The 539,724-nt window shown below is 31.8% G+C and overlaps 52 protein-coding genes, 2 long non-coding RNA genes, 4 other non-coding genes and 4 pseudogenes across 87 annotated transcripts; 30 read left to right on the forward strand and 32 right to left on the reverse strand.

Moving 5' to 3' along the window:
• Positions 1-2,711: 2,711 nt before the first annotated feature.
• Positions 2,712-9,949, forward strand: LOC114174902 (uncharacterized). Its single transcript, XM_028059636.2, has 17 exons — positions 2,712-3,143; positions 3,639-3,736; positions 4,275-4,394; positions 4,843-4,932; positions 5,026-5,141; positions 5,437-5,536; positions 5,766-5,837; positions 5,926-5,973; positions 6,058-6,135; positions 6,213-6,332; positions 6,489-6,594; positions 7,566-7,729; positions 7,966-8,100; positions 8,576-8,706; positions 9,175-9,237; positions 9,322-9,400; positions 9,502-9,949. Exons 1-17 carry the CDS (start codon positions 2,843-2,845, stop codon positions 9,562-9,564), a joined length of 1,884 nt encoding a protein of 627 aa, XP_027915437.2. The 5' UTR covers positions 2,712-2,842; the 3' UTR covers positions 9,565-9,949.
• Positions 9,950-11,106: 1,157 nt separating this feature from the next.
• On the reverse strand, positions 11,107-13,544 carry LOC114176847 (Pseudouridine synthase family protein). Its single transcript, XM_028062027.2, has 6 exons — positions 13,365-13,544; positions 13,165-13,267; positions 12,371-12,510; positions 11,922-12,284; positions 11,732-11,794; positions 11,107-11,625 (listed from the first exon to the last, which is right to left on the reverse strand). The coding sequence occupies exons 1-6, from the start codon at positions 13,422-13,424 to the stop codon at positions 11,386-11,388; spliced, it is 969 nt and encodes a 322-aa protein (XP_027917828.2). The 5' UTR covers positions 13,425-13,544; the 3' UTR covers positions 11,107-11,385.
• Positions 13,545-19,076: 5,532 nt separating this feature from the next.
• LOC114178435 (protein FAR1-RELATED SEQUENCE 4-like) lies at positions 19,077-24,132 on the forward strand. 3 transcript variants are annotated; one of them, XM_028064338.2, is made up of 5 exons: positions 19,077-19,255; positions 19,560-19,633; positions 19,764-20,116; positions 20,378-22,290; positions 23,586-24,132. In XM_028064338.2, exons 3-4 carry the CDS (start codon positions 19,767-19,769, stop codon positions 22,269-22,271), a joined length of 2,244 nt encoding a protein of 747 aa, XP_027920139.2. In that variant the 5' UTR covers positions 19,077-19,255; positions 19,560-19,633; positions 19,764-19,766; the 3' UTR covers positions 22,272-22,290; positions 23,586-24,132. The 3 variants fall into 3 exon arrangements, with proteins under 3 accessions (XP_027920139.2, XP_027920138.2, XP_027920140.2); XM_028064337.2 differs by lacking the exon at positions 19,560-19,633; XM_028064339.2 differs by lacking the exons at positions 19,077-19,255; positions 19,560-19,633 and having other exon boundaries at positions 19,775-19,934; positions 20,071-20,116.
• A 2,653-nt stretch (positions 24,133-26,785) lies between these two features.
• On the reverse strand, positions 26,786-28,766 carry LOC146888026 (uncharacterized). The gene is made up of 2 exons (XR_014993699.1): positions 27,813-28,766; positions 26,786-27,637 (listed from the first exon to the last, which is right to left on the reverse strand). It is a non-coding gene; the product is annotated as an uncharacterized LOC146888026 (long non-coding RNA).
• A 1,107-nt stretch (positions 28,767-29,873) lies between these two features.
• On the forward strand, positions 29,874-31,562 carry LOC114176635 (uncharacterized). Its single transcript, XM_028061742.2, has 2 exons — positions 29,874-30,959; positions 31,233-31,562. The coding sequence occupies exons 1-2, from the start codon at positions 29,978-29,980 to the stop codon at positions 31,364-31,366; spliced, it is 1,116 nt and encodes a 371-aa protein (XP_027917543.2). The 5' UTR covers positions 29,874-29,977; the 3' UTR covers positions 31,367-31,562.
• Positions 31,563-39,166: 7,604 nt separating this feature from the next.
• On the forward strand, positions 39,167-43,331 carry LOC114177828 (CBL-interacting serine/threonine-protein kinase 1-like). Its single transcript, XM_028063397.2, has 11 exons — positions 39,167-39,680; positions 39,807-39,869; positions 41,353-41,424; positions 41,546-41,653; positions 41,744-41,824; positions 41,913-42,092; positions 42,180-42,485; positions 42,581-42,697; positions 42,796-42,858; positions 42,942-43,016; positions 43,098-43,331. The coding sequence occupies exons 1-11, from the start codon at positions 39,531-39,533 to the stop codon at positions 43,149-43,151; spliced, it is 1,269 nt and encodes a 422-aa protein (XP_027919198.2). The 5' UTR covers positions 39,167-39,530; the 3' UTR covers positions 43,152-43,331.
• A 2,753-nt stretch (positions 43,332-46,084) lies between these two features.
• Positions 46,085-49,348, reverse strand: CRSH (Ca2+-activated RelA/spot-like protein). Of its 2 annotated transcripts, none has more exons than XM_028063396.2 (4): positions 48,929-49,348; positions 47,154-48,086; positions 46,698-46,982; positions 46,085-46,477 (listed from the first exon to the last, which is right to left on the reverse strand). In XM_028063396.2, exons 1-4 carry the CDS (start codon positions 49,304-49,306, stop codon positions 46,343-46,345), a joined length of 1,731 nt encoding a protein of 576 aa, XP_027919197.1. In that variant the 5' UTR covers positions 49,307-49,348; the 3' UTR covers positions 46,085-46,342. The 2 variants fall into 2 exon arrangements, with proteins under 2 accessions (XP_027919197.1, XP_085526952.1); XM_085670826.1 differs by lacking the exon at positions 48,929-49,348 and adding an exon at positions 48,223-48,274.
• A 510-nt stretch (positions 49,349-49,858) lies between these two features.
• Positions 49,859-52,414, forward strand: LOC114177505 (pentatricopeptide repeat-containing protein At5g66520 pseudogene; annotated as a pseudogene).
• Positions 52,217-52,412, forward strand: LOC114180025 (U2 spliceosomal RNA). The gene has a single exon (XR_003603602.2). It is a non-coding gene; the product is annotated as a U2 spliceosomal RNA (small nuclear RNA).
• A 174-nt stretch (positions 52,415-52,588) lies between the features above and the next one.
• LOC114177182 (pyruvate dehydrogenase (acetyl-transferring) kinase, mitochondrial-like) lies at positions 52,589-55,047 on the reverse strand. The gene is made up of 6 exons (XM_028062439.2): positions 54,598-55,047; positions 54,153-54,393; positions 53,842-54,022; positions 53,548-53,695; positions 53,225-53,444; positions 52,589-52,821 (listed from the first exon to the last, which is right to left on the reverse strand). Exons 1-6 carry the CDS (start codon positions 54,847-54,849, stop codon positions 52,763-52,765), a joined length of 1,101 nt encoding a protein of 366 aa, XP_027918240.1. The 5' UTR covers positions 54,850-55,047; the 3' UTR covers positions 52,589-52,762.
• A 2,626-nt stretch (positions 55,048-57,673) lies between these two features.
• NPSN13 (Putative plant snare 13) lies at positions 57,674-62,391 on the forward strand. Its single transcript, XM_028065758.2, has 10 exons — positions 57,674-58,053; positions 58,786-58,878; positions 59,302-59,395; positions 59,694-59,731; positions 59,994-60,091; positions 61,074-61,153; positions 61,223-61,279; positions 61,370-61,462; positions 61,553-61,627; positions 61,858-62,391. Exons 1-10 carry the CDS (start codon positions 57,977-57,979, stop codon positions 61,960-61,962), a joined length of 810 nt encoding a protein of 269 aa, XP_027921559.1. The 5' UTR covers positions 57,674-57,976; the 3' UTR covers positions 61,963-62,391.
• Positions 62,392-62,923: 532 nt separating this feature from the next.
• On the reverse strand, positions 62,924-67,770 carry LOC114179950 (putative sugar phosphate/phosphate translocator At1g48230). The gene is made up of 9 exons (XM_028066467.2): positions 67,356-67,770; positions 67,138-67,245; positions 66,624-66,655; positions 66,487-66,537; positions 65,624-65,685; positions 65,282-65,543; positions 63,714-63,979; positions 63,547-63,641; positions 62,924-63,364 (listed from the first exon to the last, which is right to left on the reverse strand). The coding sequence occupies exons 1-9, from the start codon at positions 67,437-67,439 to the stop codon at positions 63,188-63,190; spliced, it is 1,137 nt and encodes a 378-aa protein (XP_027922268.1). The 5' UTR covers positions 67,440-67,770; the 3' UTR covers positions 62,924-63,187.
• An 11,597-nt stretch (positions 67,771-79,367) lies between these two features.
• Positions 79,368-83,893, forward strand: LOC114178498 (putative receptor-like protein kinase At5g18500). Its single transcript, XM_028064435.2, has 8 exons — positions 79,368-79,940; positions 80,533-81,199; positions 81,350-81,454; positions 81,813-81,935; positions 82,034-82,204; positions 82,561-82,690; positions 82,974-83,186; positions 83,334-83,893. Exons 2-8 carry the CDS (start codon positions 80,553-80,555, stop codon positions 83,457-83,459), a joined length of 1,515 nt encoding a protein of 504 aa, XP_027920236.1. The 5' UTR covers positions 79,368-79,940; positions 80,533-80,552; the 3' UTR covers positions 83,460-83,893.
• A 1,844-nt stretch (positions 83,894-85,737) lies between these two features.
• LOC114177128 (DUF538 family protein (Protein of unknown function, DUF538)) lies at positions 85,738-86,688 on the reverse strand. Of its 2 annotated transcripts, XM_085670827.1 has the most exons (2): positions 86,429-86,688; positions 85,738-86,343 (listed from the first exon to the last, which is right to left on the reverse strand). In XM_085670827.1, the coding sequence occupies exons 1-2, from the start codon at positions 86,507-86,509 to the stop codon at positions 85,894-85,896; spliced, it is 531 nt and encodes a 176-aa protein (XP_085526953.1). In that variant the 5' UTR covers positions 86,510-86,688; the 3' UTR covers positions 85,738-85,893. The 2 variants fall into 2 exon arrangements, with proteins under 2 accessions (XP_085526953.1, XP_027918181.1); XM_028062380.2 differs by lacking the exon at positions 86,429-86,688 and having other exon boundaries at positions 85,738-86,422.
• Positions 86,689-87,675: 987 nt separating this feature from the next.
• LOC114178150 (pto-interacting protein 1) lies at positions 87,676-92,158 on the reverse strand. Of its 2 annotated transcripts, none has more exons than XM_028063886.2 (8): positions 91,911-92,158; positions 90,493-90,585; positions 89,841-90,088; positions 89,590-89,716; positions 88,975-89,248; positions 88,564-88,696; positions 88,379-88,465; positions 87,676-88,160 (listed from the first exon to the last, which is right to left on the reverse strand). In XM_028063886.2, the coding sequence occupies exons 2-8, from the start codon at positions 90,572-90,574 to the stop codon at positions 88,029-88,031; spliced, it is 1,083 nt and encodes a 360-aa protein (XP_027919687.1). In that variant the 5' UTR covers positions 90,575-90,585; positions 91,911-92,158; the 3' UTR covers positions 87,676-88,028. The 2 variants fall into 2 exon arrangements, with proteins under 2 accessions (XP_027919687.1, XP_027919688.1); XM_028063887.2 differs by having other exon boundaries at positions 90,493-90,580; positions 91,911-92,090.
• An 8,842-nt stretch (positions 92,159-101,000) lies between these two features.
• LOC114178138 (squamosa promoter-binding-like protein 1) lies at positions 101,001-107,290 on the forward strand. 2 transcript variants are annotated; one of them, XM_028063869.2, is made up of 11 exons: positions 101,001-101,260; positions 101,364-102,022; positions 102,257-102,441; positions 103,305-103,957; positions 104,220-104,294; positions 104,385-104,492; positions 104,570-104,687; positions 104,789-104,930; positions 105,415-105,550; positions 105,984-106,619; positions 106,696-107,290. In XM_028063869.2, the coding sequence occupies exons 2-11, from the start codon at positions 101,412-101,414 to the stop codon at positions 107,149-107,151; spliced, it is 3,120 nt and encodes a 1,039-aa protein (XP_027919670.2). In that variant the 5' UTR covers positions 101,001-101,260; positions 101,364-101,411; the 3' UTR covers positions 107,152-107,290. The 2 variants fall into 2 exon arrangements, with proteins under 2 accessions (XP_027919670.2, XP_027919669.2); XM_028063868.2 differs by having other exon boundaries at positions 101,085-101,276.
• Positions 107,291-111,027: 3,737 nt separating this feature from the next.
• PPR2 (Tetratricopeptide repeat (TPR)-like superfamily protein) lies at positions 111,028-114,677 on the forward strand. 3 transcript variants are annotated; one of them, XR_014994010.1, is made up of 4 exons: positions 111,028-111,435; positions 112,235-113,484; positions 114,028-114,099; positions 114,253-114,677. XR_014994010.1 is itself a non-coding variant. In XM_028064621.2 (2 exons), the coding sequence occupies exons 1-2, from the start codon at positions 111,097-111,099 to the stop codon at positions 113,375-113,377; spliced, it is 1,482 nt and encodes a 493-aa protein (XP_027920422.1). In that variant the 5' UTR covers positions 111,028-111,096; the 3' UTR covers positions 113,378-113,693. The 3 variants fall into 3 exon arrangements, 1 of the variants encoding a protein (XP_027920422.1); XR_003603343.2 differs by lacking the exon at positions 114,028-114,099; XM_028064621.2 differs by lacking the exons at positions 114,028-114,099; positions 114,253-114,677 and having other exon boundaries at positions 112,235-113,693.
• Positions 114,678-119,057: 4,380 nt separating this feature from the next.
• Positions 119,058-128,220, forward strand: LOC114178233 (pleiotropic drug resistance protein 3-like). Of its 2 annotated transcripts, none has more exons than XM_028064029.2 (24): positions 119,058-119,519; positions 119,908-120,031; positions 120,168-120,253; positions 120,399-120,483; positions 121,661-121,820; positions 121,908-121,984; positions 122,085-122,138; positions 122,248-122,338; positions 122,445-122,746; positions 122,829-123,110; positions 123,214-123,527; positions 123,685-123,845; positions 123,924-124,027; positions 124,273-124,423; positions 124,522-124,659; positions 124,778-124,851; positions 124,941-125,273; positions 125,370-125,660; positions 126,001-126,084; positions 126,182-126,315; positions 126,557-126,784; positions 126,908-127,079; positions 127,311-127,565; positions 127,904-128,220. In XM_028064029.2, the coding sequence occupies exons 1-24, from the start codon at positions 119,131-119,133 to the stop codon at positions 128,168-128,170; spliced, it is 4,356 nt and encodes a 1,451-aa protein (XP_027919830.1). In that variant the 5' UTR covers positions 119,058-119,130; the 3' UTR covers positions 128,171-128,220. The 2 variants fall into 2 exon arrangements, with proteins under 2 accessions (XP_027919830.1, XP_027919831.1); XM_028064030.2 differs by lacking the exon at positions 119,058-119,519 and adding an exon at positions 119,572-119,707.
• LOC114180037 (U2 spliceosomal RNA) lies at positions 120,973-121,168 on the reverse strand. The gene has a single exon (XR_003603613.2). It is a non-coding gene; the product is annotated as a U2 spliceosomal RNA (small nuclear RNA).
• LOC146888027 (uncharacterized) lies at positions 126,488-129,296 on the reverse strand. The gene is made up of 2 exons (XR_014993830.1): positions 129,118-129,296; positions 126,488-126,763 (listed from the first exon to the last, which is right to left on the reverse strand). It is a non-coding gene; the product is annotated as an uncharacterized LOC146888027 (long non-coding RNA).
• LOC114180019 (U2 spliceosomal RNA) lies at positions 128,374-128,531 on the reverse strand (annotated as a pseudogene).
• On the reverse strand, positions 129,107-129,302 carry LOC114180049 (U2 spliceosomal RNA). Its single transcript, XR_003603624.2, has one exon. It is a non-coding gene; the product is annotated as a U2 spliceosomal RNA (small nuclear RNA).
• A 1,053-nt stretch (positions 129,303-130,355) lies between these two features.
• Positions 130,356-139,675, reverse strand: LOC114176971 (pleiotropic drug resistance protein 3-like). Its single transcript, XM_028062173.2, has 24 exons — positions 138,982-139,675; positions 138,516-138,639; positions 138,284-138,369; positions 137,862-137,946; positions 137,430-137,589; positions 137,254-137,330; positions 137,124-137,177; positions 136,925-137,015; positions 136,359-136,660; positions 135,920-136,201; positions 135,516-135,829; positions 135,263-135,423; positions 135,079-135,182; positions 134,806-134,959; positions 134,581-134,715; positions 134,406-134,479; positions 133,986-134,318; positions 133,600-133,890; positions 133,244-133,327; positions 132,916-133,049; positions 132,560-132,787; positions 131,868-132,039; positions 131,522-131,776; positions 130,356-131,078 (listed from the first exon to the last, which is right to left on the reverse strand). The coding sequence occupies exons 1-24, from the start codon at positions 139,335-139,337 to the stop codon at positions 130,812-130,814; spliced, it is 4,323 nt and encodes a 1,440-aa protein (XP_027917974.1). The 5' UTR covers positions 139,338-139,675; the 3' UTR covers positions 130,356-130,811.
• A 6,804-nt stretch (positions 139,676-146,479) lies between these two features.
• Positions 146,480-148,306, forward strand: LOC114174938 (glycine cleavage system H protein 2, mitochondrial-like). The gene is made up of 3 exons (XM_028059670.2): positions 146,480-146,782; positions 147,563-147,822; positions 148,013-148,306. Exons 1-3 carry the CDS (start codon positions 146,704-146,706, stop codon positions 148,136-148,138), a joined length of 465 nt encoding a protein of 154 aa, XP_027915471.1. The 5' UTR covers positions 146,480-146,703; the 3' UTR covers positions 148,139-148,306.
• Positions 148,307-150,162: 1,856 nt separating this feature from the next.
• LOC114176042 (S-adenosylmethionine synthase-like) lies at positions 150,163-152,247 on the reverse strand. Its single transcript, XM_028060946.2, has 2 exons — positions 152,118-152,247; positions 150,163-151,595 (listed from the first exon to the last, which is right to left on the reverse strand). The coding sequence occupies exon 2, from the start codon at positions 151,577-151,579 to the stop codon at positions 150,401-150,403; it is 1,179 nt and encodes a 392-aa protein (XP_027916747.1). The 5' UTR covers positions 151,580-151,595; positions 152,118-152,247; the 3' UTR covers positions 150,163-150,400.
• Positions 152,248-159,009: 6,762 nt separating this feature from the next.
• On the reverse strand, positions 159,010-161,121 carry LOC114175732 (S-adenosylmethionine synthase-like). Its single transcript, XM_028060519.2, has 2 exons — positions 160,995-161,121; positions 159,010-160,389 (listed from the first exon to the last, which is right to left on the reverse strand). The coding sequence occupies exon 2, from the start codon at positions 160,371-160,373 to the stop codon at positions 159,195-159,197; it is 1,179 nt and encodes a 392-aa protein (XP_027916320.1). The 5' UTR covers positions 160,374-160,389; positions 160,995-161,121; the 3' UTR covers positions 159,010-159,194.
• Positions 161,122-169,829: 8,708 nt separating this feature from the next.
• On the reverse strand, positions 169,830-171,949 carry LOC114177421 (S-adenosylmethionine synthase). Its single transcript, XM_028062753.2, has 2 exons — positions 171,812-171,949; positions 169,830-171,283 (listed from the first exon to the last, which is right to left on the reverse strand). Exon 2 carries the CDS (start codon positions 171,265-171,267, stop codon positions 170,089-170,091), a length of 1,179 nt encoding a protein of 392 aa, XP_027918554.2. The 5' UTR covers positions 171,268-171,283; positions 171,812-171,949; the 3' UTR covers positions 169,830-170,088.
• A 4,660-nt stretch (positions 171,950-176,609) lies between these two features.
• On the reverse strand, positions 176,610-178,761 carry LOC114177422 (TRAF-like family protein). Of its 2 annotated transcripts, XM_028062754.2 has the most exons (6): positions 178,635-178,761; positions 178,308-178,437; positions 178,064-178,233; positions 177,542-177,833; positions 177,006-177,172; positions 176,610-176,829 (listed from the first exon to the last, which is right to left on the reverse strand). In XM_028062754.2, exons 1-6 carry the CDS (start codon positions 178,648-178,650, stop codon positions 176,672-176,674), a joined length of 933 nt encoding a protein of 310 aa, XP_027918555.1. In that variant the 5' UTR covers positions 178,651-178,761; the 3' UTR covers positions 176,610-176,671. The 2 variants fall into 2 exon arrangements, with proteins under 2 accessions (XP_027918555.1, XP_085527114.1); XM_085670988.1 differs by lacking the exon at positions 178,635-178,761 and having other exon boundaries at positions 178,308-178,620.
• A 5,968-nt stretch (positions 178,762-184,729) lies between these two features.
• On the forward strand, positions 184,730-191,623 carry LOC114179669 (calmodulin-binding transcription activator 1-like). Of its 3 annotated transcripts, XM_028066081.2 has the most exons (11): positions 184,730-184,947; positions 185,480-185,599; positions 186,083-186,198; positions 186,620-186,708; positions 187,296-187,341; positions 187,873-188,259; positions 188,569-188,958; positions 189,068-189,756; positions 190,123-190,693; positions 190,952-191,236; positions 191,387-191,623. In XM_028066081.2, exons 1-11 carry the CDS (start codon positions 184,908-184,910, stop codon positions 191,423-191,425), a joined length of 2,772 nt encoding a protein of 923 aa, XP_027921882.2. In that variant the 5' UTR covers positions 184,730-184,907; the 3' UTR covers positions 191,426-191,623. The 3 variants fall into 3 exon arrangements, with proteins under 3 accessions (XP_027921882.2, XP_027921884.2, XP_027921883.2); XM_028066083.2 differs by lacking the exon at positions 187,873-188,259 and having other exon boundaries at positions 184,731-184,947; XM_028066082.2 differs by lacking the exons at positions 184,730-184,947; positions 185,480-185,599 and having other exon boundaries at positions 186,117-186,221.
• Positions 191,624-192,075: 452 nt separating this feature from the next.
• Positions 192,076-204,475, reverse strand: POK1 (phragmoplast orienting kinesin 1). Of its 4 annotated transcripts, none has more exons than XM_028065650.2 (34): positions 203,879-204,429; positions 203,650-203,805; positions 202,890-202,973; positions 202,669-202,788; positions 202,470-202,583; positions 202,273-202,365; positions 202,008-202,168; positions 201,848-201,922; positions 201,637-201,724; positions 201,465-201,523; positions 201,296-201,359; positions 201,080-201,145; positions 200,823-200,981; positions 200,599-200,703; positions 200,191-200,426; positions 200,035-200,104; positions 199,878-199,931; positions 199,736-199,794; positions 199,254-199,305; positions 199,099-199,155; positions 196,928-198,668; positions 196,731-196,804; positions 195,299-196,600; positions 195,106-195,213; positions 194,747-194,907; positions 194,450-194,534; positions 194,277-194,351; positions 193,849-194,115; positions 193,399-193,497; positions 193,237-193,311; positions 193,102-193,160; positions 192,815-192,926; positions 192,631-192,741; positions 192,076-192,547 (listed from the first exon to the last, which is right to left on the reverse strand). In XM_028065650.2, exons 1-34 carry the CDS (start codon positions 204,266-204,268, stop codon positions 192,413-192,415), a joined length of 6,666 nt encoding a protein of 2,221 aa, XP_027921451.2. In that variant the 5' UTR covers positions 204,269-204,429; the 3' UTR covers positions 192,076-192,412. The 4 variants fall into 4 exon arrangements, 3 of the variants coding, with proteins under 3 accessions (XP_027921451.2, XP_027921452.2, XP_085527595.1); XM_028065651.2 differs by having other exon boundaries at positions 199,887-199,931; positions 203,879-204,428; XM_085671469.1 differs by lacking the exons at positions 202,273-202,365; positions 202,470-202,583; positions 202,669-202,788; ... (1 more) ...; positions 203,650-203,805; positions 203,879-204,429 and having other exon boundaries at positions 201,848-201,918; positions 202,008-202,027.
• A 3,152-nt stretch (positions 204,476-207,627) lies between these two features.
• On the reverse strand, positions 207,628-209,128 carry LOC114176970 (wall-associated receptor kinase carboxy-terminal protein). Its single transcript, XM_028062172.2, has 2 exons — positions 208,263-209,128; positions 207,628-208,101 (listed from the first exon to the last, which is right to left on the reverse strand). Exons 1-2 carry the CDS (start codon positions 209,023-209,025, stop codon positions 207,989-207,991), a joined length of 876 nt encoding a protein of 291 aa, XP_027917973.1. The 5' UTR covers positions 209,026-209,128; the 3' UTR covers positions 207,628-207,988.
• Positions 209,129-209,548: 420 nt separating this feature from the next.
• TRNAA-UGC (transfer RNA alanine (anticodon UGC)) lies at positions 209,549-209,621 on the forward strand. The gene has a single exon. It is a non-coding gene; the product is annotated as a tRNA-Ala (tRNA).
• An 84-nt stretch (positions 209,622-209,705) lies between these two features.
• LOC114178022 (ARM repeat superfamily protein) lies at positions 209,706-218,723 on the forward strand. 2 transcript variants are annotated; one of them, XM_085671467.1, is made up of 21 exons: positions 209,718-209,960; positions 210,045-210,220; positions 210,352-210,519; positions 211,076-211,186; positions 211,267-211,344; positions 211,994-212,190; positions 212,274-212,334; positions 212,614-212,688; positions 212,814-212,891; positions 213,015-213,077; positions 213,151-213,234; positions 213,311-213,486; positions 214,019-214,058; positions 214,147-214,290; positions 214,431-214,550; positions 214,628-214,855; positions 215,328-215,504; positions 216,144-216,825; positions 217,229-217,446; positions 217,781-217,916; positions 218,235-218,723. In XM_085671467.1, exons 1-21 carry the CDS (start codon positions 209,816-209,818, stop codon positions 218,390-218,392), a joined length of 3,315 nt encoding a protein of 1,104 aa, XP_085527593.1. In that variant the 5' UTR covers positions 209,718-209,815; the 3' UTR covers positions 218,393-218,723. The 2 variants fall into 2 exon arrangements, 1 of the variants encoding a protein (XP_085527593.1); XR_014993955.1 differs by lacking the exon at positions 217,229-217,446 and having other exon boundaries at positions 209,706-209,960.
• An 11,604-nt stretch (positions 218,724-230,327) lies between these two features.
• On the forward strand, positions 230,328-235,947 carry LOC114177593 (YTH domain-containing protein ECT4). 4 transcript variants are annotated; one of them, XR_014993566.1, is made up of 9 exons: positions 230,328-230,601; positions 231,605-231,668; positions 231,818-231,962; positions 232,048-232,121; positions 232,195-232,668; positions 233,381-233,926; positions 234,051-234,263; positions 234,596-235,267; positions 235,794-235,947. XR_014993566.1 is itself a non-coding variant. In XM_028063000.2 (8 exons), the coding sequence occupies exons 2-8, from the start codon at positions 231,621-231,623 to the stop codon at positions 235,193-235,195; spliced, it is 2,100 nt and encodes a 699-aa protein (XP_027918801.1). In that variant the 5' UTR covers positions 230,328-230,601; positions 231,605-231,620; the 3' UTR covers positions 235,196-235,643. The 4 variants fall into 4 exon arrangements, 2 of the variants coding, with proteins under 2 accessions (XP_027918801.1, XP_027918802.1); XR_003603154.2 differs by lacking the exon at positions 235,794-235,947 and adding an exon at positions 235,385-235,643; XM_028063000.2 differs by lacking the exon at positions 235,794-235,947 and having other exon boundaries at positions 234,596-235,643.
• On the forward strand, positions 235,138-255,213 carry DRM3 (S-adenosyl-L-methionine-dependent methyltransferases superfamily protein). Of its 4 annotated transcripts, XM_028062999.2 has the most exons (12): positions 237,356-237,591; positions 237,674-237,749; positions 238,686-238,798; positions 239,810-239,909; positions 240,039-240,085; positions 241,466-241,570; positions 243,108-243,206; positions 244,586-244,685; positions 248,780-248,883; positions 252,485-252,584; positions 252,841-252,920; positions 253,743-255,213. In XM_028062999.2, exons 3-12 carry the CDS (start codon positions 238,691-238,693, stop codon positions 255,075-255,077), a joined length of 2,178 nt encoding a protein of 725 aa, XP_027918800.1. In that variant the 5' UTR covers positions 237,356-237,591; positions 237,674-237,749; positions 238,686-238,690; the 3' UTR covers positions 255,078-255,213. The 4 variants fall into 4 exon arrangements, with proteins under 4 accessions (XP_085526963.1, XP_085526962.1, XP_027918798.1 ...); XM_085670837.1 differs by lacking the exons at positions 237,356-237,591; positions 237,674-237,749 and adding an exon at positions 235,138-235,267; XM_028062997.2 differs by lacking the exon at positions 237,674-237,749 and having other exon boundaries at positions 237,348-237,591.
• Positions 249,784-252,516, forward strand: LOC146888028 (uncharacterized; annotated as a pseudogene).
• Positions 255,214-262,734: 7,521 nt separating the features above from the next.
• Positions 262,735-332,335, forward strand: LOC114177377 (calcium-dependent lipid-binding family protein). The gene is made up of 63 exons (XM_028062696.2): positions 262,735-262,966; positions 263,293-263,374; positions 264,207-264,310; positions 264,570-264,665; positions 265,025-265,072; positions 271,382-271,432; positions 272,157-272,260; positions 272,410-272,527; positions 273,804-273,905; positions 274,047-274,247; positions 275,074-275,231; positions 278,018-278,176; positions 278,909-279,001; positions 279,166-279,496; positions 279,735-279,848; positions 280,369-280,464; positions 284,426-284,493; positions 289,791-289,911; positions 290,011-290,232; positions 290,318-290,545; positions 290,647-290,756; positions 293,385-293,481; positions 294,488-294,586; positions 294,690-294,830; positions 295,098-295,166; positions 299,306-299,779; positions 299,878-300,195; positions 300,400-300,531; positions 301,695-301,808; positions 303,075-303,259; positions 304,098-304,206; positions 304,281-304,424; positions 306,063-306,338; positions 306,457-307,122; positions 307,413-307,619; positions 310,259-310,362; positions 310,846-311,141; positions 311,279-311,354; positions 312,199-312,897; positions 313,008-313,326; positions 313,885-314,043; positions 314,161-314,324; positions 314,464-314,644; positions 314,718-314,987; positions 315,088-315,294; positions 315,754-315,808; positions 316,007-316,137; positions 316,276-316,776; positions 316,876-317,679; positions 317,776-317,852; positions 321,548-322,001; positions 322,107-322,193; positions 324,411-324,566; positions 324,655-324,839; positions 325,114-325,635; positions 325,865-326,042; positions 326,149-326,294; positions 326,374-326,500; positions 329,450-329,671; positions 329,782-330,138; positions 330,894-331,052; positions 331,139-331,426; positions 331,638-332,335. Exons 1-63 carry the CDS (start codon positions 262,952-262,954, stop codon positions 331,749-331,751), a joined length of 12,690 nt encoding a protein of 4,229 aa, XP_027918497.2. The 5' UTR covers positions 262,735-262,951; the 3' UTR covers positions 331,752-332,335.
• Positions 332,336-337,538: 5,203 nt separating this feature from the next.
• Positions 337,539-340,220, forward strand: LOC114174943 (craniofacial development-like protein). Of its 3 annotated transcripts, XR_014993581.1 has the most exons (6): positions 337,539-337,713; positions 338,239-338,319; positions 338,449-338,573; positions 338,682-338,867; positions 339,443-340,101; positions 340,192-340,220. XR_014993581.1 is itself a non-coding variant. In XM_028059676.2 (5 exons), exons 1-5 carry the CDS (start codon positions 337,701-337,703, stop codon positions 339,815-339,817), a joined length of 780 nt encoding a protein of 259 aa, XP_027915477.1. In that variant the 5' UTR covers positions 337,539-337,700; the 3' UTR covers positions 339,818-340,220. The 3 variants fall into 3 exon arrangements, 2 of the variants coding, with proteins under 2 accessions (XP_027915477.1, XP_027915478.1); XM_028059676.2 differs by having other exon boundaries at positions 339,443-340,220; XM_028059677.2 differs by having other exon boundaries at positions 337,548-337,713; positions 338,239-338,336; positions 339,443-340,220.
• A 1,062-nt stretch (positions 340,221-341,282) lies between these two features.
• Positions 341,283-344,136, reverse strand: FLBR (leghemoglobin reductase). The gene is given in 2 exon segments (NM_001376045.1): positions 341,283-342,823; positions 343,781-344,136. Coding segments are annotated over 2 exon segments (1,503 nt in total). The 5' UTR covers positions 344,033-344,136; the 3' UTR covers positions 341,283-341,572.
• Positions 344,137-346,063: 1,927 nt separating this feature from the next.
• On the reverse strand, positions 346,064-348,509 carry LOC114179833 (putative protein phosphatase 2C 13). Its single transcript, XM_028066302.2, has 2 exons — positions 348,174-348,509; positions 346,064-347,429 (listed from the first exon to the last, which is right to left on the reverse strand). Exons 1-2 carry the CDS (start codon positions 348,333-348,335, stop codon positions 346,431-346,433), a joined length of 1,161 nt encoding a protein of 386 aa, XP_027922103.1. The 5' UTR covers positions 348,336-348,509; the 3' UTR covers positions 346,064-346,430.
• Positions 348,510-350,557: 2,048 nt separating this feature from the next.
• On the reverse strand, positions 350,558-357,745 carry LOC114179832 (Galactosyltransferase family protein). Its single transcript, XM_028066301.2, has 8 exons — positions 357,583-357,745; positions 355,600-356,411; positions 354,953-355,185; positions 354,592-354,870; positions 353,847-353,975; positions 351,867-352,043; positions 351,665-351,772; positions 350,558-350,959 (listed from the first exon to the last, which is right to left on the reverse strand). The coding sequence occupies exons 2-8, from the start codon at positions 356,375-356,377 to the stop codon at positions 350,753-350,755; spliced, it is 1,911 nt and encodes a 636-aa protein (XP_027922102.1). The 5' UTR covers positions 356,378-356,411; positions 357,583-357,745; the 3' UTR covers positions 350,558-350,752.
• A 2,109-nt stretch (positions 357,746-359,854) lies between these two features.
• Positions 359,855-363,201, forward strand: LOC114175341 (small ribosomal subunit protein bS1c). Its single transcript, XM_028060119.2, has 7 exons — positions 359,855-360,174; positions 360,276-360,551; positions 360,649-360,729; positions 361,266-361,547; positions 361,615-361,725; positions 362,519-362,605; positions 362,944-363,201. The coding sequence occupies exons 1-7, from the start codon at positions 359,875-359,877 to the stop codon at positions 363,046-363,048; spliced, it is 1,242 nt and encodes a 413-aa protein (XP_027915920.1). The 5' UTR covers positions 359,855-359,874; the 3' UTR covers positions 363,049-363,201.
• A 763-nt stretch (positions 363,202-363,964) lies between these two features.
• On the reverse strand, positions 363,965-381,840 carry LOC114177946 (E3 ubiquitin-protein ligase UPL6-like). Of its 3 annotated transcripts, none has more exons than XM_028063560.2 (26): positions 381,296-381,840; positions 377,873-377,970; positions 377,589-377,716; positions 377,185-377,296; positions 376,169-376,349; positions 375,192-375,377; positions 374,762-374,944; positions 373,891-373,957; positions 373,547-373,662; positions 373,177-373,460; positions 372,730-372,826; positions 371,589-371,732; positions 370,895-370,978; positions 370,727-370,813; positions 370,432-370,572; positions 370,186-370,311; positions 369,853-369,951; positions 369,591-369,658; positions 368,680-368,746; positions 367,947-368,117; positions 367,753-367,842; positions 365,737-365,817; positions 365,334-365,407; positions 365,180-365,251; positions 364,980-365,060; positions 363,965-364,347 (listed from the first exon to the last, which is right to left on the reverse strand). In XM_028063560.2, exons 1-26 carry the CDS (start codon positions 381,452-381,454, stop codon positions 364,281-364,283), a joined length of 3,063 nt encoding a protein of 1,020 aa, XP_027919361.2. In that variant the 5' UTR covers positions 381,455-381,840; the 3' UTR covers positions 363,965-364,280. The 3 variants fall into 3 exon arrangements, with proteins under 3 accessions (XP_027919361.2, XP_027919360.2, XP_027919362.2); XM_028063559.2 differs by having other exon boundaries at positions 364,980-365,069; positions 381,296-381,838; XM_028063561.2 differs by lacking the exon at positions 367,753-367,842 and having other exon boundaries at positions 364,980-365,069.
• A 22,762-nt stretch (positions 381,841-404,602) lies between these two features.
• On the forward strand, positions 404,603-406,277 carry LOC114176276 (MYB-like transcription factor EOBI). The gene is made up of 3 exons (XM_028061258.2): positions 404,603-404,950; positions 405,132-405,261; positions 405,349-406,277. Exons 1-3 carry the CDS (start codon positions 404,800-404,802, stop codon positions 406,010-406,012), a joined length of 945 nt encoding a protein of 314 aa, XP_027917059.1. The 5' UTR covers positions 404,603-404,799; the 3' UTR covers positions 406,013-406,277.
• A 9,624-nt stretch (positions 406,278-415,901) lies between these two features.
• A/N-INVC (Plant neutral invertase family protein) lies at positions 415,902-421,083 on the forward strand. Its single transcript, XM_028059766.2, has 6 exons — positions 415,902-416,984; positions 417,650-417,815; positions 418,014-418,225; positions 418,878-419,371; positions 419,642-419,690; positions 420,414-421,083. The coding sequence occupies exons 1-6, from the start codon at positions 416,193-416,195 to the stop codon at positions 420,738-420,740; spliced, it is 2,040 nt and encodes a 679-aa protein (XP_027915567.1). The 5' UTR covers positions 415,902-416,192; the 3' UTR covers positions 420,741-421,083.
• A 187-nt stretch (positions 421,084-421,270) lies between these two features.
• Positions 421,271-424,214, reverse strand: GA2OX4 (gibberellin 2-oxidase 4). The gene is made up of 3 exons (XM_028059768.2): positions 423,646-424,214; positions 422,182-422,536; positions 421,271-421,742 (listed from the first exon to the last, which is right to left on the reverse strand). The coding sequence occupies exons 1-3, from the start codon at positions 424,011-424,013 to the stop codon at positions 421,494-421,496; spliced, it is 972 nt and encodes a 323-aa protein (XP_027915569.1). The 5' UTR covers positions 424,014-424,214; the 3' UTR covers positions 421,271-421,493.
• Positions 424,215-437,774: 13,560 nt separating this feature from the next.
• LOC114176144 (transcription initiation factor TFIID subunit 9-like) lies at positions 437,775-440,401 on the reverse strand. Its single transcript, XM_028061082.2, has 2 exons — positions 439,994-440,401; positions 437,775-438,230 (listed from the first exon to the last, which is right to left on the reverse strand). Exons 1-2 carry the CDS (start codon positions 440,255-440,257, stop codon positions 437,961-437,963), a joined length of 534 nt encoding a protein of 177 aa, XP_027916883.1. The 5' UTR covers positions 440,258-440,401; the 3' UTR covers positions 437,775-437,960.
• Positions 440,402-442,554: 2,153 nt separating this feature from the next.
• Positions 442,555-446,857, forward strand: SFR2 (Glycosyl hydrolase superfamily protein). Its single transcript, XM_028065669.2, has 10 exons — positions 442,555-442,915; positions 443,346-443,658; positions 443,876-444,014; positions 444,191-444,357; positions 444,782-445,003; positions 445,325-445,493; positions 445,570-445,803; positions 445,898-446,047; positions 446,133-446,262; positions 446,443-446,857. The coding sequence occupies exons 1-10, from the start codon at positions 442,744-442,746 to the stop codon at positions 446,631-446,633; spliced, it is 1,887 nt and encodes a 628-aa protein (XP_027921470.1). The 5' UTR covers positions 442,555-442,743; the 3' UTR covers positions 446,634-446,857.
• An 895-nt stretch (positions 446,858-447,752) lies between these two features.
• SCPL33 (serine carboxypeptidase-like 33) lies at positions 447,753-450,387 on the forward strand. Its single transcript, XM_028062101.2, has 10 exons — positions 447,753-448,044; positions 448,133-448,240; positions 448,319-448,411; positions 448,496-448,588; positions 448,681-448,769; positions 448,897-449,178; positions 449,258-449,415; positions 449,506-449,601; positions 449,901-450,006; positions 450,094-450,387. The coding sequence occupies exons 1-10, from the start codon at positions 447,759-447,761 to the stop codon at positions 450,238-450,240; spliced, it is 1,458 nt and encodes a 485-aa protein (XP_027917902.2). The 5' UTR covers positions 447,753-447,758; the 3' UTR covers positions 450,241-450,387.
• Positions 450,388-451,195: 808 nt separating this feature from the next.
• LOC114179538 (plant/protein (Protein of unknown function, DUF538)) lies at positions 451,196-452,154 on the reverse strand. The gene has a single exon (XM_028065909.2). The coding sequence runs from the start codon at positions 451,795-451,797 to the stop codon at positions 451,357-451,359; it is 441 nt and encodes a 146-aa protein (XP_027921710.1). The 5' UTR covers positions 451,798-452,154; the 3' UTR covers positions 451,196-451,356.
• A 2,092-nt stretch (positions 452,155-454,246) lies between these two features.
• Positions 454,247-460,289, reverse strand: RWA2 (O-acetyltransferase family protein). Of its 3 annotated transcripts, none has more exons than XR_003603432.2 (16): positions 459,910-460,289; positions 459,584-459,675; positions 458,973-459,113; positions 458,801-458,857; positions 458,641-458,713; positions 457,947-458,105; positions 457,540-457,689; positions 457,193-457,448; positions 456,989-457,110; positions 456,725-456,811; positions 456,548-456,636; positions 456,387-456,449; positions 456,157-456,213; positions 455,409-455,500; positions 455,180-455,338; positions 454,247-454,634 (listed from the first exon to the last, which is right to left on the reverse strand). XR_003603432.2 is itself a non-coding variant. In XM_028065343.2 (16 exons), exons 1-16 carry the CDS (start codon positions 459,940-459,942, stop codon positions 454,629-454,631), a joined length of 1,641 nt encoding a protein of 546 aa, XP_027921144.2. In that variant the 5' UTR covers positions 459,943-460,285; the 3' UTR covers positions 454,247-454,628. The 3 variants fall into 3 exon arrangements, 2 of the variants coding, with proteins under 2 accessions (XP_027921144.2, XP_085527731.1); XM_028065343.2 differs by having other exon boundaries at positions 455,409-455,505; positions 459,910-460,285; XM_085671605.1 differs by lacking the exon at positions 454,247-454,634 and having other exon boundaries at positions 454,660-455,338; positions 455,409-455,505; positions 459,910-460,287.
• Positions 460,290-462,277: 1,988 nt separating this feature from the next.
• On the reverse strand, positions 462,278-464,346 carry LOC114179013 (uncharacterized). The gene is made up of 2 exons (XM_028065194.2): positions 463,766-464,346; positions 462,278-462,837 (listed from the first exon to the last, which is right to left on the reverse strand). Exons 1-2 carry the CDS (start codon positions 464,117-464,119, stop codon positions 462,601-462,603), a joined length of 591 nt encoding a protein of 196 aa, XP_027920995.2. The 5' UTR covers positions 464,120-464,346; the 3' UTR covers positions 462,278-462,600.
• Positions 464,347-470,868: 6,522 nt separating this feature from the next.
• On the forward strand, positions 470,869-471,630 carry LOC114178732 (cell wall / vacuolar inhibitor of fructosidase 1 pseudogene; annotated as a pseudogene).
• Positions 471,631-472,098: 468 nt separating this feature from the next.
• LOC114178733 (cell wall / vacuolar inhibitor of fructosidase 1-like) lies at positions 472,099-473,327 on the forward strand. The gene has a single exon (XM_028064792.2). The coding sequence runs from the start codon at positions 472,500-472,502 to the stop codon at positions 473,031-473,033; it is 534 nt and encodes a 177-aa protein (XP_027920593.1). The 5' UTR covers positions 472,099-472,499; the 3' UTR covers positions 473,034-473,327.
• Positions 473,328-473,608: 281 nt separating this feature from the next.
• On the reverse strand, positions 473,609-475,633 carry LOC114177359 (peroxidase superfamily protein). Its single transcript, XM_028062669.2, has 4 exons — positions 474,859-475,633; positions 474,581-474,772; positions 474,267-474,432; positions 473,609-474,163 (listed from the first exon to the last, which is right to left on the reverse strand). Exons 1-4 carry the CDS (start codon positions 475,090-475,092, stop codon positions 473,778-473,780), a joined length of 978 nt encoding a protein of 325 aa, XP_027918470.2. The 5' UTR covers positions 475,093-475,633; the 3' UTR covers positions 473,609-473,777.
• Positions 475,634-476,433: 800 nt separating this feature from the next.
• LOC114177362 (cell wall / vacuolar inhibitor of fructosidase 1-like) lies at positions 476,434-477,327 on the forward strand. The gene has a single exon (XM_028062672.2). It carries the CDS (start codon positions 476,518-476,520, stop codon positions 477,058-477,060), a length of 543 nt encoding a protein of 180 aa, XP_027918473.1. The 5' UTR covers positions 476,434-476,517; the 3' UTR covers positions 477,061-477,327.
• A 2,058-nt stretch (positions 477,328-479,385) lies between these two features.
• LOC114177361 (cell wall / vacuolar inhibitor of fructosidase 1-like) lies at positions 479,386-480,628 on the forward strand. Its single transcript, XM_028062671.2, has one exon. The coding sequence runs from the start codon at positions 479,913-479,915 to the stop codon at positions 480,471-480,473; it is 561 nt and encodes a 186-aa protein (XP_027918472.1). The 5' UTR covers positions 479,386-479,912; the 3' UTR covers positions 480,474-480,628.
• Positions 480,629-482,083: 1,455 nt separating this feature from the next.
• On the reverse strand, positions 482,084-483,970 carry LOC114177360 (uncharacterized). The gene is made up of 4 exons (XM_028062670.2): positions 483,694-483,970; positions 482,872-483,507; positions 482,560-482,704; positions 482,084-482,436 (listed from the first exon to the last, which is right to left on the reverse strand). The coding sequence occupies exons 2-4, from the start codon at positions 483,395-483,397 to the stop codon at positions 482,391-482,393; spliced, it is 717 nt and encodes a 238-aa protein (XP_027918471.2). The 5' UTR covers positions 483,398-483,507; positions 483,694-483,970; the 3' UTR covers positions 482,084-482,390.
• Positions 483,971-489,558: 5,588 nt separating this feature from the next.
• GALK (Mevalonate/galactokinase family protein) lies at positions 489,559-494,742 on the reverse strand. The gene is made up of 13 exons (XM_028062426.2): positions 494,431-494,742; positions 494,090-494,268; positions 493,915-493,961; positions 493,413-493,507; positions 493,158-493,240; positions 492,456-492,524; positions 491,745-491,930; positions 491,136-491,270; positions 490,829-490,963; positions 490,548-490,618; positions 490,266-490,343; positions 489,975-490,116; positions 489,559-489,879 (listed from the first exon to the last, which is right to left on the reverse strand). Exons 1-13 carry the CDS (start codon positions 494,591-494,593, stop codon positions 489,769-489,771), a joined length of 1,494 nt encoding a protein of 497 aa, XP_027918227.2. The 5' UTR covers positions 494,594-494,742; the 3' UTR covers positions 489,559-489,768.
• A 2,204-nt stretch (positions 494,743-496,946) lies between these two features.
• Positions 496,947-500,502, reverse strand: QQT2 (P-loop containing nucleoside triphosphate hydrolases superfamily protein). The gene is made up of 6 exons (XM_028062427.2): positions 500,300-500,502; positions 499,889-500,018; positions 499,555-499,781; positions 498,893-499,183; positions 497,582-497,787; positions 496,947-497,478 (listed from the first exon to the last, which is right to left on the reverse strand). The coding sequence occupies exons 1-6, from the start codon at positions 500,369-500,371 to the stop codon at positions 497,193-497,195; spliced, it is 1,212 nt and encodes a 403-aa protein (XP_027918228.1). The 5' UTR covers positions 500,372-500,502; the 3' UTR covers positions 496,947-497,192.
• A 5,478-nt stretch (positions 500,503-505,980) lies between these two features.
• On the forward strand, positions 505,981-516,696 carry FCA (flowering time control protein FCA). 2 transcript variants are annotated; one of them, XM_028066163.2, is made up of 20 exons: positions 505,981-506,494; positions 507,313-507,383; positions 507,498-507,576; positions 509,627-509,709; positions 509,804-509,855; positions 510,357-510,424; positions 510,619-510,685; positions 510,960-511,039; positions 511,118-511,182; positions 511,775-511,831; positions 511,935-512,100; positions 514,286-514,363; positions 514,456-514,665; positions 514,789-514,995; positions 515,303-515,506; positions 515,586-515,783; positions 515,858-515,896; positions 516,018-516,083; positions 516,170-516,215; positions 516,398-516,696. In XM_028066163.2, the coding sequence occupies exons 1-20, from the start codon at positions 506,263-506,265 to the stop codon at positions 516,403-516,405; spliced, it is 2,076 nt and encodes a 691-aa protein (XP_027921964.1). In that variant the 5' UTR covers positions 505,981-506,262; the 3' UTR covers positions 516,406-516,696. The 2 variants fall into 2 exon arrangements, with proteins under 2 accessions (XP_027921964.1, XP_027921963.1); XM_028066162.2 differs by having other exon boundaries at positions 514,456-514,995.
• Positions 516,697-522,131: 5,435 nt separating this feature from the next.
• Positions 522,132-524,272, reverse strand: LOC114175446 (uncharacterized). The gene is made up of 3 exons (XM_028060205.2): positions 523,639-524,272; positions 523,076-523,219; positions 522,132-522,868 (listed from the first exon to the last, which is right to left on the reverse strand). The coding sequence occupies exons 1-3, from the start codon at positions 524,190-524,192 to the stop codon at positions 522,355-522,357; spliced, it is 1,212 nt and encodes a 403-aa protein (XP_027916006.1). The 5' UTR covers positions 524,193-524,272; the 3' UTR covers positions 522,132-522,354.
• Positions 524,273-539,724: the final 15,452 nt, after the last annotated feature.

Consider the following 539,724-nt stretch of genomic DNA (forward strand, 5'->3'; position numbering starts at 1 on the left):
ATCATATATAAAACTAATTTAGAATTTATATTAATAATTATAAAAAAATATTCTATGCCAAAAGAGCCGTGTGTATGCACGAATTACATTCGACAATATATTCATTTATATTATGCGTTTATAACTCATGTATGTAAATCTTATGTGATATGTAGGTGTATTTTATTATCCGTGCATACTCTAATTTTTTTTAATGAATTTATGTGATACGGTATATTGCATTTGATTTCCATGTACATGTTACTATTATTTAAAATACTTTAAATTTAATTTCATTTTTTTCTTTGCTTTCATTTGGCCAATTCTTCTTTAATATTTCATTGACAAATTTTAACCTAAACTTCATATTATATTTACTATTATTTATCATATTTTTAAGTATATATAATTATAATATTTGATATAATCAAATAAATAAATTATTAATTTAAATATAATAATAATTGTATTATTTTTTATTACAAATTAAAAAAGAAAGAGGATTTTGTGGGAAAATAAATTGACATAAAATGGTAAAAAAAATTTATCATTTTCAGTTTGTTTTTAATTTAAAAGAAAATTAATTAGCACCAAATTTTATCCATTAATGAATTTATTTACGTTATAATAATCTAGATGGAGAATTAAAGAGAAGATTCTCTACTTTTTTTTTATCTACTATATTTTGTTTAATTTAACTTAACTATGTTATTTTATATAAATGTTTGGTTTTTATTGATTATGTAATAAACTATAATTTTTTAATTATTATTATTATTAAATAAATTCACTATAACAACTTTTTCTTTTAAAAAATAAAAACTAAATAGTTAGATGATACCTAGAAATTCACTTATTTTTTATATGAAATTTATAGTATATTTGAATTAGTATTTTCTACCTGGTGATATGTTAATTAATTATATTTTTTTTACAAATTTTATTATTATTTAAATTAATATTAACATTAGTTATATTATTATTATTATTGATATTATTATTATTAGTAATAATATTAGTATTATTATTATTATTATTAGTAGTATTATTATTATTAGTATTGATATCGATGATAATAATAATAATATTATTATTATTATTATTAACCATTGTTGTATCACAAATCTATGAACAAATGAACAAGACTGATAGGAGAAACTAAGACATTTTATTTAATTTAATATTTAACTAAAATGTTTAATAAGAAATTTTAATCATATATCTACATATCACCAATAAATTATTATATCAATCTTATAATTTAGTACAAATAAATTCATACTTAAATGTTATTTTTTTTTTAAATTTTAGCATTTATCATTTAAAAAATGGGGATATTCTTGATTCATCATATGTCAATATCTTTTAATAGTTTTGTCTGACTGTCTGTCTATTTATCTTATATCAATATGCATATGTTTCTATATATAGATTTGAACATCAATCTCAAGTTTTTATTTTGTACGAGATCATTCATATTGTACGATGTGCCTACCATCTACTTTTATTTTATTTTGTACCAACATTTTACTTTTATTTTGTACGAGATCATGTGTCAATTACTTGCATATTTTATTTTCTCTACATAACCATATTGTTATTTGTATTAACATTAGCATACGGTAATAATATTAGTCAAAATTATGATCAGTAGTAATATTATTATTATTATTATTATTAGCATTTACATTATTATTATTATTAATTATAATAATAATCAGTTCATATACCATAAATTGACAAACAACACGACAAAAGACAACTTAAAATATTTCATTTAACATAATATTTAATTTTAATGTCTAATTTGAATTTTTAATCATATATATATATATATATATATATATTACTAATTACTTATTATGTCAATTTTATAATTTAACTCAAATAAATTCATATATCGAAGTGTTATTTTTTAATTTTAATATTTGTTATGTAAAAAAAATCTTTAATTTCTTGTGTCATTATCTTTATATATATATATATATATATATATATATATATATATATATATATATATATATATATTTTGTTTATATTTGCATGTACTTTTATTTACAAAATTTAACATTAATTCATGTTGTTTTCATTTTGTAGAAGATCATTCATATCTCAGAATATGTCTATACTTTATTTTTATTTTGTACATACATTTTACTTTTATTTTTTACATTTTATACATACATTTCACTTTTATTTTTATGAGATCATATTTCAATAATTTATATATTTTCTAGATAATCATATTATTATTTGAAATAATATTAGCATTACTAATTTTAGTATTAATAGTAAGATTGATATGTGTGTTTAATTATTATCTACGACAACTTTATGTAATTAAAACTATTTTTAATTATTTACTTATGTCATATCAAAGCATAATCAATTACACAACATAATAAATTGAAAACTTATTAGTATTACACAGATTAAAAATGTCATATAAATTAATTAGATTATGGTCAAAAAATATTATTATTATAAGCAAATATAACCACGTACTTTTGATTACATAATGATAATAAATCAATTATCTTTACTGATTAATACACGTTAAACTAACAAATGTAACCGAAGGCATAAGACTAGTTCCTATAATAAATAATAAAATTTAACAAAATGGTAAGTAAAGAAAAAAGAACTTTTTCTCTATATAACAACATAACACATCCCCATAAATTCCAAATAAAAAATTAACACCTCAAAAGTATAAGAAAAAGATTCTATGATCAGTTTTCGCTTACTCTATTGTTGCAAGAAGCTCTATCCACAACTCTTTCTTCACTCTTCACTGCCAGTGTTTCCCACCAACCATATTCTTTTTTCCTCTCTCTTCCCTCACTTCAACCACCGCAAATTAATGTACGCCACGGAACTTTTGGGCGTCTTCGCCGTCCACGGCAGCGATGCTTCGCCGGCAGTGGCGTCCACCAGCCTCACCAACAACAACAATTGCTTCAAGATTGCAGCCTTTACCAGACCCACTCCCCATAACGGCGTGAATTTGAAATCAGAAAAGGCTTTGAAGCCTTTTCGCTGCAGCGCCGACTCAAACTCTGACTTCTTCTCTGTGACGTCGTCGAACAAGTCCGACGTGGACTACCTTGGGCAGAGTACCAAAGGTGATTTGAATGTCAAGTCGGAGCATCTTGAGGCTTTTGGTAATGCTTGAAACTTTTCCAAAATTCTGCCTTTCAGTCTTTACATGCAAATATTCCGCTTTTGTGTTGCTTGTTTTGGATGCAGTTTGTTATTTCTTGCACAATTACAAGATTAAGTGTTGTTTCTGAACGTGAAGTTTTCTTTATATCAAGAATGGACGACATTGGATTATACAGTTATTTCTTAATGGTCTGAACAACACCTTAGACCGATTTCATTCACTTCGAGTACATATCGAGTTCATATAGTTTTCGTTACTACTAAAGTTACTGAAGTTAATTTGTTACAATTTCTTATGGGCTTCTTTAACTCATACTAAGTTAATTTTAAATGTATAATTTCTTATAGAACGGGATGTATTTTCCTGATTTATTTTACTCCTAGAAGTGTTTAATGAATAAGTTTTCTATCTTTACTCTTATTTAAATGTATAACTGAATGTGGTTTTTTGTAAACGTGCTAAACAAGACAAATGTTGGTCTTCTTGCTTGTAGGATTTGATGGTCATGCTGCTTTAGAAGGTCCAATTGAGGAAGTGGCCAGATCAGAAGCAAGACAAGCAGGGGATTTGCTAAAAGATTTGGGCATTCCGGTGCAGTTGGCTCACTACTTTTTCTTGCTTTGCTTGTTTTTGTTTTTTCAATTTTCAGTCTACTTTCCTGCGTCCTATGCAATTTCTTGATGAATGAATTATGAATATATCTGTGGGTATCCGTATCCTACCGCGTCTGTTGTGTGCATACTTGTATCATTATCAAATTCTCTTCCCAACATAGGCATGGATGGATAATGAACATTACATATGCTACAAATTGTGTTTTTTGTGAGCTGTATGCTTAATATTCACACGTCTTATCCTCTTTTTAATTTTTGCATTGTCTATTCAAACATCATGAACTGACTAGTTTCACAAATTGCATTGACCTCTCGTATTTTAGATCATTATTACACTACTACCTATTACTTCCTCCATCACTTGATATTTTTTTCATCTAATTATTGTTTTTGACTGGCACTCTTATTTCGCCTTTTTTCTGTTTTTGCTTTCTCACTCTTTTCATGCCTGGATTTGACTGAGAAGTGGATTCATGTTCTGTAAGAAAATATCATTTGTTTGTGTTCATGTGTAGAGCCCTTCTTCATCCAGAAATTCGCCTCGTGGAATATTCTGCAGCCGTACATTGAATCTGAGGTCCATCAGTGCCATTGGATATGACATGGACTATACCTTGATTCATTATAACGTGATGGTACACTTCTGTTCCATGTACCATGTAGTCTGTATGAAATTTTACAATCCTAATAACTAAATATGCAGATATAACTTTGTTCAATTTTTGACTGTGTTGTATTGTATGTCAGATTTGTAAACACAATTTCTGTAGTAAATTAGTAATTTTAGCATAAGGCAATAATACTGACGCTGACTGAATCATCAAATGAGTCAATACTACTCAATACTATTTTATAGTACTAATTCATTCTATTAGTTCTTATGTTTATCACATTGGTAAATAAAAAGTACTTTCCTCCTTCACTGCTTGATGGTTTTATTCTTGTTTGTTAAAAACATTGGCATGGTGTTTCAAAATCATAGAAGTACAAATCAGTTGATGTACTGTGTGGTGTTTCCTGGAACTGTAGGTTTGTTTCTGTTCAGTTAATGGACTTTTCTGATATTGACGTATTCTCTTACAGGCTTGGGAAGGCAGGGCTTATGACTACTGTATGGAAAACCTTAGGAACATGGGTTTCCCTGTTGATGGACTTGCCTTTGATCCTGACCTGGTATGTTCTCTCTGGCAAGCTAAAGGCATTTGGCTATCCATATTCTCTCCTTTTTGTTTAACTGATCTTTGCATTCTGTTATAAATTGTTCAGGTAATTAGAGGCCTTGTCATAGACAAAGAGAAAGGAAATTTGGTTAAAGCTGATCGATTTGGTTACATAAAAAGAGCCATGCATGGCACCAAAATGTTATCTACTCGAGCTGTGAGGTAAGTGTCATCAGACCTTGCATTTTTATTCCTGATAATGGAAATGTCAAAACATACACCATTTAGGATGACAGAAATCCCTCTTCTAAAAATACCGACTTGATCATTTTGGGTTGCACATGAATCTTCATCAACTATTCATTGGTTGGTTGTGTTACTGCACAGCCTTCAAATTGATATATGTTATTTATAAATTATTAACTCTCATGCATACATGTTCACACACATTAATAGCTTAGTAGATGTCATTTATCAAAAACTGGAGAGTGCTACTAAACTTTATATGCAATGGAAGTGAGATGTATGGAAGAGAACTGGTGGACCTGCGAAAGGAGAATCGATGGGAGTTTCTCAATACACTGTTTTCTGTGTCTGAAGCTGTGGCCTACATGCAGGTATGTTGCTATTGCTGGAGAAAACCTCAAAACTTTCGGTAGTGGAAATATATTCTGATATAATGTTATCTCTTAAAGTTTAACAATGTTAGCTCTCTTTTGAAATTTAAATGTACGGTAGATCCTGTAAGCTGTGTTACCCTCTCTAATTTTTTATAATAATATGACTTATTTAATGTATAATAATGGTTTTGATGAGGCTTTATTAATGATGTACTATTACTTTCAGATGGTTGACAGATTGGATGATGGGACTATACCAGCAGATCTTGGCCCTCTCGATTATAAAGGACTATATAAGGTAATATGGGTGGGGCAAAGGTTTTGAAACCTTAAATAACATATTTGATTATTTGAGTTCTTTTCTTTACCATTGCCACAACTTTCAGGCTGTTGGAAAAGCTCTTTTCTGGGCACATGTAGAAGGTCGCCTTAAGGTAAACACAGTCAAGCTGGTATTGGCCACTGTGAAGTTATAGTGATGTGCTTCATTCACAACAAATGACATGAAATTTATGCAGAGCGAGATCATGTCTAAGCCTGAACTTTTTGTGGAACCTGATCCAGAATTACCTTTGGCGCTTCTGGATCAGAAGGAGGTATTACTTGTAATGTGTTATATTTTGCATGATATATGTTGCCCTTCTACTCCTTACCAGTTGTCTACTTGAAACAGGCTGGTAAAAAACTTCTGCTGATTACCAACTCAGATTATCATTACACTGACAAAATGATGCGGCATTCTTTTAATAGATTCCTTCCTAATGATATGAGTTGGCGAGATCTATTTGACATTGTAAGTTCGTGTACATTATTTCTTATTTTATTCTTGAAGAAATTTACAAAAGTTCTTGACATTGGAGGAATGAAATACTCTATCTCCCCATCATTATTTTGCCCTAAACTTATGAAATAAATTTGCATAAATGGGTATGGTTTTGTTCATGGATAGGTAATTGTCTCTGCAAGAAAACCAGAGTTCTTCCAAACATCACACCCCATGTATGAAGTCGTCACAGATGAGGGTCTTATGCGTCCATGCTTCAAGGCTCAAACTGGTAATTAGTAGTTTGAGATTCTTATTTTCCAATCAAGAGAATGCGGTCATCCTAAATATTTTAGTTATAGGTTAATATATAAATGAAGAATGTCGTTTGGAATACTGTTCCCAAATTTATTGAACTAAAATGACAACAGAAAAAGGACCACTGGGTTTCAAAATGAGAAATATGTTATTTTGAATACACTTTAGACTTCCAAAAATGGAATGTGAGTAATTCAAATTTATTGGACTAAAAGGACAATACTGTTCCCGGATTTATTGACCTAAACAGACAATAAGGTTTCAAAATGAGAAATACATTATTTTACAGTACATTTTGAGATTTCCAAAATTGGAATGCGTGTAATACAAATTGAGACCAGTGCACTTTTTTATTCCTTTACCAAAACCAAAAGGGTTATATATTTTTATTTCGGCATTACTTTCTCTACGAATAAATCTGTTACTGATATAGGTTTTTGGATCTGTTGCCATAAAAGTGCATAAGGGTTTCAAAATGAGAAATACATTATTTTGAAGTACAATTTTGAACTTCGAAAATGGAATGCAACTGCTCCTTATTCGTTTAACAAAACCAAAAAAGGTTAGGTAATTGGAGGCATTCCTTTCTCGAATATATCTGTTACTGTTGACTTTTGGGTTTGCTGCTACCTCCTTTACAGAAATGGGAATGGGGAATAAGTCGTAGATTGTAGACAATACAAAGAAAAAAAAACATACATTTTTATGATGCATTAATATTTATCGACCATTTAGTTCTAGAAATTTATTAGATTGTATCAAATCTTATTATTTGTCATGATAATTTATTAACTGAAATGCAAAATTGCTGCCATTTTTTTCCAAAATTTAATTTAATACTCTATTCATCCGATCATCATGTTATTTTTCACTGAGGATAATTGAGCTGCTCATTTTACTACTGATGATCATGCTACTCCATCTACCATCTACCATCTTCTGCAGGTGGTTTGTATTCAGGGGGAAGTGCACAAATGGTTGAAAATTCTCTAGGTATTCATGGAGATGAGATATTGTATGTTGGCGACCATATTTACACTGATGTCAGTCAATCCAAAGTCCATTTGCGATGGCGGACAGCATTGATTTGTCGAGAACTGGAAGAAGAGGTTAGTATGACCAGCTTATGTTTGAAAATTTTCTGACTAGAAAACTCTAGAATTTCCTTTTTTTCTTCACGAAATAAGCAAATAGTATGATTGCTTGTTAACTCCAAGCTAAAATGTATTTAATGACCTTCAGTAATATATTGTATTGAACTGTATGTGCTTATAGGGCAAATATGATGCTATGACTAGATCGAACTAAGAAATATAATTGTGCTTTGCAAATGTTGAAACTGCAGTACAATGCCTTGATTGGTAGCCGGAGTTATAGAGAATCACTGGTGGAGCTTATAAATCAAAAGGAGGTAGTAGGGGATCTCTTTAACCAACTTCGGCTGGCTCTGCAGAGGCGAAGCAAAGACCGTCCTGCTCAGGTAAGTTTTGATCATATAATCCTATTATTTATTTCATTTTCTATGCCTTGGTTTCAGTAATGGAAATACCTTTTACCATTGTTGGCGATCTGAGAAACATTAAGGCACTTAGGAATTTTGTTTTGCATTCATGTGAGAATACATAATACCCACCCCTGTGGTCAATCTTTAGCTGCTATTAGTTTGTTGCCTATATAGTCTTATTCTAAAGATAATCATTCACAGCTGTTCTCACATATCTCAGTTATTAATGCTAGATGTTTTGTTATAAACTTTGACATTATTAGCCTAGTTAGTAACCTTCCTTTCATATATTGAAACCTTTTAATGCTTCAACTGTGATTCTTGTGCCTAAAAAACGCAGAAAACTGAGCATACCTTTTTATTATAATTTTTTAGTTACCCATATAAGGCTATATATACTGTTGGCCTATTGCTTCAGTACTGATTGTAATATTTTCCATGTTCTTAAAAGACCCTAGCAGCAACTAACATGAATGATGAAGACCTCACTGATAGCATGCAAAAGCTACTTATTGTTATGCAAAGACTGGATAAGAAAATTGCTCCAATGCTGGAGGCTGACGGGGAGCTCTTCAATTCAAGGTAAACTTAGAGGATAGAACTTTTTATTCAGACAGTCTCTAATTGTAATCGACCTGTACTTGATTTATTTACTGATTCCTCATGGTTAAATATGTAAAGCCACTTTTTAATAACTGATTTGCCATGAAAGGGAATTACTATTAACTGGTAATTGACTTGGCAAGTTGTCCCTGGTTAAAATAGCCCCATTACATTATTAGGATAGCAAACCTTCAACCCCCCTTCCCCTCTGGTTACTTCTCTTTCTGTGGCATCCACAGTGATCATGAACATAACAAGGCAAACTAATCACCATATGAAACTAAATACCAAACAAACTACAAGCCATATCAGTATACTGGTTTTTGACCTTTTTAAAAGTTGGAAGGAAGTTGGGATATCTTGTTTTTCTCCTTTGCTATTTGTGTTAGGGAGAGAGTATCTTTACCATATGCATTGCTATTAACTTGGTGTATATATCTGCATTAGGTGGGGTTTTCTATCTCGTGCTGGACTGTGGGATAAAAGCCACTTGATGAGACAAATTGAGAAGTATGTGCTTACTTTATTATGCTCCGGATCTCTATTTCATCTTATTTCTCTTTTGATGTTGAACTTTTTAAGTTATTATCACAGATATGCCGACATTTATACATCTAGGGTGTCAAACTTTTTGGATTATACGCCCTTCATGTATTTCCGCTCTCAGGAACAGGTATTCTGATAACTGTTTTTTCATCATTTATTGCCATACATAACGTTATTGGATTCTTTGGACATTAAACTGACCTAGGTATTTTTCTTTGTGTTCCACAGAACCTTGCGCATGACTCGTACACATACTATTGTTCACAACTTAATAATGAGCATTCTGCCTAGGGTATAATGGAGGAAAGCGAAGAATAATTAGAGGGAATAAGAATCTGCTGTTGACACCATGAGCAGATGTTCATTGTGATAGTATTTGATGCTGCGATGATGATGATACCATGTATTATTTAAACTGGTATCAAGTTCATGAAGGACAATGGTAGCATTTTTGCCTCAGACAAGTAGTGTTAGTTGGCCACTGGTTATAGGACAACAGTGTCCCAACCAAAAAATGCTAGGATTCTGTTTCCAGCTGGCTTGTTTTGCTATTCTGACATGTTGTACAATCCATTGGTCTTGTATCATTAATGTGAATGGACTTTAGTTGTACAATCCATTGGTCTTGTGCAATCCATAACTTGATAGTTATGAATAAAATGTAAGTAATTACTTATTCGAGTTATTCAGATATAGGTAGGTATATTTTTAACTATATCGAATGCAGTTGGGTATAGTCACGGTTGCCAAACTCTTGGTGAACTCGTAAACTTATGAGAGTCTGCAAGTTTGGTCACAGTTCACAAGTTGACTTGTTTGTAAACATTTTATGATAAACCAAAAAGCAGAGATAAAATGTTTAAGATGTTGGGTGATACTATGGAATTTGTTAAAGAGGAGAACGTGGTACAAGGGGTTACTGAAAATGTTGCAAATTTCTAGTCAACTGGAAAATTATTAATACAAAAATTGTCCATTGATTTGATCTTTGAAGGTTTTGAGAAGTGTTTGAAGGTCAACTACTTACTATCAAGAAGGAAAGAAAGGACCACCTAAAGTTATGGTAGAGCAATGCTAATTAATATGTTGAAGAAGTTTACCAAAAGAAGATATTTGATAAGGTTTGGTGTAACTAGATTTGTCATGATTTATTTGTCTCTGACATTTCTTCATACTTGAAAGCATCATTGATGAACTTGTTTTGTATTAAAGAGTATAAAATAAGCAACTTTGAAACTTGAAGAGAGGAGAAAAGTTAAGAATGTTATATTAGTTGAGCTTGGAAGAATGTAATTACTCGTCTCAAAGTTGTTGCCCTTCTCATGGTGGTCTTTGACTACTGGTTTAGATATATAGCAGGCAATGAGTTTAGAAAAAGGTAAGATTTCTAAACCTTCTCTCTATTAAAATTTAGTTATTTATTTTGTGTAATTATTTCAAACATAACATAACATCATTGATATTTTCATAGTTTTGAACCTACTTGCACTGTGATGATCTAGAAATGTTGACACTGGACCAAGTTCAAGTGTTCAAGTGATCTAGTTTTAGATGCATTTGATCTTTGATAATATAATTCTTATGCCAATGTTGATAATGCCCACGTATTATTTGAGGAAGACGATAATAACATCATTAGATCGTCAACACCATTAAATTTATTCTAATAAGATGCAATTTTTTAAACTAATTTATTTTGAAATTAAAGTAGAAAAAAAAAACTAAATTCTAAAAGCAGATTGCGATTTAAAAAATAAAATAAAATAAACTTACAACAGAAAATTACAAAAAAAAAAAGATTTAATAATAACAGAAATAAAAAATGAGCCGTGGTAGCAATGCCAAGAGATCAAATTGATATATGATTTTCGGAAGTTATCTTCTTTATTTGTGTACTATATGTAGTAATGGACTAATAATTTAATCTGTAACTCTAAAATATATGTAGTGAACACCAGTGGCAGCACTGAACTACATATTTGAATTAAACAAATACAGTACTTCAATCAAATGACATCTTCTAAAAATCACAAAAATCTGCATGTAGAGAAAACTCTGTCCTAAGGTCACTATTACCCCAAAAAAACCTTATACTGTTTGTTTTGATGCCTATTACAGAAATAATGGAAGTTTGCATTTCCTTATGGTATGATGCTTGCCAAAACTGTTTGCAGGACACCCTGGTGGAAGCAATAGATGACTTTCCTTATATTTGATAGAAACAAGAGAAAGACCATGAGGAGGGACAGACAATGAGTATTTTGCAAGCTCTTTGCGATCTCGACTTGCCAGAATATGAGCAACAATGTCAGGAGGGATAGCTTCCCTACCAATTTGAAGCAACAAAGCCACCTGGAAAAAACAAACACAAATATTCATTGCAAAAGTGGAACAACTACTATGTAATTTTGAAATTGGTGACTACTCTTTTAGATTAATTAGGAACAAAGCTATTTACCATGTTTCGGACTTGTCTATACAAGAAACCTGTGCCTTCAACTTCAAGTTGCAAAAGAGCTCCCTAATCAAGGATATTGAAGTAATCAGTCTTTTCAAGCATTAAAGTCTTCACAGAAAATAAAGAAAGAAAAAGGTACAAAGAGGGTAATACACTGTAAAATTCTTAAATGGTAGAACTAGTAACGTACCATTTCTTTCAAATCAAATCGGAATATTTGCTTCACCGGATCCGGCACCCCATCATTGTGGGATGAATTGGCAAAGGCCGAGAAATCATGCTTCCCAACAAAATATTTTGCAGCTTCTTTCATTACAGCGTTATTGAGTTTATACACACTATGGTAAGCAAAATGCCGCTGAAATGGATCCATGACGCTATCATTGTATATCTTGTAATGGTAAATCTTACTTTTGGCAGAAAATCGAGCATGGAATTCAGCTGATGCCGGGCTGATCTCTCTAACTCGGATATCAGAAGGAAGAAGGCCATTCAAAGCTGCATGAATGTCTTCCAAATTGTTATAGTTAAAAGGTGTAAAGAAATGAGCAACCTGCAGTAGAAAGTTCCTCCAAGCCATAAATTTACAATGTGGGTTACTTGATAGTTGAAGCCACATAAAAGAAACAAAAACCAGACCTGACCCCAGGCATGGACTCCTGCATCAGTCCTGCTAGCACCAACCAAACTGAGATCCTTCCTTTGAAGCTTTGTTGCTTGAGTTAAAGCTTTCTCCAGAGTGCATTGTACAGTAGGGGGAGACTGTTGATATTGCCAACCTGAAATAATCATCATTCAAGGGTTAAAGGAAAGAACTCAATTGCTAAACTATGTTTTTACTTATTAATACTGGAAAAGTGCACCTTTTTGGATGACCTTAAGGAAAAAAAAGGAATTGTTATCCTCTGGAAGTTCAAGAAACCCCTCATTTTAGTCCTTAAAATGGTAAATATCTGTCACTTTCATCCTCTACTCGGCCAAGCATCATTAACTATAGTATTTATTTTTGGGTGCAAAATTACATTGGAAAATTAAGATGCTTACCCCTTAAGTGCATTGTATATATGGAATTTATAAATTTCTGACCTCGTGATTATTTATAATCGCAGTAACAGGAATAATGAGATTACCCTAAAATGACAAATGCAATGCTTAAAATTCTTCAAAGCTGCTGAAAATTGAATATATGCAAAGATGCAAACATCTTGATAAACAAAGCAGTTTCATTGACACTGGTTTGTACAAAACAATAGAATGAGAATACACAATAAATAAAGCACTCAAAGCATGGAATCCAGACACAAAAATAAGTGCCAAGTGAATCAGCAAGACCCAGATAAAGATAAGGACCCAAGAGAACATGTTTGAGAAAGTTAAAGGCTTTACAGATGAAATGGAATGGGCAGAGTGCGAAAATGAAAATAGAGGGAAACCTGCGTATCGTGTTCCTTCGTAAGCCAAAACCAAGCGCCACTTATACCCATCTTCAATGGGCTTCACCCCATGCTCCACTTCCACAGAAGCAGTGGAATTTATCTAAAATCCACGAAAAGAACAAAAAAACATAATGTTATGATGACACGAAAGGGAAGAAGATGTGGAAAGGAAAGAGGATAAGAGAAGATAGTGTTACCAAAGGGAAGGAAGTTGGAGATGAAGATGGAGCAACCAGTGCTCCTACTGCATAACTCATCTTACAAATTCAACACCCTTTTCTTCTTTATCCGTTTTACTTTTGTGAATACCAAATTTTAAAACAATCAATGTCTTTGAATTTTTTACGAACATACACCCAATCTGTTCAACTTTTAACTCGCAAATAAACAAGTTGAACCATTTTCGCTTAGGGTTTAACTTAACTAACTGTTATAAAAATAAGGTTTTAATTACTTGGTAACCAATTTAAAAAAGAAAAAAATCGATTGCATCCAACTTCTGAAAAATATCTTCGATTAGTTTGTTTTTCAGAAAAAATTATTAACAGCATGTCACGCATGCGATTTTTTTAATTATTTTTAATTTTTTAATATGCGTTAGATTTTTCGTATGACACGTAATATTGTTAATGTTATTATCAATTGTGACTGTATTAATTTTAATTTAGTCCTTATATTTTTTTTATTCAATTTAGTCTATTTGATTTAATTTTATCTTAATATTTCTTAATAATCAAAATATTTTTGTGATCCATTTTGTATAAAATTAAATAATTAAGTATAAATATTTTTGACAAAATTAAGTACTGATATTTATATTATTTCTCTCAAATTTCAAACCAAATTTATTATTTGTATAAATATTATATTAATATTTTTTCATTAAAAACAACTTTTTAACATATTACTTTATTAATTATTTTTTATTAATACTCATGCTTTGTTAATTATTACTTTTTTTTAAATAGAACAATATTGTATCTCATAAATTTTAAACCAAAATTTTTATTTGTATAAATGTTCTAATAATATTTTTTTTATTACAAGTTACTTAATAAAATGACTTTTACCACTAAATTTTAATATAAATATAAATATTTACTTTTTGTAAAAATATTTATACTTAATTAGTTTTAAACTTTTAAAAAATTAATTTTAATTATTAAAAAAATGGGTCAAAATTGAATTAGTGACACATAATTAAGGACTAGATTGAATCATTGAGAGATATATGGAGACTAAATTGAAATAAAGACAATGCATTTGATAGTGACACTGACACGTGACATTGCATTGCATGTGACACTGACAATGTCACATGTCACACTATGGACTTGACACGTGACATTTTTTTTGCAAAAAAAAAATAAAAATAAAACACAAACTAACACATGACATGTCAGTAACGGCATTAGTCATTTTTGTCTGAAAGGAACCTAATTAAAGCATTTTTTCAAGTGTTGAGATGTAATTAACACTTTTTTTCAAGTATAAGGGTATTTATTAATTTTTTGGAAAAATACCGGCCGGTGTAATCCAATAGTAATTAAAGAAATCAAAAGATTTTTTTTATTGAATTATAAAATAAAAAATGTTTCTTTGTGATTTTAATGCATTATTGTATAATTTTTTTATTTTTTAAATTTCTTAATTAGGTTAACAAAACCTAAATAACCAATATTGCAAGATTGTTATTCATCGATAATTTCTAGTAGGTAATTGCACAACATGAAAAATGGTGAGTTAAATTAATAAACTTAATCAAATGTATTTTATTTATTGGCCAATATCAACATAAGCGAACTCTATCTAATAATAGGTTAAACTAAAAAAAAAAAGTAAAATCGCACAATTATACCATACATTAGTCAAATTAAGTTTGTCTATTTTGACTAATTATTGGCAAATATGTTTTATAGTGGGTTTAGAAGAGGTAATTTAAAAGATTGATTCAATTATTTGGTAAACTTATTTTTTTTAAAACAAAAATTAATTGTTTCAATGAAGAATTTAAATAATTGAAATTTATAATTTAATAAAAAATATTTGAAATAATAAAAATAATATATTTTTAATAAAAGAAGAATAAAGTTGAAATTCTATAACTAGTACTATCTTATTAGGTGTCATTTAGATCATGGTTCATGAATCGATATGACTCAATAAGCTCCAAATTTATTGTTTAAATCGGTTTGACCTTCAGTCGAGTCTACTCATTTTGACTTTCAGTAGAGCCAACTTAGATCGATTTACAATCAAACCGACTCAATTTTACCTAATCTACTTGACATTCAAACTGGTATGACTTTACTAAACATTTGGCCCGATCCAGCTCAACTAAACCTTTGGCTTGCCTCAACCTTCAGGCTGAATCAATTCATCTCGATCTTTGACTCAAGTCGACTCAATTCATTCATTCGTTTAGGCCGACTCGGCTTTAACTTCGGGCTAACTCAACTTGATCATTTAGCCTAACCGAGTTGTCTCTATCTTTGGTCCGGCAATCTTATCTCAATCTTAGGCTCAAGTTGTCTCGACTCAACCTTAGCCCAAGGTCGACTCAAATCAATGTGTGTTTGGACCAACTCAACTCAACCTTTAGTCCTTGTTGGCCTAATCCAACCTTCCCGTTCATACCGACTCTACTAAAAGTCGACCTTCTGCTTAATTGACTTAGCTTGACCTTCGTTCGGAGTTACTCGACTTTATCTTCGATTGCACCGACTATGAATGACCTTCTAACTGAGCTGATTTGATTCACTTAAATCCCTTTTGTCATAAGTCGACTCAACTTAACCTTTGACCTGATTTAACTTATTTTGATTTTTCAGCTTAACGGACTTCACTCAACCTTCAAACTAAACTATCTTAACTAGAACTATACTTCATTAAAGATACTAACTAATTTAATTTTAAAACAATAATATATATATATATATATATAATTATATATATAATTAAACTTGTGGATCATATGCTATAATTGTATAGATACCATGTTTTTAACACCCTGAAGTTATTTGTTAGCAAGATTCACAATAAATATGTTATTCTTTTTAGGAGAATGCTAACCGGTTAAAGAATAATTAATATGCATTGGTTCCATCATTCTTATATTCAAAACCAAAACGTTAATAATTAACTCCATTAATTAAAATAATATAAATGCATATAATAAATTATAAAAACAAAAATATTATTTTTGAACTTTCTAAACAATAAAAATAAGTATTTTAGAAATTCAATTAAATGTAAAATTTATACTTTAATTTTTTTTAAAACATTTTAGATGTTTACTTACCACTATTAATTTAAATTTATTTGTGTTTAATTATATTTTAATTTTTAACATTAAAATATAGTTATTTTATTATTTTATTATTTTTTAATTTTTATCAGTTATCATTAAATAAAATATTAACACAACTAAATAATACTTATAAATATTTTTGTCATTTAAATAAAATAAAACTATAAGTAATTAAAATGATTCGTTTTGGGATAAAAATAAAAGAAAAAAGAAAGTAATAAGTGTGCACTAACCATGCCGAGAAAGAATTTGCAAACCTCTCGATACTGAAAGTTAATCTTCAAACTTATGGGTAATGACAGATCAAAGAATGATTAATGCATTCAATATATTCTCTCAATACTAAAAACTGGATCAAGCATAGCTGGGCTTTAACCAGAATCCTAGTAAAGCCTTCACCCGATATTATCTTTTGTAGTTTTTGGTAATTTAGTATTTATATTTTTTTTATTGTCTATCATTTTTATCTTTTTAAAATATATTATTTACATTTTTTTTCATCTAAATTTTATATTTTTAAATACTTTAAACAACAATTTTTTATTATTCTTCAATTTTGTTATTTTTGGAATCTAATATTTACATATTTTTATATTGTCAAATCAATATTTTATTTAAAATTAAATTCCATTTTTTAATTTTGATTAACTCGGTATATTATTTAAAATAATTATATATAATAATTTGTATTAAAAAAATATAAATAACATAGATAAATTTGTATCATAAAAATAATTAAGATATTATTATTTAATTTTATAAAATAAAATATTTATATTAAATTTAATTATAGTTGTATAATTTTTAAAATTATACAGGTTACATGGGTAGAAATAATTAAAAATATATAGATAATTTAAATATATTTTGATCATAAAACAAATTAAAAAATTAATATTTATAAAATATAATATTTATATTGAATTTAAATATACTTAAAATTTAAAATTAATTCATTAAATATATTACAATTTTTAAAATCCGTGCGTTTGATGGATAAAAATACTAGTTATCACTATAAATACGAGTAGGTTGACCAAAAGGTAACCCACAACCGAGAAGACAAAAAGTAACGTGTATTTAGAAAAACTCCAGACGTTACCAGATATTAATCATATTATTAATACATACAGAGTTTTGAATTAATACATTATTGATGTCAGAATTTTTATTTTTCTAAAATAAGAAACGCTTAATGAGATCTTTTATTTTTTTTTCCTTCTCTTGCAATTGATTGAAACACAATTGTAGTAAAAAAGACATTTTTAATAAATAAATGTTCTTTCATAAACTGAACAATAAATTTTTTAATTTTAAACTTAAGAAAAGGGGAAATTTAAAAAAGTAGATAAAATATTAGAAGTGTGGTTGGGAGCGTGTGAAGCCTCTGAATGAAACAGTGTGCTTTGGTAAATCTAAAAGAAGAGTTAGAACAATATTTGATAAAAATAAGAATTGAAATTATGATATGCGAAATACGACGAAAACACAATTATTATTCTTTAAATTGTTAACTTAATTGACTAAATATTCTTCTCGTAAAATAAAATTAGTAAAATACAAGTATTCAGAACTTGTAATATAACTTAAATTTATATAAAGTATTTTTATAACTTTTTAATTTCAATCGATAGAAATAAGACATATTTTTCCAAATACGTAATTAAAATGATAAAATATTGTTTATGAAGAAACAAGTTGTTTGATACAAAATAATTTATGGATAATCTTCTATGGATTTAGAAAAATATATTCTAGTTCGCATTTATTCATAAATTGAACCTTTCTTTTTGTTTTTGTTATGTGTTTTTGATGAATGAATCACCAACTAACTTCATTGACACTAATCCAACAAGGAGGAATAAAACATGGGAGTTTTCTTGTTACATGTACGAGATTAACTAGGGATAAATATGTTTTTTCTTTCTCAAGTTTCAGTGAATTTTGAAATTAATTTTCTTTTAAAATTTTATACCAAATTAGTCTTTCATTTTCAGAAATACGTGAATATAATTTTTCTTACCAAAATTTGTTAAGTTTATTTGATATTTTAAACGCATTTTATGATAATATTTTAGTTAACATTGAAAAAAAAATGTGTCAAATGGTGTAAATAATTCAAATACTATCATGGAATGCGCTTGAAACGTCAAATAAACTTAACAAAATTTGGTTACAAATACTAAATTCACGAATTTTTAAAGATAAAAGATTAAATTAATAAAATATTTTGAAAAAAGGCTAATTTCAAATTTCACTTAAATGAAAAAAAACATATTTAACGTTTATAATTATAATAAAAGTAAGTATATAGGTACAAAATCTAAAATGAATTACAATTTCGACATTTTGTCTTCTAAACTATATCAACTTTTATGGGAGAAATCCATTTGAAATAATTCTGATTTTTTTTTCAGTTTATGATTATTTTAAAAGTAGCGTCGTAAGAAGTGATTGTTTTAGAGAAGAGAACTATAAGAAACATAATTAATTTAATATAAAATAAAGTGTGAAAAAGGAACATGTGTTTGCATAAAAGGGAAAAAAGATTTGTTAGGGTAGAATGGTTGTAATAAAAAGAAGTAGAGTGGTGTTTTGTGGAAATCAAATCAGGAAGGTGAAAGTGAAGTGACATTGTCAATACGTCGTCGTAGAGTGAGGCCTAGACAATTTGGGGGTAAACACAAAAGAACAGACCTTTCTCTCTCCGATTGCTTCCCTCTCATCATCTCTGCAAACACCAATACCAACAATTGCACCCTCCATTCTGCATTTTAGGTTCTTGTTCTCTTCTTTTTCTTCTTCTTCTCCGTTAGGGTTTTCTTCCTTTCTTTCTTTTTCCATTTCAATTACATCCTTTCCACCACCCTTCTGCTTTCTTGATATCAAAATCATATTTTAGTTCACTGTTTTTTCTGTTTTCTACCAATAAACTTTGCTCTCTCTTTTTCTCTAAATCATTGGTTTTTCATTTGGGAAGTTCCTGTTATTTGTGTTATAGAGATTGGATTTTTATCTACACTTTCTATGGTCGATTGTGTTGTGCTTGTTTAATGTGTGTTTCGCTTCTGATATTTGATAGCAAACGTGACTTTGGATTCTGGGCAGTGAAATTTACTTGTTGGGCCCTTGCAGTAAGGAGTTCAGAACGCTAATGCAAGGACCTCTTTCACTGTTTATTATCATCTACCCAGATATTTTGACTTTTGAGTTATGAGTTATGACATTGACACTTGCATTTTGTCACTTGTATAATAATAAAAATTATATGTTTGCTACTTGGCAGGCCATGGCTACGAGGAAAGTTATTGCTATATGTCAATCAGGAGGTGAGTTTGTGACAGATAAGGATGGATTATTGTCATACAGTGGAGGGGATGCGTATGCAATAGACATTGATCAACAGACAAATTTAAGTGATTTTAAGTCAGAGATAGCAGAAATGTTCAACTGCAATGTAAGTACGATGATTATCAAGTACTTCCTTCCTGGCAACAAAAAAACACTTATTACAGTGTCTAAAGACAAGGATTTGCAACGCATGGTCAGTTTCCTTGGGGATGTTAACACGGTTGATGTGTTTGTTATGTCAGAGGAAGGAGCTGCTCGAAATAACAATTCCAACATGCCTGGTAGTAGGTAGTTTTTCACAAGTTCTGTTTGTTTATCACTCATTCTTACGTAGACTTTCCCTCATACTGATAGACATTTATTATTTATATAGTTTGATTAGACATTTATCATTTATATAGTTTGATTTGGCCCATAAATGTAGAAATTAGGATGTTGAAAAATAGTGGATGCTGTGGCTGCGACCAGATAAGGTGGCCATAGGATATGTTTGGATCATATGCATTCACTTGTGCACTTGAAAATCTTTTAGAACACTTGTTTTTTCAGGTCAAGCAGGACAACTGTGTCGGAAGCCGTTGTTCCTGTCGTTGCTCCTATTGATGCCATTGTTGATGCTGTCCAATGCATTGATCAAGTAGAGGTTGATGTAGCTAATGATGTCTCTGCACGTTCTATTTGTTCTGGGGGTAATGATGACAGTCATCGTAAAGCTGCACAGCAGTGGGAAAATACCATCACTGGTGTGGGCCAAAGGTTCAATAGTTTTAGTGAATTTCGTGAAGCATTGCATAAATACTCTATTGCTCATGGGTTTGCTTACAAATATAAGAAAAATGATAGTCATCGTGTCACCGTCAAATGCAAATGTCAAGGTTGTCCTTGGAGAATATACGCATCTAGGTTGTCTACCACACAGTTGATTTGCATTAAGAAAATGCATTACAATCATACTTGTGAAGGATCTGCCGTTAAAGCTGGGTATCGAGCAACAAGGGGTTGGGTGGGAAGTATCATAAAAGAGAAATTGAAAGATTCACCTAATTACAAGCCAAAGGATATTGCTGATGACATAAAGCGGGAGTATGGGATTCAGTTAAATTATTCTCAAGCGTGGCGCGCAAAAGAAATTGCTAGAGAGCAGCTTCAAGGCTCCTATAAAGAGGCTTATACACAGTTGCCATTTTTCTGTGAGAAGATAAAAGAGACCAATCCAGGGAGTTTTGCAACATTCACAACTAAAGAGGACTCAAGTTTCCATCGTCTCTTTGTGGCATTTCATGCCTCAGTATCTGGTTTTCAGTTAGGTTGTCGCCCTCTCATTTTCCTTGACAGAACTCCTTTAAACTCAAAGTACCAAGGGGAATTATTAGCTGCAACTGCTGTGGATGGAAATGATGGCATTTTTCCTGTAGCTTTTGCAGTTGTAGACACCGAGACTGAAGACAATTGGTGCTGGTTTCTGCAGGAACTGAAATTAGCGATATCAACATCCGAGCAGATCACATTTGTTGCAGATTTTCAAAATGGCCTAAAAAGTTCATTGTCTAATATATTTGAAAAATGCTACCATAGCTATTGTTTACGTCACCTTGCTGAGAAATTGAACAAGGACTTGAAGGGACAATTTTCTCATGAGGCCAGACGGTTTATGATTAATGATTTTTATGCTGCTGCTTATGCCCCCAAATTGGATACTTTTGAACGTAGTATTGAGAACATTAAAGGTATTTCTCCGGAGGCCTATGATTGGGTGATCCAAAGTGAGCCAGACCACTGGGCAAATGCATTCTTTAATGGAGCAAGGTATAATCTCCTTTCATCAAATTTTGGACAGCAGTTCTACAGTTGGGTGTCAGAGGCACATGAGTTGCCAATTACTCAAATGATTGATGCATTACGAGGTAAGATGATGGAAACAATTTATGCACGACGCATAGAATCTAATCAATGGATTACAAAGTTGACACCATCCAAGGAGGAATTGCTACAAAAGGAAACATTAGTTGCTCGTTCACTTCAAGTATTGTTCTCTGAAGGTAGTACATTTGAGGTCCGTGGAGAATCTGTTGATATTGTTGATATTGATAATTGGGATTGCAGCTGCAAGGGGTGGCAACTTACTGGTGTACCATGCTGTCATGCCATTGCTGTCTTTGAATGTGTCGGTAGGAGTCCATATGATTATTGTTCAAGATACTTCACAGTTGAGAATTATCAATTAACGTATGCAGAATCTATTCACCCTGTGCCAAATGTTGACAGACCACCTGTCCAGGGTGAATCCGCTGCTTTAGTTATGGTAACCCCTCCACCAACTAAGCGCCCTCCAGGTCGGCCAAAAATAAAGCAAGTTGACTCGATAGACATAATTAAACGTCAGCTTCAGTGTAGTAAATGCAAGGGACTTGGCCACAATAGGAAGACGTGCAAAGTTTCATAGTATCACAATTCACAACATAGTAAGCAACACTCTGTCTCTCTTTGTGCAACCACTTGGGTGTCTGTGTACAACGTATGACTTCTATGTATGTATTTTTGTTACCAAGCTAGATTTTTACATAAAGTTATTGGATTGAATTGATGGGAGGTTTTTGACCTTTCTAACTTGTTATAACCTGTTGGGTTTGGACTTCTTTTAGCACAAGTCCACTTCCACACACTTTCCAAAACACCCAGACACTTCCAACTCAACATTTATGGGGAGGAAATAATTTCTCTTTCCCTAGAATACTTGTCAGTGCTGAAAAACTCAAATACCAACATGATGATTCATATATAGGACAATTCTATGAGTTTTGTTGGTATTTACTTGTATGTTTTGTTTATTGTTAATTCTTTGTTTGTAGTTTTGATAATTTTTTCGGAATTTCTATATCATATCAGCATAGTTAAATGACCGTTTTGGCGGTTCTACAGTGCTGTTGCATTGTGGAATTCCTAGACTCCGTGACAGCAACTCTGTCCACTGTTGTGGGCGCAATGGGTGTCATGGTCGGAGCATACTCCTGCATCCTCATGTTATCTCCAGCAAGACTCTGGCCAATCGAACTTTTGCCTTAATATTATGCAAATTTTAATACATTTTTTTATTTGTACTAACTTAATTTTTTTACATGTATAATTGATATATCACTTTTCAACAGCCACATAAGTTCTGCATGTTGCTGACGCTATCAGCCATACGATATTGAGTATTATAGGATTTCCAGTATTTTCCGTGATACGCGATTGATATCATATTATATAAGAAGACTACATAAATAATTCAATATAGTAGTTATCCCGATATCACGTATCTTGCTATGGCGTGTTTGGGACCGTCACTAAATGCCTATATTTGGTATTTAAAACATGGTTTAGAATTCATTCAAAAAATATTTTAGTTTCAGTTCAGAAATCTTTGATTCAACCTTAAATTTTCATTTATTTTTTTTACCACATTTGAAAATCGTGTGTTTTAGCGAAATGTTCGTTTATTTTGATGCTTCACTAATTATTCTAACTAGCCAATTGTTGTTGAATTTATAACTTTTTCACATGTTCCTGATCAGGGATAGAGTATCTGTCGGGATGACTTTATGATAGCCTTTATACCTGAACAGTTAGAGGCCTTATTCTTTAGTAATGTCATACATGCATTCTAATCTTTACACAATAGCATTTCTTATGTATATGCTTAATGCTGCTTATTTGTTATTATATGATTATTTTTACCAGTAACTGATACAAGAAGTCTGAAACACTTGTGTCACAGGGAATCTTTAATCATATTGGATATCTGGGAGCTATTTCCAACAACAATAGAAATTGAGATAGTAAGATACATTGTAGTGGCTGCATGGGATTTGGTTCGAATCTCCTAAATTCCTTTGCTGAGTATATAGAGATTGTCAATTTGTCATATTAGTCAGTTTTTGTATTATTTTCTTTTCTCCTGTCAATGTTGTCTTCGAGGGAACAAATTAGTTGGTCCTGAGAAGTAAATATAATTTTGTATACTATTTAGATAGAACAGAAACCAAGAGTTCCAGAGTAGGATTTGTTTCCTTGTTATACTATTTTCTGTTTATTTAGTGGAATCTAGTTCTGGGCTGAAGGTATGCACTTAGAAGTGAACCTTGGCTTGTGGTTTTCTCATAGAGCCATCTTCATGACGGGTAGAAGACATGTACTTGTAGAGATATATGTTGCATACAATACAAGTCTGCAAGAGTGCTCATATGAAGTGTCTTTTGCAGGCCTTACTGAATGCCAAATTTATAATCACAGTAGCTCTTGCTATATGGTTGCTGTTTCTTTAAGATTTTGCATTAATTATAAGCCTGATGATTATCCTTCAAACTTATTATCGATTAGCTGGTAAGAGTGAGTACTGCTTTGAATTCAGGAGCACTGCAGTGAATTTTAATTTAAAGTTTGGTAGGTTTTGGTTGAGGTATGTCAATCAATCAAAATTAAACCACACTACATTAAGGAAGCATAACCTCAAACTCAGTCAATTGAATTTATAATTTTAGTCAAGTTGAAAACATTCTAACTAAGTCAAATTATTAATGTCTTTATCAAAAGCATCATGTTATTTTAACATTCAAAAAAAAATTTACATCTGCTTCACATTTATTATTTTACCTTTTAATCTATCATTTTTTTGTAAATACAAAAATTCATTTTTTTTAACAATTTTATCCTAAAACTATAGTATCAAAAATCATTTTTCTTATTAAAACTAAATTCATGAATATATATATATATATATATATATATATATATATATATATATATATATTAATCTTAATTTTCATAACTTTTTTTTTACATAATTTTTTCTACTATCTTCGAAATAACCAAATAACTTTTAGGTTTCAAATTTGATTGTTTTTTTTTTCTTTAATTCTTTTTACACAAAAAAGAATTGTTGACTCTCAATTTCAAAGTGTATAAATCCTTTATTTATTAAGTAATATTAAAAAAATGTATCTTCTTTATTTTTATTAATTCATAATTTTTATTTCATTTAAAGACTTTTGTGTCGTTAAAATAATATTCATTTTCTCTTAATGATTTGACTAATTTGATATATGAAAGTTTTTCTCATATTTCTAATACATTTTCCATGATACTCTTAACTATATATTTTTCATCCATACTTTTAATTATACATTTTTTTGTTTGTCTGTGTAATTTCATTTAATGCTATATTAAATCATTTATATTTGATCAATTTTACTTCCTTACAATATTTTTATTTGTTATTTAGTTATAATCTAAAATATTGTTTGGATGACTTTTTATATACTTTTTTTGTTACTTTCTAAGTTATTTTCATGAAGTCATGGATCTTGTTTATTACCGTCTAACATAAATTAAAATTTAAAAAATAAAAGATTTGTGTAAATTAAAATTATTATTAGTTTAATTTTTTTGTTTACAATTTCATTCAAGTAAGATATTATAATATTTATTAGTGTATTGTGTCAACTACTCAATTTCATTCAAGCTAATAAAACTTGATTCCAAAATAATTCAAAAGGAGTGTGATAAATAAAAAAGGATAAAAATAAAAGTTTCTTAAAAAAATTAAAAATAATTTAAAAATGTTAATTAAATATTTTAATTTAAAACAAATTAGAAAATGATTTTTTCTTAAATACGATGACAAAAAAAAAAAGAAGGAAAACATAACTTTCATTTTTTACAGTGTTTTTAGGCCCAATCTATTTTTATTTATATTCACCCTACTATTTTATTTGGACCTGACCAGGTGAATGTTGGGGGTTTCTTTCTGCAACTCCAAAGAGTTTTACTGCACCTCCAAAAGAATTTAAATTTTCTATAATACCCCTCTGAACCCTTTAACTATTAAACGGTAAAAGTTAAAAAAAGATTATCTCTGCCTTTGCTGTGAAATCACGAGTTTTTTCATATTTTAAAACCCGGTAAAATCCTTAACCGGCTTTCGAAATCTGGTAAAATCTTTAACCGGCTTTCGAAACCCGGTGAATAGTGTCAAACGGATTTTAAATTGTGAACCGACATTTGAAGTATGGTTAAATGATTTAACGAAATTCGAAATCTGTTTTCTTTATATACCAGCATTCGAAGCCTGGTTATGAAATTGTCTATCGGCATTCGAAGTCCGGTTAAGCTTTTAACGAAATTCTAAATCAGTTTTTTTTTAAAGCGGCATTTGTAGTAGAGTTGGTGATTTTAATTTTCTTATTTTTTTTATTTGATTTGTTTATAAGATTTAACTTCAATTATTTTATAATTTATGTATTAATTATTTAGGTTTAGATTATTTATATTTTATATAAGTACATTAAATAAAATTTTATTAATTTAATTTTTGTAGTTATTTTTATCGGCAATGGAAGTCCGGTTTAGTAAACTATTTTTTTATTTAAAGTTTATATTTATATACTAACATTTGAAAATAATTAAATAAAATTAATCTAGATATTATAAAGGCAAATACCTAAAAAATTAAATTAATAAAATTTTATTTAATGTACTTATATCAAATATAAATAATCTAAAATTAAATAATTAATACATAAATTATAAAACAATTGAAATTAAATCTTATAAACAAATCAAATAAAACAATAACTAAATTAAAATCACCAACTATACTACGAATATCGGTTTAAAAAAAAAAAAACTGATTTAGAATTTCGTTACCGGCCGGTATACAAATAAAACGGATATTGAATTCCGTTAAATCACTTAACCGGACTTCAAATGCTGGTTAACAATTTCAAATACGTTTGACACTATTCACCGGATTTCGAAAGCCGGTTTAGGATTTTATCGGATTTCGAAAGTCGGTTAAGGATTTTACCACAGAGGCAAAGAGAATCTTTTTTAACTTTTATCGCTTAATAGTCAAAGAGTTCAGAGGGGTATTATAGAAAATTTAAATTCTTTTGGATGTGCAGTAGAACTCTTTGGAAGTGTAGGGAGAAACTCTGTGAATGTTTTTACTCTCATTTCCATATATCTTTACACGATTTTCTATTGGGTTTATAATCCAATTTCTCTTTATACTCATACACCCTCTTCTTTTCACAGCACCCTCAAAATTCTCTCCACTTACACTCTTACACGTGGATATCATTGATTTGCAACAAATGTCTATTTTATAATTAGCAATTAGAGCACACAGGAACGATTATTTGGGGGAATTCATGTTTTTATCATCTCCATTCAATCACCAATAGATCAATGGTTGTTCCACGCGAGCTCACACATCACACACCAATATACACATAACAGAAAAGGGAGGGAATAGGGACGTTTGAATAGCCTCCTCTGCTTTTTTTCATTTTATTTGTTCCTTCGCTAAATCACGTTTGGTTCATCACCTTCACACTTCATCACCTCTTTCCCCGGAGCTGAAAAATCTCTCACACGCCCGTCTTCTTCTTCATCTCCATAGCAACCACACACATTACCAACACAGTTTCTCATTCACCACAGCGTAAAAAAAAAAGAGGAGAGAGAGAACGCGCATCAGAAACATAACAAAGAAGTTTTCAACAAAGCAAATTACATAACGAAGAAGAAACACTGAATTGAAGAAGAACGAGTGAGAAGATTTTTGCAGAGGAAATTAAGTTCTGGAAATTGAAGGAGTTAGAACCCGAAGATGACGCTACAACGAAGGTTCTTATTCATATTACCTTATTTCTGAGTTTAAGTCATTGCCGATTGATGAAATTTCATTTGTTGCACTATTGCATCTTCACTACACCTCTGATGCACACTGTTGCTACGTGTTATTTCTACTATCCTCACGATTTTCACCTATTCATATTCGCAAAATTCATCCAGAAATCAGTACAGAACGAATAATAGAATAAGAACAATAGAAGAAGATGAGAAACAAACATAAAAGAATCACACAGGAAATACAGAGGCCGAATTCAATCCATTCAGGACCGGGTGAAGTTATTATCCCCTGTTTTTAAGACTTCATTACCTAAACAGAATAAAGAGGGTTTCACGGTGAGAGAAATGGCAAATTGTGTGCGCGAGCAGAGCTGGTAGCAACAGCAGTGGAGAAATCATCGCAGCAGCATTGGTAATCGGCAGTAGGCGATGTAGCGGAGGTGAGAACGAAATGATGCTAGAGCTCGAGGTGAGGAAGGAGAAATCGACGCCGGAGAAGACTTAGTGAGGATCGGCAGTAGCGATGGCGCGTCACCTGCGGCGGCCTTTTACTGGCGAAGGTTCGAGAGTGGCGCTTGCACTAGCGAAAGCAATGGTAGCACGCCTGGGTTTAATAGGCACTGTGACGCCTCCCGTGGCAGCGTAGCTTGGGCTACTCTTTGCTCTCCTTGGCGAATCACGCATTTAACTCAAAATCTGGCGAATAGAAGAGAGGAAGAGGGAGTCGCGCAATGAGCAGAAGAACATAATCGCCGGCAGCATCGAGTCTCCTTGAATCTCGATGGGGCTCTGGTAGGGGGTGAATATGCGATTATGAATAAGGCAATGGAGCTAAGGTTAGGGCTTCTGTGATCTGAAGAAGAGAGGCGCGCGAAGAAAGAAACGAATGCCGGAGGCGATGCCGGCGGCGAGTCCAATTGGCCATGGCTGACGGTGGTTTGGGTGTGCTAGGGCCTGGTTTACAGGGATGAAGATGCTGATATGAAGCTTCTGTGAATTTATTTTTGGGTTCTTAGATAAAAATGTTTTAAAAATAAAAATAAAACTAAATAAAACAACAATAAGTAAAAAATATAAAGTAAATAATAATAAAATGATAAAATAAAACCCTAGCAGAAAAAAAAATTGGGTATGGGCTTGGCTCATTCTAATATTCTTTCTATACCTCCAGTTTCATGTGTTACACCCGTTCATTAGTTCAAGACTTTTGCTGTATGTACCCCTATATTTCACTATACATACTCCTCCTAAACGTTTTTCTCATTTGGGCTCTTGTTTTATACTTACAATAGTTTTATTGTCATTTCACATTTTCAGATATAAATCAATATAAATTTTTTACATAATTATATTAAAAATTATTAATTATCATTTTAGTTAGGTTTTAGACTAAATTTTAACAGTTTTTTTTTCATTAATTAACAATTATTTTTTTCTTCTTTTTTGTATTTATTTCACTTTACTCTTAATAAATATTGTATTATATATATTAGAAGATGTGTATAGACACGTCTGTATTTACATAGGTAATAATGACGGAAAAATAATTCTCTCCATTAGTATGATGATCAGTATTTTATTTCAAAATAAATAAAGAAACTCGTCCCCACTCCTGAACTATCCTTATCTCAGATTAATCCTCACTAGCCAAGTGCAAGAAAAGCCACATGAAACTTCCATTTGTTCATCACTTTACAATTCACAATATTGTAAATAAATTATTGAAACAAAACTATTTTATATAATGTGCATATAATTATTTTACCTTTTGAAGGGTACATTTAATTACTCTTCAAACATGCAATAATTATTTTGCCATATATCCAATACTGTAGAAAGAAGTTGAAGATTCATTCTATAATTCTTTTCAAGTTTTCAAGATGATAGCCAAAATGCAGTCAGAGACTCTTCCCAAACAATTCACATTTTTTATATTAATTTTCTACGAAGAAACAAAAGGTGTATTAATCAAACAAAGTCTAAACAAAAAATAGATAAAGCGGTGGTGACGTTTCATAGAAAATTTTGTTTAATGGGAGAAGAAAGAAAGTAAATAAAAGACAGATGAGGCCTTTCTACATTCCCATCAAATGGAATTGGGGTTCTTTGGCGGTGTGAGAATACAAGAAGCAACCAGAAAAATTATAACCCCTTCCAATCTACCATGCTTTCACATTCACTGACACGTGCCATCTCCATAAACTATACCTTAAGAAACAAATGATGTTATGGCATGCAGTTTCAGACATTATTTCTTCCTCTAACTGACACGTTTAATTTTGACATGTTTGTAAAGAAGCCACGTTGCATGCATCACACCCTCCATGTTCATCATTTCAGTCCACTCCCTTATATAAACCTCCCAATCCCCAACCACTCTTCACCATAACTTCTGTTTCATTCGTTCTGGAATCTCACAAACTTCTTTGTTTATTTCTTCTCAAACTTATATACATTAACCTTTCTCATACCATCATGGCTTCCAGGGTGGTTTTTGTTTTGGTGATGGCGGTGGTGTTGCTTGCCATGAACTGTAACTGCACCAGTGTTGGCCACATGCCATCAACCAAAGAGGAAGGTCGTGATTTTGAGGAGGCTAAAGCCAAGACCTCACAAACAGCCAACAAGGCCATGGACACTGGTAAAGAGGGGAAAGAAGCTGCAGAGTCATGGACAGAATGGGCTAAAGAGAAACTCACTGAGGGATTTGGCTTCAAATATGATCAAGAGCCCAAAGAATCCACCACGAAGAAAGTCTCTGACTATGCTACCGACACTGCACAGAAATCAAAGGAATATGCTGGTGACACTGCACAGAAATCAAAGGACTGTGCTGGTGATGCTGCTCAGAAATCTAAGGATTATGCTTGTGATACTGCTCAGAAGACCAAGGACTATGTTGTTGATGCTGCTCAGAAGACCAAGGATTCTGCCACTGATGCTGCACAGAAGACTAAAGATTATGCTGCTGAAAAAACCAAGGAATATGCCAGTGACGCTGGCGATGCTGCTAAGAGAACAAAAGATTATGCTGCTGAAAAAACCAAGGAATATGCCAGTGACGCTGGCGATGCTGCAAAGAAAACCAAAGATTATGGTGCTCAAAAGGCCAGTGATGGAGCACAGAAGACCAAGGAGTATGCCAGTGATGCTGCCAAGAAGACCAAGGACTATATCAGTGGTACTGCTCAAAATGCAGGGCAGAATATCAAAGATTATGCAAGTGATGCTGCTCACAAGAGCAGAGAAGCTTCTGATTATGCCAGTGACACGGCTCAGAAGACCAAAGACCAAGTTATTAATGATGCTGCTCAGAGAAGCAAAAAGGCATCTGAATATGCCAGTGATGCGGCTCAGAGAACCAAAGACTATTCCAGTGACACGGCTCAGAAGACCAATGAATACGCCAGTGATGCTGCTCAGAGAACCAAAGAGAAACTCCAAGACTTTGCTTCTGGTTGGTACACTAACTTCAAAAACATTTCTGCTCTGCAACCAGTATACCGCATATAAAAAACCATTTTCACACGCACAATCAAAAGCCTGATTTCCTCTTTTCTTTGTTTTTTAAACAAGTTAATAGTTTTTAGGATGAATGTTGTGTTTTATTTGTTTCACATAGTAGAACATTTGCAGCATGTTATTGACTCAAACATATGCAATTTTAAGCATCATTAAGAGCAGACTTATGGCAAAGCTGGTTTAATTTGTTGTTGTTGGTGATGAACAGAGGCTGGTCATTACAGTGCTGAGAAGGCCAGAGAAATGAAGGATGCAGCAGCACAGAAGGCTAGTGACATAGCAAAAGCTGCCAAGAAAAAATCAGAAGAAGTGAAAGAGAATATAAGGGATGCTGAGCTTTGAAATGGCTTCATGGCCTTAAACTGTTAATTATGCCACAAAAGTTGTTGTTGAATTCTGCAGAAATAATGTGTTGTGTTTGTAAATGTGGGAGTGTGTCTTTATGTAGTGCACGTCAGGTCAAGGATGGAATACTTTGTACTAAATATCTAATATTTTCTTCTAAGTTTTTTGTTCAAATAATAGTTGATTTTCTTCAGTGGTTTTGATTAATTTTGATTCGATACTTATTGAATTGTTGAAGGGAGATGAAATCAATAACAACTTGCTATCTTTTACTATCTTTAATTTATAAGGGCAAAGAAATAAGATTATCATTTTTAGAGAAAAAAATAGTATTCATGATTTCGATTTAAGTTTTATTCAGTGTTCACTGAATTGAGATAAAGTTAATACTTTGCTAAATTTCATTTTATAAGTGAAATACGGGTTATGAAAAAGAAAAATAGAATAAACAGATCAGAGAAGTTACCAAGGTACATACTCTTCTTAATGTAAAAGATGGTCTTTTTGGAGTAAAAGATATTCAAAATAATGGACGAATTTAAAAAAAAAATAAAAAAGAAAACAAGTAAAAAGTATAGGAAACGCTTAATTTAGCCCAATTTGGTGGAAGAGGATACATAACAAAAACTTGGTGTGTATTAGACTTCTAATGAAAACATGTATTTTTTAAATAAAAAAACACAATACATGATATTTTTAGAGAGAAAAGTAGAGAAAAAGGAATTAAAATAGAAAAAACTAAGTTGAAAAGAGCAGAAAGAGGAGAGGCTTACTCCGTGGGCTAATTGGGTTATGGGCTACAATCATGAATCTGTCGGGCGAATTGACTTTCTCTTCCTATAATTTCTTACTGCAATCTCACGATAAGTTTTTAAAATGATATTTTAACTTGTGGTAGAGGATATATAACAAAAACTTTGGTTTGTATTAGACTTCTAATGAAACATGTCTTTTTCTTTTTTACATCCTTACCTAGGACTATCTAAAATTTTTAAAATATGATTTTCTAACAAATGTTAGAGAATATAATTTTTAAAACAAATTTACTATTTTTAGAATAATTCTCTTGAAATATATATAATACTTTTTGTGAAATGTTTTTTTTAAAATACATAAAATCTATTATAGAACAAGTTTTTCTTCTTCTTTTTATTTAGTACTTACTGAGTTAAGATAAAATTAGTAATAATCTGTTATATTTCATATTAGTTGGTCCAGTATTGACCTTTCATATTGATCGCATTAGGAAGAAAATTTGTGATATTTATTAAATACAAACAAGAAGTAATTAGATGTTTATTAATATTAAAACAAATATTATGTGATATTACTATTTATATTTAATTAATTTTAAAAAATATTTTGCTTTTTTTTTATATAAATGTGAAATTATTAGTAATTTTTTCAAGATTAATTACATAATAATATTAATGTTAACTTTCACAAACATTAATAGTCAGTTTAATTAGTTGAGTTTAGCCAAAATTAATAAAATTAAAGTATCTGTATTGATCAGTTATCTTAACTATTATGGAACTGTAATTTTTTTTTTGTTATATTAGAAAAGAAAATATCAATACTTGTTATATAAATGTACAAAATTTTATTATACTAAAAATGAAATATATTAATACTTATTATATAGAATCATAATTTTTATATTATATTAAAAATGAGATATAGTAATATTTGTCGTGCTAAGTAGATTATTTATCTTTTAATTTATTTTACTTTTTTATTATTACAATGACAAAAATGAGATATGGAAAGAGAATAAATAGATAGAGAAGTTACCATGTTTTACTCATCTTCTTCATGTATGAAATGGTCTTTGAAATAAAAGACACTTACCCACTTTTTTTGAAGACATTCACCCACTCCTATTCCAGAAACAACATTTCCGAAGGCTTTGATGGGGTGAAGGAAGAAAATTGAGAGGGTGTTGGAAGAAACAGCCTAGTTGAGGCTGATTGCATGGGCTAATTGGGTTATGGGCTACAATCATGAATTTGTCGGCCTTTTAAATCTGAGAACTTCAACTCCAATGCTTATAAATAGATATATATTTTCTCATTTTTCTTTTAATGGGAAATAATACCGACCTTAATTTTGTTTTTTTCTTCCAATAAAAAAAATTATTCAAATCATTGATGACCTAGCTCTATAATATCTTTCCTTAATAAATTTTTTAGTGGTATCATCAGATCACACTTTCAACAATACGTGTTGATTTAAATTGGCAAATTTGTAAACCAAAAGAAATTCCTATTTTTATATCAACATGCAAAATATAAAAATTGCTCATAATGAGAAAATTAAAAATAAATATTAAACACATATCAATAATTAAATAGGGTAAAATACTAAAACTTTTTTCATATATCAAAAGTCTATGAGGGTTGGTCACTTAATAATCTTATTCCAATCAATCGTTAAAAATTTGCTGAGATATGACAAATAAAGTATTACGTGTAACTACACGATCATTCAATTTAACGATGACGTGGATCACTATTATTCTTTTAGGAGTTTGTTTGATTAATTAAAATGTAGATATGATTTGAAAATATTATTTGTTTTAGGTAAGAAGTGACAAGAGTAAAGAAACATAAAAGGTTGTTATGTTGTAAAGTGGAGAAGAATATTTTTTGTTTAGTGTGCCAAAATTATTGTTTTGTGAACACGTTGTCATGCCTTCCTCGTTTTAATTGAGATTTTGAAAGTACCCTTGTTGTAAAAAAATAACATAACCACCGACTTTTAGAATTTCTTATACTTTCTTCGCATGTGGTCAAAGACAGAGATTGCAGAAAAGATTATGAAACCAATTCACCATTTTTGTTTAGTGTATCTTCTTTGTTCTTGTTCATACCATAAATAGTCATTTTTCTAATTCAGATATCATCAACTTTTAAAGTTGTTTTAAAAGTCCTTGCAATCTTTATTAAGATTTATTATAAAATTTGTAATATAACACATCTATTGTCCTTGCGAGAGTTATTTATGTTTCTATGAGACTTACTAAAAAACAAAAATAATTTTTTCATAATTAGTCATTACACCTTTGTGGTGAAAGTTATAGCTTATAAACCATAAGAATCAAAATTTGTGTAATGGAGTTAAATTTTCGAAAAGTCATGGTAGAAGGTTAATAATCAATTTACTGTTGAAAATTTCACCTTGATTCAAACTAAAATGCAAAAGAAAAACAAGAGATATAAGCTTAAGAAAAATATGTTTGTTAATGTTTCACGAATGATCTTGAAATTATGACTCGTTTAATTATTATTTTTTTTTAAATTATCACCAATTTGAAATTACTTTAAATGATAATACGAAGATAACAAGAGAACATTGGAAACATAAAATGTTAAGAGTTTATTACAAATAATATGTTATAACCAACAAATCTATAAAATGTTGACAAGTAAGTAATTACATAAATCACATAACTCATAATCTAAAACTTTTTAAAAAGATTAACAAATCAATTCTAAGTAAAAATTATGAATGATATATGAACAATTGTGATTAAAATTCGCTAAAAAAGTTATTAATTTTGTATGTTTGTATGTTCAATAATCAAAATTTGTTAACGTGTGGTTCAACTTTTAGAAAAAAAAAAGTTATAAGTTATCATCTCAAAACAAACTTTGTATGATTAAACATGCAAACAATCTAAAAATATTAAAAATTAATATGAAATACAAAAATTTGGTTTTGGATTTTATGAAAATTAAGTTGATTAAAAATTAATAAGGTACTAAATAAATATCAAAATAAGAAAACTAAATGAATATTTGACTCACTTTTTGGTAGCAAATTTTTTTGTAAACCAACTTAATTCATCATGAGTGGTTGGATTGGTGGATTAACTAATTTAAGGATGTTTTATTTTTCAAATTTATTTATATATTTATTACAATACAAAATTACATTAACTTACAGGATAGAATTCATTGTGATATTTTTTTTTTCAAACTCAAACAAGTAAATAATAAATTATATATATATATATATATATATATATATATATATATATATATATATATATATATATCCAAGTTTTAATGTCACTAATTCACAATAAGCCAAAAAAACGATGAAGATAAAATAATTAACATTAAAACAATGTAATTCTATAAAAAAAAGTCAAGAATTTATAGCAACAAAAAGAATAAAATTAAACATAAAAAAGTAACTGAATTTGAAAAAATATATATCAACATAAAAAAAGTTGTTGAAAATATTTACTTAATATATTTTTGTTTAAATTAACTTTCAGAAAAATTTTAAATTTTAAAAAATGTTTTACATAATGATAGAGGTATATTTGTTTATTTATTATTTAAATTTAAAAAATTAAGATTGAAACATTCTAAATACTTAATACTATGATATATTTTAATTTTTTAATTATATTAAATAAATTAGTAAAATAAAAGAAAAGAAATAAAAGATATTTTCTTACGTTAAAAAAGCGAATTTTGTTTTATGTGGAGTAGCGGAGAAAAGAGTTAAAATAAATAACTTGTGTAAAAATTATTTTATAATAGTCGAAAAATGTAACTTTAATAGACTTTTTAAACATAAATTTATTTATTATTGTAAAAATTATATTTCAAAGTAGTATTTTAAAATTAGACATAAACAGATAAGGTTTTTCCCTTTTTTTTTTCTTTCTATATTCTGACGGAGATTTTTTTTTTTGTCGGTGTTCCACTTAAATAATGCCTCCATTCTTATTTCTTCTTTAAAGTACACAACAAAAATAAAATAAAGTATTTTTTTATCATATTCATTTTATTCATGCTTCTTTCTACTCTGTTATAAAAAGATTTTATATATATATATATATATATATATATATATATATATATATATATATATATATATATATATATATATATATATATATATATAAGTGATCGTTTTTACAATCAAACAAATCTTATATCTTCCTTTTACTTTAATATATAAGTTATTCTTAGTCTCTTAATCTCCTCATTAACAGTTACAATCATTAAATGATATTTTTATATAAGAAAATAAAATAATAATTCAACAAACAATTGAAGGGTACATTTAAAATATGATTGGTATGTTTTGAATAGGTGGATCCCACTCCTCAACAAAGTAAAACCTAGTACATCTTGTAAAGACATATATGACCCATTTAGGTTCCTGCAATATAAACACGTGCATAAATGCTTATCCGAATTGGTTGGCCACAAAACTATAATATATAATAATTAATAAACATAATGTTAAAGGATGTACTTTTTTTTTCAATAATAAAGAAATAAATCGCATGAAAAATGTTAACCACCAGATAGCACTTTTATAAATAAATTTTACATTAATTATCTGGTCACAATAATATACTGTTTTTCAAGGTTAACTCCGTTATCATAAGTAATCATAATGGTACAATGAAAAAAAAAAAATTCTTGATGTAGAATATATATTTCAAAGTTGAGAAGAAAAAAAAAAGCGATAATTATTTTCAATTTTATAAGGTAATAAATTTATATTTTTACTCTATATTTTATTGAGTATATAAAAAAAATTTGAAGTCAACAACACAGAAAGGTCTAGTTTTTAGTAAAATTAATTTTGGTCAAAATAATTTTTATTGTCATTTTAATTTTTAAGCTTTGTTTTTTTGTCTGCATGCCATTGTATGTTATCGCGCACATGCATGATTAGATGATGAAAAATAATCACTTTTAATATAAATTCGTAAGCATTAGATTTTTTTTGGATTGACTTTTTGATAATAACTTAAAGAGTAGGTTTTTTGGATTGACTTTTTATAATAACTTAAAGAGTCTCTTGTAATTATTATCATTTATTCAAAAATAATTTTTCTTGAAGAGTATTGTTTTATTTAGTAAGTAAACTAAAACTCAAGTTATTGAGTTTGATTGATTTAAATAATCAGAATTAGTGGATTAAACTCTAGTTTAATTTTGTAAAAATAGTTTGAGTTGGCGTTAGATATAGTTAGAGATCATTCGGACTTTCATTTGATGTTAAAATGCTCTAACTTAGAATTTGGTGAAATATATGTAAATGTTAGAAATTTAAAAACCAAGCTACATATATGTCTTTGTTTTAATAAATTTGAGAATTAAAATTGTATATTAATTAGATGAAGTTTGATATAATTAGGATTGATTATCGAGATATTAAGAAAAATCTCACTTTGTTTTTCTTTTATTTTTTATATATACATGTGTTATCAATATAAATATTTAATAAGTCTAATCCGATAGAATACTAATAGTTTATCTGATGAGGGACTTAGTTCTTAGTTCTTTTGATATCTCAGTTGCATTAAACTTGTACATAATTTACTCTCAAATAAAACTTTGATTATTGGACAAAAATTCATATAACCTATCTATATGTTTTTTTTTCTATAATTGTAATTTATAAATTCATATAAACAGAATATAATGATAATAATTCATGACTCTAAAGGTTAATATTAAATTTTTTTATATAAACTCTTTTTAATATTTTATCGAACAAATCTCTCTCAATTTTCAAGTAAATAAATAAATATTTTTGAATATTGAAAGTGTTATTACTTTTATTTGAAACATTGTTTTAGTACGGTGCAATTTGGTTCTATGTCCACCAGATAAACTGTAACTAGTTTAGTATAAATATCGTAATCATAGGTTTTTATTTTAATACCTTTATCTTCCCTTTGTTACGGTCATTACAAAAAATATAAAAATATTTTAAGAGATAGTAATGTATGATTATTTTTTTTTATGATATCTCTTATAATAAAGCAATATTAAAAGGTATGTAATTATACAATAAATCTAAACCGATCATAATATCATAATTCAAGTACTTTCGTTTAGAAAACAATTATATTAAGACAATAACTAATAAAATCAACAAAAATAATAAAACAAATAAAAGAATTGTACTACAAGATAAAATTTCCAGGGAAACAATTAAATTAAGATAATAATTAAAAAATCATATTATATAAGTCTCCACATTTATATATTTACTAAGTAGAATATATATTTATATTTATCCGAATGAACACAAAATATTTTTTGATTATGATCCAATTGATGATTTTTTTCTATCTGAAAATTAATTTACACCGACCTAGAATAAGAAAGGACAAGAAGAAAGAGCCAGAATGGAAAATTAAAAATTTCGTATGAGAATTATGTTGAAATTTAAAATTATAGACTTAAACAGAAGTATTGGCTGTTAAAGCTAACACATTCATTCACAATGATTTGAGAGTGACTAGACAACCTAACAACATAGTAAATTTACAACAAACCAAACCTAACCAAATTTTTGTTCATTAAAAGAATGCGTGGAGGATCACAATTGCAAGAAACGTGGGACAGACGAAAAAGTTACAAAATCATACAATTACCAGTTCTGCATATTTTACGTGTAGGGCATCACTTGCTTTTTCTTTGTTTTTTTTACTAACTATAACGAAACCAACACTCAAAGGACTTCAAAAGTTAAAAAAGACAAATAATTAACATCCTCTTGAATTACCATAAGAAAAACGTTTCCATCAGTAATTATGGAAAAATATATAAAAGTTAGAAAAAAAATCATTGATAGTAAAAATTTGCACAAATATATATTTTAGTCTATTTCTGACCAATAACGTAGTCCATCTTTTTTGGAAAAAAATAAAAAAACTGATGTAGGTTGAAGATGAAATATTATAAATTATTGAATATTAAATTAGTCTTCAAAATATATATAAATTAGTGGCAAGGCAACTCTGTCTTAATAAGCAATGCGTAGGAGAGTGAAACGTGAGTGTGATGCTAAAGCATAATCAATTTTTTGACAACTTGTTTGGCTATTAATTATCGCATTTGAAATCTTCTCTGCGGTCTTTCCCTGTTCCGGAAATCGCATAAAATCATCCTTAATTGTTTCGTCCACTTCTTCATTAGTTACTCACGAAACTAAAGAAGGCGACAAAATCGGCACTTGCCTCTCCAGAAAGCAAAAAGATTGGTTGCTTCGATCCAATTTCTTTGTTTTGGACTGTTTTTGATGCGAAGAAAGAGAATTTAGAGCAGTTTGTGAAAAAAGGAGTTTAGACATTAGGCAAAAGCAAGAAGAAGCGAAGAAGAAGGAGAAAAGAATGCGACTCGGGAAATACGAGTTGGGTAGGACCCTGGGTGAAGGCAATTTTGGCAAAGTCAAGTTTGCTAAGAACACTGATTCTGGTCAACCTTTTGCTGTTAAGATCATCGAGAAGAACAACATCATCGACCTAAACATAACCAATCAGGTTTCTTTACTTCTCTTCCATGAAAAAGGATAAAACTTTCTTTCTTCTTTCTTCTTCTCCCAACTTCATTCAAATGCACTCTTTATGATCATAGAAGAATGAGTCTCTCTCTGGTTCAAATTGCAGATAAAGAGGGAAATAGCCGCCTTAAAGCTCCTCAGACATCCCAACGTTGTTAGATTATACGAGGTACTTCCATGAATTATATATATTTTTGAATTCCGAATCCCAATTTCTTGCATTCACTAATCTTATGCAAATTCCAATTCGCACCTGAATGCACAAGAATAAACTAAACTATTAGTGTTGAATTAGCTGAATTTTTTATGGACTGAATCTTCTGAGGAATAAATTATGTATTATATAAATCCCTTTATAAAATTGTTGTAGTTTTTAAAAATAATTAAAGAGAATTAACGAAGACGAATATAGAGAAAAAAGGATAAGATGTTAATTTCGTTTAGTCAGTCATTACTGTTGATCTCACATGCACATCGAAATCCGGATCTGACAGGTAACCTAAGTCTGGCATGTTCGTTACGCCGAACATGTCAAATATCAGTGGCTTTGGATCTGACATAAATTCCAACGAAAACTTAACAATATATTTAGTGTGTTTTCGCAGGATGAACAATGAACATTTGAACTTAAGCAGAATTTTGTTCTTTCACGGTAACCTTTCAATACCTATATAAAAGCTACATTAATCTAGAATTACAACTGCATAACAGTGTTATTAGATTATAAATGTAGAAAACGTAGAATTCTAGCTTGTGAATTAGGTCTATTGATGTGACATCTCAGTATAATACTTTTCGACGAAAAAACAAAAACTATTATAACAACAGCACATGCTTTTGTTTGGATGAAGAATCAATCATGATCGTGGTTTCTCTTAAATTTTAAAAAAATTAATTTAAAAAAACTAAAAAATGTTATAATTAAATAAACTTCTTAGAGTAAGTTTTTTACAATAGTTTTTTACTCTAGTATCATACTGTGTATGTATATATATTTAATGTGTATATTCTGATATCACATACATTAGTTGAAGGGCATGGACGGCGGTGACAAATACTTTTAGTTCATTTTATCGTAATCGTTCACGCCACATTTGACAGAGAAAATTATTAGATTATGTATGATAACTATTGATGTGATTAATATTGATATAATAAATAATCAAATATTATTAATTTATTTAAAATTTATTATTTTATGTGTATTTTTGAGTGGATTGGACTTCCTAAGCACAGTATTCAATGAAGGTGGTGACGAATGATTAACATGTGGCACAGATACTTATTTGGATTCCACTCCAAAGTCCATTGCATCCCAATTGTGAAAATGTCCACAATTAAGAAAAAAGTGGCATGAGAACATGATTAAAAAACATCACGACCACATTTTATTCAAATCCGATGGTCCCTCCATATGTGTATAAATTGTAATGTACGAACACTATTGGCATGGCACTCAGTTGACCAAGATTTTGTTCTCTATGTTAATAAAAAATGTCAAGGGTTGGACCCTTGGCACATTAAAGTAATCTATTGTTTATGTATTCGGTAGAGTAATCTTCACTCTGCAACTTACAAATTGTAACATGCATTTCTGTCATTGATGCTTCTAATTATGATTGGTAATAATTATAATTATTATAATCACGCAGGTCTTGGCTAGCAAAACAAAAATTTATATGGTACTTGAGTATGTGAATGGAGGAGAGTTATTTGGCATAATTGTAAGACCAAGTCACTTTTCATTGATTTTGTTAGTCACAGTTAAAATTTTATACTGGTGTGAAAATGCTTCACCATATCTGATCTGTGACCAATGGCATTTGATGAATTCTGTATTCACAGGCATCCAAAGGTAAACGTTCAGAAAGTGAATGTAGAAAGCTGTTCCAACAGTTGATTGATGGAGTGAGCTACTGTCACACTAGAGGTGTCTTCCACAGGGATCTCAAGGTTCTTTTTCTCCCTTTGCAAGAACAAATTGCACTACATAATTATCTTTGGTCTTGTATTTTTCACACAAGTTCTGTTATGTCCTTGCAGCTTGAGAATGTACTGGTGGATAACAAAGGAAACTTGAAAATAACTGATTTTGGTCTCAGTGCTTTACCCCAGCATCTTAGGGTAAGATTTTATTATGCTTTCAATTTCAACCATTTTGGGTAAAGCATACAGTTTTGTGTTATTGGCTTAACCATGTGAAAATTTTCAGGGAGATGGATTGCTGCATACAACTTGTGGAAGTCCTAATTATGTTGCTCCTGAGGTTCTTGCTAATAAGGGCTATGATGGTGCAACATCGGATACATGGTCATGTGGTGTTCTATTATATGTAATCCTAACCGGGTGTTTACCTTTTGATGACAGAAATATGGTAGTTCTATATCAGAAGGTATATTCATATGTTGTTACCATGTTCTTTCACATGATTAGTATATCATGAATTCACATTTTCTCTTTTTTCTGTGAGGGGTAATAGATTTTCAAAGGAGATTTTCGGATACCAAAAGGGCTATCACCAGGTGCACAAGACTTGATAAAGAAGATCCTTGATCCCAACCCTGAAAAACGGATAACAATGGCTGGGATCAAAGAAGATCCCTGGTTTAAGAAGGGTTATGTTCCGGCAAATGCTGAAGATGAGGATGTATATGTTGACAATGAAGCATTTTCCATGCATGAAGCAGAACAGAAGAATTCAGGATCATCACCAAACCTTATCAATGCATTTCAGTTGATAGGGATGTCTTCATGCCTAGACCTCTCTGGCTTCTTTGAGAAAGAGGTGAGCATGAAATTCAGGATCACCAACCAACCCTTATCAGTGCATTTCAATTTCTACTTATACAAATTTTGTGCACAATGTGGTTTGAGTAACAGGATGTTTCTGAGAGAAAGATAAGGTTTACATCAAATCTTTCGGTTAAAGATCTGATTGAGAGGATTGAGGACACTGTGACAGATATGGAATTTATAGTCCAGAGGAAAAATGGCAAAGTATGTTTTTTAAGGCTGTTTTTATTTCTGACATACTTGCATATAAACTGAATGTTTGTTTGCCTAAAAGAAACATTGACAACAATTTAATGTTTCAGTTGAAAGTGATTTGGGAGAACAAGGTGCACAGAACTAGTGGGTGCCTTTCAGTGGCAGTAGAGGTAATTCATGTCTAGAATGAGATAATCTTTACATATAGTTTGTTAATGCTAAGAAAAAAGTAACTTGATTTCAAATGTAACAGGTTTTTGAAGTAAGCTCATCACTGAACGTGGTAGAATTAAGAAAATCTTGTGGTGATGCTTCTGTATATAAACAGGTATTTTGTTCATACTCTTTTTCTCTGTTCATCTGCTGAAATCAGAGGCTGATGTATATATTTCTTCTTCATGTGTCACAGTTATGCAGTAAATTATTGAATGATTTGAGTGTTCCCCCAAGCGAGCGCTTGTGAACTCAGCAGCCATGTAGATGCCACGGATAATGCATTATTGTAATTATTAAGAGCAAGAAAAATGCAGAAATGTTAGATAGGGATGGCTGCACTTTTGAGTTGAGCAATTCATCAAACAGATGAAGTGGGAAAGATCTACAAACTTGATTATTCTCTTTTACAATGTTGATTTGTTCTTCATATAGTTTATTTTAATAATTTTTAAAGTTATTATCAATAATGAAAATAAAAATAAGTTCAAATTAAACACAATAGAATTAAATATATCTAAACTAAAAAATATTTCTGATTTGTATAATTATTGAAAAGATTAACTAATATTTTTTTTTTTTGGAAAGTTATTATGTTAGATAAAATTTTACTTCAAAATTTTTTCTATTTGCTTGTCTTGTGCTTAAGACCTCGAGAGATCTCTATCGTGATATTTTTTAAAAGTTTAATTAGTTGGATGAAATTCCCTTTCGTTTAGATATGCCGTTAATAATTTTATTCTGAAAATGACTTAATTGAGACATCTTGTCAAAATTTAGGACTCAATTGACACATTTTTAAAAATAAATATCAAACTGATATTTTTAAATGAAAATAAATACCATCTAACTAATTAAACTTTTTTTAAAATAGAACTCTATATTATAATTGTTTTAGAAAGAACTAATAAACATCTTCAAATCATAGAATTTTCACCTTTTTCGAAATATTTAAGTTCAAAACAAAATAGTTTTATGTTAACTTCATTTCACTTTTTTCTCCCATAATTTCATATATAACATTATTATTATTATTATTATTATTATTATTAAACAATATAATTTAAATTATATCGAAACAACATTGAATACAACTAATATCAATAAAGTATATATTAAACAAACAAACAAAATATATATATACTTTTAAAACTTTTAACTAAAAATTTCAGTATAATTAATAAATAAAAAAATTTAATTTCAGAAAACCCTAAATAAACATGTATTGCAACAATAATTTACGGTAACAATAATTTAATTTCATTATAATCATAATAATAATAATAATAATAATAATAATAATAATAATAACTTATAATAACAAAAATAATGAAAACAGTCAATATAAAAATTAGATATTAGAAATAAAAAATTGAATGTTAATGAGTAGAAAAAAAATTAATTTCTTAAAAATATAACATAATAAAACCTATAGTACAATTAACTGTTTTCTTAGAATCAAATATATTAAAAAATCAACATAATTAATTTTCTTAAAGTAAAGTAAAAAAAAGAAAAATACTATTAAGAAAACAACGTTTACCAATTTCTTTCATAACGGTACATCAAAATTCTGATAGTTTTAACTTAGTGGAAACGCATCCACATTTTTCATCACTCTATCTTTTTTTTAACAAGTTAAAATATAATATTTGTATTAATTTTAATTATATATTTCTTAAGTAAAAGTATGTATTTATTACTAATATTTATTTTTTATAATTTTAATATAAGCTAGAGAGGTCAATATATATATTTTTATAATATAATATTGTTTTTAACTCCTTGACAAAGACTTGACCAAATTTGAAAATAGCATTCGACAAGTCTAATTTCACATGACTTAAAAGAACTGAGATGTTGCTTTCTGCACCCCCGAAATAACAGGAAAACATTCACCCCACAACCTGTTGTATTTTATATATATATCCCAAAAGTCTCTTTTCAAAAAACATTTCATAAAGGGATATTTGGAAAAACTTATTTTAGAAGACATCATACGCATACAAGAAAGTTTATTCTAGAAATCTCATCTTGAAAAAATTATTCGAAAATCTATTTTAGACATTTTGAAAATTCTGTTTCAAAAAAATTATTTAAAAATTCCTGTTCCGAAAATCTTGTTTTAAAAATTCTGAAAAATTAAAAAATATATAATCCGAAAGTCATTTTCACAAAAAATAAAATAGTCATTTCAAGAATTAAGAATTTAATGGGTTGACAACAAAATGATAGGAGTGCAAAAGGTAAAAGCCCGAAAAACTATTGATGAAAAGTTTGAAGTAGATGGGCTAAACAATTAATTAATCCAAATTTCTACGTTATTTTTATTCAAATATTTCATATGCCTTTTAAGATGATATATGCACGTCTTTTGGGAATTTGGGTTGCTGAATTTTTATGTACTGTTCCTAGAATATGGACTCGTCTTTTGGTTTTCTTAAACTTCTTAAAATTCTAATAAGTAGTGAGAAGTAAATTATAATTAAAAATAAATGTTAGTAAGGATTTATTTCTAAAAGGAGTCTTAATGAGCATTTCATATTGTTGACCTATAAGCTTAATATAAATGTTTTGTATAATGAAAAAAAAAGAGCCAAATGTATAAGATCCAAATTTGGTTCTAATCTGTAATTAATTACTCACTTTCTCATATTTCTTAATTCCAAAATCAATTTCCATCCCCTTTATTTTCTCTTCACATCTTGTTTATTACATGAAAAATATTAGACATACTAAACACTTCCCACCGTCCCATGTTTTACATTTTTTTTTGCGTTTTTTTGTGTTGTATTCACTACGTTTTAGTTTCTTTTTTTATTCCATTATTAAATTATTACTAAGAATCAAATAAGAAAATGATACATATCATGTGAGAGAACCTCATTATACATAATTATAGATAAAATAAATAAATAGTTTATAACTTTAAAATTATTAATATTTTGACGTTATTGATTATCCTATAAACACAAAGGACTAAGTAACTTTGCTGTCTTTTTTTCCCTTCTCCTTTTCCTTTCTTATCTGCTTAGTCTTGTGCGTTTTCGGACATTTCTTCACTTCTCAGAATAATATGAAATGGAGCCTTAACTATAAGGAATGATATCCCCACAATACATGTTGACGAACTTACCTCGTCAAAATATCAAGAACAGTAAAACATGTTTAGAACCATTTGAATAGTTACCCAACAGTTCATCAATCCTCATTATAGGGTCATATAGTTGTTATCTGTTTGATATTAAGTTGGATTTTAGATTCTCCTATATTCTCATAGAGAAATTTAATCACTGGAATTTCACTATGCCACTAATTGTAATTAGTTTACATGAAAAGTACATTACTTACAGAGGCTGATGGTTAATGATCATATCACAAGTGGAGCAAATTGTGTTTTTGTTGGGTCATTCGTTCCAGATAGATGATGCAGCAGCAGCACTAGCTCGCAAGCCTGTTGCCAAACTCTTTATTATAAACCTGAATTAAACCACTCTCATCTGACACACGAAGCTTCTCATCCAATATTTTCTTGTATTGATCATCTCGGGCTTCTAGATTACGCACCAACTCAACCTACAACAGATTTACCACAGATCAGAACAGATTAACCAGCCTCATATCATAAAAATGACACCAATCGATAATTTAGTCCAAATCACAGTTAGTTTGGACTTATCCAATTTTTCTGACTTAACCATGAAGATGTAGTGAAAGAAGAATTCTGAAAGCCACGAACACACACTTAGCAAAGAACAAATCAAATTTTATTGTTTGTTACAGGATATCAAATCACCTGTTCTTGGAACATATGGAATTCGTCACAGCTGAGGGAGCCATCACTGTTTGAGTCAAGGAGCTGCATCATTTCTCGGGCATCTTCTCCTGGAGCCCCAAGCTCTTCCATCACTTCTGTGAGCTCCTCAATGCTAATTTTACCATCTCCATTCTTGTCAAGAAGGCGAAAAACTCTATCCCTCTGATCAGTCTCAGTCCCTTTATGATTTGTACCTGGAAAATCTTTAAGGCGCAGAGCAGCCAATTCAGCCGCAGCCAGCATGATGGTCTTCAGACGCTTCGCCTGAGCATCAACAACTAAAACATAAATGCCGATTTCTTTCATGCGATCTCCCAAGAAGATAAAAGAATAAAAAAAAGTTCAATGTCTCTATGTGTATGTTTTTTAGATATGTATAGAATTCATTGCTTCTGTTTTTAGATATTTTTCATTTCTGTGAAAGAAGACACTAACCTCCTCAGGATCGGTAAGGCCAGCCTTATATAACGAATGGGCTGCTGTTCCACCAACTGCTAACCTGTCCATTTCAGTTGTTCTTATCTGTATTTCCATCAACGGTCTGATCTTACCATTTTCACTCACATCAACTGCCATATGCAAACTTTTGTAACCATTTGCTTTTGGCCTGGCAATATAGTCCTTTGTCCGATAAGGAATTTCCTTCCACATAGATTGGATTATCTGGTGAGACCTATAGCATGCTCTCTCTCCAGCTTCTGACGCATTCTCTCCACCCTTAGGATTCAATATCACTCGCATCCCAAGCACATCATTCACATCTTCTGGCTTCCTACCATCCTTCAACAGCTTCTTCATGGTGCTGTAACGACTCTTATATCGACCTTTTACCGATATACCATCCACAAGTTCTGAGAGTAAGGGATCAGCCTTCAGAGTCTGGAGAAGTTCCTCCTTGTAGATGTCAATAAGAGATACACCCCCAGTCTCATGACTTCGCAACCACGCATCCAAATAAAGATATGAATAAGGAAACAAGTACTGAAACGAGAGATCTTCCAATTCCAGTGACAAGTAGGTAGTTCCCACTGCATGAGCAAGAGGGGCATGTAACTTCATAACCTGCAAAGAAATTATCTGCTGCTGATATCTGGGCAGATAATCAAGGTGTCTCATCGTGTCAAGCTTCAAAGCCAGGTCCAGGATCAAAGCCCTGATGTCATAGTAAGTGAGGCAGAACTTTCTCAATGCAGCAGCATTGTCATCATCCACAACATCTATTCTGGATGGAATATTGTTCACACGCAAACTCTCGTGAAGCAAATGAGCAGTGGCCAAACCAATCTGATTCCGGATTTCGTGTAAGCTCAAGTGGCCTGCTTCCAACACCTCTCTCAATATCCCGGCTGAGATAACTTCAGCATCCATCTGCATTCACATTCACTATAAACAAACGATAAACAGTAACGAAAATAATAATAGTAAGAATAATAATATGTCCCATACAAGACAATAAACAAAGGAAGGACGACATTATAAGAACAACTCGATTGTAATTGCTTACGTTGGTTCTTAAAATTAAGCAACTGGAGAATACCATTTAAACCGATGAATTCCTATACAGTTCATAAAAAACTTGTTTATATAAACAATTACAAACAAGGTCGCTTAAGCATTAAAAAAATAAACACTCAAGTTGAACTCTGTAAAAGTTAGTGAATATTCTTAAACTTCATATAAAAAGAAGGGGCATACTAAAAGAGAATTACAAGTCCACAGATAAAGTTCTTGATCAGAGATGCTCTGAATTAGAGAAATACTAATATGATTTAAAATCTATTAAATTAAATCAACCCTGTGTTATAAATCAGAATGCAGAACTTGAAATGCATTTCCATTCTTACTCCCACTCAAACATTCTTAATATCCTTTTTTTTTCTTTTATTTAGAAATATATTTCACGCACTATCCTATAACTAGCAAAAAAATTTCAAACTATTTTCATTTATCTTCATATGCACACGTGATCCATTAATTAAGGTACCCTCTTTTCATCTAAGCTGAATTTCAGTATTCTATTTTAGAAGAAAATGTCAACAGCCATATATTAAATATATATATAACATGTCAAAACATTTACTTATTAAGATCTTAATCATATAAAAAACAAGCATCTACTGTGTAAGCTAAAATACCATAGATAGTACTATTAAGAACGAAAGTAGAAAAAATACAAAAGAAGTGGTGAGTAAGTAGGAGTGTTAACTAACTTGGAGATCGGCGAGGAGCATGGCGACTGACAGGGCCTTGGAGAGAGGGGAGCGACCGTCGGGAGAGAGAGGAGAAGCTTGGAGGATTGGGATGGAGAGTTTGAGGCACTTGAACAGAAGACGAGATGAGCTCGTCGACAACACGTTCATTCTTTCTGTCAACTCGTTGAACACTCCCACCAACTCCATCACCATCTTCCCTCCCTCCGAAACCTCCACCGCGCACGCCGTCGGACCACACCACCGCCCCCCGCCGCCGCTCACTGTCCGGCGCCGGAGCACCTCGGAGAGTAAGTGAGCGGGTGGAAGGGAAACGGTGCGTTTGGAAAGGGCGTGGCGAATGGGGTAATGGAGAGCCACCCACTGTAACGACTCCATTCAATTCACCTTTCTCTCTCTTCTCCCCCACGATGACCACGACAACAACAATATTTGTGGTTGGATCGTTACCCTTCATTCAAATTAATATTTTTTTTAAAATAATAATTGAGAAATATACCTTTTTAAACTACAATTTTATCACGTTAAATGAATCATCTTTACCTTACGAATATTATAATAAAACAATTTTAATATCATCATGAATATTTTCTTGTATACTATTAAAAGTAAACATTTAGTTAAACAAAACAACAATATGAAAAACAAAAAATGTGTGCATGAGATGGCACTTGAAAAATTAACTTTTAGTTTTATTTTAGTCATAAGTGAAGTGGCTTCACTGAAATGGATAACATAAGTTTGCGGGGGAAATAGTAACTTTTGGGGCTAAGCAATTTAAAATTTTCACATATGATCAGTCTCTTCTTTTATAAATAAAACTTACATTTCTTATATTTTTAATGAAACCACACTCACTTTCTTATTTTATCTATGAACATATTATTAAAATTTAATGAATATAAAACTTTTTAAATAAAACAAGGAGTATCATTTAACACAACAAAAGAGGACGTGCAATTTTTCTATTTATATTTTTATATAAAAAAAATGAAAAAGAAGAGATAAGGTGTGTGCAGTGTTGTGAGCTGAAATGAGTAGTTGTTTGGTTGCTCCGCCATGGCCATGTTCAAGCATGGCGGAAGCGAAGCAGCACCATTCTCTCCTCCTCCGTCTGGGACTCTCTGCCGACAACCACGCGGTGTCTGGCATCTTCACCTTCTGCTCCCTCTCCAAGCACGGCAACCTCAACTACGCCCTCAAACTCTTCACCACCCTTCCCAACCCCGACACCTTCCTCTACAACACTCTCTTCAAAGCCTTCTCCATTTCCCACACCCCTTCCCTCTCCCTCCTCTTCTACTCCCACATGCTACAACGTTCCATCGCACCCAACTCTTTCACCTTCCCCTCTCTCATAAGGACCTGCAAACTCCAACAAGAAGTTAAGCAGCTCCATGCACACGTTCTTAAATTCGGGTTTGGAGCAGATACCTTCGCTCTTAACAACTTGATCCACGTGTATTTCGCTTTCGGGTCCTTGGATGATGCCAGGAGGGTGTTTTACACCATGCCTCATCCAAATGTCGTGTCTTGGACGAGCCTTGTTTCTGGGTACTCTCAGTGGGGACTCGTGGACGAGGCTTTTCGTGTTTTTGAACTCATGCCTTCCAAGAATGGGGTTTCTTGGAACGCCATGATTGCGTGTTTTGTCAAGAGCAACCGGTTTCGTGAGGCGTTTGATTTGTTTCGGAGGATGAGGGTGGAGGAGGTGGAGGTGGATAGGTTTGTGGCTGCTACTATGCTCTCTGCGTGCACGGGGGTGGGGGCATTAGAGCAAGGGAAATGGATACACGGATGTGTTGAGAGGAATGGGATTGTGTTGGATTCAAAGCTTGGCACAACCATTGTTGACATGTATTGCAAGTGTGGTTGTTTGGACACGGCGTTTCGGGTGTTTTGTGGGTTGGAAGTGAAAGGAGTTTCTTCGTGGAATTGCATGATTGGGGGGTTTGCAATGCATGGCAGAGGAGAGGATGCAATTAGGCTTTTCAGGGAGATGGAGGAAGAAGGAATGGTTGTGCCTGATGACATCACTTTTGTGAATGTTCTTACTGCTTGTGCTCATTCGGGTTTGGTTGAGGAAGGGTTTTATTACTTTCGTTACATGGTTGATGTTCATGGCATTGAACCCACCAAGGAGCATTACGGTTGCATGGTTGATTTGCTTGCTAGAGCTGGAAGGTTAGAGGAAGCAAAAAAGGTGATAGACGATATGCCTATGAGTCCTGATGCTGCTGTGTTGGGTGCACTTCTTGGAGCATGCAGAATTCATGGGAATTTGGAGTTGGGGGAGGAGGTAGGAAAAAAACTGATTGAACTAGATCCTGGAAATAGTGGGCGATATGTGATACTAGGTAATATCTATGCTAGTTGTGGAAAATGGGAAGAAGTTGCTGGTGTGAGGAAATTGATGAATGAGAGGGGAGTGAAGAAGGAACCGGGATTTTCCATGATAGAAATGGAGGGAGTGGTGAATGAATTTGTTGCAGGGGGAAGAGATCATCCTCTGGCTCAGGTTTTATATGCTAAGGTTTATGAGATGTTGGAAGCAATCAGGGTGTTTGGTTATGTTCCTGACACAGATGGTGTGTTGCATGATCTTGTTGAGGAGGAAAGGGAGAATCCTCTGTTGTACCACAGTGAAAAACTTGCAATTGCTTATGGTTTGTTGAAGAGTAAACGAGGGGAGACCCTACGTGTCACCAAGAATCTGAGGGTTTGTAAAGATTGTCATCAAGCAAGTAAACTGATCTCGAAGGTTTATGATTGTGATATAATAATAAGGGATAGAAATCGTTTCCACCATTTTAGTAATGGAGAGTGTTCATGTAAAGACTATTGGTAACTACAACTATGATCAGTTACCAAATTTTGTTCTTTTTTTCTTAAAATGGATATATAAATCCTGCACATTTCATTTGAATCCGAAAGCAAGCAGTACGTTTAACGTGTATCTCTGCATCTAATCATATCAGTAGCAAAAAGTTACCTTGGTTGGTGCTTGTATCCTCAAATTTTAACTATATTGAGGCCTAAATGTGGATAAAGAGTGCTCCCAGGGAGTAATCTCACCATTAAAAATTAACGCTATTTAAATTTTAACTTATCATCATCAGCCAGTAGATACTTTGGAAGGTTGAAGAGGAGAATACATACAAGGAACAAAGGTAGCTGGTGCATAGTATTGAACTGTTGAACTGCAGTAATAAGTCCCACATTGGTCAGATGAGACAAGAGTCCCTCTGAAGGTAATTATAAAAAGAACTTTTCTTCTCTTGAATACTCATACCTTTCTCGGCCTTTTGGCTAAGATCAAGTGTAGTATCTGTTCTTATCAGTTTAATATCTGATATGTGGGCCAATGGTCCACACGATATTAAATTAATTTTTTGAAGGGGAGATCTCACTACAGTGGCTTGCTACTGGGGATCTCGAGTGTCGCTCAAGTCTTGCACTATAGCTTGAGCCTTGCACACCCTACAATATAGTATTAAAGTTTATTTTTATTCCTTATTAGTGTTGCTATCTTGTACACTATTGCATAGTCCTGACACTCCAAAAACTATATTTAAGTATTTGTATAATTTAGGAATTAACTTTTCTAACTCTGTTATTAGTATGATGTAACTAATCTGTGGAAAGGAGTTTTGTAAAGACTTAATAAGAGAATCATTATAATTATTGATAAATATTTTCTACAAGCTACAGAGTATTGATGATATTTATAAGACTTCCAAATTGTTAGAACTAAATCAATGTTAAAAGTGGTTCTCATTGTCAGTGTTACATAGCTTTGGTATTTATTTCATGCTAAGTATTCACTTTTTAATTTCAGGGCAAAGGTTCTTGAGAGTCTCCCAAACGACACAAATGGAGATATGCGTCTGTTCCTGCAAAGAAGAACAAATCTATGAATGGATCAAATCTTCAGAATTCTTTGAATATAAAAATCATTAATCAATATAAAGATATCAGCTAAGTGCAGGTGTAAGTATAACATTTCAAAAGGAATTCTAGATTTCTTGTAATATTTTCTTTAATATAATTATGTCCATCACTAAATTGAAGTATTGTCCACATTCTATATTTTGAAGATATTGAACACGTCCTCTTATGAATAATTTTCATGGAGTATTTGGTACATGTCACAGGAGATATAACCTAAGTGGTAGCTGTAACCGTTCATATGCCAAGGAAAGAAGAAACATAAAGTGATGATGCTTTAGCAAAGTAGAATGTTGGAAAGTAGAAAAAAGTCAGAATGAAAAACCTAATGAGTAATAGTTCACTTACCATATCCTTCCATAGATATTACTTGAAGATCACCACCAAAATACCTAGCATACAAACGACAAATGGGAAGTCCATAACCATTTCCCGCCATTGTTACATTACCAGCTATTCCAAGATCAGAAGGATCAGGTTCATTCGATGAATTTCTGGCTGTACTGTAGTGATACGAAAAAATCTTTGAAAGACCACTTCTTGCAATTCCACCTCCCTCATCAGAGACCTAACATGTCATTTGTTAAACACAAAAAGAGCTTGATTATAGCAGGTAAAAAGCCCCCAATACAATAAATAAAAGCATGTTCATGATGGAAACCTAAACCTACCTTTATGGTAACATCCTCTATTCCATCAGCTATTATTATTCTAATTGGAGGAGCAACTTTGTCAGAATCCATAAAACGCTCTTGCACAGCACGCAGTGAGTTCTTAACCAACTCAAATACCATAAGGTGCAAGTGAGCTGAAACATACCTATAGCAAAAACACAGAATTCTAGATAAAAAAAAAAAAGAACATAACAGACCATTCCAAGCACTATGCATATAAGAGGGTTTGATGAAGAATGAATAGAAGACAAATGATGAATTCACAGAAAAAAAAAAAGGACTGATACTAACGGAAAAGTAAATTCAGGATCCCCATAAATGTTAACATCTGGGGCACTGCCATATTCGCGATAACACATGGAACGAGCATCTTCACTTGCATTCCTAGCCACAACCATAGGACACAGTTTTGTGTGTATGTAACCAACACAATTTTGAGGAGGGTTGGGGTTGTGCAACTCAACATGCTGCCCTGAATCCATCAAATGAAAAATATGTGTAATATCTCAGAATTTGAAAACCAGCTATGAAGATTTAAGTACACAAATTGTGTAGCAGATACATTGATTAGTCTCATTAGAAAGTGTGTTGTTGGAACTAACCGATGAGCATTCTGATTCCTATTCTTGACATGTAGAAGCGATCAAGAAACTCATCAATCTCATTAGGATCCTCATAAACAGTCTTCAATTGCTGAACACCTAAGGCCATTGTAGGAACCACATTGTTGTGTCTCACCTTCACAGCCTTAATCATTTCAGTGAATTCTTTCTCATCATCCATATCCTTGATCTCAGGGAAAGATCTAAGGTCTCGGAAAGAATCCAAGTACCAATCTCTAACCTAAAAACATGAACCAGTAGCAGCACAAAGTTCAATATTCAATAATCCATCTGCAGAACCAGAAATTACTTCTAGAAAAACCATAAACTTGCCAGAAAGTGCACAATGGAAACCCATAAAGGCTTCAAAACATCTTCAACCTTCACATGATTAAATGTAAATTGGTTTTATCGGATTCAAGAAAAGGGAGGTAAAAGGTAGAACCTTCAAAACAGGAACTGTCTGAGACAAGCCATGAGGGAGATCGTGAAGCTCGATGACTCTCCATGCAATCCTAATGGGAAGCTCTTTGTGAAGGAACTGAGCAGAGATGAGCAAACTCTTTGGGGTGGGGTTGGAACCAAACTCCATCATGTACCTCAGACTCACCCCTGTCTGCTTCAAAGCACCCAATTTCTTCACCTCCTTCATCAAACTTTTGCACCATGGCAACGTTTGCTTAGCCTTAACCGACATGTCTTGTTCCTGGACCCGACGACAACATGTACCAAACGAAACCGAGAGCTAGGAACTGACATAGATGAAACCAATAACAGAAACGAGAGTGGAGAGAGAAGTTGAAAAGTGAAAGGACAAAAGGTGTCTGAAAAAAACAAGGGGTGAATGATCCATTGATGTCAAAGGTTTCAGTTTTTGTGTGGCGTTTTGCCGCAGTTTTCTCTCCTTTGTAGATTACAGAATATTCAGAGGCTCTGCTGTTGGCACGTGGCTCTCTCTCTCTCCCTCACACATGTTTGTCTCTTGTTCACTTAACCACAATTACATACAACAAATTATTATATAATCTAACATTATTATGTTTCTTCATCTAATGTCTCGTTATTTCTCAAAGTAAATTTCACTACTCCGGTTCTCTGCAACCTTCTTGTAACTTGAATTTATTTTCCGCTAATACATGGCATGTTATGTCTCAGAGAATTTAGAAGAAGATAAGTATTATATATAAAATATATTAGTGTAAACAACAATAATAATAATAATAAAGTGTGCCTTTTACATTAATCAAAAGAATGTACCATAATAACCTTTGTTTTTCCTTGCAGTCTTAGTAGCATCTAAATATGAAATTAAAAAACTGAATATTACCTAATGACTTTTGCCTCTATCATGGAGCTATTCCATCTTTCACTTTTTTTTGAATATTCATTTACCAAAGCACATGGGAAAGAACATGACAAAACATTGTTCAATTTTTGTGTATAAATAAGAAAATAAACTAAGTCTATAAAAATATGATAATTAGCTTCTAAAATTCAAAGTGGGTCTTAACATTAGTATCAATAGGATGTTTCATTTTTTTTTTAAGAAAACAAATGTATTTTTATTAAAATGAACTTAACTAACATTTAAAATTTTAACTACATTCAAACTTAACAAATGTATGTCCATGGTTGACCTCAAAATTATATAACTAACATTTAAAATTTTATAAACTTGTGTTGACTTTTGTTTCACACTAATAAATAGTTTTCTAGTGATTAAAATTAATTCCAAACACCATTTAATTCATTTTTGTTGAGAATTCAAATGTAACTTTAACTCCCATATTGAGTAAAAATGAAAAAGTTAAACATCATATAAGGATCAAGGTAAATTCATTATCTTAAGGTTTCGAGTTGAGAGTAATATCAATCTTTATGCATAGATTAGACTTATGTTCATTATTGTTAATATAGTCTATTACATTATGTATAAGTTTATGTAAAACATGATACATTACATTGGTCATATTATAACAAGATTTAATTTTGCTGATATGTCTTGATAAATCAATCATTTTGATATTATATATATATATATATATATATATATATATATATATATATATATATATATATATATATATATATATATAAAATATATTCGCTGATTAAGAAAAGACTATTCCAAATCTGCAAGTTTTATTGTTAACATCTTACTTCCTTAATTTTAGTAGTATTTCATGTGAAACTTAAATTCAAATTTTCTAATCTTTAAAATGCTTAGTATTAAATATATATCATTTGAATATAGATTTATTTTTATACTAAAAAGTTACTATCCTCAAAGGGTAATTTTTGACATACGTGTATACATCCATAATGGACTTTTTAACACGACACTATATACTTTATAAAAACTGATATGACAGAAATTAAGATTAGTTAATAATGACACTAAAGATTGTTGTCGTATTTAAAGATGATGAGTTTAGTAATAATTTATGAAATTGTTTGCGGCCCGTTTGAATTTAGATTCAACTCATTCACAAAGTTGCACGTTGAAAGGTAACATAATAAATAACAGAATCAATTTCATTCACAATTTCATTAGTTAGTCCTAAATATTTCATAAATTTAATTCTATAATTATTTTTTCATGGTGTGATTCTTATTTTAATTTTTTTAATTTAAAAACAAAAAAATTATTAAAAGAATAGAATAATTTTCTAATAAAAATTCAATTTAAAAAATACTCAAATAATTTATATAGTAATTAAATCTCAAGTCATACAATTAAATAAAAATAAAAAACTACACTACTCCTAAAAGGGAGACGAAAAAAATGTAAATTTTTTGTTTATAAAATACAATAAGCTGAAATCCAAAAGTATACATATATAGTAGTAGTTGTTTGAAAAAATAGATAGAGAGAGTAGATAGATGAATGATGATGATAATGTTTGAAATTAGAGTTAAAAGTGAAGTGAAAGGTGAGGCAAAGTGGTTGATGGGAATATGTGAGAGGAGAAGACAAATATGTGAGAGGAGACCCACAAACAGCACATCACACTTCATAACAAAACAACCACTATCCCTACCTTACACTATGCACAATTATTTTTAATGAAATTGATTAAACTTATTATTAAAAATTGATTATCCTAAAAATTTCATTTAAACACATTAATCATAAATAGATTCATCTAAATAAGATAAAGTAAGAGATGCGTCATAAATGACAAATTATTTTGTCATCTTATTAAAATTATCTCATTTTGACTAAGACGCTGTTTTTGGTATAAGACTTAATTTTATTTAAAAGAAAAAAAGAAAATAAACAAATGACGACAAAACTCTCCCTCGTTGTGCCAAGCTGTCATCCATTCTATTTTTAGTTTTATAGTTTATAATTTCTTTATTTTCATCGCTAAAGAAAAAAGAATTCGATGAAAAACAGAGTGGATTAATATAACCTTGAATAACTAATTAATAAATTAAAAAATAAAAATAAAAATGATATAAAAGAATAAAATATTTTCTGACAACGGTTCCTTTCCTAATTCCATCGTTTGTTCCATCTCATTGTACAGCACACACAGGTCGAAGTTCCTCGTTGTGTTGTGGTGTGTTCTGTTTCGTGTGTTGTTCTGCCTCTGCTCTCTCTTTCGCTTTCTCTCCCACTCTCTGTTCCTTCAGTTTTCAGTTTCACCCAATCCAAACCTTCCACATTCTTCTTCTGCATTCTTCCTTCCTTTCTTGACAATTATTATGCATCGCCGTCCTAATCGTCTTCTCTCACCAACCGACTAGGGTTTGTCTTCCACGTTAGGTTTTTCGTTTTCTTGCCGGGATTCTGGGGGCAGACTTAATCTCCGGCAGCTATGGCCTCCAATTTGCAGATGAGTCCTGAGGTCGAGCAGATCCACGGTGAAATTCGCGACAACTTTCGTGCCCTCGCGTATGCCCTCTCTTAATTCTCTCTTCTTATCATTATGTGTATCACTCTACTACTCCTTCAGATTAAGAAATTAATTTCATTGATGATAATCTTGGTGGTAGTGGTAGATGTTGTGATTTGCGATTTTATGATTGTTGACATTGGGGGATTGGTTGATTACCCTCTGAAATGTGATTTTCTGTGATTTCAGACTTGGGGTTATTTGGCCTCTGGGTTGGGTAGTGTTGTAGCTTTTCTGTTCAGGTGATTCGTTTGTATTATTTATGCAGACGAGAAGAGTTTTCATCTGGACTTTAACGGGTAGTGAGACTCTAGGGTGGAGTTGCTTGTTTTTGTTTACCACTACACATGTTTTCGTCTTCGGTCACTGATTTATTTTTCATCTCTTGAACCTCTTAATATTACTGTCTTGGATGACTTAGATTTCCCTCTCCCATTCAAATGGTGGGTTGAACCAGTTGTTGGTAGTGACGTTATCGTTCCTATGTTTCTCTTTATACAAGTGATTTGTGGCTTGGTTGTACTTTTCTTTTGCTTTAGTCTCGAGATAATGTATCCTTAGTTGGTGTTACGATCATAGTTGTTTTTAACGAAAGAACCAGGGATTAATGACTTTTGTGAATAGGTCCCATTGTTTAAGCAGTTGGGTTGGGGATGTGCTATAATGTGGATGATCTGTAATTTCTTGCTTAGTTTATTTATTTGTTGACATGCTTCACCTTTTACATCCAGAAATGGCTTCCAGAAGTTGGATAAGATTAAAGATGCCAATAGACAAACTAATCAGCTTGAAGAACTCACGGACAAGATGAGGGACTCCAAAAGGTTAGTAGTTATGTATTTTATATTTTTAATCCTGTCATCACTCACTGTAAAGTGTATCTCTCTAAATAAGATAATAAAACTTTGAATGGGAGGCAAATGCACTCTGTCCAAAATATCTCCTTTTCTTCTCTCCACAGGTTAGCATGGTGGAAAATTTGCTTGTTATTGTTAAATGTAATAGCAAAAGCTCTGTAATGGAATTTACACCTTATACCAATTTCCCAGGATTGGGTGATGCTAACATGGAAAACAAACCTATTCTATATCGAATATTTTAGGGAAAAGAAATGGGTAGTAATTTTGTTGTTTATCAGGCTGTCGATGTGCTTTCCAGACTTCTTATTTGTTAGGTAGACTAAAGTTGCCCTTTTTCAATGTCCCATTTCTGAAAGAAGTGAAATTCCCTGTGATTAATGGTTTCAGGTTGATAAAGGAGTTTGATCGTAAAATTAAAGATGAAGAGGGGAGAAATCCCCCAGAAGTGAATAAGCAACTGAATGATGAAAAGCAATCAATGGTCAGTACCCAGAACACTTATTTTCAATTTTTCCTTTGCTCATGTTGAAAATACTGTATCTAATTCTTCAAAGTTTGAATTGATCTTCCGGCTTATTCTGTTTTTGACGTGTAACAACTTTATTAGTATTTTTCAAGTAATGGCAATTACTTTGAGTATTGTCAAGACACTTAAAGTGATTCCCAGACGATCAGAAAATAGCTTGTGTCTGAGGATTGTGCACAGTTGTTTCACATTCCCTGTGCATTTAAACAAACAGCCAAGTCTTTGTGTTTGCTAATGTACATTCTTCTTGCAGATCAAAGAGCTAAACTCATATGTGGCATTGCGAAAAACGTAAGTTTGTCTTTATTCTTCCATTTCTTTCTTTAACATATCAAATTGATTTTCTTCAAAGTTATGGAGCAAATCAAGTTGTGAAGACCAGTTTTCTTGATGGGCGTATTCAATATTCTGAATCACGAATTCATGATAAATGTTGCTGCAAAGATTAGCAGAACCAATAAAGCAAAATTCAGTTTCCCTTTTTGTTGACTCTACTGCTAAATAAGGTTTTGGAGCTTTGAAAGGAGGATTTACGCTATCACTTCATAAACAGGTACATGAACACCATTGGAAATAAAAAACTTGAACTTTTTGACAATGGAGCTGGAGCAAGTGAACCTACAGCTGATGAAAACGTTCGACTGGCATCAGGTAAGATGTTTGATGGAATTAGTAACTGGTTCAATGAGGTGTTGTCAGAACTTTACCATATTAATGAAATTGATTTCAGAGTATATTTGTGCTTCTATTGTAATAAGTTTCCATATAGAATTTGTGCATTGTGTGATTACTAATTTTTGCAAAGGCATACTTCAGGCTTTTATCTTTGTTGGTGTGTCCTTCTTGGGGTTGGGTGTGCATTTGGGTAAACAGCTTATCATGTAGTAAAATGACCAATTAAGAGTTTTTTGAATAAGTACCTAAGATTAATGTACTTTTGTTTGAGTTGTTTCTACAATTGAAGAGCAATTAGCTGTAAGCTGTTTTCATAAGCTATTTTGGAGAGCTTGTTAAATAGCTGCGGGCTGTGACACAATTCACAGGTGGTGAGAGCAGCAGCCTTGTGGGGGTACATGAACCAAAAAGGAGGTTGTGGCTTAGGGTGTATGGGTAGGTTAAGTTTCTAATGTTTTGTTTGGATCGGGTTGTATGACCCAACCCTTTTTTAAAAAAAAAATAGAAATATAATTAAAACTGAGAATAGAAACCAGAAGAGAAAAAAGAACTAGGGATTGCATGCCTCAGGTTCGGTCGGGTTGTGCTGACCTTAGGCTTCTTTGTGAAGATGTGTGCAGTTTGGGATTGCAATTTCTGCCATGGCTATTCCGATCCACCATTCTGTGACACCCAATATGACATAGTGCTGCCATGCAAACTCCGATTGTCTCTTCCATGTTCTGTCGATCAATTTTCCATAGCATGACTGCCTTTTTTCATTAACACTGTCAGCTGTTCTGTGTGTTCTCTTAAGTCTCAACGCCTACACATTCACTTATGTCATAAGACAACTTGTCCACAAGCCTTCCAAACACACCCATTGCATGCTTATTATATTTTTGTGTAGCAAATATTAAAGTAACTGGTAAATGTCCTAATTATCTTTAGCAATAATGCCTTTTTGCTTCTATCATAGAAATGTCAAATCAAGAGCTAATCAATGCTGGGACAAAGACAATGGATGAAACTGACCAGGCTATTGAGAGATCTAAGCAGGTGAGTCACTTCATAGTTACACCTCCATTGCTGCTGCTGGACCTTTTTCTTACTTATTTCAAAATGTAGGTTGTACATCAAACAATTGAAGTTGGCACCCAAACTGCTGCTACCTTGAAAGGCCAAGTAAGTCTGATTTGCATTGAGTATCCTAATATGAAGGAAAAAGTGAGAGATAACAATTTGACCTTTATTTCTGTTTATTAATTTTTGCAGACTGAACAAATGGGCCGTATTGTTAATGAACTTGATTCAATTCAGTTCTCAATTAAGAAGGCCTCCCAACTTGTTAAGGAGATTGGTAGACAGGTTGGTATCAATTGATTGCTTCCATGCACTATTTATTTACCTTTCTTCAAGACTGTGTCCATTGAACTAAGTTGTGTTTCCCTATTTCAGGTAGCTACAGACAAGTGCATCATGCTTTTTCTGTTTCTCATCGTCTGTGGTGTTATTGCCATTATTGTCGTGAAGGTATCATTTTCATGTCATCCATTACTTTAATGAATTTCTACTGGATATTTTTTTCCTCTCGAATTATGCTACAGTTTTTAAAGAACTAATGATGATCCGCACTACTGATTGCCAAAGAAATGCTTATGGTCAATGTGTCATCTACAGATTTTTCCGCTGTGCACTAATAAATGTTTCATATTTATGCAATACCTACTCTATCTTTCTGTTTTAACTGTTATCTTGTGTAGATTGTGAATCCCCACAACAAAGATATTAGGGATATCCCGGGATTGGCACCTCCAGTTCCCACAAGGAGGCTTTTGTATGCAAGGACAACAGATCATTTCGATTAATTCTTATATTTGAACAAGAGTGAACTGCGTCCTACTCCTACCAACTTGATTCTTGTTCTCATTGCTGCGGCGGAAGTTAGAGGATTGTTGTCTGGAGGCATTATTTTGGTCTCTTCAATTAATTAAATATTGTACACTTGCATACCCTTGTTTGTGATTTTATGTAAATCACACGAGAGCCTTCTGCTTTTCTTTCGAGTGCCATGTTTCGTTATTGTAACATTCCAAAAGTGTAGGACCAGAGAAAGTAATGCTGTTAAATTCGTTCTGTATATGTCTAATTCAAAGTGAGATTTGTCCCCGCCCCCTCTCCTATTTCTCTTTAATGTACACACACTTTCCGAACTCAGATGGATTGCTTTTGTAAATTACGTTCAGGGTTGAGCTTGCAGTTGTTCATATAAAGTTTCTTTGGCCTTCAAGCCTTAATATTTGTTTAATTTAACTTATTTTTGAAAAAAATAGTTACTTGTCAGTTTATCGAAAGTCTTATAAAAGATCTTTTAGTTTTCTTCTATATTAACAGTTACTTAACCTGCCTTTTTGAATGAGAAAGAACGTGCTCTGTTCTCTAAATTCCAATAATGTTCTGAGTGTTCATCCGTTAGTTTTTATGTTAGGACTCATCCTTAACTGTAGAAGACGCAACCCAAATCAGAATGTATTAACAGATTTCTGACTTACAACTAATTTTTCTCCAACACTAGCTTGCATCGCCTTGTCTAGAAATTTAGAAAGTTATTTTGTTTGTTACACTGCAATGAGGTGGAATAAATAATGGAGATACACGAAGAAGCAAGTCTGCCCTGATATGTAAGTTTCAAGTAAAAGACCAGTATATCTTATTCTGATGATCTCTATCCCTAAAATCAATTGGTGATTCACTTTTAAGAATATATACACACACACACACACTTTTGCAACACAATGATTATTATACAAATAGATACTTAGAGAGACCTTTTCAAGGAAAACCAACCTTTATTCAAAATTTTGTGCCCCAAATGGTGGTAATAAATTTAGACTGATATAGGAATTAAGAGGAGACTGGGTCCCCCACTCTGGTCTTATACCCCAGATCAACACATGACAAAGAACAAGCGAGAACGATTCCATTATAAAGCATACTATTTGAGAAAGAATAAAGAGTGGTATTTTTTACCAACTTCCACTTGTTCTTTCTCCAAAAGGGGAAAAATATATGATGAATATTGTAATGGGGTTTTCATTTTCCTGTGGCATGGTTGGCTAGCTGCATGCGTCCAATATGAGACACCCTTGATGACGAAATTAGCGGTGCTTCTTCATCAAAGTTCATATCAGAAAGAGAACCATTTCCTCCATTGTTACCAACATTATCTGCCACATATAAATCAGATGACCTCTTCTCGAATTTCCAGTCCTGTATGTCGATGGAATTTGATCAGGCAAGATGAATAAACTAGAAATTAAAATGACCATGCTAAAATATGCGATAAAAATTTCCTGATCTTTGTCAGTTACTTCATTCTTAACTCATATTAACATGCATAACAAGTTTACATAGACTCAAACACAAATTCTGAAGTTATGCCAAGAAGATACCTTTGTCATTCGATCTGGAATAATTTCAGCAGGTGATTGAGAGGCTCTGACATCCCTAACCTTGATGTAATTGTACATCACAACTCCACATAGTGCTGCAGGTAAAATATGAAAGGATGAGGAGGGAGGGAGATTAAAAAGAATTGATCTTTTCAACCAAAACTTACCAATAGCATAGCCAATTATGTTCAGCCATGTTATTGCTGACTCTGGAAATATAACGGTAGAAAGGGCTATCAATATCCAGTCTTTAAGCACTCCAGCAACCCGTATGGTTACGGCACCAGTTCTACCGATTACTAAGAAAATGGAAAAATTCAAGGCTAAAGCACACAGAGCATTGGAAAAGAATATCCAAAAGTTGAACTGAATCTGCGAAACTTCCATCACGGGCTTTTCCAGCAGGTACCAAGGCACAAAGAGAAACACAAAACTGCATTCAACAAAGTACAAATCAATGAGCAGATAACATATGGTAAGCTGGTTTTGAACAAATGCAAGCATTGATGCTACCGATAACAGCGTATAAACTACCTAATAACAGAAGCAATAAAATTGATATGACAAAAATCATATACTTATAAGAAACTAAAAGTACAAGAATGACTTCTGCATACATTGTTTCAAGGATACTTTCTACATATCTGTATTTGATATTTGATCGATAATCATCTATGTATGGATGTAGGATGATAATAATTTATAATTTTTTATTTTATCAATATTTAAGTAAGAAAGACGATTTTAATTTGCACATGCAGAGTTGCAGTTATATATTTATTATATTTTAAGGTTTTTTATAATATGAATATATCATGTACAAGTTATTTTTAAAATAAGAGTCTCCCCCTATTTGATACTGTGCATCATACATTTAATCACGTATTAGCACATAATTATCTGCCAAATCAAATCCATTGAGGGTAGTATATCATCTTTGAAGCTTGGACATGCCTCTTAAATAACATGTTCCTATGTGTGACATGTACCTAACACCGACACGCTTATGTCACGTATTGGTGAAGTGTTCAATCTAAAAAATTTCTATTGTTTTGACATAATTTTAACACAACTCTAACACAATTTTAATAAAAATAAATACAATGATTTTCTAAAAACTCAAATTTATTGTATAAGTTTCTATTATAATTACAGAAATAAGAAACAAATCTTATATGATCACAAATACATGAACTATATATGTAGTATTGAGAATTTTATATTTAACCTCCTATCATATCTTCATAAAATGTGAAATTTTTTAATATGTTCTCTTTATATGAATCTCGACTAAAGTGTCTTTTTCAATTATAATGATCAAGAAGGAGATGCAATGTCTTTAATGAATTATATCCTCTGTTCACACTTTGAATGTTAGATAAATGGATTAAATCAATTTTTGTGTAGGTGACAATATGATTCAACTATTATATTTGGCTAACAATATTTATAGATGATTTTGAATATATAAATCTTGATTGTCAATTTAAATAATTCATAATGATTTAATATATAGATCTATGTTCTGGTGTCCTGCATTTTGGGAGTTACACGTGTCAAAGTGTTTGTGCCTGTGTCATGTTAAGTGTCCGTGTCAGTACCTACATAGACCATAACTGATGGGAACATGCTTTGTATGGCTAGTAGGAACAGAGAAATTTGTACAGGTGGGTTAATATGACCTCTGCATAGACTCAATTAACTTATTTATATATAGAGAAAACCACAAATATACCTGCATGGAGCTATGTAATATAAGCTTGTAATAGGATTTAAACTCAAGCCCTTTTTCTGTAAAAGGACTTGTGTTAAGACGAGTCTTAAAGCTTCAGCAAAAATGCCCGTGACCTGGTAAACTGTACCAACTACATTAAAATGAATTTCTCCGTAGGAGGAAATGACAACTCCAACACTGACCAGCAACATGTTGAAGAACACATCGCATCTTGCTTTGTCAGTGCCACAAATAACAGCCACCAGGAATGTTGCCACGGGCACTGAAAAATCATGTTTTAGAATCAACAAAATAATCATTCAGAGGGGTAAGCAAAGCATGTGATGTCTGTTAAAAACGTACTTAGAGCCTTCAGCATCTGGATGAATGCCACAGAAATATGCAAATAAGCTGTGTTACCAAACCTGTAAAGACATAATAAATTCTTCATAAAAACATGACTGTTTTTTCACAAGTACTGATATTGCACAAGGTGTGAGCATGCGATTAGAGAAACACAAAACATCCACCAAAGTAGTACAAGTGAGCTATCATAATTTTCTTACAAACATCATAGCTTGAACGGATTAATTAAAATGATAGAAAATTAACAAATTACAAATGTGTGAGTGTTCTGATCCCAAAATTAACCTTGTTTTAACTTCTAAACAATGTGGAACTATTAGATATACTAGCACCGTGGTGACACAAAAAGTAAAATACAAGTTTGAGGCAAGTATAATACAATGACTTAAGGCCACACAACCTATTCCACAATGACCTATCATTGAATAGAGAATCATGGTCATTCCAAACACTGAATGATACACTTTTCTCTTTATTATGCCACCAGATTCTTTCAAAAAGGGCTTTCAATAGAGAACATATAACTTCATGCCTATAGTACCATCTTAATAGTTTTAGTCGATTCGCCATCTCCATTCTACTGCAGGCTAATGTCCGAATATCCTTAAACGGGTTTGTTTACATTAGAAAAAAGTTTTGAAAACAAGATCCTGCTGAGAAACTGGTTAAGTCCCAGGTCTAGATAATTCAGAAGAGTGGTGCAGAAAAGAAGGGTAAAAAGTAGGCCAAAATCAGTCAAAGCTAATTAGCAAGTAAACAAGATTTTTCACAGATGTGAAGGATACTCCCATTATCAAATCTGAGGGTAAGTTTGATCCCAACTCAGAGCAACTTCAGTTTGCCCGTGTTGAACTGCTTACCAAAGACTTGAAGCAAAGAAGGCACTTATCGGTATCACGCAAGTTGCATATCTGCGATGCAATAAAGAAAGTGCTTAAGAAAGAAGTTGACAAAGGAAAAGAAGTTCAAAAAGCCTTCAAATCAAAGACACACTTACATTTCAAATGTCATTTTCACAGGAGATACAACCTGCAATCACAGAAAAGGAAAATAACTTAAAATAATCAAATAACCAGGCAAAGAAAGTGATCCAAACAAGGGTAATGAAAAGAAGGCACTAAAAAGTTCAGGTAAGAGGAAGAGTTGTGCAAAGGGCACAAAGTAGGACATCTTAATGAAAATGAAACACTAACATCAACACTTACAAACACGTATGCATATAAAAAGGTTTTTAGAAATCACATCATTGAGTTGAGATTCACCCAAAAAAGAAAACTATAGTTAACAGAACATGACAGCGGTGCCCCTAGATGCGATAAAGATCAAAGCCTATACACTCGAATAAAGAACACAGTAACATCCACCGTACAAACTTAGCACACAATTCCACTTTTTGGTCAAAACAAAGCCAACGCTGAATACTAAAGGCAAACAAAATTGACAATAAACCAGCAAAAGGAGCGCATTCTCAAAGAACAACACAACACCAAAACAGAAGCGCCATAACATACCTTAAAGACCCGGACAAGAAAAAATGCCACTGCCCCAGAAAAGCCCATGTGAATCATGGTGAGTGTTATAGGAAGCGGAAAGTTAAAGTACTTTGGAGACAGAACCCACTGCAAAAATTATTAGAAAGAAAAAACATGATACTACATTGGAGATGCTTCAACTAAAAGTAAAAACTAGTTTAAGGTTGCTATGCATATATACATTCGTATTAATATACCTTGTTGTACAAAATGACTCCAGAAGAAAGCAAAATGTAGACAAACAAGTAGAAATAAGTGAAGAAAAGCGTTTTGTTAATCATTTTGGTCGCAAAGAACGAAGAAGCTCCTGAAGCAGAAAAGGCTCAGTTACACGAGAATCCAAAACTGGGATGAGGTGAACGCGGTTGCTCAAGACCCATCTCCTAAAATGGAGCAAAGTTCGTATCTTTGGAGTTGCAGCATCGATTCAAACGCTGGAACACGAAGAAGAGAGAAAAGGGCACGTGCAGAAAAGCCAAGAAGCTAAGCGTTTGTGGCGATCTATGGCGCGAAGCAATGAAGAGAAGATCCAGGTTCTCGCGAGTGGGGTTCAAACGAAGCAGAGAGCGCGTGAAGAGGAGAAGAAGCGTGTGAGAGTATATGTGTGTGTGTGAAATGGGTGACTCTGCAGAGGATGAGTAACGGACCTGCAACATTGGTACTACACAGTACCTTCTGTCTCTTACTTTTCAAACTTTTTTATATCTAAAAATATATATATATATATATATATATATATATATATATATATATAATATTCCTCTAAATTATTTTTTAGTTTCAGAATAATTTTATTTATACGGAATTTAAACAATAACACCTCTTGAACTTACATAGAAACTTTTATCAATTAAAAAAAAAGTTTAAGCATGTGTGGTTTGTTTCTAAGGAGTTTGACTTGTGTAAGCTATGATATAATTTACAAGTCTTTACAAAATAACCTAATGCATGTTGGAATGCAATGCATATTTAAATTTTTTTTTAAAATGATCTTTTTAAAAATTTATCTAAACTTATCCTTCGTATATTTCCACTCATTGAATATTGTAGCAATGTGAATAGTTTTATGTTTGTAATTAAATTGAGATAAAATTTCACTTTGTATGATCTTAATTTTTAAAAATTTTGTGCGATTTTGGAGTGGTATAATTATTGTGCTTACGTTACGGATACATTGTGCATTTATGATGTTGTGTCGGTGGTGATACTGCGATAGAGATATTGGGATAGAGGGAGCATATGAAATAAAAAAAAAACTAGAATTTAAAATCAACAATTTCCTTAATCTAATATTTTAAAATTGGAATACAAAATTTACTAAATAATATCACTCGTGATTTTTAAATTTGCTTAATTTGAAGCAAAAATTATAGTTGAATTAGATAGATGTTTTGAAATATTATATCCACGCATTCACCAAGGCAAACTAGATTATTTTTCTTTATTTAAATCATTTGAAAGTTATAACTAGTAAATTAGTTGTCAAGGGTTGATATGTGCATAACATGTATATATTCAATTGAGTTAAGTATGTTTTATTTTGATTTAAAATTGAAATTCGTCTTGTATGAAATTTTAATAAATTTTGATTTTTAAATTTTAAAAATAAATGAATATAGTCATCTTCATTTAATTTAGTGAACTATTTTTTAGGTGTTTAATGCATTTCGTAATAGATATTGAATAAAAAATATATCAAACCGTGTAAATAATTTTAATACTAACATATAATGCGTTTAATACGTCAATAAAGATTAACGTAATTTGATTAATAAGACTATATTCATTCATTTTTTAAATTTAAGGACAAAAATATATCGAAGTTTGAAACAGAGATAAAGATGAATTCCAATATTAGATCAAAGTTTAGGAAATGAAAACATACTTAATCATATTGAATTGAATTAGTACTTTATCACTTCGATACCTGGCATTTGAAAATTAATATGAAGATTAATATATGATTAATGAGCTCAATTAACTTTTAAAAAATTTCTGAGATATTGGGTATTAAAGTTTGATCCAGCCCATTTTTTATGGACCGATGAAACTTTTGTAAGATATTTTTTCGTGCACTCCCAGTATTACTAACTGCATCCTCATCGTCTCTGTAATCCACCACAGAGGAATGAGAGAGACATCGTTTCGGAAAAAAAGATCATCCTCAAAGCTTATTCTAGAAATTTTGAAGAACTCATTCCAGAAAATATTATATATGTATCAGAAAACTGATTCTGAAAATTTTATTATGAAAAATTGTTTGAAAAGGTATTTCACGTGTTCGAAAAAGTTTGTTCTATAAATTTTATTCTGAAAATTCTATTTAAGAAATATTATTTTGTAAACTCTGTTCCAACTATTCTGTTTTGGAAATCATGCTCTAAAAGAAGTTTTGTAAAGTTTGTTCTGGAAGATTTTGAGAATAGGTTCCAAAAACAACGTTTACAAAAGATAAAAGATAAAATGGTCGTTTTAAAAATTTGGGATGTGCATTTAGAAATTACGGGCCGCCAGTAGAGAAAACTCTTTTTATTAAATGCAAACAATAGATTGTGATGATATATGGTTGGGTGACCGAAAATTTGGCCAACTTTATTTTTCTTATTTCAAAGCCAAACTGATGCAAAAAAACAACTAACCTAGTTTGAAGACAATCTGGCATGTCTAGGATACCTAAAATTTTTATAATTAATATATCAGAATTTGTTTATTATTCCCACAGTTAGGTTTTATTTTTTATTTTTTAATACTACATATGAGAGTAAGCATTTATTTTATTTCCTGAAAGAGTTGACACCATCACTTTGGTCTTAAACTTTGATCCTTCAATCATTGAAGAAGTGACATCAAAATCATTGTCTTATGCAAATCACAGGTTGATGTGTTAAATTGATGACATCTCTTATCTTCCAGGAACAACTCAATTAATATTTCCAAATAACACATTGGATTAATATTATATTCTTCTCATCAACCAATTAAACCAACCTTAATTTTTTAAAACACTAAATTGAAGTCACTCCAATTTTTCATTATATCAGTACCATTTATTTTTCCAGAAAAAACAAGTGGTCATCTCATACAATACATATATATTTTTTATAGTTTTGATAAGAGATGGTGGTCCGTTCCAATATCGAGTGAAACAAAATATTCAAGAAAGTTTATTAGAATAGGTTTTAATCTGACTTTGATCCTATGTTAGAAATTGGCTTTGAGCCTAACTCAATCCTATAAAATCAGCTTGTAAGGTAAAATTTACACTTCACTTATATATTGTGAATTGGTCTTATCTCCGATCGATACGAGACTTCCAACAAATATCGATTAAAAGGTAGACTTTAACCTAATTTAATCATATTCGGATAAAATTTGTATTTATTTATATATTATAAATTTATCAACGTGGATTTTCGGCGGTTTCAACACAGGAATTAGTAATATTACTAAATTTCCAAGACAGCTCCGATCAGAAAATGGGGAATTTTAGGTAGGAGGTGATTGTGTCACTATCATGATTGATGAGAAGCACTTTGTATCCTTTGCAGAAGACATTTATTAAGAAAAGAAAGAGACATAAAATATGGAAAAATGTTGGATTTATGCATAATTAATAATTATGATTACAAAATGGATGGATGAATGGAAGTAAGGTGACAGAAGCAGCTAAGCTAACTATATTATATAATAAGTAAAAGATAATATAAGATGAAGAAGGGACAAAGGAGTTTCAACTACTGAGACGACACAGCAGCACCAAACCAGAATGCAGAATGTTGTCTCAATTTTTGATATCCCAACAGCCTCAACTTCCACCCTAATGCTTCACATGATTTTTCTGAAAAATTCACGAGTTCCTCACCGAGGAATCATTTGCAAGAATCCCATGATGCCGACTTTTTTATTTATGTCAAATCTTCTTCATATCAATTCATATATGCAAAAACATTGTTTCGTCTCACCTTCATCCCTCCTTTCATATTTCATCACTTTTCAATTCATTTTCATATGTACTCTCAACGTCATTTGCTATTAAGTCTCTGTATATATTTCAGATATTGTTCTGACTTTATATTTGAAGTATTTTATGTGTGGAAAATAATTTTCATCCTTTATTGTTTGACGTGGTGGATCATTGATTAATGTATTATTATTATTTTTTTAAAAGAAATTAATGATTCATATTAAATCACGTTAGAAAATAAATAATAAAAATAAAAAAATAGAAGTTATAATATTATTTTTTTATATTTTAAAGTACAATTGTTATGATTTTTGTCATTTAAATATGTTTTGGAGGTCAAATAATAATCTATATTTAGAGTGATTTTGATCTCAACTTTACATCATGTAAAATTATTAGTAGCACCAAAGTAAATTTTTAAACTAAATAAAAATAACATCAAACAAAATGCTAATTTTTTTTTTAAATAAACTCACCTACCATTTTAGTCTATTTTAGCACTCATCGTTGAAACTCTTTTTTTGTTGTTTAAACTGGAAAGAAAAAAGTAAAATTTATTGAACTATAAAGATATCAAACAATTAAAGTAGAGAGCATGTAATCAAGTGATTGTTGTTTAATGTTGTTTTAAAATTTGGGTGACAAGGTATAATCCATATTTTAAAAAGCATGTGTTGTTTTTGTTAGGAGGGGTTTGATTAATGAAATGTCTATAACAAGGTGTAGTCGTCTAGTGTGGGATATTTCCCATTTTTGGTTTATTTATTTATTTATTTATTTTTTTGTTAAGCATGTGTAGTGTTGGTTTTGGAACTTTCTTAACTACATGTGTATAACAAGCACAATGACATTAGGGTTTAGGGTCCCAATTTTATGCAATTAAATTTTAGGACATGAGGACCCTCCGGAGGGTCAAGAAGACAAGGTAAGAATATAGCTTTAAAGGTGAGTTTCTTTATTGACCAAAAAGGGTTATTTCTCTTTTCTTTTCTTTTTCTTTGTCCTTGAGTGAAAAAATAAAAAATAAAAATGTGAAGTGAATGAATTGAAATTCGCACACATTTCACGTTATTTATTTACGTGTGTCTGTGTGTGTGGAGGGCAGTAGAAGTACAAATTTGAGTTATTCTTAATGTATCGAAGGTGTGTTCTGACAAAATCTAAGAACACAGGAAGCAAATGATGTCTGAAAGATTGAGTGTGAAAAATGAAATTTAGTGGGCAATGTCGGTTGCATTTGTTTACGTTATCTGCTATGCTGCCACTGTTGTCTCTTTGCTTGGTTTACCCAAAATGTAATTCAGACATAGAAAAGGAAGAAAAAGTTCATTTTTATATTTCTTATTCAGAATATCTTCTAAAGCTTTTTTTTTAACCTTTTTCAAAGTCATTAAAATGTGTAAGATTGAATTTAGTGTATTTAATATGGCATTCACAATCCATGTTTATATTATATTAGTTGTAATTGTATTTTAGTGGTAAAAGTTAATCAGTGGGGGCTTAGATCATAATATATATGTCCAATTTTGGGGAATTGATTAAATGTCAATAATGTGTTAGGATGAAAAAATTATTAGAGATCATTTGTTTTTATATAGATACTTTAAAATGTGTTTATGAAAAAAAAATGCAGTTTGGATGAGAAATTTTTAACAAATTAAAATTTTGAAAATTTATTAAAGTAGATTGATCGTTAGAAATTATAGAATTTCAAAGTTTATTTAAAAAAATAAAAATTTGTTTTTTCTTTAATATTTTATCATTCGTATTTATGTTGGCCTAAATTTTTTTTATTCATTGTAGTCAATTTTTTTATTAAAATTATATTTTTTGTATATACAGAAATTAATTTTCAATCAATGTTACCCATACTAATCATTACCAAAAGTCCGTTAGAGTCGTAAAAAAAATAACCTTAACAAATATTACTCAACAAAAACTCGTGTTAATATTAATTGGGAAAACCTTATCAGAATTTAGAAAAAAAAAATTCAAAAAAACTCTGAATGATAATTTGATTATTTACTATCAAAATATTTTTTTTTCATCTAAACAAGAAATTAAAATTTAATAAATCCATCCTAATTTTTAATAATAAAAATCCATCCTAAATCTATCTAAACTTCTGAATCAAAAATAATTTTCATAACCGGTTAGAAAACACCAAAACTTATAAAAAATATTTTAGGATTTCATTGAAAAGTAAATTACTTTTTTTTAGATAATTAAAAAAATATTATATCAAACAAAATAAACATATAGTTGAATGCACCCAGATGGATAATTTTTATTTATAAACTAAATATGTCAAGTGATACAGTAAATATGATCTGCATTTGTTTTTGTTTTGACAAAGATTCTTCACATCGATCAGGTTTAGGTATGAGTATGAGTATGTGTAATATTCAATTTTCTTTAATTGGATATGAAAATAGAGATAAATATATTGGGATGAATATGGTCTGCATTTGTTTTTGTTTTGACCAAGATTCTTCTTATTGATCAGGTTTATGTGTGAATATGAGTATGTGTAATATATTGGGATATACAAATGAATCCATATTAATGAATATGGTCTGCATTTGTTTTTGTTTTGACAAAGATTCTTCACATCAATCAAGTTTAGGTATGAGTATGAGTATGTGTAATATTTAATTTTTTTAATTGGATATGAAAATAGAGATAAATATATACATATCCACTTCATCCCACAATCTTATACCCATCCCAATGTCCATCTTTATCACTTTATCACATCCCGTTTAAATTACTGAAAAAAAAAAATACTCACAATTTATTAAATAACCCAATATACAAACACTTTTTATTACTCTCTTTTGATTGTTTTACTTATATAACAAGAGTTGTTATTTCTCTTATCACAATCTTGATTGCATATTTTATTCGATTATGTTCAAATAGTATTATTAGTAGTGAATTCAATAGTTTTAGATTTCACATTTGATTAGTTTTACTCTTCTCTAATATTTTTTTCATTTTTTTTTTCACATAAAAATGTTTGACTATTAATTTCAAGTGTTCAATCACATTATTAGATAATATAAAAAAATTATCTTTTTATATTTATTTAATTATTAATTTTTGTTTTTTTTAATAACTTTTATCGTTAAAATAATTTTTATTATATTTCAATAGTTCAATTAATTTAATATCTAAACAATTTTTTTTAGATCTCTAAGTTACTCTCTGCATTATTATACATCTAATTATACATTTTTTTCTTTATGTTATTTCCTTCAATGATATATCAAATCGTTTACAGCATTTTATATTTTTACTTCTTTTTAACATTTTCATTTGTTATTTGCTTTTATTGTGTGAAATATTATTTTTATGATTTTCAAACAATTTTATTTATTTCTAACTCATTCTCGATTGTCTAAAGATGCTTTTTTTATTATGTGAATTAATGTTTTTATGATTTTTTATATAATTTTATTTATTAGTGCAATCTTATAATCGTAATTGTATAAATATGTTTCATTTACCATAATATAATAAGTTAATGTCATTGTTATTAATCTTGTTTATGATACTTTCATATAGATTGGGATTCAAAAGATAAAAGATCTCTGTCTAATTTTGAATGATTAGTTTAATATTTTCTTTTTTTGCGATTTGGTTTACGTGATGTTAACATTTATTATTGTGTTAAAAAGAGATATCTAGACAAAGGCAGTCTAAGAAACATTTGAAATATTTAAAATCTTGATTTTTTATTTTTTAATTAAATGATAAATTTTATTAATTTTGTTTCATCAACGCTTGCAAAATTAATAAATCTTTTGGTTATTATGAAATTTTATGTATGTGTAATCATGTAATATTAAATATTTTATATAATTCTTTCACCTTGATCCAATTGTTATCTATAACTTTAATTAGATATATGTAGTGTTGTAAGTTCTTTCTAAATATTAATATGTGACATCGAAGAAAAGAAAATAAATTATTTTGATATTATTTGATAATAGTATATTTTTTTATTTTTTTATGAAAGTTAATTAATTGATACCGAAACACTAAAAAAATAGATACATACATGAGTACAAATATATCTACTGGTATGATGAAAATGGAATATGACAAAAATTTTATACCTCTTACATAAAAAAAAGGATATGAATAAATATTTACCATCATCCCATTCTCATCCCTCTCTTAAAAATAACTATTTTTCTAAATTTGAGAAAACAATTGAAATTCATGTGAAATCCTCATGAAACCAATAGTTGGCATAGGTAAAACTAATCATATAATGAAATAAAAATAATTAAAATCAACATGTGCTTATTTGAAAACAAAAAGTATTTACATTTTTTCAATAATTAAATAAAGATCAATTTTTTTTTTCTGTAAAAACTTGTTGGAACCTATATATCAAGCTAAGTTCAATTAGTTTGAAGAAATTGATTAGAAAAAAAATGTCCATTTTTTTAGTTATAGAAAAAAAAGAAAAAAAATTACATACTCTAGTTAAATAAAATAAAATCATTGTAATACATAAAAACTCCCCCTAAACATATAATGCAAATACATAGGCTGAATTAAATCTTGGTATGAACTTAAAAGAACAATTTGACAGTATCAATAAATACCAGATTTATTAAGTGCCTTTTCTGATTAAAGAAATTGTGGGATATAAGAAAAAGTGATGAAAGAAAATGGTGAGCACGTACATATTCACTATATCACATAATTTTCTATAGTTTAGGGTTTGCAAAATAATGTTATGTGCTGCCAATGATTTCATTTTGTGTTTTATAATAATCGCAATGATCCAAAACCTAAGTACACCCTGTCAACAATATTGCGTGCATCCAAGTAACACACAACATAACAATTAATTAAACAATGTTGCATCACTATATATTACCTAAAAAAATTACAATTTATCTTTATAAAATCGATTCAGTAAAATAAAATTTCTCTTATATCTAGTCAATTAAGATATTTTTAATCCTTCTTTTATCACTTTTGAAATGTATTAAAGAAAAATCTTGCATTATATAAAGATGTTTCACTAAAGAAAGCTCAAAATCTAAATGTTTCTCATACCAATAAATTAATAAACAGAAAAATGCATCTTTTGCTTTCTAACCTTTTCTAACAAAGGAAAAGAAACCTAATCCTTCTTCTTTTGTATCGTTTGTTCAGAATGTGTAGCACAAGATTCTCTCTTTTTTTTTTTTTTTTATTAAACAGAACATTATCTGTATAAGGAAAAATATCATAGGAAGAAGCAAAAAATATTCTTGCACTAACGTAGAAACATTTTTAACCCTTTCTTAATCATGCTGGAACACTTCTTAGTTAAGCTTACTCTGCAATGAACCATTCTTAAGCATGTCAATAATAGCTTTATTAAATTAAAATAAAGTTATGCTTTAGCATGGTATATGTATATTTATCACCTTTGTTTCTGCTAATTTTTTCTTTTGACTGGGCCCATTTAAATTCAATAAAGAAGCACCATATGATTAACCAAGTATATAAATCAAACTTAAAACAAAATTATGGAGAAAAAAAAAAAAACACAATAATTAATCAGTGTTCAAAAGAGGCATTGACTGCAAGATCTGTTCAAGAAAGAAAACATAAATAATTGTGCTTCTCTTGCTAAACAACAATGTCAAAAGCACAGTGATCGTCTTTTTAGATGAACAATTTTTTTTAATTGAAATTGGTAATTTAATTCGTTCATACCACATATAAAGTAGAATATATATGATTCACAATGTAAAAAATAAATAAAGAAATTATGAATCGCATGCATGCAAACTAAATCACATATTATATTAAGTGGTTGAGTGAAAGGAGTCTTATTAATATTTTACATCTTCTTAAACGTGATATTTATTATTAGAATATGATTCACAGTGTAAAAAATAAATAAAGAAGGAAAATAAAAGTATAAACACTTATGAATCGCATGGATATTATATCAGGTAGTTGAGTGAAAGGAGCATTATTAATATTTTTCATCTTCTTAAACGTGATATTGAATCACGTAATTCTTATAAGTAAATAATAATAAACAAAATTTTATTGGAAAATTCTTTTATTATAAATCCGAGACGTTATTTGTTTCCCTACTAAGTTGTTTAATTGACTAACTAAATTTTATTCTTTACAAGTTTTATTTGTTATTTTTATTTGAATATCAAATTTTAACGTATTATTATCATTGGAGATGTTTTAATTTTTGAATATGTTTAATTTTTATAAATCTTACAATTTGAATCAACTTTCAAATTTCTGTATGATAACAATATGTTTTGATTTTAACATTGTGTTACTACAATTCTTTCTTCAAAAGACTTGTTTCTTTCAAATTTATTTGAATTCAATATAATGAAATATTTAATAGTTTATTTAAATGACTTCACTTGTACTTTTTTTAAAATTTTTAAATATTTGCATAACACACCACAATTATAACTTACTATTTATCACCCTACACGTAGGGCATGATAACAAGTGATTCCTTTTTCCTTTCTTTTTTTAGCTTAATAACAAGTCATTCTCTGCAAACAGAATGATAACTTTATAATCACTAACACTAATCCAAAAGAATTACATTTAACTGAAATGTGAAGCAATGCAGCTCTGATGAGAATATGAAAGAAAAATTGATCTAGCTGTGTCACACACACTGCTTCAAAACCAGAATAATTTACCCAAAAGAAATATGATGCATGCATGGGACCACAAAACCAAATCACTGAAACTTCCCTATGTGTATGAATTATGGAATGTATGTAATGAGCTTAAGCCTTCCAAACCAATCATTGCTCCATACAGTAGGGAATGTATAGCCCTAATAAGTTAAATTTGTCATATATTTCTCATCACATTACAACATTTTTTGTCTTCTACACCATCTCTTTCACATCAAACTCTACAACACCCTTATCCCTAATTAGGTATTAAGTTGTAGTACTTCCTTCATCAAACAGTTCCTCTCTTCTGAGATGATTATATCAGATTGGTACAATCTGTATTATGTGTTGTAACATCACACTGATTAATTCAAAAAATATACATATATATTGCTGAATACACCCTGTTAAGTTCCTAGAAGAAAGATGTGCTGTTACTTCAATATATAAAAGTTTAAAAACCTCTATAGAAGAATGGTGTGACTTAAGAATCATTATACACAGAAAAGTAAACATGCATAATATCAACATGTTTTGAAAAACTGAAGTAATAAACTATTACCTTATAAGAATTCACATGACAGCACTTTGAACTTTCATAAACCCATTTGTGTGTATAGTTTCTCATACTAAGTCAAACCAATTATGCTACATATGTGTTTGAATTTAGTATAATGAAATGCAGAGAGTATGAGTAAATAGTTTGAAAAAACCAGACTCTTGAAAAGGTTTAGAGTATACAACTTTATCTTTCCATTTTTTTGTTCTTTCTTGCCCTGATGTTTGGAAGAAGAGAAGGGTAGAATATGGAAACTAGAATTGAGTGGGATGTGGTTGAAGATGAGAAGACAGTGCCAAAGTTTTAATGTGCATATGGTAAGAAGAAAAGATTACATTTACACCCTCCCCAAATAGGGTGCATAGGAAAAGGACCTTAAGAATAGGGTATAGGGGTATTATAGGTATCAGAAAAAGTGGTATGGTGTCCAGTCTGTTTCCTTGACTATCCAGCCTACTGAATGAGATAACAAAGTCTCATTAAATATAGAGATTCAAATGAAATTTAGTAATTTACGCAATTCAAGGAAATGGGAATTTGCAAAAACAAATGACTTTAGGCTTATTCGGTCTGTTTTTTTGACCTTTTCAACTTTTTGATTTTTATTTTCTTACAACTATGCAGTATTCAAGACCACACTGATTTCCAGTGTAATGTAAAACTAGTAGCAGTGATATTTAAAATTGAAGTTTGACTTATAACATGAAAGAAGAAAAGAAGAAGAAGAAGAAGAAACAGATATCAGAAAAGCCATAAATTTATGAATTTTTACATCATGGTTAATGGTAAGTTTTACAATGACCATGTTACTATAGTGTTTCTAAAAAAAAGGGTATTTTATTTCACCCTACTGTTTGTTTTTCGCTTTCCACACTTGTGTATTTAATGTGAAATAGTACCATTGAAGCATCTGTTTATCTGTCACCGTCTGAAGAAACCTTAGGAATAATAAAAACAATAAAAAAAAGGGAGTGGAAATAGAAATTAGAAAGGGAAAGGTATACGCAGAGAGGGAATGTGAGAGAGAGAGGATGTGGGGGAGGGAAGAAATTTGAAGAAACAGCAAAGAAAGTTTCCAATTTGATGCTTATTTTTTACCATATGGCAATGTGAGTCCATGTCACTTGCCTATCACCTACCACTGATAATTCCATGCCTTGTTATTAACCCAACCACACCATTTCCTTCTTCCCACCAATTCATGTGCCTCTTGTGTTCTTCAATTCCCTCCGCAACTGCACAACACAGAAGGGTCGGTGCCTTGTCTTTACCTTCTCCTTTCTGTTTGTGTGAGGAGGGGGGAATGCTGCTGCTCTGACAAGCTCCATTTTTGGGATTGGAAACACAGACCCATTGCCACAGTTGAGGAATCCCACAAACCAAAATCATATTTTTCACAATGGGGTTTGACTGGGCATGTGCCACCGTGTTCACATCCAAGAGCAGATTTTGACTGCATAAGAGATCTAGTGTTTAAGTGGATTCGGGGTCAGAAAAAGAGGCTCCAGAAAAATCTCTGAAGGATTTTTGTTGTGAACACTGTCTTCTCTTTAAATCTCTGCCGAGTTGCCCGAAGGTAACAACAAAGGGATGTTCTCAAATGGGTTGTTTCTGTGGTCATTGCTATTTTGCTGGGTTCGATAATTTGAAGTTTTGTTGTTGGCCTCATTTTTCATGTGTATAAATTGAACGAGGCTTTGGTCTTTCTTTCTAATTTGGTTATCAAGTTCTGCTTTAAACCGATTTTATAAACTTGAGATTTGTAATGTCCAAAAGACTTTGAGTCAACTTGTTGCAGATTTCTTTCAGAGCTATGGTTGATCCTCGATTTGGTTTTCTGGGATATGAAAGCTGAGTTTGTCGTGTACAATTTAGTTTTCTTTCCATTTGCACTTTTATTGGGGAACTGAGTTTCTTTCAACAAAAGAATACCCTTTTCTATTTATTTTTACTCATGGAAGAATATCAAAAAATTTAGTTTCCTTCTGGAATTTGGTATGACTGGATTTGAGATTCTCTTTCTCAAAATAGTTGTATGTATGGTGCGAGGAATCCAACGCAAGAATTTGGTGTTGGCCCAGTAATTTGGCAATAATGTGCTTTATTTTGCAACATGATTTGCTGTGTACATTGAAGTGATTTCTTATACATAACATTGACTTCTGCAGATACATATTGGCAGCTACGAATGGCATCTGATCTAAGTTCGGGGCTGTCCAAGGAAACGTCTGTATTTGGGTTGAAAGCATGGGAACTAATGGGGATACTGGTTGGGTTGTTCATTATAATCATTCTTGTGGTGGTATCAATATGTCTTACTTCACGAAAGAAATCCAGAAGAGTCAATGGCATGCTTCCCCTTAGCCACATGCTATCTGTTTCAGATGAAATCAAGGAAATTAGAGTTGATCAAGTTTCATCCAATAATCATCCTCAGAATGGAGCTTTTATGAGTCTGTATGACAGGTTTAGTGACAGGGACTCTGAAAAGGTTTTGATCCAACCAAAGAATGGGGAAAATAGCAGTCAATCGGGCTCATTTGTTCATCTTAAGAAAGATGATGGTGGCTCTCAATCAGGTGAAGAAAGTGGTGCCAAATCTGTTTCTACCTACAGGTCTTCTTCACATCCTATAACTGCACCGTCTCCCTTGTCCGGTCTACCTGAATTTTCTCACCTTGGATGGGGCCACTGGTTCACATTAAGGGACCTAGAACTTGCAACAAACAGGTTTTCCAAAGACAATGTTATTGGTGAAGGTGGATATGGTGTTGTTTATCAAGGCCAGTTAATCAATGGGAGCCCTGTGGCTGTTAAGAAGCTACTCAATAATCTGTAAGTTTTGACATTAAATTGTTTAAGTAGGTCACAGCTGTTGCATTTAATTTCAGCTTCAATCTAGTAGTTTTTGATCTCTTGTTTTAATTTTTATTAGCATGTCTTCTTCGGGTTAGTTTATCTAATACTGTTGGTGCCATCATGCAGAGGACAAGCTGAAAAGGAATTTAGAGTGGAAGTGGAGGCTATTGGCCATGTGCGACACAAGAATTTGGTTAGACTTTTGGGGTATTGCATTGAAGGGACTCACAGGTAGTATATTGTTTTGTCATTTTATTTCTGTTATATATTCAGATGCCACTTGTGTTTTATTCTATTTATTTTTGGAATCGGCGAAGATGAATTGTCATTTGTCAGCAATTGTGCATGCATGTGTGTTTAACTGTTTGTGTCTGCTGTGATAATTGATTGGTCATTTGATTGAAACTGTTTACACAACAATTTTTGCAGTATCTTGTAAATCAATTAACTGCTACAAATGATGTTGAGGATTTTTGTAACATAATTTATTAGTAAACAGTGCCCATTGTTTTATTTGATAGTTTCATTGTTGGGTACTGTTTGTATGATTTGGATTATTGACCCCTAGTGAATTCTCTGTTTATTTCAGGTTGTTGGTTTATGAGTATGTTAACAATGGTAATTTAGAGCAATGGCTTCATGGAGCCATGAGGCAGTATGGTTTTCTTACTTGGGATGCTCGGATTAAAATTCTTCTTGGAACTGCTAAAGCGTATGCATGTTTAGCACTGTCTTAATTTTCCCCCATTTTTTTATTTCCTTCTTAGGTTTTGGTGAGTATCCTTTTGTTGATTTATGATTCTATTGCAGGTTATCTTACTTGCACGAGGCAATTGAGCCAAAAGTTGTACATCGAGATATTAAATCAAGCAATATTCTAATTGATGATGATTTCAATGCTAAAATATCTGACTTTGGGCTGGCAAAGTTACTTGGTGCTGGAAAAAGTCATATCACAACTCGAGTAATGGGTACTTTTGGGTAAGTTCTCTTCTAATGCCAAAATATTAGGAAATTCTTTACGATTCAGAAACACTTTTTCTTGGTATTTTTCATTCTACAAGCCACTGACTATTGCTCTTTTAACCTTTTTTTTAGTGTATTTTATAGTGCAAAGTAACCAATTGTACAGTTAACCTCTTTGGTTAAATTTTCTCAGCAATTTAACCATGAATATCAGTGAGCACCAGATTAAATGGATATCAAGCATTACATTTTTACCTTGATATTTATGAAAAGATTGCAATGTTCTATAAAAGTGACCCCGAATTAGCTTTTTTTACTTTTAGTTGGCTTACTGCATTCTTCTTTTTCATGCTTCAATTGCATTTTTTCAGATATGTGGCTCCAGAATATGCCAATTCTGGCTTACTAAATGAGAAGAGTGATGTTTATAGTTTTGGAGTGTTGCTCCTCGAAGCGATCACCGGAAGGGACCCAGTGGATTATAGCCGACCGGCAGCTGAGGTGTGTCACTGTAACCTGTAAAGAATTTAAGAAATCAAGACACTAATGTGCATGTGTTTATGTATTCTTATTAGTGGATTGTCTAATTGTTAAGAGTTTAAGAACCTTTTTTGACCGGTACATATCTTTGCTTAAATTTAAATTTAAAGTATGAAGAAGGATGTACATTAGAAATTTTCATGGAGTAGTTGGTAACTTCATTTTTGACATAACACTGCCTTATCATACTAAGGACTTATCAAACATCTCAACAGTGTTTCTGATCTTTGGATGGTTATTGTAGGTAAATTTGGTTGACTGGCTCAAGATGATGGTTGGAAATAGGCGTGCAGAAGAGGTGGTAGACCCTAACATTGAGACCAGGCCTTCAACAAGTGCCCTTAAACGTGCCCTTTTGACTGCTCTGAGATGTGTTGATCCAGATTCTGAGAAAAGACCAAGGATGAGTCAGGTTGTCCGCATGCTTGAATCAGAGGAGTATCCCATACCCCGAGAGGTTTGATATCAGATCACAAGAACTTTTGCATCACAGTTGTTTTTTTCTTTTACAAGAACATTTCATCCTGTGTCTTTGCAACATCATTAAACTCTTTCTGTTAAGTAAACATGGTATGTTTCTCTGATCAAGTGGGTGACATTTCAGGATCGAAGACGCCGGAAGAGTCAACCGGAGAATATGGAGGTAGAGACTCAGAAGGAGATTTCTGACACAGAGAAGAGTGACACTCCAGATTCAAAGTCCAATGGCAGAAGGAACCAAAAGAAGTAGAGTCATGAATTTTATAAGCTAAGGTGCCTATTGCATTATAAGGTACAGTGTTGAAGGGCAATTTTTTGCATTCTTTTGAGCTTCCGAGTTTGGATAAGTGCCATGTTTGACACCAGAAAAATGGAAAAGGAATGAGTTACTTTGGAATGGTTTTTATACCTATTGTTGTTATTATAGCATAGATGTAGAAGTTAGAATGTAGATTATTGTGTATTAATATGAGATTAAAAAGATCCCTTATACATTACACTAGTGTGTACAGCTCATTGCTATTCATACATTTCCCTTTGTCTTTTTATTTGTTTCACCACTCATTAGGATCATAAGGAATTCATGTTTCCTTGTGTAGAAGATTATCAGAAAATTTTACCAAAGCGTGAAAGACAAAAGATGTGGTTATTGTCTATAATTACAGTGAGGAAGTTTCTTCATTACTATGGTACCATGGTTATGGTAGCCTCTCTCCATTAATTGTTGTGCAATCCGATGAACTAGAATAATGTTTATTTTTCATTTTATGAATCAATACTATGAAACAAGTCTACTGAAATTACCGTTTAGATGTATTATTAACAAATTCAATGAATCAGGTTTGAAGGTTATAATGTCTCTATTAGTTAAGCTAACTAAGAGTATTAACGCATCATATTTAAAGATTATAAATTTATAATTAATTTTTATTTGTTAACAAAGTGTAATTAATTCAATTAATTCAATTGTGGACAAAGACAAATATTATTCTCTCCTAACCTTGTTCTGGTTGCTTCTTTTTTTTTTTCGCATGCTGTTGGTTGGAGTTTTGTTTTCAAAGAACAAATCCTTGCCAAGAAGAGTATTGCTAAAATTAAACCTAATGGAATTTTACGCATTATATGTTGATAGATAAAGTAAAACTTATTAAAATTAATAATGAATCTTTTCTTTTGAAGCAACTATGACACTTACACCTTCAGAACATGATATGATGTTCGAGTACTCTAACCCAAACCATTTCACAAAAAGTTTAAAAGCATGGGTGAATAAGGAAAAATTGTTTTATTATCAAATTTCAATATCAAATTTGTAATTTAAACCACACAGTTTTTTGGGTAACTAGTCAGCTATTATTGTGGTTGATTAAGAACATACTTATAGAAATTATACTTGAAGAAATAAATGTGATAAAACACATTTATAAGACACTATAAGAAATCTAAGAATCTTCTTTTAATCTTTAAATGAATCATTAATCAACCTAAAACACAGTCTTTTCATTCATAGACAGCAATCAAGTTACAAAATAAAACACATCATATTCGATTTCAAAAACTTTTAAAATATTATATTTATGAATCTTCTCCACTTGTTGAATTTGTTCATTTCTTTTCAATATGGAAATTTACATTCACATATACTCTAACCATCTATCAAGTGATTCTTTCACCCAAATTGTACACTTGAATTTAAAATTTATCCAAATAGTTAATATGTCAAATATTTACACAGGTAACGTATTTTTTGTTCATATCAGAATTTCCTTTTCGGAAATTTGTTATAGTTTACAGTTTTTTTTTTTTAAATCTCTTTCTCTTTTTTTAAATGAATAAAAAATTAAAAATTCAATTCAGAATTAGATTATCAGATCATCTAATTCTGACTTGTTTTTCAATCAGGTTCTTCATATCATAGTTTAAAAGATTCTCCCAAACTCAAATTCTGACCCAAAAAAATATATATACTATCTGTGTAAATATTTATTGCAGTATGCTATCTAGATGACTTTTGGGTAAAAAAATCAATTTATGTTTATATAGCTAGAATGTACATTATAAACAAGTTAGAATTTGATAATGGTGATATTTTCTTTTAGAGGCCAGCTGAATGCCCACTACAAACATCATACCTAGCCAAAATGACATTCATTCACACAAATTGAAATGCAAATTTTGATTTACACAAACACCTAATCTTGGAAAGGTATGAGTCATTAAGAAGATTGTTTTCCATTCCTGTACATTTGAAGACGTAGCAGATACATACCTTGTCATTCATGGAAAATAATCTTCTTTCAAACACCATCTTAGACTCCACTACTATGTATGTCAGCCATAAAAGGCCCTACAACAACTCACTCAAGTGTCTCCATATTCTGCATTCAACACTGCTATTTAGTAACTTGATGTTCATTTTGTAACTAAACCAGTTCATGCAATTGCATGCCCCATGAAACTAAACCAGTTTATGCACAGTAAAAGCAGATAGCATCTATAGCAGAAGTATGAGTATAAAGATCATCTAATAACAAACGAACAAAAGTATAATTAATGATTTTTATGATAATTATCTTTATATTGATAGCAACAAATAGAAATTAAACTAGTAAAATTTCCTTGAATACTGTCGTGGCTCATTATTTATTAAGATCTCACTCAGAAACTTGTAACATGTATCATAATCACTCTTCAATCACCTTATTCTGCAACAGAAGGTGTTTTTCCTTTTCCTCTGGGGTCATGAATGCGATGATGGGGAAGGACTTTCCTATTCCCACAGGGGTCTTAAAGAGTATCTTCTTCGCCTTAGGATCTTCAATGCACATCTCAGATATTGGCACCCATAGCAGCATCTGTTTGCTCTTAATGCCTGTCATTTTCTTCATCCTAAACTTCTCCACATAGCCAGTGACCTCTACTGCATAACTCACCCTGGTGTTGGTTCCCTCAAAAAAATGCTCATAAGGGGCTTTTTGCTTCATCCACACGAACCCAGTTTCTCTAACTCTGCCACACTCCACCAAATCCTGCAAGGGAAGAACACCCTTTGGAAAACCCAACTCTTCTAAGAGCTCTATGGAGTGGCGATAACACTCTTCAGAACCATACACTATCTCTGCCCCTTCACGCTCCTTCACCACACCAGCCATCTCAGCAATCAATTACAAGTCTTCAAGCTAAAACAATGGAATGGTAATTGATGAAGCCACAACTTACCCTTATATAATAACAAGTGATGCAGAAAGTTGGCCTCTTTTGAATGCAGTGGTTTACCCGTTTGCTTCTACCATTCTTCATTTGGTGGCCTTTTGTTGTTTACCTACATTAGCTTGGTTAGATTAGGGTTCAATTATAACTAATGCTGAATTGTGATAACCATTTATTTCATGATAACCTTCTGCAGACATAAAAAAAGGATCAAACTTTAAGTGTTGGTGTGAAACTAATGAAATAAGTAGTTGGATTTTGTTAGAGATAGGTGAAACTATGAATCAGTTTTCATGCCTGAGTTGTGGTGGTGGGGTTAGGTATGGACTTTTTCAGTGTGAACAAAGTTAGAGTCTTGTAAGATGCATTTTCAAGAATAAAATGTCGAGTCTGACAGCAATGCAGGTAACCTGTTTTTCAACTAGGAGCATACGTTTCATTGTCAGAGTTTCAGTTTCAATAACTGAACAGAACATGGATACATGATTATTATATTGTAGCTTGTTCAATTGAAACATAGGAGATTTAATAGATAAAAATGTCACAAGACATTCACGTTTTTTCTATTTATTATTTTTTACATTCCTAATTTCTTTTCGATAAGACTCACAAGTTTTATCATTTTTTTTTAATCCAAGTGGGTTCGATTTTAGTTTAAAGAAAGACAGACGTTTACTCTAAAAGAAGATAAACTTAGTTCAAACATTAACCAAATGTTTTCAATGATGCAATTATAGAGGTAATCCAAAAGATTGATTCCTTAATTAGACCCCCTGTAAGAAAAGGGTTCAAGAAATTTGAACATCCATTCTTTCCATATTAATTTAAAATTAAGTAAAACTGAATGTCTTAATCTTTTATAATTTTCTTATTTCATAGTTAAGATAATTATGCCTAAAAATCATAAATAATGTTAGATGGAATGAAGGAATGGGAACCATTTGATAAAAACTTAGTTTTACTGAATTAAAGAAAAGAGCTACTTTGAGTTATAAAAAAGAAATTCATAACTTTTTTTGTTCTACGGTTTGTTTTTAACATTAAGTACACAAATAATTTAAATTTGAGAATGTTTTTGCTCAATGGTATAAATGAAACCTTAAAACAAAAACAATGAATACTATTGGTAGGAAGGAAGGTGATCTAACAGTAAATCTCCGGCATATTAAATTGCATTGATGCTGTCAAACACCTTATTTAATATAAAACTTAATGACATCGAAAAAGAAAAAATAAAGATGCTTCTAGATTCACCATGAGTTAAGAAGAAAATCAAATTAAAAAATTGTAATTCAACGAGACATCATGTTTTGTCCATGAAAAGTAAGATATATTCACTTTTACATGGCTTGTAGAAAAGGAAACCCGAACAACAAACAAAAATAAAAAAGCCATAAACTTAACTATCTATGATAGGATCTTGCCACCTACATCACTATTTATATAGCATCGTTCAGTTGAGCCACAAATATAATAACACAAGTTGTACACTTTAATACTGTATGCCTTAAAACCAGTAATCACTGACACCTATCACAAGGACAACTTGTCAACGCAATCTGCAATCTGCAATCTGCAATCTGAAAGAAGGAATGAATGATTCTGGAATTTACATGTTTGGTGATCCCTTTGCGTGAGTAGAACGAGTATTCAGTAATGGCTGCAAAGCTTTCACTATAATGCTCATGTTTGGCCGAAACTCAGCTTCATACTGTACACACAGTGCAGCAACAGCAGCCATCTTTTGCAAAATATCAAAGCAACATCTTTAGATGAAATGAAAAACCATTCACATATTTCTATATGGACAAAAAGTTCAGAGTGGCATGTATTTCTTTCAAGCTTGTTGAGAATAGAATAAAAGATTTGCAGCAAAAATGTGCAAAAGAAAGTGTTTTGGAATATATCAGTGTTTAACTAGAAGACAGTATTCCTTTTCGGAGAATATAATGTAATTACCTTTGCAACTGACTTGGAAGGGTACTCTCCCTTCAGTCTAACATCAACACACTGCTTCACCTTATCTTCACTGAGCTTTGGTGTTGCCTGATAAAACACAACGAACAAGAATCAGAAATGTGCAAAATCCAAATTAGAAATTGGAAGAAAACACTACAGTAACATTAACAGAACACAAAAGTTACCCAGGTGACAAGGCTTTGCTGTCCTCGGGGCAGTGTATGATCAACTGGTTTACGCCCGGTTAAGAGTTCCAGCAGTATAACTCCAAAGCTATAAACATCACTTTTTGAAGTGAGTTGTCCCGTCATTGCATATCTGCCATAAGAACAAGCCCAATAAGTTCTAAAAACCCACAATTTTTAAAAGGTAAAGAGAGACACCATAAGCCAGATTATAATTAACTGTAAAGTGGGTTGAAGTTCATTACATCACTGTCCACAGATCAGTTTTAAGTTTTCTCAATTATGATTTTCATGTTTTTTCCAATCTACTTTTCCATCTTCTGACTAAAGCAGAAGCTATTTTATTCAACATTATGTGAAGAAGAAAGCATGCACTCAAACAAGTAGATTAGGCTCCCAGGAATGACTTACTCCGGAGCATGATAACCAAAAGTCCCAAGAACACGGGTAGAATGAAGACGTGCTGCTGCATCAGGGGCTTGATTTGACAAATCAAAATCAGCAATCTTTGCAACATCATCGTCAAAAAGAAGTATGTTACTAGACTTGATGTAACGATGGATGATGTGGATCTCTGCCTTTTCATGAAGATATTCAAGTCCCCTGGCTGCTCCAACAGCAATTTTAACTCTCTGAGCCCATGAGAGCACTTCACCAGGTTGTGAACCCTTGACACCTTTTCGTCCTATACACACCAGTTATCATTGATTGTTAACAAAAATGAAGACACAAATAGTGGGGGGAGGGGATATAAAGCAGCTTCAATGTCAAAGGCAAAAAAAAAAAGAACTTGAATAGCTTTTCATGCTGTTTCATCCAATCAGTAAAAGTTCCAAGACTAGTGAGTAAACATGAGGATAAATTACATTGCCATTAAGTTTCACTCAAAAGGATGGCATTGTTTTCAAAATTACAGTTCCTAAGCAAGATAGAAGTCTTTATAAATAGTAAAAGTTTGAAACTTTTAGTATATCTGTATAACATGCAGAAAAAATAAGGGATAATACAGTAAAAGTTATGGCTTACCATGTAGAATATCATGAAGGGATCCCTTAGGAGCATACTCATAGGAAAGGGCACGGAAAGGACCATCAACGCAATAGTTAACAAGCTCAACAACATTTTCATGCTTTAGCCTTGATACGATGGAGACCTACACAATTTTGGAGCCAAAAATACTGAATAAAACGTAGTTGCTGATATGTAGAATGTGATGCAATGATGTCTTACAAACTGATTTTATCATTGGAAATTTTGTGACTACAATTGATCCAAACCTGAGAAAGAAATTCTTGCTCTGGCTGATTACTGGAATCTAGCTTTTTGACTACCACTGCACGCCCAGTTTTCAATGTAGCTTGATATACTTTCCCATATGCACCCTCACCAATGAAAGATTTTGAGCCAAAATTATCTGTTAAAGACTTCAATTCGTCTACTGTAATGGAAGGGACAGCAATAGGTTGAAAATTTATTGGCCGAGGAGGAGGAACTGCATTATGTCTGCCATGATAACTGGCGTTCCCTGCATTGTACTAACAGAATTAAAGCCAAAAAAAAGTGGTACTAAAATAAAAGCAGGTTTGTTAAAGTGCAAACAGAAGTACAAATATAGCATTAATACAATCACTTAAACTACACTGAATAGAAGATAAATGTAAAGTTAGGACAAGCTACTTTTGGAATATCCAAATTTAGAAGGTGTAACTTGGGAATGGCACAAAAATAAATATAACACTTGAAATGTCAATGAGAAGCAAGTTCAAACTGCTCTTGTATGAAAGTTTGAACAGACAGTATACTCAAAGCATGAACCCTTGCATTTCAAATCATGGCAACGAATCGATGACTTGTATGAAATTCAATGAGACATAGAATTGTAAACAGAAATTTTAAAGAAGGAAAAAAAAACTGGAAATAGCGTATTACCAGTAGGAGTGTTTTGCATGAAAGGTCCTCTGTCAGCAATTGCAACACTATCATCTCCCGTGCAGAAGCCAAAGCAACCCATGATCCTCTATTCTGGAGGAAAGTTTCAAATGGAACACTTAAGTTACTGCAAGAAGTATCAATAAGACTACGCACATATTATCAATACCAACTCCCCCCTAAGGATAAACAACAATAGACGTAAACAAATGAAAAGAACCACCTACGCAAATGTAGTTAGGTAGTTCAAGGTGCTAGAGTACATGATGTCTTAAGTTAAACTTTTTTTTGTCAAATATCATTTCCCTTTTGGACAGAAACTTAATGACATTCATTGTTCTAACTAGGAACACGGACATAAAGTGCGCCATTAAAATACTTCAGACAAAACAAGGAAATAGAATTTAGACATGAACCAATAAGCCATTTGAAAGTAAATCTGTAAGAACATGATAAAATAAAATTAAATAGAAGAAAAATACTCAGTCTCTTCCAAAACCACAAAGGGGATGACAAGAAAACTTGCCCCTCTCAACTTTAAAAGGTTATTTCTTTTCACATTGACATTTAAAAGATGCACACCATAAAGGAAACACGTTCCTGTTTAATCTGTTGATGCATGACAGAACAACAAATTACATGTAATTAGTCAAAGTGCAAACAGGAGTACCGACAAACAAATCAAAAGTCCGAAAAACTCACTAGCCATCCCCACCCACAAATCAAAACCAACCGCACATTATATCATTCCCGATAAATAAATGTGGTGAAAACAAATTTCAATTTCACAAAACGGAAAGAAGGAAGAAGAAAACATTTCACCAAAAGTTACTGTTACAGTTGCATCCTATTACCCTCGAACTTGCGGAAGCAAAAATTATAAAATTTCTTATTTCTACTGTTTATATTTATATCTCTATACTACCATCACATTACCTGTAAGTGTAAACCCCAAAAAGATAACTGGCCAGACAGAAAAACAAACATGCAGAACTACCTTAAACGTGTTCCCCCACCCCCCAAAAAAGCAATTAAGAAAAATAATAATACTACCAACAACAACAACCACAACAACTACTTTAAAGAAAATTAACCCCACAAAGCGATAACCATGCGAAAAATCAAACCGATTAAAGAGAATTCTGGGTTTAATACACATGCAGTCACCTCCTTCTTACAGAGGGACTCTGCCATCTCATCGTTCAAGAAGAGACAGAGTTGAACCCCAGAAAAAAAATAAGAATTAAAAAAGAAAACTTCCCAGTATCGATGTTCGTGCATGAACATGATAAGAAAAGGGTAACCGGCAAAACGTGTAGAAAAAAAAAAGAAGAAGAAGAAAGAAACAGTGCATGAAGTAGTCAAAGAGAAGGAAAACCCAGAAACAGGAATCGGCGCCATGAAAGAGAAGAATCCACCTTTCGGAATCCAAAGCGAAGACGGTGTGTGTGGTTGCAGCGTTTGTAGTGTTTGGAGCGGAAAATGGATGAAGAAGAAGAAGAGGTTTGAAGGGAACGCAGAAGAAAAAGAAATGTTCTGTTTGTGCGTAGAAGCGCAACCTTGACTTCACCGAGAGACGTCTTATGAACATCACCAAACGTTATTTATTTACATTTATTGTTACTACTGCAGCGTTTGCCAAGTCAACACTCAAAATCCCATTTCCAAAACCGCGGATACTTACCTTTATTTTTATGCCCACTTTTCCATTCTTTTCCTTACTCTCGATCTCCGTTAAAATTAGTCAAGTCAATAAAATAAAGGACGTTTGTTTATGTTTGTTTCATTAAATAATTACTGATTGTGTTTTTTTTTATGGTAAGTGTTCCAGATATTCATAAACAGTAAAGAATCATCATAAAAATAATTAAAACTATAAACTATTTGAATATCCTTTCATATAGAATAAATTACTTAAAAATAAATTACGTACTGGAACTACTTTTTTTTTTCTTTTGAAAACTAACTTTATGCTGTGTCTAGTTCTAATACACAAGTTCTGATCAAAACAAAATTTAAAACGTACAATACTTCAAAAATAATTGTTAAGAGATAAAATTTCATTTAAAAAATATAAAAATAAAATACATTTTTTTTTATTTCTTCGCACTGCCAAAAATAAAAATAAACTTTACGTTTTTTTCAATTGAAAAAAAAAAAGTTGTTGGCATTTAGACTCTTTCATAGCCCTTCAGAAATCAGCACACCGTACCGAAGAAAGCAAAGCTTTTATGATTCTGCCACGTGGCGTACATGCAGAACCTGCTACTGTTACTGAGTACAGGAAAGCATGCAGTGAATCTGCCACAGTTATTTTAATAATATAATCATAAAAATTTAAGTAAAACGATTATAAATCAGCGTAATAAATTAAAAAAATAATAAAATTATTGTAATATCTAGATTTAAATGTTTGTTAAATTTGGATGAAGTTGATGATTATTCCAAAAGCAGTTAAGGTTTGTAATGGTTTACAGCAAAAATGGATAAAAAAAGGTGGCAGCATCATGAGAAGTTTTCGAAACCTTGGCTGGAATTGCACTTGCGATGTTGGATTTGGCTGGCTTCTAAATTTATGTCGTTGGCATCTTATTTTAAGATTCCTTCTACTTTTTCTCATTCTCAATTCTTCCAAAATTAATATTAAGCTTATTAATTACAACATTTGCACACATCACTTTTTATAAAGTAAAAGGTCAATTTCAAACTCAGAACAATGGCAGCAGTGTCGTTTTGAATTGGTCGTTTTTGAAATCGTTTCTTCTGGGAAAGTTCCCATTCACCCTTTCACAAAATATTCATCTCTGATGGCTTTTAATTATCAAACTATTCACTCAAATCAGAAATCATTTCATTAAAAATTTGTAAAAAAGTCAAATTGAAAGGGAATATCTTTGATACCAGTCAATTTTTAAGAGATTAATCTCATCTTCTACGGAAGTACTCTTTATTATTAATGGAAAAAGAATATTATAAATGGTAACTAATTTCTCGGTCTATATTGTTGAGAATAGTTCAAATGTAAAGCAAAGTCTCATATTAAATAGAATAACAAAGTTAAACATTGTATAAGAATAAATACTCATAACATCATTGTCTTAAAGTTTTTGTATAAAACTGGTGTCAAATATCTTATATGTGTAAAATTAATGTCATATATATAGAACCAGAATCTCTCAATAACTATAACTCATATATGAAAAATATATAACCAACACCCATAACATCATTGCCTTAAAGTTTTTGTATAAAACTGATGGTGTCAAATATTTTATATGTGTAAGACTAATGTCATATAACTTATATGGAACTACAATCTCTCAGTGACTATAAACCATGTATGAAAAGAAAAAAAAAAAAAAAATATATATATATATATATATATATATATATATATATATAACCCAATAGTCTCTAACTAATTATATATTGTATTTTCCTTTTGATTGGAGAAGACCAAAGTCCAACAATAAATAGATGCATAAAATAGTAATTATAAATTTATTACAAATAAATATACAATTGGAGTTGGAAAATTTTCATATACAATTGGAAAGGCTTATTGGGTGATTTTATTTCCATTGTTCTTTTTATTTATTTTTTACTTTGTTTTATATATTATTCATACTATTTAGAAAAAAACCAATAACCTTACTGTACATATCAGTTTATTATGTGATCCCAACAGAGAAAATCTATATTATTAGTGTATAAACTATTATATTATATATATATATATAGAGAGAGAGAGAGAGATTGAGTATGTTTAAAACATTAATCTCAAAAGAAAAAAGAAAATGGGGATGAAGATAGAAAAAATGGGTCCAAAAAGAATTTTATGATGCACTTGTACCATGTCTTTTAAGATTTTGAAGTTAGGAGGGGTCTTAGAGGCCGAGGTTCAGAGAAATTGGGCCTTCACACGTCTAAGAAACAAGTGAATAATATGTTTTTCTTAGCAGTTTCTTAGTGCATTTTTATAAATTTATTTTGTATATTCATAAAATTCTCCTGCATCCTCGTACAAAAAAAAAATCGTTTTTTCTTTTCCAATTTTGTAATCTAAAAATAATTTGACTTTGTGCAATTAGAAAATTATTTCTTATTTAAGAATTACACAATTTACAAGATTTTTTTTTCTTAAAAATGAGATTGCATGATTTGGAAGTCAAAAATACTTTCAAAAGTTGAACATAAGTTATTTTTTACTTCTGAATTACTCGGTACCAAAGATATTTCTTTTATTAAGAGTATTTAATTTTACATTCCAAGTCAAAGATTATCTTTAGACCGTCTAACTTGGAAGTTAAAAAGTAACTTTCAAAAGTTAAAAAGGGTCAATAGAAAAATAGTTTCCAAATTATACGATTCGAAGTCAGATTTTCGGATTATACAATTCAAAAATTATTTTAATTTTTGATAGTAAAATTTAAAATAATTTTTAAATTGCATAATTTAAAAGTCTTTTTTATTTTCGAAAATAAATTTCAGATTATATAATCTGAAAAGAATAAAAAAAAATCATATAAGATGGAGCGAAAAATTTAAGGAAGTTATGTATGGATTTTATTTGTTTAAATATAAAAATATAGAAGTTATGTTTCCACTCTTCATATTCTTCAAAATTCATGTTTGATTTGTTGGCAAAGTCAGTTTTGGAGGTTGAGATTGAAAGAGAAACAATTTTGAGGTACGTTGTAAGATTTTTAGAAATGGTAGTGGAGCAATCATGCAAAGGATAGGGTTTCATTGTTATTACTTTATACAATTCCAAAAGAAGAACAAGAAAAGAACAAATTAAAAAAAGGGTTTAGGGTGATTGGCCAAAAGGAATATATTATCTGTCCATGCATGAACCATTGTTTTTTAGATTTACCTTTTTTTTTTTTTTTCTCTTGTACATATGCAAATTGAAATGGAACATGTACTCATTCTCATGCCACCAAATACCCAATCAATATGGAAAATTATGCTAAATTTTTATCTTGGTTTTAGAGATTTTAAAAAATATTCTTAACATTTTTTTTAAAATGTTGAAAAAAATATCTCTTTAGATATATTGATAACGTGTATTTTAAATATCTTCAAGAAAACAAAATTACTATGTTGACTCTTTAGAGTTTCTCTAAATATTGTGTAATTTGTATAAGTTTTAAAAAGTAATCTAAAGAGTGAAAATTTTAGTTACTATATGTTTCCTACATAAAAATGTATTTTTTTTATGTTATATATTTTTTATTTTAATTTCAAATACATGAGAAAAAGGGAAAAAAAAAAGAAGCATCTAAAGTGTCATCACATGAATCCTCTGAACGATATTAAAAAAGAAAAAATTTGAAATTATTTTGAGTAATTTTATTTTCTTTACATTTAAAATATAAACTTGAAGTTGAAAGGTTAACTAAACAAAGTTAATAAAAATCTTTTTGCCTCCCTCTACCATCTTCTCTTGTACCATCTAAATATGGAAAATTTCAAAACTCTCATTCACTTTTTTTTTCTTCTAATTTTCTTTCCCTATTTCTTATTAACCTAATAAAGAAGAATAGGAAGTGTAGGACAAATCTTAGGTCCACATCGGAAAAAGCCAATATCCTCCACACCAAGCACATGAGTTGCAACTCAAATGGCATCAGGGACCACATTATAGTACAACCAATTTATAAATTTAATTGTACTTTTCATATCTCAAAAATATTATGATTGTTTTTTTCTTTTTTATATTTTAATAAAATGAATTAAATCCTTCAAGTATTATAATTTCATCATTTTTTTTATTTTTTAATATTTTATTAAATTTTTAATAAATTTGTTATCATCGTAAATGATAACAATGTGATAGATACTTCTTTATGCACATATACTCATGTTCGTCTATTATGTTTTTTCGTTCCTTAAATAATTTACCATTAACATAAGTATCAGAGTTGTTAACATGGTTTGAAATTGCGAGCTAATCCGGCTCACCACAAGTTCAGGTTGAGTTAGGTTTAAATTTTTTTACAAATTTTAATATGGGTTGAAATTTTACAAATTTTTAGCCAATACATAAATAATTTGTATTTTTTTATTTTGATTTGTATTTGGATTGTATTAAAGTTTATTTAGATTTTAATTAGAATTATAATTTAGTTTTGACTGAAACAAATAAAAAAATTGTATTTTTTTTAATTAAGTGAACCCGTGAGCCAATCCGTTTAACCCACCAACTCGTGGTGGGTCGGGCCATGTTCAATTTTTGTTGGCTCGTTAAAAAAATTGAGCCAAGTTGAATTGGCTCACTAAATTATCAATTTGTGATGGGTTGAGTCGGGTCAAACCAAATTATCCGTTTTGACAGCTCTATAAGTATGAATGTTAAACAATACATAAATTATTAGATTATTAAGGCACTTTATAATGTAGTTATTTGCAAAATAAAACAATTTGCTTAATAAAATTTAGTATTGAAATATGTGGCATGAAATGGCATATGTAAAATGTTTTTTTTCTAAAAAAAGAAAATTACAAAAGAGACATTAATGAAAAGTATTTTAAGTAGTAATATGTAAACTAGTTGTGGAGTCTATAAAATTAAATTGAACCTTTTCACTTAATAATCTTATAATTCTAGTAAATTTTTGGCATTGTTTATATTATAAGACCCACAAAATTAAGATAGATAAATTATCTATTGTAGACGTTTTAAAGTTTCATCATCTAATAACATGTTAATAAAATCTATTAAATATTTATTAAAAACTACCAGGAAAATTAAAATTAAAAAGTACAATATTTATTGACCTGATTTATGTAAATAAAACTCGAACAATAAAAAAAAAAAAAGTTAAACCTGATTTATTTGCAATCCTGCCCAACCTACTTTGTTTTGTATGCTGTTTTAGACAATCCGGTTTGCAAATTGCAATGCAACACTTATGGACTTCGGTAATAGATGTTAAAGGTTAAAGTTTATTAGAAATGTTGGTTATTTTATTGAATTCAAATAGAGTGAAAAAGAAATAAAGAAAAATGAAGAAAATATGTAGAGCTTATTTTCTGTATTCATTTAGGCTTATTTATACGTTGAGGTAATAAATCTAGAATAATAGGTTAATTATTGTTTGATGGGTAGAGATGAGAATAGGACGGTAATGAATTTTGTTATTTTATATTTATTCTCGAAATAAAACAAAATGTACATCTATCTTCATTCAGATTTTTATATAAAAAAATATAATAAATAAAAATATTGAAAAATATATATAAATAATAAAATGTAAGGTATAAAAATCTATTTTATTTATAAAATTAGTAATATATTATTTGAATATAAACGTATAAAAAAATGTTTGATCAAGGTTGTTGTAAATATTTGGTTATGTGCTCATGCTCACTCAAAAAAAAAAAGTTTTGATTTTATTGTTTTCACTAATACATGCATATTCAATGCATATAGTCGTTGTCTGGTCTAACACTTTATGATATGGTTATTCACCATTATTATCGAGATACTGGATAATAATTATATTCTCCTAATTTTATAGAAGGAGCTCGAATAGGAAAGTACCAGCAACTTAATCATTTTTTCACACTTTTACTTACATTCTTTCTAAATTTTTAGTTTAAGCATCTGAAAGTCTTTTGTATGTGTTTTATCAAACCTAGAATCCAAACTCGATAAAAACTGTTGTGAAAAGAGATAAAATACCTTAAAAATATGGTAATTTAGATTATGACAGACTGAAAACATAAATAAATATTAGAACGGATACGAGAATTGAGAATATATATATATATATATATATATATATATATATATATATATATATAAAGCTAAAATAGATGTTTGATTAAATTATAAGAACTCAGGAAGTAACTAAATGTTATTGATGTTTTTAAAGTTATAAATAATTGTAATTTATAATTAAATTAGTCTATTAACATTTTCGTTTATATTAATTTTAAATTAAAGATTATTGTTAATTCAGTTTATTGATCAATTTTATAAATATTATTAACGGATACATTTTAAAATATCATATATCCTGCTACACTTTATATATATATATATATATATATATATATATATATATATATATATATATATATATATATATATATATATTGGTTAGTACAAAATTATTGTAAGAACATAAAAGATGGTCTAAGAATGATGATAATTTTTAAAAGATGACAATGGATACAGGGAAAAAAAAATTTGTACTAATTTTAAATTCTCTTGTAATTTGTAATATTGTTTTCGGAAAACTTCAAATGTGGAAGATGATACATGTTATATGTTTTAGTGTTAAATTTTGGGTTGTTAAAATTAAAATATGAATGTAATATTTTTATCATTTTATTTCTAATCGAGAGCAATTGACTCATAAACATGGTCTATTATTGTTGTTATAAAATATAAATTTAAGTAATTTATGGGTAATATATCATAAACATAATTGACAAAAAAAAAAAATCATAGAGTTTACTTTTAATTTATAACTGCAATATATGTGTTATTGTTCAATTAAAAGAACATCGAGACTTATGAAGCTACAATATTTATTATTATTATTGCTTTATTTTGTTTTTCTAAAGTTTCCTATTTATAGTTGGCTATTTCTCTTCGCATTGCAATTAATTAGGCTTTCCAGAGTGATTTTCGTTTATTAATTAATTTATTTCAAATGCACAATTTTTTTTATAATAATATGTAGAATAATTTTGGATCCCTATAATAGTTATTGAGATTGTCATCTAAGTTAATAGAAAAGATATCTCAAGTTATACCATCAATTTAAAAAGTAAAATATTTTTTAATAATTAAATTTTGATAATTTCTGATAATATAAAATATCATATTTTAAATAATTTTTTATTTTTTTTATTCTAAAACCATTTAAAAGATAATGTCTCAAAAGTATTTATTTATTTTTTTATTTTATCCTTCCTACGTAAACAAAGATTTGATCGAAATGCATATAATTGATGTACACAAAACGTAGTGGCTTACAATTAAAGGGAAAAAACGAAGACCATCTTCTACTACCTTTTTTTTTTAGTAGTCAATTATCATTAATTTTTTGAGGAAAAAAACTATTTCAAATCAAATGTAATGATAGTGACAAATTTAGAAGGACAGATTCACCTTGTCTTTGTCTCTCCATACATATCTAATATCTATGCATGATTATCATAAATTTGGTTCAATATATTTCTTTTTTTATGTATTTATAATATAATTAAAATGAAAATATTTATAACAAGTTTTTTTTAATGAATATTCATAAAAAAATTAATCAAACAGAGTTTGTTAAATTATATCATGCCAACGTTATAACTTATTACATTACATGAGCTAAAATAAAGCAAATAACTAACAAGTTATTAACAAATTAAAGATTTTAGATTTAAATATGTTTTTCATACTTAAATTTAGATCATGAAAAATGCAATTCAATATCTCTATGTCTCAAATTTTAATATATTTTAATTCTTAAATTTTAAAAATAAATAAATTTAATTTTTATTATTTATTTTTATTAAATTTTTTATATGTTTTAGGATAGTGTTTAAGTTGTATCTTCGTTTAATATAATTCAACGGAAATGTCAATATAAAATACTATTTGACATGTCATATCAAACAGATTAACATCATTAAATTAAAAAATATATATTTATTTATTAAACTTGAAAATTAAAATATATCAAAGTCGAGAAAAAAAATTTAACTTTTGAAAGAAAATCACTCTTTATACGATTTGCATAAGTACAAAATACATGCCCAATTGGGCATTAAGTGGAAGAAATAATTTATGATGAACTTTACAAATATTATTGAACTAATGGGAGTGCAACATATTCTAGAAATGTTTTAATTTTGTCCGAAAGAATATGAATATTTTCATTTAATTATAAACTATACAATAAATTTATTCACTCTAATAATAAATACTTAAAAATAATACGTTTTTAAAATTAATTGACTATATTAGTTGAATAATTAAAGACTTAATAATACGGCATAAACTATGTATGATTATATTAGTTGAATAACTACAATTGATTTTGAATTTTGAGACTTGAAATTTGAATATTTAAATAAAAAGGACTTCATAAAAAATAATCAGTCTATATTTAAAAAAAATATGATTTAATATAATTGCAGTCTTTTATTTTTCTTTTGTCTATATTTTGGTTTCTTAATTTATTTAAAATAAAGATATTTGGTATATTACTTTAGAAAATCCATAACTTTGGAGTTAAAATATACAAAAATTAAACTAAAAAAGCAACATATATTATTTTTAAAACAGAAAGCAAAGCATGGAAATTGTATTTAAGTTAAAATAATTATCAGTAAAGTAGACGACAGTAGAAAACAAAAAAGCTATTGTGTGTGATGACAGTTAGCAGTTTTTTCGAAACTGGTGGTCCGTGATCATTTATTTAGTTTTAGTAATTTAACAATCTTTTTCGATTTTCAACGATACAGATAACGTAGTAAATTGTGTTTGAGACAATGGAGATTCCTTTAGTTGAACCGAACAACGAGGCATGATGACAATGTGGTCACACTCACTCAATATAAGAACTCACACATTCATCGTCACTCTTCAGTCTTATGTAGTCAGCACAGAAAAAAAGCACGTTTTGATGTCACATAATCTGTTCCTAATTTCTCTCTTGTCTTTTTTAAGGCCGCCACTCCCACCCCCTCTTCCATTCTCTCCTCACTTCCTAAAAAAACACACAATTCTTCTTCTTGATCTTCTTCCCACCATGTAAATTCTCAAGCTTGTGAGAAAATGCTCCTGCAAGTTTCAATCTTTCTCTTCTGGGGTGCCAAAGTTTTGTGTTTAACTGTTGGTTGATGTGTTTTTTCAGGTGGGTATGTAAATTGGACGTTGTTGCAACACGTTAGATTTTTCATTCATGGAGGCTGAGTTTGGGGGTAAGAATCAGTACTTGTATGGACCTGTGGTGTCAGGAATGAAGAAAGCTGTTGGGAATGGTAAGAGGAGTTTGGAATGGGATTTGAATGATTGGAAATGGGATGGTGATCTTTTCACCGCTCAGCCACTCAATCCAGTGCCATCAGACTGTAGGAGTCGCCAGTTTTTCCCACCACATCCTGAAATTCCTGCGAAAAAGACCAATCTTGCAAACGATTTGTCTTCTTCTGTAATCAACCCAGGTGAGGGAAAGAAGGAATTGGAGAAAAGGAGGAGGAGTGTTATAGGGGAAGGTGAAGGGGAGGGGCTGAATGATGAGGGTGGTTCTCTTAGTTTGAACCTTGGGGGTCACGGTTACCCTTTCATGGTGGAAGAAGAGGAAAAAAGTGGAAAGAAGACAAAGGTAATTGGAACTACTATTGCTCCTGCTACCACCTCTAACCGTCCCGTTTGTCAGGTGCAAGATTGTACGGCTGATCTTGGTAATGCCAAGGATTACCACCGCCGGCACAAGGTTTGTGATGTTCATTCTAAGGCCACTGTGGCACTGGTGGGAAATGTTATGCAACGTTTCTGTCAACAGTGTAGCAGGTCAGTTAGGTTGCTTGCAATCAGATATTTTTCTGGTGTTTAAACAATTCATATTTGTGCTGTGATCATCAAATTAATAATTTGTGAGCCTACAAAAAGGGGAAGATTCTCTATTTCTTGTCGTTTAAATCCTAAGTGAAAGTTGTTAAAAAAAACTTCTGTTTTAGAATAAACAAGAATTTCCCAACCTTTGTACTCAAGTTAGATGTAATGTAACTCGTAAATTTGTGGCAGGTTTCATGTCCTTCCAGAGTTTGATGAAGGTAAGAGAAGTTGTCGTAGGCGTCTGGCAGGCCATAACAGGAGGAGGAGGAAAACTCATCCTGATGTTACTGTTGTTAATGAAGGATCTCCTAACGATGGAAGTGGCAGTAGCTATCTGTTGATGAGTCTGTTACGGATACTGACCAATTTGCATAGTGAGTATCCGTGACAATAGAACTTTATCTGTGTGGCATTCTTTACAATTTATTTATTTTGTTGTTACAATATGAAACTGTAATGATGATAAATGTGAGCTACTTGTTGGTGCTGTTTGAAAATCTTTTAGTGGTAAAATCTTATAAAGGTAGGCCTCATCAGTATTGATGCTAATTTAGAGAATTTGAACTTATGGATTTCAGATGAGTGGCTTTATTGCACAGTCTGGTTTTTCAATTGATTTTCTTGTATTGTTATGGTCATTATGGGAAACTATGTCAAAGGTGCAGTTGTATTTAATGTTTTTTTTTTTCGTAATAGCTTGATGACATGAGTAGTCTATTTTTCTCCTAAGCTAAGTTTCCTCTGAAAGTTCAATTTTCAACTCCAGTTAAAAACCAGAACCTAGGTGGTTAGCTTTAACAGCATTGATTGACCTTTCTGCTCTACTCTAGACTCTCGTCTACCTAAATAGGAGTAGAGGGTTTGCACAGGGAGTTATGCACTTGACCTTTGACATCTTGTGAGGAATCATACCAGATTGAAATTGATTCTCCAAATCAGGATTGGCCCAAAGTATTTGATAAAATTTTATGATAGTGATTAACTTGTATCATCATATGCTCTTTTTGTTACATGTGCCTTCTGATAACTTTTTGGCACATTCCTGTAGAAAAGCTAGAAAGCCTGAAGGTTTTGTCTGCTGGATCATTACTTGAAAGAGAAAACAGTTACTTATGACTTGAGCTAATAACTATAGTGTTGTCTCCATTGTTGTAATCCTTTTGCATTTCACCTTCATCCTGGATGTCATCATTGGAACACTTAATTGACTCTAGATTGTGCCTTCTATAAATTGCAGCAAATGGCTCAGATCATACAAGGAACCAGGATATACTCTCTCATCTTCTGAGGAACTTGGCAAGTCTGGCTGCTCCAAATAATGGTAGAACTTTAGCCTCCTTATTGGAGAACTCTAAAGGTTTATTAAATGCTGGAACACCTGGAGGTGCTCATGATGAACTCAACCTTAATTCAAACACTCCTGAAGCTTCCAGACCATCTGGTTCTTCCATTAAGATTGATAATGGCTTCATCAGTCAGGACCCTCCAATATCTATGGCACAGTGTGAAACAAGGCCTACTAATGGTGGGACACAAAAATGTATACCTTCAGGTGATGGTGGAGTAGAAAATTTGAGACCACCTTCAGGAGCACCATTCTCAAGTATAAGTCAATCCAGGGGAAGTCTTCCATGCCAATTAACTTCTACTGAGACTACAGTTAGAAGGAACAACTTAAATAACGTTGACCTGAATAATGTATACAGTGATATGCAGAATACTGATGAGAATCATAAGAAGCCTTATCCTCATGTGGCATCAGAGATGGGATTTAGTGATCTTCCCTCATGGCTGCAATGTGCTTCTCTCAAATCAAGTCCTCCACAGACTAGCAGAAACTCAGATTCAACCTCTAACCAGTCACCATCTAGTTCCAGTGGAGAAGCTCAGGTATATTCTTGGTCTAATTTAAATTCATTTCCTTATTTCTGAATAATTTAGTGATTCTGCTCTTTACCTTTGTATCAAAATATTTACGGTTGTTTAAAAGATTTTTTATATATCTTTACTGATAAAAATACTACTTTGCCAGGACCATTATTTGAGGTCTGTTTCTCCGGTTCATCTGACTTTTTATTAGTATGTAGGTCTGTTTTTGATTTCCATTTCAGAAGACTTATTTATTGAAATGTTGTTTGTTTACTGTTTACAGAGTCGCACAGATGGAATTGTTTTTAAACTCTTTGGAAAGGATCCAAGTGATTTTCCCCTTCTTCTCCGATCACAGGTACTTTCTTGTGACATGAAATTGCTGCAGACAATTTACAGCAATGTTTCTTTTTTCTGTGCTTGATTTACATTCTCTTTTGTGTTTTAGATTCTTGAGTGGTTATCCCACAGTCCCACAGAGATAGAGAGCTATATAAGGCCAGGTTGTATCATATTAACGATGTATCTTCGTCTTGAAAAATCTGCATGGGAGGAGGTATTATTTAATATAATGAATAGATTTGAAAAGGGTAAAATAATGTAAATGTGTTTATAACTATTTTGATATTGCAGTTCTACTGTAATCTAGGATCCAGCTTGAGAAAGCTTGTTGGCTCATCAAATCATACATTTTGGAGAACAGGGTGGGTGTTTGCAAGGGTGCAGCACTCTGTGGCTTTTCTGTATAACGGTTTGTTCTCCCTTTTACTGTGTTGTGTGAGCATTCCTCTCATGCGATTGCAGTTTTTTAGTGTCCTGAAGAACTTATGTGGTTCATTATCTCTCCTGCAGGTCAGGTAGTCTTAGATGTGCCCTTGTGTCTCAAAAGTTCACATCATTGTACGATTTCATGCATTAAACCACTTGCTGTTCCTGCAAGTGCTAGGGCTCACTTTATTGTGAAAGGTTGCAACCTTTCCCAGTCTAGTACAAGGTAAATCCCTTTACATCTATTCAAAATTCTTGACTTATAAAGGTTCTAGCAAGAGGATAGTGTTTCTGCACTGGAAGATGCTTATGTTGAACTACACAGTACTTAATTTTGTTCTATGCATATCATGCTGCAGGATGGATGTACAATATCATAAGAAGGGATGAGAAAAAGGAAAAAACCATAATGTATTTTTGTTTCCCAGGAATTTAGCACCTTTGAATATTTATTGGGCGGAATTTTGAAAGAAAAGGTTGTTTCAGATTCTAATTACTGTCAGTAGTACTGGTCCAGCCACTGACATAATTTTATACAGGAATCATATAGATTTTTATTTTGAGGGGAGGGGGTGGACAATTTTACCTTAGTTCAAGGGTATAAATTGGATTTTGTTCTGTGTAGGATTTTGGATATAGGGAAGATCCTAGTTTTAAATTTTGTTTGTTGGGATTAGCCCAGATGTTGATCTGTTGCTAATGATTTCTAGGTTGCTCTGTGCACTTGAAGGGAAGTATCTGGCAAATGCTAGTTGTCACGATTTGAATGGTGGAGCTGATGAATCCATTCAGCATCTCAACTTCTCTTGTCATATACCAAATGTAACTGGGAGGGGTTTTATTGAGGTGCTATCACTTTATCACACTCCAAAATTTTTCTATGGGGTTTTCTTTTTCAAAAAAAGTGGAATATGCCTTAGTTTCATTTTGAAAGCTTTAGAATGTATCCTGTAAACTTACTGAAACTAACAGAAACATACAAAGGTCTGGCGCATACTTCAGAGATGTCATTTGTGTCATGAATAACTCCTTCATTAATGGTTCAATATAGCTGTTGTTAAATGTCTGCCATTTGATTCTTATAATAGCTCTTGGAAACTTGGTAGCTGTCGGTTAACCTTAGTCCATATAGTGTATAGGCTTTCTTATAAACTCTTTAAAACAATCTTTTATGAATAAGGTTGTGAATTCCACATTGATTATAAGACCAAATTATAATATATAGTTAAATCTATATTTCTAGTTTCTGAAAATACAATTTGATGATAAATGCTGTCAGGTGGAAGATCATGGACTTAGCAGCTGTTCCTTTCCATTTATAGTTGCAGAGAAGGAAGTCTGTTCAGAGATCTGCAAGCTGGAGAATCTGATTGAGGCTGCTGAAACCACTAAGGATTTCCAGATCAAAAACCAACAAATGGAAGAAAAGACTCAAGCTCTTCATTTCTTGCAAGAAATGGGTTGGCTTCTTCATAGAAGTGGTGTGAAAGTTAGGCTAGGTCCCATGGTTCCAAGCCATGATCTCTTCCAATTTAATAGGTTCTCGTGGCTTGTTGACTTCTCTATGGACCATGGTTGGTGTGCTGTGATGAAAAAACTATTGGATATTATATTTGAAGGGAGTGTTGATGCAGGAGAACAGGCCTCCATTGAGCTTGCATTGTTAGACATGAATCTTTTACACAAAGCTGTGAAGAGAAACAATAGACCTATGGTAGAACTACTATTAAGATTCGTGCCAGTTAAAACGTCAGATGGTGGTGACAGTGAAGTGAAGCAAGTTGAAAAGGCCTCTGACAGATTCTTATTTAGACCTGATACTGTTGGGCCAGCTGGATTGACTCCTCTTCATGTTGCAGCAAGTATGAGTGGCTCAGAGAACGTGTTGGATGCATTAACTGATGATCCAGGAATGGTAATTCCTATGTTGTCTCTCTTCTGTAACTTTATTTTTTTCTCATGGTTTTCAACCTTATGTCTGTTGTGTTCAGGTAGGAATTGAAGTATGGAAAAGTGGCCGAGATAGTGCAGGTTTGAGCCCCAATGATTATGCATGCCTTAGGGGCAATTACTCTTATGTTCAACTTGTCCAGAGAAAGACCAACAAGAGAGGTGAAAGACTACATGTGGTTGATATCCCTAGCACTGTTGCAGAAAGTGGTAACAGAAAGCAGAAGCAATCAGATGGATATAGAACAGGTAAAGTTTGTAGTTTACAGACAGAGAAGATTGAAACCACAGAAATGAGAAGTGAATGCAGGGTATGCCAGCAGAAGGTGGTTTATGGTGGCATAAGAAGTGGTGTGGTTTATAGGCCAGTGTTGGTCTCCATGGTGGCCATAGCAGCTGTGTGTGTCTGTGTGGCTTTGCTCTTCAAAAGCTCACCTAGAGTTTACTATGTGTTTCAGCCTTTCAATTGGGAATCATTGGAGTATGGAACAATATAATGCTGTATATCAGGTGTTTTTCTGCTGTAGTTGCACCTCTTTTTAGTTTAGATGTGAAAGTCTTAGATTTTTAGTATATAGAGTATAGACATATTATATTATTATTATACATCAATAGTAATAATTGCTGTGATCAATATATACATATATATATATATATATATATATATATATATATATATATATATATATATATATATATATATATATATATATATATATATATATATATAAAGGTTGAAGCTTCACATGTTCTGAACAGAATCTTGATCATGCAACCTGTTAAATATGTGGTCAACACTATGTTACCGGTGTGTGGAAGTGGAAGGAAAGGGATAAACACACAGACAAACAAACAAACACGTAGGTGGCAATAACTTAACATTGTGTTTGGATGAAACATTTCAACAATTCTAAGAAATTGAAATACATTACATTTGAAATTCTTGCAATTGAATTGCCTTCGTTTTCTAAATAGTTTGTTTGGATAAAGTAATTGAAATACCTTATATTTCAATCTTTTGTTTGGATAAAATAATTGAATTTCTCTTATGAGATAAAATTTCATTTTAATAATATTTATTTAATATATAATTTTTAAAATTAAATTTAACAAATATAATTGTAATTTTAAAATCTTTAAATTCGACCAAATTTCGATTGAGCTGACTTGACTAAATTCAGTCAAATTTTGGTTGATGTAAACTCAGTCCAATTTGACCAAATTTAGGTCGGAGCCAACTCAATCACATTCTGCCAAATTTCGACCAATGTAGACTAGACCAAATTTTTCCAAATTTTGGTTGAGGTCAACTCAGCCAAATTTGGATGAATTTCAAAATTTAGACGGCCTGGTCCATCCAGATTGTCGGGATCGTCTGGTTCATCAGGCCCCCAACCCATTTGGGTTATCGGGCTTACCCGACCTGTCTTGGTTGTCGGGCCCGTCCAACCTATTTGGATTGTCGGGCCTGCCTGACTCGTTTTGGTAGTTGGGCCTGTCCGGCCCATCTGTGTCGCGGGGCCTGCTCAGTCAGTCTGGATCATCTGATTGGTCGGGCTCGTAGGGATCATCGTACCGGCCTGGCTTGTCTAGTTCATCTAGGTCATCTAGGTCCAATTGACACTTCTAATATTGAATAATAAAAAATTTCACAAATTGTGGAATTTTAATTTCTTTCCTTTTTGAGTGAATTTCAAATTCTACTATTTTAATGATTTGAAATATATTCTTAAAATTTCTCAATTTCAATTCCCTTTTAATTTCCTCATCTAAACAAGTCATTTTACTCCAAAAAAGATTCAAATTCTTCAAATAAATAAATTATTCTATTCATCCAAACACACCATAATTTTATTTTATAAATAGTCAAACATACTTATATGAACGTACTTAAACAAACAAACTAAGGGATGATCATAGAATAACAATGTCTGAATCTTGATAAATCTATCAGGTGTACATGAACATACTTAATATTTATTTTATATAACTTAAATCTATATTTACCTATATTTCTTTTTCCTCTTAATTTACAAAATTATTATCTCAATTTCATATGATTTTTATTTTATATGCTCAGAAAAAAATGGTGAAAATAACTAGTTTTTTCTATTTTCTGTATAGTTTTTTTTTCTCTGTTAATTTTGAACTGATACTTTGCTGGTTGTTGACTTTTTTATTTTGAGTCAACTCCTTTGAGAAGTTCACTTTTATACGAATCTATGAAATCATGAAACAATTTGAAAATAGAGTAACAATTTATAAAAAAGGAATTTTTTTTTAAAGAAAGTACAAAACCAAGACATTAAAACAAAAGTAAATCTAGCCATAAATTTCACTAAACAGAATTGATCATTTTTCTTCTTTCTACTTTTCGTTCAATTGAATTTTACCTCTTTTTTATTTCCAAGTTCCAACCACCCAAATAAAATGTCGTAATTTGTTGAGGAAGAAAAAAGTAAAGGAATGAAAGGAAAAAACTAGCTAGTGATGGTATCTTAATGTTATTTTTTAAAAGTTATATATATATATATATATATATATATATATATATATGCAAAAAGTATAAAAAAAAGTGTAAAATGACTTAAATATTTAAGAAAAATACTAATTATGACATATTTTTTTATTAGTTAAAATTTATTAAAAATTAAAAGAATTTTTGAGTATCATACCATATCTTATGATCTTATAAGACCATTTCACTTTGTTTTCTTATAAATAAAGTAGAATACTAGTATTTGTTTTGTATTCTTAAAGGAAAAAAGGATGAAAATGAAAAATGGTAAATTTACAATATATTTTTATGGAATGTTCGGTATGGTAGTGTACAATGAGATAAAAAATAGACAAAAAGAAAAAAATTAAAAATATTTTTCTTAATTTATGTACCATTAATATCATTATAAAAGATAAAAGAAAGAAAAAATAATATAAAAATTAAGGTTTAATTAATCGTAAGGTACCCAGTTTGGTACTAGTGTGTCAAATTGGTACCCGCTTTTAAAAAAGTGTCAATTGCATTCCAACTTTTGAAAATTGTTTCAATTAGGTCCCTTTCGGACAGAGTTGACTAACACCATTAGTCAACGTGCCACGTGTCAATCTGTGGTTTTTTTGATTTTTTTTTTAAATTTTTAATTTTTTTAAATTTTTTTTAAAAAATGCCACGTGTCAAGTCCCTGTGTGTGACACGTGGCATTGTCAGTGCCACGTGGCATTGTAATGTCACGTGTCAGTGTCACTATTAGATGTCATTGTGTTGATTTCGATTTAGTCCCCACATATGTCTTTTTGTTTCAATTTAGTACCTAAGTATGTGTATCTGATTCAATTTTGTCCCAATTTTTTTTTAATAATTAAAATATTTTTGTAATCCATTTTTTATAAGATTAAAAATAATTAAGTATAAATATTTTTACAAAATTAAGTACTAATATTTATAATGTTTCTCTCAATCTCAGACCAAATTTATTATTTGTATGAATGTTATGCTATTTTTTTTTTATTAAAAATGACTTAATAAAATGACTTTTACCACTAAATTTTAATATAAATATCAAATACTTAATTTTTTTAAAACTTTTATACTCAATTACTTTTAATTTTATTAAAAAATATTTTAATTATTAAAAATTATTAGGTCAAAATTGAATCAATACACATAAGTAGGTACTAAATTGAAACGAAAAAACATAAATGAGGACTAAATCGAAATCATCACAATGGCATCTGATAGTGACACTGACACGTGACATTACAATGCCACGTGTCATGCCACGTGTCACACACAGGGACTTTACACGTGGCATTTTTAATTTTTTTTTTAAAAATTTAAAAATTAAAAAAATAAATAATTTTTTTAAAAAAAAAATTAAAAAAACCACAGATTGACAACGTTGACTAACGGCGTTAGTCAACTCTGTCTGAAAGTACCTAATTGAAGCAATTTTTAAAAGTTGGGATGCAATTGATACTTTTTTAAAAACGGGTATCAATTTGACACATTAGTACCAAACTGGATACCTTACGATTAATTAAACCAAAAATTAATGTCAGCTAAGAAAAATACAAACTAAAGTTTAATCAGATATTCTCTGATTCAACTTTTACTATTTTAATTGTTTTCCGAATTTTACCATATATTTTTTCTACTTATTATTACTTTCTAATTTTATTTTCCGTCAAATTTCTGCCAAAAATGCCTGTCTTGAAAAAAAGAAGTTAAAAACAGATAAATAAATATAATAAATTAAGGCTTTTACATATTTAATACATTTAAAAATGTGTTATATATAGTAATAATTGAATGATAAATAGATGAAAGTTTTATTAAAATTCAAAAATCTCTTATATCTTCTAATGGGCAAGAAGTAAAAAATGTTGCATTGGATTGATTTAAGGGATGTGAGTCTTCCACACTCGCTTCTTGTTCTTCTGCTATGGCTTCTCTTTCTCTCTCCTTTTCTTCTTCCATTGTTCCCTCTTCAATTCCCCACCACAAATCCACCAAAATTCACACTCAAGACTCCACTTTTAGGGTTACCTGCTTCGCCATTTCCTCTCCCCCTTCCAAACCCGTTGTCAAAAAGCGACACTGGAAAAAAGGGGAGTTTCCTGGTACTTCCGAAACATCGTTAGACGATAGTACGAGGAGGAGCCCCATCAAGAACATCAAGAAGAAGTTGGAGAAAAAGAACAGTGCGAAGGCATGGGTCAACACTGTCACCGAAGCCTTATCTGAACAAATCGACAAGAAGCAGTGGCTTCAAGCCCTTCAGGTTTTCACAATCAAATTCAACACTTTTACATGTGTATAAGAGGAATTTCAGTTTTTTTTTTTTTTGTTTTTTTGTAGACTACTTATTTATTTAGTTGCGTCAAATTTAATGTGATTGGAGAACAAATAATACCTGCACTGCACTGTTTTTGTACTCCTTAAATCACAAACTGACGTTTGATAATCTCGTTGACTTTTATATAATGGTTAAAGGTTAAAATATAGTATTGTCTTCCATATAAACCTTTTGTTCTAGTTCAGTTCCTTCTTTAAGGTTTTAAAAGATTTGCTTTGAGCTCTTAGAGTGTACTTGATCTAATAATAGAATGAAACATTTTTAAGTTAGGGAACCTAGAATCAAGAACCAAGAACCAAGAACCCAAAAGTGGAAGGTCCTTTTTAGAGCAATTTTTTCCTTGACACTTCTAAGAGAGAAAAAAAAAAAAAAAAAGAGAAGAAAAGTTAAACTAGTTTTTCCTTTAGTTAAAATTAGCTTATTCATAACTTGAATATTAGATTTTGGAGGAACTAACAAATAACTTTTACAAATTAATTTATGCATATACTAATTTTAATTCACATAGAAAGTAATTTCATTTTTTATTCTTATTTTTGTTTCTTAAAAGTGTTTGTGGATTTTTTTTTTTTTTTTTTATCAAAACAGGACTCTAAAACTATATTTTAGCATATAATAATTACCTTAAAAATCATACTAAGAAAATCTGATTGATTGATAGCCTAAGAACTTTTAGTGCATGTATCTGATGAACAATGTGTAAGAATTTTACTTAAATGTACAGGTATTTGATATGCTTAGGGAACAAACTTTCTACAAACCTAAAGAAGGGGCGTATATGAAACTCATTGTGCTGCTTGGAAAATCTGGTCAACCCCACCGTGCCCACCAACTTTTCACCACAATGATTGAAGAAGGTTTAGAACCTACTCCTTATCTGTACACAGCATTGCTTGCTGCGTATTGCAGGAGCAACCTCATTGATGAAGCTTTTTCGGTTCTTAATGAGATGAAGAGGCTTCCTCTTTGCCAGCCTGATGTTTTCACTTACAGTACCTTGATCAAAGTTTGTGTTGATGCTTTCAAATTTGATTTGGTTGAATTATTGTATGAAGAAATGGCTGAAAGGGCCATCACACCAAACACAGTGACACAGAACATCGTTTTGGGTGGTTATGGTAAGGCGGGGAAGTTTGATCAAATGGAAAAAGTGCTTTCCAGCATGCTGGAGAGCATTACCTGCAAGCCTGATGTTTGGACAATGAACACCATCATCAGTGTCTTTGGTAACATGGGTCAGATTGATATGATGGAGAAATGGTATGAAAAATTCCGTAATTTTGGGATAGAACCTGAAACGCGCACTTTTAACATTTTGATTGGTGCCTATGGGAAGAAAAAAATGTATGACAAAATGTCATCTGTCATGGAGTACATGCGCAAGTTGCAATTTCCATGGACAACCTCGACTTATAACAATGTGATTGAGGCATTTGCCGATGCTGGTGATGTGAGGCACATGGAGTGTACATTTGATCAAATGCGTGCTGAGGGTATGAAAGCAGATACCAAAACTTTCTGTTGCCTTATCAATGGTTATGCAAATGCAGGTTACTTTCATAAAGTAATTAGCAGTGTTCAATTGGCTGGAAAATTTGAGATACCTGAAAATATTGCCTTTTATAACGCAGTCTTATCTGCATGTGCAAAGGCAGATGATTTGATGGAAATGGAAAGAGTTTTTAAGCGTATGAAAGATAACCAATGTCAACCGGACGAAACAACATACATGATCATGATTGAAGCATATAGAAAAGACGGTATGAATGACAAAATATACTATTTGGAGCAGGAAAAGCAGACAATGATAACTGACAATAAAATAGTGAGCCATTATGAGGATGGGATCTTTAGTTCAGACAGCTAATGCATCTGTATTCCATACTTATTTTATGGGAGCAGCTGCTTATTTTTGTTTTGAAATGGAAGAAGAGACCAGTTGCTGATTTACGCAATCAAGCTTCAGATGTCATGGTGAATTATAGAACTTCTTCCTAACCTCTGTTTGCTTGTTGTAAAGTTAAATTTGAGCTTTAACATCCATTTTATTTTCAGAAGAAAAAAAAAAAAACTTCAACGTCTGTGTCTTTTTGGTGTACAGGGTTAGTGGATTGATGGTAGAGTTATTAGTTTTTTTGTCAAATTGAGCTTATTTTATATTCAAGTGCTGCCTTTTTTGTTCATGCTGCAAGAGTTTCAAAATATACATGGGTCCCTGCTTTTGTAAATTATAATACTTCTAGATTGCAATATTATAACCTGAGAGCAAAACTTATATCAGTTCCATGGATCTGTCTAAAATTGTATGTGCATTCAGTTCTAGGCTAGGGTGTTCTTTGAATTTTGAAGGCCATGTGGAAACAGTGGATTTTCATCTTCAGACTGAACCAAATGGAGTTAATATTATTTGAACGACAGCTGGTGTGTTGAATATTATCTAAACTTGATCAAAGTGAAATGTACTTTTACTTGTGGTTGTGGCAGCAAAAGAAAATATGTTTATCTCTTAACTGGCAGGCCATGTGGAAACAGTGGATTTTCATCTTCAGACTGAACCAAATGGAGTTAATATTATCTGAACGACAGCTGGTGTGTTGAATATTATCTAAACTTGATCAAAGTGAAATGTACTTTTACTTGTGGTTGTGGCAGCAAAAGAAAATTTGTTTATCTCTTAACTGGCAACTGATATTATTTTCACTGGTTTCTAAATATCAATTCCTTAATGGGGTCTGATTACAGGTTTCTTTTATTGGTAAATACTTGTGTCACAACCCATAAATGAAGTAAATCGGGGGTTGTCATGATGGGGATCAAGCAGTAAGCATCGGGCATCGGGCCGAAAGAAAGGATTGTCCAAGAAGCAGCCACAAAGTCCAAAGAGTGGATTTTTTACAAAAGAAAAGGGAAAAAATGAGCTGGCAGAAAAATTAATTATAGAGAGAGAATAGAATCCTTTTATTAAGGAGTACAAGAGTATGGGGAAGAGGGAGCATGATTGACTTATTATGGTTGGATCCAGTAGTTGTTACACTACTCTGTAAGGAGCTATTGCTCTGGGGTATTAGAAGGAAGTATAATTTTTAGTGCATGTTCTTTTTTTGTTGATTTCAGGGATAAATAATACTATTCACGTATCTATTCTACTTTTACTTAGTTCTTTTCTATCTTTATTTTATTTGATTGTGGCGGTCTGCATCAGTGGACAAGTCCCCAACTCAAAAAACGAAACGTTTGATCGACCCAAGAATGATGTCAAGCATTTATCCTATGGGGACTTGTTAGAACAAAGACAAAAAGGTTTGTGTTTTAAGTGTGGCGGTGTGTACAATCCACAACATATTTGCCTTGACAAACACTTAAATATTATGTTAACAAATGAGTTGGACGACAGTGAGTCCACAACATATTTGTCTTGACAAACACTTAAATATTATGTTAACAAATGAGTTGGACGACAGTGAGGATGACTCGGAGTTGTAGAAGGGCAAAGATGTTGCCGAAGACGCGTACAATGGTGAATGCAGTACCCTCAGTTTGCAATGCCTCTCGCAGCGGTAGGTGGAACAACCACAAACCATGAAACTCGAGGGAAGGATTCACGGGCTTCGAGTTTGTGTTTTGGCGGATAATGACGCAACACAGAACTTTTATCTTAAGAAAATTAGTGGAGTCAGTGAGGTGGAAGAAGGAGTCCATGCCTAGCATGCGCATTTGATGGGTGACGACCATCGTACTGACACAAGCGACATATGTCATAATCTCACGATGGAGTTGGGTAGGTTGCAGTGTGTCTTGGATGCTTTTTTATTTGATCTACAAGACATTGATATGGTGTTGGGGATTGCGTGGTTGACTTCTCTAGGAGAAATGGTGGTGGATTGGAAGCTACAAACCATGAAAATAAATGTTCAAGGTACTACGGTACTTCTACGCGGAATGGGAGAACATTGGACCTCTCAAACAACACTAAATGGCTTGGTTGGTAACAATTAAGGGCAGGTTGATGGGCTTATGATGCGCCTTGATATTTGTTGCCCAGAGGAAGAAGAAGGTCGATTAAGCCATCTTAATGATCAATACCGAGAAAAACTCGATGCCATCTTGGGTATATTTGTGCAAGTGTACCAAGAGAAAAAAGGGCTTCCACCCATACGCGCCAAGTCGCATTGTATAAACTTGTTTCAAGGTTAGGGTCCAGTGAATGTTTGTCATTATCATTATGCACACTACCAGAAGGATGAGATAGAAAGGCAGGTCAAGGATTTATTGGATAATGGAGTTATAAAGCATAGCAATAGTGCTTTTTCTAGCCCGATCATTCTTGTTCACAAGAAGGATCAATCTTGGCGCATGTGTGTTGATTATAGGGCACTGAATAAAGCAACTATACTTGATAAATTTCCAATTCCAATGATAGAAGAATTATTTGATGAGCTCCATGGGGCCAAATTTTTTACGAAATTAGACTTGAAATTGGGTACCATCAAGTGCGGATGTGAGAAGAGGATATCCACAAGACCGCTTTTTGGACCCATGAAGGACATTATGAGTATCTTGTAATACCTTTTGGCTTAATGAATGCCCCATCAACATTTCAGACTTTGATGAATGAGGTGTTCTGGGGAAAGCTTAGATGATATGTGTTGGTATTTTTTGACGATATTTTAGTCTATAGTCCAAACTGAATTGATCACTTGAAACACTTACAAGAGGTGTTGTTTGTGTTGGAGCAACATACGTTTTTTTGCAAATCAGAAAAAATGTTGGTTTGCTCAAAGGTGTGTGGAATACCTTGGCCATATTGTCTTTGGAGAAGGGGTGGTAGTCGATCCAGCAAAGGTGCAAGGAGTTGTTGATTGGTCGGTTCCTAAAAGTGTTAAAGGAGTTAGGGGGTTCCTTGGGTTGACCGGATATTATAGGAAATTTATTCAAGATTGTGGGAAGGTGGCGAAACCTTTAGCAGACCTTACCAAAAAGGATGTTTTTAAGTGGATTGCGGAGGCCCAAATAACTTTTGAAGAACTCAAGAGGAAGGTAACCTCAGCTCTGTTATTGGCCTTGCCTAACTTTACAAAAGAATTTGTGGTGGAGTGTGATGCATCGGGGTTGGGGATCGAAGCCATACTCATGCAAAATAAACTCCCGATAGCTTTTTTCAGCAAGGCTTTGGGAACAAGAAATCAGAGCAAATAAGCTTATAAGAAAGAGTTGATGGCAATTTCTTTGGCTATAAATCATTGGCGTCCTTACTTGTTGGGCAAAAAATTTTTGGTGACTATAAATCACAAGAGTTTAAAACAATTATTGCAGCAAAAGGTCATCACAAGGAGTCAACAAAATTGGATGGCTAAATTGTTAGGATACAACTTCAACATTGTTTATAAACTGGGAAGTGAAAACAAAAGGGCTGATACTTTATCTCGGAAGATAGATGAGGGAGAATTGCAAGTGTTAGCACATTTTCCAATGTGGTTGGATAGCCATACTGTCCTTTCGGAAGTCCATAATGATATTAAGTTTAAGGAAGTTATTGACAAGATCAATAGGGGGGGAGAAAAGGAGACTGCGGGATTTGAGTATAGATAAGGGGCTCTTTTCTACAAGGGCAGATTGGTGCTTTCAGAAAATTCTGCTTGGATTCCAAAGTTGTTGGAAGAATACCATTCAACCCCTCAAGGCAGACATTCGAGGTATTATAGAACATACCAAAGGATGGCAGCTAATTTGTACTGGAGAGGCATGAAAAGAAAAGTTCAAGAGTATGTGTGCTCTTGTGATACGTGCCAGAGGCAGAAGTATCTTGCGACGTCCTCGGGAGGGCTCTTGCAGCCACTACCCATTCCGGAGCGAGTATGGGATGATATTTCGATGGATTTCATCACGGGGCTGCCAAAATTTAAAAGGTATGAAGCTATATTTTTTCATAGTGGACAAACTTTCTATATGCTCATTTGATTCCATTAAAACACCCTTATACTGCAAAAAGGGTGAACAAGTAAAACAGTGGCTGACACAGTGAGCTGCAAAACCAATTGAAGAAGCCACTTGGGAACATGTCGTGGTCATACGTAGCCAATTTCATCATTTGAATCTTGAGGATAAGATTACTATTAATGGAGGGGCAATGATGGGGATCAAGCAGTAAGCATTAGGCCGGAAGAAAGGATTGTCCAAGAAGCAGCCACAAAGTGCAACGAGAGGATTGTTTACAAAAGAAAAGGGAAAAAATGAGCTGGCAAATAATGTAATGATGTTTTCACTCAAATTGTAGATCTAGAGAATGTGTTTTAATGTGTTCATAAGTTCAACTTTTCTGTTGTTTTGACACTAAATAATGTAATTATGTTTTCACTAAAATTGTAGAGCTGGAGAACGTCTTTTAAGGTGTTCACAGGTTATTACTGTGTCAAGAATTCTGTCCTCTAAAGTCCATTACAGTCAGGAATGACAAAAAGAAAATCTATATAGGCTTTTACTTTCTACACCCCCACAATTGTTTTGCACCCCTTCAAACCTTCAAAATGACCATTTTACCTTCTAGAAAAGTGAGAAAAGTGCTTTCTTGCTCCCGTTTAACCTCCATATGACAGCCTCGTGACCAAGATCAACCACATAATATTAATAATAACGAAGACTGGAGTAAGTCCTTGTTGCTGCGTAAATAACACTCGTACTTCTTTCCGAAGCATTTTTTATTTTTTTTTAAATTGAGATGGGATGCTCTTGCTGTAGTAAAAAAGGCCAGGTTCTGAAAAAAAAAAAACAAAAAAAAAAACAGTAATTATGTTGAATTACATCCAAAATCATATTTTGTAATAATACTTTTACATTTGTTTTATATTTTCTGCCAATACCTTAAACCCACTCTAACATTAATTTTCTTTTGGCTTGTAAGAAAACTTGTGCTGGTTCATCACAACACCAAATAAAAAACTTGTTCACTATAATTGTTTGCTTAAGGAATGTGTTTCCTAGGTCAATGACTTATCACCATGAGTCATGAGGTCAATGACTTACATAACATTTATGTATTCATTCTGGAACCAAGGCTATAGACGCCACTATATAATATAAATATTCCTTCTAGGGCTACCCTAACAGGACACTGAAATTTTATTATTAAACATCATCATGATATTCCAAAAAGTGACCCTATTCACATTGGAAGAAGAATGGAACAGAACAATGCCAGAATTCAGCATGCAGATCTTTTAGGCCGGAAGCTTGTTGTTTCACAAAAAGGAAATGGTAAACGAATGAGTCATGCCACTCTGATATATCCTTGCGTGTTAGACCTTTCTGTTTCCTAGTAAAATATTTTCAATCATTTCTGGGCATGGACTTTGGTGATTAATTAATGTATCTGTGAAAGTTCAGTTACACTGATAATATATAAAAAAAAGATGGATTTTTGTGTCTGTAATTTTCATTTGATACCAGCTTGTTCAATCGTCATTCACAGAACAAGACAATACATGACATAATGCATTACATCAGAAACTGCCACTGTCAAAAGCTTATCAAAGCAGCAGAGAGGTTTCTATATAATGTTGAGAAGAGAAAAATATGGTTTTCACCTGTTTCTGAGGTTTAATCCTCTTACTGTTGTTCCTTGAGATGGCACAACTAGTAGGTGCAGATGAGATAGAGTCTCTAAGAATTGAGTTGGGTGAGATAGGAAGGAGCATAAGGTCCTCATTTAGAAGCCATGCCTCTAGTTTTCAGAGTATTTCAAGCATAAACCCTGTTGAACAAGATGATAATGAGGAGACAGAAGTGTTACAATGGGCTGAACTTCAGAGGTTACCAACCTGTGAGAGAATTACTTCAGCTTTGTTTGATGTTTATGATGGCATGGAAACAGATGAGAAAAGTAAAGGGAAGCAGGTTGTTGATGTCACCAAGCTTGGAGCTCAAGAACGCCACATGTTCATAGAAAAGCTTATTAAGCACATTGAAAATGATAATCTTCTACTGCTGCAGAAACTCAGGAAAAGAATTGACAAGTAACAACAACTTCTCCTAGATTCCCTCTCTTTCCCTTTCGGGATATGGCGTGTTATTTTGAACTGTTTCACTTTTTTAATCATTTTACTGGTCAACTAAATTTTTATTTATCATTGTGTCTAATGGAGAAATCTATAATAGAAAACTAGCTGGTGCAAAAGAAAAAGACAAGAAGGTTAATATAGCGGTATTTTTTTATCCTTTGTCATTTATATAGCAGAATATTGCTTAGTGTGGAAATTTCATGTGTAATGAGGTTAATTATATCTTAAATATATGGGTGAGTTATGTTCACTAAATTTCAAAATTCTAAACACCCAATTAAAATCGTGATCTAGCAAGTAAGTAAATGGAAGGATGGTTAATAAATTTTATTTTACTGTGTAGAGTTGGTATTAAGTTGCCCACAGTGGAAGTGAAGTATCACAATCTGTGTGTAGAAGCTGAATGTAGGATAGTTAAGGGCAAACCCATACCTACGCTGTGGAATACCCTGAAAGAGTTTATCCTTGTAAGTATTCTTATATGAATTTTGCAAGTAACTTCTCTAAAAACATTAATATTTTAATACACACAGTTCTTTTATTTTTGCTCACTACCTAAGAGACTTTCTCCCTCCTCTTGTTTCCCTCTTTTTTTCTCTCAAGGACACCACTAAATTGTCAGTTCTGAATTCTCAAGATTTGAAGAAAAGCATCATCAAAAGTGCCAGTGGCATTATTAAGCCGAGAAGGTAATTTGCAAAAGTTTTACAATGTTATTACAAGATGATTATTTATTTATTCATTGGATTTGATATTAGTATATTCAGTATGGTGTAAAAACATCTGAGTAAAATTTTCATCTACAATGATTTGTTATATTATTTTCTATTGCAGGATGACCTTATTACTTGGTCCACCAGCAAGTGGTAAAACAACCTTATTGTTGGCATTGGCAGGAAAATTAAGTCATTCTCTTAAGGTTCTGACTTTTCCTAGTAAATTTAAACAAAACTTACTTATGTTGGCTAACACCTTTCAAATAATTTAAATCCTTACAATTTCATGCAACATTTTCACTTAATAGAAAGACCATCAAAATTAAAAATGCACAAGACTAATATTTACAATCAATTTATCATAGGCCAAAACAAAATATAATTTAAATTCCCATAAATAATTGCATTAAAAACAAAAACATTATAACTACATTGTAGGGTGTGCCAGGCTCAAGGAGTAGTGAAAGGATCCCCAGTAGCAAGCCACTGTAGTGATTATAATGATTCTTTTATTAAGTCTTTACAAAACTCCTTTCCACAGATTAGTTACATCACACTAATAACAGAGTTAGTAAAGTAACTTCCTAAATTATACAAATACTTAAATATAGTTTTTGGAGTGTCAGGACTATGCAATAGTGTACAAGATAGCAACACTAATAAGGAATAAAAATAAACTTTAATATTATATTGTAGGGTGTGCAAGGCTCAAGCTATAGTGCAAGACTTGAGCGACACTCGAGATCCCCAGTAGCAAGCCACTGTAGTGAGATCTCCCCTTCAAAAAATTAATTTAATATCGTGTGGACCATTGGCCCACATATCAGATATTAAACTGATAAGAACAGATACTACACTTGATCTTAGCCAAAAGGCCGAGAAAGGTATGAGTTTTACATAGTAAGCATGCCTATTTTATAATAAAAGCCCCAGTGATTGTTATCTCTCTTCAGCGATATGGGACTTGCCAATGGTCACTCAAATGACCTTGTCCTGTGAGAACACCCAAATTTGAAGTTTGTTTCTGAATAACACTGCTGACTTTGAAAATGGGAAACAAAGAACAACTGAGGGATTGAAAGTGCACATTATTTCTCCAAGGGATCAGAGAAACAACAATTTCACTCTTCCGGACACCAATAAAATCTTCCAATTCTTTTGTAATGAAAACATGGACACACTCCTGAATCCAAATTTTTCTCTTTATTGTTTTGGACTACTGTCCTTTTTTGTTCATACCCTATGAGCTAAAGATGAAGCCATCCCATCAAGCATTCATGCATTAAGACAGAATGAACTCAATATCTGTATTTAGTTTATTTGAAAAATGATTCGAATTAAAAAATAAGTCTTCTCCATAATTGTTGTGGTGCACCATAGGTTCAAGGGGACATTTCTTACAATGGACACATACTAGAAGAATTCATCCCTCAGAAATCATCAGCATATGTAAGCCAATATGATTTGCATATTCCAGAGATGACTGTGAGGGAAACAGTTGATTTCTCAGCACGTTGCCAAGGTGTAGGAAGCCGAGCAGGTAGGTATACTTAAAAGTTACAAAAATAAATAAATTTCGTAAATTGATGTTAGATATGAGTGATGGCTTTTGTTCCATGTATGAAAGAACTCCTGATGGAAGTCAGTAGAAGGGAGAAAGAGGCAGGAATAGTTCCTGATCCTGATTTAGATGCATATATGAAGGTACTGTTCAGCCCATTTCAATATAGTCATTGAAAAGTCTTCATGCTAATTTGTTCAAGTGTTGATTACTATTACCTCAATAGCACTGTTTCTGGTACAGGCAACATCAATTAACGGACTGAAGAGTAGCCTTCAGACAGATTATATTTTAAAGGTAGTCTATTCATTTTCTCCACGAAGCAAGAGTCTAACTGGTTTGTCTATCATTATCTCTACCAAATACTGTTCATTTATTTTTTATTGACTATTACTATCACATGCAGATACTTGGTCTTGATATATGTGCTGATACATTAGTAGGAGATCCAATAAGAAGAGGTATATCTGGTGGTGAAAAGAAAAGGTTAACTACAGGTATTTTTAGTACACTGCATAATAGCAGCTTATCAAATTTATAGAATTTTAGAGCATTAGTTGATATATGAGGTGACTGTGGTCCTGATTCTGGAATATTATACAGGAGAGATGATTGTTGGACCAACAAAAGCACTATTTATGGATGAAATATCCAATGGTTTGGACAGTTCCACTACTTTCCAGATTATCTCTTGTATTCAGCATCTAGTGCATATCACAGATGCCACTGCATTAATTTCACTCCTTCAACCAGCACCAGAGACCTTTGATCTCTTTGACGATGTTATCTTAATGGCAGAAGGAAAAATTGTGTACCATGGTCCACGAGATTGCATACTTGAGTTCTTTGAGGACTGTGGCTTTAAATGTCCACAGAGAAAAGGCACTGCTGACTTTCTTCAGGAAGTATGTTCAGCCTAACTGAATACCTCCTTTTCTAACATGATAGTTTTAGAATTTGATTATGTGATATACTTGTAAAATTCAGGTTATCTCAAATAAAGATCAAGCACAGTATTGGAGTAGCACAGAAAAACCTTACAGTTATGTTTCAATTGACCAGTTCATTAAGAAATTTAAGGATAGCCCTTTAGGTAAAAAGTTGGAGGAGGAGCTCCTGAAGCCGTTTGATAAGTCTCAGAGCCACAACAATGCCCTTGTATCTAAAAAGTACTCATTATCAAAATGGGAATTATTTAAGGCTTGCATAATGAGGGAAATTCTTCTAATGAAAAGAAACTCTTTTGTCTATGTATTCAAGTCAACACAGGTACTCTATAAGTTTTTCTTTTCACTTTCGTGCCTTCCTATTGGGATAACTATACCCAACTTTCTCAAGTTCATGAGCATTGTTGCATTCTTTATCCATGCAGCTTGTCATCGTTGCATTTGTAGCAATGACTGTTTTCATTCGAACACGAATGGCTGTTGATGTGGTCCATGGGAATTATTTCATGGGTTCGTTGTTTTATTCACTCGTCATTCTTCTGGTTGATGGATTTCCAGAACTATCTATGACTGTATCAAGACTTGCAGTTATTTACAAGCAAAAAGAGTTGTACTTTTTCCCTGCATGGGCTTATACAATACCATCTGCTGTTTTAAAGATTCCACTTTCATTGTTGGAATCTTTTATTTGGACATCCCTTTCTTACTATGTCATTGGTTACAGCCCCGAGATTGGAAGGTTAGTCCTTGATGGAATTTATATGATCTAGTAGAAAGTACTACATTTGAAGATGCCTTTGTCTCAAGAATTTAACACAACATGATTTGTTTTAACAATGATGCTATAGGCTTCTTGGAGAATCTATATCTGTGTTGACTTTAACTTTTTTCTTCAGATTCTTTCGCCAGTTCCTTCTCTTGTTTGTCATACACATGACATCGGTATCCATGTTTCGATTTATTGCCTCAATTTTTCAAACTGTGGTTGCTTCTGTGACAGCTGGTACTGTGGCCATAGTATTTGTTTTACTATTTGGTGGCTTCATCATTCCAAAGCGTAAGAATCCAGAACTGGTTTACTTTTTTAACACGCAATTTTGTTCAGAAAATAAATTTAGTTGCTTTTCCATTGTAGCATATATGCCATCCTGGTTGCGATGGGGATTTTGGGTTTCTCCTGTGTCGTATGGAGAGATAGGCTTAACTGTGAATGAATTTCTTGCTCCTAGGTGGGAAAAGGTAATCGTGTATAACTCCTTTTGTGCTTCATTCAAAGAACTCTTTTTTTTTTCATTGATGGGATGGATTAGCCAGTTAACTTCATTTGGTCATAAGAATTCAAAAGGCTCAAATTAATACACTTTTACTTCTGCTTTCGTGAAAGTTTGTCATTTAGCTGAGAGTATTCAATTATGTGAAGGCTTGCTTGGTGCAATTATTGAATTCTTCTTCTAATCATTTTGGTTCCTTTGATCTATTTGAAGTTGTCAGCAAACAGCACAATGGGTCAGCAAGTACTTGATAACCGGGGGCTAAACTTTGATGGTTACTTTTATTGGATATCAATTGCTGCCTTAATTGGATTCACAGTGCTGTTCAATGTAGGTTTTACCTTGATGCTGACTTTCTTGAATGGTAAGTTCACTTTGCATTGTTTACTTGGACATGTTATGTGGTGAATAATAATGCCCTTAGACTTTTATTGTAACCTTCACTTTGGCATGCTCCATTAGCTCCTGCGAGATCTCGAACACTTGTATCTTCTGAGAAGCATCCAGAGTTACAGAAACAGCAAGAAAACAACAGTAGCATTGGTGCAGACAAGAAACCTGTTACTTCTCTGATTGAAAATACTGTAGAAACCAGAAAACGTGAGCACCTGTCTTGTTCATGTGCCCCCCCTTACTATTTTGTTTCAGCTAAACATAAAACATACCAGTGAAACTTTATATGGTGATTTTCATTCCTTCTTTCTCTACTTTTCTTCAGGAGGATTGGTTCTACCTTTCCAGCCACTGGCAGTTGCATTTCATGATGTCCAATACTATGTTGATACCCCTTTGGTAACTTAAATGAATTAAATTATTGGTAGTTCTTGAGCATGAAGTTACATGCATGGACTTAGTTGGAAATCATATCATATTGAATGCAGGAAATGAGAAATAGAGGTTTTACTGAGAGAAGGCTTCAGCTCCTTTCTGACATCACAGGTTCATTTAGACCTGGCATACTAACAGCGCTTATGGGAGTGAGTGGAGCAGGGAAAACAACTTTAATGGATGTCCTGTGTGGAAGAAAGACTGGTGGTATTATAGAAGGAGAGATTAGAATTGGTGGCTACCCTAAGGTTCAGGAAACATTTGCCAGAGTATCAGGTTACTGTGAACAAAATGACATACATTCTCCAAACATCACAGTTGAGGAATCTGTGATGTTTTCTGCTTGGCTACGGCTTCCTTCTGAGATTGATGCCAAAACTAAAGCTGTATGGCTCTCCTCTCAGTGTGTAGCATTGTTGTTTTCAAATTTTGAGCCTGGTCAGTGGGAATCATGTTTTTTTATGGTTCTTTCTGTTTTTCAGGAATTTGTGAATGAAGTGATTCATACTATTGAGCTGGATGGGGTCAAAGATTCTTTAGTAGGCATGCCAAATATTAGTGGTTTATCCACTGAACAAAGAAAAAGGCTGACTATAGCCATTGAGCTTGTTGCTAATCCTTCAATTATATTTATGGATGAACCAACTACAGGTCTAGATGCAAGGGCAGCTGCAGTTGTAATGAGAGCAGTGAAGAATGTAGTTGGAACAGGAAGAACTGTTGCATGCACAATTCACCAGCCAAGTATTGATATATTTGAGGCATTTGATGAGGTAACCTCAATCACTTAACATAGATTTTGGATTTACAATGAACCAAGGTGTTATGACAGACCCTTTGAGCCTGTTTATCCAATTGCTCTTGCTCCTAAAGAGGTTAAATAATAAGCACTTTTCCAGGACAGTGTTTTAAAGTTGCAAAATCAAGCTTTTGTGCAGCATTTAGAAGGACCCTTGATACTTATTCATATTATCTTCATCATAGTTAGATATAAAGATTCTAATACTAATTAACTCAGCAAATGTCTGATGCTTATCTTACATTACAGTTCAATCCCTTTAAGGACATTGCACAATTAAACTAATTAAAGTTCTTTTCACGTAATCCTTTAAGGTTATTCTCATGAAAGCTGGAGGACGTTTAATCTATGCTGGTCCACTCGGGAAGCATTCGAGTAGAGTCATTGAATACTTTGAGGTCAGTTTCTTATATCATACCCAACTTCGTTTCTTTTTCATCACCAATGTTTGATTGCAAAATCTTGGTTTGCATTCTTGCATCTTTTGTTATAAAGAGAATCCCGGGAGTGCAAAAGATTAAAGACAACTACAACCCATCAACATGGATGCTAGAGGTTACTTCAAGATCAGCAGAATCTGAACTCGGAGTAGATTTTGCCCAGATTTATAGGGAATCAACCTTATATGAGTAAGACATCGCAGAACTTTATTTATGTGTCACTGCTTGAAAGAAGTATTTGTTTACAGTTTATAGCATAAACCTAGCTAGTACTATATACTAATTTTCTCCAGTTTTTGGTCCGATATAACATTTCTATTATCCCAATCTCAAAGCAAATCTTTTTTAAAGTGGTCATAAAGCAAGCAAAATAGTATTTACAATTCATATGCATGTGATCTTTACATGATATTTATTCAACTGAGTGCAGACAGAACAAAGAGTTGGTTCAGCAATTGAGTACACCACCACCAGACTCTAGAGATTTGTATTTTCCATCTCATTTTCCACAAAAGGGTTGGGAACAGTTCAAAGCATGTTTGTGGAAACAACATTTGTCCTACTGGAGAAGCCCATCATACAACTTGACTCGCATCACTTTTGTGACTGCTTTATCTCTTCTGTTTGGAATACTGTTCTGGAAGAAAGGAAAGAAAATGTTAGTGGTCAAAATTTTATTCTACACTGAAAATGGAATATTTCAAATGCATTTTCCTAATGTATTTAAATAAGCTGCGTTTTAGAAAGGACTGAATAATTTTCCTTTTTGTTTATTTCACAGAAATAGCCAACAAGATGTGTTCAATATATTTGGTGCAATGTACTCTGCTATACTCTTCTTTGGAATAAATAACTGCTCATCAGTTTTGCCATATGTGGCCACAGAGCGCACTGTTCTGTACCGTGAAAAATTTGCTGGAATGTACTCTCCCTGGGCCTATTCTTTTGCACAGGTGTAGTTCTATTCAGAATGTGAATTCACCACTCATTTTCAAATGTTTTCATTCTTTAAGAAAACAAAGAAACCATTTCATTCTTCCAACCTACTACTAGTAACTCTTACTAATATCATACTTTATCCACAATTGGAGCACATCAAAATATTGCTTCAATTTACTCAATGTTTTATGTTTTCATGACTCTCCCAATAACTTCAGGGTAACTTGAATTCATTTCTCTTGCAGGTCCTAATTGAGATTCCCTATATAGTCATTCAAGTTGTTCTATATGTGATAATCACATATCCTATGTTGGGCTATGATTGGTCTGCTTATAAAGTATTTTGGTCACTCTACAGTATGTTCTGCAATTTGTTATACTTCAATTATCTAGGGATGCTCCTTGTTTCATTGACACCAAATGTTCAATTGGCTTCTATTGTGGCTTCATCTTCCTACACTATGGTCAATTTATTTTGTGGATACTTTGTACCACGACCTGTAAGTTTCATATAATGTTATTTTTGCTCAACATGGCATAAATTGTGGTGTAGATAGAGTTAATTTAACTTTTTATCAAATATTCCAAGTTCCAAATTTCTTAGTATGGAGAAGAAAATAGGAGCAGTTGGATTGATTTTAGGATAATAAGGGCTTACCTAAGCTAAAGTATCATAAGATCTATACTACTTTGATTGTTTACCTTTATCTGCCATCATAATATCATTGAATGAGCAGTCTCATTTCTTAACATAATATGATAATAATATCTTGATAGTTTATCTATCTTTTTCATACTGGTTGAAATGTATACTAAAGGACAGTGTTCTTTAATACAGCAAATTCCCAAGTGGTGGATCTGGATGTATTATTTGTGCCCTATGTCATGGGCATTGAATGGGATGCTTACTTCACAATATGGAGATGCAGACAAAGAAATATCAGCCTTTGAAGAAAAGAAAACAATTGTCCAATTTTTGGAAGATTATTATGGGTTTCACCATGATTTTCTTAGTGTAACTGGTGTGGTTCTAATTGTCTTCCCTATTTCAATTGCCATTCTATTTGCATACTGTATTGGAAAACTCAATTTCCAAAAGAGGTAAAATGTAATTCCCACTATGATTTCATGAATAAGAAAATATTACAAAATTAAGCAGATGTCTTCAAATTAGAAATTAGAAAGACAGTAAAAAATCAACTATGACAATCCTAGAATTTGCTATTAAAATTAAAAGCATATTAGAAAATTGAACCACATTAAAAATATAAATACTTTAATCTAAAACTCTAAATATCAAACTATATTAGAGGGTGTGCCAGGCTCATGCAGTAGTGCAAAGCATGAGCGACACTTGAGAACACAGTAGCAAGCCACTATAGTGGCAACTCCCCTTCAAAACATTAATTTAATATCGTGTGGACCAAACTACACTTGATCTTAGCCAAAAGGCCTGAGAAAGGTATGAAATTTCATTATAACTTGTGCTTGTCTTATAATAACAGTCCCAGCAATGGTTATCTATATTCAGTGATGTGGGACTTCTAATTACTCAGAAGTTTGAATAAAAGAAAACCATGCCCAACTTTTGGAAGATTATTATGGGTTTCATCATGATTTTCTTAGTGTAATTGGTGTGGTTCTAATTTCCTATTTCAATTGTCATTTTATTTGCTTACTGTATTGGAAAACTCAATTTCTAGAAGAGATAAATTGAAGTGCCAATTCTGACATCAAGAATAGTAATCACCCCTAAAATTACAATGTTATGCAAATATCTTAATAGAAAGACACTACAAAATCTACTTTACATGAGGACTAGATTCATCAACTAACTAGTTAATTAACTATTAAAAAATAAATAATGCTGTACTTATCTACATGTAGATATCTTAATATTGGTAAGAAAACAAACAACCACAGCAGCAGAATGAAACAATAATAAACAAAATATTTAAAATAGACTGCTAAAGTACATTAGAGAATGTTAATTAAACGACCTAAAAATACTATAACTAAGATCAAAATATTAAACTATATTAGAGGATGTACCAGGCTCATGTAGTAGTGCAAAACATGAGCGATACTTGAGAACCCCAGTAGCAAGCTACTGTAGTGGGAACTCCCCTTAAAAAAATTAATTTAATATCGTGTGGACCATTGGCCCACATATCAGATATTAAACTGATAAGAACAGATACTACACTTGATCTTAGCCAAAAGGCCGAGAAAGGTATGAGTGTTAAAGGCAACTTATGCTTAATTTATAACAACAGCCCCAGTGATGGTTATCTATCTTCAGCGATGTGGAACTTAGTTATATTTACTCAAGATCCATGACCATCCATGGGAACCTAAGTTTGAAGTTTGTTTGAATATAACACTGTATATATAACATTTTAATTCAGCACAATTCTACAGAACCATTTTCTTCTTTGTTCTCCTACAATTCTGTCAATTTTTCAAGAATATCCGAAATGCTATTTTTTCAAGAATCTCTGAAATTTCTTTAATTGGTACTCAATTTTGTATATTCCTGTGATAGCTTAAGAGGGATGATATAAGAAAAAACTAAATTTACCTCGTTACTTTGTTATAATAATCATTCACTATTGCAATCTTCATCTTTCCATAGCAAGCATAATATTATAAATGATTAGTTCAAAATCATTTGTGCTTGTGATGACATGCAGGTAGAGATGAGACAAACTTATTTTAGTGCGCACTAATAGTTTCTATCTAATACGAACAAAACAGTTAAAAGGATTTAGTCATATTATTTAATTATAGTAATTTTATTTAAAAATAAGTATTTTTAAAATTATTTTTCATTGAAACTTGACATAAAAAAAATAAAGGAGAGCTATTGAAATAAAATCTTGTTTAATAAATGAATTTTTAAATATAGTTTCATTAAATAAAGTTAAATTTATTTATAATTGACACGCACTAAAAGACGTAACTTTTTAATATTCAAGAGAGGAGGAAGCATTATGGTTTCTCTTTTCACGTTGGTAGTTTTTCACTCTTAGTGGTTTTTAAGTTTTTTATTTCTGCTGAATCTTTATAAAAGAATATTTCCTCTCTCACCTTATTATTTCAATCCATATAAAATTATATTTTTTTATATAAGTTCCTCTTATATTAAAAGATTTTCATTTTAATCTCTATTATTAAAAAAACCAGTTTGTTACCTAATTTTTTCTAGTCAGGTCATTACTCCATCTTGATTTGGCATCCATAACTAAAGTGAAAACAAAACTTAACAGGGATATAAACAATAATAAAAGTTAAAGGGAAGTAAATCGAAATAAATATATATAGATTTTATAGATACAGAGAGTTTTCTAAGTCCTCAATTTTCTACTAATTAAAAAGTGTTATTTTAACTTGTACAACTTGAATATTATTTATTACTACATAACTAGCTTTTCTTGAAAAAATATGCCCCATAAACCCATACCACTTTCACTTGTTGTCATATGTGTTTGTAAGCCCCTGGTAGAAAGGTTCAATATAGAACTTCTTTTCACCATTCTTCGTTTTCCAACACTTTCTGCAGGGATCTACATAACCAACATTAAACTATAAAACAAATTTGAACATTACATGGTACATATGAGAATATATTGCTGTAGACATCTCGCTAATCTATGTAACCACATGTTTCTATATTTCTATACATGAAAATTGAAGTCACCACACTGCAGAAGAACCAAATATGTGTCTGTGTCTGTGTTTCTGTCTTATCTCTTTTGGTAATTCATTTTCTTTATGAAATAGGCAAACAGAGAAGCATAAACAATTGGGTAAGCAATGAGCACCACAGCCACAATGCTTAATCTGTCATGCCGGAAACCATAGTAATCTCTTAAAAAGGAACCAACTGGTTGGCGCTTCCCAAAGACGGTTACCTCCTGCTCCAAATCTCCATATTGTGAAGTTAGGAGACCATTCAAGGACCAAGCAGTAGGACAAATCCAGTAGCACCAAACCCACCATTTAGGAATTTTCTGCATATTATGAAACATGGTTAATATCTAAGGCTTCAAAGCATCTTGTATTGTACTTATTGGCATGGATTATGGACATTCAGCTCCCCCAGTCAAGTGCATGTATTAAGTTACTGATATAATTCAAAGATGCAGCTGTGATTCTGTTGCGCAGAATGCTCTAAAGAAATATTCAACAAATGATTATTATCTGTGAAAGTTGTATGGTTATAGGCAGTGAGTGTGATCCTTCAACAATGGAATGAATTACATTTTGGAAAAGGATAAAATTCACCTTTAAAAGTAAGCATTTTGGGTTGGATTGGATTACTCAGAAACTGTGGATCCAAATTCCCTCAAAATTATTTTGGATGCAAGTATAATTAAGGTACAAATTCAAGCCCTTATAATGCCATAAATGTTAAATTATCATAAAGAAGATTTGGTAGATACAGAAGACTTACCGGTCCTGGCATGAGGTATCCAGAAAAGAGATTGAATATGGTGTAGATTGCAGTTGACAATACAGAAGCTATGTCGAGATTGGAGCTCATCGACATTACCATCATTCCAAGATATACAAAGTACAAAAATGTACAGAATGTGGTATAGAAGTACCAAAATACTTTCTGAACTGACCAATGGAAACCTATCATTGGATATGTGATAGCCACATATAAAATTGATTGCACTAAGATATATGGTATTTCAATAGCCACCTACAATAAGAAAAGAATATTACTGAGTTGATAACATCCATTTTTCCTACCAAATAAGTACAACTTGAATTTGTTTGATACAACTACAAACCTGTGCAAATGAATAAGCAGTGGAAGAATACATGCCAGCAAATTTTTCTCGGTACAAGACAGCACGCTCAGTAGCCACATATGGCAGAATTGTTGAGCAGTAATTTATACCCAAAAATATTACAGCAATATACATGGATCCAAGTACGTTGAACAAATCCTGCTGATTGTTTCTTTAACAAAAGAAGTATATGTCAGAACATTCATCTGTACAATTTCAAGTTTAGCACTACACTAGAACCATGCAAACAGGAAGTTTTCCACATCATAAAATTCACAGTTTAAGAATGTCTTCTGTTGATTGCGCCTAATATGACTTGACGCAAACATATATATTGTTTTATGCTTTTATAAAAGACATGCTATTCATGAAACTTGGTTGAGTAATTCACTTGTTTTTCTCTGTAGTTATCACAATGAAGATGCTGAAATTATTAGTTTATGGATGTCGACTTTTCTCTGTTGACAAATAACTTATCAAAAGTAGAAGAACCTCAGATATTTTAATTTAGTCATCTCCTTTCAACTTTAGTCCATATGTTGGAAAAATGAAGTGTAAGGATAACATGTTGTGTCTTCACTATCTGGAGTTTGAGGTTGTGGAGATTCCTTTAACATACATATTTCTTTTTGCAGATAAAACAAATGAGTTTATTTTCAGGACAAATTAGAAGTATATGAAAACAAACTTACATTTCATTCCCTTTCTGCCAAAATACTGCTCCAAATATTATTGCACAAACAATCATGAATATGAAACGTGTTAAGTTGTACTCAGGACTTCTCCAATAGGATAAGTGTTGCTTCCATAGGCATGCCATGAACTGTCCCAAGCTATTTTGTGGGAAACGAGTTGAGAAGTGTAAGTCTCTTGAACCGGGTGCTGGTTCACTTAACACTCTCACCACTTCAAGGGTATCCCTAGAAACAGAAACAGTAATTCGAAATTTGGGATAAGTGATTTTGAAATTTATGATCATTACCATTACGACTGAAAACAAAAGCTTAAAAAAATTTGTAAAATGAATAAAAGCCAATTGGATGCTCACTGGTAAAGGTGTGACTCCTTATATATTTGAGCAAAATCTATTTTAAGGTCTGCTTCTACAGATGCAGAGGTAGCTTCCAACATCCAGGTTGCAGGATTATAATTGTCCATGATCTTTGGCACCCCAGGTATATTCTGATGGACAGAGAAATTACTTAGCTACAAATTTTAACAGTTTAGATGAAGGAGAGGCAAAGGTACACACTCCCCAAATGGGCAATTTTAATTTAGTCACTTAACATATTTGAGACCATTGCAAGAAAATAAGATGATAATTGATCCAACCAGAATCTAAAATGCTATCTACTTTGCTGTTGGTTTGAGCATACCTGAAAATATTCAATCAGTCTACTTGAATGATGGCCTAGCATTCCACTATAAATAATCTGTCCTCCAGATTTCATTAGAATCAACTGCATGAAAAATTAACTCATTTTTAGTCCCTGGCCTGTATATTATCCTTGTCAAATATGACAGAGAAGGTAATATCATCCATTTTATTTCTAGATTTGCAAAGAAGGGGAAATCAAATTTTGTTTCATGCCACGTACTTCCATTTCTAGAAGCAAGAAATCAAGATATTTACTAAATCACCGAGAGAGATGAATACACTGATTTATTTGTATGTTTTACACTACATCAAATACACCATCTTGCTTTGACAACAGAATGCACTTTGGACTACCTCATCAAAAGTCTCAAATATGTCGATGCTTGGTTGGTGTATAGTGCAAACGGTGGTTCTGCCGGTTGCGACAACATTCTTCACTGCACGCATAACAACTGCAGCTGCTCGAGCATCCAAACCAGATGTAGGTTCATCCATAAATATTATTGATGGATTGGAAACAAGCTCCACTGCAATGGTTAGTCTTTTGCGTTGCTCGGTAGATAAGCCACTTTGGCCAGGTACGCCAACTAAGCAATCTTTTACATTGTCAAGTTCAATTGTTTCAAGGACTTCTTCAACAAATTTCTGTTCAGTTGATATACATAGAATTTATAAAGTTATAAAGTGCATCTGTTATTTAGGAAAAAAAAGCCATGGTGCAAGTGATAAGGACACCATACCCCTTTTGTGGCTGAATCAATTTCTGGTGGCAACCGCAACCAAGCTGAGTATTTGACAGATTCTTCAATGGTTATATATGGAGAATGTATGTCATTCTGCTCACAGTAGCCTGAAACTCTTTCAAATGTCTTTTGCACTTTAGGGTATCCTGCAATTCTTATTTCTCCTTCAATGGTGCCTCCAGTTTTTCTTCCGGAAAGAACATCCATCAGAGTTGTCTTCCCTGCTCCACTGACCCCCATCAGTGCAGTGAGAACTCCTGGCCTAAAAGCTCCAGTGATATCACGGAGCAATTGTAGCCTTTTCTCTTCGGAACCATGTTTTTTCATCTCCTGCTCAGAATGACAAAGTTAAAATCTCAATTGACAACATAGTCAACAGCATGAAATCCTGGGAAACAAGATAAGTATGCTTATTACCGGAGGAATATCAACAAAATACTGAACATCCTTAAATGATATTGCTAATGGCTCAAAGGGAAGGACCATTTTCCCTGCATGAACAAACATTTAAAAGAAACCAAAATTCCTTATTATTTTTTCTTGAAAGAAAGAACACTTGTTTGAGATAATTTATCATGGAAGCTTTATTCACCTGTGCTTTGATTTCCCCTTGGTGTGCGGCTAATATCAACAGTAACTGACTTCAGTTCCACACCATCGCTTTTTTCTTGTTCCTTTTGTTGAGAGAGCTTATTTTTTGAGACTAAAGCTCGAGACATCTTAGGCTCTGAATACATTTCCCATGAAGTCAATGGATTGAACAAAAAACAAGTAACTGTTTTATTCTTTTCCTTGTATTAACAAAGATAAGACTTACGTTTTATATATGTTAATGCCAAGACGAATCCAAAATCAAACAGTATGGTTAAACCAAGTAGGGCTCCAACTGATATCCAATAGAAATTGCTGTCAAAGTCTAAACCGTGACTTCTAAGAACCTCCTTCCCTACAGTGATATTTCCCTCTTGGATCTGCAAATAAAAAGGAAAGCAATTTATACATACATACGCACATGTATATATATATATATATATATATATATACTGTGAGACCTATCATGAAGCTGAATAATAACTATCTTAGAAGATACCTTTTGCCAGCGAGGAGCGTTAAATTCATTTAGTGTTATTCCAATTTCCCCATATGACATTGGAGAAAGCCAAAATCCCCACCTCAACCACCGTGGAAGTGATGCTGCAGTGAATAAACTCTATGAGAAATGAGAAACTTTCAAATTAATACAACTCACAGATGGAGACTATAAAATTGCTTACACCGAGGAAGAATAAAGCCTCCAAACAAAAACATGAGTACTAGGACCAAGGAACCAATAGTTGTAGCTGCAACATCAGTTTTGAAAACTGAAGCAAGGCAACGACACATGGAGGTGGATGACATATGCAAAGTAACAAGCAAAAGAAACTGGCGGAGGAACCTGATCACATAAGATAAGAGATAAGAAAAAGTTGCAAAGTAAAAGAAAAGCATGGTATTTTGTGTATGCATGAAATTAAACAAAGTACTTACCTTGTTATTTCAGGGCTGTAGCCTATAACATAATATGTCATTGATGTCCAAACAATAGAATCAAGTACTGAAAATGGAATCTTTAGAATGGCAGAGGGAAGGCAGTAGGCCCAAGCTGGATAGAGATAGAATTCTGTCTGCTTATCAACAACAGGGAGTCTAGCAATAGTCATGATCAATTCTGCAACTCCATTAGTCATGAGGCGGACAAGAGTGTAGTATAATGAACCCAATAAATAATTTGCACCTATCAAGTCCACAGCCCTCTGAGTGCGTAAGAACACTGTCATTGTTATGATTGCAGTGATTGTAAGCTGCAAAATGTGAAAGGGAAACAAAGTAAGATCAAAGTAACTGATTGAAGCATTCAGGTGTCACTTAGCTGAGTTGAACTTGATACCAACCTGTGCAGTTTTAAACACATAGATAAATGAATTTCGTTTCATGAGGAGAATCTCCCTTTTCATACAAGCTTTGAACAAATCCCATTTTCCCAGAGAGTACTTGCTAAATGATAAAGCGTTTTTATGGGATTCAGATTTATCGTTTGGCTGTGAGAGCTCATCATTTAACATTCTTCCCCAATAACTTGATATGAATATTTGAGCGAACTCATCCACTGAAATATATCTATAAGGAATATCTGTGCGGTACCAGTATTGCCTTTGATCCTTCTTAGAGATTACCTGTACATAGTTGAAATTTATCACTTGTGAGGCTGTAATACGAGGATAAAGTGGATTAAACAAGAAGAAAAATTCACTTGTGCTTTGGCTCAGTGGTAGCTAAGTACTTCCTATGGCACCAAAGGAAAAGGGGAGAGGATGGCATTTGTTATCTCACCTCTTGAAGAAAGTCTGCAACTCCTTTTCTCTCAGGACACCAGAAACCACAATCCTTAAAAAATTGGAGTGCTTGACTGCGGGGTCCGTGGTATACTATTTTACCCTCAGCCATCAGTATAAGATCATCAAACAATTCATAAGTTTCCGGTGCTGGTTGAAGCAGTGAAAGTACTGCAGTTGCATCTGTGATATGCACCAATTGCTGCAGACATGTAACTATTTGAAAGGTTGTGGAACTGTCCAAGCCAGTTGATATTTCATCCATAAAGAGAGCTTTTATAGGACCCACGATCATCTCTCCTGTCATAGGATTTTGAAAAAACAAAGAGATGCATTAGGGGGCAGAATATGTAGAAGAAGAACAACTGGTTTATTTGCTGCCTAAGCAGAAGGTTCCATTAGCCCTCAATTTATCAGAGTCATTGGTCTGGCAAAGAGGTGAGGCATTTAATATATCCTTTAGCCATTACGATTTCTTATAGTTAAAAGAAGAATTTTGAGTTCTGAGTTTTTTTTCAACTATAACAATGTGACATATAAAACATGATTTATCATTCCAGATACCTGTCGTTAGTCTTTTCTTCTGTCCACCTGAAATGCCTCTTTCTAGTGCATCACCTACCAATATGTCAGCACACATATCCAGTCCGAGAATCTGGGATATCAGAAGTTTGTATTCACATGTCAAAAAGGACAGAAACATCTTAAATGAGCCGTTGAAAAATTATGTACTCTAACTCGGTTCCGCTAGAACCAGATGTACCTTTAAAACATATTCTGTTTGAAGATTTTCACTTTGTCCTTCAACTGAAATTGCCTGCAAAAGTCTTGTTATTTTCTTTGTCAACTGGTCGTTTGGTAATTTTGTCATTAATTGTCTATGCTAAAACTACCTTCATATAGGTATCAATATCTGAGTCAGGGATGATTCCTTCTTCTTTTTCCCTCCTGGTGATTTCAGCCACTATATCTGCAATGCAGATGATATATTATATATGAATGTCTAATGGTAACGTACTAATTACAATTTTGTGGAATAATCTTGGATTGAGCAAGTAAGAAGCATCACCGGCTCTGCTTCCAACTCCCTGACAGCGAGCCGAAAAGTCAATTGTTTCTCTCACAGTCATCTCTGGAACGTGCAGGTCATACTGGCTTATGTAAGCTGATGTTTTTTGAGGAACAAATTCATCTAGCTTGTAACCATTGTAAGAGATTTCTCCAGAAACCTGAATATAAGTAAAAGCAGTAGAATATCACAGGGATTGCAGTATAGGAGAATTCTACTGGCTTTGTTCCTTATATTAGTTTTTGAAAGACTTTTTAGAATTCCATCAAGGATGAAGTAACAGTAATGGCACTCCTAAGCATATTCCTTAGTCTATGTTATGCTCAAACATGATTGCTACATGATTATGAGAACTCAGACACAAAAAGGTACTTGAACTAAATGATTTTATCTGATAACTTCAATCTGTTATTGTGTGTTTAAAATACGTACCTTGAGAGATTGCTCTAGTTTTCCAGCCAGTGCCTTTAACAGGGTTGTTTTCCCACAGCCTGGTGGACCAAGAAGAAGAGTAAGCCTGCATATAAAAACATCTTTGAAAGTTTAGCAATTTAGCCCCTTTTATTGTAAGCTTTATAATATTTGTGGTCTCAATACGATACAAGCTTAATGTACTAGTGAATTTTAAGGGACTGAATTCAGAAAGACAGAAAACATGTGCTTGAGCACACATTCATGTGCACACTTTTGTCAGTAAATGGCAGAAAAACAGTAAGTGCTAAGCAATACACTCTTTACAGTAATTTGAAATTGGTGAGGAACCAGTTAAGTCGTGTGAGTTTCAAGTGCATTGTTAGTATTTCTAAGCTACCTGGCATTTTAAAACAACATAGGCATATAACATATTCACTTACCTTGATGGCTTAATGATGCCACTCACATCATTCAGGATGCTTATCTCTGCTCCTTGAGAATTACACGATATAGTCTTCATGAAACCCTGTTCAAAGGATAAATTCAGGTTATTTTATGATGAACAAATGTAAACATTTCTTTGTTCTTCTTAGCTTGTGTTTCTTAATATTGCTTTATATATAATTCGGTTTCTTAGTGACCTGATTAGGTTCAAGGAGGAAGCATGCTTACAGAAAGTGAGCTAGAAAAAGAGTTCCATAGAGTTGGGAGTGCCTTCCCTTGAACAACCTCACATTCTGCTCCTACACTCAGGTTCTTGTACCTGATCTCCACAGTAGGTAACTTCACATTGACTCTGAAAACAACCAATATGTCAATTCTTGAAATAAAGTACCAACATCAACTTGTACACCATTCCCCGTTCCTTCATTTAACTGATGATGCAAAGTGATCCCAGTGATCAGAAGTATGCAAAGTGTGAAACTGAAACAAAAGTAACAAGCAAGTAGAATGGGGGGGAAACAAAAAGGAAGTTTCGAACACCGAATAGAACTTCGAAAATAGGTCAAAAGCTATCCTATTTTGCAGCAATTGGGTCCATACCAATTACTCTGACAGAATGTTACACTTATTCTGTTTGTGACAACACTAGGAACATGTTTTACAGTTTGATGAATCAAAGCAAGTGTAAATATACCTGTCCATCCTTTCTCTTAGTTTCTGCAGCAATTGGAGGTTATCATTCTCAATGTGCTTTATGAGCCTGTCAATGAACAAACGCTTTTCCACTGCTCCAAGCTTGGTAACATCAACCACCCTTTTGCTGCTGCTTCTCCAAGCTCCAAACTTTTCCACTGTTTCTCTGGCGCTGCGGCTTGTACTGTCCTCCTGAGTGATATCAACAAAAGAAGTCTTAATCCTTTTGAAAGTTGGTAGCTTCTCTATGGAAGCCCACTTGGACTGAAGCTCCTTGTCTTCCTCCACAAAGGAATCTGCATCTCTCTCAAAGGTCAACACATGGCCCTGAGTCCTTCCTCTTGGAGTTAACTCCATTGAAATTCTGTTCAACTGGGGGCTTTCTGAAGCAGCTACTACTGGAGCTGTTAAACCTCAATCTCCTCAAGCCTTCACACAGAAAAAAAAACCACTGTGTCTTTCTCCTTTAAAATTGGGAAACCATTTGTGAAGAAGATCCTATAGCAGCCACCTCTTCTGTGGTCCCTTGATTGGGAAACAAATCCAATCTGGTCATATGATTGTCAAGGTTCATTCAATCGCAGGAAGAGAGCTGTTTTGTTACATCTACAACACCAAACAATGGTTGTTTTGCTTCTTTTATTTGGTTCCTCTCTCTTTCATTTAGTTATTATTTTATAATCCCCTCCTTCATCATTGACCAGCACAGAGAAAGTCCTTGTGGAGATTGTTTTTCCCATAAAACCAGTTTTTTAGTTCATATTGTAATAACATGTTGTTTTCTTTGATTCAAAGGTAGCAGTCACTGCAAAAGTGATTACTGCTAACGGTTGACGTATCTTTTAGATTAAACTATCTACTTCACCCCACACTTCTGAGATTTACTACTATGTAAAAAAAAAAAAAGGTATAATTATTTATTTAGTATCCAAATTTTTTGAGTTGATTTAATTTAATTCTCCAATTTTTTTAAGGTTCAATTTGGTCTCCGAACTTTTATAAGATTCAATTTAGTATCTTTATTTTTTAGAGTGGTTCAGTTTAATACTTTCAATTACATTTCCGTCAATGCCGTTTGTATACTCGTGAGGTGTTATTGTGTAACAGAAATATGGATGAAGTTGTTAATTAGATTGATTGGTTTGTGTAGTTAACATCATTTTAGTTTCTTTGTTGATGTTTACTTTATCAAATGTATTCATTATGATACTAAATTGATCCACTTTAAAAACTAAAAATACCAAATTGAATCTTCTAAAATCCCGAGAACTAAATTAAACAAACTAAAAGGTTCTAAAAAAAATTATAACAATTTTATGTCAAAGAAACAAAAACTTCACCTTTTTCAAGCATGGATGTCTTCAAATAAGTTTTCATATATTAAAATCAATTTATTTGTGAAATTCTCTTATGTAACTTCTTTTAATTTTTGCAAAAACTAGATTTAATTTATGAAAAACTCATTTTACTTTTTGTTTAGTAATAAAAAAATTCCTTAGCTTAACTAAATTTTACTTTTCTAATGGGCAAAATTTTCAAACATAAGTACCCACATTTGTCTCTCCCGTAAGCACTTTTATCTTGTTTATTATTAAATATTAAAAGTTATCTTGAGTCTTTTTCAACGTTCATTGCATTAGCTTATCTATGTAAGCACACTTGTCCATTTTTTACTAGGGTGGAGCCATGGGTATTTCATAAAGTGGACTAGGAAAGTGCAAGGAAAAAACCCTACAATTTTATATTATTAACATCAATTTATGACTTATGAGCCTAAGAAAAAAGTGATTTTTAAGAAAAAATATAGGAGTTTTGGTTCAAGAAAAGATCAAATTTGAATTAAACTCGATGAGATTGAAGTAAATCTCAGCATGAATTTGTTGAATAACTAATTGTGATGATGATGATGCATGTAGACTTTCAAAGTTCAATGGCGGCTTATTGAATAAAATATTCTGAAAATGGAGAGTTATTATTATTTTTTCAAAGGTTTGAGTCATCTATATTGAAGAATTTGCTGGACTAACATAGTACCTGCAATGTGAAAAATCACATGCAGTGTGTCTGTCTTCAAATGTTGCTTCGTTGTTACCTGTCATTTTCAAATAAAATAATATATCACCATTTAGTGATTTCTTTTTTCTAAAAATATATTATGCTTTTAGTGGCACATAAATAAAATATTTTACAAATAAAATTTAAAATAATTTTTCACTTTATTTATCATTCGCATTGGCCAACACCGTAACTAACTCTGACTTTTCCAACGCTATGTATCCAATTATTTTATTTATTTGGGCTTCGTCCTGATCCGCCATCATTTCTGTTATCGTTTTTTAATAATTGAATCTCAAAATACGCTTTAAACCAATTTCATAGTTTTCAAAATCATAATTAAAAAAATTAAAATAAAATAAATTAATTTCAAACTGTAAAGTGTTAACTAAAATAACAATATTTTGAACATACCAACAACAAAAATGTGCAGCTCCAGTGAGTATCTTGCAGCCTCCAGCAGTGGGTGCATGCATGGCCCAGCAGTTTCTTTTGGAACTTTCTTATTTTTCTAATCACAACTTGTTGCAGACACAGTCATTTTAATTTACTACAATATTACCACACACAACATGTGCTAATTAAGAAATATACTTAAAATAAGGTCTTACGATTTTATTTTCAAAAAATATAAAATAAATCACGACGCTTCTAACTTAAAATCTTAAAATAGATTTTATTATATCTATAACATAAATCTAAATTTAATCACGTAATCACATTAAGAAATTGATATCATTCTCATCTTACAGTTCTTTCAAAATAATAAATTTGTGAATTTTCATTCTTATTGGTATTTCATTTTTTTTATTTCTATCTAATATATAATTTAACTCTCCAACAAATTTATAAGTTTTCTTTCTGTGCTATTCAATTTTTTTGTTATTTTAATTGAATGTAAAACTTTATATCATATTTAAATTTTCATCCGTAAAAGACTTACTTAAAATCCAATGCAAAAACATGTTTATCATTGTTAACTTTTTAATATAAGAATTTGACTCATTGCTTATAATAATAAGAAGAAAAAAGGTAAGTTAAAGACGCATGCAATTTTTTTCTCCTTCACTTTAAACGGAGGTCAATATAAAATCCATTTTACAACATGGTCATGGTTTATATACAATATATCTTTGTCTTTGGTTCGTTATACATTACAATGTCAAACCTAATGAATAAAACAGTTAGTATTAGATAAATACCATTACAAGTATGTGATTCTTGTTATGGGAGAGGACTACAATTTTTTTCTACACACTTGAAAATGGGTTAGAATTCTGTTTTCGAAAACCGAATTCCTATCTTTTTTTTCTTAAATTGTCCCAAAATCAGTTAGAATTGATTCTCGAAAACCAATTTCTGACCTGGATATTTTTTCTTTAATTTTGGTTTTTTTAAATTGAAGAGAAAGCTAAAATTTATATTTTTTTATTTGTTTAGTTTTATTTTATTTACAGGAAAAGGGAAAAAAAATTAATGGTAAAAATTATAATAAATTAATTTAATAATTGTTAATGGTAATTGATGTAATTCTTTGAAACAATTAAATATTGAAAAATATATAATTATATTTTGAAATAAATTAAGTTTATTATTATTTGAAATGTAATATATAGATTATTAAAAATTATATGTTCAAAATAGAGGAATAAATAATCAATTGAAAAGTTGTTAAAGGAAAAAAAGATTTGATTGTAAAATTATATCGTAAAATAAATTGATTTTATTATTATTTTATTGTAGTTGAAAGTTTATAAATTAGGCATTGATGATTTGTAGTTAAAATTTGATATTAAAATTTGATGTGTGAAGTTTAAATAATTAACTGTTTTTTAAGTAATTATTTTTAGTTTGAATTATTGTACAATTAAATATTTTTCTACTTTTACAAATAATCTTCGATCAATTATTTATTCTTTTATTTTCTTAAAATATAATTTTTAATTATGTATATATTGCATGTCAAATAATAAAAAACTTAATTTATTTAAAAATATAATTATATATTTTAAAATATTTAATTATTTCAAAATATTAAATCATTTATTATATTTTAAAATATTTTTTCCTTCCCTTTTATTTGAAAATAAACAAATAAAAGTTTTATTTTTTTCTTTTAATTTTAATAAAAAAAATTAATAAAACGGAAATTAAAAATAAAAAAAATTAGTTCAGAATTTGATTTTTCGATAATCGAATTCTAACTGATTTCCAAGTCATTTTCAACATAAATGAAGATTAGAATTCGATTCTCTAAAAACTAAATTCTGAACCAATTTCAAAAGTGTGCTATTGCTGTAAATATTATTAGACACATTATGCTATGTGGCAAAATAAAAAGAGAAACCGTACTATTTTGGACAAAAAAAAATCGAGAGGAGTGTGGGAAGGAGACGAAGGAAAAGTATGGTTTTATTTGTTTTCTCAATAAAGGCAAAAATGCTTTTTTCACTAGGCTTATACGTATTAAAAGTCTCACTTCGACTAGAGATAAAATAATTTTATAGTATATAAATGAGATACAAATCAGACTTTACAAGTTGATTTTGTAAGATTAAGTTAGGTTTAAAACTCACTTCTAGCTATAGTATTAGAGTTATTTTTTATAAAAAAAAAAATTATAGCAAGATTTCTTAGACATTTTGTTTCACTCTGCTACTATTTGTCCACTTACGAATCATCTATTTCTAAACTCACATTATAAATACCTTAATATGAGAGTATGTTTCAATTGTGAAAGTTTTATTACCTCACAAGTATTTCGTGGTTGTTGCCATTACCACTCTCATCCCCATCAACATAAACCATTGTCATTGTCTTCAATTATTGTTATCCTGTAATGTATCATTGTTTTTTTTTTGAAATTTATGAGATTCAATTTTATCATTTTGTTTTTTCTATTTCTACAATACTCCACATTATGCTATTCAAGTATTTTCTGATTATGTAGTCTATAAATGACTTACAAGTTATATAATTTGAAAGTTTTTTTTAAACAAATTTTGAAATGTGCAATCCAAAATAAATTTTTAGATATGAAAGTCATCGTTTTGAAATCTATAATGGATTGAATTCAAAAATTTATTTTAAATTCCACCGTCTAAAATGTATTACATTTATGAAAAATGTGTTATGGAATGTGCAATCCGAAATTCATTTCCATATCTATATAAAACATATTCTTACATAAATAATGAATTATTTTACTAATAAAAGTTTTTACGCCATCTCTTTCGATCAATTAACTTTTTGCTGCCTCAAATTTCCCAGTACCAAGTATTTCATCCATGTAAAACAATGCATCTACTTAATCTAATATTTTGTTCCAAAATTTGGATTTCATTTCCCTTAAAAAAAATCAGGATAAAAATAATTACAAAATTTATTACAAAAGAATGTACTGATACTATGTTATAGTGAAACGGTCTTAAGTATGGACTAATCAAATATAGAAATAAAAAAGTGGTTTTCAATTTGTGATATCAGTAAATCAAAATTGATTTCCAGATTACACAAATTTAACCTGTGTATTACACATTATAAAAGTGAATTTTAATTTCACATTTTATAATTTGGAAGTTAAGTTGTATCTTTGACTTTCAAATTACACAATTTATAAAATTGCATAATTTATGACTCATCATTACTTTTAAATTATGTCATGAATCTTGCAATAATCTTCTAAATTTTGAATTTCACAATCTAAAAACATTACTTATTACTTACAGAATGCACAATTCGAAAAATTTATGAATTACACAGTTAAAAAAAAATATCAATTCAAAAACTCAAAAAATTTCAAAACCATATGTAAATCTCTTATTTACCTTTAAGCTTCACTATTTTCACCCAAGTACATTGCAAAATTGTAGTAAACCCTTCCATCATGGATAGCAAAGAGCACAAATCAATTCTACAAGTGTTTAGCAAAAACAACACAATAACACAAGGACAAAATTGGAATTTGCACATTCATAGGGTGCACAAGGAAAGTACGGGCTGCAAAAAGAATCCCCTTCACCATATACTTTACTTATAACTATTGCTTTTTGTATCCAACATAATTTCTTCCAGCACCTCATTTATTCTAAAATGTCCTTCATACTTTTTATTGTATAACAACTACGATTTTTTGGAAATAATTTAAATATTCCATAATTTAGAAGTTTAAAGTTTAAAAATATTGTTGATGATTTCACAATCCAAAATACTTGTGCTTTTACGGATTATAGATATGAAAAGTTACATTTATCCTTTCGAAACTCATAATTCCAAGTAAACTAAATCTCGAAATCCTTTTTTGGAATGTTTAATTCAAAAAACTTTGAAATATTTCAATAAAAAGAAACTCGAAAATCAAATCACTTATTCACTTTCACAAACTTTATATATAAATCAACTTATTTTCACCTTCAAATTTAAAAATATATATATATATATATATATATATATATATATATAATATTTATCTTCTGATCCACTCAAAGACATGATTTTCCTCTTGCTTTTATCAATTTTCGCTTCTACAAGACATCTGGAAGTAAATAACAAAGTTAAGCAAAAACCTATTCTGATAATCACTAAGATAAAACATGTACCTTTTAATTACTAAGCTAAGCAAAAACCTATTCTGATTATCTTTTGCATTCTTTTATTAATTCATACCATTTGAGAAGGCAAAAAAAGTATCCATAGAATACAGATATTGTTGAATATACCTTTTGCTTCCAAATATTTCTGCAAATGAAAATTGAATCGGAAAATCTCAATTGTTTGGAATCTCACACAAACAAAGACATTCAGAACTGCTTCCTGGGATGGGTTTCGTTTTCCTAACCACCGCCACCTTCGACCACCACCTTAATTAGCTGGTAAGACAGGATTGTTCTTACCCTTCCTTTTTCTTCAAACCCTCTTTCTCCGTTTTTCTTCTCTGTCCGTTTTCTCTCTAGATTATGAACATGACACTGTGACATCGCTATTACCGTTCTTGGGTCTTTAATTTCCCAAATTTCTCTTCTTTAAATCCCAAATTCTTAATTTAATTGAAAAAAACCTTTTTTTTTTTTGGGAAGAACACTGTTAAAACTTATTCCTGCTGGGTTTCTTTGTAAGAGTTTAAACTGTGAATTGTTACTCTTGGTTTTGCTGGCTGAATTGTTTTCTCTTCTTTTCCTTGTTCAATCGCAGGAGGGATTGGTGGCGATGACGGTTCGTTTTTCTTTTACTTTTCTGTTTTCTCTCCATTTCGCATCCCTTTCAAATAATCGTTTTCCATACATAATATGTATCCATCAAGAATCAGGAATCACAACCAAGCAACCAAGAAAAAAAGAAGTATTCAATGGAGAAGCTTTGTTCAAATGAACCATGCTGACCCCAACGAGCATGAGCAACGAGGTTCTTTGGGTGGTTTTTAGCGGTTTAATGGTGGGTGTTAGTGTACAGAAAAGTAGGGGACAGAATTAAACATTTAAAAATGAAGGGATTAAAAAGTAAATACTCAAAACTATTTTTATTAATTAATGGGGATTTTTTTAGGGAATAATAAAAATCAAAACTTTCACCAACCCCTGAATATATAAATGAAGTGGGTGTCTTGGAGTGATGAGAAGAAAAAAAGAATTGAAGTGACACATACACTCACACAGAGGAAGAGAAGAGAGAGATGGCTTGCAGACAATTGTGGGCTTCAAGAGCGGCCTCTTACCTGAGGATCTCTGTGTCTCACAGAGCCTTTTCTAATGGTCATCACTCCTCCTTCTGTTTCCATCTCTCGTCTCATTTCATCTGTTTTTCATTTCATCTATTTCATTGATCACCTACAATTTTGTTCTCCTCATGTCTTTTGTTATGTGCTGGATCTTCTCGTACATGTCTTTCCTTCAATCTCTCAGTTTAAATTTGGGCTCTCTTAATTTCTGGATTGGCAAATTACATTACATTTCTTGACATGTTTTTTTGTGTATAATATGTATCATAATGCTAACACTTAGTGTGGATTCATCCATGAATAGATATCTCTTAATGTGTCGGTTCTCTTGGCATTGCTTCTTTTTTATTTTTTCATTTTTTCCTTTGTACTATCTATATATTTTAATGGCAAGGAGCTTTCTAAGCAGTGGTGGGAAGGGAAGTGCTCCACCCACCTACCAACAAAATACAATTTCCAATTTTTTATGATTAGTTTTTGACCTTTTGTTACTGTTTCACATTCTTAATGGCAGTATTATCTGTCACCTACTAATTGTGTTGCATTCTAAACCTAGTGGGCCTTACTGGCCCAAATAGATACAATAATCAAACTGGAGAATGAGAAGGGTGGTGTTGGTAATGATAGTGTGTGTACGTTGTAGAAGGGGGAAAAAGTTGTTGTTTTTTTGGCACTAAATGTATAATGGAAACTAGGATAAAATTGAATATATTTCATGTGTGTATACGATTTCAGAGATATAGTTTGCTAACTTCTGGTGATCTCTCTAACTTAACTGCCCTTGTTGGATTCTTCCATGTTATACTTGTTGCAGTTGTTAAAGATTTGAAGTATGCTGATTCCCACGAATGGGTAAAAGTTGATGGGAATTCTGCAACCGTTGGCATCACTGATCATGCCCAAGATCATTTGGGTGATGTTGTGTATGTTGAATTGCCTGAAGTGGGAGCAACCGTCACACAAGGAGATAGTTTTGGTGCAGTTGAAAGTGTGAAGGCAACTAGTGATGTTAACTCTCCTGTTTCTGGAACAGTGATTGAAGTGAACGAAGAGCTTAGTAGCTCTCCTGCTTTGGTGAGTTTTATTGACAAAATGTGTTTGCTGAGTTTATGTGCATTAACTATTTTTTCTCCCTGCTGTACTTTTTAGTTTTCACTTGCCACATCTTGGATCAATATGCCTATGTAATGCAGAAGTATTGCACTGAATTATTTTTTTCTCAACACCTAAGTGTTTTAATGTTGTCCTACGTTTCTTCATGCAGGTCAACTCAAGCCCTTATAAAGATGGATGGATAATTAAAGTTGAACTGAGTGACAGCGGTGAACTAAACAACTTGATGGATTCAGAAAGGTACTCCAAATTCTGTGAAGAAGAAGATGCACATTAAGATATTTTTCAGTACATCATGTTTTAGTTGGGAAAGCTAAGAATGGATTGTTCCGTTTTCTGCATGTGTCACGTCTTGACTGCTCTATTTTTATTTTTCATGAGCTTGTGATTCAATGGGATGATTTATCAGTCTTTGCAATGGAAATATGAATTTGATAACGTGGTACATTGATTGCTAGTTTTCTTTATAAAGTCATGCCAATTTTTTTAGATGACTATGATAGTCCGAGAAATAAGATGGGACTGTAGTGTAGTTACCAAGAGTTGAAGATGGGATTGAGATTTCAAGGTCCATGTTCTTTACACATGATAGACACCATTTTTCAAATATTGCATGAAGAAAAGTACCCTTAGTGCTAGTTCAAAATACATCCTATTACAAGAATATAAAGTTGAATCTGAAAAAGAAAATATAGATTTACTTGTGATTTAGCTGTTGATCTATTAAAAGTGGGTGGAACATCATTGTAGAGTCATCCAAAAAATTAGCGACAAAAACTTCAATGTGGTTGGTTACAAACTGGCAATACTTTGCTCTGAAGTCATAAAGGAGCTTTGTCTCGCGTTTGTCACGCATGATACTTGTGATTTATAATTTCAAATTGATGTGATTCTATGAAAAGGCTCGACTATAGAAATAGTGAGCAAAGTAAGTGGTACTTATCAAAACACTTCAAAATTATAGCTCAGGTTTATGTCAGCAGCATAAAATTTAATTCTTTTATTAAGGATTGTAAGAATATTTAGGATTGGAACTCATTCCTTAATTTTACACAAGAGTATAACCCATTGCCCTAGAAAAATATATTCCCTCACTATTACTTTTTCTTAGAGATCTTATATCAACTGCATACACCTTCTGTAATTTAATTATATCGAGATCTTATACCAACTGCATATACCTTCTATAGTTTTATGAAATCTCTAACACTTTTAACTCGATATTTTTTCTAGAAAAGATCTTGATTTTTTTTTTTTAAATTAAAGTTTAGATTATTAAAGAAATATACATAATAATTACTCATAACATACTTTTAGCTATCAAAATATAATAAAAATTGACTTAACTAGTTAATATTGTTAATAGTATATATACTATTTGGCCAAAGCAGTGAAAAAAAAAATACAGAATACTAGAGTTGTAATTGTTTACATAAATGAACTGCAACGTAAATGAAGATATCACAATCCACGCCTTGTACTAGATGTACCATGTTTTAAATTGTCCATAATAATTTGGGAGGATAAGCATTATTCATACGGAATGCCAAGCCAAGATTCCTTTTTGTCTAAAGAGATGTAAAATCTGTATCTGTCTTAAACAGGAACCATAAACTATCCTACCAAAGGTACTTCATTTTTATAGGGCCATTGACAATAGTACCTATGGAATACGAAATGTGCGTACTGTTCAAACTCGTTTTCTCAACAATAGCAATGATGACAAGTAACGAAAACCAACCACAACAAGTGTGTGAGAACTGTCACCAGCTTTGCTTATGAATGAAGTGACATAAAATACTGATTTACTTTTTTTTATTATTATTATTGAATATTCGGAACCTCTTCTATATCTATCCAATAACTCAAAAGCAAGAATTGCTAACTAATCTGCCACTTCATTACAAGAACGTTTAACATGAGATAAAAAGAAAAGCAAACATTCATTTACACCAAATCCTGCAGTCCTATAAAAATACCACCAAAGTGCGTGTTTATTGGTTTCTCAGCTCACCAAAATTGGAGATAAAGATCCATAGCTACTTGCAATAATATTCCCATTTTCATCTATAAGTACCCTCATAAACCAGATCCTCTGTTCTTCTTCTTAACATACGCATCAAAATTACCTTTGAAGAAAGGTATTTGAGGTGCCTTCCACGAAAACAACTCATAGTGAAGATCTCAGATTTATGTTTAATTTGATCCGATACGATCCAGACAGGTCATTACTTAGTATTTAAGGATTAACTAGGAAAACAAAATCTCACATGGCTAGTATTCAAACACACGGTGTTCATCTGAGAGAAACATTTAACCTTACATTAACTTGATCTCTCTCTGAAAGAAATACTTGGGTTGGGCATACAAACACAACACATTTTATAATTTGATCGTGTAAAAAAATACAAAATAGAAGAATCAAAATAAGAGGGGGAGAGAACACACAGGGCAAGAGAAAAGAGTTACAAATATTACTTATCACAACACAAGGGCAACGCTCAAAACACTACCAGCACGTAGCAGTGGAATGAATTGCTTAGGCCTTTTCCCACTTGAGGGGCTTGACCACTTCCCATGTGAAATCAGGGTCCTCTCTGCCAAAGTGTCCATATGCAGCAGTCTTCAAGAACCGGTTATTCCCACCCCTCTTCAGATCAAGGTTGATGGAAATCATACCAGGTCTGAAGTCAAAGTTCTCCTTCACAATGTTCAGGATCTCTTTGTCATGGATCTTCCCAGTTCCATAGGTATCAACGAAAACAGACAAAGGCTCAGGCACACCGATAGCATAAGACACTTGCACAATGCATCTCCTGGCAAGTCCACTGGCCACAATGCTCTTAGCAGCCTGCCTCACAATGTAAGCACCACTCCTATCAACCTTGGTGGGGTCCTTTCCAGAGAAGGCACCACCGCCATGAGCACCCCATCCTCCATAGGTGTCAATGATGATCTTCCTCCCGGTCAGACCGGCATCACCATGAGGACCACCAATCACAAAACGCCCAGAGGGGTTCAAGTGGAAGATGGTCTTCTCATCAAGGTACTTCTCGGGAATCACAGGCTTTATCACGTGCTCCTTCAGATCAGCAGCAATTTCATCGTTGGTCACAGTCTCATCATGTTGTGTGGAGATGAGCACAGTGTGGACACGAACTGGAACCATGGCACCCTTGTCATTGTAGTACTCAACAGTGACTTGGGTCTTGCCATCGGGCCTGAGCCAAGGGCAGGTACCGTTCTTGCGAACCTCAGTGAGACGAGCCCCAAGTTTGGTTGCAAGGACATGGCTCAACGGCATCAATTCAGGGGTCTCGTCGGTGGCATAGCCAAACATGTGACCCTGGTCGCCGGCACCGATTTCTTCAGGCCTTTTGGTGAGATGGCCATGCACACCCTGGGCAATATCAGGACTCTGCTGCTCAATGTTGACAAGGACCTTGCAGTTGTCGGCATCAAGTCCCACATCGTCCGAGATGAAGCCGATGTTCCTGCAGGTGTCACGCACGATCTTCTCGTAGTCAACGTTGGCCTTGGTGGTGATTTCTCCGAAGACCATGACCAGGTTGGTTTTGGTGCATGTCTCACAAGCAACCTTGCTCTCTGGATCTTGCTCAAGGCAGGCGTCAAGAACAGCATCGGAGATTTGGTCGCAGAGCTTGTCTGGGTGTCCCTCGTTCACGGACTCGGAGGTAAACAGAAATGTCTCTGCCATCTTCAAAATTTTAAAACTGCACAGCACAACAACCCTACAATTAGAATCCAAATGCAAATTCCCAAAAGGGTGCAAAATACGTGCATAACATTCAGCAAAGGAAAAAAGCTTAGAGAATTTTAAGACAAGTGCTATTCTTTAACCAACGAGAAGTGGATCTAGCAGAAGCATATGATATGATAGACCACTATACGAATCTCACTAGCCAACAATAATAGATGCGAGAAACAACAGATACACACCCCCACAAGAATATGCAGCTCCAAAATCCCCCCCTTCCCACAAAGGTGAATATTTTTTACAAGCCATTAACATAGAATTCGGGATAGATCTGAAAGACTAACGCGTATTCTGCAGAAATAAAAGAAACAGGGTATCGTTCACACGTAATTTGGGGAAACAGAGATCGACCCAGTAAAAGAAAAGCCAAAGCAAACGGACCCAGAAGGGGAAGATCCCAAATTGATGAAGGGTAATAACTACTATGTGTAAGAATGCAGAAGAAAGAGAAGGTAGGAACAGAGCAAACGAAGAGTACCTTGAAAGGTAGAAGAACCGACAGAGAGAGAGAGAGAGATCTTAACGATAGGGTGGTTAAGTGGGGCTTGGTCTCAACTCTGAAGTCAAGCGCTGCGAGTTGAAATGAGAGCATTGAGTTGGAATTTATAGGGAAAAGGGGTGGGTGGTGTAACGTTAATGACGAAAAAGCCCCTAAGTAACATGATTACATTACGGGTTAGATTCATCCATTTGCATGTGAATGTCGTGTGGCATTTGAGTGGACGGCTGAGATGGGAAGTGAGAGTGAATCGGAGCCGTTGACTGTGTTGAAAAAATGAGAGAGGAAGGTAAAATGGGTCATGCCTATTGCTTGCTTACCAACTACAACCTTTGAGGTTGGGCAAGTGTGACATTGACATGTTACACCTTTTTCTTTGTCTGTGTGGTTTTGACTCTGAATTCAGTGCCTCCTACTCCGAAGAATGTAGTGGTTGTATTAAAAAATGTTAATTGCATATGTTAAATGATAAATGATGAATTTTAATTGCATTATTATTTTATGAGCAAAAGTAATGGAGTGTGGTTGGTGAGGAAAAGATGCATGTCTTGTGAGTGTGACTGGGCGGAGAGAAGTCTCTTGCTCAAGAAACTTTGTAGTTGTTGACACATAATTTTTAGAATGAATGACACAGGTTTTTCGTTGCAGCATGCATAGAAAAAATTCATAAAAATATGTTTGGTAGAAAACTGAGAATGGATGAAAAATACTGGGAAATTTATAAGTATTTTGTGGGAGAGAAAAATAGAAAAACAATTAGAGTAAGAGAAAAAATAGAAAAAAAGAGAGTAGAAATAGAGAAAAGTAATATAGTGGGTAAATTACTCATATAATTTCACTTGGACTTTAACTCTCAAACTATACTTATTTAATGTTTAGTTTGATAATTCAGTATTCGAAAGGTCGAATTTTCAACCTGATATAGTTTCTCATCCCACGTCATAAAAACTTAATAGAATTCAATTCTTGGAAAGTTGAATTTTGACTCTTTTTTTAAATAAAAAGAGATAAGAGAATCACATGATATTAAAATTTCAAAAGATTGGATTCTTAATATTTTAAAAGTAAATAAATTTAATTGAGTAAATAATATTATAAAGAATTTATTTAGGTATTTAAAAAAAAGTTTAATCTGAAAAAAAGAGTAAATTATTATATGGAATACTTTTCTGGTTTGGAAGCAGAACTTTATCCATTCTACTCTAAACTTATGGCAGCAGATGTGAGAGAATTGACAAACATAAAAGTAATACGTGTTTGGTTAAAAAGAAAGGGGAAAAATTAACTTTTAGAGATCGAGTTTACGCCTAGTATTCATCGTTGTGAAGAATTATCTCCTACTTACATATTATATTTTAATATTATTTATAGTTACCATGAAATTAGTGATTTTTAAAACAATTTTTTCTTATTTTTATTCATATTTTTTTACTTTGTCTATCTTTTTTCTATTTCTTTTTCATTTTTCTTCAACTAAAGTATTTTAATTTTTTTATTCTTTATATGTTTTTACGATCTTATTTCCTTGTAACATATTTTTTTAACAAAGATAAAGGAAAATATTTTGGTAATCCATCAAGTAGTAAAAGTTATAATAAATTGTTTTGTTGTGTTGTCTCACTAGTACAGTTTTGGGATTTTAGCTCGCTTTATATGCCTCAGTTATTATAAAACCGAAGCATAAAATGGTGCGGTGGCCTTTTTGTAATTATTGTCAACTTTTCTATCCCGGTTCACCCCAAACCCGAAGCAGAATATGGGATGTTTCTTCAGTTAATGAAAACCCGATGCCAAAAAGCCTTATAGGCTTCAGTTTTATAGGCCCGAAGCAATAATGCCACAGGAAGAATGTAATTTGGCCTCGGGTGGCTATTGAACCGAGGCCATATGATAAATTAGGGATTTCAAAATAGCGATTGCACAGTTCTTTCTCTTCTATGTTGAGTACCTTTGTTCACGCCTCTCTCTTTTTGCTCCATCCACGTTGCACCGTCCAGCCTGGTTCCATGATAGAGATCTGTGAGTGGTCTGTTGGAGATCAACGCGGCGGACTCCGTCACGGAGGAGGGCGGTGTTGTCGCGACCCTTGGACGAGAGGCAGCAGAGTTGGCTCCTGGGTCCCGGTGAAAAGAAGAAGAAGAAGAAGTGGTGTCTTGGAGGGGGAACGCAACAGTGAACTGGTTCACCACAAACCAACAACCCACGCACCTTCAGAAAAAAACAACAACCACAACGCATATCAAACCCTAAATCGTGAGTTCAACACTTCGTCATTCCACCTCGCAAGCTATCATCAGAGTTGCACAAACCACTGCGTCAGATTTGAAATGCAACTGAACAACCAGCAGCCAACAACGAACCAGTAGCTCCACCATCGACCACCACACACGAAACTCACCGTGCAAAACGTCGAAACAGATCCCGCCAGTTGCCATGGAGTTCCCCTCTTCCTCTTCTTGCGTCGACGTGGCTCACTTCCAATACCACCACCATTCGAGATGCCGCCGGCGATTTTTCTTTCCTCTCTGTTTTGATTTCGGGAGTTTGGAAATTATTAGGTTTGTGCAGGCGAAGGTGATGATGCTTGTTGGTGACCGTGTGGGATGAGTTGTTGGTGGAGAAAAAAAAAAGTGAAATGAAGCGATCATGATGGGTTAAGGATGAATGTTGTTGTGTGCAGGTTGCAGATAATAGAACAAGGAAGAAGATGTGGGTGTACATGGTTATGTGTTCTTCGTTTCCCCTCTGTTCCAATTTTTGAAAGTCACCAAATAGCAAGTAGCCACGGCTACTGTAACTGCCATGCTACGCCTTGCCATGTGCAGTGATACAAATATTCAACATTTCCTTTTTTATGCCAAAACACAAAAACATAACAAAGTATGAAGATTTGATTATCTTTCTTGCATGGACGAGGAAGTGAACACCGGAAGTGAACTCACGAGGTTTTGGGTTACATATGACCTCGGTTACTACACAACCCGAGGCAGAAAAACGACTATACGACTTCGGTCCACACCCGAGACCATAAACCGACCCTTCTTGCCTCACCTTAATATGCTTCGGTTCTAAAATCGGGGTAGAAACGCAAAATTAACCGAGGCCAAATCCTCTTTCTGTACTGGTGTCCATAGGCAAGGATGTCAAAAAAAAAAAATTCATACACATGAATATTCGTCGATAAAATTTACAACAGGTAAAAAATTGATACTGTGAATGGATATCTGCGGGTAATGTATGTAGGTATTTTTTTATATCAGCATCTTAACGGGGCGGGTACGAGTATTATAATATCCGTACCTGTAGATACATGTATCCGCTATATTCAATTTTAAATTAAAAAAATTATTAAAATATTAACACATCGATTTTGAATTAGTTGTTTTTTACCAATTGGTTTTTAAAAAAAAAATTTCTTTGTAACACTATTTAAATGAGTTATTTGGACTTTGTGTTGAAATTTATGAATGTTATATATTGTATTTTATGTGAATTTATAGTTAAAATATGTAGTTAAATATTTTAAACTTTTTGTTAAATATCTACGGGTACCTGTGAATTATTAAAAAATATGTGAATATTCGCATAACGAATATGAAAACGGATACAAGACAAATATTTATCCAACGAGTAGGTTACGAAAAGCCTATCCATACGTTACCCACCCTATTCCTATTGACATCCCTATGGATAAGTGTCTGACTTTGAGTTTATTATAAATTTTCACTAAATAATCCATCGATCTAAACATAAAAAAGAAAGAAAAAGCAAATACAATTCAACTTACTCTAATTTTAGTTTCACATAAAAATTAAAATATTATTTACATAAAATTGTTAAATATTTTGCAATAAAAATAACAATTAAAGAAATATGATATAAATGTTTTATATTCACAATTTTAACTTTTTCCAAAATTTTCAATTAATTATATAATCTTATAATTAAAAGTTGCACTACAAATTTATTATCATATTTTGATAATATATATATATATATATATATATATATATATATATATATATTTGCATAATGTAAATAAAATATGACTAAATTATAGTTTAAAAATATATTTGTATAGGTTCATTACTTATTAATTAATTTTGAACGTAAAATATTATTTTAATTACAATAAATAATTCCATTTAAAATTTATTTTTCAACCAAACCGTTTAGTAGAAGAAAATATAAAAAATAAGTAATTTATTAATTAAATTTTTATTATTTTTTTATCAGTCTGGTTTTTACATGAAAAATCTATCAAATTTATTATTGAATGATGGATTTAAAATTATTAAAAAATAATACTTGAGAGACTATTTATGTAATTTTATCATTTTAAAAATAATTAGGAAAGTGATAGTACTTTAAAATGTTTCATTTTTCTTATAATTGATTTCTTTAGAACGCATGGAATGTGAAAATTCATGTGATTCCCAAACAAAATATTTTGTTTTCACAGAAAATAAACTATATTATCTTAACCGGTGACAATAAGAGTTATGGTGGCCCTATTTTGACACTATATTGTAGAAAATGAATTATTTATTTGCTTATATTTTAAAAATAAAACCAGCAATAGTTAATATCTGAATCAATGCCTATTTTATAGTGTTAAAATTAAGGAAAATGTTAATTAGTGTCCTAATGGTACCATTTAAGGTATAATTAATGATTATTAAATCTTTTATATTTATGTTGAAATATGAAATAATTAACTCTACAACATTTATGTTAATATAAATTCATACAACAAATCTTCTAAAAACAAAAATAGGTCCACAATTATTTTCTATACACAAAATTTCTAAGCAAAGAAGGAAGAAAAATATTTTTCTGATATTTAAAGGTCTCTTAGTGAAAACTTAGAATATGAAGGTTTGAAATATTTGATAGATACAGTCTTTAATATTTACAAAACGAAAAAATATTTTTGAAATTTTTAACCTTTTTAAAAAAAAATTTATGAAAAGATTGTTTTTTAATTATTTTAATTATATTTTATTTTTTAATAACGTTAAAATAAAAAAAAAAACAACTAAAAAGAAGAAAAAAACAGTATAACAATCTTAAAATTATTTTATTATTTAATTATTTTGTTAACATTGTTTTTGTGTGTTTCAAATAAATTATCAAAATTTTAGTTATATAACACTTATGGAAAGTTTTATGACCTAAATAAAGTAAAACTGTGTTAATGATGATTGAAGTAAGAATTCATCAATTATCACAATTAATTATTATCTTTTGTAAAATTGAGGAGGATCATAACATTAAAATTAACATGATCATATTTAATTTTAATTTTAATTAGACCTTGCATTATTTAATTTTTTGGCTTTGATAGTCATTGAACCTTAAACATACCAAGTTTTAAAAAGTCAACTTGATCAAAATACAGGACTAGACAAAAAGATAAATAATGAGTTTGAATTCACCTTTAAACACCTTTTATTTGGATTCCATTTACTCTCCTTCACCATAACAGAAGAAATAAGTCACATAGTAAACATTAATATGTCAACTCAGTCCGACTTAAACTATAAAAATAAGATATTTATTCCCAACTCAATTTTTTAATAATTTACAGTTTTAAACTTTTGACCAAAATATTATTTATTCTTTTAATTTGACATACTTTTAAAAGAAAAATTATCTTTTGACAACAAATTTTTTGACAAAATTGACTTAAATAAAATTAAAATAAATTATTTTTTTTATTTTTTAACTAAAATAAAATAATAAAATAATATTTTTAACCTAAATTAAAACTTTGTTAAAGTTTGTAAGAAAAAAATTTGTTAACTTATCGTTTCCCCTTTTAAAAATTTTTAAACGGACGACTTAGTATCACAGTGATCAACCAGAGTAGAATCGGATCATATCACAAATTTAGCAAACCAATCTCATCAAAAAATGTTTAATATAAATGAGTTCACTCTTTTTTTCTTTGCTGAATCGCTCACTCATTACTTTTAGGCGTGAACCGACATCATTTAAAATGTATTTTTCCAACTCAAACCGCATAGATTTTGGAAACCAAAATATACATAGACAGGCACAACTTGTCCCTCAATATACGACAGGTACAAGATGCCATGATAACTTTTCGTAATATACTTACAGTCATTATAAATATAAAAAATATATATTATGTTAGTTGTAATGACACAAAACCTAAAGGATGGTTTTAAAAGATGTTACAAAATAAGAATATACAAAAGATGTCGAATAGTACAAGTGACTAATCTTATAAAAAAAACAGTATAATAACCGTGAGATACGAATAATACCAGTTTAGTAGTTGTCCTTATTTGCAGTTTCCAACAGGCAACAATGTAGAAATGAAGTACTATAGTGTAACTTTGATTACCGTAACCATAACCTATCATGGATCTCAACCTTTTACCATCTTCAATTCAATTGGTAGGTGTAGTGAAAAATGGAACTACAAACTATCATACCACATCAGCAGCACCACTAATATTTAAGCTTTACAAATTTTAGAGACAAAATCAAATTACTCCCTGAAAATCTGATACAGTCAATTTGTCCTTGTCTGCAACAAGAACTCTGTTCGGTTAATTATAGCAATCAACAAAGCAATCATGTGCCTGTAGGTGTTATACTTGAAGGTTCATCTTACCATGTTTCTGCCAGATATACACATTTTTCAAACTTATTTGTCAATACCAACATTAGTTTTTCACTACAATTTCCCTTCTATACAAATTTGTGACTCGAATATTTTAGAATTAGGAAAGCCAGCCAGGCATTTGATTTCACTCAGAGAGAAGCATATTGCAATCCATAAATTCACTCACTTGAATACTCTCTTTTTTTAATGTTAGTATATCAAGAGATCCAATGGTTAGGGACACAAACAGAGAGTACGTTCCTTAACTGATAATGTAAAAAAATTACAAATGAAGACATAGAAGAAACAAAAGGAGGGAGAGAGAAACACAGAACAGTAGACACGAATAGTTTATGAATACTAGAAACTATAAGGGCAACCCTGAAAAACACCCAGCACAAAGCAGTGGAATGAATTGCTTAGGCTTTTTCCCACTTGAGGGGCTTGACCACTTCCCATGTGAAATCAGGGTCCTCTCTGCCAAAGTGTCCATATGCAGCAGTCTTCAAGAACCGGTTATTCCCACCCCTCTTCAGATCAAGGTTGATGGAAATCATACCAGGTCTGAAGTCAAAGTTCTCCTTCACAATGTTCAGGATCTCTTTGTCATGGATCTTCCCAGTTCCATAGGTATCAACGAAAACAGACAAAGGCTCAGGCACACCGATAGCATAAGACACTTGCACAATGCATCTCCTGGCAAGTCCACTGGCCACAATGCTCTTGGCAGCCTGCCTCACAATGTAAGCACCACTCCTATCAACCTTGGTGGGGTCCTTTCCAGAGAAGGCACCACCGCCATGAGCACCCCATCCTCCATAGGTGTCAATGATGATCTTCCTCCCGGTCAGACCGGCATCACCATGAGGACCACCAATCACAAAACGCCCAGAGGGGTTCAAGTGGAAGATGGTCTTCTCATCAAGGTACTTCTCGGGAATCACAGGCTTGATCACGTGCTCCTTCAGATCAGCAGCAATTTCATCGTTTGTCACAGTCTCGTCATGCTGTGTGGAGATGAGCACAGTGTGGACACGTACTGGAACCATGGCACCCTTGTCATTGTAATACTCAACAGTCACTTGGGTCTTGCCATCAGGCCTGAGCCAAGGGCAGGTACCGTTCTTGCGAACCTCGGTGAGACGAGCCCCAAGTTTGGTTGCAAGGACATGGCTCAACGGCATCAATTCAGGGGTCTCGTCGGTGGCATAGCCAAACATGTGACCCTGGTCGCCGGCACCGATTTCTTCAGGCCTTTTGGTGAGATGGCCATGCACACCCTGGGCAATATCAGGACTCTGCTGCTCGATGTTGACAAGGACCTTGCAGTTGTCGGCATCAAGTCCCACATCGTCTGAGATGAAGCCGATGTTCCTGCAGGTGTCACGTACGATCTTCTCGTAGTCAACGTTGGCCTTGGTGGTGATTTCTCCGAAGACCATGACCAGGTTGGTTTTGGTGCATGTCTCACAAGCAACCTTGCTCTCTGGATCTTGCTCAAGGCAGGCGTCAAGAACAGCATCGGAGATTTGGTCGCAGAGCTTGTCTGGGTGTCCCTCGTTCACGGACTCGGAGGTAAACAGAAATGTCTCTGCCATCTTTCAACTTTCAAAACTGCACGACAACCCTAAAATTAGAGCCTGAATGCAAATCCACAAAAAGGGAGTATAGTAGTAGCATAATATTCAGCAGGGGAAAAGCTTTTTAGACAAAAGTACCGTTTTGTAACCATACAAACAAGCAATTAACCAACGGAAAGTGGATCTAGCAGAAGTACATGACAAACCAAATCTCTCTAATGGAGTGTCTATATTTAGTAGCAGAGTGCAGCAAACAGAATTAAGTACTAATGTTTTAAATTAAACAAGTATTAAAGAAAAAACATAATGCTTAGAAGCATGAACAACTTCAAAATTAACATAAACCCTCTAATCAGCAAACCATATCTAAGCAAGCACAACGTCAAAGTTCAATTAGAAACCGAAAATCCCCCAAAAGTGATTATTTTTTCACAAGCTATCTTTAGAGAAACTTGGATATGGACTAGATCTGAAAGAGTGACGCGTTTCCGCAGCAAGTAAAGAAGCATAACAGTGTTAACAATAGCGAGTAAAAACCCCTTCGGGGAAACAGAGATCGACGCAGTGGAGGAAAAAACAAAGAAAATGGAGGCATAAGTCCAAGATCCCAAATCGAGAAAGCGTGAAAAGAAAAGTAACCTGAAGGGTAGAATAGCAGAGGATGAGAGAGTATGAACGAGGGTGGGTGAAATGTAAGCACTCAGTTGCCATTTATAGGGAAAATGGGTGGGTGGTGGAATTTAATGACGGAAATGCCCTGAGTAAGAGAAACATATTGCATTATTGACTAGTTAGACATCAGTATATTCTTTTACACAGATTTCTTAAATCTATTTTTTTTTATGTTTATAATTTATTACAAATTATGAGAAAATCATTAACCGAGATATATGATCTCTATTTTTTTTCCATATTTTTAGTTCAATCATTAAAAATGTCTTTAAACAATATGTTTTTAGTATTTTTTTTTTCTCTATACTAAGAGTGCTGCCAACACATGACAATAATATATAATGTAACATGATATAATAATAATAATTACCACTTGAATATATCATTAATGAATATATAGTACTATAAATAAATATATAATAAGAATAGTATTTAACAATTGTTTTCTATATTTTTTTGGTATGTTTTTTTTTGTGTATGTATCAATTTTAATTTTCAATAATAATAATAATAATAATAATAATAATAATTCAATTTAATTAGTGGGATGTATTTAATAAATTCCTATTTTTTGTTTCAATTTTTTTACATGTTTGATATTTAATGAAATAAGAACTTAATAGTTTTATTTGGTAAATATTAATTATTTCCCTTTTTGCGTAAAAATAATTTAGTTACATAAAATAATCAATAAAAATTTGATTTAAAGTAAATAATTTTGTGAAGTATTTTAATTTAATAATAAAAGTAATCACCAAAAAGTATCATAGTTAAGGATGTTAAGGTATGGTATAGGTAAATATTTCTCCCATACTTGTATTAATCTCCGTGCAGATACCCACATATTTTTGTAATATTCATAGATACTCACTAGTATTTATAAAAGAAAATTTTAATATTTAACAACATATTTTAATCATAAATTAAAATAAAATTACACTGCATAATATTCATGAATTTTAAATAAAGTGCATATAACTCATCTAAATAGTATTGAATGACAATTAAAAAAAAATGAAAAATTTTTAGAACCAATTAATAAAAAATAACTCATTCAAAAAATCAATGTGTTAGTGTTTTAATCATGATTTCTTTAATTTTTGTGAATCTAGATGAGAGTATGATACTCGTACCTGCCTTGTTAACATACCGCTATCAAAAATACACATATCTATTATCAACAGATATTTATTTACAATATTTATTTTTTACTTATTATAAATTTTATCCACAAGTATATGTGGTACGAAATTTTTTGACATCCTTATTTATAATGAACATTTAGATGTTTAATAATAGTATTTTTTTTTATAAGTACATAACATTTTCTGTATTTTTGAATCTAAAGTATTTTTATGAATGAATACGTCAGTTTTAATAATCGTAAATAGAATTTACGTGAATAATCATTCTTTAATTGATAGGATGTAAATTAACCCTCTAATTACGTACTAATTATATGAGAATAAAGATCATAAATCTGTATTTTGTGAAAATTTTAATTAATAGCAGTCATATAAAAATATTCAAATTTTATTTTGTGATTTCAACTTTATTCCGAAAACAAAAAAAAAAAACTAAAAATACTGTAAACATAACAGTAACTTGACTTAACCTTTTAGGTTGAATCTCGCAATCGACTCTCCCACTTTGATGACGAAAGTGTAGACTTTTTTTATTAATAAAAAATTCATGTGAAAAAATTATAATATAATTCACGTACTTATTCGGTTAGTCGAATTAACAAAGTTACTATTATTATAATTATTATAATATACGTGGCTGATTTTTTTATAATAATGAATTGCAATTTTGTGACTTTAAAATGACATCATGGATTATTACTTTTGCAAATATATTACCATGTAGAATTGATGGAAACGATAAGGTTCAAATATTTCATTATATGGAAGGTTCCTGATTTTAAACATGGAATGAAAATCAATATTACTGAGCAAATGCATGGGTGTCTAGTTTTTCCAATGATCTTATTATAATAATTTATTAATTGTGAATTTTAAAAACTCATGAAACTATAAAAAAATTTAAATATAAAATGTACTAGACTTGCTTAATTGAGTGGGGTTTTTTTAAATTAAATTGCACATGATTTTTCTTAGCAACTGAAAAGTGATATACCTCTCTCTCTATACATATAATTATATTACTTTTATCTTAATTTTATTGAAATAATTTAAATAGATTATTTATTTTCAGTTAAGTCAAACCTTTTAAAAAATAATTAAGTTTTTTTGTTAAATTTATATTTAAGATATGTTAGGTGTTAGTTTGTAATTTTTTATTTTTGGTTTTCTTTATTTTTTTTTTCAATTCGTTTTTTAGGTGTTTGTATCGTATTACATGATATTGTCAATATTTTATGATGGATAATAATTTTTTTATTCATTCTTAACCGGTTACTTGAATCTATCATAAATTATTTATTTTAATTCTTTTATGATATAATGTAATAATCTAAAAATTATTGAAATGAGAGATTAAAAGTGATTAAAAAAAGAGAATTAAAATATTAATTATTAGTTTACAATAAGTGAATGTTACACGTTAGTATTTTAGAATTAATGTTAAATTTTATTATTTTATATTTAATTTAACTCTTATATTTATTTATTTTTATTCAATTTAATTTTAACTTTGTTTTCAATAGAACAATTTTCATCTTCAATTTTATAAATATGGTCTATATATTTTTAAAAATTGACATTTATATTAAAATTTATGTAATTATTTCTAAAGAAACTCTAATAATGTTATTGAATTATATTTAAATAACTTTGTTTGTAGTATTATAAACTATATGAATTGATAATATAATAGTTAAAAATATTTACTCTGTTTTTATATGAAACTTAAATTTTTGTCATAAATATATTAATATTTATAAATCATATTTTCAAATGTTTTTGTTAATTAAAATAAACTTTTATATATTCAAAGCTAATTTAAATATATTTTTATATGTCTAAATCCTATTTTTATAAATATAATAATATTTATAAATGATATTTCAGATATTCTTTTTAAATAAAATAAATTTTCATTTTCATTTTAATATAATATTTGTTTAATAAATATAATAATATTCATAAATCACATTGTCATTTGTCTGGTATTTTTGTTAATTAAAATAGAATTTTATTCTTATATTAAAATAACGTTTATTTAATAAATATAAAAACATTTACAAATCATATTTTTAGATATTTATTGATTAAAATATTAATTTGAATAAAAAATATTGGTATAGTAAAAATAAAAATGTAACAAAATTTAAAATAAGGACATATTTAAATTTTATATCTAAATTTAAAGTTTAAAAGGATATTAACTATTTTTTTTTATTTCAAAATGTAACGTTTAAAAGAGTATATTGGATTGTGACAGCATTGTTACCTAACACTATATTTGTTGAGGTTGATGGAGAATCTGAAATGAATGTATAAAAGTAGCATAAAAATGAATGAGGCACTATTCAGTGGGGGCATTCAAATGGCACCTCATCTTGATCGTGCATCTCACGCTGACATCTGTGCAAACGGCGACCGTTGATCTCTCTCTGTCTCTGTCACAAACCAAAGCACATGAACAAAAAATGTGGCACCCAACAGTATCTTCGGTGGGATTTTATTGCCACTCACATGACTCTTTGAAGTACCTCTCACACCCCAAAGCTACTATTTTTATTGTCTTATTAGTAAGAATCAAAGAAAAAGACTAAATTATATATCACATGTAGGATGTTTAAAATTTGGATTATAAAAAAGATAAAGCAAAATTATTTTTAATTTTTTTTTCTTTTCTTCTACAAATCCATAAATGATCACAGATATAGTATATGTGATGAAAAAGGTTAAAACACAAAAAGTTTATTTAGAGAGAAAAGGAAAATGAGGAGTGATGATTCTAGAATGTTTGTCAATTCCGTATTGATGTTGCTCAGTACTGCGTAAAAGTTTTAAATGATTATGTTTGCATATTGCCATAGATATATAGGTGTGACTAATTAAATCTATGTTTAACTTCATACAAAATTTCTACATACCGCATAGTAGGTATACCTTTTCCATAAGGAGAAATTTTGTTGGCTTTAATGTAAAATTCTAAAAAAAAATAACGCTTTAGAATAAAAAGCAATTTAAAAACGGTGAAATTTATTATTTTAATTTTAAAAAATTTAATATAAATATAACTATTATAAATGAGTTTTATTATTTTAAAACATGTTATTTATCTAGAAAATATTTTTTTTAGAGTTCTTTGACTTTTTTATAAGAATTTGTGTTTTCTATTCAACTTGTTGAAGATTTGAAACCATAAAAGTGATTCTCACTACAAACTCTTTCATTTATACTGATCTGTTTTTTCATTCACTTAAGTTTGTTTCAATAATTTTATTTTTTGTTGTATGAGGATTTTTTCATATATTTTTTTAATCTTCTATATGAGTCTCAGTTGATTTATGATCATAACAGTAAGTCCTAATCGTTCTTGTGGTGTTTCTATATGTAGATAGAGCATCTGTGTGGTTGGAGGTAGTTTGGAGTTTAGAGTTGTTTGGGTCTTGTGAATTGCTTAGTCAGGTAAGGGAAACTAATTGTTTTTGTGTATGTGAATTTGATAAATTTGATGTTTTGCATGTTAAAGAAATTTGGACTGATAGAATTGAGTTGATGTGTATGTTTTGATGTGAATTTGTATGGTATACATGTGAATTGATGTTTGAATGGTCTAGTGGGATTTTATGTGGATTGGGAAACTTACATAAGAATGTTATATATGTATATCTTTGATGATGATTTCTATTGATTGAGCTACTTTGTTTATTCTTTTACGATTAATAATGAATATAAGAATGATGTTTTGAGCATGTGGAGTGATGATGTTTAAAAAGTTTCAAGGAAAACTCTTATGTGATGGTATTGTTAGTGTATGTCTTGATATAAGAGATGTCAGAAAGGATGTATTCTGATCCCTTATAATCGATAGTTCACACTCAAATAGAGTATAATGAGTTATGTGATGAGAGTCGTATGATAACCTAATCTTTGGACTTGATTTTAGATCCTAAACGTCAAGGGGATTAATCTTGAGTATGGTTAGGTGATAACCCCTTGAGGCTAGACTTTGTAGAGTCTATGAACCATCACAGGTACACACCTCTAGTGAATTTTATATCAAAGACATGTATCCGAATAATTGAGTTTAATGTCAACTGCTTTGTATGCATATACGGTTCAAAATAATTCAAGTGTGGGTCAAAATTCCACATTGGATAAAATAGACAAAATTAAACACTATATAAGAATAAAACTCCATAAAAGTCCATAACATCATTGTCTTAATGTTTTGGAGGTTAAAGTGGTGTGAGATGCCTTATATATAGAACCATAATCTCTCGATAACCACAACGGAATATTAATAGTGGTTAGTCTTCCTGTAGTATTTTTGTTGATTTTAGTTTGTGTGTATAATGTTATACTTTTATAGTTATATATTTTGTAAGACTATATTAATATATTTTATACATCGAATCACATGTCTTGAATATTACGAAGAAATGTCTTATTTTATTGGTTTTAAATTGTTAAAATGGGATGTTACATGTCATCTTATGAAGAACTAATTCCAATGTTTGGATATACTTATTTGAGTATAGGCAAATAATAATATTAGTTAATTAATGACTAAATTATGTTTTGGATCCCTGATAAACTTGAGAACTTTCAGTTGAGTCTCTATTCAATTTTTGTAATATATTGAGTCCTCCAAATCTTTAAACTTTTCAATTGAGTTATTGTCGGTTAGATTTGTTTGTTTCTTATATGACATGACAGTTATCTTGTATTGTCATCCCACTTAAATATGTCACATGATATATCGTTTAAAACTACCATAATGACAGAGATCTCTCCCAATAATTTGTTGTTGTATTTACCTAAAATTATTCTTAAAGCTAATAAAAATTATAAATTTATAAAATATAAAAGTAAAAAATATATAATATTACAAAAAAAATTATAAATTTATGGAATATAAAATAAAAATACATAATACAATGATTTAAAAAAATTATATTTTATAATTCTATAAATTTATAATTTAATGATTTCATAATTTTATAATTTTGTAATTTAACAATTTATAATTATATCATTTTATATTATATAATTATATAATTTTATATTTTTAAAAAAATTATATTTTTATAAATTTATACTTTTACATAAAATATAAAAAATTATATTTTATATTTGTATAAAATTATATAAAAATATAAAAATATGATTTTATAAAAAAAAATACAATATAAAAATATAAACTTTACATATTTAATATAAAAATATAAAATATAAACTATGATTTTTATATTTTATAATTATAAAAATATGATTTTATAAAATATAATTTTATAAAAATATATAATTTTATAAAAATTATCTAAAATTATAAATTATATAAAAAAAATTATAAAATGATAGGATAATAAATCATAAAATTAAAAACTATAAAATTATAAAATAATGAAATTAAAAATTTATTAAATTATTTATTTTTTAAATCATAAAATTATTTATTTTATATATTTGACAAATTTATAAGTTTATAATTTATATATTTTTCTATTTTATAATATTATATATTTTATAATTTTATATTTTATAATTTTATAATTTTTATTAACTTTAATAATAAATTTAGGTAAATAGAACCATAAATCCTTAAGAGAAATCTCGTCATTGTAGTAATTTACAACTATGTATTATGTGATAGTATTTGAAGGTGTGATTGTGCATGATAATTAACTTATTAGGTCATATAGGTAACAAAAAAATTTAATAGGAGGGACTTAATTGAAAAGTTTTGAAATTTTGAAGACTATAGAGACTCAACTGAAAGTTCTCAATTTTATAAGAAATTTAAAACATAATTAAGCCATAATTAATTAGCACTAATTGAAAAAATGATATTTAATTGTATTATTACTTGCACTTTTCTAATCTATCCTTCCTTAAAATTTGATATAAGAGTAACAAAAAGTCTTAAAAAAAAAAATGAAAGACATTTTAGAAACAATCTCATAAACTTAGTTGATATTAAACACCATGTTTAACCTTTTTTTCTTATAAAATATGATAAGCCAAAGATTCAGTTTTGGCTTAGAGTTAATGAATACATGAATATGTCTCATCCTTGTCTTACAAAAACCAAGCAACCACAAACTATCATACTTCTTGTATAATTGTCATGCCAACAACACTTTAATTTTATCTTCATAATCTTTTTTGGACAACAGTTATTATTCACACTGTCCCTACTATGTTGATACCAGCAAAAAGAGAAGGAAGTGAAATTGGTTTCTGACATTAATAAAGTAAAACAAAACTATATAAAATGGTATATCATAATTAATTTAATTTAACAACCAAACTCTTGTTAGAGGATCGGATTTTTTAAAAGAAATATTAAGAAAAACCGGTAACTAATAGACTAATTTATATAAAATGTCGAAACATTATATTTAATAAAAAACGCTTTTGTCTATTTTTACAAGTATGTTTTTTAATTCCTTAAAGGTTACAATAAAAAATGAATTAACTATAAAACTAACAAAATAATTTGTAAAATTATAAATTAGAGTTAAATATATTTGTAGTTTCTAAATTTTGAAAATAAAATTAGAATTTATTTTTATTTCAAATTTATTTAAAATAATTTGTAAAACTATAAATTAGAGTTAAATATATTTGTAGTTTCTAAATTTTGAAAATAAAATTAGAATTTATCCTTATTTCAAACTTATTTAGAAATGACCATATAGTTTTATTAACCCAATAATGTCAATATAATTTTATGTGTTAAACTACGTTTCATGAATATTAAAATAATTGGATCAAGAATATTATATCATTTCATTTATAAAGTTTGACAACAAATTATATTAATATTTTGAGACAAAAACAAATTTTAACAAAATTTGTAGACTACAAATATATTTAACCTATAAATTATTAATCAATTTAATCTTTAAAATTATAAATAATAAGTATAGTTGATCTTTAATTAAAAAAATTAATTACACCTTTCATCCCTTCATGTACATATTAACAAATGTTATTGCCAAAATATAATTAATTGTAATTAAAGACTAATTAAGGATTTACTGGTGTGGTAACTTTGGAAACTATTTTATTAATTTGAAATCTTATAATTTTGAAAATTAAGTTGATTAATGACACGTTCTTGCAACTTCTCTCAACAGCCATTATGAAGTGGAAAAGTACCCAAACACCAAATCAAGCACAACAACGGTCTTGCTACGAAAGACGTGTCAAAAATTGTCATTGCTGTAAATCACCTTAACAACAGTTCCCAGTGGTCCATGTTGTTGGAGAAGACAATTACACAAAGACATAAACTTAGAAAACAATACAATCACATGACCAGTACCACCAACTCCAACATGAAGCGGCATAGTAAATAGGAACTATTATAGAAAAAATTATTGAGAGAAATTTGGTGGGATCCATTTTTCTAGAGCAATTTGCAAACTACTATTATTGGACTTTTAAGTAGGAACACAGAAAATTACACATACGTTTACCATGGAAATTGCAGCACAGAAAATGATTGAGAAGACAAAAATTGTGAGATCAATTAGTTCAATTTTCTATTACGGATTCACTTTCTTGATCATCGTCATCAGACCCTCATCACCCTTCATCAACTACAAGAATTGAAGTAATTAAAATGCACGTGACTGAGGACTTTATTATTCAGAGATTCCTAGCAATCCATTACCCTAATGGATAGTATATTTTTTTAATATGGCAACAAAAGATACATTGGTTGTGCATACAGGTACACTTTTTTTAATTGATAATGTAAAAAATTGTAAATGAAGTACACAGAAGAAACAAAATAAGAGAACGGAGAGGAAGAAGGGCATACATCAAGTAGGGGACATAGAAGGTTTTGAATATTTGGTATCACATGAGCAACTCTCAAAAAACTCCCAGCACAGAGCGGTGGAATGAATTACTTAAGTCTTTTCCCACTTGAGGGGCTTCACCACTTCCCATGTGAAATCAGGATCCTCTCTGCCAAAGTGTCCATATGCAGCAGTCTTCAAGAATCTGCCATTCCCACCCCTCTTCAGATCAAGGTTGATGGAAATCATACCAGGCCTGAAGTCAAAGTTCTCCTTCACAATCTTCAGGATCTCCTTGTCAGGAATCTTCCCAGTTCCATGGGTATCAACGAAAACAGACAGAGGCTCAGGCACACCGATAGCATAAGACACTTGCACAATGCATCTCCTGGCAAGTCCACTGGCCACAATGCTCTTAGCAGCCTGCCTCACAATGTAAGCACCACTCCTATCAACCTTGGTGGGGTCCTTTCCAGAGAAGGCACCACCGCCATGAGCACCCCATCCTCCATAGGTGTCAATGATGATCTTCCTCCCGGTCAGACCGGCATCACCATGAGGACCACCAATCACAAAACGCCCAGAGGGGTTCAAGTGGAAGATGGTCTTCTCATCAAGGTACTTCTCGGGAATCACAGGCTTTATCACGTGCTCCTTCAGATCAGCAGCAATTTCATCGTTGGTCACAGTCTCATCATGTTGTGTGGAGATGAGCACAGTGTGGACACGTACTGGAACCATGGCACCCTTGTCATTGTAGTACTCAACAGTGACTTGGGTCTTGCCATCAGGCCTGAGCCAAGGGCAGGTACCGTTCTTGCGAACATCAGTGAGACGAGCCCCAAGTTTGGTTGCAAGGACGTGGCTCAACGGCATCAATTCAGGGGTCTCGTCGGTGGCATAGCCAAACATGTGACCCTGGTCGCCGGCACCGATTTCTTCAGGCCTTTTGGTGAGATGGCCATGCACACCCTGGGCAATATCAGGACTCTGCTGCTCGATGTTGACAAGGACCTTGCAGTTGTCGGCATCAAGTCCCACATCGTCTGAGATGAAGCCGATGTTCCTGCAGGTGTCACGCACGATCTTCTCGTAGTCAACGTTGGCCTTGGTGGTGATTTCTCCGAAGACCATGACCAGGTTGGTTTTGGTGCATGTCTCACAAGCAACCTTGCTCTCTGGATCTTGCTCAAGGCAGGCGTCAAGAACAGCATCGGAGATTTGGTCGCAGAGCTTGTCCGGGTGTCCCTCGTTCACGGACTCGGAGGTAAACAGAAATGTCTCTGCCATCTTTCAACTTTTGAACCTGCAAACACACGCATATACCAAAAATGGAATTAGTACCTAAGGGGATAGAAACTCACAAAAGGGATTTAGTTATACACAGGCCTCGAATTCAGACAGAAAAATTGAAAACAAGAGTGCCATTTTCTAACCATAAACAAAAACGCGTTGGGTTTAAATTGATTCCTCCTAAGGAATATATTAGAAACAACGAAAAAGAACTACAAACAAGCAAGTACAATTACAAAATTCGCCAAACCCCCCATCACAGAGCCATATATCAGCACAAGGTCAATCTTAATTGTAAACTCAAAATCCCAAATTAAATGTTTTTTTTTCATAGCTTAAATGTAAAAAGGCCATTCGTATAGATTCAGATTAGATTTGAAGGAAGTATAGTTCACATTCATCTAAACCCGTTTGGGGAAGGATAATCCTAGATCAACCCAGTGAAGGAAAAAACAGAAGCAAACAACCAAGATGTTCAAGATCCGAAATTGAAGCAATAGGTTAAGAAAAACAAGGTTACAACGGAGGGAAGGAAGAGTACCTTGGGAGGTAGAACAACGGAGAAATTTAGGTCGAGGGTTAAGGTGGCCTTGATCTGATGTCAAGTGCTGCGAGTTCTAACCGCGAGCATTGAGTTGGTATTTATAGAGAAAACGGGGTGGCTGGGGTGATTTAATGACGGAAATGCCCCTAAGTAACAAGATTAGATTGCGGGTTAGGTTCATCCTTTGCTGGCATTTCAATCCACCACTCTGATTGCGGAGTCAAATGAATCTCAACCGTTGACTGGACGGAGATGAGTCTCCGGGAGACAAGGATTTTCAAATCTTTTTATTGTAGTGTCTTCATCTTTACATGATCTGATGCAACTTGTGTGCTTGTTTTTCAATTATACAGAAAAGGTAATAAATATTAGCATTCATTAATGAAAAATAATGAGATTTAAGATTAATTAATAGTTTTTTCATTAGATTGATCCGTGAGATTAAGAATGTAGTAAGTGTTGGTACCTCTACCATTACCAACCCCACCCATTAGGGTTGGCCAAATTCAATCTGATTTTGACTTTCACCATTGTGGCATTGCATTGCATGCCATGTGTTTGTGCTTTTGACTCTGATTCTCTCATTCAAATACCTACTCCTAATAACCTCAAGATTCTATGATAAGTAGTATTAGAAGCATTTAATTGCATAAATTAAGTTATGCAAATAAAATAATGAGTGTGGTTGGTAGGGAGAAGATCCATGCCTTGGATTTGAGTGTGGTTTGGTTACCCTACAAGCCAAACTTCAACAATGGTCAATGCATAGATATTTCTATAAGCCTTTTTTTTCTTTCATGCCTTGAAGTATGCTGCCTTCAAGCTTTTCTTTTAAAAAATATATATATTTCATAACCAAAACTTTTTCAAATTAACACATTGATAGAATCATTTTTCAATTTTTCAACTAAAACTAATCCACTTAGAGATATAATATAAGATACAAACTCTACCTAAATTTGATTTAATATAAGATGTATTTAAATGTTGTAAAAATTAAGAAATTAAAAAAGTATTACAAATACTAAAAATATTTGTTTTTTCATCCATGGAAATTTTACTGATTTGAATAATTTTTTCTTGTATAAAAAAAAAATAAATCTTTGGATAGAGAACAACAAATTTTATAGCTCCCACAATGCATGATTCACAACGCCAACAACATGCATTACATAATGAAGTGACACGAGTTTGGATGACTCATGAGTTATTGTAGTGGTATTGTGAAAATAAAATATTGCATATGAATATTAATAAGTTTCAACACTGAATTAATGTTTGACCATTGACTATTGATTTTTTTGACAGCACCATTGACTATTAGTTTTCAAACTATTTTGGTATTTTTCACATTACTCACAATCTATTGACTAAGGTTTCTCGAAGCATTGTTCAAAGATCAATTCACTATATGATATATTATAGTATGGTAAGATTTTTCCCATAATTTTATTATTAGTTGGACCTAACACAAGCTTTTATGATAAACTCAATTTAAAGAAAATATTAATATGTTTCCTTAAAGTACCAGTTCAAAAAAAATAAAAAATAAAAAACAAATTTTCTATGTAAAACATGGTCAATATATTTAATCACAGATACTACTTTATTTTTTAACACTTACTTTTTATTTATCAATTTATTCATCATGGTGCCACTTGTAAACAACTATTAATTTAATTAGTTGATTATATTTGGTTCATCTGTTCGCAATAAACAAGATAATATTCTTTAATGAATCCTAATAATTTATTATTTAGATGTAACCATGAAAATAAAAATAAAAATAAATAATTAAAAATATAAAATATCTACCTCCCTCATGAGAATAAAAACAACCTAAAGCATGATAATATATTTTCCCTAAAAATAAAGATATTAATTAAAAATAGATTTTTAAGTATTTACTCTCATCTCATATTTTTTTAAATAAACCATAAAATGATAAAAAATATCGAATAAAAGTCTAATGTTACCTATTATCAACTTTCGTGAGAAGTTTCGAAAAGGATAGAATTGAACAGAAAATTGCCACCAATTGTGACCAATGTTTACCAAAGAGTGTGGTGTGGTGACACATCTTCTTCAAGAAAACCATAAATTCATTCTTATGTTATTATAATAATATAAAATATTTTAAAGTCCTGTTTGGTTTGCCATAATCAATTTTGTTTGTATTAGAAGAAAGTGATTAAGGAACACCACTAGGTTACACCCACGTCTAAGCACGCACAGAACTGAAAACAACTACATGTATATAACACGTGTTAATAAAGAGTAATTTTATATACTTTTCAAACATTTCTATTCATTTTCTTATTTATTAAAATGTTTAAATATTTTTATAAAATATAGTGGCTTTAATTTTATTCCGATAATTTTTTTAGATTTCATCTTTCAAAAAATTACAGGGATTGTTAACTTTGTCTTTAACTTTGTCCTGTTTTTAATTTAGTTTCTAGAGTTTATTTGTAGATTCATATTTTAAATGATAGAAAAATAGAAATTATTCAAATAATTTGAGTTTAATACAAATACCGCATCCGACATAAAATCCAATCAAATATTTAAATGTTTTGTAATTGCATAGACATTCATTGGTCATTGTTGTCTCTTATTCATTTTCAATCCCATGTGATGATTCTTCCACATAATTCCAAATTTTAAAAAATAAATATTGGAGAGCAAGAAATATTTTTAAGAAATTAAAACTAAATAAATATTTTGTAGATTAACATCTCAAATTTTCAATGTTTTTAGTCCATCTAAATTAGTAAACTTTGATTTTGTCATATATATATATATATATATATATATATATATATATATATATATATATATATATTCATTTTTAAGATAATTTTCATCAATTTTTGTGAGATATTGAATTCTAATTTTATTCCCTATAAAATATTTTTGTATTTTTGTTTTTCTAAAATTTAAAATATTTTAATTCTTAATTCTACTTTAAGACTAAAGATATTTAGTTTATGAATCTTATTTTTTTTTTTTATGATATCACACTTTTGATGTTATTTAACAGCATCTGAATAATTAACAATTTTGTTTAACATATAAACAGTTAGCTACTGCCATGTAATGTTAGATCAAAATTTCTTATTTTTAATTTTGAAGGTACTAAAAACAAAGAAATCTTTTCAGAGACTACAATAAAAACTCACTAATTTTATATTTTACAAAGACTAAAAATATATTTCAACTTTTAAGGACTAATTCTTCATATTAAAAAAACTAATTTAATTTAGTTAGTAAGTTAACTTTAACAAAAATTCAAAAATAATTATAATACTTTTGTTTTTTATATCAGCAGTATATAATACTCTGATACTGAAGAAAGTTGACATTGAATATAAATTTATAATAATTATTTTAGATTATATCAATGTAATTTTTAATTAATTAAAAATACAAAATATCTGCATCATAATTAAGATAAGTTTATAATTTACATTTTTTTCTGTTGAATACTTTCATAAGTTGATGTTAGTAACAAAGATGTATATGTTGGCATCACGTGTGTTTGAAATTGGTTTAAGATGTTCTAAGAAATATCTGCAAAGTTTCATAAATTCCTGTCTTTCTCTTTCTTTATTTTTATCTCTATATATTTAAAAAGATAAATTTTATTTAAAGCATCAAGTAAATATATCAGCTATAATTAATCACTCATAAAATTAGAGCGAATTGGTGATAACTTGCCAATAAATAACAAAAAAATATATTTATTCTCTAAATGTAAAGAGAAAAAAAAACATAAATTGATCCCTATCCCTTTAAACTTAAAAGATAAACTGATTTTTAAAAAAATACATTAATATGAAATTGATATTTAACTATTATAATTTAACGTTAAAATAATTTAAACATAATTGCGATAATTTTACCTATGTAAGTAAATATATTTTTCATTGTTTTAGACATTAAATTGGCACCCTTTTCATATATAAAAAATATTATTATTATTATTATTATTATTATTATTATTATTATTATTATTATTATTATTATTATTATTATTATTATGATTTAACATGGGGATTGCATGGTTGGTGGGTGATTTTGATTGCGAGCATATGATCCACAAAAAGGGGTTGGAAAACATCATAATCAAACACCCAAATCAAATCTAGTAGTCTAAAGACTTTTTGTTCTTGATTTAGATTATTATTTTTTTATTCTATTCCATTTTGAAAAGTGAGACCACTCAAATCAAAATGTTAGACTTTTTCAACTTTCTATGTATAATGTTTGAACAGAACCTATGCATATATAATAAACCTTTTACGCAGAACTGTAGAGCTATTTCTCCTTACTATTTTGTTTTTATGCATTATTACTATTACTATTATTATTATTATTATTATTATTATTAAGTTTAGCAGGTCCATCATTAGGGAGAATTCAAGGACAGAGCTCACTGAAATTGGACAAGAAGAAGCAGACATTAATAATTGTATTGTAATTATGTTGTTTATATGGTTATGGTTCACTCTCCTTTTTCCTAAAGGTTACGCATGTTCTGCCAAAAAATCTCTAATTTGCATTAATGTTCTGATTAAATATGTTGGTAGGTGAATGATGTTGATTATGTAATGTTTTTATTATATAGTTCTATTGTCATTTCTTTAATCATCTGAAGATAAACCATTGTTTTCAGTGCTGAGTATTTTAATCTCTACTACCTCTTGCAAATAGTGATCTGTTGTGACTTCAAAATTAAAGTTACATTTTTTTCTCATGACAGAAGTAGTAGACTTATGATCCCAAATTCCAATTAGCACATAACATGTATGCATAATTTATATATAACTCCTTGCATTGGATTTTCAAACAATTTTAAGAAACTGCATCAACCACTCCAAGAATTGTAACCTCTGCCTCTACCAAGCAACTATCCTTCATTTGATAACCCAAGTTTTGATTGGTGAAATTATTGATAGGCATAAATCTGGATGCACCATTTTCATGGCATGAGGCACTAAACCAGTAGTTAGCTGCAAGGAACAGAGACTGTTATTGATTGAACTGGTAAAAAAAAATGATGCTTTTGTTTCCTTAAACTTGTGAAGAATGTTACCCTTAATGTTAATTAATCACTCATTCAACTATGTATATCATTAGTACTTTTTCCCTTGAGGAATTGCAACCCATAAAAGAGATCAAGTTTTACCTTTACCAAAGTGATGTTTGGCGTGCTTTTGGTCAAGTATGCGTAGTGTTATCTGTGCATATATTTTGGAACCATGAGAAAGTGCTGATGGGTCAGCTAAGGTTAGGTAGAGAGAAAGATAATTGCCCAATTCAGCATCTTTTCCATTGGGATATAGTTTTATGTTCCTATAGAAAAACAATGACAAATTAGGAAAATTTGTTGAAATGTCTTGCATTTGGTGCTGTCAATGTCAAAGCAAAACTTCAAGTTAGGTTGCTTTGGAAGCAAAGATCCTTTGTGTCAATTAGGACATGTTTGGTTTTCAGTTCCAAAGTCTCTTTCAAAAACCAAAACTGAGGAAGTTCCCTGTCTAATTTTCAGTTGAATTTGGTTATCAACTGAGTTTTGTCTCAATTTTGCCTCAGACATTAAATCTAAACAGGTACTTAACCTGTTAAGTTTGGTGCATATCAATTTATATATTCTTTTTGCCTCAAATTGGAGTTCACTGATGAAGTTCAGAAAGAAAAAAAAAACAGAATTGTTAACTTTACCACTTGTAGTTTCCAGCATTGAATGGTTTAGAATCACAAAATTCTGAATCCAACTTTGAGAGGTTGTCAAACTCATACATGTGTTTGTATGTGATGGAATCCTTCATCATCACCAAACATTCTCCTTTTCCTGTGTTTCTTTCTTTGCAAACAAACACTTCTGCTCCAAAAGCACACGTGTCATCCACCAGATAACCTTTGGAGACAAGGTTGAAGTCTCTGAGAGGAATAAATTGATCAATTCCCCATTCAGCCTTCATTTTGTGAAATCTCCTTTCCTTTCCCACAGTATCTATTAAATGCAGTGTACAGAGACATAAGATTGAACAATCTTAGAACAGCAAAATCCTTTTCCAAACTCAAAATGCAAACAACAATTCGGATCAACTTTTTCATGAAACAAATTAAGAGAATTTTCTTTTACAAATTAAACTCAGCTTATGTTTCTAAATATGACTCGATTTATCAGTCATTGATAAGCAAATGCAATAAAACAAACAGTTGGAAGACTAAAATGGATACCCTGCACAACTAGGTAGTTGTCGTTGTTCTGATCATGCAAAAAGAATCGAAAATTGACATAGATTTCCCAACCATGATTAAGTGAACTTGTGTCATCCAAAGCCAAGTAGAGTGAAATATGTTCCCTTATATTCTTGCTCTTGTTCCCACCAGGGTACAGAACTAACTTCCTACAAGGTGTAATTATAAGCTAAATTCATCATTTCATTATGATTGTTTTCTACAGGAACATGTAAATGAGTACCATTTATAGCCTCCAGCTTCAAAAGTCTCTGATTCGTATCTCTCAATAGAATTCTTCACAAGAAGTGAAAATGACTGTACTTTCAATACGTAATGAGTTGGTGGAGAATTTACAGTAGATCGTGGAGTGGCTGAGGAATGACATGAAACAAGCATAACAGGTTGTTATTCTACCTATATCAACTGTGTATAAAAGATAATTGTGTTTGTGAATTTTGCATTTGCATGTTGCATAGATGCATGTAGGGTACCTAAATAATTATGCAGACAAACATGAAAAGAAACATTGTATAAGATTTTTGCTGAAAAAAAAGGAAAGGACACAAACCATCTTGAGCAGCCATATTTGGATATAAAGTATGGTAATGAGATGAGAAGTGTTTTGAAGTATTTGAAGTGTGTGGTATCCTTTTCTTGAAGAAAGTTGTTGTTAATGGTGGGAAGAAGGCATAGATTCTGTAGTTTTAGCATGACTAAAAGGCAACCTTTTAAGGATTTATGTATACTCTCATGCGTTAGGTCTAAGGAAGGAATTTCACCGACAATAAAAAATACTAATGAAATCTGAGCCTAATCACATAAGGAATTAATATCACTCTCGATCTAAAACATTAAAGCAATGAATTTATAAGTCTTTATCTTTATATAATATTCTACTTCTCATTTTTAATCAATATGAAACTTAGACTTACACTTGAATTCTTGATCCTTTGTTAGAGAGGATTCATTTCAAGCAAAAGGATATTCTTTGCTTCAGAATCTGTATGAAGGAATTATATCTTTAAGAATCACATGACTTTTTCTTTGGTACCAAATGTGTACTGGTTGTCTTTTTTGATCCAGCAAAAATATCACGTACTTTTTAAATCTTAATTTCGGAGAGAACGGATTTTTTTGGATTAAATATTTATGTAGTTTCTAAATTTGTACACCAAATTGTAATTTGTTAATATTTTAAACTTTTATACATTTTCTTCTCTAAATTTTAAAAGTTAATAAATATAATTATCTTAATTCTTATTTTATTTTACACATCAAACCATATTTGATCTTTGTGATTAAGTTGTTTATATTATTTAATTTAAATATGAGTTAAGAAACTTTTTAACATGTCAAAACTATTTAACATAATTAGATTAATAAAATTATATTTATTTATTTTTAAAGTTTAATATTTTCAAATTTCAATACCAAAATGTATAATATAGACTAAAATACATGTTTAATTTTTTTATTATGTTAATATGGTAAAATTTGTAGAAAATATTAATTTTACTAAATAGAAAAAACGACGTGGTATTCTTAAGAGAGTTTAAAACATATATATAAAATAAGAATAATTTTTTTGAAAGTGTAGAAAACATAATAAAAAATTTAAGTTTGTTGTATATATACACCAGTAGAAACATATATATTATATATTTAAAGTGGAAAGATAATTATTTTAGTTTAAAAACGTTTACTTAAAGAATAAAATTGAAAAAATAAATACATTTAAATTAACAGTTACTTACAGGTAAAGCTAAATATACTAAGGTAATTATTTTAGTTTAAAAAAAAACTATAACTAAGGGTAGTGTGTTTAGCAAAATAAGTAGTGGAAATAACAGGGTGATTAAGGGATTTATATTTTGGGCTTACATTTTTGCAGCAACCCATCCCAGACTGTTAAAATTTAGCTTTGTTTTATTGCACTTACATGATTATTACCTGCACATATATACTAAAAGAAAAAATATATATTAAAATACCTTATCTTGCTGCACTACGTCACAGTGATCCTCACTCTTTGAAAAAAAAAAAGTGAATAAATTAGTGAGTTTAGTGGAATGTTTCCAATAAAATATTATATATGTTTTAAAAAATTTATTCTAAAATTTTTGTTCAGAAAATTTTGTTTCATAATGCATCTTATATATTTTGAACACCATCTCATATATTGTGAAAAATCTATTCTGAAAAACTCATTAAAATATATTTTAGGGTTAAATATGTTTTTGTCCCTCAAGTTGTAATGAATTTTGAAATTAGTTTCTCTTCGAAACTTTATATCAATTTAGTCATTCATTTTTAGAAATGTATGGATTTTGTCTTTCTTCCCAAATTTTATTAAGTTTATTTGATATTTTAAACGCATTTTATGATAATATTTGATTTAACATTGAAGTAAAAATGTGTCAAACGTATAAACAATTCAAATACTATCATGAAATATGTTTGAAACATCAGCTAAACTTAATAAAATTTGATTAAAATGACTAAATTCATATATTTTTAAAGCTGAAGGACTAAATTAGTCAAAAAATTTGAAGAATGACTAGTTCCAAATTTCACTGAAATTTAAGGGACTAAAAACATATTTAACTCTATATTTTATATGTTATGGAAAGTCTATCTTGAAAATCATGTCCTGAAAATCATATTCTCAAAATTTTTGAAATGTTTTCTTCTGAATTTTTCTCAAAACAAATAGCTTAGAAGTCAACTTTTATGAAGACTATAATTTCAAAAAATATAGGGGTGGACTTAAAAATTTTGAGCTGCCAAGAGAAAAAGGTTGAAAAAGTATATGACTAAATTTGGGTTGAGGCCAAACCATGGTCAATTCAATTGAATTCAGCCAAAATTCGATCGAGCCCGACTCGGTTGAATACGACTGAATTTTGGTCAGAACTAATTCAATCAAATTTGGTCGGGGTTTTCTTAATCGAATTTCGACTAGGGCTAACTTGGTCGAGTACCAGTCAAGACCAACTCATCTTAACTTTCGACCTGAATTGACTTATCTCAACTTTCGATTTGGACTAGTTTATCTTGACATTCAGTTCAACCTAACTAAAAATTTAGATTAAAAATTTGATTAAATGTTTTAGATTTTCCATAATTAAAAATATGGATTCAAATAATGGATATACAATTCAAAAAATATATAAAATGTAAATAAAATTGGAATCAATATTGAATAAAATGAAGTAGATCCAAGCAAAACTGATGTAATTAATTTATTTTTTTTGTCTATCCCTACTTTCCATCTTGCTTTGACCATGTAATTTAAAAGTTAAAAATGATTTTCAAATTATATAATTTAAAACTATTCTTTAGTTTTGGATTATAAAATCAGAAGACATTTTGTTAACTTCTAAATTATATAATACGAATTAAAAAATACTAAGAGAAAAACTTTCCGTTACAAAGTCAAAAAGTCATTCGATTTCCACATTACATAATAAAAATCTATTTTTAATTTTTAGATTACATAATCATAAAGTTATTTAAACTTTTGAATTGTTAAATTTTAAATACATTGTTAACTTCTGAATTTTACAATTCAAAATTTTTGTAAAAAAATAAATAACTTCCAAATCATAAAATCGAAAATCACCCATAATTTTTATATTTTACAATAAAAAAATAAAATTTGAACTTCCTCCTTTGCTTAAGTCTGACGGTGTTTTATTTATTAATATTGATTTGGGAGGATAAGGACAAGGACAAAATAAATTTGAGGGGATTAGAAAATGAAATTTTGTTTTTAAGGGTGAATTTGAGATAATGAATTTAAGTAGATTCGAAAGGAAAAAGTGAATTTGAGATAATGAATTTAAGTATATTTGAAAGAGAAAGAGAGTTGAAAGTTTAATTGTTTGGATTAAGAAAAAAGTGGTAAAATTTAAGATAATGAGATGAAAATTTATAAAAATTTGTGAGTGATATGATGAATATAATAGATTAAATATAATGATTTAATTGATAAAAATATAAGATTACCATTTTACTCTTATATATAAATGTAATTTAACTTAAATTATAAATAATGTAAATTATACTATAATGAAATATGAGTAGTTATTTAAATTGAAAGAAATTAATATTGATAAAAATATATTAAATTAAAAATATAATAAATTTTGGGTATTAATTTAAATAAACTGAAGTAAGAATTTCACATTATAAAATTATTTTAAATTGAGATTTGTTTATTTAGAATTAATACAAATTCAATTGGGTAGTTTTGCTATAAACATTTATATATTGATGAAAATAATTTAAATAAAATTGTCCATATTAAAAATTGATAACAAACATTTGTTGTGTGATGCTCAAATAACACTCCAAAGTACTATATCTATTAATTTATAATATTTTAACAAGAAATGTGTTACCAAATTTAACCTAAACGTAAATATGATTTTTAACTAATTAAAAATCAACTAATCTACCATTCACGTAAAACACTAACAAATTACAATTTTAATAATTAAAATTTTTATAATTAATATTATTTCATATAATCAGGTAAAAAAATATTTAAAATTAAAATTTGTTATAAAAGTGAGAAATAAAAAAGTAAACAAAAAAAAAACAATAATAAAATGGTAATTGGATAGAAAATGAACAAACTTTCCACTCAAATCTCCTCACCTAAGAGAAGATCATTCTCTCTTCAACTCCTCCAAATTCATCCTTGCAAATTATCCTAAATTACTTTATACTAATACGATAGACACCTACATTTTCATCTTCTGCTACTGTAAATTGATAAAAACAAACAGAGAGACTAAGGAATTTAGAGGTGTAAGTGAGTAGATTTAGAAGTTAAATTTGTAAGTGATTTGATTGATATGATATATTAAAGATTAAGTTTAATGGAAAGAAAAATAAATTTACAAAATTTTTTCTTAATGTTGAAAGTAATCTAAAATTATATTTAGATGACTTGTATTTATTTTATAAAAAATATTCAATGAATAAATTGAAAAAAAATTATTTCAATAAAAACATAATAAAATACAATATATTTACATCTTGAATTATTTTTGGTAAATAATTTAAAAATTCGGGATATTAATTGTTATTGTAAACATATTTTTAAAAATCATATTTTTATATTATTATCATAATTAGGAATCTTACACAAATCACCTTAAAATCCTTGCATATGAGAGATGAGAAAATAATGTAATCTCTTAATTCTTTGATTCTCCTCTCTCTTAAATTCCTACAAATAAACACTTCAAACATCATCAAATCATTCATCTTTCTAAATAATAAATAATAAATATTCTAAAAAAAATCCGGTCTAGAGAGAAGATCGCTTACATAGATTTGTACAAAAAAATGAATTTTGTGTAAATATTTGCAGGATTCAGCCATATTTTTTTTGAAAGATTTGTCAAGGTGTGCATTTCGGAATTATTTGGAAGATTTATGAAGTTCAACTTTAATTTTGTAATATATATATATATATATATATATATATATATATATATATATATATATATATATATATATATATATTAAACAAAATAATTATATTATCTAATTAATAATATATTAATTTTGCCTACCATATCATTTCTATTTACTCACTTTATCTCCAAATCCATTAAAAAAATAAACTAAAATTCAATGTAACCAAATCCATACAAATTCATTCAATTTTTGTTTTCAAATTCACTCCCTCTAATAAACACTTCGTAAGATTCGGTTTGGGTGATGAATTAGGAACATGTAGGTGCTGAAGTGACAACATAAAGCGTGGATTCTGCTGCATCATCTTTCATAATCTCCACAAACAACACTTGCCATAAATCAAAGACTTGATGTTGAAGTTTCTCACTTCACACCTCAAGTGCATATTAATTAAGTTTGAAATCAAATATAAATAAATACAAATTTACCCATCTCAATATAAATATACAATTGACTATATTTTTTAATCATAAAGAAATACTTTTTACTAACTAATTGCTATATTTTCTGTATTTTTTATTTATTAAGACGTCTATTCGCGAATACATGAATCACCCATTGTAAAATATAATATAGAGAGAAACTTGTTAAAAGTATAAACCACATTCACTAATAAAAAGTTTAATAAAAAATAATGTTCTTAATTATAACAACAATCACTTAAAACTGTTTAAATCTAAGTAAATTAAAAAAAAAATTCAAACTTTTACTTTATTATTTTAAATAATTATTTTTTTTTGTCACAATAAATAAATTATTATGATTAATATTTTTATATGAAGAAAGAAAGTTGTTAAGAATAATAAAAGATAATGATCCGTTAACAATTAAATTTTGATGATAAACATCTTTTAATTGATTTTAAAATTTTAAAAAATATAAAAGTGAAAGATGAGAGACTATTTAAAAAATGACACATTAATTAATTATTAAATTATAAAATAAAGTTTTCAAATTTTAATCGTTAAAAAAATCATTTTCCATAATAAAAAAGGTTGCGTCAGTGTATAACAGATACGTTAGGAGGCCACAACACAAAACGAGGAAGGCGCGTAGAAAAGCTTTGGCTTATTTCGTAAGGAACAAACGCCACGTCGGACATGTGTGAACGCTACGTGGGGTCTTTGACTTCAACTCTCTCTCTTTCTTAAGTGTCCTTCACGCGCCACCGTTATCCCTCCCTCTCTCTTCTCTTTTCCTTTCCCTGTTCTGTCATTTCCACCACGCTTCCCCTTCTACAACACCTTTTCATTTCTCTATTTGGCCTTTTATTCATCGCTTTCATTTAATTCATTTCAGTTCTCTGCATTCACTTTTTCAATTCCATGTGTGAGATTATTGCTTTCTAATGGCTGAGACCACAAAATACATTGCCAACTCAGAATTAGGTTTGATTCCCCTTCTTCAACTTAACAACTGTGTTTCACTTTCGGTTCTTGCTTCTCTTTTTCATTATGATCAAGCTTGTGTGCCTTTTTTCAATTTACATTTTCTTAGTTTCATTTTTTTCTGCATGCATGCATGCATACCCCTGATTGTGTTAATTTTCATTGTGCATGCAACATTCATGCGCTACTTTTGTTTCACTATTCCTGATGAAATGGATGCCATTTTTTCTTTCAATCTTCGTGTTTGTACGCTTTACCTGGATTGGATCACTGATAACAATTGGGAAGTTTGTAGTATGTAGTTTGATATGAGCTATAGTTATCCAAGACATCGATGAATGTGCCAATTGAATTAAATTCATCCATTCTCTGTGCAGTATCATATAATTAGTTAAACTATAGTTCTGTTGTTGCCTTCACTGAATATGCCTATGAATGTGTCATTTATATAGAGTGATGAATTTGAGTTCGAGTTTGATTTTTCCCCCCTGTCTTATACAATACCCTTTGAATGTTTCCTGGTATCTGATAGAGCTTGAAGAGATATTGCAAGAAGCATCACATCGTTGGCTTCGACCTGTTGAAATATGTGAGATACTTCGCAACTATAAGAAGTTTAAGTTAACACCAGATCCACCTATTAGACCTCCAGGTATTTCCTATTTTTCCCTGAACTTCACATCCTTCTTGATTTTGATATTTGCTGCAGACATGGGTAGGGAATTCATTTTACCAGGTTAGGGGCTTGAATCATCGATTTGGAAAGTACCATGCCTTAGAGTGGGTGACTGATAGGGTGACAAGCTCACACCACAGGGTCCTTTTGATTATTTTATCAGATGGCATCTCAGAGGTTATTGTTGTCGTCGCGATAATATAAAATATTAAACTAGTGTCACGCTCTTATGCTTTGAAATTTGAAATTTTCTTATTCTGTTTTTTCATTGAGTTGCAAGTAGGATGATGAGACTAACCAATAGTGGTGGTGATAATTGAACTTAGCTATGTTAGCTTCACCAATGCTTCGAAAGAAGTATCTCAGTCTCTTTAAATATAACCTTTGACTATAATACATATGCTTGCTATGAGCATAGAGTGCTAATTTTGGCATTATGTTGTCGTTTCTTTTTTCCAGCTGGATCACTATTCTTGTTCAATAGAAAAGCACTTCGTTATTTTCGCAAGGATGGTCACAGGTGGAGGAAGAAACAAGATGGGAAGACTGTAAGAGAAGCTCATGAAAAGTTGAAGGTGTGCTGTTCATTTTGTTAGTTGTAAGTTTTACTTTTTAGAATTGTTATGTTAATTGAACTTCTTGCATGGGTCAAATTGTTGTGTTGGAAATTTGGAATAGCCTCATGTAATTAGTTCACTTTAGATTTTCCTTGACATTTTTCACTCAAATTCCATCGTGGTAAGTTTACGATAGATAATAAGCTCGGGAAAGTTTCATAAAAACAAGCTTGCGTATGTAGATATAAAATAACACCCAATAGAGTAGAAGTATTTCTACAATGTTTTATTTTCTTGTATAAGTTTTATATTTTGGCAATTGTCTCAAATAAAAACACTCACATACACACACGTGTGTGTAATGCCATTTCCCCCTTTTGTTTAATTTTATTTTGGACCCATGAATTGCTTGATTATTTAGCTATATTTTAAAATGTAGGTTGGTAGTGTGGATGCCTTGCACTGCTACTATGCCCATGGAGAGGACAATGAAAACTTCCAACGGAGAAGTTTTTGGATGCTTGACCAGTGAGTTTCTGTCATTCTATTAACTTCGGGATTTTTATGTCCTATCTTGGATTTTTTTTAGGAGAATGTGGTGCTTTTTTTTTTTTTTTTTGCTAATTGCTAATATATCTGGTCAATCTGTAAGTTTATTTGAAAATTTGAGCAATAATAGATTGAGTCTAAAGTTTCCATTTATGCAGAACACAGAAAATAATTTGTTTTCTGATATTTCTTTTTCTTTTGGTTCCCAAGGGGCCAAAATTAACAAATCCAAGCCTGGACCTTGCGGAGTAGCAATCTGTAGAGAAATTATGACAAATGGGTGGGTTTATTTTTATAATGAAAACTCAAATTTTAAAATACACAAAATATTTCAATGTTAATAAGTAAATAAAGAAATGCCATGTTTCTTGGGTTGATGATGAAAATCAAACATTAAAATAAATTGAAAACTGAGAAATAAGATTGGCGTAAGAAGTGGACCCTTCTTTTAATGGAATTGTTGTTTGAGGATTTAGTTCTGCAAAAAATTATGGGCTACGCTGCTTTTTATGGTCTTAGCATTGACAACAAAAATTCTGACAACTTAAAAATGGTATTGTTTGCAGGCAGTTAGAGCACGTTGTCCTTGTTCATTATCGTGAAATTAAAGAGGTATACATGTCTTCTCTTTTTTGCACTTTTTATAATATATCATATAAAACAATCTAGACATGATGCTGCTGTGTTGTTGATGCGTTGCATTCTTAATCACCTCAAAGTTTCACCCTTCAAGTTCCAAAGCTAGATTACCTAGTCCCAAACCTCCTTAAAGTCTTAAAACACAATGAAAAACTCATCTAGAGTTTCAAACAATAAAACTTATAAGGGTAAACCTAATAGTAGTTGAACAAAATGGATGCAAATCACATTATTATTGGTATGAAAATACAAGGTATCAATTGTAACCAGAATCCAGTTTATTCTTGTTAGTGTTATGCTCCACTATGTTGATTTTTTCTTTATGTTATCTTTCTTCCAAGCTTTGTGTTTAACGATGAGCCACTTTTGTGAGTTGTGACCAATCAAAAAGTCTGACTAATGATTGACCTGTTAATGAACCTTTCTAATATTATTTTGATTCTCCAAGTTTACAATGTTTTTTTTTTCCATGTTTATGTACTTTGTATGATTTACACTTTGAAGGGCTGCAAATCTAGCATCTCACCTTTTCCGGTAGTTCCAGTAACCCTGGTTGGTAGCTCTCAAAATAGTTCAGTGCTTTCCTCTACCAGAATAAGCACACCGATATCTGTAGTTCAAACATCTTTCACATCAAGTGCAAATAAAGTTGGTCAGAATGGACACTCTTCAGAGTATGAAGATGTCAATTCAAAAGATGGTCCTCAAGCCCCCTCTTTCAAAAGATATCATACTGAAGGATCTGTTGAAGGTTCGGAAGCTGACTTCACTGTTCATCGGCTAAATAACGATAAGATAGATGCTGTTAATAGAATGCAAGATGGTGTAATTTTCAGAGATAGCCACATGTACATACAACAAGTTGAAGAAAATTTACTGACTGTTGATCAGGTGTAGTAATTTAGATTATCAACACCTTTTATAGCCTCAAAGTTTGGGTAGATTTATGATCCTGAGTTTGAAACACAAATCTAATCAGTCCAAGTGATCTTTAATTTTGTCAATGCATCTGAAATGCGTGTATTTTAAAATCTCTTGGTCTATGGTGTGCCGGACTTTCATGATTGATAATATAACTGTCGAATATATCCTGTATGCTACTGGATGTTCCAAATGCAATGTTGTTCTTTATACAGTTTAATTTCATGCTTCTTCCCAAATGTAACCTCTTTTTTAACGAATTTAATTACGCTGTGACAGGTGCAAAACCAGGATGGTCTGGATACAATCTGTGCTCAATTATATGATCGTAATGATCATCCAATTGTTGCAAATACCAAAGCGCTAGTTGAACAGAAACTTAAAGATGGGGAATCAAAACAGGCTGAATCTGGGGAAATCAAGAAACTTGATAGTTTTGGAAGGTGGATGGATAAGGAGATTGGTGGAGACTGTGAAAATTCCTTGATGGCTTCAGATTCTGGTAATTATTGGAGTACACTTGGTGCTCATAATGAGGATAAGGAGGTATCTAGTTTACGACACATACAGTTGGATATGGATTCATTAGGCCCTTCTCTTTCCCAAGAACAACTATTTAGTATCCATGACTTTTCTCCAGAGTGGGCATATACTGGGGTTAGAACAAAGGTGTGTGCCTTTTCATGCACATGCGTGAAATTTTTTTGTAATTGTATATTCATAAGTTCACCATACAAAATCTGGTTTTGATTTATTTCTTCTTCCTTCTGTGAAAAAGGTTTTAATAGTTGGCACATTTCTCGGAAGTAAAAAGCTCTCTAGTGAAACCAAATGGGGATGTATGTTTGGTGAAATTGAGGTTTCTGCTGAAACTTTAGCAGATAATGTGCTATGGTGTCAGACTCCTTTGCACTCACCTGGCCGTGTACCATTCTATGTTACCTGCAGTAATAGGTTAGCTTGCAGTGAGGTCAGGGAATTTCAATTTGATGAACATCCAACCAAATTTTTAGGTCCTTTGGGTATTAAAATCTCACCAGAAGTTGAGGTACGACTTCAAATACGACTTCTTAAACTAGTAGACTTGGGACCTGACAATAAGTGGTGGAAGTGCTCTGTTTCTGGTTGTGAAAAATGTAAACTCAAGGGAATAATGTGTTCCATGAGAGGTGATAGTGGAGTATTTAAAGAAACTTTTCAGATTGATGGAATTGATCATATAAACCCTAGAGATGTACTATTTCAGAGATTAACGAGAGACAAGCTTTATGAGTGGTTGATATACAAGGTTCATGAAGGAGGAAAAGGATCACATGTGCTGGATGATGAGGGCCAAGGAGTAATACATTTGGCAGCTGCACTTGGTTATGTGTGGGCTATGGTCCCATTGATTGCTGCTGGTATCAGTCCTAACTTCAGAGACAATCGTGGAAGAACAGGACTTCATTGGGCATCGTATTTTGGGAGGTCAGAACGTATTCATGTTAAGAACTTTCCATGCTTGTATCTGGTATTACCAGGGCATTATCTTCAACTAAAATTCATATTGTAATTCCTGTATCATTCTGCTTGATTTTCTCACTGGAGGAATAAAATTATATTCTCTATTATACTCTTACACATTGTAGGAATTTTGTTTCTCATAACCTGAATTTTTTAATCCATACTGGAAATTTGTATGCCTTATTTCATGTTGTTGGGGATGGTTCTCATTACATATTGTCTCCCTGTCCTTCTTTATGTTCTCATCAGCAGCACACTATTTTATTTGCTGTACAGTGATTTACATAACTGGTGAATTAATCTTACTCTTTTCTGTTTCCTTCTCTCTAGAGAAGAAACTGTTATTGCTCTAGTCAAATTAGGCGCAGCACCAGGTGCTGTTGAGGATCCAACATCAGCTCTTCCTCCAGGTCAAACAGCTGCTGATTTAGCTTCAAGTAGAGGACATAAAGGCATTGCTGGGTATTTGGCCAAGGCAGATCTGATTAATCGATTATCTATACTGACTGTGAAGGAAAATGGAGCTGGTAACATTGCCACAACCATAGCAACTGACAGTGCTTTTAAGTCTGCTGAAGATGACTCGTCTAATTTGACAATGGATGAGCAACACTATCTCAAAGAGTCCCTTGCTGTGTTTCGAAAATCAGCTCATGCGGCTGCTTCAATCCTAGCTGCATTTAGAGCAAGGTCATTCTTTCAGAGACAATTAGCCAAAAGTAAAAGTGATGTTTCAGACTCAGTACTTGACAAAGTTGCCGATTCTTTGGGCAAGGTACAGAACATGAGTCACTTTGAGGATTATTTACATTTTGCAGCCTTGAAGATTCAAAAGAGATATCGCGGATGGAAAGGAAGAAAGGACTTTTTGAAAATAGGCAACCGCATTGTAAAAATCCAGGTACTTGTTACAGTGTATTCTACTACCATCATACCTTGATCATCCCATTCTTCTAGAGGATTTTCATGGCAAGTATAAAAAGTACTTCGTGTCATGAAAATCATATTGATGCCTATACTCTTTACCATATACTGGGCTAATGCAGTATACATGTTCACTGTATATGCATCCTTTGTGTCAATATGCCAGCTTTTAATCATTTTATTTTTGTGATGAAGACAGTATTACATCTTCAGTTAACAATATTCTTCCGTATAGGCTCATATCAGAGGACACCAAGTTCGAAAGCAATACAAAAAATTTGTGTGGTCTGTTAGCATTGTGGAAAAAGCGATTCTTCGGTGGAGACGGAAAGGAGCTGGTCTGCGAGGATTCCGGGGAGGGCAGCCGGTTGGCATTGATGAGTATGACTTTCTTAGCGTTGGGAGGAGACAGAAATCAGATGATGTAAAGAAAGCTCTGGATAGAGTCAAGTCCATGGTTCGTAACCCAGATGCAAGGGATCAGTATATGAGGCTCACCATGAAATATCAGAAGTTTAAGGTAGTCACATTTTGTCAGTCCTAAGTAGTGAATGGTTCATCCAGTTTTGGTGAATTGATTCAAAAAGATATAATCAGCTCTTGTTGATTGAATACAAAATTCTGATTGGTTATTTTCCTTTGCTGCTTTTTTTGGCATACTGTTGAACAGATTGTTGATAGCAGAAGCATTCAATCACATGTCGATTAGCCTCCAGAGGAAGGAAAGAGCAATACTGAGCACTTCTTGTTTATAATAGAAACTACATACAGATATACTTTTTATGTAAATAGCATCTAACAAAGTTTCTAGTGTATATGGAAGTTTCTAGTGTATATAGGAATGGTCGCTATAATATTACTTTTTATTTATATTTTGTTATATGCAACTGCAATTCGTTTGTTTTAACTCATGTTTTTCTCTATTAAATGTTTAGGTTGTTCGGATCAATGAGCCCTAAAGAAAAAAAAAAACATTAAACGAAAATCCAAACTTTACTATTAACTGATTCTAAATTAATTTAATCAGTGAGCGGTGACTCTGAATTCATATTACAGACGATTGAATTAGTCCATGACACTTAAATTTTAAAAATATTAATAAAATTTAATTATGACAAAATTAGTGAAATTAATTTTGACCTGTATAGTATATCGATAACAATATTAATAACGCAATTTATTGAATTTTAAAAATAATAGATAAATTATTAACTATTGATAAAATTAAATAGATAGATTTGACATCTTTCCATATTTTTGTAATTAATAAATTTGATGAATTTCCTCTGGATAATGTATTGTTGTCACCCGTAGGAAAGTTCCAATTTGAGTAATAGTAAATCAGACAGAGACGATTAATTGGCTAATAGATGATAAATTTTACACGAGAAAAAAAGAACGTAGTGCATACTAATACAAGCCCAAAAGCACAATTGGTACAAAATTCAAGATGACAACCTGGAATGTGTCAGCTGAAAACTGGAACATATACAAATCAAATAAGAGCTGGATTCGCTCCCCGAGGTGAGGGATAATAAAGGAGAAAACTTGCCAATTGGCAAATGTTATTTTCACAATACGCATAGTATCGTGTAAGTATTCTCCTAACACATATAGGATATGCGTACATTTTTTCTTTGGAAAAATTATGCTTCACTCTCTTGTGGGTGTGAAGAGAGTTTATGTACAGAGTTATTTAGCCTTGTGAATTATTATTACCAGCAAATTTGCGGAAACGAGCAGACTCGTCATTATGACGAGAAAGACGTCGTTCGGGTTGAGACAACCTTCTACTGGATCCAACTGTACCCATATTTAAAGCTCCTTTGTCCTGTAATCAATAAAATGAATGGCACATAAGGAAAAAGAGTAGACACTAGACCCTACCAAAAATAGAAAGTTATGTAAACACGCCTTAGTCTTTGATGACTGTGGAGCAGGATGGGTATTTCGTGTCCCAACAACTAAAGTTTTCACCGCGTCATCCAATTCGGCAACCTTCCTCAAGAGATTGGTCTTGTCCATCTACCAGAAACCATTACAATAAGATTTTGAATTCTTTGGGAAACTCAAATCACAAATATGTCTTCTGACATACCTTCAACATTTCATTTTGTGCACAAAGCAACTGATCTCGTTCTTGCAGTTGCTGCAGTGCTATCTGAGTAGCAAGTATATCTGCCTCTTTGGTTTTCAGTTCCGATATGCAGCTGAGTCATAAATTATGAAATGAAACTTTTGAACCTTTTGCAGTTTTAAATCGTCTAAATCTAAATAGTTTAATTGCGATAAAGAACTCCTTAATCATGAGCTATACCAAATTGAAACAATTAACTATAACGTATAATCACACACGGTAAGACATGGTTTCTGAGGTATACTAACCTCTCTCTTTCTTCAACGAGATCATTTATGTGCTGTCTTAGATCGAGGTTCTCTTTTTCCTAATGAGAAAAAGATGGTAATTAATACAAGCACGTGATAAAATATAGTATTCACCTTGATTTTGGCTCTAAGTACCTTTGCAAAGAACTCTTCTCTATGATGCTGAGCCTCCTCCACTAATTTCACAATTTGGTTTTCGTCTATCAAATTCTATAAACATAGCAAAAGCAAAAACGCGAGGCAATAAGAAATCACAACCATCAACTCCCAACAATTATAAATGAATCTGAAACTTACTGCATAGTCGGTAATGTCCAACTTTACACCAAGAAGGTCCCGAATGACATCATGAGTCATGTTTTCAGTAGCGGCCAGCCTTGTTTGTAGCAGGAACACCTGATCCACTATATAATTTAGACCACTATGCATTGAGTGATTATTGTACTAATTTTTCTTACCACTGTTTAAAAATCCGTGAGCCAAATAGTAAACACTATTACATCACTGAGTAAGTCGTGTAAAAATTAAGGCGTGGAAGAAAAGAAATCCAACAAAAAACAAAAGGTGATATTGGTTTAGGTTGAGATGAGTTATGAATGACAACTAAACAACATTCTAATATAGATTCTTGAGATAATCATTTTCATTTTTTTTAATTTTCTTTTCATGTATTGTCTAAAACCCTTATATCTATAATATGAAAATGATATAAATGTGTACTCTCCAATAGTCTAAAATGGTAAAGACCTCCTTTTGCCTGCTAGCTGCAAGTGCTTCTAGTTCTTCCATACGTAACCTAGCAACTGATAGTTCTTGATCTTTCTCCTGATTCATCTGCTGAACAAGATTTGAAATGCATTTGAATGGTGAGCTCGAACCTCTTGTCCTGAATGGTGAGCTCGAACCTCTGGTCCTCACTGAGATTTTTTCATTTTTCTCTGGCTCTGGTACCACCGACGTTGAATTTGACGTTTCTGTTTTCACTTCAAGGAACATGGACTCCAGACACTTGTACTAACCAAGACAGATAAAAGAAGCAAAAGAGATGAGAATATAAGAATAAAAGATGATACAAAGTTTCTGGTATTCAAATAACAATATTGTTACTAAACTTGCTTTTAACTCAATGTGACCCACAAAATTAGCTGATAAAACATAAACGTATATTTTTGTACCTTTTGTTGGTACTGCGATGCTTGGGCTTCAGCATGCAACACAATTTCGGATATATACTCTTTGCACCTTTTAATCTTCCAAAAAATATACAAAATGTCAGACTTCTGGACAAAATACTATGATGTATAATAAAATTTAAATGTCATGTATCTTGGGAGTCTGGGAAAAATACCTCTTTATCTTGTTCTGCATTTTCCCTTTCAAGAAACCTTATCCGACTCAGTGCTTCATGAACTTCCAGTAATTCATTATGTTGCCTGCATCAGGGTTTTCAAAAGATGAACAAGGAAGAAATCAAATCAGAAAACGAAATAATCTGGACCAACTTTTCATGTAAAAAAATATTTTACACTATAATCTTGTATCTCCACTTCATCGACTAATCAGGTTATTATGAGAGTGAAAAAGATTTACACCTACAGTTGATCAACAATATAATACATATCAAGGAAGGAATAGCAGCTCTAACCTAGATATCTGCTCATCAGTTTGAACGCTTGTGCTTTCTGAATCAGCATTCTTGGGAAATTTGTCAACTAACAATAATCTCTCTTTCAAAGCTTGGAGTTCCGTTCTTAGTGAATCACTGATTGAACGATGTCTTCCCACCTCCTCATCCATTTCATGTACCTATGACAATCCCATTCTAGTCATAAAGAAGATAATATGTAAAAGACCAGTTCAGTTATCCTATTGAGCATTAATAATATTACTGAAAAAGGTAGTGGGTATTAAACAATAATAAAATTACTAAGCTGCATCTCTTTGAATTACCTCCCAAAATCTTTTCCGTAATCTTTATACCAGTGAATCATACATGAAACTAACCTTTTTCTCCAAAACATTTATGGTAGACTCAAGCTCCTCAACAGAATGTTCCAGAATCTTGACTTCCTCTTCCTTTTGCTCAGCAAACAGCTTACTAGACTCTGATTCCTACAAATGATATTTCAGTTCCACCAAAGCTGGTTTCACCAATAAGAATTATTTGAAAGTGAAAAAATAATCAGCACATACATACCTGATGTGCTTCCATGGCAATAGCTTCCTTTTCATCGGCCAAGGAATAAGCCATCTCAAGCTTACCAGTCAAGACACAAACTTCTTCATGGAGTTGGTCTCTCTCTATTATTACCTGGTTTAGTTCATCCTCAATGCTTTCAAACAATGAAAGTGATTGGTTTTCCATTGAAGCTGTCAAATTAGTAATCTCGTTTTCCAAACCTCTAATCACCTCTCTATGTTCATCCAGTTTACCTTGAGCTTCAGTTTTGTAGGCATATAAATCTTTCAGAAGCTCCCTTAACTCCACATTTTGATTAGAAAGTTTCTCAATCGATTCTTTAGCAAGTTTAAGCTCATATTGTGACGTAGTTAAGGCCTTCTCGGTATTAACTAGAGAACCTTCAAGTTTCCTGTTCTGAACCTGTATATCATCAAGCTGACTTGCTTTAGTCTCCAGCTCATACCGAACTTGGCTAAGAGAAAATATTAACTTCTCAGTCTGATCTTTAATGTCCTTGCTGTTAGAAGCTGATTCCTGCAATAGCCTAAAGTCAAAAAGTAAGCCCTCTAATAACACTTGCTTCCTCTCTAACTCCTTTCTAAGAGCCATATTTTCATATAATATGTTGACATTGGGCAAGTCTGGCTGCTCAGGCACCTTCTGGACTAAAATACATTGATCTGTTTTCACTGCACCTTCACTACCCGTACTAATAACAGGCTCTGCAACACTAGAGGAATTCTTTACCAAATAATGCAATTCCCCCTGTCTGGCTGATTGCAAATTATGGTTCATAGTGGCGCAGGTAAATTTACTGACAAGCTCTGTTACACAGCAATTATACAGAACAAAAGATACAGATCCTCCATCCACCATCTGAGAGCAAATATCTTCCACCAATGATCTGATATTTTTCATAAAGTCTAGCATCTCCTGCCCAGTCAAATGAATATCAGAATACATTGTCAAAAACTTCTTTTCCATATCAGTTTGCATTTGCAATAAATGCTCTTCTAGCATAGAAACCGAATTTGCCATCTCTATCAAACTGAAATGGATGTTTTCCTTTAGTAATTGATTCTCTTCTTCTTTGTGACAAACTGAAGATTTGAGTTTTTGAATCTCTTCTTCCAAACTTGCTCTCTCAAGCATCAAGATTTCACCAGACTGCTTCCACATAGCAGTCAACTGTTTAGAATCTTCATATGCTTTCGTCAATGCATGTAGTGTAAGATCAGCTTCCTTCACTGTTGCATGAGCTTCAATAAATTTGGTTAAGAAACGATCATCAGGCCTTATCTCTCCATAACCGAATATCTGTGTAGAGATTGAGAATTAAGAGAACGTAAGAAACAGCCCTATATTCTTGTACTTTGTCAAACAAGAAATAAACTTAATACTTGGTCATTTATTTCATATTTAGGCAACTAAATGGAAAGCTACATACCTCTCTGTCATTCTCACTCTCTGCTTCGTCTTTCTGCAAGCTCAACTGGAAAAATGGATCTTCCGATTTCAGTTCTGTCATTCACCATTACATGATTTAGTCTTCTATTTACTTTTCATATGACTAAATACAAATAGATGTGACATTTAAAAAACTGTATATGTATGAAAGGAAAAATGGAAGTAGTGAAATGATACCTTTTGAGTAAGGACAGGATCCACCATCCAATTCTCGAAGGAAAGCAGACAAACAAAGATACAGTCTTTGAAAACCATCATATGAGGCATTTAATTCTTTACTCAGACAACACACTACTGCTTCATTGAGAACTGGTCTTTCAGTGAGCTTTCCTGGATTTGATGATTTGCAAGCATCAGACTGAATTACAGTGGATCTTTCAGATTTTAGGTCTACAGTTTGTTCAGAAGCAAAGTTTTCCATTTCATTTGAAAAATCAGAGAGTGACGAACTATCCGTGGATTCCGTGCTCAATTCATCAGTATTTACAAGATCTTCATCCACATCAACTAATTGTAGGCTAGACACATTTGCTTCTGTGCTAATAAGACTCCCTATGACATTCAATCTTCTATTCACTTCAAGAAGTTGCTCTTTTATCTGATGCAGTTTGTCATGTTGGTTCACAAACTCCTTGTTTGCATGTGATGTTGAGTAATCTATTGTATAACCCTCAAAACTTGTATGATACATCCTTAAATCCCTTATTTCTTTCCTCATGTCCCGAGTTTCCTTGACAATGTCCTGAATCAAGTCCCTGTAAGCAGAAGTAAGGCTTGAAACACCAGTTTGGAAAGCTTCTGTTTGTATTTCTGTATCAATAAAAGACGCTTTAACAGCATTCTCCATCTCCAGTACCTCAAGTTTAGTTAACTCGACTTGAGCCTTAAGATCATTTAGTATCAAATTATTCAGGACATCTTGATTCTCAGAAATAGTACAATTTCCAAGTTTGCCTTGCACATCAAGTTCGTGAATGGAAACATCTTGAACAACACCATTCGTGTGAATTACTTTATAACTATCAGAAAGCCATTTTGCCACAAGGAATGCAGCATCAGCTTGTTTAGTTGCTTTACAAACTTGATTGTTTTTGTGATTTATTTCATTTTCTAACATCCTTATCATATTGGTCTTCTCATTTAACAAGACTTGTAACTCAATTGCCTCCTCAATGCCTTCATTCTTGTCTATTTGTTGAAATGCATTTAAGGTTACAGTTGCTTCCCTTAAGGAACTTAGTTTCACCTCCATGTCCAGTACCATCTTCTGTGCATCCTCCAAGCTATTTTGTAGCAGCAAAATTGCTTCCTCCTTCTCAATATACTTTTTGACAGCCATGTCAACATGCTCACAAATCCAAGAATTGACCTGGGGAAATGAACAAGAAATGCTTTTTACCTGACCACATGCCTCTTTGAGAGATCTTGAGCCTTCAAGAAGGAAGGTTGTCAGTTCTAATATTGCTTTTTCCCAATCTAAACTCTGTGACTTAATTTCCTTTTCTTTTTCAGCAATAATATTTCTTAGCTCTGCATTTTCGTGAGCAGTGGTGCATAACCTCTCTTCAAACTCTGACTGAAGATGGGAAAGCTCTTCCTGTAAGTGAAGAATTGTCTTTGTTGTCTCCATCTCAACCTCTTGACAGATTCTTTCGGTCTCCCGTTTTTGAGATAATTGTATTATCCATTCATGTTGATATTGGTCATTAAGTAACCGCACTTCTTCAAGATCCTTGGCCATTTTTTCTAACTTTGCCTTTAACTCTTCGTTGTTGTTATATTCATTATCTTTAGCAAGCATTACTGAGGCTGCCAATGTTTTTGTTTCAATTTTATTTGCTAAAGCGTCGCCATTAACTTCCCGTGTAGAGGACGGAACTTCGTCTCCGGAATCACTTCTCACGGATATTGTCTCAGCCTGTAAAATTGAACTTAATATGATGAACTTTGTCTTAAAACAAGAAAACACAAATGAAACTGGGTTCCCTCAAAGATGAGCATATGTGAAACTATTAACCATTAAATATTTCTCAAATACAGATTTAGAATGTCCCTCACCACAGGAATTTCCATTAATGAATAACAGTTTACTTAAGAAATAAGAATATTTGCTCAACATGAGGAAAATTACTAAGAAATTTTGTTTTCTTTGCTGCTTAACTTTATTTCAAGTCATAACATTGCTAAAGATTTTGGTCATATTGACTATCTACATATGCAGTAGACATAATACCAGATCAAAACTACGACATATGCACACAAATGCATTGATGTTAAAATCACCATCATAAATAAAACAGACTAAAAAACAAAAGTTAAAAATGCGTTGCATGTTATTCTTTCCTCACCAATGAACATTTATCTGTCTTTAGAATTTCATTGGGATGCTCAAAAGAGTTCAGAACCTGCAAGAATGGAAAGAGTTAAACATGATAAAACAGAGGTTCAGCAATGTCTTCACAAGTGTTTCCAGTATTAAAATAGAGGCTCATATATACTTAACTTGATTGTAATTCAAATATTTTCCCAGCTCTGATTGTAATTCACCCACTTCTCTGCAAAGAATAAAGAAATTTGTTAGTAGTCTACCAGCAAATAGCTTTTAGAATTGCAATGCAATAATAGTAGTATCCACACTACAGACTATTTGCAATTATGATATGGAGAGAAAATGAAAACAATCATTTTTCCAAAAGTATAGACAACAAACAAGTCTCTCTCATGTTCTCCACATTATATGCACTATTCACTTGTTCTAAGTCGCTAAATGTCAAACAATAAAAACTTGTAAACTAAATACAGCTTTGATAAATATGCATTGAAGCTACAGCTTAGCATACAAGGGGACCCTGGAGATGAAATATGAAATGATGAATGCACTTATCGAGGGATTCGTTGAATAGAAGATGCATACAGGATAGAATACCAAGTATCTCATTAATAACGATTATGATAATGATGACGATATTTAAGGCAACTGTTTACCTAAGCAATTTAGAATTCATATTCTGGCACTGTTCTAGCTCTTGTGCAGTATCACTATCCTGAAATATCAAAGAGAACACCAAGTGAACAGAAAATCTCAGATAGCACTATTAATATGGCATAAGTAATAAAAGAAGTGGACCTGATTTACATTTTTCATGGAGAATGTAAATTTTCCTTGGAGATTGACAAGGAGCTGAACATTAAAGAAAAATACCAAACATCAGAAATCCAACCCAGACGAAAGTTGATATTTATCTTTCAAAAGAGGGAGGTACAAATTATGGGATCTAACCAACCTGATCACGCAATTCAGATAACTCAGTCAGCAATCTTTCCCGTTCTCCATGCTCATAGGAGTTTTGAGATCTGGTAGTAAGAACTGATGTAAAATGAATCATTGGTATCCAGGAAAAGATTAAGACTAAAGAATATTAACTGTCCACTCAACTTACAGTTGAGGATGTCGCAAAAGTCCATCATTCTCCAAAGCAAGTCTTGATAATTCGGAATTTTTATCTATTTTCACTTTAAGTAACTGAATCTCCTCCTGCAAAGCCCTGTTTTCCTCCATGAGATACTTCTCAGCTGTCAATTTCCCATCTACCAATAACTCAAGTTGTTTGATTTTCTCCTTGTAATGCCTCAGCATACTTGAAGTATGATCAATATCCTCTTCCCTTTGTCGAACCTGCCAAAAGATGATATTACCTTAAGTTCTTGATGTATAAATATTTGGGCCTATTCACATAATTCCCTGAAAAAATTTCTAAGAATAGACTTTTGGTCTGGTAAAATTATAGTCAGGTTTTAAAACATGGATATCTTTCGGAGAGCTAGCTTTTTAGTCAAAACATACTTACCAAACAATTTTTGTGGTCTATTTCAGCCTTTAATTTCTGGATTGTAGTTTCTGCCATTTTTTCTCTCCTTAGGGCACTAACCAAAGCAGCTTTCATGCATTTGATCTTCCAGATATAACAGCTCAAACTTTCAGTGAATCTTGTAATAATTGTTATGTAATAACCCTTGACAATCTAATCCAACCCATAATACAAAACCCTCACCATAACTGTCATAAACTGACCTCTTTGCTTGGAATGAGTAGGTTGTGATCTGTTGTTGCTCTTTCTCCCAAAGAGTCATATCCTTCTGACACTTCACTCAATCTAAACTTCTCAGAATTTGGCTCTAAATTTGACGAGGTAGGAAATAATTTATCGTTCATCAGAAAGGACAGTTGACCCTGTTCAAGTTTAGTACATGCCTCAGATAAGTCAGCCCTAAGATGCAGTATGGTATTTGTCGAAAACCTCCCAAAATTTCATACATTTAATCAAATACCTTCAATTGTTGAATCTGCCACTGCAGTGCACTTACATCACCAGAAGCGTCTTCATTCACTTTTGCCTTTTATTAGTGTTAAGTGAAAGAAAACCAATTAATTCATATATTATCTAAATAAAAAAATATTACATAAAGTACGTTATGGTGTGTAATTCAAACACAAACCCAAAAATTTTTAAAAAAGGGAATGCAGGCATTTAAATAGGTGAGTACATTATTTTGAATAAGCTTCGCTCGCTGCGCAAACTTCAGAGTGCTTAGTGTTTCATTAGCACAACTGCAAGCGAAGAAAAATCGACATCAATGATATAAGAAAACAAAGAAACATCAAGGAGCAGTCATTGTTCACTATTTAAATTTAAGCAACAAAGTTAACACAAACCAAATTGATGGGCTGACATTCGCAATGACCATTGTCTTTGAATTTCCACCTAAAGAATCCTGCATACAAAGTTTTGGAGAGTACAACCATATTACTACAGAAAATGATATACTAGATCGTATGTAATATTACTGAAAAAACAATCTCAATTGAAGAACTTTGTGTATCTAACCTGAAGAAGAAACGTAAGTCTTGAATCTCTGTACGGAACATGCCTAGGCTTCCCATGGGCTAAGTCCACCAAAGTCATTATGACCAATCTAACAAAGCACTTAAAGTCAACCATTTGAACTCAACCAATTGTTGTGGTAAACTTTATTAAGATTCAACAGAAATATATCAACAGCTAATAAATTGATAAACAAGTCCGTGTAGTGAGTTACCCAAGTGTTGACAAAGATTTGTTTATATTTGCTGCTTCTTTCAAACGTTCACTATCTGCTCCAGAGTTTTTCTGCCTAGATGAAAGTACAAGTCAAGTCTGGTTTTGAAAAAGAAATTGCAACGATTTATAAAGATTCTGATACAAAAATATCCTGTTACCTTTCAGAACCAGCCAAATCTACTAAATTTAGCCTAGCAAACCTAAAGTGAGTCATAGAATCTTTCTCCCATTGGCTTTCAATAGTACAAGTGAAAACACTGTGAGACCGACTGCTTTCACAGTTCATATGAGTAGCAGCCACCTTCCTATTCGCAGTGCCCTGCGTAAGTATGTAGGTGAGGAAGATCAGATTAGACATGATCAAGCACAGCACAAAATATTAAGGTAAATTAATGGTGAACATATTTGAGTACAAAACCCAACCTGTAACAAAAGCCTGAGAACATCATAAACTGTTTCCACGCTATGTTCAGTAAGGTTTTCAACGTATACCCCCTTCTTCAAATCTTCTCTGAGCTACAGGAAGAATATTGAGTTTTAAACTCTGTTACGCAAACCATTAATAGTAACAAGTAAACAACAATTTTAAATCGGGTTAAATACTATAAATTGTGGATTACTTGCAGATTGGTTGATGAAGGCATGAGAAGATCGGTTATTTGCTCGTTGTATATCTCCAGAAAGGAACACTTGCAACTATATTTCAGCTTGTGATCCTTCCTACTCTCTTCTTCCTAAATAATAAATATTGCGTAAGAAAATCCAACATTTGAAACAATAGTATATTCAGCTGAAAACACAAACATTGTAATATCACACCGCTTTAATCCTCATAAACAAATAGTCAAAAACTCTTGGTGTGATCCCACTCTCATCATTAAGGTATCCTTCTGCTTCCTTAATCTCGCCCATCATGGTATATGTTTTACCACTACCTGTCTGCAGACAATTAGCCTCACACAACTTCAGTAACAAGCAAGGAAATACATAACAGCTTCTAGCAAAGAACAATACACTAAATCCCTACAAGTCCCACTTACCTGACCATAAGCAAACATACAACTGTTGTAACCAGACAAACAATTCTCCACCATGGGAACTCCAGCAACTCTGAACAGGTTTTCCTACACCAGTTCATCGCAATAATGAATAACTAATAAGCTATGAAGCAACAATACTTTCATTTGATTCATGTGTCTACATCAGATACATGTCTACTGTCAAATATCGATAATACTTTTAGCTACTCTCTAACATGTGTCTAGGAAGTATCCAAGTCTTTACAAAAAATCTAATAAATCTACATGTGACATATTTAGAAACTAGCATAATATAGAAACATATAAGCAATGACCATCGATTATCTTTTTATGGATAATCTCAAAAAAGGATGCAAAAAGAGTATTCTTATTTGTGGACAATACGAAGTGATTGACGATACAGCAATTATAATTTTTATTTTCTTTTTTATATTGTCCGACAGGTATACTCTTTATTTGGATTTTCAGAATTCGCAACATATTTACTCTGTGTGTGTGTGTGTATATATATATATATATACACACACAACACGACACACTTAGCGAATTTCCATACACATGTATCATACGCGTCTTGCATCCCATACATTCTAGAATAAATGTATCTTCTTATCGGAAATGTGCATTGTTTTATAAGTATATATACTAAGCATACGAAATAAACCATTTCCAACTCAGCTTACTTTCTTAAAAATCATTCACTTTAAAATTTGAAACAACATACAGTTTGTATACATTATAGTAGAGGAGATTCACTCACCTGGGATAAGGTCTCGCATCCTATATGATCAAAGGTGAATCTGGTTTCAGGATGACCAAGCCACACCAAAGTTTGCGCGCTTTCCTGCTTCAAACACCTACCATGCCCTTGCGAAACCTTCTCCACGTTACTCAACGGCCGAATCCTAATCAGCACCTGAAAACGCTACCTCGGTTACATAAACGACGCCAAAAAAACCAATCCAAACTCCGTTAGAATGTAAAATTACCTGCACGTTATGATCCGTCCAGAACGACGGATCGTCTTTGAGCTCGAAATGCGGAACGTTGACGCAGAATTCCGTCTCCTTGAGCAACGCGCACGCACTCGCTCTTCCTCCGCCGAGAGAAACCCTGGAAGCGTTTCTAGCCGGCGTGCTCTGCGCCGAGTTAGGTTCCGAGTGCGGCTTCCCGACCCTACCGGAGAGCCTGGGAGTTGCACTCCCGAATCGATGCTGGCGAGCAGGTTCGAGCTCCTGACACTGAGAAGGATCCGTTATGGAGTTCAGCGGAGTTCGAGGAGGTGGAAAGTTTATAGGGTTCTGCCATGCTTCCAATTCGTTCTCGTTCGTTTCGCTTTGAGGGTTTCTTCTAACGGATGTTCGAGTTTCCTTCCACATTTTGATCTGATTCAGATTCTGATTTCCTCAAGAGCAAGCTCGTTTGTTTACTACTGCTGCGGGATGGAATAGGAGGACCCGCCTCATTTCAAATTCAAGTTCCCAAAATTGTAGCCGTGCCCTTCAACCGTTTCTTTATGCTAACGTCACCCCAAAACACCTTTTAAATTTCAAACGGAAGCTCGTTCGTTGGGTTGGTCCACTTAACGCTGTGATTTGTGGAAGCTGTTGACTTCGCTTGGTATGTTATCACTTCTTCACTCTACTTGCCACTTACTAACGTTATAAAGGTCACAAAGGTTAAGTAATTGTAATTAGTTGATGCTGAAATACAGTAGTTAGTTATAATTAGTGGTTTAAAAAAATATTATACAACATTTTTATTCCTGTTGGAAGTACTCATGTTTACTTCCAAAAAGAAAGAGAATCCTAGGTTGTTGTTTAAAAAGGAGAGTTTAAACTTTCATTTAATGAAGAGTTGTTATTTACCAAGAGTGTGTTGATTTTTTTAAGGTTGATTTTTTTTTTTTTTGTGTTTATTTTGCTGGATTTGATTTTATTATTAATAGAAAGCTGAATCAAATCCTTTAACTTGTTTATAAATGTAATAATGTGGTCTCTTGCTATCTAATTAGTGGTAAAATAGCTAGTAAACCAATATCAGCTGTTTTAATTTATGCATAATATAATTTTAAAACAAATTCATGGTAAATTTTCAATCTCAATTTCAACATGTGATACGAAAACATTATTGTGTTTTAAAGATAAATATTTAAAGTTTATATTTTTAGAATATAATAATATAAAATATTATATTATTAATTTTTTAAATGGGTTTTTTTACCGTTTCTTCTCCTTATCGGTTTTTTTATTCCCTAAAACTGATTACATGACCGAATTACCAATCATTAGCCCAATTTTCAAAGCCAAAAAAAAAAGAAATACAAGTTAAAAAATTAAAAATATATGTTGACCTAGGATTTGTTTGACATGAATTCAAAATCGTAAGATTTGCTTAGTCAAGTTTTTGGTTCCAATATCACCTTTCTTTTAAGAGTTGTGTATTGAAACTCCTAAAAATGGGGTTCTAAAGCAGAAATGCACTAATTACCCGCTGAAAGAAAAACTAAACTCTTTTGATATAGATTTGAAGAGTAATATTTATATATACATAATGGCGGGATTTACATTTGAGTTTTATGTTATTATAAGATAACAAGTGGCCTACAAATTTCAAAAGCAAGTATATAATAATGAGTGACAATTTGAACTTATATTGGTGCTTTTTCTAAGGTATGCACGGATTACTTTGCCATAAACATCTATTTAGCGTTACAATCTCTAATAAAAAACTATAGATGGTAGAATCATGTGCAATTGTTATAAAATGGTTAAAATACTCCCTTGGTCCATGTTTTGTTGAAAAATTTCAAATAGGTCCTAAGATTTTTTTTAATTTCAATTAGGTCCATATTTTTGTAAATGTGTAACAATTAGACTCATTCTGTTAGTATGGTGTTAAGGATATGCCACGTGTCAGTTTCTCATTTTTTTTGAATTTTTGAATTTTTTTATTTTTTATTTTTGAATTTTTTTATTTTTTTATTTTTTTATTTTTTTTTTTTATTTTTTTTTTTAATTATTCATGTCACGTGTCACATCAATATTGTGCCACGTGTCAAGTCATTGTTTGAATCTCAATTTGGTTCATATATTTGTTATTTTAATTATATTTCAGTCCATTTTTTTTTTAATTTCATCCTTTCCAAATTGAGATCAAATTTAACTTTTATATAAATTTTATAATGATATTTTTATTAAACATTTTAATAATATTAAGTTTATTTTATATTTTGTTTTAAAATTTTAAAATATTTATTTTAACTTGTTACAAAATTGTTTTAAATAATTTATATATAAATGTTAGAGTTGGTTTAAAATTAACAATTTTATAAATTTAAATATAAAATTTTAAAACAATTTTGTAAAAAGTTAAAATAAATATATTTAAAAAAAATTAAAAAATGGACTGAAATGCAATAAAAATAACAAATATATGGACCAAATTGAGATTGAGACAATGAATTGACATGTGTCACCTTACTGATTTGACATGTAACACAATATTGACGTGACACGTGTCATGAATAATTTTCAAAAAAAATTTAAAAAATTCAAAAAGAAATTCAAAAAAATTCAAAAAAAATTCAAAAAATTCAAAAAAATGTGGAGCTGACACGTGACACATCGTTAACTTTATATTAACGAAATGGACCTGATTGTTACACATTTTAAAAAATATGGACCTAATTAAGACTAAAAAAAATCTTAAGACCTATTTGAGATTTTTCAACTAACAAAACATGGACCAAGGAAGTATTTTAACCTTATAAAATTTAAACTTGGTAATAAAAACAAAGATGGGTAGAACAAAACGAAGTTATTTATTATAAAAACATATGATAAGCATTTTATATCGCAATGTCTTCCCTTCTAAAAGCTATCCAACAACTTCATTTGTGGCACATGAACAATACATGTGCACTATTGGTCAAGCTATACAGATCTTAATCTTATACCAGACCTTCAAACCAGACGTAAGGTTTCCGGACAACCATTCATTACAAGAATACATAACGAAATGAATCCATATAAACCAAAATAATGTTCTTACTATTGTACTAAAAGTCATCATAGGGGCAATGCCCAATGTCCATATCGTAATGATTAGGACCCCTATGATGACCTTTAATATGATAATAAGAACATTTTTTGGGTTTATCTGGATTTGGATGATCCATTTCATTATGGATACTTGTAGTGAATGGTTGATCGAAAGCCTTATGCCTGGTTTGAGAATCTGGTATAAGATTAGAACATGTATAGCTTGACCAATAGTGCACATGTGTTGTTCATGTACAAATGAAGTTGTTAGAGGATTTTGGAAGGGAAAATGGGGGTGCAATTAGAAATAGTTGAAAATGTCACACCCCCACACGTTTTCTGATAAAGAAAATGTCCACCCCACACTTTTTTTTCTTTTGAATTTGTGCACCCCCTTAATCAATCTCCGTAATTGATTATGAACACTTTGTAATCGATTACAATTTGAAATCGTTAACCCCACACAATTTCAACTCATAAAAACGTGTGACACCTACACGATTTCTTAATCAGATTTAAAGAAAAACGTGAGAGGGTTGCACAATTTTTCTTTTAAAAAATATGTGAGGACAACACGATTTGTTTATTTTCGTAATTTTTTAAAAATTTGTCAAATTTGGTAATATCGAAGAAAAATTTGCCTACAACAAAAAACCAATCAACATAAGAAAGCATTGTATAATGTTAATCCTACGTGTGTGAATAGCTTGGTTCAACTCACTTTTAGGAGTGTAATACTTCACCTCAAAGTCATTTTGAACTCATTTACAATTGCAATTATATAGGATACAAAATTCCCCAAGCATTTTCGCTAATAACAAAACATATATCCTCATAATTGACCAACACCCAACATATTTTTTCCATTCCCATTCCTAGATACTGTGTTCCCTCACTAAACAACGCAATGCATCTCTTCTGTTTCGGTAAGCCATTTTTCAGAATTTTGAGAATAATAATAACTTGAGAATAACCACACTCTGTCAATGTAAACACAACTACACAAATTCCCTATGCCCTCTAACAAAAGAGTGGAAAACAATTAAAACTAAAGTCTCAAACAAGCCTAACAACACTCTTCTGAAAATAAGCCATAACAAGCAAAACTAGTAGGTAGTGTCTCCAAAGAACATCATTGCTCTGTCCTTTCGATATCATGTTTCCGGGGGCTAAGATGCAAAACAGAAAACAAAGACTTCATAGTCAGTATAAAAATAGTTTTTTTATTTTTATTTTTATAATTATTCTTCATATTTTTATCTAAAGAATAAATAAAACCTAGTATAGAATATGCAAGTTCAAAATGATTCAAACATCCAAAGTTTCTTACCGCATTGCCTTGTTGAATTAGCAAAACTCGAGCAGAGACATAGCAAGCCTTCTGTATCAGTATCAAAGCCACACGTGCCACCAGATTTTTTGCAGCTTTCACATCCAGTGTCTGGGACACTGAAAGAAAGCTTGATCCCATAAACCCAGTCCAAAGGGCCAACACCATTCAAATTTTCGGTGTTAATCACACTTGTGTAGTGCGTGCAGTCTAATATGTTCATGGACATGAACTTCACAGTGCCATAAGTGGTGAAACAGCAGGGTGGGGAACTGTTGGTCAACAAATGGAAGACCCTGAAGGCATTGCACGCCCCATAAAGCTCGTCGCAGGTGTGGCCAGCGAAGTTGAAGCAGAGGTACTTGTAATGGTTGAGAACAGGAGAGTCTATGGAGCAGTTTAGCAGCACGAAAACCGTGTCCTGTGATGGAGGGATTATGGCGGATTGAATATCGGTCATTTGGAAGTCGTGGTGAGGTTGGAGAATGGAGCAGGTGGACATTGCAGGATCGTAGACTACCATGGAGTTTTTTTCATAGTCGATGGATTGGACTTTGTAAGAGCCTGAAGGGGTTTGAAAGAACAAGTCAGTGCTGCAGTTTAGCATGTGTCTGAACTGGGGTGCACCGCACCCATCTTCTAGGCCAAAGGGGTAGTTTATGGGAATGCTGCCACACGAGGTTTTGCAAGGGGAGGAGAGTGTGAACGTGGGAATGACTTGTAATGTTAGCATAAGAAGCTTGAAGAAAATCTTCATCTGCATGTTAGAACTCAGAAGGTAGCAATGGTAGAAAGTGTTTGGATTTGATTGGAGGAAGGAGAAAAGGGTAGTGACTTTGGAATGCTGATTTCTTACAGAAAAAAGTGTACAAATGACCGTAATTTACTCGAGTAAGTTAGAATGGCTTTTTGAACGTTGGACACAGGCTGGTGACTGGGATCCACACGTTGAAAAAAATGATCAAAAAGTGAAGCAGTTTCGCTAGGTTATCTGTGAATAGTCATCTGGCTCCATCGGAATGCGTGGTTGTTCAATTATTATACTGTGCTTGTGCACTGCAAAAGCTTCTGCCACTTATATAAAAGAAGAAAACCTATCTAAATAAATATGAGAGGTGAAGTTTATTTTCAGATGATAAACAATGTGAAACGAGTACTAATATTGGCACACAGAAACAGAACAGGCCTAGAGCTGCAAATTTATTAATTCGATAAAGAAAATTTGGGACCTAAGATGTGTAACCGCCCTATAGTATTAATATATTATTTTATAAATATACAAACATGGGGATGTAGCTCAAATGGTAGAGCGCTCGCTTTGCATGCGAGAGGCACGGGGTTCGATCCCCCGCATCTCCAAATTTTTTAGAATTTTTCGAGTCTTTCTTTTCTGATTTTGAAGAGTAAATAACATTCTTTTTGTTTTCTCTTATCTCGAAAAGGCGGAATCTGCCGTATAAAAAGTAGACACATTCCCGCCAATATGCAAGAGCTGGTGCGCAAAACTAGGGTTTCCGTTCAACAACTGCGAAGGCCCCTCAGCTGCATTGACCATGGCGGAGGACCTTACTCAGATCGCTCACTTGCTCAACAGCACCCTCAGCCCCGACGCCGACGCCGTCCGCGCCGCCACCGACTTGCTCGACCGCCTCTCCGTCAATCCGCAATTCCCTTTCCACCTCCTCACCCTCTCCACTGGTATTAATTTCATTTCCCTATTCAACTACTCTTTCTGGAGACAAAGCAATCGTGATGGTTCTCGTTTCGTGTTTTTGCTAACAGGAGCAGGAAATCAAGGCCAGAAAATTGCCGCTGCTACCTACCTCAAGAATCTCACTCGACGTAACGTCAGTAGCTCCGGCGAAAAGCCTTCGAACGTGAGCAAGGAGTTTAAGGAACAGCTGATGCAGGTGTTGCTTCAAGTCGAGTTATCCGTTCTCAAGATTCTAGTTGAAGTGGTATGACTATAGTCATTTTCGCTCTTTACTGCTTTTGAAATGTGTTCTGTTTATATTACCTGTATATGTGTGTGTGGGTACTTTATGTATATACATACATATTTTACTGATGAGTGATTCTGTGGCTGCAGTTCCGTCCCATTGTGGCAGCTGATTTTGTTAAGCATAATTTGTGGCCCGAGCTTGTGCCTAATTTGCAGGCTGCTATTCAGAATAGTCATCTTATCAACGGTTCAAACACTAAATGGAATACTGTAAATGCACTTATTGTTCTCCATGCTCTTATTAGACCTTTCCAGGTATTCAAATTTTAAAGTATGTGGTTATTATGAGTATTTGAATTTTCTGTTATTTGTTGTAATTTGTCGTATTGTTATTCTGTATGAAAGGAATGCCGTTTATTGATAACTTGTTTCAAATTTCTTTCTACTGGTTGAGTTGATGTGTAAAGGATGGAAAAGAACTTGTCACCGACTTGTGTCTTGCATTCTACGAATTTACATGTGCTTCTTTATTGATTTTTTGCCCTGGTTTATGTGGTCTTAAGTTCATTCGGAATCTTTGCCAGTTTTGTTCTCTGAAACATTTTATTTTTAACATGTCTTTATTGTTAGAAAGATTTTTTTTTTTCTCATGTGCATTTGTGTCCTGGTTAGCCACATTCTGAACTCTAGGATTGTACTTCTTTCTATAATAACACTTTAGCTCTCTTTTGTTTTTGTATAACTTTGTATGTAATGTGATGCATGTTGAATGACTTATGGAAATACAAACTTTTAACCATTAAATGTAGAAGATAATTGGTGGACTTTTGGTTGCTTCGTCTCATGTTAGATTCACTTCTTCATCTTGCAGTATTTTTTGAATCCTAAAGTAGCTAAGGAGCCAGTACCGCCACAGTTGGAGCTTATATCTAAAGAAGTTCTTGTGCCTTTGCTTGCTGTTTTCCATCAATTTGTTGAAAAGGTGTTGTCTTCTTCTTATTTGTGTTTCTATCCTTTTGGCACGAGTTTCACTTCTGAGTGATTTAATGATGCTTGGATCAGGCTTTAGCAACCCATGCCAGAGCAGAAAAAGAAACTGAGAAAGTTCTTCTCACTATATGCAAATGCCTACATTTTGCAGTAAGTATAGACATACAAAAGTCTACACATTAGTTATTTTCTGCATTAATGTGAAAATATTCAATCATGGTGGAGCTAAAACTTTTAAAGGATGTTATTATCTAAATGGCATTCTTCAGCTTCAATATTGATTGTGATGCCTGTACACTTGTTGTGTAACTTTGCTATTAAAGTCTGATAAGTGTACTGCACTTCTAAAAGTTGGACTTAGATGCTGAGTTTTTGACTTGTCAGCTTCAAGTGGAATTTGTGGCGTCCTGTGGTAATTTATCTCAATTTGACTATTGTTAGTATTGGGGTGTAGTTTTGTTGAAAGCACATTATATTATACTATATTCTGACAAAATTTTGGATGAAAAGTTCTTGCTGTAGGTCTTCATGTCTCTTATTTATAATGAAAATTGAAGTGTGTAAGAGAGATAGTGTTGCAGTGAATTTGTTCAAGAGAATTTGGTTCTTTCAGTGAAAAGGAAAATTTCAGAAAGTGTTGCACATTATTTTCTGTTTTACCAGTTTTTATTTTGTCCAAGATTCAGACTTAATTTTTTTACCTGTACTTAACATGCTTTATTCTGTTATTCTACTGCTACTTTATATCCCTTTTAAATTGATGTTTCCTTTTCTTTTTACATGACATTTTTATTTGTAGATGAAGTCCTACATGCCATCAACATTGGCTCCTCTGTTACCTTCATTTTGTCGGGACCTAATGAGCATTTTGAGTTCTCTGAGCTTTGATGGTGCAGTCAATCAAGAGGATGAATATTTGACCAGATTGAAGACCGGAAAGAGAAGTCTGCTTATTTTCTCTGCCCTTGTCACCCGGCACAGGAAGCATTCTGATAAGTAATGTGGTTCATAAAGTGTTTTTAAATTGAATATAAGTTTTTTTGCTATTGTATATTGAATCATATGCTCCTCATTTTCAGGTTGATGCCAGAAATTATTAACTGTGTTTTAAACATAGTCAAGTTTAGCAAAAATACGAGTGTAAGATATTTTCATTATTTCTCGTGCTTAATGACTAGTTAGTTGGTCTGAACATGGTTATGATTTATAATTTAGCTCTTCGTTGGCCAGAATTCTAAAATACTTAACAGTGCTGTTCCTGAAACCGTTGTATTCTCAGCATTGGATTTATTTTCCAAACTGCTTCAAAGTCTTTATTTATCTTTAACTTGATTCTGGACTTGTCTTACCTTGATATTTATTGTTATAGTTCCTCGTATTGGGCATTCCAAAATTTGAACTGTTATGTTCCTCTTGCAGCGACTTCCTTTCCTGTCTGAGAGGCTTATGTCCCTAGGTTTTGATGTAATTTCAAATATATTAGAGACGGGGCCGGTAGGTGGTTTTATGCTTTATTTTTTCTTGTTTCAATTGTTAGAATGCTAAAAAACGTGAATTTTTTAGTGACCATATTCTTCAAAATACTCATCTTTGATGGGCTTCCATGTAATTTTATGCAGGGATGGCGTTTAGTTTCTCCACATTTTACAACTCTATTGGAATCTGCAATATTTCCAGCATTAGTATTGAATGAGAAGGTCAGAATTTATTTAAACAAAAGTAACATGGATAGTGTTTTTGCTTAAGTGGAATAAATCAGTCAAAAACTGCTTATTATATATTTTTTCTTATTAATTGCTTATGGAAATGTTGATGAGTAGGACATGTCAGAGTGGGAAGAAGACCCAGATGAGTATATACGGAAGAATCTTCCTTCAGATATAGTATGAGAATTGATCTTTGTTTCTCTTTTTTTTTCCTTAATGTTTAGATATATCTGACCTGAACTTATATTAGGATGAAATTTGTGGATGGAGAGAGGATTTATTCACAGCCAGAAAAAGTGCAGTAAACTTACTTGGTGTTATTTCGATGTCAAAGGTTACTGCTCAACAAAGATTGATTAATCTATGGCTTAGTTATTACCATTGTTCATTTTTGTCATTAATGTCTGCAGGGTCCACCAATGGAGACTGCCACTGACAGTTTATCAGCTTCATCCAAGCGTAAAAAAGGTCAAAAGAACAAAAAAAGCAATCAACGCCGCTCTATGGGAGAGTTATTGGTGCTTCCATTTTTGTCCAAGTTTCCCATTCCTTCTGCTTCCGATTTGTCTCAGAAAATACTGAATAAGTGAGTTTTATGCATGTTTCCCCAATTAAGTAAATTCAAATTATATTTGTAAGATCGATGACCTCATCTATATTAATAAATACTCTGTTAATTTGTAGTGTGTTTTTGGAAGTCTATTCTATTGACATTGCTATAATATAATTAGCAGTATGAGTATGTATGTGCTTTCATTTTGAATCAGTCTCGAAAGGATATAGCTGAACTTGGTTCTTGTTTGATGCACCTCTGTTGAAGAAATAATTGCTTTCAAAAGAACCCTCAAAAAGATGCCAAATAAAAAGTTATTTTCACAAATCAAGTCAATTTAGTCAAACATGAGACTAAAGAATTGTGTTTGCAGCTATCATGAATTTATACAAATGCTATGTACATTTTTTGTTTTTATAATGCCTTTCGCTTCTTTTTTTCAATAGAACTTTAATCTTGATTAAAGAGGGCAAGTTTATTTGTTGTGTAGATATCCTTACTCTATAATAGGTTAATTTCCTTTCTTTATGACTTTTTGTACATTTTCTTGTTACGTCTATGGCAGTTACTTTGGTGTTCTTATGGCATATGGTGGCCTGCAAGATGTGAGGACATTTCTTCTTTTGTTCAACTATTTATCATTTTTTCTATGATAATTTACAAAAAGTAGTTTTAAATTCTATAATTTTACAGTTTTTGAGGGAGCAAGAACCTGAATTTGTAACAACCCTTGTACGAACACGGATTTTACCTCTGTACACTGTAGCTGTGTCCATACCATACCTTGTTGCCAGTGCAAATTGGATACTTGGAGAACTAGGCTCCTGTCTGCCAGAAGTAAGACAAAATGTCAATTAATCTTTCATGACTCAAAGAAGCATTAGATTCAAATTGCTTATCATTATGCTTTCATGTTACTGTAATGACAAATTACTTTCAAGACATAGTTGATCCCAAGTTGGTTTGTCTGTTTTCAGGAGATGTGTACTGATGTATATTCTCAGTTGCTTATGGCATTGGTCATGCCGGATAGGCAGGAACCTTCTTGCTATCCAGTGCGGGTTTCTGCTGCTGGGGCAATTTCCACACTACTTGATGTGAGCATTTAGTTCCCTGATTTGTTTTGTTCTTACACTTTTCTCTCATTGTTTTCTGTTCCTGTCTTCTTTTTCAGAATGACTACATGCCCCCTGACTTTCTACCCCTTCTCCAAGTAATAGTCGGTAGCATTGCAAAGGATGAGATTGAGAGCGAGAGCGAGTGTTCCATCTTATTTCAGCTTCTCAGTTCTATTATGGAAGCTGGAGATGAAAAAGTTGCGGTCCATATTCCACATATTGTCTCCTCAATAGTGGGTTCAGTCTCAAAATGGTTAACTGTCAATGCGGAGCCTTGGCCTCAAGTATGTTGATCTTTCTTACGTATTTATTGGTTAAAAAATCACTTCTATTTGCTTTACCAGACAATTCTAATACATAATAACATTAAATCTGGATGTTTGAATGTTTGTTGAAATTTCTTCACAAGAATCCACATGGTTTTCAGGATTGGAAGGTTAATGATTTGAGTTGGATGAAATTGAAGACCTGCTTACACTGTTATGTGCATAATTGAAACCTTTCTCCTGTTTGTATGCTGTAGATTGTTTCTATATAGCCACTCGTGCCTTGATCTGTTTTACCCAATATAATATTTTCTTCCAGGATAACATTGAATACATTTTTTGTGTGTACAGTGACGTGTTTGCCTTGATATGCTGAGTTTTTTTTTCCTTAGTTGCTTTGTTTGAGGGGGGCATATTCTTTTCTTGCTTTGATTTTGAGTTGTTAGGCTATACATGTGCTACTTTTTATGTGTTTATGTATGTACAATAGGTGGTTGAAAGTGCAATTGGTGCTCTGGCAGTTATGGGTCAGACTTGGGAAAATTCGAGGCCTGAAGAATCTGATTCGGATGAGTCTCGTGATAAATGGACTGCGGATCACGTGACCATTGCTAGAGCTTTTGCTGCACTCTTGCAGCAGGCTTGGCTTGCCCCTCTATGCACACTGGTTAGCTTGAGTTCCTTTTAAATTGAACTTTGATTTTCTTTACTTTATGTGCCCAAGGGAAAGAGAAAAAGAGAATTTGAATGTGCTTGATGAAACTCTGATTTGTGATGATCTATCTTGTGACATTGTATTTTTTTCTTTTCGTCTCAAATGTTTTCGGTGATAACAATGATAATCTGTCTGACGCACCTCTTCTAAGAATTTTTTATTACTATTATTCTTTGGAGTATATATATTCTTATACACTTGTGCTGATCGGTCCCGCTCCTTGCTTTATGGTTTGTCTATCAGATAATAATTTACTTTCCTTATGTCTTTTGCATTACATTAAAATGTGATTAAATATGTTTTTAGTCACGAGAATGCATTTTGTTCCTCAAAATAAATTGTTTATTTTGGTTCCTCAGTCATGACAGTGTTATGTTTCCTTATTTCCCCAAATGAGTAATCTGAAAGGGGAGATGTTTTGTGAAGGATAAGGACTACATTTGACACATTTCCACAACTGCTGGATTGAATTTAAAACGACAATTATTATTATTAGTGACAAAATGAATATTGTATTGTTTACAATATTTAACCCTTTTAATATGTATTGTCTTTTTAAAAGTTTTTTCACCTTTTCCTGAATTTGACAAGGATCAACAAGACCAGCAAGCTCCCCCCTCATCATGCATAGAAAATTTGTCAACTTTGCTACAGTCTGTGTTGCTATCTGTTGATGGAAATCACATGATTCAAGAGCTCAAAGTATCAGAGCTGGTGTCAGTTTGGGCTGAAATGATTGCGGAGTGGCATGCATGGGAGGAATCAGAGGATTTATCAATTTTTGAGGTGATTAAGGAAATTGTAAATATAGATCGTAGATATAGGCTGAACAACTTTGTTGTAAAAGATATGCCACCCCCTCCAGCTCCACCTGTTCCTGAACGTTCAATTATAGAAGGCATTGGAGCTTTCATCAGCGAGGCAATTAAGCAATATCCTTCTGCAACTTTTCGAGCTTGTTCATGTGTCCATATATTACTACATTGTCCAACCTACTCACCTGAAACAGAAGGTGTAAGACAGTCATTAGCTGTTGCTTTTAGTCAAGCAACCATCTCTAGGCTCATAGAGGTTCAAAGCACGACCGGTGCTATTTGGAAGCCCTTATTGCTTGCGATATCTTCATGTTATTTGTGTTATCCTGATATTGTAGAAAGTATCCTAGAAAAGGGTAAACGTGGAGGCATCAGAATATGGGCTTCTGCTCTGTCCCATATATGCAACACATCTTCTGAGCCTGGTCTGACGGCTGAATCTGAGATGAAGTTAACTGGTAAATAGTTCCTTTCAATCATTACTTAATTTAAATAATATTTTGTTTTCCTGTTTCTAAGTAATTGTCTATCTGGCCTATTTATTTATTTAATTGTCTATATTATTACATGCTTTATTCATTATTTACCTTCTAAGATTGTTTTAAGCAATATAGCACAATGCCATTCTATTGTTTGTGCTGGAACTCGAAGTGGTGGTAGTTGTAAAGCGAAATCTTACTAATCACGCGAAAACCTGCATGGTTCTTGATTGTACTTGTGCTTTTTACTCATTATTGAATATATTGTTTAAGGTTACTGTTTATCTGAGTTATAAGTTCTAACAGTCAAAGAAACAAAGTCAAAAAGTTGAAACTGTTTTTTTAACAAAGTTTTGTTAATTTCTTTCTTGGTGAAATTTAGTGATGACATTGGCCCGATTGATTGAGCAACTTCTCAAACAAGGGAAGTCAGGTGATGAAATTCAGAGTTGCTTTACTTCATTGTTGGAGGTATCCATAAGATTGAAAGAAGCACGTGATGGGAAAGATGAACATGGATCCGATGATGCTGAAGATGACAGTGACAATGAGGAGGATGAGGATGAGGATGATGACACTGACAATGATGATTATGATGAGGTTGATGTTTGGAGTGCTTTCACACGAGAAAATGCTAGCAATACATTATCTAACATACGTTTTTCATCACACTCTTGGTATTTAAAATTTGTAGAAAGCACAAAATTGTGTGGGTCACTCCATATTTAATGAACCTCACAAGATTTTGTAGTTTTCAATAAAAGTTTTCCTAATATAGGATAGTACGTTGCTAGCACTCCTCATATTTCTTATTTTTTTAGTATTATTTGTACTTCATAGCATATCAATATGCATCTCTTTTTTCCCTCATGTGATTAACATGTTCTCTTCCTCATTTTCTCTTTTTGGTTGGTTTGTTTGTTTGTTTCAATAGGACTCTGGGACCGAGGAATATGAAGAAACAGAAGAAGAATTTCTTAAAAGGTATGCTAAAGCTGCTGAGGCATTGGAAAATGGTTCAGCTATTGAAGAGGGGGACGATGAAGACCAGGAACTGGAGCTGGAAATAGGTAATCCTTTTTCTGTATATGCATATGAGAATATGTGCTTAATCTCCTTATTATTAAACTTGCATCGCCCACATAAAAAGGAAACTTCTAAGTTGGTCATTGCATCATTATAATTAATCTAGAGTTTTTAGGCGGTTTCATCACCAGTGGTCAAGAACATTTTATTCATGAATATCGTTCTCAGAAATTAGGTTCACAAATCTCATGGGGAAATATCGCTATACCCATGGGTATCACCCTGAACCAACCCGAATATATCCGCTCTGGCTGGGCACGGTATTATCTTATTTTTAATCTGTTATCATGATCCGAATACAGGTCAATTAATGGACATTGATGAACAAATGGTATTATCATCCCTGATAGGCCAGTACCATCATGTGCTCATACGAGGACTGGTTTTGCCGTCGGAGCTCGTTGTTAATTTTCTGAATGCCTTCCCCGTGTACAATTCTTACTTCAATCAATACAGATAGTCAAGGTTTGTTTACGTTGTGTGTAAATGGATATTTTAATTTACAAAAAGTCGGGGGGTTTATTTAAATTTAAACGTGTGTACAAAGGAAATATTTATTTTTTTCAATTTTGGGAAAGGGTTTTTCTTGAAATATTTAGTTGCTATTCTTTGGTTGATTAGTATTGTGTAATTATTCTTTTAATTGGGAAGTGGAGCTAGTTTTCATTTACAGTCTGGGGTTTCATGAGAGTTGAGGCAGCACTTGGGAGCAGCGAAAATGTATACCTGTGAACAATTGTCTAGGTTTGATTGGTTAATGATTTATGCACTTTGATGATTGTTGTGTCAAAGGAATTGGATCTTCTAAAATTTCAAATTAATCTGCAAGGGTGAAGTACTTATTTAGTCTCTTTGATCTAAAATTAAAATTTGCTTCTGTTTGAAATTTTAATATATCTTGGATTCTAAATTTTAAAAATGAATGAATATAATTCTTTTAATTCAAATATATTAATTTTTTTTAGGTATCGAACATATTTTTAATAGATATTGAATCAAGAATGTAGATATTGAACTAAGAATGTGTCAAATAGTGTAAAAAAATTTAATACTAATATGAAGAGCGTTTGACAGTCAAAAAAATTAACATAATTGGGTTAAAAGAATTATATTCATCGATTTTCTAAATTTAAGAATTAAAATGTATCGAAATTTTAGACATGGATGAATTTTAATTGGATCAAAGTTTGAGGATTAAAAACATAATTAATCCTAATATCCAATTATGATGTAATGTAAATAAGTTTTGAAAATAAAAGGATAAGTGTTTTTTATAACTTTAAAATTAGTAGGTATTAAATTGTTCCACTCAAAATTCGCCAATTTTGGACTACAATAATTCTGATGTGTTTATATATTGGTAAATATTTTATTGTGATTACACGCGAATGCTATTAATTTACAAACATGAAAGCTATCTTTAGTTTCATGGATAAATTAACATATTAAATATTAAAGATTTAAAAAGTGTAGGTAGCAATCCCCGTTCGATCAATTTTAAATGGCTTAGAAGTTTATTTAAATCAAATCAAAATAATGCTTTATTTTAATGAAAAAAATTCAGAGTTATAAAATATTATTGTTACGTGTCAAACTAACATCTAACACATTGCTACATGACCGAGACATTTTGATATGAGAGTGCCATATGTCACTCTCATGCAAGATGTCATTGTCTACGTTTCAATTTGACCCTGTATTTCTTTTTTGTAACAACTATGAGACTGACTCGTGCGTACGCACAAGTTGTATGTTTTTTATTTTGTATATTAAATAGTAAAATATTATGTAATGAAATATCATGACAATTATGTTATATTGTTGTAACTGTTGTTATTAAAGTAACGAAGTAGTAAGTACTAAATCTAAATGATGTAATAATAATTTCAGTTTTAAGTATAATAAATAAAATTGATATCAAATATAGTGCAGTTAATTGATTTTACGAAATAATTATTATAATAGTTTGTGACCCAAGTAGGAATGATAAATAAACTCGCGCCCGTACCAGTTTTGACGAGGAATCCCAACATTGACCGGGTATGGTATGGATATGGGGATGTACATATTTGTCCCGTCCTCATACTCGTCAAAATACTACTTAATATAAAAAAAATTATCATTTTTACTCTATTATTATTTCATTTGAAGAAATATTTTGTTTCGCTAAAATAATTTTCGTTATTTCTAAATCATTAGTTATGTTGATATTTAAAAAGTTTTCTTAGATCTCTAAAGTATTTTTCATTTTAACATACCCTTGATTATATAGTTGTCCCGGCCCTTATACCTGTCAAAATACTAAGTAATATAAAAAAATTATCATTTTTACTCTATTATTATTTCATTTGAAGAAATATTTTGTTTCGCTAAAATAATTTTCGTTATTTCTAAACCATTAGTTATGTTGATATTTAAAAAGTTTTCTTAGATCTCTAAAGTATTTTTCATTTTAACATACCTTGATTATGTAGTTGTTTTCCTCCGTGTGATTTCATTCAATGGTCTCTCAAATTGTTTCTAAGACGCACATTTGATAATTTTTTAATATTTTTATTTTCATAATGTAAAATACTACTTTGATATATTTTATATAATTATCTTATATTTTTTAACTCATTATCATACTTTGATTTTGTCACTATAATTGTATAAATAAATTTTAACACTTTATTATTATTAGTTTAATATTTGTTTTTTACATTATTTGGGTCAAGGGCTTTATTATAACTTTTACTAGTATATAAAGAAGAGATTCATTGTAATTTAAAAAGTAAAATTGAAGTAAAGATACATTTAACATATTTTAATCTGAATATCTGTTTTCTTTTATATTTTTTTAAACAAATTAAATTTTATCAGCTACAATTCATTATGTTTGCAAATTTAACATAAGTTTTGATTCTTATGAAATTTTATTTGGTTTTCTAATTTGAAATATATACAATTATAACATAATTTTTTTATAAATATTTATATCGGAGAAACAACCCTCCTCTTAATATGGAATATTTAATAATATTATGTTTCCTATGTCCTCATTTTTTATTATTTTATAAAAAATTAATTAATTAATATTAAAACAGTAAGAAAACTAGTATGGGTATGGGTACAAGTATATACCCGTTACCCTGTGGGGATGGGGATGAGGATGGGGATGGGGATGGGGATGAGAATGAGACAAAAGTTTGATACCTCGGGTATAAGGATGGATGTTTTTTATGGGGATGGGTATGGGATAGTGAAACCCGTCTTTACCCCATCTTGTTGCCATCCCTAGACCCGAGCGTGTACACGTTTCTTTTTGTTTTTTGTTTTATTTCAAATCTTTGAAAAATAATAATATAATTGTTATTATATTTATTTAACCATTAATAATAATAATAATAATATTATTAGAAATTTTAAAAACTTTAAAAGATTAAAAATCTATTTAGCAAAATTATTTAGTATAACAACGCTTTTATAATTAAAAAAAAACTTATATTAATAACACCACTATGAATAGTAATAATAATAATAAAAATAATAATGATACCAATAATACAAACTAATGATAATAATAATAATAATGTTTATGTTATAAATATTAATGTCAATGTTATATTAAGGTTAATTTTAACGATAATATAATCTATAATTATATATAAAGATATACATCAATAACAAAACAAATAAAAATGACAACTAATTTAAATATAATCTTATAGTAAATAAAATTAAAATGTGTTTCTAACTATAATAATTATAATACTATTATATTAATAATAATAACAATACAACAACTAAATATATAAAAGATACACATTTTTTTGTATTCTTTTCCTATTTTACAATTTTATCCTGTTAATTATAATTTGTTAAATTTAAATAATGATTCATAATAAAAATTTAGTTGTCAGTTTTATAATTTTACTAATATAGAGATAAAATAAACAATAAAACAAATAAAAAATGTAAGTAATTGAGATATGATCTCGTAATAAATAAAAATAAAATGTCTAACCATAATAATACTGATAATAATAATAATAATAATATCATTACAGCAATATCGCGTAGTGATAATAATAATAATAATAATAATAATAATAATAATAATCTATAACAATAATAAAGTGGATTATCCTTTTTGTGTCAACATTATAAAATACCAATTTTATCCTTCAAATATAATAATTTATTAAATTTTTAAAAAATAACCGTTACTTTTACAATTTTTTTATAAAATCGGCTATCATTGTTTCTTTTTTTCTTCTTTATCTATCAATGGTTATTATTTCATCTGTTCTGATATATTTTAGTTTATATATTAACTTAATAATATTACAATATTATCATCTAATAATATAATATCACGCATATCTAAAAAATGCATATAGCGTCTGTGTTTACGCTAATAATAATAATAATAATACAACTACATATATAAAGAGATAAACATCTTTGATATCCCTCTTTTATTTTTTCAATTTTAACCAATTAATTATTATATTTTAAATTTAAATAATTAATTATAATAAAAAAAATATTTTTTAGTTTTATTATTTTATTAATTTATGTAACTCTTTGTTTGAATTAAAATAATTATTTAAATGTAAAGATAAATGAATAACAAAACAAATAAAAATGGCAAGTAATTGAAACATTATTCTTACCTAATAAGTGAAAATAAAATATGAAACTAACCATAATAATAGAAATAATAGAAATAATAATAGTAAATATTATAATAATTATATTTCTTATGGATAATAAAAACAATTATATTTTAATAATAATAATAATAATTACGAACGATAAAAGTAATATTAATAATAATAATAATAATTATTATTATTATTATAGTGGTTAATAATATAATATTTTTGAAATATGATAATAATAATAATATAATAATTATAGTTATTAGTTATAATTCTTATTAACGATAATAATAATAACTATTATTATTAATAATAGTGATAATTAATAATAGTAATAATATTAAAATAAAATAGTTATAATATATAATAATAATGATAATAATAATAATAATAACAATTATAGATAATAAAAATAATATTAAAAATAATAATTATGGGATTAATAATATAATATTTTTAAAATATCAATTTTTTAAATTAGACATGGTAGTAATTATAATAATAATATAATAATTATAGTTCTTATTAATGATAATAATAATTATTATTCTTAATAATAATAATGATAATAATAATAATATTTCTAATACTTCTTTTCTCATATCAATAATATATAATAAAAAAATTAATATATTATATATTAATATTAATAATAACAGTAATAACTTTACTATTAATAATATTAATAATATATAATAGTGGTTATAATTTTACTATTATCACTATAAATAATATTCATAAAAATTCTAATATTAATACTTATAAAAGTATTATAAATAATAATATTACTTATAATTAATATTATAGTTGAAATCATAAATAAATGAAAAAGTAAAAATAAAATGATTTTTGTAGGATTTGAACCTAGGTCCTTTTATATCAGAATTTTAAAATGACGGAAAAATTAATTTTTACGACACGTGTCAATAAAAGAATATGGATAATGTAATAATTTTGATGGTATCTTCTTTTCTTAATATGTAATAGATTTAATCCCACTCTTTTATCTCAATTTAATCTTTTTTTTTTAATTTAACAATTTCGTCCTTTTCAAATTAGAACAAATTTAATTTTTTATATAAATATTATAAATTTATTTTTATTAAAATTAATATTTTTATTCATATTAATATTTTTATTACATATTTTTAATAATATTAAGTTTATTTTAATTTATATATTTACATTGAGTTTTATTTAAAATTGTTTCCAAATTTTAAATTTATTTATTTTAAAGTGTTATAAATTTATCTAAAATTGTTTAACAAAAAATTACATTTGAATTTATATAATTATTATTTTTAAACCAATTCAAATACTTGTATAGAAATTAATGAATTTTACATATTTTAAAAAATATATAATAATTTGAAGTATCAATTAAAATAAATAAAAAATATTAAAATATGATGTAATAAAATTAATTATCATTTTTTTATGCATTTCATTTGGTTTTTATTTGAGAAATTTGATGCATAAGATGATTGTTAGTACTATACTATCATCATTAAAGGGATCTTACTTGTCAGTTTTTAGTTTTTTAAATTTTTTATTTTTTATTTTAAAAAAGTAAAAAATTTTCACGTGTTTATGACGTTGTGTATGATATTGATAGTGTGATGTGACAGTTTCATGTGTCACCTTCACATTAGATATCATCTTCTAAATCTCAATTTAAAAAAATATTTATATTTTGTCTCAATTTAATCAAATTCCATTTTTTTTAATGTATACATTTTATCCCTTTCCAATTTAAAATAAAATTCAATTTTATATGGATATTATAAAAATAAAATACTAAAATTGATATTTTTATTAAAATCGACCCGAGTGTTTTATATTAAAATATAATAAAATAATTCTTATGAAATAGTCTCCTTCGTGTATTAAAATAGCCTGTTTATATTTTATTAAAACTGATTTTCTAATTAAATATTTTTAATAAGTTTAAGTTTTCTTAAATTTATATTTCACATCTCGAATTTTATTTAAAATTGTTTTCAAACTTTAAATTTATTTATTTTAAATTATTGTAAAATTATTTAAAAGTTGTACATTTGGATTTATGTAATTATTATTTTTAAACCAATTCAATTGTTTGTATAAAAATTATTTAATTGTACATATTTTTAAAATATATATTGTGATATCTCGACTATTATATTAAATAATTATTATTTGATAAAAAGATGGAATTAATTTTTTTTTGTACAATAAGATTTTTTTCGAGAAGACACTCACGGTAATATATATATATATATATATATATATATATATTAATACTTTATATTTTTATAATTGTTCATGAAATATTACAAAAATATGTATTTGTATAATTTTAGGAGTTCTACGTCATAATAAAATATTACCTATATTTTTAATATCTCCTGAAGACATTAATATAGATTATCCATAAGTCAATCTTCAGAAGATTTACCAATAATATTTCGAACAACGATCATTGAGCATGTTCCCTTTCTACTAATGCAACAGGTACATATGAAAGAAAAATATGAAAGGAGTGAGGTCTTTATAAGCCTTAAATGTCAATCTTAATAAACTAAACAAACAATAGAGACATTGGGGGCGAAAAATAAATACCTACAACCACAAAACTATATCTCGTTATACCAGACATATGGATCCAAATTCCATTTTTGATGATTCATTATGAACATCAAAAGTTACTTTGGAAAGTGATTAGGTTGTTGAGTATTTCTCATAAAACACTGGTACGATCAAAATTATTTATTTCTAGAGAATATTAGTCATTTATTGGCCCATAAAAGATATATATATATATATATATATATATATATATATATATATATATATATACAACATATATGTATTCATTACCTAACATTGACGATGCCGAGTCGGTATCGGATAGTCCCAAGTTTGGCCTATGAATATCTTAGTCCAGTGCGCTATTCTGAATTTTCCAGATATTCACCTACTTGGTAAAACTTCTTTAGATCCTACCATGGTCTCTACCTTTCATCCCGCAGTGTACCAAATTGTGACTATCCAAATATAAACACTCTGACACTAGTTTGATCTCAACTTATTGAAACCAACTTAACTTTCTTAAACAATTTCATTTTCAAAGGTCATAAAACATGATGACTATCAAATTATGTCATTGTATAAACTATACACAAAGAATATAAAATAACAAAAAAATGTACATGTAATTTTATTTTATCCGTGCATAGCTGGAGATAAATCAAATAATATAAAAAAATAAAACCAGTACATAATTGTAGATAAATTAAATAAAATAAATAAACATGACCTGTACATAATTGGAAATAACTCAAGTAAAATAAATAAACATGATCAATTCATAACTATAACTGGAGATAAATAAAATAAAATAAATAAACAGGATCAGTGCATAATTGGAGATAGATTAAATAAAATAAATAGTCAGGATTAGTGCATAACTAAATTAAATAAAATAGAGGAACAAGACGTGCATTACTAAAGATAAATTAAATAAACATAGACACAAATACAGACACACATACACACACACACATAGACAAACAAACACACACACCCCATGCACGCACACACACATAGAGCTGTCAAAACAGGTAATCCGTCCTGGTCCTGCTCGACCCACCATGAGTTGATCACTTAGTGAACCAATTCAACCCGACTCACTGATTAGCGAGCCAAAAAAAATTGAACCTGATCCGGTCGAGCATGGGTTAGTGGGTTAAAAGGGTTGGCTCACAAGCTCACTTAATTAAAAAACTACAATTTTTAATTTTTTTTTCAGTCAAAACTAAATTATAATGATAATTAAAATCTAAATAAGCTTATAATCCAAATACAAACTAAAATAAAAAAATACCAAATTATTTATGTGTTGGCTAAAAAAATAACCTAACTTGACCAAAATGCAAAGTTCAACTTAACAAAAAATAGTTGCGTGACCCTTTATTTGCGGGTCGGTGAGCTAACCCGGCTCACCACGGGTTCAACCCGGGTGAGTAGGGTTCTAAGGGAGTCGGATCAAAAATCAACCTGTATTAAAATTTATAAAATTTTTTCAACCCAACCCGGTCCGAACCCGTGGCGGGTCGGGTTGGCTCACGGATTCCAACACATTTTGACAGCTCTACACACACTACTAATTGTGCAACTAGGGGTTGTCTTCGTTTAACTTCATGTATTGGTATTTTTAGATGAAGTCGAAGTGAATATGTGAGTAATTTTTCCGCTTTTTTAAAGGTATAAACTTCTATTTATCGTGAATTTACAAGGGTTATTTATGTATTGGAGCATGCTTAGAATGATGAATTATAGGCTTTGGTTGGAGAGTGATTACTCTTTAGTGTGTCATGATTTTTTTTATTAACGAATGGTTCATTGGAGTCTTAGAGGGATATAATGTCGGTGCTTGCATTCATTCTTGTGAGTATATGCAATTCAAAGTTTCTTATGTTTTTTTGTGGAAGAGATCATTGTGCCGATAAGTTAGATAATTTAACCTTAATTCATAAAGAACAATATAAGTGGTTCAATACTCTATCTTTATATATTTATTTGTATATTTTTTCATAATAAGTATAGTTTGCATATGCTTAATGAAATGTAATTTTTAAGGTGGAATTGATGTGGTCCCCACATACTTTGTATTTGTTTATTTTATTTTTATTTTATAATAAATTTTAATGTGATGATAAATAATTGATGAATTTTGGGGTATCAGCATAGCTGATACGTTAAAGTTCATAATAAATGCCTAATAGGAATGTCAAAATTGGTTTGGTTGGTCGATCTACCAAAAAAGAGGTGTGACGAATTACTCTCTCAACCTCTCAATCCGGTGAACTCATCCCACCTGACCCAATGGAACCAAATCGTTTTCTTTGTTTGATGTTTTTATCTTTATTTCATATTCATTTTCATGTATTATTTAACTTTTAAATTAATGCGCTTTAAAGTAGGAATTACACGACTCATCTTGAAATGAATTTATGTAATATTATGTAATATTTTTTATGAGATTTATTATGTATTTCTTAAATTCATTTTCCAATACTCATTAAATTAGTTGATAATATTTTATTAAAATCACAATAACGTAATAATAATATTTAATATTAAAATTTTCAACATCACGATCATATTAAAAAGAAAAGTTTACATCAATCATTAACGAAAGTTCAAGATGCACACGTAAGAAACCCCATCAAATAAAATCGAAGTTTAAAATAAAACGTAGATTCGCCTGTAAAATATCACCATAGAAATTAAAATGTTAGAATTGTTTAGTTACAAGCCTTTGATAATTAATTTTCCACTTAAATAAATTTTAGTTCTCATATGCCTTTATATTTGGTTCCTACAAGTTTTTTTTTTTACTTGTTATTTTGTTTTTTGTGTTTTATTTATGTCATTAGTTTTGTTATGTTTAATAATACTGACATGTGTCACGTGTAAAAAAAGTGTCATACAAACAATGTTATTACATTGAATCAAACATCATATAAGGAAAGACCTAAGAAAACATGTAAAGTTATTAATACTTTTGTAAGTAACAGGTAAATAACTTTAAAAAATTGATTACATCCGTGATATTTTTACTATTTTTTTTTAATTTGTTGTCACATTAAAATAATTATAGGTTTAATGTCACTTTTTGTCTCTAAATATTTTATGAAATTACTCAATGAAGTTGTTTAATTATTTTCGTATTAATATAGTTTTAGTATTTGTTAAAAAAGCCATTGTAGTCTTGTAAAAATTGTTATAATGACTAACTACGTAAGTGAGACATGACACATGTGAAACATCTTTTGAATTTATATGGATATATATATATCAGGTGGTTCTATGGTCATTTTAATAATTATAATTAGTTTTTGAATTAAAGTTTAAATTGATTTATAAAATCAGTTATCAAAGTTTAAAGTATTATTATCATTAAAATGTTTCCGTTAATGTTAATGTTAGATAGTAATTTAGAATTTAATCTATAAATTAAATATTATTATTATTTTATTAACTATATAAATTATTATAGATATTAAATTTAATTTATAAAATGATTTTTTATTTAATAATATAGTGTATGACTTAATCTGTTTAAAGGAAAAAAGAAGTAAAAATACACTAAATGGTGCACGGAAAAGTTGTAAAGTCAATCCAGTAACAGTGTTGGTGTACCAGGCGAGTTATGTTCAGGATGGATTTCAATAAATATGAGAAGAAAATAAGATGAATATAAGGTTGATTTTGGATTAAAAAAAATTGTAATGAATTGAGTAAATTTAATATGAAAATGTATAAAAGTTTGTGTGTATAATGTAAGGAGTATAATAAATTAAAAGTAATATTTTAATAAATAAATTTTTTATTTTATTTTATCCTAATTATAAAATTAATTTAATATAAAATATAATTAGTGTTATATATATATATATATATGTATAAATATATTATTGTACTGCCTAAACTCTTTTTTTTTTTACAAACATTTTGTTTTGCTTTAACTTATAAACATGAAGGCCCAAACCTTCCTCATTGAAATCACAGCAAAATATAAAGATAAGTGTATTAAACGATGAAAATATATTCAGTATATATAATTTCCATGGGAGATTTTAAATACATTAGTAAGTACATACAACACTAAAAATTATCTGCATCATCGTTTTTATGGATAAAAAAGACAATAAAAGCATAAAAAATAGTAACCATATGAATATGAATATATGGATACTCAAACAGTATGAAAACAATAAATAATTAAACACACATTTAAAAAAAAAAAATTTGTGAAGATTAAACAAAACCTGATGATATCTCATGGAATTTGAGAAAACATAAACAGGTGTTGGTATACTTTTTTACACCAACAAATCAATCTGTGCCTTTTTAATTTGAGAAAAGAAAAAAAAAAACCCGAAGCATAAGCAATAAAGAATATTAAAAAAGGTATAAACTTTAATAGAAAGATAATTTTTAGAATTCTCCATTACTAAACCAATTCATTGACTTTGCATGTATTTTAATGTATCATTTGAAAATGGCTACTTGTATTTTCCAATACAAACTGTTTTTATATATATTATTTAAATTAGACTGCCTCTATGTCAAGCAACTTACTAACTTATTCATTGACCTATTTCCAATATTCGAAGAAAAAAAAATTCTTTTAAATAGAAAATACAATGAGAAATTCTTGTTTTCCTCTTCTTCTATTTTAATCCCTTATCTCCGATGACATCATTGTCGGTGGAACAGTACCGAGGACATTACAGGTAATCAATCAATTATTAAAATAAATGTTGAATACCATATATTTCGACACATATTTTTTTTCTTCAAAATATCCTATGTTATCTATCACAATTTACTAAAACATTAAAGTTTTTTTAGTTATGTTACTGTTTTCGATTCATTTATCTCAATAAAGATTTTTAATATTATTAATTGAAATTTATTAGAAATTACAACAATTAAGAAATTAAGTGTTATTCTACAACTTTTTATACTAATTTTTGAAATCTAAATCGATATAAATTTTGTTTCGCTTTAATAAATTATAAGGGAGATGTGTTAAAACAAATGTTTAAATATAATTTTTGGATTCGCGATAAAACCAGGGGTGCAAAAGTAAATATACACCTCCAATTAAAATATTGTTATAATAATAAAATAAAAAATGAAATCTAAATTACGAAACCCTTTGTATCTTTACATAGTGGGAACTTCCTTCTTTCCCTTTCATTTTACAAAGCTACACTTTCTTTCTTTCTTCCTTTTCTTTTTCTTTTACTTCGCTCTGTTTAATTTTTTATTTGTCTTTCTTGCTCTCACCGAAACCGCCCTTTTCAAAGGCTATGGCTTCTTCTTCTCTTGCTGTTGATGGTTAGGGTTTCGTAGGGGTGTCAACGGAATGTTCCAGAAGCTCCCTTCTTCTTTCTTTAGCCTCTCCAATTCCGTTATACGACGGGGTATCGTGCCAACCATGCATTGATTTTTTCTTTTTTCCCTTCAGGTGATTACCCTTTTTTTCTTTATGTTTTTTTTTTTTGTGTGTGTTGATTGATTCTTCAGTTCTTATATTCTGTTGTTGGAGCTGTTTTTCTCGAACGCGTGAGGTCGAGTGGGGAATAGTGTTATTGCGAAGTGTTGGGACAAGTTTATTTATTTATTTTGTGAGTTCTTGATTGTTCGTTTGGGAGTGAGGTTTTTTGTTATCTAGGTTTAGGAAAGGGGTTTCTTTTATGGCGAAATTAGTTGCTTATTAGATAAGTTACTGAGCTGGTTCACGATTTCAATGTCAAAAACCGTGTTCTGTTTTTCATTTAACAAGGTTTGCGCTTTTGCAGTGTTTTTTTTTTCGGTAGTGGTGAACGATGGGCAGAGAATTGAGGAGTGATATTCTTTAACTTTTAGCATTTTTAGTGTGCCGAGTAGTGGAATTGATCTCTTTTCAACCTGTTTGTCCTGGTGAGTTTTTGGGAGATACTATAGGTCTGTTGTGTTGCAATATTCAGTTGTGATTTAACGCAGGTTACTGATATTTTAGTGTGTGTTTGGAGTTAAGGAAGCTCAACCACTGACACTTGAACAGTCGGTATGGTTTTCTTTTCAGACCTGAACCTGATAGAATGTTTACGATGGTTCTTCTTGTGTATACTGTCAGGCAAAAGAATCTGAGCAGTAACATTAATAGGGAGTCAGGGATCAATATTTCCTTTTCACAAGGTTGTTTGTGTGTATCTGTCTCTGTTTTCATGGTATGATGGTTTTATTTCAGTTTGGGGCATGATTTCTTTGTAGTCCATTTGTTATGGGATTCACATTTGTTGTGATTAAGTGTATTGATCCTGGATTTTTAAAGGCATGATGATCGTCTTTGCACGCATTAGATATTTTAATCCGGTACCGAGTGTAGTTTAATTAATATTAACATTGGTTTCTTTCTAATGCCATTTTCAGTATTTTTTTGGATTATTTTGTTTGCTACTAATACTTCATGTTTTGACTGTTTGCAGTGGTGGCAGTTCTGGTATGGAAATGTATGATGCTTCTGAAACTCGAAATGCAGATGCTTATTTGGTAATAATTTTGTTGAATCTTTGTGTTATCTGTTATACATAATACATATTATGTTTCCTTTGATGAAGTGATATTATTGTATTCTGTGTGTTTTTGTTTTTTTTTATCCGAGTTAGTATGACAATAAATTGCTAGTATTGGATTTTCAGATCGAAGGCACTGATTTAAACTCACATTTGACAAACCCAAATTTTGAACAATTTCAAGTCATGTTTAATGATGGAGCCCCTGAATTTGTTATTGATCAGAACTCGTATTACCCTGCTGCCACCAATTATGGGTATTATTGTACAGGTAAAATGAGAATGACATACTCGGACTTTTTAGTTTATGATATATTTTGTAGGCATCATATTGACTAGTTATTTATTATGGTTAGGATTTGAATCACCCAGAGAATGGGAGGACCACCATAGGATTTTTGGTGTAGATGGTCCTGATATTCAGTACACGGTGAGTTTAGCTCTCTCCACTTTTTTGTTGCATGCTGTGTAAACAGCTGATTTGTTGTTTCTTTATTGGCTAGGGTTCACAACATGAAAGTTTTCCATATGTATATTATACACCTAGCTATGGATATGCACAGTCTCCATACAATCCATACAATCCTTATATTCCTGGTGCAATGATCGGAGTTGATGGTTCACTTGGAGGAGCAAATCAATATTACGCTCTCCCCAATTATCAAAACCCCATTTCTTCACCTGCTTATATTCCTTTCGTTGTTCAACCAGACAATTTCCCTAATAGCTCTGTTAACTCATTGTTTGATACTAGTGCTTCTGTCAGTAGACCTGATGGAAAAGGTTTAAAACAGAAGTTCAGCTCAGCTTCCGGTGCCTTTGCTAGGAACTCTTCAAAATCATTGTCAAATCCCACAAGTTCCTTGGCCAGGATATCAGAAGGGCCAAGAGATAATGCTGGGATAAAGAAAGATGTGACAAGTGGCAGTGCTTCTGGCAGGGGTTTTCTTAATCTGCCTTTGCCAGCTGTTCGTCAGGTATAATCCTACTCTTTTATTTTAATTCAAGTCTTCTGAGCCAGTGAGCCCAGTTCTGCTTTTGACTTGTTTAGATGGGAAGCATCATATCTATAATTCTAGCTGTGTTCCCAAAACATTGTTGATACTTGATAATACTCTAATAAGTTAAAAAAGTTTGCTCTCTAGATGTTTCTATTTCTACATGATAATACCTCAAATCTATTTGTGATATTGGGTCTATTTGAATGAAATTACCAATAAGTGATTATATAAGAAATAAAGTTAAAGGAATCAAGTAGGTAAAATGGATCAAATTTCATTTTAAAGTTCAAAACAATTTATGCACCCCAACTTTTTCTTAGTTCTCGGACTTCACTCCTCTAACTGCTACATAAGTTGAGTTTAACTTCTGGTATAAATTTGTTTCAGTTTACTTCCCCATTTCATTTTATCCATAAATTTTTATTGGGAAGCTTAAACAGGCTCTTTTTTTATTGTTTTTGGCTACTTGTTTCGATTATTGAGAAGTTTATCTTGTGTAAAAAAAGATAAATTTCTTGAATATGCCTAAATTTACCTCCCTATTCCATTTTATTTATCTCTACAGATTCTTATTGGAAAGTTTAGGCTGGCTCTTTTTCTTATTGTTTTTGGAGACTTGTTTCAATTTTGAAAATGTGTTGCTAAATTTTATTAGTTATGTTTATTTATATTTTTGTTGGTTTTGTAGGCCAGAAGCATTGATGCCTTAACCCATCCTGTAGATACTATTTCCAATGGAAACGTTTTGTCCCATCGTAGTCAATTAAAAATAGCCAGCCCTCTGAGTAGTGAATTTTCTGATTGTGGATCTAATGCTAATGGACAGTCTGCAGTTAAACTGCGACCAAAGGCTCAAATGGCTAAAGGATGGAGTGATGTAAATGGAAGTTCTGATGTTTTAGGTGAGCAAAATCGGGGCCCAAGAATTAGTAATAGTAATTCGAAATACCAACTGGCTGTCAAAGCCTATACAAACAAAGGAGATGGCAATACACAAGAAAACATAATCATTTATACTGATCAATATAACAGGGAGGATTTCCCTGTCAGCATTGAAAATGCAAAGTTTTTTGTTATAAAATCATACAGTGAAGATGATGTGCACAAAAGCATTAAATATAATGTCTGGTCATCAACACCTCATGGAAACAAGAAGCTGCAGAATGCCTATGAAGATGCTGAGAGAATATCTGCTGGAAAATCTGGAGGGTGCCCTATCTTCCTTTTCTTTTCTGTGAGTTGCATATGAAGATGCCTTCAATGAGTTTTAATTCTTTTTCCTTCTGATCTGCATACCTAAACTTGTTTTCCAGCTGTAATTTTCCCTTCTTTTGATCATGTTTTCTCTTACGATGTAGGTTAACGCAAGCGGTCAATTTTGTGGGGTTGCAGAGATGGTTGGTCCTGTTGACTTCAATAAGGACATGGACTTTTGGCAACAAGATAAGTGGAGTGGAAGCTTCCCTGTGAAATGGCACATCATAAAAGATGTGCCAAATGCAAATTTTAGACACATTATACTAGAGAACAACGAGAACAAACCTGTTACTAATAGCAGAGACACACAAGAGGTATGCATCTTACTGTAGCAGCTTCTTTACCAATGTTGAATTGACAAGTTTGCCCAACTACCAAATAAGTATATTAAATTAATATTAGGAGTTTTTTCCGCTAATAAGGACTTTGACATGTTTATTAAGGATTGTCATTTTATCATACTTCTATACTTGATTGTCTTGATTGAAGTGATTAAGTGTTTTTTATTTATTTATTTGGGAGTTGCTGTTATTTCTACATTGTGTTGATTTGGTTTTGTTACAACGTGTAGATTTTCATTGGCGTGTGCCTTTTTTTTACCTTGCTATTATTTGAAACAGTTTTTTATCCCATTTCTCTTGTGCAGATAATGTATGGTAAAGGTTTGGAAATGCTGAAAATGTTCAAAAACCATAGTTTGAAGACATCTTTGCTTGATGACTTTATGTATTATGAAAATCGACAAAAGATCATGCAAGAAGAAAAGGCCAAATTGCTGATCAGAACGTTAGAAATTCCATTATCGTTACCTACCTTGGAACCGCCTCGGAAGTTGAATTTTGTCTTTGACATCCCTCCAGTCAGTGCTGAGAAGGATTCAAAAACGGATGATGAGTTTGATAACTTAAAACAAACTTCAAGTAGTGGACATATTGTGGGTAGTTCTGATGTCACCAACACGGCACCTGTAGATGAAAAGGCCGAGAAAGGTACTGTTGAGAAGGAAGATATCACTTCTGTGTTTAAGATTGGTTCTGTCACTATTACCCCAAAACAAGTGGAGACTAAACCATCTTCCATTAGTGTCTCTAAGAAGGAGCCGCCTGATGTTTTCACGGTAGGCTCAATGCAAGTTAAAGTTAACGGATTTGCCAAGTCTTCTAGCTTTTTGAAGATCGGGAGTATCCCACTTGATCCGAGGAAAGTACAGCTGGACGGAGGTACTCGTGTTAAAAATGGATCTTAAAATTTGCATATGGGCACGCTTTGGATGTTTGGGAAAATACTGGTTAATGTCTACCTTATGGTTCCATTTTCGGTAAGTTAAGTTGGTTTTCTGTTCAATCTTCGTTTACTGTTTTTTTGTTCTGATGTCGTGCGGTGTTGAGTCAGAATGCTTTTAATGGAAATGTTACTCTTGTTTTTCGGCCTTTAGCAATCGATATACAAAGGATGTTTCTTCGTTGCAGATTCTTGCAAAATCTTCTATTGGGTAATTGATTCGGTAATGTTGCTATTTTTTGAACTCTGCAATTATTGTATACTATTACCGGGCTTGTTTGATTTTGTAAGAGAATTAAGTAGATCTTGTGTTTTCTCTTTTAGTATGTCGAAGTTTACGGGTAAATTGTGCAGAACCAAGAAGTAGTAATTTGTTGCGGTGAAAGTTAACGATGATTTAATGTTTTTGTTTCTTTCATGACTATGAACTGTGATGGTAGCCATCTATTTATCAATACTTGTTGTACCTATGCACCTAGTCAGTAATCACGATTTGAGCTTTTCTCTTTCTTAAAATAAACACTTTTAAGTCACTTTGTGGTTTTGGATGTTTCTTTTGGTAGATAAGGGATGTAAAGGGAACTCGACAGCGGAAAAATACGGATAAGTATGCATTTCTCTGATACTCTGATTACGAGGTTTTAAATGAGAGGAGGCATTTGTATTTTATTATTATGTATAATAATAAAATAGCATTTGGGAACTAAATAGGTTAAATGAAGTTTGGAATTCGCTAAAAGAATGTGATAATAAAAGTTTAGTATATTCTTGTGAACATTGTTGACTAAAAAATTCGCTTTTTAAAATATTAATTAAACGCTTTAAAAGAAGTATAAGATATATTAAATATATATTTAATTACAATCGATACAATTAAAAACAATTTAGTAAGAACTTTAAATTTCTCGTAATATAAAAATTTAAATCTATCACTTAATATTACAAGAGATTTTTTTTTCTTCTATTGCAACTACATAGTTCTTTGTCTCTCTCTATATATATTAAGGTGTTGATATGAATTAAATATTTTAGAAGATCAAATATAATATTCAAGATGCAGAGGATAAATTTTTAGTTGGCCAATTAGATAAAAATACCATGTCCTACGTTATTTCACCTGGACTAATATATTTTGCCTAAAGAATTATAAGTTACGGATTGAAAAATTCATAGAATATTTCGTGAATACTTAATTCAAAAGTGTCATTAAAAATTTTGAATTTAATTACTTAAAAATATTTTTGTCATTTACTTCTAAACTGATTAATTTATAGATTTGTTTATTTTTCTCCTACTATTTCTTTGAAGATCAACAAAATGATATCAATTGATATTGAATGGCTATCTGATTTGCAAAGCAACACTGATTTGACAATACTTATCTTTGAATGATGGTTGATGTCTGGTTTACAAGCTGCTTGAAATGTGAGTCTTATTTTTCTTTTTTTTAGAAAAAGTTGTTTCATAAAACTTCTAGAAAAAATATGAAACAAAATGCAAGTAGACTTCCTGATAAAAAAAATACAGAGTATCGAGTGTTCTGGAAATAACTTAAAACTTTTTAAAATTTGAATTTAAAAATATTATTTTAAACTGTATATTTTTTTTAAAATTTAATTTTGTATTAAAATTATGCAATTTTTAGTTTATCTCCCTTCAACTATAAATTTTACGTACAAGGTTACATTTGATTCTTAGAAACATTCAATCAGAATAGCGTTAAAATTCAAATTACTACTTTAATTGTTCAACTTAGAATATTTTTAAATTCCACAAGAAAAAAAAAAACTTAAAAAACCAGTCTCAATCAGTTCTACGATTGTTATAAAATCTAAAGTGCAAACAAGTCTGAGAAAAAATGTGCAAGATAATAGGGATGAAGTAAGCAAAAGTTCAAGTTCTTTAATCATAAAAAATAGTGAATGACCCAAGCCTTTATTATAATTAATATAAAGGATTGGGATAATTAATCTGAATTATTATTTTTTAATTAAAAATCTATCATAAATCTCAGTCATGTTTGTTTGCCTATCCTATGTGGCAGAGAGTAGAATGCCTGTTTTAACCCCAAAAAAGAAGTGTGAAAGAAATAAGGAAGAGGTGTGACCAAACACAGAGACAAAAAGGGAAAATATGTGTGAACCGAACTAGTTGAGATGGCATGAGTGGGACCAGGAATCCCCTCAGACATGTCTTCTGCTGCTCTGCGTATATATATAGATCACTTCACTTTTACTGTCGCCGTGAAATCTGAGTTACTACTCTTTTCTTCGATTATCTTCTGTGTCTGGGGAATCTCAATCGTGGTTAACGCGAGCGTAGTGCGAGTGCGTATCACGCGCCGGCACTCTCTCCGATTAGGTATTCTCCATTCGCCTCCTGCATTTCCTTCCGTTTCTCACGCTCACTACTTCTTCCCTTTGTTGTTCTCGCCAATTTTCAGTTCCTGCATGAGCCTGAACCGGTTCGGCCCGGTTCACCAACTACGAGCTCTGATCGCATTTTGAAACCAATTCTGTGTATGAAATTCCTAAATTTCTCGACATGTTTTCTACTATTGTTATCCTATTAAAGTAGGACTTACCCGAAAATAAGAATTAAGATAGGGCTAATTGTGTTTTAGCAGATTGACTAGGATTATGCTGATAGTGTTTCTACGCTAGTTGCCTCTAAATAATTAATTAAAAAATTTGTAAAAGTAGTTAGCACGCCACTAATGTTAATAACTGTAAGTGCTTAAATATAGTTGCTCCCTCGTTATAAGAATTATTATTGTTATTATTATGCCTTTGATGTTATCAATTCCGGCATAAAAAACAAGGGTAGTTTATATCATGTTTTGAAACTGTGGTCGTGATTGCAGTTGTTGTAGTGACCACTGCAAGTGTATGCACTGTGGCTGTTGCGGCGTGAATTTGTTTGATGTTTGCACCAAATATATTTGACTATGACTAGTATTAACTATTCTGCATGTTTTCCCTCCCAAATTCCACATTTCCATCATTAATAACTCATTACCATTTAAGTTCAAAATTCCACACAAATCTACATAATGAAGAAAGAAGAAGAATGACAGTAATTTTGCAAGGGCTAAAAACCAATATTTCAGACTATTGTGGTATGATGCAGTCCGATGTGGCTGTTTGACGTTCTATATTGGGGTGTCGCGGTTATTTGTGTTTGTTTACAAAAAGTAGCGCAATTGCAGGGCGATGAGTTTGAAACCATGGTTTTCAGGATCAGTTTGTTGGGGCAATGCTGTTAGTGTTTGTTGTAAATGTTTTTTGTTTTGTTATATTTTTCTGCATGTTTTAGACACATTTAAGGCTTGTGGAACTGGTCTTCTATATTTTCTGTTGATGTTCTACTTCAGTATTATTATGCATGTCATTACACTAGAAAGTTGAAATAGCCATTGTATTGATGCAACCACACTCACGTACTGAAACATGCAGGTAACATGGCGGGGAATTCAAATGCACGAGAAGGAAAAACCGTTATGGTTCCAAAAACTGAGGATTTGGATTATGAGTTGCCACCTTTTACTACATTTTCAGGGGATGTTGGAGTATGTTGTTGATGTCTCAATACACACAATACACATCTTGCATTCTCATTATTCCCTTAATTATTTACCCATTCTATGGATGTTAATCACAGTGTTTTAGATCCCAGCATGTAACAGCTGGCCCCTAAAATTCTACAGCAGTATAGCATATAATAGGGTAGCTGCTATTCAGAAAATTTTCGTAAATCTATTCTATAACTATAGATAAATTTTCAAAAATGATATAAAGATTACCCAAAATTCATGACATTCATAAACAACAAAAAGTCTTTAGTGTCTAAGCAAGACATATAAGAACTAACAAAAAGTCAAATACATGTTTTCTACTTAAGAAATGGTAATCATCAATTATCCCCTTCTAAATCAAAGTCTTTTTTCTTTATCATTTTCACTACTATTACTGCTGCATTTTCTTTCTTGAAAATTGAAATCCAAAAAGGCCCTGGCATCTATTTTTATTTTTTGGAATCAACACATGGTGGTGTTATCCCGTTGGCTACAGCTTCTGTTCAGCTCATGGCAGGCACAATACCAAACTGCTATTCTACAGCAGCCTGAGTAGTGAACAGGGGCTGCTCCACAGAGTGACTATAGGAGTGCTGTAGTGCACTATTTAACGAGGAGCAAACTGCTGTAACCAAGTTCCAATATTGAAATAAAATCTCTAAGAAAGATCCATGCAATAAAAAATGCATCTACACCTTAGTCCTGTGCATTTGAGTGATAACCTCATTTTTATATGTGAAATTATTAATGATTCAAAAGTCTTTACTGATTTTGTTTGTTTGCCGTAACCCTATTGTGCCAGTTTTCTGAATTTTCTCTATTTACAAATCTCTACATTTGGTGTAACATGCAAAACCCATTTGTTAACTATGTACATATAATAGCATAAAACATATACAAAACTAGTGGTCTTAATTAATTTTTCATTTTTATTGTTTACTTATGTTTAACATTTTTTTCTTCATAACTTCCATATATTTAACTTCTTCCTTCATAATTTACCAGGAGACCAATGGTGCTAGCTCGTCTAGAGGCGAACTGCGAGCATTCTTTATTGGAATGGGATTCCTACCATGCGTAGTCGATAAAGTGATTGAGGAGAATGGTATATTTTGTGGGATCCAGATACTTAACTCGTGCACCGAATGCATGACACATTTGATGAATTTCTAAGATATTTCACTTTGCTGTTTGAAGTATTGATGTTTTGATTTATTTTCTTTAAAATTTACAGGTGAAGAAAATTCTGAAACTTTATTAGAGGCCCTCTTAAAATGTTCTGTAAGTAGACCAAAATTATGTTAGTGTGTTTTCATAGTCGGCACTCTTGGGATTATGTTTGGAATTTTGGTGTTTGTTTACTATTTAAATTCATAATAATGATAATACCTCTGATGTGCATGTTCATTGAGGTGAGAAAAGTTTATTTGTATAGACAGATATGCATATACCTGAAGATTGAAATTATCATTTAATAAGCACGGTCCTTTGAATTACATATTGCTTGCATAAAGTAGAAAAATAGTAGAAAAAAAACTAGTTTTTTTATGTGTAAGGTTCCTTATTCTCTTCAATTTTCATCTCATAAGACTCAAATACGTGACCTTGTAGTCATGGATTTTAGTGCTGAGATAACCTTGCTAGACCCACAGAATCATGGCATTTTATCAGGCGTCTAGTGCAATGTTATGCTAGGAATTTAAATAAATGACAAATATCCATTTGTAAATAGTGATAAATGTCATTTACTATTGTAGGGATGCAGATAACTAACTCCTTAGTTTATGTCCTGTCTCTTCTATTTGAGAGGACATTGTATTCTATTTTCTGTATCGGTTGATAGTATATTGTTTCCTTCTTTTCTTTCAAGATAGGTATTGTCATATTAGTGCTGCTTTGCGAGTTTATCAAATAGTTCTTCAATATCATTTGATGCCATTGGATTGGCCCTTAAAGTCCTATTGAATTGGTCCTTACACGGATGAAAGCATCACCATTATTGTCATTCAAGGACCAAGTTTGTACCACTTATTGTGAGTATATCTTTAGAGGATCAAAATGAATATTTACTCTAATATAATGTGTTATTCATTCTGATATAGAATTTAGTAGGAAAGAAAAAGAAAGAGGAAAACAGGAAAGAACAGAATAGAAAGGATAGAGAGAAGCAGAGAGAAACATGAGGTCAAAGAAATTGTGCACTGCACTTGTTATCATTTCAATCTGTCTACATTTAGTATTTATTACAAAAGGGAACCAAATAACCACGAACTAACAGTAGCTGACTAACCAATTAATTAACGTTTTTTTTTCTCTTATTTATATATACATATCCAATTCTCCATATTTTTATACTCATGAAAAGAGGGCATGATAGTTTGTTTTTTGTCAATTGTATACATAAATAGTAAATAATGGACTAGGACTATACATGTGTGTGTGTGTGTTTACATATTAGATTTCCTATTCACTACATTTTACATGAAGTTAGAACAGGGATAAAATACTGATTCTTTCTATAATTTTTTTTAATAATTAGAAACTTGTAATGATACTCAACAGCTGTGTTTGCTCTCTTCATTTGTTGATACTGCTGCCAATATGCTTTGTGAACTCAGGACTTAATATCCTGATCGGTGACTATTATTTCCAATTGATTAGGCTCACAAATCCAATTGTGACTCTTCTGATTCTTTGGGTGATTTTCACAATACAAGCAGTGGTACAAAGGCCCCAAATATCTATCGTGATGGTCACTCTAGAGAGGTAATCAGGTGTCTTCTATTATCGTCCTCCCCAGTTTTAGACATTTCCTTAGTTGATTGTTTATTAAGTGTTGACTATCCTACCTTATCCTACTGCTAGAAAATTAAAGATTTATTCCTATGACTTACTTTTACGTGATACCAATTGTCTTTTAGGCTTCTGGAGTTAGAATTTGGGATGGTAAGGTACTTAACGAAACATATCTCTGCTTGTATCATTTGAATTGTTTTTGTTTGAGAGAACTATTAAGTATTTTAAGTAATTGAATGATGAAATAACGACCAAGCTTGATACCTGGCCCTTTTCCATGTTTCTCCTAGCTTTATTCACCCTCTCTTGAGTCTTGATATACTTTCTTTTTTCTATGGCACATGGTAAAGGCACTGTTTATGCACTGAGCCTGATTGTCCAAAAGAATAAATTCTAGAAATGTTGTGGTGCAAGTACATCTATACACGCACACACACATTGTTTAGAAAAATTGAAATGCATTGATAATAAAAATGTATATAATTGGTTGCAAATGTGTTTAATAATGTGCCCCATTACTCCACATTGTTAACTGCAAATGTGCACTTATTTTTCTCCCACAAAATTATTTTTCTCTTCTAGATGAGAACACTGCCCTCAAATGCTTCACATGATCATCAATGGAGGGAGGACTGCAAGCCAAGACATCATCAAAGAATATTAAAAAATATTCTAAGACGAATTTTGAAAATGTTGTTCATAGACCCTAGAGAAGAAGTAGGAATATTGTGGTTAAAAGGGCATAACCAATCATTCATAGTGACCACTATGAGTCTTGAAGGCAGTTGTTGAGAAACGGCTCTGATTTTTTTATGTTTCAGATTTAGGAAATATTTTGTATAATCTTAATAGCCTATTTTTCTTGTAAATCCTTTTATACAGTTTATATAGGTATTACTTGTAAATCCTTTTGTACAGCTAGTAAGTCGCACAGCTGTAGCTTTATTGGTGAGCTGCTTAGTACAGCTGTCAGTAAGCAATGGCTATAAATACATTTTGTACTCATGTTTCAGAACGTGTGATACAATAATAAAGATATTTAGTTCGTGTTTAGTTTCTTCTCTCATTTTACTTTCAGTTTAGTTCATCTAAGACCATATGAATCTGGAAATTGATGGGCGAAGCAACGGATCCTTGAAGAATTGTGTGCTAATTCCTAACTGTGCATTTGCTTCTTTAGATAGTGCTTATGCCAAGCTGCATTTCACTTACGCAAAATTTTTCATGTCCAGGGGAATTCATATGCCTCAATGAAGGCAATTGTTTAAATATATTTTGAGGTGCTCATCAGTATTCTAGTGAACTAGACTGAAAATAATATTGTTGTAAATGTCAAGGTGCTTTTATGGGCTAGGATTCACCTAGAATAAGATAATTGCCTTGCTATCTCTGTTTTATTATTTGAAAATAGTTAACTTGAAATGTGTTCGCTTTTTAAATTTAACTCTATAACGGTTTGTGTAAAACTTTTAACTGCTTTTTTCAATTTGCTTTGTAATTTATATAGGCTCTTCAAAAATCAAATTCACTGTCTTCTGATTCTCTAGATAGTTTATTTGATGATAAGGATCTTCCAGAGGTTTCCAATGTCAACCAAGCAAAAGAGGTACCGGTTTCCTATTCCTTAGAAATCATCAATTCATTTGTTATAAAATTTAGTCATCTTATAGAACAGAGAAACTGATGTATTATTTCCATTCTCTTAATAAGTCCTGGTAGGAATAGTTGAGTATTTGGAACTTGAATATTTGAAATGAGCCAAATGGTGAGGTGCGATTTATGTTGCCTATCTCAACTAGTGGAATAAGGTTTTTATTGCTTATAAGCCAGTTCTGATCTATTAATGTCACATATTTGTGGTAGCTGTAATCTCTGACTATATGCTAGTTTAATCTTTCTAATGTTCAGGTATATTCATATGTTGATTTCATCCCAAATTCCAAAGAGATATATTTTTTTTTTCAAAAATTGTTTTTTAGATATTCTTGTATCGTCTTGTCAACCTTTAAAATTGGTTGTATGATTTTTTGAAATGTTGTGGCACCTGTCTGTTGCATATACCATGTGCATCATCTAAAGTTGTACTCACCAGTTTGTTGCATTCACCTTACATAAACGAATTCAACCAGTAATAAAGTAGTAGGAGAATATGGATATGAAGCATGTGTAACGCCAGTGTAATGGATTAAACCAAAATAGGCTTTTTTTTCTTAAAAATGTGTCATTGCAGGGGAAAGATCAGCTATTTACTTTTCTTTTTTACAGTTAAAAAAAAGAAAATATTCTAGCTTGAGCAATCAAGGGTTTCACGGCAGTTCCCAATAGTATACCAAGGGCACCATCCTACCTAACCGAGAATATAAATCCTAGCTTAGCAAAATAAGTCAAAGTTGGCTAAATGAAGGAAAAACGAACCATGACTATTAAACTAGAGATCTGACTTTCTTAGCCAAGATAGTGTAAAGATAACATGTGTTTTTGCCATAGATTGGGCCCGCAACAAATGTCAAAGGGCCTTGACACAAAGCCTCATCTTTTAGGGTGTTCCAGATCCAGGTCATACACAACCTGATCCTGTTTCTTGTCTGACCCATATGTTGACAGAATAATATGATTCAACTGATTCATAGTGCGATGTAGCATAAAAAATTATTTGCTGTCAATCTATGCTTTTGGAACTGAGAAATGGATTGAATTGTAATCCGTAGGATTCTGATAATATTGGCTTGGCACCTGTTTGTTGCGTCATATGCATTATCTAAAGTAGTGATCATTGGTTCCCTTTTACTACTGCAGGTGATGAATTTAGTTTATATTTCTATGATTAAATATGCATGATGATGTATTCCTGCTTGCCCTTGTTGACCTTGACAATTTAGCCTCTTTAATGTGTCTTGTAGCAATATTTTCTTTCTTCATGGTTGTCATTATTGAGGCATGTGTTTTGGCTAATTCAATTTATTTTTGACAAAATCTTTCTTGCAGGAGCTTGATGAACTTAACAGAGACATTGATGATAAAAGAGGTTCCTTATTGATGATGAACTTCTCTATTGAGGAAGTTGAATTTGCAATTCGCAAGCTTGGTATGAGAATGTACATATTCATATGTAATGTTGCCTTGTGTAATTGATGTTTACTTTCTGATTGTATTTGGGTAGTTATTATTATGAAACCGGCTTGTAAGGGTTGGAATGGATCCACCTATATGTTATAATTTAGCTATATCTCTAGTTAATGTGGGACTTCCAATACACTCTTCACGCCTAAGACATTGAGTGTGAGAATGCAGGAGAGTCAATAAGGGGTGGTATGATGACCTACAAAACCTTTCTAGGACAAACACTAGTAAGCTTTAATACTATGTTAGAAAATGGACTTTAAACCTCACTCAACCTCACAAATTGTATTGTAAAGCGAGGTTTGCATACACCTATATATTATAATTTGAATATATCAATAACATTTGGTCCTAATCAATATATCATGCAACTTTTGCATGAGATTATTTCCCTTCTTTACTCTACAACTCCTCCCTTGATATCAGTCTACAACCATTGTAAGAAAAATTTGATTTTCTATCACCAAAAATGTTAATGGTAACTTCTACTCATTGGAAAAACATTTGTGGTAAACACAATTCATTGAAGAAACATATGTAGTTAATAGTCCTTGTAGGAAAAAAATTGTGGTAAACAATAATGAGGGCTAGAAAAAAACTCACTAGAAAATAAGGGTGAAGTGAGTCAACCCAGTTCACAGAAGTTAAGCTAAAAGCGAGTGGAGCTCAGCCCTGCTTGTTTCATGGTGAGCAGAAGTTTTACAACCCGGCTCAATCCACCACAGTTATTGGGTTTAGTGGGTTGGTTCACTAACTCATTTATGGATACTAACCGTACCTGTTATAGTGACATACAATTGTAAGTAAATATATTAAACATCTAACTATTCAAAATCTTAAAAAGCATTCTAGTTTCAAAAAACCATAGTGTCAACCTACATAATTAAAATTAGTAAAAAGGTGTGAAATAAAAATTGAAATGTGGCAAACTACTCATTCTACAATTGAAGGAATTGGTTTCTCTTGTTCATGAAGAACCTTAAAGTCATGGATTGAAAAATCTAGAGTAATCTATTCTTTCTGAACATCTTCGTTATTTTCATCTTCAAAATCAAAATATTAGCAAATAATGTAATTTACAAGTATGATATCGAGAAAATGTTGGAAAGTAAAATAAATTAAATTACAAATATTTTAAAAGCCATGTAACCAATTTTAAGTTAAAATTGGTGCTTGAACATTATTAGGTAGAAAAATAGTATGATACTTAAATGTAGATTCACTAGCAACAATTGTTATTGGAATGCTCAACACATCAAATGCTAATCTATAGATATTTGGGCAGTGTTCTTGACGATTCTTCCAGTAGCTCAAAATATTGTTATGTTAGAAAATATTTTGGCTCAAGTGTTGTTTCAGTTAAATATAGATCCAACTCAAACTTGTCGGTTACAGTAACATTTTGGCTCACATAACTGATATATTTCTATTAGAATACAATGCAAACATAAAAATTGGTTAATAAATATTAGATAATAATAATAAATAACAACAAATAGGAATGTTTACTAACTTAGACAATATGGATCAATCTCATGGTCTTTGTCGATATTGAAATGTTCTTTTGTTGAAGAAATAAGTTGAGAACTTCATGCATAAGATAAATTTGACCTTAAACTGACATATTCTTCAAAGAGTTTGTACATCTTTCTTTTTTTATATTTAGTTTTTTCGTCACAAGTGGAAGGATCAAGCTTTGAAAAATAAAACCGAAGTGTTTCAAGTGTCATTTGTGGGTCAAGAATCATAGCAATTGAAAGAATGATACCATATTCACTCCAATATTTGTCACTCTTTTCCATCACCAATTTTTGTCATGTCTTTCATTAATGGATCATCACTTTTGAGTGTATCCCTTAACAACCATTGGATTTTCCATACTTGCATGAAGTTTTCATTATAGGTTGGATAAGATGTGCCTGAATTATAAATTTTCCACTCATCATATTTAAAATTTATAATTAGTGTAAAATATTTAGTGACCAATTTGCAATTTAGAGGATTTTAAGGACCCATTCAATTATGAAAAGTATTTAGAAGTCTTGTAATGGGCCAAACCCACTTTAGTCCTAACCCTAACTCGCTTTATGTGGGGATTTTGGGGGTTGAGGCTTTTTCAACACACTCATTTGGCAGGCCAATAAAATGGGGTTTATTTTAGGAGTGGGTTGGGGTTGGCCAATAGGCCATGGTTTAAAGTGACAATTGTAACTATATGTGATAGAAATTTTAAACATTGTCCATCATATGATAAGTGGAAAAGAGCCGAGAGGATGTGTGAATTTTTAAGGCTATTTTATATTACAACCTATTTGATTTTAGACACATCTTATCCAACCTCCAATGAATTCTTCATGCAAGTATGAAAAATTAAATGGTTGTTAAAGGATGCACTCAAAAGTGATGATCCATTAATGAAATACATAACAAAACGAATGATGGAAAAGTTTGACAAGTATTGGAATGAATATAGTATAATTCTTTCAATTGCTATGATTCTTGACCCACATGTAAAACTTGAAGCACTCGGTTTTATTATTCTAAGCTTATCCTTCCGTTTGGGATGAAAAACTTAATCATGTAAAAGGCAAGATATACAAACTCTTTGAAGAATATGTGAGTGTAAGGTCAAATACATATTATGTATTAGGTTCTCAACTTATTCCTTCCATAGAAGAACATTTCAATATAGACTAAGATGATTCATATAATTTAAGTTCCTATTTGTTGGTGTTATTTATTATTATCTAATCCTTATTGACCAATTTTTATCTTTGCATTATACTATATAGGAATTTATCAATTATGTGAGCTAAAATGTTAATGTAACTGGCAAGTTGGATTTATATTTCCAATTTTTGATGTTTTGACCTACAGATATATATGTCCCACTCTAAAACTTAAGGTAGGCAATGTGAAACTTTCCAATGCTCCCCTTCCACCGATGTTTGCTAAACCATGTGCATGTCAGATTTAATTATAAAACCAATTGGCATTAGGTGAAGTTGGTCGAGAAATATAGAAGCTGCACTTCAAGACTTGAAGCAGGCAATGTGAGACTTCCCAACACTAACTACTTCATTCTTACTCTAGAACATCCTAGGAACTTCTAGAACATTCTATAGTACTCCTCTACTTTTTCTAAAGAATTTCTAAATTTACAAATCATTTTTATGTTTCTTAATTTCTTATTCAAGAATTCCTTTATTTCTTTTGCCATATTTCTTGTAAGGATTCTTTGGGTTCTTTCTTACTCCCTAGCCCTCTTCATCTCCTTGGGTTCCTTTCTCTACATCGATGTCTCATCAGTAAAGTGCATGATTGTTGGCAAAATCTTTCCGTAGGAATTGTTGTGGGACAAATGATGGAGGACAAAAAATTATATGATAGTGTTAGAGAAGTTTGAGGGCAAAAGAATTAAAGATGGAACCTTTACAACGGACCTAAACTTAACCCATTAATATTTGTGGAGGTCTTTGTCGAACATAAACTTCTCTAATGAAGATTTGTGGTGGTGAGCCACCAAAAAGGGGAGGATCTGTTGTGAGCCATTAGAAAGGAGGGGCGGCGCTGTTAGGCCTAGAGGAGTTGAGAAGTAATCCTCTGTGGGGGAGTATGGTATAATGGTAAGAAGAATATCGATTTGGTGGTAGTTAAAAATGGTGCAGCATTGACCATTTGTAAAAGTGGTCCAAACCATTGCTTTGCTTGAGTTATTAATTCTTGCTTGCGTGGGACTTGATGTTAGCAGTACAACTTACTACGTAAGTGAACAACAGGCTATTGTTGAGAATATATTCAAGTGTTTAGACTATACTTGTGAATATTCTTTATAGTTTGTGCTTTGACAGAAATGAAAACAAAACTGACTATGAATAATTTCAGCAGGCTTTTGAATATGTGTAGCTGTATACATTTTCTATATATTTTCTATATCAGTGTTTTTTCTGTCAAGTGTTTGTCAAGATCTAATTAACTAATGCAGAGATAAGTTCATATCTATGTTTATTGATTACTCGCAACTGTAAGGGTTTCTTGATACATTTTTGTTTCATATAGGTGGTGAAGCATCAATTCCTGAGCTAGTGGACTTCATCTTTGCTTTGCAGATTGCTAAAAAGTTGAAAAGGGAACCTGAAGATATCACCTACGAGACAGATGAGGTTTTGATACATTTAATGAGATTTTTTAGGAGATAAATTACTGTGCTCTGCAAGTCATGTTTGTAAGTTAGTCCTCAAATTTATTATCTGCTAGACAAGATATAATGGTCCTAGTTGCTCCAGTCTACAAAATAAGCAAGACCTTTGAAGGGAACATAACTATATCCTCTACTTGTTTTACTTAAAGACTTGGACGTTCCAATGTCATATAGTTTACGTCCAGTGGAAATACAAATTCTTTCATAGAGACTATTAATTTTATTAGTTAATTTCTTTTGTGCATGCCTTTTCTTGTCATGTAAACTATGGGTTGTTTTAGTTTGACATGAGTAGAAGCTCAATCCATTTGGAGTAGATTGTTTATGTCAAAAATCGTTACTTAGTGTGTATTTTAGGAAAGTTGAAATTTTATTTTCGATTGTATTCTTATTCTCTGTCAAAGTTGTTTATTTGTTGTTAATACTAGGATTATGTATTTAGAATAATCCCATAATCATCATAGGGATTTGTCTCCCTGGAATTAGCTGCTCATATTTCCCAAAATATCCAACAGACTCGTGTACATATAGGTCCCATGACCCAATAGTTCTGTATGAGAAATAAAACATTCTTCCTTCTAAATTTGAGATGATACCAGAGCTCCTGATCCTAGGAGCCTCTAACCGCAGCCTAAAACCCTAAATAGTTGCCACCACTATTGCGTAGCCTTGACCCACCGCAACCTTTGTCACTCACTGCAGCCTTCATTGCTGCCTTCCTAGCCTTGTAGCTGTGATTGCCCCTGTCAAAGCCTTCATTATTGTCTTCCCTACTAATCGCAGTCTTCATCCATGGCTGAGAATGTGAATTTGTTATGAAAAGGTTAACCCGTTCGTACAAGAACACAAAATTCCTTAACAAATGCCCCCTGGCCTTCTGGTGAATTCGGAACTCCCCTTTGTAGGAGTAGATTCCTCTGCGAGGTTCAAACTCGAGACATTGGGTTCATTGCAAGACTCTGATACCATTGATACGAAAAGGTTAACCCATTCGTACAATGACACAAAATTTCTTAATAGATTTATGTGAATTCCATTCCTAACACAGGGAACAAATTCCAAAGTGTTGCAGATTTGCATAATACACGTTTTGCTTATCGCCTAGCTAGGAGGAATTATCTTAAATGGTCTCAACTCAAGGAAAAAGGCAAGGGCAGCCACCTTATCGACAATGCCCCTTATGAAACAGATTCCAAGTTCAAACCATGGGATGAAAAAGACTCCATGATCATGGCATTGTTGTGGAATTCAATGGTACTAGAAATTATTGATACTTGTGTGTTCCGTAAATCAGCAAAGGAAATTTGGGAAGTGGTAGGACAAACCTATTCCGAGGCCAAGGATGCTGCACAAATATATGATTTAAAGGTGAAAACCTTGGAAACCAAACACGAAATCAAATTAGTCACAGAATATGCCAATCATCTATGGATGGAATTGGATCACTATCGCGTTATGTACACGAAAAGGTAAGGTGTTCAGAAGATTCAACAATCATTAAGGATTACATTGAACAAGATAGGGTTTTTGGTTTTTTGGTAGGCCTAAATTTAGAATATGATCAGGTCCGAATCCAAATTTTGGGAAAAGTGAAAGTCCCAAGACTTAATGAAGTGATAGTCATCATCCAGAGTGAAGAAGGCAAGCGAAATTTGATGTTGGAAACCTCAATTCCTGAAAGTACAACAATGGTAGTGGAAGAAAGAACAACCATGATTGTTAACCAGAAGGGAAGCAGACAATCCTCCTACATGGAGAAAAAGCATAAGGAATTATGGTGTACTTACTGCCACATGCCACACCACACAGAGGAGAAGTGCTAGAAATTACATGGAACTAGAGCCGTCAAAATGGATTCTAACCTGCGAGCTAACCCGGCTCATCACGGGTTCGGGTCGGGTTGGGTTGAAAAAAAATTACAAATTTCAATACGAATTAAGTATGAACCCAACCCACTAAGAACCCGGCACCCGTGATGAGCCGGGTTGGCTCACCAACCCCCCAATAAATTTTAAATATTAAATTAATATATATATATATATATATTCATATATTATATATGTATATTATATATATATATATTATATGTATATATGTATAGATTATATATGTATATATTATATATATTATATATGTATATTATATATATATATATATGTATATTATTTATATTATTTATATATATGTATATAATTGTAGATGGGGATAAAGAAAATGTTTAAGAGATGAAAATGTTGTGGATTTATTTATTTAAGATTTTAATACTATAGTTTGATAAGTGATAATAATGATTTGATGTTAGATAGTAATTTTTATTTTTGTGATTTTGGTTTGTATTTGGAGTTTAACATAATTTGGGATTTTATTTCGATTGTATTGAAGTTTATTTAGATTTTAATCGGAATTATAATTTAGTTTTTTTGAGATTGAAGAAAAAAAATTGTGTGCTTTTTTTTTAATTGAGTCTTTAACCCGCCAACCCGTGGTGGGTCGGGTCGGGTTCTAATTTTGTTGGTTCGCTAATAAGTGAGTCGGGTTGGGTTGATCCACTAAGTGACCAACCTGTCGCGGGCCGAGCCGGGTTGGGTCGGGTGACCCGTTTTGACAGCTCTACATGGAACACCTCCAAGTCGAGAATGGGGTAGCAACCTCCTAGTTGAGGATGAGGTAGAAAGGAGGTCCACAAAAAAAGGGAGGACAAGGGTAAGTACACTCTACTAATGGACATAGTGAAGAGGCGGTTAGATAAATCATGAAGAGGTAGAAAAGGTAAGGTCATTTATGAGTAAATTGGAAGCCCACAAGTATGTGCTCCTTATCATATCTTGGTAAGTTTTCGTTTTCTTTTGGACTTAATGTTTCAATACATTATTTACCCACTCTTGGATATTAGATTCTGGAGCCACACACCATATGACACCCCTATCTAGAAAAACCCAAAAAGTTAAAATACGATAAAAAATTGTAAAGCACACATTAATTTAGGAGAAGAACGCATACAAAGTAGTTTACATATAGATAAATGTAGGGAGATGGATTTGAGAGCATGCCAAAGTGTAATATAAGTCTCTAGATTCATGTCCTTCGCCAATTAGCCAACCCATACCACATTCCTGTCTAACAAAAGAGTTGGTATCAAAGGTCTGTGAAAAATTTAATGATTTGCTTGATTGACCAAAACAATTGAGGTTGAAGGGACAGGCAGGAACAAAGAGAACAAATTTTAAGTTTAAAAAAGGAGAAAGGGAAACTTGACCAATTCCTTTTGAAGCTACTCTAGATCCATTGGCTAGGGTTATGAGATGAGACCTTTAAGGAAAGGAGAGAGACGAGAATAAAAAGGTATTACAAGAAATCTGTCAAAAAGGCACTTAAGTCTATTATCCATAGATTTTGACTCTCCATACATTGTGAAATTCTAGTTGTTGACAAAGTGGGAGTATCCTCTTTCTTGTGTTGTACCTGTATATCCCATCAAGAGACCTTTCCACTTATTATTTTAATTTATGTATCTTGTTATGACTGTATTATGCATCCAATTTTTGTTACTTGTGGGATCTTAGGTCACCAATGAAAAGCTCTTTGGAATTATGGCAAAAACACTCCAATTGTTTGAAATGGGCTTCTCTGAGAATGAAGTATCATCAGCAATTGATAAATTAGGTGAGTCTTGGTGAAAACTAATCTTTTCTAAACTAGGCAGCTGTGGATTAGGTTGGTGGTGTTGCCTTTCAAAGTATTTATCTTTAGAGTTGTGAGATGACATCAATGGAATAGAACTTATATCATTGGCTTTTATAATACTGGATTCTGAAAAAATGATATCCATTTCTTTCCATTCATGTTTTTTAGTCAGTACTTAACTTCAGGTTGCTTATTAGTATTTGCATCTTTGGCTTAGCAATTGGTCGTTTTTCAGGTACCGAGGCACCAATTTCTGAGCTAGCAAACTTTATTTTTGCTGAACAAAATGGTGTCGATTATGTGATGGAATATAAGGTTAGTCTTTTTAGTTGTAATATTTCAAATTATATGTTCAATCATTTTTTGTAATACAGCTTGTTTTTATATATAATTATGTAATTTATTTCAACAATAATGAGCATTGTTTCGTAGAATCATATTTGCATGCATAAATACGTAGAATCATAAATGAAGTTGTGGCAAGTGAAAAGTATATCCACTGTTTGTATGTTGAAGTGAACCTTATCTGGGATTTTAGGAGTTTGAAAATTTAAAGGATAATTATTGAGTGGCTGTTCCTACATTTTCTACATTGCATGACCATAATTAAACACTACCGTATTCCTGTTCTCTTATAACTAGTCAACCGCATGGTAATATTTTTGGTGCTAACTAAAATAAAAATTGTACCAAAAGAAACAAAAACACAGAAGAATATTTATAACTTAATTATATTTTGTAAAGTTTTCTCATAAGTTAAATTGCTTTTCCATGTATTATATATATATATATATATATATATATATATATATATATATATATATATATATATATATATATATATATATATATATATGTATGTATATCTTTTATGGTATTCAGAAAAACCCAACTAAGGTAATGCTAAAATAAAGTATGAGTGAGGACAATTTTCATCAAACGAAATCAATTTATGGAATTGAATTAGGCCTAAACCACTTACATAAAATGAACAGTATTTCTAAGAAACCTATGAAGTAAAAGTTAAGGTTGTGTTTGGCATATTCAGTATAAAATTGTATTGTGCCCAAGTCATTCTTTTGTACTTAAAACCAGACAGGTTTTTTTACTGAGTGATGAAGTTTCTTGCTTTTCTAGTTTCCCACCACTCCTGCTTATTCTGTGGGGATCAAAGATGAACCAGATTTAGATTTATGTGGTACAGCCGAAGTGAAAGCTGAGAACTTTAGCCATGAACCTCCACAATCAAGCCACGTCAATGTGGAAGAAATTTACGATGATACTAGGGTGAAAGACGAAGAAGGAATTGATGAATTTCCCAGCAATGTTTCTGACCAATATTTGAATTTTGTGGAGAATGACAGAGGTAAAAGGCCCAAATATGAACATCATGATTCAATCTCTTTTCCTGATCCTTGTTTGGTGGAAGAGAGGGTTGACAGCATTGTTGCTGAACTGTCAAAACGTCCCAAACCAAATCCATTCAGGTGTCTTAGTAGTGTGGCCGCTAAGCCACCATTTTTCTTATTTGGGAATGTTTCAAGTATATCCTACGACTCATGGGGAAAGATGTCTCAGTTTTTATATGGTATTGAACCTGAATTTGTGAATACTCAGTCCTTTTCTGCTTTGGACAGAATAGAAGGTTATATACACAATCTCCCAGTTGAAAACAGGTTCCACATCCTTCCAAAGCCTCCTATGACTATCGAAGAAGCAATGCCACGGACAAAGAAATGGTGGCCACCTTGGGATTCAAGGAAGCAGTTGAGTAGCATCTATTGTGAAACCAGTGGAGTGGCTCAAACTTGTGATAGACTAGGAAACATTCTAGCTGATGCAGGTGGAGTGTTCACATATGAAATGCAGAAAGACATTATTCGTTATTGTCGTGGGTTGAATCTTGTGTGGATTGGCAAATTTAAACTGGGTCCTGTAGAGCCTGAACAGTTGGAGCTTATTTTAGGCTACCCTTTGAATCACACTCGTGCTGCTGAGGGCAATTTGGCTGAAAGGCTTAAATCACTGAAATACTGCTTCCAGACAGACACATTAGGGTATCATCTTTCTGTGTTAAAGCCCATCTTCCCTAATGGATTGACAATTTTGTCACTTTTTAGTGGTATTGGTGGGGCAGAAATTGCCCTACACCGGCTAGATATTAAAATAAAAGCTGTTGTCTCAGTTGAAACTTCTGCGCAAAAAAGGAAGATTCTTGAGAGGTGGTGGCGTCAATCTGGGCAAACTGGGTCTTTGGTTCAGATTGAAGATATTCAAAAGCTGACTAGTAAAAAACTTGAGGGTCTAATCAGTAAATTTGGTGGTTTTGACCTTGTCATTTACCAGAATCCATGCTCTTACACAAATTCCAGGCTTCAAGCAGGTGCAGGTCTCTCAGCTCTTGATTTTTCAGTTTTTTGTGAATGTGTTCGTGTCCTGCAACGTATAAGAGGCTTGTGTCAAAGGAAGTGACTCGAATCTATCTTTTCTATCTTGTAGAAAATTATGTCGTTCAATGAATGTCATGTCCAGTTCTTATCTGAATCTGAACATTTTCCTGCTGTATATGTACTTCTTCCTAATAAATTTCAGTCCAGGGATTTTGTTAGTGTCTATCTTTTTAATTGTGATTCTGAATTGTGAAATTTGTGAGTTGTTTCCATAACATTATATAATTATGAATTTTAAATTATATAATATATAATATATTTTTAGACCGTATAATCTTGAATATTTAATAATTCACAATTAATTTCTAAACCTAAAAATGTATTTTAAAATATATAATTTAAAAATATATTTTAGAATCTATAATCTAAAAACAATTATTAAATTCTAAAAAATTGTGTAATCTATAAATATAAGTGAGTTATTGATCGTTTCAAATTATACATTTAGAAAATGTATTACATGTGTAATTGTGTACTTTTTCTATCCCCATGAAATTACAAGAATAAACTATGGGATATAGAAAAGGAAAAAGAACCTACACAAAAATATGAAATTTATTTTGGATTAGGTTGCGGAGTATGGAGAAGGTCAAATAGGATCTTTCTTCCTATATTTCCATAGGTGCAGGTAAAGTCCAAATCATCACTGCAATGTATTTTTTTTTCCTGTAAAATTCAAAATACACTTTTTTTTATTTTGAAATGTATTCTGAATTACACTATGAAAATATAATTTGAATTACTCTAATTTAAAGTTTACAATTCTATTTGTATATTGCACAATTGAAAAAATAATTATATTTTTACATTTGATCTTTCAAAAACAACTTGCAAATTATACAATTCAGAAGTTAAAAATACAATTATGGATCGGAAAAATCCAAAATCTTCTAGTGGAATTTTCTTCATGGGTTATGCAATCCATTATAATCATGGATTCTGAAATCCAAAATGCTACAATTATTCCCAACTGTATGATCCATAACTTCAATTTGAAAATAACTCAAAATTAATGTCACCTCTATAACTAATCAAATCCTTTGCAAAAAAAAAAAAAAAAACAAAAAACAAAAAACAAAACACTTTGAGTTAACTGAGTTCAACACCTATAAAGCATTCACTTCCAATAACTCTCTTTTGGCAAATTCAATGTCACTAGTAAGGACCACAAATGATGTTTTGAAGGTTGAATACATTATAAAACAAAAAGGACAAACTAAACATTGTTTTCCAATGGGAGTCTAGAAGGGGAATATGTGGACACTACAAAAACGAAGCATGTCATATATGGAATGTGAACTACAAATTAAAATGACGAAAAGATTAAGACTTTGTAGCAATCAATGAAGAAAAAAAATAATGGAGAGATGATAAGTTAGGAACAAGAGGGGTGGACCCAATAAGTGAACATCTAAATTTCCCTCATTCACCTTCCATTTTTTATTTTAAATATGCATTTTATCCTTTTTGTGTTGTTATCCATTCATCCTCGTAGAACCTTTATTGTTACCCTCCTTGAAAAAGATTAGTATTGAATGATAGTTAATTGTGTTAGGTAAATTGTTCAATTTATTTCTCAAAAGATTAGACTAAGAGCGAATGCGACACGTTGATTTTTGGATGAGTTCCAAATTGAACATTCTTGAAGAAATATCCCACTGGAAGGATTATTAATTGTACAATGGAAGTTCTAAAATTCAATTTGGGATTTTACAACCTAGAATAGCTTCTTTTTTTGGATTTGTCAATGAATTTTTTCTTTTTTTTTTTTGAGTTACAAATAATGTAATTTAGAAGTTTTTATTTTTTAGCTTCTCATTACATGTTCCTTAGTAGTATTTTTTTTTTTTATTGAAAGTGATGCTTATATTTGACAAAACTTCGATGGCCACTTTTTTTTTTGAGTAAAATATCTAATGAAATTCCTTATATGAAAAAATGTGATTGAATAAGAATAAATTAAAATATATTATAGTGAAGTTTTCATGACAAACAATATGATATTTCACTTTTTTGTACTAAAAATATGATAAATGACATGTTTTAATTTTGTAATTTATTTGTCTAGGTGTTTCGTATACGTGATGATTTACTTAAATGAGTTTTTGGAGTAACATCTAAGCTTCAATTTATAAAAAAATTACTAGTAATTAATATATATATATATATATATATATATATATATATATATGAAACGAATATATTTTATAGTTTATTTACATTATATGGTAAACTAATGAACAATGGTGAATGGTGAATATGAAGTTATTTTTGTGGATATCTTAATCATAAAAAGATAGATGAATTAGTAGATTATTCATATGTTGACTTATTAAAAACTAATTAACATTCTATGCTTGTGGATGTGAATCCCATAAATACTTTGATGACAAGAAAACAACTAAAAAGATGTCATAAATATCACAATTAATATCGATAGTCGAAATATAGTAACCAATCATATTGTTAAACTGTGACATATATATTTTTTTAAATGTAATAATTAATGATGTATACTTTAAATTAAATTGATATTACAATTCAGTGTATTTTTCTTAGATTTAGAAAAATCTAGTTTGTTATTAATTTGATTTGATTGAAATGTTATTTAACAATCAAAATTTATAATAGATATTGATTGATCGAGAGACACTGTTGCTTTATCCTAAATATATTTGTCTTTAATAAAATATAATTCATTATAATATAAGAAGAATGCTAATCAGGATCTTTAATATTCGATAAAGAATAATTAATGTGTATTTATTTTATTATTTTTATATTAAAAGTAAAAATAATTTAATATATTAATTAAAATAATATAAATGTGTATAATTATTTTATAAAGATCAAAATATCCTTTTAACTTTTTAGATACTAACTTCTTATCTAAAATAAGGATTTTGAAATTTTTAAATTTTTTACTAAAAAGTAAAAAAAAGAAATTTACTTCAATTTTTTTATTTTTTAGATGATTAACACTATTTTTTTTGTTGATTTTTCTATTAAGTTAAATTTTTTATGTTTAATTATATTTAATTTAACAATATTAAAATATAGTAATTTTATTTTTTAATTATTTTTTAATTTTTGTTAGTGAACATTAAATAAGATATTAAACATAGTGTATAATACTTATGAATTTTTTTTCCTTTAAATAAAATAAAATTGTATTAATTATTATTATACCATATTTATTTAATATCACATCTAATTATATACTTTCGTAAAATTCAATGGATATTAATTATATTTAAGTAATATTTTTAGGACATTGATTAACCAGATCCATAATATAATATGAATTTACAAAACATCAAAATGTGTTTTCAGAGTATAATTCAAAATATTGAGTAACATTAAAAATTAATCTCAGATCATGTAATTTAGAGGGTTTTTTTTTGGATTACGTAGTCTACAACATGTTTTAGACTATATAGTCCTAAACACATTTTTTTTTTCAAATTTATTTGATTCGTAATGTTGTCTCATATTCAGCAATTTAAAAATATCAAGAATCAACCAGTTGGAAATGTCTGCCCAACCAAAACTGAAAAAAGCGGAAAAGATGAAGATAAATAATACAAAAGAATTCAATAAAATGTCAAAATTTAAATTAAAAATAAGATAAATAATATATATATATATATATATATATATATATATATATTAACATTAGGTTTTTTATAGGTGAATGTAAATTATAATCTACCACTTTAACTAAATCACATAAATAAACAAATGATACGCTAATAATAATTGACATGATTTAAAAAATAAAATAAGTACATAAAAAATATCAAAAGTAATATTGTAGATAGTATAAATAAGTAACAGATAAAAATACTTAAAAAAATAATAATAAAATGAGTCTTTTATAAATAATCTGATAAACCACTAAAATAGATAAAAATAAATATATAATTAAGATATGATAAGATAAAAAAAATATGTTAAAAATTTAAGAAAAATATTTAGTTTACGAATTACTTCAACGGCGAATAATAGAATAAAAAAATATGAATGTTTTTTTTTATTAGCTCGTAAATAAAATGTTTATCTTATTGAATATTTAAATTTAGAGCTAATAATTCTGATATTAAAAATTGAACAATATAATAGAGTATACAAATATTCAAATCTAAAACATAACTCCACTAAAATATCATAAGAGAAAAAAATAAAATAGAAAGGTATGATAATAGATTATTATATCAAACAAAATGTTTTCTAAAAAGTTTTTGTGATAATTGATTATTTATAACAGTTGTGACTTCATTTTTTATATTCTTAACCTAATTTCTAAATAGGCTTTTATAAATAAAATGGTAGGCTTTTATTTTAAAATACATAAGTTAGAAAAATCTATGTATTTGAGAACTCTATGTGGAAGGCTTTGAAAAACGTATTGTGGGTAGAATGATAACTTTTATCAAGTGGAATATTGAGTGATTAAGTGTTACTATTGTTACTAAGAGAAGTCAGTCATCCTTTATGTGATTTAAAGGAAGTGTTCATTTCTTATGTGATTCAATGAAGGTGTTTTCATCCCTTATGAGTTTCAATGGAGGTTTTTAGGGGTGACAATAGGTCGGATCGGGCACAGATAGTGCATATTCGCAACTTGACTGACAACAAAATAATCTACCCTTTACCGTCCACTACATGCGCGAGTATCCGTTTAAAAAAATACCTGCAAACATTTTTAAAATTATATTTTATAAATATTTAAATTTAAATTTAAATAAAATTGTAAAAAATGTCAAATAAAATATAAATTTAATTTAATTTAATTTAAATTTAATTTAATATAATAAAATATAAATTAAAATTTAATTTCAATTAACTTTAACTTATAAAACAAATTTAATTTTAATTTTAATTTTTTACGTGATAACGGATACCCAAGGTACACATAGTATGATACTTGCACCCGATCAGTTTATAAGAAGATATTAAAATACCCGCTTCCTGTTATCCACAGGTACCAATTATCCTTCACGAATTTTATCTGCGGATATCCACATGCACATGTATTTTTGCCATCCTAGTGTTTTCATCTCTTGTGTGATTTAAGAGAGATGTTTTCTAAATTATAAACTTTCTTATCTGTGATTGTATTAATTATATTTTAGTGATTGAGTTAATCTCGTTTTTTTACATATTAACAACTTGACGTATAGTCTTTTAATCCTAACCTATATAACTACTTTTGCAATTTTCTCTTCTCTACCCTATTTATTTTATTGTGATTACTAAAATAAAGAAAAAAAATTTAATTGATCTTTCATATTAAAAAGGAAAAATTTTTAAAACACAATTTGTGCTAAGATTTCAATTCACCGTTTCTCTTGGTCTTTGTACATTAACAAATTATTCCACTACACGTTTTCAATACGGAGCCACCAAATAAATGATAAGCTTTACACATTAACAAATTTAACTCTCCTTTATTCATTTACATATATACTCATACTTTTATGAAATAAATCAAACTTAATCAAAGCACTAATTAACACTCATAGTTGAGTTCGTGCAAATGTGAAAAAGAATTTTAATTTGTTATTTAAGTAACTTTTTAGCTTTTCTAACAATATTAAGTAATTGAATTATATATTTATAATATATATTTTAAAACTTTTTATCAATATACTTATGATATAATATTTATTTATTTTATTGCACATGCTTTAAATTAAAAAAAAATACTTAACCTTTTATATTTTAAGAAATAACATTTTCAAAATTAATTTTTTGATTTTTAACGGCAATACAATATCATATTATTTTCATCTCATTATTCAACGTGATTAAAAGTTGAGATATTTAATAAGACGCTATATTAATGTTTAGTTTCTAAAAGAACCAAACCTTAATTAAATATTATATCATTCTTAAGTTCCTATAAAATTTATATAAATAACGATAATTGAACATAATAAAAAAGAATATAAGTCTGAATGTTGGAATTTGGAATTCATGACCTTTGTGACTCTTGAATTACATGAAATCCATCCCTGGACGATATTATTTTGTTTTTGATGTTAACACATTTATGTGGTTCTTTAGTGACCAAATAAACCCTAATGGCCGGCTATTATGGTCACAGTGCGATGAATAAACGTTTTAACAAATAGTCCAACTTAAACGGATGCAAGAATATTACAAAATTGTTAATACTTGTTTTTCTGTCCTAAAGAGACAATTAAGTCTAAACCTGTCCTTCTCATTGCTACATCAATACATAACCCACTAACAGAGAAAATTTAAATCAGCAGGCTTAAAGAGTACTGAATAATTTTAATTTAAAATAACAATTATTTAAATCTAATGATTTTTCGTGTTATTTAACTTTTAAATATTTGACACAACAAATAAAGATAAAAAAATACAATTTAAATGTGAAACTAATGAAAACCATATTTTATATTCTTCAAAATACATGTGAATTCCTTATAGAATTAAAAATAGTTTATTTCAAAATTTAAAAAAAAACAGACAAATATTTTGTGAAACTACTTTAATTCCTTTATAAATTGTGATTCAAATAACTCAGAGAATTAAAATAATGCATTTCAAAACATAAATTAAAGTAAAATAATAAATAATTTGAGAAAGTAATCGTATATATTAAAAGTTTTAAATGAGTAAACTATATTTGCTATTTTGAGAAGGTGAGAAGAGGTTATTGACATTTTGAAACACTTCAAAAAAAAGTGAAAATCAAATAAATTGTCTACCACAAAATCAGCTTAACGTGATGTGCACGTATATGCAAAATTTACTTTTCCAAATCTGAATAATTTTGACTAGTTCATTAGATTGATATTAATTAGTTGCTATAAGTGAACTATATCCCGAGACGAAAATAGTTAGTAGGTAATTAAAGGTAGATTAACAACCATATGTACACTACACGTAACATATCCCAATACAAAGTAATATAAACAGTGTCACCTATATTCCGTACTCTGTTATTAACTTAAATAATATATAGTAAATGACCAAATAAAACACAAATTATAAAAATGAGGACTATTTTAAATATTTGATAAAAATGAGAGTTATTTTATTTTAGGTAAAATTATTTAATGATGTTATGTAACATTAAACATTGAATTTATTTAATAAATACAAAATAATATAAAATTTTCAATGAATTTGTGAACTGACTATACTCAACTGCAACTTTGATATTTAATGCGATCTATCTATTTCTCTCTCTTAAAATTTAGGTAGGTGGTTTATCCTGTATAATGTCTACATGAATTAATTTGTCGTACTTCTCATATTATTTTTTCAAAGAAAATTTTAATTTATAGAATATTTCATTTTTTTTATTTTGATTTCGTTTACAGAAATGTTTAAAATGTATAATATAACTATAATATAACCATTGATAAAAATATTGAAAGCTGAATTAATAAATTTATAATACACACGGGTTGAAGTCGTTTGTATTTAATTATGCGGTAATAATATTGGTGTTTGTTTATAGATCAAGGTGGTAAGGTAATAATACTAATTTATTGACAAAAGGAGTAAATTAGAAAAAAAAAAAATCTAAAGATATTAAGAAGAGAAAAACAATACAATATTATTGAAATTATTGGACCGCAGGGTCGGTGTCAGCAAGTACCAGGTTCTGGCATTACATTACATGTCCCCGCTTATAAACTTGTGTGTTGCGAGTGACCGGGACCTATATAGCTTAAGCTTAACACCAATACATTCTCAACTTTTATCGTCATTTCTTCTATTTAACCGTCCCAATCTCAGGATCACCAGCCCTAATCAATTTCTCTCTCTAACAGTCTTTCCTCTATTTCATCTTCTTCTTCGCCATGCATTCATTCCAAATTCACCATTAATTGATCGCACTCCGATTCCTTCACCATGTTCGAAGCTCACGTAAGAATATCCTTCGTTAATCTATTTTCCGCAACAATCTGGAGCTCGGTTTTCAATTTTAATTTTCTCTGCGTGCGTGTGCAAGTGCGATGTCTATTTACTCGTATTTCCAAGGCGGAGTTGAATTTTAATCTTAATTTTGAATTTCAATTTGCTTCCTGCGTTTGCAATGTTGCTTCCTATTGCTCGTTGTCTGTTGAATTTGAGTTGGATTTGAAATTTTGTTTGCGTCTTTTTGTTTCGGTTGGCGTGATGTGTTATCGGTGAATCCTGTGACGAAGGTGATACCTGTGACGAAGGTGATAGTGACGTTGCTTTGTTGACAGGTTCTGCATTTGCTTCGAAGATATTTGGGTGAATATGTACACGGACTCTCTACGGAGGCGTTGAGGATAAGTGTCTGGAAGGGTTTGTATTCTGCCATTTTCCCACATTTTACTCACTTTGTTTACTGAGTCCGATGAATCCGGGAACAAGTTCGATAAATAGGTTTAATGTTTATTCTTTATGGTGTATTATTTTACATACACATTCTATACTCTGTATGCACGCCCGCTGCTCCATTTTTTTTTCTTTTCTGATTTATACCAACCTGCGACTAACCAAATTTGTTAATTGTCTCCGTAAGTTCTCAATTTATATCAAACTGAGCGTATGTTCAGATTTTCCCCCCAACACTTTAAACCTATTAAAACTTCTTGCGTTGTGAGGTAAATTGGAAGATATGGAGTAAGTTGTTTGGATAATATTGGATTTGTTAGTTTGGAATTATTTTTTTCCTCTTAATTTTATAATTCACTTTAGTGGTTTTATGAGCACTAAGGAAAGTCAAATATACTGGAATTATGCTCTTTTAACTGGACTGCTGGCAGTACATTTTGTTGGAGTGCAACTTTATTATCCTTAGAATGATTTTTTTTTTTTTACATGAGCTTGTTTTTCCAAACTCTTTTTTTGAGGTCATTTATTTGTGATGAAAACATGTGGATGTATATTCTAGATTTAGTTTCATTTTCACATTTGTCTATATTTTCATTCCACACATTTTATTATTTATGTGTTTTTTCTGTGAAACCTAGTTCAAACTTGTGCCGGTGAATATCTTTCATTGGATGGATTTCTTATAAAACACATTATTTTCATGATTATTAATTTTCACATTACAGCAATGATTTTCTGTATTCGATTGAGATCTCATGGTAGTTGTTATTCCAACCTAAGACATTATTGGTGTCTGCAGGCGATGTTGTCCTGAAAGATTTGAAACTGAAGGCAGAGGCACTAAATGCACTAAAACTACCAGTTACTGTCAAAGCTGGCTTTGTTGGTACAATTACATTAAAGGTACATTCGGTCATTTAGCATTATTGGTTGTCTGAGTACTTTTTACTGGGACAGTTATACTTTTGATAATCAAAATGTTGTGGATTTTTCTGTTATGCAGTAACTAGTTAGTTTTAAACAGTTGGTTCCATGTGAGACTGGGGCTTTTCCTAATCTTAATACTTCAATTTTTACGTTTTTTTTCACTCTCTCTTGAATTCATCCATGTGCTTTCAAATGGGTGTTTATTTTAATTTTTTTTGTTACTCATGTGATATAGGTTCCATGGAAAAGTTTGGGGAAAGAACCTGTGATTGTTTTGATTGATCGTGTGTTTGTTCTAGCTCATCCTGCTGCCGATAGTCGAACTTTGAAGGTACACTAGTATTCTGTATTTTGTCTATTAGGTGTGCTTGGAAGATTTTATTTACAACTTATTTGAATAGTGTGACATAAGCACTAATATGAGTGTTTGGAAAAGCTTATAAAAGTAACTTATGATGTGTCCATATTTTGTTTTCAGATTATTTCAATAATAAAACTTATGATAGCTTAGGGAAACAACTTATATAAAAAAAACTAACCATAATTTCTCTTTGGATTATGAAAACATGTTATTCATAAGTCCTTATTTGAGTAGTACTTGTTCAATAAGCACTTAAGTGATCTGTTTACCAAATTGTGCCCTTAATACAATTCTATGTCTTTTGCTAATTGAGCTTTGTTTCGTCATAGGAAGAGGATAGGGAAAAACTTTTCGAAGCCAAGCTTCAGCAGATTGAGGTCAGACTTATGTAGATTCTTGTTAAAGTATCTTTTTTATTATGGTATATAGTTGTTTGTTTTGTCAGTTGATTGTGTTATTTGTAATTATCTTTTTCCTTACATTTTTGTATGCCTATTTTTGGGCTTGTAAACAATATTTTCTTTCAATTATATATTGTTGAGGGAATTATAATTTACCTGTTTGAGTTTTTGTGAAATCTTTGGAAACAAAACCCACTTTTAATTTTTGAAATTATAATGGTGATATAGAAATTTACTGCTAACGTTGTGGAAGTATCAAGTACCAAGTAATATAAGTAGTAGTATGTTGTAGTCCTTTGTTATATTTATCCTTATTCAATTTTTTTTTCCAAACAAATGGATGGCTTATCTTAAGGTTCCCCATAATAGATGAAATGGGTTATACTTCGGTGCATCTTAATTTTTACGAACGTCTTATCTGTGGTGGTGAGCAACTGTATTTTAGCTTCACAAGGGCTTTTCCCCTCCGTATATGAGTAGAAAAACCCTAAAAGGGTATTGAATGCATTTTTATATAGCAGTTGTGAGTACTGTAGTATTTAGATTTTGATGACTATAGTTGTCTTGTTGGGTCAGTGTATAACTAAGTTCTCTAACAGAAATTGTAACATAAACACATATAATGGATATAGCCACCCCATAAGCTGATAGCCCCCTCAAACTGCTGGTGCAGGTGAGACAACATGCCTAAGTTTGACACACAACTCATTAAATTGCTAGGTGGACAAAGGCTTAGTTAGGGAATTAGCAATCTCATCATAGCCAGGTATATGGTGAACACTCAGCCTTGGAAAGAACTTTTTCTCTGTGAAAGTGAAGATCCAACTCAAGATGCTACTTCCTTGCATGAAGAACAAGTATCTGATATATAAAGCACTTAGGTTTTGGAAATCAGAGTTCATGATGAAGTCATTGAAGTCACATGTTTTCAGTTGTTGTGCGAGCCATGCCACAATAGTCTGCTTGGTGGTTGATCTAAAAACGATTCCAAATTCATGACCATACTAGTTGCATAATTGGCAAGTAGCTCTGAAACCATTCTTACCACCATTGCTGCAGCCTTGACCTAGATTTTGGTTGTACTTATGATAAATAATCGAGAAATAAAAGAGACGATGTATTTTAGAGGGCTTGAAAACACATATCTTATGATCTCATATTTATAATAATAGAATTCTGATACAATGAGAAAAGGAAAGATAAAAGATAAGAAATCTAAACTGGAAACCTAGGTACAAAACTAGGTATAGCTCATAGGTATAGTAGGTAGTAGTTTCTAATACAATTATTTCCTACCTAGATTTATACTTATTCTAACATTCCCCTTTTAGAGAATAGAAATTGTATGTACCAAGTTTGGAACAAATAAACTTAATCCGAGGCCCTCTTAAGGATTTGGTGAACACATCTACAAGTTGGTCATTTGATTTGACAAACTCAATACATATTTCTTTAAACAACAAATTTTCCCGAATAAAATGATAGTCAATTTCTATGTATTTAGTTTTCATGGAATAATGGATTGGAAACAATGCGGAGAAGGTAAGTTTAAGTTGTTGAAGAAATTGTTTCACCCATACAAGTTCACAAGTACGAAATGCATTGCCCTATATTCAACTTCAGCAGTTGATTGGGCCACCACATTCGGTTTCTTACTTTTCCAGGAAACAATATTTCCTCCTAGGTAAACATAATATCCTGTAGTAGAGTGTCTATCAATAGGGGATAATGCCCTATCAACATCACAATACCCAAAGATTTGGATGTTTCCTCATCTTCATATGACAGACCTTGTCTTGAGTCTTTTTGAGGTATCTTAGAATATGAATTATAGCATTGCAATGGCCGATTCATGGAGCCAGCACGAACTGACTAAGAACACCAACTACGAAAGATAGACTGAGTTTGATAATAGTAAGATAAACAAGTTTTTCAGCAAATCTACTCTATCTTTTGGGATAAGAGAGTGATTCACCTTGTTTAGTCACTAACTTTTGATTTAGGTCCACACGATTGTTTACTTGTCTACAATCAATCATATTTGTCTCTTTTAGGATGTCTAAAGCATATTTCCTTTGAAAGATTACAACACCTTTTGATTGAGCTACTTCAATTCCCAAAGAAGTATTTGAGACTAGCAAGATCCTTGGTTTGAAAATGTTTAGATAGATGTTTCTTCAATTGAGATATTTTAGCAACATCATTTCCTGTAATGATTATATCATCAACATATACTATTACATAAACACATTTTCCAAGAGAGGTTTGACAGTAAAAACTGAATGGTATGCTTCACTACGTTGCAACCCAAGGGTTTGAACAATGTAGCTAAAATTTTCAAACCAAGTACTTGGTGATTGCTTGAGGCCATAGAGAGAGTGACATAACTTACAAACTAAACCAGACTCCCCTTGAACAACTTCGAGGGTTGCTCCATGTAAACTTGCTTTTCTAGATTTCCTTGAAGAAAAACATTTTTAATATCTAATTGATGAAGTGACCAATGATGAATTGTCGCCATGGCAAAGAAACGATGTATAATAGTCATTTTGAGCTATGAATCTGAGTGTATCCTAGATGAAACTAATCATGCCTTGAGACGATAAACTTCATCACTGGGGCCAACTTTAATGGCGTAAACCATGTACATCCAATTGTCTTTTTACTAGGTGGAAGGGGAACTAACTCACATGTGCTATTCTGGTCAAGAGCCTACATATTTGCAATCATGGCTCGGATAATCAAGAGTTTCATTCGATTATTTTGGAATAGAAATAGAAGAGGGTAGAAAAGAACAATAGGAAGACGACAAACTGCTATAACTAAGAAAATTATAAATAGGATATGGATTAGGGGTAGAATGAGTACGTGGTATTCAGTGACGATGGAGAAGAACTTGAAGAAGAGGATTCATCTAATAGCATTGGATCATCGGGGTCCTGCGTTGGTAGGTAATGATCAGGACTTGGATTTTTAGAAGCACTAAGAATAGTGAATTCAACTAATGGTATAGGGAGGATCTGTTGGATGTAATGAATGTCTTGAACAAATGAAGAAAAGTAAGAAGTCTGTTCAAAAAACGTGACATTAGCAAACATGTAGTACTTCTTGGTTTTTGGAGAATAATATTAATACCCTTCTTGAAGCCGAGAATAGCCTAAGAAGACACATATAACAACATGGGCATAGAATTGTTAACCCTGGAGAGAAATCATGAACAAAACATGCATAACCAAACACACAAGGAGGCATACGAAAAAAGAGGATTATTTGGAAAAAGAATAAAATCAGGAACCTTATTTCTGAGAGTGGAGGACGACATTTTGTTAATTTGAAAACAAACAATTAGGATAACATTGCCCCAATGGTTGACTGGTATGTTTGCATCTATCAATAGGTACAACTAGTCTCAGCAAGTGTCTATTTTTCCTTACAGCAATACCATTTTGTTGAGGAGTCTAAGGACTTGTAGAGTGATGTAGAATACCATGTGAACTTAAAACTGTATAGAAATTAGAGGTGAAGTACTCTTTGGAATTGTCAGTTTTTAAATCTTAATTACCTGGCCAAATTGATTTTTGATTTCATTCAAAAATGATTTCAAGATAGTCAATAGTTCAGAATGGTCTTTCATAAGATAAACTCACGTACATGTTGAATATTCATCCGTGAATGTAATAATATGAGACATGACTTAGTCCCTAAATGTTAGAATGGATAATAATAAAAATAATATTACATCCTGATTTAGATCTTTTAGGAAAAAAAGATCCAAAAAGTTTTCTAGTTCACATGACTCGTATTGTAATCTGGAGACTACTAAGTTCATGTACCATTTTTCTTAATTTTGACAAGTGATGATGTCCAAACGATAATGTATAAGTTTAGGAGATGGAGTTGCAAAACAAGACACATGTGGACTAGATTTAAAATAGTATAAACCTCTTGATTCACATCCTTCTCCAATCCATTGCCTTGTACCATGTTCCTGTGTAATAAAGTAATTGGTATCAAAGGTTATTGAAGATTTAACATTGAGTGGACAAGTAGGAATGAAAAGGACAATTTTTAGGTTTATGGAACGGGAAAGGGAAACATGACCCACCCCTTCTTAGGAAACTTTTGAACCATTGGCTAAAGTTATGAAGTGAGGATTTTTTTGGAAAGGAAAGAGATGAGAACAAGGAGGTATCACTGTAAGTGTGATTAGAAGCATTTGAGTCACTTATCCATGGGCTTGGACTATTAACAGATTGTGAGATGCTAGCTGTTGACGAGATGGGATTTGTAGTGACTGTGCCAAGCTATTCAATTTCAATCTTAGATATTATTGGTATTCTTTATTGGAGAACTTGTGTTCAACAACTTTAGCTTTAGAGATATTTGCTATCTTGTCAGGAAATCCATGTAAAGAGAAATAATTCTCTTGAATGTGTAAATTGTGTCGCTTACTTCATGGTGTCAAGCAATCTCCACGTGCTTGGTTTGGATTTAGCTAAATGGTTTGAACATTTGAGTTAGAACGCAGTGAGACAAATCATTCTGGTTTCTATTCTCTCACCTCCATTGGAAAATGTGTGTACTTAATGTTGTATGTTGACAATATAGTCATTATGAGGAATGATGCTGCTAGAATATCTCGGTTAAAGTAATACCTATGTAGTCATTTTGAGACAAAGGATCTTGGAAGTCTCAAATCAAAGGAAGGAGTTATATGTTGTCAAAGGAAATATGCTCTTGACATCCTAGAGGAGGCGAGCATGGTTGATTGTGAACCAATGGATTTGTTGTTGTTGATTTGAAAGAATAGATGTCCTTGACCTCACAGGTTTGTATTTCTTTGATAATTAGGTTGTGATTTACTGAGTGGAAGGTAGAAAATTGTGATCAAACTTGTAATAGCAGAAAGTAACACTGTAACAGGTTTTGAACACCCTTTACGGTCATCCCCACATCCTCTAAAACTGGTGCTGTGGCCACCTCGAAAAGAAGACGAGCCACAAAATCATTGACTTGCATTTGAGTATCACGAGTCAATGTTTGAGTAGTAGAAGGTTCTCCATCATTGTTTGGAACAAATTTGGTTAAAGGTGCATGTGTGAGATTAAGAGAAACAAAATCTAAAATAGTATTTTTAGTTATTTTTGAAGATGAGTCATGTGCAACAGGTGCTTCAACTTCTTCTATAGGAAGAGGTCTGAACTTACTTTCAATAAGATAAATAATATATTGATAATACTAGAAAGAACTAATATAAAAGAAAGAAGATTGTTATTCAATTGATTCATTTGAAAAGTACATTAGTCTCTATATATAGAACTCTAACCCTAAAGTAATAATTACAAGGAGATCTCTAGAATCTTCTATTAGCTTCTAGTTAGCTTCTAATAATATATTTAATATTCTACCAACTTCTAGTAATGCATTTAATATCTTTCTTACAACAATAATCTTGAGGCAGCCCTTCAGGAATAGGATCAATGTGTTTTGGAAATAGGATCTCATATAGAAGCAAGATAGGAAATTGGACACTTATCAAAAACCTGTACAGGAAACAGAACAAAGTCTCTGGTAGGCGCTGGAGGTGGGGGTTGAGGAGCAGGGTTATTTTTGGAATCAATGGATTATTGAGCTCTTTATACCATATTAGAGTTAAGAGAACCAGAGGAGAGAGAGAGAACAGAAACAGAAAAGGTAATTTTTGTACAGATAAAATGTACAAAGGATAATTGGTATTTTCTTTCTACAAAGATTGAAAAGATGGAAAGCTGTAAAGCAACAACTAATAGAGACACTTATAACATAAACTATAGCAATCTAAATGCAACAATAACATGTTTGAACCCATGAAGGATGGTGTTATTTAAAAATCTTTATCATGAGTGGAATGGGGAGTGTGGTTTACCCTATTTTCTGTTTTGGAAAACAGAAAATGGAGGTGTGAAGGTATTTGAACATGTCTGCTTCTTCTGTTTTTTTCACTTGCCTTTACACCATTATTTCATATCAGTGATTTTGTGCTTTCATGCATAATCAGTTTTTGATCTTTGTTTAACATTTCTTCCATGTATTTTAGTCTGTTCTTTTTTAATTTGTGTTGGGCAATGTCTTTCTTTGGCTTAAATTAAAAGTTAGAACCAACTCTCAATTGAACTAAGCCAATATGTTTGTGAACACTGGAATTGTTTTACAGATTTCGATTCTGTTCTTATACCTTTATTTCTTAACCTGACTTTTGTAATATTCTTTTGACCTATGGTTTCTTTTTCATATGTCTTGATGCAGGAAGCAGAGTCAGCTACACTGGACGCAATATCTAAGTCCAAATTGGGAAGTGTATGATGTCATAATCTGTCTATTGTTCTGAATACATTTGATTCTGTCTTTTAATTATTCATTTTTGTCATCTGTTTACTGTAAACAGTGCACATGTCATGCCCAAGTTTGTGCATATATTTGTACTCCGTGACAGTCATCTGTTTTGTTGAAAATAAATCTGAATAAACATGTTTTGTTTTGATTGTATTTTAGAATAAGTTATTGTTAAATTGTGATCAACGTTTCATGCTTTGTTTTCATTTGAGGCTATATTTGGAGTCTGATTTTGTTGATTTTGGAGATGAAGAGGCTGTTTATCTTTACATCTGTAAGAGTATACGTAGAGGAGTATGTCTCATTAAAATTTAACGATCAGGAAACAGATGCACTGCTAAAATGTTACTCATTTTTTGGTTTCTTTTAAAGGGTGTTGAAAGTTTATGAGAGCTACTTGGAGTTAGTTAATTATAGAGGAATTAAGTAAATGAATGATCCAGTCATGTTGTTTGTTGTTTTTTGATAGTGAAATGAATTTAGACATACAATGTATATTTCCATTTTGTTGTATTCAAACAAAATTTGAGATGAGTGAAGAAGTGGTAGCGTTTTTGGAAGGTATTTTATCTGAAAATTAAAATGATTAAGTCAAATGGACAGTGAACATATTTTCTCTCTTTCTATACAAACAATCACAAATACACACACGCACTGAAATAACAAGATTGTTACTATTATCTCACAGCCGTCTTCTGGAAATTCGTGGCTGAGTTCTCTAATTTCTACAATTATTGGAAACCTTAAGATATCAATCAGCAATGTGCATATCAGATATGAAGATTCAGTCAGGTTGGTTTATAAGTACCATTTTAATTTCCTTTGCACAGTAGAAGTGGGCATGAAAAATTGACATTTATTTATTTTTTTCATTTTTTTAATTGAAGAAGTTTTGGTTTTGTTTATTTTCATTTGCTTACGCACAAAAGTGTTGTTTGCAGTAATCCAGGCCATCCATTTTCTTCAGGTGTGACTTTGGCTAAGCTTGCTGCTTTTACAGTGGATGAGCAGGGGAACGAAACTTTTGATGCAAGTGGCGCTTTAGACAGGTTGAGGAAGGTGAAGTGTTCCTCCCTAAGAAAATTTAATAGACAGCATTGAATGTTAATTTTAACTTGACAAACCAAATTTAGGCATTCCAGGATAGTTTTTGATGCGTTAGAGCGTTATCTTTTAAATGCTATTCGAGTTAAGAGATGGAGATAAAGAGAGAGAGAGAGAGATAGAGAAAAGGGAAACAAAAGGTAATTTTGTATTCATAGAACAGATGTAATTGTTGCCTTTCAATGTTTAGGGCTGTTAATTTTAATTTTTGTCATATATATAGGATAGGAAATAAATGTGCTGTCTGGCAGGCTTGTTAATTTGGGTCTGGGTTCTAGGATAGAGTTTGCTTGGTATTGTTTGTTGACCACTTGTATTACGCAAGACTTTTTTAGTAATTGGTATGGGTTACTGGATTATTGGTTTCTTGATTCTACATGGGTCTGGTATTGTCCACTATGGTTTTGGTCTAATATTTTGTTTTCTTTTTTTGTAATGTATTTAATGGTTGGTTTGGTTTTGGAGCTTTGAGGTGTTAACCTTGTTGCGATTTCAAAGCTTCATAGTGATGCTTTCTGGAGTGAAACCTTTTATAAAAAATGATCAATGGAAAACAAGGATTCTCTTTATATAGAGAATGAAAAGAAGCAAAGATGTGAAAGAACAACTGATAGAAACACCTATAACAAAAATTATGTCAAACTGAATACAACACTGTCAATTGTCTTTTATCTTGTTGTTTGTATACTTATCTTCTTACTTTTCTATTGTTTGGTTGTACATAATCGTTTTTGCAATATTTAGAATTTAGCAGACCCCCTACAATGGTGCAAAGTATGATTCTGTTATCTGTAATTTTTTAGTAACTGACCCAGCTCTTTAGTCATCTACCAGCTTCTGGATAGTTGAACCAGCTGTCTTGCAGATATAATATCTAGAGTTAGTTGCAAATCAATTAAGTATCAGTTAGTAGCATCCAGTTTATAGCCTAGCCTATCTGTATATAAAGGTCTTAAAATTTTGTCTCTATGTAATCAAAATACATTTAAATTTAATGAACATTTTCATTCAATTTCTCTTTTTCTCTGGTTCTTCACATGGTATACATAATTCTAGAATAAAATGGAAAATCTTTTTCTCTACTCTTCTGATAGCCAGATGGTTTAACAAAGCCATTGTTTGGTTCCTAAAATATTTATCCACTTTGATATAGTGAGTGCAACTTATTTTTTGTATTGTTACAGTGAGTGCAACTTATTTTTTGTCTGATGAATATTTGTTCTCACTACAGTCAGTGCAACTGGAGAGACTAGCTCTTTATCATGATTCTGACCACCTTCCTTGGGAGATTGATAAGAGATGGGAGGATATCAATCCACCAGAATGGATTGAGGTTTGTTGTACTTTGTTTGATAACTTTAATCTTCTTATTCTTTGAGCTACATATATATAACTGCCAAATGCTTTTTGTTATTGGTATGTTATGCGAATTTGGTCTTATTTTCACATGTCTTTTATGTTTTCGTTGTGCTAGATATTTGAAGAGGGCATAAATGAGCCCACTGATGATCCTAAGTTTGTATCTAAGTGGGCTAGGAATCGTGCATACTTGGTTTATCCTATCAACGCAGTTTTACAGTATCATCGGCTTGGAAACCAAGAAAGAGTTAATCCAGAAATTCCATTTGAAAAAGTTACGCTTGTCCTCACAGAGATCTCACTTACTCTTACAGAGGTATTTTATTTCTTAACTATTTGATACTTCTATTGAATCAATGATGAATTTAGAGTTAGATAGGATCCTGATTAAGGAGATAACTCTAGAAGCCTGTTTTCTATACTTTAAAGCATCTTCCTTGTTTGTAAGATAACTTGCCTTAATTGAATGTTTACTGGATATTGTAATTTATATTTTTAGTTTTTGTGCCAATGTAGGTTGGAGTGGGATAGCTTTATTACTTGACAGTTGTTGGTTGCGTATTGTGTGCATTTACAACTAAAGCTGGGGAAAATGTTTTCTTTGGTTTTTTTCATTAGTCTTGTTATGTTCATTTTATTTTTAAATTTGTACTAGAGTACAAACGGATTCCTTGTTGGATAGTCATAGGAATTGGAAAATGATTGAGTGATTCCTCACCCTCCTATATTTTCTTTATCTGATTTGACCATGTTCTAGATCTTATGTTATCACTTGATTTCATTTATTTTCTTTGTTATCACTTTATTTCATTTTATTCTTTTATTATCACTTGATTTGATTTTTTTCTTTGGTATCAATTGCTTCCTATTATATTTTTTATTTTGATGAAAGGAGAAAATTTTATCAGAATGTTGTGTATATAAATGGGATCACCAGAGATCTCCAACATACATTAGTTGGATATGTCATGATGTATTCATATTTATGAATTAGATTCAGAACATAAGAGTAGTATGTCTGTTATGACGCCAGATCAATAATACTCAAAATTTTCTAACAATTTGCTTTCTAACAGGACATACTTTAACTCACCCTTTGTCTGCTTTGATATTTTTTTTGACTTGTGCTCTGTGAATTATAGTCTCAGTATCATGATTGGATTAAACTTTTGGAAGCTGTTTCAAGATACAAGACATATATGGGAGTTTCTCATTTACGACCTGCAGTTTCCATCTCCAAGGCTCCTTGTTTGTGGTGGCAGTTTGCTGCGCAGGCTTCACTCCAGCAGCAGCAGAAGTGGTAACTTGAATTTTCTGTGTTGTTAAAATACGTCATCTACATTTTTTGTTTATTGTACATGGAGAATTTTGGAAAAGATTGTAGAGAATACCATTACTTATAATGTGAAAAAAGATATTTATTAAAATTACATTAACATCTATATATAGAGAACTCTAACCCTAAAGTATCTAGAACCTTCTACTATCTTCTAACAACTTCAAGTAGAACATTTAATATCCTACTAACAACACTCCCCCTTAAGTTGGTGAATGAATATTTGTCATTCCCAACTTGCATGTGAGATCATGAAATCGCTTAGTAGGAAGAGCTTTTATGAACAAATTTGTTAATTGATGCTAGATGGAACATAAGAAGTAGTGATAAGACCACTATCCAATCTCTCTTTAATAAAGTGCCAATTTATCTCTGTGTTTGGTCCTATCATGCTGAACTAGATTGTGAACAATGCTAATAGCTAACTTATTATCACAATAAATAATCATAGGTCCTAGTATGCACTTACATTTTTTAATTTTAGACCAGCAAAAGATGTACATGTTGGGCAACAAAAGCAGTGGAACTAGAGGGCTTACGATCCTCACATTGAAGAAATTCATTAATAATAGCAGATTTGTTGGCAAAAGCATATGAAGGAGGATCCACAGTAGATGGTTGTGAGAGAGGATCAGTGTGAGCAACAATAGATCAAGGAGGACGACCATGTAAAGTATAATGCTTGTCAATTTTGTGGTCGAACTTGCCACAATGGTCACACTTATGATGCCATTTTTCTGGCTTGTGAGAGCGGTTGCGATCATTATGTTGAGATGCCAAGGCAGAGGAATAATTGACAAAAATAAGTGTATCACTGGAAGGTTTACATGGCACATGCAAAAGAGTAGAACAAGTAGAAGGAAAATTGGGTATAATAGTAGAACCCAAAATCTAATCACAGACATGAGAATATTTATCGGCAAGTCTGTGTAAAGTCAAAACTATGAAGAACTTTGACCATAGCTCTATTTCTTTAGCAAGAGTAGAGGCAGGAGGTAATACTTCATTAAATTAATGAAAAAAGATCATTCGTCTTATCCAAATAATCAGCCATAGAGTCCTGAGTTCGAGGAGTAAACGTGAAAAAGGTCATGACACATATTGAATATAGTGAAAATAGGTTTGAGACTAATCTTCCTTATGTAGAAACTACCATTGGGTACTATATTTATAATAAAGGAAATATGGGCTAAGCCCAATATACAAAATAAAGAATAATATCGAAGAAACTGAAGATAGAAGATAAAGATAAATATCTAAGATATCTAATAATCTAATAATATATCTAACAAGCACCAAAATGATTAGCAGCGTGGTTCACATCACCATATGCTTGAATCAAATTGTCTGTATTGTATTGTCAATCGCAGGATATTAATAAGAATGGATAACCACAATAGATGGTATGGATAACCAGACCCCAAGTTCATCGAGCAGAGTCTAAATCCATAAAATCTGAGCAGTAACCTTAGATAAGCTGCTGTATTTGGGTCTATGCTTGTCCTGGCAACATTCTGTTTCTTGCAAGACATCCAAGAGATTAGGTTTGGATCTAAATATATGGAAGCACCAGAAGTGTAAAAGTGATTATCAGGGTGGTGTGCAACCCAATCCAGTGTCACTGAAGGCTTTTAATGTAAGAGGCTGATGAGCAGCAGCAGGAAGGAGCTGAATGCCAAAGGGTAGTTACCCTTGAGTTACCTAAGGATATTGATAGAATCTATTGGTAATTTTGGAAACGATTTAGGGATTCACACAATATTACAGGAAGAATACAACTTTGTTATAGAATCTTTTTTTTTAAATCAACATGACCCAAGAGGAAATGATGCATACTTCAAGACTATTCGAGATTGCCCAAAAACTCTTCCATTATACACCACAATCACACACTCACCTCTCTAACCAACCTCCTATGTATTCTACTAATTATAGAACAGTTAATTATGACTATTCTAATTGCTCTGAATTAGTTCTGTAGCTGTATCCCAATTAGCTGCAACTACTCTAACCACTTCAAGTTGGTTACAACTGTATTTATATCGCTATCCTTATTTCTATTCTTGTCCTTTCTGACATATACTTTCTTAATGAGGGGTCTTGTATCGGATATATTTGACAGCCGTTTGTGAGCCTTAAGAGGGTGAGGGAGTTAGCAAACTTTATTAACTTTATAGCTGGTTTTTTGGACATGTAATTGCGACACTGGAGAGCTGCCTCGAAACCTGTTGAGAGTGTGATCAGTCAGCAGGTTTGTTTGATTTTTTGAGAGGTTGCAGTCAGATGGTGTAAGGGAGTAGATACACTTGGCCTTAGGCATGTTGGTTTTATGCAAAATATCTGTAATTTATTTGCTTTGAGTAAGAGAGTAGAACCGTTTGAAAGATGTCTGACTTAAATGCCAAAGACGTAGTCAAGCTTGCCAGGTTGTTTTATAGCTAAAGTATAATTTAGTTGAGGATCAAGGCTATGATACCATGTTAATGGTACAGAGAATTTGAAAGAAAATATTGAAGAGAAACCTGTTGTTATTAATGTCCTGTTACAAAATGAGAGAGATACAATCTTTCATAAATAGAGCCATTGACTGTTAAGAGTTAGCTTATATCTTAACAAAACCCTATAGATAACTATGACAATAAAAGCGGTGTGACAAACTCTGTAACTACTTAATTTCTAATATGATATGTATTGCCATTCATTCTTGGAATCTTGCCTGAGGTTGACTTGATGCTTCTGTATTGAATTAGTTACCGCTTGTCATGGGATCAAATTAGGCATCTTTGTCAGTGTCGACGTCAGTACATTCAGATGTATGTGGCTTTTCTTCAACAATCATCAAATGTTAATCGTACAGAAATCCGAGGAATAGAGAAAGATCTGGATTCGAAAGTGATTCTTCTATGGAGGTCTGAATAATTTTTATCCTATTGTGCTGATGCTTTTTAAAGGTGGTTGTTTTTTTTTTTTTTTTTTTCTGAAAAAGATCATGCTTTGTGACTTTTGTATTGACATTTCAAGAATAAGATAAGGCACTTTGTTTGTGTGCATGTGTGATTTACTGAATCGAGTGGCTTGTAAGCAATAGTTTCTTAGTAATCTATTTTGTTTTAGATCAGAATTCAATGATATTTAATAGCTGTGGATTCTGTATTGGAAATTGAAGTGAAGAGAGGGATTAGAGATTCTGGGTTATGAATCTGGTGATTTGTTAGTGGTTATCTGTGGGTTCAATCTGCTTTGTGCTCTTTTCCGCTGTATGTTGTTGAAATGTAATGTTATATTTTAATATTTTGTTATTATTGGTTTTGTATGTATCCAGCTTTAGGTTTAGGGTTTAAGGTATGCCTCTTTTTGTAATATATATATATATATATATATATATATATATATATACACACACACACACATACACATACACACACACACACATCAATCACAAGCACAATAGGTAGGTTGAATACTCTCTGTTTTCTTCATTTGATTTATTCCAGTGATGTGTTAACAGGCTGTCGAAGAAGTAAACGAATTTGTTTGGGGGGGGGGGGGGTGGGGTGGTACCGTTTGGCTTCTTCGTGCAATATGTGTTCATTCATAAGTGAAAAGAAGTTGTATCTGTGTTCATTTTGTTTGTTATCTAGGCTTCTAGCTCATGCGAAGGTTGAATCTGTGAAATCAAAGGTAGCAGCTGAGGAAAGAAAGATCAAGAAAAAGAGCTGGTTTTCATTTGCATGGTACATGTGAACTTCATTATTTCTACACATTATCACTTGTAATTGTTTTCATTTTGGTCCTTTTGTGGATTAACTTCAGAAATATTTATTGGTCTTCTGGCTCTGTTTTCCTGAGGTTTTTTCAGTATGCATGATCATTTATTGTAGTTTCATTTTTTATCTAGGGGTGACACGGAAGAATCTTGTTTGGATGATGCTTCCGAAGAGCAAGAACTTAGAGAAGAATGGCAGGCTATCAACAAGTTACTAAGTTACCAGCCAGAGGAGGACTTGATGTTACGATCTGCAAAAGATGTTCAGAATATGGTTCAGTTACTGGTAACTGTATCCATTGGTCAGGGTGCTGCCCGGATTATCAGTGTGAATCAGGAGGAAATTGTTTGTGGTCGATTTGAGCAACTTCACGTGTCAACCAAGTTCAGGCATCGCAGTGTCTACTGTGATGTGTTGCTAAAATTTTATGGTTTATCTGCTCCTGAAGGTTCACTTACACAGGTTTGCACTCTTTGAAACGAATGCTGCACAAATATTTTACGCATAATTTTCAAGTTGCCAAATTAACTTTGGTTTATTTCTGGGTTCCTCTTTTTCTTATTGTACTATTTACCTGTCCTTTTGTTAGGTTCTCTTTAAAGTGATTGGACTGGCTCAATTGTTGATATAAGTCAAGTCTAACAATTTTTCTTTTTTTATTTTTTGTTAATTCGGTAGTTGTTGTCTACCTGATGTGCAGAGTGTCTATAGTGAGCAGAAAGTGAACGCATTAGTGGCTAGTTTTGTGTACTTACCAATTGGGGAGAATATTGACTGGAGATTGTCTGCCACAATTGCACCCTGCCATGTGACGGTAATTTTTCAGTCTTTGGGAGAGTCAAGAAGGAGTCTTTTTAATTTCCCATTTCCTCAAAAGTGTATCCGTCATTTTCCATTTTCAATTTCATGTCCCTGTTTTATGATTTTCTTACTTTTATATGAAATTATTTCTCTGTGGGCCCTGTACTGAGACTCTTCCATTCTCCCTCCATAAATAACTGAGCTAAGACTTGATAAAGCTAGAAATGAGCTCCTATAATAGTTTCTAAGGAAGTAATATCTCTAAATGGTTTGATTATGTTCTGTCTAACTATACGACTAATAACTAGACCGAAAGGCATCTATTCTTGGCCTTGAAACTGAACAAATCTTTAAAAAATTTGTTGACAAAATAGTTTCACATCAAATGTTGTAATTTGTAAGAAAGGTTGCAAACACATGCTATACAAATAAAAAACTTCTACTTAATGGCTTAAAATCAAAGTATTCAATTTAGTAACTACTTGATTTTCATCAGTTTTATTGTTGGGTCCTTTCTTACTCTTTACTTACAGGTTTTGATGGAAAGCATTGATCGTGTCATGGAGTTTATAAAACGAAGCAAAGCTGTCAGTCCTACTGTGGCATTGGAGACAGCTACAGCCTTACAGGTGATTATATCCTTGTGCTGAAATTAAAATATTTTTTAATTGAATAAATATTATATATAAGGACACCAGTGCTTTCATTCCTGAATTTCCCTGCTCTTGTTTGTTTTACTTTTGTTTTTTATACCTCAATTACTTTTTATTTTAGAGTGCGTTTCTTTCAAATTGTTTTATTTAAGTACACCTTTATTAAAAGTATCTCTTTTCATATATTTTGAACCGTTTAGTTAAGTGTAAAAAAAAATCAGAATCTATAAAAAAATTCTACAAAGGCTGATCGGAATAACTTTTCAAAATAATCACTTGTTACACCTAAATATTCACGGAAAATTTATAAATTACACGGAAATATAACAAGTATAACTTACTACAAGGGGTATTAAAACTAACAAAAATGTATTTCAAAGCTAAAGGAAGATTACAGAAAAAGGAAAGTCACCTCTTTACAAAACCACCCTTTCTCACACACACATATAGGTATAGGGCCACGACAAAAGAAAGAAAAGTTGTTGTTAGAAAGCGAGGTTGAAGCCTAATTCAACCTAATAAAAAATCCACTTATATACTATAATTTGGCTTCTTCTCTAGTCATTGTGTGTTCTTGAACACATTCTCTCACGCTGAGTACTTGCCATCTTGAGCATGGATTAAGGGGGAATCCAATAGTGGGTTACTTGAGATGTAGCAAATTTGAAAATCCTAAAAGCTTTTGATAAAGTAAACATAACATCTACAGGCTTGACACTGGGGAGTAGAGGGGACAAAAGACAAAAAGAACCAATAATAGGACTACAATTATTTAGGATACACATGGGTAACATGTTGAGGTTTGTCACAACTAACACAACTTCTCCCAGGTAGTTTTAGGAACAAACATTTAAAAAGGAGGGCTCTGGGCTCTAGCTACTTTTAGATGATGGCAATTCTTCCTTTTTGTAACTCTGCTCTGTTGTGGAGTGTTAAAATAAGTTAGCTCATGAGCAACACTGTTACGAGACAATTTTGGAGAATTTATGATTCACATATTCAGCACCATTATTAGACCTCATTTTTTTGATGTTTTTCCAAATTTATTTTGATGAGATGAAAAAATTAAAAGTTATTTGAAATACCTTAAATTTACTTTTCATGATGTATGTTCTTGTGACACACGTCCAATTGTCAACATAGGTAGTACACCATTTTGCTCTAGAAATAGATTCTAAAACTTGTCTCTAAACATCATATTGAATCAAGTTAAATAATAAATTACTTTTTTTTACACGAGATGGGATAAGATGCATAGTTGAAAAATGTAACATTTGAAAGACTTAATAGACTCTTTAGTGAACATTTGGGGGAACAAGGATGGGATAAGGTTGAATGAGGGATCCCTAAGTCTTTATGATGCAATGATATTTGGAAACTTGCCCGTGTTTCTGATGTTGGTTTTTGAGTTTTGACCTATGTGTTGCTTTGATGTTTGGATTCTAATAGATGCAACCCAGTTCTCTCCATCTAAAATCATTTTTCTTGTGGCAAGGTCTTGAGTTTATTGAACAATTCAAACCCTCTTTATGTTTTTGTATAGAAATAACACTATTGGTCAATTGTGGGACATATAAAGTTATATTCCTAGATTTGCATTCGGCACACAATTACCATTGCAACTGTAATGAATTGTTCTTAGGTCATTTGGACATACGAATTTAAGAGCTTATGAAATGTAGTCATGTGATTGGTTGCTCTTGAATCAGTAATCCAAATTCTTTGAGACAAACAACCAATAGATTAAGTACACTCTTACCAACGGACTTAGTTATTGACTCAATCATTTGTTTTCAAATAATGAAATTCCTCTTTATAAGCTTTCATACCTGATGTAACCCTTTGAAGGATGGTTGGATCTCTATAAAAACAAGAGATGTTAGAGAATCCAAAGTTCCATGATAAAGCAACAATGGTTGGTAAAAGCAAGATAACAATGGTGGGAACATCCAAGGATTTCAAATGTAAAATAAGAACAAGTTGCCAAACAAAAGTGAAAATGGATGAACGAAAGGAATTACACATTGGTTTTGAAGAGAATTTCAAAGGATAAGTGCAAATGGGATTCAGCACTTGAAGAACCTCTCCAAGATAAGAATCAAGACAATAGTACTCAAGACACGCAAAAGTTGTCTCAAATTGAATTGTATTCAACCATTAAAGTGTGTGCTTACAAGAGAGTTTGGCCTTGTTTTTAACCAAAGAATTTTGTCCAAGAATTTAAAAAATCAATTTCACGCTACGTGAACATAAGAAAAGGAATTCTATGTCTGACCACAGAAGTAACAATGACACCTATTGTGAACAAAAGCCTAATTTAGCTAATGGTTACACATATGTCTTACTAATCATATGATTATTACAAAATTAGTTTCCTAATCTTGTTTATCACATGGAAGATAATTGAAAGGTGGAGGGACACTTGGATAAGCACATTGGATGTCCCTTTATTCAAGGAAAGGACATGTGAGGTGGCCACAAAATTCATATGCACTTGAAAGTGACATGTTATTCTAACTAAACACTCTTGTAATTCTAGAACTTCTTTTAGTCTCTATTTTTGCATATCTCTCTTGAAACTTTCTTCTTTTTGTTCTTTTCTTGCCAAGCTTATTCTTTCCGTTCTTAATTCTTGTGGTAGTTCCTTTTCTCCTTCGTTATTAAATTCATCTCCAATCCTATTTACACCAATACCAGACAATGAAAAATAAAAATACAAAAACAATTACATAACAAGGATTTAGCCATTATCATTTTGATTCATGTTGAGAATAAAAAAAATAGGGTTTGAGATTAATCTCCCTTGTGTATAATCCACACATAGGGTAATCTATTTATAGTAGAAAGAGATACAATTAAAAAGAGTAACTGAAAAAATAGAGTAAATAGAAGATATAATTTGATATTGTGATTAACAATATCTAACAATATGTTAACAATATCAAACAATATCTAAACAATATCTAACAATTCATAACAAAAAGAATCTGTTTGAAAATAGAACCAAAAGATCCAGTTTTTCGGGAACCAAAGTCAAAAGGAATGTCATCACCCCTTGGAATGTCTTTATGGTGGTGACGAGTAGTTTTTGTAGTGAAGGCTCATGGGGCTACGTGTGACAATAATGGTAGTGCACATGACAACTCTATTGATGAGGCATTGCATGTTATGATTGCTGAAGTGGCCACACCTTTTTGATCCAATACTAACCTCATTGGCAAACAATGGCAATGGCAGAAGTTAACCGGCGATTAAAGCAGGGCTTCCAAGATTAAAATGTTTGATACCAACTCATAACAATCACATCATTTCCATTTTTATTTTTTCTATTTGGAATAATAAAATCTTTGAAAACAAAATTAAAAAATATTTTGAAATGAATTTAAAGATGCTAAAGATGTTTTTTAATAATTCTTATGGAAATATTGAGAATATATTTATTGTAGTAATCTGCAATTTACAGCAATAAAATATTAATCACATAACCTTGTAAGGCATTGTGATTCTGAAAATTCCAGTGAACTACCACGTACAATATTGACACTCACATAATGTACGTGTTGCATGGACTTCACTTTCAATATTTATTTCTTATGGCTTGTATTGCTAAGGATTAAACCGATGCCAAATTTTTTGGTGTGTACTATGTAACAAAATAAGCAGATGTAGTTCCTTTACAAAAAGTGCATTTTGGGAGTGAGTTGGTTTCTTTATAAATTATAAAACCACTCTAAAGATATGTTGAGGGACCAGGTAGTCTAGATTGATGAATATATTCTTATTTACTTATTTATATTTTTTCTTTATTTGTTTGGGAGTCTACGTTGAACTCATAAGTAAATTGTGGAAAAAGAAATATGGGGTTAGTATATGTAAATGGAGAAAAGTAATTGTATTTATCCTGAATTGACTTGTGTAACCAACATTTGGAGGGTAGGTGAAGTTTGAGAAAGTAACTCGTAGAGCACAGGAGCAGTTTCAAATGGCTTTAGAAGAGCAAAGCAGGTTTCATCTACTGTCAATTCGCTTTTTCTTTTGGATGGATGTTTGTGTTTTTTTTATCTTAATTGATATCTGTTCCCTTTATTTTCTCTTTATTACATGTTAATAACTATTGAAAACCTTTTTCTGGTGTTCATCACACTAGTTATGTTTTGAAATATTGAATATTTTAGTGAGATGCTGTCAGCCTTTTCCTGTTGAATATACAAGATGTAAAATAAGATGAAATAGGGTTTTGGGATTAATCTCCCTTGTGTAAACCCTACACAAAGGACAATTTATTTATATTGATAATGGGCCAAATCCCAGAAATACATAATGGGCTGAGCCCAACTATTAAACACAATATTATATCATCTAACACTCCCCCTCAAGCTGGTGCATACAAATCGTATGTACCAAGCTTGTTACAAAGATAATCAATTCTAGGTCCTCGAAGAGACTTAGTGAAAATATCTGCTAATTGATCACTTGAGTTGACAAACTCAGTCTTGATGTCCCCGGATAGGATTTTTTCTCGAATGAAGTGACAATCAATTTCAATGTGTTTGGTCCTCTCATGAAAGACATGATTAGAGCTAATATGAAGAACAGCCTGATTGTCACATGTGAGTGTCATTTGAGTGACATCTCCAAATTGCAATTCTTGAAGCAATTGCTTAAGCCAAACAAGTTCACATGTGGCTAAAGCCATAGCTCTATATTCTGCTTCTGCACTAGATCTTGCCACAACACTTTGTTTCTTGCTATTCCAAGAGATCAAATTACCACCAATTGAGACACAATATCCGGAAGTAGATCTTCTGTCGGAAGGAGATCCTGCCCAATCAGCATCTGAATAACATACAACTTTTGTATCAGAGTTGGAATCATATAGTAAACCTTTTCCAGGGGAGCTTTTGATATACTTTAATATGCGAATAACTGCATTCCAACGGTCTTCACATGGGGAATTAAGGAATTGACTCACCACGCTAACAGCAAAGGAAATATCAGGACGAGTAACAGTAAGATAATTCAACTTTCCAACTAACCGTCTGTACTGTTCAGGATCTGAGAAAGGCTCCCCCTGTTTAGGTAGAAGTTTAATATTAGGATCCATGGGTGTTTCTACCGCTTTAGAATTCGTTAATCCAGTTTCCTCCAGAATATCCAATGCATATTTCCTCTGAGATATGACAATACCACTATTGGATTGTGCTACTTCAATACCCAAGAAATACCTGAGTTTTCCAAGATCTTTGGTCTGAAAATGACGACAAAGATGTTGCTTTAAGAGGGAGATGCCAAGGTTGTCACTTCCTGTGAGAGCAATGTCATCAACATACACTATTAAGTAGATACATCCAGCACTGGAGTGACGATAAAAAACTGAATGATTCACTTCACTGCGAGACATGCCAAATTGTTGAACAACACTACTGAATTTTCCAAACCAGGCCCGAGGAGACTGCTTTAGGCCATATAAAGATTTGTGAAGACGACAAACCAATCCAGAAGACTCCCCCTAAGCAACAAAACCCGGAGGTTGCTCCATATAAATTTCTTCATTCAAATTGCCATTGAGGAATGCATTTTTGACATCAAGTTGGTGAAGAGGCCATTGGCGAAGAGCAGCTATGGCAATGAATAAGCGAACAGATGCCATCTTGGCCACTGGAGAAAAAGTATCACTATAATCCAAACCAAAGATCTGTGTGTAACCTTTGGCAACAAGGCGAGCTTTGAGACGGTCAACAGTACCATCAGGGCCAACTGTGATAGCATAGACCCACCTGCAACCAACAGATTTCCCGGATGGTAATTGAACAAGATCCCATGTTTCACTATGCCTGAGAGCACTCAATTCATCAAGCATGGCCTGACGCCAACCAGGGTGGGCTAATGCATCACCTAAAGATTTTGGAATTGACAAAGAGGAAATAGACGAAAGGCATGTATAGAAAGATGGACAGATTCTATGATAACTTAAAGCAGCATAATGAGGGGAATGATTACGGGTAGAACGCATACCTTTACGAAGGGCAATGGGAAGATCAGACTCAGTTGTTGGAACCGGAGGAGACAAATAACTCGGCACTTGATTTGAGTCATGTGTTGGTGGTTGGCAACGATGTCTTCTGCTATAAACCTGAAGAGGTGGTCTATCCGCAATAGGTACACTCGGAGGTGGCTGAGGAGAATCCGAGGTGGCACTGGAAGTGGGTACACTAGGAGGATCACACACAACGGGGATATCTATAGTAGTAGATGGTGGCTCACAACGAGAAGAGGGGTGTGTGAAGTAAAAAGAAGACTCGTCAAAGGTGACATCAGCGGAGATAAAATGACGATTGAGGGAAGGAGAGAAACACTTATACCCTTTTTGTGAGCGGGGGAATCCTAAGAAGACACATTTGTGGGCTCTCGGAGACAACTTATCCAAGCCAGGACTAAAATCATGAACAAAACATGTGGACCTAAAGACTTTAAGAGGTAAAGGGTGAAGAGGGTCGTGAGGAAATAAAATAGAATGAGGAACTTGATTATGCAAGACTGAAGAAGGCATGCGATTAATAAGATAACAAGCAGTAAGTACTGCATCACCCCAAAAATGTGAAGGAACTGCACCATGAATTAAAAGAGTGCGAGTTGTTTCAATAAGGTGCCTATTCTTGCGCTCAGCCACTCCATTTTGTTGGGGTGTATAAGTGCATGATGTTTGATGAAGAATGCCCTGAGAAGCCATAAAATGTTTGAAGGATTGAGAGAGATATTCACGACCATTATCACTCCGCAAATTTCGAATAGAAACCCCAAACTGTGTTTTAATTTCATGAAAGAATGATTGAGAAATAGAGAACAACTCAGAACGATTTTTAATTAAATATAACCAAGTACATCTTGAATAATCATCAATAAAAGTAACAAAATACTGAAAACCTAAAGTAGACTTAACATTACTAGGTCCCCAAATGTCCGAATGAACTAATGCAAAAGGGGACAAAGCTCGTTGTGAGACACTACAAGGAAACGAACTACGACTATGCTTTCCTAATTGACAAGACTCACACGACAAACTAGATAACTTGGACAAGCTGGGGACAAGTTGTTGCAGTTTGGCAAGGCTGGGATGACCAAATTGTGCATGAAGAAGGGATGGTGATTCCATAGCTGCGCCAACATGTGAAGGAGGACGAAGATGATACAGACCATGAGACTCACATCCGGTGCCAATCATGTGTCTCGAACTCCGATTCTGTAAACGAACAAAATCTTTGGTAAAGGAAATAATACAATCAAGAGAACGAGTTAGCCGACTGACAGATAATAAATTGAGTGGAGACCCAGGAACATAAAGAACATGATCAATGGATATGGATGGAAAAATATTAACAGTACCAACACCATGAGATGAGACTCTAGACCCATCAGCCATTGTAATTGAGGGTAAATGATCCGGACAAGACAAAGAAGAAAACAAAGATTTGTTACCAATAATATGGTCTGTGGCGCCTGAGTCAAGAACCCAAGGACCAAGAGAATCAGAGTGAGTTAGGCCAACGAATGATGTACCTGTGCGTGCAACAAAGGCAGATGTAGTGGAACTAGAACTCTGACGTTCCTCATACCATTTGAGAAAGTCGTTGAAAATGGCAGGGTGCCCTGCGGTATCAGATGAAGCAGGATCCACAGTCGCTGATCGGGGAAGAGGATCAGAGTGAACTACTGCAGCAGACCGAGGAGGACGTCCATGTAGAGCATAACATTTGTCAATCTTGTGGACTAATTTGCCACAATGGTCACACTTGGGTCGTCTTTTTCCCGGCTTGCGAGAACGATTGCGATCATCCCGCTGAGAGACCAAGACTGAGGAATCATCAGCACAAGTAGATGTATCAATGATTTGTTTTCTTGGCACACGTAAAAGGGCAGAACTAGTAGCAGTGAAGTTGGGCACAACAGGAGACCCCAAAATCTGGTCGCGAACATGAGAATATTCATCAGAAAGACCATGTAATGCCAACAACATAAAGAACTTTGACCGTTGCTCAAGTTCTTCAGCTGGAGTGGAGGCCGGAGGCAATAACTCATTAAACTCATGCAGAAGGGCATGAATTTTGCCCAAATATTCAGCCATGGGTCCAGGACTCTGCGGAGCAACAACTTTGAAAAGATCCTGACAAACACCATAAAGACGCTGAGTGTCATTGGTGTATAACAACTTGGCCTGTGCCCAAACGTCTGAACATGTTTGATATGAACGAAACATTTGTTTCAGCGAAGAGTTAATGGTGGACTTAATGACGATGCATAATTGGGCATCAATTTTCGTCCAACGGGAAACTTCATCTGCAGCAACTGTAGTTACACTCTGGGTGAGATGATCTTCATATCCTTGACTCTTGAGCCAAAGTTTGATATCGGATGGCCATGTCGCGTAATTTGTGCCATCCAACTTGTCAATGGATAAATGCACATTGACGTAGTTGGTATAAACAGAGGGTTCATATAGCGGAGTGCTTGAAGATGACACACCCGAATTGGCAGCGGAAGAAGCCATAGAGGGAGAAACCCTAAAAATTCAAGGTGCTCCGATTTAAACAACAACCACAGATTCAGAAAGAGCTCAAGAAGGCGATTCAGGCGAAGTTGATCGGCGTAGAAAACGACCGGCGACGCGCCGTCACGCGCGGCGGAGAGGTGGCGGTTGCCGGAGCTTGCGGCGACGCGTGGAGGCGCGTGAGAACTCCGATGGTGGTGATCTCTGCGGCGTTGGAATCGCCTGGCCGAGACGAACAAAACCGTCTGGTCGTCGGTCGAAACTGCAGCTCCGGCGACGGCGGCGGCGGCGGAGGCGACGATGACGACGGCAGAAGCGGCGGCAATGAGCGGCGGCGGGACGGTGGCTGTAGTAAACTAACCTAAGCTCTGATACCATGTAAAATAAGATGAAATAGGGTTTTGAGATTAATCTCCCTTGTGTAAACCCTACACAAATGACAATTTATTTATATTGATAATGGGCCAAATCCCAGAAATACATAATGGGCTGAGCCCAACTATTAAACACAATATTATATCATCTAACACAAGAAAAAGATATTTCCAAAGCATTGTAATCTTTTGGGTACATATAGCAAAGAAAATCCCTTCCTCTTTTAGTTTTTTATTTTTTCAATTTTTTATTCTTAGCATGCATGATTTGAATTATTTGATACTTCATTGCATTTATTTTTCTGATTTTTTTGAGCATTGTGTTAAATTGAAAAGGCACATCATGCTCATTTACCGATTCTGGTTTCTGACTGAACTTTCAGATTTGCATTTGATATTGATCTTGATGCTCCAAAAGTTAGAGTTCCTCTCAGAATTAGTGGTTCAGACAGATGTGGTAGTCATTTTCTTCTGGATTTTGGTCATTTTACACTGCACACTGCAGTAAGCTACTTGAAATTCAAGATTTTATTTTGGTCATTTTACTTTGTACACCAGGTTTATTATTTGGCTTGGCATATTTATTGATTCTTGTTTTCACAGGAAAGCGAGTCTGATGAGAAAAGGCAAAATCTGTATTCTCGCTTTTACATAGCTGGACGAGATATCGCTGCCTTTTTTACAGATTGTGGCTCTGAGTTTGGGACTTGTAGTTTGGTGAAACGAATAAATGACAGTGAAGTATTGAATTCACCTATTGCTAAAAATGATGAAAATGTGTATCATCTCATTGATAGGTGTGGAATGGCTGTACTTGTTAATCAGGTCTGTTTCCTAAATGCTCATATTTGGATGACATTTGTATGTGCATGACTTGTTCATATTCTGTTTCTTTCTCTGGTTACTCTAGATTAAAGTGCCACATCCTAGTTATCCATCTACTCTTATTTCCATTCAAGTGCCAAACCTTGGCATTCACTTTTCACCGGAGAGAAATTTCAGAATTATGGAGCTGCTGAGCTTATTTAATAAGACTATGGAAACTTGTAATCAGCCTACAACTGATAGTTTCCAATCTAAACCTGTTCCTTGGAGTTCTTCTGATCTCACCACTGATTGTAGAATCCTAGTTTGGAAGGTAACTCGACAATTCTTGTTAAATTTACTTATTGGCCATTTATGTTTAAGGTAACGAGTCATTCTTGGCAATAGAATTGGAAATAATATTTTATTTTACAGGGAATTGGCAATTCTGTTGCTACATGGAGTCCTTGTTTCTTGGTGCTTTCAGGATCATATCTTTATGTATTTGAATCTGCTAAGTGTCAGAGTTACCAGCGATACCTAAGGTTTTTAGCATTTCTTTCCCTTTTTTTCTCTTGGACACCAATTCCAAGTTTTTTATGAAAAAAAAAACAAAATTTTGAAGAGAAGAGCATTTACATGGGTTAACTGTTTTTCTTCTCCCAGCAGAATGGACTTATTTGTATTGAAGAATAATGCAAAGATAATTAATGCCAATCCAATTTACAGGAGAATAATTAAGATATTGTTACTTCCGAATTGAACATAGCTGTACCAAGTATGCCTGCCACCTCGAAAATAAAAATTGAAGAAGCTTTTATCTCTTAAAGCATTCATATTCCGAACATGTATACATGTTGAGAGGTGTCAGGAGAATGTTGAAATGTTTAATAGTGACCAACTTTGCCTCAAAAGTGATCAAAAGATTTAATGAGTGTGCTTGGGTAACTAATTGTTAAATGTTCCTGGAACTGGTTAATGCTGAGGTGATTCAATGTCTAATTGCTGTTAAAAGTAGTTAATTGTCTTGCTGACAATTGGTGGAGATTTCCAAGGTGATGTTCTTCACTTTTCATAATAAAATTAAGGGTTAGATAAGTTTTTTGTGCCTCCAAATTGACCTCACTGCAATTGGTACCTCCCAAATTCTCAGTGCTTTTGCTACAGTATATTGAATAAATATATTAATTTCATTCTTTACAGTAACTTTATTACTTTTGAATTAATGATGTTGACCTATAATGATCACGGTGAGATATTTGCATGGAGGCTAGCATATGTCAAATTAACATGTCAAATTAATCTGACAAAACTGTTAATTCGAAGTACAAGAGGAACTATCAGGAAGAAAATAGCACATTTGTTATATGTTGGGTATAAAAAACATTTAAAAGTGTTTGGAGGTATCAATTTTAATGTGGGTCAATTTTGAAGGTTTAAAAGACTTTTCTAACCCAAAATAAATGAGCAAGGCTGCTGAGTTTGTCTACATGCAGAATTAGAAACTCTTTTAGACCAATCTGATCAGAACGTCATCTCATAGCTTGACCTTAAAAAATCAGTTTGAGGTTAGCCTTTTTTTTATTAATGTGGAACTTTTTTTTTTTTTTTCGAATTCTTCATGTTGCAGATGAACTGATAAACTGTACATTATTACTATAAAATTACAGAAGAACCAATAAAATTGCCACTTTGATTCTTGTCAAAATTTTTATATGAATGAAACAGATAATCATTAATTAATAAGCACCAAGACATATCCAGTTCTCTTTGCGGGTCACAAATTAAGTGCTTTGTAGGAAAGCAACTGTATCCTAGTGAAGTAGCTGCTAGTCCCACTGGAAATAAAATTAGTTTTTGGGAGGACCTCAGAAATGATGTATAAACAAGCTTTAGGCTTTGTCTCCACATCGACAGTATTACTCGGGGAATGTGTCTGTAAATGTAACCAACACGAATTATAAATACAGCATAGAGTCAGGGGACTATCCTAAGTCTGCTAATTTTTGTCATTCAAAATTCCTCTCCTCTCTCATCTTCATTTGCTTAGTTTTGTCAATTCCACATATCCAATTACAAACTTTAAAAATGGAAGAAAAGTCTAAAAACTCAGATTTGTTGGTATTCTTGTGTTGCATGCCTACTTCAAGTACATGCTTTGCTTATCTTCATCCTCTCATGATACTAGTGTTGAAATATGGGTGTAAATATTGTAAATTTATTGTACAATAAATATAGATTTGTTTGTAAGAAATTCCTAAAATTAAGGGATTGGATTATGAGTTTGTTTAGTAGAGTTGCTCAAGACTTAGAGTCTTTATGTCTAGAGATTTATTTCCTTTTATTAGGATTTCGTTTTTCCTTTAAATACCAATGTATTTTTTTTTTGGAGATGAAGTAGTTTCATAATTATTGCTTAATGTCTGCTCATTTTTTCACAAGCATTGAGTAGATATGATTTTGTTATTCTGACAGATAAATGCATTTCAAAGGAGCAAGTCATTATATAGGTGTCAAGTTTCACTTAAAATATGATTTACTTTGCCGGAGTATAATCTAGTCCGCATTACAATTGTTTAGGATCTTCTTGTATTGGGCTTAATTGCATTTTTAATTCCTTTAGTTTAGATTATGTGCAATTTTGTTTCCTGAAGTATTTTTTCAGATAGTCCTTTTATTTTTAAAATCAAAAAAATTTGGTTCTTCGGTCAATTTCCTTGTACCGAAAGTCCTTAAATTCTCTCTTAAAACTCAAAATCTTCACATATCTTTTTTTTCTTCTAAATGCCCCAGCTAAAATTTAAATTTCAGCAAAAAAAGAATCTCAAGTTTGTCTGTTTTCATACCCTAATCCAGCACCACATAAAATATTTGTAGTTTTATTGATTTTTCTATTAAATTTTTACTTCTACATATTTAAAACTAATTTGTCTCCCAAATCCATGACAATGCCCAAATATTTGGAAAGAAAATGAGAACCCATGTGCGTGTTTTAGGTAGTAGTTAGAAGGAAAGCAACAGAAGAGTGAACTTTGAGTAATTTAAAACTAGTGGAACTAAAGTTGGTCAATTAAACTTGAAGGTTCAAAGCTGCAAATAAGCTAAAGTTAAACTTAATTTAGAAAACAATAATCTCTTTGGACTTCATGTAATTTTGTTTTTCAACTCTGCAGCATGGCTGGTAGGCAAATCCTTGATGTGCCCTCGACATATGTCGGTGGTTCAGCATATTGTATTGCTTTAAGCATCAAGCGAATGGACATTCAACAGGTACGGCAAATAATTTCTTTAATCTCTTAGAACAAATATAGCTGTCAAAACTGTCCACTCTAATCTGCTACTGGTTATTGTGGTCTTAGTTTTCAATTTATGTGTATTTTCATCACTTGGCATGTTCTAGTCTCACTAGAGATGGAATGCCTTAAGCAAGTTATTTCATGGCGTTGTAGCCAGTTTATCATGAAGAAAGTTTGCTAAAATGTGTAAGAACCTGTGCAATACATACATTACACTCATCAAGAGAAACAGTAGTGTGGAACCTCCTACCTTGCAAAGTGTGACTGCATAGACAACTTACTTGACAAGGTGCTTATGATCTACAAATTGGTTATCAAGAATGAATTTCTGAATATTTGGAGACCTACATAGAAAACCGAGGTTCTTAAAATGCTTTTCATAAATTCTATAGTACACAATTAGCCGTCTGATTTGGAAATAATGAGTTTACACTGAAAAGGACTCTGGCTAGCTGGCATCCCTACGTATAAAAATTGGAAAGTGCAAGACAAATATACAAAACGAAATAAAAGTGTTGATAGACTTCCTAATTTGAGAGGGAAAGCTCATGACGTGCATGGTAAAATAAATAAATATTAAATAATTTAAGAGAGAGAATTTAGAATGAATTCTAAGAAATTGCATTTCTGAAAAGTCACAGGTAACCAAACAGATTCAGCTATTTTAGCTGACTATGGTTCATAACTTGCTATACAAGTCAAAGAACCTAATACACTATCAAATATTTACATAATAGACTTCGTTTGAATCAAGTGTATATAGATGCAACACTCTAACATTCACCCTTGTTTTTGTAGTTTGCTTCACGTAAATATAATTTTTCTACTGATAGATTATTTACTTCAAGATGTAGAAATGGGGAGACAGAAGAGATGATGTCGTAAATTATTAAGTGGACATAAACAATAAAATTTGTTAGGAATGCATTTTTTTGCAACTTGCTGACTTTTTCTGTCTTAAATTATGAATTACTTTATAGGCTCTGGAATCTTCTAGCACATGGATCTTAGATTTTCAAAATGAGGATGAGAAGGCTAACTGGTTTAGAGGACTTGTTCAAGCCACGTATCAAGCTTCTGTATGGCATTTTTAATCGGCTGTCTTATGCTTTTTTGTTTTGTTAATATTTGATATATGTTTTTTTAGTCATCAATTTATAAAAGCATGCATGTTGTATGTAGGCTCCTCCATTAATTGATTTGCTAGGTGACTCAGAGGGTGATGCTACTTCCTACAATGTTCTTAGTACCACTGATTCAAAAACAGCTGACACCGTTATAAATGGGTCACTGGTGGAATTGAAGTTTTTTATATATGGAAAGGTTAGATGAATTCGTTTTAAGGTTTTGTTTGGGAGTAGCACAAGGAATGAGTAATATTTGTTGCATACAGATATATGAGTAGTATTCTCATTCTTGCAATTTTTTGTTTTATTCTCAATTCACAAGCAATTACTTTCAACTAATTGGATATTTTCATCTTTTCTTCGTTGCATTTATTTGTTTATGTTTACTGTTTACAGTTTTTTATGTGCATGTGCAAAATCTGTACTTACACACACACACACACACGTATTAATGTTTGTGCAGGTTGGGGACACCACAGATGGAAAGCTGGATGAGTCTCTTATTCTTGAAACTGTTGCGGATGGGGGGAAGGTTTGTGCATATATTTCTACAATTTGTGTATAGATAGATACTTTTTTAATTGGAACTGACCTAGATCGATAACTCTTTTGATAGTCATATTATGCACTTTTTGAGGTGTCCTTGTTTTAAATTCTATTGCATAAATAAGACAGTATTGGGGAATCGTCATAAAAGACCAGTATAATTTAGGAGCAAGTTTGTGTTCTTGAATATTTTGTGGAATATCAAAATCTAAAGGGATTATCTTTTTCTTTTTATAGCATGCTTCAGTTATCATTTTTTAATAATATTGGTCAGAATCCCTTAATTTATGCTGTAAATAATATTTACTTGTATAGTTTTAATTACATAACCAGGAGATTTAATTACATTTCATAATTACGAGGATAGTTGGGAGGATTAATAGACTAACAACATATTTTATATTTAATGCAATGATCTTTGATTATGAATAATAAGCATAAGTAGTGTTTATCATAGATAGGATTTTCTGTTATTAAGAGATATTGCTCTTCTACAAATACTATAGGAAACAATTTTTTTGACAGTATCAACGGTCTAAAATCCTTCGGAGATTTTCAAAACTACAATCCTTTCTATATTCCATTGTATTGCTTTTGTGCCTACATTGCCATACTTCAAACCTCAAAGTTGTCTGATACTCAAAGAACCACTAACCAATAAAGTAATTTGGGAAATGTTGAACTTCAAAATATTCAACCAAACCTTAGGCTTAATGGGAACACATTTCCTTATCTTCTAGGAAACCTGTTGTTGGTTATTGATGGATTTTTGCTATCAAAACTGGCATCGATTGTACTATTGATCATCTTAATGCTCAACTAGTGGCCAGAGGTTATACACCCATTTTTGGGTTGGACAACGATGACACTTTTTCTCCAGTTGCAAATATGGCCACTATTCGCTTATTCATAGCCATGACAACTCTTCAATGTTGGCCTCAATGTGAAAAATGTTTTTCTTGATAATGATTTGCATGAAAAATTTGATATGGAGCAACCACCAGGTTTTGTTACTCACGAGAAGTCTTTTGGATTGGTTTGTCGTCTTTGCAAATCTTTATATGACTTCACACAGTCGCTTAGGGCTTGGTTTGGAAAATTAGCACTATTGTTAGACAATTTGGTGTGACGAAGAGTGAGGCGGATTATTCAATATTTTACTCTTACTCAAGGGCTAGTTGTATCTATCTAGTAGTAGCTAGTTGTATCTATCTAGTAGTACATATTGATAATACTGTACTTGCAAGAAGTGATGACTATGGCATTTAAAAGGTAAAGCAACACCTCTTCACCACTTTCAGATCAAAGACTTTGGCAAACTCAAATATTTCTTTAGGATTGAGGTGACACGCGCCAACAATGGAATTGTTATTTCTCAAAGGAAATATGTATTAGATGTTTTGGAGGAAATTGGGTTAATGAATTCAAAATTTTTAGACACACCCATGGATTGCAATGCCAAACTACACCCATGGATTGCAATGCCAAACTTCTACCTATTCTGTGAGAGCCACTCAGATCCTAAGAAGTATTGAAGATTAGTTGGAAAATTGAACTAAGTTATACTTACTCACCCTAACATTTCTTTTACTGTCAATGTGATGAGTCAATTTCTTAATGATGCATGTGCAAATCATTGGAATGTTGTCATTCGTATATTGAAGTACATATATATTCTCATTTGAAAGGATTGTTATATGGACATAATAACGACACTAGAGTTGTATGTTTTTCAGATGCTGATCGGGCATGCTATCCTTATGATAAGAGATGCACTTTCGGATATGTTGTCTGAATTGATGATAATTTGATTTCTTGGAAGAGTGATGAACAAAATGTTGTAATATGATTTAGTGCGGAAGCGAAATATAGATCTATGGCCTTAGCTACTTGTGAGCTTATTTCTCTTACAAAATTACTTAAAGAATTGCAATTTGGTGAGGTTAGTCAAATGACACTTAGATATGACAATCTAGCTACTTTTCATTTTAGCTTAAATCTCGTTTTTCTTGAAAGAACCAAACGTATTGAGATAAATTGTTATTTTATTTCAGTATTGCATCAACATATTCTTCATGGCAGACTAAAACTCCAACACTAGTGAGCTCATCAAGATAACTTTTAATCTTGAGAAGATAATCTTCCATTTTTTTGTAATCAAGTTAAACTGCACGCATCACAATTAAGGTTGTCAAACTTGCGAGTTAACTCGTTAATTCGAACGAGTTTACGTTCATAGTTATGGCTTCCGAATCAACTTAGAAGCAAACTCGTTTTTCAATTGACTTCGTAGAATCGGATGTAGACTCAGTTCATTAGGTTAAACTCGAGTTCGATGGGAAAAAACTTTTAAACTAAAATTGAGGTCGTTTGGAGTAGGATTGTAGAGGAAACTCACTAGGATTAGGGTTTCACTATTTTCTGTTTCAACCCCTTCATCATTCCTTCTGAAGTTCTTTCCATCGTGCATCTGCTGGACCCTTCCTTTCTGTCATACTGCCGTCGTAGTTGCCCGTTGTCATTCGGTGTTCATCGCACAATCTTCATTGCTGCTTGCTTTGCTATGTGTCGCCCATTTAAGAGAGGACAGTGATTCAGCCCCTGTGCTCTGGTCTGTACAATTCATGATTTGTTTGAGTGCAGCCCTTGCACTCTTGTTTTAGTTGTGTAGTGAAAAACTGGAAATATTTAAATTTGGAATATTATTTGTAATTTTCTATTCATGTCATGTGAAGTAAACTCTTACGAGTTTACGTAAACTCTCGAGTTTGACTACCTTGATCACAATATGTAATGTATATGAGATATGGTTTACGTACTAAAATATTCATGAGTCTTCTCTCAAACCTTATAGGAGTGATTGCACCCAAGGACACAAGTACAACATAGAGAGGGTAGACTGAAGCCAAATAAGTAATGTTTGTTGCTAGACTTGCCACGCTTCATACTTTGAATTAACAAGATCAAGTGTGCGGTTGTTTTCAGGTAGATAACAAGCAGAACTATGGGATTCACAACAAATCGTTGTAGCTTGTGCGATTTTATTACCGGTTGAACATATAACACTAATGTAGATAATTCAAGTCATCAAGCTTTTCAGCAATGGAGGATGGAAATGATTGTGTTGCGAAAGCCATAGAAACACAGGAAGGGTAGGCAAAGATGAAGATGCTGGGGAGAAGGTTTACGAGACTGAACTCATGAATAAGAACTTTAGATAAATGCGAAGAGAGATTCTTGAGAGTGAAATGGTGAATAAAAGGTCACAAAGGTTAACCCTAGATTTGGAGAAGATGAAGCGTCATAAAATAGCTCTAGACAACATCTTAAAGAAAAAGGAATGAGAGGAGAAACTGAACTTTTATTATTTTTTCTTATATGAAATATGAGTACGAATTATTTATAGGCAACACTTGCAACAAAAGCTATTGTTAATAATAGCTGACTGTTGTAAAAGCTAACATCTGTACAAACGGACAATTATTTATTTGGTCTAATTCCTCTTTCTTTCGCCCTACCACTCATTCTCTCAAGATCTATAATAAGTTAAGTCTAAATTTAAATTCTTAGATGATATGGCATTCTATCCTAGATTTATTAAGGAAGGTTAACTACCTTATTATCTATGTATGTCTATGTATGTGGAGTTAAGTTCATTTCCAAATTCTAAAAGAGACATTGGTCTGAGAGTTGTAATTTAATTATTTTGGTATTTTGCGTTAAATTTTCTTTTTCCTAAACATGGAGGGCTTTAAGCATCATATAATTTCTTGAACCATGACAAAATTATTATTTTGAAAAGCATGAATAGTGTACTGCTGACAAAAATAGGGATAGACTGTTGCTGTGAAAATGTGAGCTGTTAGAGTGTATTATCTGACTCTTAAGAAGGGTCGTAACCCCATCATAGACCTAATAAGATGGCCGTGCTCAGTTCCATAAAATGATTTAAGTTCTGACCTAAGATTCGGCAAATTAAAAATTGTGTCAACTAATCCATTGAGTAATTATGACTGTGCTATTTGCCATTAAAATTATTTCAATTTGGAAGTAGATATTTGTACTTTTCTTATTTTGTAAGTTGATTCAATTGTTAATGCTCTGTGGTTGCTTTTTGTTTCCCAGGTCCAGGTCCTTCGTGCAGATGGTGACCTGACAGTTAAATTGAAATTGCATTCTTTAAAAATTAAGGATGAACTTCAGAGTCGTCTATCAGTAGCTCCTTGTTATCTTGCAGTTTCAGTCTTGACAAATGAAACTTCATCCTCCGACATGTTTGATTCTCATGGGAAGGAATTTTTTCATGATGATGATGATTGTTTTACAGATGCATTATCTGATTTCATTGCCCAAACTGATGGAGGACATGGTCTACATAATATGGATTTGGATCATAAGGGATTGGTAGGAGTTGCTTCTGATTTCGAGTCTCTGGAAAGCATACTACATGAAACTGATATTGAATTAATAAGAGGCACTCCTCGCACTCCTCGAGAGATATATTATGAGGCGCAGGGAAGTGATACTTCAAATTTTGTGTCTGTTTCCTTCATAACAAGGAGTTCTGCTTCGCCTGATTATGATGGAATAGATACTCAGGTACGTGGTTGCACCTTGTTGATGATGACTTGGAGTTTCTGGTCTTCTCTTAACCATGATACATTTTAGTTCTCATTTTTCTGAATGTTATTCTTCAGATGTGTGTTCGTATGTCCAACCTGGAATTTTTCTGCAACCGACCTACTATAGTTGCTTTGATAAGTTTTGGATTGGATATAAGCTCTGGAAATAAAGTCACAAGTCCCGCTGACATGGCTACAACTTCTTCAGATAATCTTTCAGTAAAGGAGAAAACTGATGAAAAGGGGGCCGTTACGGGTTTATTGGGATATGGTAAAGACCGTGTAGTCTTTTATTGGAACATGAATGTGGACAGTGTAACTGTTTTTCTTAACAAGGAAGATGGTTCTCAACTCGCTACACTAGTTCAAGAAAGCTTCCTTCTGGATCTTAAGGTAATTACAAACGTTTTTGTTAGCTAGTTAGAGTCTTCCTTTCTCTTTTCCCTGGCTTTCTCAATGCTATTGTTGGCTTTCAGTCTATTTCTAAGTTATTCTTTTTTAATTTTCTTCTGTTGTAAAAGCACTTGTGCTTTCTATTATTCACTGTCATATGTATGCAAGCTCTGAAATCCAATGTTCTTTTTTTTTTCTATCAAGGTTCATCCAAGTTCTCTTTCCATTGATGGAACGTTAGGGAATTTTAGACTCCGTGATACATCACTTGGATCAGAACAGTGCTGGGATTGGCTGTGTGACATTCGTAATCCTGGTGTTGACTCCCTTATAAAGGTGTGTTCTCTGCCTATAAATCATTCTTGTGTACTTTTTCTTCTTTTATTTTGAGTATATTTTGCAAATATTCCAGTATTGAAATAAGTTATTCTACCCCTTGTATTGCATGGATTGGTTTAGGTTTCATTTCTCTTTGTATTTTATTGACACCAGTATTGACACCTGTGAAAACAGATACGCTATGAGCATGTGTGTTCATTTTTTTGTGTTTATTTTTTTATAATAATAAAAGATAATAAAATTATTATTATTGTTATTCTTTTAATTATAAAATTAAATATAAATGGTTTATATAATTTTAGTGTAAGTAATTTTTATGTATTTTATAGGTAATTTTTTAATTAAAAAAAATGGTCAAGTTGAAAAAGAAATTGGTCAAATTAAAAAATCCGGTTAAATTTAAATAAACAGTCACTTGAAAGATAATATTGATAAAATAATTATTTTGGTTTAAAAAAATTGTTTAAAGGGTAAAATTGAAAAACAAATGTGAACACCAAATAAGGGATTCTCCTTTATTGTAGGTATATATTTTGTGGCAGCTTAAATTCGTTTATTTTAATTTTATAGATTTAATATAATTTATAAAATCTTTGAACAAAGTAAAGATTAATTACAAAACTCATTCTAACTTTATAAAAAAAAATTGGTTTCTTTGTGTTATTATTGTTAGTGTTTTGTATGTCAAAACTATACTCTGTTTTTATTATTCTTAATTTAATATTATGTTTGGCTAAAAAATTTCAAAAGTTTCAAACTGTTCGTCTAAAACCATAGTTATTAAAAGTAGATCAGTTTGACCGTGTAAGACAGTAGTTTTCCAGGTTAAGTAGTTCATTTAAACATTAAAGGGTAACAACGTAGTTAACATGGAGAGGGGTAGTGAGCTTGTAAACTCGTGCAAATTTACTAGTTCAGTAGTGAATAACCATGCCCCCATAACGGTCTTTGTGTGCAGACTACTGAAAATCCCAACTTTGTGATCGTCTTCTTATACACACATATCTATATTTGTCTGTTGATATTTGACCATTAATATTCAATAATCTATAATGTCACTGATCTATTTCCATATAAGTTTTCACGCTGATTAATGATTAGCTTTGCCATTCGTGATTGGAATGACAACTTTACAAATGTTTATTGATTTTTGTTTTCAGTTCAAATTCAATTCTTATAGTGCTGAGGACGATGACTATGAAGGATATCATTATAGCTTGCAAGGCAATCTTTCAGCAGTTCGAATTGTTTTCCTTTATAGATTTGTGCAAGAGGTATCCTCCAAAACTCTGTAAATTTGGAGTCTGATGTTAAAGTTGGTGTTTTTCTGTTTCTCGCGTTAAAGCTGTTTCTCATGTTTTGTTTAAAATTTTAAGGTTAAAATATGTTTAGACCCTTGAATCTGGGCCACTTTTTCTTTTAGTCCTCCATATTAAAAGTTATATTTTTTTAGTCCCTGAATTTTAAACTGAATTTATGATGTGGAAACTCATTTTTTAAATTTTTTGTCTAAAATATCTTTTTAATTCCTTGAATTTAGGTCAAATTTTCACTTAAACCCCCACATTTAGAAAAAGGAGATGTTTTTAGTCCCTCAAATTGAGAAAAATGAACATCTCTAAATCAGGACTGAAGGTGAACTTTTGTTTCATTCAACTCCTTTACATGGAAATTTATGGGATGAAAAATTAAAATAAAATTCACTCGTAACATCTCTGTCAACCTTATTCTATTGTATGAATTGGTTATTGAATAATATTTTCGGATATATTTGTTCATATGATTTTAGTCATCAAATCTAGTGAAAGTGAAATGAAACCTTGTATTCACACATTCTAGTCACAACGAATACTATACTATAATAAGTAAAAATCGATGTCAAAACTCTATTAATGTCAAGGTGACAAGACCAAGGAAGACAGAAGATAAGAAGGGATACATCATTGTGGTAGTTGTAGTTCTGAAGATTAGAAGAAAATTATTTCTCTTTTACATGTTGTATATACATACATTGATAGGAAACAAGCACAACCTATTTCTGGAAATAGATCCCTAGATTGTGGGATTGATATGATAGAAATAAAACCAAGATAAAGAGATTATAGAAAATTAAAACCAATAAGAATAAAATCTGAAACATCCTAAAATATTGACGGAGTAAAATCTAAAATTTCCTAAAATATCTCAACACTCCAAAGTGTTCTGCATTTTCAACTTGGATATAGTTCTCTCAAAATTAAAACCAATAAGAATAAAATTGAAACCTGGTTACACATAATTAATTCAATGATAAATGTCATTGTTAACATGGATGTCACTAGCCACATGGGCAACGAGTGTAACATTGTTGGTAGCGAGAGCCAAAAGATAGTTTTTTGAAATTTGGGGACAAAATAAACAATTTTTAAATTTGGAGGACTAAAGGAAAAAAAATATACAATTTTTAGCAACTAAAACCAAATTTTAAATCACTTGATCTTTGGGTACCTCTGGTATTTCATTTAAGGGAAAAATGTTTGTATAATTGTTGGCTGTTTCAGATAATGATGTACTTTATGGAACTTGCCTCCCCTCACCCTGACGAAGCAATAAAACTTGTTGATAAAGTTGGAGGATTTGAATGGCTCATCCAGAAATATGAAATGGATGGAGCTACTGCACTCAAACTGGATCTGGCACTCGACACCCCAATTATCATTGTTCCGAGGAATTCAACAAGCAAAGAGTTAGTGATATTTAAATCCATTTGTGGAGTCAATCACAGTGTTTATTTAATATGCTTGGTAATCTTTTATGATGGGGTAAGTACTTAGGACCTGTTTGGACAAGTTTATACATAAACTATTGTAGAAGAGAAAAATAAGAATAAAAATTAAAACCATCTTCGCTGTAAGCTAATTTGTATAAGTTCTCTCTCATAGCTTCTTTAAATTGTATAACTTTTTTAGAAGTTAGTTTTAGCTTATAGAAAATATTTCATATTTTTTTTCTTATTTTTCTCTATTTGAAGTACTTATGGAGAAGTTCATCCAAATAGACCCGACATGTAATAGGTGAAGATTGCATCACATGATTATTCAGGTAGTTAATGGTAATATTGAATTACAATAACCACGATAGTGTGCTTGATTGTGTAATGTGTTCTCTTTTGTTGGTTATATGAGAGTTTCAGATGGTAATAGTTCTATTGGAAAATTACATATTATATCTTTCATCGGGTAGGATATGTAAGTAGGGAGAAGTTTCTAAGTTCTACCATGCCTTCTCAAGGAAGTGTCCTTTCGACTTAAAGTATAGACAATGCATTTCTGCAAGCACCTTATGATACCTTGTCAAAGCTACCTCTCCTACGCTTAAACATTACTTGGTGACAGACAATAAATAGTTCTTAAAAAGTGAACTCTAAACCTAACTCAACATCACTAAATCAGCTTGAAATGGAGGTTTGCACCTACTTGTATATTATTATTTAGTCATATCTATAGCTGATGTGGAATCTCCAACAATAGTTTTATATCTTACAAGCTGAGAAATCTTATTGTTTTTATTTTATTGAATTCCAGTTTTATACAACTTGATCTTGGAAAGCTACAGCTTAAAAATGAATTCAGTTGGCATGGTTCTCAAGAAGAAGATCCTTCAGCTGTGCGTATTGATCTTCTTCATGCTCAGGTACACATTTCTTTTCCCAAGTGGTCTTCCCATTAAAATCATTGACATCCTCTTGACTCGAAACGAAATGACAGATTCTGGGTATTAACATGTCTGTTGGAATTGATGGTTGTCTTGGAAAACCAATGATACGTGAGGGTCAAGGACTTGATATATTTGTTCGACGAAGCTTGAGGGATGTTTTCCGGAAAGTTCCAACATTTTCACTTGAAGTGCAGGCAAGTCCAACTCCAAACCCTAATGTTTAAGTGTTTTCTTGTATTTCTTTCCCAATCCTGTAACAAATATATCACTTGTACCTTGCTTTTTGAAGTTTATGCAGTAATAACCATGTTGAAATTCCAAAAAAAAAATTGGGTAATGAAAACGTACTCCTGGGATTCTTCATCAAAACATTCACTTATTGTGTGGATAACATATAAATATGATTAACTTATCCTCACAAGTTGTTCAAAGTAAATTGTTGTGATTCTATTTATTTATTGGGTTGTGCTTGGGATAATAATGGTTAAATGTCTCAGTTGATTAAAAATGTCATCAAAGTTATTGAAATTCCCAATGATGGTTGGAGGTGGGTTAGAAGAGTTAGGATCAATGGATGTCATGGAAACAGAAAAAAAATTGGTAGAAGCCGAACCGTATTGTAACTAACAAGAAATAGAATCATTAATAAAAGAAATTACATACATACATACTTATATATATATATATATATACATATATATATATATATACACACACACACACACACACTCTCACACACACACACCCCTATATATACATATACATGTGTGTGTGTGTGTGTGTGGATAGAGAAGCATAACATAGGAAAGAAAGATCAGCTGAAACAAACTGCAACTGTAAAACAACAGGAAACAGAGGAATAACATATGCAAACCCAAGTATTGAAAAACCTTTATGTGGTATGAATTATTGTAGATTTTTAAGCTTTCCAATCTAATTCTTTTAGATATGAATTCAGTCCATTTACACAAGAATTACAGAAGGTCTATATAGCCTATTATAGGATGGAATCCCTAATCTCTATTTGACTCTTACTAACTTGTAGTTAGTTAGAGGTGACAGGGCTAAGTGAGTGTAAAAATAACAATCTAACATGACTATTACTACACAAAAAAAAAAAAGAGTAAAACTATACATTATTGTGGAAAAAAACCAAGTCTCACATTGATTATATGTTCAACAGTCGTCTTTCATTCTTATTTTTCTTCCCCTTACAGTTCTGGGCCTTCCATTTCTTATTACAATGCTAATCACATTTCCCAGGTTACATTTTATACAGTTTACTGATTAGTGGGCAGGTTATTTCAATATGCACTTTTCAACAGAAGAATCACTCAATTGTGCTGATGAATATATTTAAGACTGATTATTCTTTCCTTTTGATAATTTTATTAACCTGGTTGTATATAATATTAGTCCACATGTAGGCATTGTGATAGTCAATCAGGCTACCTGGCCAGTGGACAGATTGTTAAACATGCAGTTTTCAGCAGGAGCATCACTGAGTCAGTAACGTTGTTAGGATGCCCCTTTTGAACTTCTAGTGAATTTATTGAAGCAAGTGTAGGGACTCAGATGCTCCTTCATTAATTTCTTTATTTATGTTCCTGCCAAGACTCCTAAAATTTCCCCTACTTGTTTAGCCAAAGGCCCAGCAGTTAGTTATAAGGAGGTTTCTAGATCTGACTCAAAGCAAGTCTCCAAACGGAATATATCTAGAAATATAAAAATCTGTGTATCTCATAATTCAGTTTCGTACTGTAAGTAGTTGTTATGCTCAAGTTCACAAAGGAGATCAAATTCTTCAGCTAATTTTATGTGCATGTGAGCAGGTGGATCTATTGCATGGTATAATGTCTGCTAAAGAATACAAGGTGATTTTGGATTGTACATTCATGAATTTATCTGAACAACCAAGGCTTCCTGCAAGCTTTCGTGGTGGACAATCTGGTTCAAGGGATACCATTAGGCTTCTGGTTGATAAGGTTAATCTGAACAGTCAACTTCTGTTGTCACGAACAGTTACAATCATAGCTGTTTCAATTAACCATGCCCTGCTAGAGCTTGGTAATGGCACTGGTGGTGAATTTCCGTTGGCTCATATTGCTGTGAGTTCTTGACTTTATTTTAATTAAATCATTTCACCTTTTGCTCTCAGCTTGATATACGTCGTGAATGGAACATGCACATCTCTCATTCTGCTTTGTATTATTTCGTATTTTACAGATGGAAGGTCTATGGGTTTCTTATCGCATGACCTCTTTATCAGAGACAGACCTTTTTGTGACCATTCCCAAATTCTCTATACTAGATGTTCGCCCTGATACGAAACCTGAAATGCGTCTGATGCTTGGATCTTTTGTTGATGCTTCCAAACAACCAGTTACTGGACCCTTTTTGTTTAACCCCGGTAGCTGTAGAAAGACCACCAGTGAAGCTGGAATTGACGATATGCCCATTTCAACAATGATCTTGATTGACTACAGGTGGCGGGTGTCATCCCAATCATATGTAATTCGTGTGCAGCAACCTCGAGTCCTTGTTGTGCCAGATTTTCTACTAGCAGTGGCTGAGTTTTTTGTACCTTCTTTGGGAGCACTAAGTGGAAGAGAAGAAAAAATGGATCCGAAGAATGATCCAATTAGCAAAAATAGTAGCATAGTGCTGATGGAATCAATTTACAAGCAGAAAGAAGATGTGGTTCACCTCTCCCCATCTAAACAGTTAGTTGCTGATTGGGTAGGCATTGATGAATATACATATGATGGTTGTGGGAAGGTTATTTGTTTATCTATTGAAACAGATGCAAAGGAAGTTCGAACCACAAGGTTTAGACCAATTATAGTCATTGGACATGGCAAAAAATTACGATTTGTTAATGTAAAAATCGAGGTAATATTCTTCCTCTCAGTCTGTAATTACTTTTCTAATTTCCTTTGTATATTTGAGAGTTCTGTAGTTTATTTTTTCCTGGAAACACCTTTAGGAATCTAAGGCTTTCTCAATGTTACTAATACTAATTATAATTTGTCAAATATACACCTTTACAAGAATACAATCCCACATTTTTTTTGATCTTACACTGTCCAGTACCCACTTCGATGTAGAATTTCTGGTACTGCCCTTTCCCTATTATACTTGCTTATTATTAGAAGCTTACAGTTTTGTTATTTATTCATCAGAATGGTTCTCTTCTACGGAAGTACGCATACCTTAGTAATGATAGCAGCTACTCAATCTCTAGTGAAGATGGTGTTGACATGGCAGATCCTGGCAATTTTCCATCTAATGATGAGAAAAGCCTTGACAATGTGAATCAGATATCAGGCACTTCTACAGATGCTCAAAGTTGTTCAAATGGAACTCAGAGTTTTTCCTTTGAGACCCAGGTAGGTTATATTTCATGTTTCCATGAAAAGTATTGTTAGAATCCCTTGAATTATGTTACAGTTACTATTTCCTTGTACAGTTTTAATTACATAATTAGGAAAGTTAATTACATTTCATAATTAGGAGGATTAATAGGCTTACAATATATTTTATATTTATTGTACGAGATTTTTGATCCTGAATTGTAGGGAGAAGTGTGTTAAGATAAATGGGTTGGCCAAGTATGTCCTTTCATGGTAGAAACCCATGGTAAGACCCAGCTCATACTTGAGAGGAAGATTGTTAGGAATAAGTATGAGTAGAAAGTCCCACTGTAAGTAGAAATAAGAAAGTTGAGTGACATATAAGAAAAAGAAGACCTATAAACATTGTTCCTTTAAGTTTTATGTTGGAGGTTTAGTCATGATCTCTTATATGAGCAATCCATACACCTCAAGTGATGAATTGTCTTAGTCTATCATAGTAAACAAAACTCCAATTGTGGTATCAGAGCTGTAAAATCCTTAGGGGCCACTGTAATCTCATGTGCAGCCTACATTGCTGCTGTTAGAATATTATTAGCGGTTACAAATTTCTAGAAAATCAACCTTTATATAATCTCGTAAATTAGGGTGATTGATTTGATATTATTATGAGCCTTTATTGTAATTGATTCTATTCAATAGTACAAATACACATTGTGTGGTCTGCATTAGACACACAATACCATCTGAACATACAATTCTATAGCTGCCAACACAACATTTATTTATTCAATTGTATTGCTTCTAGGCCTGCATTGTCATAGTTCAAATTCAAATCTTAAAAATGTTTGATAGTCAAAAAACTTGACCCACTACAAGGTTCAACATAGAGGAGATTCTAAATTTAAAGGGTTTGCTAGATACATGACCAAAATCTGGCGACTCATGTAATTGCTCCTTAGCATTCAAGGTGATATTCCTTACTCTTGTGCACTCTATGCCTTAAAATTCCTTTAAATAAGGTGTCTGGGTAGTTGATTCTGGTACCATACACCACATGCATCAATCATCTACTAGGTTTATATCTTATAGATTTTGTCCAAGCAACCCGAAAATTGCACTTGCGGATGGAACTTTCATTACAGTTGCTGGAAAAGGAGATATTATGATAAAGTAGAATCTAATTCTGAAAGATGTTTTGCATGGTCCCGAATTATTTGCCAATTTGATTTCTGTTCACAAGCTTACAATGGATGTATACTACCAGGTGCCTTTTAATCCTACAACCTTCCAATTTCATAATCATGGAATGGGGACGGTGATTGGACTTGCTATTAGTATGGAGTTTAAGCCTAACTCAACCTTACAAAACCGGCTTTGTAGGGTTGAGTTAGGCTTGAACTCCACTTCTTAACATGGTATTAGAACCATAGTTAAAAAAAAAAAAACCTATTCTAGCGAGATTTCTTAGACATTTTGTTCTACCCGCTATCTTGGGCTGCTATTGGATCACCCATCTCTAGACCCATGCACGAGATGTATATTCCTCGGCAAGTAGAGTGTAAACCTCACCTTACAAAAGCATAGTTTGGCAAGCTTACTACCATAATGAAGACCATGGGCTACAAGCAAGGCCAAGATGGTCATACATGGTTTATTCAGCATTCAGCTTCAGGGGAGTTACTACACTAATTGTTTATGTAGATAGTATAATTCTAATAGAAAATGATCAGGCAAGAATGGGAGCCTTAAAAGGATGTTTGATTGCGAAATTTGAAATTAAGGAGTTAGGCAAATAAAAATATTTCTTGGGCATCGAAATGGCCCACTTCCCATCACGGTATTTTTATTTCTCAATTGAACAAGAGTATGTACTGGATTTATCGAACTCTTCCTTTCACACAAACTCTTATCTCAATATAGATCTTCTCATAAGTCGTCCCTGCCTAATAGATCATTGATTTTTATATTGAAGAGCCACAAGATAAATGTGATAAGAAATGTTAGTTTATGTTGGGTAAATTGGATTTGTACTCGGGGAACTCACCCTCAAAAGCTAGCTGTAAAGGCGGGAGAACCAAACACTTAAAGACTCTCCCTAGGATCCCATACCACTCTGTGGGATTTGGGCACCTCATAATTCCCAAACTCCTATCACATTGATAATGGTATACTTTTGTTGTTACCAAGAAAATTTGTTTGATACCAGCCTAGATCATATGCTATATTCTAATAGAATCTAAACAGCCTTGGCAACTGCATCATTTCTTGCTGCAATTTTGCTTGGTTCTTCCACTGCTTGATTAATTACATTTAAAATGAAAAACAAATTACAAACATATTGATCCTTTATTCCTTCTTCAGTCATGTTGAAGTTGTTAGGAAACAGCAGAAAATAAAATATATATGAAATTCCTACCAACATTCTAAATTGAAAGAACTGGCTTTAGTTTTGATGAAGAAGTTTGTACCAAACAAGCTGATTATTTCATTAAGTCCAAGTCCACAATAATAGCTCCCAAATTCTTTACTGATGCAAAGTAATGTTGTTTAGATATGTTTACCTTTAAACCAAAGGAACTTGCCTGTTTGTCTAGCTTTAAACCTATCCACCCACCGAGAGGTGATATTTTCATTTTATTTTGTGTTCTGATGGCTATTGTACTTTTTGTTAGGTTGTTTCTTCTGAATTTACCTTCTATGATGGCACTAAGTCATTTCTTGATGATTCATCTTATGGCGAGAAGCTTGTTCGTGCAAAGTTGGATCTAAGTTTCATGTGAGTTTCATAGTTATCAAGTGTTAAATTTTCTTAGAAGTGTTACTGTTTTAGAATTCTTGGTAGAAATATTTTCAGTTTAGGAAAAAAGTGACTGTAGACCTGCTTGGATGAGCTTTTTTGTAAGTACTTCGGAGAGAGAAAACTAAAGAAAAATTGAAATTAGACTCTATAAGGTAAAATTAGCTTATGAAGAAGTCAATTTCATTTTTCTTCATATTTTTCTCTCCTAGAAGTGTTTATGAAAAAGTTTGTTCAAACAGACCTAATGCATGTTCAGGGGTAGACCATTAGCTAATGAGCACTGTGGACATTATGAAACTTTGTTAATTATTTTTCAGTTGGAATTATTTTTGGCAAGAAATTCTTAAACTAACAATTTTTGTGTTCAATCTCTCTTTTTCACTGATTCTTTCAGAAAAAATTGTAAGAATTTCTCTGATTGAAACTTGACCTGTTAGTTTCTTCAATATATTTGAGTAGGTATGCCTCCAAGGAGAAAGACTCTTGGATTAGAGCTCTGTTGAAGGATTTCACTGTTGAGGCTGGTTCTGGTCTTATCATTCTAGATCCAGTGGATATTTCAGGGGGATATACTTCTGTGAAAGACAAAACAAATATATCTTTGCTATCAACAGACATCTGTTTACATCTTTCACTTAGTGCTCTTTCTCTTATGCTAAATCTGCAAAGTCAGGCATCTGCTGCATTAAGTTTTGGAAATGCAATTCCTCTGGTTCAATGTACCAACTATGACCGAATTTGGGTGTCTGAGAAAGGTTTATTCCTAATTACAGAATTTTCTGGTTGCAATTTTTCTTTTATTTTTATGTAATCAATATATCAACTCGACTGATTATTTTTTTGTACCATCTATAACTGGGAAATAAAGTTCTTATAATGAACTATTTTGCAGAGACTGGTCATATAACCTTTTGGAGGCCTCGAGCTCCAGCAAATTATGTTGTATTGGGAGATTGTGTGACATCAAGGTATATTCTCTATTTTTTTTTTTTTTCATTTATACCTTGCTTTTGCATTTGTAATCTTCTGGAACTCACTTTCTTGATCCTTCCCAATGAAATCTTTTTAGGGAGTTTTCAACTTGGCCAAACATCAAAATTGCATCAGGAAAATGTCATGAAATATTGTTTAAGATGGTCCTTTTCTTGATATTGTTATAGAATTCTCTTTTTCTTTGTTTTCCGTTATCTTTTGATCTTTTGTTCTTGTAATGTATTTATTAAAATATTTCTTATTGACATGAATTTTTTCTGAATATTTTTTATTAATATTGCTTTTATTCTTATGAATTAATGAAAGAAAAAATTTTGTATTATACTTAAAAAATTGTTTATTATTTTTTCTAGACAGACAAACTAGTTTGATAATAAATAGTTCATTTTTCTAAAATTTTTCATTTATTTTTTCTTAAGCCTAGATGCTTTGTAAAATGCATAACATTGAGAGAGAGAAAGAGAATAGATTGAGAAATGCTGTATCTGTTGCAAGTGAGCTCATAATTGGATTACTTTGAATTGCCAAAAACAATTTTGGAATACAACAGATAATATAGTTTTTCTATCAGCATTCTACGTTAAATAATGTTAAAATATAATCAGCAACGGTTACAGATTTATAGGAAATCAACCGTTACATAATCTTATAAATTAGGGTGATTGATTCCTAATTATTAAGTGTCTTTATTGTAATTGATTCTATTCAATAGTATAAATACATATTGTGTGTAGTGTTTGGTTGTAAATTGTGATAGGAGCCGTCCTGAGTTACATAGATTCCTTACTGTGTTAATTTTGCATTTCCATGTCTTTTCAGGCCAATTCCTCCTTCACAGGCAGTAATGGCTGTTAGTAACACATATGGTCGTGTAAGGAAGCCAGTTGATTTCCGTCTTATTGGGTCATTCCTCAACATTCAAGGGCGTGGTGGAAGTGAAAGCCATTCTGTTGATGACAATGATTGTTCTCTTTGGATGCCCATTGCACCATCTGGGTACACAGCTCTAGGCTGTGTTGTGCATGTTGGAAACGAACCACCCCCAAATTACATTGTTCACTGCTTACGTTCTGATCTGGTAACATCAGCAAAGTATACAGACTGCTTACTGAATATACCATTAAATAGTCATTTTACTTCTGGCTTTAGCATATGGCGCCTTGATAATGCCGTTGGTTCATTTTTTGCTCATTCTTCCACTGGTTGCCCTCCTAAGGACAGATGTTATGACTTAAATCATCTGCTTGTCTGGAATTCAAATCGAGCTCCCTTAATAGGTCCCATGTCAGATTATCCTTCTGATCATGAAGATAAAAATATCCAGACAAGCAAAAGTGTAAATACATCTGGCTGGGATATTCTCAAGTCCATTTCAAAAGCAACTAACTGCTATATGTCAACACCTAACTTTGAGAGGATATGGTGGGACAAAGGCAGTGAACTCCGCCGTCCAGTCTCCATTTGGCGACCAATCGCACGACATGGTTATGCTGTCTTGGGTGATTGCATCACTGAAGGGTTAGGCCTATTGCCCTCTACGCCTTTTTCTAACTTCCAATCATCTATGTTTTACTCAACCTACTAAAATGTTTTTTTGGGGACTAATTTTTTTCTTCTCTTGTCTTCAGCCTAGAACCTCCAGCACTAGGAATAATCTTCAAGAATGACAGTCCTGATATCTCTTCAAAACCTGTTCAATTTACCAAAGTTTCCCATATTGGATCCAAAGGGATTGATGAAGTTTTCTTTTGGTATCCAATAGCTCCTCCTGGTTATGTTTCTCTAGGATGTGTTGTCTCTAAATTAGATGAGCCTCCACGATTGGATCTGTTTTGCTGTCCAAGGATGGATCTTGTTAGCCAAGCAAACATTCATGAGGTCCCTCTTTCAAGATCTTCAAGTTCAAAGTCTCCTCAATGTTGGAGTATATGGAAAGTAGAAAATCAGGTTAAAACTTACATCCAATGGCTCGCTCTAAAAAATTTTGTATTGAAAGCTCTATTTATGTGTGGTGTTAAGAAATTTCTGTTATTCTTAGAATTTTGGTCTGGGTCTAAAGTCCCACACCTAGCAGTATTGAGTTTGGCACATGGTTACTGTAGTAGGTGAACCAATAATAGAATAAGAACGATCTTGGATATCAACTTACAATTTGGGTCCAACATGATTTAACAAAATTGATTTGTAATGTAAGGGTTACCTCCCCACTTACACTAATTTAGTTTTATCTCTAGTCCATGTGGGACTTGGTTTTTTTTCCAAATTGGGTGCATGTTAATTTTACCACGTGCTATGGAATTAGCTTAGGGGAGCATCCACATGCCAAATTTGTTGTACAAGTTTATTAAAATAGAAAACTCTTTTGATTTTTTAGTTTGGAAAGCAGAAGCTGAAAACACTTATTATACCATGATCATATTGAGCTAGTATTACATACGAGATTTTCAACACTCTCCCCCTCCCAAATGAAACAAATTCTTTACTTATTATACCATGTGTCTGCAGGCTTGCACATTTCTAGCTCGTTCTGATCTAAAAAAGCCGTCAAGCCGATTAGCGTACATAATTGGTGATTCCGTGAAGCCCAAGACTCGTGAAAACATAAATACTGAACTAAAGCTGCGATACTTTTCCTTGACAATTTTGGACAGCTTATGTGGAATGGTTTATCTTCGATACCTCTTGTGAAATTTGAAAATAGTTGCCATTCTTTATATTGTTCTCCAACAATATTTTTTAATGCAGGAATAATCATTGTGTTATTTTCAACTACCCTTGCAGATGAGACCCCTATTTGACACTACAATTACTAATATTAAGCTTGCAACCCATGGAGGAATACATGGGATGAATGCGGTACTGATTGCTTCAATTGTTGCATCAACCTTCAATGCACACTTAGAAGCATGGGAGCCTGTTGTGGAACCATTTGATGGAATATTCAAGTAATTAATATTTAATTCTTTTGTACAATATTTTAGTTGCATATTGATACTGATTATCTAGTATCTTGTGATTTTAGTCATGAATCAATCCTGTTCAGAATATTCCATTAATTAGATGTTTATTTTCTATCTTGCTTAGATTTGAAACTTTTGACACCAATGCACAGTCACCATCTGGAGTTGGGAAGAGAGTTCGAATTTCGGCCACCAGTATCTTGAATGTAAATGTTAGTGCAGCAAATCTTGAATCCTTTGTGGCAAGCATTCTTTCATGGAGACAACAGTTAGAGCTTGAAGAGAAGACATCGAAGCTGAATGTGGTAAAATTCAGAATCCTTTATCCTTTTATCCTTTAAAGCGGGCAACTTTTAACCTTTCTGTTTGGATTTGCAGGAGGTTGGTGGTCAACAAGGCAATGGAGAAAATACTACTTTTTCTGCACTTGATGAGGATGACTTACAGACTGTGGTAGTTGAAAATAAACTTGGGTGTGATATTTTTGTCAAAAAATTCGAGCATGCTGTAGATACAGTTGACAAGCTACAACATGGCAATTGTGCTTCTGTCTGGATTCCACCTCCAAGGTTTTCAAATAGGTTAAATGTAGCAAATGAATCTAGGGAAGCACGTTATTATGTTGCTGTGCAGATACTTGAAGCCAAGGTTATATTAAGTTGAAAATGGTTTATACATTATTCCAATCTTCTTCCTGATTATCCTCCCTACCCAGAATGTTGAATCCAATTCATTTCATATTTTGTAGGGCTTACCTATCACTGATGATGGTAACAGCCATAACATCTTCTGTGCTTTGCGTCTTCTTGTTGACAGCCAAGCATCAGAACAGCAGAAGCTTTTTCCACAGAGTGCAAGAACTAAGTGTGTGAAGCCTGTTCTATCAAGAATTAAAGATCAGGTTGAAGGTAGAGTAAAGTGGAATGAACTTTTCATATTTGAAGTCCCCCGAAAGGTATTGCATCGTTAGTTGATTAGTTTTACAATTTTGCTTCATTTTTTATTCCAATTTCCTCAATAACTGAACATTTTATTGGAAGATTTTGAGCTGAAAGTTTGGCCAACTAGAAAATAATGCCAGTACTTTAGAAAATGTTACTTTTATTAAGCAACACTTATTTTCATATATTTACATTGTCATTATACATCCAGTTGGGGGTTTCTCTATTTTATTAATTCTTGAATGCAAGATTTTCTGTGCATTTAATTCTATACTTCAGACCTGCTTTAGTATTACAAGCTCTAGTACGGTCATCCCTTGAGGTTTTTGAAATATTTGTTCAGTCCCCATTTTTTTTCCTTCCCAACACCACCCAATGTATACGTATGTGAGCACATTAGGTGTCTGCATTCATCAATTTAAATTTTATAGGCATTGACCGCATTTATTGTTACATTGAGAAATTCATTACAGGCCCCTGCTAAGTTGGAAATAGAAGTGACAAATCTTGGAGCAAAAGCTGGGAAAGGTAATTCTTTGATGACTTATTCTGTGAGACTTCATGCATATCTTGGATGTCCTGTTGACTTTTGTTTGTACAAAGTCTAATGCTACTGATCAAATCCATTGGAGTAATTTAATCATTAGTTGTCAATTATTATTTGGAGTTATATGTTTTCTTCCAAATCGGTTGCCTTTTCCCAAAACTTATGTAGTCAACATGCAGGGGAAGTTGTAGGTGCACTATCCTTTTCTGTTGGACATGGTGCAAATACTCTGAAGAAGGTTGCTTCCGTGAGAATGTTTCAACCAGCAAGTGATACCCAGAGTATTAGATCATATCCACTTAGTAGATTGGTCAGTTTATATAATTTAGTCATTTTTATCTGTTAAATGAAATTATTAATTGTCTTTTTATTTTTATTAAGAAATGAAATCATTAAGTGTGTAGAATTTTCTATTTACTTTTATCCTATTTCACTTATTCTGGTTCAGCAAAATGTTGAAGCCAAGCAAGATGGATGCCTCTTTGTTTCAACCTCATATTTTGAAAGAAACAAAATTGCCAACCTTCAAAATGATATTGAAAGTGAGAATGATGATGATGATAGAGACATAGGTTTTATGGTGGGGCTCAGCCTAGAGAGTGATTGGGTGAGTATCAGATCGTTGCTTCCACTTTCAGTGACCCCAGTATCATTACAGAAGGAATATATTGGTATGGAAGTTGTGATGAAAAATGGAAAGAAGCATGTAATTTTCAGGGGTCTTGTCACAGTAGTGAATGATTCAGATGTTATTTTGAATATTATGACAAGCCATGCATCTCATACTCATGGTCCCTCGCTTGGAGTAAACAGTTCTAGTACTGTAACTGAAGAAGTCTTTCAAAATCAGTATTACCTGCCGTCAACTGGTTGGGGTAACAATTGGCCAGGTGTGCACAAAGATAATCCTGGACATTGGAGCACAAGGGACTTTTCAAACTCATCTAAGGTCGGTATATTTATATATTTCCCTTATCACTAGTTAACTCTCTCAAGTGAGATCCATGATTATGATTATTTTTCTAATCTCACTTGTGTCATTTTGAAGGATTTCTTTGAACCTCCACTTCCTCCAGGGTGGAAATGGTCCTCAGGTTGGTCCATTGATAAGTCTCAATATGTTGACAAGGAAGGATGGGCTTATGGGCCTGACATTATAAGCTTAAGATGGCCTCCTACTTCTTCACAGTTTTCAACCAAATCAGCCTCTGATGTTGTGCGTCGAAGACGTTGGGTTCGTACTAGACAGCCTTTTTCTGACCAAGGTACAGAGTGCTTGCAGAGTGGAGCAAGTACTGTGCACCCTGGAACTTCTGCTGTTTTATCATGGAGAAGTACATCCAAGGACTCTGAGCAGTGCCTGCAAGTTCGACCTAAATTTGATAATTCTCAGCCCTCATACTCATGGGGTTGTGCTATTGCTGTTGGTTCAAGTTATATATATAGCAAAGATCAACTATTAGATCCAGGTTCTAGACTAACTGCTGTAACACCCAATGCCTCTTTGAAGCTTAATGAGCTTGAGAAAAAAGATATACTTCTGTGCTGTAATCCTAATAGTGGAGGTAAACAATTGTGGTTTAGTGTGTGTACAGATGCCTCAGTTCTCAATACTGAATTAAATGTACCTGTATATGATTGGAGAATATCTATCAGCTCTCCTTTGAAATTGGAGAACCGTTTACCTTGTCCTGCTGAATTTTCAATCTCAGAGAAAATAAAGGAAGGAAATTGTATTGAGCGACATCGTGGTATTGTATCTTCTCGTCAGACTGTACATATCTATTCAGCTGATATTCAAAAGCCACTGTATATTACTTTGAGAGTGCAGGGTGGCTGGGTCATGGAAAAGGTGATAACTTTTATTTTAAAGTAATTGTCTTAAATTGTCTGTGTGCTTTGCAATTTAGCTCATATGGTTAGACTACTTTTTGATTCATCTACTCAGGACCCATTTCTAGTGCTGGATCCTTCTTTCTCGAATCATGTTTCATCTTTTTGGATTACTCACCAGCAAAGTAAAAGGTATGTAATCTGCTTTTCTTTCAAAGTAAGTTGCATAAATTTTATTTTAAGTGACTCACATTTGTGATGTATTGAATTCTATACAAACATTTCTTCTAATAATCTTCTTAGGGATAAAGTTTTTTGACTATTTGAGATTTTGAGCAGAAGTTTTCCTTAAAATACATCCATGATCTTGTATCTTTATCATATCATCAAAGCGATACGACTATAACTTGTTAAATATATATTTTTTTGTAATGAAAACAGAAACATGAATATTTGTTTGTCCTCCAGCATAAGATTGTCTACGTAAATGTTAAAACATAGAAAACAAAAATTTGGACCGAGTTCCTTTGTGACTGAATACATGATGGATAAAAGTTTATATATACTCATTACATTTATTATGCATGAATAAAGAATAATAGTGAACGAAATGTATTATTTTGATTCTCAACACTCCCTCGCAAGTTAGAATATAAAATCATATGTACCAAGTTTCTTTTGGTCACAAAATTGATGAAGCTTGTGGAAGTATCTCCTGACTTGATTTTCTCCCTTATGGAAATATGATTCAATCTTAATATTTTACTTGAAAAGAGTTAAGCTGTACAAGAAAAAATGATTTTATTGAATTGAATAAATGAAACAGTACTCTCTATCGCCAAAGTAAGGATTACTAAGAGATCTCTAGTATCTTACAAGAGCACACTAGTAATAATTACACTTGAACTATGTAAGAATATAGAGAATGATTTCATTGATAACAACAAACCAATAACATTCTCCTAATGTGTAATAATCAAAATGACATTAAATGAATAGGAAGGTTTTGACGCTACTTTTTCCTAAGTACTATGGAGATATCGAGAATATTTTTTATCCTAATAATCTATTATTACCAACAATTACGATATTTGTAGCTTAACAAAATATTTTCTCTCAACTTAACACTCCCCTCAAGCTATTGAATGAAAATTTTATTCCTAGGTTGCATGTGAGATCATGAAATCATTCTATGGTAAGACCTTTTATAAACAAATCTGATACCTGAGGCCTAGATGTGACTCCAAAAGGTGATAAGGCCATTATCTAGTTTTTCTTTAGTGAATATGTACTTGGTCCTATCATGCTGAATTATATTGTGAGCTACGCTAATAGCTAATTTATTATCACAATAATCAGTCATAGACTCTTGACATGTTGCTTTAAGATCATTAAAAATAACTCTCAGTCATAACAATTCACAAACCCCATGTGTCAGCTTGGATTTGGTCTTTGCATTAGACCTTGCAACAACATTTTGTTTTTTACTTCAAGTCACCAAATTTACACCCAAAAGCATGAATATCTAAGTTGGATATCTTATTTGTAATAGACCTTGCATAATATACATCACTATACACTTCCGTTTTTTTATTTTTCATTCCTGTTGAACAACAATCCCCTTCCCACACTTGTTTTCAAATATTGAAGGATTTTGTTCACAGGATTGTGCCTCAACTCACTAACTATGCTCACAACGTAAACTATGTTAGGTTTGTTGTGGGCTAAGGAAATAAGCTTTGCCAAGTCTTTGATATTGACCCTTATTTGCACTAGCACTACCTCCATCAAACTCAATATTGTGGTTTTGTTCCATGGGAACTATAGAATTGTATATGTTCCGAATGTATTGTGTGTATAATGCAGACCACACAATATGTATTTATACTATTGAATAGAATCAATTACAATAAAGGCACCTCATAATTAGGAATCAATTGTCCTAATTTACGAGATTATGTAACGGTTGATTTCAAAGAAATTTATAACCATTGATTATATTCTAACACTCCCCCTTTAGAGTATATATGTCATACGCACCAACTTGTTACAAAAGTACTCAATCTGAGGGCAACTAAGGGACTTGGTGAATACGTCATCAGTCGATTGCTAAAGTTGACAAAATTAATAGTGATATCTCCAGAGAGCATAATTTTTCTAACGAAGTGGCAATTAATTTCAATGTGTTTGGTTCTTTCATGGAAGACCAGTTTGATGCAATGTGAAGTGCAGCTTGATTGTCACAAATAAGCTTTGTTTCATGGATGTCCCTTATTTTTATTTGTAGTAGTAGTTGCCTGAGCTATGTAAGCCCCCAAGTGGTTGCTGCCATGGCATGATATTGAGCTTCTGCACTAGATTTGGCAACTATATTTGCTTCTTGCTTCTCAATGAGATAAGGTTTCCTCTGATAAGAACACATTACCCAAAAGTGGATCTAAAATATGATCATGATCCTGCCCAATTCGTATCAGAGTAATAAGTGATCTTAGTACTGCCTTTGTCTTCGTACAATAATCCTCATCCTGGAGCATTTTTTATATATCGAAGAATACGTGTTACAGCATCCAATGGCTATTAGAAGGAGCTTTGATACCATGTTAAAAAGTGAACTTTAAAGCCTAACTCAACTCCACAAAACTGGCTTGTAAAACGAGGCTTGCACCCACTTATATACTTGTCTTATCTCTAGTCGATGTGGTACTTCCAACACACACCCTTCACGCCGAGGTACATACATCTTGTGCGTAGGACTAGACATTAATGGGTAGTTCGATAGCGGCCCAATAGCGAGTGGAACTATATGCCCTAGAAACACAAATCTTTCTAAGATAGGTTTTAACTATGGCTTTGATACTATTTAGAATTGTATATGTTCTGAATGTATTGTGTGTATAATGCAGACTATTTAATATGTATTTATACTATTGAATAGAATCAATTACAATAAAGGCACCTAATAATCACCCTAATTTACGAGGTTATGTCATCGTTGATTTCTTAGAAATCTGTAACCATTGATTATATTCTAACAAGAACTCCAATGTTTTTGTACAAAAGGCTAAAAGCAACCAAACCATATTAAGGAGGATTATCTAAGATGATAAAGGGATTTGTGAAATCAATAAATCATATTAGAGAACTCCCCTTGAGCAACAAAATTGGGTGGTTGCTCCATTGTGTATACTTATTTGTCAAGATTGTCATGCAAGAAAGCATTATTAAAAGTTGTGTTTAGTTTTAACCCAATGATACCAAATCGGCTTGTAAGATGAAATTACACCTCAATTATTTAATATAATTTGGCTATATTCTAATCAATGTGAAATCTTCACTAAATCCCATCTCGCCCAAGATGGGACATCTCAAGCGTGGGTTAGATATTTCAAGTGATATGATAATGGTTTGATAGTATAGATTCTTAGAAAGTGAGTTTATATCTAATTAGACATTGCAAATCCGACTTGTTAGGTGAAATTTGCACATCACATGTATATTATAATTTGGTTATATCTTTAGTTGATATAGCATGTAAAACAATATATTTTTTTATTAGAACTAGTTTGCACCACTAAGGAGTTTTCACACGTATTGTATTCTTGAAATAAATTTTCCGGTTAATATTATTGCTTGTTGTGTCAAGTTGAAAGATGAATGTGGGAAAGGTACATTTTCGTGTGCAAATTTTAGTCTTATAATCTATTGTTCCTCCTTACAATTTTTTTACAGAGTTATGTTTTTTTTTTTTTTCCAAAGTTATGTAATGGTGAAAAATTGTTGGCTATTCTTTTTAACAGATTCTTTGTTCAATATAATGCTAACAATGTTCATTTTATTTAGTTAGAATCTTTATTTTAGCATTGATTATCTTAATCATCATTTTTCAGGAAATTGCGTGTGAGCATTGAACATGATATGGGTGGGACCAGTGCTGCTCAAAAGATGTTAAGACTTTTTGTCCCTTATTGGATTGTCAACGATACTTCTCTATCTTTGGCATACCGTGTGGTGGAGGTAGAACCTCTGGAAAATGCAGAGATGGATTCTGTCCCACTGTCTAGGGCGGTTAAGTCTGCCAAAACTGCTTTGAAAAATCCCATAAGCTCATTAGATAGAAGGCATTCTAATTCAAGAAGAAGCCTGCAAGTGCTTGAAGTAATTGAGGACAATAGTCCATTTCCAAGCATGCTTTCGCCACAAGATTATGTTGGGCGTAGTGGAAGTACAATGTTTCATTCTCCTAAAGATACATATTTATCAACTAGGCTGGGAATTTCTGTTTCTATGCGGTCATCTGAAGTTTACAGCTCTGGGATTTCTCTGCTTGAACTTGAAAAAAAGGTGCTTTTTGAAAGTTGGCTAACTAACTGCTCTATCCTTTTGACTTGAACAAGTATTTCCTCAGGTTTCTACCATGGTATTTAATGTTCATTGAAACTCTCACAGGAACGTATTGATGTCAAAGCTTTTGATTCTGAAGTATCTTACTACAAGCTTTCAGCATTGTTGAACATGACTTCAGATAGAACAAAGGTTGTCTATAGTCTATATATATTGTTCCTTGCCTTTACAAAATCATTTGATTATCTATTAGCAAGTGGTTTTAAGCTATACCCTCTTTACAAATCCGGCTTGTAATTCACCTATATACTCTAATTTGGCCTTATCTATAATTGATGTAGGATCTCCAACACACCCCTTCATGCTGAGGCATTGATGTCTCATGCGTTGGATTAGATATTTGTGGGTAGTTTGATAGTTGCCTCAATAGCAGGTGGCACAGTAGGCTCAAATAACCTCACTGGGAGAGGTTTTTATACCATATTAGGAAGTGGGTTTAAACTTAACTCATAAATGGCTTGTATGGTGAGAATTGTCCCACATATATACTATAATTTAGGATCTCCAACATTACCTTCTGAAATTCCTATTATGATTGGCTATTGCATATCACATAGTTCAAGACCAACCTATATAATTTCAAAACTGCAAATATGTAGAAACAATCCCATAATCATGGGGATGTGTCCCCTATAATAAATTTTCCTGATTTCCTAAAATTTTCTAAAATTGCTAATAGCTTTCTGTATATATAAATCTAATGTATCTCAAAATAAAATAGCAGAAACTTGAGATGGTATCTATTGAATATAGAGAAAATAGGGTTTGAGATCAATCTCTCTTGTGTATAAACCACACACAGGGTAATCTATTTATAATAGAGAGAAGTACAGTTAAGAAGAGTAACTGAAAATAAATAGAGTAAATAGAAGATATTGTTTGATATTGTGATTAACAATATCTTAATAATATCAAACAATATCAAAGCTTCTGATCTTTGGGAACTTCTTATCGTGGGACCCAAACCTAAAAGTAGTATTCATTGTTGCAGGACTTCAGTCATCATTTTAGCCTTCATTGTTACAAAATTCTCATCTTCTCCCTAGTGCCTTGATCACACTTACATGTGATGGCTAAAATCATGAACCCTACTCTGGAAATTAAAGACAAGCCCCAGAATGTTGGACGATTGCAAAATGTTCATTTTGCTTATAGGTTAAATAGACATAATTATCTCACATGGTCTCTATTAGATATATCGTGTTATATGTTAATTAGGGAAACATAATGTCTATTGTTTATTATGGAAAAATAGACATTGTTTAATATTGGTAGATATTGTTTATTGCAATATCTTTTATTTATCATATTTATGTTTGGTTGTCATATATACTTGTGTCATTCTTTATTATAAATACATTCACCCTATGTGTATTTTAGACACGAGGGAGATTAACCCTATCGGTTGTTCTCAATATTCAACAATCTCAATTCATTAAGACCATTTTCACATGGAAAGGAAAGGTCTGTCACTTGACTAATGATACTCCTGGTGAAAGGGATGACCAGTTTAAATCAGGGCATGAAGAAGGTTCCATGATTATGACGTGGCTATGAAATTTTTTATTTGGCTATATTTATTATTCAACAATCTATATTTATTTTACAGTAAATGTCTATTTGCTCCCATATTTCAACACAAACCCTTCAATATTTAAAGACAAGTCTAAAAAGGGTATGTAGGGTTTGTCACAGATACGAGATCCACAACAAGATATTGCATGTTCATGGGTGGAAATAAGCTGACTTGGAGAAATAAGAAACAAAATATATTTGCAGCGTGTATGTAGAAGTTGAATTTCAAGCTATGGCACATGAGGTGTGTGAATTGTTAAGGTTGAGAATTAGTCTAAATGATTTAAAGTGACTGAAGAGTATTTGACTCTTTATTGTGATAATAAATTAGCTATTAGCATTGCTCACAATCCAGTTCAGCATAATAAGACCAAGCAGAGATGGATTGACACTTAAAGAAAAATTGATGGTGGCCTTATCATCCTTCTTATGTCCCATCTAGGCTTATCTTCCCACAGAACAATTTTATTGTCTCACATGCAATCTAGGAATGATAGATATCCACTCACCAGATTGAGGGAAGTGTTGATTGATAAACCACGGTAGGATATTGTAATTAATTACAAGTGTGTTATTAGAAGCTGTTAGAAGATTTTAGAAATCTTTGTAATCATTACTTTAGGGTTACAATTCTTAGTATACAGAGGGTGATGCATTGTTTCAAAGAATCTATTCAATAAAATCTATTCTCTCATTCAATTAAATCTTTTCAGGTTAATATATATTATTACTAAACTTGAGCTATGATTAACTATTGAGCTATTTAATGTACAGGTTGTTCATTTCCAACCACACACATTGTTCATTAATAGGTTTGGATGTAGTATATGCCTGCAGCAATGTGATACTCAGTCAGCTGTATGGATTCATCCTACTGATCGTCCAAAGCCTTTTGGTTGGAAGTTATCAGCCAGAGTTGAACTTTTGAAGGTATGTTTTATTAATTTTCAAAATATTTGTCTAACTTACATATTTTTATTGTTTTCTATATCTCATTAAGTATCCTATATTGATTCAGTTGCGGATTGATGGCTACAAATGGAGTACACCATTTAGTGTAAGCTATGAAGGTGTAATGCGCATTAGCTTGAAAAAAGATGTTGGAGATGAACTAATGCAAATAAGGGTAGCAGTAAGAAGTGGTGCCAAGAGATCACGTTTTGAAGTTGTTTTTCGTCCAGATTCGCTGTCAAGTCCTTATAGGTTTTTGTTCTTAGTTTCTTCCCTTTGAACCATCATAATACTATGTTCATTTTTCGACAATGAGGAAGGGTAATATAGAAATCAAACCTACAACGTTTTATTAACATCTGAAGTATGGTGGATTCCCCATTTCTTCATTTATATATATTGTCATGATCTTGTTTTTGTTGGAGTCAAGACCAAAATTTTCTTGGACTCATTCATGACACATTTCATTAGTATGATGTTTGTTATTTAGCTTTTTAATGTTTTCTAATTGTATTTATGTTCACAGGATTGAAAATCACTCCATGTTCTTGCCCATTCGCTTTCGTCAAGTTGAAGGTACTGGTGATTCCTGGCAGCTGCTTTTTCCACATTCTTCTGCTTCATTTCTGTGGGAAGATCTTGGTAGAAGACGTTTACTGGAACTCTTGGTAGATGGAACTGACCCAGCGAAATCATTAAAGTATGATATTGATGAAATTTCTGATCACCAACCTGTCCATGTAAAAGATGGACCAACTAGAGCCTTGCGTGTTACTATAGTAAAGGAAGAAAAATCAAATGTTGTTAAGATCAGTGATTGGTTGCCAGAAAATGAACCTACAGGAGCTCCGAGAAGACATTTATCATCAATGAATGATTCTCAAAAGCAACAGCTAATGTCAATTACAGATTGTGAATTCCACATCAATTTTGATCTTGCTGAGCTTGGGATATCTATTATTGACCATACACCTGAGGAAATTATGTATCTCTCTGTTCAGAATCTTGTTCTGGCGTATTCAACTGGTCTGGGCTCTGGAATTAGTCGGTAAGATTTGCAACAGTTGTATCTTGAATTTTGCTAGAATTTGCATCATGGTTATTTATCTTCCATTAGTTATTTTCTGATATGTCCTGGTAGATCTAACTATCTAGTCAACCAAGACAACTTTATCACTTGCAGAGGATTTAAATTAACTGTAGAAGATCTATTTCTGTTTAGTTATCCTATTTGTACAACCATTTGATTTTGAAATTCAATTTCAATCCTGTTCCAGATTCAAAGTCAGAATGTGTGGGCTACAAGTGGACAACCAGCTGCCATTAACTCCAATGCCAGTTCTGTTCAGGCCACAGAGAGCTGTATCAGAAACTGACTATATCCTGAAGTGCTCCATTACAGTGCAGTCAAATGGATCAGTGGATCTTTGTGTCTATCCATACATCGGTCTTCATGTGAGCATCACGCGATCTTATATTTACTATTCTGAAAAGAAAAACGTCAATGTTTAAGTTTATAAATTATGACACTTTTATTTTATGATCGGTTTCTTGCAAGCAGGGGCCAGAAAGTTCTGCTGCCTTTCTGATAAATATTCATGAACCTATCATTTGGCGTCTTCATGAAATGATTCAGCAGGTGAAGCTCAGTAGGCTGTATGATTCTCAAACAACGGCTGCCTCGGTTGATCCAATCATTCAAATTGGGTATGTTAGACTCTTGGAAATGCCTCATTATATTTGTTGGTTTGCTTGAAACTGCGTATAACATTACATTGAATTACAGTGTACTTAATATTTCGGAAGTTCGATTCAAAGTTTCAATGGCTATGTCACCAAGTCAAAGACCAAGGGGTGTTCTTGGGTTCTGGGCATCCTTAATGACTGCATTGGGCAACACAGAAAATATGCCTGTAAGTCTTTTAATTACTTTCTATACGTTACCTTAATTGGTGAACCATTTTCAAAATCCATTGTACTTGCTGAATGCAAGTTGTCAATCTTATGTCTCATTTGTTTCCAAATTAGGAGTACATTGTGTAAGTTTCACAAAGTGATTAAATTTCACCAAGACAATGACAACTGAGTACTAGGTTCATAAAATATTATCTTCTTTATACAAGTAAATATAAATCATAGATGTACGATCAAGACCTTTTTCATATATTATTTAAATGATTGAACTGGTGTATAAAGATTAGAACAGCAAGCTAAAAAAGGAAAGAAAAAAAAAAAGCCAACTCCTATACTTGAAAGGATTAATATGAAAGAAAGAACATTTTTATTCAATTGATTTATTTAAAAGAGTACATCAGTCTCTGTATATAGAGAACTCTAACCCTATAGTAATGATGTCCTACTAACAACACTCCCCTTCAAGCTAGTGAATGGATATCTATCATTCCTAGCTTGCATGTTCTCAAAATTAGAAAAAAAAAATCTTTTACTAAATCTCATTACATAAATTTATTGGATAATTTAGGAAACAAGCACAGCCTATTCTAGGAAACAAATAGGTGAATAAGTCTCCATTCCTAGCTTGGATATAATTCTCTCAAAGTTACTGTTATTTAGTCCTTTGGTGAGTTTGTCTGCAAGTTGTCATTGAGTAGACACATATCGAGTGCAAAACAACACACTGTCAAGTTTTTCTTTGATAAAATGTTCACTAAAATGTATTTAGTTCTATGATGTTGTACTAGGTTGTGAGCTATGTTGATTGCAGATCTATTGTCACAATATAATCTCATAAGTCCATCCCACTTTATCTTTAAGTCTTCCAATATAATCTCCATTCATAACAGTTCACATATTTCTTGAGTCATTGCTTGAAATTTTGTTTCGGCACTAGATATAACTACCACGGGTTTGCTTTTGCTTTTGCTTTTTACTCTTCCAAGTTTCTAGGGCTCCACCAAGGAATTTGCTTTTGCGTTTTACTCTTTCTTTGTTCCCCAATTTTTGGTTTGGGGTTTTCCATGCAACCTCCAACATTTATCTCTAGTGTGGCATGGCTTGTTGCAATAAGTACACCATACTCTTTCGTTTTTCCTCACATCTTTGGAAGAGAGCCTCCTTTTCTTTGGTCTATAAGCATGGTGGTTGTTTCTTCAACAATCATTGGCTTGACTCCTACTTTCTTCACTCCAAATAATTGCCATGACTTCATTGAGTTCTGGAACCTTCTCCTTTCCTAATATTTTGAATCCTGACTTAATCATATTATTGGTCTATACCTATGTGTTTAGTCCTATCATGCTAAATTGGATTCAGTGCAATGCTAACAATTGATTTATTATCTCATTAAAAAATAGTAGCTTCTTCACATGCCCTTTTAAGATCATTTAGAATAATTCTTATTCATAACAATTCACACACCCCATGTGTCATAGCTCAGAATTCAGCCTTTGCATGAGACCTTACAACAACATTTTGTTTCTTAGTTCTCCAAGTCACCAACATTTTGTTGTTCAAACCATGTTGGTGACTTGGGGAAATAAAAAACAAAATGTTGTTGCCAGGTTTAGTGCAAAGGCTGAATTTCGAGCTATGGCACAGGGGGTGTGTGAATTGTTATGGCTGAAAATTATTCTACATGATATTAAAGTGGCATGTGAAGAACCTATGATCCTTTATTAGATAATAAGTCAGTTATTAGCATTGCTCTTACAATCCAGTTCAACATGATAAGGCCAAACGCACATAGATAGAATTATTAAAGAGAAACTAGATAGTAGCCTTATCACTACTTTCTCCGTCCCATCTGGACTTCCACTAGCAGATTTGTTTACGAAAGGTCTTCCCACTAGTGATTTCGTTATCTTGCGTGCAAGATAGGAATGATAGATATCCATTCACCAGCTTGAGGGGAAGTGTTGTTAGTAGGATATTAAATGCATCACTAAAAGTTGGTAGAATATTAAATGTATTACTAGAACATGTTGGAAGATTCTAGAGATCTCTTTATAATTGTTACTTTAGGGTTAGAGTTCTCTATATATAGAAGTTGATGTATTGTTTCAAAGGAAACAATTTAAATAAAAATGTTCTTTCTTTAATATTAATCTTTCAAAATTCTTAGTGCCCTTTGTTTTAAAGCAATAGAACGTTCTCTACTCCTTAACTATTCCAATTGTCCTCCCCGTAACAGGATTCAAAAACACAATAAGTGGAAAAGAAGGTTATAGCACAATTTAGGTCACATGTAAGTTTTTGAAGGAAAATAAGATTATTAGAAAGTTTTAGAACACAAAGGAAATCTTTAAGGTTGAGGGGTGATAATAGAGAAACATTACCACGTTCAGTTATTAGGATACGAGTCCCATTGACAACCGAAATGTGGTTACAAAAAGAGAAACATATGATATTAAAAGAGATGAATGAGGGGTCATATGTGTACAAGTGTCCAGAATCTCAGAGTCTTTACATAAAGTTTTAGAAACATTAAAAGATGATTAATCTGATTTCAACTTGAAAAGATTAATCTGAAAGAAAAAAGATATTGATTCATTTAATTTATTTGAAACCCTACATTAACATCTATACATAGAGAACTCTAACCCTATAGTAATAATCACAGAGAAATCTCTAGAATCTTCTAACAGCTTCTAGTTAGTACACTTAATATCCTATTAACAACACCTATGATTAAGTATGAATCGCTAACACTATTTGTGCAGTAAAAATAAATGGTTGACAATAATCTCATAATTTATGGGACATAATAATATCCCAGATAATTTCGTTATCTCTCTGACAATGTTTAACTAATTGGGATATAGTATCACACAAATGTTTATTCACTTTTAAGATATGGGAATATCTGAAATAATGCTTACAATAAATATTTATTTATTAACCAGGTTAGGATAAACCAGAGGTTTAATGAAAACGTATGCATGAGGCAGAGTTCTATGATTAGCATGGCTATCTCAAATGTCCGAAAGGATCTTCTTGGCCAACCACTTCAGCTTCTCTCAGGTGTGGATATATTGGGCAATGCAAGTAGTGCACTTGGACACATGAGTAAAGGTGTAGCTGCATTGTCTATGGATAAAAAATTCATTCAAAGTCGACAGAGACAGGTTTGATTGGATTTCTCCTGTGCAATTTTTTCCTTGGTTCTCATGCTTTATGTGTTACACATTTAATATAATATAATACTAACATCTGCTTTCAATATAACTGTGTGCAGGAAACTAAAGGTGTGGAGGATTTTGGTGATGTTATAAGAGAGGGTGGTGGAGCATTGGCTAAAGGTTTATTCAGAGGGGTAACTGGCATTTTAACAAAGCCTCTGGAAGGAGCAAAATCTTCTGGTGTTGAGGGTTTTGTTCAGGGTGTTGGGAAGGGAATTATTGGTGCAGCTGCGCAGCCAATGAGTGGAGTTTTGGATCTTCTGTCAAAAACAACTGAAGGTGCTAATGCTATGAGAATGAAAATTGCATCTGCTATAACATCAGATGAACAACTTCTCCGGAGGAGACTGCCTCGTGTTATAAGTGGTGATAATTTGCTTACACTATATGATGAGTACAAAGCTCAAGGACAGGTAACATGGGTTCAACTTGCTATGGCAGATCTAAAGTTCATTTGTTATTTTAACAATTGAGATTTAAATCATAATATTGTGAATGATAAGTTCCATACAAAGAAACCTAATTCTACTTGAAATTCTAGACAGTGGTTTAGACACATGATGGGAAGATTAAAGAAGAGATATTGCATTCTGTCACTATTGAAGAAACAAATGTTCGAATTTTATACAATTTAATTCTTAGTTGTACAAGTTTTTGACAGATATTGTGTTTATAGGCTCAAAAGCGAAAGCTGGAATTGTATTAATGTAATTGAGGATCCTGCTTTCAAGCAGTACTTCTGTTCCTTAAAGAGTTTCAGGGTTCAGTCAACAAGTCTTATTTATTTTAATGACCATTTCTGACATTAGAGAATAACTATAATGTCATACTTTTGTAGTCCCCATCCCTTGTATTTCTTGTTAAACTATCACCTTCACTGACATAATTTTCACCATCTTTCAGATAAACTTTATTAACTCACTATTGAAGTAGTGACAAAAACTTTTTTTTTTTCAATATTACCAATTTTGAGCTTCATTAGTTGTTATCCTTAAATTGTTATCACTGTATTTCCAGGAGATACTTAGCAGCTAGTGAGAGAGAACGTGAATTATGTGGATGGCCATGTTATGAAAATATTTTGTTTTGTAATTTACTGATTATATCGATGAAATTTACCTCATTTCCTTTTCCTACTCCTGACTATTGCTATGTTTCTGTCTTGAAGGTGATACTGCAGTTGGCCGAATCAGGTTCATTTTTTGGTCAGGTTGATCTGTTCAAAGTTCGTGGAAAGTTTGCCTTATCAGATGCCTATGAAGATCACTTCATGCTTCCAAAAGGAAAAATTCTCATGGTCACCCATAGAAGAGTCATACTATTGCAAGTATGTAGTCGTGATTGAGAACAATGAATAAAACCTATTTTTCTTGAATCAACTGTTACTTATCAATCTTTGTCTTTGTCATTCAGCAACCATCCAATATTATTGCTCAGAGGAAATTCAGCCCTGCAAGGGATGCATGCTCAATATTGTGGGATATTCTGTGGGATGACCTTGCTACCATGGAACTAACTCATGGCAAAAAAGACAACCCGAGAGGTCCCCCCTCAAGGCTCATTTTGTATTTGCAGTCTAGGGCATTGGATACGAAAGAAAATCATCGCATTATAAAATGCGTCCCTGATACCCGTCAAGCTCTTCAAGCTTACTCTTCTATTGACCATGCATTGAACACATATGGCCCAGGAGTATCAAAGGTATGTTTTATTTCATATGTTTCCTTATACTCTAATTTGTATGTTTTTAGTTCTTCAAGCAATTGTTTAACTAATGACCACCAAGCCTAAACTGTTGGAAAACTATCAGACTCTAAATAAAACATGCTTACACATCAGTTATATGTTCCCAATGTTTATGCACACAATATTAGAGCTGACTTCTGAATGAAATTATTGTCTTGTTATTCAGGGAGTACTGAAAAATAAAGTGACAAAGCCATATTCACCCCATGTTGATGCCCTTAGTGCTGACCTATCCCCCCAACAGATGCCTGGATCAACCCCTCTCTCCTCAACTTTTTGAAGCAGCGCCTATCACTAGGACCATGATTGTTCATCACTTTCAACAATTTAGACAGTCCCGTGCTCTACTGAAAATCTATCACTGTACTTGATCAAGATGAAGCCCAGTTGCCCTTCAGTTTCAAAGGTATCACTTTTTTCCATTTTTCTCACCACTCATATCAGCATTGAGATTACAATGCTGATTTCTGGAACCATATACCTACCCGATGATAACAGTTACGGAGTTGGAGGGAATTGGTTCGATATCTATGAATCCTGTACAAGGCCCGTCTCCCATTTTTTGTTAAAATATAATATCCATTAGCTCTTGTATTATATTGAATGTAATAGCTTCTGTTGTACATATACAAAATCACATAGCTCAGATAGGAGGATCCCACTTCCCCTCGTCATGCCCTTTTCAGTTTCATTTCTTCAGAGGAAAAGCCAAATACTTATGTCTGTTTTGCAGAACCTAAAACGATATCTGAATGACTTCCATCTCGTGGAAGCATATAACAATTGTTAATGCTTCTCAATAGTTAGGATTTAACTTCTCGGATAGACCAAGCAACAATAGAAAATACTTTTTTATTATTAGAATCACAATTCCTGTACACACTATACTAAGACCGAATGTTGATAGCCGCTAACGTTAAAAGGTTAAAGTATTTTGGTATTTTGGAGATATAATTTCTTAAAAAGGTTAAAGTAGTAAACATGAAAGCTTACGTGGGTTTTTTCGTTAACATTATACAAACATTATACAACGAAACTCGGCTTTTGAAGTAGAACTTTAGTGTGTTATTGGTGCGCAATTTAGACTTTTACACATTTTATAATGAAAATTCTTTATTTTAAGTTTCTATTTAATAGGATGGAATATTACATATTTTCTTATGAAATATTGGTATAGTCACATAAGGCATTGACATCACTCTCAACCCAAAACCTTAAGACAATGGGAAGGGTGAGTCCTTTCAACCAGATTGGTACACTCCCCCTCCAGTGGAAGTATTTCCAACCATGAGTATCCCTTCTCGTACCGTTGTTCATCTTAACGGGATTTCAATCCAAAATCTTAAGGCAATAGGTTTATGGGTCTTTATTCTTATATAGTGCTCCACTTTCTCATTTCTAGTCAATGTGGGATTTAGAATCACACTTGAATTCCTAACACGTCTTTTAAATTATATTCAAAATACTGCATGCATCTGATTCATACATATTATAATGGTTACATGATTATGATTACAACGTGATACAGTGATACAATAACGCTATTTCTTTAAATTAAAAAAAAAAATCTTTTAATTAACAAAATTGACATGAACTATTAATGGAAAACAGGTATACCCTATTTTTAAATGTTTTATGATTAATTTGTTTTTTCCTCTGTAATTACTAGTCGTCATACAATTACCAAAATCAAATTTTTCTATAATCAATACGCTTCAGGATTACGGGATAAAAAAAATATTATCAAAGTTAATGATTAAATAAAGTGTAACCTCCTAATTTGTGTAACAAATTTTAAACAACATATGAATTATAGGTTTCAAATTAAACCTCCGAACTTTATAATTATATGTACAAGTGTGTTCATTAGTATACCATAATTACCAATTATTATGATTTCTATAATTTTTATCTCATGGTCTAGGGTAATGTTTAACACATTTTCTCACTACAAGAAATTTTTGAGTGAAAATTTGTTTATTAATATTATAAAAATAAAAAGTTTTAAAATTATAAGAAAGGGTTTCTATATGTTAATTTATTTAGGAGCTAATTTTAAATTGTGGAAAAACTTTTTTTTTCTGTACTTCCGGAAAAAATAGTAAATTAAAAATTGTTTGTGTGGATATAGTTAACTTATAAAGAGTGTAATTATATGTATATGTTTCACCAACTTTAGTCATATATAGATAATTATATGCAATATTTATTTTCTTTTAACTATTTATGAAATGAATCTAATTATATGTCTGTGAGATTATTCATGTGTGTCTATCATTTACATACTTCAAACAAACGTGGAACACTTATGCGAACAACTATTTCTAAATATAAAAACTAATATTCAAGTGGAGAAAACACTACTAGATTTAAAAAATAGTGTCCAATGCAATCCTTCCAAAGATTCAATTATTGTGTAAAATCTAAGCATATTACAATTAATTAATATAATTAAATATTTTTTATAGAAAACACTATGATAAAGAAAGTATGATATTATATTTAATATTTAAATATATTTCTCTATTTTTTTCTTACTAAAAATAAATAATAATTATATAAAATTTAAATTATAGTACGAAATAACAATGATAGAAATTAAAGAATTATATAAATAACCCAATTATATGTAAATAAAATTTTATAAATAAATCTCAATTAATTTTGTGAATGTTAATTTTGATAAAGCTAGAAAATGTTTTTTAAAAATTATAAAAACCAAATATTTAAATCTAAAAATATTTTGAATATTTTTTATTTATTTTGTAAATTTTTATTAAATATTTTTTCATATACTATAAATATTATAATACATGACCTAAATGAAATTTAAAAGATGAATTAAACTAATAATATTTTGATTTTACATATAATTTTTTAATCTTTTGAAATAGTAACATTAAATTATTGTATTATAGTAAATGAGCTTAAAAAATAAAAAGATTATATAAATATCATTAAAGTATTCTACATACAAATAAAAATTTTAAAAAAATAAATAAGTGATTAAATATATGTTTTAGAAATTAATTGATAAACAAAATTGCTCAAATTAATATATATATATATATATATATATATATATATATTAAGATTCAAATAACGAAGAAAACAAATTCTTTTATATTACGTAATAATCGGAAAAGTTTACACGATTGCACAGTTGGAATTGAGAAGAGTCAAACATTATCCTGCGAAAAAAAACATAAAAAGTAGATAAAGAAAAGTAAAAATAATTAAATATGGACCTAAAGATTATTAATTCACTAAATTTGACAAACACTATTTAAATAAAACTACATAAATATATGCACAGTGATGTATGGTGTGTAGTGTTTATACACAGAAGTTAACATGAATGCAGGGTGTATGGTGTTTATGTATATGCATTGGCTAATATTTATGTAAGGTGTGTGATGATTATACATGAGCATTGATTAGCATTGATGTAGGTGCATGGAAATTCTTAAGATGGTTTGATTTCAAGTGGAAATTACTAGGATGGTTTAATTACAGGTGAAAATTCCTTCGATTGTTTAATTTCAAATGCAGATTATTGGGATGGTTTGATTTCGAGTTGAAATTATTGAGATTGTTTTATTCCAAGTGAAAATTCTTAAAATGATTTAATTCCAAGTGAAAATTCTTGGGATGATATGATCTCAAATAAAAATTCTCGGGACGGTTTGATTCCAAGTATAATCTATATGGTGGAGCATTATTGATGGTATAAAAAATGAAGATGTGTTTATTTTAATCAGATGGAGAATGTTAGAATGATGAAAATAATACATTTTGAAAAATCTCATATAGCCTATGATAACCTAGGGGAGGTGTTAGGTGTTAGTAACTATATATTAGGCTCTAAGTCCACGGTGTTTTTTTTCCAAATCAAAGACACGCTGAGCTAGTGTTTGAGTTTTCTTATACTGTTGTTGTAGTAGGGTAGGGTGTTGTGAAGTGTAGCTAAATTCTGGGTGTATTTGTGATCAAAAGGTTGAGAATGTTTTCTCTGTATTATACAAATTTGCACATAATGATTACTCTCTGGTTGTCATTAGACAATGATCATGGTTTTTCTTTAAATTTAGAGTTTCTATGTTGTATGTTTGTGTTTGCCTACTCATCTTATATCTTTGTTATTAGATGATTCTTGTGGATAAAATGCTACATTTTTTCCAACAAAAAGTTTATTTACCAAGATTGTCTATTGTCTGATATTTGTCCTCAAAGTGTTTAAATAATTATATATTTTTAACTTTGTACAATAATACTTGAATAAGAAAGTCTTATAATTTTAGGAATGTCAAAGCCTCCGATCAAGCTGACCCGTCAAACAACAGATGGGACGGGTTACATGTTTGGACCCGCCAGCCCGTCGGTTCACAAGGTGGGTTAACCCGAAAAAACCCGTAACATGTTTCATGTTTTCTATTTACCTTTTTTTCATTGTTTTTTCACTAAAAAGATCTCACAGTCAGCCTCAACACAAGAGAGGAAACAAACCCTACCCTAGCCACCTTCGTCTTCTTCTCCTCTGTGTGAAGCCACGACAACAACACCTCCACTTACGGTTGTAACTTTCTTGCCTTGTTGTTAGCATTGGAGACGAAACCTACCGCACTTATCTGCATCTTTTTCTATTTGTGAAGCATGACAACACCACCTCCATCCACGACTGCACCTCTTTTGCCTCGCCATTAGTGTCAAAGTCGGACGTTGTCGTTGGCATTGCTGCATCTTTTCCAGGACGCGTTGTTGGCTAGGAGCTCCAGTGACCCTCTTCTCTATTATTGTTCAACCTTCTTTCTCTTCTTTAAATGCTCTAGTTGTGGGTGTTTGAGGTGAAGGAGAAGACAATGATGGGGCTAATGGTTGTTGAGATGTTGAGAGAAAGTTAGGATTTCTAATTTGTTGTGAATTGTGAATTAAGAATTAGGATCTGGAAATTGCAATTGAGATTTCTGATTTTGCACATGATTTGTGAATTGTGGATTTTGATTTTATGAATTGTGAATAGAGATTTCTGGAATGACTGTGAATTTGATTTTTGGTACTATTTTTGCACTGCGTCCTTTCTTTTTTCCATTGATTGCGTTGTATCCTTTTTACATTGTATCCTCTTTGTTCCAGATTCACAAACATCACGTCCATTGGTTGGACGGATTCAGATTCTCAACCCGTCTTCTCATCTCGGTTTGATCCGATTTGATTTTGGTGAATAAGTCACAATTAAATGGGATAGATTAGTCTGTGTTTTGATATTTTTATATAATTTATAAAATATTTGTTTAAAAACATCTTATAATTATATCCACAATTATAGTATGTGCATGAAATATAAAATCAATTAGAATATAAATTTCAATTATCAAATTTATATTAAAAAATAAATATTTTAAAATATATTATTAACGAAAGGAAATTTGAACATTGAAAATATTAGAATGAGAACTTGAATTGTGTAGTTGAGCAGCGAAAATCTTTATAAACAACAGTTAGAAAATAATTAAAACATACTTCAACGCTAACACGTGATCATATAAACGTATATATGCTAAATTTTGTATTTTTAATATTTTACACTACAGTAATAATTTTTATTTTTGAAAACCACGATAATATTTTTTTAACACACAAGTTCAAAATTCAATTTTTTAAAATTTTAAATAAACTAAAAAAACAAAAATTAATTTCAAATAATATTATAAAACCAAATTTCTTACTTTTTTTTCTTCTTCTTTTCACATCAATTAAAATTTATTCTCCACATCTTTAATTAATCATTTGAATTTACTTTTCGCTAAAGTAAATTCTATTTTTCCTTTTTCTTATTTTTTTTCTTTAATTTTTTTCTGGATAACCGAATTATGAAAATGTTTTTTCTCACCAACGTGCACATTAAATAAATTTATTTGGAAATTATTTTGACACCGAATCCATTTGGAGTTGTTTTTAATGTATTTGGGGAAAATTTTAATAAAAAAGAAAAAGTCTTTTTTACTAATTTATTAATTAATAATATTAAAAATTACATCGTGAATGTATATAAAGGTTTGTATTCACGTTTTCCTAGGAAAAAAACACAGAGAAGTGAGAAAGAAGGGTGATTTGGGTAAAGAGAACGGAAGTTTTTCAAGGGAGAACATAGAAGGGAGGGTAGAGCCGAAGTTGTTGGGTTGTGCTTCTCCGCCTTCTCCACCGCCGCCGCCTCCCGCCACCGGCAGAGATGAGTTCTGCCGGTAAAGCTTTTCTTTTCTTGTTTTTTCTGTTCATTCTCTGTTTCACCTTTTCTTTTCAGCTTTCAATCCAAACGCCCATAATTCCATTTCCCCCAAAACAAACTACTCAAAATACGATATTTCTTCTACATCATCTCACTGTCACGCTTCGTGATTTTATGCGTACTTTTAAATACCCATATTATTATTATTATTATTATTATTTTATTTTTACACTATCTTTACTAGATCTCTTTTGCTCCTGCTTAATGTCAAAACCCTAGTTCGTTGCATTTCCCTATTTCTTCATTTATTTATTTATTTTAACGTTTGGTTTTGTGATAGTTACTGTTTTGTTTCGTTACACGCATGGGTAAAGGTAAAGGTAAATAAAGTTTCAGTTTTTCTTCATGTGGGTCTCGATGACTGAATACTCTTCTTTCTTGAATCCTATATTTGGTTTAAATCACCGTAGTATGTTCAATTCTCTCTCTTTTAGATATAAAATGGGGCTTCTTTGAATCAAATTTAAGTTTTATGTTTCAGATACGGTCAATGCAAGTTCAACTGAGTCTGTCAAAGAACCTGTCATGGGGTCTAGCCTGGAAGCAAAACAGGAGGATACTGGTGAGGTTTTGGCTTCGGTATGCATGTTAAGACTTTTGTTTATCTTTGGCAATGATTGTCTGTCGTGGAGAGTTTAATGTTTTTGCTGCTGATAAACTTGCTCACATCACATGCTCTTTCTCGTGGTAGAAATAAAAGCTCAAGTTGATGCCATGTGGGAGCAAATGAATAAGGGAGTATCTAATAAGGTCCTCACTAGATTTACAAGCAGGCCTAATTCTGCCCCCAAAAAAACTGCAAAAAAGACATCTTCTGTAAGGCATTGCCGTTGTTCTCTTCTTCAAGCCACTTGTAAAGAAATCAAATAAAACATCTTTCACTGCTATGGAGTTTAATTTCTTTCCTGATAACTTTGAACATAGAATTGGATGTCTTATTTGGGGTTGGCACCAAAGGCAACTGAATCCCTCGGGCATGGTGCTTCAAAGAATGAACATGGCACTACGCAAAGCGGCACCAGTGAAGAAGCCAAGAAGATTGCTGCTGCTGCTCTTGCAGCAGTGAAAGATGATGCTGCCATGGCTGCCTCAAGCAGGGGGAAACTTGTGGTAAGCATATCGGTATCTATTGTTCCTATTTTTGGTCGTGTGCTAATCTGGCTGAATTGGGAAAATTATGTGTGCAATTAGTCAAATGAAAGGGCAAAATATGTAGTTTTATTTCCATACGTGGAGATGGCCGGGTTATATAAAAAGAAGCTTTGACGGAGTCAGAAGCAGGATTTAGCTTAAACCCAGCTGTTTTAATGTGTAATATACTAGGGGTGCCTAGTGTTAAGCCCAACGCAATTATGGTGTATGCCGTGCAACAAAGTTTTCACTCGAAATGCTTTGGATTCTTCAATTTTATTTCAATATGTATAGATGCCTAAGTTAATAATAAAATGATCTTTATGTAGACATGATTAGATTTAGTTTATATCCAGCTGTTTCAATATGTAATGTACTAGGGGTGCCTATTATTAAGTATATCCAGCCCAACACAATTTAAGTATATACCATGCACAAAAAACTTCACTTGAAAATTTGAATTCTTTGGTTTTCAATTTGGTTGATGTCCTAGCATGCTCACCACCCATGTGGGGAATGAGTCTCAATGTTTATTGATTTTCTTCCTTTATCAGATTACTGAGGTTCGGGATTTTGCTGGTCAAGAAATTGAAGTTAAAAAGCTTGTTGATTCAGACTCAAAGGAGGCAATGGAAAGAGCCAAAGCTCCTCCACCTTCTGCAGTGGATGTTGTACTTGAACAAATCAAGAAGAAACAGAAGCTCAGTGTACTTGACAAGACCAAAAAGGACTGGGGAGAATATAAGGAAGAAAATAAGGGCCTGGATGTAGAACTTGATGCTTATAAGAAAAGTTCCAACCAGTATTTGGACAAGGTTTCTTTCCTACAACGAACAGATTATCGTGAGTTTGAGCGAGAGAGAGATGCACGATTGGCTTTGCAAGCCAGGAAGCGACCAGATAATATGCAAGAGGATGCATATGAGTGAAGGTAGTTGAAGATTGGAGTTGCTACGAGAATTATTTACGGTTTTGTAATGAGTTGATGGTGTAAGTGCTATAGTTCATGGGAAGGTCTTCATCTCTCAAGAGGTATAAGACCTTTGATCACATTAATGGGGTATGATGCTTGTTGTGCTTTTGAATGCTATTCAATGACTTGGTATGCGATGTGGGAAGGAAAAATACGGTGCTACAGGTGCCAATTTTAGACTGACATTTGTCCATTCCATTCCTTGAGAGCCTCAAACAACGCATTCACAACTTGCCAAAGGTGGTTTCAAAGAACTCATTTTGTGTCTGTTTATTATTTGGTTGTTTCAATACCTCTTTAAGTAAATACTAGGATTCGATTTTCTTGCAGAGCAATTCGATCCTAGTTTCAAAGCGTAAGAGATCGTGTGCAGATACGATTCCTTAAATAAGTATGGTATTATTGCTAATAACTTGAAGTTTTATATAATGCTTTTATTCTTGGATAATGGTATTTTCTAAGGTATGATTGACATTATCACGATTACAAAAGTTTAAAATAATCTGCACAGCTTAAACTTTAATGTTTTGTATAAATGTGCGGCTTATGAATTGGTTATGTTAATCATAAAAAATTCTTAAAGGAGTCTAACTTGGTAAAGGTTTGTACCTTTTGCAATCTGCTTACTAATGTAATCTATTTGAGATTTGGGATTGAACTCGTAACTGCCATCATGTCGAAACACTAAGATTTGAAACAAGGGATATGCGGCAAAATATGGTTAACCCAACGTAAAAACCTATCGATCCACGTGCGTAAACAATAACAGTTTTTTCTAGTACAGTGTGGGAGCCGTTCATCTTGAAGATTCTGGCTTTTCATGCTTTGTTCCACTTACATTCTTTAACGCCTTCAAAGAATGTCTTTCGTAAGTTATACACCCAAATCAGTTTTCTTTCAAGAAGTTTGTTTTCAGTTAATTAAAAATGCATTTGACTTTTGATATTTTTAGAATTACTTTCTCAACTTTAAAATAATTAAAATTAAAGCTGTAATGAAGTCAAAAGATAACTTCTCACATTCTAATTAACTTTTCCACTTCACGGAAGTAGAGCTATTTATAAATAAAAAAAATACTCAAATATTTTATCCAATTCTGACAATAATAAAAAATAAATATTCTTATTTACACACTAAAAGTAAAGACTCTGTAAATGAAACTTTCTCGTTTAATCCATAGAGATATCGTAACAACGTCCCAATCCCCTACAAACGTCATTGCTGGTTCTTTAAAGCTATTATACCACTCTTTATCTTCCTATTTTGTCCGATGTTAATGGCTTCCTTTGCATCGATATTTACTGCAACTGAATAAAACTAATCATGAACTCAATATAACAGCTTGGTCACCATTTTTATTCCTTCAAGTATCCTGTCATGTAAGAATTCCTGCTAATAAGAAGAAATGGGCAGATAAAAAATAATTTATAAATACCCAACAATGTGTTAATCAAACCGTTCGACAACCCCATTTCAGTTGTCTTCACCCTGTAAGAATTACAGCATTGTCCCAGAGAGAAGGGGAGATATAAATTATTGAACAGAGATAAGAACAACACAATCATTCCTATTATTATGCAAACAAGTAAACAGGGGGATAATTTTCATTTAAAAACCTGAATCTAAATTTAACACAGAGGTGGTATCATCTCCAAGTCATTGTAAAATTGTTGGACAAAAATGAAAAGAAAATGAAGAAGCAACTAGCTCTTCATATGTGAATGGGCTTGTCATAAGTGGCCATTGCGGCTTCTTTCACAGCCTCGCTCATTGTTGGATGTGCATGGCACACACGTGCAATGTCCTCACTGGATGCATCATACTGTAATGCTATTGCTGCTTCGTGAATGAGCTCTCCTGCATTGGGTGCCATAATATGCACTCCCAATATCTTATCCGTCTCCTTCTCAGCCAATATCTTCACCAGTCCTTCAGCATTATCAATTGCCTTAGCTCTGCTGTTAGCCATAAAGGGGAATTTGCCAACACGGTATTCAACTCCAAGTGCCTTCACTTGCTCCTCTGTCTTCCCAACATAAGCAACCTCGGGGGTGGTATAGACAACACCTGGGACTTTGTCATAGTCCACATGGCCAACCTTTCCAGCTATGAATTCGACACAAGCAACCCCATCTTCTTCTGCCTTGTGTGCCAACATTGGGCCTGGAATTACGTCTCCAATCGCATAAACACCAGAGACATTTGTGGTGAATCTCTCATTTACCAAAATCCGTCCGATCTTGTCAGTTTCAACTCCTATCTTGTCTAACCCAAGTCCAGCAGTGAATGGAGTCCTACCTGCAGATACAAGGACAACATCTGTTTCAAGTATAGTCTGATCACCACCAGCAGCTGGTTCAAGTGTTAGCTTCACACCATCCCCAGAGGTATCGACTCCAACAACCTTTGTCTTCAACTGGAATTTCATGCCCTGTTTCTCAAGAGAACGCTGAAATTGCTTCCGCACCTCTGCATCCATGGTTGGAACAATGTCTGATGCAAACTCAACAACGGTTACCTCAGATCCAAGTCGGCCCCATACTGAGCCCATCTCTAGACCGATGTAGCCTGCCCCAATGACTACGAGTTTCTTGGGGATCTCAGTCAAAGCAAGAGCACCAGTTGATGATACAATTTTCTTTTCATCAATGGTGACACCAGGTAGTGATTTCACATCCGAACCTGTGGCAATTATAATATGCTTTCCTTTGACAACAGTGTTTCCACCGTCAATGGTGTCCACAGAGACTTCAGATGGTGAAACAAACTTCCCATAACCTTTGACATAGTTTACCTTGTTTTTCTTGAACAGTCCTTCAATACCCTTGGTAAGATTCGAAACAGCTTTATCCTTTTGGGCCATCATGCCAGCCAAATCAACCTCGACAGATGAAAGCTTGATCCCATGGTTGGCAAAGGAGTGTTTAGCCTCATGGTACATGTGGGAAGAATGCAAAAGCGCCTGAACCAAAATATGGAGGTACCCTCCTAAATGAGCACGTACATTTCTAGAATGCCATATCAATTATTTTATTCAAACTACAAATGGAAACACAAACAACAAAAACCATAGTCTTACACAGCAGATAGATGGATGGATCAAATGAGATGACATTGTTTGTATATGGGAGCCTATTTGTTTGCAAATATGTAACGATGGAAATCATATTGGTGATCAGTACAGAAAATTATAAAGAAGAAATTAAAGTATAATCTACAGCAGGATGTGAAATGACTTTATATGGGAAAAAAAAATACAGTGAATGAGATGAGTTTTATTGGAAGGTATGGAAAGAAATTACTAAAAAGTGTCTCAAGGTGAATTATATCCCTGAATTTATTTTTTTACCGTCCAATACTGATTCATGAAACCAGTCTCACCTAGTGAGATAAGACTTGTTGAACAAAAATCAATTTCTTGTATAAAAATAAACAAGCTAAACAATAGATGTTCTCGCATCCGTTAATATTCTGGTTGAGACCTTAAATTTTGATATTGCAAATCAAGCAACTCATCCACACAACAGGAAAAATTATGCAAAGCAAAAAACAGAGGACAGAAGCATACTTGCACTCAGAATTCCTAGATAGTAAAAAACACCTCAGAGGAAATACACTTCATCAGCTTCATCACACCTCAACTACTTTTCCCTACCCCACCACCTCGTCATAACAAAACATACTCCTCTCACTCCAAAACAAAAAAATCTGCAACACCAAAATTAGGCCCTTCACTACGGAAATCCCAAATTCAAGAGTCATTTCAATCTCTTCCAAAAAACACAGACAACAATCAGAAATGAAAGAAGAATACAAAGGAAAACCAAATTCCCAATCCCGCACAGAAAGAAATGAAAAACTTCATAAAAAAGAAAAAGGAAAAACAAAGCGCGAAAAATAGAATGAAAAGGTAATGAACCTTGGAAGGGATGCATCCGACGTTGAGACAGGTGCCGCCTAGAGTTCCACGCTTTTCGATGCAAGTGGTTTTAAGACCCAACTGCGAGGCTTTAATGGCGGCGACGTAGCCGCCGGGACCGCCGCCGATGACGACGACATCGTTTTCGTCAGATCCGGATGCGAATCCCCTCAAACTTGTGAGGAAAACCGATGACCTGGATGATGAAACGACAGCGTACGCCTTCCGTCGAGCCAAGCTTGCCATGGCCATGATTCTTCTCTCTCTTTTTTCGATTCCTTGGGATTTGATTTGAGCTCCTTCTCACTCTTCCTCTCACAACCTAACACACCACACAACTCATGCTCTTTTTCTTTATTATATATATACAATCTCCATCTTCTCTCCACATTATAATGCTACAGTTATAATAATAAATAAATTAATAAAAAATAATTAGTCTTTTCCATTAATTTCCATTTCATGTCAGCCCTTAGATCATTCCTGATGCATCTGTCGCCCTTCGTTACTCATTTTTATTGTTTTTTATTTATTCTACCGCCTCGCACGGCTTTGCTCTTCGGACCAAGAAAATTACAATAAAATTAAATTAAGCAATGGCATTTTTGTCTTAACAATATGTTTAATTAATATAGTGTTTCCAAATTTATGAATCATCGTGTTTCCAAATTTATGGTGATTGTTTAAAAAGTACTTTTATCTTAGATAAGAAGATGAAAAATTGCTTATAAAAAATACCATAACATTACTTTTTAAAATATACCTGAATACTATTTGTTTAAATTATAAATTCGAGCATAATTTGTATTCTTCAAATTAATCTTTTTATGATATTTGTAGTCGAGAATATTTACTAATATATTTTTTATTTATATTTAATATTAAAACATATTATAATTTTAGAAATGTGTTTCAGTTTATAAATTAAGATTGAGATACGGTAAGAATTGTATAGTTAGTATTTTTGTTACATTTTGCTGTACAAGTACACCAGTTAAATATAACAACTGTTTTTTTGATATAATATATTTTTTATATTTTCAAAAGTTCTAAAATTGTCAACAATTTGTTTAGTCAATTTTCCATAATTTGAAAACATCATTTTTAAAAAGCAATCGCAGTTTTGAAAATTATTTCGTATGGGAATATTTGAGTGGAAGAGGCATTACTTTTATTTCCTCATAATTTTTTTTTCTATACAAAGTCAAGAGTTGAATTGTAAACACTTTGTAGCTATGATGCTTCTGTATCTTTGGGTTTTGATTTGATTACAAACTCATTGGAGTAGCATACAATTAATCAAATAAATGAATGTAGTAAGAGTAATATCATAATTTGCAGAACATCGGTTGGGTCTATATTCATTAAACGCGACGCTAGAAGATCAATCATAAGTTATATGGCTCTTTATTTTGAATAATATTATCCAATTAGCCTTAAACCGATGTTATCATATTGTCCACTTTGAGATAATTGCTCTCATTACTTTTTAGGTAGTTATAATAAAAATCAACACATTTGTTTTGTAATCGAGTGATGATATTAAATTGATCTCAGCATGTGGTTTTCTCTCAATGATGGATGATACAAGTTTTAAAAGAAATATTTTAATATGTTTAATTCAATGCATGTTAAGGTATACTTTTTTATAAAATTATAAAACATTTAGATTTATTTTAAGAATCAAGAATTTTTAATTTAAATTTCTTTGATAAAAATCAAGAATTATAGCAACCCAGTAGTATCAATAATCACACTGTTATATTGAGCGAGAACAGAAATGGTAAGAGTTTGTAGAATGATTCTGTTTTTGATTGAAGTTGAATGGTTAGAAAGAGGAAATTAACATAGTTTTAGAAATGAGGCAGGAACGGGTGGCATATATTTAGGATCTGAAAAAGAAGGGATATGATATGATAGTAGGAGTTGTAGATTGGGAAGTAGGAACATCTGGGAGCAAATTTCCCTAGTCATACGTTTGCAAGATTTAGATAACGAAATAACGACCTTACACACCTTACCAAAGCCTCTCAGTATTTGGTTGGACTAGGGCAACTCACAGGCTCCATTCCCTTCTCCTTCTAAAACCGAGAGAAAAATCATCACATGTGATAAGGGATTGATTAGCTTGTATGATGCCAAACGGTGATATTGCCCCATCTCATAGGTCCTACACTGATAAGATGGGCCATGCATATCCACCCACAAAACATGGAGAGGGTCAAGAACAATAATCAAAGCCTCAAACAATAACTTAGCTATGCATTCAGCTATCACCACACCTCATCAAAGTAAATATGAAATTAAATTTTAAATGAATATCAAATTTTGGCGGCATGCACCCTCAGAGAACCAGTGAGAAAGCCTAAAATCATTTCTATTTACAGAAGCAGAAACAGTGTTAAAATGGGAACGACCATGGAGGCCTCCGAATCTAATCCGCCAAAATTAGCTACAATTGTTTCTATGCCAACAAAACTCAGAAAACACCTCCAAATTAAATAGGTCTGAACCCCCTCTAACCCTCACTAAATATCCCTTCTATCCCTACAAAACTTCTGGCTGCTTTTTAGCTCTCTGAAACAGCCTAAAAAACAGATTATTTTTTTTATAATGGAACATTTGTGAATCACAAGAATTGCATGTACAGTCAATTTCGCTCAATGAAGCTCTTCAACCTATTACGGGCCTCTTCGGACAGGTTGCAAGCTTTGAATCTTCGTCTCTGGGGTGGACATGATTCAACAATGCTTTCAATGGGTGCCAAACATACAACAATCACAGTGAGATTATCCGATGTATGTAGGCGCAATGCTTCCTTGACTAGTTCCATAGCACACTGCTTTGGGTCGTTATGCCTTCTTAATCCTCGGCGAACAAGACTAACTGCAACTTGGCTAGATATTACATCCCAAATCCCATCACACCCAATGATCAAGAACTCATCCTCCTCGGTCAATGTAGCCAGTCGAACATCTGGCTCAGCAATTAGAGGAGATGCAGCACCGAGTGGAAATTTCAAGTCCCAATCCCCAAGGGCACGGGTTACTGAAAGATAACCATTGAGGTATATATCATCAATGAATCCACCAACCTCCTCCACCCTCCGCCGTTCTGGCAGAAAACTTGGCCTGTGATCATTAGACATGTCAACAGCCACACCCCTCCGGCAAAGAACTGCGCGGCAATCACCAGCATTAGCAACAAGCAAGTGCCTTCCAAGTACAAGGGCAGTCAATGCAGTCGTTCCACACGAACTACTAACGGTTTGCTCATCAGCCAAGGCAAGATCTGCCCGTAGAAAAGCTCTCCTATGGGAATCCTCTAACTTCTCTAGAAAGAATGCATCAGTATCATATGTCTGCAGCATGTCCGCATCTTCAAAAAACAATTTCATAGCATTCCTCTTAACAAAAGCAGCTGCATCAGGCCCCCCATGACCATCAAAAACTGCATAAAATGCACTCCGTATCGGGTACTTGAACACAAATCCAAGATGAGCACCTAGATCGTCAATACAGATGTGTTCATCATCCATAGAAACTCGCGGCCCAATCTCAGCATAGCTACCAGAACGCGCTTTTGGAACAAAACTCGCCTCAGGGGTCTCGGAAATGGAATGTTTAATGAAATCAGAGTGATTCACTGCCTGATCAACATGCAACACAAAAGTCAGCACAACAAAACTAGAGGTCGGCTCAAAGTGTTACAGAAAAAACATGAACATGACCACTAAACTCACAAAGCATAATAGTTCGAAATTACTAAAAAGCAATAAATAAATTTCAACTGAGTGAGGAACCTACGTTAATGGGGATAAATAAACATCCAATTCCAAATTCTACTTCCAAAATTCAGATTCGTAAACTTCACAAACACTAGTCCCTAGTTTGGTAGAGATAAGAGAGAGGTAATTAATTTTGGTTGTTTGGTTTAGGGAGGAGAGGAGTAGAAAAAAACTGACGAGACCACTCTATTATTCCTCAAATATTTCTTTTCATCAATTTATCACTATCCTTATTTCTATCAAATCAATCAAATTACTCAACTTTCAAAACACTTTCGCTTTTCTCGCTTATTTCTCCTCCACCAAACAACTAAACATTCAATTTATTTCTTACCTATTTATCTTTTCTCAGCTTATTCCTTCTCCATTTTCATCCTTTTCTACTTATTTCTTCTAAACCAATACCCAGAGGAGTATTGGATCTTCCCACATTTATCAATAAAAAGAAACAAAACCAAATTCAAAAACCCGGTTCAGATTTGACAGTAAACTAAACTAAAAAGACAACTCAAAAACCAATTCCTTCAAGCATATTAAACAATGATAACCGCAATTAAAATCAAACCCGAAAGGCAAAAAGATACAGGGATTGGGATAAAATCATACTTGGCCAAAGATCGGAACAGAAGGTGAAGGCGATTTGGGTGAAACCTCGACCTCAACGTTGTGTTCTTGCGCAACGCAAATATGATACTTCACGTCCAACATCGGAATGGTCTGCTGACAGATAATTTCCGCTTCCGCTACCATCTTCGGGCTCACGATCATCTTCAATCGCCGTTCCGCAACGAAATCAACCGCTAGAATTTCCTTAATTGAATTTGAAGCTTTCGAATTTGGAATTTTCTCTGAAGAACAGTGACAAAATTAGGGCTTCTCTTTCTTTCACCTCTATGTATGTGTCTGCTGCGAAATTCTGCGCACACGATACTTAAAAAGGAGGGTGCTTAATCCGACGCACTAGTAAGCACGTCGGTGCGCGTGGCGTGAAAAGCCAGTAATGCCCCTGCAACACGGTGTCGTATCGTGTTTGTATTTTCTCTCTTTCTAGACACTTCAACGAAAGGGTATATTTGTGACGCGAGGACAAGAGCGTGGAGTCGTCACGCCTCTTCTGATGTACATCAAGTTCGTGAATATATAAAATGACGTAAATATCCCTGGATTTGCTTATGATTAACGTCACTCGCATTAGTTTAGTTACCTACAGATTAGTTAATTAAACCAAATTTAAAAGTTTAACTTTGCGGCTAAGTACGTGGCAATCCATGAATTGTAGGGGTGAAGGTTGAGGTTGCGTATAAGTAATTATGAATAATTGTAGCTTTGACTTAATAAATTGTGAATAACTAACAACCACGTCAAAAAAAAAAGTTGTGGCTGTGGCTGTGGACGCATATAAAATATTCCAATCATTCATTCTTAACACGGATGAACTTATCAATTTAAATTTTGTAAGGTTATTATTATTATGAGTATAAGATAAAATTTATGTCAAGTGCTTTAAATGGAAAGTAATAGCCACTATAAGATATTACTTAATTCAATATGAACTTCATCTGATAATACTAACAGTTCTTAAACTAATACTGCTTTTCTTTCCCAAATTCATTGAAAATTTGCGCCCCTATTAGTTATTTCCTGTTTATTCAGTGATTAAGTTTAATGTGGATGAAGGTTCATTTAATAACAAGAAAAATTACTAACACAAAACAATCTTAAGTAATGAAAAAACTTATATACCAGGAACATATGCCTATGAATTATGTATAATTATTATAATTTTCTCATTTGTGAAGGTAGATTCAATTCTTATCCATGTTGGACTTATCATAGGTTGTCTTCCATATAGAAGTAGTAAGGTTATTAATTAAGGGGTTGACTTAGAAGAACAAGTAATTGCTCCCCGTTTTCCCACACAGTGTTCAAATTCAATGCATGGTGAAGTCTTCATTTGACTGTTATTACCATTGGAAAAGAAGGTATGGGAAGCACCGATGGCTTCCATTTCAATCCTACTCTAATTTTATAAAGTTATCCATACAATATCTTTCCTTAGTGGCACGCATAGTCATTATCTGGTTGCGTACGATGATGAGTTGAGTTTGATTTTGCTCTCTCCACCCACTCACTAAACACCAACTGTTAAAGCCAAAACCTCTCAACTTTTCATCTTTATAATCATTTACACTTTCTTTAATCTTAGGTACTTTCTAAACATGATATAGAGATGAGCCTTATTATTTTGGGCAAAGTGTGTTCTAGTAAACTTGATTACTAGTAATCAAGGCTTTTTAAGCCTTTGATGCATAATATTGTGTAGTGGTTATACATGCTACAGTAGTAATCAAGTATAATTATGTACACTAACCAAATAAATAACTGAATGAAAAATAACAGAACTCACCAATGGTTGAAGCATAGATGCAACTGGGATGAAACAATGAACAGACAATCTCATGGGAATTCAGCAACTTCACATCAGCATTTTGCTATTGTTCAAGTTTACACGTATTTTTAGGTAATAAAAGTTAGAGTAATTTGTTTTTGGTTCCTTAAACCATTAAGGTTTTCTTATTTTGTCGTCCAGTTGTAAAAAGTTATTTAGTCCTATCTTTATCCAGTTCCAATGTGATCCCACTATTAGGTTTCCATTTGTTTTTTCATTAAGTACTTATGCAGCTCGAAAAATATAAAGTACCAAATGACAAACTTGGGTCATTTACAAGGACCAAATGGTAAAGTTTATAGAGGGACCAGAAAATAGCACTTCCGGAACAAAGCTAACAAAAGGGACAGCAAGGGAAATGAACAAAAATACAAGTCTAAATTATAACTCTTCAAAAATGGGAGATTAAATGGAAAAGAAATATTTTGAAGGACCAAAAACATAGATGAGCCTACAAGTTAGTACAACACGATGTTTTCATCCTATGTTTTCAGTGATCAAGAATTTCAATGTTCATTGTTCAGAATCAAAATGCCACGAGTTAGCAGGAATTATATTACATGTATTTTGAAGCAAAACAATTGTTTCTGCTGAAATGATTGTAATGAATGAATAAATCAATGAACAATAGGATACAACATACATATAAGATGATTAGTGGTAACTTACATATGACCTAAACATTTAGAAAAGCTCAAACCTTAGAATCATTGGTTACAACTAAAAAAACAGATATCTACTCACAGCATACTGGCTGGCGTTCTTTCTGCAATTTCTCCCAAAGGCATAGCACCATCCTTGGGCTTTGATAATGGGCAAGTACATAATTTGATTCACATCCAGCATTGTAAAACCTCTCATCATTCATATAACGCACTTCTTTACCACCATTTGCGAACTGTTCAATCCATATGCCCATGGCAACATCTTCTAATTTAAAGAGCTACGAAATATCAAAAAAGGAAATCAAATAAATGTAATCCTTCTTTAAAAGAGATTCAAAATAAATAATAAAAATTGTTGTTCAATAAAGACATATATGGCAGGGCGAACATAGAAGAAATACAATGATAAAAATTAAACTTTTTTAATAATACACTGTATGTAGTTTAAGATAATACTGGTTTACTTATGCCTATTTAAGTTCCACTTGAATTTAATGTTTTGACATGGGATGGAAGTGAAGATTAAGAGTCCGCGCAACTTATCATGTGTATCATCATCATATTCCTTTTCTTCAATTTTTTATTATGAGATCTTTTAATTGGTATATCCTCTATGTATTTTCTTTTAGTTTCTCATTCTACTGTTACACGTTTTTTAAAGTTTTTCGTAATTTTTTTTATAGTTTTCCTTTCTTCTCCTGACATTTTCATTTATCTTTGTTAATTTTATATTGGTTTAACATTTTGTTTTCCTCATTCTCTTATCATGGTTGAGAGAAAAAGAAAATGGTCCAGTAGTCTGAGGTGACTTACAGTAAACTTTTGTTTTACAATCAACTTTATTTGTTTTTAAAATTAACTATTTTGAAATATATCGATAAAAAATAATTATTAAAAAACATATCCTTGAAATATCCAAAAGACTCTAAAAGAAGCACATCTTTAATCGCCCCATCTTGTAATAGGAACGAAGAAATTTTTACCTTGAGTTTTCTTTCTTGATGGCCATTGACAACGAATTTTGCTATGTCTCGAGAGATAACATAACCAGGACCATGTGCCCATAGTGGGTATGTATCATGTGGCCATTCCTAAAATTATAATAATTAATAATATGAATAAATTTGGGTGGGGAGGGGAAAATGCTAATGTAATTAATTAATAGCATCATAGAGGCATGAATACCTCCTCACTGATGTACCACTTGCTGCCTTCATCCCTCTGAGGAGATGATTTAGAAGATATGAGACCGTATAAGAGGCCTTTGGATGGCTTTTCTTTAAGGCTGGAAAGCACTTCATCAATCCTTACAAAGGCATCATCATCTGTTTTCATGATGTACTTAGAAGGGATGATTTTTGTCTGCAATTTTAAAAATAAGAGCACATTAAATACCCTGTATGAAGTAAAGGCATAAAAACTAAAGAGAGAGAACCGGATACCTACACAACTTTTAAATGATATATTTGATAGATATACAACAATTGCTCAATTATTGAAATCATTTTAAGGTCTTGAAAATAGTTACAAGCAACTTCTTGATTTGATAAACAGATAAAGTTACAAAAACCCTTGCTTAGATAAAAAATGACACTGTCACAGAAATAAAGGTTGTTAGAAAGAATAACTCAGAATATCATTATTGGATCTCCATAATACAAAGTGTCTTACATGATCTCTTAGGAGTAGTAATTAGTTTTATTTTTTTATTTTTTATTTTGTATGACATCTTTCACAACACTTTCAATATAAGTTTACTTTTTTTGATTATTCCTATTTTCTTTTTATACCTAAAGCCTGTAATTTTAACATTGTAGATAAGAGCAATACCGCAGTACCACCCTGCATTATGCATTAATGGAGAGTAAGTTGAAATGTGAATGTCATGTCATTCTTTTAACCGCAAATAAATCACACTAGAAGTAATTTATTACGAGTACTCCTTTCCCTTCCTCTATAGTCTATGCCTAAACCTTGTAATTTCAACAAAAACATAGAATGGTAAATAATATTCTTTAAGGCAAATCAGTCTCCATAAATTTTCGTATATAGATTAGGTCCAAGAGTACATTTTCCCTAAAGAACATGTGTAAGGCACAGATGTGCAATTCAAGCAAAACTACAGGTATACCATGGCACCATATGAGATGCAACTAGTTTAACATGACTGAAATAAGTTGACCATTGGGCCAACTACAGCCAAATACAGTAATAATGAAACTGTGAGCCTAATAAGGCACGTGTATGTATTTATATTAGTAAGGTATCAGTTAACCATAGTTACAGGAATAATTAACTCTTGAAGAGCTCTTAAGTTAGAGGTTAACTAAAGTGCGTGTACGATGTATAGTGTATACACATGTCTAAGATATTTTCATACAGTAATCATAATAGAAGTGATACCAATTTTTTTTCTCCTAATTAACACTATTCAGAACTGAAAGTACATTGCTGTGTTACGAAAAGCAAGTACAACAAGGAATAAAACAATATGACTTGAAAAATGTTTCTATGTTTTGCTATTTTTTTTTTCTTTATATATTGTATAATATTTGTCAGTGCAAAGAACTATTAGAAACTTGGCTTAATTGCACTTTGGTCCTTCAAGTATTGCAATTGTACAATTTCGGCTTTCCTAATTTCAATTGCATAAATTGGATCCCTCCTTTATCGCAATTGTGTAATTTTGGTCCCTCTTTCAATATTTAGTTAAATTTTTAACATAATTTGTTGATGTCAATGTCATACTCAATGAGATATGACAGCTAACATGTTGCCCAACACGTCTAGGTGTGTCTTAATTACACTTTTGATCCCTTACAAAAAAGTGTAATTTAAACTACCAAATGTATCAAGTAACATTTCAGCAACCAATGCTATGTGGGCAAACTTTGTTAAGTATTTAATAAAAAAATTGAAAGAGACCAATTGTGTAATTACAACATTTGAAGAATCAAAAGTGCAATTAAGTGTATAACTTCATACCTCACAAAAAAAAAAATGTGTATATATACTTCCACACCACTCTATCTTGATAATTTAGAAAAGGCATTAATTGAAAATTGTCTTTAAAGTCAATGTGTAAGCGGTTGACTCAATAATTTGAATCGAGATAAACAATAGCAATCCCAATATATTTTGTGAATAATATCTTAAAAAACTTACCCCCATAATGCAAATTGCAATTGTCTTCAAAGAAATCAAACTATAGTAATCTACAAAAGGCATTAATTGAATATCCCCGTATGCTTGAGCTTCAGTCCATAACTCAAAATTAACCCTATTGTTCTTGTGCTGCAATAAAATCAAATAAAATGTTACCCAACAATTATTTGAAGAGAAAAACAGTTTAAAACAAATTTAGAATGCTTGATGGACTCAAGATACAGAATTTCGTGGGTTAGAGTTCTAGAGATCAATCAGCCGCTTTGGTTTCAGCTTTCAACTACCGTTTTCTTGTGCTAAAAACTAAAATAAATTAAATTATTCATTTTAATAATGAATACAACTTCAGCAATTCAGGTAATATCCCAACCACTTCATACAGTCATCCTACATAATGCAACTTCTTGAGTATATTCCTTCATGAATATGGCACTAGCACTCCCATGCTCCGTTGTACTAAACTATTTTACAAATTGATTTAAGCAATCATAAAACAAAACCAAGCACTTGACTTAAGAACCATTGGCTGATTACACCTATAACAATGGTCCGTAAATTATTACACTTCAATTTCTTTATAAGCCAGCCAATTTCATCCATATTTCTTTCAAACAAAGATAAGTGCAAAAATAACCAGGAAAGCAGAGCTTTAACAAAATTCTGAGGCAGAATTAGTGCATAAACTAGAAGAAGATTTATACTAATGTATAGTTTCACTTGAACAAGTTTAAAATGCATTGCTTACAAGCCCAATGAAAAATCGGACAGCAACTTCTCCAGAACGTACAGCTTCATATTGCATCCAAGACCTCCTCAGGGCCATGCGACGCTCAAAGTTGTTTCCAGTAGAGAACACTCCAATTAACAAAATAAGCCTTTTTCTGGGGATAGAAGGTGCCTTCAGATTCTCAACATCAATAACTATATCAGTATCTTCAGTAACAGGTAAACCTTTAGCCAGGATTGATAAGAGACTTAAACTGCCTGCTACTTTAACACTGCTGACTAACCATGGTTCAAGCTTCTGCATTCATAAAACCTGTACAAGGTTAAAATGACTAGTTTATTAAAAGCTTTTGTTTTTAGCAGTATTTCTCTTCCCATACCTCCCTATATGCAAAAGATGTTTCATGCCTTCCATTCACAGTCATATGAAATCCCTCTGAACCAACCCACAACGTGGAAGTGAAAGGATTACCCTCAGCAAAGGGGAAAATAGCATTTCTATGTGCACTTTCTGAGGAAATATTAGAAGGTATACTAGCAGGTTGAGCCAAATTTCCATTCCCTTTGGTGTTACTTCTGACTGCTTGCACATTGCAGGGAACAAGTCCATCAACTACAACATCCAGTTAGATAATTTAGAAGTTACAGCAAGCCTCCCTCTTAAACAACTGCACTCAAGAATAATAAAGGGTCCATAATAACACATAACAAAAGAGCTTTTTGTTATTAATTATTATATGATTAATCTTACAAACTTAGCCGCCTAAGCATGAGATGAGGTGCTGCACTGCAGCTATAGCCTATTGAAGAGGGAAAATGATATTCAAACAAGACATCATCCTAGTTACAATATAAATTTACAATTTTACATCCTCTATAAGAAAAGGAAGATATTTCTAGTTAAAAAGTGCTTTTAATCCATTGTAGTGTGCAGAATAGACTAGTTTAACAATTAAAGATCTATAACTGCTCATCACTTTTAACAAAAAAAATTCATGATTAGAAATGAAAAATTTACTTAATATACCTTCTTGGATGTTGGTAGAGCCATGTGCAGGACACCTTTCTTCTTTTCCCCACCCTAAATCACTAGTCCATGTATTTTGAACAATATATGGTTCCTCTGTCATGTTTTCTCCAGGAAGACTCACATTATAATGCAAGATAACTGGAGGATTTGGCTCCGCTTCTAGCTCTTGCCCAGCAAGGTCAATCTGGAAACTTCCGTTTTGTCCATTGGGGATTCCAATCAGTGTAATAGAAGAATCTACCACCAGACCACAAGGGAGATCAAGAGTGATTTCATTATCTAGTTCAGCCTTACCAGGTGAAGCCACAGAGAATGGGCAGTTTTGGTTTTCTGGGCCATTAACCTTGGAAGCTTTGTCCTTTTCAATGGTGGACAGCAACTCTTTCCATGCTACAGAAGCCTCTTTAATTCCTTGAGCTGTTTCATCCAAAGCATCTGACCTTGACAGCACAGTACGTAAGGAATCCCAAACAAGCACAGAATTCATCACTCCTTTGGATAAATTTTTCATGCCATACAGATCATCAAGCCCTGCAATATGTACCAAATATGGCCTTTTTGTTGGTTTCGGTACCCTTTTTTGTTCCATCTTGGAAGAGTTTACTGGAATATTACTGCTTTGTTTGATAGAATCATCTGGTGTATGGTTATTAAAGAAATTGTATGCTGATTGTTTTGTTGACTGCTTCTCTGGCTGAATTCCTTTCAGGTTGTAGAGGAAAAACAACATCATACCCAAAGCTATTATCAACAGGCCTCCATACCACTTCCTCATTTTCGGTAAACCTTGAACTAAATATAGCTTTTTTCTGCATGCAGATAAATTATAGAACTTTCACTACAAAATAAAGGACTAGAGTTGCACCACCTATTCGGTAAAAAAATAATAAAAGCAACTTGACAGAATACAATTGACATGATCTAATCCGAAATCCAATTATATGAATTAACTCTCGTCAGCCTCCTTTTATGCCTTTTTGGAACTGATGATGAAGGAGCACATCTAGGTTTTTCACATCCACATAGGGAAAAAATTCCATACCATAATAAGGCATGGTATATATGAGCTGACGGGCATCATAGTAACCTATTGAAATACTGAAAATCCATTACGAGCACGAGCACATGATTTGCAATTTGGTGTTCGAGTTAACACAATAGAGTGAAAATGAAGGAAGTAAATAAAGTTGAGGTTATTGAATATTAACTGACATGCTTTAACAATCCACTTTCACTATTTTTTCTAAAAAATAATCTTTAATGAGTATTGCATACAATTAGTCCCTGAAATCATAAGCTCTATTCAATTTAGACCTTGATGTTATAATAAGAAAACCAAGTCCCTGACTCTCAGAATTGACAATTAATTAAGCCCTGAAATTGGTTTCACCGGTCCGGTCACTAGTCCATACGATTACATAATCAATTACTTTAGTTCCTGAAAGTGTTAACATTGACAAACTGATGCTAAATTTAACACTCATCAACCGACAAGGTCCCTACATTAGGAATCAAATGCTCGATGTGTACCAAAGTCAAGGACCAAAATGACTATAGCAGTAGCCAAGCATAGAGACCAAGTAGATAGATACTTAACATCATGGACTAAATGACTCAGTTGCTAACTTCAAGGACTAAAATTTCTTTTTCGTGATTTCTGCATCTAAATGACCGGTGTTAATAAGTTAAAAAACTACTCATTGTTTTCCTGAATCTTAAACTGTAGAGCTACTTGACTGTGCTAAAAAATGTTTAATGCATGTAATGGTCACTGCAACATGTATTCAAGTTCTGAGCAGTAGAATTGAAACAACAATCCAGAATATCATAATTGTATGGTCAGCGTTTAATTCAAATCTTATGGGACATAAGTAATTTTGTTGTAAAGCCTCCACTTTTATATTTTATTTTCCTCCACAAAAGTGTAGAAAAGCACAAGATCCAGAGAACGGAAGAGAGAGAGAGAGAGAAAGTACTGACCATTGAAATGGTGGTTTGAAGTTAGAGAGAGAGACAGTGGGAAGATGGGTGACACTCAAATTCCTCCATTGCAGCACCACCCTTCCCATTTCTTCACTGCTACTCTACAGCTATTGTACGACGTTGTCTGGTGTTTGGGCATGTGGATGGACACTAACCTAAATGTGATGTGTTGGACACATCCAATAACAAAGCGACACCTCATTAAAATCTTAATAAAAATAATGTTATATTAAAAAGAAAAGGAGTTGCTTCATTTCATCTTTGACGTTGCATCTTCCAAATTTGAATATGTTAAGTATTTTCGACTAAGGAGTGAAAAAAAATGATAAAGAAATATAAAGTAGTGGAAAAAATCATATCGTTTAGATTACAAAAATATTGTAAAAAAAAACAAAAGTAAAATACTCGTTTAAAAAAATTGCCGTATAACTTGTGATGCTTTATTTCATCAAATAACTTTTAAATTTTAAATAAGATTTGTGAAGATTATTTGAGAGAAATGATAAATTAGAATAAATTATATTATGAAGTTTGCAATGTTTACTTAAAGGGATTTAGAGATAAAAAAATAGTAAATTTATAAATAAAGTTTATAAATAATTTTATTGATATAATAAATTAAAAATTAAATTTAATGAAAAAAAAATATTAAATTAAATTTTTTTAAAGTAATTTAAAATTATAATAAGATAAGTTATATTTATTTTATAAAAAAAATTATTAAAACAAATAAATTAAAATAACATATTTTAATAAAAAAAAAACTTAGAACAAATATTAATCTCATTCCAAATCTTCTCTCACGAGAGAGAAATAGAAAATGAAGAAATTTAACTATTCATTTATTTTCCCTTCTCTTAAGCATGTTGTTCTCTTAAATATGTTGAAGTCGACAATTATATCACATCGTAATCATTGTACTTTCTTTCTTATGAACCATAAATATGTTAAATTGAAGACAACTTAGAGTTGCAATGTAATGACTAATACAAATTTATACAATAATAACATTAATTTATATTGTTATTTAAAAAGAAAAAAAGATAATGTCTAATTTGATGCAACAATGTATGAAAAATACAAACACTTAAATTACAATAATTAAAAAGTAAAAACAAAAATATTTTGATAAATGACCATATTTACGGTTGTGGTTTCTTACTCCAAATTTTCTCTTCACCATTTTGATGTTTTTTTTATGAAAAATGTCTTCCTACACCATGTATGTATAATTATTGGTTCAAAAACTAAAAAATTAACATAAATATAATATAATAACTTATCTTAGAATAAGCACTTATTTGTTCTTTCACAACTTAAAATATATACGTAAAACACAAAATAATCAATTATCTCTATGATATAATTATCAAAATATGGGTAATTATAAAAATTGTAACAGTTAAATACTTAAAATTGTTACCTTCTCTGCAAAACTTAATACAACATTTTTTATAGATAATATTTTCACGGTATTTTTGTTGTTTGAATAACCACAGACAATATTTCATTATTAATTATTTTAACATGCTTATTTATTTATTATCACTTACAATGAGATGTGTAAATATATTTGCCCTTACATAAAACCTACTTTTTATACCAATATCATTTTAAATATATTTTTTTATATCTGTATTAGTGTATTCAATTAATTTGTTTCTTTGTCTGAATTTTTACTGTCTAGATAATTTGCACAGATACATTATTTGAGTTTTCTTAATATATTTGTTTGATTCGTTTCACTCAAGACAAGGAGTGTATCTAAGTATTTTTGTTATCATTAAGTCTATTATTTTATATTAATATTATAAAAAAATACTCTAGTGTTATTATTATTATTATTATTTTATATACATGTTAATATATTTATTTACTCAATTGCTTATTTTAATATTATTTAGTTTCAACTCAAACTCTCTCTCTCTCTATATATATACTAGATTAAAGTAATAAAATAATTTGTAGAGCCTATTATTTTATAACTTTATCAGTATATTTATTTATTGAATTAAGCATGCATTTATTCTCAGCATATTATCTGGGAATAAAAATGTTTTTTTTTTCTGCTTTATGTTTCTCTTAGTTGGTAACTTGTAAACATTTGCATACGTAATGTGATGTAAAAATATTGATTAATGATAAAGAAGAGTGAAAAATAGTTTTGGTGTAATAATGAAAAGATGAGAAAAAGCAATTAAGATGCAGTTGGATCTTAAACGTTATCCTGTTTGTCATAGTGAGAGGAAATAAGAATGAGACATTATCCGTGGCAATGGCACCACACAAATGGCTTCTCTTGCTCTTCAATTCACTGCTCTCAAATGCTCTCCACTCTCTTCTTCTCCTCTCTCAAAACCCTCTCTTTTCACCCAACATCGCCACAACCAAAAGCGCTTTTCAACCTCCATAGTCAACTCAGTGGCACTGGCCAATGCACAGAACAAAGAGAGAGTGAAGCTGAAGAAGCTCTTCGAAGAAGCCTACGAGAGATGCCGCACTGCTCCCATGGAAGGGGTCTCCTTCACCCTTGAAGATTTTACTGCTGCTCTCGACAAGTACGACTTTGATTCTGAAGTTGGCTCCAAGGTCACTCTCGCACTCCTTCTTCTTCTTCTTCTTCTTCTTTTCAATTCAATTCTCAATTGGGTCGTCGGCAAAGTATGAAAGATCATCTTTTTAATGATCAGGTTAAAGGTACTGTGTTCTACACGGATAACAATGGAGCAGTTGTTGACATCACTGCAAAGTCCTCGGCGTATTTGCCGCTGCAGGAAGCGAGCATCCGCAAGGTTAAGCACGTGGAAGAGGCGGGCATAGTTGCTGGGTTGAGAGAGGAGTTTTTGATCATTGGTGAGAATCAATCGGACGATAGCTTGATCTTGAGTTTAAGGTCGATTCAGTATGATCTTGCATGGGAACGTTGCAGGCAGCTTCAGGCAGAAGATGCTGCTGTCAAGGGTAAGGTGGGTTTCTCCTGTTACCGAATTGTTTTGGCTTCAGTTACTCCTTTCCTATTACTCCTCAAATGAGGTTGTTTTGATAAGATTATTGTATTGACAGATTGTGGGGGTGAACAAAGGAGGAGTGGTGGCTGAGGTGGAAGGGCTTAGAGGGTTTGTTCCATTGTCACAATTGTCAACGGTTAGCTCTTGACTTGAGCTATATTCACATTTACGGATTCACTAATTTGGATTCTCTCTTGAGTTTTTCTACGTTGTTCCTCTGTATAATTAACCAATAGACACGGATATTTTAAAATATATGAAATTTTGTTTTAAAGCACTGTACTTTTAATGTTTTTAATGTAATGTTCAGCAGACTACAACACTCCAAAACCAATGGAGAATCTTGACTTGGTTTAAACTTGCTCTATATGACATGTAACCATTCAAAAATATCTTATCAATGAATGAGTGCACAACATTTAATAACATTCTATGTAGAAAGTAAAAAAATAACTTCCTATATTCTCATTGAAGTTGAAATTGAGTCATGCAGTTTTCTTCAAAACTTGTTTGTTTCTACAAGTTATAAATTATATGATTTTGCAGACTAGAGAATGAAACTTCTCGTTTTCATTTCTGTCTTTTATTTAGCTTCTAAGGCCCTGGGTTATTATTTTGTATACGTTTATGAAGCAGCTGAAATTCTTCTCATTTTGCTTATTATCTTCTCAGAACTCAAATATAGAAGAGCTTCTTGAAAAGGAGCTTCCTCTTAAGTTTGTGGAGGTGGATGAGGAACAATCTAGACTTGTCCTGAGTAATCGCAAGGCCATAGCTGGCAACCAGGCACAGCTAGGAATTGGTTCAGTGGTTACTGGCTCTGTTCAAAGCCTGAAGCCATATGGTGCCTTCATTGACATTGGTGGAATTAATGGCCTCCTTCACGTTAGTCAGATCAGTCATGACCGTGTAACTGATATCTCAACTGTTCTTCAACCTGGCGACATATTAAAGGTAAAACTATAGCGAGTAGGGTAGATTTTTGTCTGGATTGGACATAATAGTTTTACAATTTGTTTAGGTGATGATCTTAAGTCATGACCGTGAGAGAGGTCGAGTAAGTCTTTCCACTAAGAAGTTAGAGCCCACGCCTGGAGACATGATCCGCAATCCAAAGGTTGTCTTTGAGAAGGTATGTTATGAACAAGAAGCTTCTTCAATCTTTTACTCATTACATAAGTAAATTATAATTTGTAATTTCAAATGCTTAAATTAAAAACTCCATTCATTTCCACTTTAAGCTATCTAATGCCACAGTTTGACATGATATAGGAAGCTTAAAAAAGAGGTTTCTTTGTTTATTTCAGTTGTTGGAGATCATTTCTACACACCCACACACACACGAGTAGATAACCCTTACTCTATTAGTTAGATTTTGAGATTGAGTTAAGCCTAAATGCAAATTCTAAAGTAGTATCAAAATTTATCTTAGTAATTTTGTAGACCTATTTGACCATCTGTTATTTGTTGAAATTGAGAGAAACTCTAATGTGAAAATATTCCGTAAAATGAACCCGTAGACTCAGTAGCTTATACTGTAGTGTCATAGAAAGAGCAGAAAAAGATCTAACTACCTGTAACTGAGGTTACAGATACAGAATTACATGAGCATATGCTTGTCTTAGCAATAGGAGTAAAACTGTACTCTAAACTATTCGGCCATTATTGGATCATTAGAAGATGCTCACTCAGACATGCAAATTTTACACTTGAAATTACGTTCACCCATTCAACCTAAGGGGTTGTTGGAGATTTCACATTGTTAAAAGGAAGACAATTTTCAACCAACTCTAGAATTAAGTTACGCGCGTACACTAATTTCTAAAACTTTTTCCTTCGATTTGTGTTGCATGTTTTAAATCTATTTCAACCCATTTTTGAAGGGGAAGTCACTCACATAATTCTGAACTTCTTTTGTTATATAGGCTGAGGAGATGGCTCAAACATTCAGACAGAGAATAGCCCAGGCAGAAGCTATGGCTCGTGCTGACATGCTTAGGTTCCAGCCTGAGGTATTTATGGATTACTTATTTCTTAAAAATTCTGAATCTGGTAAAAAGGTAGAAACAGAGAATGATTGAAGTGGGACTAATATCGAAAAACATAGCAAAGCAAAGTCTGAAGATTATTGGGTTTCTGAAATGACAAGAATAAAATAATTTAAAAATGGGTCTTACTAGACAAGGAAAGGAATATCATAGTGCATTTGCATAAAAATGGAATTTGCTACATCAGACTTACCTGAAGCGAGATACGAACATATTTCTGCTTCCTATAACATCCATATCCATACATACGATAGAAGAGCATTTCATGAAGCTGTCACTCAGTATTCCATTTTGATTCGCAGAGTGGGTTGACTCTCAGCGGTGATGGGATCCTGGGACAATTTACTTCAGACTTGCCCGAAGAGGGACTAGATCTCACTGAGGTTCCACCAGCTGAAGAATCATGATTCAGAATTTCGACCTTTTTTGCTTACATTTTATAATGTTGCCGAACCATGTATTGATGCAAATGTATTATTGAGTCAAATAAATATAACTATTAATACTATCATTACACTCTCAATTGATTCTTCACCAGAATATATTCATCGTTAAAGCAACTTAGAGTGTATATTCATTGTTATCCATCTACATAAATACCAAACCACACTAACGCTTACGTCGTTATAATATGTTGTCATAGTTCCCGTACTGCAGTTGGAACAACAGTGACCATATTCCAGTTCTCATTTGTTTTCTTCCCTATCTTTTTTCTATCACGTGTCAGATTTGACTACTGAAAAAATTCCACATTGCATAATGATTATCAAGGGCCACTGGATCGATTCTAGATAAAGTCGATGGGTGAACACGTTTTAAGTTAACTAGGTTTTGAAGAATTCTATAATACAACCGATAAAAATTTAATCGGTAGGGTCGATTCGTTTAGTTTTATTCAATTTTAACTACCAATTTAAACCAGTTCAATAAGACCACATTTAAGTTTTGATCAGGCAGGAAATTATATTTACAATTAAAATAACAATAAACCAAAAAAATGGAAAAATGGAAAAGATGAAAAAAATAAAAATAAAAATGAAAATAATGATATGTTGCCTGAAAAGACTAAACAACATAAATCAAATCCTCTAAAACAATAATGATACATAAGTTTTTTAATAGTTTAATGATGATCGAGTGTGAGATTGTTAAACTAAACATTCATCTCCATCAAATTAATACAAATTCAAGATTATCAAAATTCAAATCCACACATCTAGTTTTTTTTTTTTTCTTAAACAGTAAGTTAATATTCGCAGGAATGAGAAATGTGTGCTTTCACTTTCCCTTCAAAACCTAATTTCCAGACTCACCACGCTCAAATGCAAAAGAACAAAACCTCCGGGTGAAGTTTTGCTTTTATGATCATAGAAAATAATCAGGAAAAACCCTGCCAAAGTGAATTTCACAAAATAATTCACATTTTAGGTATTTACATTTAGATAAAAAGACACAAATTGGCAATCAAGATTGAAGAAGACAACAAGTATATATATACACATACATACAGTAACACATGATATTTTTATTCAGCTCTATCCATCCGATTATTTGCCCTTTCCTGTTCCACTAATCGTCATCGGAGTCATTCTGTACCAAGCTCAAACCCTAAAGATATCGTAAATTCCACTTCATGCTTCTAACTTAAATCAAAGCCAGCATCGGCATTTATGGCATACAGTAGTTTGGTTTCCAATTGCTCCTTACTGAAAAATGTTTTGTCAGGGGAAATGATTTAGAAGAACCACCAGAAACTACTTCAACAATAAATAATATGAAGAACAAGGAGATGATAAGTCATACAGGAACTCTGCTGAATCATAAATAATATTTTAAATGCAAATTTCTCTAAAAATCCCGTTCCAATTGTTTTTATCTCAATACATACTTTTCCAAAAAATAAAAAAAACACAAGGATGTTACAAATGCTCCCCTCATTCTTGTCAAATTCAAATCTACCGAAAATGGAAAATACTAATTATAGTTAGAAAACAATCTACAAAGGATCTATTTTTAACATCAAATGGATATCTCTATCCCATATATCTTGGACTTTTTTTCTAAATAACTAAATATAAAACTCACTGCCTGTAGCACCAATAATGACTCATTTAAAAAACCCTGCTCTTTTGTCAGAATAAATTGTTTCAAACATAAATCCAGCCAATCAATGTTAGTTATTTAATATACTTTACAAAGAGTAAACCTAGTATCTTAATTTTCGTTCAGCATTAACAATTCATATATCTCCAATTCTGGCTGTTCTAAGAGTCTACAATCGTAACTACAGAAACAATTTTATATCAGTTCTGCAAAGGTAACCTAGCCTAGGACAAACCTTGTATAAGGCGGAAGCTTCAGTAGATTCATACAAGTAGCCGATGTTGGTAATCGGTCAAGTGATTCCTCCGCAGCATTACTGGAAGCCCTACAACGAGAAACATTAGACAATTCCAATCTGTGTCATCCATGTCTTCTAGATATGCTTAGTAATGCTAGAATTAGATATCAGAACATAAATGCTGGAGCTGCATTCACCTTTGAATGCAAAACAAAGGTTCAAGATTTCTGAAACCAAGCAATGGCCCACGAGAGCAACCTGTCACGAACCTGTAGAGATGATAAATTTATTATCCATATTACGATCTGTCAAATAAAAGGGCTCCCATTCATGTGTATTTGTATTGCTTACTTCAAAAATTTCTTCCTGTTTTCCAATGAAAAGCCTTTAAGAACTTCCCAAAACATCTCAATAACATAGTGGTCCTATTATAAGAAACCACACGTTAGAATTCAATAATGTCAATAAGAGCAATGCCTTTTAAGCTAAATGGAGATTGTAGCGTCATCATCAGAAAATTAATGATTGAGATTTGAGAGGTAAAAATCGGCAGTGTATATAAACAGAAAAAAGTATGCTACATGATCCACAAATTCCTCAAGTGGATCTTATTGAGTTTAACATGCATTTATTTTTCATTACTGACTACATGGATCTTATTGAGTTTAACACGCATAATATCCACAAATAAATGCTACACGCATTTATTTTGTTCCTTACTGACTAAAAGCACAAAAAATGCCAGAAGACTTACACTATTATAACCTCCTGCATAGTTGGTGTGCAGCCGCAAATCATCAATATCCAAGCTGTCAACTGAACCTGATATCAGAAGCTGTGGAAAAAAATGATGTCAAGCAAGTTGGACTCCAATGAAACATATAAGTGTAGGATAAAACTAGTTGAAAATCACGTCCAGAAAAATGGCAATAATAAATACAGAAGTTTAGGATAAGATTTAGTTAACATTGTAATAACTAATGATAATTAGGAACAAAATTAGAACTTAAGATAAAATTCAGTTTTACAAGGTTGGATTATTATATACTTTTGTTGTTGAATACATCCTTAACCACCACACAAGCAAATATCAAAACTAACATGGTTACAATCACAATTAAGATTGAGGAATTGTGCAATTCCACAATTTCACACAACTCCGTTTCGGATCCCATGCATGATTACGACAGAGTGAGATCCTGTAGATTGTCGAGCAAGATCATCCAATCCTGTTCTTTGGGTCTTGTTCATTCTACTTCCAGATGCTGCCTCGCCTACTTAGGTCAATGGATTTTGAGTTAAAACGCAAGCCCAATTTAAAAAAAGCCACAACATTACACAATTTCACACATACTATTCCCCTACTTGCCCTACTGCATAGCACAACTATGAACATTACATTTCTCCTTCTTGAATCTTGTCCACTAAGCAACATTGCAAGCCACTTACAATCACGACACTGACACATTTTTTGCTTTCACATCTCCTTTTTGTTTGCAACAACCTACACAACTCCTTGTTCACTTTTGTATATCCTTCACATATTTTCCCTCTAGAGATGTTGCTATTAGGAAGTGAGTTTAAACTTGACTCATTCTCACACAAATAGGCTTGTAAGGTGAGGATTTCCCTCACTTGTAAATTCTAAATTGGTCTTATTTTTAGTCCACACAAGATTTCCAACACACTCTCTCAGTTTGAGGCATGGACATCTCATGTATGAGACTAGATATTTTTCGATGGTCCGTTGGTGGGTGACACAATAAGCCTAACAAACCTTACTAGGATAGGCTATGATACAATATTAGAAAGTGAGTTTAAACCTCACTTATCCTCACAAAATCAGGCTTGTAATGTGAAGTTCACACATCACTTATATATTATAATTTAACCTTATTCCAAGTCGATGTGGGATCTCCAACATACTCTTTCACTTTAAGGAATGAACATCTTGATGCGTGTGATTAGATATTTATGGATGGTCTAATAGGAGCCCGATAATTGTGGCATAATATCCTCAAAGAACTTGACTAGGATAGACTCCAAATGACTTTGATATCATCTTAATAAGTGAGTTTAAGCCTAACTCATCCTCACAAAGTCGGCTTGTAAGGTGAGGATTGCCCCCACTTATTTACTCTTCTCTAAATTGGTCTTATTTCTATTCAATGTTGGATCTTCAAAAGTTGGCATTGCTTCTATCAGTGTCCTCACAGAATGTTCACCCTAAGAAAGTGGAAAAAATGCTTTAGGTAGTAGAACAATCTTGGTTTGGAAGATCGGATATGTATTGATGGAGATCCAAGAAAAAATCAAATCAAATTTTGTCAAAAGACTAATAAACAGGACTTTAATGCTTGAAGCACCATTAGACAGGAACTCAAATGGATGTAATTCCATTCATTGATAAGTGGGATGTGGAAAATGTTGAAGGAGACAATGAGAGTGTTGGTTTAAATGATGCTCCAAATTCAAATGAAGACAAGGTGATGCGGAAAATGATGATGTTCTCGCCATCGCACCTCTAGAGGAGGACCTTTTATTGGAGTAAGTCTATTGTTTAGGTTGTAACCATCTATTGTTCTTTGTCTTGGACTTCCAGAGGTCTGTTTCTTAAAAATTAGAATCTATATAATCCATTGCGAGTCCTTTAGAATTCTAACCATCATCTCAATTTTGACTACCTTGATCAAAAACCAAGAATAGAGTGGGAAGAGAGAACAACATAGCTTTGAAGACCCAAAATTGGACAGGATTATTAGAAAAAAACCTGAAGTTCATGTTCATTAAACATATCAATCCAATCCTTCTGAATAAGTTGCTCAAATCCCCTCAAGAAATGCGAACTCTGTTGGCGTATCTGAAAGCACAATTGTTTTTATTATGTTTTAATGATTTAATTGCAATATGGCATTATTTGTAGTACAAAATGCAATACAATTACTTTTTTCAAAAATACTTTACCTGAAAATTCAAGCGGTGATTGGCTACAAGATGAATAAAAGTAATAACATTCTCATTAGTGACACGTAGGTTTCTTCCCCCAGGAAGCAGTTCCTCCTCTGTTTGTTCTCCATATTCATTATTTACTATAACAAAGTATAGTTCCAATTCCGAAATGTCTCCCTTATAATGCTGTTAGTCAAACAGATTGCAAAGGCAAAATTGAGTCAATAAGAAAATAGAAGCCGTCCTACAGATGCATATTTATTGTATTTTCTGAAAATGCATTCTAAACAACAATATAGAAGATAATTTAAATCAGCTGGTTGCATTAATCCGAGATATTTAATTCATCTAATTTAAATGAGTTTATTCTTGTGAAATATATATTTAATTTCAAAAATTAAATAAATTTTGAAAATATTATTTCCATTACACAAATTAATTACTTCTATTTTATCTACTTTCAAAATTAATTTATACTCATTCTAATTAAAATACAACCATGGGCATTTATGTAATTTTTTATATTATAAGATTACTTCAATTTTTTATTTCATATTGATCAAATCTACAACAAACTTTAAACTTGTTTCCCCTCATTTTCCACTCTCTTTCCCTTATTTCAAATAACCTCATTTTCCACCGTCGTTTACTTCCTTTCTTTCCTTTTCCACTCCCCTTCAATCCAAACAAAGATAAGACTAAGGCAGATGCAAGTAGATGAAAGTGCCAGAGATTGAAGTGACATTACCTTGAGGAAAATGAGATGGCGATACAATTCCGGGTCCAAGGAGGGCAAGTCATTCAAATAGTTGTACCTGGTATAAGGAAACTAAAGGTGTAAGAAAACGTGAAATAGATAATCCTATTATAAGCATGCAGTCCCTCCTTAATACATACTACTGCCCTTGTTCGTCTTTTGGTATCTTTCCAAGGCCGTGGCACATGAACTAAAAAGTATAATTAATGTTTTACTTTTTATAAACAAATTATCCAACTTCCTATGATACACTTTATCCATCTTATTTGTCATTTATTCATTCCAATTTCTCGAGAAATGCATAAAATAGTTAGAAATTAGGTGTCAAAACCAAGGATAAAATAGGAAAAATATTATCTTGAACTTTTCAAGTTAAAAGGAACAATTTTCTTTTCAATAAAAGGTTTACAGATGAAAAGGAATAGAGGTTGAAAAAGGACTTCAACAAATCCAGAGCCAGCTCATTTGCACCACCGTAGCAATATTTTATATATGCATTTTTAACCTAAAATATCTATTTAATCCATGAGAAATATTTTAATAAAGGGGAAAGGGAACAATAACTCTCTTAACAATGTCTAGATCATACAAATGATTTAATTGCTAAAGTCTGAGTTCAAATTTAAAGTTAATCTTTTTGCAAGTTTGTTTGGATTTTTTTTAAAGACCCAGTGATACCCCTATATTAACCGGAAGTGCACAAGGTTAATTAAAATGCAGAAATACAATTATCCGTCTACAGCTATACAAGATATGAAGTCACATTTGTGAATCTCATACTAGTAAAAGCAGTTGTAAGCAAGAAAAATAATGTATGAAAATCCAATATTTGAACACTTGAACTAATTCAATTTAAATGAACAAACTACCTAAAGCAGAGCAAGAGACTCCTTGAGTCTTACTTTTGTTTCAATTTGCTCAAAAAGAATGTAGCAAATGGTATATCAACCAGAATCCCTTCAAACATAGCCTGCACACGCAAGTAGTAACTGTGAAACAAAGTTCCAATTAAGTGCAGGCAGTATAGTTATAGGAGAAATACCGCTCAAATAACATGACAAAAAAGATAGAATATCAATTTGAAGTAAATTCAGGTATCTAATGTAAAGGCCTACTTTATTAAAAGAGAGAAATTAAAAAGGGAATGGGAGAGGAGGGGAATACCTTTGCAAGAAGAGTACCAAGGAAGTGGAAAAATTGGAAGTGTTGTTCATGTATCATTCCGGATCCAGGATTAGGATAAAGCAGGTGATCTGCTGTTTCCTAGATGCATTGGCATTTAGTATGCCAAGAATCAGTAAATCACAAGGAAAAAATAAAAGGATAACAACGGCAGGATTACAAAATGAAGTAACTTTTGTCAATCCACCTATCCAATTGCATCCATATTCACACTCACTAATACTTCAATAACCTAGATTCTTTAATGCGGTCAGCTATATACATAGTAGAAAAAACCTTCAAGTTAAATATAAACAACAGCACAATATTTCTGACCTTAAATAATCCATACTGCACATCAAAGGCAGCACGTGTGATGTTCTCCATGAAATCTTTGAATATTCCACCGCCATCAATTCCAGCCTCTTCAACTCCAAATTCATTGACAAAAGTCACACGGATCTGCAAAGCAGCAAAAAGAAATTCACTCTCATATAAAAGGAGGACCTACTAGATCCCTCAAAGACAAAAAAATAGGGAATGAATAACAAATAAGAAAATATGTCTTAGAAAAGGACTTACCAATCCTCGAAGACTATCTTCTGTCAACTGACTCATTTGATTATAAGCATCTTCCAAAATACGGTCTCGTTTTATTCTGAACCGATTCCTACTAAATACAGCCTGAGATCCATGCCTTTGCCTAACAGCAGCTAGTTGAGACTAAAGAAACAAGAAATAGTCTATATTAATTATCCATTGACATGTTATGTTATGATACAGGAACTCCAAAACCTTGCTTGCAGTTGCAGCTATCTACTGTAAATAATACAAGAATAACGAGAAATCAAATCAAAGTCAAAAAAGAGATTCTTACAGAGTATACTTTAACCCTGCTAGTAAATGGTATCAAGAAAGGGGCCTGTTTCAATATTTCATTTGCTCGCGTATTTTCTATTAAAGCCTGTGGAAAAAAAGGATTATATTATACAAATAGAAATTCCCGTTTCCATCCTATAACCATAATCAATGAAAGAGGGAATACCTGAGAGATAAATAGGTCATTCACACCATCAGCATGGAAGTTACTGGGGGATGTAAACTGCCGTCTATTGTTCCAATCTTGCAGCTATGGAAGAAATTCAAAATGTAAGACAGAAATATAATAAAAACAATTCATATAGTATGGTTATTGGTGAAATTTGACATGCATGTCTCTTTAAAAACAGACAGAAAAATTTTTAATACAGAAAGTGGGGACAGTAAGGACTTTTTTTCAAATATTTATTCAACAAATTTTAAAAAAAAAGGTGAAAATAAAGTGAAACTTTTGGAAAACGTTCTCAAACGAACAGACTTGATGAAAACCGGAAAGCCTTGGTATCTCTTTTTCTTGTGTTGACAGAAGAAAAAAAAAGTTACTAGTAATAGTGAGAATGGAGAAGATGGCGACAGCATAACAAAAGAGATGATAACTATCCCAAAATAGAATAAGGAAGAAACAAAAAAAAAAGGAAAACAAGATGAAATAACACTGCCCAGTCTCTCTCTGTTTGCAAATAAGACAGAAAATCCTGCCAAACACTCATGAGCATAGCATAGAAAAGCCATAATACAAACCTATCCTAAAGCCAAACCCTAAGAGACGCCCTTGTCATATAGATATCACTTTCTCTGTTTCCAAGCAAAATGTAACAAGGAACATGATATAAGATACACGACATGTGAGGTGTTTCTACCTGGGAGAGAAGCTCAGAGACTGCAATGCTAACCCTCTGTTGAATGGCCTGAACGAACTGCCCCTTTCTAACTGAACTATTCGGAACTGATTTTACTGAATTAGCTGATGTAGTATGATTCACCCACAGTAGCTGCCACAGAACCTGTGAAAACAGAAAAACTATCCAGAATTACTTGCAATTGCAAAGGTCACATTAGTATCCAGAGCTTCTGCAGAAAACATGTTTGCAATATATTCTGGGTCAATGCCACCAAAAAAAAAATAGCATACAATATTTAGGTTTAACTCAATCAATGTTGTCAAACTCATTAGTATACTCATAAACTAACAAGATGTCGTGAGTTTTGGTGTGGTGACCAAGCACGCAAACTTGGTGGTGGCATGGAGATTTCACAAATAGTTGCTAGATTGTGACCTTGCATTCAAAATTGGAGGATCCTGGGTCCCTTCAATCCTGAATGGAACCTGTGTCGACTTGGTTTTTTAAACACAGCACCATTTCCCTAAGATTCGCCAACACAAATGATAACAATTTCGCCATCTCAGCTATCAACCCCAATGAGCTCCATCACTCTCATATTGCTATTGCAGGTCTTCATCATTCATCACATCACCGTCTCCAACCCTCCCATCACCATCATCGTCCTTGTCCAAGCTCCCATTGACAATATTGTCAACCCTCGTGTGACCATCACCATCCCGAATTGTTATGGGTGCACAGCATTAAGGTAGCTGGCTTTTGGTAGTTGTTGGAAGTGTTCTGATTTGATATTTCTTTGTGATGTTTTTCCCCATTATTTCTTCTTAATGTTATGTTATACCCTTCATTTATTAGTTCTTATGAGTTATTTTATGACTTATAAACCGATTTTGAGACGCGTTATGAATTCGATCTTAATATTTAAGTTATTTTTGTTGTTTATATTATTTTTAATGTATGTGTATAAGGTTTTCTATTTGCATAATTCTTGAGTCAAGTCACGATCTTTTATTCCCCTTCTGGTCCTCTTGCGATCCTCAAGTTTGAGAACATTGAACTGAACTCAAGTACTTCATTCATTAATATAATATCTTGTCCTATTCAACCACAAAAACTGTCACGAATTTCCCTACAAAAATAAGTCCTAAAAAATATCTACCTGTCTCAATATAATGATGAGGGTCCTAATATCCTTCAGTGACAGCGGTTTCTCCTGCTCATAAAATTCTTCATTATCAACAATCATAAGCATGTGCCTGATAAGAGAAAAATAGGATACAGTATAATGATTTAGATCACAGAAGAGTGTTGAATAATAGTTTCATGAATTGCTCAGGTTAGAAAGAACTCAGAAGGTGTATATTTTATATTGATTCAACAGTTAAATACATATAAGTACAACAAAGGCAATAAATACAAAACTAACAAATCTGTAAAATCATGTAACCTCCTTTGACTTCAAATGATAGTCATGATGACTCATAAGATCCATTTCCAACAAATATATTCAGAATTAAAAGAAGTTAGAAAAAAAGTTCATGGTGAGCAGAGGGAAAATTTTCATGTCTCAACAACTATATTAAGACAATGGCATAAAAAGTTTTACTTGTAGACAGGACAGAATACAGCCAGAGGTAACAGCCAGCCAGGTGCATCATTTGAGGTGAGTGATGACCACTTTTGGTTCTCATGACACTTCTTTGTAAAGTTCCAAAGGGTAATAACAAGTTCAGTTCTGTAAGCAAGCACAGTCATAATCCGTTCAAGTGGCAGCTTGCTGAAGGTAACATGCAAAAACCCACAAACCGCATCAACAGCAGTAACTTCTCTATCATTGGGTCCATAATCTGAATCATTGACAGATGAAATCTCTTTAAATAGTATGTTTGTCTGCACATGTCAAAAAGTAAAAATCTTGATTAAATTTCTAATCAAAAGATATCCTAGACACAAATGTCATTTGCAAGAAGGCATACCAGTTGTAGAAGGAAGCGAGGATTTACGGCATTATTAATTTGCTGCTCCAATTTCCTATCTAAAGCTATTTCCATGACTTCATCTCCAGTCATATCATCTTCAGCGCTCATAGAACCTGACATTGCCACTCTAAAACTTGTTAGAATTTTGAACGGATTGAACCTATTCCCAAAAAGCTAACTTGAGAGGAGGCTTGCAAATTCATTGTAAGGAGTATTTCCCTGTTATTTTTTTTAATAGTATATTATTTTATCAAAAAATAAAAAATGATAGTATTATTTAATAACGAGGTAAAATCTTCAACTAAAAAATAGAATACAAGAGGAAAACATAATTTCTCTACCATTGAAAGTTTTTGCAGATGGGAGTGCCTCCAGCAAAACTGTAGTGACACCCGCAAGGTCTATTGCCTGAAAGGGATCAAACATTGATCAACTTCAAAGCTGAGTTAAGTTATTAAGCAGAAGTTTCAAATTCAACTGCATGGCAGCATCGAATAATTTAAATGGCCATCACTGCAAGCAAAAGATTCCCGTCAAACTAAATAATTTTTTTTAGATAATTACAAAGTGACATTTTGTCTAGAAAAACAGTTTTTGCCTAATTTCCCAAATTTGTGTAACAAGTATCCCATCCTATAAATATGCAGAGTTTGGCCACATTTATAAATGGCAGAAAAGAAAATCAACTGATCAGGATATGAAAAGGCAGGTTTTGTAATAATTATGAATCTGAATGTTGTGCAAATACAAGATGTGGGTTCCTACAGGATGTAAAAAGTCACTGACATTTGATAAATTGTAAGAACTTCGCTCCCGTTCCCCACCACAACCAAAATCATTTAGCTGAAGGTTAATGGCCCATGGTTGAACAAGACCAATGAAGGATACCACCATCATCTTACAAAATGTAAAACAATTTGACTCTTGTCTTCTCTTCAATAGAAGTTGTGATATGAACCTAAAAAAACAGAAGATATGTAATCCACTCCTTGTAACTCTCTCCTATGCCATAATAAAACTGCTTTTATGTAATAAAAGAACCGAAAGCAAAATCTAGTAGACATCACCAAATCAATTTTAATAGAAGTAAAAAATCAAAGTGCCTAATGCATATCCACCATGAGATCAATCTCTTCACTTACATAAGTCAAAAAGGGATATGAATGAGGCAAATTATAGCAGATGGCATACTGCAGTGAATAAGCTCCTTACCATATCAAATGAACAGACAGGATGAGACAAAGCAACTCCAGCAGTTTCTAATACATTTCCAAGCATACAGGCATGGCTAGGAAATTCATTTGATATATCCTTAGGTAGAAAATTGATCAGATTTTGCCCAAACTTTGCCATTTGATGCATGTAAAATTGGCTCAGGTCCTCTGCGGCAAAAATCTGTGTACCAATTCAAACATTTAACAAGACTTGCCAAAATTTACCTATATAAGATCTGTAATGCTGGCAAACATACACAGCATTCACCACCATTAAGATGTATAGAGACAGTGATTTTTTTCTTGCTTAAAGTTTACCTTCAACATTTATGAAAAGGTAGACATTCTTGATGACTAATACATTTCTTAAGCTTCCACTTATTACAAAGGAAAGGAACCCCATCAAATAGAATAAATGAAAAACGTACCTGTTGTAAATTAGGGAAAAGATGCCACAAAAAAGGAATGGTGATGATTTGAGACGCAAAACTATATGTTGGATTAATATGTGAACAGATACATGGCTCCTGACCAGCGTGACGTACTACAGCCATAAGCACACGCTCCAATGATGAACCCTTGCCAATGGAAAAATAATTCTCTGCATCATTACCCTACAGGGAATCACTTGGGAAGTTTAATGCAGGAGAACGATACAATACCTTATCTGAAATGACAAAACTAGAAAGTATAACATAAACAATATTGCATTGGATATTTAATCAATTAGCCTAGTTCTTCTTCTGGTGAGCTAGGATGCCCCCAATCAACATCTAGTAGAGGAAGAGGGAAATTCATCAGGAGAAAATATTTTTTATAAGCTACAATAGAATACAGTTATTAATTACAAATACAGTAATTAATTGCAAGTGCGTTGGATTCTAGAGATCTCTTTGTAATCGATGCTTTAGGGTTAGAGTTCTCTATATATTGAGGCAAATGTAATGTGACATTCAATTAATTCAGTCAAATCTTTTCTCTCGTACAATTTAATCTTTTTCAACTGTAGATATTAAGAATACTACAGAAAAACACAGCAGAAATAAAGGAATAAGAAATATCGACAGCTTCGGTGGATATTTAGAAATGGGTGTTGTCCTTGCTTATGTTTCTTTCATGACAATATTGCAAATTCCCCCAACTTTATTAGCTTTTTCTTTAAAACACACAACTAAAAATGCAAAAAAACTAGAGAAGCGAACATTATGAAGAAATTTCACTTAAAGACAAATGCACTCTAGTCAGATAACACATTTAGAAAACAAGGATCTTTCTTCATCCACAAAAAAAAAAATATAGACGGAGGAAGAAAGAGTTAACCCACATTATTATTTTCCCTTGCTTGCTCCCATATTTCTCAAATACCTATCAAATTATGAATTAACTTGATTCTGAAAGACATTACCTTCCCTGTAAGAATGATCTCTCTTAGTAGGCCAAGTGCATTGTTTCGAAAGAGATATTCTACTATCTTACAGCTCCATGGCAATTTGGAATCAATTAACAATACTAAAACCTCCAATAAAGGAACAGCTGATACATTCAATTCCTCAGGAGTCAACAAAAGCTGCCCTTTTAGCTGATTTCTGTCCACATAAAAATTAAGTAAGCAAGGTAGCAAATAAACCCAAAATACAAAGTAGCAAAAATACAATGATTTTTTCAGTTAAAAAGAATAAATGGTACAGCAACACAAAGACCAAAGGCAAGAAACAGTCCACGAAGATTACAACTTTAAGGTTAACTTTGAAATACTTGCATAGCATCCAATCGCCAGCGTATATGCACAGGAGGGATGAGACATTGTTTATCTAGTGGCCATCATATATGACATTTTGTATGATTAGTATTTTTCATTATTAAAGACAAATGGAGATAGGAAATGTGTCCCACATTGGCTAGGATCATGGCAAATACTCATTATCAGACTTGGGCAATTCACAGGTCACCCAAACTCCCTACTTTGGGGTTAAATTTAGTCTTATTCTGTTTCCTAATATGTATCAAGGTCTATCAAGCCTCAATGTTGAGTTAAGCAACTTGCAAATGTTAAATTCTAACCTCATGCTCCAACTATCCAGTCTTGAGAAAGATAAAACCTAGTTTGTTGTTAATACTAATAAAGTTGTAATTAGTGCTTATAGTCAAAACCACAACAACCACAATAGAGAAAAATTTATTACATAATATGAATAAATTCGAATTCATGGCACGTTGCCATGCGCTCTTCAGCAATACAAAACAAAAAACCATCATAACCAATGTAACATGAACAAGAGAAAACCTCGTCAGAAAAATAAAATCGTAAAATGATATCATTTTCATAGTCCAACATGAAAGAGAATGGAAAAAACAAGTTAGATAATTTTAGAAAGCCAGAAACTCAGAAAAATTGGATCAAATCATGGCATGAAAACCAACCTATTCCGATGCAAAGCATGAATACAAGCTTGTACAAATCGCTTCACTTGGTAGTTCACCAAAGCACGGGTGGAAGAGTAATCCACCCCTGCAAAAATGTTCACAACGTCCCCTGTTGCAAATATTTTAGCTGAGTTTAGTGGCAAACTCTTGGGGGAAAACACTGGAAGGAACACAAGAATCTAAAATATTTCAAACTTCTAGCAAGAACCAGACCTAACAATACCAGCATAGTTTTATAAAACACTTCAATACCTGTGTTTTTATTATATCATACAAAGAAATCCAGAAACTAGAATACAACCTTTGTCAAATGACACAATAATAAAGAGATCACAATTTTTTCCTCAAAAGAACAATACAGAAAAAACTGTATTTTGAATGGAATGCTGATTTTGAATTACCATTATTTTGAACAAACCACCAAAGCAACCGGCAAATTTGAACAAGAACTAAAAAATCATCACTATCGTCTGCCTTAAAGAAATAGAGGAACTGGCAGAGGAAATCAGAATCTGGACCAAAAGAATTCCTGAATGCACAGAAGATGGCGTTCATTTGATTAGAAATGGTGCAATTTACAAGATCGTACCAAACTAAGCTGCGATATTAATTACTACAAAAGCTTATAATAAAGGAAATGAACAGTATTCAACAATTATAATTTGTAATGATAAAAAGATTTCACCTGTCCACATTATGGCAATATTTCCCATAGACTTCATAGAACTGCTCTCGCAACTTAGATTGTTCAGTTTTGACAGCTTTTCTTCCTCTGAAGCATTTCTGTAGCTAGAATCAGTCAAAAATTTGCTTGACACATAAAATATTTTTGACTCCTATAAACATCATGTGCCTTCCCAGCGTATAGAGACAAATTTTAATAAACTACCACAGTACACACAGCACATCAAACAAACAGGCAGCGAAACTTCAGGAACTACACAACATGCAATAATGCACCCTACTTTTCATTTTTCATGTAGCAATGAATATTCAGGAATATTTATAAATTTAAAATAAAAAATATTCTGAAACCAAAAAATTGAGAAATACCGCCAACTGATGCCGAAATTAAAAAAAGCAATGCAACTTTAATTAAGATTTAATACACTGTCGTGATGCCCAGCATAAATCGACAAGAAATATAGCACCAAAATTTTATGACAGATGTGCAAGAACTGAAAGTATTGAGCTAATAAATAACTGGAATCAAAATCTTGTAATATTGAAATCTTGAGCAAATTATACATCATTAATGGATTCAATCAGTTATATATAGCTTATTACATTGTAACCATGAAACAACATCAAATCATTCATCATAAAGTCTTGATGCTGAGGAGGCAAAGTGATATAGCCGGAAGTAGCGTGAATCAGGATATTGGAAATTTTGTTAAGATATCTCTCCTCTTCTCTGGAACTCAAATTTCGTACATAATTTCCCCATAAATTGTTTTTTTATCGAATTTGATGTCCTGAATCTTCTTGGCACTTTCTCTTCCCCAAAAGCTCGAGTATCAGAGAAACTAGTGAAGTAAAGTCATTTATTCGTTCATTTAATTGTACATATCTCTATCGCAAGTCAAATAGTTAAATTGGAACTAGGATTCGTCTGGTGTATTTAAATCCTTTTTTCTCTCTTTCTGACTCAATCACCTAGATTTAGAGATTCAAACACATTTTGCAAGCCTCAATCACATTGTAAGGTCAAGTCATTCATTTTTACAACAAAGTAAAATAAAAGGAATAAGCTGTTACAAATTAGTAATAAAATGCTCTTTCTCCTAATGATCATGTGGAGGTCTAGTTCAAAAAAAATGTTCACTTATTCCTGCAATGTAAGGAAGCTAACTTGTCATAGTGTAATAGTTGTTATAATAACTTGTAAAACAGAATTCAGTAATTCTGTTGTTTAGTTAATTCTGGTTTTTGTTAAATCAGAATTATAAATAGACTTTGTATATGCTTTTAAAGAATAATGAGAGTTTTCTAGTTTTGTGTAAACCTCTACAATCTTCCTTTGGAGTTGTGAGTGAGTATTACTAGAGTGATCTAGGAGTTACATGAGAGTGGTGTGGGTTCTCTTTACTGTTAAGGGAGCGAGAGTGAGAGTAATATCAGTTTAGATATTACAATTGGTATCAGTTGCTGGGAAGACAATGGTGACTAATAGAGAATAGGAAGTTAGGATGGATTCATATGAAAAGATTCTTTCTGATAATCAAGAATCGGTACAGCAATCTTTGGAGATGATTCAGAAATCCTTAGCAGACCTTACAGCAGCATTTGCAGCTTCCAAGATAATCAAGACATCTATGACAGATGAGGAGATACAAGATGAATCGGTAACCACAGTTATTTCACCGCTGAAACGGGCCCACATTCCATTTCCTTCATTTGATGGTTCTAATTTTCGTGAGTGGAAAGCTAAGGCAGAGCAAATTTTTGAATTAAAGGGAACCCCTGAAAATCAACGAAGTCGTTTGCTGTTATTATCGATGGATGGAAAAGCTTTTGCCTGGCAAAGGCATTACATGCAGAATATTAAGAACACGGGGAAATCTTGGCAGCAGTAAAGCCATGTGCTACTGAGTACGTCGACAAAACTGTTGAGGTAGGGTCTGCACCAGTTTCTAGTACAAAAAATTATCCTATTACTACTTTAAATCCTTCAAGTGGGACACATTCTGCACCTAAATCAGATTCCACGTGTTCAAGTGTCCAACCTTTAAATCGTAAACAAGCGAGTGAAAGGATTGCCAAAGGTCTTTGTCAGTTTTGTGAGGAAAAGTGGGATAAAGATCACAAGCGTACATGTAAAGTATGGGGTAAGCTGAATGCTATATTTGGAGCATAAGATCAGATCTCGGTGAATCCTTCAAGGGATACAGAAGATGAACAAAACATTGAGTTAATTGTAAATAGTTTAAAGATAGTTCGGGAGGCTGATTCTTGTAATACTTTGCAAGGAATTACATGATAATAGATTTTTTTTTCTCCGAAAGCATGTAAAGGACTTGAGGACAAGTCCTGGTTTGAAGGGGAAGAATAATTGTAATAGTTGTTATAATAACTACCTTGTAAAACAGAATTCAGTAATTCTGTTGTTTAGTTAATTCTGATTTTTGTTAAATCAGATTTATAAATAGACCTTGTATATGCTTTTAAAGAATAATGAGAGTTTTCTAGTTTTGTGTAAACCTCTACAATCTTCCTTTGGAGTTGTGAGTGATCATTACTAGAGTGATCTAGGAGTTACGTGAGAGTGGTGTGGGTTCTCTTTACTGTGAAGGGAGCGAGAGTGAGAGTAATATCAGTTTAGATATTACACATAGTCTCATGGGACAGGGGGCAATTTTGTTGGGGGGTTTTGGAGAACCAAAAATCCGTGCAATTTCTTATGAAGAATCTCTAAAAGGCTTTGGCGAGAATAAGAAAACAATGATTTTATAGCAGTATGTTGTTTTCTCAGTTCTTTGCATGTAACAACTAACAGGTTGGAATGAGTAAGGGAATGCATATTAAGGGAATGATTTTATATGGACTTTTCTTTAGTGCTGCACTCGTAGTTATTTCAGTAAGGGAATGCATATGTTTGAAAAGAGATTCGCGAGCTTCATGGATTTCATATTCAATTTTAGTTTGCCTTTTCTTTTTTGTTTTCCTTTTGAAAGAGGATTCCCTAACCTTCCTCAGATGTACTTTCACTTCTTTCCCCTTAACAATATTCTTTTATATCGAGAATAACAATAACAATAATGAGGTCATCTATGAATATGATAGCACAGTAAAACTACCGAAAGAAGCTCGAATCCTTATTTATGTGCTTCCTTAATACCAAAGTACTATGACATGTTTGCATACCTAGACACTAAGCCAGAATACCTATCACATCATCACTTCTTGTATCATACTCATTCTAATGAAAGGAGTCATTTAGTATTGCAGCAAAACTTGTGTATATTAACACATTTTTATTGGTAAACTTATCCAACATTACAATGAGAAGAATTTAGAAACCAAACTCGGTGGCGACTGCAGTGTAGAAACAATGATATGCAACCAAATTGCAAGACTAAAAGCTAAAATCAACCAAATGCACTTCAACCTGAATTTTGAGTACGGCAGAGTTCTGCTGGCGCAACCACAAGCGCCGGTTTCTTTCAACTCGCGTCTGTTCTAGAAGGTTCTTCCGGTCCCTTTCCTTTGAGCTGCGACCACCCAAATCGACACGCTTCCGCGTAGAAGGATCGCCGCTGAAGAACATTTTTTACCGTATTTTCTTCTGCTCGGCCAATTCACGCCCTAGTTTCCATCACAACTAAGATCGCAGCATGCAAAACGCGTTTAATTTGCAATGAGAGCTCACTTCAGTTGGAAGAAAGGGATTTAGCCAAAAAAAGTTGCCCTAGAAATGGAGAAAACTTGGAACCGTGTTCTTTGGTGCAAGAGGAGAGGAAAGTCTCAACAGTAATAATGAGAATTCTTAATCCAATAAACCGTTTAATTTAATCACCGCCAAGTAAATATAACAATAATAACAGCAACAATTGAAGGGAAAATCGGCGTTTGCGAATAGAAGAAGAACGCGTAATTTTCCTTAGCTTTTCTCGTGTTTTTCCCTCCCCCACTTTCCAGGAACGCTGGGTAGGAGAAAAGTCTACCAAAAAGTTGATTTTTTCTTTTGAAAAATATTTACAATGACTATCAGCAGTAATTATTTACTGCTACATCAATGTGGCAACTTTAACTATTTTTATTATAAATGTGGATAAATTTTGTTAACTATTTTTATGAACTTTCGGATTATTTATTTTGAAAAGTTTTCGAAAATACTTTTTGAAATTTTTAGAACATAAAATTTGGAATAAAATTTCCACAACGTAACTTCTAGAATAGTACTTACGGAAAAAGATTTTCTGAACAACTTCCCAACTGGGATTTCTAGAACATAAAATCTGGAACAAAATTTCCACGACATAACTTCAAAAATAGTATTTATGAAAAAAGGATTTTCAGAAAAAACTTTTCAAACTCAATTTTTTCGGTAGGAGGTGCATTTAGTAATAATGATGGTGTAAAAAGCGAAAGCATTATTGTTGTAAGAGTAATATATTGCCTTGAATTCATGGTCCAGCAGATCTTAAGAAAATGCTTCCTCGAATTTCATAATTTCTTGTTGTCAGTGGTAATATTAAGTACTCTGAGTTATATAATTTGGGAGTGGTTCATATTAAGTACTTTGAAATAATATTTTAAGATTAATTCTACTTACAAATTGAAACTCTAAAGGAAAAATAATAATCTTTTTAATCATATAATCCCTAGTTAGAAAAACATAAGTTTTAAATTATACAATTAACAAAAAAAAAACTCCTATAAAATTCGTAATGTCGAATCCAAATAAATATTATAAAGTGACATTTTCACAATAGTCAATCCAGAAGTGTAATTACAAATTTTAGAATTAGCATGTTGAGATAGACTTTTTTTATTTCTAAAGTGGTCAGTCTAAAAAAATATTTTTTCATAAAATGCCCCGTATTATTTTTTATTCGGAAGTGTTCCACATTCCCGTGGGGTACAGAAGTAAAAGTTCAAACTTTATGATATTGAATCATGGATAAGGTTATTTCTTCCCGCACCGCTATATTTTCTTCCTGTACCCATATAGTTCAAAGTAAATTCTCAAAGTATCTTTAAATTAAAAAATATCAAAAATTAAAAGTGAGATTACTTTCCTTAGAAGTTAAGAGACTGTTGTGTATGGTGGTGGTGTAGAACATGTGCCGACTAGGTCAAAAATATTTACATTTTTCATTTTTAGTAATTTTTAATTTAAGGGTACTTTGGTTATTTTGCTGAGCTATAGGGTGCAAGAAGAAAATATGGAGGTACTGGAAGAAATAGCCCGTGGTTAATAGTACAGTTTGCAAGATACATAAGTATACATAGTACGAGTTTCTTTCTAAAAAAGTAAGGATTCAACTCTTGTTGAATTCAAATTTTGGTTCATATTGAAAAAGTTGTAAATTTTTATTTATTTTGGTTGTCCATAATTATTCTTGAAGGGGCAAAAACAAACAAAATATAAAAAACCAAAACTTAAAATGTGTAAACTTCATATGGAACAAAACCTAAACCCAAACATGCATTTGGTAAGAAGTTGATGAAACTCGTAACAAGTTGGCAGAAAAAGAAAAGCCATGGAATGACTTTGGTCAGTTACTGCAAAAATGATCTGATACAAAATAATTAAGACTCAGTGCTGCATTCTAATTCAATGAGCAACACAACACTAACTGCAAAAAAAAATTGTAATTTATGGCTACAATGCTTACCTAGCTGACTCACTAAACATTATAAGAATGCAACATTTTGTTATTTGACCATTTTATTTGTTATGACCCTCTTCTCTTTTGACTCAGTTTAGCCTTATCTGGTTGCTTTGAATGTGAAAAATTGACAGGTTTAAGATACTTGCAGTGTTTTGACCATTTAATAAAATCGTTGCATGTAACTCCTCCATCATCATCCAAATCAAACTTCCATCTAAAACCATTGTTGCTAACATTTTAGTTTAAAATAACATCACAACACAACATGCATTCATAATTTTACTCAAATCATGATTCGATGTTGGCACTAATGAAGTGCACCAATGATGTGCTTTGGTCAGCTTCATGGATACGAGGATTCATTAATGTATTTTCCCTCTTGCTGTTAAAATAATCAGCATGAGAGATGAGCAGTTACTTGTCAATATTTTATGGAAAAAGAATCAATCTTTTAGAAAAAAGTTAAGGATTTGTTTGGAATTCTCCCAAAAAAAAAAATCATGAAAATAAGAAATATAAAATAATATATGTGTTTACTTACTTTACTAAAAACAAATTACGAATGAAAATGGTTCGTGTTTACTCTCTCCTTCTTTAGTCTAAAAAATATCTTCCCATTACTTGTGTCACTAATTAACGAGTATGCATGAAAAAATATTAATACACGTAAACATATGTTTGTAATATTTTTCTAAAATAAAATTTGTAAAATTTAAAAGAATGAGAATTTTTCAAACTAAAATAACTATAAAATATTATGCATAGTGAAGATATTCAAGAGAGAATGAAAACAACAGAAAATATAGATTTTTGCTATAGTTTTGGTTTGATATATATGTCTCCTATGTGTTGATATAGCGTTTACGACCATGTCTAAGTATGTATACTTATTTTTTTTGTTGTTGTTATAATGTAAGTATTCAAACATTAGAGATTAAAATTACAAATTAGTTATTAGATTAAACAATTACCTAAACAAGTATTTATAATTTTTCTTTAAATTTATTAGAGCTATCAAAATGGATAACCTGACCCATTTAGTAAGTTAACTAAACCTGACTTACTTATTAACGAGCCAAAAAAATTTCAACCCGACCCGACCCGACCCAACCCATCGCGGGTTAGTGAGTTAAACAGATTGGTTAATGGCTCACTTAATTAAAAAAATATAATTTTTTTTAGTTGAAACTAGATTATAATATTAATTAAAATCTAAAAAAACTTTAATACAATCCAAAATACAAACCAAAATCACAAAAATACAAATTATCTATGTGTTGGCTAAAAAAAACAACCTAACATGACCCAAATACAAAGCCGAACTTAACAAAAAATATTTGTGTGACCCTTTATTTGCGGGTTTGTGAGTCAACTTGGCTCATCACGGGTTTAACCCGGATGAGTTGGGTTTTAGATGAGTCGGATCAAAAATCAACCCGTATTACAATCTGTAAAAAAATTTCAAGTCAACCCGACCCCGTGATGAGCAGATTCACTCGTGGGTTCCAACCCATTTTCATATCTCAAAAATTTATCCATTCATACTTGAAATGTTGTTTACATTATTACAACTCAACAATTGTTTACATTATTTGTCTCCCTTTTATATCAGTGTAGATTTCTACATTTGTTTTTGGGATTCATGATTCTACAAAGTAGTGTCCACAGATAAGAAATCACTCGACACAAATCATTATTAGTTATTATAATAATTACTACAAATATAAACTTTATTAAAACAATTAAACTCTTTAAGATAAGAAATGATGATATATTAAGGACATATGATAAAACCAGTCACAAGTGCTATCTTACCAGATTAATTCCTACAACAATAAATAATTTTTAAAAAGAAGATTTTCTTTATTTACAACCAATGCCGAAATTTATATGTGTAAAAATGGTCAACGATGGTGTTTGATCACTTAAGGAAAAACTTACACATGTAACATAATCACTAACTAGTGTTTCTCAAACAAGCAATAACAATCGATGAGCACAAGAAGATCGAGTAACATCAAGCAAAATGACAAATAATTAAAAATAATAATAATTATGAAAAAAAGAAAGAGTTTCTGGTTTAGGGCCAGCCATGAAAGAGAGAAACGAAAAAGGAAATTTCCAATGATGGCATAATGGGATTATGAGAAAATGTATCGAATGAATTAAAAGTAGAAAATAGTGTGTTCCAAAGGACATGTCGTTTTTACAACGTGGAGTTGAGTTGATAAGTGCCATTGAATCTGGACTTGCTATATACCTTTCTCCAAATCTCATTCGTATTTTTTTCCACAAATTTCAAGACTTTCATACGTCACTTTCTCAAGCTTTCTCTTAGTCACAACTTGTGTTGTTCCATAGCCACCTCGTCTTAATCTTCATCTTTTCCCTCTTTATCTTTATCGTCTATCTTCATCCTTTTCCATTTTCGTATTGTCCCCCTCATTGGCCAATAACAAAAAATTCCACAACAACATTGCTTAACTAATGAAAAAGGAAAATTCCATGAACAATGATTTAAACGAAAGAGGACAACATGTGCAAATAATTTCATTTTTAAATCAAGATAATTATTGGACATCTCACATTTCAAATGTATATAAACAATATGTTCGAAATTCTATTTCTATTAAAGATAAAGTGAATATTTTCTTATACACCCATTTTTTATATTGAATTAGACTTAAAATAAATTTATTATTAGAAATAGTGATATTTTAGTTCGACGTAATACCTTCAAAGTAACTCCAAATTGAAAAAAAAAAGTGATTAAACAATAGTTCGGGAAAATAAAAGAAAAAGTAAGCATGAACAGGAAAATCGAACAAATAGAATAAGAAGGTAATTAACAAAGAAGTCGGGAAAGAAAAGAGGAAATGAAAGGTTGAAAACTCAAATAAGTTAAACTTTAAATTTATTACAAAGAGATTTATTTGATTTATGTGTCGTCTGTTCTCCGATCAAACTACTCACAATCCATATACTATCTAGAGAAAATGGGTTCCATCTCGTGAGTCAATCCAGCACATTACGAGTTTGAATTGAGTCAAGTTAGGTTGAGAAAATTTCATTTTTTCAATAATGTGTTGAATTGAACTCGGCTCACTTAATCCACATGTTAAACATATTCAAGCCGATTGAAGGTGGGTTGACCCACGACCCATTAACAACAACACCATTAATTTTTTTATATTTTTTTAATTAAATTATATATTACATCTAATTATATAGATTCATAATTTAATATTTTTAAATACTAGAATGTTGCTTAATAATATTTAAATAGTTTTAATTATTGATTTGTTTGTTTGTCAAATTATATATGTTGATACTTTAGTCTTTAACTACTATATATTTTTATAATAATGTTTTGAGAATTAAGTAAACAATTTTATCTCACTGTTATAAAAAATAAATTAAGTCAATTCAATTTCATTGTAATACAATAAGTATATGAAATAAATTACAAAAAGAAAATATTTGTAAGAGAGTCAACTCACCAATCCGTAGTGGATCGAACCGAGTTACAAAATTTCTGAATCACGAAAAAGAGAATTAGGTTGAACTAGCATTTTTTTAGTTCAACCGTTAGTGAGTCAACTCGTGTGAGTCAGATTGACTCATTTTGACACACGAAATATTATCTTTTTTTACTACTTTATTTTCATATTTTTTACAACAACACTTTTGACGTTTATGACTTTCCCTCTCCAGTTTTGCCTTTCTCAGACTAATTATCCTTTTACTTCTGAAATTCATCAGATATGAAATAGACGTTTAGAGTTTCCATTATTTTGTTTTGTCAAGCAAGAGAAGAATAAGACATTCTTAATTTTTTCAATGTAGCGAGAAATAGGTAGAAACGTCAAGAGAAGCAAAAAGGAAGGAAGTGTTGTGATTAGGATGATGTTATATAATGGCATTTAGAGCATCTATTATTGCTAGTGGGGCGTTTTGATGACTAGGCTTTGTATTGGATCCAAGTAATTAAAACGACACATGCGATAGTTACCACTCATGCTGCTCAATTTTCCACCTGATAACGTAACCACCAACGTTAACGGTTATCTAAACAATCTACACTTAGATTTTCTCAATCTTTCATCCTAACCTACGAATCTTTCAAAAACAACACACATGTACACCCTGTTCCAACACACCAATCACACTTCGACATCAACCATGCACCAGATACGAATACTTTCAACCAAAGATCTTTTTTGAAGAAAAAAAAAAGAACCAAATCCAATCATACATATATATATCTTCGATCTCAATAAAAGTTCACCAACCCAAAAGTGGGTTTCACAAACTAAAATGAACACATGTTGTTGGTCCCCCACACAGGCCATAGTTAAACTATAGACATGTGTCGTGGCATGGCATTGTTACTGTGCACGTGGCCTCAACTCAAGAAACCAGAAACCTCCATTAATGGTGTGAACTCCAACCTGAAAAGGTAACTAGATAATGGCAACCCCTCTAATTTTGAGCATTCAACAATCAAATACTTGGAAAGAATAAGGTACATATGCAAGTTGATGGCATTAAATGTTTATAGTTAAGCTACTTTATTTTATAATAATTATTATTATGTTTATGTTATGATGATGATGGTGGTGGACATTTTTAATTTGAATAGTGAGAGCAATGAAACATACAACACGCTGTGGCAGGCTTCACGAGGGGCTGCTTGTGAATCGTGAAGGATGCACTGATTATTAATTTTATGTGTGATTGTTGGGAATGTAGAGTTTGAAACCAACATAGTTACGTATATGATACAAAAACCGGCCAAGACTAGGGAACACAGATTCATGGTTTGGATTATAATATTGCTTTGCAACCTTAATAATTCAGTTCCCAAACCCTAGTGTGCGTCGAAAGGACACGACAATGGTGTTCCTCTTTTTCTTTTTGTGTTTTGCTTTGGCGGCTTCTTTTACCACGTTTTATTATGCCACCTTTGGAATTCTAGACCATATACTTCACACCAAATTAATGTTCATGTATGTTGTATATGTATGTTACTCAACCACAACTACGCTTTAATTAAAATTAAAATGGACTATACTAGAAGCCAACAATTGCAAATGAACTTTTGATTTAGATAAATTAGCCTTTAAGTAAAGAGAGCCCACAAAATAATTTTAAATAAATGGACTAATAATAAGGGAGGGGGACCCTTCTCGTCTTTCAATGCAATATAAAGAAATAATATGCTTCACAATGTACATATATAATGGTTAACTAGCCTTGGTACTTGGACATCTTAATTAATTTAAACATTATTTGTTCACATCAATTTGAGTGAGTTCCCCTTTCTTTAATTGTTGTAATATAATTATATATATATATATATATATATATATATATATATATATATATATAATTTTAAAAATGTAATTAAACTTAAAATAGTAATTAAATCTAAAAATTAAGAGTTTTAAAACTTAAACGTGTGTGCGTATACGGTGTAATATTTTCATGTATATATCTTGAGGGAAAGAATTGAATTTAAATGCAAGTAGAGGGGACAATGCTAAACTGTGCAACTTTAATCAATTAAATGACAGTATAAAAAATATTTGGTGATGTTTATTTTAACAAAAGTTAAGATTTTTTTTAAGATGAAGTAAACTGACATTCACTTGAAGTTTTGAAACATTCTTTTAAGTTAAAGAAACACAACTTGTTGTTCAGTTTTTCACTAACTAGAAATGATTGTTTCATTGCCTTAGAAATATGAAAGTGTCACACACTTCTAACAATAATAATAAAAAATATCCCTTGTAGCTTGTTTAAGATAAGTTCTTTAGCCCTAAATTTATAAATTCATCTCATACAAATTATAGCTCGTACCTAACTAATCAAACACCGTCTACATTGAAACATTGTTTCTTTCTGATATAGTGGCCAAACTCGGTGCTTAACAATACTGTTTTTAAAGAGGTTTTGTGAGCACATTAGAAATATATTTAATTTTGGATAACCAATATAACATGAAGAAGAAGAAAAAAAATCAGGAGTTTTAGCTAGGAAGAATTAGTCATCACAACCATGTTATATTAATTAGTATTAGTTAGTTCACAAAGATAATTCTATTTTATATAAATAATACTATTATAGAGGGTATTTTTTTAAAAAAAATATATATTTAATATATCTGTAGAATTAAAAATAGGAGATCATCCATTAAGCTAAAACAAACACTGCACAAGTACTTGACATGGATTAGTGACTTACTTTTACCTAACGAGAAAATGGGTGGAAATGAAGTTAGTTGGTGAACAACATTAATAAAGAATTCCTTAATTTAAGCATAAATTGCATTTGAAAGTAGTGAATTAGATTAAAGACAAGACATGACATAAGGCATTAGTTCAAAAGAATTGCGACACTGATGAAGTAAAAGGTAATACAATGGATTGTTCAGTTTTCTTTTGTTTTCATGTTTTTTCCTTGATTGAGTTTGGAACTGTTGTACACCTTTTATACCTAACACAAGCATAAGAAGGGAGAAAATACACGCTTTGGCTCAAATAGAAAGAGGTCAAAGATTAGGGAGAAGGGAAAAAAAAGGGTAAGAATCAACAAACTGATGTGGGGAATTTGAGTCAAAGACGCTTCGGATGATAATGCAAAAGCGAAATTAAGATATATATTAATTAATAAATAAAATGAAAAATTGTAGATGGATGAAGAAGAAGAAGTAGAAGGATAAATTTTGATTTGAAAATGTATGTTACAGAAGGTGGTAGAGGATAGTGTTAAACGCCGTCCATAAGAGAAAAGTCAACGCCATAAATCCTTAAAACCCGGTAATCTTTTGACCAAACAACAGGAACCCTATATGGATCATATAACTGTCATTCTCACTCTACCCAAAATATTCTTAGTGCCATGCCTCCCAACAAAACTTCAATTTTTTCACTCTCTAATTATTAGTTTAAGCATAATTTTATGAGTTTAAAGAGATGGGTTTGGCCTAGCTGTCCTTTTATGGCATAATCACTGCTCATCAATGCTTTTTTTTTTATCACTATACCTAACAAAGAATATACCTTTCTATTTCCAACTACTGCTTTACTTTGCTTATTATATTTTCAAACTATACCAGTAAAAACGCGCTTCTATATATTTAAAAAAAAATAGTGAAATAACAAAGTATTAATTGTTTGTGTTGTGTTATATAACATAAAAGCAAGTGACAGTGAAAAACGAGACACAGTTAAAATTACTACTACAGCACCAATGGTGATAATAGTAAAGGTGGCACGACAACATGGGATCCTGAAAAAGTGTTTCATATGATGGGAGGGTAATGACACGTGTCGCAGATGAATGAGAATACTGATCTAACTTTGACTCTAGTTTCCTTGTGGGGTGTAGGAACAACTCATCCTTCCAGAATACCTACACAACCTGTCTCTTTAGCAGAAACCCCTTTTCACACTGTCTACAACACCACTGTTCCAACATAATACTATAATAATATTGTCAAATTATGGGTTTTTTAGGAATAATTTCTTGAAAAAATACCAGTTTTATATAAGGATCATAACTTAGATTTCTAACTCATCTTAGTCACCCATTTCTATAAATTATTATATAATCTGTAGTTACATAACTTGAAATGAATAAAACAGTGTGCAAAATGGTTTTGGTTTGAGGATATTGCGATCGATAAACAGTCTAAAAAGTTTGCAGTAGTGACTATATCAGACAAATTGTAAACTGTTTGGAACAATAATTGGGATAGTTTCTTGTGTTACGAATGATTATTGGTACAATTTTCTCCACCAAAATCAATAACGGGGTGGGGACGCCATTGGAGATTATCTTTCATTGGAATAGTATTATTGGAATGTGTAAAATTTGAGAATCTTGTACAAGAAAACTGAAAGGTTATTCTTGGGTGACGTGGAATGAATGAAATGCAGAGAATTTGAATTGAAAAATTTAACGGATATTATTGTTGAAGAAGAGGAATAGGTGTGGCTGAAGAAGAAACGAAGAAGGGTTCCATCAACTTTATGGAATTTCAATTCTCTTTTGAGAGCAACCAACGGAACGTAAACAAAGCTTCTGCCTAACTAACTAGCTTCTCCTATCTAATTCATAGGCTTAATCATCTCTTTACACTAAATAAAGCCATGATCAACGAAACTTCCATCTACCTTCAATCTTCTAAGTATCTAAACTAAATTACATTTTAATACACAAATCAATAAAAGTAAATCAAACAACACTGTAATTCTTCATTCTATTTAGATAGAGTTTGTATATCCAAATTCGTTTTTCATGCAAAAAGATATGGATTTTTTTTATGAACCATTCATTTCATGTCCGAAAATGAAAGTAATTTTATTCGTGGTGATGTCCTATCGGCTTGATATATACACTAAATTATATATATATATATATATATATATATATATATATATATATATATATATATATATATATACACTCCCCCTTCAACTACATTGGAATACTCCCTCTCAAGTGAAAATATTCTTAACCTCGAATACTTATTTTCTACTTTTTTTTGTACCGTCGTTCTTCTTAACAGGACATGCTTACTTAGAATCCTTGCCAGGAAGACGTTCGATACAGGGACCTGCACTTTCGTGGACATAGACATACACATTGTACACCGAACCACGTTAAATTCTTTGTGTCTATTTTATTTTTATTTCCTTTATTCTTTCTTGTATTGTCTTTTTTCTAACATTGCGGTCCTTTGAGCCTTTGTCATAATCGCTCTAAGGAATCCGCAATTTTATATTGAAAGTGTCAATTGCATAAACAAGTGGCAGTTATTTCTTTGGACAGTGTGTTGAGTGTGCTAATTATTTTCAGCATGAAAATTTATTAAAAATGCACCCATTATTTTGTCAAAATAAAATAGGTATAGGATTATGGTCAAGTAATCCTTCTATTTGAATTATTGTATTAGTTCTTCACTATAAAGTTTTGTATGTAATATATGTTTTGTACATACTATAAGGTTTTCTACATAATGCATGTTAATATAAATCATATGTTGTATAATTAATTTACATAAGTGAATATTATTGAATATTATTATTTATTTTGGTTGCATTATAAATAATGTTGATGAGAAAATTTAGGTTATGTGAGAACTTTCAATTTTCCATAATAAATTTACGTGGTCTATTGAGTCTTTAAAATTTTTCAATTGAGTCCATAGAGTTAAAGATTTCTATTAACTTTGTGATGTGATAATTATCTTGCATTGTTACCATCCTTGAATGTCGCCCGCCACATTTTATTTTGTTACAAGAAACACTGATGATGAGATCTTTCCCAAATATTTAATGTATTTAACAAAAAATATTTTTAGATTTAATTAAAATTATAAAATTAAAAATAGGAAAACAAAGTTATAAAAATTTAAAATATGGAATTATAACATCATGAAATACAAAATTATAAAATTATAAAACATAAAATTACAAAAGTTAACGAATTAAAAAATTATAAAAATATATAATTTAATAAGTACGAAATTATAAAATATAGAAATATATAATTATATAATTATAAAACTATAAAATTATGAAATTATGAAATTATAAAAATACAAAATTATCAAATTGTAATTTTTTTAATTTTTAATTTTTGCAATTTTATAATTTTATAATTCATAATTTTATAGTTATATATTTAATATTTTTGTAATTTATATTTTTTATTTTGAAATTTATAATTTTAATTAAAGTTAAAAACATTTTTAATTATGAACAATAAATAGTTAAAAAAGATCTCGTCATCAATCGGGTCTCTTGTAACAGTATATTATGTGGTGATATGTGACGACATTAAAGGAGGATGACAGTGCAAGATAACTGCCACCTCACAAAATTAATAGCAACATTTAGCTGGAGGGACTCAATTCAGGATGAAATATTGGATTATATTTTTCAAATTGTCCACAAGAATTGATAAAAAAACATAGTATAATAGTTTTATCATTTGGTGAGACGAGTCTAATTGAGTAAGACTTTAGTCCACACACAAGTTTTATGTCACTAAATTCATTTATTAAAACAAGGTATAAATATACATTTGGTACCCAAACTTTTTCGGAAAGTTCAATGTGGTACCCGAACTTTAGGAATGTTCAATTTGGTATCCCAATTTTCTAAAGAGGTTCAATTTGGTCCTCTCCGTTAAGTTGGAGTTAACACCGTGTCCATACAGGACACATGTCAAGCCATGAAATTTTTTTTTTTAATTTTTTTTTTTCAAAAAATTTAAAAATTGCCATGTGTCAGTTTATCATCGTGCCACACGGCAGCTTACAAGCATGACACGTGGCAGTGTAATAGTTGTTTTCAATTTAGTACCTCAATTTAAATTTTTGGTTCAATTTAGTACCCCAATTTTTTAAAATCATTCAATTTCGTCATCTTCCATTTGAGACCAAATTAGTAAATAAGCTTAATTACAACCTATATATACATGTTACAATAACTTTTTCATTTTAACCTTTGTAATTTTTTATACATGAAATTTTTTACACTTGTAAAAAATAAAATAATTTGAATATTTAGGTGTAGTGATTTGATGTATAAATTCAAAACAATTATTTTAACATGTTTATATAAATTATAATTAAGCTTATTTACTAATTTGGTCTTCAAATAGGAAAGGACGAAATTGGATCATTTTAAAAAATTTGGGTACTAAATTGAACCAAAAATTTAAATTGGGGTACTAAATTGAAAACAACTATTACACTGCCACGTGTCATGCTTGTAAGCTGCCACGTGGCACGATGATAAACTGACACGTGGCAGTTTTTTAAATTTTTTGAAAAAAAAAATAATTTTTTGAAAAAAAATTAAAAAAAAAATAAAAATTTTATGGCTTGACACGTGTCCTATACGGACACGGTGTTAACTCCAACTTAACGGAGAGGACCAAATTGAACCTCTTTAGAAAATTGGGGTACCAAATTGAACATTCCTAAAGTTCGGGTACCATATTAAACTTTCCGAAAAAGTTTGGGTATCAAATGTGTATTTATACCTTAAAACAATTTTGACGTTGTTTAGGTAACAGTCATAATAGTGTAATAATTTTACCATTTGGTGATGTAAGTCTAATTGAGTAAAACTTTAGCCCACATACAACTTTTATGTCACTAAATTCATTAATTAAGACATTTTTTGCATAGGTAAAATATAATACACCAGTGCAGAAAAGGCCTTTGGCAGCGGTTGTTTTCAATATTCTGCACCGGTTCGGGAACCGAAGCATATTGGGGCGAGGCCAAAAGGTCATAGCTTTTTGTCTCGGTTAAGAACCGAAACCATAGAGTCCCCTTCTGCCTCGGTTTTACGTTCCACCCGAGGCCATATAGGCTTCTTTTTTTTTTTTTAATTTGATACCCCTTTGGCCTCAGTTTTGGGTACACCCGAGGCCATATGGGCTTTTTTGATACCCTTTTGGCCTCGGTTTTGGATGCACCCGAGGCCATATGGGCTTCTTTTTTTTAAAAAAAAAAAAATCGATAACCTTTTGGCCTCGGTTTTGGATGCACCCGAGGCCAAAAGTACACTTTTTGCTTCGGTTCTGGTATGAACCGAGGCCTAATACGCTGTTTTTTTTTTTTAATGTTGTTTCTGATTTGTTGTTATTCCCACATTTAAACCTGCAAATTTTATTCAGCACCCAACACAGACCAGAATAGACCATAACAAAATATTTTAAAACACATCCACAATTCAAATTCATTTAAAAGACAATTACAAATCATTTACAATCAAGATACATGTTCTAATCAATAGTATTGTACATTTCAATTATATATTTCGCACATGCTATCCTACCAAACTTGATGGACTTTGCGGGAATTGCTGCAGGACTCTTGAATGTCTACAAAATAATAGATTAAGTTAAGTTAGTATATAAAAAGGAAATATTGCAAAGTATTCATTTTAATTCAAATATATATTACCGTTTCCCAATTTGTTGTAATACGAGCACGCATAGTGGTTGTCATCCATTGCATTATATAGTAACCGCACTCGTATGAGCCGGTTTGTCTATTACACTGCATTATATTAACAACGTTACAATTAATTAAGGAAGAAAATCAAGCAAACAATCATGAAGATATGGATAGAAATATCAAACCTGGAGAGAACACCATACAAGACCTTTTGTCTTAGCCGTTGATCTCCCTAACAACATGTTATGTGCAGCAATTGAACTATGATATGGGGAATAAGTTAGGATACTTTTATATAACATGTCATATTCATAAGATTGATATTAAGGTTCTTACCAATCTATCACTTGTCTAAGATGGTTGGGGGGAGGGCGATGCAAAGAGCAAAACCACACAGCAAGGTTCTTCCTTAGGGAAACCACAAGTAACTGCCAATGACGCCTGATAAGAAAATAAATTCATTGTTATGCATTAAAATGACTGATTATATTCATAAGTTAACAAAAATGACTTACCCAGCAACATAAGGGACAAAATAAATTTCTTTTCCACGTTGAAAGCATTTGGTCACATATGCTTGGATGTCATCAAACTTGTTGCCTTCATGGGTGAGTTGGGGGTCTATAAACCCATATAGATCATTCAGCCCCATAGTTTCAGTGACACCAGACAGATACCTAAAACAAAAATTGATTTGATATAAGTAAATACATAAATATATCAAATAACTATATATAATGACTAAAAGACTTACATCATCCATAATTGAATAATGGTAATATTGAGTTCCTCTTGTCCTCGTGCAAGCTCCAAGACATCTTGGGAATGCAAGTAAAATGGGATGTCAAGATCTCTCCCAAAAATGTTAGCATCCCAAGGAACCTGCATCGGCTTATCAGCTATGATTTCTGCAAGTTGGAGCAATGCACCAAAAGGATCGTCCAAAGAGAGAAGAGTCTTCTTTGATTGAGGTTTTTCCTATATTGATGCAATTTCAATTAAAATGGAATATAATTTAAGTTTGAATATAATAAACATGTCAACTTTAAAATGTAGTATATTTGTGGTCGCAGGTGACCGGAGGTGGTCGACGGTGGCAGTGGGAGCAGCGGAGGGAGAGCGCGCTTGGGAGAGAGACCACGCGAGAGAGAGAGAGAGAGCGACAGAGAGACGCGAAATGGAGGGGGCTCGCGCGTGGTGGTTGCAGTGGCCAGAGGTGGTCGCAGGTGGCCGGAGATGGTCAACAGTGGTCGGAGGGTGTGGTGGCAGTGGGTGCAACGGAGAGAGAGAGAGAGAGCACGCGAGAGAGAGACACAAAATGGTGGCCGGAGGAGGAGGTCGCGTGGTGGTTGTACTGGCCGGAAGGTGTGGTGCAGCGGAGAGAGGCAGCAGAGAGAGAGAAAGAGAGAGAGAGTTGCAGAGGCTGGCGCGGGGAGGAAGAAGAGGGTTCGCGATTTTCGAACCCTAAATAAACCCTATGGCTTCGGTTGTAAGAAGAACCGAAGCCATTGACCCCTTTTGGCACCGGTTCTCCTATGACCGAGGCCTATACCCTGACTTCCTGCCACTTTTTGGCTTCGGGTCCTGATGGACCGAGGCCTATACCCTGACTTCCAGCCACTTTTTGGCTTCGGGTCCTGATGGACCGAGGCCTAAACACCTCTTTGGCACCGATTTTGAGCGAACCGCGGCCTATACCCCTCTTTGGCTTCGGGTCTCTGGAGAACCGAGGCCTAAAACTTGGCTGTAATTGCAAAAATGCCACCGCGCCATTATATGCTTCGGTTCCTGGCCAACCGAGGCATATAAGGCGAGGTAAAATAGAAATTCTGCACTAGTGATAGTATAATATTTTTATCATTTATGTGAGTCTAATTGAATAAGACTTGACCCAGAGGCAAGTTTCATTAACCCACAAACAAATTTTATGTCACTATTCATTCATTAAGACACATATTTCTAGATATCATAATGAAACTTTTAGACTTAAGATAATCACAGGGAACTTCATATACACACACAAGTGACGTTACTCAAATTTTATGTGTTACTAAAGAACATAAGATACACATGCAAAATACCAAAAGTTTTACATCAATTTGAAGACGATGTGCTTTAACCTCCCAGTGAAGAGTTTTAATTTTTCATAGAACCCCAAAACTCTAAACTCATCAACATGCAACTCAAGAATTGGAGTCATTGCCATTCCCAATTTTTTTTCCTACATTTATAATATATATATATATATATATATATATATATTACGTTTTAGTTTTCATGTATTTTATGTATTTGATATCTCTACAATTTTTATATATTTATCTTGAGTCTAAGTATACTTTTAGTATATGAGCTTTGATGCTAAACTAAAATTCATCGATGTCTTAAACTTTAATAGATTTTTGTTCCTAAAATTTAAAAATAAATGGATATAATTTTTTAAAATTTTAAAAAAAGTCAAACGTCTTTCATATTATCATTAAAATTATTTACACCATCTCACATGTTCCTGCTTTGATATTTGCTAGGAAATGCGTTTGAAAAAAACGTAATTTGGTTAAAATGACTATATCAATTCATTTATAAGGTTTGGGATTGAGAAATTCCAATTTAACTTTAAATTTTATGGACTAAAAACATACTTAACTTTATCTTGATACCTTCTAAATTTTGTTTGAAGATCTGTCATTGGCTACTAAACAAATTCTAACTTAAACTTAGTAAATATTTTTCTTACCTTAACTTTCTTCACCTATATAAGCTTTCCTTTCATGCAAGAGATTTTTCAACGCTTTAAAACTTTGCATGAAAAATTGTCTCACTTAGAATGATTTCGGATTCTCTAAGTATAATTAAGAATAATTAGATTCTGAAAGTTAGAACTGTTAAAACGGATCACTCGGGTCGCCTCAATTTGGTTCACCATGACTTGGCCATTTAGTGAGTCAACTAACTCGGCTCACTTATTAGTGAATTCAAGAATTTTGAGTTTGACCCGACCCAGCATAAGTTAGTAAATTTTGAGGAAATTTAAATGTATTTAATTTAAATTATTTTCATTTTAAATTGATTAATTATTAATTTTTTTCTTTTAAAAAAATATTTTCATTACATTTAAACATAAAAACATTAAATATAAAAATTAAAACTTCAAGCCTGTTGAAATCAACAACAAAAATCACCTAATAAAAAATTGTATTTGACTTGTAATAAAAAACATCTCCATTGGCCTTATGTAACAAAATTTTGGTAAACACCAATGCAAGAATAAGTTTTACTCGCGGAGATTAGTGGGGGACTGCTCCCAATCTTTCTTTATATATTAATTTACATATAATTTAAAACATTTTTTTAATTTTTAATATATTTTATATATTTGACATCTTAAAATTTATACATCTATATAAAAATTTTAGCATTTCCAAAATATTATTTTACAACATTTTTTAATTGTGACTTAGATATCTTAAATTTTGTATATTTCATAATTATTGATTAGATTATGGTAATTTTAATTTTTTTTAAAAAGATATATTAATGAAGAATAAAATAATAAACTCATTTTGTAAAAGTGATAAAAAGGGAAAGTTACTTATGTGATAAAGACAATCATTTAAATATATGTAATATTTTTTTTTTGTTACAGATATATTAAAGTGTGAACTTATTTTTGCTGTAATAATTATAGTAGTGACAATTTATAAATTTTGAGTATAATATATTTAGGTCTAACAAATAATAATGATCAAGTTCCATCACCAGTTTTACCTGTATGGGAAATTAATGATCTCAAATATGTAAACCAGAAAATTATTTGTATAATATATCAAGAGGAAAAAAATATAAATTACATAAATAAATAATAATAATGTTAATAGAAAAATCATGTTTGATAACAATAAAAAAATATTACTCATGTCGATACAAGAGTTATTTTTATCCCCTCATAATTTTAATAAAAAGGACATTGATGTCAAATAGAGAACATTTCAATCTTGATTGTAATCTACAGTATTCTAATTAATGTCAAATCGAAAAAAAAAATATAAAGAGATAAAATATGAATTTAAGAAAGTAAAAAGAAAAAAAGAATTAAATTCTTAATTTTTTGTAAGTGTTTAAAGTATTTAATTTTTAATGATTAAATTACAACGTAAAATCTTGAAAGTTTGATTTCTTTTAAAAATTATTTATTTAAATAACATATTAATATTTTATATCTATAACAATATATAAAGAGAATTCTCTCTTTTTTGTCCACATTTCAAAATACTAATTTTATCTTTTAAAATATAATTATTTATAAAATTTTTGAAAATTAACTATTACTTTTATATTTTTTTTATAAAATCGTTTATCTTTGCTTTTCTCTTTTTCTCTATTTATCAACCGTTATTCTCTCATCTTTTTTTATATATTTTACTTTATTTTTAATAACTATAATTTTATTTTATATATTATAACTTAATAACATTACATTATCATCACCTACTAATATAATAATATAATATCACGTATATTTAAAAAATACATACAACCCTATTTCTTTATAAAAATACAGAAACAAAAACGGTCAAGTACCTCTCTTTTTTATGAGTAAAAATTTTAATTAAATAAATGTAATAGTTATTAAAATAAAATAAAAAATAGTAGATTTGTATTGGAATAACAAAGAGATAGATATATACAAAACATAAATAATTACACTACACTACAAAAATAGTTTACAAAAAGAAAAATTGTGTTTTTTGGGCTTTTTAAATAAGCTCAGATATGAAAATGAATTTCAATTAAATTTGAAAACTTAAAACATACAAAGAAAGAAGGTATACATCATAATATAAGTTTCATCTTTCACCCTTTCTCTTGGTGGTTCGAGTATGCTGCATTTTGTATATATAATTTACGTATAAAATTTTGGATATTATTGTCAAATAACACCAGTATTTTATAAGTACGTTATGTAAATTTTCTTCATTAACTAATGATAAAGCTTTCCGACAAGAACACATAACAAGGATTCGAAAAAACAACAAATTTGATTAGAAAACTTGTGTTCATACTATAAGTGACAAAGAAGCGAACTTTGTCGACATTATGAAACACAGAAGCTTTAGTTTACATGCCACGTGATTCTCATGTGAAAAGATTAATGTTTCGTCTTTCTTGTGCACACATCATAATCTCATATACAGACACAAGAACCCTAATTTTTTAAGCATCACCAATCATCTAAAACAACAACCATGGTTCATCCAAGTTTTCCACTACTTATTATTCATTAGTTTGATTTTCAATATTATCCAAGGGAAATGCTTTCCTTTTTTTGAAAATAAATAAATAAATAAATAAACAAACTTTCTGAAACACGTTTTTAAAGCTCCATTAAGAAAATCACAGGGTAACCCACTGAAGCTCAATAAAAAAAGTGAAAATTTGATGTGATAATATTTTAACATATATGTCTTACTCTCCTTGTGTGTAATCCTTGTCGACATTCATGGAACCCAATTGCTTTCATTCCACTCCCTTTTGCTTTTATCATTATATATTAAGATGAAGAGAAAGCCTAACTGATATTATATTTGATCTAATATTATTAGTGTTAACCTTTGTATTAACTTTTTATTAAAGTATGAGATTCCAAATCAAACTGTTAAATCAATCAATGATATCTTTGTGATCATCATACTTGTTAATTTTTCATATAAATTATTGTAATCATGTATACATTTATATTTATATATGCATATAAGATTATCTTGATACATTTAACCTTTTAAGTTTTAAAAAATCTTGTTTCCTTTTTTATGATGTTATAAGGATGAAATATTATTGATTTTGTTAATAATTGTTTTGACAAAACTTAGCAAGTTTCTTCAATGTTTTATTAGTAAGATTTTAGATAAGCAAATTTGATAGACACTTGCAAACATGGTCGAAAGAGGAATTAAAGGTGATTAATTAAAAATAATATAGTTTTAAAATTTAATAAATGTTATTTTAAGTTTTGTTACATTTTAAAATACTATATTTTTCACTATCTTTCCGATTAAGATCATCTTGATATCATTATGAATTTTGACATCTCAACCACCTTGATATTCCAAAATTTTAATATTTTCATTCATGCACTCTTTTATTTTTCTCTTGTTCATTTTCTTTTACCTTCTTTTTGGTTTTTAAAATAGATAGTTTGCTAGGATAAGCTCTGATTTGGCTATGCTATGATAGCATATTAGAAATGAGCTTTAAACCCAATTCAACACCATAAAACCAGCGTGTAAGGTAAGGTTTACACCTCACTTATATATTATAAAATTGTCTTATCTCTAGTCGATGTGGGACTTTTGACAACATATTCTAGGATTTTTGCTCTTGCTCGGAACACCAACACAGTTCCAATACAGGATATTAAGTTGATTTATGAGATTAATCGATTTTGATAATATGGATAATAATATGTTATGAAGGATTTGTTTTGATATCCTAAAACTCGTAATTGTTATCAAGTATTTGCTTGAATGAGTATATATTGTATATTAAATACAATATTAGTTTTGAATAATCAACTTAAGAATGAATAGGAGGTGGAATGAACAAATTAGTAGAAAAATACATTTTAACTAGGTAAAAACTTAATATAAAAAAGCTTAAGAAATATTAAAACTCTTTAAGTTTTTAGAATAAGTCAAATTATACCATTTTAAAGTTACTTTTAGTTATTATTTAGTGTTGAATGTATTGTGAGTATATTATGTCTAATCAGTGGCTAAAATCAACTTTGAGTACTGACATCAATGATGTATATTAGGAATTACACCATTTCCAACCAAAAATAATAAATTTTTAGATCTTATTTTTTTTTTATAGTATTAAATTTTCTCATTTGTCCTTGATATATAAGAGTTAGATTCGTAATTAAGATTATTGACAAAGTGAAATATGATTTATTTGTGTTTTCCAACCAAAAATAATATAAAGATATATTATTTAAAAATAAAAATACATTTTTTCCATATAATTTTCACCGAATACTTCTATAAACATAACATATAAAATAAACTTTATCTTCCTATCTAAAATCGAACTATGTAATAGTTTTTAAATTATTAATCTAACTTGTATACTCCTTATAATTTAATATAACATGAAACGTATCATTTTCTAATGTGTAGATTATTTAACATGACATAAATTTTTCACTATGTTATTTACATTATTACATTATTCCTGTCTAAACTATATCAGTACAAATTTTAACAAATATTGGATTATATTAAGAAAAAGAATTAAGGGACAATATTAAATCAAGAAATATAATATTCAAAAGTAATATAAAACCCTTATTTTTTATTTATATTTTTGTAAGTTGTATTTTTATTACCTTTTACTTGATCCCCAGAGGATAGTTGAAGAGGAAGTGTTGGGTACAGATGGACCAGTTCCTAGTCAGAACCTGCTTTATGCAACTTAATAAGAGCATCAGTTTCACAAAGAATGTTCCTTGGTGCAAGGTCCCATCAACCATCATAAAAAAAACCCTATTCTTTTTCTCTTTCAAATACAAAACTGGATCTATATCATATAATTTCCTCATTTTCATTTCTGTCAACACTGTTTTCTTTCTCTCTCAACTGGAATATTTCAATTCTAGTTGAATTAACGTAAAAGTTGCGAGAGAACAAACTTTCTTTCAAGGTGCATTGAAAATCCACCAATTCATAAACCAAGTGTCTACAAATAATAACTCATCTTTGGTCTTTCTTACAGGGGAAAGTTACCTGTTGTTTGGGAAAAGGTGAAAAAAAGCATAAATATTTTATCTATTTATTATTGTATTCATCTTATTCATACTCCTTTATGTTTCTTAAACAAGGCAAATCTAGCGTAATGCAGTGATTTACGTAATAAAAATGTTACATTCAATTTTGACAAAGACAGTGAGGTAATCTTTAAAAAGCCATGATAGAAAAAACGAACAGATTGAGAAAAAAAAAAAAAAAAACTAAAATGAAGATGAAAAATGGTCCCTGGAAAGGTGGTAAAAATTCAAAGGGTAGTAAATGAAAATTTGATTGCAGCCGTCCTAGACGAGGCACATGAGAGAACATGTATAAATCTTGGGCTTATTTATTTGCACCATTATAGTGACACAGAGTGTGAGAAATTTTCATTTACTCCACAGTACTCTATAGTCTACTTTCACTTTCAATGCCTCAGATTAGTGCCTGAACTGCTCGGTAATATAACCAATATTAAATCCATATTTATTAGCAAACACTTCATATTTAATTCCCTAAGCGTTCAAGATTCTTAAGCGTGTCTTGTTTATTACTTCCTTCATGCTTGTCACTAAACAAGGACATCTCATGCCATAACTTAGTATATGGGTCTTCGATTCATACAACTCGTTCAACTATTCAGGCCATTTAACTCAAATTGCTTCCATTAATCAGAGTAGTAGAGAAGGTTTCATGATGTGGCTGAGATCGAATCAGAAGAAGAAATGAACAAACTCATCAATAAACTTGAAGTTGAAGAACTATATTAGTTTTTGTTAAGTCGCGATTTTAAATCCAACTCAATCTTACAAGATTGATTTTTAAGATGAGATTTACATTTATTTATATATTATAAATTGATCTTATCTTTTCGATTAATGTATGATTTCCACATTCTTTGCGCGAATGCTTATACATCAGAATGAAACTAAACATTCATGAATGATCCAATAACAGATGAAAAAACATTAATGATTTATATATTGATATTTTTGAACCCACATTATTTTCACTAAAAGCAAAATTATACCAAATTTTTTGAGGAAGATATTTGTGTCAGTAATATGAACACAAAAAGAAGAGAGGTGAGTGGTGATGAGATGAGAGGAGAGAGTCCGTGGTCAGACAGAACAACTAAAGTTAAGATCGAAAGTGTGTTGTGTGAGAGCATTGGTACGCACGCGCACACAAGAAAGGAGGAAAGAAAGTCAAAGTGTGATACTTAGAAACTACAATTAATTATGCTCCAAATTACTACACATTTTGAAGTGTTGTTACTTAATTAATCATCTTCTCTCTCTCTTCCATCCATCGTTTTCCCTTTCTCCTTCCGTATTTATAAGAACCTCACCCTTCTTTATCTCCCTTGTAACAATCCAATCCAACACAACTCAACTCCCTTTTCTCTCCCCATCTCAATCTCCAAACTCAACACAACACAACCTATTACAAACAAAAAAACAAACAAACCTCTTTCTTTCCTTGTTTCTTGTTCCACTCATCAATGGATGAAAAAGGAAGAACAACAAGCCTTTTGAGTGAGGACGAGATGGAGCTTCGAAGAGGCCCTTGGACCGTCGATGAGGACCTCACTCTCATCAATTACATTGCCACTCACGGCGAAGGTCGCTGGAACACCCTCGCCCTCTCTGCAGGTATATCTATCTCTTTCTACCTTTATAGATATATGCGTATAAAATTCATGAATTTTGGTTGGTGGTAATTGCTCGGCCGCACCCACTTCTGAAAAAAGGGAAAACAAAATTAATTCATGCTCTTTGCTTTACCAATCTGAGTAATAACTTATATAACCTTTCTCCGCTCATAATTTCATAGGGCTCAAACGAACGGGGAAGAGTTGCAGATTGAGGTGGCTCAACTATCTTCGTCCTGATGTTCGACGTGGAAACATCACGCTCGAGGAACAACTTTTGATCCTCGAACTCCATTCTCGCTGGGGAAACCGGTAATTATTAATCACCCCAAACATGCATGCATAAACTGTTCAACATCAAATCAAGGATCTTCACAATTATTGTCTTATTTATTTCAGATGGTCGAAAATTGCTCAATATCTGCCTGGTAGAACGGACAATGAGATAAAGAACTATTGGAGAACTCGTGTCCAGAAGCATGCCAAACAACTCAAATGTGACGTCAACAGCAAACAATTCAAGGACGCCATGCGTTACCTCTGGATGCCCAGGTTGGTGGAACGCATTCAAGCAGCTGCAACTGCAACCGCAACCGCCTCAGTCACCACCAACGATGCGTACACCTCTGAGAACAACCTTAAAAACAACCACATGGAGGTTCATAATAATCTCAAGGAAAAAATGGGATTCATCGAACCTTCACCACCCATGAACAACGACTTCGTGGCTTCCTACGTCATGCAAAGTCACACCCCAGACAACAGTAGCACGGCTTTGTCTTCATCGGACTCGTTCGGGACTCAAGTCTCCACAAAATCTGATCTCACTGATTATTACAGCGTTCCGGTTAGCAGTAACAATAACAACACTGCTACTCCTGCGGATTATTACCAACCCTCTCAGATCAATTGCATCACAGGCACACCCGGGTTTTTCCCTCCGGGATTGGATTTTCAATCCCTAGATCCCTGGAACCTGCAGAATGGGGACTCGTCTGACAATTTTTGGAACGTTGAGAACATGTTCTTCTTGGAGCAACATCTCATGAACGACAACATGTGAAACATTGGAAAATCAAAAAAAAAAAAAAAAAAAAAAACTCAGATGCAATATTCTTTAAGTAAGTTTAGCGCTGTATTTTAATTAAAGTTAAAGTTATAACGTTTATTGAAGTGAAACTTTAATTTTAATTGAATAACAGCACTAAAAATAGGAGTTGTTTTCAAGTTGTACTCTTTTACAGATACCAAGAACAGGGTTTGATTGTGAAATATGGAGAGGTGGCAGTAGAAAAAAAAAATAGAGACATCAAATAAATAAATTAGTACCTAGGTATACAGAATCCATGATGATGGAGGTGTTATCTGAAAATTGTGGATTACAAGAATAGAGAAGGAATTAATTATTTTTCAGCTTATTAAAAATAGTTGGGTTGTTTTTTCATTTTTATTGTAATGGTGTAAGTTGTTGTTTTCTTTATAGATGATTTCATTCTTTGATACTATTATTAGCCTTGTTCTGTTTTAGTTAAGTTATTGGTTTTTGATTCGATTCTCATTCTCATTTTCATTCCATGGCTTTGTTTAGTAGGTAGCTAGTGAGGGCATTGTAGATGGAGAATGGTACAAAATTAAATAATAATTTAAGAAGAAGCATACTTTTTGATTTTCTTGCCTACAAGTGTTATTATATTAGATTATGAGTAATCCCACTCTTGAAACCTTGTCCACGGGACCTGAACCAGCCCCTATCTTCCAAAGTTTCTAGATTGCTAAAGAAAAGGTGAGAAAGTATTGGTAATTTTTTAGAGTGTTATTGGCTGAAGTTGGGCATTATTAGGGAAATTTTCTTTTCTAAAGTTCCAAAATATGCCCCCAAAGTACGACCCCAATAACCCTAAATCTTCTCACGCTTGTTGCCTTTCGTACGGACATTATTATTTTTTTCATCCCCCTCCAATCCCTCATCAAAACTTCTTCATCGGTAATATCACACTTTCACCACTCAACTTTAATCTATTCTTCTCTTAAATACTTCGTTAATAGGTCCCTCCACTACACGTGTCACCCAACAAAACTCCCAATACGAACTTTTCTTATCAAAATATCAACTCTTTTTATTATCAAATTATAAAACCTTATAATAAGTGGCTAAATGGGGTGGAATCTGGGAATCAATCCGATTCATCATGGAGTCTGGTTGGATTGAAATTTTTTATAAATTTTAATATGGATTGATTTTTGACCCGATTAACTTAAAACCGACTTACTCAGATTGAACCTGTGGTCAGCTGGGTTGACTCACCAACCCGCAAATAAAATATCACATAATTATTTTTTATTAGGTTGAGCTTTATACTTGGGTTATATTATGTTGTTTTTTTAGCCAACACATAGATAATTTATATTTTTGTAATTTTGGTTTGTATTTGGATTGTATTAAAGTTTATTTAGATTTTAATTAGAATTAAAATTTATTTTTTATTGAAAAAATAAATATTTTTTTAATTAAGTAAGTCCATGAGTCAACCTGTTTAACCCATCAACTCGTAATAGGTCAGACCGTGTTCAAATTTTTTTGACTCACTAATAAATGAGCCGGATTAGATTAATTCACTAAATGATCAATCCGTAATGAATCGAACTAAATCGGATCGGATTATCCGCTTTTGACAACTCAACCTTATAATAACTTTAGCTCTTTAGATGAAACGAATAAAACTGTGTCTTTAGTTTTTTTTTTCTATGAAATAATTCATGTCTTTAAATGAAAAAATAAATAAATTTAACTATAGTTGTTACAATTTTAGTTATATTTTGGAATTCCTCGAGGTGGGTCCCGGGAATTGAATGCCACGGTGAAGTCCGACGTGGATATCGCGTGGGTTCCACCTGGCTTGACTTAAAAGTTGGAAGTCGCTTCCCCTGGTCCCACACATCGAGATTGATTTTCAATTTGATTTGAATTGCATTTCCATTTGAATTTGCATTACGGGGTAGAAAATCAAATTCGGCACTGAGAATAAAATTAAAGTCTTGTTTGGTCCGCACGCTTTTTATTTTTCCTTCTTTCTTTCTTTGTGTTGTGGAGTCCAGTTATACAATACTTTTTCTACTTTCAACTTTTCTCATTTCTCTACTCAACCCTAATACGTTTCTCATACGTATAAACCATTCTCTTCTTTTTTTCTAAGCAAAATACAACCCTCATTCTTATAATTCATCTTTTATTTTATTTTTCATACTAAAAAAGGTTAAGTACTAAAATTCGCTTCTATTTTCCTTTTGAGGGGTTAATTTATTTTTAATTATACAAATTAAACACGTATTTAGAAAATAAGTTTTCATTAAATTATTTATTTTCAGACATAACAAAACTTCGTAAACATTTAGACTTTTTTTTTCATTGAGTGGATGTAAGCAAAAGAAACATGTTTAGTTTATATCTATTTATTATCAGGTACCCAGGATACAAAATTATGTAAAAGAGTTTCTCTAATATACGATATATGTGGACAAATATAAAACGTGAAAAAGGTTTAATGTTTTATCTAAAAAATTAATTATGTGTTTATATAAAATATCATCCTATTGTTATTGTAGTTTTAATTGTTGTTAATATTTTCACATAACATTGCTCTGTTACTCTGGAAAAATACATTTTTGGCATATTTTGCATTCTTCAAATAAACTGTAATGAAGCTTCAATAATTCAGATTTGACTAATTCAGATTTTGGATAATATATTTTTAAACACTATTTGGATTATTTTTGTGATAAAATGTATTTGGATACAAAAAAAGTTAAAAAGAGTGATTTCATTGTTTTCAAATACAATAGTTTTATGAACATATAAATCATAATCTTCACTATATGAATTCAAAATAACTTAACCCATAAAAATCAACAAAAACATGTGTTAACATTAATAACAAAACTCAGTAAATTATTCTGGCTGAAAATACTCTTAACAAACATTCATTTAAACATCATAAATTGATATTTTTATTTTTTAATTTTTTTAATTATATAGTAATTAGAATATTCCATATAATTATACACCTTTACATCATTTTTTTTTTTGTTTTCTTTACATTCACATAGGTTAATTTTCTCTTCCAGATAATTTACTTTCTTTCTCTATCGTATAAACACGCGCTCATCCAGTACAAACTGAAATAAACTACGTTGAACTTTCTAAATATTGGGTGTAAATTTTTGAACTTGTGACTTCAAATGAAGTGACACTGAGCACTACATAATAACTATATATTAAGTATAATATTTCTTATGTTATATTTTACGTATTTCGATTTATATACAATTTGAATCAGCTGTAATTTAAGTTATGTGTATCACGAATCATAGGTGAGAATTTCAACCTCAACTTCAAGTTCAAGTTCAACTGTTGCGGCTGCAAGTGCTTGGTTTCAGCAATATTTTATTTACTTTTTATTAAAAAACAAGAATAAATTTAAAAAGAAGAACACGTGGGAACTTGTAAACACGCACACCAAAGCTTTGTTATAGGCACGCGCCCTACACAGATTCCCGCCGCCACTCTTCGCCCTTTTTCATTTTCTAAAAAGCGTTTCTTTTTTCTAATTACTCACACCACAAAATACATTTTTTTTTCTTCTTTTAATTACATTATATTAATAATCTATATTTTCTTTTCCACAACGTTATTATTTGAATCTTCGGAACTATTTTGGTGGCTGCTTCAGAAAATTGGGCCAAGAGAGACCAAGAAAAAGTCTTTTCCATTTGCTCCCTTAGCAGAGACGGACCTAACAGTAATGGGATTAATCTCACTTTTACAGTTTATAATATGTGAATAATGAATTATAATGTTTTTGCATAAAAATGAAATATTAAAACTAATCTTACAGAATAATTATTATTGTGTTGATATTAATTGAGTGGTGTTGGGATTTTTGTTGTGGGAGACACTAACAAATCAACATCATTAAACCCAACACCTCTTTTAACCATAATGAGTGGTACGTGGGAGCCAGAGTAAAACAGCACAATTTTTCATAAACATTGTTGGTGCAAAGTAAATACTAAAAGGGTCCTTTTCATTGGTCGTTGATTGCGTGAAGCATTGTTGAAAATAGGTTGGAGAAACATGGTTGCAAGTTTTTTTTTTTTTTTATAAAGGCTAACTCCTCACAACCACATGTTGGTTGTGTACAAAAGTGAATGCTCATCTTGTAATTAGCCTCGAAAATATACATAATTTATTTCCAATCCGTAACTAAAATCTTCATGCTTCTTTTGTCCTTCTACTTAGAGTAAATACACCTTTTCTGCTTCTTTTTCATTCTTATCCAACACAAATGAAACCAACGTCTCTTTTTTGTTACTAATTAAGATGCGAAACTAGGATTTTGAGTATGTCTAATGCTTAAATCACATAAATGCAAATTTCTAATCATCATCACACCCTGCTAATTGAAGTATAATCATTTTATTCACTGCGTAGGGAGTTAGAATTTCTCATTAATCAGCTTCAAACATCAGCAAGGTATACAACATTTTTTGAAGAAATAAAAATGTGACGAAAACTTTCAGGTGTGGAGTTTGAAATTTCAAATTAAACAGAAATGAGTACGGTAAATAATAAGTTATAACCGGGTCAATTTTCCTATAAATTAATTACTAATCGTCTTTTGAGAGAGAATTATAGAAAAAATATAAATCATTAAGACACGAGTTTTATTCTTGTTGTGTCTTCTTAATGATATTAAAATTAATAGTTAATCTCAGTAACCGACTCATACAAGTACAATATGTTTTTTATATCGAAAGTTTTACTCACATTGATTATTGGTAAGCATATTCTGTTAAGATGAACAACAATATAGAAATGGGTACTAGTAATTGAAAATGTTTTTGCTAAAAGAGAAGTGTATCAGTGTGGAAGAGTCTCACATTTAAGGGAGAGATTGATATGAATTCAAGTGTGAGTATAAGTTTCACATTCTACAAATATAAGAAAGTTGATCATCATATAAGTATGAAGACCTGTAATTTATTGTTTTAAGATTTTGAGTTAAGAGTGATCTCAACTACTTATGTGAGTTGAATTTGAGTCTCATTGATATATCTTCCTATTGAAGTTCCTCTTTGAATAATAAATATTTTTCCATTACAAATAAATTTCATTATTAACCCATACATGTGTATATTAGTGAATAATGAGTTTATTTCTCAAATGATACGATTATAATATATTTGTGGTTAGATAACAAGTCTAATTGTTTAATTAATGTCATATTTTATACAAAAAATTTATTTAACATTATTTCATGATCATTTGATAATTTATATAAAAATAAAATAGTTTTAATAAAAGTTAGTTTTTCATATTTTTAAAAGAAAAAATAAAGAATAATAATGAAAAACTGTGTAAAATAGTAATTAAAAAAAAAGTGATATCAAAATAACAAATCTTATTTTTATTCACGCGTCGAGGTGTATTTTTTTTTTTTTCGGCACTAAACGTGTTTTCGAATCGTTATTCTCCTATTCTAAGACAATCCTGAATTACTCGTATAATTAGTGGAGCATAATTAAAAGAAAAAAAAAATGGGCACGATGGTATGCGTGTTAGTTGGGTACAGCAGCAGGGGACACGTTTTTCGTCTTCTTAAGCTTTGGATAAGATCAAACATAAACTTCTATTACGTCATCAATTTTTTTGTTCATCACTATTTGTTTTAGTTAATGCGTGGTTAACTGTTGTTGTTTTCTCAACTGTTGTCTCACATTCAATATATATAAAAATAAATAAATTTAAATTATGATCCTATATTATAATACAGAAAAGCATGCTCTCTAGCTAAACTTAGTTTATAAGAGACCAAGATTGAATAAAATGTATTCGGTTCATATATTCCTAATTAACGCAGAGTGTTTGAATTAGGCTTCAGCAAAAAAATTGTAAAATTTAAATTTGACAAAGAAAGAAAATGAATTATATAATAATTTAAAAAAATTGAATTAAACATCTGGTTTTTTTATTGTTTAGTTAACCTTTACATAATGCCACGACAACTAATTGACACACAAATGATGTAAAGAAGTTAAAATAATTGGAAGACGAAGAAGAAGAAGTAACAGTTAAATTTGAAGTATTAATTCTTCATCCAATGATTAAAGATTACTAATTGTCTACTAAACAAATAATTAGATATTAGTGGTTTGACTAGAAAGAGTAGAAAATATGGCGTAATAACTTTAACACATAAAACACGAGTGAGGTAGAGTGCATAATTATATAACGTAAAATGTTTATCTAAAACCATATCACTGCTTACGTAAGATATTATTAAAATTAAAATCATGTGAACACTTTTTTCTTCTATACCTTTGGCTGCATGCGTTTCTCTTGCTCTAAAGATTCAACCTTAAATTTATATTGTTTTCAAATATTAACAACTCATAATTATTTGACACCAGAATAATAATAATATACTATATTAACATTATAAAAATAAACATAAATAAAATAAGTTTTTTAAAGTATTAAATGGAAGTAAGAGAAAGTTGACCATCTCTAAATATCGCTGCCTTAAAAAAATAGTTGATGAAATATTAAAAAATTGAAAAGTTAAGTTTGAAAATCAATAAAAATTATGAAGGGGGAGTATTGAAATTAAAAGAAGCTCTCATAAGTCGAACTATTGAAGAAACAAACCAGCAAGAACGGCCCACCACAAACTCTGGGCCAAAGGCCCAATACATAACAATGCTATAGCATAGAAGATCAAACAATTTTTCTTTGCTTAAAGATAATCTCCCAAATACGAAATTAATTATCACAACTAATATCATAAACATATAAGATCTATTTGGTCTTTGCTCACACGAAATAATTGTCGAACATAAATCACACATTTGCATGTTAGTAATTTAATTATTTACAGGTCACAGGTTTTACCAATTTAAAATACTACAATTATATAACTCATAACTATACTAAATATGATATTATTATTATAAATTACACAATTATGATAGAACTTGAAAATTAGTTCCATATTTATCCTTGTTGCTTAAATGCTTTGAAAAAAAAAAACAATAAACTAGCTAAATTTAACCTCTGTAAAACTTTTGGCTCCAAAAATACTTATCATTAAATCCAATGTTTAAAACAAAAGCTTATAAATAAGGACACCAACGAATGGATAACATTAGTGGAGCTTTTGGAAGATAAATGAATTATAAATCAAAAAAGGATAATATGCACAATTACTTAAAAAAAGGGTGCAGAAAGAAAATAGAAGGATGTAGGAAGTAAAGCCGAGTTTTAATCAGTGAAATAGTTTGAATTTAGTTTATAAATTCGTCATTGGGCTGCAAATTGCTAATTAATAAGATCTTGTTATTCTCACCCCTGATTTTTCTACATTCACTTCCTAGTTTTTCAAAAATGTATTTGACAAAATAATTGAAAAAAATTAATTACAGTATAAGATATAATTTCAATATCGTCAAATCAATCATTTAAATTGTTTGAATGATGATATGAGTTTATACGAGTCAGATTAGTCACAAGTAGTTTGATGTTAATTAAATATACTGATTTCTATATGATATTTAATTTCATTATTATTCTTATTCTTATTAAATAAATTAATAATTAATTATATTAAACCGTAAATCAAATTCTTACATCATTTTTTTCTGGAATGTGCCCTTAAGCACACTTTTAACTATATTCAAAGTTGTTTTTTAATGTCAGCTTTCAACATTTATTAGGCGAGAGATATTTTGTTATGTTTGTTTTTCGTTTTCAACTTTTTCGTTCTCACGTGATCTTTAATTAGTTGTCTATTTAAAAATAAAATAAAAAATTAAAATTAAATTTTACGGAAGAGTATATTTTATCTTTATATAAGATAATATTTTATTTTTTAATTTGGAATGACAAACAAGTTTGATTATTTTCTTACATAACCAAATTGTCATACTCTTTAATAACTTTTACGTCATTATCTACAATAATTAAGGATTTATCGATGTCACCTTTAATAATGTAAATATAAATGTTCATGATCTTTGTTAGCCAACACATTTTTAACAAGTCATATTTATGTTAAACACAATAATTCATATTTATCAAGATGTGAATAATAATATATCACTTCGTCAAAAATAAAATAAATAATAAAAAGTTGGTATAAAAATATAAAATATAAAATTTTGAATAATAAGTATATTTATAGACATTTAATTAAAAATTTAAAAGAGATTTAATTTAAAAAATTTAAAATTTATGACAGAGTTAAAAGTTAATTATGTATTGTTTTAATATAAAATATTTCACATACAAAATAAAAAAGGGATAGAGTGAACTTAGAAAGAGGAAGGGGGTGAAGTAACAAAATCTTTATAAAGAATATTTGGGCCATATAATCCGTTCCAAGTTGCAAGGAGATTCTGTTCTTCGGATTTTGTGTAAACTGACGCAACTTTAACGTGCGCAAATATTTTTTGTCCAGAAACCGAAAAACCGTAAACGAAGGCGTTTTGTCACGTGCGAAAAAATAGCTTGCACGTGGAAAGTGAAAATGAACAATATCGCGATATTTGAGACAGTGAAGAAGACTATTATCTTACCGTGTAAAAAGTTGCCACGTAGACTTACGCGGCGTGCACCGTAGGAAGTGTAGTTGAAAAACATGTGCTTTTGCAGCGTTGTAGGGTCAGAACTTCTTTGTTGCCTCATCCATTCAAATATCTACGGTTTTTGAATACCCGAATAGACGGTTTTACCCTCCATACTTATCCTCGCCGCGTCACCACTTTCTTTGATTTCCCAATTTGTCCCTTTTCTTACTTGCTTTACCTTCTTAAATTGGTTTCTATAAGAAAGGGAATCTAACCTTACAAATCACAATACGTAAATACAAAGGAAACAACGTAGATGACAGATATCCTTACCAAAATACACACGCCTCATCAGAGAAAAAAAGAAGAAGAAAGAAAATAGTTCAATATATGTTTTAATAGTAACATAAATTTATTTTATATTTTAGTAACAATTTTTTAAAATAAAAAGCATTAAAAATTATATATTTTTTTTACCTTCATAACTTATAGTAATTAAATCCATATAAGTATATATATTTCTTTATTAGTTCATCTGGTTAAGCTAGTACGTGTCAATGCCCAGAAGGGTACCCATTTTTTGATTTTTTTTTAACTGTTTTTCCCTGAGTCGGACTAGGGATGGCAAAAATACCCGTGCCCGTAGATATCTGCGGATAAAATCCGCGACGGATAATTACTACCCGCAGGTATTTATTACTCGCGGGTAGCGGGTAGCGGGTATTTTAATACCCGGTTATAAACGGGTCGGGTATGGGTATCATACTATCCGTACCTGCGGGTACCCGTTACCCGCAAAAAATTAAAATTAAAATTTAATTTATATTTTATTAAGTTAAATTTAATTAAAATTAGAAGTAACAGTACATTTTATTATGTTAAATTTAATTATAATTTAATTTAATTTATATTTTATTTTTATAATCTTATATTAAAAAATTTATAAAATACATATTTTTTTAAATATTTGTGGGTATCGGGTATCCACGGATACTCACGGGTTTTAAAAATATTCGCGGATATTTTTTAAACGGATACCCGGCGAATAAACGGACGGGTAACGTGCAAATTTTTTTTTAACGGGTCGGGTACGGGTATCATAATATCCGTGTCCGACCCGACCCGTTGTCATCCCAACATCGGATTAGTTCATTGAACCGAACAAGGGTATTAGTGTAAAATCATGTGTGGTAACTCAAAGGGGTAATCCCAGCACGTGCGAGGGACAGTGACGTAATTACACTTTTCGTCAATTTGGGAAGCTGTCCTTTTTCTCCTCCCCAACTTTCCTCTTAAGTGCCTATAAATGGTTGTTGTGAGTTCCGTTCTTCATTTCTTCATATCTCAAACACTTTTTCGCTCTAATTCAAATCATTCGATCTCTTCATCGCCTTCTCAAACAGTAAGTAAACCCACAAATCACTGTAAATTTTACCATTACCATTCTTTTAGTTATTAACTTAGAATCTTCCCTTTCTAGATTTATAATTGTAATCATTCTTTGTTATATATACGTTGGTTTTATTGGGATATACATAAGGTGTTGAACATAGGAAAAGTCTTGATTTTTAATAGCTTAGAGTGGTTTCATTTTCTGGGCTGTGGGTGTTTGCTCTTACCAAATGACTAGTGGTAGTTCTATTGGAATCTCTACCATGAGGCCTTGTTGTAGAATCTTTTGTAACTACAAAAGTCCATCGGTTTTTGGGTTTTCTCCAACCAAGTTCAGTGATTCAGCGATCAGGGGCTTGTTGTTCAGATCAGGTCATCACAAATCAACCCGTCGCTATAGATATAATACCTGTGATACTCAGATTGTAGGGTACATAAATGTGATCAAACCGAATCGGAGAGATTTTAGTGTTTCCGGTTCGAATTGGGGTCTTGCTAGGGATTTTAGCACTAGTGTTTGTATCAATATTGGTAGTTTTAGGCCTAGGGTTGTGTCCTTGATACCGCATGTAGCGTCGGATTTTAGAAACCAGTCTACATCGGTTGATTCTCACGCTCATGACACGAGCTTTGAGAAGATTTACATTCAGAGCGGCTTGAATGTGAAGCCATTGGTAATTGAAAAAATTGAGACTGATCAAGGTGTATTGGAGGAAGTATCTGAAGAAACATGTGGTGAGTCAAATGTCAATTTAGATAATTTGAAGGATTTGAGTGAGAATAAGGTTCAGAGCAAGGACTCTGAGGTTGAAAGGGAAGCTTGGAAGTTGCTTCGGGATGCTGTCGTCACATACTGTGGGAATCCAGTTGGGACCGTTGCAGCTAATGATTCCGCTGACAAACAACCGCTGAATTATGATCAAGTCTTTATCCGTGATTTTGTTCCATCAGCGCTTGCCTTTTTGCTCAATGGTGAAGGGGAAATTGTCAAGAATTTTCTACTTCACACATTGCAATTGCAGGTATGTTTTGGCCTTAATTGCTCAATTAGATTGTTTCTGCATACACTTGTTTTCTGTTCTTCTACATAATGGTTATGTCTACACCGCTATTTATGTTGTGTATACTCTGTTGAGATAATGTCATTTAGCTTTAATGCTGCATAACAAATAACAGATGTTCTTTTCTATCCATCAATATTGTATATTTCAAAGGAATTTACGGATAGATTGTTTCTTCTATGTGAACGAGAGAAAGATAAGACGTCATGTTTCTAGTTCTCATTGTCCCTCTTATTTTAAATTATCCTATGTTAGACATTACATAAGAAATGTCAAAGCGCATGTTGGGATTGACGTTAGAAAAGCCTAATCCATGGTTTGGCCAAAATCTTCCCTTTTTTGAAATTTTTTCTCAAACGTTGGTTTGGAGATTCTCAACTTCAAGCCAAACATTCTCTAAATGCTTCTCATCTACTGAACCTATTTCAGTTTTTCTTAACTTAAGAAACAAAGAATCCTTGTAAATGCTTCACTACTCACAAGCTAAGTTAACATGTAACCAACGAATGGGAGGGAAGGACTATTATTTAAAGTGTTGTCGACAAACATATAGATGATGTTCTTATTGGACTTGAATTAATTTCTTTTGGTGTACTTGTTTCTTATTAAAAGTTTATGTTTGCCAGAGTTGGGAGAAGACTGTTGACTGCTACAGCCCAGGTCAAGGGTTGATGCCAGCAAGCTTTAAGGTTAGAACTGTGCCTCTTGACGGTAGCAATGAAGCATTTGAGGAAGTTTTGGATCCTGATTTTGGGGAATCAGCTATTGGACGTGTTGCACCTGTCGATTCAGGTAACTTGTTTGTTGTTGTGGAAGCTTAAGACATTTTCTATTGCATTAAATGTAACGTACACTATCATTATTATGTTGTTCCTTTTCCGGATATAGTCTTGCTATATTTTTTCTTATTCAAAATTAGCTTAACATCTATATTTTTCAAATCATATTTAGGCCAACATTTTAAAGTTTATGCTACATTCTCCGTTACAGGTCTGTGGTGGATTATATTGTTGAGAGCTTACGGGAAATTAACGGGTGACTATACTTTGCAAGATAGAGTGGATGTCCAAACAGGCATAAGACTGATCCTTAAGCTGTGTCTGACTGATGGATTTGACATGTTTCCTTCTCTATTAGTCACCGATGGTTCCTGCATGATTGATAGAAGGATGGGCATTCATGGTCACCCTCTTGAGATCCAGGCAAGCTGATAACTACTTATCTCTATTTATATAAGCAAGTAGGAATTATCAGTTAATTTGCTCTTTCTATTGTATGGTACTCAAAGAGGATTTTTTTTTTCATTGATAATATATTAACTATCTCTATTCATGTAAGGAATTATCAGTTATTTTGTTCTTCATAATGTATAGTACTAAAAGAGGGAATTTTTTCCTTGATAGATAATATATGAATGTGCTTTTCTGCTTTGTATTTGGAGCAGAGTAGCATATTCTCAGTTAGATTATTTGAGCAAGAACAAGTGATGTCATTGAGATTCAACAAAACCTAATTATTTGACGTAGAACTCTTAGTTGAGAGTATGAAATGTATAAATTTTCATTTACTCATTGTTGGGCACAGACTGATGTAATTTTTCATATTGAAAATTAAAATTAATTCAGCGTTTGACGTTCAAAACGTGCATTATTCAATATCTACTACCTACCTAGTGTTTGCTACATCATTGTACAATTAGTCTTAAATTTGATTACAATCAGTTTTGGGCTGCGGCCTTGTTGACTCTTCAATATTCTATCCTCTTTCCCTCCTTTTTCATGTTGGTTACCGGGTGTCTGAATATATGTCTCTATACTTATAAATTTTCCCTTGGGTGGATTTGCACATCTGCAGGCGTTATTTTACTCGGCTTTACGCTGCTCCAGGGAGATGCTGATAGTCAATGATGCAACCAAGAGCCTGGTGGCTGCTGTTAGTAATCGCTTGAGTGCACTCTGCTTTCACATGAGAGAGTATTATTGGGTTGATATGAAGAAGATTAATGAAATCTACCGGTATAAGACGGAAGAGTATTCTACTGATGCTGTAAACAAGTTTAACATCTATCCAGAGCAAATTCCTTCATGGCTAGTGGACTGGATATCCGAGGATGGCGGATACTTCATTGGTAATGTGCAACCTGCTCATATGGACTTCAGGTTTTTCACACTTGGAAACCTTTGGGCCATTGTTTCTTCTTTAGGAACAACAAGCCAAAACCAGGGCATTTTAAATTTAATTGAAGCAAAATGGGATGATATTGTTGCTCAAATGCCTCTCAAGATTTGTTATCCAGCTCTGGAGAGTGAGGAATGGCGTATCATCACTGGATGTGACCCCAAGAACACGTAAGGATATTCTAAATTTCTTGTTTTTTTTTGAAATTCGCAGTGTTTATTGGCACAATCACTTGGATGCAAAAGTCAACAATTTGTGTGATGCAAACCATTGAAATAAATTGTCAATGATTCAATATCAATATCTTGCCAGAGATAGTTGTGTTTCCTTGTATTGTAAAGGTTTTGGCTGTTACCTTACTCTTGTTTGCTATTTATCTCTTCCTATGTCTCCTGCTCTAGATTACAAACTTTAATGATAATTTGTTAAACTGCTTGCAGCCCTTGGTCATATCATAATGGAGGATCTTGGCCAACGCTTCTCTGGCAGGTCAGTTGTATATTTGTTTGGATCAAGTCATCCCTGTGATTGTTTATTACTTCTTCTGGTTTTATGTACAAGAAGTTAATAATATTTAATTCATCAAGGCCAAATTCTATTTATAGTTTTTTCAACCAATTCGTGCGTGTTGGTTAATATGAATGCATCCACTTTCACCGTAAACGAGTGAATGTCTTGTTAATAGATTTCACAATAATTAAGGGTATAAAAACACTAAACGTTGACGATTAACACATATGTTTGCTATAATAGGATAAAAAAATGTTTTTATTTATTTCTTATACAAAGGAAGAGAGTAATGGACTCCAAAAAAAAAATTGTCAACTGATTTCTACTGGTGGTTTTCATTTTTTTATAAATTCAATCTAAAATATACCTATAAGATAAATTGAAGTACATATTTACACTTTTCTAGTTAGCATTAGTTAGCATGACAGCTATTATTAATTTTATCTTTTAAAACATATCATTTGGTATTTATATTAATTTACAGTTCTTTACTTCCTGTTTTCTGATAATTTTATGGCTAAATATATAAAGTAAATTACTCTTGGTTCGATGACGATTTAACATATACAGAATGTTTATGTCGTCCAATAACATGGATTTAAAAGTCATATTTGAATCAATTTCTAATTAGCTGGCAATGCAGAAAATTTAACATCGACTTTTGTTATTTTTGCTAACTAGTGTGATATGTTTAAACTTCAGTTCACATTAGCCTGCATGAAGATGGGAAGGCCCGACTTGGCACAGAAGGCTGTTGATTCAGCAGGGAAAAGGCTTTCATCGGATAAATGGCCCGAATATTACGACACACGAAATGGAAGGTTCATTGGGAAGCAATCACGGTTGATGCAGACATGGACCATTGCTGGTTTCTTGACCTCAAAGATGCTTCTAGAATATCCAGAAAAGGCTTCCTTGTTGTTTTGGGAGGAGGATTTTGAACTTCTTCAGAACTGTGTCTGCATGCTAAGCAAAACTGGTAGAAGGAAGTGTTCCCGTTTTGCTTCAAGGTCTCAGTTTCTTGTTTAGCGTCAACAATCTCCATTGTTTGGTGACTAATTTATTGCAATAATTGATGATGCCATTTTTCAGAACTAGCATGTTAACTATTTATATTGTTTGGTGACAACAGATAACAGTATAACAGTTATATTGCATCATTTATTTATGCGGGGTAACTCACTCCATGTCATGTATATCTTTGCCTTGGGAGTGTTCTACTTTTACTGCACCTGCTATGTGTGGCATGGCATAACTGTGTTTCATATATTTGAATTGTAGTTACACTAGTTCTACAAGAACCGTTATTGTACCACCAAAGTACTTCTGTAAATCTTGCTAATTGAAGGATTGATATATCTTGTGAGATAAATATTTTTGAACTATTTGGCAACTTTCTTTAGAACTGAAGAGTTAATAGAAAAAGGGAAATGTTTGTCTATCAAATATATAGCCATCAGAAGCGTGGTTGTCCATATGTCCAAATAATCGTGACAGTATTTGTTTGATGTCAATTTTTTTGTTGCATAAACATTTTGATACTCGTTGTTTGGCGGACAAATAAGAGATTAATATCGTTAAAAAAAATGTAGTAGTTGAAGTTAGCATAGCAGATACATAGAAGTAAGAGATTGATAATTTTTGTTAGAAGGAAAGAAGAGAAAGAGAATTTATGATGATTGGTGGAAAAGAGTACAGAGAGGTAGGTTATCTTAGTAGGGTTAATGAGTGGAAAAAAATGTTGACAGATATGGGGAGGCAGAGGAAGAGAGTGAGTGGTGGTCAGCGTTTGCAGTTTCTGAAAAGCTGAAGGCGTGTGTCTCCAAGCCTGAGAGAATATGTGGCTTTCTTGTATTCGGCCCAAGTGAATGGTCGGAAGAGAGAGGGGCTCTGAGGTGTCACCATAACTGAGGGAGCAACGATGGTTTGATGCAGAGGTGGAGCCCCAAAATATGCCACTGACATTCTACACTTGTGTGAGTTCGTCATTGCCCTGTGTCTCACGCTCACAAATCTTCCATTTGTCATAACCTTAACACAACACCAACACCCACATAACATAATCAATCATTCATTTCTTACACTTGTCATTAATTTCATTCAAATGTTCCCCTTGACTCAAATTCAGTTCAGTGAAAAGAAAAGAAAAAAATACATTGATTCCCATGTCATTTCACCTCACTTCACTTCCCATCAACTTTTAAGATTTTTTTTTCTCTTTCTGTGCCAGCATACAAAGCAGGCCCCCCCACTCCCCCTTTTTTTTCTCCTTTGCAAATCGAATCAACCCTCTGTGTTCTGTTCTCTTCTCTCTTCTGTGGGGTTCAAAAGACTAAACCTTTCACCTTATTATTCTCACAACTCATCATTATAATGAAAATGCATTAGAGTTAGTTTTAGTTTCTTGATTAGATAGATAGATAGATGCAGAGAGAGAGAGAGAGAAAGATAGAGAGATAGAGATAGGTACCTGTAGTACATCACCGACGTTGACATAGAATGCAGAGGGGTCAGGTGTGACTGGGATCCAGACCCCATCTGGAAGAGAAATCTGGAGGCCTCCGACGTCGTTGGATCGGAGAATGGTGAGGATCTGAGGGTCAGAATGCTCCCCAAAGCCAACCTTGGTAATTTGTGATGACTTGTCCTTATCTCTGTTAATTATAGGTGGGTAGTGATTGAGTCTCAGCACTGAGTCACTTTCACCATCCCTTATCAATCTGCTGAAAACCCTAGTGTCCGGGACCCCCAGCTCCTCTGCCATCACCTCCAATATCTCACATGCTAGCTCTTTCACTGCTTCTGTGTATGCACTCAACCTTTTCCTGCATCATCCCATTCATATCACACACTAATTCTATTTTAACTTTTCCCTTTAAAAAACTATATCTACATTTCCTCTACATTCACTTCACATCTATTTTTCTTATAAAACTATAAACATGTCTTCTTCTTCTTTTTATTGTGTTTAGGTAAGGAATAATCATACACATGACGACTCCCTTAAAAGTACCCAAGTTGGAGGTTGTGTAAGGAAGACAAATATAATTTTTTAGTTACCAAGAATAAAATTATAATTGTCCCTTTCTTAAGGGGAATACCATCGTCAAAACACTGATAATACCAACTCAAGTTGTAGCATTATGTCAGAATAATGAGTTGCAACATGCCATTTTTTGAAATACTGGTTATTGGTTGACTCAGTTTTATGACTTGTACGTTCAAAGGGAAAACATTGCAACCATTATTCTCTCTCCCTTCTTTGCTGGCCAGTCAGATACAACTCACACCATTGTACTTCCAAAAGCGTTATACTTATTCATTGAACGCTGCTAGTAACACTGTCTGCTTCAATTTTTTTTCTTTCTATATTATATTAAATTAAATAATACATGATATCCATTAAGTAAAAATTAACTAATATTTTAATAAGATCTTCTATTTTAATCATATCTATTCATCAAATGATAATGATATTTAAGCTTCAGACCTTACTCTAAGAACAACGAATCCACTTCTACATTGTTGGTTGGTGTATGGCATAAACTGATGAATTTATATATGTATGTATTATGTAATGCATGTGTATACAGATTTTTGTTATTATATTAAAGTTAAAAATAAATATACGTACCACTTCAATACTATTACGAGATTATGAATTAAAGTCTGAATATGTAAACTTGAGCAGATGTTATTAAATATGTGATACTATAATCTGTTCTGATAATTTCGTGTATAGTATAGCATGCAGCTAATAAATATGTATAGTATTTGAGATAACAGAAATGAGCAAAGTTAGGATCTGTGGAATGGTAAAGGGTGAGATAATTGGCAGAAGAAATTGTTGAAAAATATGATATGAAAAAGGAACATGCAGTAAATATATAAATGGTGGTGAGAGAGAGAGAGATGATGCATATGATGGATATACCTGAGATTTAATGGGTCAGTGGATATGGTTTTGGAAATGTGAGCAATGGAGTCAGTGGTGGCACTGAGGAGAAGGTACTCCACCTCACCCATGTCTCCATTCACACCTATGTTCTTGCACCCATATGCAGGTGCCGCCATTTTCTTTTCCAACATCGGTTTCCCAAAGAAACCGAAACCTGCTTCTTCAGTTTTCGCTATAACTTCGTTGCTGATACCGTGGTTTATCACTTTGAAGAAACCGTATTCTTCGCACGCTTTCACGATCACCTTCGCCACCTCCGCCCTCTCGCCTGAGAAGTCCACCACCGGAACCTCACTGGGGATAATCCCTTCGCTCTTCATTGCCTTTGGGGCAGCCAACACCATCTTTATAGATAGATATATCTGTTACTCAATGAAGGTGGAAGAAGAAGAAGAAGAAGAAGAAGAAAGGTGGTGAATTGTGAGTGGAGATAGTGGCCTATTTATGCACCAAGGATAGGAGAGAATCAATGGAGGAAGAGATTAAAATAATAATCTATATGTTAAACACAATTTAAAATTCAAATTACAGATACAAAAAGATACACAAATAATATTAGTTCTTATAAGTATAATAAAAATGGCGAGAATGATATATGAACTCAGAATCTAATACTCAAAATAATTCTAACCTAAAGATTGCTTATATTATTATTTAATTATATAAACTATTATTATAGTATCTAAAAGAGTTATAACTGCTGTAATTTCTTATTGAATAGTGTGGTAAAATTCGTTCGTTTAACATGAGTTGATGCTATATATGTATTTCAATTAGAGATGAGTTTTTTTTTTTTTATTTAATCATAAATTATGATATGATTTATTCAGATAATTATTATAAGACAAGACTGAACAAATTTATTATATATGATAGTTTGTTATTAAATGTTAATACTATAAAATATTTATAAACTTAATAGTTTTTAATTAACTAATATTATAGAAAATATATTGATATCGAAATTGAAATTCATCTGATTTAAAATCGTTGAAGGGGAATGGATGAAATGTGTACTTCATGTGGATGTGGGTGAAATTTATAGTTAAAAAATGAAGTACATGGAAGTAGGAAAATTCCCAGAAAAGAACGTTGACTTTCTACACACTTTGTTGACTCCCCCATCAACCTTTGTTATTCTCTTTTTGACTTCCTATACACATTTTCTCTCTTCATTGCTCACTTCACGTGCCAAATCTATGCCAAGAGTGAACAAAAATTAAGAATGATTCTTCAATTTTTTTAACCTTCTATACACTAATGTTTCATCCATTCACACTAGTAAGTAATATTTGTTTAGGGTTGTTGAAGATGGGTTTGAAAATGAAAGTAATATATAAGGTGGTTTAGGTTTAGGTTTAGGGTTTCCATGCACACTTGCTTTAGAAACAGGGCTTCACGTTCCCACAGAATCGATATCATAGGACGAAGGCTTTGCTGTTTAGGGTCACCCTAATTATATAGGAACGCCAGCTAACATTATAATCCTACACGTCCCTATCAAATCCTAGTGTCCTCAAAAAAGGGTGATAAGGGTACCCATTTTCTGAACTTCAACACACTTTCAATTCATTTGTTTGTTTACACTTCCCTTTCTTGGTTGCCCTATTTGTATCCAAATCCTTTTCTTTTCATTTATCATTCTTCCCTCTTTTGAATATTTCAATCATGGAATTGCCAATTCAGTGTGCTATCACCAGGTCATCACACTCAACTATCAATGTTAAAGGCCCCATTTTCAACCACACTCATTCTATCAATAAACTAACCTAATTTAATGCATTATATATTTTATTGATAATGACTACAAATAAAATGAGTTTATAATATACACAAATACAAAATTAATTTTATATGATTGAATTAAATTTAAAATTTATTTTTTAATACTTTTCTTATTTAATTTCTTAAAAAACAAAATCCAAACATGTGGGTTTATTTACACTTGTTAAGATGATTAAATAGTAAAATAATTAGACCTAAAAATGGCAGAAAAACTGGTCTTTTTTTTTCATTTTCTTCTTTGACTTATAACAGTGTTGGAATGCGTAATAATTATTTAATACATAAAGTGTGGTTATGATGTGATACTGTAGAAAAGGAGTAAGTGAGTGAGAATTTAAAAATGATAAATATACAGTATTATTTGTGTAAAGTACTGAAGATATTTTAAAGCTGAGTACGACCTGTAGCTGTACAATTTAAGTATATGATATTATTAGGACATGTAGCTATTGTATTCTTTGAATATGCAAGAATTATTTATTTAAGTTTAATATTAGTTTAGTAGCTTAATCTCAGAAAGAATCGTTAGTACCATTCAGATAAACCAAATGCTAAACAATTAATGTATTCATGACTTGTACTTACAAACATTGAAGAGGTTGACTTAGTTTTAAAAAAAATTAAGTAATTCTTATATCTGAATCTCATTACACAGAAAAAGTTGAACAATTTATGAAAGAGAACTTAGACATTTGTTTTTTGGATTATGCTCTTCGTCTTCATTTAGTTTTGTTTTAGAAAAAACGAATTATTTGGTTCTGGTATAAGTTTTTGAGTAGAAATGGATAGAAAAGATATATGAAAGGTAAAATAATTGAATTTAATTTCGTGGAGCCTGCTAAAAAAATACTTTATTGCTAAATTGATACGAAATAAGAGGGAAAACATCCTCTTTGTTTCATTTTTTTTTTTCTTAAAAACGAAATATGTTTTTATAACTTCTTTTTAAAAACATTCTTTTTCGTTAAGAACACTATTCTTTTTAATGAGTATACACATATTAAGCATCAATCACAAGCTGACCTGGTTGGATACACATGACATTCATGTGAAAATCAAATTAAGTTTAAATTTTGGAGATAAAATATCGTACTAATGAAAATAACACATCTTGAAAAATTTCATCTCATCGAAGATAATTTATAGGATGAGTGTTAGTGACTATATAATGGATCTTAAGACTATGATGTTCCTTATCTCAAGTCAAAGATACTTTGAGCTAGTGTTTGACTTTTTTATTCTCCTATAGTATGATGTTGTGAGGTGTAACTAAATTTTTGCTCTGAATAGTGTAAGTATACTTAGATTGAAAGGGTAGAGAGTGTTTTAATTTGCATATAGTGATTATTCGTGGTTTTTCTCCATATTTAGAATTTACACATTATATTCTTGTATTTCTTGTTTTTATCTTATTTTTTTATTAATAGAATGATTATCGAGAATAAAAGACGGTAATATTCTTAATTAATGATGTGTTTTTTCCAACATAAAAAAAAGTATTTTGTATTTTTTACATAATTTAATTAAATATACTTTTTAAGTTAAACATTAATACCACTATATTCATTTTCTTTATTTATAAAAAAACAAACACATATAAAAATATTTTCAACAAATTATGTATATTAAAACAATCAAACTATGTAGACCGTGCGATGTATACTTATATGAATCGCTTATCAATGTTTTATACTTTAAATTTGAAACAGTGCAATGTTAGGTTTATCGAAGAGAACAATAATTGACCAAGTGCCGGATTAAAAAAAAACAGCGGCTAATAATGTTAATTAGGATATCTTGAACCAAGATCAAACTCTGTAAAAAAAAGTTTGAGATACCAAATTTTAATTTAATTTTTTTGTTGAGGTTGTGGTAGGTTTGCTTTTTCCCATGCAGTGAGTGAGAAGATTATCCCATACTTCCATGTCAAAAGCTATTACAAAACAAAAATTCATATAAACTATAGTAAGTTCCTTTTCCACTTTTCCAGCTTCATCTCGATGAGTCTAATCTTCGAACAACATGCACTATTTATCTACCTTTTTTTGTAGTTCTAATTTTAAACATTCATCTTTGTTTCATAAAGAGCAAACAAATACAAACCAGAACAAGATAAAGAAAAAATAATTCATACGTTGTTGTTCCTTATTATTGTGTGTTTAATTTTTAACTTCATTAAGTTTTAATTACATTGTAAATTTAATGTTTCGTCACATCCAATAAGTCTTACATTATTTAGAAGTCCAAGTCAAGCATAGTTTAAATATTTTTACCACCTTTCATTCTTCAAAACATTTATTTATGAATAAAACTGTGATGAAATTTACGCTATTCTAAAGCGAACAATAATACCTTGGAAACATTATTCCTAACGGCTTTTAGATATCAAATCAGAACATTTGAATTATTTATAATTCCTATTTTATTAAAATATTTCTATTAAGCGTTTACTATATTCTTTATATTTTCTTGTAAGAATGTTTTGTTTATTTTACCGCATATATATGGTTACAACTTATGTTTTAATTTTTTTTAACTTATTAATTACCTAATTTATTTGTTTCTCTAATTTATCTAACTTGTTGGTTAATATTATTTTCAATCTAAAATCGTAAGATAATAAATTTATAAATTTTCTATTTTATAATATTTTAAATTCTTTTATCTATATAATATAAAATTTTGATTTATACTTAAATTCTTTAATTAAGTTGTTTTTATAGAAAATCTAAATCTTTTATTTTGGGGTTAAATATGTTTTTGGTCCCTCAAGTTTCAGCGAAATTTGAAATTAGTCTCTCATCAAAACTTTTGACCAATTTAGTCCTTCATCTTTAAAAATGTGTGAATTTAGTCCTTTTAACCGAATTTTGTTAAGTTTATCTAACGTTTCTAGCGCATTTCATGATAGTATTTGACTTATTTACACTGTTTGACACATTTTTGCTTTAATGTTAACTTAAATATTATCATAAAATGCGTTTAAAATGTCAAATAAACTTAATAAAATTTGGTAAGAAGGACTAAATTCACGCATTTTTAAAGATGAAGGACTAAATTGGTATAAAGTTTCGAAGAGAAACTAATTCCAAAATTCACTTAAACTTGAGGGACAAAAACATATTTAACCCTTTATTTTGAGATGTATACGTGATGTTCCATTGGACATGAATTGAATGGGTGTTTTGATATATGATATGAAGATTAATAATATAATAATGTGGTTGATTGTTTGGAGGTAGATAGATGGTAGGGAGTTAGGGTCGTCCTTGTAGTTATAGGGTATGGTTTGGTAAATAGGGGTCCAGATAGAGTCCTCTTTGCCTTTGCCCTTCAATTATTAATACACCATATACAATTATTATCCAACAAAAGCGATAGTACACTGTGTATTATATCACCCTAATAATTGCAACCCTAGTACACTCTTTCTATACCATCTCTTTCTCCTAATTAACTTTTCTTTTTATTCTCAATCTTATAAAATTTATTCTTTCATGTAATCAGATAATCAGATGTCAATAACATACTATTGGTTAATCATAAACTAGTGTTTCATAACTTTATTATATGACATTCATCGTAAAAAAAATTATATTATAAACACAAACACATACGTGTGTATATATATATATATATATATATATATATATATATATATATATATATATATATATATATATATATATATATATATATATATATATATATATATATATATGAATTTTGTTAGAAATACCACATAATATAAAAATAAGAGATTTATAATATATAAATATGTGTAAGTTCATTAAGTTTAAAATTTTCCTTTTAAAATAATATCAATTATGTTATATAGTATTTAATTGTCATGAAGTAGAAATTTGACTTACACTCACATTATTTTCAACACAAAGATCATTCATTAATATTTAGTTTTATACTCAATATGTGTATAAATCAGTGTGAAAAAGAATTGATTTTGTAAAATTTAGTTAAACTTAAAATTTACTTTTTAACAAATTTAAAAAAGTATATTAATTGTTATAACCCAAAAGACCATTTGATTGGTCAAAATATGGGTCAATTTGTCTCGACTTGTTAACTCATTTTTTTTAATTAAAAGGTAAAAAAAATAATTAAAAACGTTAATTTATTTATATTATATTTTTAAAAAATGTGTAGATATATAACAATATTATTTAAATCATTAATACTTACAAATTAAGTTTCAATTATTAGTTATAATAGTGTAATATAACATGTAAATGTAATAATTATTTTAGTTTATTTAATTAAAAATATTAACTAATCAATTAAAAGTTAAAAAATTATTGTATGAGACTAAAAATGTAATAATTTATATGTATATATAAACAAAATTTAAAAATTAAAAATTAAAAAAACAATTAAAAAAATTTAAAAATAAAAATAAAAAAGTTATGGGTCAGTCCGGTCCAATTTGTTAACTCATCCTGTGAAAGACAAATTATTATCATTAGCTCGTTTTGTTTGATGGATCAGTCCAATACCTTCTATTTTTAACGGGTCACATACGGATCAAACTAACCCATTTTATCATGTAAGAAATAAGAAAAAAGATTAACATGAAAGAAAGGTCCTCGAGTGTTTCCAAAATCTCCATAAATGCTTGTGGTCCATGAAAATAGCAGCATGGTTTGAAGAGGATGGCCAATGGGGCCATACACGAACTGAAGAAGACAATACATTTTCTGTTCTTGTTTATTCAACTTTCTCATTTCCAGTTCAATTTTAGAAACTTTAAAAATTAGGTAAAATGAAAAATTAAAACCACTTAAATATAACCTAAATGTCAACGATCATTTTTACATAACCCTAAGTGGATGCTACAATTTACATTAATAGTGTAAGTGTACTAATATTTTAATAATGGGTACAATACACAGTATAATTGTTTTCTTTGTACAACTAAATTTACAATATATAAATACTTTTGAACATATAATTTTTTTAAATATATAAATTATATTTTAAAAGTAAAGTAATCATACAAGATTATTTTTAGTTATTGATATATTTTCTTCAAAATGTAGAAAATAAAAATGACGACGATAGGTTAAAATATGTAATATGTTAACAAAAATATTAAAAAAAAATTGAAGAAAACGTTTTAAAACATTATCGATCAATAATAGTGAGGATTGTGTTGCAGTATTCATTTCCTACTCCCACAACTTTAATTTTCATACAGTATACCTCATTCCCTTTTCATAAATATATTATTAAAAGAATGTGTAGGAGACAGAGAAAAGTTCTTTTGTTCAATCAACAAAAGAGTAAGAAGAAATGTATAAGATACTCGTGTGGGTGGACGATAAGTGAGTTAAATTTGAAATGGAGAAGAAAACTGTTTGAATGAGAGAAACATCACCAAAGGTTCTATATTGAGAAGTACGTTTTAGAATATTTTATTCTCACAAAAATAATCTTTTAAGGAAAAAATTCTCTATATATATAACTTGTAAATTAATTTTATTGGCTTTGTTTTTCTTTGGAATGAATTATTTGAGGGAGGAAGGAGAGAGAAGAATACACAAGAAGGATTAGAGGGTGAAGTTGACATTATTTCTTTTATGTTGTGTTTGGATTGTGGTGTGGATTTGGAAGAGTGAATTTGCGTTGATTTGAGTTGATTTGCAAGTAAAGATGAGGTTGTTTGAATTAAAGGAAAGATGATATGATTTGAATAGATATAAGTGAAAAGCTTATGAAAGTTTGTGTATGACATAATTGATAAAATTTAATAAATTATAATTTTTAATAGAATAAAAATGTATGATTACCATTTTACCCTTTAATGTAAATAGAAAAAATGATATTCAAATAAAATTAAAAATGTTATTTAAAATTACAAAAAATATAATCCATTCATATTAAAATTAATAACTTAAAATAATAATTATTATTCTCAATTATAACCTGAAATAATTTATAATATAGACTGTTTAATTTTAATTCCACATTTATTTAAATATATTTTATTTTATAAAATTATTTATTTACAAAATATATTTATTTGAATAATAATAATAATAATAATATTATTATTATTATTATTATTATTATTATTACTATTATATACTAATTATTATAATAATTATAATTATAATTATAGTTACTATAAATATATATATATATATATATAGTATAATAAATATAATAAATTAAATTGTTAAAAGAGATGGACTATAAAGTAATTTTAATACGATGATCTAGCTTTTCCTACACATATCTTTATTTTAAAGAGTGTCAAATTTTGTAACTCACCTACAAATTCACTCTTACAAATCAGCGCAAACAAGCAGATCCAGACACGTTTTCAAGTCACTTTCCATCCCATCCGCATGAACAGTACTCATGCAAATCCAAACAGAACATTAAGGAATTTAGATTACGAAAATGTGTGTATTATTAAAAGTAATATAAAATTATATATAAACTATTTAAAATTATTTTTATAAATTTTACTGAATGATTGAAATTATAAAAAAGATTATTTATAAAAAAAATGAATAATAGAATATATTTGGTATGAAAATAAATTTAATATATAAGGTGAAAAATAATTTATTTACATGGAGATTATATTTTATTTTTAGTAGTAATTTTTTAAGTAATAACTTTTTTCTATAACCATAATAAATTTTTATTTGTGTTATTAATTTTTATTATGTTGTTTTCATAATAAGGAGAAATAAATAAATCACGTGTAAGGAAACTGAAATACGAGAGAGTAATTTCGTATATTAGAGTGCATTATTATCTAATCTCATCATACACAGGGGATTGTATTTGAAATAAATTTCTCTAATCATCGTTCAATATCATCTTTGATACTTTAAAAAAACAATATACCTGCTAATTCTCTCTTTCTATTTCACATAGTAAATTCTTCCAAAAAAAATTGTATTAATGTTAAAATTTTATCGGTGTGAAAAAAGGAGATTTAGATAAGATAGAGATATGTATAATGATGAGTGGTGTTGGAAGGTGAAATAAAATGAAAAATCATTCTATAAAATCTACAAATAATTGTACCAAGAATAATAAGGTGAGAAGTCAATCAAATGGAATATATGTAGGACCATGGAAAATAAAGTACCTGGGTTTTTTTTTTTCTCTCATGGAGGTGATGATAACAAATAAGTTAATTACAGAATATAGCAGTTGAAAAATAGAAAAAAAGTTGTGTGAAATGATTATGGCCTTTGTTGTCCTTTTTCTTTGTTATTAAGGCAACTCAAGATAACAAAATAAAAGAAATTAACATATATATAGTCATAGATTGAGATGGCAAGGAAAAACAAAGTGGAAAGAAAATAAAAAATTTATGAAAATGCAAGTGGCCATTTTATGTTTATGGATGAAGAATGTGGAAGGTGGTAGAAAAGAGTTAGGGGTCAAAGAAGAAAAGTGCTTTAAGATTTTGGGGTAATATCCTATGTGCCTTTTCTAGATACCTATATTAGGTTAGCTTCTATTTTTTTATTTATTTTTCATGTTACAATAGTGAGTTTTGGTTGTTCGGAAAATGGTTAACTTGTATTTTTGTTTATTAAGCTTAAATACAATATATGATGAAACATTAAGTGCTTTATAAAAAGAAATATCTAAAAATCTATTAGTTAAGTTTTAGGTTAGAAGTTATGTGAATTTTGATATAAATTGAATTTGTGTTTTATTGATGGTGTACTTTTAGAATGAATTTTGATCTGAAAAAACCCAGCAAGAAAGGACAAAACATTTGTGTGTGTTTCTCAAAAGGGTTTACAAATGTTTGTATGAAAAATTGAAACACAATAATTGAAGAAAGTTTTGGTGTATTTTACATGACTTGGCTTGTTCCAATAATTTACAGTGGAGTGACTGTTGATGCACATGCAAGAATTTGTAACACTTCAGAGGACGCAACTGCTTTTATACGAGTTTTGACAGAGATTGAAGGATGCTTACGTGTTGCATAATAATAATGGATTAAGAAAATTCATTGAATTTGACATGAAAAATAAATATTATATGAAAGAGTTAAACAAATAAAATTTAAATTCATTGAATTTGACATGAAAAATAAATATTATATGAAAGAGTTAAACAAATAAAATTTTGCACCGTCTTGTTGCTGCTAGTAGCCAGCCTGTGGCTACCATCTACATTGTGGACCTGATTTTCTTTTCTTCTCTCTGTATATATAGATTCCCAAATTTTATTTTTATTCAAAAAGAAATTTGAGATTTATTGTAAATGATGAATACATTTATTGTGAATATGTTATTTAATGCTTTGATTTGTATTAGTTGGTGGATTATAATGATAGGAAGATTGAATTTTTTTTTTTTGTTTTAAAAGTTGCATTGATCCAAGATTTGAAACACATCTAACCATGATATTTGAGTTTTAATTATTTATATTGTTTCACACATTTTTACTTCGATGTTAGTTAAGAAACTAATATGAAATGCATTTAAAATGTCAAATCAACTTAACAAAATTTTATTAAATTGACTAAATCGACATAGTTCTAAAATTGGAGAAATGAATTAAGTTAAAGTTTTAAAAAGTGACTAATTCTAATTTTCACTTAAAGTTAAGAATTAAAAATATATTTAACCTTAAAAATTAAGTCTCCTTTATTTTTGTTTGTTTACTTTTTAAGGATATTTGTGTTATTTTCTTTTAAGTATTTTTAGCTTTTTCATATACCATGTATCGTAGAAATTGTGTAATTTATGTTTTTCTTTCTTTCACTTATATGTGTTGAAAGGGGGAGTTTGTTCAACTCAAGTGAAGATGGTTTTGATGATGTCCAAGGCTATGCATCATGTGCATCACTGGTTTAGGATTAGTCCTGATTTTCTAGCTTATGCATTAGATATTGTAGATCAAGAATTACATGTAAAACAAACTTGAATTGGATTAAATCAGCTATCAAAAATTTTGAATGTGTCAAAAGCAGAACTCGTAAATGGATTAAATACTTAAATAATAAATTATATGAGGGCACTGCACTGATGCAGTGAAAATACACTCATAATAATCTATCAGGTAAATACTTAATCCATTAATTACTGCAGTAGAACTCTGGTATAAAAACAGTTTTGAAATCAGTTTTAAAACAGAGAGAGAAATAACTGAATCATTGAGAAACAAACTGAAAGACTTCTTTACTGAGATCAAGATTCATATAGTTCTTGTGCTTTATTGGGAGATCATTCAATTGGACATTCAAGAAGAATGATGGTGGATTCAACCTTGATGGGTCAAGCTTGGATCTAGGAATCAAGTGACAAATCTCCACAACTACTAGGTGTATTCGTTCCTTGGTTCTTTTCTTGTTGTATTTCTGTTTACAGATTGTTTCACTGGGTAAAGTGAAGGTCTAGGTGCAATTGTGTGGATGCATTGCATCTAGGGGGAGTTCTTGATTTGTAGATCAAGCTCCTTAGTCTTTAGGGTCTTGAATTATACAGATGCTCTTGTAATTCTTGTATCTTTATTGATTTAGTGGAATCCTCCTAAGTGGGTTGCTTAGGAGAAGACTGGACGTAGATTCATATTGAATCGAACTAGTATAAATTATTGTGTTCTTTGTTTCTCTCTTCTTTTACACCTTTCTTAATTGCTTTACACAGTCCATTAACACAAAACTGTAAACCTGGTAAATTTGGTCATAAGAGTTAAAGAAACTTTCAAGATTCAATTAAAATCAGTGAAAGATTCAATAACCAGTTCACACCCTTTTCTTGGTTGGGTTATATTAGACATATCTGATTTAACAATATGCCATTAAGAAGTTAAAGTCTTTTACAATTTTAAAAAAATACTATTATATTTTAACACTTAACAGATTTTTGCATTTATTTTATATTCACTATTTCATTCTTCAATATATTTTTTTTCTTTGTATACACTAAAGTTCACTATTTAATAACTAAATTATCTGTAAGAGTGATTTGTCAAGTGGTGTCTTTGTTGTCAATTTTTTTTTTTTAAGAAGTCAAAAACATTGAAATGGTGTTGTGTAATCGATCAATCCTGTATGTGACAAATTAAACTCAGGACAAGTTTTTCCACTTTAGCTTAAGATTTAAAATAATGATCAGGACTTATGAAATAAGTTAGGTTTAATTAATTTGTATGTACCTTAAAGTATATGAAGAAAAACTTTGTTAAAAAAATTGTTGAATGTTTAATTTCTTTTATCTAAATACTTTGTTGTATAATTTTAGTGTCGATGGAAGAATGTGGTTGATATTTTTGTCTTTTTATTTTTAAATTGTTGATCAACTTGTCGTTTTTTTTTTCCAATTGAATACGATAATGAAAATAGAGATAGAGATATAAATATTCATCTTCATATCTATCATAATATTTATCACATGAAAAACTATTAAAAAAAATAAAAATATGGACTACACAAAATAATAAACAACTTCACAAGGAGATTAACTTGTTGAATTATTTTTGTTTGTTGTTAAAAAGATTATGTCGAGTGCATATCAAAACTTTATTCAAATATTTTTTTAAGATGAAATTGTAAGAAAAGAAAAACATTTTTGAAAATTTATCACGTTACTTAATATGGAGATTTTATTGTATTAAATATTTATTTTAAATAGAGAAAATCAGTGATGAACCTACATGAAAATATGTTGTTTAACCAATAAACCTACAGGACATGAATGTTTAAATATATTCTGAGTTGATAAAGTTACAAGTAAACATTTATAATTTTAATGTTTTGCTTATATATTTCTTTTTTATGTATTTGGAACTATTAATTTTTATAATAAGGATGGATCTAAGAATGAACAGATAGGTATGCTTGAAGTAATGGACACAGAAGTGATTGATGGTAGTTATATTTTGTTAAACCAATTTTTGGAGAGAGAGTTGTTTTTAGTTGTTTAAGAAAACTTTAATAAACGTGATTAATTATAGAAAGAAATGCTTACCCAGGAATTAAATGTGTCACATTATAAACACTCAGACTCTTCTCTAAGGTAATAAGTATTAATCTTCATGAGTTCAATATTCTATTAAATAAAATAATTTAGTTTACAAGATCGCATTTTTCTTAATTCACACGTTTTGTTTTAAATATCTCAATTCATTTTATTTGCTTTGCATTAATTTTGGGTTTAATTAAAACGTAGTTAGAGAAAATGTATTTTCTTAAATAGTTTTATAGAATTTCACCATACCACATAATATTAGGGTTAACCATGTATCAACCGCATATCCATCTATGATACACAGATACAATACTTGTATATGATACGACACGTTGATATGTTTATTTTAAAAATAATAGGATATGATATGTGATAAATACACGATATATGAATATTGAAAAATGTACATTAATTATTAAAAACATAAGAAATATATTATTATTATTGTGTGAATCCAAATTAAAACTATATGTACTAAAGTTGTCAACATAAACAAATATATAAATTATTGTTATCGTAAAAGTACTACTATAACAAAACTTTCAAATAGTGACCAGTTTTAATAACAAAAAATATTTTAGAGACCAATCTTCTAATTAGAGACCAATTATTTTGGTAGTCAAAACCATAGTAGCTAATGTTAGTGATGAATTCAGAAACCAATTCATAATGAAAACAATTTTAATTATCAATTTAAAGACCAATTATAATTTTTTTTGAATTATTTTAGTTGTCAATAATTTTTAGTTTTTAAATTGGTCAGTAAAAATTAATGTGTACTATATTAATTATTTTTGAACTATTAAATTTTTTTGAACTATTTTAGTTGTCAATGATTAATTATTTTTTGTCACTACAATTGGTCATTATTCAAAGATTTTTGTTTACTATGCTTAATAATTTTGATGAGGTGTGGTATAATATTGCAACTTTTTATGCTTAATAATTTTGATGTGGTGTGGTATAATATTGCAACTTTTTCTACTTGTACCCAGAAATTTCTGAATCCACCCATCTACATGAGATTAAACGGGATAATATAAAGAGAAAGTCAGTGTAACAATTAATAATTTTCTTAAATATTTTTTCATATTTAATTTATTCTAAAAAAAATAGTCGTTTTCTTTATAAAATTGGTCCAATTAGTTTTAACAAATTATTTTCTATTCAATCCAAATTGACCAAATGAAATGCACTTAATACTCAGCTCAAATTTTGTATATACAAACCTAACCGAATACAGTCAAAACACTTCAACCCAACACAAATTTTTGAAATTGAATGTCATTTCACAGTTCAAACCAGCCAAGAGACAGTGTTCACAAGGACTTTGAAACGAAGCACATATACATATTCCAAGCAGAATGAGCCGTTTGGAAACTTTTTCATTTCATTTTAATGTCAGAACCTAGTGGATGTTACACAATAAAACAAACATGGTATCGTTTATAGAGATTTTGTAGCTAATAAGACTGTTGTACAACAATTACACAAAAGCTAGACTAAAACATTGGTGACATAAGGGAATTAAAATTAATCCTTTTGGCGTTTGGGCAGGGGAAAGGACACTCTCTGATGGGGATTCTGCTGCATCTCTACCTTGTCTTCCTGGGTGGGATTGGGAATGGTAGTTTCTTCATCCTCTGTTTCTTCTAAAGGTTCAGCAGGCCTTTTGTTTCGAATTCCAAACTGGTAGTTAGGACTGATTAATGTGTCCTGGTCAGGTGGAAGAGGAATACCGGGTCCTGCTATAGTCTTTGGCAATGGTATCTTGTTACGGTTCTGAGCCAACTCCAGCAGCACCTGGCAAGTGATTATATTAGCAAAATGTTTCTATATAATTTAGATTCTAAGTGAAAATATGGTCCCACCAAAAGGCTATCTCAGCCATAATTCTCAAACAAATGAATATTAAAAATTAGTAGTTGATTAATATCTGCAAGCTAGTAATAAAACAGCAACACAGAAAAGAAAAGAAGACAAGAATAATTTACATCAAATTTCTAACTTAATCCAGCTTGATCATTTAAAAAATAAATTTATCAAAACTATATAGCACAGGAACTTGTGCCACGGTTGTCAGATTTAAATGTATATAATTGTGCTAGTTTACAATTCAAGGCAAAGAACATGAACTCGTTAGAAAAACTTGACAGACTCGAGTGGATACTAGATTCATTCATAGTCTCATGCAAACTTGGTCAGTCAAAGTCTAGAACAAACCAAATAATCTTCTCCAAAACATGAGAAAAACAACAGCATTTTAGGTGTTAGGTCCTTCCATCCAATATGCTCTACAACTGGTCATGCAAGTTTACTGGAGTACTCTGTTCATACTGCCAGTGCAGGTTTTGATTTGAAGACAGTGGATAAGATCTGCAGATGGTTCTCAAGGTCTAGTCCTCCTGATACGAGTCCAAAGGAATGTTGATTGAAAATTTGATGCATTTTGAAAGAAGGAGCTCAGACTTCATCAATGGAGTGGAATAAAGCCGGCTGCTGTGAAGCAGCATGTCTGGGTTCTGGCTAAAAAGTCCTTCTATCCTGGTTTGTAGGAAACTTTTACAAGTTAGAGAGTTGGCTACAAGATATACCATACATGATTCTTGCCAATGAAACCAAGTTGGGAGGCATGTATGGCAAGCGGATCCTACGGTTGCCTACTGTTCCCAACAATGTAAAAATTGCAGATTTGCTTTCTAATTCCAGATGGTTTCTGCCTACAGCTACAAGTCAAGATCTGCCAAAATTGGGGAGTGTATCAGAGCTATAAGGTCCTTACACAGTGATCAACAAGACAGTCATATGGATGCCCAATTACTCAGTTTTCCATAAAAGTATGCACCAGCACAGGAGGTAAAAAAGACATAAATGAGCCAGGACAGGACGTATATGTTGCTGACATGGGTAGTTCTGTGACCTTTGTGCTCCAATCCTCCTCTCTTGGTTCATAAATTCTCTGTTCTGGTGCATCGAACCATATGTCGAACAACAAAATTCACCTTTCTCACATTCGTAAAAAGCTTGATGCAAGTGATCCATAAGCTCCAGTTTAAAGGGGAAGTGTTAAATATAGAACACGCAGCACTTGTAGATATTAGTTTTAGCACATGTATTATCTATACGATTGGATAACAAATTAACCTATGTCAGGGATATCATAGAACACACTATTCTCATTATTGAACATAAATGTGTGTGGTCATCATTTGACACACAATTACCAAACCTAGTACATAAAAAGAAAATTAATCTTTGGAAGTAAGAGAACCCCACTATTTCAAGTCCTGGGGTGGGTTTTGCTTGAGTTGCGACGCAGAAATTTAAACTTCACATAAACAAGGCAACCTCTCTCACACTACCTTAACTCTTGCAAACTTCAGCAAATTGCTACAAACTATCAGCACACCCAATTGAGCCAACAAAATTAACACACTTAACTTTTAACCTCAGGCAAAAAAAAAAAAAAATCCCTGCTTTTTTCCCTCAGAAGTGTTTATCATCATAAATTCACATGAAACAAAGTTGAACAATTGGAAAGGCGAATTATTAATCACTGCTATTACCTCCCGAGGTGGTGGTTGCGAGAAGCTGAAGTTAATCTTGGATTGAATCGCAAGCTTGACATCGTCACAATCGATTGCGGATTTTCCCGCGTGCTCTGAATAGACTTGTGCGTCGGTTAATACATCGACGACGTATCGATACCACAGTTCAAGGAACTTGTGAATGACGCGAGGCTCGTACTCCTCCACGCCCATTGACTTCAACAAAGACTTCACAATCTTTGCATCCCTTGGCATTCCCGACTCTTCGTCTTTGTCACCCATACTTCTCTACTGCTCCACCGGAAGACAAAATGTAATTCAAACGCACGGTGGCCGGAATCACCGTGGACGGTGTCGGACGGATGCTGGTTATTTGAATAGAAAGACTTTGGGAGAAGGCTAGGGCACGAAAACTCTTCCTTTTGCGTGGGCCTCGTGACTTATAGGCTCAAATGATAACACTGCGGCCCATGGGCTTTGTTATTCTTTTATATTTATTAAATTTTGTAAATACGTTTAATAACTTGAAAATAAGATATTAACTGCTTTAGTTAATTTAAGCACGTGATTTATTTATTTTAAAAAAATTTAATTGTTGAATATAAATGATAAATTAGAAGAAAGTATCAAACAAATCAAACTAAGAGAGCATACTGATATTAGAAAAAAAAAATACTTAATTAAATATTTTATCATTGAACTTTTACACAGTTTTGTGAATTTCACCCTCAATTTTAAATTTTGTGAATATTATTATCTGAAATTAAAAAAAGTATATATATTTTATGCTTTTGCGTATTTTAAATTACACGTTTTATATTGAATTTTGCAATTTTATAACTTTTACTATTGAATTTTCAATTTCAGAACTTTTATTACTGAAACTTCAATTTAACAGATTTTAACATTGACATTTTAATTTTATGAACTATACATTGAACTTTCAATTTCACCAATTATATTATTCAAATGTAAAATTTATCTGCATCAATCTTTCTATTTATTAGATGTTAATTTATGAACAATATATTTTAAGTAACTGTTTTTTTTTTTAAATTTAATCATTTTTCTTGATTTGATCATATTTTTAATTAACTATTAGTTTTAAACTTATATATATACCCGTGAGTTGGAATTTATATTTATGTTTATTAAAAGAGATATAAAAATTGAGAAAAAATAATAATAAATATTTTTAAGTTTGTAATTAATTTTTTAATATAATCAATATGAAAAATGATTTATAGGCTTAGAAAATTAATATGTATGTAAAAATATAAATAGTAGACTTTGTAAAAATACAAAAGATAAAATATTTAAAAAATATATAGTTGACTTTCTAAAAATATAAATAATATTTAAAAATACATGAAGTGAACTCGTTGAAAATACAAATTAGTGTATTAATAGTCTAATGTGTATTGTCAATCATGTTTAATTAATACATTGACAAATTCGTATAATATATTTGTTAGTTAATTTGTCTAATCAGTATATAGAGATATTTGTGTAATGTGTATTGATATACTTGTCTAAATAGTATATAGACATACTCATATAATTTAATTGCAAGACTCGTCTAATCAGATAATAGATAAAAGTTGTCTAATGTTTATTGATAAACTTATATAATACATATATGAATAAATTTATCTAATATATATTGCTAGATCCATATAATTAATGTATGAACAAAATCGTCTAATGTATATTTTTAGACTAATCTAATCAACATCAATATATCAAATGACTCATCTCATTATTTTTGTTATATTCAAATAAATGATCTATAAAATTATAAAAAAAATTATATTTAAATTTATAATAATAATTTTATTATTTTTTATTATTATAAAGAAAGTAAACACACATTGGTGACGGACATGTGTTTTGTGGAGAATGAGTAGTAATAATATTTGTAACATCCGTACAATTCCTTTAGAAAGATTAATACTTAACCTATTAAATAACTCCTAAAATACATATATAATTATGTATAATTATGTGTATCATTCAAAATCATTACAAAGTAATAGTAATTGTCAAGAGTTTTTCAAAAAATGAAATTGTTGTCTAGACACATTCATCCAAAAGCCTAAAAAAAAAATATCGTAATAAAGCTAATACCGTTACTCTTCAAGGCCCTAATCCTTTTGTTAAATAGATTAATTTCTATATTAAAAATTAAAATTAAAACTATCTTAGATATTCTGTAAAAAGAAAACATATTTCACACTTTTTTGTTATGGTCTTATTTATTTTCTTTTATTATCTTCATTGTTGTTCGTTGCATTGAAAATTGTCAAGATATTTTGTATTAAAAACATGTTATAGTGGGACAAGAGTTGAGTTTATGAGGATGTATATGTATCATTTAAAACTTTAGTCTAACTTCGAATTTGTAGTTAGTGATATTACACAGTATCTTATTATAAACAAAAAATCACAAAATAAAATATTGTTGTTAAGATTAACATAACATAATATTGTGTTTTAATATTCATGCATCTTTGCTTTTGGTAGATTGAAGACAAATAAAAAGTGACAGTTATCCAACAAAAATTCCATATAGACACTCCTAGCGCCACGTGGATACAACACTCACTTTCACTCTTTCGCAGCGAGGGACTAAGTTCAGAAAACGCCGGTGAAAGAAGCGTCGTTGATTTGGGTGAAGTGACGTGGAGATCACGCGCACCTTGTCATCTTCTTCTATTTTTTCATGGCTTGGAGGGTTACTTAGCAACTGAGACACGCATTTCATTCCGATGACGTTGGTCGCGCTCTTCCTCACCGCCACCAAGCTCGCCGGAGCTCTCTTTACTCTTACCGTCGCCGCCAACGCCTTCTCCTACTCCCGCTTCCGCAAGAACAACCTCCGCCGATTCCGCTCCCCTATCGACGAATCCTCCGACACTCTCGCTGACTTTAACATCGCCGGTAACTTACAATAAAACGCTCTCTTCATCAGTAACGTTTTTTCTTTCCTCGTCAAAAGCCTTTGTTCTCAACGACCTAGCGAAAGGGAGCGTTTTAAGGCTCATGTCGGTTGCATAAGTTCAATTACACAGAAACTCTATATTATGATTGAGTGCATTAATTACGAATTTAATAAAGTTGCAGTTACAAATGTCATCTAATCATTGTAGATGAAATTCGTGTTTGGGATAATTTCGACAGCGTTTTCAAGGTTTCTGTAGAATGGTCTATAAGCCGTAACTTCCTGTAAGCTCTCTAGGTTTTTGTTTGAAAGCTTACGATGAGGTTAAGAGGGTGTAAATTTTAAGGTGTATGAAAAGTGAGCTCTTTAGGTGTTTGTTTGAAAGCATACGGATAAGGATACGTTTTTTGTTTTTTTTTTTTTTTTCAGAAGAAGAGTTTTTCTTTGGTTTGGCTACTGCACCGGCTCATGTCGAGGACAGGCTTGATGATGCTTGGATCCAGTTTGCTGAGGAAAAGAGTGGTGACTCCGAGGGGAGGCAGACAGTGGATGCTGTTATGGGTTCTGCTTCTGGCGACGGTGGTTCCCAGCGGGCCGTGACGTCTCCGCCGGGCAGGAAGCCTCTTAAGTTGGCTATGGAAGCCATGATTAGGGGATTTGACAAGTACTTGGAAGTGGAAGGAAAAGAAGGGGGAGAAGAACCTCGTCCTAATGTAACTGCTTGGCATAATGTTCCACGCCCGTAAGCCCTGTGATTATTTTGTTTTGACGTTATTTTATAGTAATTACCTCAAAATCAACATAATATTGAGAGAATCAAAACATGCGCAGATTCCTATATTTTGTAAACATAATGTAACTCTCTCAATTCAAAATTGAGAATTTTACCCTCCACACCTCCATAAATAAAAAAACGCTGTAGTTTTATGGCTATCTAGTAAGAAATTTCTGATTTTCAGGGAGGAGAGGTTAAGATTTTGGTCTGATCCTGAAACAGAAATAAATTTGGCCAAGGATACTGGTGTTACCGTTTTTCGCATGGGAATAGATTGGACAAGAATCATGCCAGTGGAGCCAGTAAACAGCCTTAATGAATCTGTAAGTTAGAAGCGGACCTTTCAAAATGATGATGAATTACGGTGCCATTCAGGGCGAAGATTATGTCAGTCAACAGCTTTAGTGGAGATTATGAATATGCTTTTCAATTCTCAGTTTTATGTTGAACCTCATCAACCAATTGAATTATGAGTAACTCAGGTGTTGTTCTTTCTTAGGTTAACTATGCTGCGTTGGAACGGTATAAGTGGATTATCAATAAGGTTCGATCATATGGAATGAAGGTGATGCTTACTCTTTTCCATCACTCACTTCCACCCTGGGCTGGTGAATATGGCGGTTGGAAGCTGGAAAAGACAGTGGATTATTTCATGGACTTTACCAGGTTAGTTTTTCCTTTAGTTTATGTTATCTGTATGCTATTGTTTTCCTATCAAAGCAGCAATCGAACCGTGCTAATTGCTAAGAAAATCATTTGAAAGTTAAATGAAAAGCTGATAATGTGTTCCTCTGTGAATTCTCCATCTAGACTCCATTATAATATTTTAGTTTGAGTTTCCAATGTCACATTTAACCATCCTTCCATCTCGTTACTTAATACTTATGACTACTAATTCCATGCATTTCTTTATTTAATGCATATTTGGGAAAGTTTAGAGATTGAAATTCCTGTTTCTATATACGATTTGCTCCTTTCATGAATATCAATGTTCCTGTTTAGATCACATTATTGTGTAGTCCTATTGAGTTACTCATCGTATGATAGTATATTCATGAAACTTTTTCTCATATCCTCTCTTTTTATTTAGGCTTGTTGTAGACAGTGTCTCAGATTTGGTAGACTATTGGGTAACATTTAATGAGCCCCATGTCTTCTGTATGCTTACTTACTGTGCTGGTGCCTGGCCTGGAGGTCATCCTGATATGCTTGAGGTCGCAACCTCAGCACTTCCAACTGGTGTTTTTCAGCAGGCCATGCATTGGATGTCTGTTGCACACTCAAAGGCATATGATTACATCCACGGACAAAGGTTTTTCTTTCTCGTAGGAGCTTTAGATTTGTTGCAAGTTTATATTGCGCATATAGATCATCATAGACCTGATTATGGAATTTAAAATTGTTCATGATATTTATCCACTTTTCTTGGGCTCATTTGTATTAAACTTTATCTATTAGCTTATGTCCGTGTCCATTCTCTGTTTGAGTTCTTGGCTACTATACCTTTCTATTGCAATCAATTGTTTTATGCCTTATCCCTTCATATACGTAAGCTAAACATTTGGAGTTGCCACTTAGGCTCTTTTCTACTTTTATGTTTCTAGTTATCTGAACTATAATATCTTTTTGGCAGTAACCCATTAAATTCAATAGTTGGTGTAGCACATCATGTGTCATTTATGCGACCCTATGGTTTGTATGACATTGCTGCTGTGTCACTGGCTAATTCATTGACTCTCTTCCCATACATTGATGGAATATCTGAAAAGCTGGACTATATAGGCATAAACTACTATGGGCAGGTTTGCTTTATTAACCTTGACATGCACTATGCATGATATCTGGCCTACACACTATCAATTCTGACATTTATTTCAGGAAGTGGTTTCGGGTGCAGGCCTGAAGCTTGTGGAAAATGACGAGTATAGTGAATCTGGTCGTGGGGTATACCCTGATGGCTTATACCGCATGTTGCTTCAGTTCCATGAAAGATACAGACATCTAAAAATTCCCTTCATCATTACTGAAAATGGGGTTTCGGATGAGACAGATTTGATCCGACGGCCATATCTCTTGGAGCATTTGCTAGCTGTTTATGCTGCCATAAAAATGGTTTTGACAGTGGATTAAATTTTATTTCCTTAAAATTAACTTATTATTTCATAAACACCAATTTGATTGTAGAGTTTCTGTAATTGTTGTACAGGGTGTACGTGTACTTGGTTACCTGTTCTGGACTATTTCTGATAACTGGGAGTGGGCCGATGGATATGGTCCCAAGTTCGGACTTGTTGCAGTTGACAGGGCAAATAATCTTGCACGGATCCCTCGCCCCTCTTACCATCTATTTTCTAAAGTTCGAACTCCCATTCTGTATTTGCTTTTCCGTGACATTTGCGCTGTCTAGTTTTGAATCACTTTCTATGGACTCTTGATTGCAGATTGTGAACACGGGCAAAGTTACACGTGAAGATCGTGAAAGAGCATGGGATGAACTCCAAAAAGCTGCCAAAGAGAAGAAAACGAGACCATTTTATCGGGCTGTGAATAAACACCGTTTAATGTATGCAGGTAATTATTTACTCATGATATGATTGTAAAGTTTCAGAGATTGTTCTTTAACTGTATTAGTATGATCTCGCCTTGTTAATATAATAGATGGGTTAGCACTTCGACAACAAGTTACATGAAACATTTAAAAGCTTATTATACAGAAAAGTGATTAAGAAGTGTTCTTGCTTCTGGTGACAGGTGGACTTGATGAGCCTGTACAGCGACCTTATATCGAACGAGATTGGCGGTTTGGTCATTACCAGATGGAAGGACTTCAAGATCACTTGAGCCGCTTCTCAAGATTCATCATTCGACCCTTCTCCACCAAAAGGAAAACAAAATCTCAAGAGAAAAATCCCAAATTAATTCTTCAGCCTCTTGAAACTTAACATTTCACAAGTTACCTATTTCTCTTGTTCTGAAATCTATATTTTGAGCACTAAGCACTTTTAATTTCACTATTCAACACAAGATCTTAGTTGAATGGAGTGAGATGTTTTATGTCCGAGTATTCCTAATTCCTACTGCTCATGCCATATCTGTATACTAAACGAAATCTCATCACTTTATTTCTCAAAATCACTTTTTGTTAGGAATTCATTTTCGTTAGAAATTTTTGAGTGCCACATTCATTAGAAATGTATAATTTAAACAACATCGAAAGGAAAATTCATATTACTTTATTGTTAAGTTTAATATAACATTCTTATATATGATATAGATTGACTTATATTAATATTCTTACTATATTGAAAATTTATTAATTAGATAATTATAATTTAATCATTAAACATTTATTAATTACTATAATTTTACTAACTAAATAATTAGCAAGCTTTATATAATTTATTCATTATATGAAATACCGCAACTTTATACAAATTACTTATTAGTGTAGTTACCGGAAGCAGCATGTCACTTCTAGACCTAGAATTAATTTTTTTCTTATTGTTAGATAAGAAAAGATAAACCCTTGTAGTGGATTCTGAACATACTAGATATGAGGAAGTTTAGTGCTCGTACCAAAATGAATCACTTCTTAAACTTTTATTATTTTATTGTAAACACAATAGTGACTTTCCCACTATTTTTATATTGCCATTTTTTTCTTATCACCCTTATTTTTTATGTAAATTTATTTAACCTCTGAACATTTAAGAAAAATAGAGACATATTTTGCAAGTAGCATATCGACATGAATTTGGGGAAATAAAACATGTGAGTGAGGCCAAACATGCAGTAAATTTTGGGGTAGAATATTGATGTGACGTAGTGCAGAAAAGAAGGGACCACCACAAGAGTTGCTGAACAACACTGGCCATAAACTTAGCTGTTCACAACAAAAACAAAAACATTATCTGTATAATAAAACATGCAAAAATTTTAAATTACTGTAGAAAGACAGAAGCACAAAAAAACAAACAGTTACACGTGTACATTGGACATTTCCGACAACTCCAAGTGATTTCATGAGAGTCACCAATGTTAGCACTATAAGAACAATAATCAACTCAATGGTTTGGCCAGAGAGGTCCATTTTCAAGATGAACACCATCAATGTTATTCTCATTCTCCCTTTCCTATGTTTGAGTACTTTCTTCATTAAAGCATCTGCAATAAATGCAGCATATGAGTCTGATAGAATAATCGATCTTCCTGGTCAACCTTCAACCCCTTCACTCTCACACTTTTCAGGTTACATCACTGTCAATCAAAACCATGGAAGAGCCCTTTTCTACTGGTTCTTCGAAGCTCAGTCTCAACCCTCCAACAAGCCTCTTCTTCTCTGGCTCAATGGAGGTTTCTTCTTCTCCTATTCTTACGTACTTTTTCACTTTTAATAATTCCTCTCATGTATTGAAACCATTTCATTGGTTGGCATTTGGAGGACCTGGATGCTCCTCTATTGGGTATGGTGCTGTTGTTGAGATTGGACCTCTTTTAGTCACCAAAAACGGGGAAGGACTACATTTCAACGCATATTCCTGGAATCAAGGTTTCAATTTTGTGCTGTCTTTGTTTGCTTTCAGTTATTCTTCTTACTTGCTTAAAAATTTGAAAGCCTTTGTTGCAGAAGCAAATTTGTTGTTTGTGGAGTCCCCTGTTGGAGTTGGATTTTCTTATACCAACACCTCTTCTGACACCATCTTAGAGGATAACTTAGTAGGTCAGTTTCCTTCACAAATGATATAAATTCTTCTCGTTGTTTTGTTGATTGAAGTGGTGATATTTGACAAACTACTTGAATCAGCTGAAGATGCCTACAATTTCTTGGTGAATTGGCTACAAAGATTCCCACAGTTCAAATCCCGGGACTTTTTTATATCAGGAGAAAGCTACGCTGGTCAGTGTTTAACTTCACTGTGATCGTGATTATTATTTCACTGTCACGTACCTTACTAGCATCATCATACTTCCATTTTCCATATTTTTCAGGTCACTATATCCCTCAGCTTGCAGAGTTAATCTTTGATCGAAACAGAGATAGCAACAAATACCCCTTTATTAATCTTAAAGGTTTTATTGTAAGTAAATCAGACACAGCTTATTCTGAACTTCACTTGTGATTAGAAAACAACACACATTTTGTCTGAACTTCAAAATTTTAGTACAGTTTCTGAATATGCTCTCTAAATAGATTCACATGTTCAGGTAGGTAACCCAGAGACCGATGATTACTATGACTATAAAGGCCTTCTGGAATATGCATGGAGCCACGCGGTCATATCGGACCAGCAATACGAGAAAGCAAAACAAGTATGCGATTATAAACAATTTGAATGGTCTAATGAATGCAACAAGGCCATGACCGAAGTCTTCCAAGATTACTCAGAAATTGACATATACAACATTTATGCCCCGGCATGTCTTTCAAACACCACATCCTCAGTAGCTGATGATAGCAACAGTAACGGCCCCGAATCATTTACCGAGGTTCATAAATAACATCGCAGATTCTAATTTGTTCCATGTCAAGTTGTTTAAGTTGAGGGAGGATTTTTAATTCTTGCAGGTGAGAAATGATTATAGAGAAAAGAGGATGAGAATTTTTGGGGGATATGACCCTTGTTATTCCAATTATGCAGAAGAATATTTCAACAGAAAAGATGTTCAATCATCGTTTCATGTAGACACTAAAAGAGCCACTAACGTGGCATGGAAGGTTTGCAAGTAAGCACTGAAATTTGTTCCTTGAATCTACATTATTCATTTTTAGCAATGAACACTGAACATTAATGTCAGTGTTTGATGATTTCTTAGTAATTCCATACTGAGGGCTTACAACTTCTCTGTGTTCTCGGTCCTACCCATCTACACCAAACTCATAAAGGGTGGGCTTAAGATATGGATATACAGGTATTTATTTTCACTCTCTTTCAAGATAAAAAAAGTGTCTCATCACTAACATGATCGTTAACTTTAGGTACTATTGAATGAAAAGATGGAATTTTTACTTGGTTTGAGCAAAAGGGTGACTCACTCATGTGCTATCCATGCAGGGATTACAATCTCTGCTTTTTACCGTGATTCCCTTTTTCCAATCATCATTCTTATGTCATGACTGCATTAATTAGGTTCCATTTCTGATTAGCTGGGTAGGAAAGTTAAGACTCAAACATGAAACAAATTAAAGAGATGTTTTGTCTGTGGTACAGTGGAGACGCAGATGGGAGAGTGCCAGTGATAGGGACAAGATATTGCGTTGAGGCTCTTGGATTGCCTCTCAAGTCTAGGTGGAGAACTTGGTACCATGATAATCAGGTATATATAGCACATAATTTGTGATTAATTATGATGTTATTTGTTTATCTGTGACATGTTTGGTTGTAACATAATTGAGTTAAGCAGGTTGGAGGAAGAACAGTGGAATATGAAGGATTAACGTATGTGACAGTGAGAGGAGCTGGTCACTTGGTGCCACTGAACAAGCCCACTGAATCTCTCACTCTTATTCATTCTTTCTTAACAGGGGACCATCTTCCTACTCGTGGATAATGTTGCCCATTTTTCTGACAACTATGTATCAAAATCCTATGTATGAATATGAATAAATCAGAAGCTTCTTTTTGAAGCTTTCTGTCTGATTTTCACCTCACCACCCTTTCGTTAACTAATAATTAGAATCTCATAGTGTTATAGTTATCCCATCCAAACAAACTCCTATAAAGAATATAAAATAATAAATATTTGTTGGCAATAAACTTGAAATTTTAATCAAATATAGTAAGATATGTATAATTTATGCATTTAATCAAACAATGATATATGTATAAATTATATTTTCTAATAGCAAGATTAATTTATTTATGATTAGTAAAATGTTTCCTTCTATGTTACTCTCCAATTGAAACGACTGGATCTAAAGGGTGAAGAAAAATTAGAGTTTATTATTATTTTTTCTTAACTAAAGCACTCATTTGATTTATTACGTATTTATATTAGTTTAAATTTGCATTTTCTGGCAACTTCTTCCGTTGCACGTGTCCATCATCATGATTTCTTAGTATTTTCAACGCTTATCTTTAGTGATTTGTTTTTTAGTTTTCTTTCAACATTTTCATCCATTATCTCTTTACCATAATAACATCATGCTCTTAAGTGTGGCCCTATTATTCTTCACTACTTCAAAGTTCATAATCATTTCTTATTAATGATATCTTCACCCATCATCATACAATTAAATATATAGTAATTGTGAATATTATATTATGATAATAAGTAGATTAATTCCTCTAATTATTTAACATAAATGTTTCTTTCACACGGTGACTCTCACGTAACCCATGCCATGCAGATGAAAGGCACACGCCTCTTCCAACACTCAATTACGTAAACCATTTGAAAAGAGACAATAATAAGCACCTCTTCGCATATTCTAAATCACTTTTCTTAATAAACTACACCCACTAATTAATCATTTAAAAATTCAAAAATAAAAACATGCATCACCATAATCTCATGATATTGTTAGGATCGATTCATTCTAGGGATCGAAAATCGAGTGCTTGATAAAACATAATTCTATATCACAACATTAACAGAACATGTAATTAATACTATTTTTTTGTTCTTGAATAATTACAGTGTGAATCTTTGGTTAAAATCCCTGGTTTATTTCCCAGGTTTGAAGAACGAAAATGGAAAAGACATGGAAAGACCAACCAAAGATTTGAAGGTGATGACAGGTCCTTCTGGTGATGTCCTAACACAAATCTCATTCAAAGTGAACCAAACCAGAAAGTCTCTGGCCTTGACCCCAGTGAGATTCTTGATCTTGTTTGGCTCCACATAAGCAGTCACCACTGAATCATAACAGACATGCATGTTATCAAACCTCTGCTCCTTCTTCTTCTCAAGCTTTAACCAAACAAACCCTATTTCCTTCACATACCCGCATTCCTCAATGTTTTCAAGGCTCAATAACCCTTCAGGTAGACCTTTTTCTGCCAGCAACAAACAGAACTTCTCCCTGCAAACTTTGTCCCCGTGATAAACCTCGGCTTTCGACTTCAATTCCTCTGTTAATAAACACTTTGCTTTTGCTTTCTGCATTTTTGAAAGATCTCTAATCCGGTGCTGATGCTGTTCCTACAAGTTTTTGTATAAATTCACCTATATATATGGTGTTGATTATAGATGAGTTTGGAGATATCAGAGAATAATTTTGAGGCTTTTTCACCGCTTGGCTCGAATATTCAGGTTTATATATATATAAATACGCGACGAAACAGTTGAAGCTTCTTCCACACTTACCAAACGGTCTCCACATAATTCTAGGAATAATTCTAAATTCCCCAATCTTCTTCATATATAAATACACAATTGCCTTTTTTTTTTTGTATGATTAGATGTTCAATATATGTTTATTTTGCATTAATAGTTTTTACTGAATTTTATTTTACTTTTAGGAACAATGATTTTTTAAGAATTAAAATATTCTAAATAAATATAGTGAATTCAAAAGTTTTGGTTGAAAACTATTAATATTTAAGGTTGAATTTTATGTGATCGTTGGAAACATAAAAACATAAACAACTTTTTACTTCCTATGTGTTTTGGTTTTGGTCCTTTTAAGTTTATAATTTTCACCTCGTTTTTATTTGATTTTGGCCTCTACAGTTAGACATTTTTTTCCAAAGCTAGTAGATAAAAAATATTGTTAATTACTAATTTATCATTTTATGTTTTCGTCTATCTTTTGTTCTCAAAGATTTGTAAAAGAATAGTGCGTTTTCTTTGATATAAGGGGCAATTAAGTTAAGTTGAATTTTGCAAACAATGGGCTTGGGCTAGTTCAATGTTTTGGCAGCAGATACATCATGACAGTTTCTTCTTGCACCTCCATATCTTCCTTTCTGCACCACCGTAATTGCTTTCCCATTCTATCCTTCCAGATTATATAACTCGAAAGTCATTTAAAATATTTTCAAATTATGTAATTCGAAAAATAATTTTTGACTTCTATCTTACAAACTTTTATAAAACTTCTGAATTACACAATTAAGAAGTCAAGAAATAACTTTGATAAACAATCCAAAAAGGGCAAAATGCAAAATGCAAAAAAAAAAACAATTATGGAGGTGCAGAAAGAAGCTGCTCATTTTAAAACCAACCCAATTCAATTATTCTCCTTTAATCCTTTGATTAAAGGCTAGAAACAACAGTTTAATAGTACTCAGTTTGAACATACATTCTGGGTTTAGTTACTATGGAAGTTGTAATAAAGAAATGGCTAGTCATTTTGGATGTGTTTTCTAGTTGGTTATCGTAATGATCTTATAACTAAATAAATAAGATTAAGATTAAAATTTGTCGATTCGCAATTATTTTCTATTAAGAAATTATATACTTTTTATATTTCATTATATTTGGTATCTCATTTTTAATTTTTTGGTTTGAAAAGATGAAATTAAAACCAAAAAAATTAAAGTGAAGGAGTAAAAGTCTATTCTATCCCAAAAACTTTTCACAACCAAACCTACCCAAGATTGTGACTGAACTTGCAGGTAAGTTGCCAAACACCTCTTTACATTAGTTAAATGATAAAAGGATGGACTGCATACATTATAGTCCAAATATAATGATGATGCTCACAATATAATAATATTAGTTATTGAAAACCAAGCACCCAATTAAAATTTCTCTGTCATGACACGACATACATACACGAAGTTAAGAAAAATTACTATTTATTTGTAATATTTCATCAACTCATGATTAGTCGGTATTAAAACATGTACGGGTAAGATAAAATATTAATTACATTTATTTTTTATTACTTTGTTAATATGATCATACTTTTGCATTATATATTACTACATAATAATTTAATTATTTAATTCTTTTGTTTTATATTATTCAAGATTTCATTAGCACACCTATATGCTGCTGTATATAATTATAATATATATATATATATATATATATATATATATATATATATATATATATATATATATATATATATATATATATATATATATATATATATATATTAATTAGAGTATATAGATACCATTGTTAGTTAATGATTTCTATTTACATATTTCCTAAAACTAAGCCAAGAAATTAAATTATCAATATAAAAAATATTAACAATTAAATAAATTTCGACATTGTTTTATCTTTTCTATTTAAATTTATAAAATTGAAGTTTTTTCAAAAATTTGTATTTACGACTTGTTTTGAATTTTTTTTAAAAAATATTAGTTTCCTCATAATAAAATTTCATGATATACTTTTATTTGGATTGTAATTTCAGATTAATTTTTTTATTTGAGTTCATTTTAGTGAAAAATAACTTTATTAAGAAATAGAATTTTAATCTAACACCCCACTTATATAATATAACACACTTTAGTTTATTTGGGGACCCCAACAATTTAATAACATGATATGATAAGTTTAATAAATAACAAATCTTATAACATAAGTCTTTCAAATAACTTTAATACTCTATTAAGAATTGGACTTTAATCTTAATTCAACTCTACAAAATCAATTTATAAGATGATGATTGCATTTATGTAAATTTATCTCATCTCTATTCAATGAGAAATCACTAACATAAGTTGTGTACGACACAAAGAGAGGTTGCATAAAATAAAATAAAAAATAAAAAATAAAATTGCAAGTGATGCACCCACCCTCTTATCTATACAACCTCCAAATCCCTAAAAGTGGAGAGCTATTAAGCCTATTAGAATAATTCCATTTTGCTTCTTATGGGTACAAGTTCACTTTTACCTGTGACTCAAAAGAGATGAATGCGTCTTTCGGTAAAAGAGAAGGCCTGACAAACCAATGGTAGCAGCTGGCTTGGTATTCTTCCATTCCACAGGAAACTATCATAGAAGCTTGCAACAGTATACATATGCAAATTTTCAAACCTGCGAATTTTTGCATATCAAGATTTAGTGAAATGTATGAGACATAAAATGCAAATGTAAACGATAAAATTTCAACTGTTCTACACAGGTAGGCTGCATTTCATTTGTGGTGGTGGCATAGCTTCCTAATTTGACATGATATATCTCTACATATTATTCACTCATACAATGTCGCATTCAACAGAGGTGTTAGGATCCATGACAAAAAGTGAAAGCTTATTTTAGCTTTTATGTACTCTATAATGGTAGGTTAGTTCTACAGTAGCCTAGTTTTAGGACTGTCAAGAAGACAATTTATCCATAGGGCATGCAAAGCAAAAAACCGTCTTTCTTACCAGCCTCGTTATCATCTTCTGCTATCAACAAACTATGTTGTTACATGTAAGAAAACCTCATGCCTATCTTGAGTACTTTCATACACATGCATGTTATCGGGTGTAGTGTATGGAAGGAAGTATGAGCTTAACCGGTAGATTGTAGGTTGCTTATATCTAAGGATAATTTAAGTGATTCGGACCAGATCATGTTATTGCAATAATACTTACCAACATTTGAGGTACCCAAAGGAAGCCAAGGGACAAAGAATATAAAACAACTGAGATTGTTGTTGCTGTAATTAAATTGTGTACAAGACGCTTGTCGTCTTTGCTGGGTACAAATGCCACCTTGAGTATATTTGTCAGGTCAAAAAGCCTATAGGAAATCTGCGAAGAACGTTAAAATCAGAACCAATCAACATAAAAAAACTCAATCCAACTAGTGCTTTTTACTTACTGCAACATATATGGAAGTAGTAAGCATGAAGTTCAACATTGGGTAGTCTGGGATCAGGGAAAGCAACAATTTGGGTTGTCCATCTGGAACACCTGACCTAAAACCAGCCAATTACATCAAGGAAGAATTAATATATTCAGATAAATAAAAAAAATAATAATTACATTTACACTACACATGTACACAAGTTGCATCAAGCACGTAAGTAATGAATGTATATTATGATGCATTTTCCCCTTTCGGTGTGCATTAAGAACCAAATTTTAGAACAACAAAACCAATTAGTTTAGCAAAATCTCTTTCTCAAGGACGAGGTAATCATCCAACAGTTTATATCCAATTTGCCCCAATTTCTAGTGCAAAGCATATTCATTGTTATGTTTTTTTATATGGCAAATTGATATATATGAAACTATTTATTAGTTAATACACAGTATATGTTCTAAATTCAAAGTTATCACCCCGCCAAAAATTAGTAATCAAAATAATTCAAAATTAAATGCTCAACATTGAGTGTAACGAAACAAATGTATGAACAAATCTACAAATCTATTATACCATGCCAAACAAGTGAAATCCTACATGCCCAAACACGTATCCAGGTCATGCCTAGGAATCGAATATGGTTGGGTCATTGACTACATGTGCACCAAACGACCTCTCAATCAACTCATATTAGGACAAAAAATACATAATATCTAGTAAAGAATTAATAAATACTAAAAGCAGTATATCAGCTTCAAAGTACCTTAACCAGATATGGATCTGGGAGATGTAAGTCTCCAGTGTAATCTTCCCAAGCCATCTAGCAAAAGTAGAAGCATTATAAATAAATTAATAAATTACCAGCCTTAAAACAAAGTAAAGAAAGTTAAATTTGACAGCATTTAGCAGTAAATTAAGTCATTGAGCATATGAAGGCATGTCCATGGGAAGAGAAGAAGAATAAAAGATTGTACTTCTACAAAGACAACTTACGCAAAAAGTGTCAGAGTATAGCTACGGAAACTTTGTGTGACATTCCGCAAGCATATGTAAACCCTGTCAAATAAAAAGGTGTCACATTAGTAACTGAAAAGGTCTCTCGTCAGGTTCCTCCCCCTCCTCCTAAATGGAATATTAAGGAAAATTAAACATACGTTATGGGAATCCACGAGGTATAAGGATGGTATTTATTGTATGAAAGCTTGTCCAGCTTGTATACATGCTCAAACCATAAATAACCCACCTAGAAATCAACTCAAATGGTCAGGGCCATCAAATAAAACAGAGTACAGGTATACTAATATAATAATGCTATTAAAAAAATACAATACCAATGAGCATATCAGCACAACAGCTGCTTTGATTGATACTCTGCGCTTGATTTCTGCTTCCTCCAATTTTTCCATCCATCGTTCAACCTTATATATCATGTGACAGTCAACAAGATACTCAACTCACGGGAAAATGAAAAAAAAAATAAAAATAAAGAGGAGACAGAATTTGGTGATATTTTCCAGCTTCATAATCATCACTCAATCAGAGAGGATGATAAGATTTTTTTGAATTATTTCAAAAATATAAAATGAGAAACTTACAGTTGGATGATAATAGGCATAAATCATGCCAATTATCCATATGTAGCGATCAAGCCCTGAGCGAAAATGCCATTCATGCAAGCGGGAAAGATGTGATTTGGCAGGATTTGGATCAGTATAACCTGAAAGTTTAAAGAAACCTTCCAGTTAGCATGATCTGTTGTTCTTTTAGGGGTGAAGTCAAATATCGCAAATGTTACTAACCAAGAAGGAAAGTAAATGGACTCCAAAGCCATTCAAAGACTCCAGGTATCTCCCATACTAAGATAACAACCAAGAAGCAAGCAATGATTTTCACAGCAATGACTGACCCAATCTCATTGTACTTGTTGAGAATACCAAGTGCCCCATAAACCATAAGAGTGAAAAGTGTGTGCATGGGGCAGATGTAATATAACATGTAACTGTTGTTGAGTACAATACAACAGAACACCACAAAGAAATTAAGCCTCCACATCATCTGCTCAACCAGAGAAATTAAGAAATTTGCTGCAGTTAGTACAGACCAAATATGAAAAAGAAGGCTTTTATTGTTCAAGGAAATTGCATACCTGAGCAAATCTGGCCAGACTAAAATCTTTACGAACATAATAATACGAGAAGTTCCCAAATCCAGTCATCCAAACATATGCGGCAATGAACAAACGGATTGCATTGTAGATTTCAGATGCAGCAAAGTAATGGTACATTAAAAACAAAACCTGTTATGGATGTCAAACGATAGAAATATGAAATGTTAAAATTTGAAGAATTTACGTTATTAACTATAAGTACCGACACGAGTTGAATAATCAGAACATCTGATGAAAAAATCAACAACAAATTGAACTGCATTTCCATATTACTAAATGTATTAATTTCAGGGGGTCTGCACTTGCATAATTCAGAAGTTTCAGGGAGTTTTTCCAGCATATATTTTGGAAAGAGAAAAGCAACATCAACTGAAAAAGTGACAAACCTGCATCCAGCCTTTCCATTCTTCAGTCTGGTGTCTATTTAAATAAAGGATGGATTTCCCAGAAAATGGCGACTTGTCTTGATGTATCTTAAAGGAAGTGATTGCCGAAACTATTATGAGAAGAAAATAGAGAAATAGGAAGAGATCCCTATTGTAACTCTGCAAAAACAGATGATCGTTGACAAAGATTGTATCACTTACGGATAGTAGTCACATGACAAAGATAATTTTTAAATATATATTACTGCTTTCACGGTAATTAAGAGTACTAATTTTTCTAACCTATGACCAACAGCAATGGGCACTGACTAAGGTGGTACATTGTGCTTTGTGTGTGTCTTGATGCAACATGTATTCCCTCCTATATCCTTTCTCTTTTCCTTCTACTTTAATCATTGATTCATATCGTTTGTCAATTTTTTATTCAAGAAGAGAGATTTTAACCTCTTGGATTCTCATAATTTCGCACTTTGACTTGTTATAACGTATCTTAAAGGAAGTCATGGTTAAGAAACAAAAGAAATATGAAGCGCCACAAAAATTTCGCTGAAAAAATAAGAAGGTAATAGTTCTGTTAAAGCTAATAAGCATGCGGATATGCAGCAATTTTGTTTGCTGAACTGACTATGCAAGCACAAAATAGTACTCGTCAAGAAATGAAACGCAGAAGATAAATATCCTGATTAAAGATCACCTTATTTGACGAGGCAAAGAAATCCGTGCGGTCACAAAGATAAAAGTAAGCCAAAAGGAGACCAAATTCAGACCTATCATGGAGGAAAAACAGGTGAAATGAAAAACAATTAGTTTGATCCACATAAAGAAATAATTCTCATTTCATATAATTTACTTACATCGCTCTGAGTGTCAAACGGTTTTCAAGAAGGAAATACTCATCCATCAAAAGGAATCTGCAGAAATTAGGAAAACACAAAGCGTGTAAGTGCAAGTTTCAGCAAAGACAAAAAAATAACAAAACATATAACCATAATTTAAGCAAAAACAAGGGCGACATGGATTACAAACCGGATAATTGATGGTGAGGCAGTTATGCTCCGCGCCCTCGGGGATCCTGATTGTAGAGCTCCTCCCTCCAATAAAACTGCTTTGTCTTCGTCTTTAATAGCATCACTACCCATTTCAACCAATTTGATATCCGAGTGACCACTAAACGAGAACAACTACCATAAGAAATCATGGCAACAATTTTCTAATTCACTTCCATTTTTAAACGTAGGAATAATATAATATTTCTGGAAGAACCTTCACACTATAACTCTCACACAGAACACTTGACTCTGCCACTTAATTAATTCATCCATATCGGATTATCACATTCTTTATTCTAAAAAATTGTGGAGGATTAAAAAAAAAAAAGAAGTTGCATAACGGTAGCATCATAATTCATAACTATTAAAACCCATTACTGCGACATAAATCTACGTCCGTTAATCCAATTGTGGCCAACGACTTAACTCAACACTTCAACCAATAACACAGCAACTGTAAGTGATCAATTAATTTTCTAGTTATCTCGAAATTCGAGGAAGCTACATTCCCGTAAATTGCAAACATTGTGCCAACAGGCGCAACTAAAAACTCACGCCACAAAGAGTTACCGATCCAGTCGAACTTACGCTCTTGACGAGACAGAGCTTTTCCGATACTCCAATATCTCCGAATATATCCATGCCAAAACGACCGGAGTGATCCCGAGCAAGAACGAGACCTGCAAGAATCACGAACCAAAGATTCAACAGCGATCACTAATCACAAATACAGACACTTCAAATTAAAAATAGGCAACGATTAACTAGCGGCGAAAAAACAAGAATCAGTCTCTCGCATAAACACAACACATCAAATTCCAAGGTGAAATAAACATAAATGAGTAACTAGCGGCAAGAAAATACGAGTCGGTGCAAGATCTGATGGCTCTAGAAAGCCGAACCAGAAGGCGTACCTGACCGGGAGTAACAGGACTGAAGATAAGCATTTCGGAGAAGCAAAAGATGCAGAAGAATCACAGCACAGTTCCGAATGCCGATGCACCGGAAATCACAGGAACCGAAGCGGCATTCGAAGAATGAGAGCGGTTCGACGGTGATCCGCCACCGGATCTGGTGGAGAGAAATGGTATTTCCTAATTCAGCGAGAATGAAAGGGCAATTGAAGAGAAATTTCACTACGCAAAATGCTTCATGTGGTTCCGTTTGTAAAATACAAGAAGAGTGCAGTGAGCGACGGTAGGTGATAACAGTATAACTCACTGCGCGTCTTTGTTGGAGAAGAAGAAAAAAAGTGTCGAGCAGATAAAAACAAATGAAACAAAATTCTCCATTATTATTTTTTTCTTTTTAGGGGGTCATTAACCATTGCATTATTGTTTTCTTCTCATTTTATATATACATAAAAAAAAAAGGGATTTTGACTTGTGTTTTTCTTTTTTTACTCTCTCCACGGTGTGTACCCAGTGACCGACAATTGAATTGAATGTAGTAATAATTTGTTTGATTTGAATCCAGGTCATATAATGGGGTGGGTCTAGTTCCAATAAATGTAGTGTGTTTAATTAATTAATTTCAACCTAACTTCAATTAAAATATAATAATTAAATATAATTATAAGGTTAACTGAAATTTGAAGTGAATTAAAAAATATTGACAGAAATATTAAATATGCATAAAGATGGATAATGGCATTACACCTGCCCCATCATATATGGTGGGAAGAGAATTGAATGGTGCGAAAGGGATTGGTATTTGCTTCGCCGACACCAGTATTGATTTTAAAAATATGTTGTCAAATAGTTATTTTAGTATTTGAATGTAATTTATAATTAAATATGTAAAAAAGGAAACGGATGTTTAATAATTAGATAAAATCTAATATATTACATTATGTTTGATCGTGTAAATTTAGTACAAAGGTGTTTTATACAGCAATCCCATTATTAAAATTGAGTATAACTTAAAAACATAAAATATAACTCACGTGCCTATATTTCATACATAATTATTGAATACTTAGTTTACAAAATTTTAAGAAGTTAGAAGTATAATTTTGATTATCCACTTGTATAACATGTCATTTTAATTCAAATCATGTGACTATTTTGAAGTTACACATTATATTCATTTACATGATAGAAGAAATTTCTTTTGCAACCCCACACCTTCTTACTTCACCTCTTGTTTTATTTAGTTTTCTGCTACAGTCTAAAATGAAAGCCCAAACCTAAAAGTTTAAATCTCTTTTCACAATTGTACAGGGCTTTTTTTCTTCATGTAACCTCATTATTATTAATTGCACCCTCAAACTAACATCAAAAACTAAAATATCTTTTCTTGCTATCCCATACCATCGCGGTGTCGCTGCACTTCTGTTTTCCACTGTAATCTTTGACAGGAAGAAGAAAAAGAGAAAAAATTTGTTTTGAAAAAAAGTCTGTCTGGAAAAACTCATTCTAATAACTATCATTTATGATTCAGAGTGAAAATTTTGTTTCGGAAAAGTATTAAGTATATAGTGCAGAAGTTAAAATTATTATATATTTTGATTTTAAGAGATAAGATTCAATTAAAAAACTAGATTCCTTTAATTTATCGAACTTATAGATTTGATGTTATGTAATGTAGAAAACTATACTTAGTTCTACCATTAGATTCAAAAGGGTGAACATTTTCTATATTTATAAAGGTGAAAGAAGAAAGTTTAGAGGTGCTAGAAAAAACTTACCCTGATTGGTTAATTCTGTCACTCTTTTATATCCTGCCTGCAATTTTGATTTAATTTTATCATTATGGAGAAATACCCGAACAGTGGCAGACATCACAATAGGCCATCAGTTCATTTCAATCGAGTATAGTGGCCAGCCATCTCAACCGTACAGCACTCAAACAAAAACAATTATGCACGGATTTTACTTTTATGGCATATACACTTTTTTTTACAGCAAACACCTAAGATTCTAAGAAACCAAGTACGACCAGTTTCACGTTCACCCCATCGAGTTTCTCCTTTTATGGAATGTAAAAGCCTTTTTTTATGAAGGAACCTTGTAAAAGAGATTCTAAAGAAGTGAATAGTTTAACTTAGATTCTAAAACAAACATGTATGAATAATTTCAACTTCAACACCTATTTCAGTGGGAGGGATTGATTGATAGGTACTCTTAATCAAACAAAATGGCACATATTTTTAGTATACAAAAAAGGGTACCAATTTTCTGTTCGAAGTAGATTCAATATATCATCATGGAAGCAATGAGGAGTTCACTTTCTGAAAGATGAAACAAACATTAAAATGCAATACAAACCAATGAGCATAGATTTTAAAAAGAAAAAACATTTTGTCAGAGGAAGAAATTTACCAACAGATACAGTAATACATAACATGAGATCTACTGAGCTACAAAGTACTTAAAAACATTCAAATGTGCAAAATTTGTTCTACCGAATGTTTAACCCATTATAGACTGACTATGCACCAAGCATTTGAAAGTAATAAGCCTAATAATGTCGCACCATAATGATACAAGAGAGAATGAAACAATTCCCATAACCTTTCTCTGCAGTGTTTTTAAAGGTCAAAGGGAGATAAGTTAACCTATGGTTGACTAGTTTAATCCCTTAAGTAAATAAGGGACCCAACTCTACCGTTTTGAGGGTCTCTCATCATCATCATCATCATCTTCTCCGCCATCGTCATCGTCTGAACCATCTTTACCCGACCTCTTACGTTTTGGAGGAATCTGAGCCTTCTCACCGTTCTCGTCATCAACATCTTCATCTTCCTCTTCTCCATTCTCCTCTGGTTCAAAATCACTAGATGCTTCCTCCTCCTCAGCAGTGCCTAAAGGGCGAATAAGGTAATCTGTTCCCAAATCCTCCTACAGGTGATTCAAACGAAGGAGGCCATGGCAAAGTAGAAAATTATATTTATACATTATTGCAAAAGATAAGCATGGACTATGGAGCAACACAATAGATACAGCACTAAAATTTATTTCACATGAACCATGCTCTTTAAGCAAAAACATCATTCTATTAAGTAGATTCTCAACAATCCCTTCCCCCATAAAAAACCATGACGCCTAAATTGGGGAAAAATAAAGAGATCCAAACAATGCCAAATGAAGGACCCCGGTCCATTATTCGAAGTGAAAGTGTATTCATTGTTTCCCCCATATGGTTGGCATCAAACAAGACAACAAGAACAAATTCGCAAGCATATCAAAATATAAATGAAGAAATTATCAAAAGATAAAGATCAAATGGAAATGAACAATTTAATGATATTAATATATTGTTAAACATAAAGCATAGTAAAATTCATGTATGTCTAAAATTAAATAGGAGCTATAACAAACTTTGCCCCCTCCTTTTTTTCCAATCAGTACAAACCGTACTGATCCGTGTATTTCTGAAGCAAGGGAAAAGGACATTGCAGCAGGGAAATGTTACGACCGATCCCGCACAATAGAGATAAAAAAGAAAATAGAACACGGTAACGATACAACACAACAGCAACAACCAATTTCACTGCAAAAAGGTTGTTCCAAAACAAAAAGGAAAACTCAGAAACATGTAAGGTTCGTAAATGATTAAATGAATGAGTTAGTGAAGAATCCCTGGTTACTAAACTATAGCTTGAAACAGAATAAAATTTGGGGAAAACATAAACTAAAGAAGAAATCAAACGAATCAGGGAAAGTTAAAATATAATAAACAATCCAGGATAAAATACTTTCGACGAAACCAAAACCGTAACAATTTCAGAAAATTAGGGATTTAAGAAATTAAATCAGAGATAGCTACCTCTTCACCGTGGTCCTCCTCCTCCTCCTCGTCATCGTCGTCGTCGTCGTCATCTTCGTCGTCATCGTCGTCGTCGTCTCCGTCTCCAGGATCAGCACCGTGCTGGACATCACCTTCCTCTTCCTCTTCGTCATCTTCGTCGTCGTTACCGGCATCAGGAGCATCGTCTTCATCATCATCTTCGTCGTCATCATTGCCGTCTTCATCGTCATCGTCGTCATCATCTTCGTCATCGTCTTCATCGTCTTCGGCGTCGTCTACTTCATCCTCTGAGTTGTACTCTTCGTCATCCTCACTCAAAAGCGTGATCTCGTTCTCCTCCACTTGCTCGCTCAATTCCTCCTTGACCTTCATCTTCGAATCCAGAAACCCGAGCACGTTTGCCACACCGTTTCCAAATTCTTTGCTCAGCGAAAATCGATCGAAAACCGAGCACGCGAGAATGGAGAAAACAGCCAAGTTACCAGCCTCTTCCCTTCGCTTCCCCAGTTGCTCTGCAGCGCTGATCTTGGCCGTTGAAACACGAATTCACACGGATTGATGACGTGTCACTCGATCGGACGGTCTACGTAAAAGCATTTGCGTTTCAGCGGAGATAGTGTGATTGCGCCTTGCGGCGCTCACTACTCCTATTTTCACAGTCACGTGTGTCACGTGCTACTGAAATGAGCCAATCCAGGGTTAGGGTTTTCTTTTCCGGATCATTTATTCGGATTCCCAGTTTCCTACCCGGACCCGTACGTGTCCATAATTTTAATTCAATATCACGTTAGTTGGACTTTTAGTTAGCTTAGTAAGACAATTTCTTTTTCCATCCTCTAATTCCTGTTCACACCTCTATACTTTTAAAATTTTTAATCTTTACTGTTTTGGAGTTTTCTTTTTTATAATTTTATTATATGAAAATCTTTTATATTAAACAATTCATAAGAAAATAAGTAAATTTAGTGTTTTATTTCAAGTTGTGTAATTTGAAGCATGAAAATAACATTTTAGGTATATAATCTAAAATACAACTTAAACTTTTGAATTTGTATTTTGGATTGTGTTATTCAGAATATTGTTTAATGTCGCAAAGTACACGGTGAAAAACCAAAAAACGTGGTTTGTTTCATAAGTGTATTTAACACGGTGAATTATTAGAATGGCGAGACAATAACCTATAACATATATAAAAAAGATTTAATTTTTTGTGATTATATTTTATAATATCAATTATATTTTTTATAATATAATTATTTATTAAATTTTTTAAAATTAATGGTTATTTTTATCTATTTTTTATAAAATTGTTTATTTCTTTTTTATTCATCAACAATTAATAAATTTTGAAATTAGTTCCTTTTCGAAACTTTATAACAATTTAATCATTTATCTTTCAAAATGCGTGAATTTAGTCATTTTTACTAATTTTTGTTAAGTTTATTTGATATTTTAAACGCATTTTATAATAATATTTGAGTTAATATTTCAAACAGTGTAAACAATTCAAATTTTATTATAAAATACGCTTGAAACGTCATATAAACTTCACAAAATTTAGTTAAAAGCATTAAATTCACACATTTTTTAAAATAAATGACTAAATTAGTTAAAAGTTTTGAAAAAAAAATAATAATTTCAAAATTCATTGAAACTTGAAAAATCAAAAACAAAAATATATTTAATCCTTTAAAAAATCATACACACATACTTGCATTAGTATTTATAAAGAAATTGAGAAACTCTTGAAACAAAACAAGCCTAACTAGAATAAAACAGTATTGCGCATGCTATAAACATGGTATTAAACTAATGTTATTTTTGTATAATGAGATTTATCGCGCATAAATCTCTTCGCACGAAGCGAAATAACATTAATGAGTAATCACGCAAATCCACTTTTGTCATCGCCTCTAAATTACTACAAACAAATACAAAAACCTATCTCAACAATAGATCGTTCCCAAAACACATTCTTAAAATTGCAAAGTGTGATAGTGATAACTTTAGAAAAGTTCCTCCTATATTGGGAATAACATATACAATGCAAGACACATGATTATTGACTCTGAAATAATAAAATAAACTTTTGCATTATTTAGCAAACCAAAGTTTAATTTTGGATTTGTCACTTTTTTAAGAAAAAAAATTATTTCGAATTATAGAATCTAAAATGTATTTCTAAATTTTGCAATTTGTAAAATTTAAAAATATTTAACAACGTTGAAAATAAATAATTATAAGTTACGAAATCTGAGACAACATTCAAAATTTCAAGAATGTACATTTAACAATCTTTCTAAATCATCTAGAATCTTTCCAATAAAATAGTGTGATAGGATATTTTTGACATTTCATATATCCAAAGTGTAGGAGGAAACCATATGAATGCAAAAAGAAAGAACCACACCAAATAAATCAGGTTTTTTAGATTTTATTTTATTTTATTTTAATTTCAGTATTTAATTAATGCGATTTTAATTATATGTTAATTTAATATATGATAAAATGCTACTAGGCTGGTATCTTTTTTCTTAAAAAAAAAAATATCACATTTTCCACCTATGCAACAAAACTTATATACAATGATTTCATATTGTTGTTTAAATTAAATTTTATCATGTCATGACACTTTAGTGTCAGTTTACGTTAATATTTTTACTAAGACTCTTGTCGTAAAGAAAAAAAGAAGAAGAAAAAAAGATGGTGAAAGAGAAAATAGAAGAAAAAAAAAGGTTATTTGGCTGGAAAGAAATATGTGAGAAATATAATAAACATAGAAATAATTTTATTAAATAGAATATAAAAATAATATTTTTATTTGTTCATATGTTATTTGTTCCGTTACATCCAATAAAGTCTCACCTCGTTTAGGAGTCGAGGTCAAGCAAAGTTTAAATACTCGTACATTCTTTTGCCCTTCGAGACACCTTTTAAGAACAAAACCGAAACTAAAACGCTCCGAAACGGACAATACCTTTGAACATTTTGTGCATTATTTTTCTTTAAGTGCGGAAAGTTTGATATGTGAGTCTCTTTCTCGATATTGAAAAGTTTTGTGTAACATATTATTTATGTTAAAATATGAAATTTACAGAAACAGTGAAACTGAAAACTGGATAGAGATGTTGTGATAACACGGCTAAGCATTCCATATTATATGATACATCATGGATTGATCATCCAAGTCAACATCTCTAGAAGCTGAGACGAGACATCTTTCATCTTTATGAACTCTGATAAAACCACACATAAGAAATGCATCATGCAACAAAACCTCTGTTTGCAACCATTCCTTTCTCTTCAAAAAAAGGTTCCTTCATGCACACTGCAAACGTGATTTATCCAAAAAAAAACACAAATTTTCTTTATCGTGGTGCAGAAGCAATAACCACAAATGATAATTGGGTATTTTATTCAATAATTTAGGTTTAGACGTGTGCTTTTTTTTTTAACTAGTTTTTTTTAATGAATATAAAAATATTCTTAACACTTTAAAATGAAAAAAAGTTTATTATACTTTAACTTTTATGTATTTATTTTTCATCGTTATTAAAGTAAGCACACAACTTCTAAACTTTTTTAAGATATCAAAAATAATTCCTTCTCCATCATAAAATGAATGTAAAAGAAAAAAAAAGAGGGTAATGTGAGATTTTAAAAGAATATATTAAACACAAATATCCTATAAAAATTATAAATTTATTCATTTAATAAGAACTAAAAATAAAAAACTCAAGTTTTAAAGAATGACAAATATTTTTGTATACAATAACAAAAATGCATTCATAACAATATTAGTATAAATTTAATATTTTATCAGTTTATTAAACAAATGTGTAATGAAATATTTAAATTAACACGAGTCATGAATTTGGATGTAGGAATATATCTTGTAGATAAGGTATACACATATATCGAACTTTCTACCTAATATGTTTGGGCAGATGTCTATATATATATATATATATATATATATATATATATATATATATATATATATATATATTTTAAAAAGGTGGTATATATGCCAATATTATCCATTAATTATCATCCTAATTATGCTTAGTTTTTCAGCTTGTTAAGTTAAGTGGAGTGTTTGGGAGGAATCTATTGACTAATATTGTATGAAAAAAGGCTTAATTATTACCTAACAAGTATCAATCTACAGGCTATATTTTTTATTTTTCATTTAATAATTCTCTTGAATGTTTCTTTTATTAGATTATTCCATGGTATTCCATCGTTTTCATTTTCTCTTTTGTTTCTATAATATTTTACTCAAATAGCTAAACACAGAGCTGGTCAAACGGGTAAACCTATCATGGATTGATAATTTAGTGAGCCAACCCAACCCAATCCGGGTCATTTTTTAGTGAGTCAAAAAAATTTGAATCCGGCCCGACCCATCACGGTTTGGCGGGTTAAATAAGTTGGCTCACGGGTTCACTTAATTAAAAAGAATACAATTTTTTTATTTATTTTTTAGTCAAAACTAAATTATAATTCTAATTAAAATCTAAATAAACTTTAATACAATCCAAATACAAACCAAAATAAAAAAACACAAATTATTTATGTGTTGGCTAAAAAAAATAATCTGACATGACCCAAATGTAAAGTCCAACTTAATAAAAAACACTTGTGTGACCATTTTATCTGCGGACTGGTGAGTCAACCTGGTTCATCACGGATTCAACCCGGATGAGTCGGGTTCTAGATGAGCTGGGTCAAAAATCAATCCGTATTGAAATTTGTAAAAAAATTTCAATCCAATCCGGCCCAAACCCGTGATGAGTCGGATTAGCTCATGGGTTCCAACCCATTTTGACAGTTATAGTTAAACATTTATATATATGACTGATTTCAGAAGTTGTTTCAAATGTTATGGAACCTGTTTTTAGAAAAATAAAAATAGTATATACGTTAAATTAAATTAGCTTCAGATTGTAGTATTTATTTATGAAGGAGTGAGGTGAATGGTGCAATGCAACTATGCATCTGTGGTTTTAGCACTTTCCTTCCTAAAATTACTTAAAATTATTCTATTTTATTATTACTACTTGCATCTCACGTCCAATCATTACATGCAAATACAGCTGCAAATTAAAATATTTTTAACTAATACCTTTTCTGTGCGTATAATAATTAAGATATACATAGTGGAAGAAAAAGTTCATGCACTGAATTTAGCTTATCTAAATTAAAGGTTAAATAAATATATTTCAAGAAAGTATTCAACCTCGTTCAATGTGAATCTATTAAAAAAATCGTATTTAATTTTCTTAGAATGTGATCAATTAATTTTGAAATGAAAGAAGAAACATAAAAAAATATATTTTCACTCACTTTTAATTTATTATTTCAATCATCTTTTAATTATTTATTTTTAATTTTTTAATAATATAATACGATGATCTAAAAATAATTAAATAATAAATTAAAATGAATCAAAATATAAGATTATATATATATATATATATATATATATATATATATATATATATATATAAGAAATAAGGGGTTAAATAAGAATGCAATACAACCATGCATTTGTGCTTTATCACTTTACTTTGTAAAATAATTACTACTTGGAGCACCACCCAATCATCGCATGCAAATAGAGTCGCAAATTAACAACACCAACATTTTTAATTAAATATACATTATTTTGTGGATATAATAATAACAGTTAAGACGTAGCCATTAAAGTTAATTTTCAATTACTAATTACAAGGATCTTTTGTCGTAATTTAGGATTGAATTTGAAAGCCAAAAAAGTAAATTTAACGAGCCAACATAGAACGGTGGATATTTAATCACAGAAAGCAAATTTGAATGAAGATGATAAATAATTTGAAAGATGATAGTTGCACATTTTTTATTCAGAGTTGTAAATTCTTTGTATGTCTCTAAATATATAAAAGATGATACTCGAAACTAACTTTTTGTTGTTTTAAACTAATCTAACATTAAACAGTAAAGTTCACGAATCAATTTGTCATTAATAAAACAATTACATTTTTTTACAATGTTTTCCTAAATACATAGATTAAATTTATTAAAAAATAGAAAGTATAAATAACACTTATTAAATAATAAAATTAGAGATATTATATATCTCATGATTTTAATTTTATTAATGGAAATATAATATATTTTCTTTTCTTTTATTATTATTGAATATTATAATTATATCTTAGGTTTTAATTTTTTTCTTTATATCCTAATATATTGTAACGTTAATTTTTTAATATTAAATAGTAAAGTTAACTAATCAATTTGTCATTAATAAAACAATTACGTTTTCTTACAATGCTTTCCTAAATACATTGATTACATCTATTAAAAAAATAGAAATCATAAATAGCACTTATTATTTATTAAACAAAAAATAAATTAGAAATATCGTATATTTTTTAGTTTTAATTGTATTGATGGAAATATAATATATTTTATCTTCTTTTATTATTATCGAATATTATGTATTAAAATGATATCTTAGGTTTTAATTTTTTTCTTTATATCATGAGATATTGTACTTTATGTATTGAACAAGTTTCTATTGGATTAATATGTAAAATAAAAAAGTTTTCTTGAGTTATTTTTCATCAAACACATATCTTTTATTCTAATAACATATACATATTTAATATGGTATCAGAATCATTGTTTAACAAGCCTATCCTAATAAGGTTTATTGGACATTAGAATTTTTTAATTTTAAATAAATTTAACAAATAATATTTATTTTCTTAGAAAGAAGATTTGTAAAGAAAAATGAATTTTTAAAGACTAAATTTTAATAAATTTCTCTTATAATATTATATACATTTTTTAGGTGATTTTTTTTATATTTTAAAATTATTTGAAAAATGTCTTGCAGTAGAAATTTGTGAAAATTTAATTTGAAAAGATATCCTGATTAAAAAGTAAAGTGATGATCTTTTAATTATAAAGAAAAATGATATTTTAATTATTAAATTTGGACAACTTTCTCTTACAACACGAAGTGTCATCTTCAGAACCACTTAGAATATGTCACTTAAGGTTGTAAGAGAAAGTTGTCAAAATTTAGTAGTAAAAAAATCATTTTCCACCTATAAAATGGCATAGCTGCATTCCATAATGTGGAATCAAGCTACTGTGATCAATCATCACCAATCTCTTTCAAAGATTCATAATGACAAACTTGAAGTCACTGATTCTGTGCTTCTTTCTCCAAGCCATTGTTGTTCTGGTTACAATACCAGGAAGCCACTGCAGAAGCTTTCTTCCAAACAATGAAAATCTGATAGAGAGCACTTGCAAGAGAACCCCCAACTACAATCTCTGCGTTCAAACTCTGAAGGCAAGCCCTGAAAGCTCCACTGCTGATGTTTCAGGGCTAGCTCTTATCATGGTGAAAGTGATAAAAGCCAAAGCAAACGATGCCTTGAAAATAATCCATGACTTGCAGAGGGCGGGAGCAGGAACTAAACAGAGAAGAGCCTTGAGTTCTTGTGCTAGTAAATACAATGCAGTGTTGATAGCTGATGTTCCTCAAGCCACTGAGGCTCTGCAGAAAGGGAACCCCAAGTTTGCTGAAGATGGAGCCAATGATGCTGCTAATGAGGCTACCAACTGTGAGAGTGGTTTCTCTGGGAATTCTCCACTCACCAAACAGAACAATGCTATGCACGATGTTGCTGCTATTACTGCTGCTATTGTTAGATTGCTGCTCTAGATTTTGCACTTCCTCAAACCTATGCTTAGTTGTGTTCACTGATTGTTGCAGGTGTCTTGGAACCTGCTCTTACCTGTTATGTAAAAAAAAAATGCTGCTATCTATTTTAAAGCTCTTATAATAAGTTATATGTAATAAAATCCAAGCCTCTCGTTAATCTCGCAATTTCCCAAACACTTGATATGCATTGTGACTATTATCATAATTCCTCTTTGCTCTGATTTTCATAAGATCAAATCCGTTTGTGAAACCTTAACATTATTGTTGAATGACACAAAGTTGCGTTTTTGCGAGAAATTTATTGTTCTATGAATGTTAACAAAAAGAGAGAGACCCATGAACATGATTTATGAATTATTGGGAATTGAGGATAGGCATAACTGCTATATTATTCTTGTGTATGCTTTCTTTCCCTCCCTCCTCACTAATGCGTGTCTCATTCTTCTTTGGCAATGGTGGGGTAGGGTAGGAAGAAATGATAAGGATAAGTGAAGGAGATTAATCTGAGGGTGTGGCTTGTCCTTTTGTGGTTATTATTGCTGTTTTAAGGTGGTTGGAGATCATGTTCCATTCAAATATCCAAACACGGCTCTTCATTATAGCATCTATTGGGGGAAGGGATCACATTTGGTCACTCTAAAGAGACAACACGCCTCATGAACCTTTCACTTTGGCCTTCTTGTTACCACAATCTCTCACCACCTTGATTCCTATTCCAATGGCTGCCACGTAATGTACAAATTTTGTGATTATTTAGTCCTTAATCACAAATTTGGTCTCTAAATTAGGTCTATTCCGTGCTCAAACAAAGTACTAATTTATTCTAGAAAATGGTAGGAATAACTAGAATAATTTCATGTTCTCTGCTCCTAAAGCAAGACAAAGGAGACCCACAACGGTGATCACTTCCGTGCACGGCACAGCCTCATAACTACAAAAGCAAAGGGTAAACAATCTTTCGTTTCTGAGAATTCTGAGAAGACATTGATCCATCCCCACATCATTTTTCTTCTCGTTTTCCAAGACATGAAGCCACTATCTTTTATTTTTTACGCTGTTGTTATAACAACAATTTCGGTGCCAACAGCAACTAACTGCAGAGTCGTTCTGCTAAACAAGGCCAATCTGATAGAAGAAACATGCAAGCAGACACCCCATCAGAACCTTTGCATCCAATACCTCTCCTCTGACCCTCGCAGCGCCGATGCAGATATCGAAGGGCTAGCTCTGATCATGGTCAATGTAATCAAAACCAAAGCAAATAATGCCTTGGACAAGATCCACCAACTTCTTCAGGGAAGCCCTGAACCTGGTCAAAAGGAATCACTGAGTTCTTGTGCTGGTAGATACAAAGCAATTCTGGAAGCTGACGTGGCACAAGCCATTGCTGCTCTGCAGAAAGGAGACCCCAAATTCGCAGAAGATGGTGTGAATGATGCTGCTGTTGAGGCCACCTCTTGTGAGAACAGTTTCTCTGGGAAATCGCCACTCACTGATGAGAACAGTGCCACGCATGATGTTGCAGTCACAACAGGAGCTATAGTTAGACAATTGCTCTAGTTACTTACTCATGTCTGTTGGTCTCATCTGTTTCGGAAACACAATTGCTTTTGCCACTTCCACAATTCTCACTGTCCCCTCTTCTTTGCTTTCTTTGTTTCGATTTTCATTTGTATTGATCAATTATTGGGAAATAATTGGCCGAGCTTGAAGTTGTACCATGAGACCTGATATGACTCTCTGTGTTGTACTTCTTTCTTCTGATGTATAAGCTATTTCGTCTTTTCAACAACTCTTTGGTAAGCAGAAGATCCTTGATATTTTAATAAAAAAAACAGTTTTCTACTGAGTGAAGTTACTGACCTTTTAATTCATCTATTCACATCCCTAACTTTTCTTTTTATTATTTATATCCTATTTTCAAACTTGCAATTTAAGTACTACTGTTTATATCTTAGGTGGTAGGGATGATAGTTTCCCAATAGAATCATGCAGTTATTTGAAGAAAGCGTCTAAGCAACGTTGTTACTTTTGTTTTTAAGTTGAAATATTTTCTGCTACATGCTAATATTTGTGACGAACTGACATAATGTGAAGCTGAAGCAATTAATGGCTTTAACCAGTGCTTGGAAAACTTTTACTAAAAGCCGATCAAGTAATCATTAATATTTAATCCCATAACAGTAACATAGTTCGCCCCTTCTAGTGATCAATTAGTATGCAACAACCATATTGCTTTTACATAGGGCAATATCAGCTTTAGAACTAGAATTATTATTTTTGGTTAAAAAGGAAAGGCTAAGACTAATTAACCGTTCGGCAGTCCCTACGAATCTGGCCATTACTTGGTGATCCCAAGCTTCCCATTTTTAACATTGAATGCTTGAAGTCTTCGAAGAAAGCTAATGGATTCTCCACGTAGTTTTCCACAATCTGTCGTGTCTGATCATTTCCATTCACAAGAGTCTGATCTGATGGGAGCAATCCCTCCCCAGAGAGAAGATTAACGAAGTATTGGTTATCAAAGGTAGCAGGTGTAGCCAAGTCAAGATGTGCAACTATGTTACCATTATCTAATCCTGAGCACAACTGTTGCAATGATGCGATGAAATCAATGTTTTCTGAGTCGCTACTACTCTGCAATCGAGAGCTGAATGTTGTGCAGCGTGCTTTCCCTATTGTGTGTGCACCTGAAAAGTGGAATGCAGAAAAGAATGGTAATCTTTCTTGTTTGTCAGTGATTGATAGAGAAGAATTATTACAGCATTTTAATAGCATTGTAAGCTGATTAACCTGAAAGGGCAACCATGTCTTTAAGTGTAAGGCCTACATTCTCGAACTTGGCTACCAGCACATCAACAGTGGAGTTTGGACCTGGGATGTTATTATTTGCTGCATCCTTACTAGCAGTAATGCTATCTTTCCTTCCCATTTGCATCTCCCAAATTGGACCTCCTGACTGTAACATAGTAGTTCAACTTCATATGCTTCATGATAGTCACAGATTGAACAATTGAGCAAGAAAATTAAAAAATAATAATAAAATAAAAAGGAATGAGAAAGAAAGGAATGAGGTTGGGACGAGAAGACATGCAGCAGTGACAAACCAGAAGAACTGAATCTCTTGCAGCAGTTGCCAGTATGTCAGCACAAGAGACAGTCTGTGGACAGAGTAGTTCCAGCTCAGATTTGATTTTGTCGATCACTTCAAATCCTCTGAGAGAATTCAAATTTGGACCTGCAGTTTTCTCACCAACAAAGTCCTGTGTGTCATCCAGCAAGACTGAAGCATCACAACCCTGAAATGTCAACAATATATTACAGGGTTAGTGGGGTTTATAGAACCTTCAAAAGATAATGTGTGGAGGCAAAAAAAATGTCTTGCATTGACAAAGCAATCATGGAAATGTAATCTAAGCAGTGAGGCAGCCATTCTTGAGTCTTCAGCAACAGCCTGCTCCACCCAATAGAAGATGATGGCCTCAGCCTCTGGGCAAGTGTGGCGGTATATGCCACTCCCTAATGCACAACCAGGATCACCACCATAGGCATCATTCACGGTGGCTGCAAAGGCTGGAGTGAGCTTAAGTATCATTAGACACAATAGTACTATTTGCATGGCTATATTTTAGGGATGGTAATTACTCTAAATGTTATGGTATGCTGAACAGTAAGGAAGTTTTATTGGATATAAGTGCCTACCACAGCTCTTCTATATATAGGAACTTACTAGCAGAATGTTGTGTGATAAAAGGAAAGTTTTAATGGAAGGTGTTAACGGGGAGTTGTTAAAGACAAAGTCAAGCATAAGTAGTTAGTCGAGTCAGTAGTGTACCAACGTAATCAAAACCAAAGAAAAGAATGAATCCCTTAGACAAAACCCATCAACTACTTTCGAATCCTTGAACCCGGTCAAAAGGAAGCATGTTGGTGTGCTAATAGATACAAAGCAATTGTTGAAGCTGATGTGGTAAAAGCAGTTGCAGCTCTGCAGGAAGGGGGCCCCAAGATCACAGAAGAAGGTGCTGATGATGCATCTGTTTAGGCCAACTCTTGCAAGATCATCTTCTCCGGGAAACCAAATCAACACTCACCAATGACAAGTTGCCAACAAGGCTATGCTTGATTAATATAATATGATATTGATCAAATTATAAATTATGTTATACCTTGTTTATCATGTCCTTCCTAATTGAAAGAGTATTATAATCCTGAATGAAATTATCGACATTTGAGAAATGCACAAAAGAGGAAGGGAGAGAAGTGCATGAAGGATGAAAATTTTGTCCAAATTGATAGATTGGAAAACTGTGGAACCGTTGGCGCTAAAAGCCAACAAGATATCCGTGATACAAGGATGATTTTTCCTTAAAATCAAGGTGACGCAATTCCAATGGCCCTGCTAGCCCATGGCTACAAACAGCAAACAAAACACCTGACCAATTATTGTATATTTGAAAAAGACTCCTGCATTTTGTTTTATTGGTTTCTTGTGTGAATTCTCTTTCACATAGACAATCATGTTTAAAACACTATTTAGCATTAAATGCCAGTGTTTTTTTTTTTCTTAACTTGAGTAAATCTGTTTCTTTTCTTGATGTGTGTGAGATGTTTTTGCCATATCACTCATTTATACTATTTTAACAAGCCTTTTTCTCTATTTCAATTTTGGTATGTTCATGTCAATCATATTGATTATTGATTTAATTGCCCTGTTTAATAATCTACATGTTCATCAACAAGTAACCAGGTTGAAGGAGGTGTAGGGGACAGCTCTATCTGAAAAAAGAAAAATCTACTTCCTGAACTTTTTCTAAGAAAAGATTCAATTTTTAATCTGTCATGCATGACTAATCACTTTCATGTGATACTCACAAGTATGCATAAAATGCACCCAACTATAAGAGTCCAAAAAATTTTGTTCTTGTTTTTTTTTTTTCAATTGGTTGCAAACAAATCTCAATTTGTTAACTTGCCAAGGACCACCTAACTTTAAATAGCATCCAAGAAAAAAGCTTGGTGACTCATACCCCTACCCGAGAAAATGAGGAAGAGCTCACTCTTTGCGTCCTTTTTTATTCTCCATATTCTTACTCTTTCCTGTATTCTTCTCACACCAACTCATTCCTCTGATGGTGATTTGGTGGCCCAAATATGCCGAAAGACTCCCTTTTATGATCTCTGCAGCTCCATCTTACACTCAAATCCCTTGGCCCCTAAAAGTGATCCAAAGGGTATGGCCCTCATAATGGTGAATAACATTCAGGCAAATGCTACTGACACACTGAGTTACATCGAAGAGTTGATCAAGCAAACCTCAGATGAAGAATTGGAGCAACAACTTGCTTTCTGCGCAGAGTCATACATCCCAGTTGTGAAGTACATTCTCCCACAAGCAGCTGATGCCATAAGCCAAGGTCGATATGGGTTTGCCAGTTACTGCATCGTTGATGCTCAGAAGGAAGTTAATGCCTGCGACAAGAAATTTTCTGGCTCATCTCAGACACCATTAAGTGACAGAAATTGCATTATGCAGAAGCTTGTGGATGTGGCTGCAGCCATGGTTAAACTACTATTAAATGGCTGAGTTTTTTTTTTTCTCCCATTTCCAACGGGTTTGACACACCGTTTCCGAGTTCTTTCTCAGCGAAAATGGATCGAAAACCGAGCACGCGAGAATGGAGAGAACAGCGAAGTTACCAGCTTCTTCCCTTCGCTTCCACCGGTTGCTCTGCAGCGTTGATCTTGGCCGTTGAAACAGGAACTCACACCGATCGACGATGTGTTACTCAATCGGACGGTCCATGTAAAAGCGTTACTTGTTCATATTTTAATTCAATTTTCGTGTCAGATAGATCTTTTAGTTATCTTGGTATTATATATTAGGTCCTTCAATTCTTTCTTAAATTCAATTTAAGTATTTTATTGATATGATTTTGATTATATGCTAATTTAATATTTGTTTAAATGGTACTGTGTGGGTATAGTTGATTATACGATTCCCTCTGCAATTAATTTGTCAGTATGCTAATGCTATATGATTGGTTAGGTATGCAAGAAAATATACCAACTCTATGCCAAACTCATATTTTTACTAAAAATTTGCATATATTACCTTCTTTACTCTGGAAAGAAAAAATTTTATTTTCACTTTATTTCTGAATCATTTCTTTCAAATTAAAAAAAATTGTATTCTATACTTTTACCTATTCTTGTTTTATTTTTTCACTTACCTAAATCTCCCCTATCAAATAAATCACACTTGAACAATTTTTTACCAAAATACAAAACTGGTGTTTGGGAGAAAATACGGTTTATTTATATGAATATCAAAAAAACAAATACAACAATCGAAAAAAGGAATAAGATGAAAAACATTTCAGTTTCTTTCTTTTTTATTTTGTATTTAATATAAATATAAATAAAATATATATAAATGCTTGGTCCTTAAATATAATTTACAAGATTTGTTAGACAAGTGAATAAATGATGTTGAGGTACTGATCAAAGTATAATTAATTAAAATTTAATAATAGTATAAAAGTGTAATTTAATTTTAAATATTGTTTAACTTCACAATAACTACTCTAAAAGTTATATATAAGAAGCACATGTTTAATCTTTAACAGTATCTCAAACAAAAATAGATCAGAAGGGGGATTTTTGTCAAGGAAAGAACGAAAAAAACGACCAAAAGGAGATAAATCTTCTGCATATATCAAGAAATCATCAACAAGAAATGTAGAAGAAAAATGATCATAGATAATTCCGATGTCACATGAATGTGAAACCTCACTACAAGAGAGTAAGTACAGTATATAAACACAAGGTTCTAAGCTAAAAAAAGCGTGCACCATCATCATCTGATAACTTTTATTTTTTTACTGACATAATACTCATTTCTGCAGAACCTGCTAGAAAAATGATAAGGTTGGGTGAAAAAATAGGTTAACATAATTTATATCATATGTTGGCCCTTTTCTTTCTGTGGCTCAACACAGATTTAGGGTGGTATGACCTCATTCAGTTTAAAGATGTTTGGTCCAATTTCCATGTAGGGGACCCTCTGGATGCCTTGGCCAGGGGCACCCCTTAGTTTGGAACCTCAAAAACAGTTCCTATTTTGTCCTCTTGGGATCCCCACCACAAGAACTGAACACCCTGTTATAAAATTGATTGGCTCTGAAAGCAAGGCTGAATGTGAACTCAAGAAAAGAACATACCCAACCACACTATAATATTGAATAATTCATATCAAACAATGGTTTTGGGATTTAAAATGTACTAGATTCTCATAAACAATTCTTAGAAGCCTCTCACTAGATATAGGACCAGGACTAATAGGGAAAATGTTCAAGCAAGTTGGGAGTTGAAAGCAATTGAAAATTGGGTGTTATTAAACTATAACTGCTATGCTTGTCATTACTAACAAGACAAAAGTGGATAACTATGATTCCTTAAGTTGAAGCCATGCCAATTATGCTTGGTGTTAGTTAGTGTGTGTTTGTTGAAGGGATAATTGATGACTCTCTCTTGTGACCTTTAAAAAACAAAGAAAGTTCAAACACATGCAATCATCAAGATCTTGTCTTTAATGTAAGAAAGTTTATGGATATGAAGCCAACATCATCTCGAAAGATCTCTGATTTGTCATCTTACAGGCTACAGAAGAGCGTGAACACAGCAGAAGAAACTGTGGAACTGAAAACAAGAAATCCGTGATACAAGGAAAGATTTATCCTTAAAATCAAGCTGTAGACGCAATTGCAAGAGCACTGGTAGCCCATGGTTACAAAAAGCGAACAGCACACCTGTGACCAATTATTGTAGATATGAAAAAGACTCATGCTTTTTGTTTTATTGGTTTCTTGTGTAAATTCTCTTTCACATACACAATCATGTTTAAAATACTATTTAGTGTATATAAAATGTTGCTGTGTTTTTCTTTAAGTTGTTTAAATCTGTTTTTTTCTGGTGTGAGGTGTTTTTCCCTTGGACAAGCTAGATAACTTTCACCACTTACTTACACTGTTTTAGTAAGTTTTTTTATCTGTATGAATTTTGATGGTGTGTTGTTGATGTTAACCAAAACCTTTTTATTACTGATTTAGCTTGACATAGGTGTTCATCAACGAGTAACTAGACTAGGTTGAAGGGGATGCAGACCATGAATCTGACAAAAAGAAAAAATGTATTTTTCTGAATTTTTGTAAGGAAAGATTCAATTTTTAATCTGTCATGTCGTGAATGACTAATCACTTTCGTGCTATACTCAAGTGGCATAAAATGCACCCAATCAAAGGAGTCCAACAATTTTTTTTCTTCTTTTTCAATTGTATGCAAACAAATCTCAATTTTTTTTTAACTTTCCAAGGACCAACCTAACTTTAAATAGCAGCCAAGAAAGAAGATTGGTGATTCATTCCCCTACCAGAGAAAATGAGGAGGAGCTTACCCTCTGTGTCTTTTTTTCTGGTCCATATTCTTCTTCTATCCTGTATTCTTCTCACACCAACACTTTCCTCTGATGGAGATGGTGACGATGATGGTGATTTGGTGGACCAGATATGCCGAAAGACTCCATTTTATGATCTCTGCAGCTCCATCTTACACTCAAATCCCTTGGCCCCCAAAAGTGATCCAAAGGGTATGGCCCTCATAATGGTGAATGACATTCAGGCAAATGCTACTGACACACTGAGTTACATTGAAGACTTGATCAAGCAAACCTCAGATGAAGAATTGGAGCAACAACTTGCTTTCTGCGCAGAGTCATACATCCCAGTTGTGAAGTACATTCTCCCACAAGCAGCTGATGCCATAAGCCAAGGTCGATTTGGGTTTGCCAGTTACTGCATCGTTGATGCTCAGAAGGAAGTAAATGCCTGTGACAAGAAATTTTCTGGCTCATCTCAGGCACCCTTAAGTGATAGAAATGACATTATGCAGAAGTTGGTGGATGTGGCTGCAGCCATAGTTAAACTACTATTAAATGGTTGATTAGTTTTGATTTCTTGTAGCATTTAGTAATTATGAGAGCTCTTATTCTTATTCCATGAATAAATGCTTTAGATGATTGAGTTTGTACAAATAGTGGTATGCTATAATTCTGTGTACTGAAAAGATGCTCTTTATAAACCATACTTTTCTTACAACCTTGCTGGTGTCACTTTTAGCAGTCTGGTCCCCTTTTCATCATAGTTGTTGTTACATTGTTACATACTTTGGTTTTAATTTATTCTACAACAATTGAAATCAAGAGAGTGGTTACTACTTACTAACTCCAATTGAGTTAAATTAGACAACCTACGGCTCCTAGGACTAAGAATATGCTTGTCTTGGATTTGACCACAGACTAAGTAGCAGTAGTGGTAGTGGTTTTGGTTTGGTTTTCTCACAGGGCTAGGTGGTAGCCTTTCATCAATAATCATGGTGTTGGTACAATGAAATTCATTGAGGAGCAGCAAACAGCATTGAATTGTTTCACTCATCCAAACTCTCTGTAGTCATGAAATGCAAACTGTTGCAGGTGTCCACTTCCTTTGTGATGAAGATTGTTTTGTCAACTTTTTCTTAATTTTGTTTGTCGGATCAAGATTGAGAGAAGCAGTCACATGTGAAATCACATGCCTAGTTACTCCTCTCAACATGCACAATAGTAGGTAGAGTCCAAACTGCCATAATGGCTTCAACCTCAGACCAAGCTTCCAAGAGTTCACACCTATCTTCAAGTGCAAATTTATGCATTGTTTTTTTCATGGTTGAAAGAGATGGAGTGAGGGAAAGTGAAATGGATTTCCAAATGAAATGAAAATTTTATTACATGTTTTTGTCACAATATATCTAAATAACGATAGCAGAGTAATTTAATCTAGTTTTATTATGTTTCACTCGTCACTGTCTAAAAATACAACTAGTGCTACACACCTTACTGTTTTTGTCTGAATGTTGAGAAATCACTCTCTTTCAGAGGTAGTCCCTATGTATCCGAATATTGTAAAAACTACAATCCATGAGGGATGTGGAAATTAGAGTTTTTTGTTTGTTTCACTTTCTTTCTTGTGTTTTTATAATTCAAAAACATCTTCCACACACAAATAATTTAAACTTGTAATTTTCTTAATTGTTAAAAAACAATAATTTATAAAAGAAAAATCTTTTTTATAATTAGTACACGTAAAATCCCCGACAAAATTAATTGTCCTTTGCATTCTTTTTTTCTTTTCTATCAGCACTTTCTTGCCAGCTTCCTTTACCCTACACCATGTTATTGAATGTGATATCAGAGTTTGCATTCAGTATGTTTGGAGGAGTAACAAAACAAATAAAGACAATTAGTTTTTTTCGTTCAGTGTTGCTTCTGAATCTTCATATTTATTTTACTTGGTTTTCTGAATTTTACCTCCGTTTTGATGTTTCTGCAACCATCTTTGTTTGGTTAAGTTAACTCAGTTTATGAGTTAGTAAAAAATCTGCTCACCCAAATGCACAAGTTGATTAATACTATACTTCTGGTATGTAATATAGTATTCCACTTCGTTGCATTCGAATATCACTTCACATAAGAATTGGAAAATGATAAAAAACTGGGTGTGATTTAACTCTGAAGCTTGAAAAGCAAAATCTCCTCGAACTCTGAATTTGTTTGAACGTGCATGCAACAAGCAGTTGCTGAGGAGGTAACATCCAGCAACACCATTATGCAATTTAACTCACCCCACCCCACCACCATTGACTAATAACACTATACATACAGGGAAAAATTGCCCATCACATTCAGTCTCATGATAGTTGTGAAATACAGTTTCGAAGACAAGAAAAAAAAAATCTTTGGTGAGAAGCACATGGGTACAATACCATATGACAATGACATTCTTGGTGTCACCACACTGGCATTAATTAACCAGCATCTCTTCTCTATTTTTTGGCAGGCAAATCTGAACCAGTGAACTTCTGTACAATTCTGCAGGGAACAATCAAGTAGCATGATTGATTACATTACAAGGTTGTCACACCGGTGTTGCATTCTTTATGAACACAAAGAGAGAAAAAAAAGGTGTAAAGATGGAGCTTCAATTCAACTTACTTGTGGTACTGAAAACCAGGTGCATTTGGGTGACTTGAAGATGGATTGAGTTGTTGTTGAACATAAACCAGACCACCCTCTGTTACTCCTGTGGCTACTGGAGATCCCTGGAATGTTGCAACTGAACTTTTCCCAGAAGACATGCCTGTTAAGAGAACATGTCAAAAACTAAAGACTGAATCTGAATTTGCTAATTTTGATAAGTCAAAGTTAAACTTAAACCCCAACCATGTTATAGTGCACAAGAGTAGGAAACAAATGTGATATGCATGATAAGAAAGAACTAGTTTGATTACAAGCATTAATTATTACCTTGGAGCAATATCACAATACAGAAGATAACAGTGAAAAGCATAGCAAAAATGCTGCTACTGGAAGATGATGAGGATGATGCCTTTGCAGCCTTCATCTTCTTCAAAGCTTTCATCCTCTCAATCCTCGCACGCTTTAACATGGCAAGTTCAGTGATTTCCCTTATCAGCTTATGGTCAGCTGCATCAAGTGATGGAGCTCTCGGAGGTCTTGGAGGTTTGGGAGCCTTCTTGTTACTGCACTTTTTTCGTTTCTCCTTTTCTGGTGTATCATTCTCCACACATTCTACCGAGTACAACTTCCCACTCACTTTCACCATGTCCATTGAAACTACTGTTAGCTTTGACTCATTGCAGCATCCACTATACCTATCATCACCTTTTATACAAGAAATCTCAGTAAACAAAATCTTCCCTTGTTTTGTGTTACCTGGAGAAGACACATTCTTTGAGTCATCTTCAACCACTACCAACCCACTTTCAAGATCAATTTCAGAGTCATCATCCTTGAGACTCATATGATCCATCACAAAACTAATCCAACTTTTCTCCCTGCTTGTTACCCTACCCTACAGAATTAGGACACCCCCAAAGGGATAAAAAAGAAAAAGAAAGTAAACCCAGGAATGGACCAGCCCTGCATCACAACAAGAAACATAATTCAATCAGTTACAGACATGAAAAAAGTTCAAACCAGTAAGCCAAAGAGAAATGAAGAAAAGTAGATATAACTGGGGACTTGAACGAAGGAAAACCGGAGATAAAAACACAAAGTTAAGGTTTTGAAAGTAGATTAAGGGAAGCTTTGTGGAAAAGTGAATACCTTGCTTGAGGGAAAGAGAAAGAAGGCGAGATCCAATGAGGGACAAGAAGCATGAGAAATGGAGTTCACAACAACATCACAGGGAAACTAAAGATTTCAAATGAAATTTAAAATCTTTCTCTTTCTTTTCATTGACAGAGCCATTTCCATGTGATGTCTTCGAAACAACAAAACTGGTGATTTATAGTACAGAGCGAAAATACTAGGAAGGAAGGAGCAAAGCAGAACCGCGCCGACAGTTGGCAACTCTGTGTTTCACCCTCTTTCTCACATTTTTTTCTTGTTTTCATTATTATCTAATCACTTTTCTAAACCTTTTTCAAACGGATTTCGTTTTCGCCAAACTTTGTCTCAAAAACATGCTTTTAAAATAAATGTCTGCTGTGTTACTGTTGACAGAACAGAACACGGTTTTAGTTGATTCAAATTCTCTGTTTTATCTTGTTTTGGTGAATATTTTTTTTTATTTTAAGAATAAATGTGTACACTTTCTTTCTTTTTTTTATTTTTCGTTTTTACTTATTCTAACTTCTGGAATACTAAGAATTTTCATTACTTCAATGGTTGAAGCGCGTTAATTTTAATGACATTTTAAAATTTAAATGGAATTTCCTTTATCTGTCAGTGTCACCACCACTCTTCTTAATCATAGGGTGTGAGATGATGAGATGATGACACGCGTGCAAAGAAGATAAAAAAGAAAGAAAAGTTATTAAAAATTATGAATCTGATGAGTGGATAATAGAAAACGAAGAAAAAAGAGTGACGTGTACGTAAAATAAATTAGAGTAATAAATATATGAATTAGTAATGTAATTTTTATTTTCTGTTCAAGCGATGTTCACGTATTTTTTTTACCTAATGCTGATCTAGACACAGTTGTGTTCGTTTTATGAATACTTCTTCACCGACACTTCTTTTAGGGTATTTATTTATTTATTGAGATAAATTCTAAAAAAGACTAAATTCATGAATGACAGATAGATTTTGTGTAGAAAAAACACTCGCAATAATAATAAGCCTTCTTTATTTGATCATGCGTTTAATTTTGAAATGGAAAAGTTTTTCAAATGAAAAAAACATTAAATTTATTATTTCTTAAAATGCTTTGATTAAAATTTTGATGTGATAATTTAATATTTGATTGAACAATAAACTTTGAATTAAATCTACCATAAGAAAAAATACTCGCAATAGTTAACTTTTATGTTTGGATAATAATATTTTAATTTATTTTTTTATTAAATTTTAACTTATTATTTTAATAATTATTAAATTATCTATTTTAATTTTTTTAATATTATAATGTGATAATCTAATAATAATTAAAATAATGAATTAAAAGTAGATAAAAAAAAGTTAAAATATCATTATTTTTTACGTTTTATATATTCACTAAATTTTACAACGGAGATTTGTATTTTCCAAAATAGCATGTTTTCAAAAATACCTTTTTTAGATGATATACTGTTCATAATATTTATTTAAGTAGCAGTACAGTTTACTTTTTATAATTAAAATTTGATATTGTAAATTGAATTTTGAATTTCATTTTGATATATTATTAATTAAAGTTTAATTACCTGGAAAATAAATGATGATTTAAAAAAATTATAAATAATTTAAAAACTAAAATATAGTTATAAATTAATTAATAGTCTAAAACGTAGTAATATTTAAAAAATATTTGTAATAATTAAAATAAATCATTAAACTTAGTTAATATTGAGATTTTGTTAAAAATTAAAAAATGTTCAAGAATGAGAAATAAACAATACATTAATTTTAATTATCAAAGTTCTACTGATGTATTCAATATTATAATATTTTCAATATGTGTTAAAGATATACTATTATGGTGTATTTATTATTTCGTGATAAAAATCAAGCTATAACCATGATATATCACTTATAAAAGATTTAAGTTTTAATTATAAGTTATGTTTTGTAAGATAAATGTTCGATTCAATATTATGAATTTGATCTAGTGTGACTAAATACACCAGTTAGTTGAACATCAATCAATAAGAAATTTATTTTAAATATATTTGATTTAAATAATTATAAAAAAATATTTTGAATTACGTTTATAGTATTTTATTTAGCCTTTTCGATTTTATTTGAAACTTTTCGTTTTGAAATATTTAATTTGTAAAAAAATTAACTTATACAAATGCAATTAAAATTGTTGGATGTTACACTATTTACGAAGGAAAATAATTATTGATGCTAATATCCTGTAATTATATATAATATCCTGTAACATAGCTTATTCCATAATTAAAATATAATTATTAAAAATCAAATCAAATATATGTAACATTTATTTTGGGGTGAGAAATAAATTTTGGTAAGCTATTCAATATCTTCAAATTAACATAAACATGAAAATCGTCGTAATCCATAATTAAAACACTAAAATTTTAAGTATTTCAAAATATTAACCAGACACTTAATTATTTAAACAATGATGTGATAGTAACTTAATAAAGACCAGGATGGTTATTGGAACGAAAATGAAAGTAGGAAAAATGCGAATATATACATAATAATACCTATAAACACGAATTTATTTCTCATTCTTAATCATAAGTTCTAACATTATTACATCAAAAAGTATATATTGGCGTAGAAAAATAATAAATTGAAATGAATTAAACTACAATATAAAAATATATACTACGTTATATTTACTTCTCCGTCGTTATTTGAACCAATAATGTAATGTCTAAATTTTGTTAAGGTATAATTTTGTATTAAATATATTATAATATTTTTGTTTCACTTTCATCTTGTTAGAATTTTATTTTCTAAATTCTCTAAAAAAAGGAATTTATAAGTTTAATTGTTGCATTAATAAAACGTATATTTATACTTCATTTTCTTCTTTCTTTTGGATTTAGATAAGGAGAAGTTTTATAAGCTTTGAGAGATCTAGTCGTATGATTTATAAGCACTGGAACAAATTCGTCACATGAGATTGATTAAGAGATGTATGTTGTTTATATATATATATATATATATATATATATATATATATATATATATATATATATATATATATATATATATATATTGGAGTGTAATTATATACATGTGTGAATAATACTGTTGAAAATTGTATTGTTATAAAAGCTTAAAGTAGAAAATATAAATATTTTAAGTGTAATTGGTATTTATAATATACTTGATGTGTTGTAGTTAATATTTTTGACATAATTTATCTGAAATATATGTTTATGGACTAATATTACTAGAATGGTAGACTATTGTTTAAGCGATGTTCACAGAGTGAATTATCATTATCTATTGTTAAAGTGCATGCATGAAACAGTGTCTCTTTCACAGATACATTAAAAAAAAATGTGATTATGTTGTATAAATCTCATGAAAAGAAAGTCAACATCCATTTTTTAAAAGGATTTATCTCAGAGAGAAACTAACGAGAGATTAGTTTAAGTCGTGTATACTTAATTCTCTTTAAACAATGTTTCAATTATTATCATAATAAAAGTGAACAAAATTCGTATAAATACTTGATAAATAATATTTAGTTTTAAGATAGAACAAAATAAATTGAAATTATAAAGTTACTAGTGAGAAACTGTAAACAGACAAAGTAAAAGTAGCGATACATTTATGGATTAAAAAAATGAACTAAAGATATTTAATTTTATAATTTACTGGCTTATTTTGAGTCTTTTACTGAGGCACCGTGGTCATGAAATTCGAAAATTCTTTAATCAACATGTTTTCATGAACAATAATTGATGGATTTGTAGCAGTAAATTATTATTATTTTTTTCAAAATGGAGTCTTAAAGAATGAATAATAGTGAGATTTAGAATCTCTTTCATAAGTGAGTGGACCTTTGAACATTGATTATTACAAGCCCCATGAATAAATAAAAAATATATACATAACTAAGATCTTAGATTAAATTACATCACAGGGATAAAAATAAGAATTGAAGAATGGAATGACATAGAAACATAAAGAAAAGATTTGGTTGGATATTATTATAGTGAGAGAGTGAAAACATAAGGAAGGATTGAATAAGTTGTGATAAGGAGTTTTGCAGAAGCACGTGGGGTTTGAACCCACGTCCAATAAGTAAGGTACAAAAGCACGTGGCTTCTGATATTTCAAGATTTGTCAGGCTTATCTGTTACTCATGCTACCATCAATAATAATAATATCTAAAATTATTATTATTATTATTTAGCATTTGAAATCTGAAATTGTTGTTAAGCATTTGAGAATAAATATTATTTTAGAAAGTATTGAATTGAAAAAAATAAGAAGGAATGAGAAGAGGTGTGAGTCGTTTCAATATTGATTCAACGCGTTTTCTGCTGCCAAGATTGTGATTCTCGGAAGGAATCACGTTCGCATGTGGATTTCGCGGTGCTCTGAAGCTGCTAAAAGCAGAGAGAAGAAATAGAATAATACATTCTCATATTCTCATAAATCTCCTCATATTTCATCGATATACAAAATTATTATTGTGGTCTGTATCAACCTGTAGGACCTCAAATCCTTTATATAGAAAAAAAGTTGAGTTTTTCTTTTTTTTAAAAGGTTGACAATATCCAACTTAATCTGGAAAATTATAAGATTAAAGGAAAGAAATGGAGTTTTCCTAAAATTTATTGATGATGGGACACATAAAAAAGAAATATCTCTCACAATGTAAAATTGTTTTCCTAACATTTATTGGTACAGTGACCTAATTAGGATGTTAAATTAATTATTTAAATTACTATATTCAATAATAAATTGATAAATGCTTTTACATAAATATATAACAAGAAATCATGTCAGTAAAAATGAAGGTAAACAGTGATCAACATTATTTTACATAATAATTAATCTTAAAAATTCATGAAGTATGAAAATTTACTCAAAGCCTACCCTATCATGTCTACAAATGTGACTATGGACAAGATATACAAATTTTAAAAATAAAAACTAGTATTGTAAAAAAGTGTAAAATAATATATTTCAAAAAAATATTAAAATATTACTGTTTTAGTTAAATATGTTTTTTGTCTTTTAATAAATTTTAAAATTAATCTATTTTGAAATTTTAAATTGATCTAATCTTTTATCTTTCAAAATATATGGACTTAATCTTTTTAATCAAATTTTATTAAATTTATTTAACATTTCAAATACGTTTCATAATAATATTTGATTTAATATTAAAATAAAAATATGTCAAATAATATAAATAACTCAAATACAATCCAATATTTGATTTAATATTAAAATAAAAATATGTCAAATAATATAAATAACTCAAATACAATCCAAAATTTACTGACCAACAACATATTTAATCCATCTTTTTTATTACTAAGACTCCGATCTTAACCACATTTCAGTATGTTATAAAATTAACATCCTAATGTCTATATTTATTAGATTCAAAACCAAAATTCGCTTCAACGACAGTTAAAAAATTGTGAGAGGTGGCCTTGGTAAAACGCAAACACATTCCCTCCATAAATCTTACCACAAATTGAAAACAATCAACAAAAGTAGAAGAGTTTAATCGTAGCTGTGAGTGAGTTTAGAAATCAAACAAATTGGATGGGTGGTTGTGAGTGAGTTTCCTACGCTTCAAGCTAAGGCGAGTTTTGGTGAAAACTTGGTTAGGCTTTTGCTTTCTCCATCCCAAACGTACTACTTGCACTCCCATCGTTTTAGGTTTTTATTTCAATGGTGTCTTTTTTTCTTAGTCCACTGTAAGTTTATACTTTATTTCTACAAGATTAAAGATTCCAACAACTTTTGATGTGGTTTGAAGGTGTACAAGGTATGTATGAATGGATAACGTCAATTTATCTGAAGAGCACTAAGGAATTTAAACGATCACATATTTATTTATCAATTGCAGAAGATAACTGCAAAGCCATTCGGCAATATCATTATTGTTTTATCTGTCAATTAAAATAAATTAAAGACGAAAATAAGGTACCATTTTATCTTACTCTATCCATTTGAAATTGCTTCTAGTCCGTGTTTATATCTTCGGCTCAGCCATTATAAGGGAAGTGGGTAAAAAATATACTAAAACTTGAATATAGCAGCACCACTTGATGGCTTGGAAGCAAATACATAAAGGCCAAGGTCGTTCTTCTTAATAACGCCCTTGTCTATCCTAGACTGGTAGAAGCATTCCTGCAATGGATATAAAATTCACCATTCACTACCTGTTAATCCATGGTCTTCAATGATTAATTACGGTTATTAAATATATATAATTATAAACAAACCTTTAAATTAAGGATAAATTGTGGAACTATGTTCTCCTTCACCAAAGCAACTGCACAACCACCCCATCCAGCTCCAGTAAGCCTAGCCCCGAGAGCACCATTCTTACGACAAACATTTACAAGTTCTTCCAACTCTGGACAGCTGATTCCATGGATAAAAGAAAATATCAATTTTAAGGTTGGAAAATCTCGCATGAAATATTCATGCCTTGTGAAATAATCCTTCTGAGAAACCAAACAATTGACAATGCATACATTATTCTACTAAGACACAATACTCTATTTCAGTACCTGCACTCATATAAAACGCTGCAGCTATGATGACTGTCGTTCATAAGGTCACCAAGCTTCTTTAGCTTCTCCTCGTCGCTGAAAAAATTGGGTAGTTACATAAAAATAATCCATATCTCACTTACAAAAGAATAACAATATATGCAAAGTTGCAAACTGATGGGATTAGTTCTCAAGGCATTTTTGTATCAAAATAAATAGAAACCCGTTAAAAGAAATTAAGAGTGGTCCTCATCCAACTCACATTCAAGACCGACTGAATGTAGAGTCCAAAATACTCACCTTAGATTTGAGGATACGACATCCTTGAAAGCATGTACCCTCTTGGCTTCTGAATACACGTGAGCAGCTCTCTAGAAACAAAATGTGTCAAATAAACAACGGCGTATAAAAGGGATAAATGCATTGGCTGTTAATAATTTCTATTCGATGGAAAATCTCATTGGCTGGTGAAATACGAAAGAAAGCACGAGAAATTATTTGAAATTTTTTATTTGGAATATGTTATACATAAAAGCTTCTAAACAATTGCACGTAAAATACATAATGAAGCTTAAAAAAACCTGATGCAACTTGTAATGCTTTGCAACTTTTAAGACTTCTAAATAAGCTGCATTGTTGCCCAAAAAGGAGGTCAGCTTTTCCCCAGTAACTTCTTCAATTTCTTTGGCGGTATATGGTTCTTCTTTCAAATATTCCTGTACCGAATGAAAAGTTTTTATAACAATTAACAGGCTTGAGATTTTTATGAATGCAGAAAAAATATTAAAATTCAAAGAAATCCATTAAGTGATATAAATTGTGTCTCAGATAAAATATAGTGTCACCCAAGGCAAATTCCAAGGATGACATCCTAACAGGTTCAATTACCTTTACAGCAAGTACAGGATCAGATGAGTTACGAGTACCAGCAAATTTGACACATAAACCTTCAACATCAGACAGTGTGCTCACTTTTGATATTGCCTCTTTTGGATCCATTCCTAGCTTTATAGCTAGAACAATCTGAAATTTTTTATAACAGCAATATTTAGTGAATAAATTATAAGCAACATGGTTTTTAGTGCACATGCACCTGCAATGAATAAGTGATATGAAGCAACTAGGCTTTGATGGATGCACATACACATTAATGAATTAATGATTAAGTCCAGCATGAAATTGCCACAAACATCTGAAATGAACAGGTCGTTCCTTGTTCGATTCAATAATAAAAGTAGGTAAAATAATGTTCAGACTTCAGTATATGAAAGAAACTAAACAAGTGAAATCTAATTGACCAATCAAAAAGACTATTAATGTACCGGTGACAAACAAGACGTTTTGGTAGTTTACAAGAAGTCATAAAGGACTACCAAATTAGTTATGCATTTGCATCCAGTAAATGTACCCTGACAGGTTATATAAAATAGTGCGGTAAAGATATTTTTCTCCAGAAGTAGTAATTAGGGAGAGGGTACAAAATTGGATTATACTCACAGAAGCCAAACGACATTCAACAACCCTATTGTTATAATTTGTCGCAGCAGTAACAGCCTTCTCAGACTCTGCCAGAGAATGAGCTATCACAAAAGTCCCACCAGCAGGAAGTTGCACATCTGTTGCACGAATTGGGTTGAAATCAATGAGCTCTGCAAACCCAGTCTTGGCCATGACAGAGATTGCCTGTCAAGTAAAACCAAATAAAAAAAAATAGCCAAGGTAAAACGTCAGAATGTTGGAAGAGAAACACAAATTGGATAATAATAACCCATATGCAGTTGGAAGCAGATTAATGCATCTTCGGTCAATTATGCAACATACTTCTACAGTGAAATGACTATGGTTTTCAAATTGTGGCCACAAGCATGGTGCCGGATCATCCCTAAATGTGGAATTTAATTAAATATCTGCATTACTTCCCACCCTAAAGCAAGCTATTTTAAAAATCCAGTATTTTATACACTTGAGTTTCAAAATTCATGCAGCAACACCATATGCTCATGTTCAATTATTCACTTGAGACAATATATTTTAGGTGTTAATTACAAACATTGGTCAATGAGTGTGTCAATCAGCAAGAAGCTGTAACATAGAACGAGTGTCGCCACATAGGAGATATGGAGGAAAAGAAGATACACAGATAGTTAATTGGGACATGTTCACATAAAATTACAACAGAAAACATCTGTAATGACAAAAGTGAAGAACCTGGTCCATTCCACCAGATTGTGTCCCAATATGTCGTTCACAAGCACATGTAACTTGTGCAATTTCTTTCTGTCAACAATATATGATTACATATGTCAGAAACAGAATATAAAAACATCAAATAAACAACAGAACAACAGAATAAAATGTTTTTAAAATAAAGGTAGGCATTCAACAAAAAGCAGTTGTAAATCATCCATCTAAAAAGGTATAATGTAGAATTATCTTAGATGTCTACAAATAATATATAAATCTAAACACGATTGGGTAAAAATAACAAAATTCACGAAAAACAACTAAATCATGGAAGCGTAGAGATTTACAAAACGTCAATTTCAATGGCAGCAAATAATTTGAAATAGGAATTAGATCTGATCATCCAAGGGTGAATATGTGAAATTCCAGTAATACTATAATGTCAGTGGTACTGAACTGATACCCGATTTTGATATACAGCAAAATTATCAGTTCCAAAAATTCAACTATTTTTTTCCTTTGGTACTTAAATGACACAAAATTCCAGAAATACCTTGTCATAATTCTGAATAACTAATAATTAATACAACAATTTTAAAATCTTGCAAGCTATTATATATGGAAACAATTTATCCATTCAATGTTCATTAAGAGAAGAACAGAATTTTCTCCTTAAAGCACAAACTATTCCACATACACATGAGCATTCCAACCCAAAAGTGATACCTTTGGGAAGTTCACATCAAAAGCAGCCATAATAGCAATTGTGGATGAGCAGACAAACGCTGCAGAGCTTGATAGCCCAGAACCTGTGAATATAAATAAATAAGTGTCGCCCTTTATCCTTTTAATTTAACACTGTCAACAGAAAACAATTTCATCTCCAATAGAGAACCAGAGATGCCAAGCAACATTCACTTTGAGGTAAATTTGAATGTCTATAGCAGTAGCACCATTCTAATTCAAAATTAATGAACACACCTGTTGGCACTATTCCATCAACAAGAACGTCAAGTCCAACAGGTTCACCAACATCCACTCCTTTCTGTTTTGCATAATCATAGAAACCTTTGTACCTACAGACATTGCATTACCAATTAATACTGAATTAAACAACAGTGCAGCACTCTTTCTTGTACACCCAAAAAATGAAAACCAACCACTAGTTTCAAATTGCACAGTACCAAAGGTAAAATATATCATTGAAACAAACTTGCAACCACTAGTTTTCATAATTTAAATAGATTTGAATAGTAACCAGTATGCACATTAGTGCAAGACTAATTACTTGAATGACGAATAAACTGCATCATCTTGGTAGTGTTAACTGTTAAGCAGGGTTCACGAAAGAGAACATACACAAAGCACATACATCCAACAAAGCTTGCAACTATAATTCCTTCAAAAACCTAAAGAATGGCGAGAGAAAAAAAAAAAAAAAAATATATATATATATATATATATATATATGGAATAAACTTACCCACAAATAAAATAATGGCCCCATTTGTGATTCTTCAAGTCGATTTCCTGCATTAAAATCACAAACAAGGAACACCAAATCAAATTATCAACAAAACAGGACAACCTTATTGTGAAGAATACTAAACACGCATTGCCAAAGAGAATTTAGAACAAAAAAAGATTCGTTAATCCACCTGGAGAGGATCAGCAGGATAAGTACAAACAGAATATTTGTCACCGTTCACGTTAGCAATCCTGAGAACCTTTTCCGCGTTGTTTTTCCGAATCGCCACGATCGTATCTTGCCGAATAGCCATAGGCAACACCGAATAACCCTCATAATCAATGTGCTCCCCAATCAAGTTCACTCTCCCTGCACCGCAAACCAAAATTATCATAAAACACCGCAAAACTCTAATCCCTATATCATACAAACTAACAATTCAACCACAGCACCGACATTAGAAAACTCAATATAGAAATAAAAGTAAATAAAAATCTAGAAATTCAGAGAGAGAGAGAGAGAGAGAGGAACCAGGTGAACGAGCGAAAACTTGAGGTTGATTACTGAAAACTTCGGAGAATTTGGACTTCAAAGTATCGAAACGAAGCTGAGCTTCTTCGAGCGCTGAACCACCCCCATAAACCAACTCTAGGTTATTGTAAATCGGGATCGGAAGCTCCTCGTGCTTCGCCATTCCTCTTTCGTTCTTCAACTAAGCAATTGCAAACAAACGAACAAATAAACTCTTCTCTCTCTTTATATATATCTTCTCTGTATCTCTATCTCTATCTCTATCAAGCTCTGTTCCACAATTGTAACAGAAACAGACTTTTTTAGGAGTCCTTCAATTTCGTAATTATCATCATTCACTCTCTCAATAATTAACAATCAAATAATAATTATACGATGAAGATCCACCTTTTTTTGTCTTTTTTTATTTTTCTAATTTTATACTCTTATTTACTATTTTTTTAAAATTAAATAATTATTATAATAAAAAATTTAATTTTCAATTTTTTATTTTAACAAAAACTTTCTTAAGTTCAAAGAATTTCTTACTTAATATAAAAAAAACTATGTATTTATTTATTATTTTAATAATTTTATTATTTCAATTTCTACTTTTAAAATTTAAATAATTTATAAATATTTAAAAAATCATACGTTAAAATAATAACAATAATTATTATTATTATCGGTTGCGTCAACTTTATTGAGACTGTAAATGACGTGATTGTACTTGCGCTGGGAAACGTTATTTGGAAGTGACTATTTGAGAAAAACCCAGAATAACTAATTGCGTGGCACTTGTCTCCTTTTGTAAATTAATAATGGAATTTAAGGAAAATAAAATTTCCAATATAATATTGTTTTAAAGAAAAATTCACTACTCAAATATAATGGAATTTAAGGTTTTCTGATTTTTTACCTTAATTGGCCATGGAATTTGTTTTTTAGAAAACTCCAACGTTAAGTTGCAGTTATGACATATCACGAGTTTGATTCTTCTGTCTTTGAATTTTGGCTCTGTATTGAAGCTTTTATTCACTGTGTTATAAAATTGTGGCCACGTGTTGACATCGTTGTTTGGTCTTATCGTGAATGAAAACAACAAATTCGTTGGGCTAATTAACTTTCCTAAGAAATCATTAACGAATTAATATCTTCCTATCTTTTCTCAATTCATGTGGGGCTACGAACAGTTTCAAGATTACATCAATTATTGTTAGAATATTTTATGGAGAGTGTTCCTCAATGTTTTTAGATTCCTCCACCATTATTACAATGCAAAGGTGCATGACATGATTAGTATGCACTGTTTTCTACTTCTTTTTTCTTGGTAAACCACCTCTTTTCTCTGACCCTTTATTCTTAGGATTCATTTTGACAAGAGAGATAATAGAAAAGGTAAGAAAAAGAAAAGAAAATAACAAAAAAATATTTCGATAATTTTAAAAATATAAACTTATCATTCTAATTTCCAAATTGATGTACAAAGTTAAGACTGTTTTAATTACCATAAAACGTATCAATTAGTTTAAATCTTTTAATTGAATTTATAATAACCAAGTTGAATAGTGAATATTCGTAGAGTTTTATTGTTCGTAATAACTTTTTTATTTGCCGAATATGTCTTTCATAGTACACACATTTAATCTTGCACAAAAGAAAAAATAATTTGAATAAGTTTTACTATTTTAAAATTACTCCATATATAGTTTCTAATTTTCTTTAAGTTGTGTATAATAGTCTTCCTGTAAAAGTTACTTGACAGGGAAAATAATTTTTCGAATGAAATTAATATCCTCTTCACTTTTTTAGGTATGTTCTAGCATTTTCACTTTTTTTCTCTAGTTCATCTTCGCTCTACCAATTTATTTTCATCCTACTCATTTCTTTCTTCTAAAAAAATGTTATCCTCTCACTTAAAAAAATGTAAAGGTGTGAATTTAAGGATTTCACGATTCAACCTCAATTCTAAAATAACTATAATTTTTTAAAATACGATGTTGATTATTACTTTTAAATTTAGCTTTAAATGAATTACATTAATAATTGCATTTACAGTTGATAAAAACAGTATATTTACTAAAAGAATAAGATTATTTTAATAAAAATTATTATTATTCTTAGTTTTGTATGAAAAATTCAAAATAAAATGATTTTAAGGTGTGTTCTATCTAAAAGGTTAATCAGAGTTAGTCACTCTAATCACAAGAGTATTCTATAATTTAGAGACTGCACATTCAGCAGTATCATTTGCATTCAAAGAGAATAGCTGCCAGATGCATTTCAACACACTGGAAAGATTCAGTTAATTGGTGAAATTAAAAAATATTATGGAAAAGTCACAGAAAGAACAGGAATACAGAATAACACAAAGACCATATACAATCATCTGGCCCAATTTTTCATTGTATAGAATAATGTTCCAAACAAAAACTACCAGTTAAATTGTGAGAAAGAAAATATTACTCAGGTTTGTTGAATGTGTAAATGCCTATCAGAACCCCTTCCCTTATCAGACGAGGCAAAATCACTACAGATTTCGGGCGAAGCAAATGTTCAAGTCATTTATAAAATACACAAACAAGTTGCATAAAAGAAAAAAACTATCTCTGAAAGCATTTCCAAAACATTAACGAAATAAACCTAGAGCAAATGGAGCTATATGAAGTAAACTAGTTGAGTAATTGGTAGTCAAACTTTTAAGGTTGTATACATGTACACCAAATGAAAGTGAAAAACGTGCTATACAAACTCTTATATGGTCCAAACGGAGATTAATCCCATCATAAGCCAAACTTAGCAACCTCCTCATCTTCATCCTCATCTATAACATCATCATCTTCAGTATATATCCCAGAATCATCATCATCATCTATCTCCTCGTCCTCCTCAACCTCATCTTCCTCATCCATCATACTTTTACTTTTCTCTTTGTCCTTCAAACCAGTGTTCAAAACTACAGTTTCTCCCCCGGATTTCTCCATGTCTCTCCTCAGTTTATCCATGTCACCCCTCCTACGGTCTTCTTCTAAACGTTGCTTCTCTTCACGTCTTTTATCAAGATCAGTCCTGAACAGTGTAAGATACAATGAAGTTATTTGGTTAGCTATTTCGAGCACCCTGCTATATATGCTAAATCAATAGTAATGTAATAGTGAAAATAAGACAGTACTTGTAGGTGTCCATGTATTCATCTGCACTGGCTTCGACAGCCTTAAAGAAGTCTTCCATTCCTGCACCAGAAACAGCAGAAACTCCAACTGATTTCAAATTATTGTAGAATTCATCTAGCACAAGAGAAAGGCTTTGAGTTAAAGTTGATGTGTATGACTGATCTGAACTTGCTGCTGCTTGGAATGCCTCAAAATCCTCCATCCACTAAATGAATTTCACAACAACAAAAAATTAATCAAAATAAATTTGGTACAATCTATCATGTAAGTTTGTTAGGCCAGGAAAAGACTAGATATAAAAGAAGCAACGAGGAATAGAAAGTAGGCTATAAAATTTCAAACAGAGTAGCTTTGAGGCCAACTAGACAATTCAGCTTAAATAGGCAAAGGAAGCAGCCCATAACCCCATAATAATGGCAATATGTTCAATCTCTCTATACAATACATTCCCCAACACGAGAGGCCAAATTAATAATTATGTCCATCAATATTATTTTCCATTTCACTGCAATTTCTCAAAATTTAAATTACTTGCTGGCCTTAACTTCAATTTCATCAATTAAAAGCAATGTAAATCTACTAAGCATAGTGATTGGTGTTGATACATGCAATGCTGGTTAAATTCATAGACAATCAATAGAAGGGTGATATAATTAAATATTCCAAATATAACAAATATATCCAACTCCCACTTCATAGGTGAATGATTCCATCAACTTAAATGTTATCATTTCTGGTTTTGAAAAATCTTCTACTGTGAAGCCAAGCCAAATCATAGAAAAAGTCCATGTGTCATTATTTCTCACTCTTGTAGTTTAAAGTTTAAACACATGACCCAGTTCTTAAAAGTCAACATACAGCGTTTTTGAAAAAAAGTGATTTTGATGACCCTTATTTAGGGACTAAAATGAACAGAGGTTCATTATGTTGTTGATAATACCAAAATAATAATAAGTAAATGATTTATATTAGAACTTACTAGAATCAGATTTCTAATTCTTTTCAGCTTCGGTTTATTTTCTAAAGGTTGTAAGAAGTACATAAAAAACCAAAATAATTATTATTATATCTTTGAGAAGAAGTTATTATTTGGTGAGAAAAACTTAAACAAACAGGCCTATAACTAAAAGTAATATATTAATCTACTTTGCAAACAGATTGTACTAGTTAACCACAACCTGATATTAATGAGTGGGTAGATCAAAATAGTTTGGTAAATAAAAAAAAAAAAATTTGAAGTGACTAATCTAACCAACACATCATTTGCAACTCAACTAGGCACAAGAAAAATCATCAGAAACAAACAATACCTCCAATGCAAACTGGTGTGCAGCTACATCAACTTTGTTGAATGTCAGGATGAGAGGTAACCTTGTCTTATAGAGGATACTACAAGCATACAACATGTTGCTCATGAAAGTTGTAGGATCTTCTGAACGAGGTGTATCAACTACATAGGCCACTACAGTGGGAAATGTGGATGCAAAAGCTTCTGTAATGATAGCACCAGAAGCAGACCAGGTAAATATTTCAATCTGACCAGGGGTGTCTACAAGAACATAGTCAAGTTGATCTGCCCGTCTCTCAATCACAGAGATTACCTGAAAATGAGGTGATCCAAAAAATTAAAAATTGTAGTGATAATTAAAACAAATAAAGACTTATGTAAGTCAATGATCAGGTACACAATATAATCTCCTTTTTTGCACCAAAAGCTTAATTAGGAAAAGTAAAACCAAAACATAAGATCAAACATGCTAAAGGAAAGCTCTCTGACTCAATAATTTAAACAAAGACGGGATCATATTGTAATTACAAGCAGGCAGCAACCTTATTTGTGTAACTACTTTTTTTAGTGATAGAAATAAGATTGCCGGTTGAAAGCACTGTAAGTAACACTTGGTTTAAAAGGGAGTAACAAGTAAGATATGTCACAACTCAGCAGTTTTAAAAATTAACAAACCAACTTTACCTCATCAAACTTGGTGGCAAACAAGTTCATGGAAGTCAAAATTCCACCATTAGGGCCAAGATTAAACTGCTTCATGACTTCTTTGTATTTAACAGTGTCTCTTATATCGATGTTAGAACCATATGGGAGGGTCATGACGGCAGGGTCAAGATTCATCACATAACCCCGGATGTTTTTTATATGTGTATGGGCAACCAACCTGTGCATGAGTGTCGTTTTCCCACTCCCTAAAAACACAAACGAGGTTTATATTCCCAGACTTCATTAATAAAGCATAGCATTACAAATGAAAACCAATTCCAACCAAGCATGTTAAATATAAATGCAGAATCACCTGCCATTCCTACAACAATAATGATGACAGGTTTTCTTCGGAAGTTAGGAAATCCATTCCCAGAAGAAGATCCTTCGATATGCAGCTTGTTCATAGTCTCGGTGAGTTCTTCCTTTTCCTTGTCTTTTACCTACAAAACCAACCACAGGATATATGATTCTCCCCGCGATCACAATTTCTAATTTAAGTCACCGAATTAAAAATAGAGGCGACTTAGGGTTTATCCATTATAGAATAATAGAATAACAATCTAACAATCCTATTATAATAGTAAGACTTAGTAGCATGAAACCAACAACACAATCTAACTTCAAACTCACCATAAGCAGTGTAGCTCAGTTTCCATTCATAGATTTATAGTTTATTAAAGGGAATAAGAAAAAGAGTGAAAAAAGATAAGTGTATTGGTACCTGACTATCGGAATCCATTTGCGTGGGTACGTTGTCAAGAGTCGCACTTCCTGAACCATTATCGGCGTTCATTTCCGATTGAAGCGCTTCTCGATGTCGATGCAGGAATGATTGAAACTGGTTCTGGCGAAGACAAGAGACAGAGAAAGAGCAGAATTGGGGTTTTACTTTTGTGAGGGTTTATGAACCAACTCATAATATAAGATGCGTCACTACTACTTGAATTGAAATATTCAATTTTTTTTTTCTTTTACATAATTTTGGGGGCAAAAATGATTTTAGGGCAAATCATAACACACCTAAAACATTTTTATTTTTAGGATCACATAACTTTTGATTTTTTTTAATTAAAAATGAGTCCAAAGAAATTAGTCAAAATATTATTATCATTTTCCAAAACAATAAAACCTCACCTTTACAATGACTTAATTGCCCTTCAGCCACAATCTAATTAAGAGACCCATATTTGCTTAAAATATGATTAAACCAAAGTATGCTAAAAAAAGGTGTCAATATAGTGCTACTATTTTCAAAAATCCTTAACCAATGTTATAAATTATTATGTGTCTACTCTGTAAAAACTTTTCGGTTTATATAACAACTAATAATATATTTAAATGAGAAATTTTCAAAATATATATTATTTTTATAAAAATTAATATCTTAAAATTATAATCAATCAAAATAAAATACATGGTGAACACATGATAATAACAAAAAAAATTATTATTAAATTTATAAAAATAAAAATAAAATATTTTTTATAATTTTATAAAGATAATTTTGAATTTAAAAAGAAAATGTAAAATCAGAAGTAAAATAATAAAATTATCTATAATATATAACTATATATAGTGAATACATTATTTGGTGTTTTATAAAAATAATTTTGAATTTGAAAAGAAAATGTAAAATCAGAAGAGTAAAACAATAAAATTATCTGTAATATATAACTATTTTTAATTTTACTCTCTTAATTACTATTTTTAAAATTTAAATAATTATTTTAAATAAATAAAAAATATATATTTTCAGTTCTTTCAATTTAATAACTAATTTTTTTAATTTAAATAATTATTCTTTAAAATGTATTTACATTTTATCATTTTAATAACTACCTTTTCAAATTTAAATAATTACTCATAATAAAAATTTATTTACACAATATCTATAAATATGTATAAGTAACTTTATATATAAAGAGAATATACCACTATAGTATATTTTTTTTCAATTTTAACTTCTTAATTATTATTTTTAAAATTCAAATAATTATTTTTAATAAAAAAACTATTTTTCAATTATATCATTTTAGTAACTACTTTATTCAATTCAAATAATTAATCTATAAAAAAGTATTTACATCTTTATATTCTAGTATCTATTTTTCCAAATTTAAATAATTATATATATATATTAATTTTCTTTAAAAAAAATCATGTCGTTTTCTTACTTTTACTATCTCTTATACGGTGGTTGATTTCCAAAAGGTTCCTAAAGTTCTTTTCTTAACTTTTTGAGTTTACACCGTACCAATTGATTACTAGTTTATTGAAAATTCGACTATATTGTTTATTTAAGTTATCTTGATAATTTGTGGTTGGCAAAGACATGAACTATTTTCATAAATGCAAATCAGAATCGATTATTCACTGTGCATCAGATCTTTATCCTGTAAATCTGGATTAATTTAAAATCAAATTGAATTAATTTGTATAAACAATTTTGTTGTAATGTAAACAATTTATTTCTTTCTTGTCTTGCATTGGAGTTAAGTCTTCGATCTTGATTGAAACATATTTAATTTGTAAATGTAACTGTTTCGATGGCATCGAAGTGTTTGATACCATTTTTATCATAGGGTTATCTAATAATGTTTCAGTATTTTTTCTTTAAAAGTACCTGTTTTGTGAATGTTTAAACTTTTTGAAATAATTAGAAGCAATAAAGATTACAAAATTAATGAAATAAACTGCGGTACAACAATACCCAATTTAATAAAATATTGTTATGAAATGTTTAGACAATTTAATATAATAAGATTCAAAAATCTTAGTAGCGGGATTCAAAAATTCCAAATAAGTTATGTTTATTTTGGGTTGCTTAAAAATAACAAATAATTTGTTAGTCATGTTAGCTATTCCAGGAAAATTGCAAAATCTGAATAAAATCATTAGTGAGTATAAACGTTAACTATAATCTTTACTAAAAATAATTATTTTTGTAATGCTGAATTATAAATATTAATTATAAATTATATATACGGACAGAAGCATCCGTAAATAAATTATAGAAACGTAAAAGTTACATTGAGGAAAACTGTTTTTTTTCACAAATCACAAGTAAATTGATAAGTATTTAAGAGAAAAATATAAATATAATCTAAGGGTTGAATTAAAAAAAAAAAAAAAACTAGTGAAACAAAATAAAGGCAGGAGAAAGTTTCCTCTGTAAAAAATAATATTGGTGAAAAATGATTTATCGTTGAGCCAAGTTTCAATCTTAGGACCTGTGGATTATGGGTCCATCACACTTCCACTGCACCACTCTAATGATATATTTCTAAAGAATAAAGTGACCATGATTAAAACAATAGAAACTACACATTTTCGTATGCATATTATGCCTTGTTTCACAAAAAACTTGCATTATGAAATTCTATTCATTTTAGACCTTCCAAACGATTTCTTATCCAATACTTCTCGATGTATAGACAAATATCCAAAGTGGGGAAGGTGGAGAAATATATGGGATAAAAATTTAACGTAATTTTTAAATCCCTATCTAAAAACTTTGAAATAACTTTTTCAATCATCAAAAGATCAAGTGTTGTGACCGCAAAATAACTCTCTGAGTGCTATTAAAAAATAACTTTGAAAAATTTAGTGTGGGTAAAGTGATAACTTTTCTTAAGTGAGTTCTTGGGTGTTGTTATTGTTGTTAGGAAAACTAATTATCCTCTGTGTGATTCAGATGAATTGTTTCTTCCTCTCTTGTGTCATCAAGATGGGCGTTCTCTAAACCTTTCCTTTCTTAATATGATTATATTGTGTTTATGTTAGTGTTTGAGTCAGTCTATTCAATCTATTTGTTTAAGAGAAACATCTGAACGTATTATATTTTGATCTAAATCCGTATAAATATTTGTGTTAATTTTCTTCTCTATCAGAGGCGGTCCTTTTAATGGACCGAGGGGAGCCATGACTCCCCCAACTTTTTTTTTATAATTTATATGTATTTTAAAAATATATTTTTTATATTATTTTATTATTTATGTTAATTTAGTTTAGAAAAAAGGTTTTTTAGAATTTGAAAACTTTGTTTTCTTCCTCTTTTGTTATTTTTTGTTATAGTTGTGCAAGGGGGAACAATAATATTAAGAATCTATTTTAAGATAAGAAAAGTTAATTATTTATAAGTTGTTAATTTTATTAAAATATTGAGTTTTGATTTTAAAATTTAGTTTGGGGTATTTATAATTTTTTCTTTTCTAAATAGGCGATAAGTGACAAATTCATATTAGAAATTTTATGATAAAGAGTAAAAAAATTGATTATTGTTTTAAGAGAAAGACCTGTGGTGGATATGAAAAAAATGTATCTATGTCAACTAAACTTGAGAAACTTCATGAAAATCCAATAAGTGAAGAAAATGAAAAATAACCCTCGTAAAGTTCTTAGAATTACATATAATGAATTTGAAAATTTTTTAGAACGTAGTTTGGGAAAACGTCATATCATGACTCTTCCAACTTTTATAATTACAATTGAAAAAATAATAAGTAACAGGTTACGAAATAAAATGGAGGTTGATTTTTTAACAAGTAGTAAGATAATTTGTATTAAAAGAGATATTGCAACAAGTTTTAGTTTTGATTCAACTATTTAAAATTTGAAATCATTAAAAGAACTTAGAACAACACTTTGACTAAAAGTTATTTTTCTTTTTTTAAGATATTGTTGTTGATGATACATTTTATGTTTGGAAATTAATTTTTTTTAATTAAAAAAAATTATAAATAAAAAATATAACTTGGTCTTCTTCATCTTTTGTACAAGTTTCGCCATTGTTCTCTATGCTCTTTATTTATCTACACTTTATCTACACTTGCTTTAAAAAAATTGGGACTTTAATGGTAAATTTTAATTTTTTATAGTATTATTTTTATTAATTAAACCAATTCATCTCCTGATTTTGTCCAAACTCAAATCATTCAGCTTAACAAAACATAACTAGATAAAATGTGTATTTTTAATTTGTCTTCGAGCTCAAAATAATCTGCGTACCCAAATCACAATAACCATGTTAATTGTCATAAGAAAAAAAAAATTGAATTCTTATAAATGTGATCCTAACACAACTGTGGTCTAAATTAATTTAGAATATAATGTTCATATCAACAAAATAAAAAAATATAATTTATTATGTCATTAATACCCTTTTGATAATATATACAAATCTATTAAATCAATTAAATTACGAGAAATTAAAAATAATTTTAAAATTCAAGAAAGGATGAAGTAAGATTTCTACTGACAAAATTATCTCTAAAATTCTATTACTTGAAAAACTTTCCAAATTTATAGTCTTAATACTTTTAAATTTTTTGTCGGATTATCTTAAAACAAATATACTTTTATACACTCAGGTACTTGAGATATTTAATTTTAAAATGTCTTAAAACATGATTTTTAATTATTTTGAAAACTTATTAACAAATTTAAACATGGCCTCACACAGCCAAATTAAAAAAGGCAGCAAATCTAGCTATATCTCCTTAAGATTGTGGGTTCCATACATTTCATAGTCCAATTTCCCTTCTGCAAATATCATTCAAAATTTGAACCTTGAATTAACTAATATATATTTTAACTAAGTGGTTTAGAAATTTTTGTCACTAAATTTTAAGAAGAAATAACATTTTTCATTTATTACAAATCTTAATAACTTTTAATATACTCTTTTGATGTCCCAACAGGTATCCAACAATATTACACCCAGTAAATATACTTTTGATATGTCGAAAAGTTTTTCGAAAAATAAAATTTTAAATTTTAAAACTAAATATTAGTCTAAGAAGAGATTATCCTTTAAAAAGTAAAAATTGTTTGTAATTGAGTTAAATATGTTTATCATCCCTCAAGTTTCACTTAAATTTGAAATTAGTCTCTTTTCGAAATTTTTGATCAATTTAGTCATTCATCTTTAAAAATGTGTGAATTTAGTTTTTTTAACCAAATTTTATTAAGTTTATCTGACGTTTCAAGCGCATTTCATGATATTATTTGAATTATTAAAATCGTTTAACATATTTTTACTTCAATATTAACTCAAATATTATCATAAAATGTGTTTAAAATGTCAAATAAACTTAACAAAATTAATTTAGTAAGAAGGACTAAATCTATGTATTTCAAAAAAAATAAAGAACTAAATTAATATAAAATTTCAAAAAAAAAATTAATTTCAAAATTTAGTTAAAATCGAGGTAAAAAAAACATATTTAATTTAGAAATGCTGTCTTCACGGGTAGACAAATGGCCACAAGCGTTGAAACGACAACATTGGATGAAGCTAAATGGGCCGAGATACGAAAGGAGTGAATGGGCTAGGTGGCCCATTAAGAAAAATCGATTCCAATAAACAAACACGGGTCAAGTCGTCGTTCCTTTCTTCGTCGTCGTCTCATTCGTTATTTATTAATTATGTTGTGTTGGTGTAGCATAGCATCGTAACCAGAAAAAGGTGTCACTTCACCGGAGCAAAGCAAAGTAACGCCAAACTCCCACGCACGCACGCGCGCACATCTCTGTTCGCTTGCTCTCGCTAGGGTTTCCGTTAGGGTTTCGCTCTGTTACGCCAAGCTGGAGAGGCACAGAGGAGACCGTTACAACAACAACAATGATTTCCACAACGACAATAACTATCGTCACTCTAACAGGGGGCGCTTCTCCGATTCTCCCATGAGCTACCACAACACGCGCCGGAGCCCTTCCGGTTTCCGCTCTGGCGCTGCCCCTAACCACCGCGCCTTCGACAGTCCTCCGCGTCGCTCTCCTGGAAGGGGAGGAGGATTCCGGCCGATGGGCGGGGAAGGTCCTGGGGAATTCGGATTCAACGGCCAGCAGCCACCGCCGCCGCTGGTTGGGCAGAAACGAGGGTTTCCTGTTGCCGGACGCGGAGGCGGTTCACCCGGTGTGTTTTCTTTTCGCTACTTCTCTTTGTCGTGTTTGGTTACTGAATATTGATTTCTGAATATGGGGTTTTCGTTTCGCGGCTGCGGTCATTTTTGTAATTCTTGCAACTTATTGGAACTGGTCTTGCTTTTAGGGTTGCTTCTGTCCTGTTTCATATAAATAATCATTTTCTTATAGTTCTCGTGGCAGTCAATTGTTGACGCCTTGTAGCATATGCGTTTTGTTTCGAGAAACTCCTTTAGAGAAGGAAAATGAAGGGACCAAGTTAATTTTAACTAAGGAGAAATTGATTGTGGCTTAGGGGAGAGATTATTTTATGGGGGAAGTTTAATTCATTTTGTGTTATTTTTTTCCCCTTGGGGGCATCCAGTGGAGTTTATCCAAATAAAGCTATAGTCTTTAAACTATTGGTTGGCGTTAGGGTTTAAGAGTGTTAATTTGTTTGGTAAATAATTGGATATTTAAAATGCTGTTCCTGGAAGCTTTTTCTGTGGGGAACAGCGGCTTATTTGTTTGTTTACTTTAGGAGGTGTTAGGGATGCTGAAGCATGGCGGGTAATATTACTTTATAATTTACTTCTGGGGGAGGGAGAAACCCCAAGAATATAGGGTGATTGACTTGATGTGTTTTTCTGAGGTGGCAACTGGTGTGTGGGATAAGGCTTGATGTGGTTGTGTGTTTTGTCACGCTCTTAAGCTGTTTCAGTTATTCCTCTAATTCTGCAATCTTGTTCTGTCATTTCTCTATGTTTAGAATAAATTATATCTTTATGACATTGCTGTAACTTAAACAAGTTACATGTTCTTCCCTTTCAGATCGTTTAGATGGTGGAAATTTTGCTAAACTTTTTGTTGGATCTGTTCCCCGAACAGCTGTTGAAGATGATGTAAGTTATATTTTTTTATGAATTCTTATCTTCCGTATATTAAATGATATTGACTTCAGTTTAGTTTGGTTTATTAACGAATAACTATTATCTTGTTGCATTTGTTGATGCCAGATTCGCCCGTTGTTTGAGGAACATGGGAATGTGATTGAGGTTGCCCTCATCAAAGATAGAAAGACAGGACAACATCAAGGTATTTGTTATTTTTATATTCTGAGGCTATTTTGATTCATATACACTTTATTTCAGGTCCTTTGAGAGGCTGATGGTAGAGAAAATAAGCTCATCATCTTCTCAGTTTGTTTTTGCAACAAGTTCAGACTTGTTAGTATTGGTTCCACCTTTTTCCCCGTCCCATGATACCTGAAGGAGCTACAACATGTAAACCTGTAAGCTGCTCTTTGTATTGCAGATGGGATCTTGGAGGACCTAAAGATCCTGCTCTTGCAATTGTAGCTGCAGCAGTGGGGGCATTACCCAACGTTTGATTGTAGTTGGAGTGTCAGTTACCATATCTATAGGCTTTTTGCTTCAAAATTTTAGAAGTTGGTTATTGTACAAAGGGAACAGAGGATAAACTTGGATTGTTACATTTGAATGGTGTTAATCACAATGTATTTCTGAAGGTTTAATGTTTCTCATTTTGGTGAAATAATTATTGATCAAATGGCTTGGAATGTCATATTCGACTTTTTTGATTTAATGAAGTGGTATGGGTATGAAGTTGGGTTGACTAAATATTGGATGATTATTGATACTAGTGTGTGGTGTTTACTGGAAATCATTCGTCAGTAGCTATCTTGTGAGTGGTAGTATCTTCTGAAGACGTGATGATGAGCATTTATTTGTGTGTAAAATATAGGTATGTAGTTCTAGTGTTGGTGACGTGATGACCGTGATTGCATTCGATGCAGCCCTTTAAAAATCCTTTTTATGTTAAGAATTGTGACAGGTATTGGATAGCTATTTCCATGTGTTACTGGATCTTCTGCCATTTGGGTTGATGATACCTTTCGGTGCATAAAGTTTTATTCTAGGAAACATGGTTGTTCAAATGGTCATCATGGAAAGCTTGATTCTCCATGGCCCTGAATTATCGTGTAGTGTTGTGCTTTTGCCTTTATTTATTTTGATACTAAAGTTGGATTTACTGTTGTGTTTTATCACAATAATTTATTCCAAGCTTGTACAATACCCAGTTGCAGGAGAAAAGCAGTTTGTTTTTTATATCACGATGGTGTTTAACTGTATGCATATGAATGCCATATTCTGTATCAGAAGTCTTATTTATATTATACCGCTGTTACCACATTAGTGCGTGGGGGTGAGTATTTGTCATGCTGTTGTGTGGTTCTCTATAATGTGGTCGCTGTAGTAAAGCCTTCACCCATGTGTGCTTTGGGGAAGTATAAACCCACGGGGAATATGATGCTAAACTCTGATAGGAGATTTGAAGTAGTAGGAGTTTATTTGCTTAACAGAAAAAGTAGATTATGTTCTAGTCATACCCTGATATTTTCAACCATAGCTACGTTCTAAGCTGCCCCATTTATTGCTGATTCATAAATCAGCATCATACTGGTTATTGACACAGAAATTCAAGCAGATTATAGCTACATGCCATTTTTTGTTTGTGCCGATGAATTGCACTTTACAGAATTCTTCGTTACCATTCAAATCCTTTAAAGTTTACTAGCTGTAAGAGTACTGAAGCCGTTTGGTCTGCAACTGGCAGTTGATTTTAGATTTGTTTGTGAGAAATATAGAATAAAGTAAATTCTAATAAGATTATTGTTGAAATATCTTGTGATATCTTGTTGCTGGGATGATTTTACCTCATGCTTGTGATGATATTATCTTGGGGATCAGCTGAAGCTTATCAGATCTTAATCTCTGCCTTATGGTTTTATGTGGGTGTTAAAATATAGTTTGGTTATTGTTTTATCTCTTTATGGATTATAGTCTCTTGGCAGCCAAATAGTTGTGACAGTAACATATCTCACTGGAAGAATCATTCTGATATGTTGACGAATTAAAGACCATGACAGGCCATTTTTAGTTGCATGGGTTTATAACAGCTAAGTAATTTAAAGCAAAATAGGGTTTAAAATAAAATCACATTTAGTTTTACTTTTCTATTATTTTTCTGCCGAATGTCTTTCTGGGTCTGTATTTTTATTGACACCTATTTGGGGGTGTTGTATTATTTAATGAAACTGGTATAAAGTATCTTTGTCATGCAGGTTGTTGTTTTATAAAATATTCTACTGCAGAAGAAGCTGATCAGGCAATTAGAGCACTGCATAATCAACATACTCTTCCTGGAGTGAGTTGTGTTTACGTATCCTAGATTGTAAATTGTCAGGACAAGTTATAGTTATTGGTTAGTTATTTTCTAATGCATGTATGTTATTATTTAGGGTGTTGGTCCTATACAAGTGCGATATGCTGACGGTGAACGGGAACGCCTTGGTAAATATTTATACTTATTGACATTGTTAAGCTTGCTGATTCTTACTACCATATGTATATCATGCACAAGGGTTTTTTTAAGAAATACTGCTAATGTCATGATAATCATAGTTGTGATTTTTCCTGTTTACTAATTAATTGTCAAAAATCTTCTGCATGAGGGGGGTGGGGGTGGTCTTGTGAAATCTGATGAAATTTTTGAAACATCTTTTATGTTTGGAAAATTGTGTTTATCAATTGAAGTTAGGGACTTAATACTTGTCCCTTTTCATTTGTACTATACATCCTATGTATAGTTTCACATATTGTTTTTCCAAAAATACGTTTACAACTGCTAAATAGTTGATAAAGTAGAAAAGTTAGCAATATTCTTGTTAGGTTGTTCTGGGGGGAGAATTTATGCATGGATTTGGCTTTGTATCTGTGACTGCATCATTGTTATTAGTCATCTAATGATTGTACTGACTGTTTCATGGTCATGCAACTTAATTTATATAATAGGTGCAGTTGAGTACAAGTTATTTGTGGGCTCTCTGAACAAGCAGGCTTCCGTAAAGGAAGTTGAGGAAGTATGTATCTTTCTGTTGTCAAACTTTACATTAGAGGCTGTTATACTATTTTCAATGGTTATTTTTGTGTGGTGGTTCGAAAGGGAACTTTGGTACATGGGAAAATAGCTGTGGTTAATTAATTGCTAGTATTATTATTTGTGGTTAATATTAACATGAAACTAATTCGGGGTGTTTACTTTCTCTTGCGCCAGATTTTCTCAAAATATGGTCGGGTTGAAGATGTTTATCTTATGCGTGATGAAAAGAAACAAAGTCGTGGTATATTTTCTACCAATATCTGATATTAGCTGTAAACTAGCTAGGGGATGGGTGTGGATCCATAGGGGGCAAGGGGTTGGTTTCTGTGCTTCTCTGTTTCGTAATTCTTATGGGAAGTACAATTTGGTTGGTGCAATGAGTGGTTTTTATTGTTCTCATCTATGTCTGAAAGCATTCTATTTTATTTTTCTGGAATTACTTTTTGTGTCTTTGTATGTTCATGTTTGATTTGATGCAATACTGAACAAATAATATTTTCCCATATTGTTTGAAGGATGTGGTTTTGTCAAATACTCATACAGAGATATGGCTCTGGCAGCTATTAATGCACTTGATGGACTCTACACAATGAGAGTATGGAAAAAAATTATTTTTCTCATTTCAATAATTCTTATGAATGCATTCTGGTTAATCTTGTACTTTTATGCATAGGGTTGTGAGCAAGCACTAATTGTTCGGTTTGCTGATCCTAAAAGGCCTCGCCAAGGAGATTCCAGGTATGTCCTTGCTAATTTGACAATACCTAATCATAAAAGTCCATTCCAAGGCTAATGATAATTTTAATTAAACCAAGCATTGAACCATGGACTTTTTAAATTTGACCAATAAATTTACCTGTGCTATCTGATGTGAATATGAAATCAAGCCCAGGCCAGAAGTATTCTTTTTAATTGACAATTTCAATTTGAATGCTCTGGTACGTTTGTTCTCAGCAGTCTTGTTAGCCCACATTTTGAGGAGGCACTGTTCTAATGGAAGTGGTCTAAAACAAGGCTTGTTGGCTGTATAAGTTGACAGAGGAGATTTTTCCATGTTCCTTGTGTCTTACACCTAGAAGTTCATTCTTCCTTGACAATTGTTTACTTTTTGTTCCAGCGTGTTGGGAAGGAATTTTTCTTTGATTTTGTACTTGAATTATATTATATAAGGAGCTTAGACATAAGGATATTCTTGACACGTGTGGATAGAATATGAATCAGTTGCTGTATGTTGATGCAAAATATAAGTTTGTTCTGACCGTGTGGCTTTTAGATTTGCTATGATTCAAGTGAACAAGAGATTTTTAAAATTATGCTTGGTTTGCTTCAGGGGTCAGGCCTTTGGAGGCCCAGGATTTGGTCCTAGATTTGATACACCAGGCTCAAGGTATCCTCCCACCTTTACTCTTTCCTTTTACCTCTTGCTTCTTCTATTGAATTCTTTTAGTCAAGACTTGTTATGCTGTTTTTTTTGTTAATTCCTTCTGCAGACTTCCATCCAATGTTTCAGATCCTATGGGTGATCGAATGCCTCCCCCTAATCCGTGGCGACCAATGCAACCCCCAAATATGGGGCCATCAACTAATGCTGGTCTTCATGGCATGGGGCCACCAATGCTTCCAAGATCTGGTGAAATGGCATTGTCTACAAATGCGGTAAGTACAATTTTTTATTCATCCTAAATCCCAATTTCCAATGCAAAATACCTCTCCGGTTCTTTTTTAAGATTTTTGTTAGAAGTGAAGTTTAAGCCTAAGTCAACCTCACAAAACTAACTTGTAAGGTGAGGTTTGCATCTCACTTATATAGTATGAAATGTCTTATCTAGTCGATGTGAGACTTCCAACACACCCTCCTCACGCCGATGTATATACATCTCGCATAGGACTAAAAATTAATGGGTGGTCCTTAGCGGTCCAATAGCGGGTGAAACAAAATGTCCAAAAAATCTCGCTAGGATAGGCTTTTTGAACAATGACTCTAATACCATGTTAGAAGTAGAGTTTAAATCTAATTCAACCTCACAAAACTGGCTTGTAAGGTGAGGTTTGCACCTCACTTATATAGTATGATATTGTCTTATCTCTAATCGATGTAGGACTTTCAACAATTTTCTTTTGAATTCTTATTGTTGTTTTAGCTTTGCTTCTTCTGTGGATGGTATGTGTTCTTGCTACTAAACTGTTAGCTCTTTGCAGCCTACTGTGGAGTTTAGACATGTAGATCAGGAACATAGCTATTTATTATTGTCAACACTTGAAAATGATTATTCTGAATGAAAGAATACTTTTATTCAAGTGATTGATTTGAAACAATACATCAGCCTCTATGTATAGAGAACTCTAATCCTAAAGTAATGATTACAAATAGATCTTTAGAATCCTCTAAAAGCTTCTATTAAATACTTAATATCGTACTAACAACATCAACTAATGTGAATAACTACAGAAACTAAATGCTTGACTTTTATGTTATGTGTGTGTGTGTAGTGCACATTATTCACTTTTACTTTCAAATGCATTTATGGCTGACTTTTGTTTCTATTTTTCGCAAAACTCCACTTTCTGAAGAACGAAACTGCTGTTTTCTTACCTTAAGTAATTGAATTAACATAGTCAAAAGGGAGAGCTTGAAGCAACAGTAAGGTGCAGACTTGTGACTTGGTGGTGTAAAAGTTGTGGAGCTTGCATATACTTGCTCAATATAGGCATATCATAGTACTATTAACACAACAATAAGTCTAAATTTCAACTTCATAATAAAGCGTAGTAGCAAACGACAATAATAAAGTGCGATACTACTAGTAGGAAATAAGATGAAGCAACATAAGTGTCAGATCATATATAATTTGTTAAAACCATGAGTTACTAACGTAAGAACATTTTGTTAGATAACCATGCAAAACACTGTCTTTAAATCATTTGAGCCTGTTAAAACAGTCCTTATGGCGTCAAAATTTACATTTGATTTTAAACCAATTCACTTATTAGCTCTAGAGTTTACACCAGCTTACTTGAGTGTGTTGGGAAAAGAATTTGATAGCAAGTTTTATCGTATTTTGTCCCAGTATCATAAAATTGTCAAGAGTGGGAGTTTAATTTAAGAGTTTGACAATCATGTGCCACTGTGGAGCAGCCCCATACCACTCCTGAGACACTTATTGCAGAGCACCTGGTCACATGACTAACACTCCACCATTCATGAGGTAAAACGCAGAAAAACAAGGAGTTTTGCGGCTTTGCCACTGCTCCTCCTGGGCCTTGTTACTGTAACCAGACAAAAACTCTGCAACCTCATTCTTGGTTCTTGCTATTGATGATTCTCTGCTGCATCCTGTTTTACCACCTCCCACCTCCCACCTTTTCATGTGCGTGGTGTTCCATATGGGTTGCCCTAGATTGCAGATGATAGGTTGGGTCTTAGGGTCTTTTATTCTCTTATGTCATAAATATGCAGAAATATATTGAATTAAATTATCAATACAAGAACAAAAAAGAAAATAGTGGTCATCCCACTACCCTTATCTTGCTATAGTACTTTTGTGGATGGCCGGCCACCCACCATTCCCCTTTTATTACTTTGACATAATATTAGGTTAAATACAGAAGGACTTCACTAAATGGGAAATAGGGCCTGCTAAAGGGAGAGTGAAACCATCATTATTTAGTGGGACTGATTGTATTTCGCCTAACCATTGGATGTTGTAAATAGTGTGTTGCTAGTGTTTTTCCTTTAATATATTTAACTTTGATGTTTCACCTTTATTTTTCTAGTACCTGTATGTTGCTCTTCACAACATTCACGGCATCTGTTGCTTATACCTAACTTAAACAAATATAGGGCGGTCCTATGACTGGCTTGGGAGGCCCCATAGATGGTCGTTTTCAAGTTCAGTCTATGCCATCAATGTCACAACAGGTATATCTGTGTACTAAGATTGAGATTAGATATTAATTAGGTTTACTTCCTGTTTTGGCATCTTGAAACAAGTAATTTTGTTTTGCTTTCAGAATTTCAATCAGCCCATGCCACAAATTCCACCACACAATCAACAAATATCACCCTTGCAGAAACCTATTCAATCATCACAGGAGTTGCCACCATCCCATCAATTGTACCCTCAAGCACCAGTTCCCTACCCACAAACATCTGTTAGACAGCATGGCCAGCCACATCTTCCTCCTTCTGCTGGTCCTCTTCAATCTCAGCAGATACATGGAGTAAGTGGACAGTTTCCAACTTCTCAACCGCAAACTCAACCAAATGCTTTGTCTGCTGCATTTCCTCAGGCTCCTCTTGACACCAGCATGCAATCTAATACTTTGTTAGCTACAAATCAACAGCAAGTTCCTCCCTCCGTGCCTCAACAGGCTATTCAGCAATCCCCTTCTCCCACAGTTCAGATGCTATCGCAACAGACACAGACTTTGCAAGCAAGCTTTCATTCATCTCAGCAGGCCTTCTCCCAGCTTCAACAACAACTGCAGATGATGCAGCCTTCTAGTCAAGCATTATCATTGCAGCAAAATGCAGAAGCTACTAAAAAGCAGGTATTTTTGGTTAAATTCTATTAGCTGTTCCATTTGATCTATATTGTTGCTCCATTTGCTTTGATCGGACTGATCTTGTGAAGTTTAGTTCTAATTAGTTGTACTAAAAAATCAGTTTTCTTCACTTTTTTTTCTATTGCTTAAATTGATTATACTAGACTTAGATTTTTTAGTGTCAAACTGGACTAGTTGTAAATATAAAATATTTTTCGTTGTTTTGTCATGATGCTAGGATTTATCATTATTTTTCTGGTGTTAGAGGATGATGTCAAAGTAACGATTATGTGCCAATTTTGTATTGATGTAGTCTCAATGGGTTGGGACTGTAGCACAAACAGTGGCCAGCACTCATGCAACTGCACCTGCTGCAGACGCCCCTTCATCCAAACTTGCTACTTCAGCCTTACCAGCGATAAACCATAACTCGGCTCTCGCCAAATGTAATTGGACAGAACATATATCTCCTGAGGGCTTCAAGTACTACTATAATAGTGTCACTGGTGAAAGTCGGGTAGGAATTTATTTTGAGTTACCATTATATTAGCTATAATAAACATAGCTGTGGAACTGACCTGTACCGGGAACTTCAGTGGGAGAAACCTGAGGAGTTGACGTTATTTGAACAGCAACAGCAAAGGGTATCTGTTCAGCAGTCTCAAACTCAGTCACAGCCTTTGGTACTACCTGTCCATCAGATTCCACAGTTCCAACAGGTTCAGCCTCAGAGTCATCTCCAAGGACAAGTTCTTCACCAGCAACAAGCACAACAGCCTCCTCTGTCCTCTTCAGTAAGCATCTCTGACACTAACGTACATTGAAAGGTGATTGTGTTACTGACTCTTTTTCCCATATTCTGTTCTAGTTCCAGGCATATGGCGTTACAGGCCCTCAAAATGTTCAGGTAACACTATTTTTGTCAAAATTTTGTTTAATGACAATAAGAGCTATGCATCCCGCTCATTATATTATTTTTGAAGTGTCTGATTTTTGTTGTGTATGATTGAAAATTGTTTGGCTTTTAGGAAGTTGGTTATAAACAGTTACAGCCAACTATTATTTCAGCTGGTGATCCAGGACGTTACTCACAGGTATGTTATAGGTTTCACTCAACATACTTGTCATCCATTTTGTTATGCACCCTTATGTGTTATCATTATTCCTGATTCAATTTCAGGGTGTTCATTCTACACAAGAATTGATGTGGAAAAATAAGCCTTCAGGTACGTGATACAATGCATGCCTATGAACAATGTCACCTTTTTGTTGTTAAATTAATGTGATTTAGAGTAGGCGTGAATGTTGGAGACATGGATGGCGAGATTAGGAGGCAATGTATGGATTATTAATTAATATTTCTATAATAATTTGAATCGTAACATATGGTATGGTTTTTGACCTCCAGGAGTATGAAGATGGATGGGTTGAGCTTGAGTTGAGGCTGAACATTTAAAGATGTTGCAGTCTTTAAAACGGGTGTGGAACAGAATGTGTTATCTGATGTTTAAAGGCAGAGGGCCACCAGCGCCTTCATTTTGATCCGATGTGTAACATGTAACAATTTATTTTGGTCCTCATTGTTGAGGTTTCACTATCACTTACTGCCGATGTGGGATTCTAAACATGGCAGAGAAATGCCCTACCCTCATCTTCCTGTACCATAATATTTGCTTAAATATATATTTTAACTCCCAAATCTTACAATCATGCTTCCACTCATACTTCCTAATAAAATTTAAGTGTATATAATTCAAATTTAAGAAATTTCAGCATCTTATGTCCATTATTAAGCATGTATACATACCATTTCGATTTTATTTCAATACCAATTTAATTCATCAATTAAAATTCCAAATGACAATAAAAGGGGAACAAAATATACAAAATCACAACTTAACACATGAAATCATATTACAATGTTTATAAATATCTAGTAGTAGCATAATACATTTATACAACCCATTCTCCAAAGTTTGTAGAAGAGAACTATCATTCGTTTTAATATTCCCATACATAATTATTATATTATATTCATCCTCTCGTGACCTGCAAGATTGATATTAAGGAACACATTGGTTGAAATGTCAATAATAAAATATGACTCTAAAGCTTTGTATCACTCCTTTTAGCCACAATCAAGAATTATACTTCATATAATCCAATACTTATTGTTCCAAATTATTCGATTGGCTCTAAAAAGGAGTAAGGGGTGAAAAGAGCCAAGACTATTTTTGCAAAAAACCAGACTAAACCGTTTAGGAGCAAATAGAATAAGCAATATAACATGTTTTTATATTCATTTATTTAAGTTCAAGTTATTTTCGCTTCTCTCTTAAGCAGACAACTTAAGAGATTTAATTAGAAGTAAAAAGATACAAAGGTTATGTCTCATCCATAAAGAACACTAAGATTTCTATAAGTTTGACACACTTTTGCATTATTCATCTTTTTCTTAAGCTCTTTATATGTCCTTAGTTGTAGATTTTATAGTTGTTGAGAAATTATTTCAAACAATTAATTTATCTAAAAATATTTAAGTGTCATGATTATACTTCAAACTCAAATAAGAATATATACGGTCTATTAGCTTGCTTATGAGGAGACTCTGGAATAAAAATAAAATTGTCTAATATATCATAGAACTGCTACAAAAACACACATTAAAGTGATCGGATAATTTTATCACATTGAAACAGACAAAATACTCAAAGTGTTTGTTATCATCAAAATTTATGAATGATATATTATTCTTAAACCTTCTAGTAGGGTTCAAAAGATTAGATTATGAAGGGTCTCAACACAAATTTGGTTGATAATTAAAGTATACAACCTTGTTTTTATGTCTCCATATCAACAACACTACAAGTATCATATTCCTTACTAAACTTTTTTTTTCTTTTTCCAACATATATTCTTCCACAATGTCGCGGGACTATGGCAATGTTTTTTCATTCCCTTCCATTGATCTCTAATACGAATCACTAACTGTGTGATCTTAAAATAATTAATTTTATAGAACAATTCAAATGGAATATTTTCCTCAATTATAAAGCTCTTCTCATATGTTTAGAATGATTCAAATTTTTCATCAAAATTCAATCTTTAAAGATAGACTGAGTTAGTTCTTTTATAAGACTGTGTTAGAGATACTACATCAATCAGAGGTAAGATGAATTTACGATATATAAATGGGTGCTAACTTCACCTTACAACTCGATTTTGTAAGGTTGAGGTAGGTTTAAAGTATTTCTTAACTTGATATTAGAGTATAAGTTTGAGTTCATCCTAATGAGATTTGTTGTTTGTTGGACCTATCGTGTCACACGCTATTAAACTATTATTGGATCACGTATTAGTGTCTAATCTTACACTCAAAATATATATGTTTTGACGTGAGAAAAGTATGTTGGAGATCCACATGAAATAGAGATAAATAAGTTTACGATATATAAATGAGTGCAAATATAACTTTACAAGTCAATTTTGTAAAGTTGAATTAAACTTAAATTCCACTTTTTAAGATGTCAAATTTTTTTATAAAATTAATTTAAATTTATTGAAACAAACTCCGAAGTGACTAATTTTAATAAATTTATTTGTGGTTTGAATTCATTTAAATTACTAAGGAAGAATCTTTCGGAGATTTTAATTTATTAAAATGTGTTTTCAGATATTACTCTACCAAGAAATTCCATATGTAAAAGGTTTAAATGAAGTTATTGATTAAAATATATTTTAATATATTAAACATGTTTCCTTAGAAACCTAACAATGTGAAGACCATTTTAACATATTAAAAGGATTTTTAATATATTAAAACAACACTTTCTGTATTTCAAACTTGGTAAAAACATTAAAAAATCATTCTCTACATCATATTTGTGCAAGACGAAAGATAGAGGGATGACATATAACAACATAAATTACAACTAAATCTCTATATTAAATACACAAATAATATCATCATTAACATCCATCATCTTGCACAAATAATATCACTATAAACATCCATTTTAAACCTCTTTTCTTCTTTCCTAAAACATCTATTTATTTAATATTGAATAATGATACAAGAAAAGTCTTTATCTAATCATTGTTAACATGCTTAATACAATTTATGATTTGTAACCAACTAGTTCCCTAGCAGTTTAATATATATAATTCGAACTACCAATGGGAGATTGGCACAAAAATATTCTAATGATTCAGAATCATCCACCTTTTTGTCTAATCTCTTGCTCAGAACTCATTGTTATCCATCCTCTCCCTTGTTTGGGGAATTTTATTTTATTTATTTTATTTTCTTCGGGAATCATAAGTAGATAAAGTGACAATGAGGGTTCCAAAGTTTAAGAGTTTTCCATGAAGAAGTTAAGTCCTTGGTTGCCACATTTTTAACACACACTTCTTCTGTCCGACATATTCCTAAACTTGCAAAACAAGAAAGGAATAAAGAAATTGTAAAAGGGTGAATAAATCACCCAAGTTTTCCACCATTTTTTAAACTTATCTTAATGGGTGTTCATGGATGATATATAAGCTAACCAAATATACCCGCTAATTTAACTAAAATATAAAGCCAAAAAACTTTCTTCACTTCACTTCTATATACTTTTTTCATTTGGATTTGTTGTTGCTATCGTTATTCCCATGTCAAATGTCTCATTACTTTGTTCCTCCCATTTCTAAAACATCATTCAAATTATTCCTCTCTAAGACCTCAAATCATAATGACTTGAGTCAAACCTTAATCTTTAGCTATAAGGATCTGATTCCTGTTTGATTTTGATGAACACACACAACTCTCTAGAGCTTCAAATGCAGAGCAATATGAGGGTATGAAGAGTTTAAGAATTGGAATGAAAATGGATGAGAACACAATTTTCATAAAAATTGTTGTAGAAGGATTTTTTTTTTCATAAAAATTACTTAATTTTACTCGATTTTTAACTGGTTTCTTTTATATTGTTTTTTTGAAAAAAATTATATTTTGTCGTTCAACCCCACAAAATTATATTGTAAAATAAGATTTACACTCACTTATGTATTATAAAATTGTCTTATATCTAATTAATGTGAGACTTTTAACCCATCTTCTCATGTCGAGATATATACATATTGTGTGTGAGACTATAATAAATGGATGATCCGATAGTGATCCAAAATAGCAGATGAAACTATTTATCCAAGAAAATTTTGTTAGGATAAATTTTTTAAAATGTTAGTTCTAATATCATATTAAAAGGTGAATTTTAGACATATCTGTTTAAAAAATATAAGTGTTGAAATTGTAAAGTAGTAATTAAGAGTGAATGAGTTATTGGTTGTACTGAGTTTGGATTCAATTGAGATGCTTGCAACGAATCATATGGGTTGGATGCAAATGACTACACCTCTTTTCACTTCATTGATTCGATTTCCATAAAGCATCAAATTAATTGCCACTGCAACAGTTGGATTACAAGTAGATACGACTTTTCTGTTTCCTTTTACAATTCCATAACATAAAGTTTTCATGGCTGGAAAGTTGGGTAATACCAAAAAAAAGTCTCGCTTTAAATCCACCTTCATTTATATCACAAAAAATATTTTTCTTCGTTTCTTCGATCAGAGAATATTCATTCACCAACGACATCGTGGAAAAATGGGTAAAGCTTCATCATATGGAATTTCTGTATACATTTTTTTTTTTCTAAAGTGCTTTCTTTTTATTTTCCTCTTCCTTATCTGCTATTGTGTCCATACTACCACTTGCATGCCAATTACCAAACAATGGTTTTAATTTGATTGCAACGATGTTACAATCAACAATATATAGTTGCAAACATGACATGGTCGTAGAAAGTAGAAACCTTAAAATTTAACCTGGAATAGATCAAAAGAAACAGTAGTTTCAACAGTGATATTTCAAAACCATTCACATGTTAGACTTCCACCAAACCTTAATTTCTTTTTCAGCTAACACTGTAACTGTGTCATGTTTTTATCTAAGGTTGCCAAATAATTTTTAGTATGAACGAAAGGAACAGAGTGAGAGAATCTTTTACTAACAAGTTTCAAGTATATGTATAAGAGCTTAGAGCAGATCAATCTAAAATATTCTCACACTTTTGGCAAATTTAAAATCATCATTATATTAAATTCACTTTAAACCTGTCAGAAAATAAAAAACCTATCAGAAAAGAGTATCACAAATTATAACCCTTAGGTATGATCAAGAAAAGTGAAGATTAAAAAACCTAAAGCAGTCAATACAAAAGATAAAAACTTATAAACTTTAACAACCTAAACTAACATGCATGAACTTGGCTCAATCATGGGTTCTTTCCAGACCCATCGATGAATTATGAAAATATAAAAGAGGGTGATTTTAGCGATTAAAATCTTATACATTGGTCATAGATGGTAGAGAGGTGGAATTAATTAATGTGTTTTTTAATAAAATCTTGATACAGCAGTTCATGCAGTGTTTGTAAAGAATCTTGTTGTATGATTTATCTTTTTCCTTCATCATATTCCTGGACGGTTACAAACAATTAGCACATTGCTATCCCCAGCCTCCACAAAAAATATTCGATCGGTTCAATATAAATAAATTTTTCAAACATTGAATATCACTGGAATTAGATAAAGCAGCATAAAAGAAAGAAGATAATTAACTGATTATGTGTGAATCCAACAAGATAAAAGGCGTGACAGATATGAGATTATATGAAGTTGTAGCAGATTTGTGTTATGTTAATGAGAAGTGAGTGAAAAATTTGGAAGCAGGGATAGGGTTAGTGGCATGGCGAATGGGTATGTAAGTGTGTGTGGACACCAGTATCTGACATGATGGATGTTTTGGTATGAAGAAGAAAGAATGGATGGTGTAGATATTTCCCTCTCAGGAAACACACATCATCATTGAATGGCTGAACCCCATCTTTGTATATAGCTTATAGGGGAAGATGATGAGAAAGGCCATCATACACACAAAAAGCTAAAGGGTACTGTTCCAGTAATAATGTTGCAACTTTTTCCATACCCTTTCATCTTTCTTTCTTAAATTTCCCTCATCATACCTATACACTATGCGTCTAATTCAACACATTATGGAAAAACCCTAACCCTAATAATCGATAATATAAACAAAGAAAGAACAAAAAAGTTGAATACATATATATGAGCACGGGCCAGTTGAAGTGAGGTTTCTCTATGGTAACCCCGAGAGGCCATAGAGCTTTTCACTTTTCATCATAATATAGCATCATAGTAATATAATATAATTAATATACAAGCAAAATAATTAAAATTAAAATGAAGTAATTAATGTCAAAAGTTGTATGATGAAATACTACTAATACTAATACTACTCATCACCTACACACGATCGCCCCTCTCTTCACTCATCATCTGCGTTGGAACAATGTCCTGAAGAAGCCCATTGAACAAACCCTGAGGACCTCCCATACTCGATACCGCAAAACCACGCTCATTCTCTTGCCTCTGAAGGAACGCATTCAACGACGACGTATTGCCATACTTGTTTACGCAACTACCTGAGTTAACAACATTCAGAGGTGATGATGAACACGAGGTGCTGCTACTGTTCGAGTTGTATAACATTGCTACTTGAGCTTGAGCTTGTGCTTGTGCTTGTGCTTGGTCATGACGAAACTGTTGGTGTTGTTGTTGTTGCAGCATGAAGAGTCCACCGCTGGGTCCGAACGCATTTGGTTCGGAGTGCAAGAACCCGAGGCTAGCCCGTGACGTGGCGGGACAAGGGTGCGTGTGTTGCCCCTCGTAGGTTGTCACCACCACCGTAGGGTCCTCCGAGGAACGCTCCACGCGCTTCTTCACGCCGCATGCCGCGGTGGTGCAACGATAGTAGCTCCTGTTGTTGATTATTTTGCGTGCACCGCAAGAAATATTTTAATTATAAAGTACCAATATCCAAAGCACCGCATATATAATAAAATGAGAGAACAAAATAATTCTAGGGGAGAAGAACAAATCAATGTTACTTAAATCAAGATTTGATAAATGAAATCTACATGTACAATATTAGTCAATTAATTAATTAATTAATTATTTGTGTTACCTGGGATGAGGGCTGTTTTTGACGGCTTTCTGACCGTACTTGCGCCACCTATAGCCGTCGTCGAGGTGATCCACTTCACTCTTTGTTTTGAACGCAAATCTTGGTTCTCTTGGCTTCTTTTGGTGCTTCTTTTTTGGCTTCGGCCTAACCATGGAAATTTAATTACCAAAACAAATAATCAACATCTTTCTTTTCTTTTCTTTTCTCGGCTTTATTTATTTATATAACAAACAAACACAACAAATCAAAATCTGAAGATGAGATAGCAAAGAAATGACAGTATAACGAAAACCCATTTTAAGTTCAATGAACAAACACAGACTCACACACACACAGACAGAGAAACTCCATCAATTCTCAGCACTCAGCAACCCTGTCTGTCTTTGTAACTGTAACAAACTTTATCCTCGTTTAATCTTATTATAACTTTTTATTATTTCACACAAGCACATTCAGTGACATAGAGAATTAATTCCATTATTTTTTTTTTTTTTTACGAAACAGATTAAAATTAAGAAACTAATTCCATTATTAATATTACTTTCATCACCATCATTACTCACTGATTCTTAGACTTGTCTTGATCTTGGTCTTCTCCTTTTCCCGCTGCATCCGTTGCCGTTTCATCCTCCTCCGCTTCATCTTCATTTCCAGTTGCTTTGTTGGCGGCGGCCGCGGCGGCCTCATTCGAGGAGGAGGAAATCGAGGAGTAGTTGGGCGACGGCGGGGTGTTGAGGACCTCGGAGCCTCCGTCGGGGACATTGGAGCTGGCCGGCGAGGGAAGCGCGTGGGTGATTTGGGTGGGGGCTGGCAGCGGTGGCGGTGAGGTGACGGCGGTGTTTTGCGGCCAGTCGAATAAGGAAGGGGTATAATCAGGCACACCCAGCAAGTCCATGAAGGGAAAGTTTGAAGCTTTTGGATCGTGAGCGAAGGATGAAGATGGTGGTGGTGGAAGAGGTGGCATGATGTCGAAGAGGGTGGAGAAAGCAGGGGAGAAAGGGAAGGACATGGTGATGGGCATGTTGGGAATCTCGTCGGAAAATGCCACAGAATTTGCCATGGTGGATGATGATGATGATGACTTTGAGTTCGCTTCTTTCTCTCTCTTCTCCTCCATTGCTTTTAATCTATCGTAGGTGCTATATATCAACAAAAACCTTTGCACATATTCCTCATTTTCCCCCTCTTTCTCTCTCTCTCTCTGCTTAAAAATATTTCTCAAAAACCCCAAAAACAATGTTCCCCATTTATTATTTTTTGCTTTTTTAGCCTTATTTTATTCAGACTGTCCAATGCTCTCACACACTCATCTCTAACGTTTTAGTCAATCTTTTTACCACAATTAATACTTAATTCAAAAATATTATTTTTTTAAACCTAAAACGATTAGTTACAGACCATGTCTTGTAAGCTTTTGACCAGGAGTTTCATTTCATCATTAGAATTGTATATATGAATGTAAAGAAACTGAAGTACCATTAAAGAATTAATCAATCTCCAATCTTCAATTATGTGATATTTCAATTTTCAATAAAGATTAATAATTTAATAAGGGCGTTTTGTTTAAATAAAAGAATATTAAAAAAATTGGGTGTGTGAATGGGGTAGGGAATTTGGAGAACAGGTTGGCTGGGGGAGGTTTCCCACCTAAGGAGTGACCGACACGTGGCGGTTTTCGTTCTCACAGTGGATCGCGATAGCATTTACTGCGAAAGAGGAACAGCGGTGGGTCCCATTGAACGCGTATATTTGACTGGCAACCGGAATTAGTGTGAACGGGGGAGTGTACACGTGGGATGTAAGTAAAAGGAGTTTAGGGTCTGATGTAGCATGTGATGGTGCTGTCCTCTTTCATTTCCCTTTCTCATTTTTTTTTCTTTTAAAAAAAAAATCTTATTTAAATTTTTTTGTTTTCCAAAATCATTTATCTTCACTACATTTTATTTAGTATGAATAACTACGATTTGTAGTGTCACCCTAATTAAATATTGTAAACTATGGTTATGCAATATATTAATATAATGTTCTATTCCCATGTCACTCTTGATTTAATGGATTTAAGATAAGCTGTGTTGGGAGAAAAATAAATATATTTTTGAAAACTTTCTAACTTTTGTATTGATAGCTCTCCTTAACTATTTTTATCACACCATGAATTGTACAGAGAATAGTTATAATTAGATAATCATTGAATGAAAACTATTTCTAAATTAAGTGTGCATATTTATTAGGGTGACAAACTGATAGATAGATTTTATTTTGCATCAAAATGATTCAGATGAAAATAAATTATTGATAGATTTTGAATCATTGAAACTATTTCTACTCATAAAAATTCAACCATTAAATATTTTTTTTCATTAATGGATATTCAATTCGTCTATTAAATAGATCATTTTAGAAGTTAAAATGTATATTGAAATTAAAAAATTTAAGGTTTTTATAATACAGAGCTTTTTTTAACTTTTAAAAAATAATTTAACAAAAACGTTATTGCGAAAAAAATGTTGAATTCATTTATATTTGTTAAGTATCAATGGGACTATAAGTTGAATTTTGAAAAAGAATGGATGAATCACTAGAAGCCTCAATAAAATTAAATGGATAAATTTTATCTAATTCAATATCTTTTTTTTTTCTTCATATTTTGTAATGAATGATTAATATGAATTTAATAAGGGATAAATTGGATATGCAAGTGACGGATCATCTTAAGGACACGAAAGGGCCATGGCCCAAATATTTTTTAAATTTGTATATATTTTTGAAAATTTTAAAAGCTTTTGAATTTTTTTAAATTATGGGTAGTATACTTTAGAAATTGATGAAAATTAAATTATGTGTATTTTATTCTTTTATAAGGCACAAGTAGATAATAAAATAAAATATAATAAAGAATAAAAATATTTAGGTTTAATTACTCTTTTGGTGAATGTTTTCATAAAAAAAAATATTAAGTTGGTACTCCGATTTTTAAGACTCAATTTCATTTCAACTTTTGAAATTGATGTATATTAATCATTTTAGTTAAATTTATTGAATTGGATAAAAGAACTTCTAACATAATTAACACTAGGATTATGTAAATTATACCAACAAACCATAATTACTAATTACTTCAATTTTAATGAAAAATCATTTATTTGTTTCAAGAAATTTAACGAAAAAAACAAATTGCATCAATTTTTCTAAACTTGATACCAAATTGAGACTAAAAAAAGTAGAGGACCAACTTAACATTTTTGAACGAAAATAAAAATAAACAAAATAATTAAATCAAATATTTATTAAGATATTTTTTATTTTTTTCTATTGTTTTTTTAGTTTTCCATTATTTTTTTTGTTTTTCACAAATTGTATCTATCTCTCAATCCATTATTTGATCAAGAATAAAATAATAGATTCATTGTCTAAAAGTGATAAAAGAAAAATTATTCATGAAAATGAAAACAAAATAGATTATACTTTTTCACTTATCTTAAAGTATTATACTAATTATTCAATCTAATGATCAAATAATTGTATTACTTTCGTCTCAAAACTTTAATCAAGATTCATCCGTGAGATAGAGGATGAATAGGTAAATACTTTTAATATTTATTAATATTAATATTGGTGATCAATACAACTAAAGGCTCTGGAAATTTTGATTTTATTACAAGTTTTGGATTATAAAATCTTGATTGTATTACCTTCTTCGTGTACAAACATATGATATTAGATCCTCCAAATAAAAAGTTCATTTATGAACACATTTTCATTTATTTTCACTCTGTTTAATTTTGGTGAGAACCATAACATGTTATGGGAAAACTACAAGAAATAAAATGCTACTTTAAATGTGAAAATGTAAAGAAAATTTTTGCGTCATTATGAACTTTAATGAAATAACTTTAAAATTAAAACAAACAAAAAATGTTTATCGAAGAAAAAGTTAAAGAAATGTATTACTCTAAAAAATTATTCATCACATGGATTCCGCTCACTAAACGTTTTAAGACACTAATTAAACTAATATAGTTAAGTTGCATTAAAAAATCATTATTATTTTCTTAATTGATATCTCTTAAAAATATTCACATACATACTCATATTATATATCACTATGAATTTTTGTCATATTAATTATGATGACATCTGAAAATTCATTTATCATTTCTTTGACTTTTATGTATTTTTTAAGATTGTCTTGTAAAAACAAAAAAGTGGTACATTTTTTATTTTATTAAAATAGTTATATAGTTTCTCATTTAGTCATCTCTCTTTTCATTTAAAACAGCAAATATATGTAAAAACTATTTAAAAGTTATTATAGGATAAAGAGTGCAATAAAAAGCAACAATACATATCTTATGAATTTTAGAGATTTTTTTTTCTAGAAGTGGAAAAAATAAAAATAACTGGTGGAGAGTACGATTTAACTTAACGTATATATTTATAACAACGTCTTTGTTGAAAGCTGTCCTGTATTATTTTATTCACACTAACGATGATCATCCAATATTTGTAGAAAAAATAGTTGCAATTAATTAATCATTTACAATATTAAATAAAAATATTTCGGTTGAAGAATTTTAAAAGAAATTGGAATCAGAATTTATTGTAACCCTAATTCTGTTTCCAAAATATAGGTTTCATCATCTACTTCAATAAATAAACAATTGATCCAAGACAAACACAGAAGTAAACTAAAAATAAATAAAACTAGTATTAAGAATATGAACAATAACCAGGAAAATTGATGATGGTGAGAGATAAGAGAAAAGTTACACTTAAAAGTGTTGCAACTGGAAAATTGAAGTTTTCTACAGACTTTATGCAAGTTGTGATTAGAACAAAGACGAGTGTGACTGAGCGGGAGAAATTGAATTTTCGATCCAATTATTTTCATAAGAGTGCCTGTCCTTAAAAGTAATTAACATAATTTTTTTTATCGTAATTAATACATAAACTGAAGAAGAAATTCGTAAAACTTCGTGTATAATAATAATTAAAAAGGTATATTATAAATTTTTAAAAATGGAGTTTAAGTCTAATTTAATTTCGTAAAAAACGACGTGAGACTTTTAGCGCGTAAATTTAGTTTGAGTTGATTGAATTAGTAAATCGCAAACCCACGAAAATCATTAGAGATTTTGATTTAGGATGATTGGAATTAAATTTGTTGGAACTAAAAATTTAAATTAACTTAACTTGGATTCTTGTCAACCGACATTGTAGAAAAAAAAAATATTCACACTTACTTAATACTTTACATTGTTTAATAAAAAAAAAAAATCTGTAAATAAAAAAGTCTATGTATTTTATTTTATATAATATAGATATGTGTTGATATGAGAGTTAGTGATTTACAGCACCGGAAAGACGCGTATGTGCTTTATGGCAAAACACAAATTGTAATCAAAGTAGATAAGATCATTTAATTGCGCTAAATATTATTATTTTTTAATTCTAAATCGATTTTATTGTATACTTTGATATAAAAATTATTTTTGACAATTAAAATATTTAATCTTTTTTTATTAACTTAAATATGATATTATATATAAATTTAATTTGGTGTTCATTTTAGTCACCTATAATCGAGAAAATACCAACCACACTTCTAGTTTTGCATCTTATGGAAAAGAAGAGATTTCATGCCTAATTATAATTTTTAACCTTGTATATTTTTTTAAAATCTGCAAATTTTGATTTCTATATTTTCTTGACATCATCTTGGTTAATTAATTTTGCATTATTCGTAATTTATTATCATTTGTTCACACAAATTTGATTCTTAGTTTTTTAAATATTAGTGACAATTGGTTTTTGGATATGATATAGAGAAAGTGATTAATAAAAAATATGTGACTTTTTCACATTATCGGAAAAATAACAACTAATTGTCACTAAATATAATTGGATAGTGATTCAATAAGCTTTTAAATTTAAAAATTTAACAAAATTACAAATCATTACAACTTAAGAGATCAAAACAACAATCAACTTTAATATCACGAATAGTTAAAAGTTAAAAAATCTAACATCATTGACAAAAAAATTAGAAACCACAAACCTTACAAAAATTCAGGAACTAAAGTTAATATATTATTAATATATCTTATGTGAATATAGACCAATAAATTTTTTTGGTATTTAAAGGGATGTACTAAAATCTATAATATCAGAAATTGTAAAATTAATTATTCAAAAGTTATATGCGAGAAAAAAAAAACACGTTGAAACATGTTAGATATAAGGAGGGAGAGATTTACTAAGGATATACAACATCAATAAAATTCAAGTTCAACCACATAAGATATTAATATTATTCTCAACTCAAGATCTTAAGACAATGAGTTTATGCATTCTCATCCTTATATGATGTTTCATTTACTTATTTTTATCCAGCCTAAAACTTAGACCGACACTTAAATTTTAACAAAATTGAGAGTTATCATCAAACTTTATCAAATAACTAAAAAGATGAATAATAACATTATACTATATATATTTTAGGTATTAATATCCAGATGATAACATTTTCAACATCTGGCTAAAATGCACTACCAAATTTGTAACACATAAAATACAATTCGACACGAGAAAAGTCAATAATAGGAAAGATAGTAATCATTATTGATAACTCAAAATTCAAATCAATAATGCTGCTTCGTATCACACGACTACATTCATTTTTACTTATTATATAAGTTGTTGTTTTTTCTTTTTCATCTTTACTTATTACATATCTCACTTTCTTTCTGTTTATTTATTTCGTCTTATTGTTCCAAAAATATCTTTTGTTTCTAAAATCTGCTTACATGTAAAAATGTTTATCTTCCTGAACATTTTTATTTTCTAAACCTAAGTAAGAAAACATTATATTTGAAAGAAAGAAGACGAGTAACACTTTTTTTTAAATACTTATTTTGAAAGTAATACTCAAAAGACAATAAAGCTTGAATAGTGAAAAATTATTATGGGAAATAGATTTAAAAATAAAGCAGAAACCGTTTACAAGATGAGATAGTAAGAAGCAGCAAGATCTATAGCAGAGACCTATAAATTAAATTACTTTTGAATCAAACATTGGACTGAGTCAAAGAACGAATAATTTAAATTTTAACTGTCAGAAAAGAAAATGATTAAACATAAAGGCATTCCTGTGAAAAAGAAGTCTTCATGCAGACAACGCTTACGTTATAAGGTTAAATCTAGCAAATAGAAGAAAAAAAAAATGTCCGAGAAAGAGTTACTTTAATTCCAAAGTTCTAAAAAAAGAATGAAAAATTAAAAGTTATTATAGGAAAAACAAATTAACATGTAACACGTACAACAACGTTGTGAGTTGTGACTTGTTAAGACCGTCGTCGTCTCATAGGAGTTCGGTGCCTTCCATGACATCATTTCCACATCACCCTTTCCTCATAAAAACTACCTCCATTTATAGAACTCCCAAACTTTAATGTCAAATTTATGAATTATTTTATTTACTGTATTTCATAATAGTAAGATACACCAATATTAGTTTTTCACTCTTTTTTTTCCCTCTCCATTTTGAGTTTTATTTTTTTTTTCGTAACAGAGGCGCAATGTTTAGAGCAATAAATGCTCTTCAAAAATTTAATGGGCCTCTCAATTAGGTGAATGATTGTTATTTTATTTTATTGTATTCAGTATAAATAAACGAAATCACATTATTATTTTATAAATGTATTTAAAAGGCGTGAAATGTAAATAAAAGATTTTGTCAAAAAATATAATGCGCGGAGATGAGTGCGGTGGAAGTACACGTGGCAGAAGGAGATTGTGCGTAGCTCTTACGTGTTCGATGGACGGGTGGGATTGAGCGAAAGAGAGATCGAAAGGAAACGCACTTTACGCGGTTTTGGTATATTCTATCATTGCTTCAAACACACTCTTCACAACCCATATATGCTTTCATCTTCTTTTCAATTACTATACTCTTCATTTTTTTAACCTTACCTCTTTGTATTTTTCTTCTTTTTTCTTAATACTATTATATCTTATCAAAGTTTTCAATCTCTTTTATGTCCATAAACTAACACTTTTTTAATCATGCACACCATTCCTTTTTCTTTCTTTAAATTTTTGAATGCCATGTTCATAAAAGTAGTGTTGTGATTTGTTTTTGTTGGGATAATATAAGATAAGAAAGCGTGTATTTATCATCCACTGCGTGATTACCGTAAGCAACAACATTCTTTTATCCTCTCTCAAAATATACCAATTTATAAATTAATATTATTTTTTTATTTTAGTTTATTAAAATATAGTTTTTCCGTAAATTATCATACATGTATAAAGACAAGACGTATATGAGTGTTCTAACGGTATTGGTTTGACATGTTGGTGCTAGTTGGTGGAGGGTGGGAAGGTGGCAGCGCCGTGGCTTTGGGCGGCGCGTGGTTTGTTGATTGTGTACAAACGGTTGTTTGTTTGGATTGTACATCACATGGGAACAACCGACATAGGATTTAAAGTTCTGTTTGCGGTGTTTGACCGCGGTTTCTATGAGATACCGTCCAAAATGTCGCTATAAAGGATAATCCCAAACGAAACATTATATGAAATCGCTTCTTCTCGTCAACCTTCTCAATATTTTCTTCTCTTTGTTCAACTACACAAATACAAGAGAAAGCAACACCTTTAATTATATTCGCAATTTATTACTTTAATAACGTAACCAATTATATTTTAAAATAATATTTTTGGCTTACACTACAAAACTGCTGACAAATGAAAAAGAAAAAAATATTTAACAAGCATTTTCATTCTATTTTACTTATCCCACTTTTCGGCTGAGAATTAAAAATGTCTGAATTTCGTACCTTTATTTTTTTATCGGTTTCTTTTCTTTTTTTTTTTTCCTCCCTTTCTCTTACGTCTATACATGCCCCAAACATAAAAGCTATTGTGTTGACTTAGGTTGATGAAACTTGGAACATGCAGTTGTAGTTTAATCATATATGCGTAGTTGCAATGTTTCTTTTAACCGGTTTTAGTTTTGACGTGAAAATATGTTGAGATGTCTTAAAAAATCTCATATAGCTCTGAATAAGTTAGGAAGTAGGTACTAGTGATTATATAATGAGTTTTAAGTTTACGATATTTCTTACCTAAAGTTAAATATATTTTAAGTCAGTGTTTGACTTTTCTTATACTCTTGTAGTAAGATGTTATTAGTGAAAAGTATGAGTGTACTTAGATCGAAAGGTTGAGAGTGTTTTATGTATGTTGTACAAATTTATACAAAGTGATTATTTTTTGCTGTTGTAGTTTTTTTTTTCACATTTGGAGTTTTCAGGTTATATTTGTTATTTGTGTTAATCTTATTTTTCTGGTAATAGACTGATTATTGGAGGTAGAAATGGTAATATTTTTAATTGATGATGCATTTTTCTCCAAAAATAAATTGTTGCAGGTAACATTAATTATCCCAAAACAGAAGTTAGTGGACTGAGTCACAAATCAAATTATAACGCTTAGAATATTGTTACACTTTTAACTAAAAAATATTTGTGAAATTCTAATATTGGAAGAAAATTACACCATAGACCCATTAATACAAAACTTCATTCTCTCAATCTTAAAACTTTTAAAACTTCCAACTGCCATTATCCTTATTCTATGACCGACCATTATGTAATTGTTGAAATGCATAGAATTTATTAGTCTCGCTTGTTTTTTTTATTATTAAAAAAAAACATTGGAGAATATTTGATGATTTAGGTTCTGTGATTCCTCTACTGAGGTTCATGTAACTTGCCTAAAGTTATTGATGAGAGTGCTATTTTAGAAACGGTTTATTCATTGAACAACATTATTCTTATTTGAATATTGATCAGGCTGTAGCAAATGTGAAAGCAAACTGGTTAATTTTTTTTTAATGGCTATGATTCGAATATATTTTATTTGTCAGAATCTTTTTCCAAACATCTTAACCAAACCCATTTGTGATTTAATAATATAAAGCTGTGTTCTAGATGTGTGTCACCATCCATGATTTCCACACTAGATTATATCATATTTCTGATTCCATTTTCCTTCCAAATATTTCACTAAAAATTAATTATATAAGGTGCCTCAAATTAATCTCAAAACTTAATTTAATAATTGATTTAGATGATCTCGAAATCTATGATATTTTTAAACATTTTCTTCGAACATTATCTCTTAATAAGGTTTATTCTCTTGTTGAATTTGTCTTATTTGTTTTCATGGTCAACTCAACAACTTTTGACCAACAGTGATATATAGAACTCAGTACGAAAACTAATTCATACAAAGCTAATACTGAATTAAAAATTGTACAGAAAGTGTTCTAAAAAGACGTACGTCATGTTATTATAAGTGGGGGCATCCATTTTAATTTGATTTAGAAAACTCATCAATTTAGTTTCAAGGTTGGAAAGTCATGTCTGCTTCCTTTTAGGGTTATATATATATATATATATATATATATCCCTCAAAAAGACTAATTAATATTCACAGAAGTGTATTGATATAAATAACTATTTCCTTTAATACCTAATTAACTTTTAAGTATATTTTTAATTAAAAAATTAAAAAAAAAATATTTTTATTCATTAGGTATTTAAATTTTTTATAATTTTAATTAAATTTTTGTTATTTAATTTTTTTTCATTAATTAATTAGATAATATGGTTATTATTTTACCTCATCACTTGTTGTTTAACATTAACTGTAATATTACTTTATTAATCAAATACGTGAAAATAAGGAATTATGATAATAACATAACAATCATATTATTCAACTAACAAATAAATAAGATGAGATTAAATTGAAAATACGTAAATATTAAGTATCCAATAAACAACAGAGATTTAATAAAAAATTAATTAAAAATACTCGAATTTTATAAAAAAAGTTATAACTTAATTAAATCTTTCCTTAAATATGATAGTTCTTATGGTGATATAATGCACGTCAATTTGATTCCTTTTAGTCTAATTCATATTTGACCTAAAAGTAACATGTTAAATTACAAGTTAATAGATTTGGTGTGATCATAATTGCGAGTTTGCAAGTTAGTTAAAGTAAATTAAAAGAAAATCTTGAAAGTTATTTACAGTCTTTTAATCTTAACTTTATAGTATCTTATTACTAATATAATAATTACAAAGAAACCATCATAAAGATTATTTATTTATTATTTATTACAAGTAAAGAACGAAAATATCGTAAAAAAATTAGACATTAAAATGAATTATGAAATATTGGAAAAATTAAAAAAAAAAAAAACTATTTAGAATGATGAACTTGATTATCTTATTATATAGTGGATTGTAAACCAATATGCATGATCCACATTATTATCTTATAATATTTATTTGATTTTGTTGATGCTAATTCTATTATAGTAATTTCTAGATATTCTTGCAAGACTAGATTTAATTATTAATTATGTCATGTCATGCTTTTAATTAAGCCATCCAGTTTGTATTCGCATAAAGATAAATATACTTGTCTGGGCTACAATGTACTTTTCGTTCGTGTAGTATTTGGAATGCAGAATTCTGATTCTTTGTAAAAAGTTGATTATAAATGTGATGATTCAAATCTTTAAAATTAAATAATCTAAGTTCACTATTAACATGTGATTATCAAATTATTAATAGAAAACAATACAAATTTATTGGTAATAGTAATATAAATTAGTTATGTTAAGATATTAATAGTAAGGGTTTAATAAATTTTAGACATGTCATGGTGGGAAAAAATAACTTCATTTAGAATATTGGAAAACTAAATATATAATTACAATTTTATGGAGACCAAAATTATGTAATCACAAAAACTATTGTAACCCAAATTAGATTAAAGACATTTTATTTATTTTGTGAATTTTATTCTTCAAAATTTATTTAACGAAAGGATAACGAAAATAGGCTACTAATACTTATTAAAAGAAACATCGATTTTTTTTAAAAGAAAAAGAGATTAAAGATCTAAAAGTGAGTCATGCGGAAATATTAATATCTTATTACATTCGTCTTAAAAGAGTTAAAGTTAATTTTAAATATTTATTTTTACCTGGTCAATTATTTAGTCTAATCTAGGAATGTCAATGGAGCGGGTAGGGTACGGGTAGTAACTCCTCCGTACCCTACCCGTTGGATAAATATCCGTCCTGTACTCGTAACCATATTAGTTGGGTATTCGTTATGCGGTATCCGCTTATTTTTTTCATATCCGCGAGTATCCACGGGTACCCACAAATATTTACAAAATTATTTAAAAAACAAATATTTAATCATAAATTCAAATAAAATAAAATACATCTCTGTCATAAATTTTAAATAAAGTTCAAATAAACTCAAGTTCATACAAATCCAAATAATTATAAAAGTAGATATAAAATACGTTCAACACAATGAAATTTCCTTAAGTAATGTTTTGATCAAAAAGTCCACTTTCTCTAATTGATTCCTAAAAAATAAACAAATAATTAACCTCAATTGCCACGTGTCAAGTATTCTTATTTTGATTCCACCATTTGACAACAAGCATACCATAGACGTTGTTGTCTATATATGATTTGATGTATATGCCCAATTTCAAATACAAGAAAGAGAAGGATGTCAAAGGGTGTACTTGGAAGAAGACAACATACCGATACTTGAAATTTGAAGAATGAAGACAGAAGACAAGATGTGCAACTTAGAAAAAATTATGTCAAAATATTTTTTACTAATATATATATAAGGGTACTTTTGTGAATTAAAGTTTAGCAGGTACGGGTATCCACGAGTACGAATACTATCATACCCGTACCCGCCCCGTTAACATGCGGGTATCAAAAAAATACTCGTACCCGCGGATAGCGGGTATCCATTTTTAATATTCGTTTCCTATCCGTTGCGGGTTTTATCTGCAGATATCCACGGGTACAAATTTTTTTGACATCCCTAGTCTAATATGTTACTTATAAGTTTTAAATATTATTATTATAGGAGAATAATGTTATACTACTTATATTATTTTCAACTTGGCAGAGATGGTGTCACGTTCCTATGCGTTTCTAAGTACAATGAAAAGTTAAAGTTACTAATTTCTTTTTTGGAAAATAATTGTAAGTACAAAATTTTGATATATGATATTCTTTTAAAATATTTATCTAATGAATTTTTTAAGTGGTTACAATAAGAATGCGTTGTAACATGAAAGAGTGTAATAAAAAGAGGAGGTTGAAAAATGTATAAGATAAAAACCAAGGTTAAGATTTTTGGAGGCGAGATGTTTATGATGTTGATCGAGAACAATTTCAAGTAAAAGGTTTTTATTTGCCGTATTCTATTTATTTTTTATTTTATTTTAAGCTTTAGTGGGGTCTAATATTATCTTTGTTCATCTAAATTCTAGAAATTATCACAATAAAGTCACTTTATAATTGTTAGATCAAGCAACAATCTTCTCTTTAGCAATTATTCTATTATTATCTATTAGGAATTGTATATTCGTTATCTTAGTTTTGATACTAATTGATAGATTGAACGTTTATTACTTGGTCAAAAAGTTTTAACTATAAGTCATGCCACAATTTTTTTACTTGAGAGTGTAACATAACGATTTGTTCAATTGTGATGTGATCCACTTGATCTCTGTTACGGAATAATTGATGACACTTGTATTACAAGAATATATATGTAAAATTATAATTAAAAGAGATATAATTATCAATTTCAAATGCTTCCCTGAGTATTGTTCATATATGAAATTCTTTGATAATTATTTTAAAATGGATTTATTTGTGAAAAAAAATATAAATTGGTGCCAAAAAAACACGAGTGGTTCGGGGAATTCTAGAAATAAGAACACGGCAGCGATGATTGCGGCGCCTCTTGCAATGGAATATTTTCTATTCTGTTTACCTCTTCTCCATATCTTTCTCTTTTCCGTAACCCAAAAAAAAAATACTACACTTTCTGTTTTTTAAATTTTTTTTAAATAGTGTCTTCATTCATGCCCAATAATTTAAGTTGGGTTTCAAAGTTTCAAAGTTTCAATTTCAATTAGTATTAAAATACTGACACCGGTTCTTGAGTTGGAATGGGATGTTGGGAAGTCAAAGTCAACAGATTTATATTTTTATATTATTGGAGTTATTAAAGAATGTATTTGGAAATGGGAAATGCACGTTAATTGAAGATGAAAGAGGGTAAAGAAAAATAAAAGAAGAAGAACGCGTAGAGAGCAGAAAGTGAGAAACGATATCGTATTGCGTGCACGTCTCTGCAATTTTTTGGAGAGTGGATGTGTGCTTTTTCAAGCCATGCCCATGCTGGAAACCACGGATCCCATCAACGCCTACAACGTAAAAATCCAACCCACTTTTTCACCTTTCCATTTCTTTTCCATCTTTACATAATACATACCTTAAATTATCACTTCATATTCAACTCAATCTAACTCTTCCATTTTAACTAAAAATAACAAACTTAAGTATGCTAATTTTTTTTTATTGAGGTTTTGGATCGGAAGTATAGTCAATTCTTTATAGGAGTTAGAATTATGATTCTTTTGTGTTGTATTTTTCTAGTAATTTTTTTAACATTATGTTTACTTGAGAGTATTTATTAATCAGAAGGATGAAATAGAAATTATTTGAAAGTAATTGAATTATTCAGTTTTGTAAGGATTTAAGAGAGAGAAAAATAAAGAAATTATATTATATTCTCATTCTCTTTCATGTGCAGAGATTTCAAGGTGATTTTATAAGATTACTATAATGCCCTTCATTATTTTTTTTTTTGTTTTCTTAACTCAAGTCAACTCACAAGATGTTTTCTTAATCTGTGTAAATTAATGATGCAAATAATCACTAATAATGTTGCATAATTTTGATAATTTAAAAAAACGGTTTTTAAAATTATGTTTAGAAGAATAATTAATACTTCCAAATTTAAGTTTATCATCTCCCTCTCCTCAAAATAAATCTTCACAAGTGAACACACCCGAAAATTCGACCATTGATGTTAAAATATTGATGTTAAAATTGATAGTTAGTCTTAGTAACTCATATATACAAATAAGATTGAAGACTCATAAACTCAATATCTTAAGTAAGACTAATTTACAATATATAAGTGACTATGAACCTTATTTTACAATTTGATTTTGTAGGGTTGAATTAAACTTACAATGTGTTTACTTCTAAAAATGAATTTGAGGAAAATAGATGAATTTGAGGGGATGTAAAAAGAAAATTGAAATTATTTGTTTTAAGGAATGAAGAGATGAGAGTGAAGGAATTTGAAAATTAAATTTTTAAGTTTGTAAATAATTTGATGGATGTAATAAATATAAAATAATATTTTAATAGATAAAATTGTTAAATTACAATTTTAGTCATATAGTTAAAATTTATATAAAATAAAATATAATAATAATTATTATTATTATTATTAACTTTTTTTATTATTAATAGTATTAGTTTTAATATTATTATATTATTATTAATGTTATTCTTATCAGTATTATTACTACTAATATAATTAATATTACTATTATTATTAATAATAAGTAAAATCATACTTGTTAAATTGGAATTTAAAAAAAACTAAAGGGTATTTAGTAAATATGTATCGGTGATGTGTCTTCCCTTCCCTATATGTTTAAGGATAAAAGTATTTCATTTTTCTTCGAATCTAACTACACAAATCAGTTCTAATGTCTGAAAGCAAAAAGCCTCATCCATCTTCTTAAATAACAAATCCCTATAAAAAAACAAAATTAAAGTTCAATTTTTAAAATGATTATATGAAATAAGAATACAAAATTTTCAAGTTTGCATAAAATGTATAAATTTTAAGAATCGAAATGTTTTATCAAATAAGACAAGTTTGATTTGGATTAAAAACAACTCAAAGATAATTGTAATGATAATAAATTATTTGGATTTAAATTAAAAGCAACAATTAATCAATTGAACTCAATAAACTTGATTTATGTCATTAGATTCTTGGAAACAACCTAATTCATTTTATACCTTAGCCCCTCCAAGTATTTGTCTATCAACACTAAAGTATGCCTTCTTAATATGTATCGTGAAAAAAATATATACTTAGAAATTTATGTTTTCGGTTTTTCTGAAATAAAAAAATTGGTTTTAATTATTTTAAAATATAGCATTCTTTAGAGAAAAATTGGATTTATAATTGTCATCAAATTTTATTTATATTCATTTTTAGAAAAAAAAATAAAATATTTATAAATTAAAGAGAAAAAATGGAACACAAATTTGAAATTCAAAACCCAGATTAAAAAAATGGAGTACGCACATACTAATTATCCACCGTGGGGGATAGAATAAAAATATTATAATTTATGGTATTTAAAAAAAGGAGAGGATAACATACATAGACGTGGAAGAATCACAAGAACTACTTTTGAAATAACAACTATTGAAAAATATTAAAACAGGTTAAAATATAAAAAAAAAATCTTTTCAAAAATAGGTTAAAATAAAAAATAGAGTGAACCAAATAATCATTGAAAAGAAACTAAGTACACATAGTGTGACCTACCCCATTTACAACATATTTTAAACTCAGCTGTTTACTAGTGTTATTTATTTATTTATTTGTTTAATTACATCATTACAAGATAAAGCCTTA

The sequence above is a fragment of the Vigna unguiculata genome, chromosome 3 (assembly GCF_037176805.1).
Source record: "Vigna unguiculata cultivar grain cowpea cultivar isolate G323 ecotype 2 chromosome 3, ASM3717680v1, whole genome shotgun sequence".
Classification (NCBI taxonomy): Eukaryota; Viridiplantae; Streptophyta; class Magnoliopsida; order Fabales; family Fabaceae; genus Vigna; species Vigna unguiculata.

Bases quoted from the DNA above. Each gene is read 5' to 3' on its own strand.
- LOC114174902 (XM_028059636.2), top strand. From the start codon at position 2,843: ATGTACGCCACGGAACTTTTGGGCGTCTTCGCCGTCCACGGCAGCGAT. The intron at 3,144-3,638 runs GTAATGCTTGAA...TCTTGCTTGTAG, and splicing joins GGAGCATCTTGAGGCTTTTG to GATTTGATGGTCATGCTGCT. The intron at 9,238-9,321 runs GTATGTGCTTAC...TTATTATCACAG, and splicing joins TTGATGAGACAAATTGAGAA to ATATGCCGACATTTATACAT.
- LOC114176847 (XM_028062027.2), bottom strand. From the start codon at position 13,424: ATGAGTTATGCAGTAGGAGCACTGGTTGCTCCATCTTCATCTCCAACT. The intron at 12,511-13,164 runs GTTTCCCTCTAT...TGATTATTTCAG, and splicing joins CGAAGGAACACGATACGCAG to GTTGGCAATATCAACAGTCT. The intron at 11,626-11,731 runs GTAAATAGCTTT...TGTTTTTTCCAG, and splicing joins ATAGACAAGTCCGAAACATG to GTGGCTTTGTTGCTTCAAAT.
- LOC114178435 (XM_028064338.2), top strand. From the start codon at position 19,767: ATGGCTACGAGGAAAGTTATTGCTATATGTCAATCAGGAGGTGAGTTT. The intron at 20,117-20,377 runs GTAGTTTTTCAC...TTGTTTTTTCAG, and splicing joins TCCAACATGCCTGGTAGTAG to GTCAAGCAGGACAACTGTGT.
- LOC114176635 (XM_028061742.2), top strand. From the start codon at position 29,978: ATGGCTTCCAGGGTGGTTTTTGTTTTGGTGATGGCGGTGGTGTTGCTT. The intron at 30,960-31,232 runs GTTGGTACACTA...GGTGATGAACAG, and splicing joins ACTCCAAGACTTTGCTTCTG to AGGCTGGTCATTACAGTGCT.
- LOC114177828 (XM_028063397.2), top strand. From the start codon at position 39,531: ATGCGACTCGGGAAATACGAGTTGGGTAGGACCCTGGGTGAAGGCAAT. The intron at 39,681-39,806 runs GTTTCTTTACTT...TTCAAATTGCAG, and splicing joins ACCTAAACATAACCAATCAG to ATAAAGAGGGAAATAGCCGC. The intron at 42,698-42,795 runs GTATGTTTTTTA...TTAATGTTTCAG, and splicing joins TCCAGAGGAAAAATGGCAAA to TTGAAAGTGATTTGGGAGAA.
- CRSH (XM_028063396.2), bottom strand. From the start codon at position 49,306: ATGGAGTCGTTACAGTGGGTGGCTCTCCATTACCCCATTCGCCACGCC. The intron at 46,983-47,153 runs GTTAGTGTCTTC...GTTGATGCTCAG, and splicing joins GCCTTACCGATCCTGAGGAG to GCGAAGCGTCTGAAGACCAT. The intron at 46,478-46,697 runs GTGATTTGATAT...AATCTGTTGTAG, and splicing joins TCCATATGTTCCAAGAACAG to GTTGAGTTGGTGCGTAATCT.
- LOC114177182 (XM_028062439.2), bottom strand. From the start codon at position 54,849: ATGTCGGTTAAGGCTAAGCAAACGTTGCCATGGTGCAAAAGTTTGATG. The intron at 54,023-54,152 runs GTTAGTTCCAAC...TGATGGATTCAG, and splicing joins AGGAATCAGAATGCTCATCG to GGCAGCATGTTGAGTTGCAC. The intron at 53,696-53,841 runs GTTAGTATCAGT...TTTTTGCTATAG, and splicing joins GATCCTGAATTTACTTTTCC to GTATGTTTCAGCTCACTTGC.
- NPSN13 (XM_028065758.2), top strand. From the start codon at position 57,977: ATGGCCTCCAATTTGCAGATGAGTCCTGAGGTCGAGCAGATCCACGGT. The intron at 59,396-59,693 runs GTCAGTACCCAG...TTCTTCTTGCAG, and splicing joins ATGATGAAAAGCAATCAATG to ATCAAAGAGCTAAACTCATA. The intron at 61,628-61,857 runs GTATCATTTTCA...TATCTTGTGTAG, and splicing joins TTGCCATTATTGTCGTGAAG to ATTGTGAATCCCCACAACAA.
- LOC114179950 (XM_028066467.2), bottom strand. From the start codon at position 67,439: ATGATTAACAAAACGCTTTTCTTCACTTATTTCTACTTGTTTGTCTAC. The intron at 66,538-66,623 runs GTAAGTGTGTCT...ATTGCATCGCAG, and splicing joins GTGAAAATGACATTTGAAAT to ATATGCAACTTGCGTGATAC. The intron at 65,544-65,623 runs GTACGTTTTTAA...ATGATTTTTCAG, and splicing joins CCAGATGCTGAAGGCTCTAA to TGCCCGTGGCAACATTCCTG.
- LOC114178498 (XM_028064435.2), top strand. From the start codon at position 80,553: ATGGCATCTGATCTAAGTTCGGGGCTGTCCAAGGAAACGTCTGTATTT. The intron at 81,455-81,812 runs GTAGTATATTGT...TGTTTATTTCAG, and splicing joins TGCATTGAAGGGACTCACAG to GTTGTTGGTTTATGAGTATG. The intron at 83,187-83,333 runs GTTTGATATCAG...GTGACATTTCAG, and splicing joins AGTATCCCATACCCCGAGAG to GATCGAAGACGCCGGAAGAG.
- LOC114177128 (XM_085670827.1), bottom strand. From the start codon at position 86,509: ATGAAGAATGGTAGAAGCAAACGGGTAAACCACTGCATTCAAAAGAGG. The intron at 86,344-86,428 runs GTAAGTTGTGGC...GGTGTGGTGAAG, and splicing joins TCACTTGTTATTATATAAGG to GAGCGTGAAGGGGCAGAGAT.
- LOC114178150 (XM_028063886.2), bottom strand. From the start codon at position 90,574: ATGGGTTGCTTTGGCTTCTGCACGGGAGATGATAGTGTTGCAATTGCT. The intron at 89,717-89,840 runs GTTTGGATCAAT...AAAATTGTGTAG, and splicing joins AGCAAGAATTTCTTTCTCAG to GTCTCCATCGTATCAAGGCT. The intron at 88,161-88,378 runs GTAATTACATTA...ATTTTGCAAAAG, and splicing joins CTTCCAAGTCAGTTGCAAAG to ATGGCTGCTGTTGCTGCACT.
- LOC114178138 (XM_028063869.2), top strand. From the start codon at position 101,412: ATGGAGGCTGAGTTTGGGGGTAAGAATCAGTACTTGTATGGACCTGTG. The intron at 102,023-102,256 runs GTCAGTTAGGTT...AATTTGTGGCAG, and splicing joins TTCTGTCAACAGTGTAGCAG to GTTTCATGTCCTTCCAGAGT. The intron at 103,958-104,219 runs GTATATTCTTGG...TACTGTTTACAG, and splicing joins GTTCCAGTGGAGAAGCTCAG to AGTCGCACAGATGGAATTGT.
- PPR2 (XM_028064621.2), top strand. From the start codon at position 111,097: ATGGCTTCTCTTTCTCTCTCCTTTTCTTCTTCCATTGTTCCCTCTTCA. The intron at 111,436-112,234 runs GTTTTCACAATC...TTAAATGTACAG, and splicing joins AGTGGCTTCAAGCCCTTCAG to GTATTTGATATGCTTAGGGA.
- LOC114178233 (XM_028064029.2), top strand. From the start codon at position 119,131: ATGGCACAACTAGTAGGTGCAGATGAGATAGAGTCTCTAAGAATTGAG. The intron at 122,139-122,247 runs GTAGTCTATTCA...TATCACATGCAG, and splicing joins AGACAGATTATATTTTAAAG to ATACTTGGTCTTGATATATG. The intron at 124,424-124,521 runs GTAAGTTCACTT...ATGCTCCATTAG, and splicing joins GATGCTGACTTTCTTGAATG to CTCCTGCGAGATCTCGAACA.
- LOC114176971 (XM_028062173.2), bottom strand. From the start codon at position 139,337: ATGGAGTTAACTCCAAGAGGAAGGACTCAGGGCCATGTGTTGACCTTT. The intron at 137,947-138,283 runs GTAAGTGAATAT...TTTTATATGCAG, and splicing joins GGCATCATTAAGCCATCAAG to GCTTACTCTTCTTCTTGGTC. The intron at 136,661-136,924 runs GTATCTGGAATG...ATCCTATGACAG, and splicing joins GAAGAAAAGACTAACGACAG to GAGAGATGATCGTGGGTCCT.
- LOC114174938 (XM_028059670.2), top strand. From the start codon at position 146,704: ATGGCTTGCAGACAATTGTGGGCTTCAAGAGCGGCCTCTTACCTGAGG. The intron at 146,783-147,562 runs GTCATCACTCCT...TACTTGTTGCAG, and splicing joins TCACAGAGCCTTTTCTAATG to TTGTTAAAGATTTGAAGTAT. The intron at 147,823-148,012 runs GTGAGTTTTATT...TTCTTCATGCAG, and splicing joins TTAGTAGCTCTCCTGCTTTG to GTCAACTCAAGCCCTTATAA.
- LOC114176042 (XM_028060946.2), bottom strand. From the start codon at position 151,579: ATGGCAGAGACATTTCTGTTTACCTCCGAGTCCGTGAACGAGGGACAC.
- LOC114175732 (XM_028060519.2), bottom strand. From the start codon at position 160,373: ATGGCAGAGACATTTCTGTTTACCTCCGAGTCCGTGAACGAGGGACAC.
- LOC114177421 (XM_028062753.2), bottom strand. From the start codon at position 171,267: ATGGCAGAGACATTTCTGTTTACCTCCGAGTCCGTGAACGAGGGACAC.
- LOC114177422 (XM_085670988.1), bottom strand. From the start codon at position 178,462: ATGCTTGTTTCATGTCATTCCTCAGCCACTCCACGATCTACTGTAAAT. The intron at 177,834-178,063 runs GTATCCATTTTA...TGCATTTAATAG, and splicing joins CAACTACCTAGTTGTGCAGG to ATACTGTGGGAAAGGAAAGG. The intron at 176,830-177,005 runs GTAAAACTTGAT...TGTTCCTTGCAG, and splicing joins CAAACATCACTTTGGTAAAG to CTAACTACTGGTTTAGTGCC.
- LOC114179669 (XM_028066081.2), top strand. From the start codon at position 184,908: ATGGCTGAGACCACAAAATACATTGCCAACTCAGAATTAG. The intron at 185,600-186,082 runs GTATTTCCTATT...TCTTTTTTCCAG, and splicing joins TCCACCTATTAGACCTCCAG to CTGGATCACTATTCTTGTTC. The intron at 191,237-191,386 runs GTAGTCACATTT...ACTGTTGAACAG, and splicing joins TGAAATATCAGAAGTTTAAG to ATTGTTGATAGCAGAAGCAT.
- POK1 (XM_028065650.2), bottom strand. From the start codon at position 204,268: ATGTGGAAGGAAACTCGAACATCCGTTAGAAGAAACCCTCAAAGCGAA. The intron at 202,789-202,889 runs GTAAGTGGGACT...AATTGTCTGCAG, and splicing joins GTATGTTTGCTTATGGTCAG to ACAGGTAGTGGTAAAACATA. The intron at 200,105-200,190 runs GTAAGTTGAGTG...TCTTACTACCAG, and splicing joins CTTTTGCGACATCCTCAACT to ATCTCAAAACTCCTATGAGC.
- LOC114176970 (XM_028062172.2), bottom strand. From the start codon at position 209,025: ATGCAGATGAAGATTTTCTTCAAGCTTCTTATGCTAACATTACAAGTC. The intron at 208,102-208,262 runs GTAAGAAACTTT...TTTGCATCTTAG, and splicing joins TAATTCAACAAGGCAATGCG to CCCCCGGAAACATGATATCG.
- LOC114178022 (XM_085671467.1), top strand. From the start codon at position 209,816: ATGGCGGAGGACCTTACTCAGATCGCTCACTTGCTCAACAGCACCCTC. The intron at 214,059-214,146 runs GTGAGGACATTT...ATAATTTTACAG, and splicing joins CATATGGTGGCCTGCAAGAT to TTTTTGAGGGAGCAAGAACC. The intron at 214,551-214,627 runs GTGAGCATTTAG...CTTCTTTTTCAG, and splicing joins CAATTTCCACACTACTTGAT to AATGACTACATGCCCCCTGA.
- LOC114177593 (XM_028063000.2), top strand. From the start codon at position 231,621: ATGGAAATGTATGATGCTTCTGAAACTCGAAATGCAGATGCTTATTTG. The intron at 231,963-232,047 runs GTAAAATGAGAA...TATTATGGTTAG, and splicing joins TTATGGGTATTATTGTACAG to GATTTGAATCACCCAGAGAA. The intron at 233,927-234,050 runs GTGAGTTGCATA...CTTACGATGTAG, and splicing joins CTATCTTCCTTTTCTTTTCT to GTTAACGCAAGCGGTCAATT.
- DRM3 (XM_028062997.2), top strand. From the start codon at position 237,420: ATGTCTTCTGCTGCTCTGCGTATATATATAGATCACTTCACTTTTACT. The intron at 237,592-238,685 runs GTATTCTCCATT...TGAAACATGCAG, and splicing joins CCGGCACTCTCTCCGATTAG to GTAACATGGCGGGGAATTCA. The intron at 243,207-244,585 runs GTACCGGTTTCC...TCTTTCTTGCAG, and splicing joins ATGTCAACCAAGCAAAAGAG to GAGCTTGATGAACTTAACAG.
- LOC114177377 (XM_028062696.2), top strand. The intron at 272,261-272,409 runs GTTGGTTTATAA...TGTTGTTTGCAG, and splicing joins AGATATGAAGATTCAGTCAG to TAATCCAGGCCATCCATTTT. The intron at 301,809-303,074 runs GTATCCTCCAAA...TGGCTGTTTCAG, and splicing joins TTTATAGATTTGTGCAAGAG to ATAATGATGTACTTTATGGA.
- LOC114174943 (XM_028059676.2), top strand. The intron at 338,320-338,448 runs GTGAGGTTTTGG...TTCTCGTGGTAG, and splicing joins AGCAAAACAGGAGGATACTG to AAATAAAAGCTCAAGTTGAT. The intron at 338,868-339,442 runs GTAAGCATATCG...TTCCTTTATCAG, and splicing joins CAAGCAGGGGGAAACTTGTG to ATTACTGAGGTTCGGGATTT.
- LOC114179833 (XM_028066302.2), bottom strand. From the start codon at position 348,335: ATGATCGTGAGCCCGAAGATGGTAGCGGAAGCGGAAATTATCTGTCAG. The intron at 347,430-348,173 runs GTATGATTTTAT...CATGTTGATCAG, and splicing joins CTGTTCCGATCTTTGGCCAA to GCAGTGAATCACTCTGATTT.
- LOC114179832 (XM_028066301.2), bottom strand. From the start codon at position 356,377: ATGAGGAAGTGGTATGGAGGCCTGTTGATAATAGCTTTGGGTATGATG. The intron at 354,871-354,952 runs GTATGGGAAGAG...TTATGAATGCAG, and splicing joins CATCTTTTGCATATAGGGAG to AAGCTTGAACCATGGTTAGT. The intron at 351,773-351,866 runs GTATTCATGCCT...TTATAATTTTAG, and splicing joins AGTGGTACATCAGTGAGGAG to GAATGGCCACATGATACATA.
- LOC114175341 (XM_028060119.2), top strand. From the start codon at position 359,875: ATGGCTTCTCTTGCTCTTCAATTCACTGCTCTCAAATGCTCTCCACTC. The intron at 360,552-360,648 runs GTGGGTTTCTCC...TTGTATTGACAG, and splicing joins ATGCTGCTGTCAAGGGTAAG to ATTGTGGGGGTGAACAAAGG. The intron at 362,606-362,943 runs GTATTTATGGAT...TTTGATTCGCAG, and splicing joins TGCTTAGGTTCCAGCCTGAG to AGTGGGTTGACTCTCAGCGG.
- LOC114177946 (XM_028063559.2), bottom strand. From the start codon at position 381,454: ATGTTCTTCAGCGGCGATCCTTCTACGCGGAAGCGTGTCGATTTGGGT. The intron at 373,461-373,546 runs GTATGCCTTCTT...TGACATGTGCAG, and splicing joins CTCGCTTCCTTCTACAACTG to ACAAACATACTATTTAAAGA. The intron at 369,659-369,852 runs GTATTCCCCTCC...TTGCGTGTGCAG, and splicing joins TTGGTACTCTTCTTGCAAAG to GCTATGTTTGAAGGGATTCT.
- LOC114176276 (XM_028061258.2), top strand. From the start codon at position 404,800: ATGGATGAAAAAGGAAGAACAACAAGCCTTTTGAGTGAGGACGAGATG. The intron at 404,951-405,131 runs GTATATCTATCT...ATAATTTCATAG, and splicing joins CACCCTCGCCCTCTCTGCAG to GGCTCAAACGAACGGGGAAG. The intron at 405,262-405,348 runs GTAATTATTAAT...TATTTATTTCAG, and splicing joins CATTCTCGCTGGGGAAACCG to ATGGTCGAAAATTGCTCAAT.
- A/N-INVC (XM_028059766.2), top strand. From the start codon at position 416,193: ATGACTAGTGGTAGTTCTATTGGAATCTCTACCATGAGGCCTTGTTGT. The intron at 417,816-418,013 runs GTAACTTGTTTG...TCTCCGTTACAG, and splicing joins TGTTGCACCTGTCGATTCAG to GTCTGTGGTGGATTATATTG. The intron at 419,691-420,413 runs GTCAGTTGTATA...TTTAAACTTCAG, and splicing joins GGCCAACGCTTCTCTGGCAG to TTCACATTAGCCTGCATGAA.
- GA2OX4 (XM_028059768.2), bottom strand. From the start codon at position 424,013: ATGGTGTTGGCTGCCCCAAAGGCAATGAAGAGCGAAGGGATTATCCCC. The intron at 422,537-423,645 runs GTATATCCATCA...GGGATGATGCAG, and splicing joins ACTGACCCATTAAATCTCAG to GAAAAGGTTGAGTGCATACA. The intron at 421,743-422,181 runs GTACCTATCTCT...TGTTGTGTTAAG, and splicing joins ACGTCGGTGATGTACTACAG to GTTATGACAAATGGAAGATT.
- LOC114176144 (XM_028061082.2), bottom strand. From the start codon at position 440,257: ATGGGTGACAAAGACGAAGAGTCGGGAATGCCAAGGGATGCAAAGATT. The intron at 438,231-439,993 runs GTAATAGCAGTG...ATCACTTGCCAG, and splicing joins CGCAACCACCACCTCGGGAG to GTGCTGCTGGAGTTGGCTCA.
- SFR2 (XM_028065669.2), top strand. From the start codon at position 442,744: ATGACGTTGGTCGCGCTCTTCCTCACCGCCACCAAGCTCGCCGGAGCT. The intron at 443,659-443,875 runs GTAAGCCCTGTG...TCTGATTTTCAG, and splicing joins TGGCATAATGTTCCACGCCC to GGAGGAGAGGTTAAGATTTT. The intron at 444,015-444,190 runs GTAAGTTAGAAG...GTTCTTTCTTAG, and splicing joins TAAACAGCCTTAATGAATCT to GTTAACTATGCTGCGTTGGA.
- SCPL33 (XM_028062101.2), top strand. From the start codon at position 447,759: ATGGTTTGGCCAGAGAGGTCCATTTTCAAGATGAACACCATCAATGTT. The intron at 448,241-448,318 runs GTTTCAATTTTG...CCTTTGTTGCAG, and splicing joins CGCATATTCCTGGAATCAAG to AAGCAAATTTGTTGTTTGTG. The intron at 448,589-448,680 runs GTCAGTGTTTAA...CATATTTTTCAG, and splicing joins ATCAGGAGAAAGCTACGCTG to GTCACTATATCCCTCAGCTT.
- LOC114179538 (XM_028065909.2), bottom strand. From the start codon at position 451,797: ATGCAGAAAGCAAAAGCAAAGTGTTTATTAACAGAGGAATTGAAGTCG.
- RWA2 (XM_085671605.1), bottom strand. From the start codon at position 459,942: ATGCTTATCTTCAGTCCTGTTACTCCCGGTCAG. The intron at 457,111-457,192 runs GTTAGTAACATT...TTAAACTTTCAG, and splicing joins TCCATTTACTTTCCTTCTTG to GTTATACTGATCCAAATCCT. The intron at 456,812-456,988 runs GTAAGTTTCTCA...ATGATATATAAG, and splicing joins ATGCCTATTATCATCCAACT to GTTGAACGATGGATGGAAAA.
- LOC114179013 (XM_028065194.2), bottom strand. From the start codon at position 464,119: ATGAAGGTCAAGGAGGAATTGAGCGAGCAAGTGGAGGAGAACGAGATC. The intron at 462,838-463,765 runs GTAGCTATCTCT...AATCACCTGTAG, and splicing joins AGGAGGACCACGGTGAAGAG to GAGGATTTGGGAACAGATTA.
- LOC114178733 (XM_028064792.2), top strand. From the start codon at position 472,500: ATGAAGCCACTATCTTTTATTTTTTACGCTGTTGTTATAACAACAATT.
- LOC114177359 (XM_028062669.2), bottom strand. From the start codon at position 475,092: ATGCAAATAGTACTATTGTGTCTAATGATACTTAAGCTCACTCCAGCC. The intron at 474,433-474,580 runs GTTTGTCACTGC...ACTATGTTACAG, and splicing joins CAAGAGATTCAGTTCTTCTG to TCAGGAGGTCCAATTTGGGA. The intron at 474,164-474,266 runs GTTAATCAGCTT...TCCACTTTTCAG, and splicing joins AGACATGGTTGCCCTTTCAG to GTGCACACACAATAGGGAAA.
- LOC114177362 (XM_028062672.2), top strand. From the start codon at position 476,518: ATGAGGAAGAGCTCACTCTTTGCGTCCTTTTTTATTCTCCATATTCTT.
- LOC114177361 (XM_028062671.2), top strand. From the start codon at position 479,913: ATGAGGAGGAGCTTACCCTCTGTGTCTTTTTTTCTGGTCCATATTCTT.
- LOC114177360 (XM_028062670.2), bottom strand. From the start codon at position 483,397: ATGGATCATATGAGTCTCAAGGATGATGACTCTGAAATTGATCTTGAA. The intron at 482,705-482,871 runs GTAATAATTAAT...TTCTCTTAACAG, and splicing joins TATTGTGATATTGCTCCAAG to GCATGTCTTCTGGGAAAAGT. The intron at 482,437-482,559 runs GTAAGTTGAATT...TGTTCCCTGCAG, and splicing joins CCTGGTTTTCAGTACCACAA to AATTGTACAGAAGTTCACTG.
- GALK (XM_028062426.2), bottom strand. From the start codon at position 494,593: ATGGCGAAGCACGAGGAGCTTCCGATCCCGATTTACAATAACCTAGAG. The intron at 493,962-494,089 runs GTGGATTAACGA...ATTTTAATGCAG, and splicing joins ATCCTGCTGATCCTCTCCAG to GAAATCGACTTGAAGAATCA. The intron at 492,525-493,157 runs GTATCACTTTTG...TATTGTTGACAG, and splicing joins TTGATGTGAACTTCCCAAAG to AAAGAAATTGCACAAGTTAC.
- QQT2 (XM_028062427.2), bottom strand. From the start codon at position 500,371: ATGAACGCCGATAATGGTTCAGGAAGTGCGACTCTTGACAACGTACCC. The intron at 500,019-500,299 runs GTACCAATACAC...TTGGTTTTGTAG, and splicing joins AAATGGATTCCGATAGTCAG to GTAAAAGACAAGGAAAAGGA. The intron at 499,184-499,554 runs GTAAAGTTGGTT...CCTCATTTTCAG, and splicing joins TTGCCACCAAGTTTGATGAG to GTAATCTCTGTGATTGAGAG.
- FCA (XM_028066162.2), top strand. From the start codon at position 506,263: ATGAGCTACCACAACACGCGCCGGAGCCCTTCCGGTTTCCGCTCTGGC. The intron at 506,495-507,312 runs GTGTGTTTTCTT...CTTCCCTTTCAG, and splicing joins ACGCGGAGGCGGTTCACCCG to ATCGTTTAGATGGTGGAAAT. The intron at 509,856-510,356 runs GTAAATATTTAT...TTTATATAATAG, and splicing joins CGGTGAACGGGAACGCCTTG to GTGCAGTTGAGTACAAGTTA.
- LOC114175446 (XM_028060205.2), bottom strand. From the start codon at position 524,192: ATGGAGGAGAAGAGAGAGAAAGAAGCGAACTCAAAGTCATCATCATCA. The intron at 523,220-523,638 runs GTGAGTAATGAT...TTCCATGGTTAG, and splicing joins CAAGACAAGTCTAAGAATCA to GCCGAAGCCAAAAAAGAAGC. The intron at 522,869-523,075 runs GTAACACAAATA...AATCAACAACAG, and splicing joins AAAAACAGCCCTCATCCCAG to GAGCTACTATCGTTGCACCA.